At 43.0% G+C, this 497615-nt stretch overlaps 78 protein-coding genes and 2 long non-coding RNA genes across 122 annotated transcripts; 46 read left to right on the forward strand and 34 right to left on the reverse strand.

The window, feature by feature from the left end:
- The first annotated feature begins 1797 nt into the window (after positions 1 to 1797).
- LOC138912428 (luciferin sulfotransferase-like) lies at positions 1798 to 3025 on the forward strand. Its single transcript, XM_070213247.1, has 4 exons — positions 1798 to 2174; positions 2240 to 2697; positions 2746 to 2809; positions 2863 to 3025. Exons 1-4 carry the CDS (start codon positions 1852 to 1854, stop codon positions 2996 to 2998), a joined length of 981 nt encoding a protein of 326 aa, XP_070069348.1. The 5' UTR covers positions 1798 to 1851; the 3' UTR covers positions 2999 to 3025.
- Positions 3026 to 5498: 2473 nt separating this feature from the next.
- On the forward strand, positions 5499 to 7314 carry LOC123002680 (luciferin sulfotransferase-like). 2 transcript variants are annotated; one of them, XM_044393025.2, is made up of 4 exons: positions 5499 to 5877; positions 5943 to 6400; positions 6949 to 7012; positions 7066 to 7314. In XM_044393025.2, exons 1-4 carry the CDS (start codon positions 5555 to 5557, stop codon positions 7199 to 7201), a joined length of 981 nt encoding a protein of 326 aa, XP_044248960.1. In that variant the 5' UTR covers positions 5499 to 5554; the 3' UTR covers positions 7202 to 7314. The 2 variants fall into 2 exon arrangements, with proteins under 2 accessions (XP_044248960.1, XP_070069384.1); XM_070213283.1 differs by having other exon boundaries at positions 6949 to 7016; positions 7066 to 7206.
- Positions 7315 to 10754: 3440 nt separating this feature from the next.
- LOC108069347 (protein qui-1) lies at positions 10755 to 49930 on the reverse strand. 8 transcript variants are annotated; one of them, XM_070211918.1, is made up of 19 exons: positions 49687 to 49924; positions 48318 to 48445; positions 34003 to 34524; positions 33237 to 33544; positions 32622 to 32797; positions 32411 to 32555; positions 31747 to 31912; positions 25111 to 26023; positions 24253 to 24719; positions 22251 to 22698; positions 22036 to 22165; positions 21437 to 21551; positions 18970 to 19152; positions 16780 to 16875; positions 15637 to 16720; positions 15088 to 15330; positions 14712 to 15028; positions 14342 to 14420; positions 10755 to 11259 (listed from the first exon to the last, which is right to left on the reverse strand). In XM_070211918.1, exons 3-19 carry the CDS (start codon positions 34195 to 34197, stop codon positions 11219 to 11221), a joined length of 5106 nt encoding a protein of 1701 aa, XP_070068019.1. In that variant the 5' UTR covers positions 34198 to 34524; positions 48318 to 48445; positions 49687 to 49924; the 3' UTR covers positions 10755 to 11218. The 8 variants fall into 8 exon arrangements, with proteins under 8 accessions (XP_070068019.1, XP_070068020.1, XP_070068013.1 ...); XM_070211919.1 differs by lacking the exon at positions 14342 to 14420; XM_070211912.1 differs by lacking the exon at positions 10755 to 11259 and having other exon boundaries at positions 12571 to 14420; positions 49771 to 49930.
- An 8901-nt stretch (positions 49931 to 58831) lies between these two features.
- Positions 58832 to 60959, forward strand: GstE11 (Glutathione S transferase E11). Its single transcript, XM_017159270.3, has 3 exons — positions 58832 to 58884; positions 58965 to 59073; positions 60281 to 60959. The coding sequence occupies exons 2-3, from the start codon at positions 58976 to 58978 to the stop codon at positions 60858 to 60860; spliced, it is 678 nt and encodes a 225-aa protein (XP_017014759.2). The 5' UTR covers positions 58832 to 58884; positions 58965 to 58975; the 3' UTR covers positions 60861 to 60959.
- A 73-nt stretch (positions 60960 to 61032) lies between these two features.
- Positions 61033 to 63285, reverse strand: LOC108069421 (probable cytochrome P450 28a5). The gene is made up of 6 exons (XM_017159505.3): positions 63007 to 63285; positions 62432 to 62678; positions 62263 to 62367; positions 61652 to 62198; positions 61329 to 61595; positions 61033 to 61262 (listed from the first exon to the last, which is right to left on the reverse strand). The coding sequence occupies exons 1-6, from the start codon at positions 63192 to 63194 to the stop codon at positions 61099 to 61101; spliced, it is 1518 nt and encodes a 505-aa protein (XP_017014994.2). The 5' UTR covers positions 63195 to 63285; the 3' UTR covers positions 61033 to 61098.
- Positions 63286 to 64194: 909 nt separating this feature from the next.
- LOC123002681 (glutathione S-transferase 1-like) lies at positions 64195 to 65862 on the forward strand. The gene is made up of 2 exons (XM_044393030.2): positions 64195 to 64239; positions 65326 to 65862. The coding sequence occupies exons 1-2, from the start codon at positions 64195 to 64197 to the stop codon at positions 65845 to 65847; spliced, it is 567 nt and encodes a 188-aa protein (XP_044248965.1). The 3' UTR covers positions 65848 to 65862.
- A 202-nt stretch (positions 65863 to 66064) lies between these two features.
- LOC123002676 (probable cytochrome P450 28a5) lies at positions 66065 to 68250 on the reverse strand. Its single transcript, XM_044392998.2, has 6 exons — positions 67977 to 68250; positions 67423 to 67669; positions 67254 to 67358; positions 66640 to 67186; positions 66308 to 66574; positions 66065 to 66254 (listed from the first exon to the last, which is right to left on the reverse strand). Exons 1-6 carry the CDS (start codon positions 68162 to 68164, stop codon positions 66091 to 66093), a joined length of 1518 nt encoding a protein of 505 aa, XP_044248933.1. The 5' UTR covers positions 68165 to 68250; the 3' UTR covers positions 66065 to 66090.
- A 2777-nt stretch (positions 68251 to 71027) lies between these two features.
- On the reverse strand, positions 71028 to 71697 carry LOC138912700 (uncharacterized). The gene is made up of 3 exons (XR_011418256.1): positions 71384 to 71697; positions 71243 to 71318; positions 71028 to 71183 (listed from the first exon to the last, which is right to left on the reverse strand). It is a non-coding gene; the product is annotated as an uncharacterized lncRNA (long non-coding RNA).
- An 8123-nt stretch (positions 71698 to 79820) lies between these two features.
- Positions 79821 to 94492, forward strand: LOC108069375 (sodium-dependent neutral amino acid transporter B(0)AT3). 3 transcript variants are annotated; one of them, XR_011417993.1, is made up of 11 exons: positions 79821 to 80022; positions 85009 to 85320; positions 88408 to 88640; positions 88703 to 89277; positions 89621 to 89756; positions 89820 to 90181; positions 90237 to 90399; positions 90697 to 90900; positions 91165 to 91233; positions 91390 to 91926; positions 92335 to 92424. XR_011417993.1 is itself a non-coding variant. In XM_070213291.1 (10 exons), exons 2-9 carry the CDS (start codon positions 85050 to 85052, stop codon positions 92545 to 92547), a joined length of 2157 nt encoding a protein of 718 aa, XP_070069392.1. In that variant the 5' UTR covers positions 79821 to 80022; positions 85009 to 85049; the 3' UTR covers positions 92548 to 92565; positions 92620 to 94492. The 3 variants fall into 3 exon arrangements, 2 of the variants coding, with proteins under 2 accessions (XP_070069392.1, XP_017014925.2); XM_070213291.1 differs by lacking the exons at positions 91165 to 91233; positions 91390 to 91926 and adding an exon at positions 92620 to 94492 and having other exon boundaries at positions 92335 to 92565; XM_017159436.3 differs by lacking the exons at positions 91165 to 91233; positions 91390 to 91926 and having other exon boundaries at positions 92335 to 94492.
- A 963-nt stretch (positions 94493 to 95455) lies between these two features.
- Positions 95456 to 104127, forward strand: Pepck2 (Phosphoenolpyruvate carboxykinase 2). The gene is made up of 2 exons (XM_044393377.2): positions 95456 to 95923; positions 102147 to 104127. Exons 1-2 carry the CDS (start codon positions 95889 to 95891, stop codon positions 104029 to 104031), a joined length of 1920 nt encoding a protein of 639 aa, XP_044249312.2. The 5' UTR covers positions 95456 to 95888; the 3' UTR covers positions 104032 to 104127.
- Positions 104128 to 106402: 2275 nt separating this feature from the next.
- Pepck1 (Phosphoenolpyruvate carboxykinase 1) lies at positions 106403 to 108994 on the forward strand. The gene is made up of 2 exons (XM_017159428.3): positions 106403 to 106699; positions 106812 to 108994. Exons 1-2 carry the CDS (start codon positions 106668 to 106670, stop codon positions 108721 to 108723), a joined length of 1944 nt encoding a protein of 647 aa, XP_017014917.2. The 5' UTR covers positions 106403 to 106667; the 3' UTR covers positions 108724 to 108994.
- Positions 108995 to 112631: 3637 nt separating this feature from the next.
- On the forward strand, positions 112632 to 121068 carry Rgk2 (Rad, Gem/Kir family member 2). The gene is made up of 7 exons (XM_017159495.3): positions 112632 to 112811; positions 116823 to 116975; positions 117040 to 118181; positions 119426 to 119830; positions 119983 to 120267; positions 120347 to 120447; positions 120784 to 121068. Exons 2-7 carry the CDS (start codon positions 116830 to 116832, stop codon positions 120940 to 120942), a joined length of 2238 nt encoding a protein of 745 aa, XP_017014984.2. The 5' UTR covers positions 112632 to 112811; positions 116823 to 116829; the 3' UTR covers positions 120943 to 121068.
- Positions 121069 to 130248: 9180 nt separating this feature from the next.
- GEFmeso (Guanine nucleotide exchange factor in mesoderm) lies at positions 130249 to 177466 on the reverse strand. 2 transcript variants are annotated; one of them, XR_001770477.3, is made up of 9 exons: positions 177295 to 177466; positions 136359 to 138012; positions 136107 to 136301; positions 134976 to 135141; positions 134757 to 134910; positions 134555 to 134700; positions 134279 to 134492; positions 132904 to 133194; positions 132452 to 132591 (listed from the first exon to the last, which is right to left on the reverse strand). XR_001770477.3 is itself a non-coding variant. In XM_017159359.3 (8 exons), exons 1-8 carry the CDS (start codon positions 177344 to 177346, stop codon positions 130493 to 130495), a joined length of 4680 nt encoding a protein of 1559 aa, XP_017014848.3. In that variant the 5' UTR covers positions 177347 to 177466; the 3' UTR covers positions 130249 to 130492. The 2 variants fall into 2 exon arrangements, 1 of the variants encoding a protein (XP_017014848.3); XM_017159359.3 differs by lacking the exon at positions 132904 to 133194 and having other exon boundaries at positions 130249 to 132591.
- An 810-nt stretch (positions 177467 to 178276) lies between these two features.
- LOC108069330 (uncharacterized) lies at positions 178277 to 179579 on the reverse strand. Of its 2 annotated transcripts, XM_017159367.3 has the most exons (3): positions 179263 to 179566; positions 179069 to 179204; positions 178277 to 178675 (listed from the first exon to the last, which is right to left on the reverse strand). In XM_017159367.3, exons 1-3 carry the CDS (start codon positions 179473 to 179475, stop codon positions 178605 to 178607), a joined length of 420 nt encoding a protein of 139 aa, XP_017014856.1. In that variant the 5' UTR covers positions 179476 to 179566; the 3' UTR covers positions 178277 to 178604. The 2 variants fall into 2 exon arrangements, with proteins under 2 accessions (XP_017014856.1, XP_070068305.1); XM_070212204.1 differs by lacking the exon at positions 178277 to 178675 and having other exon boundaries at positions 179267 to 179579.
- A 526-nt stretch (positions 179580 to 180105) lies between these two features.
- Positions 180106 to 181299, forward strand: LOC108069324 (probable inactive tRNA-specific adenosine deaminase-like protein 3). The gene has a single exon (XM_017159360.3). It carries the CDS (start codon positions 180168 to 180170, stop codon positions 181257 to 181259), a length of 1092 nt encoding a protein of 363 aa, XP_017014849.3. The 5' UTR covers positions 180106 to 180167; the 3' UTR covers positions 181260 to 181299.
- On the reverse strand, positions 181257 to 182065 carry mRpS28 (mitochondrial ribosomal protein S28). Its single transcript, XM_017159364.3, has 3 exons — positions 181714 to 182065; positions 181532 to 181653; positions 181257 to 181475 (listed from the first exon to the last, which is right to left on the reverse strand). Exons 1-3 carry the CDS (start codon positions 181984 to 181986, stop codon positions 181292 to 181294), a joined length of 579 nt encoding a protein of 192 aa, XP_017014853.2. The 5' UTR covers positions 181987 to 182065; the 3' UTR covers positions 181257 to 181291.
- A 42-nt stretch (positions 182066 to 182107) lies between these two features.
- On the forward strand, positions 182108 to 183437 carry LOC108069329 (protein FAM136A). Its single transcript, XM_017159366.3, has 3 exons — positions 182108 to 182292; positions 182353 to 182517; positions 183008 to 183437. Exons 1-3 carry the CDS (start codon positions 182206 to 182208, stop codon positions 183194 to 183196), a joined length of 441 nt encoding a protein of 146 aa, XP_017014855.1. The 5' UTR covers positions 182108 to 182205; the 3' UTR covers positions 183197 to 183437.
- Positions 183438 to 183444: 7 nt separating this feature from the next.
- Positions 183445 to 185115, forward strand: LOC108069327 (protein FAM136A). Its single transcript, XM_017159365.3, has 3 exons — positions 183445 to 183580; positions 183639 to 183803; positions 184717 to 185115. The coding sequence occupies exons 1-3, from the start codon at positions 183494 to 183496 to the stop codon at positions 184912 to 184914; spliced, it is 450 nt and encodes a 149-aa protein (XP_017014854.1). The 5' UTR covers positions 183445 to 183493; the 3' UTR covers positions 184915 to 185115.
- LOC108069325 (cysteine dioxygenase type 1) lies at positions 184940 to 187688 on the reverse strand. 3 transcript variants are annotated; one of them, XM_017159361.3, is made up of 3 exons: positions 187510 to 187688; positions 185441 to 185999; positions 184940 to 185366 (listed from the first exon to the last, which is right to left on the reverse strand). In XM_017159361.3, the coding sequence occupies exons 1-3, from the start codon at positions 187510 to 187512 to the stop codon at positions 185188 to 185190; spliced, it is 741 nt and encodes a 246-aa protein (XP_017014850.1). In that variant the 5' UTR covers positions 187513 to 187688; the 3' UTR covers positions 184940 to 185187. The 3 variants fall into 3 exon arrangements, with proteins under 3 accessions (XP_017014850.1, XP_070069000.1, XP_017014851.1); XM_070212899.1 differs by lacking the exon at positions 187510 to 187688 and adding an exon at positions 186065 to 186237; XM_017159362.3 differs by lacking the exon at positions 187510 to 187688 and adding an exon at positions 186112 to 186234.
- Positions 187689 to 189698: 2010 nt separating this feature from the next.
- Positions 189699 to 194454, reverse strand: Atg7 (Autophagy-related 7). Its single transcript, XM_017159467.3, has 9 exons — positions 194180 to 194454; positions 193600 to 194121; positions 193328 to 193540; positions 193045 to 193189; positions 192642 to 192989; positions 192420 to 192584; positions 190345 to 190638; positions 190092 to 190208; positions 189699 to 190027 (listed from the first exon to the last, which is right to left on the reverse strand). The coding sequence occupies exons 1-9, from the start codon at positions 194374 to 194376 to the stop codon at positions 189974 to 189976; spliced, it is 2055 nt and encodes a 684-aa protein (XP_017014956.3). The 5' UTR covers positions 194377 to 194454; the 3' UTR covers positions 189699 to 189973.
- LOC108069392 (32 kDa beta-galactoside-binding lectin) lies at positions 190916 to 192402 on the forward strand. Its single transcript, XM_017159468.3, has 4 exons — positions 190916 to 191131; positions 191193 to 191293; positions 191426 to 192013; positions 192066 to 192402. The coding sequence occupies exons 2-4, from the start codon at positions 191202 to 191204 to the stop codon at positions 192349 to 192351; spliced, it is 966 nt and encodes a 321-aa protein (XP_017014957.3). The 5' UTR covers positions 190916 to 191131; positions 191193 to 191201; the 3' UTR covers positions 192352 to 192402.
- A 338-nt stretch (positions 194455 to 194792) lies between the features above and the next one.
- On the forward strand, positions 194793 to 197284 carry Sec6 (Exocyst complex component Sec6). The gene is made up of 2 exons (XM_017159477.3): positions 194793 to 195853; positions 195915 to 197284. The coding sequence occupies exons 1-2, from the start codon at positions 194882 to 194884 to the stop codon at positions 197157 to 197159; spliced, it is 2217 nt and encodes a 738-aa protein (XP_017014966.1). The 5' UTR covers positions 194793 to 194881; the 3' UTR covers positions 197160 to 197284.
- Positions 197285 to 197932: 648 nt separating this feature from the next.
- Positions 197933 to 199281, forward strand: Cth (Cystathionine gamma-lyase). The gene has a single exon (XM_017159506.3). The coding sequence runs from the start codon at positions 198037 to 198039 to the stop codon at positions 199216 to 199218; it is 1182 nt and encodes a 393-aa protein (XP_017014995.2). The 5' UTR covers positions 197933 to 198036; the 3' UTR covers positions 199219 to 199281.
- Positions 199282 to 199977: 696 nt separating this feature from the next.
- zda (peptidyl-prolyl cis-trans isomerase zonda) lies at positions 199978 to 201983 on the reverse strand. Its single transcript, XM_017159502.3, has 6 exons — positions 201831 to 201983; positions 201207 to 201701; positions 201066 to 201148; positions 200699 to 201008; positions 200409 to 200639; positions 199978 to 200350 (listed from the first exon to the last, which is right to left on the reverse strand). Exons 2-6 carry the CDS (start codon positions 201693 to 201695, stop codon positions 200273 to 200275), a joined length of 1191 nt encoding a protein of 396 aa, XP_017014991.2. The 5' UTR covers positions 201696 to 201701; positions 201831 to 201983; the 3' UTR covers positions 199978 to 200272.
- A 365-nt stretch (positions 201984 to 202348) lies between these two features.
- On the forward strand, positions 202349 to 203339 carry U2A (small nuclear ribonucleoprotein polypeptide A'-like U2A). Its single transcript, XM_017159503.3, has one exon. It carries the CDS (start codon positions 202470 to 202472, stop codon positions 203268 to 203270), a length of 801 nt encoding a protein of 266 aa, XP_017014992.2. The 5' UTR covers positions 202349 to 202469; the 3' UTR covers positions 203271 to 203339.
- Positions 203336 to 204247, reverse strand: LOC108069420 (GEL complex subunit OPTI). Its single transcript, XM_017159504.3, has 3 exons — positions 204034 to 204247; positions 203864 to 203967; positions 203336 to 203793 (listed from the first exon to the last, which is right to left on the reverse strand). Exons 1-3 carry the CDS (start codon positions 204139 to 204141, stop codon positions 203598 to 203600), a joined length of 408 nt encoding a protein of 135 aa, XP_017014993.1. The 5' UTR covers positions 204142 to 204247; the 3' UTR covers positions 203336 to 203597.
- Positions 204248 to 204294: 47 nt separating this feature from the next.
- On the forward strand, positions 204295 to 204994 carry mRpL52 (mitochondrial ribosomal protein L52). The gene is made up of 3 exons (XM_017159287.3): positions 204295 to 204441; positions 204502 to 204650; positions 204705 to 204994. The coding sequence occupies exons 1-3, from the start codon at positions 204393 to 204395 to the stop codon at positions 204891 to 204893; spliced, it is 387 nt and encodes a 128-aa protein (XP_017014776.2). The 5' UTR covers positions 204295 to 204392; the 3' UTR covers positions 204894 to 204994.
- A 2463-nt stretch (positions 204995 to 207457) lies between these two features.
- On the forward strand, positions 207458 to 208143 carry LOC108069285 (uncharacterized). The gene is made up of 2 exons (XM_017159290.3): positions 207458 to 207604; positions 207670 to 208143. The coding sequence occupies exons 1-2, from the start codon at positions 207593 to 207595 to the stop codon at positions 208048 to 208050; spliced, it is 393 nt and encodes a 130-aa protein (XP_017014779.1). The 5' UTR covers positions 207458 to 207592; the 3' UTR covers positions 208051 to 208143.
- A 971-nt stretch (positions 208144 to 209114) lies between these two features.
- On the forward strand, positions 209115 to 210990 carry DCTN4-p62 (dynactin subunit 4). Its single transcript, XM_017159441.3, has 2 exons — positions 209115 to 209377; positions 209478 to 210990. The coding sequence occupies exons 1-2, from the start codon at positions 209201 to 209203 to the stop codon at positions 210840 to 210842; spliced, it is 1542 nt and encodes a 513-aa protein (XP_017014930.3). The 5' UTR covers positions 209115 to 209200; the 3' UTR covers positions 210843 to 210990.
- On the reverse strand, positions 210894 to 212344 carry LOC123002703 (retinol dehydrogenase 13-like). The gene is made up of 5 exons (XM_070213135.1): positions 212189 to 212344; positions 211805 to 212068; positions 211592 to 211748; positions 211275 to 211534; positions 210894 to 211220 (listed from the first exon to the last, which is right to left on the reverse strand). Exons 1-5 carry the CDS (start codon positions 212266 to 212268, stop codon positions 210998 to 211000), a joined length of 984 nt encoding a protein of 327 aa, XP_070069236.1. The 5' UTR covers positions 212269 to 212344; the 3' UTR covers positions 210894 to 210997.
- A 1686-nt stretch (positions 212345 to 214030) lies between these two features.
- On the reverse strand, positions 214031 to 215764 carry LOC108069254 (retinol dehydrogenase 13-like). Its single transcript, XM_017159257.3, has 6 exons — positions 215619 to 215764; positions 215283 to 215456; positions 214851 to 215114; positions 214632 to 214788; positions 214328 to 214575; positions 214031 to 214274 (listed from the first exon to the last, which is right to left on the reverse strand). Exons 2-6 carry the CDS (start codon positions 215360 to 215362, stop codon positions 214052 to 214054), a joined length of 972 nt encoding a protein of 323 aa, XP_017014746.2. The 5' UTR covers positions 215363 to 215456; positions 215619 to 215764; the 3' UTR covers positions 214031 to 214051.
- A 1286-nt stretch (positions 215765 to 217050) lies between these two features.
- LOC108069271 (retinol dehydrogenase 13-like) lies at positions 217051 to 218570 on the reverse strand. The gene is made up of 5 exons (XM_017159275.3): positions 218453 to 218570; positions 218004 to 218267; positions 217785 to 217941; positions 217459 to 217718; positions 217051 to 217405 (listed from the first exon to the last, which is right to left on the reverse strand). The coding sequence occupies exons 1-5, from the start codon at positions 218530 to 218532 to the stop codon at positions 217177 to 217179; spliced, it is 990 nt and encodes a 329-aa protein (XP_017014764.2). The 5' UTR covers positions 218533 to 218570; the 3' UTR covers positions 217051 to 217176.
- Positions 218571 to 219110: 540 nt separating this feature from the next.
- Positions 219111 to 220336, reverse strand: LOC108069269 (retinol dehydrogenase 13-like). Its single transcript, XM_017159273.3, has 5 exons — positions 220257 to 220336; positions 219932 to 220195; positions 219713 to 219869; positions 219395 to 219654; positions 219111 to 219339 (listed from the first exon to the last, which is right to left on the reverse strand). Exons 1-5 carry the CDS (start codon positions 220334 to 220336, stop codon positions 219111 to 219113), a joined length of 990 nt encoding a protein of 329 aa, XP_017014762.3.
- Positions 220337 to 221368: 1032 nt separating this feature from the next.
- Positions 221369 to 222742, reverse strand: LOC108069270 (retinol dehydrogenase 13). The gene is made up of 5 exons (XM_044393031.2): positions 222655 to 222742; positions 222225 to 222488; positions 222004 to 222160; positions 221678 to 221937; positions 221369 to 221617 (listed from the first exon to the last, which is right to left on the reverse strand). The coding sequence occupies exons 1-5, from the start codon at positions 222732 to 222734 to the stop codon at positions 221398 to 221400; spliced, it is 981 nt and encodes a 326-aa protein (XP_044248966.2). The 5' UTR covers positions 222735 to 222742; the 3' UTR covers positions 221369 to 221397.
- A 1296-nt stretch (positions 222743 to 224038) lies between these two features.
- On the reverse strand, positions 224039 to 225414 carry LOC108069274 (retinol dehydrogenase 13). Its single transcript, XM_017159278.3, has 4 exons — positions 225167 to 225414; positions 224854 to 225117; positions 224384 to 224800; positions 224039 to 224326 (listed from the first exon to the last, which is right to left on the reverse strand). Exons 1-4 carry the CDS (start codon positions 225244 to 225246, stop codon positions 224110 to 224112), a joined length of 978 nt encoding a protein of 325 aa, XP_017014767.2. The 5' UTR covers positions 225247 to 225414; the 3' UTR covers positions 224039 to 224109.
- A 348-nt stretch (positions 225415 to 225762) lies between these two features.
- Positions 225763 to 227100, forward strand: Grl43a (Gustatory receptor-like 43a). The gene is made up of 2 exons (XM_017159350.3): positions 225763 to 226842; positions 226896 to 227100. Exons 1-2 carry the CDS (start codon positions 225763 to 225765, stop codon positions 227076 to 227078), a joined length of 1263 nt encoding a protein of 420 aa, XP_017014839.2. The 3' UTR covers positions 227079 to 227100.
- A 162-nt stretch (positions 227101 to 227262) lies between these two features.
- LOC108069319 (retinol dehydrogenase 11) lies at positions 227263 to 228827 on the reverse strand. 2 transcript variants are annotated; one of them, XM_017159354.3, is made up of 4 exons: positions 228409 to 228827; positions 228030 to 228293; positions 227541 to 227969; positions 227263 to 227479 (listed from the first exon to the last, which is right to left on the reverse strand). In XM_017159354.3, the coding sequence occupies exons 1-4, from the start codon at positions 228492 to 228494 to the stop codon at positions 227263 to 227265; spliced, it is 996 nt and encodes a 331-aa protein (XP_017014843.2). In that variant the 5' UTR covers positions 228495 to 228827. The 2 variants fall into 2 exon arrangements, with proteins under 2 accessions (XP_017014843.2, XP_017014844.2); XM_017159355.3 differs by having other exon boundaries at positions 227553 to 227969; positions 228409 to 228826.
- A 117-nt stretch (positions 228828 to 228944) lies between these two features.
- Positions 228945 to 230355, reverse strand: LOC108069318 (retinol dehydrogenase 13). Its single transcript, XM_017159352.3, has 6 exons — positions 230205 to 230355; positions 229980 to 230145; positions 229825 to 229922; positions 229609 to 229765; positions 229303 to 229562; positions 228945 to 229241 (listed from the first exon to the last, which is right to left on the reverse strand). Exons 1-6 carry the CDS (start codon positions 230288 to 230290, stop codon positions 229013 to 229015), a joined length of 996 nt encoding a protein of 331 aa, XP_017014841.2. The 5' UTR covers positions 230291 to 230355; the 3' UTR covers positions 228945 to 229012.
- Positions 230356 to 230469: 114 nt separating this feature from the next.
- On the forward strand, positions 230470 to 234375 carry LOC108069321 (lysM and putative peptidoglycan-binding domain-containing protein 4). Its single transcript, XM_017159356.3, has 3 exons — positions 230470 to 230610; positions 230682 to 231241; positions 233589 to 234375. Exons 1-3 carry the CDS (start codon positions 230597 to 230599, stop codon positions 233831 to 233833), a joined length of 819 nt encoding a protein of 272 aa, XP_017014845.2. The 5' UTR covers positions 230470 to 230596; the 3' UTR covers positions 233834 to 234375.
- Positions 231582 to 233113, forward strand: Rpt1 (26S proteasome regulatory subunit Rpt1). The gene has a single exon (XM_017159349.3). It carries the CDS (start codon positions 231702 to 231704, stop codon positions 233001 to 233003), a length of 1302 nt encoding a protein of 433 aa, XP_017014838.1. The 5' UTR covers positions 231582 to 231701; the 3' UTR covers positions 233004 to 233113.
- Positions 234143 to 266960, reverse strand: M7BP (Myosin-7a binding protein). Of its 9 annotated transcripts, XM_070213198.1 has the most exons (17): positions 266853 to 266960; positions 263117 to 263744; positions 255828 to 255923; positions 255002 to 255243; positions 254802 to 254948; positions 254210 to 254299; positions 248639 to 248955; positions 247700 to 247867; positions 247525 to 247645; positions 246965 to 247468; positions 239049 to 239414; positions 238314 to 238527; positions 237451 to 237565; positions 235353 to 235823; positions 235159 to 235299; positions 234721 to 234866; positions 234143 to 234665 (listed from the first exon to the last, which is right to left on the reverse strand). In XM_070213198.1, the coding sequence occupies exons 2-17, from the start codon at positions 263368 to 263370 to the stop codon at positions 234545 to 234547; spliced, it is 3513 nt and encodes a 1170-aa protein (XP_070069299.1). In that variant the 5' UTR covers positions 263371 to 263744; positions 266853 to 266960; the 3' UTR covers positions 234143 to 234544. The 9 variants fall into 9 exon arrangements, with proteins under 9 accessions (XP_070069299.1, XP_070069300.1, XP_070069301.1 ...); XM_070213199.1 differs by lacking the exons at positions 254210 to 254299; positions 266853 to 266960 and having other exon boundaries at positions 263117 to 263733; XM_070213200.1 differs by lacking the exons at positions 239049 to 239414; positions 266853 to 266960 and having other exon boundaries at positions 263117 to 263732.
- LOC108069322 (uncharacterized) lies at positions 256264 to 257243 on the reverse strand. The gene has a single exon (XM_017159358.3). The coding sequence runs from the start codon at positions 256995 to 256997 to the stop codon at positions 256707 to 256709; it is 291 nt and encodes a 96-aa protein (XP_017014847.1). The 5' UTR covers positions 256998 to 257243; the 3' UTR covers positions 256264 to 256706.
- Positions 266961 to 269978: 3018 nt separating the features above from the next.
- On the forward strand, positions 269979 to 291322 carry HisT (Histamine transporter). Of its 4 annotated transcripts, none has more exons than XM_017159402.3 (10): positions 269979 to 270078; positions 279209 to 279530; positions 282296 to 282407; positions 282641 to 282743; positions 283275 to 283499; positions 287992 to 288133; positions 288470 to 288666; positions 288736 to 288860; positions 289065 to 289175; positions 290870 to 291322. In XM_017159402.3, the coding sequence occupies exons 2-10, from the start codon at positions 279386 to 279388 to the stop codon at positions 291153 to 291155; spliced, it is 1446 nt and encodes a 481-aa protein (XP_017014891.2). In that variant the 5' UTR covers positions 269979 to 270078; positions 279209 to 279385; the 3' UTR covers positions 291156 to 291322. The 4 variants fall into 4 exon arrangements, with proteins under 4 accessions (XP_017014891.2, XP_017014894.2, XP_017014895.2 ...); XM_017159405.3 differs by lacking the exon at positions 269979 to 270078 and adding an exon at positions 276300 to 276499; XM_017159406.3 differs by lacking the exon at positions 269979 to 270078 and adding an exon at positions 276620 to 277025.
- Positions 288470 to 289177, reverse strand: LOC138912063 (uncharacterized). Its single transcript, XR_011417709.1, has 2 exons — positions 289036 to 289177; positions 288470 to 288980 (listed from the first exon to the last, which is right to left on the reverse strand). It is a non-coding gene; the product is annotated as an uncharacterized lncRNA (long non-coding RNA).
- A 997-nt stretch (positions 291323 to 292319) lies between the features above and the next one.
- scra (anillin, actin binding protein) lies at positions 292320 to 297357 on the reverse strand. 2 transcript variants are annotated; one of them, XM_017159401.3, is made up of 12 exons: positions 297065 to 297357; positions 296658 to 296948; positions 296150 to 296599; positions 295720 to 296068; positions 295301 to 295654; positions 295068 to 295239; positions 294767 to 294902; positions 294522 to 294698; positions 294243 to 294461; positions 293816 to 294182; positions 293392 to 293690; positions 292320 to 293329 (listed from the first exon to the last, which is right to left on the reverse strand). In XM_017159401.3, exons 1-12 carry the CDS (start codon positions 297080 to 297082, stop codon positions 292610 to 292612), a joined length of 3552 nt encoding a protein of 1183 aa, XP_017014890.2. In that variant the 5' UTR covers positions 297083 to 297357; the 3' UTR covers positions 292320 to 292609. The 2 variants fall into 2 exon arrangements, with proteins under 2 accessions (XP_017014890.2, XP_017014889.2); XM_017159400.3 differs by having other exon boundaries at positions 295720 to 296599.
- A 101-nt stretch (positions 297358 to 297458) lies between these two features.
- LOC108069273 (histone H1-gamma, late) lies at positions 297459 to 299857 on the forward strand. Its single transcript, XM_017159277.3, has 4 exons — positions 297459 to 297600; positions 297898 to 297994; positions 298059 to 298326; positions 298755 to 299857. The coding sequence occupies exons 2-4, from the start codon at positions 297900 to 297902 to the stop codon at positions 299238 to 299240; spliced, it is 849 nt and encodes a 282-aa protein (XP_017014766.3). The 5' UTR covers positions 297459 to 297600; positions 297898 to 297899; the 3' UTR covers positions 299241 to 299857.
- Positions 299858 to 307099: 7242 nt separating this feature from the next.
- On the forward strand, positions 307100 to 307797 carry boca (LDLR chaperone boca). Its single transcript, XM_017159333.3, has 2 exons — positions 307100 to 307249; positions 307306 to 307797. The coding sequence occupies exons 1-2, from the start codon at positions 307100 to 307102 to the stop codon at positions 307696 to 307698; spliced, it is 543 nt and encodes a 180-aa protein (XP_017014822.1). The 3' UTR covers positions 307699 to 307797.
- A 158-nt stretch (positions 307798 to 307955) lies between these two features.
- On the forward strand, positions 307956 to 309572 carry Rpe (ribulose-phosphate 3-epimerase). The gene is made up of 3 exons (XM_017159332.3): positions 307956 to 308314; positions 308375 to 308557; positions 309082 to 309572. Exons 1-3 carry the CDS (start codon positions 308129 to 308131, stop codon positions 309376 to 309378), a joined length of 666 nt encoding a protein of 221 aa, XP_017014821.1. The 5' UTR covers positions 307956 to 308128; the 3' UTR covers positions 309379 to 309572.
- Positions 309573 to 329757, reverse strand: Corin (corin serine peptidase). Its single transcript, XM_017159318.3, has 14 exons — positions 328736 to 329757; positions 319362 to 319487; positions 319060 to 319297; positions 315844 to 317437; positions 315615 to 315784; positions 315229 to 315558; positions 315076 to 315173; positions 314477 to 314877; positions 314095 to 314418; positions 313634 to 313817; positions 313412 to 313571; positions 313224 to 313350; positions 313016 to 313161; positions 309573 to 312955 (listed from the first exon to the last, which is right to left on the reverse strand). Exons 2-14 carry the CDS (start codon positions 319454 to 319456, stop codon positions 312644 to 312646), a joined length of 4179 nt encoding a protein of 1392 aa, XP_017014807.3. The 5' UTR covers positions 319457 to 319487; positions 328736 to 329757; the 3' UTR covers positions 309573 to 312643.
- A 5827-nt stretch (positions 329758 to 335584) lies between these two features.
- On the forward strand, positions 335585 to 338417 carry LOC108069374 (ATPase ASNA1 homolog). Its single transcript, XM_044393135.2, has 4 exons — positions 335585 to 335797; positions 335876 to 335993; positions 337475 to 337915; positions 337977 to 338417. Exons 1-4 carry the CDS (start codon positions 335685 to 335687, stop codon positions 338313 to 338315), a joined length of 1011 nt encoding a protein of 336 aa, XP_044249070.1. The 5' UTR covers positions 335585 to 335684; the 3' UTR covers positions 338316 to 338417.
- Gpo2 (Glycerophosphate oxidase 2) lies at positions 338371 to 340588 on the reverse strand. The gene has a single exon (XM_017159432.3). It carries the CDS (start codon positions 340586 to 340588, stop codon positions 338453 to 338455), a length of 2136 nt encoding a protein of 711 aa, XP_017014921.3. The 3' UTR covers positions 338371 to 338452.
- An 82-nt stretch (positions 340589 to 340670) lies between these two features.
- Cyt-b5 (Cytochrome b5) lies at positions 340671 to 343223 on the reverse strand. The gene is made up of 2 exons (XM_017159433.3): positions 343039 to 343223; positions 340671 to 341298 (listed from the first exon to the last, which is right to left on the reverse strand). The coding sequence occupies exons 1-2, from the start codon at positions 343156 to 343158 to the stop codon at positions 341014 to 341016; spliced, it is 405 nt and encodes a 134-aa protein (XP_017014922.1). The 5' UTR covers positions 343159 to 343223; the 3' UTR covers positions 340671 to 341013.
- A 779-nt stretch (positions 343224 to 344002) lies between these two features.
- Positions 344003 to 352210, forward strand: Drat (Death resistor Adh domain containing target). 2 transcript variants are annotated; one of them, XM_070213353.1, is made up of 3 exons: positions 344003 to 344237; positions 349659 to 350477; positions 351203 to 352210. In XM_070213353.1, exons 2-3 carry the CDS (start codon positions 349750 to 349752, stop codon positions 351618 to 351620), a joined length of 1146 nt encoding a protein of 381 aa, XP_070069454.1. In that variant the 5' UTR covers positions 344003 to 344237; positions 349659 to 349749; the 3' UTR covers positions 351621 to 352210. The 2 variants fall into 2 exon arrangements, with proteins under 2 accessions (XP_070069454.1, XP_017014933.3); XM_017159444.3 differs by lacking the exon at positions 344003 to 344237 and adding an exon at positions 347945 to 348184.
- Positions 352211 to 352557: 347 nt separating this feature from the next.
- Orc1 (origin recognition complex subunit 1) lies at positions 352558 to 356233 on the forward strand. Its single transcript, XM_017159421.3, has 3 exons — positions 352558 to 354015; positions 354078 to 354950; positions 355427 to 356233. Exons 1-3 carry the CDS (start codon positions 352692 to 352694, stop codon positions 356017 to 356019), a joined length of 2790 nt encoding a protein of 929 aa, XP_017014910.3. The 5' UTR covers positions 352558 to 352691; the 3' UTR covers positions 356020 to 356233.
- Positions 356132 to 359389, reverse strand: PIG-G (phosphatidylinositol glycan anchor biosynthesis class G). The gene is made up of 7 exons (XM_017159422.3): positions 359143 to 359389; positions 358515 to 359076; positions 358328 to 358458; positions 358049 to 358263; positions 357776 to 357990; positions 356986 to 357716; positions 356132 to 356926 (listed from the first exon to the last, which is right to left on the reverse strand). Exons 1-7 carry the CDS (start codon positions 359304 to 359306, stop codon positions 356158 to 356160), a joined length of 2787 nt encoding a protein of 928 aa, XP_017014911.3. The 5' UTR covers positions 359307 to 359389; the 3' UTR covers positions 356132 to 356157.
- Positions 359390 to 359583: 194 nt separating this feature from the next.
- LOC108069424 (uncharacterized) lies at positions 359584 to 361572 on the forward strand. Its single transcript, XM_017159507.3, has 3 exons — positions 359584 to 360096; positions 360153 to 360509; positions 360567 to 361572. The coding sequence occupies exons 1-3, from the start codon at positions 359671 to 359673 to the stop codon at positions 361518 to 361520; spliced, it is 1737 nt and encodes a 578-aa protein (XP_017014996.3). The 5' UTR covers positions 359584 to 359670; the 3' UTR covers positions 361521 to 361572.
- A 383-nt stretch (positions 361573 to 361955) lies between these two features.
- LOC108069415 (uncharacterized) lies at positions 361956 to 364143 on the forward strand. The gene is made up of 4 exons (XM_017159498.3): positions 361956 to 362383; positions 362451 to 362705; positions 362769 to 363134; positions 363192 to 364143. Exons 1-4 carry the CDS (start codon positions 362084 to 362086, stop codon positions 364032 to 364034), a joined length of 1764 nt encoding a protein of 587 aa, XP_017014987.3. The 5' UTR covers positions 361956 to 362083; the 3' UTR covers positions 364035 to 364143.
- Positions 364144 to 364252: 109 nt separating this feature from the next.
- Positions 364253 to 366556, forward strand: az2. The gene is made up of 3 exons (XM_017159496.3): positions 364253 to 364795; positions 364867 to 365229; positions 365287 to 366556. Exons 1-3 carry the CDS (start codon positions 364253 to 364255, stop codon positions 366307 to 366309), a joined length of 1929 nt encoding a protein of 642 aa, XP_017014985.3. The 3' UTR covers positions 366310 to 366556.
- Positions 366557 to 376608: 10052 nt separating this feature from the next.
- LOC108060525 (papilin-like) lies at positions 376609 to 379652 on the reverse strand. Its single transcript, XM_070212109.1, has 7 exons — positions 379576 to 379652; positions 379297 to 379501; positions 377568 to 379235; positions 377326 to 377509; positions 377100 to 377258; positions 376878 to 376994; positions 376609 to 376819 (listed from the first exon to the last, which is right to left on the reverse strand). Exons 1-7 carry the CDS (start codon positions 379596 to 379598, stop codon positions 376650 to 376652), a joined length of 2526 nt encoding a protein of 841 aa, XP_070068210.1. The 5' UTR covers positions 379599 to 379652; the 3' UTR covers positions 376609 to 376649.
- A 1032-nt stretch (positions 379653 to 380684) lies between these two features.
- mEFTu2 (mitochondrial translation elongation factor Tu 2) lies at positions 380685 to 382479 on the forward strand. Of its 2 annotated transcripts, XR_011418002.1 has the most exons (4): positions 380685 to 381302; positions 381363 to 381688; positions 381757 to 382128; positions 382189 to 382327. XR_011418002.1 is itself a non-coding variant. In XM_017146349.3 (3 exons), exons 1-3 carry the CDS (start codon positions 380898 to 380900, stop codon positions 382386 to 382388), a joined length of 1371 nt encoding a protein of 456 aa, XP_017001838.2. In that variant the 5' UTR covers positions 380690 to 380897; the 3' UTR covers positions 382389 to 382479. The 2 variants fall into 2 exon arrangements, 1 of the variants encoding a protein (XP_017001838.2); XM_017146349.3 differs by having other exon boundaries at positions 380690 to 381302; positions 381363 to 382128; positions 382189 to 382479.
- A 513-nt stretch (positions 382480 to 382992) lies between these two features.
- Positions 382993 to 390639, reverse strand: didum (dilute class unconventional myosin). Of its 4 annotated transcripts, XM_017146295.3 has the most exons (18): positions 390262 to 390638; positions 389069 to 389882; positions 388763 to 389001; positions 388221 to 388709; positions 388072 to 388165; positions 387786 to 388012; positions 387611 to 387634; positions 387271 to 387384; positions 386320 to 387206; positions 385735 to 386261; positions 385541 to 385673; positions 385289 to 385386; positions 385014 to 385194; positions 384440 to 384952; positions 384242 to 384373; positions 383654 to 384182; positions 383369 to 383593; positions 382993 to 383309 (listed from the first exon to the last, which is right to left on the reverse strand). In XM_017146295.3, exons 1-18 carry the CDS (start codon positions 390289 to 390291, stop codon positions 383166 to 383168), a joined length of 5400 nt encoding a protein of 1799 aa, XP_017001784.2. In that variant the 5' UTR covers positions 390292 to 390638; the 3' UTR covers positions 382993 to 383165. The 4 variants fall into 4 exon arrangements, with proteins under 4 accessions (XP_017001784.2, XP_070069455.1, XP_070069457.1 ...); XM_070213354.1 differs by lacking the exon at positions 387611 to 387634; XM_070213356.1 differs by lacking the exons at positions 382993 to 383309; positions 383369 to 383593; positions 383654 to 384182; ... (1 more) ...; positions 384440 to 384952; positions 385289 to 385386 and having other exon boundaries at positions 385138 to 385194; positions 390262 to 390639.
- Positions 390640 to 390787: 148 nt separating this feature from the next.
- dpa (disc proliferation abnormal) lies at positions 390788 to 394048 on the forward strand. Its single transcript, XM_017146338.3, has 7 exons — positions 390788 to 391068; positions 391128 to 391441; positions 391502 to 392430; positions 392483 to 392854; positions 392921 to 393287; positions 393344 to 393796; positions 393856 to 394048. Exons 1-7 carry the CDS (start codon positions 390996 to 390998, stop codon positions 393949 to 393951), a joined length of 2604 nt encoding a protein of 867 aa, XP_017001827.1. The 5' UTR covers positions 390788 to 390995; the 3' UTR covers positions 393952 to 394048.
- Positions 394049 to 395554: 1506 nt separating this feature from the next.
- LOC108060546 (luciferin 4-monooxygenase-like) lies at positions 395555 to 397443 on the forward strand. The gene is made up of 3 exons (XM_017146267.3): positions 395555 to 395698; positions 395759 to 396270; positions 396343 to 397443. The coding sequence occupies exons 1-3, from the start codon at positions 395555 to 395557 to the stop codon at positions 397304 to 397306; spliced, it is 1620 nt and encodes a 539-aa protein (XP_017001756.3). The 3' UTR covers positions 397307 to 397443.
- A 1018-nt stretch (positions 397444 to 398461) lies between these two features.
- LOC108060955 (mesoderm induction early response protein 1) lies at positions 398462 to 400753 on the forward strand. Its single transcript, XM_044393146.2, has 3 exons — positions 398462 to 399258; positions 399323 to 399888; positions 399967 to 400753. The coding sequence occupies exons 1-3, from the start codon at positions 398517 to 398519 to the stop codon at positions 400399 to 400401; spliced, it is 1743 nt and encodes a 580-aa protein (XP_044249081.2). The 5' UTR covers positions 398462 to 398516; the 3' UTR covers positions 400402 to 400753.
- Positions 400754 to 402048: 1295 nt separating this feature from the next.
- On the forward strand, positions 402049 to 403887 carry Coop (Corepressor of Pangolin). The gene is made up of 2 exons (XM_017146920.3): positions 402049 to 402741; positions 402805 to 403887. Exons 1-2 carry the CDS (start codon positions 402516 to 402518, stop codon positions 403632 to 403634), a joined length of 1056 nt encoding a protein of 351 aa, XP_017002409.2. The 5' UTR covers positions 402049 to 402515; the 3' UTR covers positions 403635 to 403887.
- Positions 403888 to 404961: 1074 nt separating this feature from the next.
- wech (tripartite motif containing 71 protein wech) lies at positions 404962 to 415529 on the forward strand. 3 transcript variants are annotated; one of them, XM_017146433.3, is made up of 6 exons: positions 404962 to 405197; positions 405260 to 405498; positions 408652 to 408934; positions 409003 to 410956; positions 411022 to 411174; positions 411244 to 415529. In XM_017146433.3, the coding sequence occupies exons 3-6, from the start codon at positions 408714 to 408716 to the stop codon at positions 411412 to 411414; spliced, it is 2499 nt and encodes an 832-aa protein (XP_017001922.3). In that variant the 5' UTR covers positions 404962 to 405197; positions 405260 to 405498; positions 408652 to 408713; the 3' UTR covers positions 411415 to 415529. The 3 variants fall into 3 exon arrangements, with proteins under 3 accessions (XP_017001922.3, XP_070070246.1, XP_017001930.3); XM_070214145.1 differs by having other exon boundaries at positions 405263 to 405498; XM_017146441.3 differs by lacking the exons at positions 404962 to 405197; positions 405260 to 405498 and adding an exon at positions 405968 to 406366.
- Positions 415530 to 421148: 5619 nt separating this feature from the next.
- Positions 421149 to 430067, forward strand: Aldh-III (Aldehyde dehydrogenase type III). Of its 7 annotated transcripts, none has more exons than XM_017146643.3 (13): positions 421149 to 421298; positions 421358 to 421396; positions 422655 to 422764; positions 423061 to 423119; positions 425663 to 425843; positions 425898 to 426119; positions 426849 to 427012; positions 427082 to 427312; positions 427376 to 427573; positions 427713 to 427828; positions 429085 to 429220; positions 429285 to 429444; positions 429606 to 429720. In XM_017146643.3, the coding sequence occupies exons 1-13, from the start codon at positions 421244 to 421246 to the stop codon at positions 429624 to 429626; spliced, it is 1692 nt and encodes a 563-aa protein (XP_017002132.3). In that variant the 5' UTR covers positions 421149 to 421243; the 3' UTR covers positions 429627 to 429720. The 7 variants fall into 7 exon arrangements, with proteins under 7 accessions (XP_017002132.3, XP_070069012.1, XP_070069013.1 ...); XM_070212911.1 differs by having other exon boundaries at positions 421150 to 421298; positions 429285 to 429435; XM_070212912.1 differs by lacking the exon at positions 429606 to 429720 and adding an exon at positions 429888 to 430067 and having other exon boundaries at positions 421151 to 421298; positions 429285 to 429435.
- A 124-nt stretch (positions 430068 to 430191) lies between these two features.
- p47 (NSFL1 cofactor p47) lies at positions 430192 to 432134 on the forward strand. The gene is made up of 5 exons (XM_017146886.3): positions 430192 to 430381; positions 430473 to 430702; positions 430756 to 431184; positions 431458 to 431802; positions 431868 to 432134. The coding sequence occupies exons 1-5, from the start codon at positions 430280 to 430282 to the stop codon at positions 431998 to 432000; spliced, it is 1239 nt and encodes a 412-aa protein (XP_017002375.3). The 5' UTR covers positions 430192 to 430279; the 3' UTR covers positions 432001 to 432134.
- LOC108060924 (uncharacterized) lies at positions 432092 to 433601 on the reverse strand. The gene has a single exon (XM_017146874.3). It carries the CDS (start codon positions 433521 to 433523, stop codon positions 432228 to 432230), a length of 1296 nt encoding a protein of 431 aa, XP_017002363.3. The 5' UTR covers positions 433524 to 433601; the 3' UTR covers positions 432092 to 432227.
- Positions 433602 to 434759: 1158 nt separating this feature from the next.
- Positions 434760 to 437512, forward strand: LOC108060507 (transient receptor potential cation channel protein painless-like). The gene is made up of 3 exons (XM_044393034.2): positions 434760 to 434981; positions 435042 to 436940; positions 436997 to 437512. Exons 1-3 carry the CDS (start codon positions 434760 to 434762, stop codon positions 437510 to 437512), a joined length of 2637 nt encoding a protein of 878 aa, XP_044248969.2.
- A 1172-nt stretch (positions 437513 to 438684) lies between these two features.
- On the forward strand, positions 438685 to 441494 carry LOC108060900 (WD repeat-containing protein CG11141). The gene is made up of 4 exons (XM_017146837.3): positions 438685 to 439024; positions 439116 to 439400; positions 439463 to 440526; positions 440579 to 441494. The coding sequence occupies exons 1-4, from the start codon at positions 438806 to 438808 to the stop codon at positions 441090 to 441092; spliced, it is 2082 nt and encodes a 693-aa protein (XP_017002326.3). The 5' UTR covers positions 438685 to 438805; the 3' UTR covers positions 441093 to 441494.
- Positions 441495 to 442861: 1367 nt separating this feature from the next.
- Positions 442862 to 448030, forward strand: Inos (Inositol-3-phosphate synthase). Its single transcript, XM_017146897.3, has 5 exons — positions 442862 to 443114; positions 445377 to 446075; positions 446872 to 447114; positions 447178 to 447645; positions 447707 to 448030. The coding sequence occupies exons 1-5, from the start codon at positions 442986 to 442988 to the stop codon at positions 447863 to 447865; spliced, it is 1698 nt and encodes a 565-aa protein (XP_017002386.3). The 5' UTR covers positions 442862 to 442985; the 3' UTR covers positions 447866 to 448030.
- A 2603-nt stretch (positions 448031 to 450633) lies between these two features.
- Fa2h (Fatty acid 2-hydroxylase) lies at positions 450634 to 461999 on the forward strand. The gene is made up of 4 exons (XM_017146862.3): positions 450634 to 450768; positions 452760 to 453121; positions 461038 to 461265; positions 461329 to 461999. The coding sequence occupies exons 2-4, from the start codon at positions 452783 to 452785 to the stop codon at positions 461815 to 461817; spliced, it is 1056 nt and encodes a 351-aa protein (XP_017002351.3). The 5' UTR covers positions 450634 to 450768; positions 452760 to 452782; the 3' UTR covers positions 461818 to 461999.
- On the reverse strand, positions 453123 to 455341 carry LOC108060908 (uncharacterized). Its single transcript, XM_017146849.3, has 5 exons — positions 455161 to 455341; positions 454617 to 455085; positions 454252 to 454559; positions 453575 to 453733; positions 453123 to 453516 (listed from the first exon to the last, which is right to left on the reverse strand). Exons 1-5 carry the CDS (start codon positions 455216 to 455218, stop codon positions 453344 to 453346), a joined length of 1167 nt encoding a protein of 388 aa, XP_017002338.3. The 5' UTR covers positions 455219 to 455341; the 3' UTR covers positions 453123 to 453343.
- An 833-nt stretch (positions 462000 to 462832) lies between the features above and the next one.
- Positions 462833 to 463922, forward strand: kappaB-Ras (NFKB inhibitor interacting Ras like 1). Its single transcript, XM_017146597.3, has 2 exons — positions 462833 to 463016; positions 463085 to 463922. The coding sequence occupies exons 1-2, from the start codon at positions 462903 to 462905 to the stop codon at positions 463574 to 463576; spliced, it is 606 nt and encodes a 201-aa protein (XP_017002086.3). The 5' UTR covers positions 462833 to 462902; the 3' UTR covers positions 463577 to 463922.
- Positions 463923 to 463951: 29 nt separating this feature from the next.
- Positions 463952 to 464605, forward strand: LOC108060768 (phospholipase A2 large subunit). The gene is made up of 2 exons (XM_017146625.3): positions 463952 to 464202; positions 464258 to 464605. The coding sequence occupies exons 1-2, from the start codon at positions 463955 to 463957 to the stop codon at positions 464523 to 464525; spliced, it is 516 nt and encodes a 171-aa protein (XP_017002114.2). The 5' UTR covers positions 463952 to 463954; the 3' UTR covers positions 464526 to 464605.
- Positions 464606 to 465043: 438 nt separating this feature from the next.
- Positions 465044 to 465859, reverse strand: sPLA2 (secretory Phospholipase A2). The gene is made up of 2 exons (XM_017146609.3): positions 465529 to 465859; positions 465044 to 465459 (listed from the first exon to the last, which is right to left on the reverse strand). Exons 1-2 carry the CDS (start codon positions 465828 to 465830, stop codon positions 465201 to 465203), a joined length of 561 nt encoding a protein of 186 aa, XP_017002098.2. The 5' UTR covers positions 465831 to 465859; the 3' UTR covers positions 465044 to 465200.
- A 106-nt stretch (positions 465860 to 465965) lies between these two features.
- Positions 465966 to 468130, reverse strand: LOC108060747 (nucleolar protein 9). The gene is made up of 2 exons (XM_017146585.3): positions 467853 to 468130; positions 465966 to 467793 (listed from the first exon to the last, which is right to left on the reverse strand). The coding sequence occupies exons 1-2, from the start codon at positions 468040 to 468042 to the stop codon at positions 466025 to 466027; spliced, it is 1959 nt and encodes a 652-aa protein (XP_017002074.2). The 5' UTR covers positions 468043 to 468130; the 3' UTR covers positions 465966 to 466024.
- Positions 468131 to 469870: 1740 nt separating this feature from the next.
- On the reverse strand, positions 469871 to 487555 carry so (sine oculis). 2 transcript variants are annotated; one of them, XM_044393107.2, is made up of 7 exons: positions 486988 to 487555; positions 482364 to 482807; positions 481597 to 481807; positions 481358 to 481485; positions 480160 to 480264; positions 479905 to 479960; positions 469871 to 471012 (listed from the first exon to the last, which is right to left on the reverse strand). In XM_044393107.2, the coding sequence occupies exons 2-7, from the start codon at positions 482691 to 482693 to the stop codon at positions 470595 to 470597; spliced, it is 1248 nt and encodes a 415-aa protein (XP_044249042.2). In that variant the 5' UTR covers positions 482694 to 482807; positions 486988 to 487555; the 3' UTR covers positions 469871 to 470594. The 2 variants fall into 2 exon arrangements, with proteins under 2 accessions (XP_044249042.2, XP_070069806.1); XM_070213705.1 differs by lacking the exon at positions 486988 to 487555 and adding an exon at positions 484899 to 484919.
- LOC108060887 (uncharacterized) lies at positions 477379 to 478166 on the forward strand. Of its 2 annotated transcripts, XM_017146824.3 has the most exons (3): positions 477379 to 477537; positions 477605 to 477909; positions 477969 to 478166. In XM_017146824.3, the coding sequence occupies exons 1-3, from the start codon at positions 477496 to 477498 to the stop codon at positions 478066 to 478068; spliced, it is 447 nt and encodes a 148-aa protein (XP_017002313.2). In that variant the 5' UTR covers positions 477379 to 477495; the 3' UTR covers positions 478069 to 478166. The 2 variants fall into 2 exon arrangements, with proteins under 2 accessions (XP_017002313.2, XP_017002304.2); XM_017146815.3 differs by having other exon boundaries at positions 477605 to 478166.
- Positions 487556 to 497615: the final 10060 nt, after the last annotated feature.

The following is a 497615-nucleotide window of genomic DNA, read 5'->3' on the forward strand; positions in this document are numbered from 1 at the left end:
TCGAGCCCGCCAAACCATTTGTTTGGACACTATCTATAACAAGAAAGAAAGATAGCTTCGGCAAGCCGAAACTTATATACCCTTGCAGATCATTCCTAATAATTTCTTTTAATTTTATTATTTCTCATTAATTTTCCGATCGTTCCTATGGCAGCTATATGTTAGAGTAGTTCAATTTTGATCAAATTAAAACCGAAATTCGGAAATATTTAAAAAGAGTCATATCCCAGAGTAGAAGAGAATACAAAAAAAAACAAATGAAGCAATAATTTTTTTCCCATTAATTTGCATTTAATTTTCCGACCTTTCCTATTAAAAACTTAGTTTGCGTAGAAACGGACGGACAGACGGAAAGACGGACGGACAGACGGACAGACGGACGGACAGACGGACATGGCTATATCGACTCGTCTAGTGATACTGATCAAGAATATATATACTTTATGGGATCGGAAACATCTCCTTCACTACGTAGCAAACTTCTGACTGAAATCATAATATCCTCTAAAAAAAAATAAAATTTCTGAAATTCTAAAACTTATCTAAAATTAAGAAAAAATTTGATTTGATTGGGTTTTTTTAAAATTTGGGAAAAACAATTTTTTGAGTGTATGCTTATAGTCGGAAGGGTGTGTTTAGTCTCACGTCGAGGTGGAAATTCTTTGAGTCTTTTTTCTTTAAGCTAACTTATATTTATATTTTGATAAAAATGATGATTTACTTTATCTAGTGATAGATAAAAGGGGTCATAAGCCATATGCATCAAGCCGACGAACGTTTCTTCACACCGTTTATTAGATCTGGTAAATGTAATTGCTTATTTAGACTATTTTCCTGTAAACTGATAAAAAACACTGTTACCTATTTTTATGTACACTAGACCTAAGTAAATATTCTTGAATCCCCAAATCATGCATATAAACCCAGAGCCATGCTCAATAAAATTAGTACCAAAAATAGTCTTGACGTATTCATAACTAAATCTGGATACGCAGTGCACTTGTGCAACGTATATATAAAAAAATATTATTAAAAGATATTGCAAAAACTAAAAGGTTTTATAGTTTTAAAAACATTTATAAGCGTATTATTTTTAATAATGAAGATTCTTATCGATTACACAGGCCGACAAAATGTGACTTGGGTCGGTGTCCAGGCCTGCCACCATTTTATTTCGATAAATGAGGCTTTTCTAAGCATAAGTTACCACTACGCCTATAGTCCATCAGCTCTGGTATTTGCGGTATTTTTAATTTAAGAAAATCACAAATTTTCTTCATCTTTTGGAATATTTCTTCAAGAGTGGTCAACCAATTTTGGTAATCTTTTCGGAATTAAATAGTTACATGTCTCTTTTATACGGTCGTTTTGGAAAATTCAATCTATCTCAACCACACGAGGAGGTAAGCGCATTCAAAATTTTAAAGTCACAGCAAAGTTTAAAAATCTTCATTTGTGAACAGCGTTTAAAAATTAAATAAAAATATTTTCTTCTACAATGCATTTTTGATCCAAAGACACCTCATGTCAGTAATTTTTAGGACACTCATCAGATTTTTTTGAATTGTTTTTGAATTTTTAAAATAGTTTTTCTTACTTTCTTCACAGTGACGATTCACAAACAGTGCCCAAACCTGTCACTTAAATTAAAGATACCGCAAATACCAGAGCTGATGGACTATAGGCGTAGTGGTAACTTATGCTTAGAAAAGCCTCATTTTTCGAAATAAAATGGTGGCAGGCCTGGACACCGACCCATGTCACATTTTGTCGGCCTGTGTTATTAATATGAAGGCTTCTGGCTTATAATCACAGTTGCGGCATTTCTCTGAAAGTGATCCAAAAGTCGTCATGTACGCCACTAGACCGATTGATTCATCGGCAAATATGCCAACTATTCAGGTGCAATGGAAAGGACCCAATGGATCTGGTCCCGAGTGGGTGCCCTTGAAACAGGATTGGAGCGAACGCTGGTGTACACTACCCGATCGATTTACAAATGAATTCGCACTCCGAATCCGTGACTTCGAAACGCGAAGTAGTGACGTTTTCTTGGTGACTTTCATGAAATCCGGCACTACGTGGATGCAGGAACTGGCCTGGCTTTTGCTAAATCAGTTGGATTACGAAGCAGCTCAGAGCAGTTATGCAATGGTTAGGAGCCCATACTTGGAGTAAATAAAGCTATTTACAAATTAGGAGCTAAATTAAATGAACGTCTGCATTCTTATCTCTATAGAAGATCTATTCTGTATCCTGACGCTCCGGATTCTATCGCACGTTGTGATAAAATGAAGGATAATCCTCGACTGATTAAATCTCATTTGCCTGCTCAACTGCTACCCGAACAATTATGGAAGCAGGGCCGCAAAATTATATACGTGGCCCGAAATCCTAAGGATGTTGTGGTTTCATCATATCACTATGCCACTGGGCTTAATTATTGGCATGGCAGTTTTGATAAATATGTGGACGAATTTGTTTCTGATAAGATTCCTTATAACCCCTACTGGGCGCATGTTATCGACTTTTATAGAATGCGCGATGAAGAGAATGTTTTCTTTGTTACCTACGAGGAAATGAGCCGAAATCTTCAGGATGTTATCAGGAGACTATCACGGTTCCTAGGCTGCAAGGAATTAACCGAAAGTGAAATGGATAAGCTCTTAAATCACTTGAGCTTTAAGAATATGAAAGGTGTGTATACTTCAAAACAATTTCTTAAATAAAATATTATACTTTCAGAAAGTAAATATGGTGATCAGACCGGCTTGTTGAAAGCTCTTCATAAAAGTGACGATGATTTCCAGTAAGTTATATGTGTTATTTGCAATTGAAAAGTAATCCATATTTAATGTTTAGATTTATGCGTCGTGGTATTGTCGGCTCCCACAAGGATGAGTTAGGTGCTGAAAACAAGGATAAAATTGATAAACTAACTTGCACCTTTCTGAAAAAGTATGGACTCTCTGAAGCCGACATTTTTGGTGTAATTTAAAAATATTGTCCTGTAATTTCAATAATTTGGACTGCCGTTAACATTGGTATATTATTATTTTTGAATAAATAGAATATTCCCAAAACCCAGACCCAGTGGCGTAGTAAGGCATTGCTTATATACTTTTTAAATGTCACATTTCATTGTACTTTTTACCCGCGCAAGATCAAAGAACCTCGTTCATTTAATACAAATGTTTCGCTAATTTTTCGTATCTTTTATTTTATTGTGGTGAATATATGTTATGTACGATCACAAAAAAAGCAGAACGAAATCGCCATTACATTAAGAAATTCGCCATGTATTTGAGTCGATGGCGATTGACCATACTGTTGAGAAAGAAATTTTTTTAAATATAGAAAAAACTTTCTGAAAGGAAGAAATATTTTTCTAAAATATAGAAAGTATTTTTCATAAACTTAGGAATTGTTTTCTTCAATCGATAAAGAACTTTTTTATTTTTAGAAAATTGTCTTTATTTAAATAAAACTCGTATATATTTATTTTTTTAACTCCACGGCGGACAGATCGGACGTCGAGCGCTTTAATTTGAAAGCATTGTACGTATAAACAGGGTTTAAAATGTTTTTATGTCATTAAATGTAATAATTGTCAATATATGTAGCCCCTGAAGACGATCTCCGGAGGAGATCGGAATATATTTGGGAAAAGAAAGCAAACAATAAAGCACCCAGACCTCGAGCCCGCCAAACCATTTGTTTGGACACTATCTATAACAAGAAAGAAAGATAGCTTCGGCAAGCCGAAACTTATATACCCTTGCAGATCATTCCTAATAATTTCTTTTAATTTTATTATTTCTCATTAATTTTCCGATCGTTCCTATGGCAGCTATATGTTAGAGTAGTTCAATTTTGATCAAATTAAAACCGAAATTCGGAAATATTTAAAAAGAGTCATATCCCAGAGTAGAAGAGAATACAAAAAAAAACAAATGAAGCAATAATTTTTTTCCCATTAATTTGCATTTAATTTTCCGACCTTTCCTATTAAAAACTTAGTTTGCGTAGAAACGGACGGACAGACGGAAAGACGGACGGACAGACGGGCAGACGGACAGACGGACGGACAGACGGACATGGCTATATCGACTCGTCTAGTGATACTGATCAAGAATATATATACTTTATGGGATCGGAAACATCTCCTTCACTACGTAGCAAACTTCTGACTGAAATCATAATACCCTCTAAAAAAAATAAAATTTCTGAAATTCTAAAATTTATCTAAAATTAAGAAAAAATTTGATTTGATTGGGTTTTTTTTAAATTTGGGAAAAACAATTTTTTGAGTGTATGCTTATAGTCGGAAGGGTGTGTTTAGTCTCACGTCGAGGTGGAAATTCTTTGAGTCTTTTTTCTTTAAGCTAACTTATATTTATATTTTGATAAAAATGATGATTTACTTTATCTAGTGATAGATAAAAGGGGTCATAAGCCATATGCATCAAGCCGACGAACGTTTCTTCACACCGTTTATTAGATCTGGTAAATGTAATTGCTTATTTAGACTATTTTCCTGTAAACTGATAAAAAACACTGTTACCTATTTTTATGTACACTAGACCTAAGTAAATATTCTTGAATCCCCAAATCATGCATATAAACCCAGAGCCATGTTCAATAAAATTAGTACCAAAAATAGTCTTGACGTATTCATAACTAAATCTGGATACGCAGTGCACTTGTGCAACGTATATATAAAAAAATATTATTAAAAGATATTGCAAAAACTAAAAGGTTTTATAGTTTTAAAAACATTTATAAGCGTATTATTTTTAATAATGAAGATTCTTATCGATTACACAGGCCGACAAAATGTGACTTGGGTCGGTGTCCAGGCCTGCCACCATTTTATTTCGATAAATGAGGCTTTTCTAAGCATAAGTTACCACTACGCCTATAGTCCATCAGCTCTGGTATTTGCGGTATTTTTAATTTAAGAAAATCACAAATTTTCTTCATCTTTTGGAATATTTCTTCAAGAGTGGTCAACCAATTTTGGTAATCTTTTCGGAATTAAATAGTTACATGTCTCTTTTATACGGTCGTTTTGGAAAATTCAATCTATCTCAACCACACGAGGAGGTAAGCGCATTCAAAATTTTAAAGTCACAGCAAAGTTTAAAAATCTTCATTTGTGAACAGCGTTTAAAAATTAAATAAAAATATTTTCTTCTACAATGCATTTTTGATCCAAAGACACCTCATGTCAGTAATTTTTAGGACACTCATCAGATTTTTTTGAATTGTTTTTGAATTTTTAAAATAGTTTTTCTTACTTTCTTCACAGTGACGATTCACAAACAGTGCCCAAACCTGTCACTTAAATTAAAGATACCGCAAATACCAGAGCTGATGGACTATAGGCGTAGTGGTAACTTATGCTTAGAAAAGCCTCATTTTTCGAAATAAAATGGTGGCAGGCCTGGACACCGACCCATGTCACATTTTGTCGGCCTGTGTTATTAATATGAAGGCTTCTGGCTTATAATCACAGTTGCGGCATTTCTCTGAAAGTGATCCAAAAGTCGTCATGTACGCCACTAGACCGATTGATTCATCGGCAAATATGCCAACTATTCAGGTGCAATGGAAAGGACCCAATGGATCTGGTCCCGAGTGGGTGCCCTTGAAACAGGATTGGAGCGAACGCTGGTGTACACTACCCGATCGATTTACAAATGAATTCGCACTCCGAATCCGTGACTTCGAAACGCGAAGTAGTGACGTTTTCTTGGTGACTTTCATGAAATCCGGCACTACGTGGATGCAGGAACTGGCCTGGCTTTTGCTAAATCAGTTGGATTACGAAGCAGCTCAGAGCAGTTATGCAATGGTTAGGAGCCCATACTTGGAGTAAATAAAGCTATTTACAAATTAGGAGCTAAATTAAATGAACGTCTGCATTCTTATCTCTATAGAAGATCTATTCTGTATCCTGACGCTCCGGATTCTATCGCACGTTGTGATAAAATGAAGGATAATCCTCGACTGATTAAATCTCATTTGCCTGCTCAACTGCTACCCGAACAATTATGGAAGCAGGGCCGCAAAATTATATACGTGGCCCGAAATCCTAAGGATGTTGTGGTTTCATCATATCACTATGCCACTGGGCTTAATTATTGGCATGGCAGTTTTGATAAATATGTGGACGAATTTGTTTCTGATAAGATTCCATATACCTCCCACTGGGCGCATGTTATCGACTTCTATAGAATGCGCGATGAGGAGAATGTTTTCTTTGTTACCTACGAGGAAATGAGCCGAAATCTTCAGGATGTTATTAAGAGACTTTCACTGTTCCTAGGCTGCAAGGAATTAACCGAAAGTGAAATGGATAAGCTCTTAAATCACTTGAGCTTTAAGAATATGAAAGGTGTGTATTAGGGTGGGTCGATTTGGGACCCCAAAAATCGTATAGGGGGAACGTAATCATTAAAGAATTCTAATCCATATTGGCGAACATACTTATGGTCTAAAATGTTGTTTGACCCCCCCCAAACGCGAATGAAAAATTCTGTTTTTTTGAGAAAAATATCATAGTAGTCAGCACAGATATATTACCGAATATAAACATTGTTACATTCGTTTAGCTTATTTTTCGTAGATCATGCCGTTGCTTTAAAGTGCTTCGTTCATTTAATAAAAATTTTCCTTTTCTTTCAAATTTTTATTTCAAATTTATTAATACATCTGAGCTGACTACACTGATATTTTCCTCAAAAAATCTGTATTTTTCATTCGCGTTTGGGGGGCGTCAAACGTCATTTTAGACCATAAGAATGTTCGCCAATATGGCTTAGAATCCTTTAAAGATTACTTTCCTCCTATACGGTTCATCACTTTTTTCAGCTCCATACAAATCGACCCGCCCTAGTGTGTATACTTCAAAACAATTTCTTAAATAAAATGTTGTACTTTCAGGAAGTAAATATGGTGATCACATCGGCTTGTTGAAAGGTCTTCATAAAATTGGCGATGATTTCCAGTAAGTTTGATTTCTTCTTTAGAATTAAAAAGTAATCCATATTTTATGTTTAGATTTATGCGTCGTGGTATTGTCGGCTCCCACAAGGATGAGTTAGGTGCTGAAAACAAGGATAAAGTTGATAAACTAACTTGCACCTTTCTGAAAAAGTATGGACTCTCTGAAGCCGACATTTTTGGTGAAGTTTAAAAATACACTTTAAAAACACTACCTGTGCGATTCGTCACTACCTGGTCTGCCGTTCACAGTGGAATGTTATTATGTTTGAATAAATAGAATATTCCAAAATTCAATTTTTATTTTAAGTTAAACATTGTTACATTCGTTTAGCTTATTTTTCGTAGATCATGCCGTTGCTTTAAAGTGCTTCGTTCATTTAATAAAAATTTTCCTTCTCTTTAAATTTATTGGTGGACAATTGGATTTAAAGCCCGCAGCAAGTGGCTCACTTGATCCCGATACTTTGTCTCTGCTTTGCTAGTTTTTTATTCCTCCTCATTTCTGGTTTTCGTGTCTTCATTTCTTCTTGGTAACTTTCACTTGCGATGTCAGAAAGTTCTTAATACATGGGTAAGTCTTTGCCATAAAGTTTCCCGCCTGCTTAGAATGCCTTTCAAATGCTTCTCTGCTCCTCTCGTTTACGCTGCGTATGCGTGATTTGACGATGATAGGAGCCAAAGACAAGCTCTATGTGATAGCTCTAAATAGTACACCGAAGAAAAAATAACAATGTATTGCATTTAAAACTTACAATATATTTTTTGTGGAAAATTTGAGATTGTGTTCTTCTAATGAATTTAAATTTAAATGAAAATTAATTTAAAACGAATCTTTCCTAATACATAAAAATTAGTATTTCCTTTTACAAATTTTGAAAAAATAATATGGTTTTTTTAAATGGTTCGAAATTCTAAGCGCATTTTTTTACATAACACTTAAATACTTCAAATATTTTTTTTTTTGAGTGCAGGGGAAGGCAAATGCACATTAGATGCATTTTGTGCTTTGTGTTCAGCTGCAATTATGCTTTCCACGAGCTGGAAAAATCCAAAAGATGAACGAGTATGATGCGGAGTCATTTTTCCGAGCCTTTGGCAGCGTTGGCATTTTTAAGATTTTTGTTTTTGGCAGAAATTGTGCCGCAATTCCCCGAAAAACTCAGACTGAGTACTCGGATTCCCTTTTGAGGTCTGAGTAGAGCATCCACTCGATTTGTCTGCGGTTCAGTGGGTTTAATTCATCAGAGCTCTGTTCTTTCCAGCTTTTACTGCCTTCCCGATGGCCTTTCGTCCTTGCCGAATAACAAAAGTAATTAGAGACCAAAGCAGAAAAGGGTTGACCAAGGCGAAGTAGTAGAATTTTTCCCCATTTCCTGGTAGCTCATTAAACGAGTGGTTGGCAATCGATCAGGGAACCCATGTATGGGTTTTCCTTTATTGTGGAACTGTGTAGGTGTCTGTGGACCTGACCCACATACGAACAGACATGCATACATATAGAGACTCTTATCAGGAGCATTCATTGTCAATGCTTTCCGCAAACTTTTCTCATTAGACAGTGCAAACAAAATGGCTGCGTCTGCGGTTTTATCCGCCCAACGACCCACCACCCAACACCCATCCACAATGCGGATGATGTGCCTGCTGATGTGGACGCTTTTGGCTCTTGTTTGACATTGGCTTGGCAAATGGTGTCATAATGGCCGGAGAACTGCCAACAAACAATAGCTGCCGACAGCGGGACAGATGGGCCGAATAATGAAGAGTGGTAGCTGTGAGCTGTGCATAATGAAACAGGCGAAAACTGAATTAATTGTTGCCAGCTCGATGCACGTGTCTCTGGTTGAACTTAGGAAAATAACTAAGAAAAATCGTTGAAAACTATTGTCTATTCTTGATGTACAACAGAACATTCAATTGGGTATTAAAATTTATGAAAAAGGTTAAGTAATCTGCACTAAAACTAGTTACACAGGTTTCTCAAAAAAAAAATGTGTTAAAGTGATATTTTTTAAGTCTTAATAAATGTAGAAGTCGCCATCGCGCACTTTCTGGGTGCGCAATGTCACTGGGGTCTCCCCATATATTACGTAATAACTTTATCTGCGATTTTTGGTTGATTTTTGTAATGGTAACGGTGATTACCTAAAATATTTGAGTACAATCTTGCTGCTTTTTATTCATAATTAGCACATTCCTCGAAATTGCTTATCTTCAGAACACGATTGTTTCGTTGGTATTTCCTCTAGCTTTGATTAACATTTTTGTTTCTTTTATATCAAATTTATATGGGTTTTCCTACAGGGTAATTTTATTTCTGTAAGAATATGCGTTTAAGTAACTGTATTATTTAGAACGGATCTTATTTATATTTGTCACTAAAAAAAAAATAAAATTAATGTAAGTACTTCATGTTTTTGGTGCTATCAACATCCTTTCAAACATCATTTAAATAAAAAGTCAATGACTGAAAAATAAACCAGTCTACTTAATAGGTATTTTAAAGTCGGCACTTGATTTAATCAATTTTCTGAGGTTGGGTATAAAAAGAACGAAAACTCGGAGTACAAGTTAGTCGCAAATGCAAATTAACATAATACATCTGGTAAGTAAGCTAATCGGTGAAATATACAAAGTAAAGCTTGCTTTTCCCCTTAGATTTTTCTGTTTGCCTGGAAAGTCGCTGCTTTGGCCAGCCCTCTACCCGGTGGTGGCAAGCATTGCTGCTGTACTTGTGGTGGTGGTCCTTTCGGCTAAAATAAAATGCAGATGTATGAAAATGATGAAACAGTTCATTTTTGACGGTGCGCAATCTCAAATGGTTTACCAAATGATATCTTCATATCATCCTCCAAAAACCAGACATTAATGACGAAACGGCAAACTATAAAAATAAACTATCTTACAATAATATAAATATTGATGTTTAATTTCAATTATAAATGTTTAGTTTTCTAGAGGGTATCAACATACATACGTGAGGGTAACTTTTGAAACTAAGGGAAATTCTTAATGAGTAAGAAAACAGAATTCTTTCAGCGGTGTCTTACGCTCTATCTTAATTTCTTTGGGATTTTACCAAGTTTGTATGGGAACTTACTTCAAATTTAACATGCGCAAGAGAGAACGGCCCAAAAAGATGCTTATCACTTGGATTATTTTTACTCGCTCCCATGAGGTCAAAAACTGAGAAAAGTCGCAGCTCTTTTATTGATATTTAAAACAAAACGAAATCCAGACCTGCCCTAATATTTCAGGTAATTAAAAATTCGCCACTTGTTTTGCTCTTCTCCAGTAAAGTTGAGTTTAATTTCGATTTAATAGACATAGACAGGGTGTACATTTATCAGTGTTTATTAGGTATCGCTATCCGATTCGGTTGCCGTGTCCGCTTCCGTTTCCGTTTCCAGATGCACAGTTCCTCGGGAGATGCTCGTGGCTCAGCTACAGAGTGGTGGACACTACACTACGCTACATAGACATTAATTGCTTAGTTTAACAAAGTTTCACTTGTGGCATGCATAGAAATATCCAGTGTAGAAATATCCAATTGTCGTTCTCAGTTTAGAGTTGCTCTTTGTGGTTGCTTGTTATAGTATTTGGTTTTTCGTTCCAGGCAAGAACCTCTGATTGTCAGAAAGTTATTGAAGTCATATCCGAGGGAAGTGCAAGCCCGTGACCCGAAAGGAGTGCGATTCAAACTGAGACCGAGGTAATACTAATTCTACAGCGAACATGGGAGCTTAATATATACATTTGCTTATTCTCATAATTTTCCATCAATGTTTGCGGTGTGTCCTTGTGCTTGTGTCAGTGTGGTGGTTAGTTTCTTATTTGTTTGTTTCACTTGTGTTTTTAAGCATAGTCACGCTTTTTACCCCTTAAGAGAGTTTGTAATTGCATTTCTCATTTGAACAGATTCTAAGTTATTGCGTTATTGCATTGTTACAATCAACATTTAGCTCGGGTTTTATTTAGTAGGTACATAAAACACTCTACAACGATAAAATGTCTAAATTGGCTCACTTAATGCTATAATTCCTACAGAGTCTGAGACGGTGGTTTATCAGATTTAACTATGTTATTTTCTTTTACATCTACATCTACGTAAATAGAGAAATGGGAGATGGGTTACTTGTTACGCTTGTCTGCCCACTTATTGCTTGCCGTTTTGGATAAGTACGCCATTTAATTGCCGCCTCAGGACTTATCCCTTGTGGTATCCTCCTCCTCCTGAAGCGAAATGATCTGCATAAATCGACAACAAATTCGGAATGTTCTTTAGAATGTCTTGGATTACGATGGCGTTTTTTTTTTGTTTTGTCTAGAGTGACATGCCCAACACCGAATTACTTGCTGGCGTTTCTACGTTTCTTGCCAAATAAACGTTACTTGCACGAGACATCAAAGCAAAAGGCTTCCGCTGCGGCCAAATTGGCCAAAATAAGATGGTTAAGCTCTATATAGCTGATGACTCTAGTGGTTCGGCTAAGGGATATGTGTTTTTCTATTTTGGTACCTATTTTGGTAGCATACTTACTTGATTTCATCCAGCTGGCCGTGAAGTGGTTGCTTTCTCGGTTTTCTGTTATTCTGTTTTTTCTGATTTTCTGTTTTTCGGTTATAAATATTTCTAATACGACGAGTACTCTATAAACTGTGTAGAACTCTCAAAAGTATTTGTTTTTCAGCATTTGCATTTGAGGTATGCCCGTATTATTCGAAAGGTAAGTGTGTGTCGCCTAGTCCCTAGTAATAACACTGTGATATCTTAGCCTAACCTCCTAGCCCCACTGAAAGAAATCGTCGAAGTCATCTAAAAAACACAAAATTTAACCGAAATTAGCCAGATTGGGTTAGTCAATTTTGGAGTGCCGTTCTGTGGTGGATTCTTGCAAAGTGCTTCGATTTAGATTTTGATTTAGATTTGGAAACACTGGAGATAACATGCCAATCGAGTGGGGAAACTTAGCTAAATGGTTGTACTTCTATTTTTCTTGCGTTTTTTCGGTTTGGTTATTTTATTTGTTTAGTTTTTAGTTTTTACGCTGCTATTCACGTGGCTACTGTTCCGGTTGCAGTTGTTTATGGGAGCAGTGAGCTGCGGGAACTGGTTTTCGAACTGTGGGCGGTGGCTGTTGGTTGTGGTGGTTGTGGTAGTGGTGGTTCATTCGGAGTTGTGGTTCGGATAGTTGGAATGGAAAATGGGAACTTCATTTTCATTTTTGATTTAGAGCAGCAGAATGGTGGCCAAACTGGACAACAACTTTAAAACGGAACGAGTACTTAAATATGCAGGAAGATATATATTCACATCGAGAGAGCGTAAAACGATATATATATAAAATCGAGAGGAGTCGAAAGTTGAAACGTATAAATATACTTAGAGAACGAAAGCGGTTAACACTCTTATGGTACACCTATATGTATATGGTACACTGGCCCAAGTTCCGTCTTGGCTTCCGGATCCTCCATATCTTTTGTTTTCTTGAGTGATAGCAAAACATGCCGAAAGGGATGGATGAACTTAACGTAGAGCTTGGAGAACGAGCTGCTTACCTCGGTGGGGGAAAAAAGAGGGGGACTCAACCCACCAGACCCTGACCCCCTTCGATTCGATTGGGTTCGATTCGTTTCGATTCCGCTCGACTGAAATTGATTGCTTTTAATTCGCTCAATTCATTACCCCAGTCCAGCGGCCAGCGATGCACTGGTCTCTTGTTTGCTTATCGAGTTAATCGCGTTGCGAATTTATTGATTGCAATTTCATGCATTGGCCAGTGCGAAATGAGCACGACCAGCGGTCGGTTGGGCACTTAATATTCATGATGCAGCCATTTACTCGAAAGCCATTACAGTCGAAAACACGCGGAGTTCGCCTGTCATTACCTGGGGTAAAACTAATTATAATTAACAATGGAAAATGGCATCCACACTCGCATTACAGCGCTTTCACGTTTTATCCCAATCGCCATTTAAACTTTGAATCTACGGTTTCGGTAGGGTGTTCAGAAATTAAATATAATGGTGGGACAGTTAAAAAAAAGTTTATAAAATCGTATTTATGCTCCTTCTATTATTGAAATTATTGGTTTAAAGCTAATCATCTGAGATACGTTTTGAAGTTTTTTGACGGCAAATATATTTGTAATATTTTTAATGAGCTACGATTAATATTGATTTTAAAGAATTTAATGAAAAAACCTCAAATTTATCAAAATACCATGAAAAAGTGTAGCGAATAATTCATTGCAAATTTAAATAAATCTATTCAATATAACCCTAATTGATTTTATGAATTTTCAAACCACTTTTTTCAGTCTTTAGTCTATGTTTTTTTTGGGCTGTACTCACCTGGACACGGTTTTCGGTTAATTTGACCATAGATAATTGGGTATAATTGAGCGAGCAATCAAAATAAAACGAAATAAACCTTGTGGAAATTTATTAAATAAAGTACGTTAAAAGTTGACTAATGGCGAACAACTACAACGCATGGCCAAAAACTACGTAAAAAGAGTGGCTAAAAGGGTGCTGGAGAACGGAAGTTGTGCAGATTGGTGGTGGTGTGGCGGTTCGATTTGGTCGGTGGTTGGGTGGCTCACTGCCTGTCATTGGGCCACACAGTCATTGCAGTTGGCCGTGCGATCGGCGTTGCTGTTATTCGAATGGGAATTGCCGGAATCCCGAAGTGGATGACTAGATTCTGATCGGTTGGCCTTGTGGCGCAGAAGTTGCCAGCGGCGCTGCCAGTAGTTGGACTTTTTGGCCAGAAGCTGCTCGCTGCCGGCCACCTCGATGTGGCCCACAGAGGCCCGACTGGTCTGCGGATGGAGAATCAAATCCGTGCGCAGTTGCTGCACTCGCCGGACATCGTAGTTTTCCACCACAATGATGGGCGTGGGTCGGAGGATGCGCTCGGGCGGATTCAACCGGATATTCGGCTGCAGGGAATGGCAGTTCCGCTGTCTTCGCCAGATTCGAGACTTAAGGCTGGGCCAGTGGAGCAACTGCTTTAGGGAGATCCTCTGAGGTGACTCTGCGGCGGCAGCAGGGATTGGACTTGCAAGGAGATCCCTGACCAGGTCAGGAGCCACCACCATTCGGCCACCATAACTACTACAATGTCCGGGTGATTGCTGCAGGTCGTGGCTGCTGCTGTCCTGCGAGTTCTGTGGTGGGGGTGTGCTCACATAGAACTTGGTGCGGGCGGAACGGGATCGAGGTGACCGCACCCGCAGACTGTTGGTCTTCCATGCATCGTGCAGGGATCGCAGGCCGGGCAAACGTGCAAGGAGGTGGATGTTATCGTAGGAGGCGGACAACATACCTGCGCGCTCGTCCTGGTACTCGTCATCATCCGACGATTCGAGCCGGTCCTCCACCAGCGAGGTTTGCCTCGAGAGACCCTGATTTGAAAAGGGTTCACATTGCAGGTGTGGCACATTGCACATTGCACATTGCAGATTGCAGATTGCAGATTGCAGATTGGTGTTTAAGCAAACAGAGACGAAGCGAAATGAAACGAAAGGAAAGAAGACGAAACGAAAACCGAAAATTGTGAGCGCATCTACTACGAGTACGGAAAGGATTACACACACTAAAGCCAACTGCAGCTAAGGTCCTTCCATGTCCTTCGTGACCTCCTCCAAAAGAAGGAGAGATAGCTGGTGAGGCCTTCATGGAGACCCTTGACTTACCGCATTGTGACGCCTTCTCGGCGGCGATCGCTTGTTCCACAGCGCCTCCAGTTGATCGAAGTGCTGCGATTGGGCCAGAGCCGCCTGCTCGGGGCCCAGATTGGCCTGCGAGGCCCCCGTCTTGGTCTCGGCGATCTTCGAGATCTCCTCCATGCTGGCCGAAACGCTGAAGCGCCGCTTCAGGCGCTCATCCACCTGGGCCATCATCACCGAGGAGGTCAGGTGGCCGTACTTCTTCTGCCAGGTGTACGTGTCCAGCGAGACCTCCTTCTTCAGCAGCCGCTTCATCTGTCGCTTGGGACCCTGGGGTCGAAGATCTGGAAGGATATGTGGGTTATGTAACGATTATGGTTTCTATTTATAGTAAGAGTTATACCCTCTACATCCTTGCTGGGACCCGAATACGTGGGCAGCTTGACATACTGCGCCGGGGTGTTGTGCAGACAGATCACCGGGAGATTGTAGCTATCCACCAGTTGAACTAGGACTCTTGAGACCTCCAGACTGATGTCGAAGTGGGTGAAGGGCACGTGCATTTGGAGCGAGGTCAGGGCTAAGCCGCGCTTGGTCTCCCAAACGATCAGGGTCTTGTCATCGCTTCCAGAAACTGCAGTGGATCCTATTACGAAATAAGACAAAAACTTTAGTGTAAGGAACTGATAATGAAAAAAAAAGTCTAAACAAACATCTGCATATTACATATAAAATTTGAATAATTCAAAACATTTTAAATGGCATGTTTTAGTTTGAGAATATTTTTAACAATTTTAGAATTTTATGTAAAAGAATCCCCTATTACATCTTTAAAATTAATTAAATACGCAATAAAAATCTAAAAGTTCATTACAAATTTATTAGATTTACTACGGTTGTTTTTCTGTGTATAAATCCCTATTGAAAGATCCATATAGAATCAAAAACTCACCATCTGCCGAGACCTTAACGCCAATCACTGCACCCAGATGCCCGGCCAGCGTGTGAACCTCCTCGCCGGTGAGCAGGTCCCAGAGGATGAGATTCATGTCCTTGGAGCCGGACAGGACCTGCGTTTTGTTGGTCACCGAAACGGCCACGCAGGTGACCGCATCGCTGTGCCCCACCAGCACCTGGCTGAGCTTGCCGCCCGTCGCCTGCCACACCTTGAGGGACATGTCCCGCGATCCGCTGATGATGTGGGCACTATCCGCACTGATCTCGAAGCAGGTGATCTCGTCCGAGTGCGAAACGGAGTACTTCTCGTCTTCCTGCGTAAGGGACCAGATCTTCAGGGTATTATCCCCGTTGGTGGAGGCGGCGAAGCGCATGTTGTTGGTCACGGCCAGATATTTGTAGGGACCCTGGATGGTCTGCAGCAGATTGCCCGAGTGGGCCATCCAAACGAGGAGCAGTGAGTCGCGATCCGTCGAGATAACCCGGAGCGAATCCATCAGGACCACCACCTTGACCACCGGTGCTGTGTGGCCCTTGAAGGAGTGCCTAATCTCGCCCAGCGCCAGGTTCCAGATGAGCACCAGACGATCCTCGGAGCCGGTGGCCAGGAACTCACCATTCGGGGCAAACTTCAGGCAAGAGACCCCAGCCGAATGGCCCTCCAAGGTGCACTGGAACTCGGGTGTATTGATCCGCATCAGGTGGACATTCCGGCCGGAGGCGATGGCCATTTGCTGGGAGTCGCGGGACAAATCGAAGCAGGTGATCGGCGGCAAGGTGGTCGACGGCGATCGCTGCGCCTGCGCATGACGCTTCAGGCTGCGCTTGCGACGCGGATGTCGCGAGTAGGGATTCACGTAGAGCTCCTCGTTGCGGAACGAGTAGAAGGTGATCTTGTTGCCGCCCACGGTGACCAGGAAGTCATCGTTATCCATGGCGTGCACGGCGGTCACGGGCCCAGGATTCGGAGGCAGGGATCTCACCAGCTTCCCGGCATGCATGTCGTAGATCAGAGCCCGCGTATCATCGCAACCAACCACACAACGCTGGCTGTCCTTGCCAATGGAGATGGTGCGGATCTGGGGGTTACAATATAGGGATTAGTAACTAGGAAGGGAACTTACCTAGGTAAACTCACCTTTGACTTGTGTCCCTTCAGACTGTGCAGCTCCTTGCCCGTGGCCAAAGTGCGAACGTAAAGCGCATTATCCTCACACAAAGCCAACAGAAAGACCTGGAAGCGGACAAATAAAATGTAATAAATGTAATAATTAAATCCGCAGCTTTGTGAAATGTTGGAGTTCCCCAGAATTTAATTTACAGCCATTTGTTTTATGTTAAAAATGGAGATAATCTCAACAAATTTATTATGTTGAATTAAAGCCCAAATTAGTTAGTTAATTTAAAACCAAAATTTATGAATATTGCTTTTATCATTGAAAAATACCTGATGGCAAAGAAATGATGATTAATATACATTTTTCCGCCATTCAGAATGATTAATTATTAATTTTCGCCATAATTGTGGATCGAATTCTGGGACATCGAGGGCCGTTGGCGAGGTAATCGAAAATTAATAAATTGCATTTCACCACCACGGAGACCGAAGGCAGGCTGAAACATTTCAATTTAAGGGCAGCTCACAGGAAGCTTTCTCCCCGCCCCCAGGAGGGGGCGTGGCTGGGTCACTGGCGTGCCACGAAGCCATCAGGATGCAGGCCAAAGAGCAAGAAAGTTGATTTCCTTTGCCATTTTCCTTGGCTAAGAATCCTGCCCAAGGGGCTCCTTCCCACAAACTGAAGTGTTCGCCTGCACACATATATATATGTTTTCGTATGTATAGTAGCTACAGAATATTCGTGGCTCTGTGAAATTACATTCCAATTTTGGGCGAGAGGAAAGAGTCCCGCCCAACCGGATATGTCCTTGTTATCGCGAAACAATTTTTCCGCCTGCTTATAGGCAATTTTCCCTCAATTTTCGCCAGCACTTTTGTTTAATGTGTGAAATTGTATTTTCGGTGGCGGCAAAGGACATCACGAGTTTGCGATCTCAAGGAGCCCACCAAAGTCCAATGGTAATTGAATCGCTCTCCTGTTCTTGTTTTTCTACTTTGTCTCTTGCTTTTCAGTTTTTGTTCTCGAGGCACTCGGAAAAATGTTTTTTTTTGGAATTTAAAAACTGAGATTTAAAAGAAATAATAATTTTCAAAATTATGTGCAGCATTATTCGGAATTTATTTAAAGAAAAAGAGATTCCGGCAATAAATTAAATGAAATAGAAAAATCCAAATAGATGAAATAATAAAAAAAACTCCTCCTTTGTATTTCTTTTAGTGGACAAACTGCTGACTGGTATGTGTTATCCGAGGAGCTTTGCTTGAGCCAAGAGCTGCAGGCCCGGCGCACCTTGAATTACAGTGGCTTTTTCCTGTTGTCTGTCTATTGTGGATTTGCTGGAGCGCACCAGATGGATGTGGGGGCGTTCAAGGAGCGAGAAGCAAGTGGTAGCACGCATCAATTGCCAGTCGTTGGGATGAGGATGGGAATGGGGATGAGGATGTAGACAAGATGAAATGGGGACCCCAATCCCCGGGCACAGTTGCCAATGACAAAGGACGTCAATGTCGGGGAGTCGGAGTCCCCGCCGGTATCTTGATATTATTTTGCGTGCCAAATTGCTGCTAAGTATGCAATACTTATTGATAGAGGCAGGCACGAACCAACACTAACAGACACACACAAACATCTGGGTTTTTTGTCAAGCTGATTGACAACAAAGGATTTGGCGCGTATTACGTCCCCAAGCCGGAATCACTTATTAGAATTTCACTAGAAAAACCCCCTGAAGTTGCCAAGTCACCCTGCTTTATCTGTCATATCTCAGCGAATCTATTCGCTCGTCCGTCCATTGTGTTTCGCTTTAAACTTGCAGGATTTCATTTTTTTCCCATGTCATCTCTGGCGTTTATGTGTCCTTAAATTGCGCTTTTCGTTATTGGGTTACTTGGGACGCTTCACTCAAGTGGAATATGGCTTAAAGCTTGGCATTCTACTTCTTTTTTGGATTTTTCCTTTTCGCTTTTTATTATGTTTTTCTGTCTCGAACACAGGAATTTCTTTTAAAGCTTTTCAGCTGAGCATGATGAGCGGGGAATCCCCTTAAGGACTCAACTTTTGTCTTTGCCAGAAGTTTGTTTCGTTAAATTTGAAAAGCCACATAAAGTGAGCGGTCGGGAGTGCGTGGAGAATTCGCTGAGGATGCACTTGCCGAACTTAGTGTTAAAGGAATTCCTCCGTAGTATTTAATTCTTTGTCTTCAAACTCACCGAATTCCAGGAAATATCGATGCGAAGCACGGGACTAGTCATCTGCATGGTGTTCAGCAGGCCGAAGTTCTCCAGGTTCCACACGCAAATGGTCCTGTCGAGACTGCCCGAGATCAGGACATCGCAGGCTCCGGCCACCAGGATCCCACTGACCGGCCCGCGGTGATGGGTGATACGATGTCTCTGGAAGGGAAAAATAACAATTACGTTTGAGGAGCAGTCATTTTATGAATTGTTATGAAATCTTTTGCAAATACTAAATAAATTATAAGCCCATAGCTTTAAAGATTTTAAAGATTTTTTGTGTTTATTAACACCTATTAAAATGTCAGAAATTTTTGTAATTGGACCATTTGTTGAAAAGCTATGAGCATACATATCTCACTTTCTTTAGCTGAGTTTCTCTTGTTCTTTTTTTTTTAACTCTATTTACAAACATGGAAATGAAATAAAATGGTTTCTAATCCCCAGAGACTTTAGAGGGACTGTGGTGTTAGTTCTACATCACATTATTTAATTCAGAAAGGGACAGTTGCTTTATCATCTATGCTCATCGAACGCCATTTGTTCCTTATGCCAACTAAACGAAGAGATTTTAAATATTTATCACTGGCAGCAAAGCAGGAGCTCTGTTACCAAGCCAGTTCGACTTGGCTTGCGTGTCCCATGTGCTACCCTCAATTTTGCCGCAACTTCCGCTCCCCTTTGTTTGTCACATTTCGTATGCATTAAGTTAATTACCACCTAGCATGCGAGCTTCCCTTCCCAGGAAGCGACGGTGGGAAATGCCAAAAGTTTGATAAATTACCCGGACTTAAAAAAGAAATAGAATGAAACCAAAAAGCGGTGGCGACATGAATGGAAGTGCCGGCATGACACGGCGTATACGTAATATTGTAATTAATTCAATAAGTGCGCGTAATTGCAGGTGTGTGTGAGTATGTGTGGCACTTCCGGTCGTCAAGGGAGGAGATTGCACTTTTGCCGTGGATCCCCGCGCTAAAAATCCTTAAGGGCTTGCAGCAGCCGAGTCAGCGAAATTGACTTTAAAATATGCCCGGGGCCAACCGAGTGGCAATAAATCTAATTTCTATATGTGTGTCAACAGGACGACGGCAAGGACGAGAACAAGGACACGGTGTTTTCCCCACACTCACACACACACACTCGCCTGATATGCAAACATGGCGCATTGTGGGTAATCACAGTTTAATGTGTGCGTCTCTGAAATATCAACTTAGCATGACTTACGGCGGGGCGGAAAATGGGAAATGGAAAATGGGAAAGTGGAAAAGGGACAGGACACCACTGCCACGGTTCATTTGCCAGGCCGCGGAATATGTAAACCCATGTTCAACGAGCAGCACACACATGTCAGCCAGATGGCAACAATCCTTCCCCACATGAGAGCCAAACAACCCCGCCCCCTGGCCATATTCCATCCCCTCCCACAATGACCTTGCCTTCTGTTTGACGAAAGGGGCCGTGGCTACTGTAGTTAGGTGGAATTTATTTGGGCCATTGAAATTATGCAAATGCATTCGGTCTGTTTGATCTGGTTTGCGGCAAGGCTTTGCAATTAGCTTCGGCAAATGCATTTTTCATTGCACCCAAAATGGAAAGCATTCGATGCCTTTCGAATGGGAATTCAAAAATAATTTATTAAACCAAACAGAGTGTTGTTTGATTTTAATTTACATGAGACCAACTAATCGATTCCAATTATCAGAAATGGAAATAAATGTGTGAAATTGAAAGACGTTAATTAAAGTTTTAAACCCACTTTTGTTAGTAAACTGCAGTTTATGGTGTGTGCTAAAGTTATCAAACAAATTGCTCAAATTGTCTCGGATAAACAACAGGACCCAGAACAATTGGGTTGTCTTTTTGATTGCCTAAATTCTGATATTTAATACAATTTGTTTGAACAGAAAAAGTGTTGTCTTTTTGCATCGTTGATTTTTGACAAGAAATTTAAGGGCCGTTTTCTCGTCTGCCTGTTAAATTTAAAGTAGTCGCCACACGATTTCTAGGATTTAACCCTACTTTAAATTTAACAAACGGACGAGAAAACGGCCCTAGGTCTGTCATTTACGTTTTAACTGGTAAGGTTCTGTCAAGGAATCACACTTTAACATTTTAGAAAAAGACAAACATTATTACAAATAGGAAAATTTTAGATTTAAATAAATTGACATGTTATTACCAACTCTGTAATAATTCTAGTTACTTAAGTCCCTGCTTTTGGTTAACCAACTTTGTTTTCCAGACTCTAAAAATATCATTTTGGCCAGCGCATAAATCGCTTTTAAATTAGCCAGTTCCCATGCATGAAAATCCCTGGAAAAGTTATATAGTCTCCATTGTCCCGCTTTTAATTCGCTGAAAATGACCATTACAGCAGCCATTAAGTCCCAAATGAATACCCTTATGTGACTGTGCCATTGTGTTTGTGTGTTTTACTCACCAGTTTGCCGCTGGCCAGGTCCGTGATGGCGATGGTTGCATCCTCGCTGCTGCTTATGATGAGCGTGTTATTGACGCCAGCTGCCACGCCCGTAATGGGAGCCGTGTGGGCGTTGCTAGGATAAACGGAGAAGCGGAGGATGTTTAGATAAATTGCGCCTGCAGAGATTTACAAATTACGCTCAACGCGGCGAATGGGAAAATGTTGGCGATAAAGAGACGGAGGAGTCTCCTACACAGAGATTTATAAAGACCATATATTTAAGGGATTACTGTGAAAATTGTAAGCGAAACGCTTCTAAAGGAAATACAAAAGCTTTCATCATCTATCTTAAGAAGTAATCATTTTCAAGAATTAGGAATGTTTAATCATTTAAAATGTTTCCAGCAAAAATGTACAAGAAATGTTAAAATGTTTTGAATAATATTTTAAATTCTATGCAAAATATAATTTAAAAGATAATATTATTATTTATTTCTGAGCTAAACAAAATAGTTTAAAAATAAAAAGTTACTTCTTAAGGAGGGAAATATTCCGAAAAATACTTTTTAAGCTAAAATTATTCAATAAAGCCCCCTTTTCTCGCCCAGTGTACTCACTTAATGTGCGCCCGTCGCTCGCGGAGCGCTACGTGCCACACGAGAACACTGGCATCCTCGGAGCCGGTCAGCAGTAGCTCCGATTCCGACTGGGGAGCCACCACGAGGCACGTGACTGCCGCAGTGTGACCTGCGGAGTGAGAAGAGGTGGCAGGACAGGATTAGCTCGCCTAATGGCGGGACCTTCCATCGCTATTACGCCCCAACCCACTCACCCTTAAAGATGTGCTCCAGCGAGTTGCTCATGATGTGCCACTGCTGCACGTCGCCGGAGCTGGTGGCCAGAATGAGATGCTGCTTAGAAGGAGCCAGCCAAACGGCACGGATGCAGCCCGTCCCGGACACCGTCATCGTTCGAATCTGCGAGGGCAGCGGGGCGGGCAGCCAGCCGGTGAGGGGGACGAGAAGCGGTACGGCATAGCCGTCGCACCAGGCGGTCGCCGAGCGGACCGTCATGCTCAGCAGCGAGTTGTCGTCGTCGTCGTGCTCGCTGATCGGACGCAGCCAGGATATCAGCTGGGATCCCAGCTGCATTGGATCGCGAGTGAGGACGTCGCTCGATTTCCGGATCGTGTAGTAGATCAGCTCGATGTCCCGGTCCAGGATGTAGCAGCGCACGTGCTCGATCAGGCAGCGCAGGTAGCTGATGGACACGGTTTGCACCTGGAATTTAAATGAATATTTAATAGTTTTAAGAAGGTATTACAGAAGGTGTATTACAGAAATCTCTTTTAACGTAGCTTAAAATCTTAAATAAATTAAGGTTTAATAAAAAATCAATTTTATGGCCCCAACAAAAAAAGTGGAGTTTTCATAGTTAATTTAACCCGAATTAAAGATTTAACAATTTTACGAATTTATTTTGTAGTAATCGATTTTAGCATTTAACAAATAACTCAACCCTTGCTATCATCTAAGTCACACCATACCAGGACTTACAATTTAAGTGATAACAAAGCACAGTTAATTAAATAAAACGTGTAACTGATTAATTAAGACATTTGCTTATTCACTAAATTGGAAACATTTCTTACACTCTACTAGAAATACTCCTCGTGAAATCAATAAAATTTAGTTTTAAATCGTTTTGAATTTTATTGGACTCGGCGTTAATGAAATGCAAAATATTTATATTTTTTTATATTTTATATTCGTTTTCTCTATGCACTGTTTCCATGTTCGCCGTCGGGAATGCAAATATTGGCAGTTAAACATTTATCAGGAATTTCGGTTCGCAAAAGGATAATGAAATAACAAACAAAATCGTTAATTTGATTGGCTCACATCCACCCGCACACGCTCATAGAGAAAAAGAGAGTCACAAAAGTTTAATTGCATACTTTTCAGAGCCAAATACTGAGTTTTCCCGACTGAATGAAACGGAATGGAAAGAAATTAAATGAGCCGGATGGCCCGGGGGTAGGGAATCGGGGATCAGGGAATAATAGCAAATGGCCAACTGCAGCGAAACAATTAGGCAAGCGAATTAAAAGAGCCAAAAGCTTCACGAGCTTTGCTTGAATTTTGCATTTTCGGAACAGAGCAGCCATGGACGTCCACCGAATATCCGGTCTAATTTCATTATAATATTGGACTTCTGTAAGCCTTTTATTGAGCTCGACTTCAGCTGTCTATCTGCCTGTCTTTCTCAATTAAAATTATCCAATATTTTGGCAGCTTTGGGGATTTGATTCAAGTTGTGCTATATTCAGCACAGAATAAAACAATTAGGAGGCCACAAAGTCCTAATTTCATTTCTTTAAAGAAGTTTAGTTCTTAAAAAATATATAATAATAGTTTTCTTATCACAGATGAGTTTATGACATAAATATTCGTTCTATTTGTAAGAATTTAAATACCATTTATTTTAACCTATTAAATGATACAGAAGTCCATTTAAACTACGGGTTTTCCACTGTCTCTAACTGCATTTTCCAATCAACGTTTTCTTTTATCGGGCGACTGAGAGCACAATCAATAATAAATAAACCATTTTTCCCCATAATTTAGTTTTACTTCAAGCTTTCACTTCGACAGCTGTCCCTTTGAATGCACAAATTAACTTTGTGCCCATTTGCTGGTGCTAAATTTTGACATGTAAGCGAAAGACTGTCAGTTTGATTGCCAAATTAGCCAGGCAATTAAGAGGAACTCTGATTGCGGTTCCAGATGGGGAAACTAACAAGGACGAAACGAAACTAATTGGGGATGACTTACCGCCGCCAGCAGGAAGTCGAAATTGCAGACAGCGATCTGTTTGAAGCGGGTGGTGTCATCGGATCGCATCAGGTGGTGCCAGCTCTCCTCCACGTGCCGCATGCTGTAGCTCACATCCGCGGCGATGGGATTGTAGAAGGTGGATGTGTCGTCGTTGTGATGGGTGGACGATGACTTCCGGCCTGCGGAAACGGCTGATACCGCAGACACCGCCGACAATGAGTCTTTCTCGCGGTCCCTCTCCTTCATGCTGATCACCGACTTGGTATCGCTGCGATTCGACTCGTTCTCCAGCGTGCTCTCGTCCTCGTCCTGCGGAAAGAACAAGTTGGCCAGCTCGCAGTGCAGGCTGCGCGTCCTTTGGACGTCCAAATAGCGCCGCTTGGCCACCGCGGAGCAGTAGTTGTGACGCCACTGGATCAGCACTTTGCCGGACATAATCTTGTCGTGGAGGAGCAGTAATATATCTGCAAGATATTGGAATGATTTAAAACAAGAGGTTTTCGGGGAGGCAGTGGTATTTATATTCAATGTATTAAAAAATTGAGTGGATATTAGTGAGGGTTTTTTGTAAATTTGACCCCCCAAATGACTAACAAGCTGCCTTTTAATTGCTCTTTAAACTTTAACCTAAGAAATATTTTTATTGAGAATTTTTAAAAAGTTTTTTTTCTATTTTTTAAGATTTGGTCTTATATAAGCACTTTCTATTACCAAATAAATATTTTCAGAAGGCAAAGACCTCTTATAATTTTATAATCTTTCTTTTAGAAAGCCTATTGATAGATATACTTTTAAATTCTTATCCATTGATCATATTCTGTCATCCAAAGTTATAGATCATCGTTATTTACTCACCCATCTCGCGGTGGATCTTCTTGAAGGTGGCAAAGCTGAAGTGACCGCTCCTGGTCTCGATGAGCGACTCGGGATCGTCGGTGGGCATGAGCAGCTCCAGCAGCTCCGTCTCACTCAGTCCGTACTCGGAGCAGGTGATGTAGGAGGCCAGATCGCCCACCGCCTGCCGTCCGTAGTGCCGTTCCAGCTGGTCGAACTGCTGCTCCACATACAAAGCGAAGCTCACATCGCCCGGAATGCATTGCGGCGGAATCTTGAGTCGGGTGGCGTAGTCACCCAGATTCAGATCGAACTGATATTCGGTGGACTTGAAGCGATCCCGCTGCATGGGGGTGAACTTGAGCTGCTCCACCGGCGTGGTGGAGCTGCAGATGATCTGCACGTTCCAGGGCAACGAGGTGGGCAGCCACGAGAGCGCCGTCACAATATCGCAATCCAGCGGATTCAGCAGATGCAGATCGTCGATGAACAGGAACAGCACATCGTTGCCCATATCCTCGATCCTGCGCAGCAGGTTCTGGAACCACGTGTTGATGTACAGCGGATCGAAGGAGGCGTCCTTGGGCAGATAGCCCTCCGGGATGTTGAATATGATGGAGATCTGCTGGCAGATCACTCGCAGCAGCTCCAGATTGTAGGCGGAGCGGGGCGTGGCCTTGGCAAAGCGGATCACCCGGTGAACGCGGGTGGAGCCAAACCAAGTGCCCACCTGGCCGTACAGGTGGCTCAGGATGGCGCTCTTGCCGCTGCCATCCGCACCGCAAAGAAAGTACGGCGCATGCCGACTGCCGTTCCGGAAGTTGGCCATCAAATTCTGGCGGAGCTGCTGGGGCACCCGCGATTCCACCAGGGCAGCGCTGTCCGTGTGCTCCCGCAGGATTCGCAGGTGAGTCGCGTGCTCGTGAAAGATTTCCTGGAATTACAGGGATAAGATTAATATAAATGCTACATGTCTTTCGGAGAAAGTTGATACAGGGATTTAATTTATACAAATTCTAAATGTTTTTTGGAGAAAAATTTTCTTAAATTTCAGGGATTTATTTGATACAAATGCAATATGCTTTTCGTAGAAAGATTTCCTGAAATTACAGGGATTCTATATGCTTTCGAAGAACTGTATTCTAGATATTTTTAGAAATGTATTCCTAAAAAATATTTAGAGAGTTATTTGCTGCTATATCTAAATTTTATATTCACCTTATAAATATCACTATGGACGGCAGTCCATGTAGTGACGAAGCGCACCAGGAGGGTGTGCGAAGGCGACTACTATATATACACGAAGAAATGAAAATCTACTGTGATGGTCCGATCATAATGAATGATACACCTATCGAAAGGTATTGTGAAAACTAACAGGATTGCATACCAAGACTCTAAGAAAATCAATTGGCTTGGGAGAGAGAGCGGTGAAAGTGAAAAAGTGAAAATTTCGAAATTTGGAGCTGTTGGGGCCGGTGGGGATAATTGCCCCCTCGCAATATTCTACTTGTATTCATTTTGAAAATACCCGTCGAATGAGGGGTCGTTTGTCAAAATCCGACGCTCCGTTCAAAAGTTATAACCAAAATAAGATTTTCTTCGTCTTCCCAAAATGAAAATTTAATTCTGTTTGTCAGTTTGTCAGTTTGTCTGTTTGTCCAAAACATGTTTTTTAAGTTTTGAAAATTTTATATGACGTTCATCACATCGATATGAAAAACTTTTGTTCTACCACTTTTGGAAAAACTCGCTAGTTTAGCGGGAAAACAGCTAAAAATAGCTAAAATTCGGAAATCCGTAACTTATATACTACTAAAGCTACAGACTTGTGCTGCATCTCGTTTGAAAGGTATTTTTTAATGCTATAAACGCCTTCTATATGCAATTTGTGTAAATGTAATAATTAAAAAAATATGAACAAAAGCCAATTTTTTAAAACTTTTTTTTTAGTTTTTTTTTATTTTTCTCAAAAACGGCTGTAACGATTTTCTTTAAAACCTTAAACTGTATAGCCCCTGAGATTCCTTGAATTTTGGTATATAACACATTACTGTAAAAAGTCACGTTTAAAAGTTATTTTTATACGAAAATAGCCACTTTTGCCAGCTCGAACAATTAACGCTCCCTGAGTATTGAATTTTGTGGGAGGGTATCCGAACTGTATTTTAGGGTCATGGAATCAGTAAATTTGCACTTAAGAGTTCCATATAGGAATCTTTTGTTCTACGACTTTTGGAAAAAGCCGCTACTTTAGCGGGAAAAAGCTAAAAATAGCTAAATTTCGTTAGTTTGTAAGTTCTACACTACTAAAGGTACCGACATGTGCTATACCTCGTTTAAAAGGTATTTTGAAATACTTATACGCCTTTTTAACTTAATTTGTTTAAATACAATGGCTTACAAATTATGATTGACCAATTTAAATTTAAATGTATATTTTAGTTCCTATGAGAGCAAATGTAAACAAACAAAAACTTCTGATATCAAATAAAAACACCTCTTAACGAGGTAAAAAACTAGTGATGATCGCACCTTCAACATACAAAAGTTCTGATATCAACATTTGTGACGAAAAATGATTACACTCGTCATTAAATAGACTTTCTAATATTTTCTCATTCGGCACGCTGCAATAGAAAATGCCTGTGAAGGGAAAAAGGCTGGAATAGTTTGCTAGGGCGGGCCGAATGAGAAAATATTAGAAAGTCTATTTAATGACGAGTGTAATCATTTTTCGTCACAAATGTTGATATCAGAACTTTTGTATGTTGAAGGTGCGATCGTCACTAGTTTTTTACCTCGTTAAGAGGTGTTTTTATTTGATTATTATAAAGGTTAAGATTAAGGTTACTTAAACTTAAGGAGCTACATTTAAATACGATTAATTTCATTTAGATTATTTGACATTATTCCTTAATTGAGTGTGAGCAACGAAAATTTAATTCCAAGTTTAATTGCCGTGTGATGCCATCTGCACTTATCAATTATAACTTCAGGTGCGACAGGTTTCAAATTAAATCAGCTTAATTGGCAGTCCATTTTTTTCACTCATTCATACATAGATACATACATACATATCAACTAATGAGTGGATTTCAGAAGTTAAATCGCCATGTACATAAATAATTATTAAACGCGTTAAATATGTTTTGAATTATCATTCGAGTGTTGCGACCAGTTGTTAAACAAGGTCAGCATGTTATTTTTTCTCGGAAAATGCAATTATTTTTGATTGCGGGCATATATGAGAATCATTTGCATAGAAATGTGTACATTTTTGAATGATTTTGAGCCGGTAGCTGGTAGTGGGTTTGATTCAGTAATTGGATTTGCCACCGACAGCCACATCCCAGGACCGGTGTCATTTCCATCCACCTCCTTCAGCCATTCATCTTGGACCAGCTTCCGTTTGTGATGTGACCTCTAAGAGGTCCTTCTCCACTCACACCTCCTCGGAGATGTTAGTAAATAAAATAAAGTCGCACATGCATGGCCAAGTGTCGTAGCCGACTTCCGTTGGCAGTTGCCGAGAAGAGACCACGTCATCAGCATCAGTATCCCCATCAGCCTGAATGCCAGTGAGTGGCATTCACCGTGTTTGCCACGTAACTTTGTTTACCTTTGCCTTCGCCTTTGCCATTGCCCCCACCTTCGCCCTCCTGCTGGGCAGGTGTTTGAGTGGGTTGTACTTGGAAAAACAAACTCACTAAATGGTAAAAATATCAAGATATTCTATATAATATAACTCAGTTCCCTCTCCGAGTGCCAACAATAAAAAGGGGTCAAAATTAAAAATAAAGTGAACTTTGAAATTCTGGGTATTTATAGATGTGCTTTACCGACGTATTTTGATAGAAAAATATTCTAGAAATAAAGTGAATAGTTTTTAACATAGGTTTTTCAGGGGAAAATATATGTTCAATTGCAAAAACTTTTAGGAAAGAAAAATAATAATAAACCGAATATGTGCCCTCTTATAAGGAAAAGGATTGAAAAGTTCAGAAAATTGATTAAAAATTTTAAAATCTGTTATCATTTTCATTGATATTATTTTTGTAGATTTTAATCTAAATAGTGTAGGACAGCACTTTGTTTTTCGACTATAAACTTATGATTTCGGATATTAAACTTCATTTTTGGCGAGTGTCAGTCACTTTGCCTGGCAGTGGCATGTTTGCCACTAACAAGTTGTCGCCCTGTCCTCGCCAGGATCTCATGCTCAGACCGATTCTGAGTCTGAGTCTGTGGCGGAGTCTCTTATGCCATTTTTTTGCCAGTAAGCGGCTTTTGCTTTGCAAATCTCATTTGACAGCATCTGCGTAATGCACTTCTCGGCGAGACGACTACCGAATCAATACGACCAGGAGCTGTGTGTCCCTTGCCGCTCTCCTCTTAAAGCCACCTCAGATGTCGCTTAATTAGTTGGCATTTGAGTTGCTTTAATTTCATTTCAGGCGAGTGCCAGAGCTGCTTCACACACATTCAAGGGTTGCTCATACGACGTGTTGCATGTGTTGCAGGTGAGGATTATGGATGTAGTGGGGGCCGCACACTTTGCATATTTCTTGGTTGCGGCAACGAATGCCACAACATTTTGTCAAAGAGCGTGGAGGAGGTGGAGCAGGTGGAGCAGCTGGGTTTCGCCTTTGCAACACTTTTATCCGCATCGGTGGGGAAAAAGGAATGTGAATGGTATGGGATGTTGACCGGGCCTGAATGCAGTTTACGTTGCTGCATCGTTAAGTGCAAACAAGGGACGACCTGGCTGGGCGTGGCTACATTGTGCCCAAGTGTAAGTGTGTTAATATGTCAGAGGCGGTGATGAAGGGGGCGGGGGATTGCAGCCGAAGGGGAGCTCAGCCGTGAAAGGAAAATGACGAAGGCGAGGCTGCTGCTTTGAGCAGTGTGTTGGCAACTGGTAACTTGGAATCGGGTCTGGTACACTATAAGCATTTTGAAACCATTTAATTAAAAATAATTGGCTTAAAAATCATTTAGGAGCAATAACAAAAAATCATCAACGAAGGTAAAAATATATTGGTATTTATAAAAACTATAATTAGTAAAATTATAGGAAATAATAATTTATTATTTGATGAGTTGAAATTATAAAAAATTTAAAGAAACATTTTTTATTTTTCAAAAAAAATTTTAAAATAGTTTTTTGTTTAGTTTTTAATGCCACTTGTAGGCTACGGAAATTTGTCGAGTGCAGCACTCGTATTCGCCCGCTAATGGCAGCGACCAGTTCGCATTACGCCTCGTCCTTCGGCTGCGACCGAGCTGAAATGTTAAATGCTTTCAACAAAAGCCAACAAGAGGTGGTGGCGTGTGGGAGTGGGGAAAGCGTGGAAAAGGGGGCGAAAGGAAAGTGGCGGCGAGTGAACTTATGCAATGCAGGGCCATGCAGAAAACCGCAACTGGAACGGAAGGCGATCCAAGTGGATGAGCTGCGGAGCGGAGAGAAGCGGCAGCCTTGATCTAAACGATTTCCTCAGACATTTGCCGTTTTTGGGCCAACTCGATTTCAATTGGTTTTTATTGCAGGAAATCTCTTTCAAACTCAATTTCGACAACTGTCATATGCAAAGCATACTTTTTCGGGCATCCAATTGCACTCACAGACATACACGCATACAGCCGTGTGCAAAATAATAGCAGTAATCTATTAATATAAAAAATATTAATAAATGTTTGAGCTCAATGGAATAAAAGAGAAATTGGGTAAAGCTACAATTAATTAATGAACAGATTATCGTTATTTTGGAAGAAAGTGAGGGAAAACCATTTTTTAGTATACTGATAAAGGTAGAAATTCAATATCACTGTTTTCAATAAAAATGTAGAATATGTTTTGTAATTGTCTTAAGTTTAATAATCGAAAATGCTATTATTTTGACGACAGCTGTGTATATAAAAAGGACATGCACACGAGCAATGTTAGTTGGATTTTCCTGGAAATTGCAAATGCCAAACAAAAATCTGAACATATTTCAGGTGGAAAGCTGATATAAAGAGAATCTTTAACTAGTTGTTATTTGAACATTTTCCTTTGGCATTTCTTAAAAGTGACTTGTGCTTTATTAATTTTTCCATTTTGGTTTATTCTGCATATGACAACTTTATGGTTGGGCAAATCTTTCAAACTAATATTGAAAAGAGCCATTTTTTATAACTTAAAATTTCAATGGCTAGACTTTATACTTTCATTGTTTGAACAAGTTTTCCCATGCCAACCTATCTCCTTTGAACCTTAATTCACCTGCCACATGCCGAACATTTAATTAACACACCGCCATTAGCCAGGAACACGAGACTTTGCGGCGTGGCCAATATGCGGAACACCATAAACAATGGAGAAGCCCAAGAAAAGCTCAACAAAACGGCATAAAAAACAAGGTAACGCAAAATCATAAAGGCCTGTTACTCGACCTTTGTCTGGGGGCAATTCTTGGAATTAATTTATGATTCTTCGTTTCAGCCGCCGGCCAAGCAACAAATAACAATCAGAATTGCTGTTGATTAAATAAGCGGTCAGCGGTTTGCAGAAGTGGGGAAAGTGCTGCGAGGAAACACATTTAATTTAATTCGCGGCCCCCAGCGTTTTGTTACCTGTCTGCCGTATTAATGACCTCAGCTGGCTGGCCAACTCACCTGCACAGTCTTTTTCCTCCCCTTGATTACGTCGGGATCATTGGTTATGTGCGCCTCGATTAGCAGGCGCAGCTTGTCGGTGACTTTGTTCTTGAACTTGCTCAAGTAGGACTCGTGGTCCTCGTTGTCCGGGTCGATGGCCTCGCTGGCAGCACTGCCAGGTACTCTGTAAATTGGTAATAGCCTTAATTAGCCAGCAATCATAATCACAGATCTGTGGAGGCCATTAATTACATTGGTGTTGGCCAAAATAGTCAGTTGTTCTGAATAGTGATTAGAAAATAGGTGTTGATTTATATGTATTTAAAAATGTGGAATTAAAAATAACACATTTCCAATATTTATTTATTTATGTTTTTATTACTTTAATAAACTCTTTTTTAATCTCACATTTCTTTTTATTAAAAAAAATGTGGCTTGGCAAAAAAGAGTTTAAAGTTTTAATTGGCATACATTTTGCATAATGCGTTTTTCTCCCTTGTTGTAGTTGGTTAAAAGTTATCAAATTGAAACTTTTTCAGAATATGGATTGTTATTAATTTAAATTCTTTTAGTTATAAAAGCAATATACGATATAACAAGTGTGCCGTTTGCACACTGAAATAATTAACAACTTACTATGCTGGACTTTCGTTTAAACTAGGTTTTTTTCTGGAAGACTTACACCAGAGTCGTGTGATTATCCGTGGAGAGGTTCATGGTGAGTTCGTCCTTGATTTTCCGCAGCCGCTCCCCGGCCTCCACATCCCGCTTGCTGCTCTGGGCGGCTCGTTCTCGGAAAACTGCCAGGATTTTCTCGCTAGTAAGAGCTAATCAAAAAAATGTATGAATAAGACAAAATTATAAATTCGTTTGATGGTAAAAATACGACTTACCCATGGCCTGCGAAACCTCCCTTTCGATCTGCGTGCGTCGAAGTTGCTGAACCCGCTCTACAAAATCCGCGGATCGTCCTGCGGCACTGGCTCCCTGGACCAGAGATTGCAGGACTCCTTCCAGGAATCTCTGCATTGGCTGTGACTCAGCCAGCCAGGCATCCACGGCCATCAGCCTGGAATGCGAAAAAAAGCGAAGCTAATCAATAACTGGTGGACAGATACCAGCTGCCGATGTCGAATCAAGTGTTGGCATTTCCATATTTGCTCTGCCACAGCCATCCCGTTGCCGCCCCATCCAAATATTTGCCAAAGTTCAGCTCCAATTGAGTTGCCAAACAAAGCGAAAGTGGCACATGGATAATTTCAGTCAAACATGGGACAATGGAACGGAAACGGAACTTTGACAAATATTGGCAAACTTTGTCCATAACTATTTCGCTTGCAGTTTGCATTTCGGATTACAGCTTACGAACAAAAAAAAAACCTCCAAAGCCAAATTGGCGTAACTTATTTTAGGGGACATGTGGAACTATGTTTTCATATATTTCTTTTCACTATTAGAACAATTTGAATAAAATTTATGATGGTTAAAAATCAGTATTTTCAACTCACCGATAATCCTGCTTGAGCTGTCGCTTCGCCTGAGATTCATCTTTTTCGTACCACTTAACCAATGATGCCTCATGGTCTGCTGTGGTCTGATGATCGGCCAGAATGGCGGAGAAGATGTCCTCGTCCATTTTCGTGGGCAGAAGCTGACGACCGATGCCATCGCCCACGAGCACCATAAAGAAGACACTCTTCGTGTGGGCGTGGCAGGTGTCGATCTCGTGCAGATAGTCATCGATCATATAGGGATCCCGCTCCAACTGGTTGATCTCCAGGTCGCCGGTGCCAAAGTGCATGTCCACGAATTCGAGCTGCAGAAAAGGCAAGATATTATAAGATATATATAATAACAGTTTAAAAGTTATAAATATACATTATATGTAACGTATTCCTAAAATTCGATTCCTAGTGGTCTTTGATTAAAGATAAATTGTTCTCAAAAATTTCAAATTAGATTAAATTTGTTTTTTTTTTAATAATTATTATATTTTAACTAATTTCTCTTGAATTTTAATGTTAAGAAAACTGTGTTAAATATAATGCGATATCTCGTTAGAAAGCTTCTTAAAATATTAAAAGATAATAATAGGAATATTGACATTGTCACTTAAGAAAATCTTTTATTTCACATTAAAAGGATCATCTAATCAAGAATCTCATTGTACAATTTTAAATGTGAAACATGGACCAAATTATGATAATTTCGCTCCTTAAAAACACTTTTTCTCTTTATTATTTCGAATTATTCTCAAGCAGATTTTCCACCCACCTCGATTTGTCGGTCGTCGTAGAGGGACTGCAGCTCGGGACCCACCAGCTCGAGGAGCATGCGGCGCTCCTGGTTGAACTCCTGCTTCAGGCTGGCCACGTAGATCTTGATGAGCAGCGGCTTGGGGAGGCGGGTGTGGGCGGAGGTCACGCCCCTCAGTGCATTCAGCACGCTCTCGTCGATGGGCGCGGCCATTTTGGGACAGGCGAGGAGCTGGTTTTTGCCTAGTTTATTTGTTTGTTTTTCTGCGGCTGTGTCTGTGATTGAGTGGGTGGTCTGCTTTCGCTTCGCCTCGCCTGTTTATTTAAGTTGGCCAAAATCAAGCAGCATCGTCGCCCTCGTCGCGGTTTTACCAGAGTCAGCTCCGAGCAGCCCGCAGCTTTGGCACATGTTCAACGCGAGCGCCCAATAAATTTGTATCCGTATCTGAATCTGTTTCTGAATCTATATCTACAGCCGCGCTCCTCGCAACCGCACGATTCCTGGGCATAGCGGGCCAAAAGTTTATCCTCCTCGATTCAGCTGCGAATAAAAATTGAAAAGAGCAAAAATTGTATTTATGGCAAACTTTTTGCATAGCCCCAAACGAAATAAAAAACGAAGCCACGCGAGACAGCAAAAGTTTCCTTCCATGATCAAGCAAGGGATAAGTCCATATATATACCATATACACTCATTGTGGAAAAAAGGGGGAAGCGCACAAGTTGGACAAGTCAGCAAGTGTTAACATTTGACTGAGCTGCTGATTGAAACATTTGGGCAAAATATTGTTGGCGATTCCAAGAAGGGACGGAAGTTTGGCCCTAAATTATAAGTTAAAGTGGGAAGGAAGCTCTTAAAGAGTGTTAAAGTTAAGTTTTAGTTACTTAATTTTATTTTAATGAATACATTTTTAAAATCAAATAATTTTAGGGAACAGGAAATAGCCTGTTTAAAATACTATAAAATGAAAATATTTAATAAATATAGTCTTGGTTACTAGCTTTTTAAGACAGGCACCCGCAAAATGGTGTAACTATTCCTTAAACGATTAAAAATAATTAAGAATGCGGGCGAATGCTGGCTTTAAGACAAACACGGACTTGAAAGGGGCCAGTGGGGCATGTCCTGTCGGAATCCTGCTGCCATTCCGCCACTAATGAAGACCCTTCCTCCTCGCCTCGTACGGTTCTGTCTGCCGACCGCCAAACAAAATCGATTGCCATTAATTCCGCTTCAATGAGTTGGCTAAATTGCTCGTTAGGACAGCGGCGGAGGACAGGACATGGCGTGGTCCTGCGTTTCCTCCGCCTCGTCCTGCCATTTTATATTCCTCCGTCCCGAGGTGCAAGTGGCCTGGGTGTCGGTTTCAATCAGCCTTCGCAGCACACACTCACACGTGTTGCCTGTCTCAATCTGGGTTATCTCTTAAATATTTGATTCCCGACGAATTAAGCTTAATGAGCGACTCAGCCACCCACCCCCCGACAGGCCAGTCAAAGCGTTCTCAACGATGTGAAAATTATACGACCTGGACAAGTGCAAGACCCATTTTAGCTGACCGCCGACAAAAAGACGTTAAACCAGGGCAACGACAATCAGATATCCGCTTAGAGTATTGGTTCAATACGTTTACTTCCGTTTAGATATTCACTGCGATGACAACTAATAATATTTATGAATAATAAAGTCTTTAATATGCTCAAAGTGAGGTGAAAACCCATTAAAAACAGTAAGCTTGACAACATTAATTAATGATGTCTCAGTTTTGCTGGATAACAACAGAACATAAAGCTTTGCCACATTTTTACGACTCATAATTATAATTGGAAATCTGATAGGTCTAGACTAACCAAAAACTCGTTGGCATTTCAGTGAAAGTAATGGAAGAATAAAGCCATATTTGGCTTAATAATTACGTCTTTAATGTGCAAATTGGGAATTATGGTAAAAAATTATTAATATCAAATATGCTAAAAGTTCTACCCATGGTTTGCGCTCGCTTTTGTGAAATTTCATGCAACAAATAGTTGGAAAAATTATTATGGCGTTAATGCGCTTAAAACAATAGGAAAAACATTATTATCAATATGCTTGTGACATATATTATTCGGGCGATTATGTCTTAATTAAGTTGTTTAAAAATTAATATTATTTATTTGGTATTATTCACAATATGATATATAATAATATGGAAAATTATTTATATTAATATCATTTATTATAAAAATTATGTAAAAAAATACACCCAAATTATTTAGCTAAATGCTTAATATTAAAAAAATGAAACTGATATGATTAAAATTATTTTCCCCTTTTTTAAAATCGTTACGTTTTAGTTTACTTTTAATTGATATTGACTTTATTATACCCTTGTAGAGGGTATTATAATTTCAGTCAGATGTTTGCAACGCAGTGAAGGAGACGTTTCCGACCACATAAAGTATATATATTCTTGATCAGCACCAATAGCCGAGTCTATCTAGCCATGTCCGTCTGTCCGTCTGTCCGTCTGTCCGTCTGTCCGTTTCTATGCGAACTAGTCTCTCAGTTTTAAAGCTATCGCGATGAAACTTTCCCGAAGGTCTTCTTTCTATTGCAGGTAGTACATATGTCGGAGCCAGCCGGATCGGACCACTATATCTTAAGGCTCCCAATCAAATATAAGAAAATTCATTGTAACTTTGTAGGAAGTAGGCGTTTTGATTCTTGACTACTTAAAAACAAAATTGAAATAAATCGAAACGCTGAATCTGGAATCCCTGGAACTGCACCGAGTGAGTATTCTTTTATCTACAAGGGTATATAAGCTTCGGCTGGCCGAAGGTAGCTTCCTTTCTTGTTTTTTATGTATATTAAATACCGACATGCTTGCACTTTGAAGTTACTTTTTTTTATGTCCTATATCTACCCTTTGGCTATACAAATACTGTGTAAATAAGAGTAATAACACACTTCAACACATGTGTACTCGTAATAGCTAGTTCCTTGCATTCATGCTTAACAGACAATTTACCGTGCCTCGGAATGATCGTTATTGGCGATTAACCCCATTATTAGTCAATTTCCGACGTTTTAGGCCAGCGTTTCGTCAAAACTGTCAAATAACAAAATGTCCTTGGGGCTGTGGAGCAGTGGAGTTCGGCGTTTATCGGTGTGTTGGGTGGGGGATATTAATGGCTATAGGCAAACACAATTTCTCCTTGCGTTGGCGGTGCTATTACTCTTCTATTGGGCCGTTGTGTCATGGATAACGTGGCTACTGTGGGTGTCAAATGGCCACCATTAGTGGAGGGGCCAACTCTATTGCATTGAACAAGGAATGCCCAGAGCGAGCTGTCGATGCCATCGATATCTTGTTAAATATTAAGCAGCATAGAGCAACCTTTCAGCGCCTGCTGTCCTCCGGCGTTTGAAATGAAGCAGGTTTTGTATTGCTGGAAAACATGCAATATGCATTCTTCTTGCATTTTCCAGGTAATCGATACATTGTACATAAACAGTTACTGAATTCTTAATAAAGTATGTGAGGTGACGCATTTCTATTAAATTCCAAATTCCTCTTAGGGGGGAATACTACATAAGTTTAATATGTTTGCGAATCTTTGTCACTAAGGGCACGTTTTCTCTAATTTAAAGCGATTTAATAACTAAAGTTTGGTTTTTAATGGAACTGAGTTTTAGTTTTGCACTTGACATTTGCATACAAAAAGTTAAAATGAAATTAAAAAGTGTAAGTGGTGGCATAATAGCTGCACAAAGAAAAGGTCAAGTATTTCGTGGAATAATTATCCTGATATTTAACTGAGAATAATTTATTACAGTAAAAGAGAAGGCTATAAAAAGTATACTGACTCTCTTAGTTTTATAGATACCTATGCATATTCAAAAGCTATTAAGTACCAATTTATACAAATGTTATTTAGTTGCTTAGAGGCTTTGAATAGCATTTGAATAGCACTTTAAGTAAATTCAAGATTACCATCCCCAATAGCACTTTATTGAATTCACATTTATTTAAATACATTTATTACTTGTCTCAAGCAAATATTTACGGAAAACATTTAAGTGCCAATCACAACAGTGCTGACTACATATGCCATTCGTAATTCAATAAAGGCGTTATCGAGCCAATCTGGACTGGATATGAGCATATTTTCTTGCCAACTTTATTAATGGATCCAAGCTCGGCGACCAAATGGCCTAAACCTCTGGCCCTTGGTGATTTGCACAATCGAATGAGTGGTCGGCCCAGCATCCGCAAACTAAAATGAAAATAAAATATTGGCACTGACGCGCTGGACATAAATAAATAAATAAATGGATAATAAGCTAAAGGCCGCAACAGGCAGGAGCAAAACCGAGCCGGGAAAAGCGACGGCAGGGGAAAAACGCCCAGAAAAGGCCTTGGGCGAAGAGTCGGGCAAAGTCAGCAAATTCAGAAGAAACAAAACACGGAACGGGCTGTCCCGAAACGTATGGGAGGCATTAATAATAAATCCGCTGCACTGTATGTGTGTGTTGGCCCGCTTAGCTGCTCATTTTTTGTATAAATATTTAAGAGAAAGCAAAATAACAACAGGTAGCCCAAAATTAGAACAGTCGCCTCCTTTCATTTGCAAATGCCAGCGAGCAGAAGGTTTTCCCAGCCGTTATTACCTGCATTTGTATGCCAAGGAGAGGCTCTGCCTATGTCGAAAAGTATGCCACAAAACTTGCTCCTCCTTTTCGCCTTTCTCCTGCCTCCTGTCTCCTGTCTCGTGCAGCGGAAATAGCGAGAAAGCGAGAGAAAGTAAGCAAATATGCGTGTGTGTATGGGTATTGAGTCGGTTTTTTTCAGCACAGCTGAGACTGGGGAACTGTACAGTGGGTGATGTAAGCTGATTCTGGCTTACATTTCCAGTAGAGCTTTAATATACCATTTTTCTACAGTACGTATGAGTAATTTGGTATTAAATATTTTGAACCCACTTTAAATAATTATATTATATATATTTATAGAGTCATTATAGTTTTATTTTCTCTTAGGAAATGTAAGTTTTGAATTTTTCATAAACTTTCTCCTGAGTTTTTCGCATTTCTAAATACAACTTAATCATAAAAGTCGCAGGTAAGATCATTTGGATTTTTATTTCACGCTACATTTTTAAGATAAACTCAAATTTAACAGTTATACTGGATTATATTGGATTTTTCCCATAATAAGTTTAGGTTGACGGCTAGAACTCCACCATTTCGACCAGAGTACAGCGGAATTTCTCATGGCTCTCATTGAAATAAAAGTTTATGCCGCCATCAGGCCAGACGTGGCTCCTGCCTCCCCATCGGTCCCTTTGATAAATACAAAATGAGCTGCCATTTGCCGAACGCTTCCCCTTCCCAGTCTCGTCGCGGGACAATTGATTCGGCTCGCTTCTGTTCTCCTTACTTTCTGTTATTGGTCCAGCGTGAAAATTGAGCAATTTCGGGTCTTAACCGTTGCCCCGGCTCCCAATTGCCATCGTTCGATTCTGGCCTGCTTCCTGTAATCAGCTACGTGCTCGCACGCATTAGGCAGTGAGCAAGCAATTTGCATTGAATCGTTCTTTGATTTATGAAGGGAACACGATTGCACATCCTGAATTTGGATGGTCAGGACTCTTTTCTGCACGCGATGAAGTCAATTCTGCGGGGCTTCGATGGCCCTTGACTCGAAAACCCTTTTCAATCCCACAACTTGACGAGGCAGAACCAATTGTGCTCCGTTCGCCTGGGGCTTTTAATTTTCAGGCCTGTTCTTTGACAATTTTGTGCTCAGCCTACCTTACCTGAAGGTCATCGCCACATTGCCCACTTTCAAATTTTCAAAAGCAGCTGCTGCCGGGCCCGCATTTTATTTATGCCGAGCAGGTAGCAAAGAGCCTGCCAAAGGAGAGCGGGAAAAAGAAATGCAAAAACAATTCCAAGTGTGTCTTTCATTCGGAGCCCACTTGTCGTCTCTTCTGGGTCTTTGTCTTTGGCCCCACCGCCCACAGCCCTTTTAACTTTTGGGGGGTGGCAACAGGGCTGGCAACTAAAGATCGAAAAATAGCAACTGTAGCTTAAAGGGGGGCATATATTATGAAAGAAGTTTAGCGAAAAGTTCAGAAATTTTCTTTGTAAAAGAAACAATTTACTTGAGAAAGTATAAAGTAACATTTGGTTTTTCATTTTATACTTTTAGGTATTATACACCCTCTTGTTTGTTAAATATTGTTTTAATGCCATTTGTTATTTTTAAGATTTTGAATGCATTTTCTAAACTTACTGATTCAACTTAAAGAAACGAAAGCACAACAGAACGCTTCAGTTTTAGATTTTGTCTGTAGAGAAATATTAGTCATAATTTCTCAAACTTACAGCACAAAATAAATTTGCCGATAAATTGGTTGATTGCTAATCCAATAAACTCCATACACTAAAACCAGAGGGTATTTAAGATATAGAATTTTGTGACCATGTTTAAGAAAAGTAATATTAAAGCTATGTCTCATAAAAAATGCAACAGCTTCCGTCTTGGGCCGTTTAAAAATAGCCAGATTTGGCCAATAAATGCCGCAGTCTGCAGCGCTGACTGGCAAAAGTAAATAAGCCTGCACAGGCAGCTCACGCAATTCATGGCTGAATACATTGAGCGGGCGCAGGCAAATCAAGGGTAGCGAGTCGGCCTAAAACATGGAAAACTTATGGAAAGTGCGGCATAAATCAGAAGACATGTCGACAGCAGTGGCAGGCTGGCCCCGCCCCCTGGCCCGCCCCCCTTTGTCTGTCTGCGGGACTCACGCTTAAACACACTCACATACACAGATACACACGGCTGTGCGCATTTCCGGTCGCTTGGCAAATTCGATTTCATGGCATTGTCACGTAAAATGCTCCCCGAATTTCATGTCAATGAATTTCCTTTTTTATGTCTGTCTTTCTGTTCGCTGGCTGTATTGCCTGTGCGTGTGTGTGCGTTAACTTATTGTAGTCTTAACATTTTGCACAAATGGCTCTCTTTTTCCCCCTTTCAATTTCGGCAAACTTAGCCCGGCCAGAGTCAACAATTTTGATTCTATTTACACATTATTATGGCAAGAATTTCGCCTCTGATAAGTTGAGAAAGGGGTGAAAATCCTTGCCCGCCATTTCGTATTTAATTATTTAAGGATTTACTTTGGCGCTGTGCAAGACGTTGTGTAAGGCCCTGGGAATTCTCAATGCGACTGATGGGAAAGTCGAAAAGAGTGGCAGGTGTCAGGTGTCCCAAGTACTTTGAAGAGGGCCCTAGAATACTTATACTATTTGATGTTATTTCTTAAGTGAATGGTTAAACAAACTGATTTACCCAAGCTAAATATTATTTTGGATGAAGTTAAAGAAGATTTTTGGGTCAACAAAACAAAGAAAACTAATAAGTAGTACAACTTTATGGAATTCAAGGATAAACCGATCCTAAAAGCTAGGGAGTTTCATAAAGGACTACAGGAATGCAAAACCTAATAAAAAGATGCCAATAAGAAAAATGTTATTCAATACATTTCAAAAACCCTTTAAAGTCTTTAATATAATATTTTTACTGCTAGGTTATGGGGTAAAATTCTTTAAACCACCCATTAAAAAAATGTGGGTGTCTACTCATGGGCAATGAAAAAGTTTCACAGATTCTGACGAGTTTTATTTAAAGCTATTCGAATGCAAACCGTTAGTGGGAAATCAGTATTTTTAAGTGCTTCCAAGGAAATTCAGTAAACAAAATCTTGTGAAAATACAAGCTTTAAAGATTTCAGGAACTTTTTAAAGTGGTTTCAGAAAAAAGAATATTAAATAACTAATGCGGTTAGGAGCAACCTAGAGCTCATCTTTTGAGTGGAACCACAATGTCTACCATTTGAAATGGGAAATTCCGGGCGCGATTGTGGGTGCTTTTATTTTCTGGGGACTTTGGTGGAGGGAGGCTGCTGCCATTGGAATACCACGCGTAATTGTACAATGAGCAAATATGATAAGCAGCTTTCAAGTTAATGATGCGTGCTACGTGTATGCCGTGATGTCTGCAATCCCCGCAATTCCCAACCCCTCTTCATTCAATTCCCCAGCGAGCACTCACCCACTTATCGGCAGAAATCACAAATCACAAATCATTTTCATGGAAATGTGTATGTGCTCCAATTAGGCCACCAGCAGACAGAACCGGAAAAGCGGGCCGGCCCGAATGGATAATTCAAAATTATTGATTTGCCACGTTGCTGGTCTGAAATCCTGGAACAGACAGATATGAACACGAAAAATCGTGAGTTGTAGGTTCATCAATTGTGGCATTTTAAGCTAAGAAACTTTATCCGCCACTCAATTACCCACTTTTCCACTTGTGCGGCACAGTGAACATTGCGCTATTGAGACAACATTTTGCGCTTTTCATTAGCTAAATTAAGCTGACGAAACTTTCTTGGCGCCCAGGAAAATTTAATTTCCATTTCCATTTAAACTCTTTGTTTATTCTGTTTGCGGAAGAGGGTTAACTTAAAGGGGGAAGACCACTCGTCGCAGTGCTTGTCTTATTGCCCATAAAATGTAAAAAAAAGTTTATGCCAAGGAAAAGTCAATTCTCGTGCCCTCATCACTACACTTGAAGAAAGAGAAGGTTAAGACATTTTTGTCAAACGTATTATTTGGTTGGTAGGATGTTTAAGAAGATCTGTTTTTAGTGATTTATAGAATTAAATTAAACATTTTTTTATGCAGATTTTAAAATTTCCTTTAAAAATGATACGTTTAATTTCGAGTGTGATTGCGATGTTTTGTTGCTGACTGGATACGGGCGCTGCAAACAGATTTGCATGCATAGTGCAGAAGTTGACCTAAAAGCCGGGCAACAACACGCCTCTCCTGCGGTCTACGGCCTTCAGCAGCAAATTGGTTTTACCGGAGGGTTTTTCCCAAGGCTTTCCCGGCTCGTTTGGCTTCGTTGCGTTTCATTTCGTTGCCCGGTCTCTTTCGGCGGCATTGTTGTAGCCGTATTCGTGGCCGTGGATGCAGTTTTCAGCCAGTTGCTAGGGATGTGGCTGGTGCACGCCAAGTGCCAACATTCATTAAACGCCAATAAACAAGTGGTGCAGATTGGGTTGAGAGCAGCAACCAGCAACCAGCTACCATCAACCAGTAACCAGAAGGCGACAGCGCGGCCCGCAAATGGATTCCACGTCGAAAACGCATGCAACAGCTCTTATTTATAAGCTGCTTTTCCGTTTTCACACTCCACGCAGTCGGTCACGAAAAGTGCTCAGAAATCGCGGAAAAGTCATTTATTTAGCACAAGCTATTACGATTTTTGACCAAGAAAAATTAGTTCACGGAGCTTTTATTTCTGGAATTTTGCACAACTTTGATACATTACAAATTCTCTCTTCTTATTTTTAAATGATCATTAAAAAAATATAATTTTATTGTTAAGAAGAGAACTTTGAATGCATTTATAAATATTTACAGACAAATTTAAAATAGCAATTCAATATTTTTCTAAGTGTCTGTACAAAGTAATTGCAAACAGAGACCGTACAAATGTTTGATGGACTTTATGTATTTCAGTTTGTTTCCCCTTAAGTTTCCCTCAAAGCGGATTCCCTCGAACAACTTATACAAACTTATATAAAAGCTCATTGACAATTGCTCTCTGCCCGATCGACAATGTGAGCAAGCCAGAAAATTGTTACAGAGAGCGTGACTAAGTCTGATTGGGATCTGCCATACCATTCAAACAAGCTATTCGAACCCTGTTTTCCTTCGAATGGAATCAATGGGGTATGCGCGCCAACTGTGGCAGTGACTAATGCCCCGATGACAAGTTCTCATGCTTCTACCTTTGCCGGCTTCCACTTTTCACTTCGTTCTAAGTTGACGGATGCAGCGGAAATTGGGGCAAAGGAAACAAGACGGAAACGGAAGTAAAATACCAACGGGCGTGACACTTTTAAGCCTTTTAACTGAATCATTTAATTGAAAAGTATCTGTATGGGATGGGTGAATGGGTGGGTCCCAGAAACTTACTTAAAAATTCCTTGAATAACGAGAAAGGGGTAAAAATACGAGTGAAATTAATAATTTAAATGGTTCGGCTTCAGATATTGCTTAAAGCTAAAGAAGTTTAACTAGAATTTAATCCATGTATTATGTCAAGCGTATTTACATTTTATTATCGTTTGGTGAGCTTTTAATAGTGATTTTCTGCATAAAACAAATATGTAATACAAACAATGCTATTATTATACCCATGAGTGTGTGATTATTATTACCTATCAAAAAATAAAAGAAATTTTTCTGATAGTCGTTCTCTATCGTTTTTATAATTATCTTGGCTTGTATGTTATTTTGTTATATTTTCTTTTTCAATTTTATTCATTGCATTTAGGCTTAAAATTAGAATAAATTAATTATACATTTGGTATAATTTTGTAGAGCACTCGCAATTCTTCGTAAAATGTTAGCTAGATTGTTTGTTTGATTTTTGTGTATCCATTTCCAGCTGTGCCCAGCGGAGACCGGCGAAGGCAAGCGCATTTCATATTTAATTAAAATCGAGGCACCCACAGACACCCGCAAAAGCAAACAGACACACATGCAAACACACAGGCATGCATAATACAACGACCATTTAAATAAGGGGTATGGGGTATGAAAGAGGGGGCATGGCTGGGGGCGGGGGGCACAGCGGCGACGTCGTGTGGAAAATGGTAATAACAAAATGCTGGGCAAATATTTAAAATCTTCCGAATGCCGCATTAATGAGCTTTTATTTTGACGGCGATAAGCGTAGCACACAGAATAAGTTGGGAACAAATTATGGCTAATTCGCGATTGCTTTATGCTAAACAGATGCGGTCGCAAAAAAAAAGAGGAATATATTTTGCTAGCGGAAAATCAAAACAGTGAAGGGGCGGCCCGGCCACGCCCCCGCATTCCGCCCACATCTGCTGGCCAGACAGGCGTGGCAATTAAAGCGCGTGACGAAAACATTCCGTTGCCACGCCCATGAATATTTCAACAGCCAACTAAGGATCCTCCATCATATGCAGAGAGAAAAACAATCAAAAAATTAATATCACTTGTATTTTGAAATATAAACAAATATTTTCAAAATCGGTTTTTTTTATATATTATCACAATAATTTATTATTTTAAGTCCTGCCCCCTCAAATCTCTTGGTTTATATTCAACTAAAGTAATTCTGTATTTGAACTAAAAATATTATAAATAGTCTTAGCATTGTTGACCAAAAATTTTAACTTTTTAGTTTATTTTTCAAATTAATTACTTTTTATATTTATTTAAAATGTGAGTTTTCTTTTTAAACATCTTTGCAGTCCCTTCAATTGAAATTAAATTTAAAATGCAGAATGCAAAATTCATGAATTATTTTCTTTTACATTGCTAGCTGTTCGAATTGGTTAATAATTCTATTTCTATACACTTCTCCGTTCACTTTTCCTGTTTCCAGCTGCTCTTCGCTGCTCTCCGCATATTTCTTATTGTTTTCGTTGCCATAATTCATTTCACGCTTTTCTCGAGGCGGTGAAAAACGCGGGGAAGCCCTAGAAAAATGCGAGGAATGCGAAAAAAACATTGTGTAAAAGCCAGGATCGAGTGTGTGCATTTTCCGGGCAGAGGTGAGTGTTTCGGGTAGCGTTGGTCGGTCTTATTAAGTGGTTCGAGTGTTGATTTATAGCACTTCACCCGCCCGTCACGACGGTTATCCTGACAGTTTCCACTGAAGGACAGGACAGGACTCGCACTCTGTCCTTCGTCCTTGGCGGCCGGCGCACCCAGCACATTCGGTTAAAGTTTTAAGCGCTCACTTTGCATCTAAAGTGTGTTTGGCAGATAAATGCTTTGCACGCGCATTACTCATACGCCAGGTTGGCGCAGAACCTTTTCCACGGCCAACAAAAACACACCGCACTTTACCTAATTGAACCAGGCACAAAAGGTAACGGGGTTGCTGATTAATTTAGCTGGGAATAACGTTTAATGTTTCAAATTTACGATAAAGTTACGCATTTTGGGCATAATTTACCCATTCCTGTTCAGCTTTAAGGGTTTCATTAAATTTCTGCTAAGACTGAAACCATAAATAATTCCTCTCACTACACATATGTAGTGGGGAAAAGTAAATATATTTCCCCGCTGAAATAGTCTGGCATAAGCTGTACTATATATTGTTTTTAAATTATTGCCCGTAATTCTCACGATTCAGTTTATAACTCTTTGTCTTTCTGTCTAAATCGTTTTCTTTTTTGGCAAGTAGCAAAATTGACTTGAACTACATTTTCTCAATTCGGATTTTCCCCCAAATGTTTACACTAGCACTCAGAATATCTTTCGCGGCCCATTCGCAGAACAAAGAACGAAACGGATGCAATAAAAAGGTGCCAAGTCTGGAGCAAAATTAATATATATTTTCACGGACCCATGGATTGGCTGTAAAATTGACTTACACAAGTCTGGCGATCGCTATCCGGTTTGGTTTGACCCAAATAAGATTATCCCTACCGTGGAAATGGCATGGGTGAAGTGCAACAGCTATAAACTTTTTATAGTTTCAATAAATATAAAATTTGAGAGCCATTAAAATCGGGCGTTCTGCATTTGTTTGTTGCCGTTCTTTTGCAATTCATTGTTTTTGTTCGCTCTCAGGTTTTATGTCTTTCGAATAATGTGAGCGTGCAGGATTTGGGATGTGTGTACATACGATTTGCTGCAGCAAATATAAACAAGTTTTTATGTTTATATAGAGCTCAGAGACAGCATCAGCGAAACAAAATTACGCATACGCCATGAATAAAATGAAACATTTTGGAGATGCTGCTAATTCACTTTCTTGAGCTTGGATAATTTCAAAGCAAAATAGTTTTTCACTTATCTAACTGTTTGCTAAGCTCCTTACTAAATCGATTATGAAACTAAGAAGAAAATCTGTTTTGCCCAACAAGAATTTGTCTCACTTTTGCTGATTACATGACCTGCACATTCGACTGCCCTTTTTGACTTGGCTATTATTTGCTTGTATTGATTGCCTTACTGGCGCAAAAGTAAACAAAATTGAAATGAAATTGATTTCTGGGTGCTTTACTTTATTGATGCCGAAAGGCAAAGTACTTTTATGCTTTAAAAAAAGTATATTTCGATCAATAAGATTTTTTTCCCATCGTGTGAGCAAGTTTTTTATTAGTCTAAATAACGATTTTATTACTCAAATCAATCTATTTTTTTAAGGTATCAATGCAGTTGAATTAGGGCTTTCTCTTTGTTAGAAATAATCTTTAATCTTTATTCAAAACATTTTGCTTTTATCTTTTGTTTAGATTTGTTTTTCATTTTAGCTTGATTACTTCACGTTAACTCTTTTCTGATTGACAGTAGTTTCTGATAGATACCATTTAATTATTCGAAGTGGTTATCTTTAATTAAAAGTCATGTATTTATTTGTACAACTATCTATATTTATTTTTAAAATTAGTTGACCCTAAACTTTTTTGTACATTTGCTTTGTAGTCTGGGTAGCTTGTCTGATTTTGGTCCTAAATGAACAGGCGATTAATTACTTGCCAATTTACCCTCATCAACTTCTTGCGCACTCCTCTAATTAGAAGGGAGCGAACGCTCAGCATGACGCCAACAGCCCACTCCTATAGGACACACATATCATTTAATAGGGCACACATGGTGCCGGGGAAACTCACGACGTTTTTGGGGCATTATCAGACGTTAAACTCTTTATGAAAATGTTAAATAATGAACTTGGCGAATCGTAAAGAATTCTACATGCCCATACAAATAAATGCTTATGTTCGCCTCAGTTTGGGTAATTTTTTAATAAGTATTCAACGCTTCTTCGGGCACATTTTCCAAGAATTTACCTGAGTGTGTGCGTGCGTCGTAAACATTTTTATTGGCCATTTTCGACATACCGAGCAGTGAAAGGATATGCCGGGCGAGGTCTGAAAATGCTTTATGATGGCAGAAAGACAGAGGGCAAAAAAACGAAAAGAAAATAAAACATTTTCATTTCCATTTTCGTTCTTGCTTTCGTTTTTGTTGTTTGTCATGGCCCATTCAATTATCTTAATATTACGCATACGCCGCATGGGCTGCCAAGATGTTTCGATGGGGGAGAAGCAAAGTGGATTGCGGATGGTGGTGAACCATTGCCCAAAAGGGGAGAAACTAATTACCGTCGGCCAAATAAATAATGCTCTCGAGTATTTCGGCCTGAATGCGTTTATTGATCGCGAATTGCGGCCTAAATGAGCCTGGGATTGCGGTTGGTTCGTGGCTCTTACCTCCTCTCGAATTTCCTGCGTGGACCAGATATCCTTCATTCCATCGTTGTTTATCTCAATTGATTGATTCACAATTTATTTTCACTTTTTCATTTGGTTTTTTCACTTTGGTTTGCGCTTGGCCTGCTCTAAATTCAATAAACAAAATCGTCGTGGGTCTAGAAAGGACACTCGGTGTTTGTGCTTGGCTTTGACTTTAGTTGGGCATCTCTCATTTACATTTTATGCATATTTTAATTGCTCCCAGAAACAGAAAGACGTGGAAACGTTGAAACGCCCCCGGAATCCGCACAGGCGGAAGCCAACAATGAACAATGAACAGGTCCTGGGGCTCTGGATCCAGCTGTGGTCATTGCACTTGGCACAATTTCTTCCTTTTTCTCCCGTTTACTCTTCTTTTAATTGAAAATTAGAACGAAGTTTTTGCTGTCCCAGACAGGATTTGCATTGGACCATTTTACCCCCAGCCGCTTTGTTTATTAAACTTCAATTAGGCAAGTTTTTTCCAATTAAAATTTACCCGCTGCAATTTTAAGGGTTCTTCGCTGGCCGGGCCAACTTTTCGAGTGGTTGGTTTAATTGGTTTTTTTAGCCCCTTTCATAGGGTTGCATTGTGCCCATATCAATCTCAGTCAACTGAGGGGAGCCGAGCGGAGACATTGATAAATGCAAAGGGGATGCGTACCGAGAAACCCGTCGGAAGTCGCATTGCCATTTAGAAATAAATGTAATTGAAGGAATAGCATACCTTCCATTAGATAATGGGGGTTAATCTTCTGTGCACAAAGTGATGTTAGTTTATCAGAATTTATTTATGAAAATATTTTGGGATCACTTTAAAATTTCTTAACAATTATTCCACAGTTTTTCCTTTTTATAAATATTATTGTAATCACTTTTCTATATTTTTAATTTACTGAAAAAGTTTTTCCCTGTGATCTGTTGCGTGTTTTTGCTTTTGATTTTTAACTACTAAATTAGCTGGAAAATATCAATTATTTTTTAAGAGAACTGCATAACTAGTTTATTTTAAACTGCTGTCTTTTATAATTTTTGATTTGTATTTCTGTTAAATTAAAAATTCTAGGAGAAGCTAGACCAATCCACAGACATTTCCGGATCATCAAATACTAAATATCATGAATTCTTTCCGTTTATAAAGATTTGTCTTTTCATCATAACCGAAAAATAATGAAAAGAATATCCTTGAAGAGTCGTCCTAAAAACTAAATGTTTATGCAGGTCGGGAAGTGCAGTGCCGTTTAGATAAACCCCCTAATCACAGGAATGTCGCACCTGCTCCGCGAGGGTGGGAAGGGGTAAGGGGTAACTGGAATCGGGGGATATAAATATAAATATAAACAACTACCCCGTGCCGCTCTAATACCAAGGCCCGAACTCCGCCGCCTGTGTGCGTGTGTATCTGTGTGTGCGGGGTATTTCACTTATTTACACTTCACTTCGGCTGCTGATTCTGATTCTGCTGCCGCTGCTCACTTGTTCGCGCGCCCGTTTTCAAAGTTTTTCCCCAGCTTTTCCTTGTTTATTATTTTTTTTGTTCTGTTTTGTTATTTTTTTTCGGGTGCCAGGTGCGTTTTTCCGCTGCGAGCACCAAACGCTTTCAACTACGACGAGGAACTGAACTGAGCGGCGGAGCAGCTCGGAAAAGCCGAAAGCTTTCGGCCCAGAAACATTGTGGAAATGGCACACGGAAGGAGAGAGAGCGAGAGAGCAAGTGAGGAAAGGAGCACAAGCTCACGGCGCTGTTGCTGCTTTGTTTTCCTCGATTAAACGCGGCCAAAAACGGGGGGTGGGCCGAAACACTTGTGGCTCAAAGTTTAGCAACATGCCAGAATGTTGCGCTGGCTATTAATCGTGCGAAAGATGAGTGCACTTTCCCATTCCCACAAACCAAATACCGGCACTTTTCGGCCAATTAATATCGACCGAGCCGAGTGTAAACACTTTTTGGCCTTTGGCCATCTGCTTCTGGCCAAAACTGGCGGCCGATAAGATAAACAACACCCACGTGGAGGCGAGTTGCTACCCCATGTTGCCATTGCCGTTGCCACAAAGCCGAATGGGGTTTGTTCACTCCGAATCGGAGTCCGATTCCTATTCCATTTCAGTTTCGCATTGAGATTCGGTTGCTCGCTTTTTCGGATTCTCGGTTCCCAGGCAGAATCCGGAGGAGCCGTCGAATGCGGTGAGCTTTTGGAGCCTGCGGCCCTAGTTCCACTTCCACTTCGTTTCTCGAAGGGGCCAAAATCCCCCACTTCACCCCGCCTCCCCTGACATTATTTCGAGCCTCTTTGGCGCCCGACGAGGTGACAATTCCATTTAAGAATTGCGGGCATAGCTTTGTTATTGCTCATGACCATTCTAGCCAACCATTCCGGCCAGCAATGGAAATAGTTATTGCTTCTTTACTGCCTCAGACTATTTAGTGTTGTGCGATTAGTTTCTACTTATTTGATAGTTGATTCTTCTCCAAATGTAATATATTTTAATTTAAGTAATATAAGCATTTAAGATGAGAATAGTTGGAATCCCCAGAATATTATGTTTTAACGGAAGCTAAATATTTGGAAGCCTATTGAAAAGAAATCATAAAAAAATCATTGTCTCTCATTATGACCAAAAAATGTAATATATTTAAGAGTTATAAATTTATTGAGCTTCCCATAAAATTAACCGTGTTTTCCTAGCCTTGATTAGAGCACTTACCAAACTTGCCCATCCCCAACTTAGGCCCCTTGGATTTATGAGCCCTCAACGGATACACTCCATTAAATGATACCCACGACGAACTTCAACTGTAATTAAATAGTTAAAGTAATGAATGGCCGTTTTCGAGAGTTTACATAGCCATTTACATAAAGGTCTTTATTATCGAGGCTGCTAGGCAGAAGCTGCGCCGTCGGAGGGCAACAAACTTTTGTTTTTGGCAGGACTCTAAGGAATGAAGTTCGTTTGGTGTTTCAGGTGTCGGGTGTCTGTCCGTCTGCAGCGAATTAAGTGCGATTAGTTAGCCAACGGGTTGTCAGGGCCCCAGGGAATTAGCATAGGCGGGGTGGTCCGCCCCTGGGGTCCGTTGAAAAGGCTGCTCTCTTCTCTCCCTGGGCCAAATCAATTTCTATAGTTAATAAGCCGACCCCCTGCCGTGGATCAAGCTGCGTGCTCTTTTCCCATTTTCCAGCAGCACTACCATCCATTGTTTGTAATTAAACGGATGTGTCCTGGAGGTCCTGCGGCGCATTGTCTCGCCTCCTGCGACTCACTACCCCCTCCTCCCCTTGGGCTAATGCACTGGCTGCCCGCTGATGTTGCATAAATTAATTGATTTGTCAAGTGCACGCCGGGCACGCCTTAATTAGCATTTTCTGCTTCTGGTGGCCCACGTTGCGTATACGCAATTAATACATATTTGCCACGTTAATTAGTGGACATGTAGGCATTAGATAATGGGCCACACGTGGCCCGGTTCCTTTTTGAGGATTTATGGCAAAAGGGTCCGAGGCAGCTGGCGAGGCGAAGGCAACTTCACCTGGTTAACGACCCATAAATCTAAACACTCTCGCCACGGCACATAAATTGCCCCAATTCGGCGCAATAAAATGAAATGTCCAGATAATGCATCCGCAAAAAGGGAAAAATCAATTTTTGGCCATGTTCTAAAATTATATTTCATCCTTCGGTTGTGCAAACCTGAAACCTGTGCCCCCGCATTGTGGAGGTTGGCAAACATTTATTTTAGTTCAGCCGCAGCACATTTTGGCCCAAAGTGCAAACTGGTTAACTGACTGCCAGCAGCTGCTGTCAAACTTCCAACGAAATTCTAATTCTGCGGTTGCCAATTGAAATGCTTTTCGCATTGAATTGTTTGGAAAGTGCTAATGGGATTAAGCAGATCCTAAATGGAAGAGCGGATGATGATGATGTGCTCTTTTGTTGGATATCAGTTGAAGCGGTAGAGATATTGTGATTAAATGAAAATAACTCTATAATATTAAAGCTTATTTAGTGGCATTAAAAGGGGGAAAATAATGCTTTTTTTTTCAGCGGTAGGTTGGAATATGAAATTTCCAGTTAAGCTACTTATAAGTTGTATTTCGCTTTCGTTACATTTCAAATAGAGCTTCCCTGGCATCCCAGCAATGCAAATTTAATAGCTTTACATTTTATTTTCATTTATTTTTGCTATTATGACGTGATGCCAGAGAAATTGCTCTGAAATTTCATCGTTGAAAAATTCCTAATTTATTGAATGAACAATAATTATTTTTACAAAATAAATAAATGAATTGCTGATTAATGCCCTTATTTATTTGTAACTTAAAATACAAATTCAACTTTCCGCTGAAAGTACAAAAATGCGCAGTAAGGGAAGGTAGGAAAAAATACAAATTTCGACCGCAACTGTTGATATAATTTTTTTGTGGTATGCCCATCTGTCTGTACGGCCATAAAACAGTGATACAGCATCTCCGCCTGTCACTTTCATGATGCATTGAATGGCCAAAAGGCTTAGGAAATACGATGGGGAGAGGGCTCTGAAACATGGATTGCGGCCGCCTACCACCTGTTTGGCTTAAAGCGCTAATCCATCAATGGCAACAAGGCAGAAAGTGCCAACAGCAGCTTCGAGCTTCGAGTGCTTCAGCCCAAAGCAAACACGCAGCGCAAAAAATAAACCCAATAAAATTCCCAATGCTCTTGTTTAGAACAACAACAAAGAGCGACCGGCTCCATTAAAATACATATTCGAAAAGCCCTAAAAATCCATTCATTCAGGTGGGTCGTAAAAGCGCGAATGGCCGGAATATCCCACCCACTCACCCACCGACCTGCTACCCACCCACCCACACGACCAAGGGAAATGGCCCTCCATCATTCATCCATTGGGGATGTAGATTTTGCCGCACTCTGTAATATCCTGCAATCGAAGTTGCTTTTTCTTTTGCTCCACCACCACACCATTCTGCTCCCCTATGTGTTCCGTTTTATTTATGCTCGTGTTTTTACAGTTCAATAAAGTTCAATAAATTCAGCGACTTGCTAGTGGATTTCCCTGATAAACGCAGACGGATCAAACAAATTAAAGTCCTAAGCCCGCCAGGCATCTCGTCGCATCCGAGAGAGATGCAAAAGCAGATGCTATCAACTAGCTTAGCAGTTCTGAGTCCTGAATCCTGGAGCCGTCGGTGTCAGCGGGCAGAAGGTCAAAAGACCGTGTCGACTGGCATTGATGGACGAGGGGATCGGGACTGGAAACATACTGTATGCCAAGGTCATCGAAGCCGACATGTAATCGCTTTCCTGTCGCTTGATAATGCTGAACGACGGCTCGCCGAACTCAAACCTCGTTTAAAGACCGTAAAACGGGACTAGTAAATAAGTAGTAAACTAGTAAGTAAGTAAATCCTTTGTGATTTGGCGCACTTTAATTAAAAGAAACTATACAATTTTGCGGTAATTTACAGTTTCACAAATATTTTTTCTTAATTTTATTTAAAGGTAAATTTTAATAAAATAAACTATTAATTATTAATTGGAGTTAATTGTTCGGTTTTAAGACTTGGTATTTCTTAAGAGACTTGTAGAAATTTCTTCGTAACGACTTGGTTTGACTTATTAGTTAATGAGTTCTCATCCAACTTATCGATTGTCAGCTGTCAACTTACGAGTTTCACACTGCGCTAAGCGAATTTCTTAGTTGGTTCAGGTTTAACTCATGGCTCATTCAGTTTATTCGTTTCTCTGCATTAAAGTAGTAATGCAATATGGAGAATCCATCTACACTTACAGTAATATCATTATTATTTATTATTATTTTAAGTAGAGGTACGTTTGTGAACCCGCAATTGGGATTCCTTAACAAACTTCTAGAAAAAATAAGTCAAGAGGATGAAGTTGTGACGATTTTTCTGCTGAACCATCATGAGTCCAGAGGCTGTGCTCTTCATAGCTGGCATCATAGGGAGATTCCCACTTTGCGATTCAATGAACTGGCCATAGCAAGTGTAAGAAATCACTTCAATCATCATTCGTTAAGTGTAGTCTGCATATGTAAGGATTCCGACACTTTTCTTCTCGATACTCTGGCCAAAGATATTGATAGAATGCGACAAGAACGAATTATTTTGTGGATACAAACGAAAGTCACCAAGGAACTTCTTCATATAGTTTCCAACCAATGCGAGGAGCACAGATTTCTGCGACTCCTCATCGTGGAGGCGATAGAAAAACTGGAGCGAGAAGTAATTGCATTCCGGCTACATTTTTATCCAAGCCCACACTTTCAACGAATTGCAAACATATGTGATTTAGAAGGTCCTATTTTTCCGTCTCAAAGGAACAACTTCAAGGGAAGAACGGCCACTCTAGAGCCTGCTTGGAGTAGAGGCATAAAAACCTACAAAAGGTTGTCCCCCAAGGCTAGAATCTCAATAGACCGAGCCCAAGACAATATAGTCCTGGATTTCGCCAATACGTATAACTTGAGTCTCAAAGTGATAGAGCCTCCGAATAGGGCAAACCTGAGTTCTTCAAGGATGGCCGACTTTCAATTCAACTCGCTGTTCATGGGAAATGTATACATAAAGCATATTAATCCCTACGATATATCAACCATAGCAGTTGTCGTTCCCTGTGGAAGAGAGATGCGAATAGAAGAAGTGTTTAAGCATCTGGATATGAAGTCTTGGCTTCTTCACATTCTTCTAGTCTACGGAATCTTTGTGCTGGCGGAAACCTTTATACTCTACTCGTGATTACCCATAAGATATCAGGCGAAGCCTACAGATTAACCAGTCTAAGTCCTGTGCTGAACCTCCGTGCATTCCGAGCACTTCTAGGCATGTCCTTTCCGTAGACCTCAAGAAAATAAGATGTGTGCAGAGTTTGTTCGTCGTCTTGCGCGATGGGTCTGTGGTGCAGCGGTAGGACGTTAGACTCTAAACCGAGATGTCGTGGGTTCGATTCTCGCCATGGCCAAAAAAAGTAAATTGTTTTTTCTCCTCATATTTATTTCCCTAATTCATTTACAAACATGATTTTTCAGTTCTAACGGCTGTGCTGTATAGATCGGGCCCCCCTCTTAACCCGGCTCCCATATAAACTACACACCAATACAATAATATGAAACGGTGTCCTCCGCCGGTGTTGTTTAATTAAAGCAGTCCCAGTTCCCAGAATATAGACGATTAAAAAAAAACATGCTTCCCAAATTCAGTTAAGCATGCTCAAACACGATTTGTTTTAATTTGTCTAATTTTTTAGGGCATTTGCCTATAAAAACAGAAAATTCGCCCTTAATTTTAGAAAAATACACCTTAAAATTAGGGCAAATCACCCTAAAAACAGGAAACATGAGCCGCAGATCAAGCCTTTCGCTGCGACAGCTTTTCCTGGTCATAACTGTGTTCGGGTTTGTTTTTAGCAATTTCTTCAGCTGCAAGCTGAGTGCCCTGCTCACGAAACCTTCCCGGCATTCCCAGATCAGAAACTTCGAGGAGTTACAGTCAAGTGAATTGACCGTCCTAGTCGACTTGCACATGCGGATCCTCCTAGAAAGTAGACTTGAAGCTGATTTTTTAACGCGTAACATAACAAGGGTTAAATTTGTGACACAGCTAGAAAACAATAAACTTCAGCTCTCCCTGGACAGCACTTACGCACACGTCTTGCCATCGGAAAAGTGGCACACATTAAGGAACTATCAAAAATTTTATGACAAAAAGGTTTTTTGTTCCTCGAAGGACCTGACCATCATCCAAAGTATTCCCAGGTCATACACCCAGCAAAACAACTCCATATTTTACTGGCCATTTTTCTTGTTTTCCCTAAGAATGGAAGAGGCGGGCATCGTTGGGCATTGGACTCAACGAGCTCCCTTCGAATTAAGATCTCTGCTAAATGTAACCATTGTGGATAATTTCGAGCAAAGGATAAAACCCTTATCCGTCGATCACTTGAAGTGGCTGTGGACTATCTTGGGATGTGGGCATGCTATCGCCATTTTCGTCTTTATCATCGAATTGTTTATGGGAGGCCATCTTCGTTGGATATGGAATCTGCGACTCAGAAACCGTATTACTGTGGTCTAAAAATTTCACTTATACCTATAGTCAATGTTCAATTTACTATTTTACCAATTTGTAATAACCTTATACATGAACAAAATATTTGTCAAGCTTAAAAGTTCGTAAATTAATCATTATCAAATGCAGCATACTTTAAAAGCTCACATTAAATCTCTGTATCGAAATAGTTTATCTAAAAGATAATTTATTAATAAAATCATTATAGCTAAATACTGTAAAAGGAATCTACAGAGAGTTCATTATTTATTTATACACTATTCACCATTCACAAATCAATAATTGTTGCGTGAGATGTTGATGTGCCAAATACCGTTTAAGGCAGGAACATAATTTAGATCCCGAGTGTTTGGATGGCTGAACTCAACCAAAGCGGCACTTGATTTGCAGGGACAGCTCAAGGACCTCTCATTCCACCAACTTCTTTGGGCTGCATGGTAACCATTGTCACTGACAGTCATCGATTTAGATTTTCTTTTTTTTGCCAGGGGGCTGCCCTTCATTTGACACTGCCTTTCTCGCTTCATATCTATATCTGAATAATAGGATGTCACTTTTAATTTGGGCGTCGATTTATATGCCTAGTCCCTGGACTAACCTCAGTCCCAGAGAAAAATCTGCTGTTCGAAGTTCCAATAAAAACAGAATGACAAAGCGAAAGAGGAGAGGGACAAAGGCCGCAGGATCCCAGGCATTTGGACATCTTCATTGTGCTTATCAGATTCGGAGAAGTACATACACACACACTTGGCTCCTTAGCTTTTCAGTAAGGATACTATAGAGATACTCCCACTCGTTCATTGTTTGTTTTAGAGGGACAATTAGCCGCGTAGTCCCCACAATTTAATTGTTATAAATGCCAAGGCTGAATGCGAATTAAGTAATATTTATGGAAGGCAGTGAAAGGATATCAGGATAGCAGGAAACTCTTCCCACGCGTCGAGGGATCATTAATAACAGTGGATTTTGCACTCGAACAGCTGACTCAGTGGCACCGCGTGGGTGTTAGACTCACTAGTCTTTGGTCTCCCCATGCGAGTCCCCCAGCTATCCTATTACCATTAATCTCATGCACAGAGCAGCATCTGCCAGATAGTCCTGGTTGTGATTTCAATTAAGCACCCAGAACGGGGCGCAAAAACCAAGTTATGAAGATAAATGTCACTCGTCAAGTGGCAATCAATTAGTTAATGCTTTCAGGGCCCACGGGACATAGTTTCTCGCCAAGTCCCCCGGTTTCCGAGTCTCCGAGTCACCCCGAAAAACTTCTGAGGCTCTGTGTGCCTGAGTTCGTGTTTGTCGCAGAAATTATTCAATTACCAAATTAAATTTAATGCCTTGTACTCGATGGCGGGCGAAGGACGCCAGCCAGCTTGCTTTTGATCCCACTAAAAGCTTTAATAACTGTAAATTGCTTTCACAAATTTGTCTTCGAACGGGAAAAACCAGAAAAGCTGGAAAAAGGGGGTGGCGGGTGGAAAACGAGGCTAGGACCAGCCCGCATACCTGGGCAAACATTTTTCTCATTTCGGTGTGTCGCTTCCCTCGCCCGTGACCAAATATTTAAAGGCATTCGACGTGAGCCGCACTCTGAGTTCAGGGTTCGAGTTCGATGGCAGAGGCCAAAGCGAACCATTATCGACGTTTCTGTCCCCCTGCATTCCCTACACATTAATGTCTCTATCTACCCTGCGCCGAGCATCAGAAATCCAATTATATTCAGTTTACGTACAAAAAGCTTCTGCAGCCGGGAAAAGTGAATCCCTGAATGGGGAACCCTCTGGCCTGAACCTGAACCATTAACTAATTCCGAAATCCTCTTAAAAATTTAATTTTGTTCACCTTGTAAAAGGGCTGCCGGAGGGAACGCTGAATCCGCTTATTTAGTCACCAGTTCGGTGCGTGTTGGCCTAAAAAAGTGTTTTCTATTGAGATGTTAATTCGGGCGGAGCTTTAAAGGCAATATTTTTGAATTTATCTTTAATACTCAGATATTTTTGCCGGCTTAAATAATAAGGTATTATCGACACTGACTACTAGGATTTAATTGATAGTTCCGTTAAAAATACTATAAAGTTTTTTTGGACACAATGTTGGATACGTTAATAGATGATGATAGTTAATAGATTTGAAATATTTGCTGGTCAGTAATCCGTTGTTGTTGAGTTAAAAAACGATCGAAATCGTAATTTTATAGGTTTCCGAGGAGTTTTTTCAATATAAATTTTATTTTATGTTATTTTTACATTAAATTTAATAAGTGATCGTCTGAGAGCTTTTCAAAACTTTTTAAAAAGCATACGATCCGATTTTATTGCTCTTTTTTGATAATTAAACAACTCTAAGAGCTTTGTGAAAGCTCCGATAACGTCAACAATCAACATGCTTCCATTTATTTCTCTTAAACTATATAGTTGCTTTTTTACCTTCAGCTGAGCAGGTTGCGTTTTAGTTTAGAGAGAAAAGTACGCAAAGAATACTAATATTTGTGTTTATTTTTCGGTTCGTTTGTCACACAAATTAGTGATTAACCAATCTATTCTAGTTGCTTGGATAATGTCGGCCAAACCCATTCTGTACTACGCCCCCCGCAGCCCCCCATGTCGTGCTGTTCTGTTGACGGCCGCTGCTTTGGGTCTGGAGTTGGATTTACGGTAAGTTGACCACTCCACTGGATTCCCAGGTTAACCGATCAATATTATACAATTTATTTAGGGGAGGTTTTGAAATTAGGTTTTATTAAAAAGTGTGTGTTATGGTTAGGAAAATTAGGTATCTCAGATTGGACTATCGGTGAGCTTTCTCGTTTTGCCGGTTTCTCTGGTAAACCGGTCTCTCCCGCGACAGCACTCTTCTTTAACCCTCCGTTTGACCTGTGGGTCTAGATAGCCCCGAACAAACAAATGTAATTGTTATAAGATTGTACATGATTAGATAATATTATTATTTAGGGTGTTCAATTGCGTTGCAAACTTTGTGAAGTGTAAAAGTGTAAATCAATTCCAACAACAATTTCTATACACTTTACACTTTACAACGTTTGCAACGCAATTGAACACCCTACCCAGCGGCGAACAAGTGAATGGGGTCTGGAGAAAAAATGCATTACAAGTGTAGACATTGTAATCGATTACGATCGCTGTTTTTCGACAGTGAAGTTGTAATCAGAGCTCCTATGACTTCGTATTTTTGTTCGTTAACGATTTCCTTTTATCAAAAATTACAAACACACCTAAAAATTATTGCCTATGTGTTCGTTTTTCGTTTCCCCTCCGTCACGTTTGAGCTTCGGAACTTTAATAAGAACAGCATGCATTCTAAGTATACTTTAACTAACTAATAAAAGCACAGACTATGGCCGAGCGGTTAGCCTTTCCATCCATTATACAATAATACCCGTGTTCGATTCCCACATGAGGAAAGAATATTTTTTGTTTTCATAAATGAACAGCATTACAACTCAGCATACGTTTTTTCAAAATGTATGTTGAATTTTCTCTAGTCTGTCTACACTTTGCATTACAATTTTGGGAAAGTATAGTGAATTCGTAATGAAGACCCGAAGGTGACTCGGCCCTAGCATACTTTTCCCATTACTCGTAATACAAATAATACAAGGCGGCCATGCCTATGGCAAAGTAATCCATGTTGTAATACATTGTTTCCCTATTACTGGAGGAGAAGTAATGCATTCGTAATCCATTTTGTAATGGCAATTTTCGCCGCTGGGTAATTGATTTTGCTCTAGTGGGAATAAATATTATGAGACTAGAGATAACCTAAAACTAAGGGTTAATCCACTCTTTTGACTCGGTTCTCTTTTCTCGTTCTTTAACAATCTCTCTCACTTTCTCTTTCCAGTACTGTCAACGTAAAAGCCGGAGAGCACAAGTCCGCCGAGTTTCTCAAGCTGAATGCGCAGCATACGATCCCCGTGCTCGATGATAATGGCACTATCGTGAGCGATTCGCACATTATCTGCAGCTATTTGGCGGATAAGTATGCCCCGGAGGGCAATGACTCCCTGTATCCACGGGATCCGGAGAAGAGGCGGCTGGTGGATGCCCGTTTGTACTACGATTGCGGTCATCTGTTCCCGCGCATCCGATTCATCGTGGAGCCAGTGATTTACTTCGGAGTCGGTGAGGTGCCCGCCGACCGAGTGGCGTATCTTCAGAAGGCCTACGATGGCTTGGAGCACTGCCTGGCTGGAGGAGATTACCTAACGGGAGACAAACTGACCATCGCGGATCTTAGCTGCATCGCCTCGGTTTCCACGGCGGAGGCCTTTGCGCCCATTGAGGCGGACCAGTTCCCCCGTCTGGTGGAGTGGGTCAAGCGTCTGCAGGCCCTCCCCTACTACAAGCAGAACAACCAAGAGGGTCTGGACATGTTGGTGGGCCTGGTTAAGGGACTGGTGACTGAGCGCCAGCAGAAGTAATTTCAGCCAGCTAAAGAATTTGTGTGTGAAATTTTTTTTATAATGCATTTTGTGAACTAAAATAATGCTCTTTTTAATAAAACTTGATTTGGAAATAAACCTCAATTGGAGTTATTTGCTATCGGCACTAGTTTTTTTACTAAGCAGTAGAAAACAATTAAAACACATGACCTATTGTTAAGCAAAGCATTTATTTCGCCTCTCATAGGGCAATAAAGTATACGGGTACATTGGTTCTCTAAAGTTTTTCCAGGTCTAACCAAATGCCGTCTCGCAAAGTAATAAAGAATTGAACAGGGTCGAACTGATTGTCCTGGCGGGTTTTGGAATTAATCTTGACTTTGAATTTTGAGATCAGTTCCACAATAGCTGCCTTTATCTGCGTTGTTGCAAATCGCATTCCTAAAAAAAGAAAAAACATTAATATCACTATTTAGTAATTATTTTAGTACCAAAGTATGTACTTACCAATGCAAACGCGCGGACCATCTCCGAATCCCATGTAGACACCCCGTTCCCTGAATGTTTTGGCCGCATCGGGCTCCATGAAACGTTCGGGCTGGAAGGACTGAGGATCGGGAAAGAAGTCTTCATCCACCATAAAGGAATAGTGAGGTATCACAACAGTGGTGCCCTTCTCCACCACGAAATTGGGGCCATCCTTGTTGGGAATCTCGATGGATTCGGTGCAGATTTTATTGGACGTGAATCCGGGAGGGAAGAGGCGGATGGTTTCTGCGAATCACAAAGTTAGCAACCTAAAATTCAGCCAAAAATGTACTTTAGCTTACCCTGCAGACAAGCATCCAAATAGGGCAAGTCGTTAAGTTTGTCAAAGTTTATGAGGCCATTCTCGAGATGGGCGTTGATCTCCTGACGCAGAAGCTCCTGTGCCCGACCATTACGTCCCAGGTTGAGGAGCATATGAGCCAAAACCGTGGACGTCGTTTCGAATCCGTCCAGCAGGAAGGTCATGGAGTAGGCGAGTAAGTGGCGATTGTCCAGCTTGCGCTTCTCGCCGAGCTGCAGGATGTAGTCCAGGAAGTCGGACCGCTCGAACTGTTTTTCACCCGTCAGCTGGGCGCGACGAGCCGCCAATGCACTGCCCATCAGGTCGACGAAGAAGCGTTCCACTTTGCGCGGTATGAAACGCATCTTAATCAAATGGCTCAGCGATGGAAAGATAGTAGACAGCAAGAAGAAAAGGACGAAGGTCCACGGCTGGTTGAACAGGTCCTTGATATGCGACACAATGGGAGTGGGCTTGTCCGAAAAGCTTTCGGCGCTCAGGCCCAAAACGCAATCGGTGACCACTTCGGTTGTAAAGCAGAGACTCATCTGTTAATGGCGAGATAAAGCAAAATGTAATTAATTTTATTTTTATGGAAACTTCTAATCTTACATGCTTGGCATTGATACCATCAGGAGAACCTAGACGTATTTGCTTTTCCGTCCACTCGCTCAGCTTCTGGCACACCTTGTGCGTCACCGGATAGACTGTCTTGATCTATAAATGCAATTCATACATCGATATATTTACCATATGCATGCCTATGGATGCACTGCCTCACCCGTCCCATTGTTAAGCCAGGGGTCACGTCCGATCTCCTGCTCTTCCACTTTTCGCCGGTTGAGGTGAACGGATTGTTGGCAAAAATAAAATCGCTTTTTTCATCAACGCTTTTGGAAATCTCATTGTCGTGGAAGTTTCTGAAGTTGGACACCAATACTCGACGTGCCAACTGGGGATTTACAACCAACAGCTGCGGAGTGCGGGAGCCAAAAATGCCCACAGCATCGTACTTGTCCTTATACTGCCTAAAAATAAGCAATCGGTTCACAGTCAGCCAAATTAGAAAAAAACTTGTAATATAAGCGATAAGAAACAAATCTATCTACCAATCATATGGAGTATAATAAATAATAAATAGAATTACGATCCGAATTAGTTTATCACATTATTACAAAATTACAAAAAGAAGATAACCTATTTTCTTATCGACATTTCCATGGGATGATCCTATCCATTTTGTGGATTGTTGAATTTGCTGTTGTGTGTAGTTAAATAATGGGGTACAGAAAAAGTAAGTTATGTTTTGGGGCACTTTGTAAACCGGACTTTTGTATTTTTAGCTGGGAAACTCACCTATAGATGTCGTTCAGATCGTAGATGGCATGACGCTTCAGATTGAACATGTGAGGATAGTTGCCGCACAAAAGCTTCGGCTTGGGTCCCGGCACCCCGCGTTTTCTCCAGTAATCGTAGTTCCATATGAAGACGGCATACAGCAGCCCTGCAGCCAACGACACTAGGGTAAAGGTAACTAGAAGCATTTTTTGATGCCTTTAAATGTGCCTCCACACGCGAAGAACTCAGTTTAACGTCTGTGGCGGAACCAGAAATTTGGCTTTATTTGTACCCGCTCATTGGATTCGATTATCAGACCTCTGATAGTATACCTGAGCAGGCTAATCACACAGCTAAAAAGTAAGCTGGTGAAATTCACCAAAAAAAAGCTTTTATACACTTTGACAAATTTTTAAAATCTTAACTGGTCAAACCGCCAATAATTCTATAATTTCCACATATTGGAAACACCTAGATAAAGAGTTAAAAAAATGAAATTTTACAATTCTTACTCAGTTCCTTTAAACATAAATTAAAAAAACTTTGTTTTATTGAAAGCGTCATAGAGATAGAAAAGCTCCATTTCACAAGCTTATTGTGCTGAATTTCTGATGAATTTCACAAGTTTACTGATTTGTTCAATGTCACACCTCGACGTCTTTGGGTGTGTCTGGGTAGTTTGATAATATTTTAAGACTTACTTCGACCCCATTGACCATTAATTTTTTGTGCCTAACCTAATATAAAACGAAAATTATTTAATTTAAAATGAACCCTTTTTTATATCTTTACAGAGGTTATTATAATTTCAGGCGAAAGCTTTAAACGGAGAAAATTAATTCCAGCAATTGGAAATGTCTATGAAGCCAAGAAGCATCTTATTTTGCTGAAGCGGGCCGAATGAGAAAATTTTAGAAAGTGTATAATCATTTTTGGTCACAAAATTAGAATTCAAAACTTGAATTTCAAAGGTACGATCGTCGCATATTACCTCGCTAAAAGTTGTTTTGTGCTGCTGGTTTTTGATCCAACAAATAAAATTAGGGTGTTTTTTAATAGGTTTTTCTTTTTTGAGAGTTTCAGTACTGTAATTAAATCCTAGTCCCGAATCAAGAAAAATTTTTTCGCCACTAAATCCGTTTCAAACAATCAATCAATACGGGATGTAATAAAAACATGAGTTTCATTAGACAGCAGCCGAGAACAATGAATCAAGGCCGAACAGCAAACAATAATAGAAGATGCGATACTGTGGGTGGTGTTTTGGGTGTTGGGTCCTGCAGCAAGAGGAAACGGGAATAGAAATAGAATCTGAATCGGAGACAGGGACTGCGAAAGCGACAGCGACAACGACAGTTATGTGCAGCTGGTCAAAAAGTAATGGCAAAACTTTTTTATGGGGAAAAGCCGGCAGCAAAGGCAGCGACCAGTAACCTGAACTTGCTCATGGACTGTGTGTGAAATTGAAGCCACAAAGTTTTTCCTTGGATTGTCCGCCTCCTGGCCATTGTTGTTGTTTGTTTGACTTGTTGGTGTTTGGCTGTTCCCGTTATTGATTACAAGCTGTAAGTGATCGCATTTATAGTTGTTAAAGCTTCTTTGGCTCCGGCTTGTGGTCGCAAACTCTTGACGTTGGCTCGGCTTTGGCCACTTAAACGGAAATAACTCAAGAGACCGCACCGGTAAAGTGCGACACGGGTTTTCTTTCCAGCAAACTTTATATCAACTTGGTTAAGTTCTTTGAAGGGGAAGTAATTTAAACTGTGTATCCGTGAAATTACATAAACTATCCCAATTTTCTGTGTCTAGTTTAAAAGCTATCGACTTAATCAGAAATGTGGTATTCAAGGAGTAAGAAAATATTTCTTTACTAACCTTAACGTTTCCTTATTTTCTCAGGTGAAAACTCATACGGGGCCCAGAAAGAGGGTCCTAATGACTTTGTGCTGTCACCCACCACCTGAGTGAAAATTGATTTGCGGTGAATCTTTGAAAACTCTATTTCGAAACTCCTTCATTCTTGAGCTCCGGCTGGGTTGTGTAAAATCAAATCCTTAGACAATAGTCGACGATATCAGTACCTGGTATAAGGTACTCTGACCAGTCGACTTGTTAAAGGGGAGTAACAGGAAGACAATAATTATATAATAGTTAATTTTATGAAAAGCATCTGGTTTGCCTACCAAAAATTGTAACAAAAGAGTATTGCGTGAAACATTCAATCCTTTTAAGGTGATTTCGTTAAAATAATATACTCATGTGAGGAAATATTAATTGTTCAATTTGAATACGAGAAATGTGAGCAGCAAAATATTAGGAAAAACAATAAAAATGTAGCAGCATACGATCCCCGTGCTCGATGATAATGGCACTATCGTGAGCGATTCGCACATTATCTGCAGCTATTTGGCGGATAAGTATGCCCCGGAGGGCAATGACTCCCTGTATCCACGGGATCCGGAGAAGAGGCGGCTGGTGGATGCCCGTTTGTACTACGACTGCGGTCATCTGTTCCCGCGCATCCGATTCATCGTGGAGCCAGTGATTTACTTCGGAGTCGGTGAGGTGCCCGCCGACCGAGTGGCGTATCTTCAGAAGGCCTACGATGGCTTGGAGCACTGCCTGGCTGGAGGAGATTACCTAACGGGCGACAAACTGACCATCGCGGATCTTAGCTGCATCGCCTCGGTTTCCACGGCTGAGGCCTTTGCGCCCATTGAGGCGGACCAGTTCCCCCGTCTGGTGGGGTGGGTCAAGCGTCTGCAGGCCCTCCCCTACTACAAGGAGAACAACCAAGAGGGTCTGGACATGTTGGTGGGCCTGGTAAAGGGACTGGTGACCGAGCGCCAGCAGAAGTAATTTCAGCCAGCTAAAGAATTTTGTGTTATCTTTTTCATTATTAAAATGCATTTTGTAAACTAAAATAATACTTTTCTCAATAAAACTTGATTTGGATATAAAGCTTCGACGGGATCTCAATTTGAAGTATTTGCAATCGTCACTAGTTATTTTACTCAGCTGTAGTAAATAACATAAACACATGAGCTATTTTTAAGCAAATTATTTATTTCGCCTCCCTTGGGCAATGAAGTATAAAGTTCTTTAAATTTTTTCCAGGTCTAACCAAATGCCGCCTCGCAAAGTAATAAAGAATTGAACAGGGTCGAACTGATTGTCCTGGCGGGTTTTGGAATTGATCTTGACTTTGAACTTTGAGATCAGTTCCACAATAGCTGCCTTTATTTGCGTTGTTGCAAATCGCATTCCTAATAAAGTAAGAAAATTAATATCAAAATTTAGTAATTATTTTAGTACATACCAATGCAAACGCGCGGACCATCTCCGAATCCCATGTAGACACCCCGTTCCCTAAACGTTTTGGCTGCATCGGGTTCCATGAAACGTTCGGGCTGGAAGGACTGAGGATCGGGAAAGAAGTCTTCATCCACCATAAAGGAATAGTGAGGTATCACAACAGTGGTGCCCTTCTCCACCACGAAATTGGGACCATCCTTGTTGGGAATATCGATGGATTCGGTGCAGAGTTTATTGGACGTGAATCCGGGAGGGAAGAGGCGGATGGTTTCTGCGAATCAGGAGGTAGACAAATTTAGAATCTTAAAATGTAGGCCATCATTTTCTTCAGCTTACCCTGCAGACAAGCATCCAAATAGGGCAAGTCGTTAAGCTTCTCAAAGTTTATGAGGCCATTCTCGAGATGGGCATTGATCTCCTGACGCAGAAGCTCCTGTGCCCGACCATTTCGTCCCAGGTTGAGGAGCATATGAGCCAAAACCGTGGACGTCGTTTCGAATCCGTCTAGCAGGAAGGTCATGGAGTAGGCAAGTAATTGGCGATTGTCTAGCTTGCGCTTCTCGCCGAGCTGCAAGACGTAGTCCAGAAAGTCCGACCGCTCGAACTGTTTTTCACCCGTAAGCTGGGCGCGACGGGCCGCCACTGCACTGCCCATCAGGTCGATCAAAAAGCGTTCAACCTTCAGCGGTATGAAGCGAATCTTAATCAAATGGCTCAGCGATGGAAATGTACTGGTCAGGACAAAGAAAAGGACGAAAGTCCACGGCTGGTTAAACAGTTCCTTGATATTCGACACAATGGGAGTGGGTTTGTCGGAAAAGCTCTCGGCGCTCAGGCCCAAAACGCAATCGGTGACCACTTCTGTGGTAAAGCAGAGACTCATCTGTTGATGGCGAGATAAATCAAAATGTCTTTCATTTCATACATTTTATGGAAACTTTTAATCTTACATGCTTGGCATTGATACCATCGGGAGAACCGAGACGTATTTGCTTTTCCGCCCACTCGCTCAGCTTCTGGCACACCTTGTGCGTCACCGGATACACTGTCTTGATCTAGAAATGCAATTGATACGTCGATATAATTACGATACGCATGCCTATGGATGCACTGCCTCACCCTTCCCATTGTTAAGCCAGGGGTCACGTCCGACCGCCTGTTTTTCCACTTTTCGCCAGTTAGGGTGAACGGATTGTTGGCAAAAATGAAGTCGCTTTTTTCATCAACGCCTTTGGACACCTCATTGTCGTGAAAGTTTCTGAAGTTGGACACCAATACTCGACGTGCCAACTCGGGATTGACAACCAACAGCTGCGGAGTGCGGGAGCAAAAAATGCCCACAGCATCGTACTTGTCCTTATTTTGCCTACAAATAATTAGTATAATAAATCAATCAGTTAACAGTCATTTTAAACGATAAAAATTATTCCTATCTTATTAATCATACAGACTGTAACTAATACCATTACAAATTAAAATGGGTTTATCAGAAAATTACCAAAAAAAGAGGTAACCTATTTTCTTATCGACATTTCCATGGGATGATCCTATCGATTTTGTGGAATATTGAATTTGGTGTTGTGTGTAGTTGAATAATGGGGTACAGAAACAGTTAGTTATGTTATAGGGCTCTTTGTAAACCAGACTTTTGTATTTTTAGCTGGGATACTCACCTATAGATGTCATTCAGATCGTAGATGGCATGACGCTTCAGATTGAACATGTGAGGATAGTTGCCGCACAAAAGCTTCGGCTTGGGTCCCGGCACCCCGCGTTTTCTCCAGTAATCGTAGTTCCATATAAAGACGGCATACAGCAGCCCTGCAGCCAACGACACTAGGGTAAAGGTAACTAGAAGCATTTTTGATGCCTTTAAATGTGCCTCCACACGCGAAGAACTCCGTTCGGCGTCTGCTGAAGAACCAGAAATTTGGCTTTATTTGTAGCCGCTCATTGGATTCGATTATCAGACCCCTGATAGTTTACCTGAGCGGGCTAATCACTCTTGCAGCTAAAAAAGTCAGCTGGTGAAATTCACCAAAAAAAAGCTTTTATACACTTTAAAAAATTTAAAAAAAGGTCGTCTGCTCAGATTCCCAAAAATTTGTAGTTTACACATATTTCAAAAACCTAGATAAAGAGTTGTAAAATAAAAATTTTTCAATTGTTTATTACCTCTATTAAACTTAAATTTAAATAACTTGATTTGATTTAAAGCGCCATACAGAAATAATTACAAAGATAGGAAAGTTGAATCTGAAAAGCTTATTGTGCTAAAAATCTGCTGAATTTCACAAGCTTACTGATTTGTTCAATGTCACACCTCAACGTCTTTGGGTGTGTCTGGGTAGTTTGATAATATTTTTCACTTCCACTACAACTTCAAGAGTAAATTGGTGTTAGACGAAGATGAGGTAATTAATTTTTTGTGCATTTCCTGGTATAAAAAGAAAAATATTCAATTTAAAATTATCCCTTTTTATACCATTGCAGAGTTTATTATACATAAATTCAGACGAAAGCTTTAAACGAAAATTTCTGTGTAGGTAAGAAGCAGACCATATTTTGCTGAAGCAGGCCGAATGAGAAAATTTTAGAAAGTGTATTTCATCATTTTTTTCACATAATTTAAAATCGGAACTCTTGAATTTTAAAGGTACGATCGTAGCATATAACCTCGCTAAGAGTTGTTATATGCAGCTGGTTTTTGATTCAACAAATTTTGAGACTTTCAATACTGTAATCAAATCCTAGTCCCGAATCAAGAACAATTTTTTCCCTAGTAAATCCGTTTCGAACAATCAATCAATACGGGATGTAATAAAAACATGAGTTTCATTAGACAGCAGCCGAGAACAATGAATCAAGGCCGAACAGCAAACAATAATAGGAGATGCGATACTGTGGGTGGTGTTTTGGGTGTTGGGTCCTGCAGCAAGAGGAAACGGGAATAGAAATAGAATCTGAATCGGAGACAGGGACTGCGAAAGCGACAGCGACAACGACAGTTATGTGCAGCTGGTCAAAAAGTAATGGCAAAACTTTTTTATGGGGAAAAGCCGGCAGCAAAGGCAGCGACCAGTAACCTGAACTTGCTCATGGACTGTGTGTGAAATTCAAGCCACAAAGTTTTCCCTTGGATTGGCCGCCTCCTGGCCATTGTTGTTGTTTGTTTGACTTGTTGGTGTTTGGCTGTTCCCGTTATTGATTACAAGCTGTAAGTGATCGCATTTATAGTTGTTAAAGCTTCTTTGGCTCCGGCTTGTGGTCGCAAACTCTTGACGTTGGCTTGGCTTTGGCCACTTAAAGGGAAATAACTCAAGAGACCACACCGGTAAAGTGCGACACGGGTTTTCTTTCCGGCAAACTTTATATCAACTTGGTTAAGTTCTTTGAAGGGGAAGTAACTTAAACTGTGTCCCCGTGAAATTACAAAAACTATACCAATTTTCTGCGTCTAGTTTAAAAGCTATCGACCTAATCAGAAATGTGGTATTCAAGGAGTAAGGAAATATTTCCTTACTAACCTTAGCGTTTCCACATTTTCTCAGGTGAAAACACATACGGGGCTCAGAATGTTATCAAATGATTTAATCGAAGGAGGATCCAAATGGCTTTGTGCTGTTACCCACCACCTGAGTGAAAATTGAAAACTCTATTTCGAAACTACTGCATTCTTGAGCTCCGGCTGCGTATTTAAGATCAAATCCTTAGACAATAGTCTACGATATCAGGTACGATGCAGGCTGCATATTGGAATTGATACCTGGTATTAGGTACTCTGCAGACCAGTCGACTGGTTAAAGGGGAGTAACAGGAAGACAATAAGCCATAATAGATAATTTAATGAAAAGCATCTGGTTTGCCTACCAAAAATTGTAAGAAGAGAGTATTGCGTGAAACATTGAATCCCTTTAAGGTGAACAAAAAAGCAAAATGGAACCTACAGAGTGCACTGCAAAGTGTAGGTGCCTTTTTTGCCCATTTTCACTCGATGCACTCGGATATGGCTGACGACTTTTTGCAAACGTGATGTGACACTCCACTTTGCACTTATGGCCGCCAGTCATTGTCGATCAGAAGTGGTGACATGAGGCGAGCCAGGCGTATCCAGTAACCAGTATTCAGTAACCATCAACCGGCAGCCACAGGGAGCCACTCGGATCCGATTAAAGTGCAACACTGCGGCACAAAAGTTTCGCCGCCAAGGAGCAGCGGTCCGTGGAACTGGATTTCGGGCACATTTTCATCATGTTTTTTTCACAAAACTGTGCGGCGTGGTTACTTTTTTTTTCCTTTTCCGGGGTGTGTGTTTTTGGGATTAAAATTTAATGCCGCAAAAGGAAAAAGGCAACCTAAGCGCGTGCCAGCAGCGTTAAGTAAACCGGGGCTGTGGCAAACTGTAGCTACCCATGATTAATGATGCCTTTTTCGGTGGCTCGCCGCCAGGACCTTCGCCCATTTCAACCATTTCGCCCATTTCCGGTTCGTTTAAAGTTGAAACGTCTTTGGCCATCTGTTTGCTGTTTTCAGCCGGGGTCGCTCCATTGTTTGCTCTGCGGTTGCGGTTTGTTTAACAATGAAATTAACTTCTCACTAAGCCAAGGTCCAAGTCCAACAATGGCCAACAAAATTCAATATTTCCCAGGCATTTGGCATTTTGCCATGAACCAGGATAATTAAACTAATTGGAATACGCATTTATTGTGTGCAAATCACAATCTGTAACGCTCCCTCCGGACTGTCAATGTACCAAACAAAGCTAATCAACGTCAACGATTTGGAAGTTTCACATATAATTATGACATTTGGGCATTGGTTTCCAATCATTGCAATCTGCCCACGTAGTTAGTGATGGTAAATGTTCTCTGTCCTTGTACCTTAAAAAGGGGGTCTACAAAAGCGATATAGTTTATTGAAATATATTTTTTTAACTTACATTTCAGAATTTGTATCCTTTTTTTATACTTTACAAGGTCAGAAGTATTAAATGTAATTTTATCTACCTATATTATCTGTTATTATTAAATATTCATGATTTTAATTTAAATATTCTCCTTTTTCATGATGTAAACCGTACTAAAACCTATCGGTACTTCCATCACTGCTTCGAGTGGAGTGCCAGTGGGAGTGGGCCACTTGCCATCGACATGATTCTGCTCTTCAGATGGACAAAGGGACGGGCTGGAGCTCGGGGCCGGGCTCTCATGGAGAATTCATGTCTCCACTCGATGGCCGGACAAGAAGCGTTGATGGCCGTGCTCCGTGTCCGTGCTCGATATCCGGGCTTTCAATTCCAATTCGATGTGTAGTCCGACACTTAACACTTGACAATCGACAAGGACATGCAGACCGAAAGCCCATAATACATAATGCTGGAGATGCCCACTTAAAGGCTGGGGTTGTGGTTGTGGTTCCAACTAATCACCGGGCAATGAGACTAAATCTGTTTTCAAAAACTATCCAACTAACCCAACTAACCCGTAACGAGCGAGTGCATCTGTGAGTGTGCCAGGACAATGAAAGGCGATTATGCCTTTCAACTGTCTGTCCGGCCGAGAGTCCTTCGGACAGGAAAGCCAGCTGCCTGCTGCCTGGCTGGCTCCTGATAAACGGATGAACGGCTGAAAACTTGTGGGCCTTTGTGCCGAGGCCTGCCATTCAAATGAGGTCAGGTCGATGAGAGCTGAGAGAGCATCCTGCGAGCGCCAGGACAACGGACTCCGGACTCGGTCCTTGATTCGATGCATGTTGATTAAGTGCTCGCAATTCGAATGCCGCCTGCTGACAGCAGCAACATTTGCATTTGCATAATTGGATATGCATGTAGGAACGGAGCAAAGTTGATCTGTAAATGCAGAGTCCGAATGCACGGCAAACTTTCTCATTGCCGTTGACATGTCACTGCGCTTTCATTTAATCAATATCGGATGGAGCCAAGGGTTGGGGAATGCATAAATAAAAGGATGTTAAAGGTGCGTGCCGAAATGTAAAAAGCTGAAATGATTGCGAAAAAATATTATAGTTCCTAATTGCTTTAGGGCGAGTTCATAAAATGGAGTCGACTTTTCAAATGTAAGAAAATGTAATAAATAAAAACTTTATTCCTAGTAGTTAGGGGTTCGGGAAATTAATAAATAATAATAGTACCTAATTATTGGGCTTTTGTTTCTTTTTGTTATATGTACCTAATGAAGACCCTTGTCTTGAAAAGATTAAAACAGCGAATTGTTATAAAGTAGCTACAAAACCATAAAAATTAATTTACTTGTTTTAGCTAAATTTAACTGACCTTCATCATTTTCATGAATATTTTTCTTGAACTCTCTTATTTTTATTTCCTATACCTTACTTTTTTGTCAAGCACTGTATCCATGGTCGTCTCTCTTTTAATGTTGACTAATTAATTTGGTAAATGTGTTAAAAGAGTACTTTTTCTGGACAGGCTGCTGCAAGTGTAATTAGGTTTAAATAATGGATTCGGGGCAGCTGAGGATGTGTCGGATTTGGATTCAGGGCTTTCGTGCCTCATTCATTACCCATTTCCCTGGCTGGCAGCAATGTTTGAACTTCGCTTGCGACTTAAATACCCGAAAAAAGGAAAAAAGAATGAATTCTCGCATAGCAGCAATTATAGACAATAAATTTGTTGACACTAAGTGCTCGACAAACTTTTCCAATTAGGGGCAACAACAAGCGAATTATTGCCTTGGGGCGGAGGTGGGGTTGGGAACTCTAGGCTGACTTGCAAATGAATTCGTTCAGCCATATGACTCGAGCCAAGTCCAGGCCTGATTACAGGCCCCCGGCAGCCTAAGCTCCTTGCTTTCACGCCGTTTTCACGCATCCGCCTCATTGCGCTCCGCCTGGCACTTTGGTTGCCTATTGCTGTTGCCCCTGCCACTGCGTCTGCCACTTGGCCACCTCGCAGCCTCGTCGCCTCCGTGGGCAATCTCCTTAAACCAATTAACTTTCATTTGCCGCCACAACACAACCACACAATTTTGCCTGCCAGCTTCATTTTCGGTTTGATTCATTGGTTTATCTTTGGGTAAGGCAGTGTCACCTGATTCAGCGGCTAGAAATTGGAAAAAGCCAGGCCAAAAATGGAATTGCATCCGGATTTGGGTTGGCAATGCGGGCTGCTTCCACACAGCAATTAAATATTACGCCCCAGTTTTAAAGATTTTAAAATAATATTGTGGTAGAAAGTTGTGATAAAAGTTCACAAATCCTATTGATTTTAAAGTGCAACTTAAAAATTAAACCAAACAAAATTAAATATAAGTTTATGTAATTTTAAAACCATAACAACAAGTAAGCGGATTTTTGCTTTGTAAATTCTTGAAAAACATGTGCATCGGATTAGCTTTTACCAGCTTATTTTGATTATTTTAAGGGATTTCATACAGTTATGTTATCAGCTCTGATATGCTTATAAATTCTATAATCAGTTTGGAATTAATTTGCATGATTTTCTCCCAGTGATCCAGCGATGACTTGGTGTTATCGTTTGTACAACACCAGGAGCCAGCTGCCATCTGCCATCTGCCAGATGCATCCTGCTTGCATCCGAAATTTTTCCACCCCTTCTTCTTCTTCTTCCCACACGGCCAGGCACACAAAAGCTTTTGTAATTGCCTGACTCATGGCCCACATGACGTATACGTGTTTTGCATACGTGATTCGACCCCTCGGTTGCCATTTGCCATCCACAACTCCCCATAGCTCTCTGTCTCTTTTTGCGATTTTTGGGGCAGCTCTGGTAATTGGTTTTGAGTCTCCCGCACACGGATTAAACCTGTGTGCCAGGGGCGCAGGTGAAGCGGGTGGAAGGGGGCCAACCTGCTTTAATTATGAGCATTATGCCCATTGAAAAGAGCTCTGCGTGGAAGCCATCCCGAGCAACAACTATGCTCAAGTTTTGGGACCCAGAGCTGACGAAGCTTCTTAATAACTTGGCAACAAAGCATTTTGACGCCCCAAAGAACGGGGATAAAACGGGAATTAATTATCTTTTGACTTTCGCTTTATTTAAAAAAGTTTTTTACACGAATTTCGAGGGAAGTGTAGGAATTGCAGATCCAGTAAATTCTCACGTCGCTTTATACAGTGACGTTTGTCTATTTGAATTTCGAAATGTAAATTAACTAGCTCTGTAAACTGGGGAGTTTATTTAGAATTAAATACACTTTAAAAGGAAATTATTTTAATCATTGTTTACATGAGTAACTATTAAAGATATATTGTTGCAAACCAGGAATTAGTTAAGGTTTTGTTTCAGGCTTAGGAGGGATTTATATTTGTAATCCGGATATTAAACTGAGTTGTTGGATTTTGACATAGAAACGGCCATAGAAATTCAAAATTATTTGAATGATAGAAAAAGTTATCTTTCTGTGTAGGGAACTTTAAATGCGCCCGGATTTCGTGCTGCCCAACTGAGGAAGCTCGGCAACGAATTCGCATTTAACTTTGTCTAATCCTCGTTAGCATTTATTTGGCCAGTCCAGGTGTGCTGAAGGTAGTCGGGGGATTTAATTTTCGGCCATGTTGGTATTTAAGGCATGTGCCCAGGACCCAGAAGCACGCACACACTCCCATTCGTGAATATTCATTCAGTTCGCATTACTAAGGACCATTGTTATACGCACTCGTTGTTATTGTTGTCCTCGGCAGGTGGCTGCGTGTGTGTGTCTGCGTGCGTGAGTGTGTAAAGTTATTAAAACCATTCAAAACGTTTGCTTTGGATCCGGATCCTTCTCTGTAAGACCCCCCCTTCCCAATCCCATTCCCCTGCCCATACCCATTGATATCGCACGTGCAGTCATGTGTGTGTGGGCGTGTAATTTGCATAACTACATGCCAGACCAATCCGGATCCGGGATATGAATAGGTTTACCACCCACCCACCCCTCTAACACTCTCAAATCCTATCGATGGACCCCAATAAGGGGACCAAATACCTATGTCCCATACAAAATGCCCCACAAAATTACATAACCGTTGCAAATTAGCACACAATGGCAGGTGTAAAGAGACAGGAGTCAATTCAATGTGACGAGGTATACAAATAGCTTTCAGGTCCTGTTGCTCATTGGATAATAGCCGGCATGACTGCTACATTTGGGTCGTTATTTAAGCGTTTACCTATTCAAAGTGTTGCTTACAAATTACTGGATTAGTTACTATTGCTCGTATGGGAATATTTACGAAAATGTAAGTGTATGCAGTCGAAGCACTTACAATATCGAATCGGTGACAATAAATATACCTAGCATTTTTCAAAAAATAAAAATTAATGCCAAAATTATATTTTTAAATATATTAAGTATTTTGTTGTATAAAACAGTGGGTGGTTCGACAGTTTACAAATGGGAAATCTTTAAAAAATCAATGAGAGCATGAAATTGTAGGTTCCATCATAAAATACAAAGACGTACAGTGTAGTTAGCAGTAAGAGACCTATTTAATGATGTAACTTGGCAAGGGAAAGTCAGCGGGACTTCAATAAAAATACATGTTTACGGCAGGCGGATATAAGTTTTCCCTAGCCATTAAAACGATGGGTTTACCCCACATGGAGGAGGCCATTTGCCATTTGCCAGGCCAAAGACAATGTCGCTGGAAATGTGTCAGGGGCAATAGCCAGTTGCCCAGTTGGCCAGTCAACCAGAGTCCGGCCACTGGCCAACCTCACCTGCAACCTGTTGCCAAGGTGCACCTGTCACAGAAAGGCACTCGGCGGGAGGCTCAGAGGGGGAGGGGATCAGAGGGAGGTTCACTGGGAGGTGGAGCGGAATGAATGCTGTTTCGCCTGCTGCGGGATATGAGGAATTGGGTTTGCGGTCTTCCAGTCAAATGCACCTCGAAATGGTTTTTATTCGATTTGAACCGAATGTTGTTTGGCTGCCCAAAAGGTAGCATGGAAATTCATTAATACACTTCGCTGGGCTAAAAAAACTAATTTCGCTTTGGCTTCGAATGGAAATGCCTTTCGTGTGGCTTTTGCGGTCTCTTTCTCTGTGGGCTTTTCAACACAGAAGGAGTATGTATTTAAGATTTTTGGTTTACAGGGGAGTTAAAGAGAGTGTTCTGTTATCTGGAAGCTACCTAATTTTTAAAGATTTATTTGTAACCTTTAACCTTACAATATTGATTGCTTTGAGTAAGAGATTCGTGTGAATTTAAATCTACTTTTGTTTCTGTGTAAATGAGGTCTCCAAAGGCAAACCCAAATTCGGAGCCACCAATCCTCCTCCGCAAATGTCTTGTTTTCACTGCATAAAAAGCACATTTGTAATTTGTTAGCCCGAATTTGGGGTCTGCTCTTGGTCCTGTGGTCGCTCCGCAGATTCGGTCGCCTGCATGTTACACTCTCGGGTAAAATGTACTTGCATAATTTATGCGGAATCAGCGACGTGGCTGAAAAAACAACCCGCACCAGCTGGGTGAGAGGAGCACTTTATTTGGCAGCCGGTGGCACGTAAAATGCTTTATCCCCGATTCATTGTCACCGAAAAGATGCTTTATCGCTGCCAGACTACAAATTCCAGCGCAGCTAAAAATATTAACGCTTGAATCTCGTCCTAGACAGGCAGGTAGGTATGATATCAGGCAGGTGAAAAGAGTGGGTGGTGCGTAATGGAGAGGGAGGGGGTATGTCCTCATTCTGGGGGAGGACTTGGCGTGGCATGGCTGCGGGGCAAAAAGGAGCAGGAGCAGGAGCTGGAGCAGTGCCCGCATTTATCTTCTGGGCGAGGGAAAACTTTGTCTTTAGTCATTCAATCCTGCCCGCCACACGGACGCTTTTTTTCGGGGGATTATGGATAATCACCTTGCCGAGGAGAGGAAAAAGAAGATGCCCGAGAAGAAGACGCATTTGTTTTTATCGCACTTTTTACTTTGGGGGCGCACTGAGAGAAAAGGAGATCGTTGTAAATTTAAATTCATGAAATCAGGGTGAGTAATTAAGCAATACTTATACAGAAATAAACTTTAAAATCCCAATAAAATAAAAATATTATTTTTGAGATGATAAAAATGTATAACTTTATTATATCCAAGAAATCACATTTAAAGTTTGATCAATTTAGTTGACTTTTTTCCTGCGTGTGCGTGCTTTTCATTCACTTTTTTTCAGCCCTGTTTATTTTTGCATAATTTTCTAAGCGCCGTGCCTCAGTTTTAGTACATTTTCATTTACCTTCTGCCTTGGCCGTGCAAATTTGTTTACCTTCGTGCGTGCGCAAGTTTTTCCAGATTATGCGAAAGTTGAATTTTTCATTGCATACGCTCAAGCGTATTATTCGCGCTGCGTGTCAATGCGAAATGACAACATTCTTCGTTAAATTCAATGAGAGGACGAGCAGCAACAACCACGGTGTTTATATTAAATTGTATTATTTTCTTTGGGCGGCGGCCTCATTTTCGAGCTGCCCACAGGCCGTCGAAGATGTTTACTTTACTGTATTTTCTGTAAACTTGCCGCCGGTTGTTTTGGGGCCGTTCTTGTCAGCGTGCCAGGCAAATGAGTTTACGAGCAGGACAACAACGGAAAAAAGGAAAAGCGAACAAGGAAAGGAAAACTAACTTTGTGCACATCTTACTTAGTTACAGGCTTCCCTTGTTTTCTGTTTCGCCCCTTGTTCGACCCTCTTCGGCTGCGTTTAGCTGTTTCCCTCTTTTAGGGCTCTTGAAAAGGATACTCTACACGGGGTCACAGGTCTAAAACTCCCGCATAGAGGATATTTTCACTATACTCGAATACTGTCTTAAAATAACTCACACTACTTAATCTATATATTAAATGGAAAAATAAGTCACATATTTTGTGTAAAAATATCTAAATAAATAAAAAAGCTCCTGTAAAATATATTACTAAATAGTATAATAATATAAAGAATAATTAATTTTTAATTTCCTAACCTTCCCATAAAGAGTGTTGCATGTTTCGGTGCACATAACTTCTACAGACTCTTTTGTTCACATTCTATCTTTAATGTCCTCGTGTTCGCTGGCTGGGCCTGGGAAAGCAAATTTCAAACATAATGAGGGTCAAACAATATTTGTGATTTGGTTTTTCTGAGCAAACAAGAAGGGCTTGTTGTTCGCGAGGCTGCCATTGTTTTTCTTTTTTTTCTGGCCACGAAACAACATTACGAGTTTGTGTACAAGGGGAACATATTTAACCTTTTCTGAGTCAGGGCCACGTCTTTAACATTTTTGTCAGGTTCACTCAGAATTCTGCCGCCTTTTCATTTTTATTTTGACATTTATTTGACTTCAGACATATATTTAATTTTAAAGAACTTCGAAACTTAATACACTCTTGATTTTTACAAATTTAATTAAACTCTTATGAAAGCTATTTTATGTTTCGTGCCCAGTTTAATATGAACCAAGAAGAAAATGTCACAGACCTATGTTGGTTCTTGTTAAATAAAAATATAATTTATAATGTCCTTATATAATATATACTTGTGAAGGTAACTTAAAATATAATTTCTGATTGCTGACAAAACTATAATAAAAATCTTTAATGTAATATATTTCATTTTGGTGTGTATATTGTGGTAAGCATTAGAAGCTTATATTTTAAATGCCTCACGTGAACGTATGACTAAAATTATGCATTTAAAAAAAAATTTTAAAAACTGCGCGCTATTGCGCATGTCTATCGATGCATCGAGTTTCTATATATCGATAACCTTGTGGTCACACGCATAGCAAGCGCCATCTATCGGGCGGTAGCACTTAGAGACCCTAAAAGGCTGCAATGTAATTGGTTCTACCAGACCGGAAAAATTATGAAAGAAATCATGGAAGGGGAAGTACTTATAAATGGCGCCTTTATTCAAAAATCCAAACAAAAACGTTAGATGTGCGAACTCTAGAAAAACTAGAAACAGATAACCATGTTTTTCAGCTTCTTAAGTTTTAAGCTAAATCGACTCGTCCACTGATGCTGATCCAAAATATATATCGCACTGTGCAATACCCGTAGTAACGAATCGCACCGGGAAATTTCGTAAAGAGACTTAAATATTAAACAAGTTTTATTTTGTGTTGATTAAAAATGCCTAATTTAATGTCATCGATACAACTCTATTAACATTTAATATGTATTTAGTCTTAAATATTTTGTCAATTATGAAGTCCTGCTCTCTTTGATGCTCTGTTGCTCTCTCTATCCCTCCCTCCGTTAAACCACCACCAACAGGCGATAGCGGCGGCATTTGAACTTTCAACCCCCGAAAAGCCACGTGCTCCTGCAGCTTTTGGCCTCCTTTCCGCGTACGGCAATCAATGAAAGTGAAGCTTTGCCCAATTTAAACCCGCTGCCAGCCCAAAAATTTCCATGCAGAGTCCTGCGTCAGGACCTGTGTGTGTGAGTGTGTGTGTGAGGGAGCCAGCGCTGGTGGTGGTAAATTCACCAGCGATTCGAAACCCACCACGCCAATTCGCGAGCTTCGCGCGGCGCCAAGCGTTTTGGATTCAGTTTACAACGGAAAGCACAAATCAACGGTCGTGAAAATCGAGCAAAGCTCCGTGAGAAAAACGCAGAAATTCGTCGAACGAAATTGATATCGAGCGTTTAGCTGGATTAAAGCGGAAATCAGTGAAAATCTGTGATTTTCCAAAGCGCGCGAGTGTGTGTGTGAAAAGTCCGCTTAAGAGCAGCCAGGAATTCCAGATCCCCAGCCGAGACAAACTTTGGTACGGAGCAAAAAAAGCAAGACGAAACTTTCTGCCTGACGTGTCCTGCCCACTAACACACACACACACAACTGTATATCCAAAGGACTTCCTCCCTGTCCTTCCCAATCTCGCTCTCTCTCTCTCTCTCGGTCTCTCTGGCCCTTTCTATCTATCTCTATCTCTGGAGCTCTGTTATAAAAACTCGAGGTTGGAGATGCACGTGGATTTCCGTGAAAACAGTGAACTTAGCTTTATGTTAATTTCATTTGTTTCGTGCCCTTAGCGCCAATGGAAATCTGCATTTTTGTGCATTGCCAGCGAATTGGCATTCCAAAAACCAACAAAATGCTAGAATTCGCAATACATTCAACTTTGCACGTTGACATAAATTACTATATATAGTGCATTGCAAGAACATGGGAAAACAGAATCAGATTTTGGCAGGGGAACACATTCACTGATTAATCACTTGACTGAACTGCGAGCGTAAACAAAAATATTTAATTGGCTTCCTTAAGCGATTTCATTTAAGTTTATTTAGGATTCTTTTAAAAGTTATTTTTAATTTTTTTTATTTTTATTATTAATAATAATGTATTTTTGAATAGGTTATTCTTAAAACTCATGCTTTAAAGGAAGAAAATATTTTAGCTTTTCTCTTAACTTTGAGATTTTGATAAAATGCATTGGGGATGGCAATGGCATTGGCCGAGGGGATGTTTTGGGCCACAAAAGCTCCATCCTCCCCATCGACCTCAACAGGCCAACAGTTGATGCTGTGCCAAAAAATGGAAAGAATCGCTTAAGAATTATTATGGCTTTCCATAAAAAAATGTAAAAAAAAATTAAAATTTATTTTTCTTAAAAATAAATCAACATTTTTTTTTAGTTTTTATTTTTTTCAGTGTTCTTCACCAGCTATAGAGTTTAAAACCATTTGAAAATGAAGTTTGATTCATTACGAAAAAGATCCAAAAAAAAAAAAAGAGTGGCCCGGACAAAGGTTTTTCGCAATATCGATTTGAAGAAGGGCGCACAGCGGTTTTCCATACAATAACGGCTTGCTCATGAAAATTGGCTGGTCAACACATGCCGTTGCGCGCGTAGCGTCAGCCGACTGCAGCTGTCAATGAGGCACTTCTTGTCGTTTTGTATGGAAAACCGCTGTGCGCCCTTCTTCAAATCGATATTGCGAAAAACCTTTGTCCGGGCCACTCTTTTTTTTTTTTGGATCTTTTTCGTAATGAATCAAACTTCATTTTCAAATGGTTTTAAACTCTATAGCTGGTGAAGAACACAAGCAATTGAACTTTGTGCCTGTCTGATTGCATTTTGTTTTCTTCCTTCCCTCCCCCTCTTTTCCCACTCCATTGTCATCTCTCTCTAGGGTGAGAGCGAAAGTTGGATACAATGTAGAATGGGTTTATACATGGTCTATATAAGGTACAATGGTATTTTGGCAATCTTTTCGGCCAGACAAGTGCACGAGTCCGCTTGAATCTGACCAAACGAACTTTGTTTGATGAAAAATTAATGTTGTGTTTGGGTTGGGACTGAAACACTTGCCACTTATCGATTGCTTACTTGGGGCAAAAGGTTAGGTCGCACAAAGGAATATTAAATAGAGGAAAGGGTTGGCTTTGTTCCTTGCAGAAGGGCTCACCACGCCCTTAAAAACCTCATTATTTATTTGATTATTTAAATAAAAAGGTAATATTATGATATTGACAAAACAATAGTTTGGAAATTAAAATGTTTTTAAGTTCCAAATTGGGAAAATTAATGACCAACAAAACAAAAATGTATTTCAACTCAAAAAGCAGACATTTTTCCTGTGTAGTTTCTATCGTCGGAAGTTTATTTGTTTACCTTTTGTAAATATATGACAAATTCTATGAATTGTATATAATATTTTTATTAACAAGAAATGTACGTCATTAAGGGTGAGACAGAATAAATAAAAAAATTTTAATCTAAACATGCTAGTGATGTGAAATGAAAGGAACAATTAAATTTCATTCAATATTCCCATGAAACTCAGTACCCTTTTTAGATGAGACTTAAGACGGGGTTTCAAGTGCTATAATAATCCATGAAAACTTTCCATAGTTCCTCAGCCAGACCATCAGCCGTGTTTATTTACATAATGATTTTGCAAAACAAACCTTCCTTCCTTCGAGCAGCAGCTGACCAAGGTTAAGCATGCGTAAACAATTCGTATCGGGGGTTTGGGGAATGTAACCCAACACCGATGAAGAGGGAACCCCATTGTCAATTTAAAGTGCCTCAAAATGCTTCCCATTCCGAACAGACTGACGCCGATTTCCAGGAAATTCACCGTGGCGACTACCGCCAAACTCGAATGCATCGAAGGCTGGGTTTCAAGGTCAGTAGGAAGCGGAAGTGGGGGTGGTTTTTGGGTAGTTTTTGGCTGCCGAGTGTCCTCGCTGATTTTCGGCGCAATTCTCGACTTGGCGCCAAACGATGGCCAAATAAATTAGCAAGAGCAAAGGGCAAGAAATGCATATTGGCAGCCAGCGAACCACTTGCGCAATACCTCTCTGTTTATATTTCGAGTGGTTCCAAAAATAGCCACAAATATGGTATGATTAGTTGGCATTTTAAATTCAAGAGTAAAATTCACGAGGAAATATTTTTGAACGATTCGCAGTGAATTTATTATGCCCGCCGCCGTGTAAACAAAAGGCCAATAAAATGTGCAAAATCGATTGCGTAAACAGAATGCATTTCATTGGCAATCAAACTGCATGATTTATGCAGAAGTAGGAAAGACAGCTGGCTTTTCCCTTTGATTTCCACCTTACCCGCAAAGCCGTTCTTATCGATTTAGCCTGCAACACGCCATGTCATCAAATTCGCCTACTTGTTTTATTTCCCCGGTCTCTGCCACCCATTTTTCGATCTATTTCGAGGGCACTTTAACTGGGAATAAGCTTTAAACTCGGATCTCCTAGCCCGCGAGTTGAAAGGGGATGAACTTGCTGTTTTTTCACAAATGTGAGTAGCATTTTTGCCACGACGCAATTGAGTTTGTCCGTTTTTCTAAGCTTTTCTACCTGTGTTCGAGTTTGGGGGTAGCAGCTTTGTTTGGTAAATTTCCATTCATTTAAATTCCAAACAGATGGTATTTCCGTTCTGAATCCCCCGAGTTATATAAGCCAAAGGACCCATTCTTCAATCAGGTCCTGTCACATCCAATCAGCCGCAATCTTGACCCCTCATTGAGTAATTTCCTACGGCAATGATTTAAGCACCCCCATTTTTGTGTGGGGGCCAAGTGTTTTAGCCCATTCCAATGACAGGGCCACGGCCACATCCTGGCCAGAGCTTTATTTAGAAACGCCGGTGATTGAAGGCTAAAAAAAACAAGAAAAACCACCCATCCACCCAGTTAACTGCGTCGTAGAAAGCAACAGCACGACAACAATCGCAGGACTTTAATATTTTCACACTCTGGTTTACGTAACAGCAATCGGATTGTGTAATCAGAGGACGAGAGTTTTCCCGTGACAGCTCAGCGGGGGGAAATGTGTGGAAATGCGGACAAGTGCATATTGCCGTCCTTTGATTATTGCCCGTTTCCATGCAATTTAATCAGAGTCACTGCAGCTGGGGGTATACTTTTTGGTTTCTGCGGGTACAACAAATCTCAATGGGATACACTTTGTGGGCGTAACTGGATAAATATTTACACGAATGGGCGGTTGGGCGTAGCGATTGGGGAAGCGCAATTGGGAAAACGAGGCAGCCATCAAAAGACGTCATAGCGCATTACGTATACGCAAGAAATATAGAAGAATAGACCGAGAATATATAGCGTGGAGGTGTGTGCTCGGTGCCCCTCGAGAAACCTTCCCCCCGAAAGGCCATCAATGAAGCGGCAGGACGCCAAAAGCTCGGAAGAGCTTTCCTGTCTCTCTCTTCCTCTCTCTCAGTGGTGAATTGCTGCTTCTTGCCACACAGCTGCTGCCCCAAACAACACACCCATTGCTCTCCCGCTCTCTCAGCTGCCTGCTCTCTGGCCCTAATTTACTACGTCAGCAACAGAGGACGAGCCTCCAAGTAAATGGCCACCGCACACCACATAGCACCCATGGGCCATCTAACCCCCCTTTAATTCCACCACCCAGGTTGCTCTTTTTTGCTTGCTCTTTCAATTTACAACGACCTTCTGCGGTGTTGTCGAAAATTTTTGGCTCTTCCCTACACCGAGCAACAAGGTTCAGGAAGTCACGTTCTTAGTGGGTGGTTTGGGTGGGTCTAGTGGCTTGTAAACAGTCCTTGGAGCTTCTTCCATGTTTACTGCTGAAACTAAGGATCTAATTAACCTCTGACCCCCCACATGCGTGCTTGGTACACAGACAGAATTAATCTTGGATAGTAATTTCCAAAGAATAAGAGTACATTTTGGGTAATAATATTTGTTTTGATATTAAATTATTATTTTCCAGGTATATATTTTTGGAATACCTCGTAATTCTTTTTCTCTTGATTTTAGTTTTTATTTTTGTTTTTATTTTCATTGCTTTTCTTTAATATGTTTTTTTAATTTTAAAGAAAATATAACACAAAAAACATTTCTAGGTGTATTGTTCTTAGCAAACTAATATAATAGTCTGAATAAATGCCGCAGAAAACTAATGAACATACATTGTTTATGAATTCTCATGGCACTGTATCCAATTTGCATAGTAATAAAATTGCGAAAGTTGATAGGGGAAAAGGAAAGAAAGAAAGCAAGCGTGGGTGGACCGGCGAAAAGTTTCCATTAACCAGCGGAGAACCCGCCTAATGGCAAACAATTAGGACACAAATTGAGTTAGCAGCCACTAGAAGCCGCTAGTCTCAAGGACGAGCCGCCACACAAATGGGCAAACAAGCCCACACACCCAGATACTCGACGAGTATCGATCAAACAGTGGGTCCTGGGGTCCTGGGGAGAGGTCCTGCCACTTGCTAACCGGTTGCTCCACTTTTCCGCAGAAGGTAACCACGGATACTACGCGAGGGCAATCCGCACGTTGATGGCTGCCACCAAAATCATCGATGCGCCGCGCAACGGCCACGAGATGGCTCCACTGAACACACGGGCGAGGGGCGACGGAACCCACGGGGTGACCATCGTCCTCACCGCCCCCCAGCGCAACTCGGTGCAGTCGGTGGACATTCCGGGCAATGAGCCGGAACGCGCCGCCTGGAGCGGCAAGATGCAGTTCTTCCTCAGCATCATCGGCTATTCGGTGGGCCTCGGCAACATCTGGCGCTTTCCCTACCTCTGCCAACAGAACGGAGGCGGTGAGTACGAATATCTTAATAAAATTGGGCTTAGAGTTTAGTGAAAGTATTTTAATATAATGGGAAAAATATTTTGGACCAACAAGTTTGCGTTTTAAATTGGAATAAGATACTAGTTAAGCTGTTAAATAATATTTTTAAGAGTAAGAACCTTTTAGATACTACTAAGAATAAATTGTATATTGTATAAATAAAGTTCGAGAACACATGAGGTGTTAATGGAAATTCTTTGAGATATCAGAATATTATAACTATTTTGTGGGGTAAATTAATGTTAAATCCATCCATGTACCTATATTGTAATCTATTTACGACTCTTAATTACTAAGTATTTGTTCATCAAACTGCATTAATAATAAATTTTTAATCTTCTTTGTTTGCTAAAAGGGCATAGCAGACTTACCTAGGGAAAACGGCCCCCAGCGATTTTTAAAAATTTTGAATCAGCGATGGTAGATAATTAGAAGGAGAATATGGAAACCAATTTTCAAAGCTATTGGACATTTGGCTGAGGAGTAATCGTCTGCAATCCAAAAATGTATTTAAGCTTATATCTGACCAACGGAAACGCTTAACTGAAAATTAGTGATGAGAAATCAAAGGGATAAGAAATAGGTCCTCGCTAAAAAAGCTTGGAATTTTTAAGACTTTTTAAAAGTGCAGAAAACTGCGATTAAAATTTTCAAAAAAATTTTTGACCACTTTCAAGTTTTGGCAACACCACCAATTTTTTACAGCTCCTGTGTCTTTTAACCATTGAATTTATAAAAAAAAATCATAATTTTATAGGTGGTGCAACAGTGTCAAAGAAAGGAAAAACTAGATTTCAAGTAGTTTTGTGGGACTTTTTCTACAACCCGGCCACCCCAGTTTTTTTTTTTAAGTTTTTGAAGTGCACAGTACCAACTTGATTGCAAAGCCCATTGCTTCCAATATTTATTCTCACACCTATTTTGGCACTATCATCACTCTTTTGCCGTATTTTGGCGTTAGAAAGAAAACACGAAATCAATTTTATCTTTCGAGCAGAAAGCACGATTTGCATAATTCAAAAGCAGAAATATCTGTCTTTTCATGGCCGATAACGATATAAAAAAATAATGCTTTCAGACCATTGATGACCCAGCGATACCATTTTTTAAGTCCAAAAGTAGGCTTTTAATATGTAATACACAAAATTGTATATGCTTTGGAAAAAAGTAATAGGTCAATGAATTCATAGCGAATTCCTCAACGGAGATCCCACATTAAATCCAGTGAATTGGGATAGAATGGTATTTTTTAAACTTACCTATTGGCCGAAATCCTACTTTTGGACTTAAAAAATTGTATGAACATCTATGGACATCTATGGTCTGAAAGCATTATTTTTTTATCTCGTATTCGGCCATGAAAAGACAGATATTTCTGCTTTTGAATTATACAAATCGTGCTTTCTGCTCGAAAGATAAAATTGATTTCGCTTTTCTTTCTAACGCCAAAATACGGCAAAAGAGTGATGATAGTGCCAAAATAGGTGTGAGAATAAATATTGGAAGCAATGGGCTTTGCAATCAAGTTGGTACTGTGCACTTCAAAAACTTAAAAAAAAAAACTGGGGTGGCCGGGTTGTAGAAAAAGTCCCACAAAACTACTTGAAATCTAGTTTTTCCTTTCTTTGACACTGTTGCACCACCTATAAAATTATGATTTTTTTTTATTAATTCAATGGTTAAAAGACACAGGAGCTGTAAAAAATTGGTGGTGTTGCCAAAACTTGAAAGTGGTCACAAATTTTTTTGAAAATTTTAATCGCGGTTTTCTGCACTTTTAAAAAGTCTTAAAAATTCCAAGCTTTTTTAGCGAGGACCTATTTCTTATCCCTTTGATTTCTCATCACTAATTTTCAGTTAAGCGTTTCCGTTGGTCAGATATAAGCTTAAATACATTTTTGGATTGCAGACGATTACTCCTCAGCCAAATGTCCAATAGCTTTGAAAATTGGTTTCCATATTCTCCTTCTAATTATCTACCATCGCTGATTCAAAATTTTTAAAAATCGCTGGGGGCCGTTTTCCCTAGGTAAGTCTGCTATGCCCTTTGTATAGTATTTTACAAACCATTTTCTAAGAAGCCTTGGATATTATAATTATTAGATAGATGTTACTACATAAGTACCTATGCATTATATTAAGCCAATGCTCCTATGCGAGCCACTTGGGCACGTAACAATACCAAGTCGATTAGGAATTTGCATGGAATTTTACGATAAGCCTCGGATTACCGGGCAGCGGTGCGAAAAGCGCAAACTGGAGCAGTATTTTTCAATCAATGTCTGTTTGACTGCACGGGTCACCTGAGCGATAACGTTAAATTGGGTAGACCCCCGCCACGCCCCCTCCGTCCTCCGCCCGTCGACATGTGTCATATCCAATATCAGTTGGCCAACGAACTGCAGCTAATCAGGTGCACAGCTTTGACAATAACATTATGGGATTTAATGTGCACTAATTGCCTGGCTTTCGACGGCGGAAGGGCCCAATTGATGGCCTTGGGTGGCTCGTGTGGGTGGATTGTGGGTGGTGCAGGCGGGGCGGGTGGCAAGAGCACGCACATTTCTAATGGCGATTTAACCCCACCCTGGTTCTAATTCAATTACAATTGACAGCATGACCAGGCATCGAAGTTCGAATACTCTCTTGTTGGCCAACCAGATATTTCCCGACCCGGCCAGAAATGCAAATTTCCGGCTTGCTTTGGATTGATTTTGTGTCACGTCACCTGTCAATTAAAGTTGCACAGGGAGAAAAAAAAACATTATGTATAGAACAATTTTTGTATTATTTTGTTTTCTTAGTAAATTAGTTTTATTCACTAACTACGATTCTAATCAATTAAAATATGATTATATATTATATTATATATAAGCTTAACTATATATTTGATCCACATCTTTGTCTTAAAAAAATATGAGGGTTAAACTTTACTTAATAATATTTTAGAATATTATTAACAGCTTAATTAATTTTGTGGTGTTATTTTTATTAAATTCATCTATTACCTAATTTTTTCTCTGTGAAACTGAACCCTCTTCTCTCCCCGTTGCAGGTGCCTTTCTGATACCTTTCATGATTATGCTGATACTGGAGGGCATACCGCTGTTCCTCATCGAGCTGGGAATCGGCCAGAGGATGAGACTGGGTGCCCTGGGCGTGTGGAATACCATCCATCCCTGGCTGGGTGGCATCGGTATCTCGTCGTGCATAGTGACGCTCTTTGTGGCTCTGTACTACAACGTGATAATCACGTGGGTTTTCTTCTACCTCTTCAACAGTTTTCGGGTGAGTGGTTAATACCCTACATCCAATACCCTATAATTTAATACCTCAAATCTTCTTAACAGTACCCGCTGCCCTGGTCCACCTGTCCATTGAACGGCACCGTTGAGCTGGAGGAGTGCGCCAAATCCTCGGAGACGACGTACTTCTGGTACCGCACCACCTTGGATGCAGCCCCCTCGATGGACGAGCCCGGCGGCCTCAAGTGGTGGATCGTGCTCTGCCTGATGCTGTCCTGGACCATTGTCTTCTTCATCGTGATGAAGGGCATCCAGAGCTCCGGCAAGGTGGTCTACTTCACCTCGCTGTTCCCCTACATTGTGCTGACCATCTTCTTCATCCGAGGGATTACGCTGAGAGGAGCCGGTGCCGGATTGATGCACATGTATACGCCGAAGGTGGAAAAGCTACTGGAACCAACGGTTTGGCTGGATGCAGCCACGCAGGTCTTCTACTCCTTTGGCCTGGCCTTTGGCTCCCTCATCGCCTTCGGGAGCTACAACACGCCGAAGAACAACTGCGTGAGGGATGTGCTCCTGGTGTCCGTGTGCAATGCAGTCACGGCCATCTACGCGAGTGTGGTCATCTTCGCCATTCTGGGCTTCAAGGCCACCGTCAATGTGGACCGCTGTATAGCCAGGTGAGTCAATGGGAGTGGGTCACACGCACCAATGGGTTCACTGGGTGGGTCATCAATATGCCCATCAGGCTGACCAGTTGTAACCGGCATGGGGCCACTGTCTTTGTATCTATTTGCGTATCAATGAGTCGCCGGCTCGGTGGGTGTATCTGCGCCCCCCCTCCATTGATATTCGAATCGATATATAGATGGAATCGCGGTCGTGTCTGTCAATTTGCATCAATTAACGGACCCACGTCGAGTTATGCACAATTGCTCTTGAACTGAATGACCATCGGGTTCTAACCGATTCGAACTGGACTTTATTGATTGCTTACCCTGGCTCCTTTTTCCCCTCCCCCAGTAACACGGACATCCTGGTTAATAACAAGCTGCTCAACGATACCCAGAATTATGAACAGACCATGAGTCTGCTGAATGCCACCGAAATAACCAGGCTTAAGTTGGCCGAGTGCAGTTTGGCCCACGAACTGGACAATGTGAGTACTGTTTATCATCTGGAGGATGAAGTTCCTAATTAACTCCTTCATTTCCTCATCCAGGCGGCCGAGGGCACTGGCCTGGCCTTCATCGTGTTCACCCAGGCCATCGTGGAGCTGCCCGGCGCTCCCTTCTGGGCGGTGCTCTTCTTCACCATGCTGCTCTCGCTGGGACTGGGCTCGCAGATCGGCATCCTGGAGGGCATGCTGTGCACCCTCTTCGACATTGACATTATCAAGCGGGTTAAGAAACAGCATGTCACTGGCGTGGTGTGTCTCTTCTGCTTCATTGTCGGTTTCATCTTCTGCACAGGTGCCGGCGAGTACTGGCTCAAGATGTTCGACTCCTTTGCCGGCACCATTGGCCTCGTGGTGGTGGCTCTGATGGAGATGATAGCCGTGATCTTTATCTACGGACACGAGCGGTGAGTCTAGTGCCTCTTCGTTTTGGGTAGTATATACTAAAGATTCCTTTCACAGCTTCACTGAGGACATCTACCAGATGACCGGCTATCGACCTGGTCGCTACTGGCAGTGGACTTGGCGGTACATTGGCCCGGCGATCATGGTCTGCATCCTGGTCTCTTCGGTGGTCTTTATGGTCATCAGGAATCCCACTTACGGTGCTTGGAATGCCGATTTGGTGAGTAGAGTGGCATTCTATTGAAAAACTTAAAAAGAAACATTGAGCATATCACATATTTATGACTAAAGTTAGCTGAAAAGTTAAAATATCCATTTTTTTAATCTAGATAAAAATAAAAGAGGAATACCTTGTTTAAAAAAGCTTACGATGAAACTCTCTTTTGATCTTAAAACCATTTTGGTATTGATTAGTTAACTTTAGTTTTATAGTATTAAACATACAACAAATGGATATGAAAGATAAAAAATAGATATTAAAGAACACGTTTTAACTTAATTTTTTCTCATTTCCCAGGGTATGATCGAGCAGAAGAGCTACCCCAACTGGGTGATGGCCATCGCCCTGTCCATGATCCTGGCCGGCGTCCTGCCCATGCCCATCGTGTTCCTCATGCGTAGCTTCCAGTGCCTCAAGGTGGACCTGGACATCCACCAGGGATCGATCCGCCGCAACGAGACAACCGCCTCCACCAAGGAGATGATTGACAATGACGACGATGTAAGTGCAGATCCAAGATCTCCAAGTCGGTTTATTACTCTTTCGATCCAATCTCGATTTGAGCTTTCTTTGTACCATTTGTTGTGTTGTTAGGCTAAGATTAAGCCCATCTCTCTCTCTCTATTTTGGTCTATACGTGTGACTAATTGTGTCTTTCTCTCACCTAACGATACATTCCTCACTCTTGCGCTTGTTTTTCCTATCTGACAATGCTTACATCCAAATACCGAATACATATCCAAACTCACGCCCATTGTCGTTCAGAATTTGAGTCCGGATATGCCACCGCAAGATTCACTAGCGGCGACACGCTTCACAATTGGAGACTTTGAAGTAAGTTGTGCCTCGTCCCGGGTAGAAAAGCTATACCCCCTCCCGGAAACCCCGATCCTGTCACCTGCACATCTCTTGAACACTAAAGCTAATCACACGATTCTCTGCTCTTCTTTCCCTCTGCTCCCGTGTCCATTTTCATTGGTCAATGTTTAGAATTAGAACGAACCGTAACCGAAATCGAAAACGAAAACGAAGCCATGGATACGATACGAACTAAAGTGCAGCGCCACGTTTTAGGGAACCCCAGAGACATCAGAAATCAGAACTCAGCAACCAGATGAAACTAGGATAGCTCTAAAAGTAGTTCACCAAAGCCCTTTGCATGGCCCAGAAACATAGAACACCGAACACCGAACACTGAACACCCAGAGAAACCGAATAAACCAAGGACATGCCTCTCGACTCAAGTAGAAACCAACTGCTCATCCTCGGTTAGCAAGCAATTACCTGTACTCAATACCACTAATCAATAGGAACTAATCAACGCACAGCAATTAATCGTAGCTAGCAAACAATCGCAAAATGCTCTTTTAAACCGAAAACAAACTGATAAGGCCAGAACAATTATTTACAAAACTTAAGTTTAGGGAAAAGACTAGCAAAATCGCTTGAGGGCTCAGCAGAAAGTAGGACAAAGAGTGTATATAGATATAGAAACCCAATTGGCGGCTGATCGTGGCTTACTTGCAGGTAAAGTAACAGTGCGATAACCAAGATTTAACCATTTCCATTTTGTTTGTTGGTTTGTTGGTTCGTTTGTTTGTTTGTTCATTGTTTCAATGTTTTCTGTATGATGATTCAAATCCTTTACTTGCAACCAGTGCCCGATGTACATCTACTTTACATCGACACTAGGGTTGTCGCTGGACTTTAAGTGGTTATAATTTGAAATTCTGCTTTCGTGTAGAGAGCTTTCGCTTGAGCTTGTGTAGAATATCAAGTATACGCAGCGTGGTGTCAGCTCATTTGATTTATGTACTATAATTTCGTAAGAAGTTCTTGATTTCCTAGAGGACTCTGTCCGTCTATCATTTGTTTGCCTGACATGCTGAAGCCACCCTTTATCCGTTTCTCTGCTCTTTCCAATTTGCAATCTAGGACGATGAGGACGACGAAAACGACTTCAGCGGTCCTGCGCTGGGTGGTCATGTGAAGACACAGAGCGATTTCTCTGACGACGAGGAGGAGGACAAGCCCATGACCATGCGGATGATGATGATGCGACCGACGACGACAACCAAGACATCGAACGCGCTTAATGTGCCAACAAGCAGAAAGAACAACTACAAGAAGGATGCGTACGATGTCTAAGACAGCCATAAACCCCAGGTGCAGATATAGATCCAGATACAGATACAGATAAAGATACAGATAAAGATACAGATACAGGTAGAGGTCCAGGTGCAAGTCCAGATACAACAGGTCCAGGTCCAGGTGTGAACCGAAACGAAATGGCAAGTGTAACACTAGTTTAGCTGAGACGAGCATTGATTAATGAGAGTGCGTGCCGAGCTGAGCGCAAAACATTTATAAATATTTACTATAAGTATTTTAACATAATTTAAATCTAAACTAAGCGTAATTACCAGAATAAACGGCCGAAGAGTGCGTAACTAAAATTGTTAAATAGTACTTTAACACAAAACTGAACTAAACCCAAAAAAAAAACTAAACTAAATTTAACAAAACTATGTACGAGTACAATGTGCCGCAGGATGTTAGGTATTATCTGAAACGGGTTGCTAAAGGTTTAAATTCGATTATGTAGCATTTAGTTGGAATGCTTAAAGCTTTACCATTAGACACTCGAGCACACAAACTGAAAGTATTGCCGCACTCCTCTTTCCCAATCTCCAATCCCGCTAATCCCCCAGAACTCCCGCCACTCCCCGGAGATAACTCTTCAACGGCAATCGCTTTATAGACGACTTAGCCAGCGCATTTCCAAAGAGTTAAACTCAACATTTAGTTTTAGTAGAGATCTGCAGTTTTTAATTTTACCTCAGTAGAACTCACCCGACCTACAACTAATATATGTAATCTAACGAGAGTTACACACTTTAATATTACTTCAAACAGGTTAAGAGCGTTGAGACACAATATTAACACTTCGAGTTCTAGTTGAGTTATACAAATACCTATACTAACTATATTGATTAGAGAAAGATACATGGAATGTGTGATATTCTAAATAATATCCTCAATGTTTAGGTGTTAAGACTCTTCATCCCCCAAAGTCACCCTACCATCTATTTTCCCCGTTCAAACCACTCCAGAGTATTTCCCACACTGACAGAGCTACACAAGGAAAAACAAAAGATGAAAATAAACTGCTGTGAATAGTTTTAGTGGTTGTAAAGTTCTATCGAAGAAGGGAAACCATAAAGCGTCTAATATTTAACTAGTTATTAAGCGGCACCCCATTGTTCACCTGAGTTCAGTCCGAAGGATACCTATAAAGAAAGTCCCTGCCATATTTCCAATTCGGTTTCCGCAAAATGGTTCTCATACAATCCTCCCCCCAACTTTCTCCTATTTCGGTAAGGCGAAGGCAACGGCAAAAGCACCACTGATATCTGAAAACTGACAACTGAATCAAAACACATGGAATTTCGAAGTACTCAAAGTCAATGCAAAGGACGGACGGCAGAACGTTGAAGACAATAAGACAAATATAGAGATATACTTATGATATGGCCCGTCGAGTTTAGAGAGATTTGTAGTCACCGACGCGGTAGATTTCCCCATAGCAGTGCAGGAATTTTTCCACTTTACCTTATTTTTGGGAGACTTGTATCCATTTTGTACACCGCCAATCAAAAGCAGTTCCAATCAAGGATCCGGTCAGTCAGCAGATTTATACGAACGTAAAGTAAGAGGCCCCGAAACAATTAGTTGCCCCTCCCCCACCTTATCCATTGAAGTCGAATCCTCGCAATGCAAACGCAACCGAAACCAAATACATAGTACCAAGCCTAATTGTATAGTTTACTTGTTTACGCCACTATATATACGAGCATTAAATCTATATATACAGTACATATTAATCTATATACCTAGCTCTACTATAAATATTGTATATCAATTATTGTCGTAGTGCTAAAGCCCCGGACTTGTGTAAATTTGAATGTATTAAAACAGAACACTGCAAGGAGAAGAACACTTATATGAAACATTATTGTACCGTACGCAAGAAATTATTATTAATAAAGATATTTCATGATTAGTGCGTTAAGTTGAAGAAGAGCAAAACGAACATCGATTGTTTTTATTTCTGGTTTCTGGGAGTTCCACTGTACCACAGCTGGCACGTTTGATTCCCGGCAGACGAATCTGCAGGTTTTTATGGGTCTCTGATAGACGGCAATGCCTTGTATTTGGTTTGCTGCCCCCTGGTCAAAGCACCTTGGACCGGGAGCAAAAAATCCCCGATTAGGCTTATCTCCTAGGGGAAAGTTTCGATTTGTTTTGTTTTGGTCACAAATGATTAGACAAGTCAGGCCCTCCAGGCAGGAGTTAAACTAATCCAGGTGCCCGAAGAAGGAGTGGCTAAGTTCGACCTTCAATATTGGCTATTTCGGTTAACAGTTTTATTGGAAACCAGCATCGTAAATGACATTGGTCTATAAATACGCTAGCACTGGTAAAACGATAATTTCCGACTGGAAGCCACGATCGATATGGGTAAAGTGATAAGTAGAATGCAAGGGGGAGAAGTCAATTTATGAAGAGACTACACTGAAAGAAATTGTTTGTTATATATTTTGAAAATAGTAACATTTACATTTTTTTTTTATTTATTATTTTTGTTGACAAAAAGTTTAATAACTTTTTAATTAATTTTCCCTTCATATTTCTTTCAAAAGTTTTTCTTTATTTACGAATCTCTTCCTTTTAATTTTCTGATGTGTAGAGGCTGATCAGCGATGGCGTAACGCCAGACAGTGTGATAACAGCGCAGACATTGCAAAAGAGCTCCGCAGACCCGCCAGACCGGTGTGCTTCGATAAGGGGGCGTGGTCCTCGATTTTTCCTGGCCCCTCTGGAGCTTTCCCAGCCCGCCCGCTGAATATGCAGTGGGCGGCACGTAGCACGAGCGGCAAATGCAACGGCAACAATGCCAGCTCTTATCTTATCAGAGCGAAAGGAAAACATATGTATATGTAGACCATATATGCTTTAGCGGCAAGAATCGAATCGAATTGAATGGGATCGAATCGGATGGGATCGTATGAGAGCGACGCGACGGAGCAAAGACCCAAGTGGAGCCGAAAAAGCAAAATGCTCGGCTGTCTGCGCACACATGTTACTTGAGCGCAGCGAGTGCCGCATGAAGTCAGTTTGGCTCGTTGTGCCAGAGCAGCAACAAGTGCCCCGCTATATCTGGATCTGAATCTGAATCCGAGTCCGAGTCCGAAACATAAGCCGTAGCTGAAGCTGAAGCGCAACAAGTGCTCCAGAAACATCCAGAGACAAGTGCATCGGAGGCTGTGCGATAAATTCGAATTAGGTCGGCAATTTTATCAAATTAACAGAGGGTCCAACGAAACGGAGCGCAATAAATTAATTAAGGCGGAAATAAAATAGGAATTGCATCGGCTGCCAAGAGTATTAGCGGGCAAAAGTGAAAGCGACCACGAACAGGTGACAGAATGCTGCTCAAAGGCGCTCAGCTGCTGCGATGCGGGTGAGTCTAATGGGAATCCGACGGATTGGCGGTATTCCAGGGTGGCGAAACCCCCAAGCGGTACATTGACATTGAGAGGTGGCAATTTAGTAGTAACAGCATTAGCATAAGTTCGAGTGCTGAATATCCTGTAACTGAAAGGGAACCCAACAAAACTGATAGAAAATTGTTGTTCGGAAGAACTTTTAGTTAGGAGTTTAAGGTAAACTAAAACTGCTAACTGCTAATCAACATTAAACAAAATTTAGTTTTTAGCAGTAATTAATCTAATCACTTTAAAGGGTACTCTTTTTATAAACACAATGCTGTTCTTATCAAATGATAATGCCGAATAATATATAAATAATTTGTTTTTAGTCGATTATCTCAATTTGCTTGTTATTTAATTCGAACTACGGCAACATCTGCAATAAATGGGCATTAAATATTAAGTGACAGAAACTCATATTAATGACGCACTTTAAGGCTGATAATTTCAATTTAATTTTCTACTTGAAAATATAGTACTTTTAATTGTATACATTTTGTTGATAAGACTAAGAATTCTTTCATTAACTCAATGCCAAAATAAAAACGAATAACAGTAATTGTAATTTTATAAGTTGTAATGCCAAAGAATAATATATTTTATTTTATTCATACCTCAATAAACCTCTATTAATGCTTAAGAGTGTTCAAGAACACATTTTGTAACATTGTGTGGTCTACTTGGCTTACAAGCCCTAAGGCTAACTTAGTATTTGCCATTCATTTTAGTTGCTGTAGTAACTAACCTACCTCAACTAAGATTCGTTACTAATAGTTATGATTCACTCTTATCGCATGGCGGGAAAATTCCACGCTCTCCAAGTCGCGAAGCGTCCGTTACACTTTCATTCACGTAAACAAGTGGCATAATCATCCCGAACAACACCGCCTCAATGTTAATGTCATCTATAAAGCTCCCAAGATCATTGCACTCGCCGCTGTATATTCTTAATCTCTTGGTGGCTGAGCTACTTGCTTATTTCTTCCTCTCTCTACCTCTCTTGAAAAATGCTAGAGTTTGTTATAAGAGCACTTTAATGCTTACACTTTGAAAGTGTAACGAACTCTTCAGGAGATATACAATAAATTATTATCGTGAGAGTTTAATAAATTGTTCTTTCCTTCTTAACAACAACATATTTAAATAAACTTTAAATTATATTTTTTTATCACACAAATATTTTAAATATATTGAAACTACTTAATATAAATTTTTTAGAGTGTAAAGACCTTTATGTTCCTACAAATACTTTTCACTGCCTACTTTCAGGCAAAGCCTTAGAAGTTCAGTTTTCTTGCTGTGTTTATGCAACACTTTTTTCAGATCTTTTGTTCAATGAAAAGCTTTTCGATTCCCGCCTTTTCCTTTGTTTCGGTTTTTATCAGCGTTTCCGTTCCCCTCCACTTCCTCCCTTACCACCACGATTTTTATTATTTTTGTAGTTTTGTTTTGACTCGTTTTCTCAGTGTGCGGGTGTGTGTGCGATCGCTGGCAAGTTGTTCGACTGGCTCTCGCAAGTGTGCGTGTGTGTGACGCCATTAGGCGGGCAAAATAAAAACAAAGCACTGCATGTATGGGTGTTTTGAGGCCGCCTAGCAACAACGTCTCGAAATCTTTGTCCGCCTGTCGAGTGTTTTTACTTTTGGCTTCTGTTTTGATGGGGTGGCGTGTTTTGAAGTCTTTTTCTGGCGTTTTTTGGCAATAAACCCACCCACCCACTCAACAACCCAGTAACTGCAGCAGTTAACACACAGGTTTTTTTGTAGCTGGAGGAGGTATCCAACAGATACTTTCCAGTTTCATGGATCGGCCATTGATGATAACCTTTAGACACAGCGACGTCGGCGAAGTGACAACAAAAATAATAATATTATTGTTGACGACCCGCCTCTCTGAATCTATTTTTCAGGCCGAGCCCCCGTTTGCAAATTCGCCTTGCCATAGCAAATATGTGTGGTTTTATTTATGCAGGCCTGGAATCAAAACAATTTCTTAAATATAATAGGCAAATGGTAATTCCGCTTATCGGTGGCGAGGGACACGCGCCTTTATTGGAAGGCCCCATCGATCAGCTTTGCTGAACATGGAAAACAGAGCTCATAGTCTGCTAATGATGTCTTATCAGCTAATGGTTTGTTTACCACATATTCCCAGAATTCCCAGAAACTTCTAGATAAGATTCCTCGAAATAATGACGCTTTGTTTGCAAGGTCTTCGAAAAGTGAATCACTTCATTCATTGAATAGGCTGCATTAAAACGCAAGCAATTCCAATTATCCGCACACTTTTTCCAAGTACAATTTACTCCATGTAATTCACGGAACCAACCCGTCCAGACATCCATCGACCATTACCTTATACACATTATACCACTCACGGAACACTTTAATCTACAAATATGTACATTTCTATATGGAAGCGTGGGCCAGACTCGCTTATCAGTCGGTAAACAAAATACGAAATTAGTCGCTTCCACTCTGTGGACTTTGATATGCGGTAATGAGCATTCTACTACAGCATTCTATGAGTACTTATAAACCATCCTCGAGACTGGGTGCAATAAAATCCAGTTCACACTGGGTTCCTTTAGTTTATTGGGAGAAGGAATTTATGGGAACAATGGTCTGTATGAATTGTGAAGAACAAGGAGATCGGAAAATTGGATTACTCATTTAGAAATAGGTTCTTTGTTATTTTTAAACTGTTTCAATAATAAATATAGTCTGAAAAGTTTCTTTATTCAAGATGACGCAGACTATAATCTTCCTAGCGGAAAACTTTGCATCTCAGGAACTGATAGGGTGTTTTCCTCTGAGCAAAACTCGCGCAATAACAATTGTTAATAGCTTGAACGTAAGTGATAATATACTGCATTTATAGTAATTTTGCTCATAATTTCTTTGGCTGGATGAAACATTTAGCAGCTCTAGTTGAAGTACCCATAAAAGTCTGGTCGATAAGCCGCAGATTGTGGCTGCCCTTCGCCTTCATTTGATACTGTGATACTGGGTTCTTTCATTGAATCTAAGGCGAAGGGCCAAGGCTAATGAACCCTCTGATGGAACCAGTTTCGTTTATTTCGTCAGACTGCAAGTACAGTTTTTTGGCTGTGGAAAATCTGTTGAATCAGCTGACACCCCCATGACTGTTCTGTTGCCAAGTGTTTTCGGGGGGACATTTCGTATCCTACTATTATTAGACTGATACACCCAGAAAACAAAATGGACTAAAAAGGGGCCTAATTACCTAAAATTTTAGGAAACATGGCCAGAAAAACGCGCCAAGGCCATGCATTACCTAAAATGTTGTCCATGTGGACTATATTTTTTACGCAGTCTTGAATTTATTTCTGGTAATCGTTACCTAAAAAAATGGCTAGTGGACTAGATTTTTAGGTCAAAATTACGTAAATATTAGCTATTTTCAAAAAAGTTAACATTTTTACTATTGATAGTAACATATTTGTTTATTTTAATTGCTTATATTGTTTTATTCGGAAAAGTAAATATTTTATCTTTCTGAAAAAACAATCATTTTATTTTGTCCTCGGTGGGAATCGATCCCCGGTCTTCTGCGCGAGCGTCCAATAGGCTAGCCTCTGGTCTACGGAACTACTTAAAGGCCCTGTGGCAAAACCGAAGCCTGCTTCTAGGTGCACAGGCGAATTCTATTTTTAGAATAGGGCACTATTACCTTAAAAGTAGGAAAATAGTCCACGTTGGTATTGATTTTATATATTGAAACTTTTCCATCACTAGCTTTAAGAGAAGTCTAATAAAATTTGTTAATAATAAACTTAAAAAACCGAATAATTTGTTTATTAATATTAAGGGCCAATATTTGTATTAAATTGTGAGTAATAATCGACTTCAAATTATTCCTAAATTTTAGGTCTTATGGACCAATTTTATGGTTACGATGGCCTATAAAAATCTCTTTGGCTTTACCTAAAAAGTAGGAACATAGTCCACATGCTAATATTTTTAGGTAACCCATTACCTAAATCTGAAATTTTAGTCTATTTAAATTTTTTAGGTCATACGTTACCTAAAAAATAGTCTCACATTTCTCTGGGTGTATGTTCTTTTTCCATAAAAAACAACACACACACATCAGAGGAACACGCGCTGGCTGAAAATTCACCAAATGTATTTAATGCGTATTTTTCGCAATAAAAAACACAAATAAATACGTAAACAGAAAGAGGAAGTCAACGAAGTGGGAAATACACTTGAAGCGCTTACTCATGGAATTTCTTTAATGGCCGGCAAACTAGCAGTTCAGTTTCGAGAGCCCTTTGGTTAGGGTATACATGTGGTATGTCCAACACAGGGTGGTCAACATTCGTGGCGTCATTAGAGAGGAGGGGGTTTTCCTTTTTAGTTGCCATTTCGAAAGGCCAGGGGAAATTCTCGGGCCCATTCCGCGACAGAGAAGTACTCTCGGTTATCTCCCAAAATAGAACCCAATACGCAGCGGATTTTCAGCTTCCAATTGGGGCGCGTGTCCCTAATCAAATCCGCGTCGACAACTCGAGTGCTGCTCAAATAATTAGCTGCCGGTGTCAACAGCGATACTAGAGCGGTGCAATTTGGACTAAAGCGGTTCGCCGAAAATGCTCTCTTATCAATATCAGTGCCATCGTAAATATTGTTGGACTATTTGACTAGCGTTTCACGACCAACGAACCTGGCAAACAAAGTTCTCACACGCAAAAGCCACGATAAATGCCAGACGTGGGCCACGAAAAACCCCAACCGAAAGCCAGTTAATATGATTGAATTAAATGTTAATTTTCATTCAATTTGGCGGCTTAACTGGCCATCTTCTGTGCTATTCAGTGCCCAGAATTGGCAAAGCCGAGACATTGAGAGACATCGCTGGTCTTTGTCATTCACCTCACATGCCCCGACCATGCAGACAACTTATGCTAATATAAACCAGGCCAGTTTGGTATACCCATCTATTATATAGGTAGGCGCCTTTGTGCATATGTAGAGCGTGTGGCGGAGAAAACTACGCAGTTCGGAAATTATAAAACATACATACATTTCGGCGGATCGGATCTATACGGTTCATCAGACATTCAGACATCCGCCTGACGTCACAAGTGGGGCAACCCTGAGCGCGTGTAAACGATAATTCCGCCGTTGATTTGGAGGCGGGGAATCACTGGACTTTGGACCCCCTGTAAACGATCGCTGCCTGTCTGGCATATGAGATTGGCTCTGACCCACAGACATGTGTGTAAATGTATCTCAGCGATAGCTGCCGGAAGGAAGGAGGTACTACGAGTAGTAGATACCACCAGGCTACCTGCTCTTCGCTTATCTGCCAAATACCAAAACAAAGGCAAAAAGATGATGCAAGATTGCATCATGCTGTCTGGGGAGCTCCGGCTGGACCCGCTTCTAATGAAAGTGACGTGGACTGAAGGTTGGATCGATTGGCTGGAAACCCCATTACCCTCCATCTCCATCATCCCCCCACCAGATCTCCAGTTCGCAGAGCTCTGTGCGAATTGTGCGGCCGCCAGCGAGTTTCTCGAGTTTGGAGTGGAGCTCTCCAAAACCTGAACGACCAGACGAACAGCTGATCAGCCTGTTTGACTGTATCTTTTCTGTTTGTGTTTCGATTTTATTTGTAGTCGTTTCTTTCGCGGCACTGCCTCTTTTTCAACGGCGGTGCGTTACCGCTTAGAATTTGAAATTCACGTTACGAGGTCCGCCAAGGGGGTACAGTTGTGCTCGCGGCGGCTAGTCAGCTTTACGACTGGTGCTGGCTGTAGGTAGAGTATCTGAAAAGGTCGTTATCATTGGTTATAGAGTAAGGCACCCTTTTACCTAATGGTGCTAGAACCTTAAACCGAAATGGACCGTATTTACTTTCTATCTATCCTTTTATATTTATTCATATTAATTGCACAAGACTTTTTTTTGTCTGAGGATAAATGAAATACTATTTTTGTTATCGATTACTTTTATTTCTTTAATCCCTATCTCATTTTCTTTTGCTTAGTCGAAGTTAGTTTCAAGTGGAAATTCGTTTCCCTTTAAAGAAATAAAAGTAGTGACTGAAGACAGATTTTTAAATGCATACCTATCACTTTTATTGATTTAACTTTCTTAAATAAAGTTACGATAAGATTAAACCATTTTATTCCGTTTATATACAATCCCAATCTCCCTCTTTCAGCCTGGTCTCCTCACACCGGAACTACAACTTCCGGTTGACCTGTCGCTACCTCTCCGTCCAGTACGGCGATGCCAAGGTCCTCACCCCCGCAGTCAAGCAGTATGTGGAGAAGTGCGTGGATCTCTGCCAGCCGGAACGGGTGCACATCTGCGATGGAACCGCGGGCGAGAGCCAGTTGCTCCAGGGACTGATGCTCAAGCAGGGAACCATCGTTCCGCTGCCCAAGTACGAGAACTGCTGGCTGGCACGCACCAATCCGGCGGATGTGGCTCGAGTGGAGGGCAAGACCTTCATCTCGACGGACAGCAAGGAGCAGACAGTTCCGGTGACGGAGAAGGCGACTCCGGGAATGCTGGGCAATTGGATGGCGGAGGGGGATCTGCAGGCGGCCATCAAGGAGCGATTCCCGGGCTGCATGAAGGGACGCACCATGTACGTAATTCCCTTCAGCATGGGTCCCGTGGGCTCACCGCTCTCCAAGATCGGCATCGAGATCACCGATTCACCTTATGTGGTGGAATCCATGAAGATCATGACCAGGGCGGGCAATCCAGTGCTGGAGCATCTGCAGAGCGGCGATGGTCAGTTCGTAAAGTGTCTGCATTCGGTGGGCACTCCGAAGAGTGGTGTCCAGGCCATGCCATCCTGGCCCTGCGATCCCGAGCGCACCATTGTCCTGCACAAGCCGGCGGAGAATGAGATCGTGTCCTATGGCTCTGGGTATGGAGGCAACTCGCTGCTGGGCAAGAAGTGCTTGGCCCTGAGGATTGGCAGCACCATTGCCAAGCGAGAGGGCTGGCTGGCCGAGCACATGCTCATCCTGGGAATCACCAATCCGCAGGGCAAGAAGATCTACATAGCTGCCGCCTTTCCCTCGGCCTGTGGAAAGACCAATCTGGCCATGATGACGCCCACATTGCCGGGCTACAAGGTGGAGTGCGTGGGCGATGACATCGCCTGGATGAAGTTCGACAAGAAGGGAGTTCTGCGAGCCATCAACCCAGAGAATGGATTCTTTGGCGTGGCTCCCGGAACCTCGAGGTCCACAAATCCCATTGCCATGGACACGATATTCCGCAACTCGGTCTTCACAAATGTGGCTTCCACTTCGGATGGAGGGGTTTACTGGGAGGGAATGGAAAGGGATCAGCTAAAGGGTGTGACGGTCACCGACTGGCTGGGCAAACTGTGGTCCCAGGAATCCGGCAAACCGGCTGCGCATCCCAACTCCCGCTTCTGCACCCCGGCTGCCCAGTGCCCCATCATAGATCCCGCCTGGGAGGACAGTGAGGGAGTGCCCATCTCGGCCATCCTCTTCGGCGGACGTCGTCCCACTGGCGTTCCCTTGGTCTACGAGGCCAGGGATTGGAAGCATGGAGTCTTTGTTGGCGCCACCATGCGGAGTGAGGCCACCGCAGCGGCTGAGTTCAAGGGCAAGGTGATCATGCACGATCCCTTCGCGATGCGACCCTTCTTTGGCTACAACTTTGGTGGCTACCTGGGTCACTGGTTGAGCATGGAGCAGCGGGGAACGGTGCCCAAGATCTTCCATGTCAACTGGTTCCGCAAGAGTAGCGAGGGCAAGTTTCTGTGGCCCGGATTCGGTGACAACTCCAGGGTCCTCGACTGGATCTTCCGGCGGGTGGAGGGCGAGAAATGCTTCGTAGACTCTCCCATCGGCCGTCTGCCCTCTAAGGATTCTCTGAATTTAGAGAGCCTGAAGGAAAACATTGATCTCGAGCAGCTATTCGATCTGCCAAAGGACTTTTGGGAGCAGGAGGTAGCCTCCATTGAGAAGTACTTCGAGGAGCAGGTGGGCCACCATCTGCCGGCTGCAGTGGCCGAGCAGCTGAGGGAACTGAAGGCGCGTGTGGCGGCCATGTGATGTGCCTGTTCCATAGGTTACTCCCTAATCTAAGACTAAGACCCCTTATTGCCTAAAATAAAACCAAACGAAACGAACGAGATTTTTATAGCGAAATTCGACTTGCTATTGTTTTGGGGGTATTTGGGAATGGAAGTGCGAATGCGAATGGGATTGGAATTGGAATTGGGGCGTGGCCTGGAGGCCTCTTATCAGTGGTCGCCGGAGGCGGAGGCCCGTCCGCAATTGGCGTAAACAAGCGTATAAATCCATAATGCCGTTTAACCTAACTTATCAACAGATCGAAACGATGAAAAACAAGCAAATAAAATAATGCCAGTAGAAGCCAAAAAACTTTATGGAGCTGGCTTTCGGGTTGCCAAGGACTGATTGCCAAAATTGGGAACGTGTGGTGTGATGTACCCTCTGGGGTGCAAAGTGATAAGAAGTTAAACAGCTAAGAAACCAAGAGGCCCAAAATCAGAAGCCCCTAAAAATAGTTCTCAAGTAAAGATCCATTTTCACTCCCGCTAGTAACGATTTCCCCGTTGGAAAATTTTCCTGGCGGTCCCAACAGATCCGGGTGTGATCTATTTTTAGAAGAGCTCAGAGGCTCGTCCACTGATAACCCAAGCACCAGTCCCCCTTCGATCTAACATCCCCGAACAGATCGCATATTGATTATGCATATACATTAGCGGATCGATCGTCTATTGACGTAAATTCCGAATAAGCCCGAATCATCGAAATGCGCCAACCCAGTTAGGGAGAGGTGAGAACAGGAGCGAAGCAGTTAGCGGCCGAGTCCGAGTCCGAGTCCAAGTCTGGGTCCAGCAATTAGCGATGCCGATGATGAAGATTATCAGGCCCAACTAGAAAAACAAGTCCATAGTTTATAAATAAACCGAAACCAACCGAAAAACGAGGCAACGCGTGTAGACGAATTCGATTAAAATCGAAACTGGACTGTTAGTAAGGGAAACCAAAAAAGGGGCAGGGGAATAAGAGGAGGGGGAGGGATGAGGGAGTAGCCAAGGACCAAGGACTACAGGCTGACCAGGTTTCCTCAAGGCCATTGGGCGCCAATCCCTTCTGGGTCTAGGCTAAGTGAGCGGTAAACGGAACCTGATTGTAAAGGTAGCCTAAAGTGGAAATTAATTTGTAAGGGAATTTAATGTTGGTTCTTTACTTTATCAGCACTTATTTTTAAGCTTTGGAGGTTTATATTTATGAATCTATATCATTAATGGAATTTACAATATTTTTTCATCTTTATAAAAATTGTTCGCAAGTTTTTTAGTAAACAAAATAGATAAATATAATAAAAAACACATGGGTACAATTTATTTATTTTGCACAACATATTTAGCAAACTTTAACTATTTATAATTTTAGCACAAGGTATAGTTATAAATAAATATTTAAAAATAGCAGCTATTTAGTTTACTTTATCCTTTTTGGTGAACTTTTTCTCTGGATGCCCAGAGGATTCTGGGTCCATTTGTTAACTGGATTGGGGGGCAAAGTCACACCACTGGGAGCACCTTCATTTCTCCTTCCCCAGAGACAAAAACAAGAGTGGCCACATGACAACCATTCGGGCAGTGCTATTCTGGTGCGCCGCCAGAGTCACATGAATTCCTCTGGCCTCCAAGGCGGCCATGGCCAATTCAGGAGGCCGGGACTCAACTCGATGGCCAGAGGGGCGCGGATTGGCATACGAATTTTCCGTCACCGATTCCGCAAATAAGCGAAAGTTTTTTCGATTTGGCAGAGGGCCAAAAAAATATACATACATTTGGTCAAAAGGCAGTCGTAGGAGGGCGCGTGTTTGAGGCAGAAATAGAGGCCTACTCCAACCGAGGTTGCATCTACGAAAATGCAGCTATAGACACATCCAGAATTTACCCAGCTGCAGGGAAAGACAACTGCTGTTGCCTCAGCTGTCCATGAACTGGTTTCTATTTTCGCTCCGCTCGCATATGTATGGTACGCTTACGTATCGCATAAAATCATAAACAAAATAATTAAATTAACAACGCGAAAGTGGCAAATATCAGGGTGTCAAAATATAAAAACAAACGCTTATCAATGCAAACGCACTAGTACCGAACAGAAAACAGAAAACAACACTCTGCTCTGTTGCCAAGTGGGGACATACCCCATACCCACACCCCTGAATTCATGGGCCCCCGACTCATCGAGAGACCGAGTGAAAAACCAAAACAATCGCCGAGCCTCCGCCGGCAGCCAATCAGCTCGTCCGGAGTTTGACCCTCTCGCTCGGCGAGGCGAGGCGATCGTAAACCCGATTCCCGAGGCGATCGGCCGACTTGTTCTAGTCGCCTCGACGGCGACGAGGGGTATAAAAGGCCCCGGATCGCGGCAGTTGGCATCAGTTACTCGTGGCCAGAGTAAATGGAAAGATCAAGTGAAAAGCCTACTTTCAGTGGTCTGAAAACCGAGTTGATGTTTGACAAAAAACTGTGGAAGAACATATGAACATATCGAGTCTTTAGCAGTCGAACAATAATTGTGATAATTACCCAATTGTGATAAGCGAATTAAGCAAAGTGCCAAAAAAGAACAACAAAATCTAACAAACTAATTCCAAAGTATTTTGTTGAGAGAAATACATAAAATACAAAGCAAGCAATATGCCTGAGCTCATTGAACAAAGCAAAATTATGTAAGTATGCAGAAAGGGGTCACTTGAAATGCATTTTAATATTTAATGCAGGGCATCATTTGGGTTAGCCATAATTAAAATATTTATTAATATTTTCCCTCCCCTCTTTTAGTTCCGGCAATGTGTGCGGCCTGCCCCAGTTGCACAAGCTGCGCCAGGACAACTGCGGTCTGTACAGCCACATCCGCGGCATCCCCATCTCCTATGGAAATGTGGACTCGCTGACCGCCGGAGTGCGCAGCTTCGTGGAGGAGGGCATCGCCCTGTGCCAACCCGACCAGGTGCACATCTGCGATGGCAGCGAGCAGGAGAACAAGATGCTCATCAAGAGCCTTCTGGAGGCGGGCACCATTGTGCCGCTGCCCAAGTACGAGAACTGCTGGCTGGCCCGCACCAATCCGGCGGATGTGGCCCGCGTGGAGTCGCGCACCTTCATCTGCACGGACCGTAAAGAGGAGACCATTCCCACGCCCCTGGAGGGCGTCAAGGGCGCCCTGGGCAACTGGATCTCGCCCAGCGACATGGAAGCCGCCGTCCAGCAGCGCTTCCCCGGCTGCATGAAGGGCCGCACCATGTACGTGGTGCCCTTCAGCATGGGACCCGTGGGCTCGCCGCTCTCCAAGATCGGCATCGAGCTGACCGACTCCGCCTACGTGGTGGCCTCCATGCGGATCATGACCCGCATGGGAGCCGCTGTCCTGCGCCAGCTGGCCAAGAAGGAGGAGTTCGTCCGCGCCCTGCACTCCGTGGGCGCCCCGGCCAACGGGCAGGTGGAGCAGCCATCCTGGCCCTGCGATCCCGAGCGCACCATCATCCTGCACAAGCCCGCCGAGAATTTGATCGTGTCCTATGGCTCTGGCTACGGTGGCAACTCGCTGCTGGGCAAGAAGTGCTTCGCCCTGAGGATTGGCAGCACCATTGCCAAGCGCGAGGGCTGGCTGGCCGAGCACATGCTGATCCTGGGAATCACCGATCCCAAGGGCGAGAAGAAGTACATCACCGCCGCCTTCCCGTCGGCCTGTGGCAAGACCAACCTGGCCATGCTCAACCCCTCGCTGGCCAACTACAAGGTGGAGTGCGTGGGCGATGACATCGCCTGGATGAAGTTCGACTCCCAGGGAGTGCTGCGTGCCATCAACCCGGAGAATGGGTTCTTTGGCGTGGCTCCTGGCACCTCGATGGAGACCAACCCGATTGCCATGAACACGGTGTTCAAGAACACCATCTTCACGAACGTGGCTTCCACCTCGGATGGCGGAGTCTTCTGGGAGGGCATGGAGAGCAGTCTGGCGGAGAATGTCCAGATCACCGACTGGCTGGGCAAGCCCTGGACCAAGGAGTCCGGCAAGCCGGCCGCTCATCCCAACTCCCGCTTCTGCACCCCGGCCGCCCAGTGCCCCATCATCGATGGCGAGTGGGAGGATCCGGCGGGAGTGCCCATCTCCGCCATGCTCTTCGGGGGACGTCGTCCGGCTGGAGTGCCCCTGATCTACGAGGCCAGGGACTGGACCCATGGAGTCTTCATTGGCGCCGCCATGAGGAGCGAGGCCACCGCCGCCGCCGAGCACGTGGGCAAGGTGATCATGCACGATCCCTTCGCCATGCGGCCCTTCTTCGGCTACAACTTTGGCGACTACGTGGCCCACTGGCTGAGCATGGAGAAGCGCGGCAAGGTGCCCAAGATCTTCCACGTCAATTGGTTCCGCAAGAGCGCCAAGGGCAAGTTCATGTGGCCCGGATACGGCGAGAACTCCCGGGTGCTCGAGTGGATCCTGCGCCGCGTGAACGGAGAGTCCTGCTTCGTGGACTCGGCCATCGGTCGCATTCCCGCCGAGGGAGCCCTCAACCTGGAAGGCATGAAGGATCAGGTGGATGTGGACGAGATCTTCTCGCTGCCCAAGGAGTTCTGGACGCAGGAGGTCAAGGAGATCCGCACCTACTTCGAGTCGCAGGTGGGCGCCGATCTGCCAGAAAGCATTTACCAGCAGCTGGACGAGCTGTCGGCCCGCGTTGCCAGCCTTTAAGAAGGATTTATGAGGAGAAACCATCCATCCATACGGAAACATCTTTACCCGCCCCACACACCTGCTCACCATCCGTACTATCCCTCATACTCACCCCCTATATGATATGCTATCCTGTCCTATCCTGTACCCCAATACCTTATGTAGTCGTTTCTCTAGTTTTTAAGCCGAAGACTTCCAAACTATTTATTATGTAAGCAGCCTAAGTTTAGTCAGTAAGCAAACAAACAGAAAACCTGAAAAAAATAAAACAAGACGATTTTATAACCTATATTTATTCGAGTATTTATTTTTCACTTGGAACTTACGTATCTGGACATTTTGGTGTTATCTATCTAAAATATATGGAATATGGATTCATGTTCTTTTTTTAGTAATCAAAAAAGAAGCACGATTCTGTTTTTTATTAGCGTTAAATAAAATAATAACGAAAACAAAATCTAAACCTGGTTTATTAAATTAGGAAGTTTTTTACAATCACGAGCTATTAATCAACATCGCGTCTTTATTTTGACTTGGTTTTTTTGAGGTAGCCTAACATTTCTTAACCTAATCACGTCTTTCGACCTTTGTTGCTTTATTGTTAATTGTATGAAATTACAATTAAGAGAGAACGGGGGGATTTAAACTTTGGTATTCAAAAAGTAAGCAACAAAGTTTTTGATTTAATCATCACATCTAGTTCACACTTTTTATACCCTTGCAGAGGGTATTATGATTTTAGTCAGAAGTTTGCAACGCAGTGAAGGAGACGTTTCCGACCCCATAAAGTATATATATTCTTGATCAGCATCATTAAACGAGTCGATCTAGCCATGTCCGTCTGTCCGTCTGTCCGTCTGTCCGTCTGACCGTCTGTCCGTCTGTCCGTCTGTCTGTTTCTACGCAAACTAGTCTCTCAGTTTTTAAACTATCGGGATGAAACTTTCCCAAAAGTCTTCTTTCTATTGCAGGTAGTATATATGTCGGAACCGACCGGATCGGACAACTATATCTTATAGATCCCATAGGAAGGATCGGAAAAGAAAACGTTAAAAAAATTCTAGCTTCGGTGTTTTTTGAAATATTACCTTCTACTTTTGGGGATGTTATTTTTTAAATATTTCTGAATTTCGAATTAATTATTTAAAAAATCGGACAACTATATCATATAGCTGCCATAGGAACGATCGGAAAATTAATGGAAAAGTAATAGGAAATAAATTCTAGCTTCCTTGGTTTTTATTGTATTATCTTCTACTCTAGGATATGACTCTTTTTAAATATTTCCGAATTTCAATTTTAGTTTGATCAAAATCGGACGACTATATCATATAGCTGCCATAGGAACGATCGGAAAATTAATGAGATTAATGAAATTAATTAACCATTTTTGCGATTTGTAATTAATAGGAATGTTCTGCGAGGGTATTTAAGCTTCGGCTGGCCGAAGCTAGCTTCCTTTCTTGTTTACTTTGCTCTTAACTTTACAAATGTAAATAACCGTCAGAATAAACATGATCACATTGAAAATGGTTAGAGTCAGCACTGGTCCTTTCAAGTAAATCCAAAAATTGTGACCCCAAGCTGTCGAGGAAGGGAAATTTATGTAAAAACTTAGATAAATGTTTAGATAGTTCAGACCGTTCTTCCTGCAGTTAGAAAAGCCAATTAAGGGCAACCAGATCCATCCTCGGAGGTCTATTTCCCAAGCTTGGTTGATTACATAAATGGCTCCAGTTGGAATAGCAGACAAGCCCCACACAATAGCACTGAAGGTTTTAAACGAAGAAGGTTTATTTCTATTCGTAAGCAGATCCCACATATGAAAGCTGATGGCAGAGAACCAGAACACGATGCCTGTCCTAAAGAAGTAAATGCTGTAACCTGAAAAGAAGTCCCGAATATTAAGATCCGATCCGAAAGAAATATTGACAACTTACCTGCTAATAGGCAAATGTGGTTTAATAAATTGAATCTGTACAGTAAGTAGATAAGATCCACCATGAGCATGCAGAATATGGTACAAATAAGACACTTGCCGAGGAAATTCCGAAGCTTCTTAGCGTAAAAATACACTGACAATGTGAGGATGTTGAATATTACGGATATTGCCGCTACTGAAAATATAGAGACATGAAGGTAACAGCGGAAGTCATTGATTAATACATATCATTACTTCCTATGGTCGCTGGCAGCAGATATTCTTTGCAAATTTGTTTAACAACCCAAATGGACTTAGGAGGGTCCGATTTAAACTGGGGATAGAGGCAGTATTTTTCTTTAATCCAGATTTCATTAGAAATGAATAAATATAGGGTTCCGTCCTAAAGAGTTCGTATTAGAAACGTAGATACAGGACTTAGATCGCATACCAAACCTTTAGAATCCGGTACTCATCTTCCCTCAGGCTGACCACCTCGTCGCACATTCGGAACTGATCTCTTAGCACGAGCAAGTCGGTGAAGTTTGACTGCGGCACCATTCTTACATCCTCATAAGTAAGATACACCTCGAATGCTTCATTTGAGGGTACATTCTCCTCATTAAAGGCATCGTCACATTTTCCATTTGCTAACCTATTTTTTCGGGGGCAGCAAATCTGGACACAGGGCATCAGTTCACAGATACAGGTTCTTAAATGGTTTTTCACAGGCTTTGTGGATTCGGTTAGTAACTTCCTGTGATTATAATCCCCCGTTTGATTAGCACCATATCTTAGGCCATCGTTGACCCTTTTCACATCCGAAATATCATCGAAATAGTCACAATTGGGAATATAAGCTCTTGAATTCTTCACAATAGTTATTATTAAAATTAAACGAAAAAAATAAAAAGACAGATACATGTCTGCAAGGAGAGGAAAATTCGACTAACTCCCAAAAAACTTATTTGGCTGCTTTTAAAGCCTAGCCCCAAAAACTATTTACTTTTTTGGCATTCGTTTGGGAATAAAAATAATAAATACATTTTGGATTTGTATAATAAACAAATGTTTTTTGGAGCCTAATTGCAACATGCTTGCATTCCGAACACGCCACAAATATAGCCGAAATCCCTGTGCACCCATTTACCACTCTCCATAATGGGCAATTTGTTAGAGCTATTCTTTATCTTTTTCACATTCAGCGACATGGGGTTTAGATAATGTTAAGTGAGTTTTTAAAGATTTTAATTTATGCCCAACAAATTGATTGTTGTACTAATTCAGCACATGTGGACTAAACAAGAATATATGTATTTAATAAACACTATTTATATATCAAGGAAGTAAACTTTTCGCGTTTCCCAGACTGGTAATAGATCACACTTCATCTTTTATATCAACAGTATAGAGGCTTAGTCAGAAATTTAGATGCTTTCGCACGACAAAGTTTAAAAAGTTAAAAAAATTGTAAAGTCGCAGGCATAGATTCCGAAGCAGCTTTGTATCAATTTTATTTCCGTTCATTTTTAAAAACCTATTCAAACTAAATTCAAGAAATTGGCAGACTCATTTAGATATATTAATGGGATTTGAAGCTATTTCAAAGTCCAATCCGTAACAATTAATGTAATCCCCAGTAGTCCTTTCATTAAATATTAATTGGTCCTTGATTAGATTACATAAAACCGTTAGATGATTTTCCAATCACATCCTGCAGCGTCAGTCCTAACCATTGCATTCGCTAGCTTTCACCGGCTCCGTTTTCCAGCCGAATGGAAGGCCATGAAAAGCTTAGCGAGCGGAGCTTTTCCAGCACTTCGGGTACGCTGGGATACTTCGGATAGCACGGGAATCGGGAGCCAGGCAAAAGGCAGCCAAGAATCGAGGGAATCCACAGTTCAGCTCGAGCAGCCGCCGCCGCAGCTTCGTTCGGGCGGAAGTTTGTGAGAGCGGCAGTCGCCAGCGGAAACGGAAGTGCAGAAAGCCCCGAGCGGCTGGCCGTGCAAACTGTTGCTCGTCGGTGTGTCGGTGTATCGGTGTGTTGGTGTATTGGTGCTCGTGTTGGTGTTTGTGTCTTTGTTGGTGTTGGACAATTAGCAAAGTTGCTATAACGGACCGAATTATCCGACAAATTTGATGAAAATGGTAAACATTAAACTATAATGCGGCACGCGGAGTAAAAGTGAGTTAGAGTCTGTCTTAGTGTGCGTGAGCTGCGTGTCAGTGTGTGTGCGTGGGTGGGTGGGGGGTTTGGCACTTTGTAAGCTGCGATTTGACATGTTGATTTATGCGCTGCTCTCACTTTGCCCCCAAACGGCAATTGCCACCCCCCTTTTCACAACTGGGATTACTCGTGTCCTGTGTCTTTTTCAACACCACTTCGTCCTTCGACCGTCGTCCCCCGCATATACCCATCTCTTTCTGCGGCACTTGTTGCGCTCACAGGACATTCGCTTAATTGCTAATCCTCGCGCCCAGACGCGTCTAATTACACGTAAGTTTGCGCCATTTCTGTCTATCCAACGACATCACTTTGCCCACCCGCCGGCCGTTTAAAGTGCAAATTGGCATCCGCTTGGGGGCACTGAATGTGTGTGTGTTTGGTTGTGAGTGGAAGTGGATGGGGGGGGGTTTTGAAAAGCCACCCGGAGGTCACTTAATATGCCATCAACATGAGATTTGCACAAATGGCCCCGGCCTCAAGAATTATGTGTTGCAATAAAATCGATGCGAAGGCGGAGCTTCGGGACTCAAGTGGCGGCTAATGACCAACTTGCGACGTGACTTTGGCCAGGATTTGTAATTTGCGAACTCACTGGGCTAGTGACCAGTCTCCCAGTCTAGCCCCTCCCCCTCCTCACATATTCCTCGATCTTAAGTGTTTTATGGACTTTCCTTGTTTGTGTTGTACACACACTCAGTTTATTTTTACAGCAGAGACAAGGGGTGAAAGTGCCCCGTTCGCCTGGGTGCCTGGTAGGAAGGTTTGTAGATAGGGACAGTAGGAATCTGGAAAGTGGGGGGTGGTGTTAAGTATGCGTTTAACGGGTGCGGGCTTAATTACAAGCAAAGTTTACCAAAGGGTTGTCCGGCGAACTTCTTTATGACGCGGTGAAGGCCTGCAACTTAATGACGGTCCGTGCGGGAAGAGTAATGACTCTGGCCACCTCGAGAGTGGAATGATGAGGGCCAAAAGTAAGGGCCGGAAAAAGGAAAGCAAAATGCGGAAAAGGTGAAGCCATAAACCTGATTGAAGCCCGGCCCACGCACTGCCATTTGTATATGCAAATGCAGCTTAACCCCAGCCAAATTATCCACACATCGTTCCATGCCATGCATAACATATGCCCAGGTGGGTAGGTCTCGCTTTAAAGTCAATCGAATCCATCAATAATTCCATCCGCACCAGGGGTTCACAATATTCTTTTATAATTCTGAAATCTGTAGCAATTATTATCTTACACAAGCTTACCTTTTCTCCGGAATCCCAGTGTCCCCGGGGCCCCCACGTAATACAATAAGCTGGACGAAATCTCCCTAGGCCCCCGACTCGTTGGCCTTTATGCATACACAATTCCGTATGGAAAAAAGTTGAGGACCGTTGCGGACCGAACTACCGAGGATTTGAATGCGTCCAAAAGAGAAACGACAGATATTCCTATTGATTTGTTGTCTGCAGATTTTCACAGAGCCGAAAGCTGTTGGCCAGGGCGAGAGCGAGACGGAGTGAGCCAGGTGAGCCCTGGACTCCGGGCCACTTTTCCATCAACATTTTGTTATCATCCTCGAACCATATCCCCCGATCCGTCCCCATTGGTCGGTTCGGTTCGATTCGTTGCGGTGGCAACACGCCATTATATTACGTGAAATGCAGAATACAAAAAATGGGAAAATACGAAAAATACAAAAGGTAGCGGAGGTAGAGAAACAACAAGTTGCCGAACACTTGAATCAATCACTCGAATAATTGATGCCTTGTAAGTGGTATTTACGAAAAGATTGTCTCAAAGATTCGAGGTCTTAAATGGAAACTTTTAAACGCACAACTTTTAGGTTCATGAATATGCAATGAAAGTTTTTCAACTCAGTCTGCTTCAAGTTGATTAACTTTCACTTACAAAATGTAATTCACAAATATTTTTTTGCATATCAAACAAAATTAAGTTGGCCGGACTTTGTCGTAAATATTTTGTTTATTAAAATGTAAGCATAATAACAGAAATTCCACAGAATTTGGAACGCCTACGCCTTGATAAGTAAATACCTGGGTTATTTATGCAGATTCCTTGCCACAAGATATTTGGGTTCAATCAGTTGAGCGTTGATTTAAAGCTTAGATTGATTATCGATTGTAATCCTTTTTGTTTGTTTTAGGATAAGAGAGTCTAGTCGTTTAAAATAAATTCTTAGCTTGCAAAACTCTTGCAAAATTCTCCTGAAATTCAAGTGAATAAAGTTCCCCTTCCGTGTGTAGCCAAACCACAAAGGGCCCGGGAAAACAGACCAGCAGACCAACAGGTAAACTGTGAAACTACCAGGTATGCTGCCACCGTTATTCCGCACTATTTGCTTGGCCGTATGGGCACGTACTCACGCAGTACGGATGTGTGTGGGCGCCACGGCTATTTGTACACACGATAGATAATAATGGCCCGCAGGTCGGAGAGTCGGACGTGAGCCAGTAGTAGGAGGTGGAAATTCGAACGAGCCACGTGTTTTCCAGGGGGAAAAGCAGCAGCAATTGAAAGGCCAGCAGAAAGTGCAACATATTCAACAGAAATGAGGCACAGGAGTTGCTTATGTAAGTGCAGCAATCGTCATTGGGGAGTGCAGCATCGTTTAACTAGAGTGCTGGGCAAGTTAAGAGGAAGAACTCAATTGGAGCTGGAGCTACAGAAATGGCCAACACTTGCTGTCTGCTGCCCCCCAATGTAGGCAACAGTTTGCGGCAGAAACTTTAATAGCTGCAAGTCAAACTCAAAGCTGGCAAATCCCATTAGGGAACTTTCTTGCCGCGCCAAAAACACCAACATGAACTTCCCCGCAAGCCGATTGTTTGCAACTTTTGCATAAGTTAGCAGCCTGTGTGTGAATGTGCTGACAGCTTGTGGGTTTCTTGGTTGGGTGGATCTAGTAGTAGATATGGATGTGGAGCGATAATAGGGGCAGCCACTTAGGCCACCATCTCCATCTCAAACGAGGGAGAAGAGAACGCACATTTAACAATAATTGCCAGGCCAAATAGAGCACTTCCCCTGGACTTCCTACGTTCTCGCTCTCGGAAAAGTCGGAAAATGACTTGCGGCTCTAACATTAACCGCCCCGTTTTGCGGTCTTTGCTCTGTGGACTTGTGGGCGGTTGGGCGTGAAGGGGTCGTTATATGATGACCGGCTCCTATTGCCCGCTTTTCATTATTTTGATTAAATACAGATAAAGCCATAAATTATGTTTACTTTGTGCCCATTCGGGCCAGGGCGCACTTTTGTGTGTGTGTGCGGGATGAGTAATGGCCCATGATATTTACACATGAGTTGGCCATCAGCGAGTCGTTCCCATCTCCATCTCATCTACTTATCGCATCGGTGTGCCAGATGCACAGGAAGAAATTGATATATAATGCCGTTCGTATTTAACTGGGAAAGGGGAAGGGCAAGAAGGGAAAAAACTATCTTACATGCACTGATAAAAAAATGGAATATTAAATATCCGCTTATTGAATCCAAAATTAAGGCTTAGTACTCAACCCAACCAAAAGTCGTCCAAAACAAAAAACTTCATATGAAAAACAACGTCAAAAAATTTTGTTTCATATGAAGTTTTTGTTTTGGACGACTTTTTGTTGGGTTGAGTACTAGCCCTAAATACGAAACATATTAAAATGCTTAGTTTAATATTAAAATATTTAAATCCAAGAAGGGCATATTAAATTTAAAATTGGGTATATTTATTTTAAAAGTATTATAAAATTTTAAGAATTAAAAAAACTAATAATGTTTATATGTTTAGATTGCAAACTTGAGCAATTTTTGCGAAATACAAACTCTTTTAATTTGAATACAAAAACTTTTAAGCAATGATTACTTGTAAATACTTGTAACTAAGGCTTGATAGAGATTTTATAAGAAATAAGGAACTGAATTAGGTGGTTTTTTTCATAGTGTACTGATTAATAAATCTTCTTTCCCCAAGAAGTCCTAAAATGGCACAGCAACAGCGCAGCTGGGACGAGGGAGCTGTCGGAGGAGGAGGTTCCTATGGCCATCCCCACTCCTCGCACCACAAAGTACCTGCACGAGCGTCCAGCAACCCGTTGCCCTGCAAGGGAGCCACTCCCAAGCTGCCTAGGTGAGCTCGAGTAACTTCCAGTATTTCCCAAGCCAAAACCATATCGAATTGACATGACCACCAGGCCATACCACAATGCTCCGGCGCCCGGCTATGGATACGGGGGATACGATTCCCCCAGGAGTCCTCAGATCACCACAACCTTTGCCCAAGACAGTTGCGATGAGGCGAGTAGCTCCACGCCGAGCTCATATTATCAAACGCCTCCGTCGGGATCGATCGATGACTCCGCCTCGCTGCTCAGTGGACGCACCACTGCCCGCAGTCCCAAATCCCCTTGCCAGTTCGTCTTCGATGCAGTGAGTCCCAGTCACGGGCGTAAGTTTGAGTACTACGAACCCATCTCCCCAGACGATGGAGCCCTCTACTACGATCCTCCCAGTTCGCCAAGGAGACAGGGTTCCAAGAAGTTGATGCGGACAAAGACGCCACTGGATCCTGTTCCTCAGTTAACCACAACAGGGGTGGATGAGAGCATGGCGGTGGCCATGGCCATGGGCAGCGGAGGAGGTTACGTGAACAAGCGACAGCGGGATGAATGGGAGCTACCGGTGATCAGCAAGATTGAGGCCAGAAATCTTAACGCAGCCGCTTCCGCCGCAGGAGGAGGAGGATCGACTGGAGGCAACTATTACGGCCTGAAGCGCGACTCCTGCGTCACCGATTGCACCCAGCTGTCCATGGAATCCGGAGAGACGGGCACCCAGCACACGAACAGCACCAGGGTGACCCATACCACCACCAGTTTCAGCTTTACGGAACCGGAAATGGAGCCAGAGCCAGGACAACCTGGACTGCCTGGACAATCGCAGCGCCAACGCCGCCATGCCATCAACATCACCTCAAATCCCGGCTACCAGGTGCTCCACAGCTCCCATTCCACGCTGGATCGCACCTGTTCGGATAGCGTGGTCTCGCTGCGCTATCGCAAATCCACCAGTGACCTGACCCAAGATGCCGACCACGAACTCAGTGGCTGCAAGCCCAACAGCAAGCCGAAGGCCCACGTGGAGCACAAGCCGCGACGCAGGGGCAGCTCCAAGGGGGGATTGGCCTACCTGGCCAGTCGCCGCAGTTCGCGGGAATCCATGAAGAGCGCCTGCTCCAATGCCTCGATCGTTTCCAATGACGATGTTGGCCCTCTGGCCTTCCAGAGCTCCAATCGCGGTCGCCAGCGCAGGACATCCAACTTCCTCGAGTTGCCAGGTGAGAAACGTCTACAATTTTTCATGGTCTTTAGGTAATGACTTATTACTAAAAAGATATCCTTTATACCCATAACATAACTAGTTGAATAAAGAGAGAGTTTAATGAAAAGTTAAAGCCAGTATTAATAGACTGTGGTGTAAAACCTAGTAAAATATCGGGGTAAAATAATATAATAATCGGGCGGATAAAAGGCTCTTGAAAAAAGTAGATCTATGTAATATTCTTGTTACAACTTTAATTCATTATGAATTCCCAAGTTAAATTTCATTTTCCAAAAAGTTCCCCGACGCATTCAAAGTTCCGAAAAATGCTGAAATTGGCGAATGGTTTGTTTTGAACTATTTTAAAAGTGACACTCTTTATCCTTCGATCCCCATACTCGAAATAATTTTAGGTTTTTTTTAAGAGAGAACATACAGCTGCAGTCGAAATAGTAGTAGTGTTACCGCTGAAAGATTTGTTGTTGTTCTTCTCTTGGTAATATTTATTGATTATAATTATACCCGTTACTCGTAGAGTAAAAGGGTATACTAGATTCGTGCAAAAGTATGTAACAGCTAGAAGGAAGCGTTTCCGACCCCATAAAGTATATATATTCTTGATCAGGGTCACTAGCCGAGTCGATCTAGCCATGTCCGTCTGTCCGTCTGTCCGTCTGTCTGTCTGTCCGTCTGTATGAACGCTGAGATCTCAGAAACTACAAAAGCTAGAAGGTTGAGATTTCCCACACATATTCTTTGGCTTCCTACGCAGCGCAAGTTTATAGCCGAGCGCCACGCCCCCTCTAACGCCCACAATCGCCCACTAACGATTTTAAAATGGGTCCTGCGCCCACATCTTTAAAGATTTCCGACAAGTATAAATGCAATTTTGTTGTGTATATTTATACCTATCGAAATGTAGAAGACATTTTTCAAATCGGACCATTCATTAAAAAGTTATACGCAATCAAAAATTATATATCTATCTCCCTCGCACTCCCTTTAGCTGAGTTACGATTATTAGTCGGGACACCAACCCGCGTTCGCACTTCTTTTAGCTGAGTGACGGGTATTAGATAGTCGGGACAACAACCGACTATAGCGTTCTCTCTTGTTTTACTATTGTACTAATTGAAAAAAAAAATTACCTTGCATTACGTTCTTATTGAGAAAATGATGTTCTACTTCAAACTATAGTCTTGTTAGATTTCGCAATTGTAGTTTAATTTAATGTTTTTTTTCTATCTCACCCCCTTTAAGTTCCCGACCACGTTCGTCCGCGCGTCTGCTCGCTCCCAGAGCGACCGTACAATCCCCGGGCCAGCGACGACCTGTACCGCCTGCGGCACTTCTCCATCAGCAAGGGCAACGTGGTCAACTGCGGCGACTCGATAATCTCGCGGAGATCGCGGAGTAACACCAGCGTCAACTCGACGAACAGCCGGGCCAGCGAGCGCTCGCCCTTCGAGGGCAGCTGTTGCGGAGCCGGCTACGCCAATGTGGACTCCCTGCCGGCGACACCGGACGACTCCGAGAACCTGGATGAACCGCCGCCACCGGCTCGCTATCGAGTCGTCATGCTGGGCGATGCCGGAGTGGGCAAGACGGCGCTGGTCAACCAGTTCATGACCTCCGAGTACATGCACACCTACGACGCCAGCCTGGGTAAGTTGAATGTCGAGTGGGCAGAGCGAGCGAGAGAATCATCCGCAGTGAGTAGCCGCGTGACCCCTAGCTGGAACCTATGTGTGTGCTTGACCCCTAGCTTCCCGGCTGCCACTGTCGTCTTTAGAGTTTAATTCTGATCTGAGTTTTAGACGACGAGTTCGGCGAGAAGACGGTCAGCGTTCTGCTGGACGACGAGGAGTCGGACATGGTCTTTATCGACCATCCCAGCGTCGAGATGAGCGTGGAGAACTCGCTGTCCACCTACGAGCCGCATGGCTGTGTCGTCGTCTTCTCGGTGGTCGATCGCAGCTCCTTCCGCGTGGCCGAGGAAATCATCAATTACCTGTGGCAGGAGAACTACACCAAGGACAAGGCCGTCATCCTGGTGGGCAACAAGGCGGATCTGGCCCGTGCTCGGCTTATCACCTCACAGGGTAAGTTTTCTATAGGGGGGTCTTAATTATGATGGCTTGATTTCATTTCCCCTTCTCAATTCACTTTTGCTCCCCAAAGAGGGCAAAGCCCTGGCCGCCTCACGCGATGCCAAATTTATTGAGACGTCCAGCGGCATACAGCACAACGTCGATGAGCTGCTCGTCGGCATATTGAAGCAGGTGAGTTGGTCGAAAGGGTGGAAAACTGGGGTTGCAGTTATTGGGGCCAGGTGCGAACCACACGCAACCCACCGATGCATGGCGAAATTGTGCAGGAAACGGAGTTAAATGGATTTGCCATGGGCGATGGGTTGGGTTGGTCTCCCTGTTTTCGGGTTGGGTTTCGGTTTCGGGCCTCACTAATTAATGAAAATGGTGCGTTGTGGTCAGCTAACGAGATTAGGCGGGGGTTATTCAGCCGGGATAGAGATATTTCCGATTCTATTGGATTAGTCCATACAATTACTAAACCCTTTGTTTAAACCCCCTTTGATATATTCAATCCCTCTCAAATAGATGCGTCTGAAGGAGAAGCGCGAGAAGAAGGCCACCGCTTCGAAGATGAAGACCTCCCGCACCCACATATCCCTGCACTTGGCCAAGGAACTCCTCCAGAAGATCTGCCTCAGCGACATCTCCAAGTCGAAGAGCTGCGAGAATCTGCATGTGCTATAAACACGATGTCCCCCAACTGAGCCAACCTCGATGTCTTCTTCACCCGGCTAAAATCCCTGGGCGAAATTATGCCACAAAAACCAACACAAAACTGTATACAAAAGAGAATTTTATCAAAAGCGGCTGCCTGGCTGCCTGGCAAAATATTCCGAATGCCATTCAGATTGGACCGCAAAAAACGGGCGGGGTTGTGGATGTGTTCATCGCCTTTGTTGTGCTCCGTTTATTGAAAGTTTAATGCCGGGTCTCGCTTTTCGGCAAGTCATTGGCTGTGGTCAGGCCTCCAGATTCGGCGATAGTCGGCTGGCTTGTTTATGGCGGATGTTTTGGATCGGCTTATCGGGCCCAGACGCTCCTCCAAATGGGTGGCGAAGGCCGGATCGATAAGGAACCCCCGATCCAATGATCCGACGACCCAGCAATACAGCAATCCAGCGATCCAGCGAAGCGTGTGCAGCCTCCAACCCAAAATAGCTGAAGGGGGCGTGGCCCGTAATACTACGATTTATAGATGTACATTTAAAATGCGTACTTGCGTATACATACTTATATGTGTTCCAATCGCGAATATTACTTCAATTCCAATAATGTGCTGTCAATTGAACGCTACGAAACGCTTAAGGAGCAGCCCCCTCGGGAGACGAGGGAAACTTTATAGATGTTGATTTATGTATACACATAGAGGCCATAAGCAGCATACATGCATATATACACGTGACCTATATCGGATAAGTTTATTGTCTAGGCTAGGGTTACTTAACACTCCACCTGCTTCGCAAAGAAAAATTCTTCCAATTGACGAAAATCTCATATCGGAATGACTGTTGAATGTTGACTGTTGTTAGTCTAAGCCAAGAACAAATACCATTTAATCAAAGTACTTCACTCAGATATATAGATGTATCTTTACGTGTGTACACTGTGTACCTATATATTATATACCTATATATATATTTAAAGATACAAAGATACATATACATATATTTACGACCATACTTCTAACACTTCTGAACTCATACGCTTATATATTTGAAAAATACCTTTTACAAAATGCGAAAGGCAAGCAAAAACAAACGTAACTCTAACTATTTTCATACGCAAACTTACACATTAGAGGGGCGGGGGAATGAGTCCGAGGATTCCGAGTGGGATTGAAGGCCTGGCCAACGGGCTCGTCCAAAAAGTCAAGCACTCGACAGCTGTGCACTCATGTTTGCTCTACTCTACCTTCCACCTCCTGCTACCCCTTACAAACCCCTTCCTTCCGCTTCACATCCTTTCATCCTGCTTTCTGTCGAGTGCACTTTATCATTTTTAACATTTAGCAAACAAAACAGAAACTTGCTCCGGCGAAAGTTTTAATTTGCAAAATGCAAACGCTGGCTGGCGAATTCGAGTAGATATTTCCCATCCGCACCGTGGCAATCTGCATCGCGCATACGCCGCGTGCGCCAGGGTCAGAGGCTTTAATTCGATTCGCTAATCAAATCGCTGACTCGAATCCAAGCCCAAATCGAATCAGGGCCAGCTATAAACTCCCACCGAATTTATTGTGTAAAGCCATTAAATAACAATGTATTCTAAATGAGATTTTACAGCCACCACCTAAACATAACAATTGGCTTAAAGCGTAGCTATAGAGATATCCAACCAAAACCATATAAATACTAAATATATATTTGTGTAAAGATCGATGTGTATATTTATATTTTTCAAAAGCCAAGCTGAGACACAGAAAATCAGCGACTATACAACTGAATAGAGAACCCTCGGCAAAGAATCAATTTTGTGTTGCCTAGTATAATCCGCAATTGTACGCTTTCGCCTGTCAGCGAGATGAGGCTGCAGAAAAAGCAAATTAATTAGAGTACACGGAGATAAAATCCGATTTCTTGTTTGGTGTGTATAACTTTGCTCCATTTCCCCCTCTGCCCATCCATCCTCCTTCCAGACTCGATCTCATCATACGATAAATAAAGGACAAGGCCGCTCTGTAACTAACTTGTGTTTCCTTCGCAGGGGTCAGGGGTCAGGGGTCACAGGGCGCAACCGCAAATTCAATGCCAACTCATGCGGCTGGTAGTGAAGTACTGAAATCCTGGCCTGGCCTCCTCAGATCTCAGCTGTTGCGCACTTGTGGTTGTGGGCGGAAATGTGTTAAGTGCCTGTTGTCAATCGCACCCGAAACTTGGACGGATTTCACGCTCCTGCGGCACAAAACACTCCGACACAATATTGGCTTTTCGGAGAATCAATCGCCAGTTGGTCGGGAGGCCGTAATTAACTTACGAGGAAGTTGGGCTGCCGAAGAATGCTGCTGAAAAGTTGACAATCCGGCTCTGATTGATGGGAGAAATCAGAGGAATTGGAGGCATGGCAACCCAAAGCAACCCCCCTCTAAGATATATCTGCGAAACTTTGATGGCTCCGCCTGCCGACCCCGCCACCTGCTGGGTCTCATAATTTTAATGAGCTTATTTTATTATATTTAACGCACCAAGGAGCTGCCGGCCGGGATTATCCTGCAAATGTTTCCCTTTTGAGCCGAGATTGTTTCGCTTTACCTTCAGCGTCGTCCTTCGTCCTTGGTCCTCCGTCGTTCGTCCTTCGTTCTCAGTGGTCCTTTGGCGCGGTGGCCAAATCAAACTAATTCCAAGTTCAATAAACAAGCCTAAATGAATATACCCGCCCGGGAGCTGCCATTCCTTAATCAGCGCCAGCCTCCCGGGCAGTGTAAATTCTTATGAAAATAAGCAACGTTGGCATTGGGGCGCGGAAGTCATTGAGGGATTCAAGGATAGCCCGTGAACTCCCCACCCACCTCGTGGCATTTCGCAATCGGAGTCGCAATCATAATAATCGAGTTGCCCGAGAGTCGACAAAAATCGATTAAAAGCTTAAGCATTATCCCGCTTAAGCTGGGATATTCCGAGGAGCTTAATGGCAGACACACAATTTAATTGGGGGGTGGATATTAAGTTAATTATACGTGGAATATCTGGAATATCATAAACCTGTATTAAATGCCAATTGGCCAAGGACTCATCTCCGATTTAGTCTTGAATTTCACATCGATTCGATGGCATATGGCACTCTGCATTTTCCATTTACCTTTCGCAAACGGATTACCTTATGCTCCGGAATGGGCAGGCAATACCTTAAGAGCTAGCCGGAAAAAGGGATCATAAAGGATGCCAAAGTACACACCATTTTTTTTAAGGGCCAAAAGCTGTTGGCCATCTGCACACAGATCTGTGTGTGTGTGTGTGTCTAGTACCAAGCATCTAAAAAAAAATAACCATGCCACTCAGACGCACGAAAAAGCAAACAAACACTCAGGTATTCTCGCATGGCAGATGAAGAAATATTCGCGCCGGCAGCCGTCACTCTCGGGGGATTCATAACCAAATAAGCCGAATTTTTAAAGCATACTTTCCACCTACCGCTCCATCAGTATTTTTCACAGCATCCTGAGCTGCGATTCCCGCAGCGGCGACCAAGCTGAAATTTACGAAATGAAACTTTAAGCAGTGTGGAAAATGAAATTTAAATAACGATTTATTGCCTTTGAAGTATGATTATTTGCACGGCGGGACGAGGAGCTAGGTAAACAACAGAGGGATGGCCCACGTAGACAGCGACTTTTGGCATACCCTTATTTGTTGCCAAGGAGCTGAATCTGGGGACTCTTTTCAGGTGTAAAATAGATTTTTATTATAAACTCATTTCAAATTAGGAAAATTGGTCGCTTTGTTTTGGGCAAAATACAGTTTATTTTTTAAGCCAATAAGGATTAGGGGTATATCAAAAAACAGGAATTTTTATGTGTTTTTTGGTGGTAGTTCTATGGAAATAAAAGAAGCTTAAATGTAGTAAAATCTATAATCATTTTTCATTACTAAATATGATATCAGAACTTCTGTAAATTAAAGGTTCGATCGTCACTAGTTATTATCCTCGTCAAAAGGTGTTTTTGATTGATTAGATTTATTGAGATTTCAGAACTGGCATATATCGAAGCATATAATCAGCAAACTCCCAGGATTTGTAAGAATACGTTGAAAATACGAAAAGGGTATGTCGTTTGCTAAAATAGTAAAGAAACGAATTTCCTGCTAGTGGAATTCTAGGAAGTGAGTGCCCGTGTCCGTCCGTCGAGTGTCCTGCCCCATAACCGTAATGAAGCGTCGGGCATCTGGAATAGAATGGATTGAACGGATAGAGGTCGTCAGCAGGCTCCTTGGCATTCCTCTTCCCCGACCACCTGTTCCACCCGTATACACCACCCCATATAGTTCACCTGTCCGCCCGTGTGTGCCTGGGTTATCAGGATCAAGCGCCGCCGGCATCAGACAAGGGCGGTCCTTTCGCTTCGCTCCTGCTCTCTGCTGCTGCTGCTGTTGCTGCTGCTCCTGCTGTCGCTGTCAATTCATCGCATTGGCATGAAATTGCTTTTTGCGATAGCTGAGAGGCAACAGCAACAAGTTGCGCCTATACTACAGTATGCCCGACTATATATAGGATGGCTACACTGGGGGCTTACAAAGGAAATGAGAAAAGGTTGGCTGGTTGGTTGGGTTGTTTGCCCGCCTGTTGATGTTTGTGGGTCTGCCGTTCGCTGCCTGGGTATACTTGCAAATTTGCGCGGCTCAGGAAACAGGAAGTTGTTGGTGGGGCTTGGGCATTGTATTGTTTATTCTTCGGCAGCAGAAACAGACGGGAGGACGCAAAAAGTCACCGGGAAACCGGAATGGGTACGGAAAACCCTAACGATACGAAAATGCGTAAGGACAAGGGGGCGGTGGAAAGGGGAGTGGGCGAGTGGGTGTGCCACTCGCGGCATGCAAATTACAAGCGGAATTTCGATTGTAGCCCACGACCTTCGGTCGGTGAAAAGGGGAGTGGTTGGCGGGGCAGGGAGGCGAACGGAATTAAATGCGAAAAGCGAAAGGACCACGACAAAATAATCTCTCAAATGTAAGAAAATTGGCGGCGGGGGGCCGTTTTCTCCTGCTGCAGCTAAATGCCAAAATGGCAATTTGCTAAAGTTTTCCCCAGAAACGGAAGAAGACGAAGACGAAGGCGGTGGCCAGAGACCTCAGATGGGTTCCCAGCACAGCGGGGTCAAGGGGAAGTGGGAGCGAGGTTTTCAGGGGGGGCCATAAAAGTCAAAGCTTGTCTGTTACACTTCGTATCTTCTGGTACACTTGGAAAATAAAGCTTTTGTTTCTAACTCCAGGATAGTTGATTACTTCTTCTAATCAATCTTAATTCTAACTTATTTCAAGCTACTTCTTGGTCGCAAAAACACATAAATCATTCACGATGCCACATAATATTTCTGTCTCAAAATAACTAATAACAATTTCCTTTTCCAAAAACTTTTTTTTGGAATCGTAACAAAAACGTGAAAAACCTCATTACATTTATATACCTTATTAACTTAATTCAGAAGCTGAACTAAGAAAGAAATTCGATGTTAAAGACAGTCTTTTAATTACAAAAAAAATATTTCAGGAAATAGATTATTACGGAGCTTAAAAAATTAAAAGTAAATTGAATTAACTTTAGGTTGGACAAAAATAAAAAGCAACAATTTTCTTTTTACAATTTAAAATTTATAATTTAAAAGTTGAATGATATTTCTTTCGAGTGCATCTAGTCCATGTCAGTTCGTTGTAGATACTCGGGCTCAACTGCTCAGCATCCTGGCACTTGTTGAGCGTTTTGCAAACGAACAGCAACAAGAACGTGTCAAAGAAATTGAAATTCTGTGTGAGAGTTTGTGTGTTTTTCCTGTTTTCTTGTTTTAGCAGGAGACGAGCAGAGCAGGTGAGCTTTTTGCCAGCGATGCCAGTGGCAGGGAGAAAAAAGTGAAAGCGACCTTTACTCCAATGGGGTTATAGCATAATGCAGTCAGCTCACGATTGGCAAAATGCTCTGGGCGCAAAAGGGGGAACCCTAGCTGCTCCCTTGGCCCTGGAAAAACGAAATCAACGGGGAAACGATTCTATCTCGCCTTTTTTTCCTATTCCGTTTTCTGCTAAATGGAGTTGGTCTCTGGCCTAGACTTTCGACCCTGCCCCTGTGAAGTGAGCTGTGAACCTGGCATGGCCTTGCGGCTCCAGCAGCATCCTGTGCATCCTGTCCTGTGCCATCAAATGCACGGCCACTGCCAAGGACATTCAGCCAGGTCCTTCCGGCAATTGGCCAGCATGGGTCCCTTGAATTACTGTCAACTCCGGACCTCGCAAAACCGTATCCGTTGATAAGTTAAAACTGCGAGGAAGGAGTAATTGTCAGCCGGTCATTTGAGCCATGAATTATGCAAAAGCGAATGGGATTTTTTTCGCCGTAATGTAGGCGGACACACTGTGTCGACAACGGCGACATGTGTGTTTTCCTGGCCGCGGACACACGCTTTTGCATTTAATTTTCCACCAGATTACGCTGACGGTCGACGATGGCCGACGGCCTGATTTTCATCATTGTTCAATGGCAGGACCTCCAGAGAATTGGTCAGCTTTTGCATAATCAGTGAAAAGCTGCTGCTGCACGGCTGGCTATTTTCGGCGAAATTATTCCAAACTGTATAAGTAGATTATGTCACGGATCTTTTTCGCTCCGGTCCTGGCATTCAAATTATAATTTGTGTTTTATCATAATTATCAGACGAGTGATTGTCAATCAGGCCATTAAACAGGTAAACGGATTACCATTCAAATGAGTTTAAATTATAATAATTTGCTGATGTCATTCGCTTTGCAGGAGGAAAAAAGGGGAGGCTTTAAAGCTCTAACGCAGAGAATATTTGGGAATTTGTACGAATAAAAAAATATCTTACCTATTACAAAGTTTGAACAAAAACCACTAGACAGCATGGGAAAATAGCAAGATACTTTGAATCAGGGAACGAAAATAACTGTTATTGTAAATTTTTCATACAAAACAAGAAAGGAAGCTAGCTTCGGCAAGCCGAAGCTTATATACCCTTGCAGATCATTCTATTAATTTACAAATCGCAAAAATGTTAAATTTCTTATTATTTCACATTAATTTTTCGATCGTTTCTATCACAGCTATATGATATAGTAGTTCGATCTTTTAAAAATTAAAATCGAAATTCGGAAATATTTCAAAATAGTCATATCCCAGAGTAGAAGGAAATGTAATAAAAACCAACAAAGATATAATTTTTATACCCTTGCAGAGGGTATTATGATTTCAGTCAGAAGTTTGCAACGCAGTGAAGGAGACGTTTCCGACCCCATAAAGTATATATATTCTTGATCAGCATCACAAGACGAGTCGATCTAGCCATGTCCGTCTGTCCGTCTGTCCGTCTGACCGTCTGTCCGTCTGTCCGTCTGTCCGTCTGTCTGTTTCTACGCAAACTAGTCTCTCAGTTTTTGAGCTATCGGGACGAAACTTTCGCAAAAGTCTTCTTTCTATTGCAGGTAGTATATATGTCGGAGCCGACCGGATCGGACAACTATATCTTATAGCTCCCATAGGAAGGATCGGAAGAAAAAAACTTTAAAAAATTCTAGCTTCGGTGTTTTTTGAAATATTACCTTCTACTTTTGGGGATGTTATTTTTTAAATATTTCTGAATTTCGAATTTATTATTTAAAAAATCGGACTACTATATCATATAGCTGCCATAGGAACGATCGGAAAATTAATGGAAAAGTAATAGGAAATAAATTCTAGCTTCTTTGGTTTTTATTTTATTATCTTCTACTCTAGGATATAACTCTTTTTAAATATTTCCGAATTTCAATTTTAATTTGATCAAAATCGGACGACTATATCATATAGCTGCCATAGGAACGATCGGAAAATTAATGAGAAATATTAGAAAATTGAACATTTTTGCGATTTGTTAATTAATAGGAATGATCTGCAAGGGTATATAAGCTTCGGCTGGCCGAAGCTAGCTTCCTTTCTTGTTTTCCCATTAATTTCCATTTAATTTTTCGACCGTTCCTATGACAGCTATATGATATAGTGATCCGATTTAAAAAACAAAAAAACCGAAATTCAGAAATATATAAAAAAAAATATTCCCAAGAGTAGAAGGTAAAATTTCAAAAAACACCGAAGCTAGAATTTTTTTACGTTTTTTTTTTTTGATCCTTCCTATGGGAGCTATAAGATATAGTTGTCCGATCCGGTTGGTTCCGACATATATACTACCTGCAATAGAAATACGACTTTTACGAAAGTTTCATCCCGATAGCTTTAAAACTGAGAGACTAGTTTGCGTAGAAACGGACGGACAGACGGACAGACGGACGGACAGACGGACAGACGGACATGGCTAGATCGACTCGTCTAGTGATACTGATCAAGAATATATATACTTTATGGGGTCGGAAACGTCTCCTTCACTGCGTTGCAAACTTCTGACTGAAATCATAATACCCTCTGCAAGGGTATAAAAATCACGCACTTAGAAGGGTCCTAAAAATTTTTTAAATACACCACAATTTTTATTAGCCATTGTAGTTTACAAATCCGTAATGATTTTTATTTTTTGATTTTTATAATAAAACTAAAAAAATAACTGTTATTTTTTTATTTTTATGAATAACAGTTATTCCCTTGACATTTTTGAAAAAATGAAATAATTAAAAAAAACATAATACCCGTGCTTTTTATAACTTACTAAAAATTTGTTAAAAAAGGCAACCGCGCATATTTTATACCTATATTTTTTTAAAATTTTGTTTACCCACAAAATCGCCATAAATCAAGTTTGAGTTTTATTTTGATCACGACGAATAACTGTTAAGAAGAAATGTCAAACGTCTGGATCTCCGGCTACCAGAGCTTGAAGAGGCATCGGGAAACGACATTATACAAGAAGCCGCTCCAAGACCAGGGGAGGATTTGGGGTGCATCATATGCAAGCACTCCTACTAAGTATCCTGCAATTATCTGGACAGTATTAAGGCGGTCAGCAAGCCCAACACCCTACTAGCCGCCATGGACAATGTCCTGCCAAAAAGTCAGAACTGGAAAAGAATTAAGCTTATTGTCCGACTGGATTTAAATAAATCGCGGTGTTTATCGGTTTCTAGATTTAGGGGCCAGCGAAATAGGGGAAAAACACAGAGATCGCAGGATGATTCGGTTAAGTGTAGCGTGTACTCGAACCAACCGTGACTACAACCTTATTACATGCTCTACATTTTAACCAACGCTTACATTTTTTCTACATTCTTTACATTCTACATTCTACATTCCTCTTACATTCCGCCGCCAAGAAAAAATCCACCACGATTTTGATTTAAAGACCTCTTTTAATTGTCAAAGTGATTACGAACTTTATTAAATGACTCTGCGGTTATGCAACTAAGCTCTAAATATAAAACAGTCGACTAAAGGTATCTAAGATTAGCATTGCATACAGAGTGTGTATTAAACACTCGTAACTATGTACATGTAGAAATTACAAAGGAATTGTGTTTATGGCAATGGGTTTGCAACGTTTACAACGGTATCTCTCGTCTCTGTATCATAGGGACCCTTCTCCTGGACCCTTCTACTTGTTGAAGTTCTCGATCTGCTGAAGGACCCAGCTGCGGGAGGCCGACTGGCAGACGATGACGCCCGACCTCTGCTGTATGAGCTGATCCCTGGAGGGCTTTGGGGCAATCTGAGGGGGCTGATGATGATGATGGGGACGTGGTCCCAAGGGCGGTGGCGGCGGAGGAGGGCTGCTGGGCCGCCGCAAATGGACATCGTAGTCCCCCGAGCGCTTCTCATTGTCATCGCTGTAGATGGCCGAATCCCGGAAGTCGTTCTCCAGACTATCCTCCACCTGCTGCTCATACTCGAAGCTGGCCGATGGCGGATCCACTCCCGATCTCTTGCGCTGCTGCTCGCACATGCTGTCGCTGGATGAGGAGGTCAGCGAGAAGACCGAATCCCGCTCAGAGTTGTTCAATCCGAACAGAGTCTTGGGATCGGCATAGTCCACGTGGGCCATCCGCTCGCCCACCGCCTCGCTGCCCTGGCGGTGCAGAACGCTCTGGCGGCACATCTCACTCACATCGGAGACCCTGCGCTCCGGCGGTCGATTGGAGCGACCGAAGGCCATGTCCAGGGACTTCAGGGCCCGCGGCAGCAGCGAGCTCTCCGATCCCGAGACCGAGTTCTTGGGCAGCGGACGGGAGCCGTGCTCCTGGATGGCCTCCATCGACAGATTGATCACCGTGCTCTGGCTGTCCCGCTTCAGCGTGGATCCCGATCCATTCGACGAGGTCGAGGTGGAGGAGGAGGAGCTGCAGCTGTCCCGGTGCACCGCCTCCTCGCCCACGCGTTGCAGCACTCCCTCGGGCGAGTAAACGAGGGTTACATAGTCCGATTCCGGTCGTGGGGCAGCTGGAGCCGCCTTGGATCGCTTCTTCAGCATCTGCGAGGACTTGGCGCGTCCCAGGACAGGTGAGAATTTGTAAGGCACATGGACGTTGCGCAGCAGGGTCTCGTAAATGGGTTCCTCACGGGTTCCGCTTGAATCCACCACCTCCTCCACTCGCTTTTTCTGATCCACCTCCAGTTCCAGGGGCGGCGGAGAGCGCGATGGTGGGCGTGGTGGCGGCAGGATGGACCCACGACTCACATCGGGACTGACGGGACTCACAGGACTCTCACGCCTCTTCTGCTGCTTGTTGTAGATCCTCTCGAACTCCTTGTTGTTCTTGAGCAAATCCAACACGATCTGGGCATCCCGCTTGGACTTTTCCGCCGGCGAAAGGGGATCCACTGGCTCCTGGTCCGGGCTGTAATACTGTGGATCCGTCGGGGATCCTTCATCCAGCGTGGCCGCCTCTTGGGCCAGTTCGATCTCCCCATCCGGACGCAGTTCCTCCGTGGATTCCGTGATCTTCAGCACAGTGGCACTGCTGCTATCGAATTCGCTGAGATCCATGTAGAATCTGGAGCAGCTCTTGGTGTTGCTACCGCGCTGCTTCTTCAGGGTGGCTATCTTCTTGGGCATCGTCTTGTGGTTGTACTGCTTGACCTCGAAGAAGCCCTTGCCCTTGGTCTTGCGCTCGCTGAGATCGGGCTTACTTCCTCTCAGGGAGGCGGCGCTGTCCTCGTCCTGTTCCCGCTCCCTCTCGGCCTCCTCGTCCAGGCTGAAGCCTCCGATCCGCGGCACCGATTTGCTGCGCTCCTTAAGCGCCTTGTAACTGAAGACGGGCGAATGGGACTTGGCACTGCGACTACGCTGATCCCGCAGAATGCAGCTGCATGCCTCCTGCTGATCCTCCTGCTTGGCATCCTGGCCGCACTTACAGGACTCCTTCACTGGGGTCTTGACCTCCTCCTTGCCCCCCGCATCTCGCTTGCGATATCTCATGGCAGCCGCCAGTTTCTGTAGAGCAGTGTCGTCTAGGCTGTTATTCCTGGCCAGAGGCTTCGAGGGCTTCACCTGACCAACCGGCTCCTCCTCCTGCTCCAGCGACTCGTTGAAGCTGTCGAAGGAACTCGAGTTGGCCACCGTCTTCCGCTTGAACTTGGAGTTTCGCTGGCGAATCTCACTGCGCCGACAGGCATTCCTGCGCTCCAGATAAGTGGGCGTGGAGTTGCTTCCCGAGTGCAGGCTCCACTTCCAGGTGCTGCGATCCGGCGTGCGATCTGCATTTTGGGGTTAAAGACATTAGTCAAGATCTAAATCGGTGCTCTAGCTAATGATAGTGATAAGCGGTGGATGGGTGAGTGGTTTTGGGGGGTTGTGAGCGAAAAACAAACACCAGTGAGTATGCATTCTAAGTTCATTCAGTCGGCATGCAAGAAGTCCTTTAGATTAATATTGATTAGTTAGTGGGTTGCGTTCTCTGTACGATTATGGGTTTGGGGTTAGGATGCATGCAAAACACAGACCCCGATCGAGTTAGAAGGCCAATTAAAGCTAGCAATCCAAATACGGTTCAAGTACGCAATACTTACTAGGCTCTTCGGACACCGGAGTTACTTTTAGCGAACACTACGATTACGATTGATTAGCATGTTTAACAATTAGATGTAGGTACTGGGGTTTAGCCCTTCTAGCCCTTACTTTTTGTCTGATCGGATTGGATTTATTTCGTTTTTTGTTTTTGTTGTTCTTTTTGGTAATTAGATCGGTTTCAGTCTCTGGGTGTTGGGGGGATTTAGCCTTAGAACGCCTTAAACACTAGTCAAAGTAGTTTCGTTTCTTTGTTTTGGGGTGTTTAGTTTTAGAATGCATCACTGGTAGTACTACAACGGTAAACATATAGCATTTCGTAGAGTAGAGTTAGATCAAGTTGAATTAGTACTAGAGTAGGACACCAACTAAGCACGGTAGAGGCAGTAGAGTGGCCCAAAACCCCTAACGATCCAGGAAAGTGGCTGTGGTCCGCAATTAAAATGCGCCTACATCGGGCCCAAGTAATAAATCAGCCAGCCGCCGAGGCGTCGACAGATTTGGCACGATTTTGGCGAAAGGCTAGCGACTCGCTTGCCACTCGGTTATGTCACTCGGTCGCAGCTGAGCGTGCGAATCATAAGTGCACCGTCGAGTCAAGTCCTCCATGTGGCCGGGATTAAGGAGAGCCACCAATAGTGCAGAGAGAAAAATAGTAACTAACTTTTTAGAGAAAGCCTTACAAATGGTAAATTTACCAACCAATAATGCTACATTTTAGGTAGAGATAAACTACTATAATAGTTAAACATCAGATTATATGCAAAACAGCATTCTTCAAATTAGAAGCCAAGCTAACTTTAATACGATACCATATTTAAAAACCAAAACCATTTAACAAACTTCAATCTAATTTTAAATTTAAAAGAAAAATATATTATAATAATTATACGTTAATTAATAAAATATTAAGAAATGCTTAAAGTATTAGTTATTTTGTATCAAAGCAAGGAAGAAACGTAAAGCTTTAAAAATAGCTAACCCATCGTAGTATTAAGTTTAATTTTAAAATATAAAATTTAAATCTAAACTAATTATGTAAGGATTAGGTATAGCAAAATATATTTGAAAGTAAAAATAATGTTAGTTAGAAAACTCCGCACTTTTCTCTCCGTGACTCTCCTTTTCCCAGGCCGACAGGCATTACCCAACTATAACAAGTACCCGCATGTGCATAACCGTTGGCACTTCATCATCTCGTGCAGTCCCCAATCCAAATCGTTAAGTGTTTTGGCCACATGACAAAAATAAAACACAACAAAAACAACGGGGGTAAAACGAAAAGTAAGACAAGAAACGTAAAACAAAAAGGCAGCAAGAGCCCTAGAGCCAAGCCGCGGCTAAGCCAAGTTAACCGAGTTAACCAAGAGCACTCACCTTCCTCGTTGCCCAGCTGATAGACCAGCTCCTTGGCGCGCATCGGAATGTCCAGCTTCTCCAGCATGACACCTTTGATGTGCTGCGTCCAGATGCGCTTCTGGTCACGATTCCTGGCCGTCAGCTTGATTTGGTGGCGCGGCTCGTCGAAGGGGATGACATAGAAGCTGGTCGGCTCCCCGGGCAAGTGTTCGCTGAGCATCAGATTGTTTTGCTGCGAGATTGAGGGATTGTTAGAACGCATAACTCATTGGATCGCACACACACACAACTCACCGAAATGTAGGTCTTGAACTGCAGGCGACCGTCCTCCTTTTGCTTGGTGATGATCAGCATGGTGGCGAATAGGAGAACCAGGCGCTGTTTGTTGTGCTGCTCCATCAGCAGACCCTCTTGACGCAGCTCACCCAGGACAGTGAGCTCTATAAGTGGGAAGAAAAGGGTTAGTCCAAGGACTAGAAAGCTTAATATTACTCACCTGGTCCCAGCCAGCCGTCCAGAATGCCGGACAGCTCTTTGACGCGACTCTGCTGCTCCTGCTTGCGCTTCACCTGGTCAATGTTGTACGCCACCTGGCGCATGATCACATAGGCCTCGGCCACCTCCTTCACATCACAGTGCTTGCGCAGACTCTGTTTGGGTGGAAAGTAAAGAAAATCAGTGAAAGGGTCACACCCCGCATTTACCAACTACTCACGTCCAGAAGCAGATGGTACTTGAGGATGCGCTGCACCGGCTTCAGCAGGTAGGATCCCAGGGGCAGGCGGTGCTGGAGGAGCTTCTGCGTGGAGGCCAGCAAGGAGTAGGTGTGCGTGGCCTGCAGCAACTTGGTCAGCAGCGAGATGGCTTCCGGGTAGCTTGTGCTGCGGGGGATCGAAGGAGAGAGGAGGGGGATTTATGACATGTGCTTTAGGTCTTCATCATCGGTCGGCATTAAATCTGAATTTCAAATCAGTCGCTGGGAGCTGGGAGTTTTTTAGGCTGTAAGAGGCAGTGGGAGGCACGACGGTTGATGATGTATGCGGCGTGTCATTGGGGGCGACAAATCAAACCGCTGCCATCGGATCCCGCTCTCCAAATTGGCATCGCCAACCAGGTAAACGTCAGCGTTTAAATGGAACATGGCGTGCCTGGATTGCCAAGAGACGCCATCGCTTCGTTTCTTTTCGTGTCATGCTGCTAGCCAACTGCCTATCGAGATCGTTTGGGCCGTCGTTACCGTTCTTGGCCAAAAGCTAATGCCGCAGAAAACAGTATCGAAGATGGAGCGAACACGCCTGGCCAGTGTGGATGTTTGCCCAGAATCCCCCAACCAGGTCAGCAGTAAGCCCACCACATCAGTGGAATTATTAATTTTAATACATTGTGTTGATGAAGTGCTGGGAATAATCATTTTTTCCCTGATACCCTAATCTCAAACTAATGCTATGAAAACTATTGTGATTATACTTCTCTTGTGCAACTATGTTTTACAATGATTTTTATGATATAAATTCTTTTCCACGACTAATTTTTAGAATAATGTACTAAAAAAGTGCCTCCCATATAAAAATAGTGGAAAAGTTGAAAGTCCATTTGGTCTGCTACTTATATAGACTCGAACTTTTTCTACTGATAGGATTTGTCATTAGAACTTTCGTGGGTTGTGATAAGAATGTTTAAACAACCAGACCTTTGTTAAATTGACACATTAAATGATTATCTTGATGTGTAAAAAACTGATAAGAATAAAGTGATTCAGCGGTTAGAAAAAAAAGGGAATTCCCAAAATATTCAGCACTATAAGAAGTAACACTGGTATACGGAGTATACTCTACCATCCACTCACCAGTAGGTTGTGTACACATCAAAGCCTTCGCGCAGGTCGATGAAGCACCTGGCGATCCTACCGGGATCCCTTCCCGTGTTGATGAGCCGCTGCAGGAGCATCGAGTTGAATTCGTAAATCTCTTCAATGTTGGCGAAGAGTATTTGCAATTCGTCCACGCGCAGACAGGCGCGCTCCTTCCAGTCGAGCAGGTACCTACAGAATGCCAGAGAGTTAGATCCTCAAGTAAGTGATATCCCCAGGAATACTCACCCCTTGATCACCTGTCCCAGATCCTCGACGAAGCTTCGCTCCGAGTCCACGATCTCCAGGCAGGTCTTCTCCAGCACACTCATCGCCGGCGGATGATGCGGATCGCCCAGCTCGTTCTCACTCTCCGCCAGACTCTCCACGCTGGCCAAGTAGGAGGTGGCCGTCAGCTTGCCATTGAGCAGCTGATCCGATCCGGAACTCGAGCTGGAGGAGGTGGAGCAAATGGAGGAGGAGGACAGCGGTCGGTTGTTCAGCCGGGCCAGCTCACTCAGCCGGGCGGCAAACTTGGGCTTGATGTCCGTCAGCCGGTCCAGACTCTCCGCCGACAGCTTGTTGGCCTCCTCCAGCTCCGCCAGCTGCTCGGCAGTGGGCAACTTGAGGGGCACCCCGCCGCCCAGGGTGCTGGCCTTGGCGCCCAGACTCTTGGTGCGGGCATAGGTCAGCAGGGGCGAGCTGCAGATGGTGGAGGCGCAGGCGGCGGAGGAGCTTCTGACCAGCGGCTTGCTGACCAGCGTCTTGTTCACCGCCTCTATGATCTCCGCCCGGGGATCCAGTCCTCCTCCTCCCGGATCCGCCAACGTGAGTCGCTCGATGTGCTGCGTGACCAGGTCAAAATTAATGGTGTCCACAATGTCCACCGGACTCAGTGGCTCACTGCACACAAATTCCTTTGGTTTGGGAATCGTTGGAGTATTAGGAGTGGGCGTGGCCGGAGTTCCGGGAGTGGCGGGCTGGGCATGCTGCAGTTGCGCACTGGTGGCCGCCAGCTGCTCCATTTCGATCAGCTTGATGCTCTGCTGCGAATCGTAGCGGGGCAGGGTTAGTTTTCGCTTCTGGAAGGGATTCCCCTCGAAGTGGAAGGGCATGCCTGGGTGGTTCGTCGGCGTGCGATCCTCGTCCATGGCCTTGGAGCTCGTTTTCTCGAAGGCGGCAAAGGCCACCGAGTGCAGATACTCGTTGCTGGAATCGAAGGTGGAGACCAGTTCGCTGCCCGACTGGGTGGACAACTTGCCAGTGATCTTGGAGAGCGGTATGTGCGATAGTTTGTGCTTGGGCGTGGAACCACCACCGGCAGGTGAGCCGGCCCCACTATTTCCTGTCTTTATGTACCTTCCCTGGGTGGGACTCCTTTGGGATTGCTGATGCTGCTTCAGTGCCTCCGCGGACACCGCCTCCACGGGCTGGATGTCCGAGTGCGTGATGATCCTGTGGACATTGGGCGAGAGGATGCGGATGTTGCTGCCGCGTCGACTGCTGCTGCCGCCGCTGGAGGCGAGGCTGCTGCTGCTGCCGTGGATCTGCGACTCCTGCTGGCTCCTCCGCTGCACCACCAAGCGGCTCAGCTGAGCGCCATCCGGTTCGTCCCGCAGGCCCGCAACCACCAATGGAGCGGCTGGGTGCTCCTGGTGGCCACCCAACTGGGAACTCGACTTGGCTAGCGTGTAGCTGGCGGACTGGTCATCGCTGGTGGGGACACTCGAGCAGCTGCCGGTCGACGAGGAAGTGCTGCTGCTGCTGCTGCAGTTGCTGTTGCTCCGCTTGGGCGTCGAGTCGCCGCTGCTGGAGGCCTTCGATTCGTGAGATGTCGCAGTGGGAGCCGCTGCCAATGTGTCGTAGATGCCCAGCAGCGAGGGTGCCAACTCTGTGGTGCTGCCTGTAATTCGAAAGGAAGGTAATGATGTAGTAGGCAGAAAAAAGCCAGGCAATTTTAAAAGTTAAAATAAAATCCATATAAATTCACCCTGCTCAAATTACTTTCTATCATGTGATTTAAAATGATAATGAAATTATTATATAGGAAAGCCTTCAAATATTTAAATAATATTTTAGAACAGACGTGTTTTTTTTTAAACTCACATTTAAATAACATTTAAATAACGTGACATTAGTTTGTTCCCACTAAATCGATCGATCTATAAAAAACAGAGCAGTGCTGCCATTTTGTCCTCTTTCCGGACAGATCTGTCCTTTTTTTAACGGCTTTATCCGGAAAAAATTTCAAACATCCCCTATCCGGAAATCTATCCTTTTTTCAAAAAAAAGGTTTTGAGTGTTATTTTTGCTAGTCGAAAGTGTATAAACCTGTTTTTATTTGCTAAAATGCCTTTTTAACCATCATTCTTACGGTTCGGCACTTAAAAAATAATTCTTTTTACAAATTATCAAAGAGACGTAAAGCAGTCGATGGATTTTCTTTATAGTACGATTTTTTCTGTAGCAAAAAAAAGAGGAAAGCACTTTTAAAATTTCTTAATTTTTACTCTATGCTTTTTTGTCAGAAAAAAAATTCAGATTTGAACGACTCTTTTTCGGGTTTGACGCAGATATTTAATTTTTTTGTATTACGAATATAGTTACTTGAAATGCATTAATTATTATAATAATTTTAGATTATTACGTATACGCACAAAAATTTACCATGGTAAAATTATCAAACAAAGAAGGTTGTGAGTCGGGCGCAGTAGATCATTACATAATTAAATTTTATTTAAAATCCATTTATATAAAGTAAATATATAACCCATTGGTAAAAACAGAAAAATGTAGGCACATTTACTTTTGTCCTTTTTTTTGTCCTTTTCTTAAATTTTTTTTTGTGGCTTATCTGTCCTGTTTTTCAAGCTGAGTGATGGCAGCACTGAAACAGAGCCCAAAACCAAAAGTATTCAGGAGCCAATTTTGAGATCTAAAATATATATCCTTGCTATTGGTGAAGTTGGGGATGGTAAATACGTTTCCAGTTGTGTAAGCTTTTGATAATATTCCCAGAATATTTACAATTCTTTTTTAAAACAGTCGATCTTCCAGGACTCCAACCTTCTTCAGTTATGTAAAAAATTAGTGATAATTCGAGTTACATGTTTTTATTGGCTTAAAAATCGTTTGGTATATAATTGAAACAAAGTATAACATTCTTCCAGTTTCTATATAGAGCGAAGTAACAAAGTGATGACTAATTTGGGCGATAAGTCTCCAACGAGTTCTTAACCTCGTAAAGCGCGTGGCTAGTGGGCGGTGTCTAAGGCCCCCACCCCCGTTTGCGAGACCCAGCCCAACCCAATCGATCCCAGGCGATCGAGGTGCTGCAATGTTGATGGGCCTGCACGGCACACATGCTCGTAATCCCGCGATATTTGCCATAATTTTGTTGCATAAAATGATTTATGCCGGGGCGAACGGCGGAGGGGGATGCAGATGGCTGATGTATTGAGTTGTTTAGCCGCAGGATGCATGGCCAACGAGCCAGCGAGTCAGAACGTGGCCATCAGTCAGAGTGTGTGCATTCTGGCCGGGGATCGCAGTTGCAGCAGAATGTGAGCCTTGAGCTGGAGTTACTCGGCCTGGCCTGCTGCATAAATAAGTAGGTTGCTGCTGTTCGCCTGCCTGGCGGCCTGACATGTGAATTGATATGCCAACGCAACATGGCTAAAACCGCAACGGGCAACAGGCAACTAGCAACCAGCAACCAACAACTGGCAACATGAGGCAACAACATGGCAGAACATCGACCCGAGTCAACGGCATTTGGCATGAACATTCCGTGGCTCGCTCATCATTTCTCACAAACGGTTCAATTAATCAAAAGCGCTCACAACTGCGGATTTAATAACATTATCGACAGGGGGACTTGATCTATAAATTACGGATCGCGTCAGTCAACAGTCAATGGTGCATGCAGGCACTTTTAATGATGGCCTGCAAATTGCAGTTCAAGCCGGGAATTGTATACTGTATATATGGGTTCTATAAATAAAAGGAAATACCAGGCAAGACATCTTTGCATCTGCAACTCTCTACGTCTTGGCCAACTTCATTAAGGCCACTGTTTATGTGATTATCTCTTAGCACATTTGGCTAACAACCCAACGGCCTAACATCCCAACAGCCCATACATCTCACTTCCCGCCGAAGAAGAGAGGCTGAGCAAATCAGGCAATTAACTTTTTAAGACAAAACTGCGGCCCACGTTGCAGCTACCGGTTTTCAGCTATTTAGATTTTTTTCCAGGCATTAGCATCATCCTCAAGCACTTCCACATCCACATACCCACATCCCCAATCCCCAGTAGCCGACGGGGCACTTTTCTCCTAATTGCGAATGGTGTCAATGTGGCCCGAGTTCGCTTGGCTTTTTTGTTGCATTTGTCTCTTCGCCTGGTTGGGCAACATTTTGCCAAGCCACGAACAACAATTAGTTGGCATGAGTAGTGCCACGCCCACTGCCAGACCGCCGCTGTGCCGCTGTGCCGCCTGTCTTTTCGGGCAGACTGACGACAAGTCGTAAACATGATTTGTACATTTAATTTTCCATCATTCTGTTTGATTATTTTGCGTGGGCCGCGAGCGCAGACATGCCAGATATTCGCCCATCCAGCGGCCAATAGATAGTTGCTGCAGATACTTTGCCATCATCCTGCAGGCTGACCCAGTTAGCAGACGGGACGGAGCGTTTTGCTTAATTGCCTAAACGTGGGCTGCGACGACAGGTTCTCTCTCAATGGCTTTACACACACGGGAAAAAAATACAAAAAAAATTCCTAAGCTTAAAAAAAATTTAAATAATATTTAGAGATTCTTAATTTATATTCACAATATTCTATGGTCCTCTGAGTTTTTATGGCAAGATTATATTCCTATATTATTATCTTTGCAAACTAACTTGTTTAAATATTTCTTATATAAATAGGTACATAATTTAGATATAGATATTATAGAAACCTTGCTCGAATAATGATATAAATATATCTTTTTTATCTTTGTTAATCTAACCTTACCTTGTCTGAAACTTTAAAGATCATTTTCTTCAAACAAAAAATTTGTAAATATTTTTCCCTGTGCAACAAGTAGAGTCTAATCATCGCCACTTGCCGGCGAGCATTTAATTAAAAGCCAACAGCTGTGGCCGTTCCAAACTATTTATGGCATAATTCCGCCGAGATCTGGGTAAAATGTTGGCCAGGCCAGTCCGGGCTAATCTGAAATCTGGAATCTGGTCGGCGATCTCCGCAACCGGAGTGGCCAACAAATTCAGCCTGTCAACCCGGCGAAACAATGCAAAGTTAGCTCTCTGTCATTTTGCAATTTGCAATTGGAGTAGCCCCCTCACGGCCCCAAGCAGAAAAAAAACAGAAAAAGGGTGTCAGGGCCAGAGGTGTAGAAGGAGGTCCCCAGTCTGGTTTCATTTTCCAAATCCAAATCCCTTTAATGCCCCGGCGACAAAGTGTCTTGTGTCCACAGACGTAGCCGTAATTTTCTGCAGCGGCTTCAGGTGTCCGCTTCGCACCTGGACAAGCTCCCAAAGCCGGCAATTTATGGCTGGCCTGACACAATTTCATAAGGCCCCAAAGGCTCCAGCTCGCCTCAGTCGAAGTGGAAGCCGAAGTATGGGCTAAAGATTACGCGATTGTGGCTAAAAATAGCAGACACTAAAGGTCAACCGGCCCGAAGATGCAGCTGCGTGCTGACTGATTTACAAGCCAAGTGCAACTCGCTCATAAGTCGGCGACTCTCGACTGGCGACATTGAATTATGCGATGCCAGGGAAAGTGCTGTCGTCGGAATCTCAATCTGAATCCGAATCCGAGTCCGAAACCAAATCGAATTTGAAATCGACAGCGTTCAAATGTTGCACCTTCGGATGGAATCGAACGGATCCGAATGGAGTAATATGGAATGGATTGGTATGCGATGACATTTTATTTATGCACGGCGTGGCCAGCTGTTGAGAGCATTAAATTAATGCGCTTAGTCGCCATCATCGATGGCCCAGGTCCGCGTCTGGCAATTGATATTTTAATCGCCATTTCATTTTGTCTGTCGCGTCTTGACTTGGCGCCATGGTTAGTCCGGTGTTTAGGGAGCTGCTACACAGGGAGAAAACGGAGTGTTTTCATGATGCAATGGGAAATATTTGAATATATTAGGTTTCAAGCTTAACCCAAATCATTCTATTAAAATATATATTACAAAAAGCGCATAATATTGCAGATTTTCTGATAAACAAACCGATAGTTGCCATAACAGCTATATGATCTCTGTGTTTATATTTTAATCAATTAAAAATGATTTTTAAATTAGTAAAAAAAAATAATATTTTGAGTTATTTCCATATTTGTGAAAATATCGATATTTTGTACGTTTTTCAATTATTTTCCCATTTTTATAAAACTAAATTTGTAATTGTTTATTAAATAATAAAGAATATAATTCCGCACCAAATATTTATTCCTTGACAACTTTTTTTTCTGTGTAGCTTATCAGCTGGCATTATTAACTTGGACACTATAATACGTGTCCCCTGGTAGCTTGGCTAATGGGCACGCATTTTGCAACTTCCAATTAAAATGTTATTCAATGCGTCGCTGAACGCGACTTATAAACACATTTCCCCCGATAAGACGACGACCTGAAAACCGCAACTTAATGGCTCTTAACTGAAACGATATTGCCGTAAACAGAAGCAAAACAGAAACTGAAACAGAAACTGAAACTGGAAAACGGAAGTGGAATCCGCCTGTCCAAATGGTCACAAAAGTTGGCAAATATTCCGAGCACATGTGTTGGGAAAAACTGCAGGGAAATTGTTTAGGAAACGGCACATGTGCAATAAAACACAAGCTGTACAACTTTGTTTTGACAATAGTGGGGAAAATCCGATCGATAGAGAAACATTTTCTTGGCTGAGAAATTCGAATGTTTGTGCCTTCAGCCAATATGTTTAAATTAAATAGGTCTTTAAAAGTTAAGGAAAAATGTTTGCAACATTATACATTTTTGGAAACCTAATTTAAGTCTTTGAGATTTTTTTAGATAAATCATACAACTTTTATGATTTTGTTAGGAATTAAATTAAACTTTTGTTGAAGAATATATTTTAAAGCTATTGATAAATGTTAGGATAGCATTTGAAAATACCAACTAACCTTCCACCTCATAAAAAATGTATAATAGCATAAGTCATAAGCCCACAGAATTATAGATATTTCCATATGATTGCGTTCACGATCTGGCCAAAATGGCTTTGCCTGGCCATAAAAATTAAGCCCCATCCTTCAGCGCAGCCAATTGCATCTAATGTTCGTTAAGAGCCATTGATAATTTCCCGAGGATTAACGATCGTTTCCGCTTTCCTCCAGCAATCCCAAAGAGCCTCCGCAAATAGGCTGGAAATTCTTTTGAAATTGAGCGAATCTCGCAGACGCATAAGCATAAAAATTCCACGAGATGGGCTTCTTCTCCCTCACGGAGGGCAATGGATTTGGATGTTATTTTTAGCCCGTGCTGGATATCCATGGATCCAATGGAGGCACTTAAACGACGACGCCTGTGCGCTGCTCATCCAGGCCAACGCAATGGCAAACAGCACGGCAACTTTTGCTTTTAGCACAGAAACATCAGCCCCCCTTCCTCCTTTAAACCCACCCCCTCCTGGCGTTTCCCGCTAAAAGTGAAATCCTTTTAAAGCGGCAGCAAACAAAAATCTAGGAAAATGTCGCCGCCAAAAAGTTATAAATCTTGTTCATATTTGCACGTGAAGCCAAAGCCAGACTTTCAGGCCAGGTTGGATGGTTCGCTCGACGGTTGGTTGGGAAGCCATAAATGTCACAAGGCCCGGCGAAGAGCGGCTGGCTGGCATATTAGTTTTCCTCGGAGCGAGTGGCAAAACGTGCTAAATTCCATGGGGCAGACATCCATTAAACAGCCGCGGCCTGGCCCGAAACATGCCGCGGCTGAAAAGTGCTAAAATCTCATAAAACATTGCCTGACTGCTGATTCTAAATTAACTTTGGCTTCCCCCAGGCACAGTGGTTGAAAAGTGAGGAAATATCCCAATCACAAATAGAACAAGGTTCTTATACTAAAACTAAAAATATTGTATTAAAAATCTAAAACTTTTCTGCATTTCCAAATTCCCAAATGTATTTTGGTATTTTAATAGCATTGCCTGAATATCCAAAGAAGAAACGCAATCAACAAGTTTGATACAAACTTTTATAGGCCATTATTTATTTGTAAGGAAAATCCCTTTTGGCATTTTAATGGTTTGAGTATTTATGAATTACCCAATTCTTGGATTTAGAATTCCAGGCTAGTAAATCATTTTTCCCCATTGGAACCACTGTGCCTCTCTCTTTTTTCGTTCATCCTGGCAGGCGACACTTCAGCCGAGGAGTGGAGTAGAATGGAGTGGAGCAGCCCAAGCTGTTGCACTTTGCACTTCAGCCCAAGGAGGCGGGTTCTGAGGGTCCGAGGTGAAGAGCAACGTGATTTTGAAGAACTTCCCTTCGGCGGAAGGCATCTCGTGCATTTTCAATGGCCTTCCTTGACTTTGACATGACGAACTGCGTGACTGTGGCGTTTTGAGGATCTCCTGGCCGTAAAACACTGTCTGTGATGAATGGCAGCTGCGCGAAAAATGCATAAAAGTGTGAACAAATTTTGCCCACTAAATATAAATATAGCCGCTTCGCTTCGGCGGCAAAACTAATCTTGCGAAAAGTCGAGGCCAATGGCCTTATGTTTTTTTGTGCCGCCGGCGGTGCCAAATAAGGAGGTCTTTTGGAAGTGCAAACATGGTCATGACCAGTTCAAGGGCTGCGGAGAAATTTCCCTGCCAATAGAGATATCACCTGGGTGCAAGGCAAAGAAAACTGAGAGAAAAAAGGGAGTGGGAACGGCGCCATTATATAAGGCCGTCGCATTTAATTAGCCACTGGAGCTGCAATATGGAAAGTGGTTTTTAGCCAGGGCCAAGAAACGCTAATCTGTGCGGACGGGCAACATTTTCGTGCGGTTTCAGCCGCACAGTCGCGGTTTTCGCTTTCGAAATCAATTTTCAATTTTCCCATGTCGCACACGCATCAGAAAGACGAAAGCTGAAAAAGCTGAAAAAGCGGCCAGGAAATGTCAGTCAGGGCTTAGGCTCTTTGCCGCTGCTGATTGATTAATGTGGAGCACGATTGCATAAGGGATTGCAGTCGCAGTCGCCGAAAATCTCGCATCTACGTGGGCGACACACTGGTAACCCAGTCAAGCCATCAGTCAGTCAATCACTCACTCATTCACTCAATCAGTTGGAGGTGGAGGAGTGGGAGTTGTCGCGCAGATAGAGACCCCGTCTGTCTGGTTTGAAGGCCAAGATACCTTACAGATATAGTTGAGTGCGGACCCACTTGAGGGTAGTGTTGACTCAAGATAGGAGCTGGACAGCGGGACAGATCGCATTGGCTTCTCGGTAATGGTAATGGCTTACCGCTAATGAGCTCCATAAACAAGCTGCGCTGCGTATCGCTTGGATAAATTTGCATTCGGTCTCTGGCCAAGATATCTCTGTTAGCATGGTTAACAAGTTCTGCTGGCCTGCTCCTTATGACAAGTCAATCTCGATCGGCTTAAGTCTGGGGTCATCGAAGGTTGCTCTTAAGTTCCAAGTACTAGTGAAACACTCCACCTCTATTAATATGTAAACAACCCATTAACACTTGATTAAAAAATCTTTCTAAATAAAACTATTTAAATGAAGATATTAACAGACTTCCAGCAAATTCCTTCTTCAATGCTCTGTTAAAATAAACTAGACTTCCTTTTGGCTACTTATTTCCCAGTAATAGAAGCCACTTACTTTAGATCACCGACTGATAAAGAGAAAATAGCGATCTTCGTCGTCCCCAAGGATGGCCAATAGATGCCCCTATTTAGCAAGGCCGCATCCGCGGAATGCGGTGCCTTCCCCCATTCGGAGCTGCTGCTGCTCCACTCCACTCCACCCAAGGCAGTGGACCACATTGCGCAGCTAGATCCAATGTCAATGCTTTTGAAAGGCATCAATTAATGGTCAATGGTCTCTGCCAAGATTTTCCAGCGAAAATCTGCGCTCGGGGCAGAAAGCAGCGAAGAGCGCGGAGAACGACGAGTTTGAGGCCATCGACTGTCATCGTCATCCAGTTCAGGCCAAGATTGGCACAACGACCACCGGCGTGGCAGCTGTTTTGTGTGGCAGCCATAATTGGCAAGTGGAAAACTCGCGGCGTGGCCATAAAAAGCAGGTCAGGCCACTGCTAAGACAATCAAATTATGGCCACTTCTTTAATTGATGAGCAGAGTCTCGGTTTGGTGGCATCATAAAATTTCACTGCCATTCTGCTAGCCATGTCCCGATTCCAGATCCCAGATCCCAATACCCGAACCCATACCGATCTCCAAGCAACATATGTTAATGAACCTGGCCCAGACGACACGATGGCGTGATGGAAGACAGGAAAAGGCGAGCAACAATTTAGCGCTTTAATTTGATGGCCATGAGGAGCAAGGAGCTGTGACTAGTTGTGGTACTGGTCCTGTTGCTGGTGCAAATTCTATCAACAGCTACGTTAGATGGCCAACACTAGATGGCGAGGTGGCCGAGACTGCGCTGGGCAGGCAATTTATTTTAATTACTGCCTGGCCAAGCAGAATGGCTAAATGGCTGGATGGCTATCCGAAAAAGCGCTAAAACCCTAACAAGAGAAATCAATTTTCGCGGGCCCTGTTGCCGCATTTTGTAGCAGAGGTTGCAGGAGCAGCTGAAGCAGTTGCAGTTGCAGTTCCTCGAAGTCTTGGGGGACGAGATCGTTGAACCTTGGGACGGGCCTTCGGGGGTCTTAATTTGAATTGACTTCCGTCAACAAAGAGCTGCCTCGGCCTCAGCCCGACTCGAGATTCTAATTGCAACATGCTGCAAAGTAAGTGCGGACACTTGCAATTAATAAGAACTGCTGCCGCTGCACAAGGAACCCATAAAAGTGCCTGCTCTTGGCCTTCGTCTTTGTCCGCTTCGGTTACTGGGATATAAACTTTACACCGAGAAATATTTGATACATTTTGGGGGTTAGTTAAAGCCGGCTTTAAAATATAATAACATATTACTTTCATATTAGTTGTAGGTTGTGTTTGCTTTACTTTGTAATCCTGTTTACTTTTCCCGATCTGAATAAATGCAATAATATATTTTTTATTGACTTTCGGAATAGATGATTAAAAAAGTTGTACAAAAATTGATCTATATAAAATCACGTCCACAACTACATTTTTAAATCACTTATAAACTAGGTTGAAAGAAAAATAAATATAATTTTTTTGATGTCTCAGTTTTTTTAAGCGTTCCGAGACAATAAAAAAAATCTTTTTTAAGCTAATTTAAAAACGATTCATCAAAATTGCATTAAGATTTCAATAGACTTCTTAAAGATTTCTCTTGAATTGGCTTTCATTATAAAATAAATATAAATTGTCATACTAATACTCATCCCATGAATATCAATAAATTCTTTAAAGATATCAAATCACTCTTCATGATAGTCTAACAAAATTAATGATCAAATATGTATCTATAAAATACCCTAAGACTAGCAATGTTTTTCCCGGTGCACCTGGCTCTGCAGTCGAAGCCGTGGATCTTCCTTCTTGGGTCTTGGGTCCGCTTTTATAGCCGAAGGGCTCGACTCTGTTCAAGGAATGCGGCGTAACGCCAGCAACATTTCACGCTTAATTATAGACGCCAAGCGCTAGGAATTTTTCATAAGACAGAGGACGATGAGGGAAAAGGACGGAGGAGGCGGGGGCAGGCATTTCCTATTGCCATCATCTAATGCCCGGCCAGGGAAGAGCTTGCCACGTTTATTTATGTGTGGGCCGTTGTTTTGTAATTTAATAAGCAATGCAAAAAGGGGCGCGACAAGAAAGTGCAGCCCGATCCCACCGATTCAGTGATACTCTATGGGTTCTTTCAGGCCAGGACTGTCATATTCTGTTGGGGAATTTACAAGGCAGATTGCCTGCTGGGTGAGTGCAGACTCGTATCGCCTGCCAGGCTGGCTAATAGTCAACCCACCCACACATTCTGGCCAAGAAAAGGAAAGAAAGAGACGGGCACACGCCGTTGACGCCTCTGACGACGATCGGCGCCATGGAGCAAACCGCTGACTCAGATGACTCCTCCATATCCATTGCCCCGACTCCAGCTCCATTGCTCCAGCCGGAGGAATGCTGCAATGTTGCATATGCAATTAATAATTGGTTGCACATGCGCAGCAGTGTGCAACATTCTGCTGCCCGCAGCATGATGCGGCAACACGATGGCTAAAAATATCTCGCGGACCTTTGACACTGGCCATGTCGCTGGAAATTGTGACTAATTAGTGGCTCCAGCTCCACGGAGTGTCCACCTCCGCAAAACGGGGCCGGTCTCTCAATGATCCGCGCCGAGACTGCGACTGTGGCATTGCCACACATTTGAGCGCATTAAAACACGCAACACATTCATCAAGATCAATTGAAAATGGCACTCAGAAAAAAACATTCCCATTTCAAGGAAAATAAACTGATGTAACTTGGAAAATTTTAATTTTTCTTGCTGCTTTAGAATTTTTTTAAAAATATCACCTAGTTTTCAAAAACATCTAATAAATATAAGTATGTATTTCCAATAATATACATAATATATATGATAATAAACTAAATTTAAGAAATAAATTTGTCAACAATTAAGTAAATTTTTTACTGTGTAGAAGAGATTTATAACTCTTTAAATTGTCATATGTAGTTTTGCCAGAATGAAGTTCTCTAGTCTTAATTGATTTATAAAAAAATAGACAACTCTATTGTGTTTTGTGGGTCAAGTTTAGTGTCAGAGCCTTGGCCGCAGTTCCCCCCATTTTCTTTTTTGGCATTCCCTTTCTTTTATCCCCTGTCTGGCTCTCTAATTAAATGCCCGGTCATAATATTAATTTATGGTAATTTAATACTTTATCGGCAGAGGCGCAGCAGTTCCAATAGAAGATTTATGCTGCCTGCTGCTGCAGAGTCCCGAAGAAGACGAAACAAATTGCTGGCAATTTCAAAGGCTTCGAGGGGCCACAATCTGAAGAAGATCTTTTCAATAATTTGCGCCAATTAGAAGCATATTCAGAGTGCCATTCAAGTGAGTTTGGAGCGCTCTATTCCATTATTATGATGAGGTTGCTTGCCTGGCCCCTGTCTGCGGGGCTTGTGCAATGCCAGAGATCCAGAATCAACTTCAGAAACATTTGGCCCAATGGACTGGCGATCGACTGCAGCTATAAATAGTTCTCCCACTTTTTTCGTTTTCTTTAGTTGCCCTCGGTTGGGGCAACATGATGTTGAAATTTTGATTGCGACATTCCTGCGCTCATTCCTCGAACAAATTGTGCCAGGGAAAAGAGGAGAAGGGGTCCGAGATTTGGTCTAGGGATCTCTGGATCTTCAGAACTTGGTGCATTTGATTTACGGCAAATGCCCGTGTTGACATGCCGCAAGGCTTTTCCTCCCACTTTCCCACCCCATGTGGCGTGTGGCAAGCTGATGACCTGGAAAAGCCATGGAAAACCAAACAGAACAGAACCGAACGCAGTCCCCTAATTAAATTCTTTTCGTGTGTCGCAGACACGCCATCTTTATCGCCGATTCGGAGTTTTTTTGACTCCGCTCTAACCCCGTTTGGGTTATGCTAATTCAGTCGTGCTGGGATGTTACCTCTTTTTACTAGTTTTTTGGCCCACTCTAATGGCAATGCCAAACATGTGGCACCTGCAGCAGGCGGATCGTGATCGGCGGTGGGCGTGGCTAATGGCCGCGCAATAACAACAACTAATGACTAAATTTCACATAGCCATGGCGGCAGCAACCTTTTAGGAAGCAAATGTTAATTAAATTTAATCACGTTTCGCCGCGACAACATGGCCAGTTCAAAGGTTAAGTGAGTGCGCCAAAAGTGGCCGCATTCGGCTGCAGGCGACACACCCCGAAAGCCGAAACCCAAAGCCAGTAAATCGAGGAAAACCGAAAAACAAAAAGCGGCGAAAAATCCAGGCGTATCAACAACGCATCAGCAACATTAGTTGCAGGTTGCATTTCGTCGCTTGTGGCATAAACGCCAATTATGTGCAACATATGCATGTCTGTGGAGAGCAAAGCGTGGCATGTTTGCCAATTTTTCATTTCCTGCAATGGCCAAAACAAAACTTAAGCCCAAACCTGCTGCTGCTGTCCGTGCTCCCCCAAAATCGCTGTTGGTGCTGCTGCTGCAAGTTGCAAGTTGCTAGTTGCCGGTGTGTGTTGCTGGCAGATGCGAGTGCGGCGATAAGGCGCCAAATGTGCAACAGCCATGAACCAGGTAGCTAGGCGGATAAAAAATACAATTCAGCCTTGGCAACGGGCGCAGCCTTAGAATGACGGCAGCAACATGGCAACATCGCAGCGGCAACAGCAGCAACAACAGCAACATTGCAATTGTCATTTTTCACGAACGAACGCGGCATGCAAATTGCCGTAAATTGAATTTGTCTGATTACGTTTGCGCCGCGGTCCGGTAATGGTAATCGATTGTCTCGGGACTTGGAGGACTTGCAACTGGCAACTTGGAGCCAGCGACTCCTCCCAGCATCAATATTTGTATTTACTCTTTCGCAGGACTCGATAGCCGGCGAGAATGAAAAATGAAAAATTGTGCCAGCGAGGCGGCAGATAAATGATTGCACTCGAATTGCATTTCGATGATTGCGAAATTGCCGAGTTGCAGATGCAACGCACCAGAAATTATGTGCTGCATGTGGCAAGCGGAGATGCAAGGGCCTAATGGAGATTATAGAGTGCGAGATGAGATGCCAAAGGAGAAGGTGAAATACACAGAAAATATTTACATTTTATTTAAATTTTTGTTAAATATGCTTTCATTCTTCATTCACAAGAAAGTCTTGGTGAAATTTAAGTGGACATCAAAATTAAACAATTTAATAATTTAATTTAATAATAATGTAAATCCATAAAAAAAATCGATTGCGTATTTACCGTTCCTTTAAATGAACTAACATTTATAAGGAATTTTTCTTTTTATAAAAAATAATAAATATTTGTAAGTGTAAATATTTTCAACTCAGAAACTAAGAAAAAATTTACAAAAATATTAGGTAAAAAATTGACTAAGTGTTGAATATCTTTCATCTTTCTTCAACTTTTCCTTTGATCTCTGCACACGAAAAGAAAGCGGCGCAAATAAAATTCCTCGCCTGGAATCGCAGCGATCCATGCCAGAATCAGAATCAGGTTGCCAAAATCTAATCCGGCGGATGTTTATCGTTCCACTGTCACAACAAACAGCATATCGATTACCCCCAGGCAGTCTGGCCCCCGTTCACACGGTGCTGGAGAAGTCTGGGTACTGGTTACTGAAGACTGGAGAGTGATGCACGTTTGCCGGGGTGAGTCATCCCCATGCAGGCCGTAAATTCCTTCGCTTTCATGACGCGGGAGGAGGGGGCCTTTTGTAGTAGGAAGCTGTCAAAATGCGACTGGAGCCCGGTTCAGCGATCGGCGAGGCAAACAAAGAGCAGCTGCGACTGCTGTTCTGATTCTCAGAGGCGAAGTCAGCAATCAGAAATGCGGCAAACAGGAAACATGTGCCAGTGCCACGCCCTCAGCCCCGCGAAAACCTTTTTTTCACATTTTTTTCCTGCCTGGGCACCCCACACCCAGAAAAAAAAATTACCTTGATTTAAGTCCACGTTCCTTAAATTAAGGAACGATGGACTAAAAATGGCTAAATAAGGCTATTCATGGACTTAAAAGTTTTCATCCCATATACATTTTAAGTCTACATGGACTAATTTTGGACTTAAGGCCATATGGACTGTTACATGGACTTAGGTCCATTTTTAGTCCATGTAGACTTAAAATGTATATGGGATAAAAATTTTTAAGTCCATGTATAGCCTTATTTAGCCATTTTAAAGCCATTATTCCTTAAATCAAGGTCAATGGACTTAAATTAAGGAAATTTTTTTTTCTGAGTGCATCGATCGAGCTTTTCCTTTCACGAAATGCGTTCGCCGAGCCGCAACCATTAACATAAAAATAAATTTCGCTTTTGCCGGCCATATCGCGGCTACCAAATCGCCAAGGCGAAATGAAGTTGTAAGCATGGATCCGCGACTTTTTCGCTTTTTGGCGTTACGTGAATGCAGAAGAAAAACGATCGAAACGCAATAAATTTCACAAACGCGCGCAACAATTAGAAACCAAGCAGAAATCGCAACAGCAATAGCAACAGTAACAGCAACAGCGACAACGGCAACTGCAACAAGCATTGCAACTGCAACGGCAACATGGACGCAGACTGCGCATGCGCGTCGATAATTTCTTGCTATCGACGCGCCATGATCACGTAAATTATGTCCAAAACTGAAAATAAAATCAGGCAACAGCCAAAAAGAAAAAAAAAAGGCCATGCGACGGTAAATTTTGTATTGGAATCCAAGCGATATGCATTTTGGGCATTCAAGCGCTGCCTATAAAATTGTTTTTTTTTCCGACCATTGTATATTTTGTTGCTGCCTTTACCGCTTGATTAATTTTGGTGCGTTTGGCAACAGCGAAAAACTTTTAAAGCGTCATTTTCTCGATGTCGCGGTGTGTGTGTGCGGCTTGATTAAGTAAAATCAATTTTCGTCGCTCAGCGATTTCTAATTAATTGCCATTGGCCTATGGGGAATTGGTTTCTCTGGCTTAAGGATGCATACAAAAAATATAGATTTTTCAATTTTAATTTTGGATAAGATTAAAAAGACTAGAAACGAAAAATAATTAATTATTTTCCTGAACAATTTCCCTCATTATTGAATGGTATCTTAAAATATCTGTAAAAATATTTAATTTCATTTAGAGATATCATACTTTTAGCCATATTTCTGGATCTTAAAATTCCGCAGCTGAAATCCAGTTATGCAAACTCATATTCGCTTAATATATCCAGGTTTTCTAGCCGTTTACCCACGATTGCAGCTGCTATTTTTAGGCTTTCGAGCCTTGTCACTCCGTTCGCCAGTGATTCATGCCTTTTTACTTGGCCAACGCCCGCCTAATTAAGATAAATACACAGATGCGATCTGGGGGCCTCACTACCATAGAGATGCTGCTTGTGTTGCTGCTGGTGTTGCTGATGTTGCTGCTGTCATGTCATTGTCGCTGCTGCCGGGGAACGTGTGGAAATGCAGCCGCCGCTTTTCAGTTAACACGGTTCTTCGGCGGGCCCAAACCCAAACCGTAGCAACGGTTGTTAACATCGCAGCTCCTTTCTAGCCGCAGGTTGCAGGTACTCGTACAACTGCAATGCCAACAGCAACAGCAACAAATTGCAGACGACACGAGGTAAGAAGGCAGCAGCAGCAGCAGGAGAATGGAGCCAACGCCTCCTCCTCTACATAAACAACACTAGCGCCACCTACGTGCTCCGTTCCCCACGAGTCCCCACAAAGGAGCATGGGTGTCCATGGTCCACAGATGGTATCGCCCTTGCCCCTGGCCCATTCCTGCCTCCACTTCTTGGCCGACTCCTGCCTACGGGGCTTAAGTCGCAAGTTGCTGTTGCGACAGCACTGGTGTTGCAGTTGCTGCTGCTGCTGCTTCTGTCGCTGCAACGGAAGTCAGTAAACTTCCAGGGTTATTATTATGCCAGGCTTGTGGGCCTCAAAACCGGCGGCCCCACTTCAGCTGTCACTGCCGATCGTCCCAGGTAGGGAATTTCAATTGCCAAAATAAAGCTGTTCTGCTGGATCCACAGTTGTTTACAGCTAATTCTACAAAGGCAAACAGAGAAACCCACTCCCATATTCCCAACTGGTATTCACAAACATTTAGCTTGAATAGCAATGGCATGCGAAGCAAAAATTGCTGATATCAGAAAAATTATTACAAAACCTTATAAAGATGGGTAGATGATCCCGAGAATTAACAGTTCTCTTCTAGAAAAATTCTTTAAAGATTTTTTAAATTCTTAATTTTTATATCTGTTTGTAAAGACCCAACTTTCTTACAATTCTTTTTGTTCAATATTCAACAGTTTATATTTAGGTAACTTTTTGTGATCTAAATTTTTTTCTGAGCAACAACAGCCGCGACCAACGCTCTTTTCCGGTATTCCCCCCAAAACTCCATTTGCATGGGCTTTTCCTGCACAAAAAAGGGTCGGGCGGGAAAATTGGTCACGCTGTGGCCCAGATTGCAGGTACTAACAGAGTGCGAGAAACTCTTATCGGGTCCCGCGAATCAACACAAGCGAGGCTTCACTGTAATTTAACTGTTCGTGCGAGCGTTTAACTTCTTTTGTTCGTCACTTCGAACTGACCATTATCTTTCGTCGCTTTTGCGTCTCTTAATCCGACCACTTTGGGGCTTCTTGGCGATAAGCGAATTGTGCATAGTTCACACCCCGCACGACCGATAGATACGAGTGACCCCAAATCGCGGGCCGATTAATTAACTGCCATGGATATGGCAAATCAATGACTATAACGGCATCTGCGGGCTTATGGCTCAATCTGCGCCGATCTAGTTAGGAAATTGTACACCCATTATGCGGTCTTCGCCCGCCATTATCGTCTGAGCCCCGTACTTGGGCCCAATATCACATTACTATACGATCTCTCCCCTCTAGAGAGGGAACAACAGTCATTGACTTTTGTTTATTAATTTAAAGTGTTGTTGTCGCTTTGTGCTATGTTAATCCGTTTTATCTGCCGCCTCCGCTTGTTCGCTGGCTCTGTGATTTTCGATTTCAATAGAATAGATTTATATCTGTGTCTTTGTTCGGGGGGGTCTTAAATTTCTTGGGCACAGATAAAATACTCAAGTCAAGTATTAGGTACAATAAATAAAGAAAATCAATATTATAAGTGTAACTTGAAATAGATTGTAGATTATGATTTAAATGAATGTTTTAATGTTTAATTTCGTACATAAAGTAAATATATCAAATCCATATGAATAAATTGACTTCTTAACTATGCATCCACTAGTAATACTTCTTTCATAACTAACCTACTTTCTCTGTGTAATTTTTCTATCTTTGGGATGCGGGTGAAAATTAATTTTTGGGGGTGGACAGTGACACAGTTTTCCGTAGAGAGCATTGCACTCACTGGAATCCGAATCCCCGGGTCAACATATCGATGCGGCAACATTGTTGCTGTCCACTCACCTGGCTGTCGCCGATTGTTTGTTTGCTTTATCCGGTTCGTACTGTACCCTCCTAACCCGCTTCCATCCACTGGTAATCCAATAAAGACCAATAAAGACGGGATATAGTTCAAGTGGAAGTCCGATTACGAGCCACAGCAGCCGCGCTGATAACAAGTTGCTGCTGGGTTTTTATGGCATGCAATTATTGCCCGAGACACAGATACAGATACACAATGCAACCGAATGCACATTTAAGTTTGTTCACTCGAGCGGAAAATTCTTCATTTTTTACTTATGACTTAAAGTAAATGCAGTGCACTTAACTTTGAACTTAACATTCCGTTTCTCGTTTTTCGAGCACTCGCCTCACTTTTCGTTATCGGCAATTGGAAATGCATTGACCTCGTTTCGGGGCAACAAAGTTGCCAAACACTGTAAACATTTTCCGTTTTTTCCACTTTTTATTTTGTTATTTTTTTGTTTGCTGTGTCAGCGGGGGAGGGCGTGTCGCAGGGGGCGGGGTTCGGTGTTCGGTAACAATTGGTGCGCAACGGAAGCAAAATATATATAGTATATTATGCATATATTCCGGGTGCTGGCTGCTCAAAAACAATTCAAATGCATCGCTGCACACACACGAGGCATTTTCACTGCTCTTTTTTTATGTTTAAACAAAAAGCGGTCAGCTGCATGGAGTTTCCGACTTTTCGGGGGTTTTTACTACCGATATTTAGGTATATTTTCCTGGACGATGCTCACCGGTCAACGTGAGACTGAAAACTAAAAACTGAAAACTGAACGACAAAACAAACCCAACCGACCAACCGAACCGAAACCCAAATCAAAATGTAACAGTCGCCCAAAGAGAGAGAGAGAGAGTGGGCAAACAGGGAGAAATAGAGAATGAGTGTTGAGTGCTCATGCGCGTGGGCGATGCGGTGGTTCCTCTTAGGGGGTGACTACTGTCGCTGCACTTGTGCGTGTATCTCGCAGATGCGCCTTTCGCATCGCCTCGTATCGTTTCGTATCTGCCGGATGCACTCTGTGGGCCCGGGCCCCTTGTGCAGCCGTATCTCAAGGGTTGGACCCCGAACTGGGGTAATAGTCGCATTCACTGCGAGTCGCAGATGAAGATGGAGTCGAGTCTTTTGATTTACGACGAGCATTGACTGCAGTGGAAGCTTAAGTCGCGCTCTTCGGTAAGCGGTGAAAGTGCTCGGCCCCTCCCCCTTCCAAACTCCCTCACATATGTAATCATGAACAATTCGGAGCAGAAACAGATTTCGTCACACAGCGGAAAACAACAAAAGCAAATCAGCTGCTCATTGTCATCCAGAGATTGTTTTATAACACTTGTGTTGTCGAACATACATATCTGACTCTTATTAATTATCATAAAGCTCATATCACTTAATATAACCTTACCAATGGAAATCTTACTTAACTTAAATCTTATATCATGTTTTATGATAAAAGTAATTATTTCTTATAAAATATATTATTTTAAACTTCCTTTTCGATAACCTTTCCCTTTAAAATAGCTTTTATATTCTTCTAAAAATTTGTTAATATGTCTAAATATGGTTTTTAAATAGAGACAAAAGGCTACATTTTCAGATCGAAATTATTTTGTATCCCAATACCAATATTAGATATTTATTTTGCTCTCTGTGCAAGTGCCGATGCCGATGGGTTTATTCAACTCTTGAGGAAAACTCAGGGGGTGGGATTTTCCATTCATTTGGGGGGATGCTGCGACCGGCGAAAACTGTTGCGTGCTTTCGGGAGTTGCCGGGAAATTGGCGCACTCGTGCACTGGGACAACAAATATTGGAGGGCTGACTGGTGAGTTGGCGTTCCAGATCCAAGGGGTTGCTCGGCCCTTTAAGGGCACTCCTTAAAACGCATTTACAATGCACCACATATCGCCATATGAACAGGGTGACTTTCGCATACACAGGCCATTGTAATGGAAATCCAAGTTTGACACGCGATTGCTTTTTCTGAGGGGTGGACGCTGACATTGCAATCTGTTTAATTGAGGTGTTTAGCACGGTGAATAATTAAAACAACAAAAAAAAAAACCCTTATCGGGAAAGCAGACAAAGGTCAAAATAATAAATTAGACACGCGTCTGAGTGGAGTTGAAATGGAGAGTGTTTAGGGATGGGAGATTCTTCTAGATAGACCAACAATAGGATAAAACTCCTTGGGAGATTGCCTTTGCTTTTCTGAATACATTTTTCCTTGAAAATTCTGCCTTTTTCCTATAAGACTTCTCCAATTTCCCTCTACATGCTCGAATTACACGCTGTCATCGCTAGCTGCGTGGAGTTCTATTACCATTTGGGCGCAACAAATGTGTCTGGAGCTCATTTCGTGACCAGGCACATGTCATTAGCCAAACCAGCCCAAACAAATGATGACTGCACCACGCATTTACAGAACCCCTTGCTTTGGAAACTGTGCCACCGTAGAAAACAAAGTACTAAAGCCAAAGTAATAAAGCGTTATTATGCCGGCCAAGCATGCTCGTGTGGCACTAAAAACGGAGGAAAAATTGTCACCTGCACAGTAAAAAAATTGTATTTCAATAGAATGTTAGTTCGTTAAAAGAATATTACAGATTTTTTGTAATATTGTTTTGTTTTAATGAATACATTTTATTAACTTAATTTCCCAACACATTTGAAATTCTTTTTATTTCCTTTGAATGTGTGTTTAGCGAAACATTTAAATGCAGATCGAAAGATCAATGTATCATGTGTACGAAAAATAATACCATGCGTCCTTGATCCTCTTTTTAAGGATTTACCGCTTATTTTTCGAAATATAGTCTAACCTGTTAAGAAGAATGCTTGGTATATTTTGAAGACTTTTCTCACTCTATAGACTGACTACTGTATCTGGATCCCGCAGATCGCCAGGCAGTTGCTTGCGTAAGAGGGAACAGTGGGCTCGCAAAGTAATGCGACAGGCGTTAAATGCGCCGGCAATCGATTTGATTTGCCGTCCCGATGCGAATTTAATTGAAATGAAAAATAGTCGCCCATTCGCACGGTGGGCAGTTGGCGGTGGACAGTGGGCGTGGCAGTCGCTGGACGACTGCGGAGGCCGAGGACCAACTAGAGAGACCAAGAAAGCCAGCTGTAAGGAAGTCAGTCGGTCGGCTGGCAAATGCAAATGCAAATGCGAATGCGAAACCGAATGTAAATGCAAATGCAAATGCCAGGCGGCCCACGCGAAATTATGAAAAATTATGAACACTGACCAAGTTGGAGCTGAGAAAGCCATAGTTGCGGCCAAAAACCAAAAGGAGCTGGTCAAAAGTGCATTTCACGCTGGCTAATGAAACAAATTATAAGTGGCCACTGTCGTCGGACTTTTGCGGAAAGCCATGTGAGTTTCGTCTGCTTATTGTACGTACGGTTGTATGGGCCGATGATGTTGTATAATGTGTAACCCAAGTCCAGGGGCAGTGTTTTCGGTCTGGAAATGGGATACTTTCTTCACAGAGCGGCTGTTTTGAATTTCTGCTTATTACCGAATATTTTTAGTCGTAAAACAAAAGTTTGTTCGCAGGTTGGTAATTTAACTCTCTCTGTCCCTCTGTTCCCAATGGCATTTATGAAGTCCCCTGCTGATTACGAAGACGATCGTCATAATGATGATGATGAATGTCTGGCGCGTGACGCATGCGCAGGAAACAAAGAACGCGGTATATCATGAGAAGAGCTTCAGTTCTTAGGCACCACCATGGATTTAAACTGTACCAAGTGATTCAGTCTATGGGGTTGAGTCAATGCGCCGAAGAATTCCCCATTTCCCGATAAGCAATAAATAACTTTGGAAATTTTATGTTGATAAGGAGAATATGTGCAGTAACTTGAGGCCCCTAATTTGGGTGGGTATTACGAGTCCCAAGACGGAAGCTTCCCGCACCATATATCTTAAGTTTCGTATCTCCTAAGTGGATTATCTCCAACACTGTCACTGTCTCACGGCTTTTACTTTTGACTCACTTTAATGGGCCCCAAGCTTACCTTCATCTTGGGCTGCTTCCTCAGCTTCTTTGTGTTGTGGTAACCCTTTTAACATTCCATTTCGTTTCACCGCCTTTGTGGACCTAAGCTACTTTCGTTGTGCCGTTCTCGAGATCTCAAGACGTGTTGTGAGGGACTTATTTTCGCTTTTAATAAGCCACCCAAGTGAATGGGGCACCACTTGACCGTGATTTGTTCTTTGGCTCTTAATGTGTCATTAAGTGATCGTTGGGTCACAGGGAAAAGAAAGATTTGAAGTGTGGAAGTTATCTTACAGTTGTCTTTTATGTGTTTTGAATAATATCTTTTAATCAGGGATACAAATTATCAATAATTAATGAAATAAAATAATGATTATTTCTGAATAATACATAATAAACTTAAAACTGTATAATAATTGTAATATATAATATATTATTTAATATATATTATTTTATTTTACATTTTTCATTTAAGATCGGAGCTTTTTTTTAGAAAAAAGATCATCTCATTGTGTTGCTTAAATACTTCTATATTGAACATCATTTACTGACCAAGCCCAATTTAACATTTTCCTCTGTGCGGGTAGTTTCTGTTGTTCCTGCCGCAGACATTAATCACTGTCGGCGGCGGTGTGGCCACCTCATCGTCCTCCTCTGCAGGCCGGGTTCCTGGTTTCCCCCCGGTTCCTGCCCCTCGCCGCCACTTTGGCCGACTCGTCTGCATGTGATTTCATTAATTTCGCATTCCAATGCACAACGGCGAAAAGCAGAATTCCATGCCCATGCCCACTCCACTCCACGAGGAAGTGCAAAGTGTTGAACATGTGCGGCGCATAGCTGGCACTTGCATTTATTCATTTTATTCATTTCTCATTTTATTTATTGCTCTGTGCGCTTTGATCAATCAATTCAGCTCGGGGCCTCGCTCTGTGCCATGAAATATTTTAATTGAATGATCAGAATCGGGCTCCTTGGGGCCTCTGGGGGCTTGTTGAGATCGAATTAGCCGCGCTTGGACATGAGGCTGCAGTGCAGCTATACTTTTGTACTGGCAAGCGGGTTTAATTGCACGGAACCCATATGAAAATCAGTCGATGCCAGCGAGGCGCCAGTCTCAATTTCGATTCCCTCGATCGACCGCCTGACCCACTAAAGCCGACGATCTCGTCTCGTCGCCAAAGCCAAAGCTAAAGCCAAATTGGGCATCAAGAGCGACATACAGATCCACGGACACAAAGACTCTGGGTCTTTCATGCCCGCAAAGGCAAATATAAAATATTTGCTTATTATTTATATTTGAGATTTATTCGCCGAGAGGCAGACACACACGCATCTGCCAGGCGATCCAACTTCGATTCCGATTCCGAACCGACTCCAAAAAACACAGCTGCGACTTTGAGTGCTGCTAGCGATGGAAATATTCGAGGGATCGTGTTGGCGATATTTCACACAATGCGGAGGCAGTTCAGAGCTTTCGTTAAAAAACCAAAAACCGGGAAGATATTAATCTGAACAATTATTTTGTTTATATTTTGTTAGCAATGTTTTAAAGTTATTTCCCAATCCTTTCAGTATGTTTAACATTTTTCAACTTTAATATTTAGTTTATGTTTTCATCCCAACTTAGGAACCATTAAGCTCGACTTTATTCCAATTCCAATCACGCTGCCATCCTCAGCCGACGAGCATGTCACCATCACCTTGTCGCCTCTGCCTGGCTAAGTCGGTCGCACATGTCTCTGTTGCCATTTTAGGATTTGTGGCCAAGAAGCGCAGGAGAAAAAAAAAGACGTGGAAACAAAAATAATACAAATGTGTATGGAGAGTATATGCAACATGGCTGCTTATTTTTGGACAGTCGGTAGAAAGTGCCGCCGGCGGCACCGTTAAAATAATGAGCTGCAACAGCGGCACTGTGATTTGTTGTTGCCGCCGTTGTGTACCGCTTTCGGTTTTCAGTTTTTCAGCATTTGGGCTCTTAAGTTTTCCTTTTGCATATCACCTTTAGCGCTGACAAGGCAGAACCACAAAAGAAGTCGCCGGTTGAAAGTGAGCGCCAGCTGTCGCCAATTTCCGCATTCAGATTCAGAGTCGACTTCCCCTGGCATTTCCCCATCCCTTTCCCTTTTATTTTCTCTGTTTTTGTTTGACCCCTGTTCAGGGGTCTGTTCTGTGATCCCCAGCCCCTCACCCCCATCCGCCTTCATTCAGCAACTGCAGCTACGTGCAACATGTTGCGAAAGTGAGTCGGACAAAAGGCATTTTGCATTTTGCCGGCGCTTTTAATTGACAAACAAATTACAGGCTGCCTGCTCGCTGCCTTGTCGTTCGTTGTGTGCTGTTTGTCTCCGGCAATGGCCATAGCTCTTTGGCTTTGGCCAAACCCCTGCGACGGATGACATGTAAGACCAGTGCCGAATGACTAATTGGTCGCCGTAATGGTCAAGCCCGGTCGGGCCAGGTTGGGGCCATTAAAGCAAAGCTCTGCACGGTGATTAGACACTCAATGTTGCAAGTTATTGGGCACACTAAGGGAAAAACTTCGTAAAACCATACATTTTGCTTAGTAAAATGCAGGAAAAATTTTCAAAATGTTTGTTCCACATAACCTACATTTAATAGTGCATTGGCAGCATTGCCATGGTTGCCTTTGAAGAAGCAGAAACAGAATTGGCATCACTGTCTTAATCCTAAGCTTGAATCGAAATCCGTTTTATAACTAATTAATAATGAATTAAAATAATAAAATTATCCAATTCATAAAATATTGTGTGAGACTTTTGACTATTTCTCTATTTAAATTTAACAATATGAGTTAAGTATGAATTTCGCTGATTTATCCCACTGTATCGCTGCAGTTCGTCAAGCCATTCACACACGATTTAGCGTAGTCGCCCCGGGGCTTAGGAGTCCGGTGACGAGGGACGTGGCTTGGGTTGGGGGCGGGGTCGGGATCTTGGGGGACACTCATGTGATGAATTTGCCGCCAAGGCGCCGCCGCCACTGACGCTTGGGTGGTCAAATGGGGCTGGGCACAACTCCTGCGGCTTAAATGTTTCCCCCAAACAGTTCGTTTCCATTCGATTCCACGGCCGCGACTGGCGAACGACTAAATTATTCATTGCAGGATTTATGCAGCCGGCGGCCGAAATCACTTTCGCTCATGCTCAAGCTCAAGATTCAAGACTCAAGACTCAAGACTGAAGACTGAAGCCCGCCCCGAAATCATGAGCTGCTAGCCAACTGCCCTGCCCTCCAGTTGTTTGTTTTGGGTTCAGAGCTCGGGCAAACATTTGCCACAATTAATACACATGACGCCGCTTAAACTTTGACTTGACAAATGGAGTTAACTCCCCTCCAGGAATTTTTTTGGTCCACTCTAAAAGCAGGGGTACTCAGACATGCACTCGTAAAAATAAATGCTGAGGGCTATTTATTGGAAAGTATTTCAATTTATGTAAAAATTGTATTTATTTTGTATTTTGTGAGCTACAGTTTTTAAGAATTAGTAACTTGATACACAGTCTTTAAATTTAAAAAGAGAAGGTGAGGAAAAATGTGTCCTAGAAAACTTTTGTGGCTTAAAAATTGTACAATAAGACCACATAATTTGTAGAATTTGCATTTAAATTGTGTTGAGTGTGGGTAACTCATTACGCGGATCCTGGGACCTGCCATCATCAACCAGCCCGGACGCATTTGTTAGCCGGCGTAGTCTGGTAGATGACGCCTCTGTTGCCATTGTTGTCTGGTGATGAGGACCAGAGAGGGGAAAAAAGGAAGGGAAGGGGACCTGGAGCAGGCCAGGATGAGGGGCAACGCCCACCTGGGCTGCCGTTTAATGGCCCAGGCAAATGGGGGCTAGGCTCGGCTTGGCTCGGAGCTGTCATCGTCTGGCATCTGCATCTGCATCTCCCCGTGGAAGTGGCTGGCTGTTTTCTGGGCTTTTTATCTGGGCCCGGCCAGAAGCACGCGCCAGGCTGCATTGTCTGACTGACAAGGTGATTTAGAGAGTGGGGAGCGGGGATCTCCTTTATTGTTATTGAAAAGCTGGCAGCAACCACTTCAGCCACTTGGCCGATCGCGGAAAGGTCGAGGACGTGCAGCTGCCAAGTCCAAGTCTCGTTTTTTTAGTCCAGATCCAACTTTAAGTTACTTTCGCCATTTTATAGGCCTTGTAAAAAATGTAGTTTTTAAAATTACTACAACTACAAAATATTGTAAATAATGTCTAGGAGGTAGTAAAAAATCTGATATTTATGTGTATTTTCCTAGTACACATTTCAAAATGTTTGAAAATAAAAAAAATTATTTTTAACATCGCATTCAACATTTCTAAAAAAAAATTACATTGCAAAAAAAAATCTGCATGAGTATTTTTAAAAAGTTTTGCACAAATTTCTATGTTTTTTAATTTATTATGACTTCAATAAAATTAAATTTTTGCAATTAAATTTACGACAATTGTTAAAAAAATGTTATTGAATATTTGCACAAAACCCTTATTTTTCAATTTAAAAATAAATGACTGCCCTTTTCATGCAATTCTATTTTGTCAGTCCTATTAACCAGGCAAACGTTATGGCCCAATAATATTTAAAATTATGACTTTAGTCGGTTATTTTGGCCTGCCACACATTTGGGCTATCGCAGCGGGGCAATCGCCTTGCAGCTCCAAGGAAAGAAAGAAAAAACCACAGCAAATCGCGACGAAACCTTACCCCGCCATAATCATAATCAGACGCTGGCCATTTGCCACAGTCACCCACAAAAGACAACTTCCTCATTGCCGCCAAACGCAGCGGCGGCAGCAGCAGCAGATGCAGAAATCAAAGGATCGGGTGTTGCATAAGAGGGCTCCGGGGTGGTGGTGCAACTTAAACAGAGTTTAGCATTAATTTGTAGGCACCCACTGCATTTCCCGATCCCGATCCAAATTCAGCCCAACGCGAAGTTATGAATGAAAACGAGGCGAAACAGAAATAGAAATTGCATTGCATTTTGCTTGGCAAATGAAAGAGCGGCGTCTTTGAGGGCATAAAAAAGCAGGAGGGGATTTGGATCGGGGAATCGGGATTGTATATTGTGGGTGATCGCCGATCCAGGGGAGGCATGGCAATTGTCTGCGGCTAAAATGAAAGGCATGAGTGCCTGGCAAATGATAGACAGCCGGCTGACTAACTGACTGCCTGACTGACTCCGACTCCATCTGGAATATGCAACTGCAACTGCAACAGCAATATGCAACTAGCAACCAGCAACCAGCAACATGCAACGGAAGCGCAAAAATAGCAACAAATGCCGGCGTTTACTGGAAACCTTTGGCTCGCCATAATTTGTTGAACTTTCGGCGGCGGCGTTTGACTTATTGCCTACTGATTCGCAGGCAAATGGCCAGTGTGTGGGTGCTGGGCGCATAAACAAATTGCAATTTAGTGCGGCACAGGATGCAGCTCACCTCCCAGTAGTAACCACCGAGCAGCAAACACCAAGCCACCCATTGCCAGGCGCCAGCTGCGCCGAAGAGAAAGTGAATGTTTGCTGACGTTTGACAGGTTCATTTGACACAGCCGACCCATGTGAAGGTTCCCAGATGGCCTCACAAAGTGTTTTCTAAACGGATTAAAGATCTCTCTAAAGCTGTCTTAAAAAAGATCTGAATTTCTATTTTTAATATCCCTGTAAGACTAAATTATATTTGGAAATCTAATTGAAAAGAAATAGAAAACCTCAACTAACTGTAGGATATTTCAGAAGGGAGCTGTCAAAATATCTATAAATATATTCAGAAATAGATATCTATCTACCTATGTTTTGGTAGTTTTGAAGGTGCAATATAACCATTTTAAAAATGTATGTTATTTGTACTTTTGTATAACCATTCTATTTTTTACGATATCTTTTTTTAAAATCGAAAATCAGGCCAGTCGGCAGGCGCACAAATAAATCATGCCACTCGCCATTTGCAACATCAATTGCTAAATGGCCAACGCCCGTTGTACCGGCTGATTTCCGCCTTGGGCCAGGCCAACTACATTTTAACCCAATTAGAGAACAGGTTGGCACCTCCGCACATGCCAAAATATGGAGCAGTCAATGGATTGGCGATCTCAAGATCTTATCAGTGCGGATACCAGCATCATCTTGTCAACCAGGCGAGGGCGAATGATCGGGAAAGTTGGGCTGTCAGCAGATAGGGAAAAGCGCATTTAATTAACGCGATCTCTCTGGGGGACAGAAGACCATAACTCAAGATATGGGGACTCGGGGGACTCGATAATGGTGACACATGACAATAAAGATATCCCACATGCAGATTGGATCGGATTGGATTAGGTATAATAGCGCCCTGCGGGAATGGAAACCTCTTCGCGATCCCCTGGTGGCGCCACTTGTCGCCGAGCAAGTGGGTCAGTGGTGCTCTCTAGTGATTTGTGGGCTGCTTACCTGCAAAGAAAAGAAAATGGTGAAACGAGTGAGAAAAGCAATTAGGCGGCAGCAGCCATAAAAGAAGCTTACAGATACTTGGCTCCACTCAACTGGAGATGGATTTGCCAAAACCGAATATGACACGAACATAGACGAGAATGCACACAGAAAAATTAGATCACTATTAAAACGTAGGCTATATTTCTCAAAAATCTAGAATTTTTCTTAAATTATTATATATTATTAAGGTCTGTCAATATTTTTTACATTTATGTCGGAAACAAACTTAAAATAATCTGTCTACATATTTTTGTTTAAAATAAAATCTTCTTCATCAACAACGGAAAAAAAACGAACCAAAAAAGCCAAAGTAATGGAAAAAAGTCCCACATTGGACACAGATAATGCTGGCTTAGCCGTAATAAATCGCCCAGAACGAAATGAAAGCCAATTCAATCGTCCATAACATCTACAGAACCAGCATGCTGCCTTGATATTTATCCCAAGCTTATATCACCGAAATGCCAAGTAATTAAAATTCAAAACTTAAACGTTTTACGGCCGATTAAAGTTACACAAAATTAAAATTTTATGCTTCGTGCACAGAAATTAACATAATATCCCAAACGCTAAATTCCTCTGAGACACACAGAAAAAATATAATTTTATGAGTCTGCATCTGTTGAATTTAATTGCTTCATTTGCGCCTGGGGTTTTCGTGTGAGCTGAAAACATTTCTTTATGTCTTTTGCCACACTTTGAGATTTGGCTGTACAGTAATTGCCTGTCTTCTGCACTCATAAATTATGCATTTCAATGCAAATGCCAAGGCGACTAATTGGTTTATATAAGACGAGGATTAAGGTAAGTGAAAGGGAGAGGGGAGTGTACACAAAAGAGGTAACAATAACAATAATGCCGTAATGACAACTGCACGACATTGACAAATAAAAGGAAAGCATGCAGTCGGAATAACCAAAAAATGCCTCAAAAAAGTAAATAAAGAAGCGCATTACGCATACGCCACCGAAAGCAGCGATTGCGCAAGCGAGAAAAGGTTAAATAAAGATTTTACTCCACTGTTTACTCTGCTGCACCTCTCAGTCCGCAATTAGAGGTGCTAATTAGGAGGAGGCGGGCCCACAGGTCACTCACCCACTCGAAACACGTCCAAAATCTCTGATAAGCCTCCCCGGCCATTTATGTTTTTTATGCTCGCCGTGTGCTTCGCCTGCTAATGCCCATCGATTTGGCTTAATTTGATTTGTTTCGTGTTTAGCCTGCTGGCTGGTTTCGATTTGATTTGTGTCAAACATGATCGGCCAAAAGGTGCCGACAGATATTTACGTATGTCTTTTCTCTCGACTTAATTTGTGCCACTTTTGGCTTCGCGTTTCTTTCCCATGTTCGGCAAATGCAAATGAATTTATGAGCATTACGTGCGCGTTTCGCCAAGCGTTTTACGATCGCTCATTATGGCGCTCGACTTGATTTCTGCAATTGGCAGCACTTTTTTACACTTAATTGCAAGCCGGGAATTTCAACCATTTCATTTTCATACCATTTCGATGGGAACTTCACGGGGGTAGATTGGAATTTCAGGTTTCTTTGTTGCTCATCTCAATAATTAATTCAAATGGATCGTGTAAATCAAATTTCCATCGCTTCGAAAGTGTGATTCTGTAGATAAGACCCTACGAAACCCAGTTGTGTGATGGGGGTCAGATTTATATGCTGGCCATAAAAATGAGTAGAAAAATGTGTACAAGATGCTTTGGCCATTAAGTCGAAATCCGATGTCCGAAATCCGAGATCCGAGCTTTTGTTGCGGCACCTGACTTGAAAGGCGTAACCGTAGTCTTTTTGTTCGTTTTTTTCGGTTTTCTGCCTTTCTGGGGAGGTCATAAAACTTGGCAGTGCCACCAAATGAGACTGTGCAGCCAGCCGCGAAGAGATAAACCTCCGTCGGCCATATCGAGTGGGTGTTGCTCGGCTTCAAGCTCCACAGACGTGCCACAGATGAGGAAAACAGACGAAAATATAAGAAACTAAACAGAAAACTAAAAACTAAAGCTGATCTTGCATTCGGAGGGGGCGTGGCACTCGCATGCGCGCCTCGTTTGTGGCCTACGTGTTATCACGACCAAGTCTCTGAGGCTCTTTCACTTTTTCCCCATCGCATTGCTCGCATGTCCGAACAATTTGTTGCCCATGGGATATTATTGGCCCGGCAAGTAATCGTTCAATAATCGCAGTCCTCGAATCGCAGTAGGAAATCCATCCGCCATCCGCCAGCGAACTTGAGCCGCAGTTCGGGTTACAGCGATCAGCGGTGTAACCTTAGACTTGACTGGGGATCATTAAAATCATACGCCACGTTGGCCATTGGCATTCGACCGGCCGAAATAATGTTGTTAAAAAAGCAAATTCATTTAAATTACAAAGCCTCAGCGACATACAAATGAGTTTTGGGCCCCGGATTGAAGGTGAAGGTAAAGGCTGTGCACAGCAAAATAAAATTAAATAAAAGGGAAAACATCAAATAATAAAAAGGCTTACAACAAAATTAGTTTAAAAAACACAAAAAGGTCACAGAGTTTAAAAACCCTACTTAAAAGACAATTTCAATGTTTAAGTGTTTTTTTTTTTGTTTTGTAAAAATTCATAGATCTACAAAGATATTACCTTTTAGTGGTTCTTTGCCATCTTAATTAGTAAGTATCAAATTACTAATTATACAATTATTTCTTTCAGTGCCATTGCGAGCTAAAGCTGGCCAAAACAAAGAACCAATGGTCACGCTGATTGCCATTTTTTAATGAGCCCAAAAGGCGGGGCGTTAATTTCCCGGGCAAATACGCGCATTGGGAAACTGGTGCACAGGTCAGGGGCCCCGAAGCCAATCCGATGATGTGCGTTCGAATTAATTAGAGCGGCGGTACCTAAAGCAAACTCATAAATTCTCAACCATTCTCTGTATGTTTGACCCAGCCCCCTGAACAAGCGACTCTTTGTAATTTTTGACATGATATGCCGCACAGATTGTGTAGGAAATTAATAAGAGGAGAGAACGAGCCGCGATCATCGTGATGATCATTGTTAAGTCGATGATCTCGGAAACGCTGGAGAACAAGTTGCTGGACTGGAGACTGAAGACTGGATACTACAGACTGGCGACGGCAGACTACAGATTCCAGACGACAACGAGTTTTTCCGATTTTCATGCAGCAGGCGCAATCAGTGCTCATGATCTGTACATTAGCGTCGTGTGTTGATCACGCAGATTGCTCAAACACCAGACACACACATCAACAAACCGTTGAGTGATATGCCCATGGCTGGCGAGTTATAGCCAGTTTCCACTGGCCATATCGCTTTTTGGGCTCAAAACCCGGCAGACGCCGCTATGCAAATTCGGCACATTTTCTGCACTTTTCAGCAGCGGATCGGTTATAAAGTCATCGTCGTTCGGAATTCCATTATGCAAACACAATTTTCTGTTATTTTTAATTTGGAAATTATGCAAATTCACCCATACTGGCATTTAGCAGGTGGGCGTGAGTGAGAGGGGCGTGGCCAGAGTGAAGAAATGCCCGACAAACTGGAAACTCGGGAAGAAAAAAGCATAAAGATAAATGCCGGTGATCAGTGTCTTCTGCAGGTGATCATAAATAAGTGATCGATAAGTGATCACACTTTAGAAATTCGATTGGGTAATTTAATTGACAAGGGGAAGTGTAATAATGTAATTTTAAAATTTTATAAAAGTCAAATATGATTTTTCAATAAAATTCGGTAAAAATTCAAAATTCAGTTTATAAGAATTTTTTGGTGGTGATTTTTAACCTCTTAAAAAGCTAAAAATTCGAAATGAATAGTCAACACTTCTCTAATGAAATTATGATGGTTTTAATTCAGAATTTCATTAGCCATAAGTTATTTAGTGCATTTATACGGGTCATTATTGCCCACGGGCTATAAAGTTGAAAACTTGTCGGAATAAATGATTACACTGTGCAGCATTTTTAGTGCTTTTTAAATTTACCTCGATGGATGCTATATTTTTGGATTCGTTACGAATTCCCAAGTTAAACTGCGTTTTCCAAAAAGTTCCCCGACGCAAGGATTCTTAGCAAAAGGACCTCAAAGTTCGAAAAATGCTAAAATTGGCCAACTTTGCGGAGCTCTTAGAGGCAAATGGATGTATGGTTTGATTCGATGTTAAAGTTTTTTAAAAGATACACCCTTTTTCTTTTAAGCCCCATACTTTAAAAATTTTTAAGATTTTTTTTAAGGCAGAAACAAATTCTAGAAAACTTAGTCAAAAAACATAAAAGTATACAGCTGCGGTCAAAATGGTAGTAGTGTTGCCGCCCTGTGTATTTAAAAGTTTGTTGTTGTAATTGATCTTTTCCTGGTAATATTGTATTGATTATAATTTTACTATTAGACTAATTGGATACAAAAAATTACAACATCAAACTTTTAAAAACACAGGGCGGCAACACTGCTACTATTTTGACCGCAGCTGTATGTATTTCAGTTGTTTTTTGGAATTTATTTCTGCCTTAAAAAAAATCCTAAAATTATTTTATGTATGGGGTTTGAAAGAAAAAGAGTGTATCTTTTAAAAAAATTTAACTTCGAACAAAGCCATGCATCCATTTGCCTCTGAGAGCTCCGCAAAGTTGGCTAATTTCAGCATTTTTCGAACTTTGAGGTCCTTTTGCTAAGAATTCTTGCGTCGGGGAACTCTTTGGAAAGCGCAGTTTAACTTGGGAATTCGTAACGAATCCAAAAATTTAGCATTCATCGAGGGTAATTTATGATGCTGCATAGTGTTATTAATTTGAATTTTTATAGGAAAATCTTTACCTTTTGTGTGTTCTGTGCATGTCATAATGACCTGCCTAAATTTTTGTTACACAATTGCCTTACTAACCTTACCAATAAACGTAATAAAATGCCATAATTGCTGGTCAGGAATTTTCCACTGCCTAAGGATCGGTTACCAAACCAACTTTGTTCTTTTTCTGTTTTTCGGTTATTAAACACCGCTTAAAGTTCTTATGTAAGCAACTTTTGTATTTGGCTTGAGCAAAGTTCAGATTCTCGCTTCTCATTGTTTGCTTTTCTCGGCTGCTCACGTTTTCCTCTCGCTCTCTTTCAATTTTTTGTTGAACTTTTGTGCTAAACACAGAAAAGGCAGAAAAAAATAAAAATAACAAACCTGTTCGGCAGCATATTTTCATTGCTTTTTTCGGTTCAGAGAATTTTGCATGAGTTCAGCTCGAAAGAGTTAGGTAAACACAATTCTAACGCAATTTGTTTTGTATTTGGCTCTGGCTTTTTGTGGCCAAACAGCTGTGTTTGCCCATGTTTGGCCAAAGGTAAACAATACTTGTGGGCACATGAATATTTAAACAATGTCCAGACGATGTCGTTGTTTGATTGGCAAACGAAGATCGAGAAATCTGAGACAAAGTGACTAACATTTGCCCAGAAATACTGCATTTTTCGAGTGGAATTTCCAGCCACTCCACTTTAGATGTGTGAATTTTTTTATTATTATTGTTTTACACATGTGTGCATTTTACAACTTTAACCCCAAGCAGAGTCTCAATGTAAAACAGTCGCTGACATCCGAAGGTTGGCCGTTCAAAAACTTCGTTACACCCAACTGCTTGGTATCTACATATATGTGTGAATGCAGTGCGTTTCAGAACTGTAAGACAGTTGGAAGTTTCAATGCCACAGATCAATGTCATCTTTGAGTCGACTAAAGTGGTTACAGAAAATATTTCAATTATAATAATGGGGCGAGTTGTTTTACTGCGATACACCTTTGAAACACTTAGATGGAAAGCGACTCGTTAATAAAAATTCCATCGCTGCCATTGTATGGAAATTATATAAACTTCCACTTATTATAGTTTCAAAACAAAAGCAGAGCGTAAGGCAATGCGGAAACCTTTTTATTCGCATTAATACTGATCGATTTGCTACAGAACGAATCATCTTAATTCTTGAATCCATCGATAGCTATCCAATTATTTACTTAGCTATTTATACCCGTTACTCGTAGAGTAAAAGGGTATATTGTATTCGTGCAAAAGTATGTAACAGGTAGAAGGAAGCGTTTCCGACCCCATAAAGTATATATATTCTTGATCAGGATCACTAGCCGAGTCGATCTAGCCATGTCCGTCTGTCCGTCTGTCCGTCTGTCTGTCTGTCCGTCTGTCCGTATGAACGCTCAGATCTCGGAAACTATAGAAGCTAGAAGATTGGCATTTTGCATGCAGATTCTAGGAATTCCTACGCAGCGCAAGTTTGTTTCAAAATGGTGCCACGCCCCCTCTAACGCCCACCATCGCTTATATACGATTTTAAAAATTTTAATATTTTGGAAAAGTAAAAATGCAGTTTTATTGTGTTTATCAATACCTATCGAAATGTAGAAGAAATTTTTCAAATCGGACCATTCGTTAAAAAGTTATGCGTGATCAACGTTTTCTATCTCTATCTCCATCTCCCTCGCACTCCCTTTACCTGAGTAACGGGTATCTGATAGTCGGGGCATCCGACTATAACGTTCCCTCTTGTTTTGGTCTTTATTTCGTTAGGAACATGAGCCAATCGAATTTTTTAAGTGCTTGAAGTGAGCCATTATGGATAGAACAAAAATATACTGGGGCTTTTTTGAGGCGCATTTAATGACTCGAACAATAAAAGCAATTGTATGAATCACCGAGGGGCAAAATACAAGTAAAAGTCGGAGAGCTCTTCAGTTTCTCTGTGTCGAAAGTGTTCGCTAATGATAGTTATAACCTTGACTTCAGTTATAGGCCCACCCCCTGCTGTTAAATGCCGAAATGCGGCCAAGAAAGTTAGTGATACCCCGAGGCACTTGACTCCCGCTGATTTTGAATTGCCATTTGCAATGACCCAATTCCGTTGGCCGAATCCGCGGTATGGGGGATAATTAATCAAGAAATAGAGCTTCAGTTTCACTCGCCAAATGGGAAAAGACGACCCAAATGCATAACGATCAAATAAACGAACAACTGACGTCCATTGTTCTCGTACACAGAAACAAAATTAAATCTAATATCAAGTGAAAATTAAATTGATTAGAAATCGTATCAAATCGTATGTGAAATGAGTGTTTAATCTGAGAGTTTTCTAAACAAAGTTATTCAAACTACTAAAGACCAAACAAGTTTTTAAAATATGGCCAAAAATTATCTCGGTTTACATGATTGTTAGGCAGCACGATCTATTGTATTAATAGAACCCTAGATCAAACGTTCTTTATTTTAAGTTAAATAACTTCGTATATCTTCCCTATATCGAAGCCATTTAAACTCTATCCATTTAGAGAAGTCACCCATAGTTTTCTTTCTCTGTACCTTCCGAATAATAATCGTTTAGCATTAATGCAAATCGTGGACATTATGTCAGCGATCGGTGATTGCAGTCGACGAAAGCGAAAGTGTGTCAGCGGGATGGGTTTATAGGTGGCCATTAAGAGCAAGTGAGATGGCTGGAGACATCAGCGGAGCGTGAAAGATTCTCTGCAGGTCGCTGCACATGGGAGGGAGGTGGAGGGGGACTTAAAAGCTCAGAGCATGCGTGCCTGCTCAGTGAAATGGAATGGAAAAGTGGGAGGGAGAAAGGTGGGGTCTCTTATGAGAGAGCACGATCGACTGCAGTGACGACTTTCACTAGAAACGAAGCACAATAAAAGCTTGATAACATAACTTTTCACAGCTCTCCCGATCAACGATCGTCACTCTCTTTTTCCATCCAACATGACTCACGATCTCTCGTTTCGTGCAATTCCTATCGATATATGTGTATAAATATATATAAAGTAAAGTACCCACATATGTACGACTATATAAGTTCTAAGCGGCTTAAGTGCATATCATAGGTATATGCCATATCCCACCCCCTCATCCGGCAGAGGTGGGCGTAAATTGCCAAAGCAAATGGCATTTCTGCAAGGAAGTTGTAAATCTGCTGCCAAATAGAATTGTGAGCGGCCCGAGTGCAAAAGCGTTCATTAAATCCCAAGTCCCACTGAAGCATAAAAAGAGCGAAAAATGTGCTAGGCTTTTGACAGGTAGTCAGAACTAAATACCCTTTCGGAAAATATGATTTTTGGAAATATTAACTTGTTGTTTATTCTACACTAAATTCACTATTAAATAAAATTAGAAACAAATTTAAAAAAATTACTCTCATAGTCGCACTTTCTTCAATGTCTCATTTAATTTTCCATCTAACTAGTCGAAATTTCCGATAAATACAGGTTTGATTTTATGAGCCATGTCATTAGAGTAATTAAACGCATTACATGTGCACTTTCATTTAAAGAAGAAATGTTTATGGTCGTTTGAATATTATTTTATGTGCTGTTTATTCCTAACGATATCGTTATATATTTTATTACAAACATTAATTGATGAATTTATACATGGTGAAGTATTCGAGTTCCCAACTCCCATTTTGGTTAGGGTATACGACCAGACAGACTCTCCAACATTCATTGAGAAAAACCTTTCGGGACGTGCGTGCACAATACTCGGGTTTTACGACCTTCTGCGACGCCCACAACGAGGCCCGCTGCACTGAGAGAAATGCAATTAGAGAACCGTCGAGGACTTGGTGCTGAGAGGGCTTCCACAATCGTCGACAGACGTCAGACAAACGCCGACTGCCGGCCCACACACAGATCACTTCAGGTCTGGTCTGGTCTGGTTCTGGGATATGCCTTCAACTTCAACTCAAACTTTAAGATCCCAGAGTCTGGGTGCAGGCAATTAGAGGGGAAAGACTTATGGCCCGGGTTCAGAGGTGCCAACTTGGCTATGTGCTTCTTACCAACAGTGCTAGAAAGTCAAAAGTCTTTATGTATCATTGCATAAATTTTTAAAAGGTCTCTTCAAGAAGAATAAATAAAAATAAATAAAAAATAATAAAAAAAAATAAAAAATAATAATAACAAAAAAAATAAAATTTTATATATATTTAGGAAATTGTTTAATTACCTTAAAATATTGCCCACAAATTTAACCCCCTCTTGACTTGCCTTTTTCCTGTGATCAACAGTTGACAGCACTGACTGGGTGAGGTAATGGCATTAACATCCAATTGGCCAATGAACCCGAACCCGTCGATTATGAAACCGAACTCTTCTGGGCGGCGGTTAATTAGGCGAACTTCGTCAATTGCCTTAATTAAGACCTTCTGCCCTGCGGCAGCGGAAGTGGAGCAGTGCAAAACTGACCTCTTAACATTCGGGAATTTCAATTGGTAGCCGCACACCCATACCATACACTCGTGGGTTAGTTGTTTAGTATGTGCCACATGCTAACAGGTCTGCTGGCCTTGTCGGCTTTATCAAAAAGTCAATAAATACCTGCCGCGGAATCTTATCAACTCCTTGGCCGCACCATCGATATCTATTAGTATTTATTGAATAAACAAAATATGAAAGCCAGCCCAGAGCCAAATAAATGTCACAAGAGAATCGATGAATCGATGGCAAACCGCAGAGCCCAAAAAGGTTTCCTCAGATCACAATCTTTAACAATATCGAATGAACAGACGACTCCCGTGGTGTTTGGTGTTTGTGGTTGCGCGAGGTAATTCAAAGACTTGACCTGGACCCCGCCCCCTTGGCCATACACTTGTGTCCACAGATGAAAATTTCTTATTCTCCGTTTTGTTTGTTTGTCTTCGAGTTGAAGAGCCAAACAAATATGAAGACGGAAAGGGCAAAAAGAAGACGGGCTGGTGACATTTGATAGTGCATGCGGTCAACGGCTGGCGATATCTTTCGGCGGGTTGGGTTCTATTTATAGGTCGATGCAATCGGTAATGCCCTGGACATGCGGCCCGCAGATGGAGTCACGTTCGGTGGCCCAACTAAATGTCAGACACTTGCACAATTGGTTATCTTTCGGCTTGGCAGCGGATTTTTAAGCTGGCGGGATTAGCGTAACAAGCCCATAAAGGCCTGCGAAACACCCGACCACCCAACGTGATTCATTCGCCCTACTCATGAGAACGTAATTGATACAACAAAGGCCATTTTCCGGATCCCAGTGTTCCTTATCAATCATTTGACTCACAATCTTAACCCTTAGGTAATTGGTATTCGGTCGGCTATTGAAGGTTGTCTAGAATTAGTGGGTTCTTTTGTAACTATTCAAATTTTTCCTTTTTAACAAGTTTTATGCCTGAAAATTAGAAACTTCAATTTTAATGAACTCCTAATAATAAACTTCGAATACATCTCCTGCTTAACCAAGAGTTAACTAACAGAGATTGTCTAGAACTAGAGGGATTTTTTGTAACTATTTAAAATACATTTCAAAAAGTGTTATGCCTAAAAAAAGTATTTTGTTAAACTTCAATTTTAATGAACTCCTAATAATAATTTTCGAATACATCTCCCGGTTAACCAGGGGTTAACTAACAGAGCTGTTAAGTTCACAGCAGTTTGCCTTTGTGCTAAGGGCAGCGTTATCTAACATCCGCTGTTGGCGGGCGTGCAATAATAATAAAGAAAGTCAACAAAAGAAACTCAATGCTTATGACTAACTCACTAATTGAATAAAAGCTCTCTCGTCGAGAAGGAAAACAAATGCAGCGTGTGCCCCGCCGAAAGCAAATCGGCGTTACGATTTAAGTGGGTCAGCAAACCGCACGGAGCCACCCAAAACATAAATTGCAAATCTCAAGACAGACCTTTTCTTGGCCACACTTGTATGGTAATGTGGGTCAAAAGCCCAAAATTATGTATTATCATTAAATTTCATTACAACCGACTTTTCGAGCGCTTAAATAATGTCGAAAAAATTCGGACTGCTCAAAAGCGGAATGCAAAAACAAAGCGAACCCGTTACACCGCAATTCACGCAATGCCACCACTCAGTGGGTTGTTATTTTATTTTTCCCCCACTTTTTTATACAGTTATAAGAACGGAACGAAACGGAGTCGTCGAGCCACCAAATGCAATGGCCCCGGCCCCATCCCAATCCCAATCCCATCGAGCCAAAGAAAGCCAACTTGATGGTCTCTTCTTGTACGCATGTCCATATTCGGAGTTCGGAGTTCTTGGAGAATGCGTAGAATCTCCACACGGAAAGAAAATATATGATTGGACTTATATTATGCAGAACTGATCCTGAAAGTTTTGGGTTCAACGTCTGCTATACAGCAAATAAATATAAGTGGATAGTACTTATGGTAGAAAGTGCGGTAAAATGGATTTTTCTAACAAATTCTAACTTGTCTGTTAGTTCGAAAATTATTAAAAATATATGTTTGCTACGATAATATTAATATTTAAATCTCTAAATATTTTGACAGTATATATCTTATTTTTCTCTGTGCACCTCTCCACCCCGTTGACTCATGTCATTTCTGCACGCAGGAGTTCAGTGATCCCGCCCCGCTTACCAAAAAAGTCCTCCCATCTCTCCGAGGTGTCCGAATCGGATTCTATGTCCATCTTGGTCTCCTCCGGCTGCTTGATTTACGAGTGCGTCTTGTTTGGCTTTGGCCAGGTCCCGTCCTCTCCTGGCTTGTCTCTAAATTTAGACAACGGTGGCAGAGCAACTGGCACTGAAGGAGGTCGTTATTATCGCGACTGTTTCTTCGGCTGCTGCATTAGATATGGCCGGAGATACAGTATCTGAAGCGGGCGAATTGTGGCCAAATGACTTCACCCGGCGCAGAGCGGAAAGGCAAAGCTCAATCAATGGCCAGCCGATAAGATAAGCGCCCGATTTAACTTTAAACACTGGCACCGAACTGTGCGATTTTCTTTTCCGTTTATTTGTTGTATGTGTGTATTTCTTTTTTTTTTGCAGGTACGACTACGAGTATCTGGCTTTATTCACCACTAGTCGCCGATGTCGATATCTTATCGCGGCCTACGAAGCTCTGGGGCAGAGCAAATATAAATATCCAGCAGGTAGGGAGGCATTGTGGCCAACAGCTGGTGGCCAGCGATTCGGAATGAGAATACGCGAATGTATCTCAAAGTTGCGCTCAGTTCTCGGAACTTTCGGATGACTAAACCGGCTCGCGAACTTTTGTCTCAGAGGTTTTTTATTGGGTTTATTAATTTTATTTGGGCTAGAACCAATTGCGGGGATCCTCCCTCACTGATCGCCGATCGCTGATTGAATTAAAGTAATGGGCTGACGCTCTACACTTGTTGTTTTGCGAAACGAAAACAAAACGAAAATTCACAAATTGCAGATACAAGTATCTCGCGCTTCGCTGATTTTCCAGTTTCTCCCGTGCAAATCACCTTCGCACCGTTACTTCTAATTGCGGCAAATAGAAAACACTCTCGTCTCACAGATACGGCTGCACATGCAGATACACTTGTGTATTTTCAGATATAATTTTCGATTTTCCTTTTTTTTATTTATTATTTTTTTTGACGGGTAGGGGGCGGTACACAGGCACACACACGCTCACTCGCTGGAACAGCTCGATAGCTCCAGGAACGACATTTCCAGCGCGCGTCTCAGATCGAACTGACTTTACGAAAGGCCCCCAAAGTCGGAAGACCCGAACCAGCTCTCTTAGGCGAGTCAGTTCTTCTCTTAGCTATGCTATTACTGATCGGGGAGAGCCGTCGGAAGTCCCAAGACGTTCGGTCCCAACATTGTATCTTTGTATCTTCGGAGTGCGCAACATGTTCGAGTTGCGATACAAGATACCAGATACAGGTAACCAGCAGCAACAGGTAACTCCTAGCAGTCGTTTGTGCATGATCGGCAGCACCACCAAGTGGATATGATAATCCATTCGTAGTACAGCTCGACTGATTAGGAAAGAAAAAATAGATTTATTAAATTGTTTTAGTTTCAACAACTATTTTTAAAGTTTTTTAATATTATGGTTTTTGTTTTTTTAGAGACATTAAAAGAAAATTTTAAATTATTTAAAAGTGTTTATAACAAAAGAAGTAGTCGAGACCTTATTAGAAAGAGCCAATTGTTTTTGGCGGATCAAGAAGGAAAATTTAAAGGAAAATGATATGCTTTAAAATGGCTTTAGTTTTCATATTATATTATTATATTTATTATTTTTAAATAAAATATACTTTTTTGAAAAATTATAAAATTAAAATAGCAAAAGATAAAAGAAAACCTTACCTAAATGAAATATTCTTGGAAATATTATTGTAGCTAACCAAAGTCCCCAAACGACTTACTTATGCACAAGATAACGCCTAGCAGGAGGTGCAGAGGAGCCGGTAAATGGAAGTAAAAGAACACAACCAATGCAACAAGTAATGCCACGCCCACCAGACCGATGATGAATGACAAGAGAATGGCCCAGCACATGTCCTGCCGAATTGAGTGGGGATAGGGTTAGAAAATCGAAGATTTAAGAGTCAGAACTCACCCACATGGTGCCAAAGAGCAGAAATACTTTGGCCAGGGCATAGATGAGGGCGAAGACCATTGCTAGGGTCATGAGCAGGATATTGGAGTTGCCCGTGATTAACTCGAACAGACCCACAGAAAATATAATTACGGCCAGGATCATCCCCGTGAAGCCGATGAAGATGCAGCCGATGTAGAGCGACACATAGCCGCAGAACACGCGCAGACACATTTCGATTTCCCCTGTCTTTTGACTAGAAATTACAAGCACATACTTTACTAGAATTTTGAACTAAATTTTGGATTTCAAAAGATTACATGTTGACATCAAAAACAAGCTAAATATTAGAGTTACTTTACTACAACATTAAATTAATCTGTTCAGATGCTGATATTAAAAAACAAGAATAGCGAACTAGCCGAGTTTATGTACCATCATTCCTATTAAATTGCGTATTTGTTGCAACCGAAAAAATTATAGCTGCTGTAATTTCTATAGCATATATGTATGATTTATAAATGATATAGTCATCTGAATTTCTTAAAAATGTAAGTCTATGACTTCTATGGGAACTACGTAAATCATTAGACAGGAAGTGACTCCTATGGGTATCAAAATTGCAAACATCCGACTAATAATTATTAATATAATATAAATATATTAAAATGTAGTGTTAAAATAGACCAAATCTTAATTTATTTTTAATTTACAAGCACATCGATTTACTTATTTTTAATGTATATTTTTTGACTTCAACATTTTTGTTGTAGTACTCATTTCAAAATTGGCGCTCAAACCCAACCAGCTGTTGCAGTGATGGAACTTGGCTGCTATCGATAGTCAATCTAAAATTGTCCTATAACCTCGCCAAACTATCGTTTCCAATTAGCATCCATCCAACTAACTAAAGAATCAAGTAAATAATGGATATAGCCGGTGCGCCGCCGAATAAGCGAGCACGGAAATCGCCCAGCCTGGAGGAGGACATCACTGGGATCCGGGCCATCCTGTCCGATGAGTTTGACGAGGAGATACCACTGATCCAGGCGCACAGTTGCCAGTTGGAGACGAAACAGCAGCTGCAGGCGGTCATCCAGGAGCTCTCCCAGAAGCTGCCCCACTTCCAGCACCTGAAGCGCGTCCAGGATCGCAGCGTGCTCATCTGCCCCAGCTCGGAGATCGGGGTAGCCACGACCCTGGAGCAGCACCTTGAACAGTTCGCCTTCTCGGAGCACGTGCTGCGTGCCCTGTGCCAGGGAGTCCGGGTGGTGGAGGTGCCGCAACGGATGCCCCGGCTGCGGGCGCAGTACGAGAAGAGCCTGAAGCACTGGCCCTGCAAGTTCCACCCCAATCACTACTCCGAATCCCTGCGGAATGGCAGCAACTTCAGCTCCGCACAGCGCATCTTCCACAAGAGGATGGCCCAATTGCTGGTGAGGCTCTCCCGGGATGTGAATGCCAACCGACCAGTCGGCATCTGCGTGGATCCACGACAACTGAACATTGTATCCATCGCTGGAGCCGCTGAATCCTCAAGTCCACACGAGCATTGCTGCATGCTGCTGGTGGATTTTGTGGCCCGAAGTCAAGAGGGAGGAGCCACAAAGGCGGAGCTCCCATTCACAGAGGATTCTACGGAATCCTTGGACACCACTCTGCGGGGGATACCCAAGGCCTACTACGATTACCTGATCAAAGATGAAGAGTACAAAGACCTAACCTTCGGAGCGGAGAAGTCGAGGGATAGTAAGGGAGTAGATCCCATTCAAGGATCCGATAATCTGGCCAAATTCGGACCCTATCTGTGCACCGGCTACGATGTCTATCTGCTGCAGGAACCCTGCCTCATGTGCTCCATGGCGCTGGTTCACAGCCGGGCGAAAAGGGTGTTCTTCCTGCGCAGCTCGGAGAACGGAGCTCTGGCCACGCGATTCCAGCTGCACTCGGTGCGGGAACTCAACCATCACTACGAAGTGTTCCAGTTCACCACCCAGGAGGACCAAGACTTGACGTAACGTTTAACAGACCTTGTTTTAATAAAGAAGTTTTATAGAATATCTTCGATTTTGGGCGTCGTTCTGGCCGTCGACTGGCGGGTGGGCGAGGACAGGAGGCCCAGCAGCTGGCAATCGGCCTCCAGGATGGTGATGTCCTTGGTCGAGCCCAGGAATTTGGTGGACAGCTCCAGGTCCTTGACGCGCAGACGAACGCGGGCTCCTCGCACATAGTCACTAGGATTAGAGGTGGTTTAAGTGCATGTAGATACAAAGGATTCCCTTAAGCTCACCTGGCATTCCGAGAGGGGCGACTGCAGACGCAGTGGAACTTCCAGCCAAAGTCTATGTACAGATCATCGCCCACCACATGGAAGATCTTGCCGCTGACCACTTTGCCCTCTGCGTTGCCCAGCTGCTCCAGAAATCCAAGAGGTTATTACATAAACAAGGGGATTACTTGGACAGAACTCACATCTATTAGCTTGGAGTTGCGGAGCAGGGAGGCGAAGGTCTGGTTGTCCTCCGGCAGCTGAGCGGGAGTGGCAGGAGCCGTGTACTTGTCGAAGGCACGGGCAAATCCTCCCTTGCTGCTACCAATCTCCGCCAGATTCTCCACGGGAGCAGCTCCCTCAGCCGGTTTTTCCGTTTCGCCGCTGATTAATCTAACGGCCACTGGCATCCGATGGCGGCAGGTTAAAGAACCCAACTGGAAACCGGATCTACCTAGTTTTTGCAGCAGCGACATGGTTTTAATTTAATATTTTAAAATAAATAACCACAAGAAGATCCAGGCCAATTGGAAAAACAAAGAGGAAGAACGGTATCGATAGACCGCAAATCGATTGGCAAAGCAGCTGGCCCAGCACATCACTAATCCATATTACAAAAAACACGCTGCCGGCATTTATTTTGATATTACGAAATCGGTTGTTAGGGTGAAGATAATTGACTATTAACCAGCAAAATGATCCAGCAACAGCGCCAAAGAATCGAGGCTGCGGTGACGGAGATGATCGACGACATGGACAAGACGCACCTGCGCAAAATGCAGGTAAGTGGATTGTTCTTGGGAGAGATTTCCGAAATTGACTTACTTTTCATCTAATCCCAGAACGAGATGCATTTGTGTGCGGCCAAGTGCTGCCAGGACGGAACCTCCAGCGTGGACAGCGTCCAGAGATGTGTGGACCGGTGCTCCACGCCCATGACGAGGGCCCAGAACTACGTCCAGCACGAACTGGGGGAGTTCCAGGGCAGACTCCAGCGTTGCGTCATGGTCAGTACCCATTGCATCAACTTGTTGCTCTAGGGATCCTGTAGGAAGTGCATCATAATATTTCCAACATAACATTTTCCATAAAATCTTCTATCTTCCATAAAAATATAAAGACTAGACTCAGAATATTTAATTTCTTAAGAACAATATATATCAAAAGTTTCATTAGACTATAGTCCGTAAACTATATTTTTTATATAATATAATTTATAATTTCCTGAAGCCGAAATTAGCAGGCTTCAGTAAATTATATTTATAAATTATAATCTTAAGTAGATTACTAATAATGTTGTTTTTGGATTTTTAAATTCATGTTAGTTTTTATTTTCACTGGAATGCTAAAATTGTCTTTGAAATGATTTTATAACTTAATTTTAAGAAGTTAATTTTTTTTGAATGAAAGCTTCAAAGATATTCCTTTCCTCCCCATATGTACAATTAAAAAAATACTTGCAAACATAAAATAACTAAACAAATTACCCTTCCATAGCAATGCAACGACGATGTGAAGGTAAAAATGCCGCCCAATCCCAACGAGGATCAGATAGCCAAGTACACCGACCAGTTCGAGCGCTGTGCCATCCAGTGCGTGGATAAGCACGTGGGCCTCATTCCCGGCATGATGAAGACCATGAAGGCTGTGCTCTCCAAGGGACCCGAGAGCATTCCTCAAGTCTAAATCAACCTGCATTTACTACCTAATTAGTTGTTGAACTCGATTACTTTTAAACCGTGCAATGTTGACCATCCCTGGAGTCATTTTACATTTTGCTTACACTTTTAAGAATTTAAAACACAATTTACCCTATTAGTTGTTGAAAGTCTTAGGTACCGATCAAATGTAGTGCTAACAATCTCTGGAATCATGTCAAATTTTGCCATCATCTAAAAAAAAATACAAATACTTTGTACACCGAAAACTGTCATCGACACATTTAGTTTTGTTATTTCAAAATTGTTCAAATTTCGAATAGTAATGGTGGAGCAACAGAAAAAGCGTTTGGAGAACGCCATTAGCGACATGATCGAGGACATGTACCGCACCCACTTGCGCAGAATGCAGGTAAGTGTGGTCTTCAGTTGGCTAAGACGAACTCCTGGAAAATAATGATGTTCCCAAGTCCACGATGCACCGCTGTGCCGCCGGTTGCTGCGATGATGAACGAGGGACGCTGGAGAGCGTACAAAACTGCATCGAGAAGTGCGCCGGACCTCTGATGGATGCTCAGGACTATCTGCAGCACGAGCTGGGCCAATTTCAGAACCGCCTCCAGAATTGCGTCAGGGTAGGATTAGAGTGCTTATAATTGGGGTTCTAAACCTTTTTTCTTAATCCTTTAACGGTACTGTGGTTTTAACCGGAATCCATTGATCGTATTGTATTCAAGTCCCTAAAAAGATTTAACATATGTGGTCATCGGGTGGTGGACTTTCTTTATAAATTGATCTAAGCATTTATGTTACTGTTTCAAATCATTTGCATAAATCATATTTTTAGGTCCTTTCATATTTATTTTTTATTTATTAATACAGTTTTATTTAATTGTTATATTAATGTTATAATATTTTCCTGAAAGTGTTGTTTGTCCTTTTAAAAGCCAACAAAATATCTTCATTATTTTCGGAGCTTATTTAAGACGGTTTCGTATCTTCTGCCGTGATCGTTTCTTTTTCGTTAGGTTCTTGAATATATAGTCATGGAGGAAATAGTATAAACGATCTGGTCTCGTTTGTTTGACTCAAATATTTCTTAATAAAATAAACAAATTTGATTTATTTTATGAATTTTAAGAGATTTTATGTTTAAGTACAAGTTTGGTTTATTTACTAAGAAATATTTTAAAAGAACGATAGCAAATCAAATAGTTTATATTACCTTTTTCTTTCCTGATCTTGTCGTGACTTTTTTGCGATTATTATTCCAAAAGTGTTAAGAAGAGAACAGATAGTTTTGAATAGGCATTAAATAGCTTTAAAATAACATACAAATTTTTAAAGATTTTAATAAGCTAAGATCTGAATTATTATATTGGCAGTTAATACATCCTTAGAAAAAATCTCTATTAAAATGTAACAGTTTAGGGAATTGCATGCTAAATATTACAACTTTATTAAACTTTAGACCAACAATAGTATTTTAAGCTTCGGTACCGGAAATAAGCCATCATTTCTCTTTTTAATTCGTTTGAATATCCGCAGGATTGCAACAGCGATGCCCGTTCCCGTCTGCCCAGCAACCCGAGTGACCGGGACATGTCCCGATCCCAGCACATGTTCGAGAGCTGCACGAGCGGCTGTGTGGACAAGCATATAAATCTCCTTCCTGGGCTGCTCAAATCGATCAAGCAGACACTGGACAGAGGTCCTCCCAAGAGATCCCGCAACATGGACGCCTAACCCATTAAATACGCCCGTCGAAAAGTCAATGATACACTTATTTATTGAATATTTTTGGTACAGCTAACACTAAAGATACACTAAACGAAACTGCGATCCGGGGAGGGCTTATCGTGGGAAGGCTTATCAGCGCCCACGTGGCCCTCGCTCAGCCTGTTTGAACTCCAAGCTCCCGGATCTTCTTGGGCCCTAGCTCATTAAATATCTAGTAATAAAGATTCTTAGTAATATGCAACAATACGAGCAACTATATTTGGGGATCTGGCTCAGAGTCTACTGCTCGTTCTGCTTCGTCCTCACGCCGTACTTGCTCCAGAACGTGACCTTTGCGGTGGTCTTCTTCAGGTTGTCCTGGAACACGGAGCACGTGTCGAAGGGCGGACAGTAGAGGTGCAGGGAGACGGAGGTGTCCGAGTGGCTGGGATTCTCCACGCGATGCAGGCCCAGATTGTCTATTAAAAAATATTTTAAAAAAATCCAGTAAATATACGAATATCTCTATTTTTGCCAGTTCCAATTTCCTTACCATTTATGTAGGCCACATCGTTGACTGCAATGGGTGTCTCACCGATCTCCACCAGCTCTCGGCTATCGATCTCGCCATCGGGATGATGAGATCGCCCGGTGTCCCTGGCTGATCTATTGGGGTACTCGTAGCGCTTCTCGCGCAGATCCCCCTTCAGCATCTTCATGAAGCAGTGAGAATCGGCATGGTCGTGCACGGAGGAGCCATGTCCTTCGCCCCAGCACAGGATCAGCAGATTGAACTTTCCATTGCCAGCATCCACCAGATTCCGGGTGTACGTATAACGATCGAACTTGGCGTACTTGCGCCACTCCCGCGGATTCGACTTGTAGGTGAGCATCAGGTGATTCACCATCTCGATGTTGACGTAGTTGGACTCGAACTCCCGGTGGAGGGCAGACACCAAGTCGCTTAGGGAATCCACCGCTGGTCCGTACTTCAGGGGCTTCTCCAGAGCCTGGTAGTAGCTGGTGGCCTGGCGCAGGTACTTCTCCTGGTCAACCTGCTCGATCTCCGAGTCGATCTTGGACAGCGACATTTTGGACTTGCTCTGATTGACCTACAATTCGAAGGGATCAATTCGTGCATCAGTTAAGTTGGAAAGTGAAGGGCGTGGAAAACTACCTATTCTGTCTATAGAGTTCAATTCGCAATTGATTTAGATGAATTACGTTGTAAAGTCGATGATCGCTGCTGATAGCTAAAGGCTGTCTATATTGGGTATATATTCCGATGCTGCTGGAAAATATTGAATTGTTTCGGGTAATCGCACACGCTCCTCCTCGGATCGCAAAATTCGAACTGAACTGAGACACCCCGATTTCCGAAGATTTCGCTCTCCTGCCCGGGCTATAGATTATATAGTCAGATCGGACGTAAGTCGTAAGTCGGAGGCGCAAGTCCGAAGCAATAACAAAAAACAAGAAGTAGCCGGCGGTAATCGCCCAGCCCCTTATCAATAGGAGATTCTGCCAATACCCTGGGCTATATATACTATATGCCTATATAGATGGATCGAATGTTGCCAGGAGGGGCTCAACAGATGCGCCTGAAATTCTGACAAGAGGTTAACGGCGTTCTAATGGCATCGTTTGGCGAATAAAAAACAAATTTATTCTATATACTCGTGCCCAAAAAATATTAAGCGATAGGGACTACTGATAGCTAGTTTAATCTGGTTGCTGACGCATTTTTTGAAGATCTACGGGTAGGCCAAATCTTATTTGCGACATTTATTTATCAGCCTGGACGTTCAGGGATTTTCCCTGAAGCGCAAAGCTATTATGCTTCAATCTGCCACGAAAAAATAAAACTTTCTCTTAAAGTGTGGCAATTTTTATCTACAAAAGATTCAGATATTTTTAGTTCTAATAAAATATTAAAATTTATTGCCTACTTTTAGGTTTGTTCCAGATTTCTTTAATTGCCTTTCCTGATTTAAACGATTTATTTGAGGAATGCGACGATGCATTTGAGTTCTCTTTGTGATTCAGGAAGTTCATTAGTGACTAACACACTGACCTTACTTTCTCCATCAAAAACAACTGATTAAACAAAAGGGTTCTTTTATTGTTCTCATCTGGAAGTTGGGAGTCATAATAACCCCCAAATATATGTATTATATAACTTTGGGTTACAAGAAAGATGAAGAAAACACTTTCCATCTTGGCTACAATGAACTTGCATTATAAGTAATAATTTTTTTACGATCCCCAAGCTTCAAGCCCCGTTATTAAATATTTTCCCCCTAGTGCCACATCAAGGTATTTCGGTTTGGTATTTGAAAAATGTTTTGCAATGGCCAAAAAGCATAAAACTGCCAGCTTGGCAGCCAACTTTCGCAACAGGTTAAGGCCAATAGCAAAGTCAAAGCAAAAACTAAAAGCTGCGAACTGCCATTTGTGTAAATATTAAACGAGGCGGACAAAAAGTTTGGAAAATTGGTGGAAAGCCTGAGTCGATTTTCAAAGCAGTTCAATAAACCAAGAGTGCAGTGGAATTTTCTAATCTTACAACTGTTTTGGCAATAAAAGTGGTTTTGAGGGACTTGATAAGGATAAAGGACTTACCATTTTGTCTTTGTAGTTTCACTTTTTTATTAGCTATATGAACTTGATAAGTTTGTCTGATCTTTGAAATTCACTTTTTAAAAAACACTTTTGAATCAGGACTTGGACTTGCACTTTTTTTTGAATTTTCACTGGGTAGTTGCCACTTGGATGCGCGCCGCCGTGTTTGTGTGCCTGTTTTGGGTATCTTTCACCAATTTATGGAGATCTTGGCCAGCAAAGCCCCCATTTCCACTCAAAACGCAATTCGAGCCACAAAAACGACGCCGGCAGAGGCATCGCAGCTCGAATGGCATTTTGAGTGCTTTTTGAAGTCGCGAGTCAAAACTCAAAACTCAAAGCGGTTTCACTCGCTCCATCTTGGCTTGTTGTTGTTTGCTCAGTTGGCCAGGCCCGAAATTTATGCTACCACCACTGCCATGTCGATCCGAGGTTGAGCGGCCAGATATTTCAATACATTTCTCCCCCTATTAATTATTGAGTCGTGCCGTTTTTATACCCTTGCAGAGGGTATTATGATTTCAGTCAGAAGTTTGCAACGCAGTGAAGGAGACGTCTCCGACCCCATAAAGTATATATATTCTTGATCAGCATCACAAGACGAGTCGATCTAGCCATGTCCGTCTGTCCGTCTGTCCGTCCGTCTGTCCGTCTGTCCGTCTGTCTGTCTGTCCGTCTGTCCGTCTGTCCGTCTGTCCGTCTGTCTGTTTCTACGCAAACTAGTCTCTCAGTTTTTGAGCTATCGGGACGAAACTTTCGCAAAAGTCTTCTTTCTATTGCAGGTAGTATATATGTCGGAGCCGACCGGATCGGACAACTATATCTTATAGCTCCCATAGGAAGGATCGGAAGAAAAAAGCTTTAAAAAATTCTAGCTTCGGTGTTTTTTGAAATATTACCTTCTACTTTTGGGGATGTTATTTTTTAAATATTTCTGAATTTCGAATTAATTATTTAAAAAATCGGACTACTATATCATATAGCTGCCATAGGAACGATCGGAAAATTAATGGAAAAGTAATAGGAAACAAATTCTAGCTTCTTTGGTTTTTATTGTATTATCTTCTACTCTAGGATATAACTCTTTTTAAATATTTCCGAATTTCAATTTTAATTTGATCAAAATCGGACGACTATATCATATAGCTGCCATAGGAACGATCGGAAAATTAATGAGAAATATTAGAAAATTGAACATTTTTGCGATTTGTTAATTAATAGGAATGATCTGCAAGGGTATATAAGCTTCGGCTGGCCGAAGCTAGCTTCCTTTCTTGTTTATTGTTGATCTTGGCTGGTCTTCTTTCGTATTTGCGTTTTTGGCCGAGAGAAATGGCCGCGAGCCTTTTGTCATAGCCCCTCGACGGAATTCTCTAGCCAAAGTTTGGCCTGGGGTCAAAATGATGAAAGGTTTATCAAATTGTTTTGAAAACCCACATGAATTGTGTGTCAAGTACTGATTGCCAATATTTATTTAGCTCGAAACACTTGGAATGACACTATTTCTATCATTTTGAGTGGAAATACATTCGCAGTTTTGGTCCCAAAAGCATAATATCTATATCTATATTAATATCTTAAAAAATGTTTTAGTTCATATTTCTAAATTAAACAATTAATGTATTATTTTATTCTTGTTGCATTTTTCGAATGTATTTTTAAAGCAATATAATTTAAGAGTATCTCAAAGGTGTCAGATATTTCTATCGCCATACTACCGCCCGATTAACATATCCAATCAGTTCGCGGCTTTCTAACCGGGTTTATTCAACTTTGAACTATTCTTTCGCATGCCTGGCCCTCTATGTAAATCATTTGCATATTCCCAAAACAATTTAGTACGAACATTCATCTTTGTTTTTTCGTATTTTCGCCTTGAATAATGCAGCTAATAACAATATCACTGACCGACCGGGAATCAAAAACAATCTATTTGTCAACCATAAAAGTGGGAATTCTCTACCTAGAATAATATTTACTGGTTTGAAAGAAAACAATATATTTGTTGGAATTCTCAACCTGAAAAAATATGTACGCGTTTGAATGAATGTTTCTTATCAGGGGAAGAACGTTTTATACGAACAAACAGAGGCCAAAGGCTCCAGCTTGTAAATTAACGGAAATACATATGCTCCAATGCTCAAGTATTCGTCTGATCATTTGAATTACTGATTATTTTTTAGGTTTTATGTAAATCTTCAGGGTAAGTTACAGTTTTACATTTTCTTAAATTTATTTTCCCATTAATTTCATTTGATTGATTCACAATTTCACTTATGACTAGATAAAATACATGCAAATATACATACATCAGTTTTTGGTTTATAAATTGGACTCTAAATGCTTTACAAGCTAAATTAATAAATTCTGCAGAAAATGCAAGGTTAAAACTTGAGGCCTCGATAAGCTAGATTTCATTTAATTTTTAATGCAGAGTTGGAGGAATTTTAGCGAATGCAGCAGGCTAATCTTCATCCTCCTCGGACATATCAAATTCGTCATCATCAAAATCGATTATCTAAAAAAATAAATAATTCGAATTATAAATAGTTTTATTTTTATGCCATAGAGGTGCTACTTACCTCGCTGTTTAGTCGCTTGAACTCTGAGATCCCAGTCAAATCCTCTAAGTACTTGGCTGTTTCGAATGTTCTAAAGAGGAATGCATTTCCCTCTTTCTTATATGCATTTAAAACGGGCTGTAGGAAATAGATAGGTATACAAATTATTTTTAATTTTTAAAGCAGTAATAAGGTAAAAGTTTTAAAAGTTAAGCTAAACTACTTAGGAGGTTTCTATTTAATTAAATATTTTTATAAGATTGACAATTCTTACCGCTGAGCACGCGATGCACTGAGCAAACTTTTGGGTAGCGGGTAAAATATTTTCGTAGTTGCAAAGCATTCCCCGGATGGAATGAGGCAGAATGCCCAGTAGACCTTCTGGCACCTTGCCGGCTGCCTCCTCCGATTTACCACGCCCACTCTGGGCATAGTAGGCGGGTGCCAGTTCCTTTCTCGGATGCTGGAGCAAAGCAACCAGCAGCTCCACCGCATAACTAGCTGCAATGTTGGAAACGCCGGGTCGCGTTACAGTGCATTGCTGGTCCAGAGTGCGGTCTTTTAGGGACTGGAAAAAATATAGTGCAAGTTATTATCAATATAAACATTTTATAACAAATATAAGTATAACTAGAGAATAATGTTGGAAGGATATTTAAGATATGTTCTCATACATTTAAATATTTATTTAGCGCTTTAGTATGAACTAGATCAACTTGTTCAGTGTTAATACAGTGTTAAAGTCGCATCGATCTTAGGATATATGTATATATTTCCTCAGTGTGATCTCTTAAAGCTTCGGTGCGCCGGTGCAGTAGTAAGATCGCAAGCTTTCGAAAGCTTCTCAGTGTCAACAAACACATGCTCCGAGCAAACAGAGATGACGCCTCCGGGCGAGAACAAAACAAATAGTAGGTCTTCTAAACCATACCCAAGGTATAGAAACTTTAACGGTTCCATCGGTTACTTGAGTAACCCGCCGCTCCGCCCATCGCTGATTAGATAAGGTTCCGGCAAGCGGGAGAGCCGGAGAACTCCGGACTCTCCCACACCCCTATAAAGTAGGTTCATTCTGCGTTCGCTCAGTGGGAGGGCGATAGTTAGTTCTATTGGTAATTTCAGGAAGGAATCATGTTAACCGAGTTCGCTGGCAATCTTTCGCATCCGCTGGAGTTTGGCCATGTTCTGGAGGTGGTGGCCAAGACCATCGATGGAGCAGCCAGGTGGGTGGTGTTCCAGCCTCGGATTATTAAACCTTCACGAATCCGTTTCGTGACTAATTCGCTTGTCAAACTGGGCTTCTTATCAGTTCGTGACTAATGTATCGATTATGATCACTTGTCGTTGTTCGCCAGGTTCCACATCAACCTCTGCACGGCCAAGAGCACGGTGGATCCCAACGCGGATATTGGGCTACGCTTCTCGTGCTACTTTCGTAATGATGTGATCGTACGGAATGCCCGTGTAAGCGGCTCCTGGGGCGAGGAGGAAACCCATGTCCTGGATCCCAACACGCTGCCCAATCCCATCGTCAGCGGCGAGTTCTTCCTGGTCTACATCCTGTGCTGCGAGGACAGCTTTGCCATCTCGATAAACAGCCGGGAATACTGCAGGTTCCGGTACCGCATGCCGTTGTCAGCCATCCGTTCACTGGAGATCCGTGATCAGATCCAGGTGATCAAGCAAGTGGATCACCGCACTGTATTCCCCAATCCCTGGCCCGCCATCCATGCCTCGGACTACTTCAAGGCGTTCAGCAACGACCAGCCTATATTGTTCAGTTCTGGCCATGTGATCGTCCTAACAGCTCGCTGCTTTGAGAACAAAAAGGGTCAGTTTATCATCAAGTTCATGGATTCGGACACTAAGCGCGAGGAGCTGCACTTCAGCGTGCGTTTTGATGAGAAGGCGGTGGTGCGCAACTCCATGAACAAGTCCTTTGAGTAAGCCAGCTTTGCAATGAGGTAATCCAAGGCTAATTGAATTTTCTTACAGTTTTGGCAACGAGGAGCGCCATGGCGGCTTTCCCTTCGTATTTAACCAGCAGTTCAAACTGGCGCTTGCCTTTACGGAACGCGAAATTCTGACCGCCGTCGATGGTTACAACTTCTTCAGTTACGCTTGGCGCACACCAAATGCCATGGCGAATCTAGTGGGCTTCAAGGTGACCAGCATAAACGGCCTGGTGGTTCAGATAACTGGTGTGGATCATTTGCAGACGGGAGATCCTACCTGTGCCGGCTTTGAAAAGTATTCGCGCCATGATTACGAGTGCGTTTAGTAACTATTTAACCAAACTAAGTCTGAAAATACAAGTGCTATCTTAATTATTACAAAAATTTTACTCACATTTCCTGGGGCCGTGACATCGTTGCAGAAGTAGCAACCTAGTTGATCGCCATTAATGCACTTAAGTCCCTCGATCTCTTGGCCATTATCACCTGCCTCCTCGCGTGTGGTGCCATGTCGCATTACCAGGTAGCTATCAAAACCCAGTGCAGCATTGATTACAATCTGAAAAAAGCAAATATTAGTTGCATCTCGTGTGGAAGGCACATATTTACCTCCCACCTTTTGGTTAGCCGCTCCCAGCAGCGTGGGAAGCCAGCGGCTTTCACGCGAGTCTGTGAGCAAAAAGATGACATCATGATCCCGCACCTGCTGCTGTATCACCTGCAAATGCTCCTCCGTCTGGGCCACCAGGGATTCTCCGATGGTGTGTCCCGGCATGGGAATCTCCAGCACATAACCCGCCGTTTCGGCACTCGGATTTATCTCCCGCAATCTTTGGGCAGCTGTGGTGGCCTTCATTCGATTGCCCGCCACGGCATCTGCATGGGTGTAGAGATTCTGCCGCACTGGATTCGAGAATCCCACTTTGCCGTTGTCTAGGAGAGTAATGTGCTTGAAGCCCCAGGACTAAAAAAAAGAACCACTATTAAAGTCATCTCTGAATCAAAGTAAATAAACCCACCAGTAGGTTTCTGGCCACAGCGCAGCCTAAAGTTCCAGCTCCAAAAAGCAGACATTTGGTTTGGGAAATGATTTCCAGATTGAGATCGGGCACCAGGCGCCATTTCATTAGTTTAAGGTTGAGGTTTACAGAGTTTTCAGCGAGTCTGAAAGGAAAACATCATATATATTAATCTGTAATGGACAAGATATCTTAGTTTTAATTGGCAAATGTCATGATAATGGTATCTACAACCAAGGACACGCCCTATACCACTAACATTTCTTATCAGCTATTATCTTACTTGGCTGGATCCATGCTGTCCCTCATGCAGACCATTCTCGGGCCCATTTTGCCATTCTTATTTAGCTCCCATCCCACAAATTTCACCTCCCCGGCTGTGCTTAGATCGCAAGCTTCTGTTTGGATGACCTGCCAAATGCGGCTGTCTTCCATCTGCATTTGTTGATTGTATCGCAAGCCCAGAAACTTGAGTGATTTCCCAACAAGAGAGGGACTGTAAGGGAAGTAGGAAAATGAATGACCAAGCAGTAATTGCTGAAAGTTACTACCCACCATTGCTGTAGCAGGAAGGCAACATAGTTCCGCATCAGCCAGGCGGGATGCTCGTACTCGCTGGGATCGGCAAAGCCAAAATAATAGTGCTCCACATCCTTTTCGTCCAGGCAGCTTAAAGTGCGGGCTTCGAAAACCTTTTGCTCCTCATTGGCATACAAAATGAAGAAGTTCTGTGACTCAGCCGGAAGGGATTTAAACGCCTCCATGTAGGTAAGACTATGTGGTAAATCCCGCAGCTTTTGGACATCACCCTGCAGCTTTAAGGTGGGCGTCAGGGGGCAGGGAAAGGCGAACCAATAGTAGTAGCTGTGGCACTTCAAGTCGGCGAAGGAGAGGACAAAGAACCGGGTCAACAGACTGGGATCCCTCAAGACCGCTCCACTGCACATATCAGCCAGCAGTTCCTTGCCCTCATCGGCCAGCAGTTGTAATTTGTCCAGGGCCTTGAACTCTTCGATTGTGTTTTTATTATAGATGTTGCCAATGGCGGAGTGGCTGAATTTCGGTGGCTGTGCCGTCCTGAAATGCGGGTTTGTGAGTTTTAAAGGTCTTATCAATTCCAGCTTTCCAAACTCACCTGTTGTACGCCGTGTAGTCCACTTCCAGGAGACATCCACTTGCGTTTCTGTTTGTGTAGTGTCCAGCAATGGAACGCTTGGAGTCGGACAGGCGATCGTGGTCCAGCTTGAGCTCCGCCAGTTTGTGCCAAAAGGTGGGCGACACGAAGGATTCCCACGGCGCAAATTGCAAAATCATCTCGTTCTCCGCACTCATTTTTTTTCTTCTGCTGGGGGCGTTGTTTACGTTCAAACTTTGGGCTGAAAATAATAAACAAAGCTCTCGATGGCGATAGACCGAACAACAAGACCACTTATCGATAACTACAGTGGAGATTCAAGAAGTTGGAATACGAATTATTTAACAGTTTAATTAAAAAAATACATAAAAATATTTAAATGTAAATTTTTAATATCAGAATTTTTTAACTTTAAATAAAAAAAAACTTTAAATTTTATTTTACTTCGGACATTTATAATTTTTTTTTCTAAATTAATTTCTTGTTATCATTTTTTTGTTTTGAAGTTTAAATTTAAATCTTTGCTCTCATTTTTTCATTTTTTTTTTAATAATGCTAGATGTTGTTGCTGCATTGGAGGTTCCACTGTAGTCATTTTGATTACGAGGATGTTCGCCTCTCCAGCGAACGGTCATACTAGCCCACTCCCGCTGACGAAGATTGGCTAATCCAAACCAAAACAGCAAATCGAAGCTAGGCAACATGGATCTGCAGCAGTTGGAGGAGCAGGCGCGCCAGGCGGCGCTCAAGGACATACAGAACATGCTGCAGCGGCCGGGACAGCTGGAGAAGGTGGAGCAGTATCGCCACCGCATCGCCCGCAAGAAGGCCTCTGTGGAGGCGCTCCTCAAGACCGGGATGCAGGGCCAACTGGACGGGGTGAGGGTGGGCCTCAAGCAGCTGGAAACCTGCATGCAGGACGTCCGCGAGGTGAGGCGCCGGATGAACGAGGTGGAGCGCCTGCTGAGGGGCGTTCCCGAGGTCTATGACGCACTGGAGGTCGTGCGGGAGGAGAACACCAAGCACTCGCAGTATGCCACCGCCATGGAGAACCTGAAGCACATCTTCAACGTGGACGCCAGCGTCCAGAAGACAATGGCTCTGATCGAGGACGACAAGCTGCTCAATGCCCACCAGTGTCTGGCGGATCTGGAGAACTCGCGGGATGATCTGCTCTACGAGCTGCACAAACAGCCCAAGCAGCACGCCTCCGACAAGATCACACTGAAGCGGCACTTCGAGAAGGTAGACACCGTGTCCCAGGAGCTGGAGAAGAAGCTGCGTCTGATCCTCAGCCGCACGCTCAACACGCTGCGCAAGAAGCCCACTATTATAGTCACTGCCCTGCGCATCATTGAGCGGGAGGAGAAGAACGACCAGTTCGCAGTGCAACAGCAGAAGGTCACCGGCTTCCTGCCGCCCGGCAGACCGAAGGCTTGGCGACGCATGATCATGGACGTGCTGCAGCAGTCGGTCGTGACGCGCATAGAGGGCTCCAAGCTGGAGGAGCGGGCGGATAACAAGATGTGGCTGGTGCGCGACCTGGAGATCCTGCGCCAAATCATCCTGGAGGATCTGCGCGTGGTTAAATCCCTATGTGTGCCCTGCTTCCCGCCGCACTACGATATATTCGGGGAGTACGTCAAGTTCTATCACGAGGGACTATCCAGCTATGTAAGTAAGCACAAGAAACCTACAAAAATATATCTTAAATGGAAGTTTTTATTATTTTCAGCTAAATAACATTGTAAGCTCTGGTCTGGAGGGCAATGAGTATGTATCAATGATGGCCTGGGTCACGCACACGTATCCAGGCGTGGAGCTGATGTCTCATCCCGATCTCAATGTGGATGTTCATCGACTGATTGGAACTCTGCTGCGGCCGGAACATCTCAAGGCGCTGGAGGATGAGTACCTGCAGAATATGCAGCGCAATTTCCAGGAATGGATGACCAAGGCAGCCGAGACGGAGAAGCAGGAGTGGTTCACCGAGACGGTGCCCGATCAGGATGACGAGTACTACCACACGTCGGCGCCGGTCATCATTTTCCAGATGATCGACCAGCATCTGCAGGTGACCAACACGATTCACCAGGAGCTGACGTTCAAGGCGCTGGTGATGAGCATCCAGCAGGTTGAGATCTTTGGCCAGACCTACCTGAAGAACGTGATCGAGCTGAAGGAGCACCATTTCCGAAATCGCGACCAGATCAAGTACTTTACCCACTACATAATCACCATTGTGAACAACAGTCAGCAGATGGTGGAGCTGGCGCAGCAGATGAAGCAGCTCTACTGGCCCAAGTCGCGCACCGAGCACTACGAGGATTTCGAGCGCCTGCTGGGCACTTTCCAGCGGATTCGGGCCCACGCCGCTAGCTACCTGCTGGAGGAGGCCTTCCTGGACATGGAGTGCCACTTTAACGACCTCTTCACCGCCAAATGGCTGGCCAGCAACATCGCTGTGGACACCATCTGCGTGACGCTGGACGATTACTTCCAGGACTACAACCACTTGCGACCCAATAACTTCGAGATGGTCATCAACGAGGCCCAGAAGCTGCTGGCCAAGCGCTACATTCGGGCTCTTCTCTCCAAGCGGCTGTCGAAGCCAAAGGTCGAGTGCGATGCCATCACGCGGAAAATCAAAACGGAAGCCAAGCGGTTTAAGCTCTTCTTCGAGAAGATCGCCCCAAAGATTTCCCTGAGCGACTCTCCACTGGATCTTATATCCACGCTATCGGCGCTACTCAGTTCGGATATTGAGCTCCTTGTTCTGGATCTGCACACTTTGCTGGGCAGCTATCCCTCGCTGAATGAAGACCACCTGGTGCGACTCTTCTACATCCGCAACGATGTTAAGGCGGCGGAGGTGCGCGAAAAGGTGCAGGACGCGATGAAGTCGAAGAAGGCAATGGTCAGCATCGCCAAGCAGGACTGCATCTTCAAGGAGATCGTATTCAGCGACAAACTGTGGTAGACTTAGTAGAACATTTTCTTACCCATTCCGCATGACCCTATATGTTCAGTATCGTATTTACTCTTAAGCTGAGATTGTAATATTCAAATTGTGCTTTATCAACGAATAAATTATTGTATAAATAACTAGAGATTTTGATTTGTACTGACGAATAGACTCAATCATTTACAACAAAAGTAAAAACTCTGTATTAAAAGTAAATGGTTCTTGAAAGGATATTATCTATCGTTTCAGGATAATTTTAAGTAAACTATTTCAAGTCAATACAAACTTTATATTATTCGAAAAAGAGACCTGCATGAATGGATTCGATGAATTATTTTGAATTTTTTGTTTTATATGAATGAATTTTGAGTTTAATAGAATTGAATAATTTTGAATTTTGAGTTTCACAAATTCCGAAATAATTTAAACGACAATTTCTTTAGAAAAAGAAAGGGCCATAATTTTGGTTTTAAATCTGCCTAAATTTTATTTACTATGCAGTTACCATTGATTTGTTAAAAATGTATCACTTTTTTTTCTCAAAAGAAGACACAAAAACAATCTGGCAAATTCAAAAAATTCATAAAAATGATTCGTTCATTCATTTCACATAGAATTAAATTAAACAAATCCAAAATTTCATGGCATACTATGATAAAACAAAAATTGAATGATTCACGCAGGGCTCTAATTCGAAAGTGATGTTTTTGAAATTTATCCGTTAAATAGCTAGAGCGCCAGCACTTCCGGTGAAAGAGGCCAGTGTTGTAACGTTCTGGATCACGGTTTTCAAGCACTGGCCGGGCTGGCGATAACATATGGCAGGAGTATATATATTCGCGACGGACCCTCTCCACGTGTCAGTTGCCCACGATCCGCGTTCCCAGACAAGATGAGCTACCGAGTCCAGCCGAGCGGCTTCGCCACCAAGTCCATCCACTCGGGCCAGAGTCCCGAGCAGTGGAAGAGTGCCTCGGTGATTCCGCAGATATCGCTGAGCACCACCTTCAAGCAGGATGCTCCGGGCGAGCACAGGGGCTACGAGTACTCGCGCAGCGGAAATCCCACCAGGAACGTGCTGGAGACCTGCTTCGCTGCCCTGGACAATGCCAAGTACGGCCTGACCTTCTCGTCGGGACTGGGAGCCACCACCGCTGTGCTCACCATGCTGAGCAGCGGCGATCACATCATCATGGGCGATGATGTCTATGGGGGAACCAACCGCCTGATCCGTCAGGTGGCCACCCGCCTGGGAATCACCGCCACCTTTGTGGATCCCACGAATTTGGAGCTCATCAAGGCTTCCATCAAGCCGGAGACCAAGCTGGTGTGGATCGAGTCGCCCACGAATCCTTTGATCAAGGTGGCCGACATCGAGGCCATTGCCCAGCTCGTCCACGGAGTCCGCGCGGATCTGATCCTGGCCGTGGACAACACCTTCCTGACCTCCTACTTCCAGCGACCCCTGGAACTGGGCGCCGATCTGGTCTGTTACTCATTGACAAAATATATGAATGGCCACACTGATGTAGTTATGGGCGGCGTTACCATGAACTCCGAGAAGCTCTACAACAGCTTGAAGTTCCTACAGAACGCGGTGGGCATTGTTCCCTCGCCCTTCGATTGCTACCAGGTGAACAGGAGTCTGAAGACCCTGTCGCTGCGCATGGAGCAGCACCAGAAGAACTCGCTGAAGATCGCCAAGTACCTGGAGGGCCACCAGTTCGTGGAGAAGGTCCTGCATCCCTCGCTGCCCTCGCATCCGCAGCACCAGATCGCTCTGAAGCAGACCTACGGCTACAGCGGCGTCTTCTCCTTCTACATCAAGGGTGAGCTGAAGCACTCGTCCGCCTTCCTGAAGGCCCTCAAGCTCTTCACTTTGGCCGAGAGTCTGGGTGGCTACGAGAGTCTGGCGGAGCTGCCATCCGTGATGACCCATGCCTCGGTTCCGGCGGAGGACAGGAAGACTCTGGGCATCACCGACGGCCTTGTCCGCCTGTCTGTTGGTCTGGAGGATGCCGAGGATCTGATCAAGGATCTGGAGCAGGCCCTCGAGGTCGCCTCAAAGGCCTAATGTATTTTCTCAGGATCATGGAATTTGTATATTAACCCGCCCAATAAAAGTGTATTGTCTCAATTTATGTGATTTCTAATCGGGTTTTTACGGGGGTTTGGAAAAGTACATGTCCATAAGTTCTAGACATACTAAAAATAAATCTTATAAACATTTTACAACAGTAATTCTTGGTAACTGATATACTTTCTGTTTTACTACTGATATCTTGGTAAACAATTGTTTTTATAACTTTTCTGAAACAGCTGCAAATTGAAATTCTTTTAATAGATAGATTAATAGATTTTAAATGCTTCCTGACCCCCCATAGCTACAGCCTTGAATAAACCGAAAAGATCCATTGTCATGTCGATTACTATACACAAACAATGAATCAGCAGATTTAAATTCGCCTGATCATTCCAAGTCGTGATAGAAGAAAATCATATCTCGCGAACGGATGTTCCGATTTTTCTGAACAACAAAGTTCGATCACCTGTAAGATTACAAATATTTTTAGTAAAAAATATTTAAATATTATAGAGGAAAAGCCAGGAATATAGGAATAGAAACATTTTATTAAACCTTTTTTCTCAAAATGAGGGGTTCTTATCAGCGTTGCTTATCAGAAACATTGCTTCCAAATGGTCTTTTAGCTTGGTGACTTTTTGGCAAGTTCATAAATATGGTGCGATTTCACAAATAATATTAGCATCATACTTTTGACCAATGTTATACTCTTTAAAGTGCATAAATCAAGTGAAAATAAGCCTGAACAAATGATGAGAAAATTGTGTTTATTTTAACAATTCCCGGTACATGTCTGATAGAATGTAGGTGATTAAAAGTAAGCTTTAACATTATATGTACGATGTCCAAAACCATACCATTTGAAAGATACATACTACTGTGAAGTGTGCATAGTATTAAATGTACAACAAGAGCCAGAATCGTTATAATAAGCAACTGTGGCTTTCCAACATTCATAATTTTGCCATCTATATATATGTATATCCTTAAAAAATGCGTTTCAATTGCTTAAAGTAACCAGTAGTTCAATGTGCAATGCTTGTCCTTAGTACTTGTAACGATAAATAGCGACGCCAGCCACGCCAATCAGTATGGAACCCATCAGATAGCCCAGCAGCTTAAGCTGAAAACAAAAAGATGAAGGTTAATCAGCAGTTGGATTATCTCTGCAGCCAACTCACCTTGGAGTTATCTACAAGGGGCTGCTTTTGCCTGGTGGCAGTCTTCTGTTCCATTTTCTTGGCCTGGCCCAGCATCTTCTGGTACATCTCCTTTTCGTTGTGCTCCTCGCGGCGAGCCTTGATGAAGAGTCTGGCCAAGTCGGACTGAACGGCACGATTGTCTGGCTCGAGAGTGGCCACCTTTTGCAGCAGCTTGATGGCGCCCTGGGTGTCGGCCTTGCCCTCTAGTATCTGCAATGGAATTTAGAGAGTTAATAATCTGATATAGAGGGTTTTTTCCACCAACTTACCCTGCCTTTGCGGTACAAGGCCTTGGAGTTATTTGGCTGGCACCGCAGAACGTGCTCCACGGACTGCAGGGCTGCGTCAAAGGCGGCTATTTTGATTTGAGTCATGGCCAAGTTGTTATAGACTATCAATCGATCCTCTAGCAGGGCCTGCGTGTCGCTGTTGGACAGCTCCAGATCCTCCTTGTCGAACTCGGATTCCGGATCCCCGTCCCGGTTGTCCAGAAAGTCAAGAGCGCGTCTGTACAGGTGAATGGCGGTGGTGAACTCCGAGCGCTTGTAGAAGAAGTTGGCACGTTCTTTCTTGCGGGTACTGAAAATATGTACGAAGATCTTATAAAGTGGTTCTTAGGAGAACTAATTTACATACCCGTATTTGCGCAGTGTTTCAAAGCTCTTGAGGTCCGCAAAGTCTTCGTATTTGATATCCAAAAGCTCTATTTCGTAGGTGAGCTGCGGGAAATGAAGTATTTGAGAAACTGATCTTAGGGATCCTGAATCCCTAACTTACATGCGAATCGGGCGGAACGAGGTAATCGGATTCGCCATCCTTTTTAAGTCCCAGGGATCCATAGCCAAAGCGAGGATCCACGCTGACCTGGGCCACCTCGCCGACCTGCAGCATGGGCACCACCATGTCCAAGCCCTGGACGACCTCGAAGTCGCCCACGTGGCACTGGAAGTTCTTCTCCTCCTCCACCACCTGGCCGTTGTCCAGTTTGCCGGTCAGGTTGAGGGTGACCAGTTCCCCGCGCAGGGGTCGCCTGCCTCCGTCCTCCGGCGCCTTCTTGATTGTGCGCTTTATCAGCTGCTTGTTGCCCAGTATATCACATTCGTCCTCGGGATCCTCCTCCGCCGCCGCCTTCTTCTCCTCGCCAGGAGCCGCAGCTCCATCTCCGGCGGCGGCGGCCTCCTCCGCGGCCACCTTGCGTATGTCCTTGGTGTCCTCGGCGTTGGTCAGGTCCTCGAAGGAGCTGCTGCTAGACTTCTCCGTATCCATAATTACCTAAGGTCGGGCGAGACGAAACGAAAGTGTGTAAATCATTGGAATCCGGAACAAAGGGCAAAGGCAAACGCCAAGTCAACTGAAGGGAGAACTCTGTGGGGCACCCGTAAGCCCAACGCACGGCCGTACCTGACTGGGCGCTCGTATTTAAGTAACAAAAAAGGTGCGATTTGATTTCGAAAGAAACATACGACGAGAAAGTTACTAGAAACGAAAAAAGAATTTACGGCCTTCTGCGGAGGTGGAGAAAGTATCGATGTTTTTAAAATGTTGAGCAACATCGATGTTTCAAGGCGACTATCGATGATTCGGTTACATCACTAATGTAAGAGGAATTCTGCGGGGGATTACCAAAAATGCATTTAAAATTGACTGTAATAGCATATTTAAAGCAATTCTATAGATTAAGAAGCTACGGAAAGGATCGTCTGCCTAAAGGCGCCAACGATTTGGTCTAAATATTGATTGGGAATTAGAGGGCAAAATCCTGAAATAAATAAAACAATCTGATTGAACGCAGTTGAATGCATTGAGCAGTGGAAACCTAAGGTATTTGCAATCTTTTTTAAAAATACCAAATATTAAAAATACTGCCCCACCCACCACTAGGACCTATCGATGCCGGCAGTGTTTGCTATCGGCAAAGTGCTCATCTCCAACTCGCGTCGGCTGCGAATTGTTTTTTCTGCATTTTAGGAAAATAAAAGCAATAAAATATAAAGAAAAAGCCCGATCCAAAGAGCGAATAAAGCCACAACCACTGCCAGGATGGTGAAACTAACGCCAGAGCTGATAAACCAGTCGATGCAATACATAAACCCGTGCCGGGAGCGCGAGCTGGATTTGCGCGGCTACAAGATTCCACAGATCGAGAACCTGGGCGCCACCTTGGATCAGTTCGACACCATTGATCTGTCGGACAACGACCTGCGAAAGCTGGACAACATGCCGCACCTGCCGCGCCTCAAGTGCCTGCTGCTGAACAACAACCGCATTCTGCGCATCAGCGAGGGCCTGGAGGAGGCGGTGCCCAATCTGGGCTCCATCATCCTCACCGGCAACAACCTGCAGGAGCTGAGCGACCTCGAGCCGCTGGCCGGGTTCACCAAGCTGGACACGATCTGCCTGCTGATCAACCCGGTGTCCACGAAGCCCAACTACCGCGAGTACATGGCCTACAAGTTCCCGCAGCTGCGGCTGCTCGACTTCCGGAAGATCAAGCAGAAGGACCGCCTGGCGGCGCAGGAGTTCTTCCGCACCAAGCAGGGCAAGGACATGCTCAAGGAGGTCAGCCGGAAGTCCAAGATGAGCGCCGCCGCCGCCTTGGCCGCCGAGGCGGGGAATGGCAAGGGCCGGGGATCGGAGGGCGGAGGACGACTGGCCAATCCGGAGGATATGCAGCGCATACGGGAGGCAATCAAGCGGGCCAGCTCGCTGGCGGAGGTGGAGCGGCTGTCGCAGATCCTGCAGAGCGGCCAGCTGCCGGATAAGTTTCAGCACGAGCAGGAGGCGGCCCAGCAGAACGGGGCGGGGCAGAACGGCTCCGGGGCCGTGGCCATGGATTACTAGGATCCGTCGTCAGCTACCTTATAACCGTAGACCAATATTTTGTAATAATAAAACGCCGCCACAAGTTGATTCATCGCATTCTGCATTTTGGACATTCACAAATATATATATATCTTCTCAACTACGGCCGCCGGCCGGAGGATCTTTCACGGAAAGATCGGGGGTCAGCTGGCCACCGTGGAAATGCATTTACATGAACATAATTGGCTAAAAGTTTAACAATCTACGAGTGAGTTACGAAGGGGATAAAAAAATCGGAGGAGCAGCTGGCTGGGTGATTGGAATCGGGAACTGGTGCTCCTGGTCTGATATGGCTGGTGGTGGCTATTAGGAGACCTTTGCCGCCATTATGGTGTCGTAGTGCAGACCGGTGTAGAAGATGATCCACGTGACCAGGAATCCGGCGAACGAGGTCATGAATCCCTCCTTTATCAGCTCCCAAACGCCGCCGTAGGCATCCTCGTCCACGTTCTGGAAGTTGATGGCGTACAGGTAGACGATCCCGCAGCTGATGCCGGCGAATCTGGCGGGGATCACACAAAAGATTAATGAAATGGAGATCTGCGGGCTATTTATAGGTTATAGCTACTCACAGTACGAGGCCAAGGAAGCCTTTCAGGGGGACTATGCCCCAGATGACGCCCAGGAAGATGCCGAACACCTGGCGCGACCAGTAGATCACATCGAGGAACTCCTCCTGCGGGGAAATTAAGGATTTAAGGGATTAGCATGAGGGACTTTTGCCACCGGGAACTTTGCTCACCTTGTCCTCCCACTCGGATTTTGTGATGGCGCGCGCGCAAATTTCCCGCAGCGTTGAGGATTTGGCCGCATGGCCGTTGCGCTCAATTGTGCTTGTTTTCGTGGCCATTATTTGTTTCAGCTTTCGACCCAATTTAACACTTTAATTTATTTTGTTAATTAATTTTTCACTATCAAATGACTAACGCGTTTATCGAGCTGAAAATCCCTAGTGCCTTTGATGACGATAAGAAAATACCACCAATGTAACAGGGAAATACCAAAAATAATAAGAGTTGGTAGGGCGACAACCCTGCCATCAGCTGTTTTGGTTATGTGAATTACTATTTCCCTTTGCCAATAGATAATTTTTGATAAATAATGCTACAAATAACAAAGATCTGCTTGGCCACCTCCGCCGCAGTTACAGGTGAGTGCCTTGCCTTATTCCAAACCCCTTACAATTCATCAAATGTCTGTATTAATGCAGCTCAGCGGGGAATTGCCCTAACAGCCAGCCGCTCCATCGATCAAAAGTGGCGTGCAGGCAGGGGATTGCCGGAAAACCCGAATGCCTTCGGACCACTCACCAATTTGCCTGACTTTACGTACCTAGATGGCAGACCCACGCCCCTGGGAGTAAGTATAGTAAATAAACCTTTTAATATCCCCCTAATAATCCCCGTTTTGCAGGCCAACCAGAAGAGGAGACTGCTGAAGCAGCAGGAGATCGCCTCGAGGATCGTGGAGCTCAGTGGCGAGCTGGAGTTCGCGAAGCAGCGACATGAGCGCCTCAAGGAGGCCGCCGAGTCCGAGAAGCAGCGCCTCATCCAAAACAAACTGAAGCCCAAGGGCCACCTGCTGCTCAAGCAGAAGAAGTAGCCGCCTAATCTTAACCTTTATATTTGTTATCATAAGTCGCTTAGTGAATGGAGACGAAATTATACGATGGTCTTGTGATGTGGACACATGTTTGCCCAAAACACGTTTCAAAAACGTTCCCCAAACAGCAGCAAGCGTGGTTCATTAGACGTACCGCTAATGAGGAATTAATTGCAACTGGCCGATGGGCGACACACCTGCCGCATCTTAATTGAGTGTTAAAACGCCAGTGACGCACTTGCCGTAGTGGCGTGTCCTGGCATTTAGGCGAGATGAAAGCATTGCCCGCTTTTCCGAGGAGCTTCTCAGGCGGGAGTGGGCTCCCATTCACACATTACCTGCTAATAGGAGGCTTACGCTCGCGCATTCGAGTGTCTTCTCAAACTATTTCTGTAAACAAGGAAGTCGGCTGTCGGTTGTCCAAGGCCAGTTACACAGGCTCTCCTCTTCCGGCCTGCTCAACGTGGTCCAGATTCCGGAGCAGCAACCTGGAGAGATTAACAGATCGATCGTGCCAGCTGAGCCAACCGACCATGACAAATGTGATCCCTGCTGTTTGAATTTATCAGTCAATATGTACCCTCGTTTGCCAGCCAAATATTTGCACACCTTGCCAGCGGAGCTCCCTTGTTTTTCCGAGTGTTTGGTTTTTCGGTTAGGATATCAAGAATTTGGCACGCCCGGTCTTCGATTTGTTTAATCGTTTGCGTATAAACCAAACACTGGTATTATAAAACTCACCGAAACGTGCTCCATTTAGACCTGTTTTCGCAGAGCTCGTTCAACCGATTTATTGGTTTTAATTTGGCCATTAGCCCTGCTAGTTATAGCTCCCAAAACCTATATTAGGGATGAAAAACATCCGACTGGGCCGAGCTTCACACTTCCCGACAGAAAACATCAACAAAACTGAAGATCCATTGATCCCCTAGGTGGCAGACATAAAAATTTCCATAACTCTTTGTCCAAAAATGGTAAAAGTGGCAATTAAATAAGCGGATAATGTGCCACTGTAAATATTCAAATATTGCAGGGTGCAAATTTAGCTATTTACATTCGCACATTCGGCTAACAAAGAAATCAAGTCTGAGGAAATTTTCTAAGCAGATGATAGTGACTTGGAAACACGGCTATTCAAGTGCAGAATGTTTGTCGCACTTCTTGCAGAGGCATAAATTAGCCAAGGGGTATGAAATTTGGCACCGTTTTTCAGTCGAGGGTGTGACAAAAAAGGAAAAACGTGCCTCCGCCGGAGCTCTCAATCAAAGTGAAGCCATCAGTCGCTGCGCTTGCTTTGAATGCAGCCAATCGTGCGTATACGTAATGCGATCTGATTCCAACTGGATTGTTTATGTTTCCTTTATCTCCGGCAAATCTCGCACCTTTCTGTTGTTGTTGACGACGATGCTTTGGGTTTTGGGTGTGCAAAAAAATATTTACCCCCATGAAAAAAGGTGGTGTTGTGGAAAACAACCCAGCCACCCGACTGGGATTTATATTTATATAATTGTATATAAATTCATATAATTAGCGGGTTTATATTTACGCCCGAAACTTTTCGAAACACTCGGCGATAATTAAGTGCGAATTGGTCTGGGTCCAAGCATATGTCTTTTCCTCAATTTCATCTGCTTAACGATGGTTTACAAAAGTCTAGCCGGAAATCTCTGATTCATCGCATCATCTTTGAGTGCAGTCATGCCCCTTTTTGGGGGCAGGCCGTGTCGAGTTTGTTTGTTAATTAAAATTATACTGCTCCCGAAAGCCGCTCATGTTTTTCTAGAAAATCGCGGTATTTAACACTTCCTGAGTCAGCCGGCCACATTTTCACGACAATTTGATTAGGCGTCGCATGAACCATTGCGGTTGGATATTTATAAAGTCTGAGCCGTATTTTTAGACGCCGTCCTATTTGCGTGTCTATGCTGATTTGTGATAAAAACGCCGAATTTCATTACAACGACATTCGAGGTCTGGATTTAGACTTAGCGTGTGACCACACGAAAATTACCAACCGGCGACCACAGCGCCTGGTACACATATTACTCATACGCCGTGTGCGCCGCAAACCTTTCGAACCGAAAGCAAAATACCCAAAAGTCCCTAATTACTTTCGTCCGTTCACTGGCCTACGTCAAAGTGCCGAAAATTAAAATTAATAATATTATAATTAATCTAAAATAAAAATCAAAACGAAATAGTCACCAGACAATTCTCTGGGGGAATTCTGGGGAACCGTATCTTTCCGCATTGTAAAAACTTTTCCGAACCAAACTGGTAGCTCCGCGCTAACCGAAAACACTGCACCCGGCAATTAGAGCCTTTTGTCTTTGTCCCATAAGATTCCATGGAGATGAGCCCATGTCTCCAAGTCACAGCATCCGCGCATGCGCAAAACAAAGCCCAGACGTCAACCGAAGAGAGTTTTTTGGCTACGTCGAAAATCAAAAAATGTCGCTGCGTTTCCTCCGGACTTGCGTCACACAACGGAGCAGCGGCTCGGGCCGAAAGCAAATTTTCACATTTGGGTGCGAATATGGCGAATATGATCGGTGCGTATATAAGGGAAGGGTTCTTCGCAGCAAAGCACACAGAACTCGCCAGACGTTCAGAGCAACCAGTCCAGAAATCAAAGGATAATAACTAACCAACCAGGATTTTACCCTTAATAACAACCAGTTAAAACCGAAAAACACACAATGGATCTTAAGGTAAGCATCGCTATAGAGAGATCTCCGGGAGAATTCAGCTCACCCAGCTTTTCTCCCCTCTCCAGCAATTGTACTCGTGGATCTGCCTGCTGATCAGCATCATCATCTGCAAGGTGTCCGAGGCCAAGCCCACCTACTATGACCTGGATAGCTACGAGGCCTACGACACCGATCGCTACGACACGGACAGTGGCTCCTCTTACGCCCTGACCTACGGGAAACCGCTGACGGATAACCGCCTCAAGAAGCTGAATCCGGGCTACTACTACGTGGACGATGGGTATATTGCCCCGGTGGCTGCCAGTTCTGGCTACACCCGCCGCCGCGAAGATGCCAACTCCGAGAGCGGCGCCCTGCCCCACAACGTCAGGTTCACACCCATTGTGCGCGTCCGGCAGACGAAGACCAAGCGCAAGAAGCTCTTCGTGCCCAACTTCTTCGGCTAGAGAGGAGCGGCTCCTTCCGGCTAAACTGCCGGGATTGAGAGTACAGACTGAGGATGATTAGAGTAGGCTTAGCTGTAGTGTTAGTCGCGTGGCTCCCACACCAAAAAGTACCTTATACCTATATACTGTTACCTATTTTATATACGCGGCCAAAGCGATGACCAAATTATATTTATATACCCAAACCTAAATAAATAAAAACATACCAATATTGATGAAAAAAAATTTAAAATGAATAATTACTTTTGCGGTTGACCACAAGCGATTGGGAATCGTGAAATTTAAATTAATATTTATTTTTAGAAAAAATGCCGAAAAGTCGGGATTGTAATTTACAGTTTAAAGTCAAAAATACATCTTCTGTTTTGAGCCGGATTTATTCGGTTACCAAAAGTTTTTAATTGTGTTCGAGCATCATAAAACCATTTAACAATTTAGACAAGTTTAACCAAATTAATCGCTCGGTTGTAAACGCTTTCGCTGATAACACCCACACTTTTAATGAAAAGTGCCGTACAGAATTTTATGAACCGTAAAGTGTCTATTTAATTTGGCGGTTCGGTGCTAATTGACCACTTAGGCGATTTAATGAAATCAGAATAGCATTTATTATTATTTATACTTGATACAGTAAACTTTTCTGGATGACGTGATCATTTAAAATAAATATTGTGTACAGCAAAAACATATTTGAGTGTCAGCGCCCTTGGGATTCCGCATGTGTTATTGTTTATTAAGAAATATATAAGTACAGCCCAATTTCATTACACAAAGAATTCGAGTAAACCTTTTTAACATTTGGCTTTCTCCGTGAACATTTAAAAACCAATTCAAGCTAAATATAAAATATTTGTTAATAAATACATAGAAATCTGTCAATTAAAGTAAAATGAAATTTGTTTTTGCTTTAATAAATTAATTAAGACCTATAATTTGTGTATAAAATTGAATGATTTTAAATTAATCTCTTTTATTCCCAAGTGACCGTTAAATATTTTGAAAACGATGATAACGGTCTAGCGATAACGTTCATCGATGACTGCATTCTCTGTCATCGACCTATCGATATAACAGCTGTCGTCATTTCTGAAAGAAGAGGAGAGATTCGCGAATTTACAAAGAAACCAGAAGAAAATCAGCGTCGCCCAAGATGAGCTTCATGCAACCGAGTCCCGTTAAGTACGCGTGCTCCTGCGGCATCCTGAATCCGATCAACAAGCTCTTCTTCTGCCGCCACTGCCCCAAGCTGCGCTGTGGTTTCTGTGTGACGCACGAGATAGAGTCCCATTTCTGCTCCAATTGTCTGGAGAACATCCCGTCCACGGAGGTATATGTCCTATAAAAAGGGTCTCTTTACTATCCTCTTACAAATTAAATACTCTTCCATGTTGCCTGTAAAACCATTTACTTATTTCCATTTATTTCAGGCTCGCCACAAGAAGAACTGCTGCGCAAACTGCTTCGACTGTCCCTGCTGTCAGCACACCCTCTCCGCCAGAGCCTCCACCGTTCCAGTGGTGCGCAAGTCGGAGGAGACGAAGGACCCAAAGGATGGCGATGCCAAGGGCGACGCCACGCCCCCTGTTCCGGCCGCAAGCAGCAAGCCCTCGGCGGTGCCCACCACCAAGAAGATGTACTATCTGTCGTGCCTGTCCTGCCGCTGGACAACGCGCGACGTGGGCATTCCCGACCAGGGCGTGGCCACGGGCACCTGGCCGGACAACGAGTGCCTGTACCAGGCGCGCTTCAACGCCCTGGTCGAGTACTTCCAGGCGGTGGTGCTGCAGGAGAAGCAGGAGAAACTGGAGTTCATGCGGCGCAAGGCGCCCAAGCAGCACAAGTTCCCCAGCCTGACGGATCGCACGGGTCTGACCGTATCACTGATTCGCCGCCAGATCGGCTGGAACGACAAGGTGCCGAAGGCCAAGGCCGTGATCACGCCGGCGGAAGCCACGGCCGAGGTGGAGGAACTGCCGGCGAGCATCTTCACGGAGCCGCTGAATCTGCGCAATGTGACGACCATCACCCAGCGACACAGCCAGCCAGCGGACCAGCCCACTGCTGTGGGCAGCCTGTATCCGCAGCGGCGGTCGCTGTGGATCAAGCGCTCGCTGCGCTGCCGCCAGTGCGAGCACAATCTGATTAAGCCGGAGTACCATCCCACGTCGATCAAGTACCGCATCCAGCTCTTCGCCAGCTACCATGTGCCCGAGGTTGTGATGGTGCGTTGCGAGCAGCCTCTGTTGCCCGGCCAGAGCAACGCCATCCTGCTGAAGCTCACCAATCCGACCATGTACGACATGACCATTCGACTGTTGACTGCTGCTCCGCCCGAGGATCCGCAACTGTCGACGGAGACCACTCGTGTGGCGAAGGAGGAACCGATTTCCTCGACGCCTCTTCTCAAGTCCGTTGGCATCACCTTGTCGCGTCAAAACTCAACCCGGGAGGTTAAACGCGACGTGTTGGATGTGTCTAATGCCGAGATAGTTCCGCTGGAGAGCGAGTTTGTGCTCAGCCAGCGCGATGATTCCAAGGAGTTCGATGAGTACGTGCAGCTGCCCACCGAGGAGCCCAAGTTCATTGTTTGGCGCAAGGGCAACAAGGTGCTCTTACGACTGCAGTTTACGCCTGCAGAGGAGCTGCCCGGGAGCACGGACGTAGTGCTGGGATTCTTTATGCAGTACACGTACGTCAATACTGTGACCAATGCGTCCGAGAAAAAGGAGCCCACCACCCATGCGCTCCACTCCAGGGTGTTCATCACCGCAGGCGCCATCGAGCAGAAGTGAATACTTAATTACCCAACTGGCATACTAATCGAACTTATACATAAAACACGCTTTATGAAAGCTAGGAAAATATATGTATTTATTTATTAATCCACTCGTGAAAAGCAGCTAGTATTAAAGATGAATAAACCGCTTGTTCTAACCCTAAGTAGTGCTTAGTTTTGGGTTACCAAACCGGTCCACTTCTCGCTCTCGGCCCACAGGAACTTTCCAACCTTGTCGTCCAAGGCGGCAGGAGCCACAGCCTTTGGTTTGCAGTCGCTGAAGTACAAGCCACTGACATCCTTCAGTTCCGGATCCAGAGCAGCATAAATAGAGGTCTGTGCTCCACTCTTTGGTGTCTTCATAAGGGGCCAAATCATTGGCTTCAAAAAGAACCTGAAGTTTGTAATATTACTAATAAAGTTCCTTCTCCATTTAGCTTCAACTTACTTCACGAAATTGGTCTGGAAAAAGGCCCAGTTCCTGGCCAGCTCAGTGTCCACAACGCCAGGATGTAGGGAGTTCACTGTAACGCCACTACCCTCCAGCCGCTTGGCCAATTCCCGGGTGAACAGGACGTTGGCTAATTTGCTCTGGCTGTAGGCTAGGCCCTCGTCATAGGACTTCTCGCTGTTCAGGTCAGCAACGTTAATAGCACCACGGGTATGGGCCAGACTGGAAACGACAACAATGCGACTGGGAGCCGATTTCTGAAAAATTTTCAAGACTGTTATCTCAAGTGCTCGACTGATATTTTTTACCCTCACCTTTAGCAGGTCGAGCAACAAGTTAGTCAGCAAAAAGTGACCGACGTGGTTGACACCCAACTGCAATTCGAAGCCATCCTTGGTTAAAGTCTTCGGGCAGCGCATCACTCCGGCATTGTTGATCAGGACATCGAGCTTATTCTGTTCCTTCTTGAAACTATTAAGGATATTGTACAAATTATAAAGGCTAAGAGGCTTCTCTGGCTAGCTTACCCAGCTACAAATTCACGGATAGAATCCAATGAACTCAGATCCAGCTCCCGAGAGAATATATTCTGATTGTTCGTCTCCTTTATGATGTCGTTGCGGGCCTTATTACATCGGTTCATATCCCTGCAGGCCATATAGACCGTTCCACCGCGTCTCGCGATCTCCAGAGCCGTCTCCTTGCCAATTCCCGTGTTGGCTCCCGTAACAATAAACACTTTTCCCGTCTCATCGGTATCCTTTGTGAATTTCCCTCCCTGCATGTATTCCCTGTAATTATCAAAAATGATTTATAGAAAAGTTATTATCTAAAAATCGGAAGTCATAATGGCAAGTCATGCATCGTCACTTTATATTTCATAATTTCCAGAACGTATGCAGGAAACTTACTTCAAGAGGTAAATGCCCACGCCGATAATAGCTGGCCACAGTATTATGGGGCTTAGTAAACAATCGATGAAAATGCACATTTTGAATATATTTTATTTTGTTTACTGTTTGGGGTGTTGTCAGTTCTGAGTTCTCTCGGAGAATGCGAGAGGTACGAAAAGCACAGCTATTTATATAGAACACCGGCTACTGCGACACATATTTATAATCGCTAATACATGGTGAAATCGGAAAAATGAAAAGGCAAAGAGAACAAAGCTCTCTTCACTTAAGAGAAAAGTTTGTTTTGGGGTAGGGTGGGAATTGGTCCGATCAATTTACTAAAGTATATTTCAGTCTGTTCAATAGATTGTATTTTGCATAAAAAACACATTTACCGAAAAAAAAATCGCGATCGCAAATGAGAAACTTTTCAGATCCTTCTAGACGATAAAAAGGCGATAATTCTATTGCCTCTCGTCCAGAAGTCAGGAAGTCAGGAAGGAAGATAGAAACACGACAGAACACATTTTACAAAAACCAAAAAGGGTCGCGATCGTGGGGAAGTAACTTCTAAGGGATTTCTAGGCGATAGATATACGATAGAACACATTTAACTCAAGAAAGGAGAAACTTCTGAGACACTTCTAGACGATAAAAAGGCAATAGAACAAATTTTACAAAAACAAATCCAAAAAAAACTGTCTTCCAATTCACTCCTGGAAGTTTACATGCCGCAATTATTAAATAATAAAATAAATAGAAATATATAATTCTCAAGGCTTATTTTTTAAGTTACCTAATCGGGAAAGGCTTTTTTAGGTATCTGCTATAAGCGTCTTCTGAGTAACTCCTGGAAATAAGACGCTTATAGCAGATACCTAAAAAAGCCTTTCCCGATTAGGTAACTTAAAATATAAGCCTTGAGAATTATATATTTTTATTTATTTAATTAGAAAAGCATTGCGGCATGTGAACACGGTCCATAAGCATGTAGATCTTCATTTTAACTTCCAGTAGTAAGAAGCGTTTGATCATGGATAGTTGAGAACTGGTCCTCGCTCAATAAATTCTGCAAATTTGGGATACATTTTTCGACATTTTTAATACGAAAATATACATTTAAACATTTTAATTGATTATTTTATTTTTTTTGCATGTAACTTTTTTTTTTAGTGTATTTGACATAATTAAAATTAAAAAAAATTGTTAATAATAGGCGCTGCAATGTACATATAAAAAAACACACATAATTTACAAATAATAATAATTTTAAAGTTTTGCACGAAATAAGCTGTGACATTAAAAAAGTCAATGATTTTAGTTTTTTTTTTAATTTTAAGTGTTATTCTATGGAATCTAAAAATAATAAAAATATCTTGCGATATGGTGGGAATTGGGCCGATCAATTTATTAAAGAATATTTCAGTCTGTTCAATAGATTGTATTTTGCATGGAGAAGGTCTTTAATCAAATACAGAATGGGTTTTCCATATCTCTGTATCTGCATAGCTCATCTTTCAGGTTGCAGTTGCTAAAGTACTGACCAGTAATGTCCTTCAGATCAGGGTCAAATGATTGAAATATAAAAAGAAACAATTTAAATCTGTTCAAGCTCTTTACAATGATTTTTCTGTAGACAGAACGATAGAGATTGTATTCCAGCGATAAAGAGGCGAAAGAGAAGCTAAATCCTAAATTTTTAAACCTTGAATAAAACATCGTTTGAGGTATGTCTACTACTTATCCTATTAATCTGACCAAAGGTTCTGATTCCTTTTTGTATTTAAATAAATCTCATTTTTAAAAATCGTAACAGTTTTTATTTTCATAAAAGTAAAGTAATAAATAACGAAATGGCGGTTAATGGAATATAGATTTTATCTAGTCCAATTTATTTACGCCTGTCCACTTCTCGCTCTCTGCCCACAGGAACTTTCCAGTCTTATCGTCCTTGGCAGCTGCTGACACATCCTTGGCCTTACAGTCGCTGAAGTACAGTCCGGACACCTCCTTCAGTTCAGGGTCCAAAGCGGCGTAGAGCGTCGTCTGAGCTCCATTCACAGGAGTCTTGAAGAGAATCAATTGCAGGGGCCTCACCAGGAACCTAGGATGCAGCAATTAATAGCTAATTCAAATAACATCTACCTTAAAACTTACGACACAATGCTGGGCCAGTTCCTCGACAGCTCCGTGTCCACAGCTCCGGGATGCAGGGAATTAGTTGTGACTCCAGTTCCCTCCAGACGCTTGGCCAATTCCCGGGTAAACAGAATGTTGGCCAGTTTACTCTGGCTGTAGGCACCTATCCTACTGTAGGATTTTTCACTGTTCAAGTCATCAACATTGATGGATCCTTGAGTGTGCGCCAGACTGGAAACGTTTACGATGCGACTGGGTGCAGTTTTCTACAAAGTGCATTGAGTTAATAAGGTGTTAGGAAAGTCATAGATGCCAAAAATACCTTCAGAACATCTAGCAGCAAGTGGGTGAGCAGGAAGTGTCCCATGTGGTTGACTCCCAGCTGCATTTCGAAGCCATCCTTGGTCAGGGTCCTGGGACAGTGCATAACTCCAGCGTTGTTGATCAGGACATGAAGCTTATCCTGCTCCTTTTTGAAACTGTTTTACAAGGAATCGAGTTATTTCTTTGCATTTTTATTGATCTGTCATGCTTTGCTTACCCAGCAGCGAATTTACGAATGGATTCCAGCGAACTCAAGTCCAATTCGCGGGCGAAAATGTTGTTGTTACCCGACTCCCTGATGATATCCTGGCGGGCCTTTTCGCATCGGTTCATATCCCTGCAGGCCATGTACACAGTTCCTCCGCGCTTGGCAATCTCCAGGACTGTCTCCTTGCCGATTCCCGTGTTGGAACCGGTGACAATAAACACCTTGCCGGTTTCATCGGTCTGCTTGGTAAACTGACCGCCCTGCATGTATTTCCTGAAATTCAAAATTGGGAAATTATGGTTAAATAAATTATTAATAAAGTAGTATTTAACTTGTAAAAATGTTTTGACCCTGTTTTTGCAACCGAAACGCAACAATATACAGAATAATTTTATCTAGGTATTACTCATAACGAATAGAACTATTTCATGCTGAAATTACCTCAGAAAGTAAGCAGCTCCGCCAATTAAAGCCGGCCAAAAAAGGAGGGGGCACAACAAACAGTCAGTCAAACAAGCCATTTTTGTTAGTCCGCAGTTACTTCCAGTTGTGGGATCTCTCAGCGAATGCGAACTAAGCCGGTTCCAGCTGTCTTTTAAATACCATGAGCGCTATCTGTGAGAAAGTATACGACAGCCATAAATTGCTTACTCACGATGAGTGTTTTTCGAACTTGCGAGAAGAGAACGCCACAGGTTGGCGTGGAAGAGCAAATCGATACGCAATGTTTGGAAAATATTACGTATACGTCTGTATGCCGGGCCCGAAAATACTTACATATGTCAATCAGAACGAACTTAGCCGAAGTCTTGTTATGGCAAACAGCTTGTTAAACAATTGGTTAAATCTATTTATAGCCCTAATCAGTTATCACTGAACTGCGAGAAAAACGATGAGCAACTGACATTAAATGCTTGGGCTTAAATTAAATGGTAATAAACCTATGAACATGAAATTTCAATGGAAAGAAATGAAATACATTGAGACTTTGAATATGGGTACAAAAATGTTGTTCTGTAGTTTATCATTAAATTAAAAATTCTTAAAATGAGTTGTATGACTAGCAATTGTAGCCCAACGTGGTAATGAATCCAATTTTGAACTCTCTATACCAGTAAATTTTTAGCTCTCAGCCTACAGCTATGGCATTCTTGACGGCAGCTGACGGATTCTTAACTTAACTTACCGTTTTACCATTTACATTATTCCAATCCCTGGCCAATTGTGTAAACGGAACCAGGATCAATAGCATTGACCGTGACTCCCTACTCTTTTTATATAAAGACTCTTTAATTGACTAATACTCTTCATGTTCAGCCAGAAGGCAAACTCAGACTGATTTAATTGTTAAAGTTGCAAGAGAACAACCTCTGACGACAAGAGACAGTATAAGAGAATTTTATTTCAAAGGGTTTTCAAGAGCGGGATCGATATTTCTCATAACGCAGATAAGAGCGTTGAAGCGAATATAAAGCTTTTTTAAATGTCCAGTCATCTAATAACTATATAAAGAATCAAAACATTGAAGCTATAAACAAATCAAACACCTCTTGAAGAGGTATAAAACTAGTGACGATCGCACATTCCACATACAAAAGTTCTTATATCAACTTCAGTGACGAAAAATGTTTAAACATTCGAATAAATTACTACATTTTCTAAAATTAACTCATTTATTTTACTTTTTTATCGTAGCTGATTTTCAATTCTACGACTATATATACATAAGTAGTAGTCTCCTCGCACACACTTCGGTGCGGTTCGTCACTAAGTGACTGCCGTCCAAAGTGATCAATTAAACTTCAGTCACTGGGTTTTACGGATCGTTTTTTGATTTAACAAACGAACTATCCTTACAGATTTCGAAAAGTAAAGAATGCCGTTTTGTTTTGTCTATTAATAATTTAGATTGGACCATCCATTAAAAAGTTATGAATAAAAAGATAATCTTTGGTTATGTCCAAATAATATAATGCAAACTGTACAAGCACTTGATTTACTACTAGCATAACTTAATCTCCCTCGCACTCCCTTTAGCTTATTAACGAGTATCTGATAGTCGAGTCCTTCTCTCTTGCTTGATTTTATTTCTGTTATAAACCCAAGGGTATTAATACTTCGCCTTGCTTTCTTATTTGTATTTTGGTTCTAGCCCTCCCCTTATCATCCAGAACTTTTTGTTTATATAAATTTTATTAACACCTAAATTAGCTTCGATTAATATTGTAACCGTAGGTAAATGGGATTTTTGTACATAAACAAATTTTAGAGTTCCTAGTTGTATTTGTTTAAATTAATAAATTAGTACATGGCGGTTGATAAATATTGAGCTTCTCTAATCCAATTTAGATGTATTCACTCCTGTCCATTTCTCGCTTTCTGCCCACAGGAACTTTCCAGCTTTATCGTCCTTGGCAGCTGCTGACACGTCCTTGGCCTTGCAGTCGCTGAAGTACAGTCCAGAGACATTCTTCAGCTCAGGATCCAAGGCAGCGTAGAGGGAGGTCTGAGCTCCACTCCTAGGAGTCTTGAAGAGAGTCCATTGCAAAGGCTTCACGAGGAACCTAAGGTACAGAAATTAATAGCTAATTCAAATAATGGCTAACTTATAACTTACGCAATCAAGCTGTTCTCCATGAACGACCAATACCTCATCAGCTCAGTGTCCACAGCTCCGGGATGCAGAGAATTAACCGTGACTCCAGTTCCCTCCAGACGCTTGGCCAATTCCCGGGTAAACAGAATGTTGGCCACTTTACTCTGGGTATAGGCAGCTATCTTACCGTATGATTTTTCACTGTTCAAGTCATCAACATTGATGGAACCGTGAGTGTGCGCACCACTCGAAACGACTACGATGCGACTGGGTGCAGTTTTCTACAATGTGCATTGAGTTATTAATGTCTTATGAATGGCATAGGAGTCCAGAAATATCAAAAATACCTTCAAAACATCCAGCAGCAGGTGGGTGAGCAGGAAGTGTCCCATGTGATTGACTCCCAGCTGCATTTCAAAGCCATCCTTGGTCAAGGTCCTAGGGCAGTGCATAACTCCAGCATTGTTGATCAGCACATGAAGCTTATCCTGTTCTTTCTTGAAGCTTTTTTACAAGGGAATTGGTTACTTAAACGTTTATTTATGACTCAGTCAATTTTTGCTTACCCAGCTGCGAATTTACGAATGGATTCCAGCGAACTCAGGTCCAATTCGCGGGCGAAAATGTTTTTGTTACCCGACTCCCTAATAATATCCTGGCGGGCCTTTTCGCATCGGTTCATATCCCTGCAGGCCATGTACACAGTTCCTCCGCGCTTGGCAATCTCCAGGACTGTCTCCTTGCCGATTCCCGTGTTTGAACCGGTGACAATAAACACCTTGCCGGTTTCATCGGTCTGCTTCGTAAACTGACCGCCCTGCATGTATTTCCTGAAATTACAGAATGGGAAATTATGTTTATGATGACAGAAACTTATTAGCGTACACAGAGAAAATAGCAACTTAGCTGCAAGTCTAATTTCACTTTTAAAATGTTTTGACCCTGTAATATTTTACGAAACAATTTTATCTGTGTATTACTCATACGAACCAGAACTATTGCGTGTCGAAATTACCTCAGAAAATACGCAGCTCCGCCAATTAAAGCCGGCCAAAAAAGGAGGGGGCACAAACAACAGTCAGTCAAACAACCCATTTTGTTTATTCCGAAGTTACTTCCAGTTGTGGGATCTCTCAGCGAATGTGAGCTACGACGACTCAGTTGTCGCTTAAATACCACGCGCGTTATCTGTAAGAAAATACACGAGAGTCAAAAAGTGCTTACTCACGGTGAGTATTTTTCGAATTTTGCGGGAAGAGAACGATATATTTAAGAGCGTGGACGAGCAAGTTGATACACAATGTTTTTTAAATATTACGTATACGTCTGTATTCCAGACCCGAATATATTTACATGTTTCGGCCAGAGCAAACTAAAACATTGGTTCAAACTCAAATCTATTTATAGCCCTAATCAGTTATCATCGACCTTCGGGGAATACGATGAGCAACTGGCATAAAATACTAGTAAATATATAATATGGTATTTAGCGTGTGAGCATGAAATTTTTTGTTCCTTATCATTAAATTTTAAGCTTGTTATCTAACAAAACCAAAAGTCAACTCAAAATAGTTTTTAAGATTATTATTTAATAGTACAAATAAAGTTTTGATTAAATATTATAATCTTGATATGAATCAAAGACTTATATCAATTGTAGCCCTACGTGGTATTTAATCCAGTTTGGAACTATCTAGACTAGTCCATTTTTCGCTTTCAACCCACAGTAACTGGGCAGTTTTGTCATTCTTGGCGGCAGATGCCGGTTCCTCTTCCTGGCAATTGTAGAAATACCTCCCGGTAACCCTTTCCAAATCGCGGTCCAAAGACAGAAATATTGAGGTCTGGGCTCCACTTTTGGGGGTCTTTAGAATGGGCCACATCAGAGGTTTTAAAACATATCTAAACGTGGTTTGATAATAAGTAAAACCATATATAAAAGTCCATGTTAACTCACCGTATAAAATAACCATTTAGAGTATTCCAATCCCTGGCCAGTTCAGTGTTAACCGATCCAGGATTAAGGGCATTGACCGTGACTCCTGTTCCTTCCAATCGTTTAGCCAGCTCCCTGGTGAACAGAACATTGGCCAATTTGCTCTGACTATAGGCATCAATTTCATTGTAGGACTTCTCACTATTTAAATCGTCAAAGTTGATGGTGCCCTTCGTATGGGCCACGCTAGAAAGGACCACAATTCGACTCGGAGCACTTTTCTAGGACATATTTCAGGATCAGTCATCTATCATATACAAATAATCGTATTTCCAGTACCTTTAAAACATCCAGCAGCAGGTTAGTTAGCAGAAAGTGACCCATGTGGTTAACGCCCAGTTGCGATTCAAAGCCGTCCTTGGTTAATCTTCGAGGACATCTCATAATGCCAGCATTATTGACTAGCACGTCCAACTTATTCTGCTCTCGTTTGAAGCTATTTTACAAAATATTCGTAAATAATATTGTTAAATTCAGATTAATTTCAATATTACACACCCAGCAACGAATTTGCGAACGGAATCCAGGGAGTTCAAATCCAACTCACGAGAGAAGACATTCTGATTGTTCGTATCTTTCACGATTTCTAGACGGGCCTCTTCACATCTGCCTAAATCTCTGCATGCCATATAGACCGTTCCACCCCGTTTCGCAAATTCCCGGACCGTTTCCTTCCCGATTCCGGAATTTGCACCGGTAACAATAAATACCTTACCCGTTTCATCGGTGTGCTTCTTGAACTGAATTCCTTGCTTGTGTTGCCTGAAATCAAAGAGCACATGACTCAATTAAAAAAATGTATCTCAATGGCTAAAAAACTTACCTTATGTACAAAACAATCGCTCCAAATAATATAGGAAATACTATAGCCGGGCTTAACAAACAAACGGTGATAAAACACATTTTTCAATTTTCAATATTCTGCTTATGGCAATTTTGTGTGTGTTGCCGGAGGCTCTTCTTTGTCATATGAAGTCACAACAGCTACTCTTTTTATATAAATACTCTTCGGTGGGTATATATTCTCTGTGTTTCGCCAAAAGGTAAACTCACGATGATTTAATTATTTAAGTTGCAAGAGAGCAACCACAGGGGGAATTGGCCAAAAAGAGCACGAGTCATGACGACAGGAGACATATGTATAATAGGAGATAATATTTTTTCATTTGTTGTTTAAGAGTGGGATCGATATTTCGTATAATGCAGATAAGAGCATTGACGTTGTAAAGCTTTTTTAATGTTAACTCTCTTTATTTTAATGTATTAAAATTTCGTACCTAATTAAAACTTGTACCTAGAAAGTTAGTACCATACGTAAATATATTTTATTTTATATACATTCCTAGCAGTCTTTATAAAAATCAAAATGAAAAAAGCTATGATCAATCTAAAACCAATCCAGAAATTAATCGCTTTGATAGGTTCAACCCATGCACGGATCCACGGGAGGTGATATGGGTGATATATCACCCCCCACTCGGGTGAAAAATTAAAGAAATTTTGGTATTCAAAAAGTATGCAAGAAAAAAATTGTTTTGATATCACCCCCCACAAAAAAATCCTGGATCCGCCACTGGTTCAACCATTTAGTAAACTTACTTTCCGAGCTTCGATCCCAAGAATGGTGTATTTCGAAAGAGTTCCGTGCTCAGTACGCCGGGATGTAGGGCCTTTATATGGTGGCTCCCCTGAGGTCTTTTATTGTTGTATCTCTGTTATTATTGCAAGGGTATTCATATGTCGCCTCGCTTTCTTTTATTTTTTTTTGTTCATTGTAGTCATTTTGTAGTCAGTGTCATTTATACCTAAATTTGCTTCGATTAGTATTATATCCGTGGATATTCTAATACCTAAAGTCTTGTCAAATAAAAGTAACAAATTTTATAACTTAGTAGGGTTTTATTTTCAATGTTAAAGTAATAAATAAATGGCGTTTGATGGAATATGGAGTTTCACTAATCCAATTAGGGAGTATTTACGCCTGTCCACTTCTCGCTTTCTTCCCAAAGGAAAATTCCGGTCTTTTCGTCCTTGGCAGCTGCTGACACATCCTTTGCCTTGCAGTCGCTGAAGTACAGTCCAGAGACCTCCTTCAGTTCAGGATCCAAGGCAGCGTAAAGGGAGGTCTGAGCTCCACTCTTAGGAGTCTTGAAGAGAGTCCATTGCAAGGGCTTCGCCAAGAACCTGAGATACAGAAATTAGCATCTAATTCGAATAATCGCTAACTTATAAATTATAACTTACGCCACAAACCAATTATCCAAGAACTTCCAAGTCCTCATCAGCTCCGTGTCTACCGCGCCGGGATGCAGAGCATTAACCGTGACTCCAGTTCCCTCCAGGCGCTTCGCCAATTCCCGGGTAAACAGAATGTTGGCCAGTTTACTCTGGGTATAGGCAGCGATCTTACCGTACGATTTTTCACTGTTCAAGTCATCAACATTGATAGAACCCAGGCTGTGCGCACTACTGGAAACGACTACGATGCGACTGGGTTCAGTTTTCTACAATGCGCATTGAGTTAATAATGTCTTATGAAAGTCATAGGAGTCTAGAAATATGAAAAACACCTTCAAAACATCCAGCAGCAAGTGGGTGAGCAGGAAGTGTCCCATGTGATTGACTCCCAGCTGCATTTCAAAGCCATCCTTGGTCAGAGTCTTGGGGCAGTGCATTACTCCAGCATTGTTTATCAGGACATGGAGCTTATCCTGCTCTTCAGTGAAGCTGTTCAACAAGAGAATGAGATATTAATACGCATATTTATTGATCAGTCATTGATATTGCTTACCCAACTGCAAAGTTACGGATGGATTCCAAGGAACTCAAGTCCAATTCGCGGGCGAAAATGTTGTTGTTACCCGACTCCCTGATGATATCCTGGCGGGCCTTTTCGCATCGGTGCATATCCCTGCAGGCCATGTACACAGTTCCTCCGCGCTTGGCAATCTCCAGGACTGTTTCCTTGCCGATTCCCGTGTTGGAACCGGTGACAATAAACACCTTGCCGGTTTCATCGGTCTTCTTGGTGAACTGACCTCCCTGCATGTATTTTCTGAAATTACAGAATGTTTAGTTTAAATGTCAGATATAAGTGCAGCTTATAAGCGGACACTGAGAAAATAATATTTGTTAAAATTATTTTTTTGGTGCCAAAATAGGATATTTAAAATATTTTGACTCTGTTTATTTTATTGCTCATACGAACAATAACTATTCACCTCAGCAAAAAAGCAGCTCCGATAATAAAAAGCGGCCAAAATATGAGGTTGAACAAGAGACAAGCAGTGGAATGATCCATTATGTTTATTCCGCAGGTACTTCCAGTTGTGGGATCTCTCAGCGAATGAGAGCTAGGCCGGACTCCAGCTGTCCTTTAAATACCACCAGTGCTATCAGATAGAAAATACACGACAGCCATAAAGTGCTTAGTCACGATGAGTATAATTCGGACTTCGGGGTGAAAACCATGTAGATGGAAAAGCAAGTCTGTATTCGTCTGTATTTCGACCCAAGCATAAGCCATTGGTTTAAACGGAAATATATTTATAGATCTAATCAGGTACCATCGACCCTCGCGGAAAACTATGAGCACCTGGCATACACAGTATACTCAGTTTGTAAATAAATAATACGGTAATAAAACGTTTCGGCATGAAACATATTTTAATGCTTCTTAATCGATAAAGACAATTTGAAGTAGTTTTCCAGATAATGGGCACCTTGAATATAGGTAGTACAATTTTGTTTTAATTTTTAATTAAAGGTTCAAATCTTGATATGAATCATGAGACTAATGACTAGCAATTGTAGCCCTTTGTGGTAATTAATCCACTTTAGAACTATCTAGACCAGTCCATTTTTCGCTCTCAGCCCACAGTAACTGGGCAGTTTTGTTATTCTAGGCGACAGATGCCAGTTCCTCCTCCTGGCAATTGTGGTAATACCTCCCGGTAACACTTTCCAAATCGCGATCCAAAGACAGACCGTAACTCCTCATATTCTCCCCGGTGAGCAGGACATTGGCCAACTTGCTCTTACTATAGGCATCAATTTCACACTTCACTTTTCAAATCGCCAAAGTTTATTTTGCCCCTCAAATGGACTACACTGGGGAGGACCACAATTCAATAAACCCGCGCTTAAAAAACGACCGGTGATAACACACATTTTTCAATTTTCAATATTCTGCCTATGGCAATTTTGTGTGTGTTGCCGGAGGCTCTTCTTTTTCATATGAAGCAACATCATCTACTCTTTTTATATAAATACTCTTCGATGGGTATATATTCTCTGGGTTTAGCCAGAAGGTAAACTCACGACGATTTAATTGTTAAAGAGAGTAACCACAGGGGGACTTTGGCCAAAGAGAACACGAGTCATGACGATAAGAAACTATATAATAGGAGAGAATAAATTTTCAATGGTTTTTCAAGAGCGGGATCAAAACTTTTCATAACGTAGATAAGAGCGTTGACTATTTAAAGGTTTTTTAGTGCTAACTCTCTTTATTTTAATGTATTAAAAATTCCGTATCTAATTAAAAATTGTTAATTGTTAGAAAACAAAACTAGGTTACTAAGACAATTAGGAAAGATTTCCGGTCAAATGTGGTGAAACGATTTGAGAACTTTAAACTCATGGGTCAGTTAGAGTTAAAAGCATCATAAAGTTGGTCAAATGCTAATACTCGTCCACTTCTCACTTTCTGCCCACAGAAACTCGGCATCATCATCATATTGGGCGGCAGACCCAACATGCTTTTGCTTGCAATCACTGAAATATTTTCCTGATACGTTTTTCAAACTAGGATCTAAAGCTGCATATAGAGACGTCTGGGCTCCATTCCTTGCAGTCTTTATAAAAATCCAAATGAAAGGAGCTATGATCAATCTGAAACCAAACCATAAATTAATCGCTTTGTAGGGTTCAACCATTTAGTAAACATACTTTCCGAGCTTCGATCCCAGAAATGGTGTATTTCTAAAGAGTTCCGTGTTCACTACACCAGGATGTAGGGCATTCACCGTGACTCCAGTTCCCCCCAGACGTTTTGACAACTCCCTCGTGAAAAGGATGTTGGCCAATTTGCTCTGACAATAGGCCATCTTTCGGTCGTATGACTTTTCGCTGTTCAGATCATCTCGCTTAATTCTTCCGAGCCGGTGAGCTATGCTGGATAAGACCACAATTCGACTGGGAGCGGAACTCTTAAGGACATCAAGGAGCAGCAGAGTAAGGAGGAAGTGGCCCATGTGATTAACTCCTATTTGCATCTCGAAACCATCCTTCGTTAGCATCTTGGGGCAGTCCATAATGCCGGCGTTGTTGATAAGAATGTGCAGTTTATTTTGCTCCCGTTTAAAGCTTTAGGTAATATGTAAAGATTTTGTTTTAAATCATAAAAGGGGAATACTTACCCCGCTGCAAAGTTCCTTATGGACTTCATGGAGCACAAATCCAGTTCCCGAGCGAAAACATTTTCATTGTTAGTCGCCTCGATGATCTCCTGACGTGCCTGCTCGCATTTTCTCATATCCCGACAGGCCATATAAACGGTGGCTCCCCTGCGAGCCAATTCCAGCACGGTCTCCTTACCAATTCCCTGATTGCAGCCGGTCACAATCACCACTCGGCCAGTCTCATCCGTTTTCTTGGTGAACTGACCGCCCTGCATATAATGCCTAAGGAAGAGCAAAGGTTATGGAAGCACTGAAACACTAATGAACCCACCTGAGAAGATATATTCCAATGGCTGAAAGTGCTGACCCATATACCAGGGGGCTAAACAGGTAATCGGTGGTTGCATCCATCTTTCCACTCCGAATGCTGCCAGCTTCAAGTGTCGACTGGCGAGATGAGACCCACTTGCACTTTTCTTTATACAAGTAATATCAAAAACTTGGAATGCCCATACTTTATACATTAACGATCTTGAACCGGTAAAATTATCATTGGTAGTTTAAGGTCGGTGGGTTAACGATTCGTAAGTCTCGCGGGGGAACTGACGCTTCCGTCTGGCCAAAGTTTGACATATAAAGTATTCAAAATTATTATATCCGTTGATCCCAAGTTGTTTTTGTTTAAATCGTTAGTTTAAATGAACAGTCAGCTAATAAAGAACCTGTAATATTTTTCTTTTTATTTTTTTTTATAACTGACAGGGTATTTATATTTCGCCTTGCTTTCGTTCATATATTTTTGGCTTGAGCTCTCTCCTTGCAATTCGGAACTTTTCGTTGATGTCAGTGTCATTAGCACCTGAATTCGCTTCGATTAATATTATGTCCGTGGGTAAATGGGCTCTTTGCTCACTTATACCCGGAACCATGTCGAATAAAGACGATTTTCTCCGACATCGTACAAAGCCTACCCAAATTTTACATCGATTGTTTTTTAAAGGGAGTGCATGGACCATTTACGCAATCGCCTGCGGATTCCACTTCTTTAAGCTGCACTACAATGAGCGAACCAATCAGGTGGAGGAGGCCCAATACCATCGGGTGTGGTCAAAGATCGTAGTTGGTATCAAGGTCTTGCTAGTGGCTAGCCAATATCTGCAGTACTTCGTACTCGGACTGGTCATCTATATCCACCTAAAACTGGTGCACACAAGCAGTGCCCAGAACTTCGTGATGAGTCTCCTCATGCTGGGAATAGTCCTTAGTGCTATGCGGCGTCTGGTGATCTTTCTGCACCTGAAGAGGGATCGTAGGTTTCTAGAGCATTCGGTGAATGAGATCCTGCAAATTACCAGCGTGATCGAGCGAAAGATCGGAATGGTATACAAATGCGATGGCGTATTGCTGTTGGTATATTTGCTTAAACTGTGGATACTCTACATCCTACTGGATTCCCTATGGAACAAGCCGTACTTCCTGGTAATTAACTTTCTGTACTGGTTGCTGTTGGAGTACTGCTTTGCTGGATATTTTATCTACCAGCTGATTCTGCTAAGCTGGTATCACACCATTAACCTGTTCCTGCGCCGCTTCACAGAGGACAACAAGATTCGGCAGGACATTGAGGTCTACTACCATCGGCGATTGTTCCTGCTCTTTGAGCTGCATCTCCGGATTAACAATCTGCACAAGTACGTCAAGGAGAATCTGTCCTGGCTGTCGACTTCTATTTACCTGATGATCTTCACCTGCATCTTTAACATGGAACTGCTCATCGAGTGCGCTCTGTTCGCCGAGGACGAGTTAGAGAACAAGATCTACATCATTGCTGATGGCTGTTTGGGACCTGTGTTCATTCCGATCCTATATGTTCTGATCCTGGGTATGTGTACCGACCGAATCCGCGATGCTGAGTTACAGCTTCAGCAGCTCATCGTAATTATTCAGGGATTGTATGTGAGGAAAGTAAGACCTCGCCTTCTAACCGTAATGGTTCTCGACAACGAGGTGAGATCTTTCCTGAAATTTCTTATTTCTCTACACAATGGGTTTTTTTCCAGCATACTTCTTTGATGCTTCACCAGAAATTGGAACCCCTCCAGAATATGATCATTTTGGATATCACCTGCGACCGGGAGTTCGCCATGGACTTTATTCTCACGGTGATCTTAACAGCATTGTCTTTAGTACAGTATACTATATCATGTGATAGAAATATTAGCGAGTGTTTGACTCATAAGTAGATTTCAAAGCAATAGATTCTATGATTTTAAAAAATTGATTTGCCTAGTTTCGATCCAGTGTCATAATTAAACTTAATTACTCTTTTTAACCGTATCTAAAATGTACCTGCATTAATTTTATTTATAAATAACAATGGCTTTTTAAATAGCGTCTAGCTACATAACAATACCCGAATGATCCCATTTATAGAGTAATTTCCGCCCATTTTTCGGACTGGGCCCACAGCCACTTGGCCATCTGATCGTCGAGGGCAGCGGGAGCTACAGATGCCAACTGGCAGTCGCTGAAGTATTGACCCGATACATTTTCGAGCTCGGGATCCAAGGCGGCATATAAGGTGGTCTGGGCCCCATTCCTCGGAGTTTTCATCACGGCCCAGAGGAGCGGCCTCAGGATTGTTCTAAAAGAAAGGGAAACAATTAGCTGGACTTATTTTAACAGGCGATTTGAAGAGGACACACTCTACCACATACTGAGCGAACTTTGTTTGGAAGAAGATCATGTTCCTGGCTATCTCCGTGTCTGCTATGCCGGGATTGAGGGCGTTCACCGTGACTCCCGTGCCCTCCAGCCGCTTTGCCAATTCGCGGGCAAAGAGTATGTTGGCCAGCTTGCTCTGGCAGTAGGCCACTCCCTCGTCGTAGAAGTCGGAGCTGTTGATGTCCTCCACTTGAATCTGACCCCGTTCGTGAGCCTTGCTGGCCACGACCACCACGCGGCTAGGAGCAGACCGTTCCAGCACATCGATCAACAGGTTGGTCAGCAGGAAGTGGCCAATGTGGTTCACTCCCAGGTGCATTTCGAATCCCTCTTTTGTGAGTCTGCGCGGTTCCCAAAAAACACCAGCATTGTTGATCAAAAAGTGCAGCTCCCGTTGTTCTTTCTTGAAGCTTTTGGTGAATAAATGAGTTAGTTTTTAAATAAGATATAGGGTTTACTGTATGACTCACTCTTCCACAAACTTCCGAATGGATTCCAGTGAGGACAGGTCGCACTCCTTGGAGAAAACGTTCGAATTGCCCGTCTCCTTGATGATCTGCCTTCGAGCAATTTCTCCCTTTTCCTTATTCCGGCAGGCCATGTAAACGGTGGCTCCCCTTCGGGCCAACTCCATCACCGTTTCCTTGCCCAGACCCGTATTTCCGCCAGTAACGATGGCCACTTTTCCCGTCTCATCGGTCTGCTTCCTGAACTTTCCCCCCTGCATATACAGCCTGAATCGGGGTAAAATTATGCCAGTTAATCGGTGATAACTACTTTGTCGTCACGGGCATACGTCGTTGATAAGGCTTCTCAGCGTTACATTTCAAATCGGCGCCACTCACTTACCTCACACAGAAGGCGATAATGCCGACAAGTCCGTGGGCCAGAAATACGGGGGCAATTTTGTGTAGAAAATTAATAATGATTTCCATAATAGCTAATCGGTCCGGCCGTGTCCGTGGTCTTCTGCAGAGTGCCAACGCGGGCGTAATTTTGCGAGTTTTTAAGTGATCGCCGCGGCGATTACTGGACGACAACTGATAAAACTGATAGTGCAGGGTGCTATGAGTAGCCCGTAATCAGGGAAACACTTTTAGCATAGATAATTGCGACAAGAAGCCGAAAATCGAGTCACTTTCACGACGGCGCGAATGCCTAATACTGGTGAAATGAACCTAAACTTTTGGACCGAAGGCTCAAGTTAGAAATGTAATGGATATACATATCTATTTTAAACAAATGATGTAGAAATTGACCCCTAACCGGTTTCGCAGTACAAACGTTCGTACACACTCAAATCTTGAGCTTTCAACTGTCTTTGGCCGTCAAACGTTCAATTAAGCCGGGCTAACATAACTAAAATAAGATAAATGGGCGATCGGTTGACTGTAAAAAACTGAAAATTTATGCGAAGGAACAGAGAAGTAACATTGGTTTTCTACAATACGAACTAGTGTATTTTGATCATCGTTGGCGTGGTCCACTTTTCACTGACTGCCCAGAGCCACTTTGCCGTCTGGGTGTCGGTGGCGGCCGGCGCCATTTCCTTGAGCTTGCAGTCGCTGAAGTACTGACCCGTCGTCTTTTCCAGTTCGGGATCCAGGGCCACATACAATGTGGTCTGAGCACCATTTCTGGGGGTCTTAACAAAGGGCCAAAACAAGGGCTTCACAAAAATTCTGGAGGGGAAATATCTTCGTTAATAAGTGGGTTTAGAATATATCGTTTTTAAGGACCAACCCAGCAAAGAAGTTATTGAAGAAGCCCATGTGCCTGATAATTTCCGTGTCCACCACACCTGGATGCAGGGCATTTGCCGTCACTTTTGTGCCCTCCAGTCTTTTGGCTAGCTCCGTTGTAAAGAGAACATTGGCCAGCTTGCTCTGGCTGTAGGCCTTGCCCTCATCATAGGATTTGTCGCTGTTCAGATCGCCTGTATTAATTTCTCCACGAGTGTGCGCCAAACTGGAGACATTCACAATCCGACTGGGTGCAGATTTCTAGGGATATAAATGATTAGAAGGGCCTAAACTTTGGGGTCTATACCTTTAGCATATCCAATAGCAAGTTGGTGAGGAGGAAGTGGCCCATGTGATTCACCCCCAGCTGCAGTTCGATGCCATCTGAGGTGAGCGATCTTGGACAGCGCATGACACCGGCGTTGTTGATGAGTACATGGAGGTGTTCCTGCTCCCTTTTGAAGCTGCAGATATGGATTGTAGGATATATAAGGGGTTCTAGAACTGATATCTCCTTACTTACGCAGCAACAAACTGGCGGATGGACTCCTGGGAAGCCAGGTCACATTGCCGGCAGTAAACATATTTGTTCTTGGTTTCCAGCACGATTTCCTCGCGGGCCTGTAAAATGATATTTATAGATAAGATTTTGAGGATTATTCTCTATAAAGTACCTACCTCCTCACATTTCTTGAGGTTCCTGCAAGCCATATAGACGGTGCCCCCTCGCCTTGCTATCTCCCTGACCGTTTCCTTGCCGATTCCCGTGTTGGCGCCCGTCACGATGACCACTTTGCCGGTTTCATCCGTTTCTTTGGTGAACTGACCGCCTTGCATAAGGTCCCTGTAACACGAATATCAGGTCAAAACTATGGATTCCTGTGTGGAAAGCGGAGCACCCACTTGGTGAAGAAGGCCAATCCCGTCGTGGTGCCCGTGAGGCTCAGCCAGAAGATGGTGCGGCTCTTTAAAAACGCAAACAGTGACATTATTTTACGAAAAAGAAATATACAAATTGGCCAGTAAACGAAAACAGCTGTGTTTACTCTGTTAACGGTTAACAGCGCTCGTTAACAGTGCGCTATCGATATCTCGGTCATCTGTGACGGAGCTTTTCGCCTTGTTGTTGTTTGTGGGCTGCTGCTGCTGCTGAGAACAAACTTTACACGTAAATAAATCTAATTTGCGTTAATTAATTGGCTCGAGCTAAACAAAGGGGTGCGATTTGATCGAAATCCGAGAAGATATCCGATATCCGGGCCAGGCATTCCCCTCAAGGCGACCAGGAGAACACAATGCGACGCAATGCGTAAGTCAGCGCCAACTCGACTGTTGCTTTTCCATTTACAAGTGTGATTTGATCCGAGCTCTCATCTCCAGGCGCCAGCAACAGCACAATCTGGAGGACGTGGACCCCGACGAGGTGGAGGACATCTTCGCGCGCCCCGCCTACGATGACGACGAGTTCGAGGACCTGCTGCCGCTGGCCAGGAGGCCCAATGGCCATGCCCGCCTCGGGCGCTACGAGAACACACTGGAGGTGAAGGTCCAGGAGGGCGACACCCTCCAGGCGCTGGCCCTTCGCTTCCACTCCTCCGTGGCGGACATCAAGCGGCTGAACAAGATCGATCGCGAGAACGAGATCCATGCGCATAGGGTCATTCGCATTCCGGTCACCGTCCACAACGTTCTGCTGGGCAACGGAGGCCTCGAGGCCCTGCCCGCCGTCCACCGGAGCGGAAACAACAGTCCCAGGCACAACCTGGAGCGGGAGCCAGCCCCCGAACGCAATCCCCTCGAGGATGCGCGCCAAATGCTGGACGAGCGACTCCTGGTGGCTGCCGTAAACGCTTCCGGCGCCGTGGATCCCGACCAGCCGTCGACCAGCAGAGCGGCTAGACAGTTCTACGAGGGAGCTCAGGGTGCGCCCAATGACGAGGGTGAGTTCAGAAGCTGGGCAAGATTAGCCTTGAAATTGTCGCGGCTTCTAATGGCACTTGAAATAACAGTAAAATTAGAGGTGGAAATGTTGCGAGTTTGTTTACATATGTTATGTAGTTAAAGCATATTTAAAAACATATTCGCGAATAGTAATAGATTAATTTATCAAAAAAAAACATATTTTTAAGAATATAAACAAAAATCAACCGCTTCCTTATAGATATAAGTTGCTATTTGAAAAATATTCCGTTTAAATTTTAACATTCCGAGTTAACAGTGCGCAAATATCGATAGTCCCAGTGTTGACAAGAAGCAAAGTATCGCCGAGTCGATAGTGCCAGCGTTGCTTCTCCCACCACTATCCCAAATTGTTCAGTCATTCTCGCCGTAAAACAAAAGGAAAACATAGTTAAAAATCACTTTTCGCCCCCTAAATCATACTAATTGCAATCGAACAAGATGCCGGACTACCTGGGGGACGACCAGCGCAAGGTGAAGCACGACGAGAAGGAGGACAAGGAGATCAAGTCGCTGGACGAGGGCGACATTGAGCTGCTGAAGACGTATGGCCAGAGCCAGTACCACAAGTCGATCAAGAGCATCGAGGAGGACATCCAGAAGGCGGTGAAGCAGGTGAACGAGCTGACCGGGATCAAGGAGAGCGACACGGGCCTGGCGCCGCCCGCCCTCTGGGACTTGGCCGCCGACAAGCAGATCCTGCAGAACGAGCAGCCCCTCCAGGTGGCCCGCTGCACGAAGATCATCAACGCGGACTCCGATGATCCCAAGTATATCATCAATGTGAAGCAGTTCGCCAAGTTCGTGGTCGATCTGGCCGACTCTGTGGCCCCCACCGACATCGAGGAGGGAATGCGGGTGGGAGTCGACCGCAACAAGTACCAGATCCACATTCCGCTGCCGCCCAAAATTGATCCCACGGTGACCATGATGCAGGTGGAGGACAAGCCGGATGTCACCTACAGCGATGTGGGCGGCTGCAAGGAGCAGATCGAGAAGCTGCGCGAGGTGGTGGAGACGCCGCTGCTGCATCCGGAAAAGTTCGTCAATCTGGGCATTGAGCCGCCCAAGGGAGTGCTGCTCTTCGGACCGCCCGGAACGGGCAAAACGCTGTGTGCCCGAGCCGTGGCCAACCGCACGGACGCCTGCTTCATCCGCGTCATCGGCTCCGAGCTGGTGCAGAAGTACGTGGGCGAGGGAGCGCGTATGGTGCGCGAGCTCTTCGAGATGGCCCGCTCCAAGAAGGCCTGCCTCATCTTCTTCGACGAAATCGACGCCATCGGAGGCGCCCGTTTCGATGATGGCGCCGGCGGCGACAACGAGGTGCAGCGCACCATGTTGGAGCTGATCAACCAGCTGGACGGCTTCGATCCTCGCGGCAACATCAAGGTGCTGATGGCCACCAACAGACCCGACACCCTGGATCCGGCGCTGATGCGTCCCGGACGTCTGGACCGTAAGGTGGAGTTCGGCCTGCCTGATCAGGATGGTCGCTCGCACATCTTCAAAATCCACGCCCGTTCCATGTCCGTGGAGCGTGACATTCGCTTCGATCTGCTGGCGCGCCTCTGTCCCAACTCTACGGGTGCTGAGATCCGATCCGTGTGCACGGAGGCGGGCATGTTCGCCATTCGGGCGCGTCGCAAGGTGGCCACCGAGAAGGATTTCCTCGAGGCTGTCAACAAGGTTATCAAGAGCTACGCCAAGTTCAGCGCCACTCCCCGCTATATGACCTACAATTAAGTTTATTTTTATTGGCCCCATTCTGTATCCTCTGCAGGGAAAACTGTAATACATCCTGCAGCTGGCAAATTCATGAAATAAAACGAAACCTATACCTCCATGAACTGAAAGCAATGAGGTTTATTTTTTATTGTACAAGCTCGACTTTATACAAAGTGGGGAGGCCGTGACGTCACATTAGGCATAGCCAAATTTGGAAATATCCGGGACTTGGTTAAGGATGCTGAATCTCCAAAAAATTTAAATGCAGTTTTTTTCGGGTATGCCATAAGATTATGGACATCTCATTTTAAACCATTTTAACAACATTTATAACAGAGAAATGGCAAAAGAAAGAATAAAAAAAAACAAATCGAATTTTGGGGCACTTTGGGGTCTTTTTTGTTCTAATTTGTAACTCACACGCGGCTCCTAATTATTTTAGTAATTAAAGTGATTTTTTTAGATTTTTAAGTCAATCCGTTCTGGGTGGAATTTGCTGCTGACCGTTTTTTAGAGGTCGAATTTTATATTATTTTAGATAAATACTTTTCAAAACTCTGTTTAATTACTTAACACTAAATCACTTCTGAACTTTTTCTGCAGCCAATATGGAGCAGCCCTTCGAGGAAAACGCTGCTCTGCTCAACCACATGATGGTGGACAGACATGCCCCACTGGTGCGCCCCATTCCTGGACCTTCCTTGAGTGCCATCGACTGGTCTGGATCGGATTGCGACTTGTCCTGGATCTGCCTGCTGATCTTCATACTCGCCCTGTGTGTCGTCATACCGCTGGTCTACGTCATCTATCTGGCGGAGCATCCGCATCACAATCACAGCGCCCAGTAGTTGTGCACCCGAAGTGATCATCATTCCAAATGTACCGGCACCTCCTCACCTGTAACCGTCTCACTCTCTTCAGATCAGCCTGGCGCATTCAAAATGCATCCACAGGCGAAGGAATTTATTTTTATACCTAAACGTATGACTCTATATTGACTCGTGTCAAATATACTAAGGTCTTTGTGTACTGTTCTTTTCTAAATAACTACGTTTTGGGTGCTTCCAAGATATGCTCCACATCACTCCCGGCAGCCAAAACTAATCTTACGATCCCAAGATCCGATTGTGTTGTGAATATTCGTAATCCCCCCGGCAAATGATGCTTCTCTGTATGTTTTATTGAGTACAATTATGTAACATTTAAACTAGTTCGGTTGAAGGTGTAACATTGTTCAGCTGAAATTGAAAATAGTTTCGCTTACGCCTAAAAAATACATAATACATATCTTAGAGCTAAATAAATAGTATCCATGGATATAAGAATTATGTAATAGTAAATACGAGCTACAATTAACAATGGCGCACATTGGAGTGCCAATTGAAGTTAAGTACGTTGTTGTGTGAATTTTCGGTCTGGGGAAATGGAGGCCATGGCACATGGTTTTTGGCGAAGATTTGGTTTGGATTATGGGCTGTGTGCCTCGTCATTATCGTGAATTTTCCCTCCCGGGAAGATCAACCAATGGCCGCACACTCAAGGAACTCCATCTCGAATATTCACTTGAACTTTAAATTCTCAAAGAAAGCAATATTGCTGCGGAGAAAGCCATGTCGCACGGGCACAGGACTAACCGGCGTGGCGATGGGTGGATTGCCCTCCGAGTGAATGGAAGGATCCCTGAAAAAATAAGTAATTTAGAATGGTTTTGAAAGAGTTTCATTATGAAACTAACGTTTCGAGGGATGATAAATCAGAGGCAATCGTCGACTCATCGGCTACTTCTGCCATGGAGACGGCATGCTCCAGTTTGTGACGCTTGGCAAGTGATGTGGATGTGTCTGGCTTATCCGGAGTCTCTGGCGGGGCTGCAATTCTTACCTTTAAGTGAAGATGAAAAATTAGTAGTATAAATAAGACACACAGAAAAAAAAATGGTAATGGTCAATTTGATATTTTTTAAAGATCAAGTTATTCATATCATTTTGATATGATTTTTATATTACTTGCTCAAAAAATACTAAATTTGGTATTTTTATGATATGATGAAATATCATGTTGATATGTTTGAATCTTAAATTTATATCGGCTTTTTATTGATATGAAATAAGGTAGAAATAACCCTATTTCATATCGGATTTTTTTCTGTGCAGATTAATTTTTAATTCCTCACCTTGGCCCGCCATCTCCGCTGTGGTTGTGTGTGCTTGCTGGTCAAAAGGAAGGCTTGGGCCAGAGCCTTAACCGATGGCATAGCATGGGCCACTTCATCCTCAATCACGGGCTTCTCCGCCGCCGGGGTAGTTGGCTCAGGCTAAAAAATGTATGTCATAACAATATATTAGATCATCTAATAGTTAGACTTACCACTTCATCTTCATCGACGGACAGCACCTGACTGGGATCAATGAGGCGACGCTTGGGCTGCAAGAATCTGAAAGCAGGAGGAGTGGATCCCCTCGTGGGTGTACTGACTGGGGAACCTATTGTGGGCGCCGAATCGCCTGGACCGAACTGAAGGACCACAGGTCGCTCCCGCTTCTTGGAGACCGATGAGTCAATGGAGGAGGCCGACGGTGGAGCACTCTGGGCGGACTCCATGGACGATGTGGTCGAGGAGCTGGGCTGCTGTTGCTCCGTTGGAGCAGCCTTGATAACCGTCGTTTCCTGCTTGTTAAAATCGTAGATGCGCACCGTATCGGATTCATCGCTGGTGGTGGTCGTGGTCTGCAGGGAGTACAGCGAGGGATTCGACTGGGAGTCCAGGGACTCGTCCAGGACCTGAACTGGCAGGGCTTTGTACACCAACTCCTGCGGCTGTTTGCCTTCTTTTTGAGCCTTTTGATAGAACATTGTCGGTTTTGGTTTTCGTTTTTGTTGGTTTTTGGTGGGTTTGTGTTGTTTTGTTGGTTAGTGTAGTTGGTTAGGGTTTCGATGGAAAGAAGAAGTGTAGGTGTTTTAGTATTTAATATTAGTGTAGGTGTGGATTATTTTGTTCTAGAGTTTAGCGAATGCGGTGGAATTTAGTGGGTGAAAGCGCTCAGGCAGCGTCATGCAGGCAAGATTAACTTAAGTACAGTCATTCCGGTAGTTACAATCGGTATGATTTCGAAACAAATGCTGTTAGTCAAATCCAAAAGCAACCCAAACATAAATCTAACTATTTCGTTCATTTCTCGGTTCTGTACTCACCAATTCGATGGGGGTTTTTTTTTAAGGATACGTTTACTAAAAACATTTGTTTCAGTGGTTCAGTGTTTGATTTCTTTGTTGGTTTTGTTTATTGTTTTGGCTTTATTTGGAATTAATGCATTTTATATGTAAGTATATCGCTAGGCAGGCATATGGTGTATATATGGTTGTTCGTAAGAAAAGAGCGTTAGCGTTGTGCATACAGATACAGTACAGGAGTTGTAATATTATTTCATAAAATTAACAGCAAGTATAATGATTAAAAACAAACGTTGCATACTCTAGGCATTAGCATTACGTAAGTGGTATTAACTAAAGGTACGATCAGAACACTAGCTCGACACTCTCATTCGTGGTTGTTTTGGCGGTGCTAGAGGTGGTGCAGTGGAAAGCTCATCGGATGGCCATCCAGTGCGGGGAGATTCTGTGCGTGCTTTCTACTCCAAGTTATATATTCTGTATTCTTCACTCCCATTTAATTTTCCGCCCATCTCGTTTCTATGTACAGGGAAATTGGCTTTGCTATACTGACTAGTGTTTGACTAAGCTATGCGTAATTTGGCAAATATCCCTAGGGGCTAAAGATACCCGATCCCGATCCCCAATGTCTTTTTCTGTCTTTCTAGAAAAGCAGACTGTTGTTGCTGTACTTGGCGTCCGCACCGCTGAAGCCGTTCAGGCAGCTGTCCACCCCCGAGTCGCCCTGGTCCTCCGTTTCCGGCCGCACAGCCAGTTTCCCGCCCAGCGGTTCGCTCTCGAACAGCGGATTCATCACGAAGTCCTTCGAGGTGGCGGACACCGCCCGGAAACTGTTTCGCTTGAGGTCCTTGTGCAGCAGCTGCTTCTCGAATTGGGTCAGGACGCCGGCAGAGGGGCCACCTCCTGCCGCCGAGCGTCTCTTGGAAACGGACGAACCAAAGGACATACCGCTACCATTGCTGTGCAGGCTCAAGGAGGACTGGGTGTGCCGCTTGGGCAGCGAACTGTAGCTGCTGCGCCAGGAGCGCTGCGATCTCAGGTCGAAGTCATCGTCGTCACCCAAACCCAACCCTGATTCGCGGTAATGGGAGGCCGAGGTCGAAGGTCGTTCGAGGGGCGGTGACCTTTCGTAGCCCTGCGAGCGGGCGGGGGAGGGGCGGCTGTTAATGAACTTGAGCGAACTGCTACGGCGCACTGGCGTGGATAGGGTCCAATGAGAGAGGTCGGCAGCGGTGCTCTGAGCGCTACTGGAAATGCGGCCATGCGGTGGATGTGGTTCTGGTTCTTGATTTACCTCGTTGATCACGATGTCCTCCACATCCTCGCCAGAAGGGGAGGCGGCAGCCCTTGCACTTCCCGTGCTGTCGGTGGGCGTGGGAGCATTGTTGATGTAGTAGTCGCGGCTATAGCTAAAGATTATGGAGATGAATTACAATAAATATACACCCAGAAAAATGATGGACAACATTTTAGGTCATGCATAGCCTAAAACATTTTAAATGGACTAAAAGTTCCTTTTTAGGTCATGTACTGCCTAAAAATTTAATTTTTTGGTATATTTGCCCTACTATTTAGGTCCCGTATAGCCTAATATTTTAGGTCATCGTGGGCCTTAAAATTAATGCATTTTACCTAAATAAATTTGCACGGAACTCTGATAACGCTCTAGCGACGCTATAATTCCCAACCAGTTATAGCGCGGCTTGCATGGTAACCCACTTCGATCGTTGAATAATACAGCGATTTCACTGCTGAACAGTGAAGCCTCTTCGCTCGTTTTTGTGTGTTGGAATAATGACGACTTCTTGAAGACTAAGCCGACATTGACCTCGAGTTAGCTATAAATTTCTCTGTATTTACTTTATAATATGAAACATTTTTCAGTACAAATTTTTAGGCCAAAGAAAGCCTAAAATTTTGGATAGGCGTTTTCTCATATTTTAAGGCAGCCAATTACCTAAAATCTAGGCCAAAAATTACCCCATTTTAGGCCATTAATGGCCTAACATTTTAGGTCATACAATCCTAAATTTTAGGCCATTCAAGGACTTAGCTCCAGTTTTAGGCCAATTTTACCTAAATTCTAGGCCATTTTTTGACATTTTAGGTCATTTTTTTTTCTGGGTGTAGTTAGTTAGAGTAGTATAGTTAACCTACCGCTTATAGTCCGTTTTCGGCGATGGCGGATCCGGATTTTCCGTCAGCGCCGAAGCCAAAGCCTTTTGCTCGGCACTCGGACTGATGTTCGGCACATCCATGTACCGCTCCTGGGTGCCGCTGATGCGCTGCTTCAGGGCCTCCGGGGCGTATGGATTATTTGGCATCTCAACGGCATTATACCACTTCTTCACCTCGCGTTCAGCAATGGAACCTAGAAATGGTTGTCGATTGGGTTCGTTAGTTACCGAGTGGGTCGATTTAGATCTAGGGAATCCCAAGCGAACGAAAAGTAAACTTCTGGCATTTCCATCTTGAAATCTCCCAATTAACAAAAGTACTTCTTGTTTGATTCCCATTAAAATTCAGTAACATCTTCTTTATTTCATAATTTCAAGTTACTAAATATCATATGTTATTAAACTCTATTATGTATACAAAGAAGTGTGAATTCTTGAAATCAAACAAAAACTGTGTAAATACAATTAATCGAATATTTCTAACACAGTGATCTTATTTTGATTTATCCAACTTGGAAATGCCATATTTACCTTAAGATTACTTTTCGTTCGTTAAGATTCATGGTTAGATAAACCGAACTATCCGAAAGTTAAGGATCGGTCACAATACACACAAAGACAGTAGAGCCAGGCTAACATAGACACACACATTAAAGCAGACGGGGAGGACAACAAACACCGAGTGACGACAGTTATGGCCACAACCGCGAGTTACCTGGCACAAAGCGCCGCAACAGAACAACATCGTCATCGGCAACATCGTCTTGTTGGGCAGCCAACGATCCACTGTTCGGCAATTCGGTGGTGTAGCTACCCGACCATCGAAGGGAACCATTTGTTAGTTTTCCGTTAGTGCGTCTACTACCCGAAGTCGGGTGGTTAGTTTGGGTTAGAGGTAGATGCAAGTGGGTGTGCAGATTGTTGTTAGAACTTGTGTTAGTATTCAGGGATCGCTGGTCGTCCAGTACTAAAACCCTCTGGCTAACAAACTCCTGTTCAGAGTCACCATCTCCATTGAAGGTCTCACAGGCTGTGGAGGGTTCACTCTCTTCGCTCTGAATTGACTCTGAACTCAATTGATCTGAGAAGAGAATTTCGTTGATAAAGTTATACGTGATTTCGCTCAAACTAAACGCAATGATGGATTCTGATTCTACATCTAGTTCCTCGGACATATCACAGGATGTTTGGCTGGCCATATCTAATCTTAGGATTATATTGTCTCCTACTGTGACGACTTCTTCTAAATGACTTAAATGATCTTCGTGCTTATCTTCTGAGGCGTAAGAACATTCTGATGGGTCTATCTCTAAACAAGCGTCACTCGTTATATCGGTTTCACTTTCAAAATCAAGAGATTCACGGTTGTTTTGTGTACTTACAAAACAATGCGATATATCTGTATCTAAACTGGTTTTACTACCTGACTCAATTTCTGATTCTGAATCTACTATATTTTTCGTACTTAGTAAACCTTGGTATCTATCTGTTTCCATGCTAAGTTCATCTACCATATCAGTTTCAGTCTTATCTGTATCAAATGCAAAACAATCATCTACAAAGCGAATGGGGTCAATTTCAGAAGTGGGGGTTTCTGCTCTGCCTGTTGGGGGTTGCAAGGACGCTGAGCTATCTTCATTCAGTTCCTCAAAGAGATTGGAATGTTGGGACTCGTAGGGAACTTCTTCTATGCTATCATCCATCGAATCAAAGGAACTGAGGTACTTGTGCATGATCAAAGAGCGGCGGCGTCTGCGTTCGATTGTGGCCAGCAGTCGTTTGTCTTTTATGTAAAACTTGCAAATGGTCCCCAAGAGGTTAACGGGCTCGGATCCTTTCGGTGACTCTCCATCGCTCGGTGTTGTGTCATGAATATTTGGCTGTCTTCGCAGATACTTGTGGCTCGCTTTACCTAGAGCAGAACAATCGCTCATGGTGGAGTCTATTGATGCATTTCTTTGAATACCTTCTGGGACGTTGTCCATACTAGCTGATTTAAAATCGCTTGTTGCAATCGATTCGGGTTTTTCAGACATCAAGGTTTCTGTGCAGTCCACTTCCAGAGTTTGAGGATCGGGGATTAAAGCGTTAGAAAATTCTTCTTCAGCAGATACTTTTTGAGCGTCAGTCCCCGATTCTTCTATCTCAACTGGTGGTAATACTGAGACAGATTTTATATCTGAAAGGACTTCAACTGAAACGGTTGATTCCATGGGAGTATCCATTTCCACAGGAACTATGGTCTCCTTTGTACCGGTTTCTATTTCAGGAACCATTTCTACTGCAGGTTTAGACTCTGGGAGTTTTAATTCAGCAGTTTGTAGTTCTTTGACAATATCGTTGACTGGTTGTAAAACGTTTGTTGGAATCGACTTGGGTTCTTCAGACGTTAAGGCTTCTGTGCAATCCACTTCCAGAGTTTGAGGTTCTGGGATTAGAGCGTTCGAAGGTTCTTCAGCAGATACTTTTTGAGCGTCAGTCCCCGATTCTTCCATCTCAACTGGTGGTAATACTGGGACAGATTTTATATCTGAAAGGACTTCAACAGTTTGCGGTTCCGTTGGAATATCCATTTCAACAGGAACTACGCTCTCCTTTGGATTAGTTTGTATTTCAGGAACAATTTCTTCTGCTGTCGGTGGTGTCGCCGATTTAGACTCTGGGAGCTCTAATTCTGCAGCTTGTAGTTCTGGGACCATTTCGTTGTCTGGTTGTAAAACGTTTTTTTGAATAGATTTAGATTCATCAGACGGTAAAGTTTTTGCCTCCGTAATGCAATCCAAATCCAGCGATTGAGGTTGATTTGAAATAACTTCCGTAGGTTGTGGTACTTCTTGAGCTTCAGTTTGCGGTTCTGGTGGTAAAACTGGGACAGACTTTGTATACAGGTGAGTTTCCATTTCCCCAGGAACTATGGTCTCCTTTGTACCAGATTGTATTTGAGGAACAATTTCCACTGCCGTCGGTGGTGCCGCAGACCCAGACTCTAGAGGCTCTGATTCTGCAGGCTGTAGTTCTAAGACAATTTCTTCTTTCACATCCACTGTATCTGATTGCGGAACTCCTTCTGTATATGGTGGATCATCTGATAAAACTATAGTTTCTGAAATAATTTCCAGTGGTATTTTAGAATCTACGTGAACTAATTCTGAAGCCACTTCTGCGGGCGCTGGGATTAAGGATTCCGGATTAAGTTGTTGTGGTTCTTGTGCAGTTTCTGGAGGACCCACGGTGGCTGAGTCTGTTTCTGGAATAAGTTTCTCAAAAGCTTCAGTGCTTGTAGGTTCTGATGACGATATAGGAAGAGAGTCTTTTTGAGAAGCAACGCTAACAGATTGTGGGGAATCCACAACGATAGATTCCATCTGTGAAATAGGTTCTTCAGACACTATGGGTTCCGAAGAAACCGATTCTACTTGGGAAACAGCTTCAACAGCAGCCGAAGCTTCCTCCGTGGTAGCCTTCATCTCCGGTACTACATCCACAGGAACTAATGACTCCCCTTGGAGATCAATATTTTGAGGCGCTGGATTTTCCATATCATCCACTTCAGCAGTTGCACATGGATTTATTGCGACTGGTTTGATTTCTGTCAAAACTTCTGATACAATGGGTTCTACTTCTGGAACGTTTTCTGCGGGATCTGTGTGTTCCGGAGCAATGGTTTCAGCAACAACCGCGTCTATAATAATATTTTGAGGTGGGGGCAAATCCTCTAGGACAGATTGCGTTTCTGGACAGATTACAGTTTCAGATTCTGGAACAAGTTTTTCAGACTCAGGCAAATCATTTACGGCGGGTATAGAGGGTTCTGTGTCTGGAGCACTCTCTGCAGCCGATGGGTGTTCCAAATCAGTATCAACCTTTACCGAATATGGAGTATCGGAAACAGATTCAACTTCAGGAAGAATTTTGCCAGACTCTGACGGTTCCCCATTGACAGATTCAGCTTGTGCCATTTCATCTATAGTACCTGGCGGATCCATTGGGGACGCTACGGCTTGAGAATCGATTTTCACGGGAACTATTGGTTCCACTGGGGCAGCTTCAATTGACTGATCTTCCTTAATAGATTCTACCGAAGGCGTTTCCTCTGCAGTTTCTTGTAAATCCCCTGCGATAACTTCGCTTTGGGAAACGAGTTCATCAGGAGCAATTGGCTCCACGGCGACTGATTCAGTCTCTGAAACAACTTTATCAGATTTCAAGTCGACAGACTCACTCTCTAAAACAACTTTCAGAGATTCCAATGATTCAGGGGCAACGGTAACTTCTGAAGGAATCTCTGCAACGGGTTCCACGTTAGATATAACTGCGGCGACTTGTCCTTCTGGTAAGACTTCCACAGGAGTTTGTAGTTCCACAGGGAAAGCTTCCTGTTCAGCTTCCAATTCCAAAGTCGGTTCCTCTGCGACCGATTCAGTCGCTGGAGCAACTTGATTAAGTTCACTCTCTAAAACATCTTTCAGTGATTCCGAGATTTCAGGTGCTTTAGGTTGCACGTCGGTAACTTCTGCAGCTGCTAATAGATCCACTACAACGGGTTGAACTTCTGCTACCTCCAGTTCGGCAGCTATAATTTCCCCAGCTGGGGTATGTTCTGCAGATATTGGTTCCACAACGAGAGCTTCCTTTTTAGCATCCACTTCCAAAGTAGCTTCCAGTGCAGCCGATTCAGCATTCACTTCTAGCGAATCCACTGCAACCGATTCTGCATCTAAAATAATTTCAGCAGAACTTGGGGATTCTTCTGCAATAGCTTGGCTTACTATTTCCTCACGCGGTGGTGGAGGTTCCACATTAATAGATTCTGCCAATGGTACTGGTGGATCTTCAATTGAAACCTTATTATCCGACACCAGAGGTACTTTTTCGACAATCTCTGGTAGTTCTACGGCGACGTCTGCAGGTTGAAGAATAATTTCCTCGGGCTCTCTAGAACCCACTGCATCGCCCTTTGTTTCTGAAGAGTTTTCCTCTACTATTGAAAGCTCTACACTAGCAGATTTAACCTGTTCAACTTCTCCTGGGAAATCTGCGATAGATTGATTTTCTGGAAGAGCTGAAATACTTTCCAAATTTCCTGTGGAGACTATATTGTCAGATGCTATCTGTGATACAACTTCTGGTGTCTCTCTGGTATCTACAGGAACTACTTGATCTTCTGAAACAACTTCTACGGATTGAGATTCAGGCCCCGGAAGATCTTCTGGAACGGAATTTGATGTATTAAGGGGGACAATGCTCTCATCTTTTTGTATGCTTTCAGAGGCAGACGGTGATGGAGTTTCAGACACAAATTGTTTTTCTAAAACACCTTCCACGGGTTGCACAACTACCGATTCTGCTTGGGATAGAACCTCTGTTGTGGATGGATCACTTTGCACAAGCAAAGAAACAACTCCGTCAGCCTTTGGCGGTTCCTCTGGGTTGGCTTGTGTATCTGGAATAATCGCCACATCTTTTTCACCAACACATGGTAGAGAAACGGTAACGGGTTCTGCCTGAGCCACCATCTCTACAGGCTCCACAGGCACGTCGACTATATGGGACTGTAGAGCAACTTCTAGTGGTAATACTGAATCAACAGTAAGGGGTTCTTTTTCTGGTATAGCTTCCACAGGAACTTGTGTTTCCAAAGCAAGAGATTCAGTCTCAGGAGGATTTTCTTCAGGCTTAGGCGATTCCTCTTTTACGCTTTCGGCTAAGGGAGCAACTTCGGCAGTCTGTTTAATATCGACAGCTTCTATAGGTGCAGGTGCATCCAATGCAATGGGAGGAATTTCCGGAACAATTTCCGCTTCTATTGCGACAGATTTCGTTTGCACTATTGGTTCTAAAAGATTTTCTTCATGCACTTGGAATTCTTCAACAACGTCCACAGGAGTAGGTTCATCTATTGCGATTGTTTTTGTTTCTGGGACAATTTCGACAAGAGACGTTTCTTTTTCGACGGATTCTGGAACCATTTCTGTATTCAGTATGGTGTCTACTTTTGCGGGTAGATTTTCTGGAACTATTTCCAAAGGCGTTGGTAAACTTACGGAGGCAGAGTCTGCTTGGGACGATAGGGGATCCACAATAGATTCAGACTCTGGAATACATTGAGGTGGTGCGCTAGATTCATCTTGGTCCACGATTTCAATTGGCGTTGAGGGGTCATTTTCTGCGAGTTGGGTTTCTAAAACGATTTCCATAGGTTCCGGCATATTGACGATCTCCGCTTGAGGAACAGCTTCTTCGATAGGTGATGGATCAACTGCAGTTGGTATTATCTCTTTGGGTTCATCCACAGGTAAAATTTTTGCAGAAACTAACTCATCTTCTGTCACCGCTTGCATTTCTGGATTTATTTCTTCAGGTTTTGGAGCATTCACTGTGAGTGATTCTACTACTACTTGTGGTTCTGAAACTATTTCCTCAGAACCTACAGCTTCGATAGGCGATGTCTGCTCCACAGCAGATTCTTGTTCATTTATACCAACACCTTTGGTTTCCTGCACTTCAGGTGACACTTGTAAATATGGTTCCTCGATAAGAGTTTGTATTTCGGAAAGTAATTCCACAAGCAGTGATGGGTCTATTGGTCGATCCACTGCGACCAATGGAGTGTCTGATACTACTTCCTCAGTTTTTTCGAGCTCTACAACTTCTAATGGAGCTGGAACCACTTCAGGATTAATTTGCAACGTTGCTGATATTTCCACACCGACGGATTTTACATTTGAAACAACTTCTTCAATTACTGGTGGATCCACTGTAAGCGAGTCCGTTTCAAGAATCATTTCCTCAGTTGTTTCCAGCTGTACAACTTCTATTGGAGCTGAAATAACTTCTATAGGGATATCCAAAGGTGTAGAAGGTTCCACATCGACGGATACTGGAATATAATCAACTCCTATAGGCTCTGTAACCGTTTCCACAGGAACTGGAGCTGTTTGTTCCAATGTGCCAGTTCCTAACGGCGTTGGTATATCCACTAAAAATGGCTGTGTTTCTGGAAGTATTTCCACGGGCGCTGGCGTATCAACTGAAACCATTTCTAGAGGATCCGCTGCTACGGGCGTTGAATCTGTTTCTACAGCGACAGGTTCTACCTGCAAAACATTTTCTGTTACATTTGCCGCTGGATCCTGTCCGACAAATTGTGTTTCGGAAGTGGGTTCCTCGCCTACGATATTTTGAGATTCTAAAGCCATCGCCATTGCAATAACTTGCGCCTCTGTAATGCTTTCCAAGTGCTCCACAGGCGCTTGGAGTTCCACTACTACAGGATCTGAAATGATTTCCACAGGGACAGATGCTGGTTGTGCATCGTTTTCTATCGTCTGTGAAACACCCATTTCTTGATCAGATTCTAACGGCGCTGGTACATCCACTAAACAGGTCTGTGTTTCTACAACACTTTTCGCAGGTGCTAATCCAACATTAACAGGTTCTGCGGGTTCCGTTGTTACAACGACTGATTTCACCTGGTGATCATTTTCTGCTACATTTTCCGGAGAATTCTCTGTTACAAGTTGGGTTTCTGGTTCGGGTTCCTCCACGACGGGTTCAGGCTGGGTAAAAAACTCTACAGGAGCTGGAAGATTCATAGTGTTGGTTAGATGCTCACTTTCAGGTTCTGCTGGTGCTATTTCTTCAATGATTTCCAACGGAGCTGGAATTTCTAACTCTGAAGATTGTGTTTCTAGAACAGTGTCAAGGGTTTCCACATCTGCTGATTTTATTTCTAAAATAACTTCTAAAGATTCCAAGTCGGATTGGGGCGCTGGTATTTCCACTGCAATAAGTTGAGTTTCTATATCCACCGGCGCTGGAGGATTTACGGCCAAGGAGTTCCCTGGTGATTCAGCAGATTCCGTCTCTGAAACAACTCCGGTAGACGTGGTCTCTTCTACTACGGAGATTGTCTCCGCAGGATTCGGAAGTTCTACAGTTTCTGGAACGACTTCCATTGATGGTGGAGGTGGTGGAGGTTCACACTCAGCAACGTGCTCTAAAGGTGGAGGTGGTAGCACCATATCATCTTGTATAACACTCCCCTGCTCTTGTGCAGACGTAATTTCTGCCAGCGGTGGAGGTTCTAAAATATCAAAGTTTCCCTTTGAGACAATCTCTGATGGCTCGGTGTTCTCCTCTTCAATTATGTCCAGAGAATGCATATGCACCAGTTCCACGGTGCGAGCGTTAATCTCGGCGAGGGCCAAGTCACTCAGCTCCTTGAGGGTGTGCATCTCACTGGGTGTCATGGCTCCAGGCTGTTCGGAGGCCGGAACCGCTAGCATGGGTCCCAAAGCCATGGCTGCCAGGATCTCGATCACCGATGGCACGGTCTCGTGCATTTGCTCCTCGTCGATGTACTCGACTGTTCCGAAGCCAGTGCAGCCTTCGAGGCTGGCCAGCTCCTCAGATTCGCCTTGGGCTGTAACACAAACGACTGCTAAGTGCCGATGCTTTAAGATCACGCACAAGTGGGCTGAGCTTCTAAAGGGGAGGGTCTACAGCAAAGATGATATCAACGATCTAAGTCGGATAATGATCTAGGTCTAGGGGTTAGTACAAGTCTTAGCAGTAAGAATGAGATACATCAATTGGAGGTATACAGGAAAAATATTATAAGGAAATTACCTGCAATGGGAGTGTGTTCTGGCTCCTCATTCAACAAATCATCCTGGAATATCATCGGTGGCGGTGGTGGTGGATTCGGTGAAGGAGCCCTAATATCAGAGGGCACTGCCATGGGAGACACCACAAACTCATTGGTGGTCTCCGTAAATGCGGGCTCGTGCTCCTCCAGCAGAGTGTGGGACGTAAGACTCGTGCGATCCACGAGCTCATCCAGTACTAGCTTAGTGTTCTGGCCACCAATCAGGTGTTTGCTCAGCAGCCGATCGTTCAGATCGTTGCATCGCAGTAGATCCAGAGAGCTCTCCTCTAAATCCGAACCAATCTCCGACAGATCGCTGACCTCGTCGGTGGTCTTGTCGCCAATCTGGGCCCGGACATTCTCCCGGGGTGCGGGCACTAGCATGCCAACGCTGCTCGGAGTGGCCGAGCTGCGCTTCTTCTTGAACAGCCAGTTGTCCTCCCAGTTCCCATCACCGATCATGCCCGAGGAGATGGATCCAATATCTAATAGGGAGGTGGGGATAACTCTTTGGAACCATGGATGTATAAGGTTTACTTACCATCCTCGGATTCGGTAACGGAGGCCGAAAAGTCCGGCAGTGGCACCATATGTGCGGCTATATAATCACTGAGGACCGATTCCCTTTCCAATTCCGTTTGCAGGGATTGGGACTTGCCATTCTGTAAGAAATTTTGATTATCATATTATAACTATTTAATAGTTTCAAGTCTTACATCCAGTCCGATTTCATGATCCGTGAGGCTGCAGTCACTGCGTGGTTCTATTGAGCTCCCGGACGTGGTGCTCAGCGCTTCGGCATTGAAATTCTCGTCAATGTGGCGACCACTCAAGTCCGGCGTACTCTCAGCCAGTAGCCTTGTATTCCCTTCCTTATCCGCAATCTGGCAGGGTAAAAAGAAAAGAGCAACATTTTAGCCCATCGACCTTGGCATTGTGCAATAAAAGTGTTGTTGAACCCCAGAGTTCCCGATTTGTTGTGGGTCAACTTTTGCTTGTGCGACGAAAAAAAGCCCTTAAGCTGATTATGGCCGGCAATAATTTTAACCAGCCACTCGACGACACTTGACGACCGCTCGTTTAGTTTCGTCATCGATTACCAGCCACTATTGATCGAGTGCCGTGACGAAGTCATTCACTGACCACGTTGCAGAAGGCGATTTGATAAGGAAATTGGGCAGTTCAATGCTGACTGGATCGATGACGCTGTGATAGGATCGTTGATAGAGTAGATAGAGTATTTCACCAGTCACTCTCGAACATTACTCTTCCTACTATAATAACTTCTTTGGGAGTTGATTACTTGATCTCCTGGCTCTGCCATGATCCTGCTTAAGCTGATAAAACTCTCTTGGACTTTCCAACACAATTGATTTATCCAATTAGCGCTGGGTTTGATTTCGGTTTTCCTCCGCTGTTGCTGTTTGGTTAGTTGGCTAAAACGTCTGCACGGGCAAGACAATGGACTGCAACTAATTAGCCTGGTCTGTTTCGGCGATGTGGCAACTGGAAAATCGAAGCCGCCCAAGTGCAGGTCGAATGAAAGGGAAAACTTAACGGGGAGGCCCCCTCCCTCGCCCAGTTAAAATGGCGGAAATGGAAATGACTTACAAAGTGGCCTACGTAGGGGCAGGGGGCTGAGTGATACGACCTACCTTATTCAGCACCGCTGTGGCCAACAGATCCTGGTAGATCTTGGGCTCGAAGTAGTGCTCGGTGCGATGGCGTCTCTTTAGGCCATTTCCATTGGCCAACAACTCGGAGGCGTGGGATCTGGTGTCCAGGCTGATCTCCGAGACGGCTCCGCTGGCACTCAGGGAGGTGCTTCGCAGGGTCTCCGCTATGATCGTCTCGATGAGACTGCGTAGTCGGGTCTGCGACAAGTCGGCCAGCTCGGAGTCGGCATTGTTGTTGTTAACATTGTTATTATTATTGTGGCCATGGTTGTGCCCATTTACGATGGCCGGCAGATCTGAAAGCAAGCATTGCGGAGCGGTGTGAGCAAAATTTACAAGACCCAGAATGCTGGTCAATATACCATGCACTACGAAATGCTTGGTTAGCAGAGATCGATACAATTAAAAGTGAAAACTCGGTTACTTCTAGGCGAATGTGTGAGTGTGTGAGTTTGTGAGCGTGTGTGAAAGGTAAAGAAAGTAAGTGTGAGTATTTTAGCCATACCTAATTTCACCTCAATGACGTAAACCACGTAAAAGACAATTACGGCCACAACGGCATACATGCCAGTGACTAGGCCCAAAGTAAAGTCCATGCTGCATGCATACATATGTTTAGATATGTGAATATATTCGCAAGTATCGTTTGATACCGCTGAATCGTTGATATCTCGCCCGTTTGTTTATTTACGTTGGCCGTTGTATTTGTATTTGGGTTTTGTTTAGAGCTTTCATTGATATAACGGTCGGCTGGCTGAGCTGTTAATTATATTGAGCAAATATTTGAGTTTTGTCGTTTCATTTTTTTGTTCCCCTAATTGAGCTCCTAACATAAATTTGTCACCGCCTCCCCATAAACGCTTCAGCGAGCGGGGCTCTCCAAACTTTGAATAACTCCACTCAGGCTGAAAATCGCGACTACGGTTCGCATATTTATCATTTTCTTTTGACATGCTAAGTCTATTAACGTATTGCGGTAAATACCCCATCGCATAATGAATAACCCCGAGTTATCTATTTTGCGTTACAATGCCGCCCATATTTCTTTATCTGCTGGATGTCTAGTCCCCCGTTAGTCATTCAGGTGTGCAAAAAATGTCACAGACACAAACTTTTGTATCCAGAACACAGGCATTCATCTACGCGCGAGTCATCAATGGAAATAGCCCCAGAAACTGGCTCCTAGGACAGAACCAACCGGATCACTTCGCATTGTCTGAGATGGGAGATTAAATTGCGCGACTCCAAAGTTCAGGGTTCAAACGAAATCACTCGGGCAATTATCACTCGCTATTCTAGAGTTTTTATGAATTTAATTCTCTCGCCCTGCCAGTGGGTTCAAGTGGCCCCCTGATTAGGCCCCTTCAGACGGCTTCGACTTCGATCGGTTAACTGGGCCCGCGATAAGTCAGGTGCACAAGTTTTTATTTAGTTAAGGTCAAAGATAAACTACAGCCAGTGATTTTGGTTACGGAAACGTGTTGAAAGTCCACGTTCATCATTTTCACGATCATAATTCGTTGTTAATCTCGGGATTACACATTCAGAGCTCTAAGCGGGGATATCGGGGATCATTAATATTTATTAGCGTTGATTAAGGTCTCTTCCTCATCTCTAGCGTTTGTTTTTACCTCACGATTATTGATTTCTATTTTTGCTCATTTTTTACTTTTCGCCAACTTGGTGTCGGGTCAAGGTTGCTGATAACTCATCACTTAATGCGGTCGGTCTCTTGGCGTATTTGATTTAGGGTCTTATCTCGGCAGCTGGAAAAGTTCCTACAATCTGCTGGCCGGAATTCTTGTTCTATGCACGAAAATAGTATGTTGTTCTATATTCCATGTTATCACACGCGTTTCGGCCGGACTCTTTTGGCCCGTAGCTAAATTGGCGTTACGATCACGGCGCGCCGCTTCTGGCAACTGAAGCGGTGCCGTGCGATTGCCGAGCGGTGAGCGGCGAGCGTCTAAACGCTCACTCACACACTTTAGTTCATATTTCGTATACGTATGGGGGACCCTACAGTGGGGCAGATTGGTAGATTTGGCTGAAAGGTGAAGTTATTAACCACTTTGCCGCCCAAATTGGCGAAATAACCTATGAGCGTGACCAAATCAATCGGTTGTAAAGACAGAACCCCTTAAGTAATCTTGTAAGTAAGACATTTACGTAAATTTTCGCTGATCTGAGCACGAAACCTGTTGGTGAGCAATGCGCCAACGGTGCGTATGATTAATGTCTATCGCTGCCTGTCATCTGAGCTAAGGCTGGGATTTTGTGCGGCGTAGCACTTGAAAAAGTACCTGCGAATCGTTGTATCATAATGTTCTCGCTGTCATCGGCACTTCAATAGCTAAAAAGCCTTATCAAAGCTTTGGGGTCTTATCAACCAGCATTGACCGCGATTTTAGTGGGTTGGAAAGAGAGACCAAGATTGCAAGTGGAGAGAGTTGATTTTGCCGTTTTAATTGGCCGCTCTGATTATTGTATAGTGATAAGAACTAGCTACAATCATTGATTCATAGTTTGCTTTAGGGCCTACGGAACGATTCCTGAACATATTGTGCCAAGGTTATAAAATGCAGACGCACGGTTATGACGGTTTTTTATTAATTGTGATTTATTATATTATTTGGTTCTTGGTAGTTCTGCTTTGGTTCTTGGTAGTTCTGCTTCCGTAATGGAGCTGTTAATTATATTACGAATGTTTATCTTTATATTTTAAAATAAAAAGGGAAATGGCAAAAATGGAAGGTAACTTTATATAAGCTACTACACTCATAAAAATAATTTTCTACATTTTAGAAAATCGCCCTAAAAAAATTTTTGCCCTTGAACTGAGAAAAATTTTCTATTTTCACGACAAATTTGCCATAAATTCAAGGCAGGTAACCATAAAAAAATATTTTTAGGGTTAATTTTTCTATTTTTCTAATATTTAGGGCGATTTTTTTCGATTTGCTTCGTATTGAGCTTTTCTAAATCCAACGGCGAATTGCCCTAATTTTATTTCTAAAATTTTTCTAAATACAAGGGCGATTCGCCTTAAAAATCACTCCAAAAGTGTGAAATTCGGTAGCCCAGCGGTCTAATCACTTGCGCTTTCAACTTTGCTATATGAGGACTAAGGTCTTGGGGTTGTGGGTTCGAACCCTGTGTGATTCAACTTGATTTTTATGTTTTTTTTTTTTTAACATTTTAATACTAAGGACATTTTTTCGTCCGAATTTTAAATTAAAGTAGTCTTAAAACCTTTAAAACGTATGGGAGTTCTGAGTTAAAAGCATACTTCGTGTTTGCGGGCAAGAAAACGGTCCTAATTGTCACAGTCGTCAGGAAAAAATATAAGGTTTAATTGCCTTTAGTCAAATTATAACGTAGACCTCAAGAAAATAATATGTGTGTAGAGTTTGTACGTCGCCTTGCGCGATGGGTCTGTGGTGCAGCGGTAGGACGTTATACTCTAAACCGAGAGGTCGTGGGTTCGATTCTCGCAATGACCAAAAAAAGTAAGTTGTTTTTTCTCCTCATATTTATTTCCCTAATTCATTTACAAACATGATTTTTCAGTTCTAACGGCTGTGCTGTATAGATCGGGCCCCCCTCTTAACGCGACTCCCATACACTCATAAAAATAATTTTCTACATTTTAGAAAATCGCCCTAAAAAAATTTTTGCCCTTGAACTGAGAAAAATTTTCTATTTTCACGACAAATTTGCCATAAATTCAAGGCAGGTAACCATAAAAAAATATTTTTAGGGTTAATTTTTCTATTTTTCTAATATTTAGGGCGATTTTTTTCGATTTGCTTCGTATTGAGCTTTTCTAAATCCAACGGCGAATTGCCCTAATTTTATTTCTAAAATTTTTCTAAATACAAGGGCGATTCGCCTTAAAAATCACTCCAAAAGTGTGAAATTCGGTAGCCCAGCGGTCTAATCACTTGCGCTTTCAACTTTGCTATATGAGGACTAAGGTCTTGGGGTTGTGGGTTCGAACCCTGTGTGATTCAACTTGATTTTTATGTTTTTTTTTTTTAACATTTTAATACTAAGGACATTTTTTCGTCCGAATTTTAAATTAAAGTAGTCTTAAAACCTTTAAAACGTATGGGAGTTCTGAGTTAAAAGCATACTTCGTGTTTGCGGGCAAGAAAACGGTCCTAATTGTCACAGTCGTCAGGAAAAAATATAAGGTTTAATTGCCTTTAGTCAAATTATAACGTAGACCTCAAGAAAATAATATGTGTGTAGAGTTTGTACGTCGCCTTGCGCGATGGGTCTGTGGTGCAGCGGTAGGACGTTATACTCTAAACCGAGAGGTCGTGGGTTCGATTCTCGCAATGACCAAAAAAAGTAAGTTGTTTTTTCTCCTCATATTTATTTCCCTAATTCATTTACAAACATGATTTTTCAGTTCTAACGGCTGTGCTGTATAGATCGGGCCCCCCTCTTAACGCGACTCCCATATAAGCTACACACCAATACATCAATATGAAACGGTGTCCTCCGCCGGTGTTGTGTAATTAAAGCAGTCCCAGTTCCCAGAATATACACGATTAAAATACATGCTTCCCAAATTCAGTTAAGCATGCTCAAACACGATTTTTTTTAATTTGTCTATTTTTTTAGGGCATTTGCCTTTAAAAACAGAAAATTCGCCCTTCGTTTTAGAAAAATACACCTTAAAATTAGGGCAAATCACCCTAAAAACAGGAAAATATTTCTTAATTCGAGAAAAATCACCCTAAATTAAACAAAATTTCCATCGGGATTTTTTAGAAAATTTTTCTAAATACACGGGCGAATCGCCAGCGGATACGATTTATGGGCGATTTTCTAAATCCACGGGCGAAAAGTCAGTTTTTTAGGGCGATTTAGGGTAAAAATTTCTATGAGTGTATAAGCTACACACCAATACATCAATATGAAACGGTGTCCTCCGCCGGTGTTGTGTAATTAAAGCAGTCCCAGTTCCCAGAATATACACGATTAAAAAAATACATGCTTCCCAAATTCAGTTAAGCATGCTCAAACACGATTTTTTTTAATTTGTCTAATTTTTTAGGGCATTTGCCTTTAAAAACAGAAAATTCGCCCTTAATTTTAGAAAAATACACCTTAAAATTAGGGCAAATCACCCTAAAAACAGGAAAATATTTCTTAATTCGAGAAAAATCACCCTAAATTAAACAAAATTTCCATCGGGATTTTTTAGAAAATTTTTCTAAATACACGGGCGAATCGCCAGCGGATACGATTTATGGGCGATTTTCTAAATCCACGGGCGAAAAGTCAGTTTTTTAGGGCGATTTAGGGTAAAAATTTCTATGAGTGTAATGATATTCAATAGATAAAGAGCCGTAAGGAAATTATACAATTTCTGAATGAGGATATCACAACTTGATAAGATACAGCGCCTGAACAAATAGAAAGATACTGCCTAATGAAACTATAAATCGAGAGGTCAAGTCAAGGGTTAGCGTACAAAACAGACGATTACAGCGTGCAACTCGATCGATTAGTGACTTTCGATTACCAATTACTTACCTCCCTTAAGCGCACGCGCGCACAAACTGTTTTCCACATTGATAAGCAGGTTACTCAGCTTCGCATGGAATTTATCAAAGAGTTGCAAGTCTGATTTGCATGTGTGTGATGTTTGGTGTGTGTTGTGTGTATGTAAGTGTCATGTGTGGTGTGGGTGTGCAAATATTGGTTAATGAGCGAACAAAACAAAAAAGACAGATAGATATTCCAGCAAGCTGGAACTTAAGTTTAAATTTTAGAGTAACTTAACTTAATTTAATTAAATTAATTAATTTAATAATGTATTATACATTAATTAATTAATTAAAAAATAATTTATTTTTTTGACAAATGCCCAAAGTTATGCAATACTTTAGTGGCAAACAATTCTCCAAAACTCGAAAATGAAACACAAAAAATGTTGCGCGCAACATGACTATGAAAAAATGTTGAAGCAACAATGCTGCGTGCAACATTTGTGGTATTTTTTTAAAACTGTTGGATTTTGTCTTAAAAATTTCTTGTGTTTTAGTTTTAAAGTAAATAAAATGTATCTTCTTTTATCAAAAATAATTACCAGGTCAATTGATTTTCAGGCAATCTTTGTACTTACAGTTCTCGCTTTTGGACAGCTGCCCCACTTTAATGTGGTCCAAATTGCCGCCCAGCATTTCGGCCACGATCTCCTCGACGTACTCGCGGATCTTGGCCCGCTCGTCCATGCTGGCAGTCTGGCCAATCTGGCTAACACTCTCGAATTCTGCAAACCCACATTATATAGTAAATTATTTATTGCTTTTGGATTGCACTTACGCATGCTACTGTCGTTGCCATCGCCCACAATCGGTATGTAGACCTCACTCCTGGCCCTCATCGGATAGACGAACTTGTGCTGGTTGAAGGACATCTGCTCGGCCACCCACGAGGAGGTGTGGGCTAAGGACTCCTTGGAGCTCTGGCACAGCTGGCACTCCCACTTGGCGTCCTTGGGCCGCCAGTCGGCGCACTTTGGCCCGCGGCAAACGGATTTCCCGCAGGTGCAACATGTCACGTAGCTGGGGAGGGAAAAACGGTACTCAAATTGGTAATACATTCGTTACTTTTTCAGGTCATTTGTCTGAAATGTCTAGAATAATGTGAGAAAGCTTTTGAATAGGTATTCATATTTTCCTTTCTGCTCTTTTCTTTATGTCTAACTCAAAATTCATAAATGTAATAAATTTTAAATAATTGCAAAATATTTTAAATATTTTCAACAAGATTATTGTCTAAAAATTCATGTTTCTTTAAAGAACCATTTTTAAAAAGATTTCACTCAAGTCGATATTTAGCTATTTATCATTTGATCCTTTCCTGGAGTACAACTAATTAATTTACTATACTTTGTTCCGTTCCTTTCTCGTCCTAATGCTTTGCCCATATTAAAATTCAACCTGAGTAACTGAGTAAGAGAAAGTAACATACTTTCCCTATTAATATTCCATTTTTGTATTCTGGTATAATGAACCTAACCAGCTAGAACGTCAGACCTTTTAACAGCAAACAAATATATTTAAAAATGCTGATAAATATCAACAATATCAAACAGGTATTTTGGCGTATTCAACCGATTAGTTGTTCAGACTCAACTCTTACTCACTTTTTGGCACTGCTCAGATCCAGGTCCGCACAGCAGACGTTGCAGTTGTGATCCTCGCTGGTCTCCTCCTTCTTCCACTTCTTATTGGCTAGTTTGCTGCAAGAGAAAAGGCGGAAGGAGTCGCAGATGTTAGTTCGAGAACGAGAACGTTCGGATAATCTAGAGCCCAAACCAGACGATTAGTCAGGTCAGTTCTAATGAACAGCTGGGGTTATTCAACGTCGAGAAGGTCGTTGGCTAAAAATCAACCAATTAGTCGCTGGCTATCGATCGTGTTGCCTAACTTTTGAACCCAGCAAACACTTCCCCCTAACGAAATTCAAATAGTACGGGCTCCACCCAACTGCAATTGACTTTCTCCCTGGCTGTTATCCCAGCCAAATTGCATAACAACAGCGAAAACCCGTTGGACCAGGCAAACAAAAACTCAATGGGGTTCGCTTTTTTATAGCCAAGTTTAATCAACCTACTAAAGCAGTAACAAGTAAGGCTTAAAATACATGTAGCTCTATCACACATCTTACAATTACAATCTAGAGAGACGCACTGTCTCGATATGCATTCGGATTATGTCAGTCACTTACAGTTCTTACACAATAGCGAGAAGAAGGGAATTCCTGGGTGTCTTGTACGTGCTCGAACTGAGCAATCGCCAATCGGTTTGCCGCCGCTGCTTAACTTATTCAAATGGCAAAATTCGCAATTTTGCTTACAAACAAACAAATATAATTTAAGGAAAATTTTCAACCATAAACAGCTAGCGAAAACATTACACTGGCGAAACAATTGAATACAAAAGGGTGTAGAGGCCGTAGAAAGCTCAGTCAGTATACCCGCTTAAAACCGAACTAATTAAATATACTCTTAAAATTTGTAAACTTAGGTTTCCCTAAGACGTTGCTGCTGTCGCTGGTGGAACCTCATCCTCCGGCGGGCCCAGTGCTCGTAGTTGTTCTCCAGATTCTCGTAGTAGATCTGCTCCTCCCCGTCGGGTCCACCGTTCTCCTCCCAGTCCTCGACGGGAGGTCCCAGGGCCGGGTCACTGGTGGTCAGCTTGAGCAGCACCACCTCCATGCTGCAGACCATGAAGAGGAATCCCAGCACCGCAAAGCTGATGGGCAGGCACATCAGCCGCTCCACCTGGCACAGCACCACCGCGGAGAACAGCATTCTCCCTGTGGGTTATTCTGGTTACTGCCCGGGTTCCAAATGATGATCGCGATGATCGGGTTTTCAGGTATTCGATTTGTTTGTCGACTGATTAGCGCCGCTGGGCTCACTGGGATCTTTTGGCATGGCACTCGCGTTGAACCGATTTCGCCAATGGAGAAGCACTTAATGCCAATTCGCTATCAAATCGCGATCCGCGTCCCACGACACTGACAACTTTCTCGCACAAGGTTCGCCTTTGTTGTGCGCAGTTGGCTTTGAGAGTCGGCGGTCAACAGCTGAGATCGGATCGGGTCTCTAGTGATAGTCTCTCCGTAGCTTCCAAAGCCGTGCCATATCCATATCCCATGCCGGTTTGAGTCGGGCCGCGAGAGCGGTAGCCTCTCTCTATCGCTAAACAAACTCGTTAGTGACGTAAGTGAGTCCCCCCTGCACACGATCCCCGCGAACAGGTCTATATAGCGGAATGACTGCGCATATTTCCATGCAGATTTATCGCCTTTCTTCCCCGATCTCTTGGAAATCTGAATCTGGTCAAGCAGGAACCGTTTCGGTTCGCAGGGGGAAGATACACGTACGTGGTCCAACATCATCGCCTGTCTGCTGCATTCATTTGTCTACAAATTTATTTTTGGCAATATTTTTCCCGCTTGCCATCTTGGCCTGAACTTCATTAATTTCCAAATGCTAATGGTGAGAAACATTCCGCAAACGAGTTAGCTTAATTCTTGTCTGGCAAAAAATAATGTATGCATGCTGCCAGGGGTTTATTAACTAATCAATCGAATGGCTGGTCGACTGGATTCGAGTTTATTTTAATTAATATTTTGGCAACGATTGGCGCCACGAATCGGAATCGGCAACACTTTCATCGGCCTGAAACGTGGGTCGGCGGGGAATATTTTTCAAAAAGACCATATCTCATTTCTCAAGATTCCCTAGAAATCTGTGCTGAGAATCTGGGTTAATATATGTAAGTCTCATGTATCCCATTAGCATATTTCCGCACGAGAAAGCGTCAAGCCCTCAGGTTCCGTCTTTATTAATATCCCAACCAAGTCCAAAGCTTTCACAAACGCTTCATTGATAACAAAATCTTAGGAATTTCCCAGAACCTGAAGATGGAGATTAATAAATTCTTGGTACCAACATATTTGCACTGAGAACTCGTAAGTGCCATCATAAATTGCTTTATTGTCAGAGAAGTAATAACGCTTTTATTGTCTAGAAGTTTATCATCTTATTCTTGTGAGATCATCACTGACCGTATATATATGGTTTGTTTTAAATAGCATAAATCCCAGGCCAAACATTTCAATTTATTAAAAAAAAAAAATAAAAAAAAATATTTCAACTTGAGCCCAAAAGCATGCACTGAAATATAAAAACATATGCACACATATTTTCAGCACCTTTAACCACAAACCAGCTAGAAAATAATACTGCCAAAATCCTATATAAATGTAATCGGGTCTGCTGCTATTGCTCTCACTCTCTCATGCGGTTTTAGATCCCACTTTCGACCGCTGAAAATGCTTCGGATATAACTTTTTGTGGCTTTTCACTTGCCACAAGGCTAACATAACTCGTTTGTTCTCACTTTAATAGCGAATAAAAACTCAGAATATCTGTGCATATCTGTGCTGTGCCATCGGGCAGCTTTAATTGCATTTGACTGACTTTCCACAGTTCCACAACTTGTTTGGCTTATGGCGAATGCTTCTTTTGAGAGACATTTATAACATTAAGACGTCTTTAAAGCTCCGGCAATTGCTAAGTGAAATAAAAGTACACTGAAAATATGTTATGTATTTATATTTTTGACACATATTTCAGAAGGGTTACTAATTTTCTGTTTAATTTTAAATAATTTTCATTATATTGAAATGATTGGTATTACGTATACGTAATGTACCCTTTAGGGAACACATATTATTCGTTAAATTATTTGTATTTCATATTTTTAATCAAATATGTTGTTTATTTTTTCAAAAACCCTGTTGATTTGTAACTCATAGTAATACTACGCTAACACACTCAAAGATGATGTGTTACTCCCGCAACAGTAATAACACAAATAAAATTGTCAACAAAGCGGCTAATTAAGCTGCCATTGAATGGTGACGAAAGCCAAACAATCGAGGCGCGTTGTTAGCCATGGCTAATTGTTATTGGCAATTCGTGACGCTTTTTAAGGAAAAAGCGAAGAGAGGGGGAGGGGGAAAGTAGTGCCCTTTGTTGGCCAACGACATCCGTTGGCTCATGATTCTATGGTTCTTATGGCCAAATTGGCGGAAAGTCAATGACAGTTTGTCTGCGGCTGGGAATGTTATGAAACGTCGCGTCTAACGGACCGTCGGACCATCGATAAAGCATAACAGGTGCAGCATAAATTCGAAACAGGTGGCTGGGATTGCGCAATCCTTAATTAAGGCGAAGCTGCGTACTCGATGCCCAAAGTGAGCAACTGCAGCCGCGCCAAGTGGCAAGTAGCAAGTGGCAAATGGCAAATGGCGGCTGGAGAAATGGCAACAATTATGTCAAATCTCTTTCATTTGGCCATTTCCCACACGCAAACGCAATCAAGTCATGCGAAACGATGGACACGTAACCGGGCTGAAGCTGCAGTCAAGAAAGTTTAGTTTCAGTTTCTATTTTGGATTTATCTTGCGCTGCATTTTGTATCTGCGAGTGCACATAAGTACGTACTGCATCTGCACGTGCGCCCACCGAGTTTAGCTCACGTATCCGAACTTGCATCCATCGCTTTCAATATTTTGATTTATCTCCATTTGATTAACTCACCCCAAGAGCTGCTGGGCGCCGCACTGCAGCAGGTAGGCGCCTCCGATGAGACCCACCACGGAGGTGAGTCCCAGCAGCAGATTTCCACTTCCAGGTCGACTGATTGGTAGCTCCATGAGGCAGATGTAGGGGCGCATCCAGCGCTTCAAGCACTGCGGAGTTCGCATTGAATTCAATTACGATATCGATTTACATTAGAACCCATCACATACACACAAACGGAAGCCACTCCAATTTAATTCTACCTCTAATGAAACGACTAACTCGACTAAATCAAAGAAATCGCGGGTGGAATACTCCATAAAACTATTTCTTCGGACTTATCGGAACCAAAATTCTACCACCATATCATTTTCTATATGCGGCTATCATCTCTTTGTGAGCATTTTACGTGTTTTTCGGCCAATTCATACTTTGGCCTTAGCCTTATCAAAAAGTTTTTGTTTGTTCGGTTTAAATTACCAAGATTTCGTCATGAAGTTGTATGGGTAAATACCCTTTACAGGGCATTTAAGTTTCGAGAATCTTGAGTTTCGGTTTTGGTATTTTAAATGGCAACACCTGTAATACAATTAGTTACCGGTGAAAACATCACGTAGTAAATATTTTTAGGTATAGCTCATTATTGTGTTGAACCATTGCAATTGGTCACATTCTATTTCGTGACTATTAAAAATAGCAGATTTCAACATAATGGAATAAAGGAATAACTTTTAATCTACACATGGAAGTGATTTAAGACTCTGCTAAAAACACTATCATAAATCACTTAAGAAAACATTATTCACTTAAGTATGCAAATCTTATCGATTGCAGTCAGTCACTTTTAGGAGTTAAAATAACTTTTCTGCAATCGTTTGAATCACGTACGGACCATTACTTAGTCGTATATTTATTTGCTTGAGCGTTTTCCTTTGTTTTTATTTTTGCACACCGCGATTAGCACTAATTAAAGTTGATAAATGTACGTATGTGCTTTTTGCTAAATTCTTATCGACAGTATTGCTGTTTTCTGGCGAGATCTTTGAGGGGAGATCGGAGTGGTTACATAACTTCCTTTTACTTTGCATAAATAATTTACCAAAATTATAGCTTCGGGGCTTTTAAGTGTGTGTGTGTTTGGTTCTAAGAAAAATGTGTTTAATTATCGTGTTATTCACTTCAGTTGGCATTAAAGTTGTGGGTTTTATTTTGGATTTTTATTTTTATTAGTTGTGGAATCTTCCAAGTGAACCGAAGTGAACTTCACCGAGGGAATATCTGAATAAATAATTACCACAAATTTTGATTTTTTCGTTTGACTTGTTGTTTCTGTTTGCAGTTATGTACGACGATTATCAATCACTTTCGGGGAATCGGGGAATATCTTTCGGAGGTCTTTGCCACACGAACTCGGCCCGCTAATTCCCATTGCCCCCGCCCCACCGATCACCACCTCACTCCATCTTCAAAAAACCCGAAAATAAACCCGAATGCATGACGCAAAAATTGAAACAAATACTCGTAACAAGACTGATTAAGATCACGCGGCTAAGGGCCTCCGGTTAACGACGATCTTCAGTTAACTCAACGATTGGAGCAGCTGACTCCGACTGCGACTGAAGCGGCGACAGGTTTGTTTTAGCCAAGTTATATTTGGTTTTGTTTACTTTTTTGCACAATATATATAGGCACTGGGGTATACAACTGGGGTATATGGGCATTATATTGGATTTTGTTTGCCCACTTCGTTATTGCGGATCGCGTACATAAGCCGACCGTTGATTTGATAAGAGTTCCGCTCGCGTCCAGTGATAAATATATAGGTATGCGACGAAAAGTTCGCAGATAAGTGTCAAGACTTTTTCGGAGGTTAACTCACATACAGGAATTCAAATACTCTTTCCAATTCGATTCAATCTACGGCCTAATATTGTTTCTAATAATTGTGTTTGTTTTTTATTTTAATTTTTCTATTTCTTTTTTTTTAGGGTTTTATGTGCGTTGCTGGCGAGTAACCAAAATGGAACTGGCCATTGGTGGCGCAGTGGGTCAGAGCTTTGTTGTCCACGCAACCGGAGGGTGGAAAGCAAATCCCCATTGAGCCCTCTAAAATATAGACAGTTATGACCCCCATACCCCATCCCCCATCCAGTATTTGTTGGCATTTCGCATTGTCCAACCCAACGGACCTTATGCAAATGCAAATGCCACTTGGCAGCTGCCAGTCACATGTCCGCCGCTTAACTGGTGGCAAGAGTTGGTGGCCAAGAGAAAAATATGGGAACCTCTGAAATCGATTGGCCCTGCCATTGGCCATGCAAAGCTTACGGCAATTAATTGGCATTAATCAACTTAATTATGAAATATTCGATAAGATTGCGACTCCACTCCTCGGGCGGCGATACTCGTGTGGAAAAGCGAAATTATCATGGAGTGGTTAAGGGGTTTCAGGCCTTAAAGCCAGTCGATTCTAGGATGCTCTATTTGTCTATAGATACTATAAAAAAATAACTCAAAATAATATTTTCATTATTTCCTTTAGTTATTAAAAGTGTTATTAATCAGTTGGAGCTATAAACTACAATTATCCCCCCTATAAAGTGTACAATTTATTTCAAGACAGACAGACAAGACAATTCAAAGAGGTTCCTTCAATTATGATTGCCAAACTGGGTTGGTCGCCCATTATCATTCTAATGGAACTTCCCCGCCACTTCGTCGTACTGTATTTTCCCAAACAAATTGCAAACTCATTTGAAAGCTCCGTGGCCAGAAGCACTGGGTTTCTCTTTGACAATTGTCGAAACAGATTCCCAGAAGAGCCCAACTGCTCACGGAATGACTTCTGGCTGTACGAATGTATGAATGACATGGCTGACTGACTGACTGCGCCCGAGATTTTGTCATTTCCATTTTGAGGTCGGCAAATTTGCGTAAATTGATATCCGCCCGCAGTCAGTAGGATGGATATGGAGATGGAGATGCATGCAACCAATGCAACATAAGACTGTGGGCTCCATGCGCACCCAATAAGCCAATCCCAGCTGCCAGTCGTTTCCGTTTTGGTCATAAGAAATAGAAAATAGAACCCGAAATTTAAATAGCTTTTTAATTAATTTTCTTATTAATCTTAATATTATTGCCCAAAAACCTAAGGAATAATCCTTGTTTATTTCATATTCAATGGAACTCTTGGAGAGTGCAAGCTGTAACCGGCTTGATTAGAGTTAATTTGAATCAACTTCGTATGTGTACGACTTTTATGGGAGCAATAAAAGGTAGATGTGAAGTGGAGATAGTACTGTGGAATTTATATCCCGTTTTCTACTCACCTTAATCTATCTCTCAGCTGCTGGTGGGTGAGGTGGTCCCGCTGCAGCACTTGGAGGATGCGCTGGCACTGGTGCAATCGCTGGCGCCTCCTCAGGGTAGGGGTCTCCGCCTCCAGCACCGCAATGCCACTGTCCACACTGGAGTTCAACTGCTGCTGGACGGGATCGGGACTGCTCTCCTTGGTGTTGCTGCTGCTGCTGCTTATGATGTTGCTGCCCGCTGGCGATGTTGCTGCTGGCGCTTCACCTGCCATGTTGCTGCTGTCGTGTGTTTGTAGTTTGTTTGTGAATTTAGAGCGGCCCTAGGCCATTTCCGCACTCAGTTTCCCAGTAGCTCAGTGGGTACACATGCAGGCGGCACTTTTTCAACCTCTCACGCACATGAAACACTTTTGGCAAACAAATTCGCTTCGCGGCTCGTTTTTGTGTTGTGTGTTAATTACGCGCCAGTTACGACCATTGTTTTGCCACTGAAAGCGGGCCCGCACTGCCTTCGACTTGGGCCTCCAAAAAAAAAGCGAAAAAGTCGCTTACGGAGCAGCTTATCAGCCGGCGCGATACACAAACTCAAATTCAAGACTTCCCGGGTGGTGCTGTGTGTTTATGCCTGGGAGCGTTCGCTTTCGTACTGCAATCAAAGGAATTTTTGGTTTATTTTTACGGCCGGGACCCATAAACAAATGCGGCAGCAGATAACGAAAGCCCCTCTCCTCTATCCCAACTCTCAGATAACCAGAATCTTGCCTTGATGCCTCATCGCTCCCCCATCTCAGCAAAAAGCGCCCCTGACGTCTTTGCGTTGGTCTGTCACCTTCGACTCTATATATTCATGAGATACATCTGGATATACATATATCTGGGTGTTGCTGCACCCAAAGTGAAATATGCACTTACAGCTGCGCTTCGCACGCCCAAATATGTAAATCTCTGGCACGTAATTACGCAGAGTGCTTCGATTTGGGGCCGGTTAACCCATTTGCTTGGCTGGCAATGGGTTAAGTGGCTCAGCAGAAGAGCCTTAGGCCCCAGGCTCCGAAAATATTTGGCGAAGCGAGAAAGGCCAAAACAGCAAATTGAAAAAGAGAAATTCTTTTCTGCTTTTGGCCAGCAAAATGGTTGACTTGAAGCGCTGACAGTGTGTCTGCCAAAGTATCTATGGATAGATGGATGGATGGATAGTTGCTAGCCGAAGCAAACAAGATGATTACGATTTTGTGTTTGACGCACTTGTTGTTCGGTTTCCAGAGTTCACTGTTGTTCACTGTTCACCGATTGCTGATGCTTTTGGACAAGAGAAACAATCAACAAAAAAAAAAAGCTGGCCTGCGGGCCTCTAAAGAAATTTCTTTTGGGTGAAAACCGGCCGGGAAAAATATGTGGATATGTGGAAATTCTCCGAATGGGATTTGCTGCGGATTTGAAAGATAATTTAGGCTGTGCAACAGCATGATATGCAGTTCCCCAAACAATGCGGCAATTAAAAATGCATTTGCCATGCATACAAAACTAAAATCCGGCGTTTTGCATATCATTTCTGTTGAGGTTGGTCAACAGAAATTGATTTCCATCCCAAGTGCATTACCCAATATGCATCAGTTTAGCCCGTACATATACCTATGCCTTTTTGTATAAATTTCTGTGCCGGGCTTGGATTTGTGCAATTTTCACACAATTGTTTGCGGCATTCGCATGGCATGTCGAATTAAGTTGTTACAGTAACTAATCTGATGATTAATTAGACAACAATTTCAGATGCAATTGGGTCGCCGTCAAATGGGTCAACTCCATCCGGAGAACTGGCTAAAAAGCTGTGCTTAAGCTTGAGCTGCCGGATGGCTCAATTAATTATGACAGCGTATTCGTACACAGGGAAAAATAAAGGCATTAATTTTAAACGAAATTTTGTAATGTTCGTTAAAGCTCTACAAAATGTGTGAGTTTTAAAGTAATAATATTACGAGTATAATACAATATTATTGGATCTTAAAGGTCGCTATCAGATTAAAGTATTTCTACTCTTTTAAACCGTCAATTGATTTCTGTGATATGGCACAAAATTAAGCTGTGTTCACTGGATGTAGTACCAAAAGTAGGCCAAGTTCGGGTTTATTTTTCCTCTGTGCATATTTGCAAATATTTGAAGGGAAACTATTTATCAAGCGGCGGGTGAGGAGCGGGTGAGCCGCTATCATTGAAGCTCTTACTAACGGTTTCGCACTCTCTTCCCGGCCAACTTTAATGGCCGTACCACACACATGGACCCGCATATATAGATATATACAGACGTATATCCAAATAGTGGAGCCGCAGGGCGCAGCCGCAACTGCCGATTCATTGGGAAATTAGTCAAAGCAATTCCACGCCAATGATGCGTTGCTCGGAGTTTCTTTTTGTGGTGAACTGAGCTCTGGGCCCCCTTTGCCCCTTTTAGCCCCCTTCGACGGCAACAACAATCTGCTTAAATGAACGGAAGTCGGCAATGTAGACGCCAGTCGCTGGTTAATACTGTTAACCGATGCTGTCCGATTGGTTTTGGTTATCTCAGTTTTCTCATTTTTCTCGCTGTTACTTGCTTACTTTTGTTCGTTTTCAATTTACGGGTGAAATGGCTTTTATTTCTGGATTATTTTTTTTTTTCGTTTGTAAAAGTTGTTTTCACAGCCATGGCTAACAAGAAAATAATGAACAAAAAAATTAAAGCACACACGCAGAAAATCAATGGATATCAGCGGAAGTGCAACCTGTAGCAATTTCTCACAATTGGGGGTTGTTCCAGGGTTCGATTCAAAGTGCATGCCAACTACAGTAGTCAATCGAATGAGCGAACCAATGATATAGCAAGGAAAGCAGAGCTAGCTATGTTTTGAGATGTTTTATAATGTGTGTCATTTTTAGTATAATTGTTTACTCATAAGGCCTTTGTTTACTATTCAGAAACTTCTGCGAAATTCTAGACTGATTGTAATTAACCTTGTTGTGATTATTCAAATTCTTAAAATAGTTAAATAATTTGTTTTTCCATCTTTTGAGTCACATCAACTGCTATGATTTACTTTGTTTACTATTCTTTATCTTAAAATGTCACTTTATAATGCTGTATAATTACAACTCTTTTATTTTTTTTTATATTTTTTCTTTGTATTGAAATAAATTTAAATCTTTGGTATAACTTTGAATGAACCTATTACAGTCTTGGGTGTGTTAATTAATCTAAAAACTGTTTAATAACTTTTTTCTTAATCGGTTCACTTTTTCGATCTTGTACTGTGTCAGCAATGTTTTTGTTTTGGGCTGACATTGACACCTGTTCACCTGTCCGCCCGGTCACCTGGTCACCCTTTGGGCCCCTCCACTGTCATTTATTCTTTCCGTTTTTCGTTTGTCGCTTTTGGCTTTTTGTTTATTTGTCATTTGCTTTGCGCATGAGTCGCATGTTTAGCTGCTGTTGTTGTTGCTGTCACTTTGGGCATATCGCACGCTCCAGTGACCCATTATATATACACAGATATAGTGCCTATTTGGTGGCAGGAGTGCAGGGCTCTCACAAACACAGTCGCACTTAAATGTTTCGGTTTTGGGACAAGGCTCAGAGGTCTGCCCTTCGAGGTCCCGCTTCAACGGTTCGAGGTTTGAGGTTCGTGATTCGGAGTTGGGGGTTCGAGGCTCGAGGTTCGAGGGGTTCACCTATCGCCGAGAGGTTCGTAAAGATCGTACACTATATAGCCAGTACACGTACTCTCCGATCTCGAGCGCCACTCCGTTTGTGCAGAAGGTTGAAACGCGAATGAGCGGAGAGCCGCAAACTTTTGAGCTGCGAGTCTGGCTTACAACAACTTCGGTTGCCTTAGCTTTACCGTTTGTTGTCGGTTCTCTCTGGGCATTCGAATGCTCTCCGATGAATGCTATATCGCTTGGCTCGCTCTCTTTATTGTTGCTGCTCAACAGCTGTCACAGAAATTTAGCGGCAAACTTTTGTTCTGCACTCTTCTTCCACATATTTTGCATCAGCTTTTGGGGGTAGAACTTGTTTTTCGGGAGGGGGTTGACAAACGGGTTCCGATTTCAAGTTCGACTAGGGTTTAGTCTAGGGCATAGAAAGTGCGATTCTGCGGAGGGAGTGCACATTTAACCCTTCAAGTTTCTATACAATTCAAATAATTTGTTAAAGAATAAAAGTAACCAACTTTTACTTTAATGTTTCAATTAAAACTAAATAACTTGTTAATTTTTATATTTAATATTTAATATTTATAGAAAATATAATTTGCTTATAAAAGTAACATATTTTAATACTCTGTTTTTCAGATCTTCTGAAGTTGTTACAGACTTAGTGGGTTAAGCATTTCCATGGCGTCCAATTGTTGTCCCAAGTGCTTAACTTTTTCTTGGCTGCTTTCTTCCCGTCTGTTTTTTCTTCTGCTCTGCTCTCTCTCCCTCTCTTCGGCATTCTTTCTTCCTGTCAGCCTTTTTGCACGGTACAACTTTTCCACTTAGCGCGACGTGTGCTAAAACGTTAATTTGTATGCATAGGGAAGCAATTGAAGATGGGAGATTGCAAGACAGAGGGGGAGTGACAGCCGATGAAAGAGGCTGAAGAAAGGGGCGGGGGTCTGGGATGGAGATTGTGACTGAAACTGACCACTGGAGATTCGGTTACACAAGTTCAGTTAGTCAGTTAGAAGGAAGTCTCGCGAAAGTAGAGACAGACGGCTATAAATAGTTTATGGGCCGGCCAGCCGATTTGGGTAGTACCCTATCTCGGGGCCTCTGGAGTGCGAGAGAGACGGAGGGGCGGAGTGGGCCTGGTTTATGTTTATTGCCCCGCTTTGACCCACCTCGGTACTTGGTACTTGGAACGCTGCGTGGAGTAGGAAGCGTTTAACTACCTTTGAAAGACATTTGATACATGGGCCAGTCGGGTTTTGCAGAGTTTATTTTTGTCTGCGTTTTCTTTTCGTTTTATGTGTTTTTCGCCGACACTCCTGCTACGCCATCCAAGGCAGCGCATTGCACCTGACACACTCACCTGAGATGGAGGAACAACAAGCGACACACTGAGGAAAAAGTTCAGCAAGATTCCTAAAAATATAATAAATATCAATCCTAAAACTATATAAAATTAAGAATTCTTTTGTAAAATTTTCAGATTTGTGTTCTCTTTTATTTATAGAACCAATTTAAAATTATTTGTAAAAATTTCATTTCTGTAAAACTACTTAAGACTGAAATAAAAGAAATATTTGTAATGGTCTTTAGGCACCTTTATTTTGCAGTGCACTCCATAACAATATAAAGCCAGCATACCGAAACTTTTATCTTTGGAATTTTGCTCAACACCTTTATTTTGATCAATTTTTCGCACTCTTTTAGCTGCTATTGATACGCAAGCCAGAACAGGAAGGAGAAAAAAATGTGCGGTGCATTAAGAGATGACTTTCCGTTCTGCTCAACATTCACATCAAAATACCTCGCCATCATGCCGAGAGATAAAAGGCGCAGAACCTCTGGAAACCGTTAAGATAATCATCAATGAATGCGCGAATGGGTGAATGAGTGAGTGAGTGAGTGAGGAAGAGGTGTGTTAGCCACCCTGCAAGCCATTGTTTATATCCCATGGTTTCGGTTGTTTATGGTCGAAACGTGGGACCGATCTTCCATATCAAAGAAGTTTATTCAGTGGCCAATTAAATTCGCTGGCGCTTCGATCGGTGAAAGCATTTCATCAACCGCCAGCAACCACTTTCGATGTCCAGGGCCATGTGGAGTAATTCGTTTGCATCAATCAAATGGCGTCGGATAATTTTATGGTTTTATGCAAATTTCCATACTTTCGAGTCTTGTGAAGTAGGTCCAAAGAATTAATTTTAATTGTATTTTGATACCCAATTAAAAATATAGGCTAATAGATTTGTTAGATTTAAAGGTTAGGTTGATTTAAAAAAATAATAATATGTAGCTTGGATTGTTAAAATAGTTCTAAGAGGCATTATATTTATTTGTGACCCCTATCAATTTTTAAAAATTATATTATTTTTTCCACTAAATAAACCATTTTGAAACAATTTTGTTTTTTTCTCATAAACTTCTTAATAAAAACATGACAAAAGTTTGCATGTGTTCATATTAAGTATACGTATTCATAAGCTATGATTGGTTGCAATTACTTGTCAAAAGCTTCGTAAACTTATGGAAACCCCTGTCATCCAACTTCAGAAAAGCCTGATAGCAACAAGTGGCTGATTTATCTTCCCGCCACTGAAAGCGAGTCACCCTAATTCCGCGCCAACATATGACGTTACACTTAGCAGACTTTCAGGCATCTGCACATTAAATCGCTGATTAAATGAGTGCTTATTATTGCGAATTTAATTTCATTATTTCCGTTGAAATAACCACTAAATATTAATTATGTTTTCGGTTAGCTCGCTGCAGCCGCTTTTTGTTTGTACCTGCGCAGTGGGAAGTCCGGAGAGCAGCCAGGATCCACATCCTCCACAGCATCCTAGCCAGCTGATTGCTGCGAGTGGATCGCAAGCGCCCGACATATAAAAGGGACCGAGGCAATAGGATTCCAGTAGTCCTGTTCAGCGATTCCTCCCCAAAGTGTTGAAAGCCCAAGGCAACAGCAGCAGCAGTATCCGCAGAAAAAGGAGGGAACTTTTTGCAGTGCAGAGCCAATATTTAAAGTGCCCAAGTACGTGTGGGTTTTGGGTCGTAGTTGACGAAGTTTGCAGTGCCGTGAATTGAAGCAGTTTTCTTAGACCTTCTAATAAATTAATTCCATTTCGCCCCCTTTTGTTCCTTCCCCCCACGAAATGCACACAAACGCATCTGCAGGTCGTCAGTCGCCACTGTAAAGCTACGGTAACTCATTTTAGCGCGCCAACCGAAGATTTCCGGCTATATCCTGCATCCTGCGAGGGAAGTGAGTGAAGAGTGAAGAGTAAAGGACGCGGCAAAGGGTAAGTAATGCGTGTGCAGCAAGCGTTTTCGTCTCATTTGATTGCAATTAAAAGAAATTGCTTTAATTGCGAGTGGTGGAGTGTGCGCTGCCGAGTGCAGTGGCGCCCGAGCAGGGACCTTCCATTACCAAAGGCACTCCTTTTGCTTGTGGCATCAACAAGCTGCCAGACGCACTGAAAAGGGGCTCAAGAGGCGCGAACGTGTCGCATGGAGGAGATGAGGCCAGCGAAAATAAAAACAAACGTGAACGAAACTAAAATCCATAAATTGATTTTTCCGCCAGCAAAAACAGATCCAGGTGTCTTCACATTTTTATATTTTCTGTGTTGCCCCAGACCAAAAACCCAGAGACCATAACCCAGAGTCAACCCCCGAGAAGCAAAGCTAGACAATTGCAAAGCACAGACACACTGAAAGGCATCACCTTAACCCCCGTTTCCCGATTCCCCCGTTTGCCGCTCTTAACCCACACAGCTGCCCCTGTCCAAAGCTCAGCCAGGCCAAAGATTTGCGAGAGCAGCAGCCATGCCACATGCCACATGCCACGAATGTTGCCTGCTGTGTGTTGGTATTGGTGTCTGGCCCGCAGCACTTTTCAATGTGTGCGCCACAGCCTCTGCCTCCCCGTCTGTGTGGACTCGAGCTTGTGACGTAATGTTTGGAGGTTTTTGAACTGAAGCACTCTCGCACAAACACCATTACAACACAGCAGACCGAAGCCCCAGAATACAGAACCAAAGCATTGAATGCTTAAGCTCATTACGGCTTTAGCTTTAATAGGCACTTGGCCCAGGGCCATCTATTCTCATTCTCATTCTCACCTTTAATCGGGCAGGATATCAAGTAAACTGGTTGGCATTCAGAACCAAATTAAAGCATTCTCTAAACACTTGCTGCAAAACTAATTGACATCTTAAGTCGAAATAAAAAAAAGGGTCCTTGATAAGAGTGGTTATTCACAGCATTCTTTTATTTCGTGCTTTCCTAACAAACTTTAACGTGAAGTTTGTTGAAGATTGTTCGTAAATTACTTTTTATTCCCCAAAGAATTACCTACATTATTTAAATAGTTTTAAGTTCCTCTTGGTATACGCCTTATAAGTAGCACGCTTAAGTCAAGTGTAAAGTATAAATTAAATAATTAAGAAATAATAATGATATGAAAAATAATATATGCATATATACATATGTGATATGTTATTTTATTTTATTTTTTTAAACAATATTCTTATAATATACAATATTCAGTACTGACCATTTACTTTTTGCGTATACTTAATATTGCATTCATTTTTGTATGCCCTTTTCAATATATTATTTCACCATTTACAAACAACAGTTCATTTTAATTGAAATGTTAATTTTTCCTACCCCCAAAATAAGTTAACAAAAAGTTATGAATCGAAACTGAGAGGTTTTCCCAGTTATTCGGGGGCAACAAGTTCAAGCTGTCAACTTGCCATTTCTAGAATACAATAGAACTTGACGCTTGGTTTCCAAACATAATAAATTGCATTCAACACCATCCTCAGCCAGCCGCAAACTATTTATCGTTTAGGTCAATTGCCACCTTTCAAGGATGTGCCCAAAATAGCTGCAAGCTGAGGTGAACCGACGGGGAGGCGAACGCCTTCGACAAGTAAATTGAGTGCTCGAGAGCTGCGCCACAGCCCAAGACTTGCAACTTTAATGGGCCATAGAGGGCCCAGGAAAATTATTGATTTGGGTCGAGCGGAAAGTAGGCCACTTCCTGGCGGGCAGCACAAATGAATGCTAAACTTGCCACTTGGCCGCAGAATGCACTTTCTGTGCACTCTAGTTGGCTTAATTATGACAAACTGGAGACAATTAGACCCCTTTGTTGCCGGCCATTTGTCAGAGGGCTGGGGTTAGCCACCCACCCTTGGCTGGGGAAAACCAAATCCGACCTTGTCCACCTCCTCGGGGCAGCCGATAAATAAGAGTCCGCCGAAAACTAACGAGCGATACATAAATAACCCAGAAAAAAAACCGAGAAAGCAGTTGGGGAACTGAGGGACAAGAGTCAACTGCATTAAATGCCAACTGCACGGTGAGAAATGAGCCAAAGTGGAAAGAGGACAGGGCAAAAATGTAAAAAAGTAATAGTAAAAGCCAGTGACTGCCAGTGAAGTTAATTACAAATGTCCAATTAGGAAACTGACAAGGCCGGGGCGTCCAGGAACGGACAGGAAGTACGTCTTTGATGCAATTAAAAACGCATCTGCCGCAGAAGCCGAACAAAACTGCACACTAATCGCAGATACCAGGCGAAAATTGCATAATTGCGGCCGAGGCGGCCACCTCCCTACTAAAACCCTAGTCCAACCCTATTCCAACCCTATTTCACCCCCTTTTCAAATGGACCGCAGCATGCGGCCGAGGCATAAAAAAGGGTACAAGAACGCTCCAGCTGCTGCGGCCAAAACTTTTCGCCTGATAATAGGAAATTCACAATGCGCTCGAAGTATGCTACACATTTTCGGTATTTTGCGGCCCACTGCAAAAGCTCCTCGTCGCCTATTCTCTTTGTGATTTACATAGAACTTGGGCAATAAAATACAATTTATGGTAATTTATCTAGCTTAGTCGTAAGCCCCCTCGTCAATGGCACAAATTTTTTAATTAATAAATAAATGTTGCGGAAATTATTTCGCAGTTAGGCGGCCGCACGTCGAGGGGGTGCATGGGTATTGTGTGATATTCTGTACGTATATAATTACGCGATTTGCCAGGGATTAAGAGGGGCCTGACAAATGCTGGGCCTGCTTTAGCAAGGACGCATTAATGAGACGCCCGACGGTGAGGCACTGAGGCGAGGCATCCACATAAAGAGCCAGGATACCACTTATCCCTCAAAGCACAAACACACATTTAGAAATACAGTCGGGCTTCCCAAGTCATTAATATCCCGTAACTTGGGAAAAAAATTAAATGGCTATGGCATTAAACGAATAAAAAGTTCTGAAATTGTATTTAACAGTAACCTAATGCTGAGGGGTAATTTATGTAAATTAATTAAATGGTTAAAATATTAAAAAATATTAAATATATTATTAAAATATAATATTAATATTATATTATTATATAATATTAAAATATTAAAATAATATTGCATGGGTTTAATATTTTATTAGGGCAAATTATATATTGTAATAAAAGCTTTTAAAGATTTTTCAATAGGGATAATGTTTAAATATTCCAGAAAATAACTTTAAATAACCACAATGTACAAAAAAGTCCAAGGTCTCAGAAAATAGAGTTATATTTAGATTTTAAAATCCAGGGTTTAGTTCAGCCTTTAGAGACTTTACTGTGTACGCCTAATATTGGGCCAATGATTCTTCCTGTCACTTACGCTTCAACGAAGCGTGAAAACGGATTCCTCTCGGGGATAGATTGCCCCTAATCCCCCTCCCCTTCCCCTGTTGATTATGATTGTGATTTGGAGCCTGGCATTAAACGAGCTCGGCCACAAATGGCCAGAAGGTGTGGGACGCGCTCACGTTCAAATTGGGTGCATAAATATTTCCCTTTCCCCGGGTCCTTTGCCTAATTGGCGCGAGGATTGCGTTGGCATTCGCGATTCATTGTGTCCGCCGGCTACTTGTCAGCTACAAATTGCATTTCGAATTCAGCTGCCCGGCTTAAGTGAAATCAAGACAAAAGCTGGCGGAACTCGAATGCAATTGTTTCCAGAGTGGCTCATGAGAAATGTTGCAATCGGCCCTCGGGCGCTGCTTTGCACACTTCTCAAGTGGACAAGGTGGGTGTGGATAGGGATGTGGGCGTGGGTCTGGTTGGGATTGGGTTAGCTTAGGAATGGGGTGGGATCTAAAAGGATTACGGGCGGGTGGCGCAGCGAGAATCCATTAGTAGCGTATACGTTTGTTGATTCCGCCAAAGACCGTGGCTTGCGTTCGCGCCTTTTACCGACAACGAGGTGCAACTGGGTGAACTCTAACCCGGTGGGTGGGTTAGTGGGCGGTCGGACTCCCAGTTGGCCGTATCATTCGGTCTGTTGGTACTTTGCCAGCAGAATAATAGATTGACTTAAGCTTTGTGTGGAATTCAAATAGTTTGTTAGTCCGTTTGCAGCTACGTTTTCCCTTTTTATCCTTCGAGTAATTACAGGATAACGCCATGTCCGCTGTCTCTGTATCTTTTGAATATTTTTGCTTGGGTGTCAGGTGGTATCAGTCGTATTTCAAGGTTGAAATTGAACTTTAAATCTTCGATTTATTACAAGTACATAACTCCATAAAGTACACTCAGAAAATGAATCGCCCTGAATTTTAGAAAATCGCCTATGGATTTGCTTCACTGGCGATTTTTTTCTTTAAAATAAAAAAATTTTCTACTGGTAAAGAAAATTTTCTTCCAATTAATCAAAATTCATTAAATTCAAGAAATATTCCAGAAATATAGAAAAAAATCGCCAGTAAAGCAAATCCATAGGCGATTTTCTAAAATTTTTTTTTGAGTGTAGCTCAATAAATCACAGCTTTAAAGCCTGCTTTATATTCCTCGATTAAAGGCTTTCAGTTAAACACATTAATAGTCTGCTTAATTACGTTGTCTAAGGGAAACTTTAGATTGTTTACCATACTCGTAAAAGCCTGACGCGCTGAATCGTGACCACTCCACATGACGGGAAAATCAGGGGAAATCATCCGATCAACGGGATTTATGGAGCCGCAACACGAGTTGCTATAGGTTAATAATAGTAATTCTCCCCTAATACACTAATCGGCCTAATGTCATGTTAAATTCTTATCAGCACTTGAATTACGAGGTCATTATCGGCGAATGAGTTGTAGGAACAGATGAGAGTTCCGCGAAATATTCGCATAGCCCAGTGACAAAGTACAATACTGCGATAAGTCTGGAATCCAAGCATTTCTGCACTGACAAAACAATTAACTTTAAAACTATTTAAAATTTAACCATTTCTGAAAGAAGTTTTTTTGGAGACAAAATTTTAATGAAAAGAAAAATAGTACCAAAATATGAAGGACCTTTTCAGTTTTGTTTAATTCTTTTACATTATATGTTATCGTTAAAACTAAAGAAATACTTGTATCAATATCTTTAATCGCTTTCACGAATTTTTGGAAATGATTTCATAATAAGGCTTTGGAACGAAAATTTCCCTTTAAAAATGAAATGAATTAATCTTTTCCTTATGAATCTAAAACATGACAGGGTTAATTCTATAAAAGTAAAATATTTATAAAATTTATAAAAATAAATTAAAGTAGTAGGGATTTTTCCGCCAGTGCATGGCCCACTTGAAACAAACGAAGCACTTTCCCCCCAACCCTCGCGGAGAATCTCGGACCACCGTCTGGCCGTGTCTGTGCTGATATTTGTATTATAAATAATAAAACATAATAATTTGCCTTAATCGAATAATGACCCCCGGCCACTGCGATGGCGTCGCCACCACGCTGCGGGCACCGTCGGATCCGCCAAATCCGTCGTCGTCTGGAATACGAAACCAGACCGGAGAGCCCGACCAGAGCCCCACCAGGGAAGTGGAAGTTCCCGCAGGCAAATTATTCAATAAAAGCCACAAAAACAGCGAAATGAAAAATATGAACAGACCTGTCGGGCAAAAAGAGTGGGGGGAATAGAGGAGGGAAGCCAGAAATACACGTGCTACGGTCGGTAAAAAATAAAAGGGGAGCACAACGGAGGAGCGGGATGGGCTAAACAAATAACAGAAAATTTAAAACGGATTGCAAATGCAATTGTGTCCCAAGTACAGGGGGACAGTGGTAAGGTGAACTAAATAATCGCTTCATTTAGAATGCGCGAATAACTAATTAGGCACAGTTAAGTTTCCGTAAAACGACGCTTTACTACATTTGTACGCCCTAATATACCTTAGTATTTTATATGGATAACAATGAATTCTTTTTTAAATTCTTTAGTTAAAAAAAGGGACATTCGGTAACATAAAGTATCAAAATAATTTTAGAATAACGTTTGAATAATTTACAAAAAAAACTTTTCTTTTGAATTTACCTTTTTTGAAAATTCAGATTTGAATTTCAGAAAATCAAATGAATATTTCTGTCTTTTTTGACATAATAATTTTGAGTTCAAGTAAGATCGAGTTTTAAAGCCTGGTTCAATCCAGCAGGTGATTCCTGTACGCTGATTCACGACAGCTGGATTTGGTTTTGGAAGCGATACCAGAAATGAGTGTCCGTGCGCTTGGCACAGACGTACGTGAATCCCCACAGTGCCTGCCAAAAGTCGGTCGACCGCTCGACCTAAAATTTATAACTCGAGACCTGGCAAACGTGTTTAAATATTTGTCACTCGATTCGGCGATAATGTGAAAGGAAAACAATAATAAACGCTGACTGCCAAATGCCCTAAAATCGAGGCGAGGTACTTGTAAATTAGTCAAACACCTGTCAGAGGCTCTCAAAATAGTTCGTAATCATTTATCACAGATGTCTTTAATCGTAGGGCACTCGAAGTGAGGGTATTTGGTTTACTTTGTTGTCATCGCCACAACGAAAAATCAGCTGTTTGCCGCAATAACAAGTGAACGAGCCGAAAGCGTTTTGCAAATCAACATTGCTGTTTATGACGGAGAGTTGAGTTGAGCGCTTTTCGAAATCAGTTTCAGTACCACTTTGTCCGTTCGCGATTGCGTGCTCCGTAGGTCGTCTTCTCTCCGGTGGCTCAGCAGCACCACGGTACCTCAGCACCACATAAGAACCACCTTAATCAGCTGTTCGGAGCCCACTAACTACTTACTCCGTGCTCGGTGGTTGCCGACGAAGAACGTGCCAAGACAGAGTGCCAAAGTGGGTGAAGAGCGACAGTGGCGGGTTCAAAAAAGCGAGGTCCGACCCACCGTAAACCGAAAACTGCGAGTATTGGCCCCGTGTAAATCGCCATCAAAAATGTACGTGCGTGTTATTGGCGCAGGTGGGCGGTTGAAAGTCAATTTCCGATGTCAGCCAGTTCGGGAAGTTATTTACGTTGGTTCGGAACCCCTGCATATGTAACTGCACTGGGGAAAACAAACAAAGAAAACCAAAGTTTTGAATTCACAAACGAAGTGTTTTAAAAATACACGGAAGATCTGAAAATAAGACCTCCATCAAGTGGCTATTTTTGAAATGTGTCGAAATCTTCTTTAAGAACTGACAAGATCAGTGTGAACTCAACAGCTAGTGATATTATAAAAAATTGAAGAGAGGACAAAAATGTATTACTAAATTAAAAATGGTTCGAAAAACAAATTCTTCTTCTAAAAATGTGGATAAAGAAATAATCATACTGAGCCTAATAAACTACTTACTGGACTTAATTTTGCCTGACAAAACTTTTAAATGATCATCCTCTTTTGAATGCATTGTTTCATATCAAAAGTTTAATTACTTAAAATTCAGTTTAAATTAAATTGCTGTGATCAAATCAAACACCGCAAGCTCTCATATTATTTAAAGTTTTGCATCTCTACGGTTTCTTTTTGTTTTTAACAATAGATTTCCCTTCGTGTAGCCGGTGTCTAGAACCCGTCTTATCGCAATGGCACGCTCATCGACCACAGGCAATATAGCTGTTCACTCCATTTACGAGTATTTATCTTGACGAAGACCAACCTCCCGCCGATTGTGTTGGGCAAGCAGCAACTATGACGCTAATCTTGAGTGTTCGAAAGAAATACAAACAATACGAATTCTTGCGATTCATGGCGATCCGAAATGCTTGGGAAGAATCCACTCTATCGCGAGGGTCTTTGAAAGTCGGCAATTATCTCTGCTCGACAGGCGGCCTCCGATTGTGCGAAACTGAATCTCAATTGGGGAATCTCCCTGGGCTTGAAAACCTAATGCGGCAAATTGATTTAAATGCGGTGATTAACCATTTGAAATTCAATTGGTTGGCATTTGTTATCAGCACTGAATGAGCGATCTAATTAGCCGATATGGAAATGAGGAAAAACTGTGTGCACACGACATGTCTGTCTCTTTGCGAAAGCAAAAAACATTTTCATCTCGTTGCAACTAATGACATTAAGCCAATTGCGAAAATGCACGTGCCAAATGAGGCGACGAAAACTATCAGCGAAAATAAAACACCGAAATAGTGACCCAAATGCAAATCGGAATCCGAACCGGAATCCGGCATTCCAATTTCCAATCCCAATCCACTCAATTTATTTGGCGGTGCATTCAGTCAAAGTCAGTCAACTGTCGCTGATTGCATTTCGGCAAAGCCCCAAGCCAAAGCTAAAGCCAAAGCTGAGTGCTGAAGCTACAGAAATCTAAAAATCCGGATTCCAAAATCCAGAGGCAGAGCAACAAGTGGCCGTGAGGGTGAATTCCGTGCTTAAATTTGATTCAATGGCTTTATTAAAGCAAATTGCAATGTCACAACAGCAGCAGATGGGAAATTCGCGTGTAATCACCCCAGTCAACAAGCTAATTAAGGCGTATTAATATCGGGTTTACGTTTGTTTGGTTTACCCAAAACCACAGCATTTCGGTGAAGCTGAAATCAGATCAGGCACAAAAAGCTAATGGAAAGGGGGTCAGTGATTATTGAGGTATATTCTATAATTTATAGCTCTTTTTGCCTATTTGATCTATTAACAGCTGGTTAACAGCAACAATAACCTATTAAATTCAGATTAGGCACAAAAACTTTATGATAGTGGAAAAATTGTGGGTGATTTATGGCTGTAGATACAACATATATTAATATTTGTCAATTTGTTCATAAGGAAAAACATATATTTAAATAAATAATTCCATCAAGTGCTTTTAGAGTGCCACAGTTATTTAACCAGCTGTTCCAGATCAAACCAATCTCACCTTGTAACCCATATCTCTGTCTTTTGTGAGGTTGAAACTAGAATTTCCAAGTTCAGGGTCAGCACACAACAACCTCATTAGCATAACTAATTCCCGCTAATCCATAAACGACGGCGGATAGTAAGCCACAATATTATGTTACTTTTTATGACCACAAAATACATGCATAGATGTATGCAAATTCGTAGGGGGCTGGTTCCATTTTAAATTTAAATGCCGCAGCAATTTAATTCAATTTATTGCCTGCTTTTGCACTTGCTTGCAGAATCTATTTCGAAAATCAGCTTTAAGCAACCACGACTGCCCCGAGTGATTCCGATTGTCACCGAGAAGAACAGAGAGCCGGCCACCACAGCAATTTAACGACACCACCGATCACAGAATTTACACCTGTCCCAGCCGCAAGTAGCGCCGCCTGCAACCACCCACCACCACCCACTGGATGGATCTGAAGCACAGCGCCAGTGGAGCTGCCGAAAACAGCGAGACCTTCGTAGCCACCAGCAAGTCCACAGACATGATCACGCCCAAGGACAAGGAGGGCAAGGCGGCCAAGGCAGCCGGCGGACAAAATGCCCCAGCCGAAGGTAAGTCAGTCAAAAAACCATTTTTACTATAATATTTACATTTTCCTAAAATATCCAAATAATCGAAATACTAACCTTACTTGGGCGTAAATAACTTATAATAATATTGTGAGTTCACATGAATAGTTTTGAAATTATACACCCATCGAGCACGTTTCCGAACCCTGCTCATTAGGGCGGTCCACATTTGTATGGACATTTTTAAGGTCCTACTCTCACCCGCTTATACGGTGCGCATTTTTGAAAAAATCGTGTTTTATTCTGAGAATTGGCTTCAAAGTTTATCACCCATACGCACTGTTGCCTTCGATCAAAAAGTTTTTCTAATCAAGGTGGCATAGATTTCAATTATCAATTATTCCAACAAAATTCATAATTTGACAAGACAAGAAATGGGAGAACGATTTTTTTAGATCAAATTCGAACTGTTATACGTGTCGTATGAGTAATTTTTAAGCCAACTTTGAGGACGTTTCGCAAGGTCTAAATCACGAAAAAATATTTGTTTTGTTTTCACATACATTTTTTGCTTACTTTAATATACCATGTTCATAGTTCAACAAAAATTTCATATAGAAGAAATTCGAAAAGTATTTGAACGAGAAGTTCTTCAAATTATCAAAACTATTTTCCTTAATATATCGCCATAACTGACCATAACAACACAAAGTAACATGGTCACCATTATTATGATAGAGAAATAGTAAAGAAAAATATAGAGATAATCAAGGTAGCAACATTGAAAAGGAATCATTTTTGAGGTGAAAGAATTGATGTATAGGCTTTAAACTTTAAAGTTTAAAGTAATTCGAGATCAATAACTCGGATAGTGTTTTAATCAAAATAGTTCAATCTGTAGAGTTTGACAAGGCACTTGAAAATGTCAAAAAGAATCATTTTATTAATGTGGGGTGACTACAATTTTTGATTTTAATCAATTTGATACGACCTAAATTAAGATAGTAAAGAAATGAAGTGAAATAATTGAGTTGGCGGCATGTAACAGATATTAAAGTGGCACAAAAGCCTACTTTATAACCTAATTAAAAAAGCATTAAAAACAATATTACACTTTTATTTTTTTTATTCCATATGATAGCTGTATAAAGTCGAATTCCGCAATTCACTCATCTGAAACAATGCCGTAGCAATGTTATATTACTTAAACACATGCATCGTTTGCATTTCATGCCACGGGTAGTTACCTTACAAATATATGTATCTTTGTGCACCTGCACTTTGCATGTCAGACATGAACGACCATTTTGGCTTAACTGCACCTCAAGGTAGGCAATACTATCGCCGTGTTTGTGACTGTGGTGTGGGTGGGTGTCTGTGGAAGTGGGTGGTTGTATTAAAGGGTGTGCACAGCGGCAGGCATTTGTATGCAGTGCAATCCAAGCACCACACAACCACACACAAATGCACTTGGCAAAAGCCTGCCAAAGCCACAGCCGCACATTCACTTAAAAGCAGTCCCAGCAGCACTGAAAAAAATTATTCATTTGGCAAAAATACATCTTAATTTGAGGTTTTTTTAAGCAAAAAATATAAATAATTTTGGAAATTGTAAAATTTGAAATGTAAACTTTTGGAAAAGGTTTTAAAACTATCAATATTTTGTAGAAATATCTTTATTTTGTCTTTAATAATTTTAAATTTTTTAATAAAATTTAAATACAGTTTTAAAAGGATAATTCTGGGCTTATCCAATATTTAATTAATTTCTTATTATTTTATTTACAATTTTTCCTGTGCATTGTAAACATATGCCCGGCCATTGTACCTGTATGTGTTTGTGCATACACGTGCCTTAACTGAAAAATACAAATAAAGAACGGCATCAAAGGTTTTGTACTTTCAATGCCATGCAAGCCAAAAAGTTAGTGACGTCGCTTCTGAATTGTCACAAATTGGAACAAAAAAAAAGGATGGATATAAATAGAACCAAAGACCATATAGTATATACAATCCAATGCATGCAATATAGTCGAATGCGCTTAAACAAGCCATTTAATTCGCAACGCAAATAACGCATCGTTTACCTTTGTATGTAATGCCATGCTTTTATTTGTAATCAAACATTTTAATCATAAATATTTGCTTGTGTTTCATGGCGCACAAATGGCTCCCGTGGGAAAACTAAAAGTGCGCACAAATGAGCGAAATGAAAGCGAATGTCACGAGTGCCCTTATTTGCCTTTAAAACTAAAGTTTTCCACTTCATTTGAATGTAACTCTGTGTTTTTCTGTAAGTTCCATTTGGGTCAAAGGAAGGTAGTTAGTTTAAATTCTAGAACTAATGAAAATCATTAATTAATTATAAAATACTTATAATATGGGGTAACAGTAGCCAAATAAATGTGTAATAATAACTGAAATAGAGCACAGTGCTCTGTAGTACCGCCTTTGCAATCTTTAGCTGTATAAAGTACCTACTAACTTTTGACGTCGAAAGCCTTTAAGTTCGACCTTGAGAGAAGTACCAAAAATCCCCTTAAGGCCATGCAATAACTAAGAAAACAGAAAGGGCGGATCAACTTATTATGATAATGGGGCGAGGGTGGGCGCCTCCATTTGCATGGATATTGGCTTCGGAAGAGGCCTTAGGCCCGAGTAAGTAGTAAGTGAGTAGTGTAATCCTGCCCCCTAATCCAGTTAATCCGGTGCAGCTACATGGGGCTCTTCTCTTAAGTCAGGATGGGAAGCCCTGTTACATTCTGAAGTGACTTTCACCTGGCCCGCATTCTATTCCTATTTTCCAGGCTACAAAGTTTACGCCCGCCGCTGGGCGGTGCTCGCTCTCTTTGTGTTGTATTCATCCTCGAATGCCATGCAGTGGATACAATACACCATCATCAACAACATAATAACACGGTGAGTGAACGGGTTGAACGAGGGGCGGTTGTGCGATTCCGATTCCGGCAAATCGTGCATCATATTTCGTTAAAAGTTTTCACAAAGCTCATTAAACAACTTGACTGTGGGCGTGGGGCCAAATGAATGGCGGTGAATAAATTAACTTCCCGTTCGCCGACAACTGCACTCCCGCCAAGGGACTTCCCCTCGTTTACCCCTTCTAATCACGACTACGTTCTGTCCTCCTGCAGCTACTATGGCATCAGCGATAAATGGGTGGACTGGACGTCCATGATTTATATGATCCTCTACATACCGCTCATATTCCCCGGCAGTTGGTTTTTGGATAAAGTGGTAAGTAAGTGCACTGGCACAAATGGAAATAAATTAAAAATTTTAGTAGGGATTAAAGTAGAAATAAAACTTTGATAACGTATAAGAATTCAAAGCTTAAAACCTACTTTAAATCTAACAAGCGGACGAAAAAGCGGTCCTAAAGTAGTTAAAATTGTCGAAAAAAAGTAAATTTGTTATGTAGCTAAATACCATAAATACTAAGAATAATTTAAAATAATTTAGTTGCTTACAAAAATGTAGTTTTAATAAAATCTAAAAAGGAAAAAGAATTTTTTAAAAAGAAACTTCAAAGAAACAGCAATTATTTGATTAGGTTTTTAGATGTCAAGAAATAATTTACTGTTTTTATAATTTTAATAATATTTAGTTTGGTTACCATTAAATATGTTATTCTTATCATAAATTAAAGATTTTGAAGGATTTAGATTTAAGTTTTTCTCAGTTGAAAGGGGGGACCCTTTGTTTCCCAGCACTTGCGTTGCTCATTATTTATGGCCCTCCATTGTTTTATTTGCGTGTCATCAACAGGGTCTCCGCATAACCGCCCTGGTGGGGATTGTGGGCACTTGTGTGGGCGCCTGGATCAAGGTCTTCTCGGTGGATCCGTCGCTCTTCTATGTGAGCTTCATCGGCCAGTCGATCGTGGCTCTGGCCCAGGTGTGCATCCTGTCGCTGCCCGCCCGTTTGGCTGCCGTGTGGTTCGGTCCCGACCAGGTGTCCTCGGCCACCAGCGTGGGAGTCTTTGGCAACCAGGTGAGTTGGTCCCAGGAGCAGTCGCTTTCGATGGCCATGATGCTGCCATGTAAGCCGCTGCAACATTGTCTTGTGAGTTAGTGAGCCGTTGAATTTGCATTAACACGGAAAAGGCAGTGGAATGCCGGCACGCCCCCTTTTTGCCAGATTGATGCAGTAAGTCGGGCAAGGCCGACTGGGAACGTGGGCCAGGACCCACTTCCGGTGGGGCGGAAGTGGCTTGCTCTGACATTTTTGCAGCTATGGCTGTCCTGTGAATCCTGGCCAGGCCAGGCAATCATGAAATTGCCCAAAAGAGTTGCCGCACAAGTTAAACAAAACTGACAACGGCAGGGTCGACCCGTGCCACGCCCCCTTTCCGCCTCAACGGCTCCCAATGGTAATGCATGCGGAAGGCTCTTTGAGTGGATTCAATTTGGCGCACTGCATCCGCATCTCTGGCCAGCGGCAAAGAGGTTCAATTTATTCAGCAGCGACAAACAGACGAAATGACCTTTCCGAAATTCGCCGGAGCTTAAGTGATTGCCTGGCTACCTTGTGGTCGTCCAATGGGGCTGGACAATTGAAATGTCAGTGGATGGGTTGGCCGGAGATGAGAAAAGGTGGCCTGGGATAAGATGAGATGGGTTGAGGTAAGGTGACATGCATTATGCGGTTACAAGTGCAAAACTCGAGATTGCGGCCGACCGACCAGTTGATTACTTGACTTTTTAACCGAATGGGAATGTAAAACTGCAATAAGTAAGCCAATGAAGAAGACATTTTCATTAACCAAAATCAAATTTGGAATGCGACACGGGAAAATGGATTATTCAGTTGCTTCATGGAGTTAAGGCCAATTTCCAATTAAGCCATATGATGTACAAATCTTGTTTTACCTTGAAAACGTGTGAAGATTGTGAAGGTACAATAATGCAGGGATGTTTGCAGGGCACAGTGCCATTTAAATTTAAAAGTTTCTCCAAAAGAATTAAAATTAAATATATTTTTTAAAGTGACAATACCATAGATTGGTCTAAAAATTATTCATTTTTATGTGTTTAGTTAAGTTAAATTTTTTCAAAAAAAAACTTAAATAAATTAAATAAAACAACACTTAAAATATAAAATTAAATGTAAAATTTAATTTGCTCTAAACATATAAAAACCCTAGAATCAATGTTTAAATGTTTTCTTTGGAAAAAGGAATAATTTATAAAGGAATGAATAAATAAGAACTATTAGACTAAAACTAGAAAATACGTTTCTATCGAGTGATTTAATAGTTGAAAGATAAAAATGTATTTATTTAATTACTGTTTTATTGTAATACGTTTGAATACAAAATACAGTAAATTTATCTAGCATCTGACACGTCCTTTACAAATAATTAAATATAATATTTTACCGAAAGATTTACCATTTCAAAAACCAAGGATTAGCAAATTAAAATACTTTCATTTAAGAGTGTATTTTTAATGACAACTAACATTGTGCAACCAATGGCAAATGTCACAGCCTTGCAAGTGAGTGCAGTTTTTGTTTTCGACAGGTTATGGGCTTAAACACCGCAAAACAATTAGGCCGCTTGCTTAGCCATTAGCCAACAGTGTCAGGTGCGGCTGTGATGAATGACAATGGCACTGGGAAATGGAGAGTGGAAAATGGAAAACGGGGAAATGGAGGGCGAAAGGCGGCGGAGGTGGCCAGGGGATGTGGAACAGTTTGCTCTTTATGTTGATTTACGAGCACATCGGGCGGCAGGACTGCAAGTGCAAATATGGGGCTCAAATATCCACAGCCGCCTCTCACCTCCCCATCCACATCTACATCCACTGACATCCCAGCAAGACACATTGCATCCTAAACGCACCTGCGTGTCATATTTGCCTTTCACTCGAGTGCAGATGAAAAGGCTTATAATTTCCGCTTGTCCCAGGTAGGAAGTCACAATGGGATGTGACAATGTGGGGCTACGTGATGATGACGAGGACGAGACGATGATGTGGATCAGGATGGGTGTTGGAAGGATGGCGAAGGGCTTTAAAGCCAGCCCGGGTAATCTCTTGTCGAAATGCCAAGCCGAACTTGTGCCCGAAAAAAAAGAGCCTTCATAAAAAACGCAGCGTGGGGCCACGTAGATGGCCCACATACCGAGTGACATTGAAAGCGGAAGCGGGGAGACCCCCCCAATCGCCTTGGCAGCCTTATCTGGCAAGGACGACGCACCACACGCTCTTGGATCAGAGCACTCCCAACCACCCACCGCCCACCGCCCCCAAATCTCGCCTTTCTGACTGGCTGAGCCGAGCTGAAGCGGATTTGGCGGAGGAGCATTGTTGCCAGAGTGCTGAGCAAACACAGTTTCTTTTCCCCCCTTTTCCATTTTTTTAGCACGTTGCTTTTTTTTTGCCGGATGGTCATGTAAACACGGCCGGAACGAGTTGTGCCGCCAAGTCGAAAATAACATTCTCCAGGGCCGACTGCGAACATTCCGGCGAATGAATGTAATGGCAGTCCCTCCTCCAAACGAGGCTCAGACGCTCGCTTCTCCGAGCCAAATATTTATTCTCGATACCATGGAGAGGCTCAGACTGCAGCCGAAAGTCCCACTCGAATGTCCTTTTGGGCTCCCTCGTAAAAGCCCAAATAGCCGGAACAAAGGAAGCCTGTCGGCGCAAAAAAAAATAGGGGGAGATGAGCTCCTGGCAGCTGCCTGCTTTATGGCCCATCTCTCGGAATATATTTATTCAAATGGTTGCAATTCTATGAATTTACTCAGGCTCATATTGCCCGAGTATTTGAAAATCACATTTCTGTTTTTACTCGATTATACCAATCCCCTTGGCTTTATTGCGGAATCGAAAGGAATTATTTACATTTATTGGTGCCTGTAAAATGAATCCTTGATATTTATTTTATGAAATATGGCAGGAATATCCTTGAATTTGGATTTGCATTTCATTGCCGAATTGTAGGTATTAAATATATAGTATTTAAAGGTTTTGAGTTTTTCTGAACGGAAGCTTTTTTAATCCTGAAAGGTTTTCCTTCAATCAAATATTTAAATTATTCCGATTTCTTTTGGGAAATTTAAGTGTTAAAACATTGTATTTCTTTGTATGTTTTTCTACCTGATAAAATGTATCCGCATTTTCCACAGATTTTTGGTGTCAAGGAAGATTACCCAAGTAATCTGCGGGATAAGGTTTACCCAGATTAATAGAAAAATTCCGTTTATTCGGGATAGTCCTGATCCTTCGATAGTTGAGCTGCCATAAAATCAAACTACCAGCCCGAAATACAATTTTCTTGAGTAAAGATGACGAGAGGGAAAACCCCATTCTGTTTGCGTGCTCCACAAAGTGGGTGGCCCAATCTGGAACACGGACCACCTGCAGCTTCACCATCGGTATCTGGTGTGTTCGGTCACAATACTGCCAAAGGTTTTCATTTAACGTCAGCGGGAATTGAGTTTTCCCCTTTCCAGCATTTCAGTCCTTTGTTTGTCCAAACCAAAAGTTATTGCCAATGCGAAAGCTTCGCTTGGTTTACTGTGTGTGAAGCTGAACTGTTCAACCGGGCTGACATTTCTTTTGTTCGCTTAAATAAAAACAATTGGGACTCGGCTGATTATTTGCACACACAAAAGGTTGGTGTTTCAATTCAATTAAAACGGGAACATTCCCGTGAGCCTTTAATTAATTGAACCACACCTGATAAACGGTTGCCTGAAATTCTTATATTGCTTTAACTTCTGTTTTAAGGTAACCAATATACCAATTTTTGGTTCAATTTTTTCGCTAATAAAATTGCTTTCATGGTGCAATTTATTTTCCTGACTGTCAAATGTCACATGGCCCTAAATACCGCTAGTGCCACTAAAACCGATTTATAGCATTTTTTAAAAGAGGGTAAATAAAATACAGAACAAATTCTATACTCAACTAAAATATACCCTATAATATCTTTTCGGAATTTACATTTTAAAAATACTTTAAGGTTTCATGCCCCAATCAGCCGAATTATTTATTTTAAGCTGATTGAGGTATTACTGTGAAGAAAATATTTGTTTCCCATCCGTTGCTTAATCCACACGATACCCTATCAGTCTTCCGTACAAAAAATCAAGGAAAATAACTAAAAATTGCATGGCTCAACTTTTGTGCATTGGCGTGTGCGGAAAAAAGCGAAGCTGTCACAGCCGCGCCCGGGGTGTACATCTATTATTTTTTTCCCGTAAAGCAGCGCCACAAACTTTGACGAAAACAAAAACACAACGGCAATAGAGAATCAGGGGGAGGATCCGGAAAAGGAGCAGGCTCACTATAAATCAATTTCACAGTTGCAGCGTGAATAACACCAGCGAAAGGGTCGGGGGGCAGAGAGTGAAAGTCCGGAAGAGGAGCAAAAATAGCAGCGGATTCAGAGGCAGCAGCGGAACCGGAAACAGATTCCGCTTTGAGCAACTTGTGTACAATCGAGAAATCCGCCCCCTTTTCCTTTCTTTCAGCTGGGCGTGGCCGTTGGCTTTGTGCTGCCACCCATGCTGGTGCCAAATTCCCCGGATCTGGAGACGGTGGGCAGTGATCTGCAGATGATGTTCTACTTGGTGGCCGGTCTCACCAGCATCCTGCTAGTCCTGATGGTCTTTTGTAAGTAAAAGTCTTTAATACGGTTCAGTTCCACACTTAACACTCCGATAAAGTTTACGTAAACACTCAATAAACTCTGAGAGTCTTTTATGTGTTTTTAACCACCACCACATTTTATATCCTCAATTAAATTTAAATACAAGAAAATATTAAAGAAGTATCTGCATCAAAAAAGAAAGTATATAACATATAACTACTAAAATGTCTAGAGATTTCTGTAAATTAAGAGCATTGTCAACTTTTCGTAGCTGTAATAACAATCCCTAAAGCCTTATAAATGAAAACAGCTATAATTATAAATATAATAATTGTTATGAAAACGTTCCATTTTATCAGTTTTCCAGGACAAACCGCCCACTCCGCCCTCCGCCGCCCAGGAGGCGGCCCAACTTTTGGAGAGTTCCGGCGAGGAGCAAGTCAGCTTCATGCAGTCGCTGAAGAACTTGATGACCAACCGAAACTTCATCTTCCTACTGCTGTCCTACGGCATAAACGTGGGCGTCTTTTACGCCATTTCCACGCTCCTGAATCCGGTAAGAGCCGAACTCCTCACTCGATTAATGAGCGGTTAATGGGGGCTAATTGCTGGGATTTGTTTACAGGTGGTGCTGAAGTATTATCCCGGCCACGAGGTGGACGCCGGACGAATTGGCCTCAGCATCGTGCTGGCCGGCATGCTGGGTTCCGTGGTATCGGGCATTGTGCTGGATAAGACGCACAAGTTCAAGTAAGTACAACAATAAACAGGGCTGAAGGGCTTTTTGCGAGCATGTTCGAAACTCATTACGCATACGCCGTGTGGCCCCGCTGCGAGTGGGGGCTGCTTGAGAAAGTTTTAGCTCGGCAGCTGCAGAAGTTGTTATTAATTGAATGAGGCTCACTCGATGTTTAATGAGCGGTACTTAATGTGGTTAAACCATCAAAAATCCAGGGAAACAACGCTGGCCGTCTACGCGCTGTCCATGGTGGGCATGTGGATCTTCACCTTCACCCTGGACACGGGTCACATCGCGGTGGTCTATCTGACGGCATCGCTGCTGGGGTAAGTTGATCTTAAAGAATTTACCTACAAACAATTTTCTTTTCTTTTTTTTGACAGAACGAACTCATACCATTTATCAAAAATAGATGTTGTGGTCATAGAACGTAGTAGAGCTGCAAAACTATCGATAGTGTAGTCAGTCGATTGTTTGACAGCATTTCAGTCGACTGTTTCGATATTATCGACTAGTCGTTATTTGACATTAGAAGAAAAGTTTATATCAATTCTATTCCAAGTAAATAATAAATAAAGCCTTAAATAGTGTTGTGTTTTTTTTTTAATCAGTCTGTATGTACATTTAAATATACATAAAAGTCAAATTTTTAATTACTAGACACCCATTCGTTCTTGTTTAAAACAAGTAACATGTTCATAATTCTCTTCCAAACATCGGAAGCTTTCGGTTTCCCTTTTTCTTGAGAGTCTACTCGTAACCAAACTAATAGATTATGCTGATTAAATTATTTAGTTGTACTTACCATTTTCTTTGGAAACAGCTAAAACTTCTCCATTTTAAATGAAAATAATTTAAAAGATTCTTTGGATTTTATAAAGAAATATTAGAGTTAAACTATAGAAATAAGCTACAAACGTTACTTGATTTAAAAAAAAGTCGATAGTAGTCGACTGAAAATCGACTGAACAATCGCAAAGCATACTATCGACTTGTAGTCGACTTCAGTCGATCTTTTGTCAGCTCTAGAACGTAGCTTTATGTCTATGAATATGCCTTCTTTAAGTTATAACTCAGTTAAAAACAAGAGAGAACGCTATAGTCGGGTTGTTGTCCCGACTATCTAATACCCGTCACTCAGCTAAAGGGAGTGCGAACGCTGTGTCGGGTTGGTGTCCCGACTAATAATCGTAACTCAGCTAAAGGGAGTGCGAGGGAGATAGATATATAATTTTTGATTGCGTATAACTTTTTAATGAATGGTCCGATTTGAAAAATGTCTTCTACATTTCGATAGGTATAAATATACACAACAAAATTGCATTTATACTTCTCGGAAATCTTTAAAGATGTGGGCGCAGGACCCATTTTAAAATCGTTAGTGGGCGATTGTGGGCGTTAGAGGGGGCGTGGCGCTCGGCTAAAATAAACTTGCGCTGCGTAGGAAGCCAAAGAATATGTGCGGAAAATCTCAACCTTCTAGCTTTTGTAGTTTCTGAGATCTCAGCGTTCATACAGACGGACAGACGGACAGACAGACAGACGGACAGACGGACATGGCTATATCGACTCGGCTAGTGACCCTGATCAAGAATATATATACTTTATGGGGTCGGAAACGCTTTCTTCTAGCTGTTACATACTTTTGCACGAATCTAGTATACCCTTTTACTCTACGAGTAACGGGTATAAATATCCTAAATTTGTTTAAAGTTTGGGGTTCAAAATTTAGAGAGTTACGCTTGTCAAATAATTTAATTATCTAACGATATAAGAATCTGGTCGCCAGTAATTTGGAAAAAAAGGCATTTTTAGACTTCGAGGTTCCTAAGATTACAAGTGTAGGGTCATTTTTTAAAGCGAATAAAATCAGTATGATTTGATCAAGGTAATAAATAGAGGCTTATTTTTGAAACACGCGGTAATTTATCTTGATATTTTTTTTTAATTTAGAAAGAATTTTATATTCCTGATAGATAGGTTTACTAAAATTAATTCCCCATCACCAACTCCTTTGCAGCTTTTTCATGACTGGCTACCTGCCGGTGGGCTTTGAGTTCGGAGCCGAGCTCACGTTCCCGGAGCCCGAGGGCACCTCCTCCGGCCTGCTAAACGCCTCCGCCCAGACCTTCGGCATCTGCTTCACGCTCTTCTACTCGGAGCTGTTCACCACATTCGGAGACATTGCCGCCAACATAACCATGGCCGTGATGCTGATTGTGGGCACCATCATTACGGCCACCACCCAGTCGGATCTGCGGCGGCAGAACGCCCAGGTGCCCGCCAGCGGGGCCATCAATCCGTAAGGAACTCACGCCGGACCGGTGACTGTCTTTTATGTATAGTATTCTACGCATATCGTTTTACCGTTTAATTTATTTAATTGTTTACTGTACATTCCGTTGTAGCCTTAAGTGTTGAATTTTAAAATGTTCATTAAAGGTGCATAGCAACATACACGCCAACGCAAAAACACGAACAAGAAAACACACACACACGAATACGAGTAAGCTTAGGCAATTATTTTTTAAATTTTATATTGGCCACCGACTAGGGTTTAGTGCATAGGTTAGATGAATCGAAATTCAGCTTTATCTTTGCGTTGCAACTGCACCACAAGAGTACATGCCACAGCCACACGAGTACATACTATACAGACAAGTGTTATATGGAAGTATCCTTCAGTATTATACCCCTAATAATCTAGCGAACGTTGACAATTTGATTGCTAAACGGAGGAGTAGTATCCAAAGCAGTTTGAGGCAGTGTATCCGAAATCCAGCGAATGCATTACCGAACAGTAGCCGCTCTCGTCTTCAATTGTTCCCTCCTTCCGCCACTGAACGTGTATATAATATATATAATTGTATTCCGGACCCGATCCAGCGAGAGAGCGCTACTGTTGTACAAAGCACAAGTCTATCCTGCATATCTGGCAAACTGTAATAATTTTGGAGGATTTACAACTAACAGCAGATTCAAGTCAAAATATATACCTATACGAAATATATATACATAAATATATATCTATACATTTGATAGTGTTGTGAACTAGAGGAAACCCACACTGAACACTCCGCCGAGGGCAATGCGTAATCCACTTTTTGTAGATAGCCTTTAGGCCGACATACGTAAGGAAGTTATCTCCAGCCTACAGTCAATTGAGATGGCCAAAGAAGCAGACACACTGAACTACCTGACATGAACCACCTACACAGTACAGAAATCCACGCGAGCGGATGCGGAGCAACCTGGTGCCGGAGCGGAGTTTGGCACTAGAACAGCCGGCGTCGTGATAACACGCAGCTTTAACTCTCACTCGTTGTTAGATCCCGAATGGTCAGAGATACAAAGATAGTTAACACGCGGAAACCACGTAGCCACTTCTTCATAGCCACGAGTTCTTGCAAAACGATATATGTGAATGTAAATGTGTACGTGTATAAAAGTATTCAATAAAATATAAACTATTCAGTGTATAACTGGCGTTAGCCTTTTACTGGGATTTACACATATCATATATATTTAGCGAGACATCCTAAATGCAATGTACAGTTTGTAGAAAGGTATTCAATACAACATTTTGTCGATATAATGCGAACACGAACGTGTCCAACTCGAATACGGAATACGAATAATTTGAATGGGAAACATAAAACAAAAAGGAGATAGTAAATGGAGTAACTTAAAAAGAGAAAACTTTAAACAACCCGCCCGTTTGGTGTCAGTGCCGCTGACAGGATTGCAGTGGGTCAGCGGGTCAGTGGGTGGTTCCCCAGGCGCGCAGCAGTGTCAGCGCCTTGTTGAGGTACGCGCACCACTCCTCGCGCTCCTCCTTCGTGTCGGCGGAGAGCAGATGCCGCACTATGGTGGTCTGTCCGTTGGGCACGATTATCAGCGACTCTTGGTCCGTCTCCAGCGCCGGCCGTTCGCACTCCAGCAGCATGGTGTTGAGGCGTGCGCAAATGTCGCGCGGTGCAATGGACACCTTCTGGGAACTGCACGAATTCAGATCGATGCTGCCCATGGGCGTCTTGCGCTTCTCATCGTCCGGATACTTCCAGAAGTTGATCACGGAGCCGTTCAGATAGCACCAGCGACGATGCCATGCCCCGAAGCCGGAGATGTCCTCGAACATGGTGAGGAATCCCTTGTACTCCACGCTCACTGATAGTTCACAGTTGACCTTCATGTGAACCACGCCATCCAGTGGGCTGACGCCCAGCACCTGGGTCAGCGTCCAGGTGGTGCGTTGAATTTCACGCAACGAAAAGATGGCAAAGCCGTATTGCACCAGCTGCGGTGTCCTTACCACATGCGGTCCCGCCGGACTCTGTACCGGCGGCATCACCAGACGATTCTCGCCACCCTTCTTCTTTGGGGTCTTAACGCCGCCCTTCTTGTTCAAGTTGATGTGGTACTTTAGCTCATGGGGCAGCTGATCGCGCTGAGCCAGCATGCCATAGATTTCCAGAGTGATCTGTAGGTGAATTTTACTTAGTTAGAAGGAGTTTACATTTAAAAAAGTTATTTAAAACTTACCCGAAAATCGGCATACACATTGTTCAGTTGCAGGACATCGGGAAACTTGACAGACAACAGGCCAGGCATCGTGGGCACCGTCTTGGTGGCCAGCACGTGCTCATTGTACTTCAGTAAGCACACCAGATGATGGCCATTGATATGGTTGGAGGCCATTTTACGCACGTACTCCTGTCGCAGGGGAATGGTTATGTCCTTGACCGTCAGCAGGCCCTTTTCTTTTGGTGCACCCACGGGACGGATGCTGTTCTCGACTCTCAAACGCTGGACCTCATCCAAACAGGCCTGGCGACGATGGGCTGCAAGGATTTGATAAGTTGAATACAATTGATTTATAAACTTTAATGGATACAGCAATCTAAATTTGATTCCGAATTGCCAATTTATTTTGGAATGAAAGTCAAGATAAACTTGGGCTACTCACTTGCCAGTAGGAGATATCTCTCCCCCTCCACGGACTCTGTGGAGCCGGAAAACTCGACAGTGGCCGCACACAGATTCAAGGCCTGACTGGCTTGTCCAATCACCTGCTGCTGCTTGCACACCTCGCTCAACAGCTTCTTGATTTTGTCCTGTGCCTGCGAGGCCTCGTTTAATTCCCGCGCATTCTCCAATTCCTCATCGTCCTCGTCGGTCTGATCATCTAGGACAACAGAAGATGGTCTTGCGCTCTCACCCTGCTGCGGAGAATCGTACTCCAGTCTGTGCTTAGCATGGCAATCGCCTGCAAGGGCTGATCGCATCACCTGCTGCTCGCGGCATATCTTGCGCACCGGTGTGGAATTGGAGCTCTAAAGGGAAAACATATTAAGTTGCAGGTTTGTTATAATCATAAGCTTTTAATTACTCACATTGGTGCTCTGTTGGCGGCGGTAGAAGCTGACCGTGTGGACAAGCGTGACTAGGTTGTCCTTGTCCTGATTCACGCTCAATTCAGACTTTACCGGCTGAGAACCACTAAGCATGGGCGTCTGCATATCCACCAGCTCATTATGTTCATCGATGGGCGTGCAAGTGGTAGCCGGATTCTTACGGAAGGAAAAGCTATTCGAGGCCGTGGTTCCTTTGCTCTAAAAATTCCAGTTATTTAGAAATGTACATAGTAAGAACCTATTTTTAAGAGCACTTACGCCCAAGGACAGCCGACTGGCATTGTGCTCGTCCCCGCTGTCACTCTGATCGTCCTGAGTGCTGCCGTAATCGTCGGCCAGCGCCTCATCTAGGTAGTCATCCATCCCGGCAGAGACCTGCGACGAGTTCAAGGAGCTGTCGTCGTAGTACATGTCCTGATCGGCATAGCGCACAGTCTGAAAAGGTGTAAAATGGTGTTAATAAAGACCGCCCGCTGGGTTGTCAGATTTCTACCTGTACTCACCTTTTTGCCCGGCTGCTGCTGCATCTCCGCCTCGTTGCGCTGCACTGCGCTCATTATCTCACGGCCCAGGCTGCCATTGCACATGCCGGCGCTGCTGTCCTCAGTCTGCGACTGGTCCTCCGACTCATCCATGCAACTGCACGAATCAAAGATAAGCGGTTAGTTAAGAAAGCGATTTTATTGTAGGTCTTGTCTAGGGGATGTGGGGTTTAAAGCTATGCGTCTTAGGCCTATCAGTCTTGGGGATTGCTACTCGATGCATAGCAGGAATAGCAAGCAGGAGTAGCATTTGTCAGCGCACCTTTCGGTCTCCTCGTCGTCCAGTTGATGGCTGTCGTCCGTGGCGGAGGCCGTTTCGGTGGCGCAGCAGTTGTCGCCGCTGGAATCGAGGTCGGACAGAGCGGGATAAAGGCGATCGGAATGCGATTTGCGGGCCCGCTTCGAGTCCTCGTCAGTGATGGGCGCATCACCAGCTGAAATTGCGGAAATATCAGCTGCAAGTCCCTGCAATGCTGTGCTTTAGTTAGTTCTTACGTGATCGCCTCTTGCTGCTGGCCGCTGCGGGTGAGAGACCAGCGATGGGCGGCGGTGGAGGCGGCGGCATGGGCCGCACTACTTTGCTGGGAGCTGGCGCGGGAGCTCGAGCTGCAGCTGGAGCTGGTTGACTGTCAAAGAGCTCCTTTTGTTTGTTAAAGCGATTCGATATAATCTGCATGTCCTCCTGCCGCTGACGGTCAATGTCCTTGATGCGGGTCTCAGCACTGGATTGAGCATTTGCCACCAAGGCGGCCACCTTGTCGCGCAGCTTGCTTTCCGGCTTTGCCTTGGTCGCAGCAACCACAGTGGTAGCAGCTGCAGCTGTCACCGGATGCACTGCCGCCAAATGCTCTGTTAATTCAAGGAAAACGGAATTTAAGGTTGGAGAGATATAAATAAAAGTCTGCCAAACTCACGTTTCACCTCCTCCGCCCGGATTTGGCTAATACTGGGAGCAGATCCTATCGGTGCCATGGGCAGCATGGCCTTGTTGTTGCCCGACTCGAACAGTTTCATGCGCTCCTTCAGCGACAGCTCACAGGGATCCTTCTGGTTGCGCAGATTGCCTTGAGTCTGCCCGCCTTTGTTCTCAAAGATGGCCGCACGTCCGGAAACCAAGCCGGACTTTACACCAACTGCTGGCGGTGGTGGAGCTGATGGCTTGGGCGCCGGAGCAGAAGCAGAAGAGGCAAAGTTCTTGGCCACCTGGCTGACCGTCGTCGATTTCTCCGGCACTGGCGGCTTGGCAACTGGCGCCGCCTCCTCCTGTTTGGCATAATCATAGGTGTGTTTAATGGTCGACGATTCGCGGCGCTGAAAACCTTGGGCCTCCAGAGAGCTCAGTACCTTGGGATCCCATTTCAGCTGCTTGGTCCTGGCGGCCTCGTCGACCTCGTCCTTCTTGGGCGGCTGCGGGGCGGGGCGCCGACTGGACAAATGCGGTTTCGGTGGCGGAGCCTCCAGCGGTCTGTGCACTTCGTGGTGCGCCGTGTCATCCTCCCACTGATTGATGGTGTCCGCCAAGGCGGCAAGTTTGCCCAGCCGCTGCTTGGGCTGCCTGCTGCGATTGTCCGCCTCCTCTTCCTCGCCCGTTGTCACATGGAACTGCCCTTCGGTGCGGTGGATGGGCGAGGAGAGGTCATCGGTGTTGGAGTACAGGGCTCCCATGCGCTGCAGCCTGCTGCGGGAGGTGTCCCTTAGCCTGGCCAGCGGCTGATTCACTGACGCCGCCTCCAGCAGGGGATTCTCCTCCGCCTCGCTGTCAGTCACCTCCTGCTCCTGGATCTCAACTTGCACCTGGAGGAGATGCACAATTGAGCAAGGGAAACAGAACTGGGAAATAGCGGAAACTTACCCCAATTGGCTTGTCCGTGGTGATGTTTATCTCGATGCCCATGTCCAGGTTCTCCTTGTTGACCGCCGTGTAGTGACGCAGCGGCTTGGCCGGCGACGCCTCCAGCGTGGCCTTGCCCAGCAGCACGACCTTGCCGCCTCCCGGCGAGTGGCTCCTTGGGGCCAGGACTCCTGCCCCCGCATCCCCGCCAGCGGACGAGGAGGCGGAGGAACTGCACTCGGCGAGGGGAAATTTGCTGGCGTTGCTGATGCCGAGGGCGCGACTGCGCTGTTCCGCCTTCTCGAGCATGTGCTGCATGGGAGGGAAAAGCGGAAAATCGCAATGAAAAGTTGTAGATGCATTTACCTATACCATTAAACGGCGCCCAGAACAAAGGGCTTCGTTGTGTGTGCGAAATTCCCTCGTACCTGAGTGAACGGGTCCATTGTTGTTGTTGTTGTTGCTGCTGCAGCTGCTGCAAATGCAAATGCAAATGCGAGTTGTAATTGCGCGCACTAGAATATGAAATTTACTGTACTGCTCTCGCCGCACTCCGCGTTGCCGATTTGCGACCGATGTCTGTTATTTACTACTTGCGGGCTGCGCGTCCGTTTGCATTCGAAATTACTAGCGTCGCTTTTCGGCGGTTGGTTTTCCAGATGTGTTGAATAATTTCAAAACGACGCGCAAATGCCGTAGGACCCTCAACTGACCACGGAGAAATACCTAAAGAGGTGAGAATTGCGTGTGGTGAGTTGCGATAAGGTTGCCAGACTGTGGAAATTACTTGCCTGCTATTTTATCGGTTGGACAATCGGACAACTTAACCGGTTTATCGCTGCGAGTGGCAGCAGCTGATTTTTCTCTTTTGCGTGCAAAACAATAAGGTTTTACCTGTGTTTTACATTAAGATTTAAACCTTTTACGCAAATTACCATTCCTTAAGGTTACTAAGAATCTGTTGGTGAGTTGGGGATGGATGTTCCGTGCTTAAGAATTCCTTAGTTGTCTACTGTTGAGCCTCGCACGTTGCGCCATCAGTGTTGTCTGTTTTGGCTTGAAATTTAGCTGAAAAGACTGTTATATTTAAATTCAAATTTATTTTTAATTAATTTATTTGTTTCCATTATTTAAAAAAATGTTATTTTAAAATGTTAAACAAATTCTTTTATCAAAGCTATAATTATATTTTTCAATCTACATTTTCAGACACATTTGCTAATCTTTGAGGTTTTCTTATTGTTATGATTTTGTTTTTTAGCCATGGGCGATCAAAAGACGGTGGATTTGCTGTGGAACTGTGCCTCCAAACTTACCGACCAAACCCACACAGAACGACTTCTCAAGTCGTATTACATGTAAGTTCCACTGTTAATTCCTGAAACACCCACAACTATATTATTTATCCCGCAACATATGCAGAACCACCTGCCGAAAGCTGGCCCGGCACAATGTCCAGTTGCCCGAGGACAGCTTCGGATCCGCACGCATGTGCTCCCGCTGCGGCAACCAGTGGACCGATGGTCGCTACCAACTCCACTTGCAGCCACAAAGGCTGAGGCAAAGTGCCAAGAGCCGGAGACTCATCGCCCAGCTGGAAACCGTAAGGGCCAAACAGACAAAGGGCGAGATGAGCAGTGGAGCCAGGAAACGGGCCAAGTGGCTTAAGAAGCGCATGGCCAGTCAAATGGTAGGTGCCAGAAGCTAGGGAAGCATCTAGGAGATGTATCTGGTTTAGCTGGGTAAAATTAGTTTTACATTCATAAGTAATTACATCCAAATTATATACCTATTTAAATTACTTTATTTAAAGACGTAAGATTTCTTATTAGAAAGAATATTATTATTTATACTTTTATTAAGAAGAATATTATTAGAATATAAGATTAATTTTGATGATGATGGTTAATATCTAAATCTAAAGCATATCCATAATTTAAGAAGTCTTTCTATGAATGTTACCAATATCATTCATACATTTATCTAAAAATCATGTTCTTACTCTGGATACTTAGCTCTCAATTTTAATATCAATAATATTTAACGTACTTAAGCTTTTTAAACAAAAAACTCCCTTATTCCTGTAAATCATACTAAAACAAAATCCTTTTTTCTCAGGCCGTGGACTGCGAAGTTTGCCGGCACAAGACAATGCTGCCGTTGGAGAAGGGCAGAAAGCGCGCCAAAGCCAAAGCCGCGGAGGAGACAATGGCAGCCACACAACCGGCGGCAGCGGGCCCAAACAAAAAGAAGGCTAAAAAGAAGAAGTCCCAAGCGCCGAATAAAGATATCAATGCAGGTCTGAAAATTCCACAGCAGCAAAAAACGCCGCAGCAGCAACAGCAGCAGCCTGCCAAATCGCCAGCGCCAGCGTCGTCCAAAAAAGCTTGCCAACCAGTTGGAAAGGCTTCCCAAAACCCAAGTCAGACGTCGAAGAAGAAAAAGAAGAAGCCCGCTCAGCCGGCGCCCGTCGTCGCTGCCAAAACGCAGTCGAAGACCCAGAAGCAAAACGCACTGCTGCAACTGGCCGCCCAGCTGAAATCGAACGCGTTTAAAGACGCCAGCAAATCGCAGCAGAACCGCCTGCAAGCGTTCCTCAAGTAGCGATGAAAATCGCTCCGCTCCGACAATGCATTAAAGTACCAAGATTGCAGCTCGGCTGAATGGAAATACTTGTTGTGGCACATAATTAAGCGTTAGCACAATACTAGAATCAGGCTCTTTGTGCCGGTTGATAAAGCCAGCCCAGGTGGGAACCTGTTATCCAGCCGCCCGGTCTTCTGGGTCGAGTCACGCAACGGCTATGCACTTATCACTGCTGCCCGAGACGCGACCCAAGGTTGTCCAGATATTGCGCAGTCAACATGGCCAGCATGCTTAATTTATTTCTCGGAGCGCAACGTTTAATTAAAATTGAGTTGTTTGCCACGGCGTCCCATGAACGCGTCCTTCAAGGCAGCTCCCAAAAAGGGCAACGGATCGAACGACTCGCTTTATCTGCCGCCCATTGCACAAAGAGCACACGCACAGGAGAAGGCCTCGGTCCCATATTGGCTTCGACTTCGGCTTTCCTCATTCTGCGAAGAAGGCTCTCGGATTTCTCGGCAGCTGCGGCAACAACATCTGCCTGCCACATTAGAAGATTTCTGGTTTTTACAGGCCAGCCTCAATAGCTCGAACCACTTAAGCCGTGTTCAAAGCGTAAGTCAAAGTACCAGAAATCGCACTGTTTACTTGAATTTGAATTAGTTTTAGGTATATAGTTAACAAAATGTTATTAAACTCAGAAGTATAGCACAAATAGCATTAAACTTATTAAATGTATTTAACTTCTTTTAAAACTAAAAATAGTAAAATAATCGGTGTAAACCCGATAATTTGAATTGAATTTGTAATTTATTAATTAATTATAAGATTTTACTAAGTTCTTTTAAAACTAAAAATAGTAAAAAAAATAGGTATAAACCCGATAATTTGAATTGAATTTGTAATTTATTAATTAATTATACGATTTTACTAAGTTTTCGTTAGGGAAGGTGAACCGTAGTTGGTCAGCCTGTTTTGCGATTGCCAAAATGGGCATGATGTTCTCTAAAATATGATATCAGCGGCGGGATCGGCTCTCTATATGTGGAAAGAACGATAGAATTTTTGGGCTGCCTACTCGAGGATGGGATCTGCGAATTTAAGATGCGCATTGGGCGTGGGTCTCTAACTTCAGAAAGCCGGCCGGCTCTGTTGATATCGCCCAAAAAGCAATGCAAAATCAAGAAAATTCGCACTCCAGCTCTTCTTGTTTTACACTTAAAAAAAAATGGGATATCAATATGTTAAATATGACAATTGATATTAAAACTTCAAAGTTCCTTTTAAACAAAGTTCTGCTATACAAAAGAAGTAAAATATAATATTAATTTTTGCGATTTTATCTCCAAGTTTAATACCAAAGTTTTCCGCTGTGCAGAGCCAGAGCCGAGGGCACTTCGTCTGCGTTCGGGCGACCATCCAGAGCTGCGGCCGAGGCCCCCAGTCCCCAGTTCCCCAGTCAGTCAGTTAAGCTCGAGTGATTCATGGTGGCGCACCAGCCGGAAAGTCGGAAAGTCGCGCTCGCTTCTTGGCTTCGGCGATGAAAAGTTCGCCCGCGAGCGAAAAGGTGTCAACGTTGTCAGAACGCAGTGGAAAACCGGATGCAAAATCAAACTCAGTGCGTGGATGCATTTCGTAATTCTTTAATTGGCAGGAAGCCGGGCCGTCGAAAATGACCGGAAGTGCGGAAGGAGCGCGCAGCGGGGGAAAGTAGTGGGGTGTCAGACACGCCTGCGCACAGGTTTTCGCTTCCACCAAGTTTCGTGGCCGGAAAAGTCTCGCGCCGCGAAGCCAGCTGGCAAGCAGTTTGTTTGGCTTTTCCGCGAAACAAAACTGGCCGTCGAGAAGGGAATTCGTCGTACGTTTATCAATCGCAAACAAAGGTGTCGCTGGTGTCGAGTTGCCAATGTTCTGAATCAATAAATACATATTTTTAACGGCCGGCACAAAGGGAGCTAATAGTCCGGACCGTCCAGTGCAAATTAAATTACATTTCTGTTTTATGGGCATGATAGAAAATAAAGAAGCGAAAAGTAAAAGCAGACTCTGGACACGTACATATAGCAGGTGTATATTGAGGGGCTCAGAGAAATGGTCAGCAGTTTGGTTATACAGTAGAACTTACCAGATATATTTAAAATAGAATTTATAGATTTGAGAAAATTAAAAGAGATTGTTTTATTGAATTTTAATTTATTTTTTAAATAATCATGACTTGAAATTTTATAGATAGACATAGACATAGACATAGTTTTTGCAATATAAATTTTTATACCATCAAGTAATTTTCAATATTGATCATTTTTGAAAAAGTTTTCTTTTTCTGTGTAGCATTTGCATTTTTGGGCAACAGAAGTTCGATAGTTAGTGCAATTCTCTGGACAGACTGTCGCTTCTTTGTGGCGACACGCGTCGCCTTTCAGATGAGTCACAATTAAAAGGCTTGGCCCCAAACAAGGGTCCCGGGTTCGGGTTCGGGCTCGAGTTTGGGTCCGGGCTCCTCTGCGTGTGGGCACCCCGTATTTGTATTCAATTCTTGGCCGCAAAACAGTGGAAACCGCAAATGACAGACACGACGGAAAAGTGAAAAACAAAATTTAAACAAAAACGGAGACACCCAGACAAGTGCAGAGGGGCGTTGGGCGGCCCAAAGAGGGATTTCGTAATGGCATTTAATGGCTGGCACACACACACACTCAGCAGGCAACAGTTTCCCCACCAACGAATCTAGATACTTTAGCCAGATACTCAGATACCCAGATACAGTACATAACGTCATCAGTTGATTTTCCATGAGGCGCCAAACGAAGCGTGCAACCGAAAAAAGCGAAAATAGTAGGCACAATAGTAAAAATAAAACGAATAGAGCGCATAAACAACTGCAGGCGCAATAGAGATTGTATTGTATTTCGACGCGTACGGATATCTGGATGGGATGGTATAGGATGGGGTAGCTGCATCGGTGATCCGTCTATTAATAGGACAGCTCCACAGCAGGTTCGCAGCGGGGGAGGTGTTTGCCTTGCGACAACGACCAGCCGATAAACCAGGAACACCTTCAGTAGCACTCCGGTCGCACTCCGCGCTCGACTCCCCAATCCAATCGAAGATTTTGCATCCCATCGGTATCTGGTATCTGTTTTGTGCATGTGATCTAATAAAAAATGTGTTATCCCCTTTTGACAGCAGGCTGTTAATTTCTAAGGCAAAACATTGTGTGTGCAGTTGGTGGATATGCCAGGTACAGATGACTATTCAAATCCAGATCGGAGAGAAGCCACAATAAAGCCCGGGCGAGAAATCAAACGATCGGCAGCACAACAAGCACTCAACGCACATTAACGCAAAACGCTTCGAATTAACACTGAGCGCTAAATTAAAAAATACAAAACATCAAGAATAAAACAAATTTAAGACATGGATACAAAGGCAACAACTAAGCGGGCCGAGATTGAGCAGTTTTTGTTGGGTAAGTTTCGACTTTTTCGTATAGTTACACACAAAGAAACGATCTTGGGTGATAATTATTTAAATAGCCATTACGAGTTATCATCCAATAAAAATGTTTTAGCAGGCAAAAATGCATGGTAATGATATTTTTAGACAGAGTTTCCTATTAAAATATTATTTTGATAATGTAATCTTTATCAAAATGGTAGTATATCGAACGAAAGGTGACCCCAAATAAATTATAAAATGAAAAAAGTTTATGTGTTGATATTTTTAGACAGAGTTTCCTATTACAATATTATTTTAAACATTTATGATAATGTAATCTTTGTCAAAATGGTAGTTTTAAATTGGTCTATGATAGTATCGAACGAAAGGTGACCCCAAATAAATTATAAAACCTTTTCTTTTCTTAAATTCTATATTATATTTTATTCTTTGCGTGTAGCTGAAAAAGGAAAAGCAAAATTGAAGCCAGTTAGTGTGAGATAGATCAACAGAAACTTTGTTAATTTTGCCAGGCAAACAGCGCCATCGAAAAATTACAAACCGACTCGAAATGGAGGAGGAGGGGCAAACTCCGACACATAAGCATTAACAATAACAATATCCCAGTGCCGGAGTATTATTGACTCATTCCGCAGGCGTCCAAGCTTAATACTCTTTTGTTCTGGTTCTGGCTTATGGCCATCAGACTCAGAGTCTTCTGGTTATTTTGGTGCCCTCCTCTGCTCTGCGTATATTTCGTACATTTTATCGAGACCGATTTGGGCTCCTCGTTGGAACTCTGTGTCTGTTACCCCGAACCGTTTATATATCGTTATACATGTGTATATGCACAAGGTAGACAATAAACAGAGGATTGGACATGCCGCAAAACTAAGCCCAAAGCGCTTGTTTTAGCCTCTTTTGCCTCCCCTTCCCTTGTCTTCTTAGTCAGTTTAATTTTCTCAGGTTTCGGTTCACTGGCTCTGGGCATGATGAAGGGCATAGGAAGCATACTTATCAAACCCTCCTCCGATGACTGTTGCCTTAATTTATCTTTGTTTGTGTAAAGCTGAAGGGGGTCTCTTGCTGTTGATCTTTAAATATCGAACAAATAAGTCGTTGGGGGGTTTCCATCGATCCCGGTTAAACCACTGCTTATCAGTGGCTTTCTTATAAATAACAAAACACTTAATATTTGTTCACTTCTACAAGTATCTTGATAAGTATCAAGAAAAGCATATATAAATCCATAAACAGATCTTTTAATTACAACCAAAACCATTTTGTTTGTAGGTTTGTTGCAGCTTCCTATACAACTTCCCCTGAATGTAGACCTTAAATCCAAAAAATCGTATCGCTGATTTTGCATAAAAAACAAACAAATTAGTTTTTAATACCCTTTTCTCTTACTCGTCTTCTCTGTAAAAGATTATGCATACTCAAAAACCTCAATTATTCACTTTATGGAAGATAAATTATTTTCTATCTGTCGTAGTATTTTAACTTACTTTAAAACGGAAGAACAGCGTTTTTCTGAATAAGCGTGTTTCATATCCGCACCGGAAATAAAATTTAAATGGATAAAATTTGTATCTAAAAAATGTACGTCAGAAAAAAAAGCCGTGAGATAACATTTTTAAAAATTGGGGAATATATATAAAACAAGAGAGAACGCTATAGTCGGGTTGGTGTCCCGACTATCTAATACCCGTCACTCAGCTAAAGGGGAGTGCGAACGCTGTGTCGGGTTGGTGTCCCGACTAATAATCGTAACTCAGCTAAAGGGAGTGCGAGGGAGATAGATATATGTTGACAATTTATAACGCGTATAACTTTTTAATGAATGGTCCGATTTGAAAAATGTCTTCTACATTTCGATAGGTATAAATATACACAACAAAATTGCATTTATACTTCTCGGAAATCTTTAAAGATGTGGGCGCAGGACCCATTTTAAAATCGTTAGTGGGCGATTGTGGGCGTTAGAGGGGCGTGGCGCTCGGCTAAAATAAACTTGCGCTGCGTAGGAAGCCAAAGAATATGTGTGGGAAATCTCAACCTTCTAGCTTTTGTAGTTTCTGAGATCTCAGCGTTCATACAGACGGACAGACGGACAGACAGACAGACAGACAGACAGACAGACGGACAGACAGACAGACAGACGGACAGACGGACATGGCTAGATCGACTCGGCTAGTGACCCTGATCAAGAATATATATACTTTATGGGGTCGGAAACGCTTCCTTCTAGCTGTTACATACTTTTGCACGAATCTAGTATACCCTTTTACTCTACGAGTAACGGGTATAAAAATCATGTGTTTATTATTTTTAAGCTACTGTGATATTTTGTTTTAAAACGTCAAAAATAACGTTCTTTTACTCTTGTCCACAAAGTATATGCATTTCAACAAATCTGGAAAGCAAATGAACTGTTATTTGTTCATGTCTATAAAGTGCATAAAAACCAGTTAAATTGTTGATTAAAACTTGTAAAAACCTCAGTAGGCCTTTTAAAATAAAAATCTCAAATAATGATTATTTACGGTCCCTGATGAAAACAAATATGAGTCATTAATCAGGCAGACTATTAGTAAAGAACATATATTTGTACATATATTCTCATTGACTTATTGAGGTTAATGTTGATTAGATCAGCTAATTCGGTTTATAAATAAATTGTACAATTTTTAAGGCATGTTTTATGAAATGGAAAAATTTAATTTATTATTTATTTACTTAAAAATATAGGTTTGTAATTTTTTCATATCTCAATGGAAATAGCCATTATTGTAATGCAAAAATAAGAAATATGAATCATATATAATAAATAAAAAATAGGTATTTCACAATTAGCTGATTGTGTACATTGACTTAATGTGTCAAAGTGATTGGATCACATTATAGTAATAAAATTAAGAAAGGGAAGAAAGAAAATGATTTATATTCAGTAAATATTTAGTCGAAGCTTAACTATGTGCCATGAGCTCTAGACTTCAACAATGGACTTCATTCTACTGCAATTGTCATATTTCTTACTCAATAAATCAAGTAAACGTTATCGGAAGGGGCTTTTAGATTCCTAAAATAAAATGCTAATTAAAGCCTAAATTTAAAAGCCCCCGAGGCCAGCATTAAGTCACCAAGTTCAAGCTCAGCCGAAATATAACAGGCTTGTCACCGAAAGTCACTCCCGACCTGTGTCACATATCTTCAATCAAACCAGTTTGTTTGGCTCGTCGTATAATATTAGACTCGTAAACTTGATACTCTTGTGGTGATCTTGGGCCTCGGGGGTTCACAGCTTATTTATAAAGAGTTACAGACATATATGGTCTGAAATGAGGAATGCGAATGGATGGACAGGCCGATAGATAAAAGACTACAAAATTGTTTACGTTTTCACACAGACACTCGATATAAGTATATTTGTATATAAAAGATAAATAAGCAGAGAGGAAATGAGCTCATGAGGAACAGAGAGAAACCGCAAGAGATGCAACAGTTGTCACACCCATCCAATATTCCTGCCATTTCAGTTCTCTCCCAAGAACTCGAGAGATCTTGCAAATTGTGTTCTCATGAACTTGCGAATACGGCTCATTTACAATCGTGAATGTTTGCCGTGACAGAATTAGGTCACTAATCGTAAGGTCACCGCTGTTTGCGTGCAGATAGAGCAATAAACAATGGGAACTACATTAAAATGATGGATGTGCGTGAGGAAACAGCATAATTGGGTCGTACTTCCCGGGGGATCTGGAACTCACCTCCCCAAATGCCTATTTTCAGCTGGTTGCGGTCCAAGTTCTCGATGTAGTCGCCGAGGACCTTGTTCAGGACATCCGTCACCACCGCCTCGAAGACCATCGTGTCGTCCTAGCAGATGCTCCTATTGATTTTTCTCCTGTTTTATGGTATTCCAATTGATTGAAGCCTTCTTTCAATCACTCTTTCGTTCGTTGTGTGGTCCAAAGTTTTTCTAAAATATACATAAACACCGAAACCAAACAGATGGAACGGTGAAGCGGATTAAAAACACAATGTCGATGATGTCATCGTAGAACGCATTTCTAATGTTTTGGCACAATCCACTAGGCCCATTGTTTCAAGTAACACGAATAAAATGGCGAAACAGGGTGGAGTTTGATAGGTATTTATCAGCTTGTTTCACAACTCCACATGCACGTGTGTCTTATCTCTATTTGCTGCGCCCATTTACCAGCGGCATTTCCATGCAATAACAAAAATAAATCTCCGTGCGACGTGCGACGCGCCGTCGTTGAATGTTCGCCCGAGAATAACAGCTGTTGCGGCATTCGCCACCTGGCGACGGCGGGCAGCATCCATCAGCTGTTCGACCGCGCTTCCCTGCGAATGGCAAGCTGATAGGTGACGTGTTTGGCCCGTGTAAACTGAGGGAAATTTAAGAAAACACCATGCAAACTCGGCTTATTTTGCTGCTTCTCGCCCTGGCGCCGCTCGTCCTGGCCAAGAAGTTCAAGGAGGAGGAGAAACCGGCGTGGGCCAAGAAGGACATTCGGGACTACAGCGAAGCGGACCTGGAGCGTCTGCTGGATCAGTGGGATGTGGGTGATACCGGTTTACGCTTTGAACCCCCATAAATGTAAACCTTTTTTCATAGGAGGATGAAGAGCCGCTGGAGGAGGATGAACTGCCCGAACACCTGCGCCCGCAGCCCAAGCTGGATCTGTCCAATCTGGACAGCAAGAACCCCGAGGAGCTGCTCAAGATATCCAAGAAGGGACGCACGCTGATGACCTTCGTCTCGGTGACCGGCAAACCGACGCGGGAGGAGGGCGATGCCATCACCAAGCTGTGGCAGACCAGTCTCTGGAACAATCACATCCAGGCGGAGCGCTACATGGTCGACGACGACCGCGCCATTTTCCTCTTCAAGGACGGCACACAGGCCTGGGAGGCCAAGGACTTCCTCATCGAGCAGGAGCGCTGCAAGGGCGTTTCCATCGAGAACAAGGAGTACCCGGGCGTCCATGCCCAAAAGGACGAACTGTAGGCTAGTCCTGCGATTTCCATCAAAACATTCTCATACACTCAAGTATTTTTAAGCTCAAAGTTGAACAAATTTAAATAAAGTGAATTTATTGAAAGAGTACCCCTTTTGTTTGGCCATTCGCAGGGCAACGTTGCAGGCGATTATAAACTAGAGATGGTTGTATAAAATTGCTATAACGTATTTTTTAATTATTAAATGATTTAAATTTTAATTTGCACTGAAATACATGTCAAACAAATTTAACAAAATTTATAAATTTAAATAAATTCCCTTTAGAAGCCCCACAACTCACGCTCCCACCTCTAGAGTTATCGTATCGCTTTTCAAATGTTCCGAGCTCCAGCTCCCCTCTGCGTGACCTCCAGTCAACAAGACGGCGTCCACAAAACGCCATTGGCTCCGCCTGCTCACTAGCTGTTCCACCACAAAGATGCCCGTTAAAGCCAAGATCGGTCCCAGCATTCTCAATGCGGACTTGTCAAACCTGGCGCAGGAGTCCCAGAAGCTGCTGGACAATGGAGCTGACTACCTGCACCTGGACGTGATGGACGGCACTTTTGTGCCCAATCTCACCTTCGGTCATCCCATGGTCAAGAGCTTGCGCAACAAGATCAAGGTGAGTTCGCGGTCTCCAGTGTCGGATATCCACTTACTTACTCTTTTCCATTCCCCCTAGACGGCCTTCTTCGAGACGCACATGATGGTCCAGAATCCGGAGCAGTGGATAGAGCCCATGGCCGATGCGGGTGTCAATCTCTACACGTTCCACATCGAGCCGGTGGAGGATGTGGCCAAGGTCAGCCGCCTGGTGCAGGAATCCGGCATGAAGGTGGGCCTTGCCATTAAGCCGGGAACCGAGGTGAGTTGAGGTTATGTTTTGATACACCCTAATTAGATTGATCTAGTAACTAGAGTTTCTAGAGTAAGAAATGTCCCCAAATAACTTAAAAGGATTACACCCCGAGGTTTCCCAAGTATAATACATCATAAAAATAATTTATTAAGTAAACCGTTACCAGTTTTACATATGCAGGGACCGAAAATAACTGTTATTGTAAATTTTTCTTACCAACAAAAAATCATGCACTTAGAAGAGTCCTAAATTTTTTTTAAATACACCATTATTTTTGTTAGTCATTCTAGTTTACAAATCCACAATGATTTTTATTTATTTAATTTTTATATTAAAACTCAAAAAATAACTATTATTTGTTGATTTTTATGTATAACAGTTATTCCCTTGACATTTAGAAAAAATTAAATAATTAAAAAAACATGCTAACCGTGTTTTATATAACTTACTAAAAATTGAAAAAAAAAGCCAACCGTGCATATTGTATAACTTTTATATTTATTATTATATTTATTACTTGCACTTAATAGGTAAAAGAACTGGAGAAGTACATGAGCATTGCCGACATTGTGCTAGTGATGACCGTGGAGCCTGGTTTCGGTGGTCAATCCTTCATGGCTGACATGATGCCGAAGGTGGAGTGGCTGCGCGAGAACTACCCTACTCTGGACATCGAAGTGGACGGAGGAGTGGGACCCAAGACCATCGAGTGCTGCGCCAAGGCGGGAGCCAACATGATCGTCTCCGGAACAGCGGTGGTGGGAGCCTCCGATCAGAGGCAGGTCATCAAGGACATGCGAGAGGTGGTGCAGAGCTACCTCAAGTAAAGATGCTTTTACAAACTGTTTTGGAGCCATAGCATTAAGGAGAATTTATTAGTTAGGCGCAAAGTGTTGACCAAATTGCAAGACCAACGGGGGTAACACAGAAATCTCTTCCAGCCAAAGAGTTTTTTAAGTCACCCCCGGAAGTGATTGAAGTTCCTTGGAAAAACAACCATTAAAAGACATTTACAATCCGATATGGTTTTATACATTTATTTTCCAACATTTATATAATATATGTGTGTAAGTATATATCATGTATTGTATGACATGTTGCTTTTAGCATTTAGTTGGTTATACGTGTTTGCGTGTAGTTTATGTAGTTACATTTAGGATACTGCACTTTCCCAGTTATTGTAGGACATTGCCTTATTGTCATGGTTATTCTCTCTTTGTTTTCCAAAATAAATGTTCAACAATATTCTCTGATTCGCGTCAAAACTTCAAAATCTGAATGTAAAACTTTTCATAAATTCTCAATGCTTCCGATGCGCTTGTCCAGCTCACAGGAAAAAATTCAGTTTGTCTTTTATTGTCAAAGTTTGTTCTTGTAAATTCTTCACAAAGTTCCGTCTGTGCATAAATAACAAGTGCTTCTCATCAAATGATCATCATTAAACATTTACATATAATATTCTGATACGTGAGTACATATACTATGCTTCATTATTTTTGTCGCGACACATGTAAATTCAACTAGTTTGTTTAATCAGCTTCTGGTTTTTGGATTTTGCTACATTTTACACATAACTTTTCGCTACAATTTCTTGGTTTCTTTGGTTTTTAGGGCTTGAGTGTATGTAGTGTCCTCCCAAGCACATGGAGCATGCGGAACTGAATCGAATCCTTTGGGGGCAAGCCCCATTAAGCGCAGAAATTCAACTAGGATATGGGACTTGTGCGATTCTGAGTTTGCGTGTTGATTGTATGCGTATTGTACTTAGTAATTATCTATTCTGCTATTCATGCCACGTGTAAATTATTTCACTCACTCCACTCGCCAATGCTAAGCATTTTTACATCTACAATATGTATAATATATATGGGTTGTGTTCGATTTAGACTAAATGTACATAAAGCTAAGCGTTTTGATAGTAGCCTGGAGCATGGGGTGTATATAAAAATAGCTCGCCATGATCCGTGTGATCGTAAATGCACAGGGGGAGTGAACCCCGGAAAACTGAAAGGGTGAAAAAGTGGCTTACTGTCCAAGGCAACAGCTAAGGAGTCTTCGCCTGAGTTCAAACACAAACTGTATCGAACGGAGGTGTTTCTGAAATCCCCAAGCGGTTTATCACCACCACTTCGGATGCTATGAATTACTCTATTTCCTGACTTGAGACACCTATTGTTATAAAACCTCTGGGGATTTCGGAAACACTCCCATATGTGTATGTTCATGCAGTGCACAATATCGAAGTAAGCATAGTTTCTATGATATGGGTATATCTTTATAAGTATGTATTGTCCTGGATCTGTCCGCTGTACTCCCTTCATTATAGTTAGTAGCTCGATGTAGAACAGCCCACCGATTTGTCTCGAGTATATTCTAAGCTTTCCACTTTCCGCTCTTCGCTTGGTAATATGCATGTATAAATTTAGACACCATCACATCTGCTTAATAGCTACCACTACAATATATATATAGAATATATGTATCCGTTATATGTATATTTCTTGTATATATTTCAGTTACATATTGGTTTGTGTCATGTTCCGCTCAAAGCATCGTGTGCCTTGTGTAATATGCGCTTCATTTAACCCCCCGTTAAGACTAGTAATACTTTTCCACTTGTAAACTGATTGTACAAAACATGCATATATATATATTTAGGCATAATATGTCCAACTAGATCTAGTAGTTATCGGTTATACATTTGCAATCTCTTGTCTAAAGCATTTCAACAGGTTTTAGCTAGAAACGATAGGTTAAAAACATCGAGCCCTTCGAAAACCGTCCAACTTTGGGATCCGGTTCCGACTCGAAAACAATATCAAAGCTGTACACGTCGCGAAGCTCAAGTGTATTTTTGTGTGTACTTTGTGTGTGTGTTGAAACAACCAATTTTGAGTCTTTAGTTACGCGTATTTTACATATATTTTCCTGCGATTCCTCTGCAAAATATTAGTGCTGTTGCACATTAGCATTTTTATCTTTGTATCTAGGGTTACGGATGAGTGGGCATCGCATTACCTTGAGCTTCGACTAAAGCGGCCAGTCTAAGTGGGGCGTGACAAACGAGTTGCGTTGGCGTGTAAATAGTTCTAAATATTAAATTACATTGACATATCCACTATCGAAGCGTGTATACCTTCTGTAGTTCACCGCATAAGTAGCACGATATTTTCGTATGCTATGTGTATAAGTATACTCCTTCGAATCCCTTCTGACTTCCGCCATTTGATATTATACCATTCTTTTTGTGTTCTTTAAAGCTGAAACCCACGCATTGTAGTTACATATTATTTTCATGACTTACAGCTAGATGCAATTATTTGCTTATTGTGCATTTCTCATTATTGTCAACTGCACTTTCTTATTGTTCGATAGTTTCATGGTTGTAAGACAGCATATTGGGAGAGAAGCTTACGGCTACGTCCATCAAATGCCAAAGATCAGCAAATTTTCCTTGATTTTCTGTGGCTTAGATATACATAGTTACACATTTCCTAAAATTGATTTGCTTATTTCCTGTTTTATTTTGTCAACACTCAATAGTTGTGGTTCTACTATTTATACTTCATAATATTTATCTGAATTCCTTCTTCGTTAATCGTAATTTAGTTTCTTGTGAAGTAATACCTATGATAATACAAGTTTCATTTTGACCGGAATTTTTCAACACAAAACTTCAGCTACAAAATCGAATTATTGTCCGGGTTTCGGGGTATTTAGACACAATTATCAATTGGTTAGATATTCGGGTACATGACGGTTATCTTCGTTTTACTTGTAAATATATAAATCGCATATACATTGACAAAGAGTTGCACCCATTTTGGGTTAATTTTTTTCCGCTTGTCTGGGTTATTTACTTCCTTGGATTTTAGGTTCATAAAAATCTCTTTGTAAAAAAATTGACAAATAAATTCGGCAAATTGACACATGATTATGTTGCCCAAATCGGTGTTAGCCGGATGGCCAAAACCCTAAGTTCAGTAGCAAAATATATGTATGCATCCCGCAGGATTCATCGGTTCTGTGTTAGTTTCTGTTCTATTTTAGTACTTTGTGCAATCGTTTCATGGATATGCTCCGGTTTCAGTATTAGTTTTTGGACGCTGTCCTGGCATGGGTAAAGTGGTGGGCCTTGCCCTCGTGCATCGGATCAGTGGCTATTTTGGACAGGATGTCGGGACCACCGGGATGCAGGTCGTACTTGTTCACCCGATCCTCGTTGATGGGCCGCGCATGCTTGGCGATCTGCTCCTGAATCCAGGGCACATACTGCACCACATTAGCATAGACACCGGGCAAACGGGGATGGGCGCACATGATGCCCCAGGAAACGATGCCGCCCACAAACCAGCGATCCTTCTCACCCGGATACGGACACAGCAGCGGACCACCCGAGTCGCCCTGGCATTTGGATTGGGTTTACAAATCTGGTGAGGAAGGGCTACAGTTGGTAGTACTCACCTGGCAGGCATCCTTGCCGCCGTCATCGAATCCGGCACACACCATTCCCTCGGACACGGTCAAGTTGTCCAGCCACTCGTCGCACTGATTTCGCGTAATGATCGGTACTTGCACCTCGTTCACTATGAACTCGTATGTAGACTTGGCTGCGGGTTAAAGTGGTCATTAGGATGATACTTAATCCGGAAACCATGGTAGGTTAACTTACGATCCTTGTCCTCCCGCTTGCCCCAACCGATGACGGTGCACAGGGTGCCAGGATGCAGATTCCTCACGCTCGGCGGCGGCAAACAAACGGGTAAAAGATGCTCATGGAAGGCAACGCGAGTCGAGAGCTGCATTATTAATTAAAATATTAAGAAACCAATTTTAACCTTCGGTTAAAGTCAAACTCACCTGAAAGAGGGCTATGTCATTGTCATGGGCAATGGCCATGTTGTACTGCGGATGGGGAATGACAGCCTTGACCTTGACCTTCTGACCCGAGTAGGTGAAGGAGTTGCGACGCGTTACGCCCAGCTGAATGGTCCAGTCCTCCAAGTCGATCACGCTGTAGCTGCTCAAGCAAACGGGAGTATTAGTGACTAAAGTTGTATCGCTTTCCAAGGCACAACTCACTTTCCCACGCAGTGCGAGGCTGTAAGCACCCATTGATCCGATATCAGGACGCCGGCGCAGTAGAAGATCTTCTCGGGACCACCCAAAATGGCGGCCAAGAAGGGCCAATTTCCGGGACTAGCTTGGGTTCCTCCTATGATGCGTCTCGATGGCTTGTGCCTGCCCCGCTTTACTCGGCCGCACTCTGAAATAAATGTTGGTAGTGAGTAGACATCAGAAAACCTTCTCTCGATCTCCCTCGTAGGCCAAGTTCAAATTCTTTAAATTGAAATAAAGTGTTCTCGGTTACCGAGACTTCTTTCATATCGGAAAACCAAATCAAGGTAACTTTTATCTCTATTTCAAGGTCGCCGTAGAAAAATCAAGAGTTCTTTCGCCTTGATTTGTAGAACTTTTCTTCTCCGTTATAAATAAGAATATTTGCTTTCTTTCCATTCTTAATTTTTCTTGGATCTACTCACCATAATTAGAGCACGTGAGCTCGGCTATCGGATAATCCTCCGTCTTCTTGCAGTTGGCGAACTCTTGCATCAAGGTGGACTTCCTTTTGGCGTACATCTTCCAAATGTCGGTGGACACATTTACCGAAGCGAGAAGCGGACGTTGAGTACGTAGGGTCAGGACACTGGTGGCATTCACGGCCGAATAGCCCAAAATGGAGCAGACGGCGCTGGGCGAGACTGCTCGATCCCAGTTCTTCACACAAGCGGGCATCCACTGATGACCGATGCGATAGACCTCCAGAACACCGGTGCCCACATCGCCGTTTCGCTCACTTAATCTTACTGTTAATGTTTGGAAAAATAGTTAGCTTCGAACAAGATTGAAGCGATCCCAACTCACAGCAATTGCGCTCATCCTGGCCGTAGGGGCAGTCGATTATCCCATCGCATATGTGCTTGGTGCCGATGCACTGGCTGTCACCGCAGTAGATCTCTTCCGGACCGCACCGTTCGCACCTGGCCTCGTCCGCCTGGTCCATGCAGTCCAGGTGGCCATCGCACACGTACTCCTGCGGCAGGCAGCGGTTCTGGTCGCACTGAAAGCCATCGCACTTGGGATGCGTGGCTGCTTTCATCACCTCGCGCACCTCATCCACGCCCACGCAATCCTCGGGACTGGGAAAGTCCTTGAAGAGCTTGCAGTTCAGGTACTCGGGTAGACTCAGACCAAAAACGTCAAAAAAGAACCCGCAGCGACGCATCGTCTCCGTGCAGAGGGTCTTACAAGGTGGCACAGTGGCGCTGGAAGAGATCATAAATATCATCATGAAAAATGTTTTTGATATTTGGAATGGTAAGATCATAATTACTTAAAAGGAACTTTAATATTCGGAAAGGTTACCCAAAATATATTTAAAATTTATGATTTTATGGTTATTCAAACTGTGGGTAAAAATGAAAGGAAATGTGGTATTCAAAATGTTATGCAACATTACTCACCCGCTTTGTCCGCACTTGGGCACAAAAAGCGTGCAGAGAAACAGGGACACCAGCTCGTAACATCTCACATCGACCAGCGCCTCATAGGAATCCAAATCCTTTAAGGAATTTGAGTTAATACAAAATCTAATAAGTATATTCCCCCCTAATTACCGTTTGCGTCTCCAGCTGCCCAAAGTGACCGATATAATTGGGAAACACGGTGTAGTTGTAGGGGATCTGGGGACCCTGGCAGAACCGCACAATGATGGGCAGGCAAGTGCCCGGGGCTGGATTCTTGCCGAAACTCGTGGTGTCCTCCACATGGATCGTATTGATGATGGTCTTGTTCACAAACTTAATGGTCGGATAGGCATTGAAATAGGCAGCCAGTCCGCCGGCGATAGCCAGCAGGGCGAAGGCGTTGATCAGGATCTGGAACAGGCGGAACTTCAAGCGGCCGTTGGTGATGTACGGATTGGAGCTCTTCCGTCGGTTGATGATCTGCAGAGAAGGGAGAGATTAAATACGATCTCAGAGTGGCTGCTCCTTCAATTTACCTGATGCTGCAAGGACATGGTGTGCGGTGCTCCATTCTGGAAGCGCACGATGGTCTGCAGACTGCTGGGCTGGCCAGCCGTCTTGTGGAGCGGCGAGATCGTCTGCGGCGGCTCCAGCTCCTCAATGGGCTCGTGCTGCACTCCCTGGCGGCACACAATTGGAGCTGGGGCTAAAAAAGGGGGGAACAACTGTAGGATTCATAAAGATTTGATAGAATTAACCATTTACCACTGCACAATCGCTTGGCGGACAACGAGGGCAGCAGCGGTGCCTCCATGAGCTTGGGATTGTAGCCCGGACTCGAGGTCTGGCTGAAGCTGTCGCTCGAGATGGTCGAGTCCTGCCTGAAGTTGATCTTGCCCCTTGGCGGCGGCACTGCTGGCGCCTGCTTGCCACTTCCACTACCTCCGCTTAAAAATCGCGTTGGTGCCAAATCCATGAGGGGCGTCTGTCGCTGTGCCGAGCCAGGGGTATTGGACTTGCGTCCCGAGCCCAGCAGTGGCGCCTCCATGAGCTTGGAATTGTAGCCCGGACTGGAGCTGATCGAGTAGCTGTCGCTGGACAGCGTGGAGTCCTGGCGCTGCTGCATCCTTGGATAGGTGATGGGCGGCGGCTTGTTGTTGCGACCCAGTTTATTCCTTACGGTCAGCGGAGGCGGCGGATGACACCCCTGCTCAAAGACATTGGCCTGACGCAACGGTGGCTCCGGAGGCCCTGGACGTTTGGTATTCGACTCGTTGGGTGGGCATGGCCCGGACAGGGAGGACATGGTGCCACTGGAAATCGTGCTGGATCCTGCCGAGGCGGCGGACGAAGTGGAGGCCGAAGCCGAGACGCTGCTGGGTTCCTTGGAGCTCTGAGAGCTCTGGCCATCGCCCATCGAGTTGTTGCTGTTGCCGCTGCTTTTCAACGGAGGCGGTTGCTTGCGGGCAGGAACCGCTGGCAACTTGGAGCCATCGGATAATCCTCCGTTGTTATTATTACTGGCCGGATAGAGGGCCAATCCCAGGCTGGTATTGTTGTTGTTCAGCTTGTGCATGGCATCGTTGAGAACGGTTGTTCGCTCCCTGTACGCATCCCTGGTATCTCTGGCCAAAGGTGAGTCAATCGAGCTGGACAGGTTCTTCTCGTCCAGCGAGGACTGCGTGTCCACCGAGGAGAAGCGACTGCGAAAGTCCACGCTGGTCGAGCTGCTGGCGAAGCGCTCGCTGTGCCCGCCCAGCGATGAGCCGTAGGCCGAGTCCACGGTGCTGCTGGAGGAGCGCTGCGCCCGCTTGGCCATGTGGCCCATGCCCGAGTAGCGACCGGCCAGATAGCCGGCGACCTTGACGGGCGTGGAGGTTAGCGACTCGTCGAACACCGAGTTCTCCAGACTCATGCGGTCGTCGTCGGAAATCCCATCGGCATCCGCATATCCGCATCCGGTCGCAGGACGTGTGGCTATGTCAACAAGCAGCGCTGATTGCAGCCCGGCCACTCCTCCTCCTCCTGCGTCGCCTGATCCCCGAGCCACTGCCTCTGCGGTCACGTTTGTTGGCTGCGGATAGACAAACACCGTGCCCGTGCCGTGGGCGCCTTCCTGTCCGCCAGCCGAAAGGGGCAGGGGCAGTGGATTAGGAAGTGGGTGGGGCGTTGACGCCTGCCAGGCGGACTTGCCGCGCAGCAGACGACGCGGAATGGGCGGCGGAGGCGTCACTGGGGTGTCCACCCGCACCAAGTGCTGCTGCTGCTGCTGGTGGAACTGCCTGCCTCCTCCTCCTCCTCCGATGGCCATGGCCCCCTGGTGCGCTGACTGGCCATATTTCTGCTCCGTCATGTTTACCTGCCGGCGGGAAAATGAGAAAATTGGAGGGAAAAAGAACTGAGAGATATGACTGGGCGAATACAGTAGAAAGTCGGACGGGGGAATTGCATAAGAGCAAACATGAACAATTATTAATTTTCCCAGAAATTGTGCATTTTTTTTGTCAATGAAAACTGCGCAAATTTCATATTGAGGATATTTATTAATAAAAATCCGCTTTTCATTAACTTTGTGATTGCCTTCATGCGCTTATGCAAATAACTGCAAAAATGGATTTTAGAGATGGATATTAACCTTTTTATGATTTTATATTTGCTTTAAACACTTTTTCAGATATTGCAAATGTGATTAAAAAAAAAAGAAATATTTATCAAAAACGAATCATTTCCTCCAGAAAATGTGCACTTTTTTGTCAATGAAAACTGCGCAAATTTCATATTGAAGATATTTTTTAATGAACATCCATTTTTTAATACTTTGTGACTGGCCCTATGCGCTTATGCAAATATCTGCAAAAATGCATTTTACAGATGGATATTAAAATTTTGATGAATTTATTTTTGCTTTAAACTTGTTTTAGATGTTGCAAATGTGAATAGGAAAAAAAAATATTTATCAAAATTGCTTGAAATCTGTTTGTTAAACAACTTTTTAAGTAACAATGAAAAGGCTTAAGACAGTTTTTACAATTATTAAAACACTTCAGTCGTAATTATACATTTAACATTGTTCGCCAATTAAAAAAAACAGTCTAAATAAGTGGTTTAATTCCCTATTTTAGAGTAGGGAATTTTGGTTCTCTGTTTACTCCTTCGATTTTCCACTGTGGCAATATTATCCTGCGGCAATATTCTGCAATTTAAGCCACTGCCAGGTGCAGAGGGGTTTGGTGGGGAGTGGCAGAGACTAAGCCCTCGCTAAGCCGAGTGCAGAAATGTCGACGCGGCCCCGAAAGCAAATATAACTTGGTGGGGATTTGAGGGCCAGGCCCTGCTTCAAAATGAATCCGGAACATCGAAATGGTTTTCGCTGCCGTCATCATCGATCTTTTGAGTCATGCTAAAGCCAGAGAAACTTTACGGAAATCTCCATGATATTAAACTTTACAGGAAACTCTGCTCTCTTCAATGTCACGGTAGCTCTGCATAATATTTTTGGCATTAAATCGTTAGTGGATACTAAATTTATTAAACGTTGTTTGTTTACGCGTGCGAAATGCAGCAAAAACGGTAGAGTGAAATCCCCGCTAAATGCCATAATAAAATTGCATTGGGGGAAAATAAAATATTTTCCAGAAAATCCTTTCGGGTTTTGCCTTTTGACTGCTGCTATTTGCATACCGCATTTTAATGAACTGCATTTTGCGCGAACTTTTAAAAGTAAATCCCATAACTGGTTTAAAGTAGGTAATTACAATTTTCCCACAAAATACATTTAACTTTTCTTTTTTTCATGAACTACAATTTCGTTGTAATGCAATTAGAGTAAGCTTTTAAGGGAGCTTAACCCTCAACGAAACCATGGAGCAGTGTTTAAAGTAATTTTAATTAACTTTCGTAAAGGGGGATTGATCGTTTTTCTTTTAGATCCTGTAGGTAGTTCGAGGGATGTCCCATCTAATTATTTACCTATCTACTTACAAGCATTTCGGTGGCTGCCTGGGGCAGCTGCGACGGCTTCTGCTTGTCCTCGAGCATGGGATAGTAGTGGGAGGAGTGTCGCCGCACGATGTTGCTGTTGCTGCTGTTGCAGATGTTGTCGATGTTGCTGTTGCTGGGCAATGGCAGCAGGGTGACCGACTTGCACTGCTCCTGTTGCTTGTCGTAGAAGTCCAGCAGGGAGTTGAGGGGCAGGGCCAGGCTCGAGGCACGCTCCGATCTGGAATGATAACTCATTACACATTACCATCTGGTAGTTAAGAGGGGAATATCAATGGTCTCACCTTGAGCGACTCCGCTGGTCTGCCACCGAGGTCGTCTGATGCTGATGGTCCTGCGAGACGCTCAGAAATTGTTTATTCATATCGAGTGCGTTCATGACTTAATCGAAGCGATTTGGCGGAAAGAATCTGCAAGTTCAGGCGGGAAATCGGATTGGATTAATCGGGCTGTGATCCGCATGCGAATAGTGCCGGGCCCTTTTTGTTTTACGCCGGCGTTGTACATGCCGTGCATACTAAAAGAGAACTGCTCTTTATGGGAATACTGAATACGGAATATGGAATACCCATGCAAATAGCTGCGGGGCCCTTTGGTCACAGGAATCGAAATCAATTACACAATGGCAACGCACACTCGCACACTTTCAAGCGCACACGTGACAATAGATCGCACAAAAAGTCCTAGTAAATGCAGCCTGTGAGCTGGGTTTTATGTGTATTATTTGAATATGCCATATACGTATATCGATGCCATCGGAGTAGGGCCAAGCAATTTGGTCTTTTGTGTCTAATGGATGCCATTAGTCGGCTTGCAGAACAAAGGACTCTGTAACCCGAAACCCCCCGGATCCCCTTACCAAATCCTGATGTTCATATTGTGTGGCCAAAAGCGTATTTAGTAACTCTGCAGCGAAGATGACAATGGAAGTTAGTTGGTTTCAGAGCCCATCGGGAACGGGTTAATAAAGTTAGTTAATTAAGATGCAGCATCAGAGAGGAAAAAATGTGTGTGACTGCGTTTGGATTTTATTTAATTTATATGTATTCTTATTATTATCAACGAATACCATATAAAGATAGTAACAATCCGAGTTTTAGGGACGTGTAAGGTATTTATTCTAATTTAATATGGAAATCAAAATGGGGATTTAAAAAAAGGTTTACATAATGCGATGGCACAGATGAAAATAAATAGCGCCTAAAATCGCCTGCTATAAATAAATTTGGAAGATAAATTGAAAAAAAGTTGTGTCATACCAAAACTATTAGGTAAATTTCTAACAGTTCCTTAGGTAAGTCAGTCCCAGGTAATAATATAAGCAAAATGCAAAAATGTACGCCAAATAATTCCACAAAATGCTTTACATTTTACATGATATAAACAAAATCGTGCCGTAGCTCAATTAAACCTCAAACACTGGACACATTAGTATGCTTTTAAAATATTTCTGCACTACGTTTTTGAAAGCGATGTGCTCTCCACGAGTTCCAAACGACTAGTGCCTCTAAAAATAGGCTAGGAGCTACAGGTAAGTGCCTTTCGAACATATGGGGCCCAATTGGACAATGTGCAACTATGACCTACATAAATCGGCTACAAGGAGCGAGCGAGCATCAGGTTTCGGGAGAGCAAGGCGCTAGTCAACAGGTGAATTAATGCAGCGTAGAATCGCTGAGCAAAAACCAAACACACACACACCGACCATCAAACATGCCACGCCCACTGACCAGGAGGGCAGAGTTCAGGCATCAGAGGTAGCAATGTGTCAAGGACGAATAATGACACCGCTCGGCATGCAATCAACCCGGATAGGTGAGTTTTGTAGGCGTAAGTGCAGGTGTGCTTGTGTGCCAGCGAAGGGGGAGTTCCAATTATGAACCCAATTACGTTCAATCACGGAAGTTTGCAGTGCACCAAAATAGCTTCCTGTCAGGTTGGCCAGAGCCTGAGTGCCTCTTAGCAACTGCAAACTTTTATAATAGCTTCTAAATATGCATTGTTCATGCTCGAAGTGAAGTCTTAAAATAATTCCCCTTAACTTTCTTTTTCCAAAGTAAAATAAATTGTATTTACTATTTTGAAGCCATTAGGACCATTAAAATTTAAATATAATCACTGGTTACGTTAGGCACCAACAAACTTTCATAATGGAATAATATGAGTTTTTAAACTAAAATAATTTCAAGCACTTTCAATCAGTTATGAAAGTAATAAATGGTTATCAGTTGTTAATGTTTATATTTGCGTGTTTTGAACAATTAACCCTTAATCCTCTTAAAAATGTCAATGTACGGAGGGTATTTAATTAATTTAATTTAATTATTATAAGCCTTCAAATTACTCTTTTATGATTTTTATGTTCGAAAATACGTGTTGAAAATATTAATTTAATATCTTTCTGCTTGTTGACTAACAAAAATAAAGTTCGGAAGCTAATAAACGATAGCCGCAACTTGTTTTCGGACTATTGCGGAGTTAATAATCGTTTATGGCAATTATACTTATGCGGCGGCCTTGCTGGCAATCAAATATTTGACCTTCTTCCACCACTTTAGCCGATTTCACCGAGCAAATATCCAGCCGCACATGGATATGCATAGAGCGTTCCTATTAGGGGCCACAACTTTTTGTGGGAGTGGCAAGGACTGGATAAACACACAAATTCTATTTGCTCGGCATTTGTATGCTGAACACCAATTCCAAACTCATATGAACCATAAATTGTTTGCTTTTGTGTCGTCCCGATTTCCCATCGTCGCTCTTTGCCAACAAAATTCGCAACGCAAAAGCAGAACCACTCGGAATTTGGGAATGGAGAGTGGGGAAATCGAAGGCGGGTCTACGGGGCTTTTAAATTGTATTAAGTTGAAGGCCAGCGACGAGAAGGCCCGGGTAACAGCATTTGAATTTAAGGTTATTACCCAAATTGTTGGCGCATTTGCCAAGTGTCAGCCGCTCAAATTCCAATCACAAATCAGAAATCTTGGCCCTGTCAGAGAAGAGGAAAAAAAAGGTTGAAATTCCAATCCCGTCCAGGCCGAGTACTTTGTTCGCCGTGTGCGAATCCTGATTGCTTCGGTAAACATTATTAAGTATACGCCGGGTGGTCCCTCGCAAAATATTTGCTCAAAGTTGACGCACAAAATTACATTTTGCGTATGGAAATGGCAATGGCAATGGCATTCGGAGTTAATCAGGAGACAGTTAAATTCGGGCCCGCAAGTCTTGAGAAATTTCTCGGTCTTCCTCAGAAGTTTTCCCAGAAGATTACCAGAGTCAATTTGAGCGCGGGGCAGTCAATGAAACGCCGGCAGATTTCTGGACTTGTGGCTGGCATTCCCCTGAAGCGAATTTCTCTTGAATTTCTCACATTGCGCAATGAATCCAGTTAGGCAAGAATTTTGGCCCCCCCCTCTTTAATGTTCACAACTAGAGGGTTAGAAATAATTAATCTTTTATAACACTCCTCAAAGGAAATCATTAAAATGACGACACATGAGTCCCCAGTTCTTATATAACTTGAGCCAATTACTAGATGTCTGGCGGACATCTCTCACTCATTCCAGCCAGCCAATCAGCCACATGATCTGGGTACGACAGATTAGGTTTACATATGGTGCAAATTCAAATTCCGAGACGAAGTTCCGAGAATTTCATTACAAGGCCATCCTGGTCAGGATAAAAAGGAAGCTATTCGTTGAATTTTTCGTAGGCAACAATTTTTGCACGCACTCGGCCTTACTTGTTACGTACTCACTTTTTGCCGAGCATAATTTAAATTTATGGCCCCTCACTGGTTGTCCCATTTGTCGGGGGCGCACATAAATTACGGCTGAGCATTTAATTAGTTTTGTGCAGCAGCCTAGCTGGCAGGTGTAGTAGCTTTTGTATAGAGACATTTCCCGCACATCGCATTTCCGCTTAAATTAGATCAATTTTCAACTTGTATAGCATACTTTTATGCGTCTCCCCCAGTCAGAAATATTAAGTATACGCACGAGCTTCTTACTTGACATCAAAGGATTTTCAGGGGGTGAAGTGACGGCAAGGGCACACCCTTTAAAAAAATGGAATTTATTTCTACTAATAGATGCAAATAAATATCTAAAATTCGAAGAAAACCCGGTATAAAGCCAATTATATTATGAGTATTAATTTTACTAAATAGATGCAAATAAATCTAGTATAATATTCGAAAAAAACTTAGTATAAAGCCAATTATATTACGTATACTAATTCAAGTATTAACATTCGGAAAAAAAACCCGGTAGAAAGCCAATTATATTACGTATCCGCCCGGTTAGCACCTGTTCAACGGAACTGCAACGTATTGCTTATTTGAGATTATAAGGAATAATCTTGACATCCCTGCATATACACTTGACTTTCTTGGAATTTTCCCCCGAGCTTGCGTAACTGGCACCCAACATACCTACAATACATTTATGGGAGTTGGGTGCAGAATTGTTGCTCCTTAGACAGGAACAAAAAAGAGGCTGGGCGGTGGGCGTGGCGCAAGGCACGCCCATACAATTAACAAACAAAATATTATAGGGACCTACACACACGCACACACACAGGCGCTGAACAAGAGTGCCATTGTTGGTAATTGTGCAATCAGCAATGCAATGGTGTGCGGCATAATGCGATTGTGCGCCGTGAGTGCGTGAGTGTGTGTTAGCCAGCGCGTGCTGCGAATGGCTTTAAAGGAAAAGGAATGAAATGACGGAGCTGGAGAAGCCCCAAGGCATACTCAAAGTTTTAACTGGAAGGACGGGACGGTGAGGTGAGGTGGGTGCGGTGCTTCAATGTTGCCAACTTCCGCTTGACGCCCGATTCGATTTCCATTTCCCTCGCACATTCAAAGGGCGTTCCGTTGACTGACAGTCATCGTCGTCGCCGATGGGTGTCTGCTTACCATATCACCGCCTTATCGGCAGTGCCAGTTCCAGCAGGGAAGTACAGTCCAATCCCTTGGCATCCATTTCATTGCGTCTCATTTCCGCCGCCAGTCGATCGGTCACATGAGATGCATTCAACCAGTGGCGTAGCCAGGATTTAAGAAGGGGCTTTCAGTACAAAATGTTGTTTAGTACACTTTCAAAAACCGAAAACCAAAACACCCCCTGCCTACGCCTCTACACTTAAGACAGTAAACATATGATATACTTGTTATGCATAGTATATCAAAAAAAAAGAAAATAATAATAAAATATATGCTTTTAGCTAAAAGAGAGTTAGGAAAAACCCGACTGGCCAAAACAGGGGCCAATAGAGTGTCCAAGTTTTTCCCTGTGCAGATCCAACTGGTGTGGTCCATGGTTTGATGCCAGTCACTCTTCTGTTTGGATAGTGCTTTTCAGCTTTAGCCTCACTTTCTAAACTCTCCCAGCTCAATTGATTCAAGTGACAGGTATTTGCATACACAAGAGAGTTCCAAGAATGATACAAACGGTCAGCCTTGAGAAAACAATTCAGATATATAATGAAAATTGACGCTAAGGAATTTGACCCTTGTTTTTAAAGTTTGTAATAGACAAATATTTTTGATTTTAGGAGAGTCCAAATTATCTATCCCTTATCCCTGTCAAGAACTCACCTAAGCTTGTAATGAATAGTTGTCAAAAATAATGAAAAGTTTAGAATTTCATTTATAGAAATGTTTGACTGCCATCCGAATGAAACTTTTGTGTAATGATTACTTTGTGTTCTACAAAGTCCCTAGAATGTTAATATGTTGTTGGATTTAACTAGAAACTCTCCTATCTGTAATGTCAGACAAATAATGCAAACAATGTTTAACATGGAATATTTAAGCCATTAAACAGTTAGTGGTTTCCATATATGCTTAACTTTTAAAAAGTATTTTTTTACTATTTCACTGTGCGAATATCTGGTTTTACCTTCATTACATTTTACAACGGTATGCATTAGAACTTTTATGAAAGGCATTTCTCTCACACTGCAATAGGTGAAAGTTTATAATCCGCAAATTCAAACGAAATGCTGTAACTGGGAGCATAACTGGCGTTGGTTGCAAGTAATCCGTTTTTCTGGGAATCCTATTACCTGTTGCCCTATGCTATTGGCTGCCTCAATTATTCATCCTAAAATTTACACAAAATGTTAGCTATAATTGGAAAAGTTGTTATTGCTTTATTTGTACATTTTCTAACTAATTTTCATTAACTGCAATTCGAAATAAGATGACCGCAATTGATCTGGAATAAACCTTTGCAAATGCAGCTACTCTTTAACCCGTTTATATACAGACATACAGATGTAGATTGTACAAACAAGGATATCAAGTTTTAATGTCAAATTAGCTGTTGTTTGATTTTCACATAGTAACCGCTTTTGTTGTACAGTGTGCACTTTAGTTACATACCCACATATTCTGTCAGTTAGTGTGTCACTCAGTTAGTCAGTCAATCAGGATTGCAACTGCCACAAGCGACCCACAGGCGATAACAATGGCGAGCATTGAGCAATTTACTGGATGCGTTCGCACAATTCACTGTGCGAGTATTTGTGTACGGATACATTGTAAGAACAGGATTTGCTGTCATCGTCAACGCCATTGTGCTCTTTGTCAATTTACGTTCCGATCAGGGCATACGGAATACGGAATAGGGGGTCCCTTCGGCCTGTTTCTGTTTGCCAACGTCTGGGTTGGAGCTGGGTCGCCAGCCCCACTTTCATTAGTCAATACGGCAGTGTTGGCGCTTTGTTTCTGACATCCCAATGGGCGCACGTGGCGCTGGTCGCAATGTCCTTAGTGGGTGGTGGGTGGTGGGTTGTGGGAGCTGGGCGCTAGCTGATGTGGCGCCATGCGATGTGGTGCGGCTTATGATGCCTGGCCGAGCACTGATGGCTGCCTGTCTGTCAGCCAGTGGCTCTGGCAATGTGTGTGCAAATAGATGGAACCACGCAAGCGGAAGTCAAATGGAGGCTTGGGTTGCCCCCAGACATTCAGAAAAATTCATAGATATTTACTACATAGGTAGATTACTTAATAGAAAATTAGGTCATATTTTTAAACACAATAGTTTAAATGTTATGGCAGATTTTACTGACAACTGCAATTTTATCTTGAGGTTTTTTTCCGGTTCGATAAGATTTAATTTTGTATCACTATTATATGTATTTAAAACCGTTCCCTAAATGTTAAAAAAAGATTCTCAAAGTCTAAAAAAAATGTATCTTCTAAGTTTTATCCGGAGTATTTAATTTTTTAATTTTTGTTCAGTGTATGTTTTATATCGTGTGCATCGAACCATTAACGGCAGACAGCTGAGCAGTGGAGCAATCGTACAGTGAAGCAATCGTACAGTGGAGCAGCCACACATCTGCGGTCATATGGAGCCCATTTATCTATGGAAAGGACGAGGAACCGAGTAAAACAGAGAAAAACAATTCTCCTGTTCCATTCGATTCCAGCTAACCGGGTTGTTGTTGCTCGAAACTGTCTGAATTGTCTACGGTTTCAGCGGAAATTGATTTTCGTACTTCGACGCTTCTGCCGCCCGCTTGTGGTTGGTAATTTATGAGCGTTTCTTTGGCAGACAACCTCCACATAAAGTTCTAGGAACCAACTTGCAACGCTTTTGTCAATTAAAGCTTTGCAATTGCAATTGCAATAGCAATCAGTTGACATTCTAGTGAAACCTTAAAACGGTAGGTGGCTGGGTGGCGACTGGGTTGCGATTGGGTTCACTTTTCAAGGACATACACGAGCCACGGTACCAGAGAGCTGCAGCTGATATAAGGAGATGTCGGTTGTCTGGAGCCCGATGCGCAGTTCACAGGCATTTCATTTTAACCACCCACCGCCCATTTGAGATTTAATTTGCCCAGACTGTTGCCTCGGATTCCGATTCATTAAAATCATATCAAAGCAGTCGAAGCCAGCAATTTATCTATTCCATTAGATCGAAGCGCTCTTTCGGTCCGCTCCTGTTGTCCGAGGCATCTCGGCTGCCAGGATAATGTCTTTGTTTGTGAATTCCTTGGTAATTTACCTTTCGCAAAGGTCGAAGACTAAATATTTGCATACTGATTGGGGTCTAAGCTGGTTCAAAAGATTCATAAGACATTTAGGGAGAGCATTAATTGAACAATTTAATTTAATTAGGAGTTGAACCTATATAGGGAATTCAAGTGCTGTATGAAGTTAGTTCAAGGTTAGTTTAAAGGTGGTATATTTTAAGTTCATTGTAAATGAATATTTGAAGTTAAAAATTAAATCATTTTCAACACCATTTTTAGTTATAAAAAAAATCGTTCAGCTCATTTAAATGCACTTTGTAGCGTTGCCCGAACCCCAAAGTTTAATGTCTGGGCTTATTTCGTTTTTTGTTTTGGGGTCCAGACGATGCTAATTGATTTCTCATTAGTGCAAAGCGGACTTTATGGGAAAATTGTTGATTCGAGTTTTGGCCCAGAGAGCGTTGCCTAGTTTTCGTGGCCCACAATCGGGTGAACCTATACCAAAATTTAGATTTTATGGCAAATAAAAGAAAACCTGATGAGTTAAGGCCGGCCAAGGACCAAATAGGAAATTTGTTGTATTTGCTTTTGGCCAGGCTTTCGCCATTCTTTTTCGTCTCATCGATTTTTGGCCTGTGTGCGCGCCAGTGTGTTGGTATTTGGTCCTTCCAAATTGAGTTCGAATGCTGCGCGAATGGCCGAGGTTCTTGGGACAGCACAAGTTGATACAACTTGGGTAGCGAACAACGGTGGCATTTAAGTGTGATTCCTTGTAGGCTGTGTGTGTGTGTGTGCGTCTTCGACATACAGACATACAAAGGTATGCTCGAGTGCCAGTGTGTGTGTGTATCTGCCTTGTTGCCCTGTTTGTCTTCCACTTCAACTCAACTCTGCCTGGGCCTAAGGCCTAAGGTTCAACAAATTCATTCTCTCATCTCACTCTTCGTCCTGTTTTCTCTTTGTCTTCCGCTGTCCTGTCTCTTGCTCTCCTCTCCGTTTCTCCGTCTCTCCCTCTCTCTCTGGGGAGCTTAGCATTTTCCGTGCCTAAGTCAAATAATGCGCTAACACATCATTTCACACTAAAATGCTGTAAAAATATGCATAAAGCTTTTGCCCCAAACTCGATTCTCAGTGAGTGTACAGGAGAACGTCTATAAATTGAACTCTACAAGTGAGTTTATTTGTCCCCAACTTCTTTTTACGTACTCTAGAATATTCTAGAATTCTAGATAGAAAGCTGAATACAAACTAATTGAGAAACCCAAAAAGTTTTTGGTTAAAAGTAAAAAAATTAAATGTTCTTCTACCTAAAATACATTTAAAAATATGCATTATTTTTAATGTGTGGCCACTATTTAGCTTTTGAATATGCATGGCCGAACGGTTTAAGGATTAATGTTTTGGAGCCATAAATTTAAAAGCGAAGTTTATAAACACAATACCATTACACAAAGTCTAACCTGCTTGTCAATCAATATCCAACTTAAGAATAACAACTTTAATTTTCAAACTCAATATATTATTAACGATTAGAAGAGATGTTTAAGTTGACAATATGCAATTACTCAAACTTTTTTTTCCCAATTTTAAATAATTAAATCTTGATCGCCATTATAAGGGAGCTCGACTGTCTCTATATGGACGTGTGTCTGTATGCGTTACTTACATATCTCAATTGCTATCGCTTGTCTGCTCACATTTGGCGGTTGTCACTGTTGTTGTTGCTTGTCGTTTTTCCTGGCCTTATTATTGTTATTGCAGTTGTTGTTGTTCTTGTTGTTGTCGTTAATGTGGTTGTTGCTGTTCGTCGGCAGCCAGCATCAATCTCTGTCCAGCATTTTGGCATCTTTCTGTTTCAGTTTCTGTTTCGGCTTTCCTTTTCTTTTTTCGGCTCTGTTTGTTTGCCTTGCCTTTGGGCCATACACCTCACCGTTGTTGGGTTTATTTTATATTTATTTCGTGCGGTGGTTTTTTTTTTGGCCAAAAATATGAACCTCCGTCGGGGTAAGTATGTATGTGTGTGTGCGTGTGCCTGTATTTGCCTTGATATTTTAAGTATCCTGTTTGCGCTGCTTGCTGCGGCTGCTGCTTCTAATTCTTGTGTTGCCTACTTATCCGCCTGCTCTTCCTCTTCTTTCTATTTGCCCTCTTGTTGAGTATTTTGCGTAAATAGAATTTGCGTTTACTTTTTCGTGTGTTGGTAAATTAACTTTGATTACTCGCTTGGTTGTTATTTATTGTTATAGCAAAAAAATATATGTATTTATATAAACCACTTTCGATTCAGGTGCAAATAACAAGGTGCAGATTACAGCTAATTTATTGTCGCATTTCCACACTCACTCACTCTCCCTCTCTCGCTCTTTCTTCCTTACACTCTTTCACACACACTAAAACCGTTAGCCTGCATTGATGTATTGTCTTCTTCATCCGCTTAAATTTCACTCAAGTTAGATTCTTTCCTCTGCTCTCCTTCCCCCCCTCCTCCTCCTTCTCCTCCTTGCCTAGCCCAAAGCCTTTGTTGTTGTGATAGTAAAGCTGTGTGTGTTGTATGTGTTGTTTTTGCAATGGCTGCTCTCCGCTTGACGTGGTTGTTGTTGTTGCTGATTTTGTTGTTGGCCACCACAGCTGCTGTTTTTTATATATTGGTTTTTTGCTTGCACGCGCCGCCTCGGTTAGCACGTGCTGCTGGCCACGACGTCAGTGAACGACAACCGCCTACGCACTGCAGGCGCCGAATCGGCGACGCTGGAATTTCAATTACAATTTTCACAGAATCAGGCTCAGTCGGTCCACTCTCTTTGGCTAAATCTCTCTTGCGAGCGGTGTGGTGAGTTCGCTGGCGGAAAGAGAGCGCTTCAAGCTGAGTCCTTAGCTTAATTTCCAAGGCAACCGAAGTTTACAACAGTTAAGTGGCTTATATGAAAGCTTGCGGCTTTTAATTACAGGTGACAGTTAAAGCTTTATCTTCTGGTTAAATCTTGGAAGCTAAAATAGCTGCCGGACTAGAGGTTAAGTACCATCAAGAGGTTATTATATGTTCAAGAAAATTATGAATGCATTTATTCATAAATAGTTATCCTTTATTTATCAATTTAAATAAAGGATATATACAGTTTTTTAAAATTATTTTTTTTTATATTTACTACTTCGGTTGAATGGGCGGGCCATATAAATAACGTATACGACTCGTTGTACATCATATTCATCATAAATAACGTATACGACTCGTTGTACATCATATTCTTTTCTTAAAAGGTTTATTTTAAGTCTACTAAAATAAAATCTTTTGCAACGCTGCGTATGAGCAATAAACAAATGTTCGCTCTTTATAGCAAGATCACAGAAATATTTATTGAAAAGTTATTTAAGTAGACCTTTATAAAAGATATTCTATACTCTCTTAGACAAAAGAGAGTGCAAGGCAAAGAGAAAGCGTGCGAACTTTCTGGCAAAGAACCCACCACACCTCCGATTGCTGTGGAAGGAAAGTGAAAGCCGTTTGCCGGCTGACAGCTGGCTCCTCCCCCTCCCCTCAGAACCTGTCCCCCACCAGCCCCCCGTCAAGGTGAGTGAGCCGGGCGGAGGTTAGGGGGTGAGGGGTTACCCTAGCTCGTTTGCTTGCATAATGCGCTTTGTGTGCGAATTAATATTCCTTGTCGTTCTTGTTGCCTGACATTACTCTGTGGTGTATTTGTGTTTGCATTTGAATGTGTGAGCTGTTGATTTTATTTAAGGGGACTTCTTCCCCTCCCCCCTTTCTCTTTCCGGGCCTTTTATCGCAAAAACAGAAGCCAAAGGATAACGCAGCAACAACAAGTGGGGAAGTCATAAATTTAGAAAACGGTTAACAGGTGCAATTGAAATGTACGCCCTTAAAAGGAGATAAATGCATGGAATAGTGTGTGTGCAAGTCCTTGTTGTGCGATAAGGTTTATTAGCCACTCAGTATTTACCAGTTCAATCACAATGCACATTTCATAACTACCTTTAATTTATAATCGAAAATGTATTTAATTACAATTAAAATTTTTTCTTCCGGTTGCATTGATATTTACTATTTACGTTACTAGTGTTATTTTTAAATTATTAAATTATTTTTTAAATCTTTGTTTGCCATAAATAGTTTGAATAACGCTTTAAAAAATGCTAACTAAATTATTTCCAAGTGCTAAGAAAAATGTTACTAAATTAAATTTTCAAAACTGCAACTTTTTTAAGTCCACTTGTGCTAGATAACGGTCTAATGCACTAATTATCGCCACCAGGAGATCAATCATCATCAGTGTAGCGAAAGCCTTTTCCCCAGAACTTTTTCCCCCACTTGACAGGCGCTCAATTTATCAAACTGCAGGCCCAGACTCACCTCGTAATCCTCGTCAATCTGCTGCAACTGGAGCGGCGAGGTCCTCGAAGTGCACTGCTCAACGGTTAAGGCCCAATTCAAAGTCACGGCCAAAAGCGACGGCCCCGGGCAGCAGCTAATCGAAATTCCACAATGTAGTGTCGCTTTCGCTGGAAATTTATGCAGAAATGCGAGCTGTGAGTCAGCGGGATTTCTGCGAGAAAAAACTGACTGACGCGCTGACAGCGAAGCTCGGAAAACTCCGTTGCCTGTTGCATGCCACCAAACACCCATCGGCTGAGTGGCAGCTCGCCGTGGCGTTAATAAGAACCTTTTCCATGGAAAACCCGACCTCAATTGCCACTTGAACTGGGAGTGCGCACAATGCTGTTGTTTAATGAAAGCTTTCATCACCGGTTGTCCATTAAGTTTGAGTCTAAACAAACACCTGGACCCCCTAGGAAAATCCCTGATTGTTAATCACACTAGAGTCCTGCCTGGGGAAACAAAGGATAGAGTCCTAAATCAACGTGTACGACACGCAGATATTAGGGAACTAAATACATTAATCCTATAAATAGAGGACTACACTCGGTGTATTTTTAGTAGCAGAAATTAATGTTGCATATCTATTATTTTATTTAACCAAAATTTAAACCGTTTAAAAATTAAGTATATGATATAAAACCAACAAAATAGTGGCCTTAAACAAATGAAACCCCAAATTTACTAAACGTCAGAGTATTTTCAAAATAAAATTAAATTTTAGCATAAATATTTGATACGGGTGGTTTGAAGTATTGATATTGATTGATCTCACATCGGCTAAGAGTTTCACTAGTCGAAAAATATTATTTTTTATCCACAGATTAGTTTTTGTATTGTAACATGAAATCAAAGTTTCTCATACTTTAAAGAAAATGGTAGAGATTTAAAAAATAAAAGTTAAGCATTTGGGTAATGAAATTAACTGATGGTCAAAAAAGAATCTTGGTCGGAGCAACTGTTCATAATTTTAAAATCAAAAAGTTAATTTAAAACTAAGTCCCCAAAGAATGGGGAGTTCTAAATATTCACTTCATTAATGATTTGACCTTTTCCGAACCTAATTTCAGGTCAAAAAAGCCATTTCGAAATTACAATAACTTTAAGTGTTAAGCACATATAAGGTGATTTATTCCTCTTCGTAAGTGTTGTTTTTGGAGCTGTTTGGGGCTACTGGGGGAAAGTCTTAATTTGTAGTAAGGCCCCCAACGCCTAACTATCGCTCTTTCAAAATATAAATCTTTGAGGATAATGCTTCCATTGTAGACAAAATCAAGGTTTACTCCTTTCCGAGTAAAAGCATGGTTCGGTTTAACTGCAAAATTAAAGCTATTCTTATACCATTATTAATTAAAATGATGGTTTTATAATGCTTCTGTTGTCGAGTTCTGCAGACAATATCAAGGTTTTAGTTGGCCCTGGCCCCGCCCATTCTGGAGCCGTGGGATAATGGGAGTGCAGCAAGTTGCCGACGGCAGCGAGAATTGCCATAAGGACTCTAAAACTTTCCACTTGCCACGCCGCACTAATCGGATTTAATTTAATTAGTTGCTCAAAGGCAGCGAGCTGCAGAAAGTGGAAAATGCCGGCGGCAACAACAGCTTCAAGGAGTGCAGGAGACAAAGCACTTTTTCATTATAATTTGCCAGACAGAGAGGGCTGATGCAGATGGCCGCATGTCGCGCGGCAAATTGTCAGGTGCTAAGCTTTGATAAAGTGCGCACTCAAAGGACTCGAAGGACGACGAATAAAAAAAAGCCCAGCTCGGCCAGGTGAAAACTTTGCGAATTGCCCCCAAACAAAACGCAGACAGAAACATTTATTAAACGCGGGAGCGAGTGGTGCCCATTTGTTTGTATGTTTGTTTTTATCCGCAGCCAAAAAACGCACATGGATCGTTTATGCGAAGCTGATTTGGCTAATATAACTGCAAAGTTCTTTAAGTTGTTTAAGTTCTTTCATGTCCATGATCGACAAAGCTCATAAAATGAAAGTAATAAAATAATTCGAAAAAGGATAAATCAACTTTTCTTATTTTAATTTGTGTTTTTCAGTTTGATAATAAGGGAATTATTTTAAAGTGATCTAATTCCTGATCTTCTGCGCCTGAATCAGAATAATTTATTTTCTATACGTAATTTTCTAAAAATATTTAACTAAGACAAGAAGTTGATTAAATATTTTCAACAAATATTAAATGAAGTTTTCAGAATAACGACTTCAGGATTTCCAATGCATAAACCCAAACGGACTATTCTTCTTCTCGCTCTCTCCCACCCCAGGTCAAAGTTTCTCGTTGAAAGTTTCATATGGGAAATAACGGGAAAAGCCTTCGGGTGGGGGGGGGGGGGGGGGGGTGGCGGTGCTCAGGTAACGGTAACAGAAACGTTGCCATCGCTGATTTCAAGCAAATTGGCTGCTCACTCGTATGTGTAGCTTGAATGTGTCTGTGTGAGTTGGGTTTTTTGTTTATGGAAAGTGTTATTGTTTGACTTTGAACTTTCCGCTTGTTTGCTGTCCTTACGCTTTCCTGTGTGCGAGTGTGAGTGTGTGCCTGTGCTTTGGACCAAAGCCGAGAATGGCCCAAACAATATAATAAAATTTAATGCGCTCATATTTCATGGGCCAACAAACGCACGCAAGCACACAGACTTGCGAAAAGCGGATTTCGAAAACCCAGGGCTGGGCAAATACATAAATCATCCAGCCAACTTTATCACTTTATTTTTAAACGCTCTGCCAGAATGATTGAAACGTTTCAGCCGAATAAAATGGATTTACATACACAAGTACATATGTGGCCGAAAAACGTTTGTTTTTTACCCAAGCGATTTACTTTACTTCATTTCAATTCCACTTTTTACTGCCATGAATGGGTTTTCAATAAACCCTTCTGTGATAACAAAAATCAGGTATTTTTGGTTGATATATTTATTTTCAGCTTGGCGATAAGGCAAGTCAATATCTACAAATTGGACTGTCAAGTGTTTATCATTTTACCATTAATTAATGTGATATTAATTTGGCAGCTTTCACAGGTGAAAGAAATACTTTCAATTGCGACCTTTGATAAAATACTTCGCATTCAAAATCGATTAAGATAAACTTTTCAAGGTACACTGTAAGTTATTTAATTTTCTAATCGAGTGAAATTTATTTGCCATTCCAAACTCGTTTTAAGATAAGAGATCTTTTCTAAAACGTATAATAGTATAAGTAATAAAATAATAGTAATTATTATCAAAATAAATCGTGCTATTTTTGCGATATTATAAATTAATAAAATTATAATTATTATTTGGGTAATTTGTAATAAATAACTTGTAAAAATCAAGGCATTAAATTTTAAAAACGTTAGTTAATAACATTGTAATGCCAAAATTAGAGAGTTTAAAAATTTACTCTTACTTACATTAATATTATTCATATTTGCAATTCCGTCTAGCTTTCCGGATAAGTTTTACTTTACAGAACGCACAGTGTGTCACAGCTTCCGTATTTCGCGATAAGGAAAAATCTTTATTTTATTTAAATCGAGCTCAGTGGGCGAGAAAGCTTGGTAATGGACGGAAATCGGTGGGGTTTGGGGTGTAACAGGGAATAGCGCGATAATACTGGAAATCGAAATAATAAACGCACTGCTTTTAACGCGTAGACACTAAATGGGAGGTGTTTTCGCAACTATTTTTAGTAGTCCACAGCTATACGAGTTTGTTCTTTTGTTGTTCGCATTTTCTCGCCGACGCTAGGGTTTTGATAAGCTCGCGATTTGCACAATTAACAGTAGTGGGCTGCGATGGCGCGGGAAACGCGGTGGCGGGACAAGCATCCGCGGCACTTATTGTGATTTTCTTGCGCTGCGAGCGCGCTTTGTGCATTTAATAAAAGAGGCAGAGCTTGAGAAATTTACGCAGCAAAGCATTCGTAATGCTGAGAGTTTCATTTAGTTTTGATCTTCACTTTATAGCGCTACCGATTAAGTCTCACATTTGAAATGATATTGTTAATTTTTATTCGTTAGGCCCATTTGAAATTTCCGTTTGGCGCCCAAAAGTAAATAGGCAACCCTGCTCGTGAGCAGCTGTTTCCCTTGCCTATCGATTGCCATTTCGATAACCGCTTTGCCGCTATTCCAGCATACCAGCAGCGAACGGTCATACTGCTCGCCAGAAAAATTGCAATTAATTTCACTTAATTTCCTACGTGTCTCGCTTTAGTTGGCATTATGGTCGACAATTTGGAGCCGCTGGAGCCCAGCCTGCAGAACCTCGTCGAGCAGGACTCGCTGAAGTGGATCTTTGTGGGCGGAAAGGGTGGCGTGGGCAAGACGACGTGCAGGTAAAACAACAACAAGCCAGCTTTCTTGGCCAAAAACCAATTTGTAGCACAAAATAAAATATGTGGTTTATTTTGTAGTTCCAGCCTGGCCGTTCAGCTGTCGAAAGTGCGGGAATCGGTGCTGATTATATCCACAGATCCGGCGCACAACATATCGGATGCCTTCGATCAGAAGTTTGCCAAGGTGCCCACAAAGGTATGTGGGTGGGAAGCTCCAGGAAGTCGGAGAACTGATGTCACTCCTTAGGTGTTAAGTGGGATCCATGAAATCCATGACTGTTTCTGTACTGCTCCCATTCAAAACATTAGGAAAAACCATGTTATAATGATAAAATACCTTAATTTCTTGCGAAAACCACTAAGAAACTTCAGGAACTCGGAATCCTGAGGTCATTACTTGAATTAAATCTTGATTTCTATTAGATAGTGGTATAAAAGAATCGAATCCATCTCTGTTCCTATACTGAACCCATAAAAAACTATAGAAAAACAATGTAAGAGGCATAGAACAATCTATAGACAAAAGGCAAAGTCAAGAAATTCGTAAAATTATGATAACAACCTTTAAATTCATTAATATTTAGTGTATTACATTTTTTATCATCAAGAACTCCACAAATTTAAAAACAATGCAAGTTTACTTTAGATAGTGGGATAAATTAATCTAATCCATCTTTTTTCCTGTACTGAACCCATGAAAAACTCTAGAAAAACAATGAAAGAGGCATAATCATAATCTGTATATGGGAATCATATGGGCACTTCCAAAAAAAAGTCCACCAAGCCAAAAACCTTGAAACTTGAATAAAACATATTTCTACATGATTTTGCCCCGATATTAGTTTCCAATTAGTTGGATACTGAGCTTAACTACAAATTTGGAGTATAGTTTGATTAGTTTTATGACAAACCCCACCAATATACGCAAAAATCAGTTTTTGGCTATTTTTTGTTATTTTTTGGACCTGTCTTCTGTTGTAAATTTATCCTATAGGAATGCTAATATGTGACATTTTTCTGTACTGAATGCGTCATTCACATGCTAAACTATTAAGTTAAAAGCAAAACATCCAGCAATTGAGAGATAGAGGTAAAGAAATCCGCTTTACAAAACAGTCGGAAAAAATGTCCCGAGCGACATGTCCCGAGCGAATGTGGTTGAAACTGCATAAAAAAAAAACGGCAAAGAATTTTTGAGTGAAACCAAAAGCATTTCACAGCGACATGTTTGAACAACATTCTAAAAAAAATCGCATTCAAATATTCCATCAGAATTCGCTAATTTCTGGTGTTGTATGAACTTCCCTGAAATCCACTTCTATTTTTGTCCCGAGCGAATACGGCAGTTTTTTACCGATATCTTAAAAACTAAAAGTGGTACAAAATCAAGATTTTTACCAAAAATTGAGCTTGGGAAGAGTGAAAAGAAAAGCCCATAATTAAAATCCATTGTTTTACAATTTTTTTTTCAACTTTAAAGGTGTGCAAATGTCCCGAGCGACATTTTGGAAGTGCCCATATCATATCATATGGGGTAACATTTAAATTCCTTTAATATTTAGTGTATTAAATTGTTTATAATCAAAAGCTCCACAAATTTAAAGCCAACTGCAAGTCATTTAAATATGATTACCATTAAATTGATTTAATTAAACCCCATTCCTATTCTGCCCCCAGGTCAATGGCTTCGACAACCTGTTCGCCATGGAAATCGACCCAAATGCCGGACTCAACGAGCTGCCCGAGGAATATTTCGAGGGCGACAACGAGGCGCTGCGCGTGAGCAAGGGCGTCATGCAGGAGATGATCAATGCGCTGCCGGGCATCGATGAGGCGATGAGCTACGCGGAGGTGATGAAGCTGGTCAAGGGCATGAACTTCTCGGTGGTGGTATTCGATACGGCGCCCACGGGGCACACGCTGCGCCTGATCGCCTTCCCCCAGGTGGTGGAGAAGGGTCTGGGCAAGCTGCTGCGGCTCAAGATGAAGGTGGCGCCGCTTCTAACACAGTTCGTCTCCATGCTGGGCATGGCGGATGTGAATGCGGACACGCTCTCCCAGAAGCTGGACGACATGCTGCGCGTGATCACCCAGGTCAACGAGCAGTTCAAGAATCCAGTAAGTAAAATGTAGGTTTATAATCCCCACAACTTCTAATCACCAATTTCTACTCCAACAGGATCAAACCACCTTCGTCTGCGTCTGCATAGCCGAGTTCTTTTCGCTCTACGAGACGGAGCGGCTGGTCCAGGAGCTGACCAAGTGCGGCATCGACGTGCACAACATCATTGTGAATCAGCTGCTGTTCCTGCAGAACTCGCACGACTCGTGCAGCATGTGCGCCTCCCGCTTCAAGATCCAGGAGAAGTACCTAGACCAGATTGCCGACCTCTACGAGGACTTCCATGTCACCAAGTTGCCGCTGCTCGAGAAGGAGGTGCGCGGTCCGGAGAGCATCCGCTCCTTCTCCGAGAACCTGATGAAGCCCTACGAGCCGAAGGAGAAGCCCAAGGAGTAGCCCTACCCTACCCGTCCGTTTGTAAGTTTCCTTTCCCCCCAGTTTGTGCGTGAAATAAATTTGAGTTGAGGCAGCGATTCCTGCCTCTACGTGTAATGTCGAGACGCTCAATGGATTCTGATTTCGAAAGATACACTTTAAAGACCGCCACCGGCCCGCTCCATTTGCACCACGAAGGGAATGTTGCTGTTGGCCTGCATCTGTTTTTTGTGATCCAAGTAGAGGCGGGCGTAGCGCAGATACTCGGTGTCGCCCTGCACAATGGCCGACATGAGCAGCAGGAACTCGTACAGGTTCACCTTGCCCTGGGCATGCACATCGATGTCCCGCAGGACGTTGTGCATCAGGTCGACGGGCACCTCCTTCACGCCCATGGTTTTCATGGCCTTGCAGCAGTTTGCAATCGACACGTAACCCGTTTTCTTCTCATCCAGCTGCCTGAATTGCCCGGCAAACCGGCGCACCTGTCGCACAGACATCTTGATGGGTATGTTCATCTGTGAGGCAGTCTCGTTGGTCAACTGGCCCATCTGGGTGTGCAGAAAAGCGCGCGTTTCGCGGATCTGCCTCTTTGTTTGCTCCCGCGACCATCGCAGCTCCTTGGCCATAATGCTGGCCACCTGCGGTAGAATCTCCTCGGCCACCTGGACATTTAGGAAGGCTACTCTCAGCCGACGGGCCACCATGTCCTCCAGGGTGCAGGCAAAGTCCCGCACGCCCTGCTTCACCTCCGCTTCGATGTACGGGAACTCCGAGTGCAGCCGCTTGCCGAGAATGGGCCAGTTCTTCCCACTGCTGTCCGCATTCACGGCCACCTTAAAAGCATTCGATCCGTACGTTCTAGACAGGTGTTCGGCCACATCGCGCTCCATGCCAAAGTCCTGCACCAGCCGTATGAACATCTTGGGGCTCCAGCCACTCGCTCCGTCCAATTTACACGACTCTGCGGTTACTGAATTCCTTCGCAGCGGCGAGAGATCTCCATAGCGGATGGCCGCATTCACGGTTTTCTCGGACAGCGCTCGAAAGGAAGACCAAGTGCCGCCCACAATGGAGATCATGTTCCTCGGTCCTAGTTGGATTACATGGTTCTTGAGCAGCGTGTGATGCAGGGAGTCGGTTTGCACGGGAAGTGGCTTGTAGCCACCCCAAACGGCCAGCACATCGCACCGACGCACATCGAAATTGGGCGACACAAAGTGTTTGATGCCGTCTAGCAGACTCTGGACATCCGTCTCCGTGGGATGCGATTCCTGGCCGGGATCGGACATGCTAGGCTCATCGCTGGAACCGACTAGAGTGTGATTTTGCCAGGGGAGGAAGAATATAGACCTCCCATTCGGCGTGTGCGGATCAAAGACGCCCACATCCTCGGGACAGTAGAAGCGCGGCAGAACGATGATCGAGGACCAGCTGCGCGTGCACAGAGGCTTGGCCTCCGTATCTTCCATCCGCCGGAGGCTGTCGCTCATGTGGCCCGTGGCATTGACCACCACCTTTGCCCGAATGCTGTACTTTTTCCCCGTCAACTGATCCACCGCCTCTGCGCCCGCCACGTTGCCCTCCTTGTTCTTAATCAGCCGCAGGACCTTCATGTGATTACAGATATCTGCTCCATAACGAGCAGCTGTCAAAGCCACCGAGAGGCACATCCTGGCATCATCGTGCTGTCCTTCGTAAAAGACGAAGGCGCCGAAGAGCTCCCGCTGCCGCAGCATGGGAAAAACCTCCAAGGCCTCGTCGACACTCAAATACTGGAAGCTCTTGGTGCCCTTGGGAGCCATCAAATGGTAGATCTTCAACTTCAGGTAGTAGAGCGGCGCCTCCCACCAGTGGTGAACGGGCAGGAGGATGGGCACCGACTGGCTGAGATGCGGCGCCAGGTTGCCAATGAGACTGCGCTCCTGCAGGGAGCAGCGAACCCTTCGAAATGCGGCCACATCGAGCCTTGAGATGGCCTGCTCCAGATCCCTGAGACCGCCGTGCAGCAGCTTGCTTGACTTGGAAGAGGTGCCGCTGCCAAAGTCGTTGGCCTCCACGAGAGCCGTCTTCAAGCCCCTCGTGGCGGCATCCAAGGCACAGCCAGAGCCCACGGCACCGCCGCCAATGATGAGAATGTCGTACTGGGTGCGCTTGAAGGCCTCCAGGCACATCTTCCGCGTGGGCAGCTCCCGCTTCATTTGCGGCACCGGCGACGAATCATCGAAGCCGAAGGCGCCGTGGCCCAGCTTGGAGCTGCCCAGCATCAGCGCCATCTGAAGGATCTTGGCCATGGTGCGACACTCAATTTTGACTTTATCTCTATGGGGAGACAATATTTTAATGATCTACAAAAAACTGACAATTTCGACGGGCTTCTTTTCTTTTGGAAATATGTTTAATGTACATACATGTGAATTAAAACGTTCCGTTGTCGCGTTTTGTGCCTCAAATGTTGGAATATCAATGGGAAACATAACTTTAAAGTCTAGACCCGCCGTCTGAAGGAATTACATGTGTAGAGGGGTGTACAAAAATGCCAAATGCCAAAATTAACATTAAAACTTAGCACAAAATTTACTATAAAAATCGTTCCCGCTCCGCTGGCCCACTGCACCTCCTCCTGCTCCTAATCCTTGACTTTTGAGCTTACATAGATTAACTTAGTGACTCCGGAGCGGGTGGGAAAGTCTCTGCTGGGCACTGGGGGACAGGACTACTACTGCTTGGCACCGCCAAAGAAGAACTTGTAGAAGAGCGTGGCCACCAGGCAGAGCACCAGGGGCACCAGCCACTGCTTCACCGAGCTCTCCTCGCCCTGCTGCTCCGTGCTCCAGGTGGGCTCCGACTTCTGGGCCACGCTGGTCCTTTCGCTCTCGACCAGCTCGCCGATTTTGTACTTCTTCATCATGTCGCGGGCATCGTTGCTGTGGCCAACGTCCTCGAAGTTCTCCGTGGCATCCTTGCCGGCCTGCTCGATGAGCACCTCCTCGCCACCGGGATGCTGGGGAGGAACGAAAGCAAATTCAAGATAAATATTCGCATAAATAAGTGGTGGATGGTTTTTGAGAAAATGGTAATGGGCGTCTGACCCTGAATATAATGGATCGACAGGCGGTGGGGATCGTTTCCAGGTGCGAAGTCTGGAATACTCTTTCGTAACATCCGTTTACCATAGTTTACATGTTCGTCACGTTTGTTAAAAGTAGGAATAATAAAGGGGCAAGCATTCTGTGCTAAAATAAAATATATTTACTGGATAAAAATACTGTAAATAAAATAAACTAATTCCAACTATCGAGAACTTAGTGATATAAGTAATAAAATCCAAAAAAAACTAACCGAAATGGTAAGTTACAGGGGTTGAGTCATAAAATTTCGGCTGTTTATATGTTTGTGATAATAACTTTGTATAATACATTTTAATGGAACTTTGTACTATATCTTAAAGTCATATTTAACTGCGGTGAGTCAAGTATGATGTAATTATTGTTATTAATTGTTGTCAGAGGCAAGCAAGTTGTTACACCTTAAATAGAGCTCTTATTTTAATTACGGCTAAATGATAAGCCAAGTCACTTTTTATCTTAATTTAAAAGCATACAATGTTTATCTTGAAAAATATTTAAATTATGACTCGTTACAAACGTTAAATTTATGATATGCCGCTAACATATTCTAAACGATTAACAATTTCTATTAAGGTTTGTATTATCAGAGCTGATAAGTCGCAGCAAGAATTTTCACCATATTTTGAAGGATTGCCTTTTCATATTAGTTCGCTACTAACATTTATTTTAAAGAACGATAAAGCTGCTGTTTTGATAACGATCCTATGACGGGCAAAAATAGTAATTTTCACCATTACCTAGTTATATTGAGTTACCCTTTAAGAACTCCAGACAAAGACCTTTGAATCTGAAAGTCTAATTTGCTATTTGTCTGGAGATGCTGTACGTAGATGTGCGGATATAGGCACTCCAAAATAAAGGCAGAGTGCAAAGCAGATCAGATTAGGTACATACATGTTTAAAACATGGACTGGAAACTTTGGAATGGAATTATTAATGGTTGGTCACCCTCACTATTGTTATTTTGAGGTACACAAAGTGCAACGTCATCGTTAGAACGTCGTTTTCGCGGAGCTTATCTTATAAGAGTAGTCGGATCCTACAGATAGCATGCACATGGGTAGTGCTGCGTCAGGGTGAACCATCTTTCGGAACCGGCAGTCGGTTCGGTGCACTTGCATAAGAATATAAATCCAAATTCAAATGCGAACCCATAAATCAAATGAGATGCAAATGCGGATTTCGCCTAACACTTGACCCCCGTCGCACTCACACACACATATGCAGATGGGTATGCAAATGGATAGTTTCGCCATGTGGAGCGTGGAGCTCTTTCAAAACTCGGGGAGTTTCGTCAGGCGAAAGTTTCGACGTCGCTGGCGAATCTACGAAATCCGGACGCAGGTCAACCGCTGCCCGGGGTCAAAGTACAGGTCTAATTACCCAGCTGGATTTCTCACACGCACACAAAGTCGGTACACTGGAATTCCGGGCACACATGTGTCTACGTGGGCTTAGGGGTTCGGCCCTATCGACGCCATTAGCTCATCGGAATGAAAGCGTAGTGGAACCCAGATAACGCCTAATAACACCCCGATGACCCCCATTCGGCAGGTGCATGGGCGGCGGCGGCGGGGGGCCCTCAACTACGACGCGTTCCACGCGATTCTCACCTCGTTCAGGAAGGCGGTGACGTCGTAGATGCTGTTGTGGATGAGCAGCCAGGTGTCCTTGTTCGTGTTGTGCTTGGCGACCTCGGCCCGCGTGAAAGTCTTGGTTCCCTCGCTCGACATGGTGATCACTTGTTGATTTCTGCTGCGCTTTTGATTTGTGTCACGGAAACAATCGGTTGTCCAGCCTCGCCAGGGTTGTCAGATGACAATGTTTTCCACACCTATTGGCTGGGATGCGGTCATACTGGCGGGGCATGGTCACCCTACAAGGCGTTTCCACTGCGTTTAACACTTTTAACACTTTAAACTTTTAATTTTAAAGGTAGTTAATATTAACTTCTTTTGGCAAAATTTATGAAAATATAAGACAATTAGTGATATAAACAGAATTTGTATGATTTTTCTACCTTTTCGGTATAGCTTAGAAGAGGTGCAAATGCTTTTATAAATGGCTTAAAAATATTGCTTGTAAACTACTTTTGTCGCTCCATTTAACTTTCTAATTCTAGTTTAATAAAATAATGTTAATTTATGGATGTGGGGAACTAAAAATTAAGCAACATCAATCATAGCTTAAAAGTTTGGCTAATCAATTTAGTTAACTAGCTAGTTCGATAGACAGAAATAAGGCAAAACGCCAAATCAAGTGGAGAACCACTATTTTCCTATCGATACGGAAAAAGTATTATATACTTTTGGGATGCACAAAGACCAGTGTTAGAAAATGCATTATTTATTAGGGCGCCCATTTGAAAATGCAGAAATACAGTTTAATAAACAACATAAATAAATCAAAATGTAAGAACAAAATCCATAGGAAAAAGTAGTTTCATCAAAATAAATTATCTCTTAAGTATGCTGCTGAAACGAACTGGTTCTTTTAGAACAAAGAAACACCTTTCTTCCCATCAACAAAGACTGCGCAGACTCAGGTCTTGTATTTACACTTAAACCCTGCCTTTATTTCGCACTCGGCAAAGGAGACTTCAAAGTCAAACGTATCCTGCTGTACGCCGTGCGGCTGCGGTGCTCCTCAAATAAAAACAGTCGACAGGCAGTGTAAAGAGTTTTACAAAAGTTACAGCGCTGTCCAGGCGTTTTGAACAAGCACTATTAAAGTTAACAATTATTTAAACATAGATTGATAAGTGACGGCGAGAGTGTTTTTGATACACTAAGCTTTTAACTTTTTTACCAGGGTAAGTCGCGAACAAATCCATATTACGCAATTGGCATCCTGGAGTGGTGTACGTGCAGGTTGCCATTTTCTTCGAAACAACTTCCTTTCTGGGGTAGACATCCTTTTCTTTCCGGTATTCCACATTTCTAGAGCGTAGTTTCATAGCTCGGATTTAAATGGGACATACACACGAAAATATGTTTTGAAAAAGGTTTTTCCATTTTCAATGCCCTTGGATCTCAATCCATGCGTGCCGTAGAGTCCCGAGGGTAAACAACTCTTATAGGGGCCAATCCAAAACTCAGTTAAGTGCCCCGTAAATCATTGAGTTTGTTTGTGTCTTCACAAGTATCAGAATATAGGCTCCCGTATCGTGGAACACTGACTTATCAGCACCTGGAGATTTGACTTGGCAATAAACACTTGCGAATAGCGTCATAACACTAATGTGGACTTCATCTTAATCCAATAACATAATTTTTGTGTATCCCTTGTACATACCATTTTAATGGATTAAACTTCCAAATTGTTCTCACAAGTTTGATTGATGACTTGACATAATCGAGTTTAGACTAAAAGGAAATCTGGGTGTGGCGTGTATAAATTTATAGTTATATTTACTCCAACATGCTTCAAATATTATTTAGCCCATTAAGACACAATCAGGCGCTGTAAATTAGTACCAAGCGTGTGGAGCTGAAAACAAGGAAAAAATAAGAAAAACAAAGTCGGAAACTCAAATCTCGGTTGCGATCGAGGGAATTAACTGTTAATCGTATTCACACAAAGGTTCTAAAAATAGCCCCATTTGCCCTGCTCCTGCATTCAATTTTTCACACAGAGTTCACTCCGGTTGGCCGACAGCGATTGCAATATAATTTAATGTCTCATTGCTGCATAATTGCTTACATTTTCCAATCCGGGATAGGAAAACAACAGTGGTCCACATTTTTTGGCGCGACAGCCCCACAAAATTTGCATTTCCAATCCATCATTAGACTTGATTGATTCCGTCATTAAATACAATTGACTGGAATTGACCAACAAATGTTTTTAATTCAAGCGCAGCGCCACGGCAATAACAAATAAATAAATAAATAATTCAGTAAATATTTTGCTCGTGTGCTGATCTTTTGATCGCGATGAGGAGATCGGGGGATATGTCTTTGGGGACAGATTTTAATTGGGCAAGAGTCGAGGTCCGAGTCCCAGCTTTTAATTGAAGACATATTGTTTTTAATTATTGCTTATGCGAATTTCGCTTATCGAATTTTTATGGCACTTTCGCTTTTGCCTTCGACCAGATGTTTCAATAACTTTCATACATATGTATAAATGTATGTATTTACATTAAATAATTATTTATTTTAGTTATCGAGAGACTTTCATTTATCTTTTGAAAATAAAGTTCCATTTTATAATTACATTTTTTTCGCACTGATTTCAGTTAAACCGAAATGGTTCATGCTTGGAGATATCAAGTATCTAAAGGTGAAACATTTTAAGTCCATTTTGAAAACTTTCAAAGTTTTTCCAAAATAATTTGGTTTTCAAGTGCAATATTGCAAGATTTCAATCTATGTATTTTTTAAAATACTCTCGTATGTGTACAATTGTAGAAAAAGATACACTTTGATAGTAATGAATCCAATTTAAATATGGTAATTCCTTTCGACAATGTTAAAGGAAGAAGAACTGATTCGTAAGACAACAATTTGTTTCAGTGCAATTTGGAGGCTGTTGATTGAACCCGAAAAAAGCAGAGATACATTTTTGGTGTCAGGATGCGAATGTGTAAAATGTAACTGCGTAAATGTAAGGCGTATTTATAGCGCTTTATTTACGCATTGTTGTTGTGTGGAATAAAGAAAGAACAACAACAAAGGCCCACGCACCAAACAAAGAATCTCTATCTCAGAGATTCAGATATTCTATCTCTGCATTTGTTAGTCCGTTGGAAGGAGAGAGTGAGAGTGTCAGAAAGAGAGAGCGAGATAATAAAACAAAAACAAAGCTGCGTCAGCTGGCTCTCTCTGGAGAGAGAGAGAGAGCAATGCCACTCGGCCAGTGCGTGATTATCATGCACCGAGCACGTGTACATGACTTTGGTTTTGTTTGAGTTTTCTACCTCCCCCTCCTCCTCACCCTCCTCCCCCTTCTCTCAACGTTTCATTACCATACAAACATCCACCGTTCCTCGGTCCACAAACACAAACAACAAGCAATCGCAAACAGATAGAGATACATAGATACAGCACGCTCTCAGTTTGATGCACTGCTGGAATACAGTGGTACTTTCATAGTTACAACCAACAATTTGTAGAATATTTTTAATGTTTTCGTTATAGTAAAAATTGTTAAGTATAAACTGAAGTTGTTTCAGTAAAATGCTTACATTCCCTATCTTATAGAACGTTCGTTCTATAAAAGATTCACCGTCTATGGTATCTAAATACATATGTATGTATGGGGAGCGCCATAAGTTGTTTGTTTATATTGCTTTCAAATCGAGGACACACGACACATTTTAATTGTAAATAATTCTACATTCTATATTCTCAATTATCAATTCGAAACTATCAGTTTGATTGTTATGATCTGTTGCCACCCGCCGAGAATCCGAATCTCCGACGTGACTAATGGGGCATCCTCCTCCTGAAATCACCCACAGCATCGTTAGAAAAACATTTTGTCATCGAAAGTTCTATAAACAATTTTGACGGCCGCCTGGCAACGAAATCTAGGTTGTTTCCGTTCTTCGAGAGGGTTTTCGACCAGCTCCTGAACTTTGTTTTGGCCATAAATCTGTCGCACGCGTTGGCCAAATGCATTTGTTGTTCTTTATTAAATTGTTATGATTGCCCCTGCTTTTGGTGTGTTTGTTTTTCTCTCGACTACTGCGTCCTCGGTGTTAATTCAAATGTGTAAACAAAAGATAAACAACAATCTCGTTCTCATACACTGGTAGAAAACTGGGGCTTTTTAATGACAAATATGTGAGGATATGTATAAATTCCTAAATGGTATCTTTTAAACATATTGCAATGGGAAGATAAAAACAAAGTTTGTTGACATTCAAATTATAAATTAGGATCTTTATCTCTCTTTTTTGTATTTTCCAGTAGTGCAAGCCAAATGGCTAGCTAAAAATAAATATGAAATGTTCTCAATTCACAAAATATTGAAATGCATTTCTATAGATGCGAAAACGGCCATGCAATCCGCACGAATGAATAAACTCATTTCAAATGTTTCACGCATTCCCTGCGTGCTGTGTATGTGCTCAGTCAGTGGTGTGTTATTTATTTCATTTTAAATTTTAAGGGGTTTTAAAGTTTTCAAAAATATACAGAATCCGAATCAGTAAAGTATTCAAAACTCCCAGACCTTTTTAATACCAAGATAAATTTATTATTTAAAGGAATTTTGATGTGCCCCCTTAAAAAGTATCCAAGTCTATTATATTCTTAGAGATCGAAAGGATAATAATAAATTTAAAATAAATTTTAAAGGTATTGTTTAAAAACGTTATTTCAATGCATAATTTCGGTATTAAGAACATTATTGTTTAAAATGTTGTCATTGCTTTGGTAGATTTTTAAATAGTAGTCCACCCCCTTTAGCACGCCCATGTGCGTGCTGTGTGCGTGCGCCTGTGTGAGAGTTCCACTCGTTCCATTTCGTCACCGGCTTTTTTGCTTTTTAGCTGGCGCATCGACTGAAAACGTTTCAGATGTTCTTTGGAAGTGCGCTGGTCAAGACGTGAGAAAATTAGCCGAAGCGAGTGCAGCGAAAGGAAAAATCTAGCCAATTCACCAGTAAAAGTGTTAACCAGTTTACCCCCAGTGCAATAAAAAACAGTAAAAGATAATAAAAGGAAAAGAAAATTGAGAGAAGAGTAACCAAAGACAGCAAAATGCCGGTCGATATATGCAGTCAACAACACAATTTGCTCAGTTCAAGGAGGTAAACTATTAAACTGTGATTGAATTTTTCCATTCCTGTAATTGCATTTTTCAATTACATTAAACTTTATAGGGAGAAACATTTTTTTTACAATTTTTTTTACCTTGAGTTAATGTTAAATGCAGTTAAATGCATTCTTTTTTCAATTAAAAGTTGTTAACGTTAGATGTAAGAAATATTTTAAGCAAACGATTCAGGGTTCGCTCGAAAGATTACGAATTTCATTAAGAAAACTTCCATAAGATTCAATTAGTAGAATAAACAAATTATTCATCATACCTTGGCTAAAATTATAATAAAATATTTTATTGTAATTTTGTTTAAGTAATTGTTTTTAAAAGTGGTACATTTTTTTATTGTTGCAAGTGAAGTGAACTTTGGTAGACTGTCCAACTGACTTCGTCAACAATCCTTATCGGTCTGCAATATGCACTAATTGAAAAGCCAGACACCAGACCAGACTAATATAGATATTGGCGCACGCATTTTATCTACCAAAATGTATGACCCATAAATTGCCAGCTTTCCTCGTATATTAACCAAATCTAATGTCCGATTTTAGCGATAATAGTTATCTGTTAATTAAGGCTTTTGTCACCTCATTGAAGTGAAGGATCCGTATCAGATGGTGATTGGTGATTGCTGTGTCGAATTGTCAATAAATCCGGCATATTTCTGTATTTACCAAAATCTAGCCACTTGACCTTTGAGATATGTGTACTTACACTGTATATATTGTAATTACACCACACAAAAAAGTGGCTAGAACAACAATATTTACATGAAAAAATTCTGAATTGCTGTTGGCATTGAAAATCAAGATTATCATTAGAAGTGGTTGTATATAGGAAAAGCGACCGTAGAATACGAAATAGAACTCGCATATCAAGTTGTGGCATTGAAGTGATTGAGAAGTGCCGAAAACGACCTCGGATATGTATTACATACGGACGTAATCAAACAATCAATGGAGATGGCCAAGAAATAGAATTACATTTTGAAAAAAACTTAAACTTTTCAGGTGAACTTTGTATTTTTTATAGTCTTGGATAAAGCGTAGGAAAATCAGAGTTTATTGACCACATCATATTTAATACAAACAAAATAGCCAAGAAATAGAATAACATTTTGAAAAAACTTAAACTTTTTTTAAAAGATCTTCGGGTGAACTTTGTATTTGTATAACTTATATATTCTTGGGTATCGAAGGAAAATCAGAGTTTATTGACCACATCATATTTAATACATACAAAATCGACAAGAAATAGAATTACATTTTGAAAAAACTTAAAACTTTTTTAAAAGATCTTTAGGAAAACTTAATATTTTTATAGTCCACTTATATATTCTTGGATAAAGCGAAGAAAAATCAGAGTTTATTGACCACATAATATTTAATACATACATAATTATTTTTAGTCCGCTAAATAGAACACCTCTAATGTATATTATCCATTCCTTTGTGCGCTTGCAGTGGAACAACAGATACCTCGTTGTCGTTGAACTCGCTGTCCCTGACTTCCGCTCTGCCGCCAACGGATCCCGATCATCACAACACACACAACATGAACAAGCTGTGCCGCCAAGTGTCAATTGAGTCGCCCGGCCCGGGGGCCAAGAACTGCGTCTTCAACTTCTTCGTGCCCATCGAGGACACGCCGGCGCTGGGCGCCCGCATCCGGATCGTGTGCGCCGGAGCCTGCTACCGTCGACGCGATCGCTCGAACTCCATAACCAGCATGTCGTCGGTGTCCTCGGAGCTGAGCGACTACTGTCCGTCGGTCAACTCGATGTCCTCGCCCGCCCACCAGGGCATCCGGGAGGGCTCCTTCTTCCCCGGCTTCGAGGTGGCCGGCGTGATCGAGTCCCTGGGCTCGGAGATCACCGAGGCGAACAATCGTGGCCTGCGCATCGGCCAGCGGGTCATCGTCTATCCGTTCGACGAGACCCCGGCCGGTTATGCCGAGCTGCTGGTGGTGCCGGATCTGAAGTACGTGGTCCCGATCCCCGACAGCCTGCCCATGGAGGTGGCCGCCATGCTGCCCACAGGCGCCCTGCTCGCCTGGAACGCCGTCTTCAAGGCCCAGGCGGTGGTCACACAGATCCTCAGCCAGCGGGCCGCCACGGAGCCGAAGCGAAAGCCCAAGATCCTGATCGTGGGCACCGGAGGACTGGCGCTCTGGGCCGTGCGCATTGCCTCCTATCACTTTGCCACAACCGGAGCCGACAACGTGGACATCACAGTGGCCAGTCTCAGGGACGAGGGCTTCCGCCTGGCCACGGAGATCAAAAAGTAAGTAAAATGGTCAGGGAAATTATAAACATTTTTAAAAATAACCAATCATAAATCTATTGTTAATCTATTAATTTAATATTATTTTGGGTGACTTAAATTTGTATCGCTTAAATCTAAATCGCTTTAAAATCTAAATTTAGAAAAGCAGTACCCAATAGCGTTGACCAATTTAATCATTATTCATTTAATCTGTTTAAAATCAGGCATTAAAATAGCTTAAACTTGATTAGTTGGCAGTTTAGCAAGTACATTTTAGTACCGTAATAAATATAAATTACTTTTTATAATCAATCATTGACCAATTTAAATTTAAACGCAATACCTATTGATAAACAATCTTAAATGTACAAATGTAAAATATCTCTAAAGGATTTAGCTACATTTTAGATTATAAATCTATAATTTGTAATTAGGATCTATATATTTGTAATTTATTATATAGGTACACAAAAAGAATTTTCCGTAAAATCGATATGGCCATGAAAATTACAGGTCATGCTAAACCCAAATCGTTTTTACATGAAATACTCAAATTTACTTGGCCACATATCTAATTAAAATTGATCTTAAGTAATGTTAAATCGATCTACGTTTCATATCGATTTTTTTCTTAACGTTTCTCACTTAAAATTTGATTGATGATTATTATTATTTTTTTTCCCCTTTGGTTTGGTGCCAATCTTTTACCTCAGAGTACTTATTGTTTGTTTTCCTCCTTTCAGCGTCAGCGTGGTGCAGTGGAACGAATGCCTCTACGAGCCGCAGCTCATCGAGCGCACCAAGGACGTGTGCGGCGGAGCCGTGGACGTGGTGATTGACTTCGGCACAACCTCGAGGAGCCTGCACCGCTCGATGCACTGCCTGTCCAAGGGCGGCGTGGTCCTGATCAGCGACGAGGTGGCCGAGAAGCTGCTGCCCAAGTTCTCGCGGCTGTCGGAGCAGTACCAGCAGGAGATCATCGCCATCTCGAACGGCACCGCCGAGCAGCTGGCGGAGGTGGTGGAGCTGGTGGCCAACAAGAAGATCGAGCCGCCGCCGCACTCCGTGTTCCCCTGCGAACAGGCGGCCGAGGTCATCACAAAGCTGTGCAACTCCGAGATACCCGGACGAGCCATCCTCCGCTTCCACGACATAGAGTAGGCTATTTACCAGGGGGGAGAAGAAAGGAAGGAAGGGAGCCAAGAGATGGCTGCCCATCAAGGCATTAACTCATTCAATATGGATATCTTTTAGCTGTATTCAGAAAGAAACACCCGACAAAACACTGCAACCTGCAACACTCTCGAAGCGGATTCTAAAATGTGCTTATTTTGTAGCCGGCCATTGTTTTGTAACCTTAATTTTTTGGACTGCAGACGGAGAACTCCTCGTTTCATTGATTTAGCGTTTTAAGCAATTTTAGTATTATGTACATATAGATTGTGATTTATTTTATTTGTAAGCAAAAACCCCAAACAAACCCATGATTATACTTTTGCAAAGTCACCCGCAATTACATCACATCACATTATAAGCCGGAATCGAGATTCGGACATGCTTCTTTAATGATTTTCGATTACGTACAAGAACCCAAGCAGAAGCGGATTACAAAATAAATGTTATACATACTATATACAAAATTGTTATGCATGCGATGCAAAATGTTTGATTCAATTGCTTGATGTTTGTACTCATTACGTACCCAACATTATACTCTACTCTTATTCACAAATAAAAACCATGAACTATCATTGCATGGGGGCTGATCGAGGTCTGGATTTTGGTTTAGGATAAGGCTTATCTAAATAGAAATGAGCCTAAAAAAGATCGAATAATGAAATTTAGACACCCTGTTTAGGTCTTCTGGGATGTTTTAAAACCATTTTGATTCGCTGAAGCCAAGAAGTCCCGAGAAGAAACATTAGTCATAGGGAAATCCTACTGTATTAATAAATAAACCTTTTTTTCAATTTAACGGTTTCTTTCAAATTCAAACTGATCAAATTTACACCATGTGGCAACCTTCTTGGCGCGCAAAAATGAGTTGGCAGCCCTCTCGCTGTTATTTCCGGTGTTGTAAAACGCCGTTGGTGGAATTGCGCCAAAAACGGTAAACAGCGCGGCAAGCTGATCGAAAAAAAGGGAGGAGCGAGTCGCAGTGCCACAAAAACCCAATTAAATTACTGCTGACGTCGGCGAATTGTCAAATAACTGATAGCGAATCGCAGTGCGATGGCTAACAAAGAGAACTCCCGCATTGTGGGACAGCAGGTGAAGTGGATCGGAGCGCACGAAGCCCAGCAGCAGCCAGCAGTGAAGAGTCTGGAGCACAAGAACGTCTACTTCTACCAGAAGTGCATCTACGGACCGCTGACCCTGACCGTCGGCGACTTCATACTGGTGTCCAATGCGGACGCACCGGAGCCGGACACAGTGAGCGGATGCGACGTCGCCCGGATCCTGCACATGTACGAGCTGCGCGAGGTGACCGATCGCGAAACGTGCCGCGCCATCGTCCAGTGGTACTCCTGGCCCAGGGCCATTCCCCACCAGAAATTCGACGACGACGACGTGGCCATCGACTTTAGCCTGGAGGTGATCGAGGAGCATCGCCCCTACGACAACGACGTGGCCCTCGGCGCCATCTACCGCAAGTGCATCGTCCTGGAGGGCAGCACTCAGTCCTCCGCCCAGGAGATCCTCAGCCGCCACTCCAACTCCAGCCACAAGCTGAAGTCCACCGCCTGCCCGATGTTCGTCAGCCGCTACAGGTTCGTCAAGGTGAAGCGGAGCTACCGCTTGATTCCACTGGAAATCCACCTGGAGCAGCCGGAGGAGAAGCCACGTGCATCGCGGAAGTCACTAACTGCCCACAAGGAATCCAAGCGATCGGCCTCCGCCCGCAAGAATGAAGCAGTTGCAGGCGAAGAAGGAGCCGGCACTGTGGAGAAGCGACGACGTGCCTCCATGGCGGCCGCCAGTTCCGTGGAGTTCGTCGATGTCAGCTACTTCAATTGCGAGAACAAGGTGTCGCCCATCAAGATCGTGGGCGGACGCAGCGTGGTGCGGCTGTCGGAGAAGAAGAAGACGGCCGCTCCCGAAATCAATGCCAACTATCTGCCGGCTTCGCCGCTAACCGAGAAGAACGCCAAGGTGGAGACACCCAAATCCCGGGCTTCGGCCGCTCGCCGCAACCTTAATCTCAGCCTGGATCGCGGAGCGGATAGCACAGCCGACTCGGACTGCCTGAACTACTCGATTGTCCAGCAGACGCCCGATCCCAAGACGCCGTCCAATGACATGAAGATCAAGCTGCGCCTGTCGGAGAGAAGGCGTTCGGTGCGCCTTGCCTCCTTGGATGCAGATCCTCTGTCGCTCGAGGAGCCCGCGGAGGCACCCAGCACCCAGGGACGCAAGCGACTGGGCGTGACCAATGGCGATATCTACCAAACGCCCACCAAGAAATCCAAGGAGCCACTGGAACAAGCTGCAGGCAACGAAAAGACGCCCTCGACAAGGCGTAAAAGTATCCTTAAATCAGCCACCAGTCGATTGGGTGAGTTAAAGATCATACGCTAATCGAGTATATTTATCTAAGAATATTATTTCCTCATTTAGCTGAAGGCACGCCCAGACGCAGTATTCATCTGTCCAACATTGTGGAGCAGCGTGTGTTCAAGGACGATGAGATTATATCCACTCCGAAGAGAGGACGGGCCAAGAAGACCGTTCAGGACGAGGACGAGGACTACTCGCCGAAAAAGTCCGTTCAGAAGACGCCCACGCGATCGCGTCGTTCGAGCACCACAACCAAAGTAGCAACGACTCCCAGCAAGGCGACTCCCAAAGCAACCCCAATGACGCCCTCGCAGAAGATGAAGAAGATCCGGGCCGGCGAAATAAGTCCCAGCATGCAGCAGCGCACCGATCGACCGGCAAAGGACTCCAGCAAATCGGAACTGCAGCTGGCTCGCGAGCAGCTTCACGTGTCTGTGGTGCCGAAGAGTCTGCCCTGCCGCGAACGGGAGTTCGAGAACATTTACGCCTTCCTGGAGGGCAAGATCCAGGACCAGTGCGGCGGCTGCATGTACGTGTCCGGAGTTCCGGGCACTGGCAAAACGGCCACTGTGACCGGAGTCATTCGCACCCTGCAGCGGCTGGCCAATCAGAACGAGCTGCCCGCCTTTGAGTTCCTCGAGATCAACGGGATGCGGCTGACGGAGCCGCGACAGGCCTACGTGCAGATCTACAAACAGCTCACGGGCAAGACTGTCTCCTGGGAGCAGGCACACTCCTTGCTGGAGAAACGATTCACGACTCCGGCACCGCGTAGAGTTACCACGGTGCTGCTGGTCGATGAGCTGGACATCTTGTGCAACCGGCGGCAGGATGTCGTCTATAACCTGCTCGACTGGCCCACCAAGTCGGCGGCCAAACTGGTGGTGGTCACCATTGCCAACACCATGGATTTGCCCGAGCGCCTGCTAATGGGTGAGTGTTACTAATAGAGCCCTGCATGAATGAATTCAATGAATTATTTTGAATTTTTGTTTGTTTTATATGAATGAATTAATTAGAATTTTGAGTTTAATAGAATTGAATTAATTAGAATTTTGAGTTTAATAGAATTGAATGAATGAATGTCATGAATTCCGAAGTAATTTAAACGACAATTTCTTTTGAAGAAGAAAGGGCCATAATTTTGTGGTTAAATCTTCCTGAATTTTATCTACTATGCAGTTAACATTGATTTGTTAAAAATTCTCCACTTTTTGTTCTCAAAGGAAAGCACAAAAAAAAATGTCAAATTAAAAAAATTCATAAAAATTATTCAATCAATTCGCAATGAATTAGAATAACATTCAATTTATTTCACATAGAATTAAATTAAACAGGGCTCTAGTTACTGTACAAACTGGAATAGAATTTATAAGAATCAATCCTCTAACTCCATAATATCTTTTCAGGCAAAGTCACCTCTCGTCTTGGACTCACCCGACTCACGTTTCAACCGTATAGCCACAAGCAGCTGCAGGAGATCGTCACAGCCCGTCTGGGAGGTTCGGAGGCTTTTAAGGGCGAGGCCGTGCAGCTTGTGGCTCGCAAAGTGGCCGCCGTATCCGGTGATGCTCGACGAGCTCTGGACATTTGTAGGCGGGCCACAGAAGTCGCCGATACGGCTCAGGTGAAGTGCGTGACCATGCTGCACGTCCAGCAGGCATTGGCCGAGATGATAGCCAGTGCCAAGGTGCAGGCCATCAAGAACTGTTCGCGGCTGGAGCAGATCTTTCTGCAGGCGGTGGCTTCGGAAGTTACGCGCACGGGAGTCGAGGAAACGACCTTCATGGGCGTCTATCTGCAGGTGGAGACAATCGCCGCCTTCATGGGTGTCACCTTACCGCCACCCGGTCGTTGCCTTCGCCTATGCGCCAAGCTGGGCGCCGAGCGACTCATCATAAGCGAGCATTCCCGTAATGATCTCTTTCAGAAAATTCTGCTCAACGTCAGTGCTGATGATATTCACTATGCACTTCGAGTTGGAGAGGTGGCGGCTAACTAAAAGAGAATTTTTAGGCAAATTTTCCAAAATCAAGATCAAATTTTTATGTTTGCCCCTCCCTACTTTTTAAATTAATCACTTATTAGTTAATTAACCACAACATTGTGATAGCTTAAGCGTTTTTAAATTATTTCTTATTTAAGCGTCATGTTTAAACAATTTAAAGTACAAACTCGTTACTAAAAATACCAAATAGAACACCAGCACAGTGTAACAGTCGTAGAGTACTTTGGGTGAAAAGACGGAATAGATGAAGAGGTGGTAGCGGAAGCCGAGCATCAGGAGGAGGTAGAACGCCGCCGGCAGCATGATGAGTGCGGCATATAGCGGAGCTATCAGCGAATCTGCGGCTATGGAGTAAGGCGGCTGCAGCTGCATGATGCCCACACTGCGCAGATCCGAGCGCAACGTGTGCACAATTAGATAGAGGAATGCATGAATCTCAGCACTGTAAGTGTTGAGGGTAACGAAGAGGGCCACAATCGAGGGATTGTAGCTCGTTTGCCCAATGTAACCGGGCGTCAGGTCAATCGTGGACAAGCTGTTTGAGTTGCCCTGGTAGAAAAAGAACATCCTGGCCAGGAATATGGTCATGATGATCTTGTACACATGCACCACGCGCACGGAGAACTTTCGGGCACTGGTGCCGAAAACATCGCACAGCTTGTAGGTTTGCTGCAGGGCCACGAGGAGTACGGGCAACAGGAGAATATTCTGCACCTTCTGCAGCAGAGCAGCCAGCAGCAGGGAGCTGCTGAGGTTCGTCTGGAGCAGCTGCAACAACACACTTGTGGGCGGCACCTCGCCGAAGCTTTGCGTTTGCGGCAGTGCCGCCCGATAGCCCAGCACTAGAACCAAGGCCAGGCAGCACCAGAAGATCACCAGCGTGGGCACCATTAGCTTTGAACTGGAAATTGGGAGAGTTATTAGTTAAGGTCCGGGAAATATATGCAGATTTAAACCTACGCGATATGCGGCGGCACCTCGAAGAAATGCACCTGGCCGTTGAGCCCGCGAAAGCAGTAAACCATAAACAAAGCTGCTCCGCTGGCCACCGACTGCGGCAATTGGTTGTGACGATGCAGGCGCGCCCAAAGCAACAGCAGTGAGAATATCACGATGGTGCTCCGAATTGCCTGTAGCCTGTGGTTGTAGCGCATCAATGTGAGCAGCATAAGCATGACAAACACCTTGCGCATTTGCCACAGGCACGTAGAAGCAATGGTGTACAGATGGCGGCCATCCAGTTCCACATTGGTTTTGGTGATGCGCCGTCGCAGAGTTCGGAATGCTGTCAGCAGGATGAGGGTATTGCCCAGGTAATACCAGGTCTTGTATTCGTACTCAATGAACGAAGAGGAACCAAGGGTCAAGGTGCGAATAGCAAAACAAGCTAGCAGAGGTAGTGGCAGCGGAATGGAGATCCTTAGGCGACGCGTGTATATCGGAGGCAATGCAATCTTCAGCAGCGCCTGCGCCACATCGATTGTAAGATAAACAGCAATGGATATGGGTACCATTAGCAGAATACTATCGAGAGTAGAACTAGTTAGGATGATATCCAAGGCATGACTAGTCACATTTAAGAGGACAGCCGCAATAACAGAAACCAACAGTTGCCCTGGCTTAAGTCTGTCCAGCTGAAGCTGTTCGGTGAGATCCAAGAACAAGACGCTGAGCAAAATATGTAGGGATGTCTGAAAGATAAAGGCCACTTTAATATTACACAGCTTTTTAAGGTAAACGAATAACTTACCGCCGTGGTCAAAGCTAATCCTAGGGCTATAAATCCGTAGTCAAACTTCACCAGGGATTCGGAGAGCAGGCCGGAAATCTCCCGAGCAACCCGCATATAATTGAGCTTGGCATTCTGGTAGTAAACCTGACTAGCTCCACCTCCATCACCTTCTCTTAAAGGATGCAGCAGCTTCTTGTGCAACAAGGTGGCATTCTGATACCAGGTGTAGTAATCTGGAGGATCAATAACCAAAGATTTATAGAAATCAACGCAGGAGGACCTTCGTCTCACCGCTCCGATGGACTCTGTCGTGGCCAAACTTAACGCGCGCCTTGTTGAGCAAATGGTGGGCATTGTAGAAGTAGGCGTACATCTGGTGTTCCAGTGACAGCGATTGCAGCATCTCTGGTATCAGGCAGCCAATGGATTGAGTTGGTATCTCGACAGACAGAAGCACTGAAAGAGTGGGCGCCATGTCGATTTGGTTGTATCGTTTAGGGCTCGATCTATAAACCATAAATTAAATTCTGATAAGGCTATATGTTTTCTATATTGCTTTTAAGGGCTTACGTGGCCTTGCTGCAATTGTTGGAATACAGATATAGGGGCACCATGGTTTCAGCCGGAGTATTTCCGCCATGTCCTCCGCCATCGGCCATGCCATGATCCCCAGTTAGCATGAGCAAATAGTTGGGTAAGCTCTGTAGAAAAAAGGATTGCTTAGTTTTCCCCAATCTTAAGATATTTACTAACTCACCTTGGGATGATCCAAGATCTTCTGCACCACCTCATCCATTTCCTTCAGCTTGAGGGGCACCCTCGGACTCTCACTGCCCTCGACATGACCAATGTGATCCAGTCCCAAGTAGTGTAGGATCAGCAGAGACCAGTCGCTCAGCAGCAACTCCGTCTCCAGTGTCTTGGTCACATTGCGATCGCCCTCGTAGAAGTCGTTTACATAGAAGGAATCATGGTTCTCGGCATGCCGCGTGAACTCGCTGGGGAAGAGCCGCACCCAGGTGTGGTCACCGGCAAAGGAGACGATCTTATTCCTGTTTTTCAGGCGGTGCAGCAAGGAGTCCTGCAGCTGCTCCGTGTGGCCAATATTCAGGGCAATGTCGATGAAGTTCGACAGGGTGCCGGTGGTGATGCTCTTCAGGCGTGGCATTGTCACCGTCGGTATGTCCACATGGAGGGTGAGCCTCTCGCAGGCCCTGGAATGAGCCACCGGCATAGACGTGGCACTGGGGAAATCATCGCGCAGCGCATCGACCAGGAACAGTATGAAGAAGTCGTAGGCCGGTGGCGGTGGCGTCAGTCTGAAAAATGGGTTAACGAGCGTTATCGCAGGCTTATCTCACGGTACAATCTACTCCGGAACTCACTCAACGCCGTGCAATGTGGTGGGCCGGTCTTCTGGGACGCTGCTCTGGTCCTCCGCCACCGAATAGGAGGCCGGAAAGAAGCCGATCAGAAAGAGCACCGCGCCGCAGAGGAACAGCGTGAGCATGCCGATGGTGTAAACCAGCCGACTTTTGTGCTGCTCCATCTTCTTGTTTTCATCGAAAGTGCTGCGCCGCTCCAAAAACCACAACACGGAAAATTTGCCGCCTGTCAGCTGGGGGAGCAAAATGTAAACACTGGCCAATCGATAGGTGCAGAGCTATCGATAGGCGATAAGACAGTGCTTCAGGGGCGTAGGCGTTACCCTTTTACTCAATATTTTAATATTATTACTTAATAATATAAAATTAATTAATAATTATTTCATATAAAATTAAGTAATCCATAAAAATGTGGAAAAAATAGGAAGGACATTCACGACCCCCCTTAAACCATTTCTGACTACGCCCATAGCCCTACAATTAATCGGGATATAAACAAACGCCTTTGGTTCTTGCTCTTAACGTAAAATGGAAACTTGCGGCATTATTTGTGTGAGCGGGGACTACGAAAAGTTCCGGATGCGCTGCTCCCACTGCCCCACGGATGTGGAGGTGGCCCAGTGGCAGGAGTTCGTTTTGCACATCCGGAACATGCATAGCAAAGTGAAGATCACCAAAGACGAGGACGAAATGGTTAAGGACATTGTGGAGCCTGAGAAGGTGCAGCCCGCAAAGGAACCACAAACTGAAGACCTTAAAACCGAGGAAACTGATGTGAAATCGGAGGAGGAGTTCAATATGGAGGTGGAAACAGTTGATTCATCGATTTACGCGACCGAGGAGTCCGAGTCTGGTTCCTCAGAGGCTTCGGATCACGAGGATTCCGACCAGGAGGGTAAACCTAGAGAGGAAACCATAGAAGAAGTGGATTCAAAATCTGCGCCCACATACAAGGTATACTTATATATTACACACAAATGAGCTAAACTAATATCCGTATTGATCATCAGTTCAATCCATCCTTCTATCGACGGGATCCTCGCTCGAGGAGGTTGATAGAGATCTACAAAACACACCCATGCCTCTGGAATCCCTCTGACGGCAACTACAAGGAGCCCAGCAAATGCAAGGAGGCCCTGAAGGAGATGCTGGCTGATTTGGAGGCAACGGTGGGCTTGTTCTTGAACGAGATCAGCCTGAAGCTGGCCATCAAGAAGCTTCACATGCAGTTCAACATCGTCCACAAGCGAGTGCTCGCCGGAAAACTAAAACCCAAGTCCTTCGTCTTCAGTATTTATACTTTATGCAGCTTCCTGAAGGCCAACATGGAGGAAGGGGAGGAGAGTTACAGCACTGAAAAGATCAAGGCAAGTACTAAAGATTGTTAATATTATTCCCGATTAAGAGCTTTACTTTGTTTCCAGCTGGATTTCTCCAAGAAAAACAAGCTGACCACCGGCCTGATAGAGATGTATGCCAACTTTCCCCAGCTGTACGACCCTGCGCACAAGGAGTTCTCGAACATTAACTCCCGCAAACAGGCCTACGAGAGCCTGGCAGCGGATATATCGGTGCCCAATCAGGACATCAACAGCGATGACATTTACCTCGCCATCCAGAATCTGCGCCAGTGGTACTACAAGAACACCAAGCACAACATAAGTGCTGAAAGCGGGTCCGAGAAGTTTTACCTGGAGGTGTGCCGCTTTCTGCCACCGAAGCTGTTCAGGCAGCGGCTGGTCTGCGAGATCTGCGAACAGGTCACCTTCTCGGATCCCGTCCTGCAGTCGCACATCTTCAAGGCGCACAACATCGGTGAGCTGCCCTTTAAGTGCTCGCAGTGCGACCGGAGCTTTGAGACACGTGGCGAATTGGTGATTCACACCAAGCGCACCCACATCGGCAAGACGCAGAAGTGCACCCACTGCGAGATGACATTTTCCGTGTCCTCGGACCTGGAGCTGCACATCCGCACGCATACGGGTCACAAGCCCTTCATCTGCGAGCACTGCGGCAAGGCCTTTCGGCTCAGATCGCAAATGACGGTCCATGTCAATGCCATTCACGCCCAAATAAGGCCCTACAAGTGCGATATGTGTCCCAAGGACTTCAAGAGAAAGGTCCACCTCACGGACCATGTCAAGGCGCATCTCAACATTCGCGATAAAATCTGCAACGTGTGCGGCAAGGGTTTCTCTAGCTGCCATTCGCTGATTCGCCATCGGCAGATTCATTCCGAGGTCAAGAAGTTCGTGTGCAAGCTCTGCGACGCCAGGTTCTCCCAGTTTGTGGGTCTCAATAGCCACATGAAACGCACTCACAACATCGTTCGCAACAATGCGCAAGCTGCAAATGAGGCAGGCGAATCCGACCACTGAATTTAAATAACTTCATTTAAAAAATAGAGTTTAAAATAAAATCGTATTCTTAAAAACAGTAGGAAAGCCAAATTTTATAGACTTTCTTTATGTAGTGACTTAAGAAAAGTTTAAATGGTAAACTGAAGTTGAAATTAATTTTTTCTGAAATTATTGTTCGTATTTTTCTACAACGTTAAAAGTTTGAACTTCAAACATATTTTTAAATACTAATTTTTCAAACATTTTTAACGTTTTTTTCATTTGTGTAATGCAAGTTCTGAAGACAAGCTAGCCCTGTGCTAAAATATGTATTTAAACAATTATTTCGAAATTGTATTCATCCAATACAACAGCTATAAAAAAAACCCACAAAATTGTATTTTTAAACCTTAATTTGAATAAATTATTTCGATAGTCGTTGTTACTTTTTGCGATAGTCCGTTCGATAGACAATACAGATGATAGCATTTTTTCGCTGTCCAACACCAAACGCTAAACATTTTTACCGTCGTAAATAAACGAGAATTTCGTCAAAAAAAAGGAATTTTCCAATCTGCGGTGGATTCAGAGGCAACAACACCATGATGGAGGTGTGTGGCAGTGTGCTTACCAACTCCAGGTACGAGTTGTTCCGGTTGAAGTGCATCTACTGCACAATAGAGAGCGAGCTAAAGGACTGGGAGCTGTTCATTGTCCATGTGAAGACGGCCCACTATTGCGAGGAGGAGGACACTAAGATCAGCGAAACCAAGCAGGAGTCGCAAGAGATGTTCGTTGCCGTCGATGCCTCCGATCCCGCCATAGCCTATGGTCCGGATGAGTTATTTGAGGTGATCGAAGACAACAATGCGGAGGAAAAATGGGTGCTAGCTGATGCCAATGTAAGGCCCGGAAATTGCTAGAAAAATGGTAACCAATAAATATAAGATTCTTTAATGTCTTCCATAGGATTTTCAGTACGTGGAAGAAGCCACCGCTTGGTCGGACCCCAATGCCGATTACCAACCATATGGGTCTCAGGAAACAACCCCAAAGGAAACCATGAAAATGGAAGAGTCATCTCAAAACCACATCCCCTTAAGCAATGATCAAGATGACGGCGAGTGTAGTGATTTTTACGTGTCTGAGGATGACGTAGCACCGCCAAAGAAACGTCCGGTGGGACGTCCGCCCAGGCGAACGAGACCTGGACAGGTTTTCAAGGTAAGTACCAACACCCATTTATCTGGAAATCATCAAATTAATCCAAATACTTGACTCTTTCAGTTCAAAGTGTCGTTTATTCGAAGCAATCCCCGTGTGCTGCACCTCATTCATGCCTACAAGGAGCATCCCTGCCTATGGAATCCCTCGCATGAGAACTACCAGGATGAGGAGGCGCACAACATGGCCTATGAGGCAATCATGGAACGCATGGACCGCCGGGCCAATGTTCTCTTCACCGTGGAGGAGCTGAAGAAAACCATCGAGCAGCTGCACATCCAGTACACGTTGGCCCTGGAGACCAAACAAAAGGGCAAGCTGGTTGGCCTGGCGGAGCGTTACTTTGCCAAGTGCGAATACCTCAGTGTGGCGCCCAGCATAACTCCCAAAGAGAACGAGGAGGAGGACGACGACTTGATTGTTATTAAGGTATAAACAACCCTTATTGCATTTAATTGATTTCTAACCGAACCCCTAAAACTACAGCTAAACTTTAAGGAGGAAAACCTGGTCACCACCTCTTTCATAGAGACCTATGCCAACTATCCGGGGCTCTACAACCCCGACCTGGCCGAGTTCACTTCGGTGGAGGCGCGCGCCAATGCGTACCGACGTTTGGCCAAGGAATTTCAGCCAGTGGTGAAGGCCAACGAGACGGACGTTTATATTGCGGTCAACAAGCTCCGCCGTTGGCTGTACGATGCCATGCGCCGCCTCAGATCGAAGGAGTTGATCCAGAAGTGCTGCCAGCAGGAGGTGCAGTATCTGCGCATGTGCAGCTTCCTGCCCGCCAAGGGTTCCGAGAGCTCGGTGCTGTACTGCGACTACTGCGAGAAGCGCTTCCACGGCGACTACAACCTGCGGGTGCACATCTTCAAGGCGCACCAGGTGGGCGACCTGCCCTACCTCTGCTCCCTCTGTCCGAGGCGCTTCGACCGGCAGGTGGACATGGACCGCCACAAGCTGCGCACGCACTTCGAGCGAAAGCTGAGGTGCCAGTACTGCAACAAAAGCTTCGCCGTGGACAACGACCTTAAGGTGCACGTGCTCATCCATACGGGCGAGAGGCCTCACGTGTGCGACATCTGCGGCAAGACGTTCCGGCTCAAGCTGCTCCTAGACCACCACGTCAACGGGGTCCACCTGAACATTCGCCCCTACAGCTGCGACCTGTGCAGCAAGACCTTCCGCAAGAAGTTCGAGCTGGCCAACCACATTAAGGGCCACTTGAATATCCGTGATAAGAAGTGCGAGTACTGCGAGGCCACATTCTACGATCATTCATCGCTCTCCCGACATCGTCGTAGTCACAAGATGGGAATGAGTTAAACATCATCATTAATTTCAAAGCATTCAGAAGTTGTGCCGTTTTTTTAATTACTAGTAAAATCTCTTCATTTGTCTTAAAACCTGAAATAAACATTACGTATTTATCAAGCGTTTTTTATTTTTCTTACAAATTTTTGTAAATCATACATGCACTTTAGTAATAATTATTTAGAATATAAAAATACCCCAAAAAATCATTTTTTCCAAAATATGTTTATATGTTATCGATTTCTTATCAATGGAATTTCCCCGAGTGGTTTTCCAATACTGCAGCAGCAGGTGTTATCGATACATGGCGTTGTTGGCATTGGAATCTTTTTGTTTGTAAGCAAACCATGGTGATTTGCGGGAATATTCTGGCCAGGGACAACTACGAGCACTTTGTATTGACGTGTGCGCACCAAAATGATTGCCTCGTGGAGATGGAATTCGAGCGGTGGGCGGAGTTCATCCTGCACATCAAGCAGCACCTGGGGACGCATCCCAAAACGGAGGAGGACCTGTCTGCCTGCGAATTCCTTTCGGAAAGCGCCGAAAGCGAGTGCGGTGTTTCGCCGGCCAAGATCTTCATAATGGAGGAGCCACCGGAAGATTGCCTGGCCGAGGAAATGTTCGTTGACCTGCCCGCTTCCGCTTCATCTTCCTCCGAGGACGAGAGCGCCAGCGAAGAGGAGGAGGATGACGAGGTGGACTGCCCCTCAATGGCAGTCGACTGCCAACTGGGCACCAGCAATTCCACAACCTTCGCTCCCCTTTCCAAAGTAAGCAACTGTTGTTACCTGTAACCCAAATCAGCCACTCAATCAGACACTTTGCATCCCAATCCCGGCAGTTCAATCCCACGTTTTACCGACGCAGTCCACGGATCACCCAGTTCATCGAGCTGTACAAGCGGCACACCTGTCTCTGGGATCCGTCTGATGAGTCGTACAAGAACAGGCAGGTGCGCACAGCTGCCTACGAGGATTTGCTGGAGCAACTAAAGGCCACCGTTAACCTTAACCTGACGCCCTACAAGCTGAAGAAGTGCATTACCAGTCTGCACGCCCAGTATGCGGCGATTACGCGGCAGATGAAAACCCAGAAACTGACCAAGGTTCCACTGTATTACCATGGAAAATACGGCTTTCTGGCAGAGCGCGCCAGTCTGGAGGATGCAGACAGCGATGAGGACGAAGGCGATGGCAAAATAAAGGTGGGTTTGACTGGAGCATACTCTTCTTGTCACCTCTAACGTTTACCCCCTCGACAGCTAGTGTTCACGGAGGAGAATCGACTGACCACTCTGTTCATTGACCTGTACTCCAAGTTTCCCCATCTTTACGATCCGGCGCACAAGTACTTCTCCAATCTGAGTGAACGCAAGTCGTCGCTCATAGAGATCACAGACCTGCTGACTGCGGAGATGTCGCTGGGTCTGATCACGCACTACGATGTGTACGACAGTATTCAGAGCATGCGGCAGTGGTATTCGCGACGGATTAAAACCCTCACCGACGTGCAATCGGTGGGTCTATCCCTGGCCGAGAAGCGCTACATAGAGCGCTGCAAGAGCTTCATGCCCACCAAATCATTCCGCCAAAAGCTCAAATGTGCTGTTTGCGAGAACGCCTATAGCACAGATCACGCCCTGCAGGCCCATCAGTTCCGGGATCACAAAATGGGCGAGGGTGGCTGGTTTCGGTGCACGTTGTGCGAGCTTAATTTCGACCGAAGGTGCCACCTGCAGCAGCACATTCAGCGGGTGCACATGAGCAAGGCGTTTGCCTGCGACATCTGCGCCCGGAGCTTCGCATTCGGCAACCAGCTAGCCGTCCACAAACGCACCCACGACGAGAAGCACGTGGCCAAGCCGTTCGTCTGCGAGTTCTGTGGCAAGTCCTTCAAACAGAAGATCCAAATGACAACCCACGTGACGGCGGTGCACACCAAGATCCGGGCCTTCAAGTGTGACATGTGCCCTAAGGACTTTCTGACCAAGCGCGACCTCAAGGACCACGTGAAGGCGCACCTGAACATCCGCGACAAGGTGTGCGAGGTCTGCCAAAAGACCTTTACCAATGCCAACGCCCTGGTCAAGCACCGGCACATTCACAAGGAGAAGACCCTGCAGTGCGCCCTGTGCACGACGCGTTTTTCGGAGCGGGTTAGTCTGGGCGTCCACATGCGACGCACCCACAAGATCATTAAGAGCTCTTCCAAGGTGGCGGAAACGGCAGGCGATGCCATTTTTGCGCAAACATTCCCCAAGCCCCAAGACATTTCCAACAAATAAAAGATATTTACAAATAGGTATTATACGTATTATTATACCTCTTGACGGCACGCTGCACGCTGGTTGTGTAGATTAAAATCTTAAATAATAAATAAATCTTTCGGCATACTTAAGTCACAGACTTCTTTCTTCCAGCGAGCCGAATAAGACAATTTTATTAAGTCTATTTATGTTGTCGAATGTATAAACTATTTACAAATATTACAATTTGGGCCCAAAGCAGACATTACAATTTTGCATTTTACAATTGGAGCATTTTGTAATTGGAGCATTTTTTAATTGGAGTATTTTGTAATTGGAGCATATTGTAATATGGTCTAAGGCCCCTTTGACCATATTGTAATATTGGAGCATTTTGCGACTGGAGCATTTTAAGACTGGAGCATTTTGCGACTGGAGCATTTTGCCAATGGAGTATTTCGCGACTGGAGCATTTTGCCAATGGAGCATTTTGAGACTGGAGCATTTTGAGACTGGAGCATTTTGCGACTGGAGCATTTTGAGACTGGAGCATTTTGAGACTGGAGCATTTTGCGACTGGAGCATTTTGAGACTGGAGCATTTTGAGACTGGAGCATTTTGAGACTGGAGCATTTTGCGATTGGAGCATTTTGCGACTGGAGCATTTTGAGACTGGAGCATTTTGAGACTGGAGCATTTTGCGACTGGAGCATTTTGCGACTGGAGCATTTTGAGACTGAAGCATTTTGCGACTGGAGCATTTTGAGACTGGAGCATTTTGAGACTGGAGCATTTTGAGCCTGGAGCATTTTGTGACTGGAGCATTTTGAGACTAGAGCATTTTGTCAATGGAGCATTTTGCCAATGGAGCATTTTGCCAATGGAGCATTTTGCCAATGGAGCATTTTGAGACTGGAGCATTCTGAGACTGGAGCATTTTGAGACTGGAGCATTTTGCGACTGGAGCATTTTGAGACTGGAGCATTTTGCGACTGGAGCATTTTGCGACTGGAGCATTTTGAGACTGGAGCATTTTGCGACTGGAGCATTTTGCCAATGGAGCATTCTGAGACTGGAGCATTTTGAGACTGGAGCATTTTGCGACTGGAGCATTTTGCGACTGGAGCATTTTGAGACTGGAGCATTTTGCGACTGGAGCATTTTGCGACTGGAGCATTTTGAGACTGGAGCATTTTGCGACTGGAGCATTTTGCCAATGGAGCATTTTGAGACTGGAGCATTTTGCGACTGGAGCATTTTGAGACTGGAGCATTTTGCGATTGGAGCATTTTGCGACTGGAGCATTTTGCGAATGGAGCATTTTGCCAATGGAGCATTTTGAGACTGGAGCATTTTGAGACTGGAGCATTTTGAGACTGGAGCATTTTGCGACTGGAGCATTTTGCCAATGGAGCATTTTGCGACTGGAGCATTTTGAGACTGGAGCATTTTGTGACTGGAGCATTTTGCGACTGGAGCATTTTGCGACTGGAGCATTTTGAGACTGGAGCATTTTGAGACTGGAGCATTTTGAGACTGGAACATTTTGAGACTGGAGCATTTTGCGATTGGAACATTTTGCGACTGGAGCATTTTGAGACTGGAGCATTTTGTGACTGGAGCATTTTGCGACTGGAGCATTTTGCGACTGGAGCATTTTGCGACTGGAGCATTTTGAGACTGGAGCATTTTGAGACTGGAGCATTTTGAGACTGGAACATTTTGAGACTGGAGCATTTTGCGATTGGAACATTTTGCGACTGGAGCATTTTGAGACTGGAGCATTTTGCCAATGGAGCATTTTGCGACTGGAGCATTTTGCGACTGGAGCATTTTGCGATTGGAGCATTTTGCGACTGGAGCATTTTGAGACTGGAGCATTTTGCGACTGGAGCATTTTGAGACTGGAGCATTTTGAGACTGGAGCATTTTGAGACTGGAGCATTTTGCGACTGGAGCATTTTGAGACTGGAGCATTTTGAGACTGGAGCATTTTGAGACTGGAGCATTTTGAGACTGGAGCATTTTGCGACTGGAGCATTTTGAGACTGGAGCATTTTGAGACTGGAGCATTTTGAGACTGGAGCATTTTGAGACTGGAGCATTTTGCGACTGGAGCATTTTGCCAATGGAGCATTTTGCGACTGGAGCATTTTGAGACTGGAGCATTTTGTGACTGGAGCATTTTGCGACTGGAGCATTTTGCGACTGGAGCATTTTGAGACTGGAGCATTTTGAGACTGGAGCATTTTGAGACTGGAGCATTTTGAGACTGGAGCATTTTGAGACTGGAGCATTTTGAGACTGGAACATTTTGAGACTGGAGCATTTTGCGATTGGAACATTTTGCGACTGGAGCATTTTGAGACTGGAGCATTTTGTGACTGGAGCATTTTGCGACTGGAGCATTTTGCGACTGGAACATTTTGAGACTGGAGCATTTTGCGATTGGAACATTTTGCGACTGGAGCATTTTAAGACTGGAGCATTTTGTGACTGGAGCATTTTGCGACTGGAGCATTTTGAGACTGGAGCATTTTGCGACTGGAGCATTTTGAGACTGGAGCATTTTGAGACTGGAGCATTTTGCGACTGGAGCATTTTGAGACTGGAGCATTTTGAGACTGGAGCATTTTGAGACTGGAGCATTTTGCGATTGGAGCATTTTGCGACTGGAGCATTTTGAGACTGGAGCATTTTGAGACTGGAGCATTTTGCGACTGGAGCATTTTGCGACTGGAGCATTTTGAGACTGAAGCATTTTGCGACTGGAGCATTTTGAGACTGGAGCATTTTGAGACTGGAGCATTTTGAGCCTGGAGCATTTTGTGACTGGAGCATTTTGAGACTAGAGCATTTTGTCAATGGAGCATTTTGCCAATGGAGCATTTTGCCAATGGAGCATTTTGCCAATGGAGCATTTTGAGACTGGAGCATTCTGAGACTGGAGCATTTTGAGACTGGAGCATTTTGCGACTGGAGCATTTTGAGACTGGAGCATTTTGCGACTGGAGCATTTTGCGACTGGAGCATTTTGAGACTGGAGCATTTTGCGACTGGAGCATTTTGCCAATGGAGCATTCTGAGACTGGAGCATTTTGAGACTGGAGCATTTTGCGACTGGAGCATTTTGCGACTGGAGCATTTTGAGACTGGAGCATTTTGCGACTGGAGCATTTTGCGACTGGAGCATTTTGAGACTGGAGCATTTTGCGACTGGAGCATTTTGCCAATGGAGCATTTTGAGACTGGAGCATTTTGCGACTGGAGCATTTTGAGACTGGAGCATTTTGCGATTGGAGCATTTTGCGACTGGAGCATTTTGCTAATGGAGCATTTTGCCAATGGAGCATTTTGAGACTGGAGCATTTTGAGACTGGAGCATTTTGAGACTGGAGCATTTTGCGACTGGAGCATTTTGCCAATGGAGCATTTTGCGACTGGAGCATTTTGAGACTGGAGCATTTTGTGACTGGAGCATTTTGCGACTGGAGCATTTTGCGACTGGAGCATTTTGAGACTGGAGCATTTTGAGACTGGAGCATTTTGAGACTGGAACATTTTGAGACTGGAGCATTTTGCGATTGGAACATTTTGCGACTGGAGCATTTTGAGACTGGAGCATTTTGTGACTGGAGCATTTTGCGACTGGAGCATTTTGCGACTGGAGCATTTTGAGACTGGAGCATTTTGAGACTGGAGCATTTTGAGACTGGAACATTTTGAGACTGGAGCATTTTGCGATTGGAACATTTTGCGACTGGAGCATTTTGAGACTGGAGCATTTTGCCAATGGAGCATTTTGCGACTGGAGCATTTTGCGACTGGAGCATTTTGCGATTGGAGCATTTTGCGACTGGAGCATTTTGAGACTGGAGCATTTTGCGACTGGAGCATTTTGAGACTGGAGCATTTTGAGACTGGAGCATTTTGAGACTGGAGCATTTTGCGACTGGAGCATTTTGAGACTGGAGCATTTTGAGACTGGAGCATTTTGAGACTGGAGCATTTTGAGACTGGAGCATTTTGCGACTGGAGCATTTTGAGACTGGAGCATTTTGAGACTGGAGCATTTTGAGACTGGAGCATTTTGAGACTGGAGCATTTTGCGACTGGAGCATTTTGCCAATGGAGCATTTTGCGACTGGAGCATTTTGAGACTGGAGCATTTTGTGACTGGAGCATTTTGCGACTGGAGCATTTTGCGACTGGAGCATTTTGAGACTGGAGCATTTTGAGACTGGAGCATTTTGAGACTGGAACATTTTGAGACTGGAGCATTTTGCGATTGGAACATTTTGCGACTGGAGCATTTTGAGACTGGAGCATTTTGTGACTGGAGCATTTTGCGACTGGAGCATTTTGCGACTGGAGCATTTTGCGACTGGAGCATTTTGAGACTGGAGCATTTTGAGACTGGAGCATTTTGAGACTGGAACATTTTGAGACTGGAGCATTTTGCGATTGGAACATTTTGCGACTGGAGCATTTTGAGACTGGAGCATTTTGCCAATGGAGCATTTTGCGACTGGAGCATTTTGCGACTGGAGCATTTTGCGATTGGAGCATTTTGCGACTGGAGCATTTTGAGACTGGAGCATTTTGCGACTGGAGCATTTTGAGACTGGAGCATTTTGAGACTGGAGCATTTTGAGACTGGAGCATTTTGCGACTGGAGCATTTTGAGACTGGAGCATTTTGAGACTGGAGCATTTTGAGACTGGAACATTTTGAGACTGGAGCATTTTGCGATTGGAACATTTTGCGACTGGAGCATTTTGAGACTGGAGCATTTTGTGACTGGAGCATTTTGCGACTGGAGCATTTTGCGACTGGAGCATTTTGCGACTGGAGCATTTTGAGACTGGAGCATTTTGAGACTGGAGCATTTTGAGACTGGAACATTTTGAGACTGGAGCATTTTGCGATTGGAACATTTTGCGACTGGAGCATTTTGAGACTGGAGCATTTTGCGACTGGAGCATTTTGAGACTGGAGCATTTTGAGACTGGAGCATTTTGCGACTGGAGCATTTTGCCAATGGAGCATTCTGAGACTGGAGCATTTTGCGACTGGAGCATTTTGCGACTGGAGCATTTTGAGACTGGAGCATTCTGAGACTGGAGCATTTTGAGACTGGAGCATTTTGTCAATGGAGCATTTTGCCAATGAGCATTTTGAGACTGGAGCATTCTGAGACTGGAGCATTTTGAGACTGGAGCATTCTGAGACTGGAGCATTTTGAGACTGGAGCATTTTGTCAATGGAGCATTTTGCCAATGGAGCATTTTGAGACTGGAGCATTCTGAGACTGGAGCATTCTGAGACTGGAGCATTTTGAGACTGGAGCATTTTGCGACTGGAGCATTTTGTTAATGGAGCATTTTGAGACTGGAGCATTCTGAGACTGGAGCATTTTGAGACTGGAGCATTTTGAGACTGGAGCATTTTGCGACTGGAGCATTTTGCCAATGGAGCATTTTGCGACTGGAGCAGTTTGAGACTGGAGCATTTTGCGACTGCAGCATTCTGATACTGGAGCATTCTGAGACTGGAGCATTTTGAGACTGGAGCATTTTGCGACTGGAGCATTTTGCCAATGGAGCATTTTGCGACTGGAGCATTTTGCGACTGGAGCATTTTGCGACTGGAGCATTTTGCGACTGGAGCATTTTGAGACTGGAGCATTCTGAGACTGGAGCATTTTGAGACTGGAGCATTTTGTCAATGGAGCATTTTGCCAATGGAGCATTTTGAGACTGGAGCATTCTGAGACTGGAGCATTTTGCGACTGGAGCATTTTGCGACTGGAGCATTTTGAGACTGGAGCATTCTGAGACTGGAGCATTTTGAGACTGGAGCATTTTGTCAATGGAGCATTTTGCCAATGGAGCATTTTGAGACTGGAGCATTCTGAGACTGGAGCATTCTGAGACTGGAGCATTTTGAGACTGGAGCATTTTGCGACTGGAGCATTTTGTTAATGGAGCATTTTGAGACTGGAGCATTCTGAGACTGGAGCATTTTGAGACTGGAGCATTTTGAGACTGGAGCATTTTGAGACTGGAGCATTTTGAGACTGGAGCATTTTGCGACTGGAGCATTTTGAGACTGGAGCATTCTGAGACTGGAGCATTTTGAGACTGGAGCATTCTGAGACTGGAGCATTCTGAGACTGGAGCATTCTGAGACTGGAGCATTCTGAGACTGGAGCATTTTGAGACTGGAGCATTTTGCGACTGGAGCATTTTGCCAATGGAGCATTTTGAGACTGGAGCATTCTGAGACTGGAGCATTTTGAGACTGGAGCATTTTGAGACTGGAGCATTTTGCGACTGGAGCATTTTGAGACTGGAGCATTTGAGACTGGAGCATTTTGAGACTGGAGCATTTTGAGACTGGAGCATTTTGCGACTGGAGCATTTTGAGACTGGAGCATTTTGAGACTGGAGCATTTTGAGACTGGAGCATTTTGCCAATGGAGCATTTTGAGACTGGAGCATTCTGAGACTGGAGCATTTTGCGACTGGAGCATTTTGAGACTGGAGCATTTTGGGACTGGAGCATTTTGTCAATGGAGCATTTTGCCAATGGAGCATTTTGAGACTGGAGCATTCTGAGACTGGAGCATTTTGCGACTGGAGCATTTTGAGACTGGAGCAGTTTGAGACTGGAGCATTTTGCGACTGGAGCATTTTGAGACTGGAGCATTCTGAGACTGGAGCATTCTGAGACTGGAGCATTCTGAGACTGGAGCATTCTGAGACTGGAGCATTTTGAGACTGGAGCATTTTGCGACTGGAGCATTTTGCCAATGGAGCATTTTGAGACTGGAGCATTCTGAGACTGGAGCATTTTGAGACTGGAGCATTTTGAGACTGGAGCATTTTGCGACTGGAGCATTTTGAGACTGGAGCATTTTGAGACTGGAGCATTTTGAGACTGGAGCATTTTGAGACTGGAGCATTTTGCGACTGGAGCATTTTGAGACTGGAGCATTTTGAGACTGGAGCATTTTGAGACTGGAGCATTTTGCCAATGGAGCATTTTGAGACTGGAGCATTCTGAGACTGGAGCATTTTGCGACTGGAGCATTTTGAGACTGGAGCATTTTGAGACTGGAGCATTTTGTCAATGGAGCATTTTGCCAATGGAGCATTTTGAGACTGGAGCATTCTGAGACTGGAGCATTTTGCGACTGGAGCATTTTGAGACTGGAGCATTTTGAGACTGGAGCATTTTGTCAATGGAGCATTTTGCCAATGGAGCATTTTGAGACTGGAGCATTCTGAGACTGGAGCATTTTGCGACTGGAGCATTTTGAGACTGGAGCATTTTGAGACTGGAGCATTTTGTCAATGGAGCATTTTGCCAATGGAGCATTTTGAGACTGGAGCATTCTGAGACTGGAGCATTCTGAGACTGGAGCATTTTGAGACTGGAGCATTTTGCGACTGGAGCATTCTGAGACTGGAGCATTTTGAGACTGGAGCATTTTGAGACTGGAGCATTTTGTCAATGGAGCATTTTGCCAATGGAGCATTTTGAGACTGGAGCATTCTGAGACTGGAGCATTCTGAGACTGGAGCATTTTGAGACTGGAGCATTTTGCGACTGGAGCATTCTGAGACTGGAGCATTTTGAGACTGGAGCATTTTGCGACTGGAGCAGTTTGAGACTGGAGCATTTTGCGACTGGAGCATTTTGAGACTGGAGCATTTTGCGACTGGAGCATTTTGAGACTGGAGCATTTTGTCAATGGAGCATTTTGCCAATGGAGCATTTTGAGACTGGAGCATTCTGAGACTGGAGCATTCTGAGACTGGAGCATTCTGAGACTGGAGCATTTTGAGACTGGAGCATTTTGCGACTGGAGCCTTTTGCCAATGGAGCATTTTGCGACTGGAGCAGTTTGAGACTGGAGCATTTTGCGACTGGAGCATTTTGAGACTGGAGCATTTTGAGACTGGAGCATTTTGCGACTGGAGCATTTTGAGACTGGAGCATTTTGAGACTGGAGCATTTTGAGACTGGAGCATTTTGCGACTGGAGCATTTTGCGACTGGAGCATTTTGAGACTGGAGCATTCTGAGACTGGAGCATTTTGAGACTGGAGCATTTTGTCAATGGAGCATTTTGCCAATGGAGCATTTTGAGACTGGAGCATTCTGAGACTGGAGCATTCTAAGACTGGAGCATTTTGAGACTGGAGCATTTTGCGACTGGAGCATTTTGTTAATGGAGCATTTTGAGACTGGAGCATTCTGAGACTGGAGCATTTTGAGACTGGAGCATTTTGAGACTGGAGCATTTTGAGACTGGAGCATTTTGAGACTGGAGCATTTTGCGACTGGAGCATTTTGAGACTGGAGCATTCTGAGACTGGAGCATTTTGAGACTGGAGCATTCTGAGACTGGAGCATTCTGAGACTGGAGCATTTTGCGACTGGAGCATTTTGAGACTGGAGCATTTTGGGACTGGAGCATTTTGTCAATGGAGCATTTTGCCAATGGAGCATTTTGAGACTGGAGCATTCTGAGACTGGAGCATTTTGCGACTGGAGCATTTTGAGACTGGAGCATTTTGAGACTGGAGCATTTTGCGACTGGAGCATTTTGATACTGGAGCATTTTGAGACTGGAGCATTCTGAGACTGGAGCATTTTGAGACTGGAGCATTTTGAGACTGGAGCATTTTGAGACTGGAGCATTTTGCGACTGGAGCATTTTGCCAATGGAGCATTTTGAGACTGGAGCATTTTGCGACTGGAGCATTTTGAGACTGGAGCATTCTGCGTCTGGAGCATTTTGCGACTGGAGCATTTTGAGACTGGAGCATTTTGCGACTGGAGCATTTTGAGACTGGAGCATTTTGAGACTGGAGCATTTTGCGACTGGAGCATTTTGAGACTGGAGCATTTTGAGACTGGAGCATTTTGAGACTGGAGCATTTTGCCAATGGAGCATTTTGCGACTGGAGCATTTTGAGACTGGAGCATTTTGCGACTGGAGCATTTTGAGACTGGAGCATTTTGCGACTGGAGCATTTTGCGACTGGAGCATTTTGAGACTGGAGCATTTTGCGACTGGAGCATTTTGCGACTGGAGCATTTTGCAGACTGGAGCATTTTGTGACTGGAGCCTTTTGTGAGTTGAGCATTTTGCGACTGGAGCATTTTGCGACTGGAGCATTTTGAGACTGGAGCATTTTGAGACTGGAGCATTTTGCGACTGGAGCATTTTGCGACTGGAGCATTTTGCGACTGGAGCATTTTGAGACTGGAGCATTTTGCCAACTGGAGCATTTTGAGACTGGAGCATTTTGCGACTGGAGCATTTTGAGACTGGAGCATTTTGAGACTGGAGCATTTTGCGACTGGAGCATTTTGCGACTGGAGCATTTTGAGACTGGAGCATTTTGAGACTGGAGCATTTTGTCAATGGAGCATTTTGCCAATGGAGCATTTTGAGACTGGAGCATTCTGAGACTGGAGCATTTTGAGACTGGAGCATTTTGCGACTGGAGCATTTTGCCAATGGAGCATTTTGCGACTGGAGCATTTTGAGACTGGAGCATTTTGCGACTGGAGCATTTTGAGACTGGAGCATTTTGAGACTGGAGCATTTTGCGACTGGAGCATTTTGAGACTGGAGGATTTTGCGATTGGAGCATTATGCGACTGGAGCATTTTGAGACTGGAGCATTTTGCGACTGGAGCATTTTGAGACTGGAGCATTTTGAGACTGGAGCATTTTGCGACTGGAGCATTTTGAGACTGGAGCATTTTGTGACTGGAGCATTTTGCGACTGGAGCATTTTGCCAATGGAGCATTTTGCCAATGGAGCATTTTGAGACTGGAGCATTTTGAGACTGGAGCATTTTGAGACTGGAGCATTTTGCCAATGGAGCATTTTGCCAATGGAGCATTTTGCGACTGGAGCATTTTGAGACTGGAGCATTTTGAGACTGGAGCATTTTGAGACTGGAGCATTTTGCGACTGGAGCATTTTGCCAATGGAGCATTTTGCCAATGGAGCATTTTGCCAATGGAGCATTTTGAGACTGGAGCATTTTGCGACTGGAGCATTTTGCGACTGGAGTATTCTGCGACTGGGGCAATTTGCGACTGGAGCATTACAAATCTGCACATTACAATTGACATTTAAAGGACGTCCATCGAAAAGAATTTGTTCGCGTTTCTTGAGTAACAGGTGTATACATTCATTTTTAACATTATCCCAACCTACTTTAATTTCTATAAAGACCCTTGTTTTGGATTTAGAAAAACTTTGGTTATGTATTTCCCGTTTTTTTAATTTAATAGGGTAATGATTTATTGAAAAGAGGTAGGAGTAGGTACATTAAGAAAGATTCGTTTTAGATTGAATTTTCATCAACTGAGTGGCCGTTAATTTGGCCCGCCAACGTACAAGATCGGCAGCAGGAATTTTTGAAGTATTCGTTGTTGCAGTTGAAGTACTGAACGACCAGATGGCAGTTGGAGAAATATGGAATATCGGTGCACTCAGGAGACACCAGAACAGAAGCTGAAAAAATTAAATTAATTAAATAATCTTAAAAATAACTACCTTAGTTATTACTTACAGGGAATGTACACATTGGCTTCGGCGCTAGCCTGGTAGATTCCATTATTGGCTGAGCAGGTATAGTTTCCAGAATCATCGGGGGTCACATCTCTCAGTAGCAGACTGTGGGGTTGGGCTATTAAAGAGATAGGAAGATCTTAAGTTATTGCACCATTACAATGAAGAACTAAATGGGTAGTAGAAATTTCACATTCGATGTACTCATTACGCCACCACTCACATGTAATTTGAATCCGCCCAGTGGAGTAGAGAGGCACTTCGTCCTTGGCCCAGGTAACATCGGGCTCTGGATACCCTTGAACGGAGCAGACCATGGAAATGGTAGAACCGGCTGTGTAGCTATTCTTCCAATCCAAATGCAAAGCGGCATGGACATCAACTGTGCACCAGATCAATGATATGTTATTTCCTCAATCCCAAAATGTATGCTCCAAATGCTGACTTACCCAATCGTGAATCCGCCTTGCACTGCCTCTCGCACTGGTCCCGCGTCTCGAAACGGTTTCCGTTTCCGCCGCATCCGCTGTAGGTGAAAATCGTGCAGACCTTGTAAGATTTGTCGTAGAACCAGGCCGAAATGCGGCTGTCGCAGTCTCCAAACACCGGTGGCGCGTCGCATCTGGAGTAGAGCTGCAGTAAAAATAAATTTTTTTTTTTTGGTTTTATTTAAATATAATAATATAATTACCTGTGCTGGAGGTTGTGGCTCAGCGGGTTCTTCTGACTCTTGACTGCGGCAGAAGCTCAGGCACTCCGCTTCGGACTCGAAATTGTTGCGATTACCGCGACATCCGGTGAACTCGAACTCGTGGCATCCTCCGCTGCGCTCATCGAAGAACCAGCGTTGGTAGCTCTCACTGCATCGCCCCTGGACAGGTGGCAATGCACAGGTGTTCTGGACGTCATGGCATTCCCTCTGGCACTCCTCCTCGCTGGCGTAGTTGTTGGCATTGCCGCCACATCCTGTGTAGGGGAACTCGTCGCAGAGTCCCAGTTGACTGTTGTAGTACCAGCGGACCTCGTGTTCGGTGCAGTTGCCCGAATTGGATGCCAGGAAGCACTTGGAGGTGCTGGGTTCTGGCTTAGGTTGCTCCGGTTCAGGTTCGTCTGAGCAACGAGCAGAGCAATCCTCCTCAGATTCAAAGCGATTATCATTGCCGCCGCAGCCGCCATAGTAGAACTGCTTGCATCGACCCTCTGTCTGGTTGTAGTTCCACTTTAGGACCCATTCTCCGCAATTACCTTCATCGGCAGGCTGATGACACAGTTCAGGTTCGGTTTCCTGTTTGGTATTGGATTCAGGTTCCGGTTCCGGTTTAGGTTCGGGTTCAGGATCAGGTTCGGATGAGCAACGAGCAGAGCAATCCTCCTCAGATTCAAAGCGATTATCATTTCCGCCGCAGCCTCCATAGTAGAACTGTTTGCACCGGCCCTCCGTCTCATTGTAGTTCCACTTTAAGACCCAATCACCGCATTCTCCTGCATCGATCGGCTGGTGACACAGTTCAGGTTCGGGTTCCTGCTTGGGTTTGGGTTCAGGTTCAGGTTCCGGTTCCGATTGAGGTTCACGATCAGGTTCGGATGAACAGCGAACTAAGCATTCTTCCTCAGATTCAAAGCGATTATCATTGCCGCCGCAGCCTCCATAGTAGAATTGCTGGCATCGTCCCTCCGTCTCATTGTAGTTCCACTTTAACACCCAATCACCGCAATCACCTGCATCGGCAGGCTGATAACACAGTTCTTGTTCAGGTTTGGTTTCGGTATCGGTTCCAAGTTCGGGCTTACGTTCCGGTTCGCGTTCTGGTTCGGGCTTAGGTTCGGATGAGCAGCGAGCAGAGCATTCCTCCTCAGATTCAAATCGATTATCATTTCCGCCGCAGCCGCCGTAGTAGAACTGCTGGCATCCTCCCTCCGTCTCATTGTAGTTCCACTTTAAGACCCATTCTTCGCATTCTCCTGCGTCGGCAGGCTGATTACACTGGTGCGACGGAGTTGTAGTAGGGTACGATAGATTGGGACTAGAACCTTCGGTGGCGGAGCATTCATCGTCGGAGGAGCATTCCTGCTCGGAGTCGGGTTTCGATGCCTGGTCGCACATGTATTCGCTTTGAGGAGTCACCGTCTCGCCATTGAGCTCCTCGCAGATGACGAGGCGGGACTGGATCCCCTTTCCACAGGTAGCGGAGCAACTGCTCCACTGCGAGGAGAACCACTTGGTCTGACCCTTTACCGAGTTGCAAGGTCGGGAGAGTTCTGGAATTGCCACCTCACAGAGCTCCGGCGGAAACGCTTTCCCGTTCTTATCAGCGCAAATAGCTGTCCGGGTCTCTGATTTCTGATCGCATGCTTCGCACTGCAAGATAATAGACAAAATTTGAAATATATATTTAGGTTTTGGAGAGGTAAAGACCTACCCCGCTCCACTCAGAGAGAAGCCATTCAAGGTCCTGTGGTCCGTCCGTTTGGAAATTCTGCTGCCAACCCGTGTTTGTAAAATTTCTTACACTCAGCAGAGGACCAAACCGACAATTTGGTACAGCCAGTTCTTCGTAGTATCTAGCATTGGAGTCACGGATGCCGATGGCTGCCACCACAATGAGTACCGCTAAGGCAGTGGAGCTGCAAGTAGAAAGATAACAAGAACAATTAGGGTAACGGAACCCTTAAATTTGAAAGGTTAATTAAAGGCTTACCAAAAGCGCCTTAATAAATCCATGAAGAGGCTTTTACTTTCTCAAGTTTTGTAATTCTTTCCCAATCCAAAAAACCACCAGAAGGTTTCAAGCATTCGCGAACAACTGATCTTGGCAATGCCAAAATCCCAAAATTTATGTAGATGGATTTCCGACCAAAAATGCGATAGAATGGGATCTCTCAATGGAATCTCAGTCTTAATCATAAATCAGTACTTGTGCTATTTGTTTAAATTTGAATTCGGGAGAGATTAAACGTTCTTAAAGTCTGTCCATACATATATCACTTATTAAGTAATCTTTACTTAAGCATATGTATATTTTAAATATAAATGTATTATATTTGTCTGTGATCTCAAACCGTAAGAGTTGGTGCAAATTTGTACACGGCACAAAATACTTTTTTTTTTTTTTTTTAACAATGCTTTAACTTTAAAACTCTTTAATAAACTTTTATGATCCCTAAACAACGCTGTAAGTGTTAACAAATTCATTCAAATTCATTCATTATCTTAGTTTGTAAGATAAATATTAAAATATTTTTAATGCTTAAAATTGTTTCCCTAAATTAAAGTGTTTTAACGCTATAATGCTATGCTCATAGATTTGTTTACTTTTTGGGACTATGCAAGTGGGTTATCACAACGGGTCATGAATATGACTCCTCAACACTATAGGTGCCCATTCCTTGGTAACAATAGATGGATTCGCTCTTATCAACTCTACTGAATAGATCTTGAAGAGGCAGTGAATAAATTTAAAGTCAGTCAAGAGTTTTATATTCCTTCGTTCTCCTAAGCCACCTAGATTAAAATTCTATCCTAATCATAGGCAACAGTACGTATGAGTAATAAACTTGGAAGACCACTTTAAAAAAATGCTTATTTGGTATGCCCTAAATGTCTTATACTGTACCGCAACGTATTATGTACTAAATTACTATGGAGACCAAATCACTGGAATCGTACTAGGTTAGAAGTATCGAATTATACTATGAAAACAAATTAAATTTATGCAGGTCTTTAAAAATGATTTGTATTCTACGGAAAATTTGAGGCGATTTGTTATTAGGCCCTTTAAAATGTAAATATATTGAACATATATATTTGTTAACCGTAGCTTGCCCAAGTTCTTGCTAAATTTGCTTTTTTAAAAGTCAAATAAAATTCAAATTTTCCCGGCTGATCTAAATTTTAGAACTTACCACTCCACCGATCTTTGCGCTTTGCAACACTGGCGGAACAGCTGCTCTTGTTTTGGTTTTTCGCGCCGTGTGCTGTGTTACGTACTCTCCACCCGGATTGGCGATCTTCTCGGGAGCGATGAGTGGACTGCTTCCAAAGTTGTGGCGTCAATGCGACGCAGTGTTCCTGCACCGGATCAACCAGGCACTGGTCAGCGCCGGCTGCAGGCAAAGCCTCTGGAAGGGGGCGCGTCTGTTGGCCACCAGTGCGGATAAAAATCCGGCCACCGGTTTGCGCGAGTTGCCGCACTGCAATGTGGGCACCATTGGGCACGTGGACCATGGCAAAACCACCCTGACCGCCGCCATCACCAGGATCCAGTCGCAGAAGGGCCTGGCGGAGTATCTTTCCTACGACCAGATCGATCGGGCGCCCGAGGAAAAGGCGCGCGGCATAACCATAAATGCCTGCCACATTGGCTATGCCACCACGGAGCGCACCTACGCCCACACGGACTGCCCGGGTCATGCGGACTACATAAAGGTTCTAAGCTTATATATTTCTAATTATTCTATCTAACAACACTTCTCTTGTGCACCGCAGAACATGATCTCGGGTGCCTCCCAAATGGATGGCGCCATCCTGGTGGTGGCCGCCACCGATGGCCAGATGCCGCAGACGCGCGAGCACCTGCTGCTGGCCAAACAGGTGGGCATCCAGCGCATTATAGTCTTCATAAACAAGGCCGATTTGGTGGACCAAGAGGTGCTGGAACTGGTTGAAATCGAGATGCGAGAGATGTTGAGCGACTTCGGTTTCGATGGAGTCAATAGCCCCGTCATTTGTGGATCTGCCCTGCTGGCTCTGCGTGAGGACAAGTCAGAGTTCGGTGTTCCGTCCATTGAGAAGCTATTGGAGCACTGCGATTCGTATATACCAACGCCACAGCGCGATGTCGCAGCCCCGTTTATCCTGCCCATTGACAATGCCTTTACAGTGCCCGGCAGAGGAACTGTGGTCGTGGGCACCATCAAAAGAGGTACCATTCCCCGGAACGCCGATGCCGATCTGCTGGGCTTCAATCAGAACCTAAAGACGAGCGTCAGCGACATTCAGATCTTCCGGAAGAGCGTGCCGCAGGCGCAGGCAGGCGAGAATGTGGGCGCCCTGCTGCGAGGCATCAAGATATCCGCCGTGGAGCGGGGAATGCTGCTGTGTGCGACGGGATCCGAGGATATTTCCAATCACTTTGAGGGCTCCATGTACCTGCTATCGCGTGCCGAAGGCGGTCGCGTCAAGCCCATGCTCTCCAAGTATATTCAGCAGCTCTTCAGCCAGACGTGGAATGTTCCGGCACGTATTGACATAGGTAAGTTGGTATAGGCTTTGAATAACTAAAATATATGATATTCCCTTAATTCCATTTCAGTTCCCAGTGAGGCCATGCTGATGCCGGGAGAGCATGGCCAGGTGCGCGTCACTCTGTTGCGAAAAATGGTCATGACGCCGGGCCAAGCCTTCACGATTCGCGAGAACGGAGCCACGGTGGCCACCGGAATGGTCACCCAGCGCCTGCCCTCCCTCGACCTGCCGAAGAACAAGTTATCAAAAGTGCTGGTGGATTGTTAACGACTCGCAATTATATTTGTAAAAATTCATAATGCTGATCATTAGACGCGCGTACTTGATTTGTTAATATATATTTATGTGTTTAGGTAAATTGCTTAGAACGTTTCAAACAAATGCCAACGTATTTTGGGTTTTGCTAATCTTTCGTTTATAGTCTTTCAACATGGCTGAGAAACACAAATAACAAGTTACAAGCTACACAGAAAATGAGAGTACATAAATAGATGGAATTCAACAGCAATGCTTCAGTGTTCTCTATGAGTCTTAGTCTATCATCTGTAGTTTCGGTGTTACAAGCTTTTCTTTAAGGCAACAAATCGGCCTCGTTAAGTACATTCATTGTATATATTTATATATATATATATATATTTATGTTCTAAGGTACAAGGTTCAGGCAAGGAATGCTTCTATGTTCGGAGTCAAACTCTTATTGCGTTTCACATTTAAAGGTTGGTTCTTAACCTTCCATTGCTTTTGCTACAAATAGTTCGTACAACAAAAAACAAAACTTGGCAACTTTGGACGGGTGCCGTTGGATACTCGAAATGGATACAAATGGAATGCAAATGGAAGGGTAATTTAAACTAAACAGGAACTACATGGATTTCGGCAAAACTGCTCTAAGCATCGTTTCATTACCTAATAGATTTTCTAAATATAAGAACAATATTAATTTCTACAATAGTTATACTCGTATAATACACAAAAAGAAAGCGGTGTGTCATGTCATCCTAAATGGCAACGTTCTCGACCAACAAAAGGCCATCCCCGCAACGCTCAGATCTTTGTGAGAAACTCATCCAGGTTAAGATGTGACGGCAGATCAATATCCTCCAGCTTGATGTCGCTATACCTGAAGACCACCTTGAAGGGCTGAATGAACTTCTGGTCGATGGTGAATTCGTCGCTGTTGCTCTTTTGCTGCAAGATAAAGTCGGAATATTAGGGGAATGTATTCTTGAAATGTATATGAAGCATACCATTTGTCGGGCATTGAGTTCCTTGGTTAGTTTGTCCAAAAAGACGTTCGTTATCTCACTCTCGTAGTCATCCAGCTTGTAGGACTTCATAACCTTGAGGACCTGTGCCGTGCTCAGCGAAGTACACAGATCGACGATGGTCTGAACATCCTGCTCGCTCTTCCGGGACTGCAGCAGTTGGGAAACCTGATTCAGAGGCGCCAACGGAGCCAGCACATCGTTCGACTAAGATACCAAAAAACAAGTTAAGTCTATAAATTTCGCATTGAATTAATCGAGACCTACCATCTTCTTACTCCGCACCCAATCCTCAATGCAGCCGATATTATAGCGGATTATCATGCCCGTCTCCCACATGCAAATATCGCCCCTCAGCATCAGACAATTAAGCGCCACGGCGCAAATAAAATAGAGTAGTTGATGGAATATCTGCTCTGCATAGCAGTTGTCCAAGCCAAAGTGCTGGAACTGTTTGTAGAAATGCTCCAGCTGGCCGATCAGTTGCTTCCAGGCAGGACCTCCTCCGTGCTCCGGCGACGAGGATGATCCAATCGACGGGGCCCGACTACGCATTCCGTGCGCCTGCCGTCCGCGCTGAATCTCATCGTTGTTCAGAATCGCTGGCACTATTTTTGGGTCCAACAGACCCTGAATCTGCATGATCAGCGCCTGGTACAGATTCACTATCAGATCAAGGATTACGCGACGGTACTCAAACAGATTGAAGTTCTTCAGCTGCTGCTGATTCTGCTTCTCAGTGTTGAACTTCACGTACTCCTCCACATCGCCGTATTGCTTCAGAAGATTCAGCAGTCTGAAGGGTAGAACAATTGTAAAATCCTTGATGTTTTTGTAAGGATTTCTAAGACTTACGTAATGGAGTTGACCAGCCAAATCACACGGTTCTCAATCGGATGAGGCGTTCGATGCATTTTCTTTATCTGGATCACGAACTTGCTCAGCAACTCGCGCACATCATCGTCGGCATTGGTCAGATCGGTATAACTTTTAAAGGAAATTAATAATCATTAATGAGATAGAGTATATTCCAGTGCCACCTCAACAACTCACCGAATACACATAAAGATGAGATAGGCTGGGAAACCAGGCAAAAGGCCAACCACTGTGCGTGGAGTCAAGGCGCTCAGCAGCCGCTGCAGGATCTTATCCAGATCGCTGCTGTGGAACTTCATGAGACCCTGCGGATTTTGCGACTTTTGCTTGGTCACATTGGCGCCCACGTCGCTGGACGTGCCGTTGGCCTTGTTGCGGCTCATCTCCTCCTCCAGCTTGTGCTCCAACTGGCCGCCGTCCTGACGATAGGCCTTCAGCTTGGCATGCGCCAGCTTCAGTTCCTCCTGCACGAGCAGGAACTCGGCCACAGCCTTCTGCAGTTCACGGCGCAGATAGCGATCGTTCTGTTTCAGTGTGTCCACATTGGCGTCCTCGAACTCGTCGATGCTCTCGAAGATTGCCTTCTGCAGTTCATCCTTTTCAATGCTCAGCCTTTCGATCTCCCCTGTCATCTCCACCAGCTTGCTGTTGTGCTCCTCGGTGATGGCCTTGAGCTCGGACTCCAGTTGACTGAGAAAAAAGGAAAGATAAAGCTTTAGTTTAGCATAGACTCCTTGGCCGGTTCACCCACCGATTGATGAGCTTCTGGGAATGGAAGGCCTCCATCAGCTCGTTGACGTCGTTGCCCCGCAACTGTAGACTCTCCGGCTCGAGGGACCGCATGGACTGGCTCTGCTGCAGCAGGACCGCCTTCAACTGGATGCACTCCTCGCGACGCCTACGTACCTCTTCCTGCAGCGCGGCATGCTGGGCTGCAATGGAAAAAGAGTGGAAGGGAGGGAGGGAGAAAGGGACGTGGGTCAGTAGGACAACTCCGAGGGTCGCACGGCGTGCGCGGGCGGTTACCATTGAGCTCGTTGATCTCAACACCGTGTTTAATGCTCGTTCGCAGCTGATCGTATTCGCTGCGCAGCTTCTCGTTCTCTACCTCAAGCTCGGAGACGCTATGTGAGTGGTGGGCAGTGTGCGGCAATAATACAATAGACAAATGGAGTTTTGTTCAAGTTTTAGTTGGTCTAGTTGGGAGTGGAGGCAACACTGATCTCGTGTCCACGTAGTAGGGTCGGTATATTGGTAAAGATGCCCCTAAATACTTACCGGAACGAATCCTCGGTGGGCTTGTGGCGGCTGGCCAACTTGATGTACTGCTCCTGCAGGCTCTTGTGCTTCTGCTTCTCCTCCTCGAGAATGGCGCGTAACTTCACCACCATGCTTGTGGTGTCGTACGAATCTTAAACGAAGAAAATAAAATATTATTCCCTGCACACATAGTTTTGTTAACTTTGTCTTACAATTCTTGCTTAGCAGATCAGGCGGCCGATTGATATCCAGAGTGTTCTTGGCCGAGGCGTAGCCCACATCGTCCTCGTTTTGGCTGGAAGCGTTGCTAGCCTTGCGCCCGTGCAAACTAAAGTTGCCAGCAGTCAAGCGACTAAGCTCCTCCTTCAGCGCGTAGTTCTCGGTCTCGATTACCTCCTTGTCCTTGATCGCCCGCTGGTAGGCCTCGTTCAGCTCCCTGTTGTCAATCTCGGCCAGCATCCTGTCCTCCTGGTTGCGTTGGCTGACCTCTGCGTTCTTGGCCATCTCGATTATCTCGTCAATCTGGCGGCGCAGCTCCTCGTTTTCCAGGCGCCACGTCTGCTTCTGGCTGATCCACTCCTCCTGCGCATGGCCGTTCTCCTCGAGCAGCTGCATCTTCTCATCCCGCTCAGCCTCCAGCTGCTTGTTGAGTGCTTCGATCAGCCTGTCCTTGTCCTGGCAGGCGGCCTTCACATTCTTGAATTCTACCTCAAGGGTTTTCTTCAGTTCAAGCTTCATTCTGCAAGGAAGAAAAGGGGATTACATCATAGGAACTTATACAAGCTTCAAATACTCACTTCAATACGCTGATCTCGCTAGTCTTGTGCTTCAAGTTACTGTTGTCGCGGTTCAGCTCATCGATGCGCTGCTGCATGGATATAATCTTGTTCTCCAGCCCCATGTACTTGTTTTCTATGTGCGAGATGGTCCTGGCCTCGGCCTTCATGCGTTTGAACTTGCGGCGGGCCAGGAACCTGCGAATCGCCGCCTGGCAAATGATAATGTTGCGTCGCCGCTTTTGGTAAGCTCGCCGCGCCAGGGCTCCGCGGACGAAACGCTGGATCTGAACCGCCCGGTAGTGATCCCGCATCGCATGGAACTTGCTACGGGCCATCATGCCGCGCGCATAGGTCTGTATGCCGGAAATTGAGTGGCGCAGGCGCAAATAACGACGACGGCACAACCAACCTCGAGCGTATTTCGACAGGATCAAGCCCGCCCGAGCCTCGCGCATCTTCCAGACACGCTGGCGGGCGAGGAAGCCGCGTGCATGCCGCTGGATGCCACTGATCACCATTTGGAGACGCAGGAACCGGCGGCGGTAGATGAAACGCCGCACCACCGACTGCACAATGGTGATGTACTTCTTGCGCAGATTGGCCCGCACCTGTTCAAGGAAGGCCACTTGGCCGGCACGGAAGAAGATCTGCGTGTTGCCGAAGCGGTACTTGTCCTCGTCCTGGATCCACTTCATCACAATGTTGCGGCACGACTGCTTCATGTCGTTCTTGTCGAGCTTGGACCGGTAGACCAGCAGCTGGTAGCGCATATAGAAGTCTGGGTAGAGCCATCTCGAGGGGAATCCCGCTGCAGAGATGCGCACCGTTTCCAGCACACCGCAGGCTCTCAGCTGCTGGATGATCTTGGCCGTTTCCCATTTAAAGGCAATCTTGTCATCGTTGGGCTGCGCAAGAAAATCATATTTTAAGGGCTATGTTTTAAGGGTATTTCTTTATCTTAAGCCTTACCTTGATGCAGCGCACATAGTGCGGAGTTGTAGCGTGTAACGTGGATATCAGCGAGGCTAGACTCTCCTGGAACTGCGAACCCACAGTTTTTCTATGCTGCTTGGATGGTACCACCTTTATAATGGAATAAAGTCTGAATTAGTAGGGCAATATGGAAAAATTAAGAAACACACAGTAAATATTGGATTTAAAACTAATTGAATTATCATATTAAAACTTATACTCAAGTGTTAAATTATGAAAACGTTGTTAAAAAGAAGGCCTATTAAAACTAAACATATATGTTTTCTTTTTTTTGGGTTAGTCATTTGCTGTAAATTCAAATAAGTTGGTAACTAACTCTTCGTCGGGTGTCATTTCCCTGCTGTTGGGCATTCCCAGGGATTCGGCGGTGAGCGAACGACAAGCGTATGGAAAATACAAATAGCAATAAGACAAAGATTACAGATGGACAAAGTGTACAAAGCAGTTCGATTCATGAGCTCCATTTTGCCGCATTTTGGGTAATCACAAACCTGTTTGCGACCAGCACTGATCACGACACGACCGCCCAGAGTGGACGATTTGGCGGAATCCACGCTCAAAGTGTCGATTTCCTCGAGGGTCATCACCTGCTTGACCAGGGACATGTTGGACTCGCCCAGCACTTGGGTCAGCTCCTTGGAGACAGTGTCACGATTCTTTTCCAAGAATCCGTTCACGTCATATTCGACCGTGTCCGAGAAATGTTTGATGAAGAAGCCTGCAAATTAAATAAAGCTTTAGTTGTATGCCTAATAAAATGTAGGATATTTCAATTACTTGTGGTGCCAAAGCGTGGCTTCTCGAAGTGCGGAAATTTACTGCATTTGCCGATGAGCTTGCCAGCCCAGCTTTCGTCCGAACCCTTGGGCATCTTAAAATACACACAATTAAGAAAATATATTGCAACTAAGTCCACCGAATCTTACTCTACATTCCTCATCGAGGAGGTCCAGCACTCCCAGTCGAGATTCAATTAGATCAATGCACGGCTGATTGTCGTAGAAGTCAATCATCGTCCAGGTGATGCCCTCCTTGAGATACTCCTCCTGCTCCAGCTTGAAGACATGCTGGTTGAACTGCTGCTGCAGCTTCTCATTCGCATAGTTTATGCAAAACTGTTCGAACGAGTTCACCTCGAACGTTTCGAAGCCGTAGATATCGAGGACGCCAATGAAGCTGCACTGTTTGCTACCGTTGTTGAGGCTCTTGTTCAGCACACCGACGATGTACTGGAAGAGTTTCGCATAGATGTGCTTGGCCAAAGCGTCTCGCGCCGCCTGCGCCGCCTCAATGCTATTCGGTATCAGCACATATTCATTGACCGACTCTATCTTACGCATCAAAAGCCACCGTCGCAGATCCTCGGCGCTCACCCGCAGCAGATCGCCGGTGATCTGCAGGTGGATGTCGTTGTGCTAGAAAGATTTTCATTAGTATGTCATTTAAAAGGAATGACTGAATAGCCTACGAATATATCGCAGGAATCGGTGTCTTCCTCCTCGCTGCCCTCGTTAAACTTCTTGGACACTTGGATGTTGCCCAGGTGGAGTATGCCTGCCAGGATCTTCACGATGTCCGCTATCTGCTGGATGGAGAAGCCCAAAACGGTCATGGCCTGCACGGTTTCGTTGAACTGGTCTGCATCCGAGACGCGTTCTATTTCCGGAGCTCCGCCCATGTTGAGGAACTGGAACTTGTCCTGGTGATCTGTTAGAAAAGAAACAAGAATATTAAAAATACTGATGCTGAATCTAGAGAAGATTTTCAAGATTACCCAGCACCAATTCCGGATACTTGGACCTTGCCGCGCACAGCTGGTAGAATATGTGGTAGTTGCGCTCCCCCTGCGCCTGGTACACCACCCGGGACTTCTCCAGCAGGTAGGTGTGCATGGTGGCCCCCTGCAGATACATCACGCCCATCTGGTTGCGGAACAGCAGCTTGGTGAACTTGCCGAAGCGGGAGCTGTTGTCATTTCGTGTGGTCTTGGCGTTGCCAAAGGCCTCCATGATCGGCGAAGATGCCAGCACCTTGCGCTCGACCTGAGTCTCCGACTCGGAACCTCCGACGGCGGCGAAGTACCGCATGGCGTATTTGGCGGACACCGTCTTGCCCGCTCCGGACTCCCCGCTGACGATGATGCTAAGGTTGCAGTTCTCGCGCTCCAACTTCGTGTACGCCTCCTCGGCCAAAGCAAAGATGTGCGGCTCCAGGTCGCCCATAGCATGACCCCGGTAGGCACGGATGATGCTCGGCCCGTAGAGCGGCATCTCGGCGTACGGATTGATGGCCACCAGGATGATGCCGCAGTAGGTGTAGATAATCTGGCGCTCGCAGAAGCGAACGCGCAGATTGTGCAACACCCCCGGCTCATGCAGGTAGGACAGAGTGGTGAGGTCGTTCTGTCCCACCAGGATGGCCGGATTGCGCAGGGGCGGCAGGTCGCTGCCGTCGGCCTTTAGCTTGACCTCCTTGAGGCTACCGGACTCGGTGCAGATCTTCAGGAAGCCGGCGCCCTTGCGGTAGCTCTCCTCCAAGGTGGCGCTCTCCCACACCTGCTCCGCATGGGGCACCCAGATCTTGGCGCCCTGCGAGGGAAATGAAATCGATTAGTGGGAGTCATGACCTGTAGTTAACCCGAAGCCCAATCCCAGCCAGAAACGTCACGGAGTGGGGTGTCTTATCAGCGAAGCTTATCGCACAACCTATTCCCGTGTCGATAAGACAGCTCTGTGATTCATAGCCAAACATTTTCGGGGGCTGCGATGCAGTCATCAATGGCTAATCACCTGCCATGGGAACAAATCAGGGCCAAGACCTGGAGAATGGCCCACACAGACACACGCACACACTCGGAAAATCACGTTATGGGTGCAATTTTATATTGGCACCATTTGCAGACGACACCGACACCGCCGCAATCTGCCACGATGCACTTGTGGGGCATCAATATATACTGTGTAATACCTGCGCATATAGCATCTCCTCGCTCGACATGGTTCCACTTGCTCCTCCTCCTCCTCCTGCTCCACTCGTTCTCCCCTCTCCTCTCCTCTCCGTCCTCGTCTCTCCTGCTCTTCCTACTCCGCGCGAGTGTGAGTTGGGCTCATAAATCCCGTTAGCTTTATTCCCTTTTCTGTTCTAGTCGCTCTTTTTTTCCAGCCCCTGGCAGCCGACTTTAAAAGACCATTTTCGTTGGTTTACTTAAAATTTGCAATCCAAATGTGCTTATAAAATTAGTTAGGGAATTTTACGAAAACATTGATAATTTCAGGATCGGATCACAAATCAAAAATGTGAGAAAAACAAACAAACTTCCGTCTCTGTCACCGACCGACTGACTGATGTTTTGTTGTTGCCAAAAAGGGCAGGGTTGCCGAAGGGCCCGCAGTTTGGGCCAGGTTAAAAGCGTTAATTAATTTATGGATTCGGGGATTGAAGAACGTTAATTGCCTGGCTAAAATGCTTATTTAACGCTTGACAAACTCTATTTTCGTATGTAAAACCCCCGAGAAACCCCTATACATTTGGCGCGCAATGCCCTGCAGCGAGTTTTACAACACTGCCGCTTTCCAACACTGCAATATTTTCCCGCCAATTTCTACTTGGGCTGCTGCGACACCGCATCGTCTGAATTTTGGTCACAACAGCTCGAGTTTTCGTCCAGGACAGATTGAATAAATATATACAGCTCAAAGGAAATGTCAAGTCCCGCTCGTTCGCCCAGTGTGGGAGCTGCCACGCCCAAGCAGGGAGCTCGCACGCCCACCCGAGGTGAGTATTGTGTTGGCGTGCCCAAAAAAAAGTGTGTTCTAGCGTCTCTTTGCCCACAGGCATTGCTACGCAGGATGTGGAGACGCCGATGCGCATGGGTCCCGGCCGCGCCGGTGTCCGACCCTCGGACAACATCAGTCTGCCGCCCACGTCGCCGGGGAACATCAGCTTGCCGGCCACCAGTCCGGCCAGAGGATTGGGGGCCAACATGAGCGAGATCGATCTCAGCTCGCCGCTCAACTACGGCACGCCCAGTTCGATGGGCTCCATTCGCACGCCGCGCTCCGGAATTAGGGGTACTCCATTGCGGGCACGTCCTGACATCCGGACGGACAAGCGCATTCGCCAGGTGGCCATTGGCGGCGGCTCGGGGGTAAGTTCAATGCTGCAGGCTCATTATTGCAATATAAACTAACTGATGCTCCTTTTGCAGCTGGAACCCATTCCCGAGAAGGGCTCCGAGACCACCGATCCCGTGTCCGAATCCTCACAGGCACCCCAGCTGGTCGTCTGGGGAACCAATGTGGTCGTCAGCCAGTGCAAGTCCAAGTTCAAGTCCTTTATCATGCGGTTCATTGATCCAGGCGCCGAGCAGGACGAGATCTCCGAGAATATCGATGTTAACCAGCCGCTGTATCTGCAGAAGCTGGAGGAGATTCACACACTGGAGGAGCCCTACCTGAATCTCAACTGTGCCCATTTAAAGACATTCGATGGCGACTTGTACCGCCAGTTGATCTGCTATCCGCAGGAGGTGATTCCCGGTTTCGATATGGCCATCAACGAGATGTTCTTCGAGCGCTATCCGGCCGCTCTGCTGGAGCATCAGATTCAGGTGCGCCCCTTCAACGCGGACAAGACGCGCAACATGCGCTCCCTGAACCCGGAGGACATGGACCAGCTGATCAGCATCAGCGGCATGGTCATCCGCTCGTCGAACGTCATTCCCGAGATGCGCGAGGCCTTCTTTAGCTGCAACATCTGCTCCTTCAGCACCACCGTCGAGGTGGATCGCGGTCGCATCAACCAGCCGACGCTGTGCACCAACTGCAACACGAACCACTGCTTCCGTTTGATCCACAACCGATCGGAGTTCACGGACAAGCAGTTGGTCAAGCTGCAGGAGTCACCGGATGACATGGCAGCCGGCCAGACGCCGCACAATGTGCTGCTGTATGCCCACAACGATCTGGTGGACAAAGTTCAGCCTGGTGACCGGGTGACGGTCACTGGCATCTACCGGGCGACGCCTCTGAAGACCGGTGGCATCAGTTCTTCGGTAAAGAGCGTGTACAAGACCCACGTGGATGTGGTTCACTTCCGCAAGGTGGACAACAAGCGACTCTACGAAGAGGAGGAAGGGTAAGCATTAGCTCCATCATAAGAATTTTATCTCATTTTGAATACCTCTTAGCAAGGATCACATCTTCCCGCCGGAGCGCGTTGAACTGCTGCAGTTGCTGGCCAAGAAGCCGGACATTTACGACCGCCTGGCCAGGGCCATTGCGCCATCCATTTACGAGAACGACGACATCAAGAAGGGCATCTTGCTGCAGCTCTTCGGCGGCACCAAGAAGAAGCACGCCACTCTCGGTCGTCAGAACTTCAGATCGGAAATTCACCTCTTGTTGTGCGGTGATCCGGGCACATCCAAGTCCCAGATGCTGCAGTACGTCTACAATCTGGTGCCCAGGTCGCAGTACACCTCCGGTCGCGGTTCTTCGGCCGTGGGTCTGACTGCCTATGTGACCAAGGATCCGGAGACACGCCAGCTGGTCCTGCAAACGTATGTTCATACGTGTGATTTTAAATTGGAAATTTAATTTTAACCCCATGGTTTCTCCTATTTTAGGGGTGCCCTGGTTTTGGCCGACAATGGTGTCTGCTGCATCGACGAGTTCGACAAGATGAACGACTCCACACGCAGCGTTCTCCACGAGGTGATGGAGCAGCAGACGCTGAGCATTGCCAAGGCTGGAATCATCTGTCAGCTAAACGCAAGGACCTCCATCCTGGCAGCCGCCAATCCAGCTGAATCGCAGTGGAACAAGCGCAAGAACATCATTGATAATGTTCAGCTGCCGCACACATTGCTCTCCCGCTTCGATTTGATCTTCCTCGTCCTGGATCCCCAGGATGAGGTCTTCGACAAGCGCCTGGCCAGCCATTTGGTGTCGCTGTACTATGTGACCCGCCACGAGGAGGAGGATACGATGTTTGTAAGTAGCAGGGAGATTTTTTCTTTCTTCTATTAACCTTTTTGATATTTCTTCAGGACATGAGCGTGCTGCGTGACTACATCGCCTATGCCCGCGAGCATCTGTCGCCAACTCTGTCGGATGAGGCGCAGCAGCGACTGATTCAGGCCTATGTCGACATGCGGAAGGTTGGCGCCGGTCGTGGCCAAATCTCTGCCTACCCACGCCAGCTGGAGAGTCTCATCCGGCTGTCGGAGGCACACGCCAAGGTGCGGCTCAGCAACGAGGTGGAATTGCTGGACGTGGAGGAGGCTTGGCGACTCCATCGCGAGGCTCTCAAGCAGTCGGCCACCGATCCGCTGTCCGGCAAGATCGATGTGGGCATCCTTACCACCGGCTTATCCACTGCTGCTCGCAAAAAGCGCGCCGACCTGGTGGCGGCCATTAAGGAGAACCTCAAGAAGAAGGGCAAGGTTCTCACAGTTCCATATCAGAAACTGTTTAACGATATCAAGGAGGGTTCCCAAATTGTTAGTATCTATACATATTTCTATTTATCAATTATAATTTAAATTATTATTCACTTTAGATGATCACACGTGAGCAATTCGAGGATGCTCTGAAGGAGGTTCAAGATGAAGGCGCCATTGTTGTCATGGGAAAAAACACCATTCGTATTTGTTAATTTTAAAATATTTATCTCATCCGGAAACATTAACTCATTCATTCCTATTTTTAAGCGCATCTACAAAAATGTTTTTCAATAAAAAAAAGTCCAGTTATGTTGTCTTGTGTTTTATATTATTTTTAAATAACATTTAAACATTTCTAATGATTACTTTATAATACTAAGCGTAAACATAAAAGATATTCACTTAGGGGGTAGCTAAATCAATCGGGCCTTCTTAAAAGCTTTAGGAATTAAATTTAAATTTCTACATAATTTTATTTGTTTTATAATTTTTTGAATCGCCACAAATAATTTTCCTTTTTATGAGCATACAAATTTGGATAGCTTTTAAAGGGTCTTCCCACAGAGCTCCATCCACCAACTACCATCCGTTAAACGGATGGTCCGTAAGGTTTTGCCGTTCCGAAAATTTCCCGGTTAGTCTTCCATCCAATTTTGACGGACTTTGACGGGCTCTTTCATGCGATAGTTAGGCGATGTTTTCTCGGTGCAACTCTGAATTCTTCCTCTGGACTGTAAAAATTGGAACGATGATTGCGCGAACAAATCAAATCGATAGCGGGAAAAAATTAAATAATGCTTCAGCCCATTGTTTCTTGGGTTTGAATTATTTGTAGTTTGTTATGAGCGGAAAAGCGTTCGCAAGCATGTTGCTATGAGTGGGCCAAAATGTAACTATATTAATAGTTACGTATCAATCTTTGTTGGTCAATTTTACCAAGCAAATTTGTTTGTGTATAAACGTTCAGATATGGTTTTAAACTATTTTCTTAATCTATTTATTGTATTATTCTACAATAAAATTAGGAGAACGCAATTTTACGACAGTTTTCCCGAGTTGAAATCCCCCTTCGTTAATGTTGAGCTGAGCAACTGCTCTTCAGTCAGCTGTTGTTGGATGGTAGATGGTGGATGGAGTTACACATTCTTCAAAAATTCCAACCGTTTCAAACGGAGGCTATTATATATTTTAAAAAGTATCAATTCCCTCAGATATTTTAAAAAGCTTAACTTGAAAATGGTATTTAGCTGTGGAATATTTATTGAAAATGTTAAATGATCAATTAAATACTCTAACTGCCGCCCGCAGTTAATTAAAGCCATGATTCAGCATATACATTTTTAGCTTTAATATGAGTTGTTTTAGATAAAAAGAGCCTTGCTATCTCTGAGCTATATAATTAATATAGCTAATTACGTTTTACTTCTTAACTCATTTGTTGGGCCAAGTGAATTTTATGTCCGTAAGCGATAAACTGATAGTCCCGACAATACTTTTTAAAGTCAACCAAACGCAAACAAAACTTAAAAGTACTGCTGACTTTTCCAAACTGAGTATTTTTATTATTTTTATGAATTGTAGTTAAAGTAAGAAATGTAATAGGGAGTAAGCGCAGAGGCTCTGCTAGACTGACCCAACATAAAAGCTTAAAATGACCCATGAATACAAAATGTAGCATAATTAATTATAATAATAATTACCTTATCAAAGATAGATTAGATTGTTTCACGATTAACGTTATCAGCTGGTACAAGACTATATAAAAGAGAAGTAGTATGTTAAGGTCTTAGAATTATTAGCAAGTCGGTGGCAGACATGACATATCAACCAAATACGATCTACAATGCCGCGGACAAGATTTGGAGTAGTGAAAAGGAGAAATCCCAATTCGGAGAGGATTTATCCATAGGAGAACTTATTTTTCAGGAAATGGTCCGCCATCCCAAGAGCATAGCCCAGGTTTGTATGTTAAACATATCGCATAGGAGATTGCCTGACATTTTTGAGAATCTTTTGCAGATTTCAGACTCGGAGAAAACGATACTTCTGCGGGAGGATCTATTAAGTAATGCTATCCGCATTGCAACATTCATGCGAAACTTGGAACTAACTCAGAAGGATATCGTGGGCGTTATAGCTAGGAACACCACCCACATAGCAGCCGTCGCCTACGCCTGTTTCTTCAACGGAATCGCGATGCATTCTCTTAATTGCACTTATTTACCGGAAATAATTGAGAATCTATTCCACAAAACAAAACCACGCATAATTTTCTGCGACGGTGATGAGTTCGAAAAAGTGCGCTTCGTTACCGCCAAGTTGGATGTACTGATAGTGACCATGCGCAACCATCCTGCCGGTGGCTTAAGTATCCAGGAAGTGCTGAAGACGCCAGCAGAAGAGGGATTCAAGCCAACTCCCTTAAAAGAAGGTTCCACCCAAGCGTTGGCTATACTCAGCAGTTCTGGCACCACAGGCACTCCAAAGGCCGTTATTGTGTCCAATTGCCAAACCATTCTAAGCGGCTTTACGTAAGTTCACCGTAAACTAAAGGTTTGGCAATTATTGACAATATAATTGAACCTATTAAATTTTATAAACAGAAAATTGACCACCTCAGATGTTGTGTACATATCCAGCAGCTTGGACTGGATTTCGTGTCTGTGGACAGTAATCTCCTCGGGAGTCTTCAGCACAAACCGCATAGTGTCCGATAAACCTTTCGATCCGTCGGAAAGTCTCCGCATAGTTGAAGAATACCAGGTAACATGCCTTCTACAGTCTCCGGCGCAAGTGGCAGCCACTGTAAGCTGTCAAGACTTTGAAAAAGCCAACTTGCAGAGCCTGCGTTATTATAAATATGGAGGTGGTCGATGCGGCTCGGAGGTGCAAAAAAAGCTTCGAGAGAAATTGGGAAATGACTTTCTATATTTTAGCTATGGATCTTCAGAATTGGGATCCCTTTTTTGCTACAACTGGCACTATGATGCAAAGCCCAATTCGGTGGGTCGACCGAGTCCTGGCTACAAGCTGAAGATACTGAACGACCAAGGTGAGAAACTGGGTCCCAATGAGGAAGGCGAGTTGTGCATTAACAATGGAAGCGTTTGGCCCGGATATTACGGAAATCCAGAAGCAACGGAAGAAGTTTACAAGGACAACTGGTACCATAGTGGCGACCTTGGTTACGTAGACGACGATGGCTTTGTGTACATCGTGGATCGAAAAAAAGACATGCTTTGGTACCATAGCGACAATTACTATCCTCATGAGCTGGAGGAACTGATCTCCCGAATGCCCGGAGTTGTTGAAGTTTGTGTGTTTGGTATTTGGAGTGTGGAAAATTGTGACGAGGCAGCGGCTCTTGTCACCAAGAAACCAGATGTTCTGTTCAGCGAACAGGACGTAATAGATTTTGTAGAGAAGCATGCTAGCACCGAGTTCCTGAGATTACATGCTGGCTGTTTAATTGTTGATGATCTAAAGCACAATCCCAATGGAAAAATAAATCGTGCTGCCAACAAGGAATACTATATTCGGAAGAAGGGTATTCAAATAGTGACATAGAATGGAATAAAATAGTCGTCCGTGTATTTGTTTTTGCTTTGCGTTACGTAACTTCTTTAGTATAAAAGTATGCAACAGTAATTTTACAAATCTTCTGCGATGCCTTATTTATAATTCCCAACTAGGTCTAGCCCTTTATGAACCAAGGCCAAGTCAGATTCTGTGTATGCTGTTTTTGGTATATTATAGCAACAGTACACTTTTAATTAATATTAGTTAGTATTTACGAATTGCAGAACATATTTTGACACTTTTCTGCAAACATTGATGTTTTGGTACGCAGAACAGCTTACATTTTGGCAACCTGCTCGCGAACGCTTTTCCGCTCATAAAAAACTACAAATAATTAAAAAAAAAACCAAAAAACCATGAGCTGAAGCATTATTTAATTTTTTCCCGCCATCGATTTGATTTATTCTCGCAGTCATCGTTCCAATTTTTAGTCAATAGAACGAATTCACCTTACGAACCATTCGTTTAACGTATGGTAGATGGTGGATGGAGCTCTGTGGGAAGACCCTATTAAACTATTCAAAGTCTTCTGAATCTTTCCTTAATAGCGAAAATATTAATACTCTTTGATTTAAAACAATATAGTACGTAGTAGTAGTAAATTGTGTGCATTTAATTCATCCTGGACGTAAGTTTTTTTTTGTTATTAGGAGGTCAAACAGATAAGGGGGATTCCCTAAACTGTTGAATTGCTGAATTGTTGAATTTTGGTCAGCTGTTAATCAGCTGTTCCATACAAAGTCAACTTTCAGAAATTTCAGCAATTCAACAGCCTCGAGGCTGCTGAAAATTTTGTTGAATTGCTGAAAAGCTAGAGTTGTCACCTTTTTTTAAAAGTCGTGGCAACTCTGTAACATTTTAGTATCATTAGTACGCATTATTTATTTTAAAATCAACTTAGAAAGCATATTTGTAACTAGCAATAATAAATCAAATTTTACATGCTTTAAGTTCCTTAAAACTTTTCAACAAATAACAGCTGTTTGAAAATTCAACAAGAACCTTAGTTGCTGAAATTTTTTGTTGAATTTTCAACAATTCAGCAATTCAACAGTTTAGGGAATTCCCCTATAACCAGGGAATACCCTTACCGCGGGGAATACCCCAGATGTGCCATTTTTTAGTGCATTTTCGCCAGCGACTTGCGGATATTTTGGCGCTCTGGCCGCTGCCACATTGTGTGTGTACGGAAAGGAAAATGATGGAGTTCGGGAAATCGTCGGATCACTCCCAGCACAGCGCCTCCGAGGCGTCGGCGGACTCCGGCAGCCTGAGCCTGGCAAACAGCGACCTGGCCGTGACGCCCACCAAAAGGGAGCGCCGCAAGTCGCCGGCCACCAGTTCGGACAATACCAGCACCAGCGTCCAGCCGCCCATGTCGCCGAGTTCCTCGGTGGCCGACACCACCTTTGAGCCCACCATCGACATGATGGTCAACGACTTTGACGACGAGGCCACGCTGAACGAAGAGGAGGCGCTGGCGGATATGGAGGCGCACAGCGCCGAGGACGAGATAGCCACGCTGCGGGAGGAGAGCGAGATGCCCATCGAGGAGCTGCTGGCCAAATATGGCGGCTCGGCTGCTTCGCCGGCGGTCAGCAGCTCCAATCGCTCCGGCAGCAGTTCCCGGCGGGCGCGTCGGGCCACCAAGCGCCAGTACCAGGAACTGGACACGGAGATGGCCCACACATCCACCTCCACCTCGAGCAGCGCCTCGCAACTAGAGAAACACGACAGCTTGGAGCAGGAGCAGGAACAGAAGGAATTTCCGGACAAGCTGACATCTCCGCTAGAAACAGGAGAAGCTTCATCCATGGACACAGAGGAAGCACCACCGTCTGAGGGCTCCAAGAAGCAGCATCGCTCCCACTTGCTGGACCTGTACCCCGATGAATCCTTCGCCGATTTGGCGCCCACCGGCGTCGAGGAAACCGAAAGATGTACGTTTTAAGCCAATCGGCGGGAGAAACCAATTAACACTTATATTATGTAACCCCTTTATAGTCACTCCACTGCAAACGCTGTTCGATGAAGTGGAGGCCGAGGAGGAGGAGGAAAGCGAATCCGAGATGGACGATGCCCGCAAGATCATCATGGTGGGCCACGACTATCAGGCGGAGATTCCCGAGGGACTCTCGCAATATGGCGACATATTGCCCTACGAGAACGAGGATCAGTTGATCTGGGAGCCCAGCCAAGTCAGCGAACGCGAGGTGGAGGAATATCTGGCCAAGATCCAGGAGACGCGGTCAATAGTTCCGCCAGAAGGTGGTGCAGAAGCGGCGGTCGGTGAAGAAGCTGCTCCTGAAGCACCTGCTCCTGCTCCCACTCCGGCCACGCCGCCAAAGGCCCCGTCAGGCGATCAGGATCTAGTAGTGAAGGACAACGAACAGGCGCTCCATCTGCTCGTCCAGTGCGGCTACGATTTCAAGGAGGCTTTGCGCCGCAAGCGCATGAACGTCCTGCCCCTCAGCGACACCATGAGCAGCTGGTCCGAGGACGAGTGCCTCAAGTTCGAGGAGGGCATCCAGCGATTCGGCAAGGACTTCTATCAGATACGCCAGAACCAGGTAAAGGACCGTCTCTCGCCAGCCGATCGCCCCTAGCGTGTAATCTGTGGGCTCCTTGGGCTCGTTGGGCTCTTTCAGGTGCGCACCCGAACCATGCGCGAGCTGGTCCAGTTCTACTACCTGTGGAAGAAGAGCGAGCGCAGGGATCAGAGCTTTGCCTTGAATGACACCATCGATCACATGGACGTCTTCATCAACGAGGCGGGCGCTGGCAATGGGAGTGGTAATGGGAATGGAAATGGAGCTGCGACTGGCACCGGAACGGCCAACAGCAATGGTAGCTGCTCCCCGCACAGCAGCAATGGTCACGGCAACGGTGACATGTCCGCCCTGGAGAAAGATTGCGTCGCCAGTCCGCGAAAGTCCGGTTCGAAGAGCTATTCCATTATGACTGGCAGTCAGGCGGCAGGAAGTGCGCCCGGGGGAAGTCGCAAGCGGGGCACATCCGCCTCGGTGCCCCTGGAAGAGGAGGATAGCAACGTCGAGGAGGAACCCAATCTGGCCACCGGGTAAACGACGACACATCATCAATTTCATCACCGAGCGCAGGCGCTTTCTATTCGGTCCGGCCAGGCGAAGTATTAGCAGGGCGCTTCATTACCATTACCACTCACTATAAATATGCATACTGTACGTGTAGTATATACCATATGTCTAAACATATATATTCCAGATTCTTAAATCGACATCTCTCATACCCCGTAAAGAATTTCTCTATTGTTAAGTGTAAGATTCGTCTATTTGTTACATGTGCGTGTGGATTCCGGAGCCAAGTACTTATCGCTTATATATACAATATATTTTCGCTCAATCCTTGAGTTTCGTTGAATTTCAATAAATGTAATATGTATATCTGTGAAGTGAACTTTCGATCGTGCTTTTTTAAACCTCGAACGGTTTTATTCAGTCGAAGATAAAGATTCCCGGATATGATATAGATAAATTTAAGGAATTTGGTTAGAAACATATAATTAATGGATTTGTTATCACAGGCAAAAGTTAACAAAAGGACTTCCTTTTACTGAAAATTCTACTATTTCAACCTCTTTTTCAATTCGAAAATAAATATTTATTTTTCTAAAAGATTTAACATTTTTAAAAACCTAACAAATCAGTTATCATTAAAAGTATAGATCGTTTATTTACGATACGATAAATTCTTAATTTTAAACTACTTATTAATACTACTTATAAGACTCAAGGATTCCACTATACATATTCTTTACCAAAGATAATTTCGATGTACAACGCCCGTATTCCTTATAAGTTAACCGGATCGAAGACAAAGAACCGGTCCCCGTACGTTAGTTTGTATCTATGTATGTATGTGCGCATGTCTGTATCTTTTTCCCTAGTTTTCTTCGCAAGACGTTCTTGAAAATGGCCAATTACGGTGTTGGATTCCCACTTATTGGCCGGCTGTCCGTCCCACGTGTGTGTGTGTCTATGTATCCACGTATCTGTGTGTGTAAGAATGCGAATACGAATTGCGGCGAGGATCAAATGTCAAGCTGAAACCCAACCGCAAAGCTACAGATCCGATAAATAACCCCGGTCGCCAATTGTCGTGTCTGCTTCACTTGCATTTTCTCAGTCTCGAGAAGAGGAGACTTAACCCGAAACGTGCAAAGTATATACATATGTATGTATGTTCAGATACATATAGACAACGGATACAGTCTTCGGTTCCAGGCTCACGATCGTTCCAGCTGGAGCTTTTGTTCCCACACACCCTCATATATACGTATGTGTGCGAGTCGTGGCTCCACTGGCGTGGCGTGAATTTTGTACGTTCACTCCAGCTCCATTTCCATTCCCAAGCAGCCCAGCCAGCCGACCGTAGTAAAATCCAGTTTTGATAAAAATAAACAAAGTACGCTACACCGCGCTCTATACGCTACCCTATGAATTTCCAGCCTTAGCGGCAGGGTCAGCTGGAAAAAGGATCCCCTTCTTATGGGAAGCCAGTTTATAAGGATCTCTGTAATGTTTTTTTTTCCCATGACTCACAGACATGTCCGCTCAAGTCGCTGGATCTTGGATATGCCATTGCCATAACCTCTCTTTCTGGTGCAGATGCAGAGCATATTGGATTCGTTACGGCGGGCCCACAACGACGGCGAAGTTAACAACCGTAAAAAGCGCAAATACGACACACAGCGAGTTGCGGCCAGCGGAAGCTTAACATCCGGATAATATTGCCAGGCAGTTTCAGTTGTTGTTCTGCTGCCTCGCCTGCTTCTGCCGCTGCTTCTTCTTCTTCTTCTCCTGCTGCTGCCTGCTGCTTCTTCTTCATCGTCTTCGGTTCGGTGGCAAAGCCTGTTGCTCAAGCCAGGCCTCTCTCCTTCCACCTCATCCCGTCTCCTCTGCCACCGCCTCCGCCTCTGCCATTCGCCTCCGTCCGCTCTTTCCACGATTCTCCTCTCTCGGCACCGCCAAAAGGCACGTAAACTGGTTGTTGCTGTGCTGTGCTGGTTGGGCCGTACACTTCGTGGTGCCCGTATTTCGTACTTTTCGTATTTTCAGTGCTGCCTGAGCGCTTGAGCTGCGCGAGTCGCTTGCCGGGAAAAATCGGAATCGGAATTGGAATTCAGCTATCGGAAATTGGCCACTCGGATCTGGACGACATGGAGCTGGCCTACAATGCGTCATCGTCGGCGGCCTCCGCTGCCTCTGCCTCCGCCTCCTTCGCGTTCACCAACACCGCCAAGCTGCCCATCGAGACGGTGAAGCGCCTCATTGCCGCCGTCTCACGACGTCCAATGTTGTGGCTGCGCAACAATGCCAATGGCCAGAAGCGCAGCGACATCACGCCCGTCTGGTTCGAGGTGGGTCAGGATGTCAATCTGCCAGGTAACTATCCATCTATCCACCTTTCTAGGCGCTCCCATTTTAAGACTATACCCCTCTCGACAGCCGACATCTGCCGCATCAAGTGGGGCCACCTGAGGGACAACTTTCGCAAGGTGTACATCCGCAATAACCTGTCCAATGAGACGCCCTCGTCGTGGCGCTTCTACAACGACATGCGGTTCATGGAGCCGGCCGTCCATGAGAATATCATGCGGCAGACGCGGAGCAGCAGCAAGAAGCATCCACCGGGACACTGGTCGGAGAATAACAATGTGCTGGGGCCGGACAAGTATGACTCAATGCCCATTGTGGCCACGGAGCCCATTTGCGAGCTTAGCCACAGCTACGACTCGGAGCTGCATCAGCCCAGTTTCTCGGACATCAGCTCGTTCTTCGAGGATCGCGACTGCCAGCCGCCGGAGAGCAAGAGGTTCAAGCTGGAGCCGGATCAGCGGGATGACGGGGAGGAGGAGGATGACGACGACTTCGACGAGGATGCTGCCTCGGAGAACCTGGAGGAGGAACGTGGCAGTCGGGCGGAGGCTGGCAGCTCCGGGGTATTCACCATAGAGGTGCTGGACGACGACGAGGAACTGGAGCAGGCGGTGACCAAGGCCAAGGCCAACAATAGCCACAGTTCCAGCTTGAAGAGCGAGCCGGAGGCCAAGGTTTTCGCCCACTCGCAGTCCCCCTCCTCCGATCTGCCCTTTAAGTATATCAGCACGGATGCGGCCACCAATACGGATCCCACGGGTGGAGATCTGCAGGACGAGGCGGATCGCATGTTCCTGCTTAGCCTGATGCCCTTCCTGCAGAGATTGGACAACCGGCGGCGGCTGCGCGTGCGCCAGAAGCTGCAGAACGTGCTCATCGAGGAGCTGGAGTTCGGCTGACCATGCGGATCTCCGTTTCCTTTTCCGGCGGCGGAATGTGGGGAGATGTACTTTATAAGCCTAGCTTACAGTATTATAAGAACGCGACTGACTAACTCTGTGGATCTGCCTACATACGTAGCATGTAATCAGTATTCCGGCCTGCCTTCCTTCATGCGAACACACTTCCATACATACCATATTACATTACCATTACACTTACACTTACAATACACTTGTACGTTTTAAATAGACGATCACGCCAGCATGATTACTTGTTTCTTCCTCAGGATAACCACTTAGTTTTACCTGTATCTGCGTTCCGGCGCACCTGCGCCTTTTACCTGCGCAGTGAGCGCCCCCGCCCGCAGTTTCGAGTTCCCAATTATGCACGGCCACGGCTGTTGCAATCGCATTTTCCAAGCCACGGGCGGCTTGTAATTTCTGTCAGTGCAAAACAAGTTCCTTAAGGGTGGTGTATGCGGCAACAACAACAACAACAACAGCCGCATCAAGCCAGTCCCCATTACAAAAACAACAACAAAGCGATTCCATCCGCATTTTCGCGCCACATGCGCCGTTAATATAACGCACTCTCACTCTCTCTCTTCCGCTCACGGTTCTCCCGGCCGCTCCGGATGGACGGAGCTTGGCCGGCTTAGGCGACTTTGGAATACCCTTGTGGGAAATGAATCTTCATTTATTAGGTTTTGTTTTAAATTCATTGTAAGGGATTTCTTTTATTCGTAGTTGCATTTCCAATACAAAAGAACTAAATTTGTGAAGGGTACCACACTAAACTTTGACTAAAAAGTTTACAGGTTTCTTAGAATTATCTTATAGCTGTCTTCTATTTTCAGAAACTCGATTCTTTCAAGAACTTTGTTTTTGAGGAACCAAATATATATTTAGTAAATCGCCAGTAAGAACGTTCGTTGAGTGGCATGCTACACTTTAATACGAAAGTGATCCAGATAAATATAGGTTTGTTTTATCCATTCCATACAATTCCAAGTAGGACAACACTCAAAACTCGATTATTTCCTCAGGCACGTTTTCTATTTAATGAGACGTATCAAAATAAGTCCAATTGTGATTAGCAAGCAATTCCCAATTAGTCATACTTTCCTGTTGAGTCACGTCACGAACAGCAACGTTTTTTGAACACAGTTTTTTTTTAATTTCAATTAAGATAATCATAATTAAGAATTAACGAGAAAAGTGCAACTCAAGTGTTGAAAGTAACGGTCATAACAAATAAGTGTGGCCAGAGTTGAAACCCTTGAAAAAAGCAGCCTCCCAGTCGGCTATGCCCGATACCCTCCGCAAGCAGGGGCGCAAACAACAAAAACAACGACGCGTGAGCAGAAGGGCAGCGTCGGAAAAGAGAAGCGGCAGCGACTGAGGCGACTGGCGAGCGCATGAACGTGAGTTTTGCAGTTCTTTGAGTGCGTGCCTGAAGGTTGGAGTGAAGATTTCGAGTCCTAGTCCCGCCGCAGTAAGTGGGTCAGAATTGGAGCTGTTCGATTAGGCCAAACAGAAAACAGGCGCAACCGAGGAGTGCAGCTGGAACACGCCGCCAATGTAATTCGAAGAAGAAGCAAACGCACAATAAGAGCAATTGTTCATGGCATTTTTCATTGCAGCAGGAAAAGTGCACGAGGGTGGTACCGAGAGTAAAAGAGCTTCGCCCGAAAACGCCTGGAAAATGTAAACAATTTGTAAACACAACGACGACAAGCGATTTCCAAAGATTTTGCTTAGCTTTTTATATCGACCAAACACTCACATGATAAACGAATAAGAACGGGCGACTAAATCAAACTGAAGCGGTGTGACGACTATGGGATACCCTAGGACCGCGTAGAGTGCCTGAAATTGACAAGTGAGTGTGAAACCAGCTGCTAAACTAGATAAACTTGACGTAAGCAGGGCTATAATTGGGTAATTCAATAAGCTAGAGGGCCAAAAGGCAGTAGGTTTTCCCCGTAATTTGGTTGCTTTTCGGAGAACCCATACTCCCCTGCTACCCTGCGCCGAAACGGACGCCATTATCCTATTAGCCGTTATGCCCGATCAGACGATTCGATTGTTTGAGGTTAGTAACAGTACATTTAACCAAACTTCTGCGACGACCCTCTGCATTAAATGCAGTTCTTTGCGGCATAAGTGAAAATAAATAGAAGATAAAAATGTGCATGTGAGCCTCCCGTGCACGAGTGTGTGTGTGTGCCCCTGCGAAGGAGAGATAGAGAGCGAAAGCAATGAGAGAGAGCAAACTTTTTTGGAGCGCTCCATGCGCGCGCGCACATCAAAATCAAAAAACTAACTGTGAGATACATTTGGGTTTATTTTTTTTATATTTTGTTTAGGCTACATATATGTGGATGTTCGTTTGATGATGATGATGAGCGGCGCGGCAAAAGCAACAGAGAGAGACGGAGAGAGCGAGCGAGCGATTTCGATTTGAGTGTTATGTTGTGTTTTCAGTTTCGGTTTCGGATGTATCTTCTTCAGTCGGAATAAGGAATACACGAATGTCGGAGCGAACGGATTACGCATTAGAACTCTCTGGAAAAAGAATCTCGCCTCGCGAAAATCCGCTGAAAAGGCACAGCCAAGCCAAATCAAAATCAAAGCCAAAACCGAATCCGAATCAAATCAAAAAACGAATCAATTAGCTCAAAAACGGTACAAATCGGGCCCGAAAACAACAACAAAGCGAGGCGGCTTGCATGCGGCTGCTAAAAAAGGTGTGTACGCGAAGGAGACGCGAATAGGGAGCGAAAGAGAGGGGAGGCAGTGCAACTATCAACACAAAATGATAAATAGACTTTAATTGACAATTGCAGCCCAATGCAAATATTGATTTTCTCGACTCCCCGGACCCAAGATTCCCCAAAGATTCCTCTCGACGATTTTTCCTTCATTTTTGGAAAATATACATACACAAATATATGGACGATTTGCGGCGCAGAAACCACCTACATACGAACATGTAGAGAAACTTGTGTAAATACAACCCTCGTCCTCATCCCCCGACGTTTTTGCGTCGTATCCTTGCTGCACGTACACAAATGTACCGACGCGTGTATGTGTGAGTGTGCCTGTGTGTTTGTTAAAGGACTTTAACTTCTTGGTCGTGTTTTTTTCCACGTCCTGCGACTCGGAGACACAGACCCGTTTCAATGGAAAACGTTCAAGGGTGACAAGGGTAGTTTCGCCGCTGCCTCCTCCCCTTTCTCCACCTCCTCCTGTTCGTCCTTTTCCTGCTCTTGTTCTTCTTATCCTTGTTTTTGTTGCCGCTGTCTACACGGCTCGAAAATATCCTAGAATTGCATTCCTTTCCTAGGGCGTTGCATTGTTTAGCTGGAAAAGGGGATCAAAGCAGAGTTGTGTATTGATTTCGTCAGGATTCTTTCGATGAAAACTTCAGCAACCCAACCCCGTGACAACCCCTTTGGTTACGGATTCTTAACCCCCATTCATATTTTGCTCTCCTTTTGGGGTTGTCGATAGGAATCAAACTCTTGTTTATATGAAATAGGGATCAAGTTTTGATTTTTCCTTTTCTAACCCTTATAAATAGGATTTTTCTTTCCGTTATGCTAATCATTTATTATTTACATTTTACAATTTTCATTATCATACAAATTTTTCTTTTACTGGAATCTATTTAGACAATATTTTTCAGAATTGCAACCCTATCCGAAGAATTTCTTCACAATTTTACATTAACATACATAAACATTAAGATGGAAGGTTTATGACAGCCATGGTTAGAAAAATAAGTATGGGGTCGAAGTCCTCTTTAACTGTCTTATCATAATTCCACCAAGAGAATTTTAAGAAGTTATTTTAAGTAAGGTTGTGGTATATTATTACGATCTATACGATCCGTACCTCAATTTCGCAAGGAAACAGATCACCTCAATACCTTAAATGCCTCAAACACCAAAAATTTCACCAGAGATGGAAACCCAAGTAGCGTTAATAGATTGACTTTATCCTTTTACCTCAGTCAAAAACAACAGGAGTCCAACCCCCAACCCCACCCAAAAGAACAAACCCTTTTCCACCTTAAACTGGCTTTGCTTGGGCCCACCCTTGAAGATATGCTATAAATTAACTCGAATCATCCGAAATTAGAATGAAGGAAAACACGTTCTCGTCGTCAAGTTTTCCTCGGAGTGTAGAAGAAGCCGCTCCGAAATCCTGATTTAACGAGAGGGGATGAAAGTCGGTCGTTTGATTGGGCGTACGTTGCTCGTCTTGAAGATGGCAACCAGTTCCGTCTGTTGTTTCATGACGTTTTTGCTTTGGGTTTTCCACCGCCCCCCACCACCACCTCCTGCTCCCCGCCGGAAAAGTCGCTTGCGCAGTGCAGGCGAAGCGAAGCGAGGTGGTGGGTGGAAAAACAGGAAAATGTTCTAACTACGCGATAAGACAGAGTGCAGAGGTGGGGCTCTGCGAGGGTGGGTTCTAATCCCTGTCCGGTTTGTTTTTCCCCGCTTTTCGGGGGGTAATTTCCCGAATCTAGTATCTGGGTTACCGAAAGTACAGCCAGTTCGCCGAATTGCGCGCGAAAAACTCGCCATTTTGGCTCATAAATTGGTAAATGCGTGGCTAATGTTGAAATTCCGGGATTCCAAATAACTTGACAATGTATCTTGCAGATACAAAGAAACACGCACAAATCTGACCTGCCGCTGCTCGCGCTGCACAGCTGCCTTTCTCGGGTTGCATTGCGTTTTTCTCGGATTCGGGACGGGCCTGCTTAAAGGATCTCAGGGGTCGGGGATCCTAAGAAGGCAGACAGGCGGCCGGGGGATTTTCCCGCTACCTAAGATGCCTAGATGCAGCTGCCTGCCTAGGACTACTTAATGAAGCACCTTTTCCCTGGCCAATTTAGTTAGCTGCTACCCTTCGGCAACTGACGACGTCCCGCGCGCGTTCCAAACGCAAGTTCCAAATAAAAAAAAACTCTTCTTCGCGTCTTACAAGTTTCTTAAATTCGTTTTCGCTATTGTTTTTGTAGCGGAAAAGCGCCACTCCATCGACTGCCGCCTAGTGCTATAGAAACGTGATCTCACCACTCTTATGATGGAACTCTTGTCAAACAATTCGGTTCCGCAACAAATGGCCAGCAGCAATGCGCCGAGCGCCAACGGCGTGGCCAACTCCTCGACGGCCAACGGAAGTGGCGGCGGCAGTGTGAGCAGCAATGCCAGCAACTCCTCCGAGCGGCTGCTCGCGGGCATCCTGGAGAGCTTTCCCGCCTGGGACCTCAACGTGGGACTGCTGCCCAATGTGGGTCAGAGGTGAGTTGGATAAAAATGGGATTAAACCCCTTTTTCGCTAGACTAAAACCCCTTGTTGTTTTCCCCAGCTCACCACCACGCACGGACTTCTTCATCAACAACTTCTTGGGCGGCCTGGATTCGCATGTGGACTTTAGCATCGGACCCATTGGCACCGGTGCACGCAGCAATCCCAAGATGTCGCCAGAGTCCTCGAACAATTCGAGCATCAGCTGCGGCTGGTGCGAGGTGAGCGCCTCCATACGCTGCCTGGAGTGCAACGAGTTCATGTGCAACGACTGCCTGAGGGAGCACCGCAACAGTCCGCTGTCCTCGAACCATTCGATCGTCTCCCTGCCCACGCCCATTGGAGCCTCGCCCACCGGTGGCAGCTCCGTGAATGCACACACTCCGCCCAGCGGCAACTTCATCTGCGACATACACAACGAGATGCTGCGCTATGTGTGCGATTACTGCCGCAAACTGGTGTGCCAGTGCTGCACGCTGCACGAGCACAAGGAGCACAGCTACGCCTCTATCCAGAGCTTCATGGTGGGCTCGAAGGAGAAGCTGGAGGGCGCCATCGAGAGCAGCCAGGTGGGCACGCGCTGCATTAAGAGCAGCATTGACAAGGCGCTGGCCTTCATCCGGCTGATCGAGCGCAACTGCAGCGAGCTGAGCGATAATATACGCAAGGCGTTCCGTCAGTTTATCATTGCCATTGAGGACCGCGAGCGTTTCCTCCTGGACTTTGTGGAAAAGCTACGCCAGCGTCGTCTGGCCATTCTGCACGATCAGATGGCCGGCTTGAAGTCTGCCCTCGCCGGTCTCTCCGAGACCTCCGATATGCTGAGCAAGGTGGCGGACAATGCCTGCACCATGGACCAGATCGAAATTGCCATGAAGTTGACCAATGGACAGCGCCAGATGGAGCAGTTTGCGGGCATCTACAAGGACCTGCAGCCCAAACAGGAGGTCTTTGCCTTCGCCCCACCGGACTACAGCCTGCTACAGGATATCCGCAACCAGGGTGGCGTTATCCTGGTGGACGACAAGAACATGCCCATCGTCTCGAGCAGCAACGGCATTGTGCCGAGTGTCTCCAGTGTGAGCGCCGTGGCCGCCGCCTCCGTGGGCGTTGGTGTGGGAGGCGTTGGCGGTGGAGTTGGAGTCGGAGTGTCCAACGGCATGGACATGGCCTTTGGCATGAACATGGCCAGCAATCCGCTGAGTGTGGCCTCCTCGAGTGTTCGTCGTCCGCTGCTGCGCGACAATAGTTTCCGCATCCCATCGCCCATCATGCAGCCGCGCGGAGGAAGTGCCTGCGGAATGTCGAGTGGCATGTCCAGCGCAGCACTGGATTGGGAACTCAACGGACTGCGCAGCTCGCCGGGACTGCACTTCAGTGCTCCACGAACCACACAGGCAATTCCAGGTTGCATGGATCTGGTTAAGGTGCGGAACTCCAACTCACTCTCGCTGTCCTTCGCCACCGAGGGACATGAAGACGGACAGGTGAGCCGGCCGTGGGGCCTGTGCGTGGATAAAATGGGCCATGTGCTCGTGTCGGATCGCCGCAACAATCGCGTTCAGGTCTTCAATCCCGACGGCTCGCTGAAGTTCAAGTTTGGCCGCAAGGGCGTGGGCAACGGAGAGTTCGACCTGCCCGCTGGCATTTGTGTGGACGTGGATAATCGCATTATTGTCGTGGACAAGGACAACCATCGTGTGCAGATTTTCACCGCCAGCGGCGTCTTTCTGCTCAAGTTCGGCAGCTACGGCAAGGAGTACGGCCAGTTCCAGTATCCCTGGGATGTGGCCGTCAACTCGCGCCGCCAAATTGTGGTCACCGACTCGCGCAATCATCGCATCCAACAGTTCGACTCCGAGGGTCGCTTCATCCGCCAGATAGTGTTCGACAACCATGGCCAAACCAAAGGCATCGCCTCGCCACGAGGCGTTTGCTACACGCCCACGGGCAACATCATAGTGTCTGACTTTGACAACCACTGCCTCTACCTGATTGATCCAGACATCAACGATGTACGTATGATTGTGTTTATAATGGATCATGAAGATACTAATCAGTTTTTGTATTTTTTTTGCAGATTCTCTCCGTGAAGGGACACGAGGGCTCGGGCTTCCATGAGTTCAATCGGCCCTCGGGCCTGTGCTGTGACGACGAGGGCCGCATTATAGTGGCCGATTCTAAGAATCAACGCATCCTGGTCTTCAACCAAAACCTGGACTTTATGTGGGATGTAAGTACTAGATGGAAGCTAAAGAGTTCTTGAATTTTAATAACAAAATTTGTAAATTCCCCTTCACAGATTGAGGTGCGACCCTCTATCAATCCTTTGATGCCGCCCACGCTGGACGAGAAGGATCGCACCTGCGATGTGGCTATAATGCCAGACGGTCGCATTGTTTTCCTCATCGAACTGTCGCCAGACTCCAAGGAAGGGTCTAACCCTTACAAGCGGTTTGTGCACGTATTCTAAATCAGGCTACGAGTGCCGATCTTTTTTAGACCATTTACAAGAGCTAAACGTTAGCGTAGGGAAGAGATCCAAATAACAGAACGATAGAGAGAAACGGGTGCCGAAATAAGGGAAAATCAGAATTGAGTGCATGGAAATTAGCGAAAATTTTTAGCTTAAGTGCTACAACGATTACCTCGATAATGCTTAAGAGTTATGGTTACGATTTGGTAATTTACAATACAATACGAATTACACATATGTATCTATGGATATCTATATCTATACGCATATGCATATATCTAGCGAATATACAAGCCCAACCAACCAACTAGAACTAAAACTAAAACGGAAACTAAGGCGGAAGACAGTTGAGTAGGATTTAGAAGATATATATATAGACGTAGGGTCCGAGAGCATTCAGTAGAGTTACCGAACCTAGTAAAAGATAAAGCAAAGAGGGCAACTCAACCATTTACTAGATGAAAATATTATTACCTGTTAGTTAGACTGAAAGGCAGTTTGCTAGCTGATAGAACGAGGTGTAAGAAAGGTAAAAAGGTGGGGATTGCGTTTTTTATGGGGTTGCTTAGCGGAATGAGGAAACTACTTTCGACAAGAGTTACTAAACATGATTTGCAGAGACACTGTGGAATGGTATTAATGTTTGTATTATATTCTTAATTTGTTTGTTTAGTTCCGTATTACGTTTATTTTAAAATTAATTTTTTTGGGACATATTTTTAATGATTTTCTTATAATTGAGACTGAGTATGTGAGAACACGAACTTTGTAAAAGGAAGCAAAGCAAAACAAAGAAACAAACAAAAAACAAGAAAATATTGAAGAAACCCGCTGACTTTTGGTTGAACTTTTAACAAAGACTGATTAACTAAACCGCAATTTCGGAGCCAACTAAAGAACCATATATGGTGAGGCCAAAAAAAGTGAAAAAACCAACACACTCAAATTGCAATGACATTGATACCGTAAAGTAACTTAACATAGCTTAACACACATACTTTCATACATATAGCGATACAGATATCATATATAGATCCAATCATCCGAATCATCATGGGCATAGCTTAAACCGAGTTTAACTGACATTCACCGACATCCACACCCATTCATTCGTTCGTTCATACCGATCATGCATCACAGGACTTTGGTTTGTGTCGCTACTTTGTAATTAATTGTGAAAAGGATTTACCCACAGGATACACAGCAGGTTGAAAGGAGGGGTTAGCTAAAAATGAGGGTAGGAGAGTTGGGGGGAGTTAAACGAACAAACCTAAAAACAAAATAACGAAAAAATTATCATAATTTTTGACTCAATGTGTTCATTAGCATTTAGTAGATTTAGCGGGCGTGGCATAGTGAAAACGTATGGAAAATCCAGAGCAATATATGGGCGTATTGAATACACATTTAGGTGACATGTTCCTCGCAAAAGAAACAAATAAAAGAAAAGAAACTTAATGAAATCATGGGCAACGCATGAATTAGCTGAATTATCTGTCTAGAGTTTGAACGATTTTTAATAGCAAATGTATACACACACATATATAGAGCCAACTAGGACCGATTCTAGGCTAAAGACCAGGCGTAAATTGTAAAATGTATTAGCAAACTTAGTTACTTAGTTTACATTCTGTTCTTACTGTTTTGAGACGTTCTATTCTTTGTACTTGTGTTCAAACCCGACTTCAACGGATCGACAGCGAGATGGTACATAGCTAACACTCCTTCCACGAATAAAGCAACATTGCATAAAATGCGCAAACAAACAAATACCATAAAATCTAAAATCACTAAAACTAACCTTAATGAAAAGATGCAAAAATGCCGACGGCTCTCCGAGAGCGGTGGCAACAAAAAACATATACAATATTTATATACACGTAATATACACCAGAAGGCAGAGGGCAAACCACCCACTAGAGCTATATAGAGTAGATATCGTAATTATTTTACACCTTAGTTTAGCCAACCCCCGAAATCTCGGGGACCCACACGATCGCCATAACATACTCGTAACCTCATTTTATCCAATCGTAACACCTTGAAGCGCCGTTCATTTCTTGTGATCCAGATCGAATCATTCAAAACACTCGCACACAAAGCGCACGCAGAGCATCCCCCACAAATATCGTATGTATATATCATATATATCGCATCGTATCGGGCCTAGCGACATCTGAGAGAATGCCATATTTTATATTTGTGTGAGATTTACTAAACCAATACTAAAGAACTAATACTTATATCATTACAAATGAGCGCCGTTTTCTAAAAGCCACAGTTTAGAAATTGTGTAAAAAAATAAGAAAAAAAAAATAAAAAATATTAAGAAACCCATTAACTACAAGCAAACACAAATAGGGAGGACAATTATTGAGATTTAAGCGAATACCGAATGCCATAATTTAAAATAAAAAGCATTTAAACTTATATATCTATAGAATAAAAGTATGTTAAACACAACAAATTACTACAAGTCATGAGGATACTGAACAATTTGCCAAAGGCTTAAGAATCAAAATGAAAAAGCGAAACCAATAACTTACATACTACACACTACACTCAAAACACACATTCAAACAGATAGTTAATTAAACTTTTTACAAAATACATACCAAAAATACTTAATTAAATGCAAGCAGGTATTTTTTCAAATAAACCGAATATTCCAAAAACACGTTGCCCAAAATACACCTACAATTAATTCTAAAGCAAACAAATGCTCATATACAAGTAGCTACTAAAATAAAGAAAAAACACTAAACGAATCCAAAACTTAAATCAGGTATTCAAATTTTTTTCGTATTACGTACTTAGCGGTTAAGTGAGAAAAATGCATAACGGCAAACTTAATGACTAAAAATCATCCTGTGAATGATTTTCAAAGATAAAATAAAAAACGAACATTGCAAAACCCACATACATATTTACTAAGCAACATTTTATAACAAATCGATTGACGATGCTAAAACAAAACGGAATATGAACTCTTATATCAAAATACAATTTTGAGTAAAACTTTTAATGACAAATGCAAAAGCAATTCTCGGCAAGCACAGAGAAATGATTTCATTACCTATAAAGGATCTTTAAAATTCTACACTATGCATACATACAGTATATATTTTGTCGCGATCATTTAGCCATTAAGTTTCTTACAAAACCCCCAAGATTGTAACTAAATTTGAAAATATTTCTCATTTGGAAATTATAAACATAAACATACGCATACATACATACACGTACTACATATGTAATAATTATGGAGCAATTGAGTACAAAACGAGTACAAATTTAAATTATAAGCCAGATCAGACGACACAGACACACACAGCTTAAGTTACAACATACATACATGGAGATCGATCAGAGGAGCGCAGCATATGAAATATTGATAGGCCAGCTACTGGTTTCGCATAGCAAATACTGCATATATTCATAGACGATCGGAATCGGGATCAGGATGAGGATCGAGTGGAGGATTCATCGAAATAGCCAGCATACTAACCACACTTATAAGCATAGTCGCATACATAAATACATAGTTACTTAAACATAGACTAACCCCCATATACTATATATCTAGGGCAAACAAACGATTACCAAAATTACCAAAAATCCCTCCTTTCCCCTCTTAATCTTCAAATATGATTTGCTTTGCGATAAATAAGGGGAGATCACGTTTGGCATATGCAAAATTTTCTCATACATTCTCACCCACTCAGCATACAGCGTACATACATATGTAGAGGCGCGGGTACTAGGTACACCCACCATTAAGCAGCTAATTAAGTCATATGGCGATAAATCTAAAGAAAATCTACCAAAATCAAGCGACAAATTCAATAACGAGTTGCAGTTAAAAATTGTAATTGTCTAATAGTGAAAAGCGAGAAAATGCGGAAACAAGCGCAAGCCACGGTACTACAGTGCGTATGCGTGGTTTGTCATTTTTCTATATACATGCATACACATACATATTTATATACCCAAATATATATATATACATACATAGATGTGGGACTTGACGAGACAAGAGTAAGAGTATATTTTATACGATAAACAAATTTTATAACATATTTAATAATAAATTATACACTAATAATTGTGGACACTGTTGCCTTTTGTATTTTTGAATGGGTTGCACACTGTTTGATTTATCATCAAACTTATAGATATAGCTTAAATGTAGGCTCTTTCGGTTAGAGCTTGTTAAAAAGTCTGAAAGATCGATGGCTAATAATAACGATCATTTATGAAGCTAATGTTTTAATGGAAACTTGTTCAGTGTCTTACGACTTTGATCTATAATTACATTTAAATTATACTTTAAGTAAAAGTAACATTGTAAGACTGGATATTCTGGCCTGGGCTTAGTGCATTTTTCAAGGTCTTAATTTTAAGACTTAAAAAAAATCTTAAATAATATGGCTTAAAAATCAATTAAATTAACTTGGTCTATGGAATGAGTAAATTGGTGTGACCACAATTCAAAATTCCCGCCACGATTTGAAGTTGCCGCCAGGAATTAAAATGGCAGAGGAAAATTCAAATAATTTCCGTCCTTACAACACTGAAAAAACGCGCTCGATAGACATTCCTAAATAACTCTGGTCCCACAGTTTTCCGATAAACAAGCCTTGTTGACTGGCGCATCTCTTTCCGCTTTGGACCTTGGCTGAAGATCGTTCTCCCTTAACATATTTTCTTTTTCAACCAAACCCAAATCGTAAAAAATCTCAGACATCCCCAGCCTTTATAAGGTTTTCTTTTACCAGTAGGTTCCTGTTAATTTTTTAAGCATTTCGGTTATACGGATCGTTCTGTTCTGGAAATTTTTTCTTCAGTGGCTTAATTGCCTTAATTGCTTTCTTTATCTTTAAAAACAAATTCTAGTGTCTCTTCTTGCTTTTTACATTTTTAGCTATCTTCTAAAGAGACTACATCTCAACTTCTTCTACTTCCTCAACATCCTCATTTTCATTCTGTCCCTCTGCCAGTGGCCCCTTAGCCGCCTGTGGAACTGGTCAGGGATATATGGGATGCCCATGTCCCCCAAGCATCTGTGGCCATCGAATCCCTTTTCGTCAACAAAACGGCATGTTGGTCACGGGTACGATCAATATTGCGGAATACAGTTGTGCAGTTGTGGTCCGCGGCCCATGCACTGCTCTGCAAACCTCGCCACCGCAATCGCCAGTGCACTGATTTGATCCTGGGCACGACGCGTTCTTCCCAGACTTTTAAGGAGGCTTATTTGGGAGCCGTGGAGCGCCTGTGTGAACACCGTGCGATATGCCTTCCCAACCGCAAAGTCCACCGTTCCGTAATACCTGGCATGACAGTGTCGGAAGTACACCATGCACCACAGGTGTGGGACAGGACACCCAACCGGCAAGGTATTTTGGTTCATAGGACAGGCATTACTGATGAAGTCCAGCATGTATGGCATGAGGCCGTGTTGCTCAAAATGGTGCAGGATACCTGCTAGCGATTGCCGAACTCGCGCAGTGGTCATCTCTGTACCCACATCCAAGTGAAATACTTGAAAGAAGGTACCACGACAGGTGTATACAGGATACAGTAAGCAAGTTGTCTTAACCTTGCCAATGGAAATATCTTGTTTAAAATATAAATAATAATAAATTGCATACTCCTGCCATGTGCAGCTCATCTATGTGAAGATAGACCGGCCGCTTGCCCTCCAGGGTTTCTGGGAAGGACAAGTGGTGCAGGGTACTGGCGACCCTGGCCAGACTTCTCCCAGCCAACTCCACATTGTTCCCAATCGTCTGGATGCACGTCAATTGGTCCAACGTGACGGTCATCTCCCGCGGATCCTCAGGCCCTTCGTCTGGCACCTTCCAGATCGGAATGCCGGCATTTGGGATTTGTACCCCAGTTGCCGCTCAGTTGAGCCCTCAGTAGATCTGACCTCGTAGCCTAGTCGATGAAACACTTGCACTTGCACATGCATCAGCACGCTTTGTGTCTCTTCTTCTTTCCTTTTGAATTAACCAAGGATGCCAGATCTCACAATTGTCTTCTTCCTCATTTTAAAACTTAAATTTGCATTTTCGAATGACCAGAATTATTTAAGCTTATTGATAGCATTGCACGAATAGCACGTTTTGAGTTCCAATGCAATTTAATAAAAAGTTTAAATCTAGGAAAATGTCCAAAGATTACAAGTTTCAGATAAGAGAGCTGGTTAAATAAAACTTTTAAGGTTACTTGGTATACAGCCTTCCTGATCGACCTATTAATCTGTAATTTATTATAATTTCATAAACTAAACATCAATAAATAAGATTACATTACATCACTTACAAATATTTGGTTGTCGACTGGAACCGGTTCGTCCGCCTCCACAACGCCTCCTCTACCTAAAAAATAAAAAAAATAATTTTTTTCTACTTGCACAGCACACCACTGAGTCCTTGCTTTTCTTGGCGCTGGGCAGATCTAAGTCGGACTGTGCGGGTACTGGCGACCCTAGCCAGACTCCTCCAGCCAACTCCACATTGCTCCCAATCCTCTGGATGCACGTCAATTGGTCCAACGTGATGGATGGGAGACGGTCATCTCCCGCAGATCCTCAGGTTCCCTCGTCTCGACTTCTCCTCCTGAAGTAGCAATTGTGTTCTTCCTCATTTTCAAACATAAATTTGCATTTTAGAGTGACCAGACTTGCGCGAAATCAGCCTAAAAGTATATTTTTAAATAAATTAAATTTAAAGCTCTTGTGTCTATCGTTTAAAAAGTTTGAAAGCTCGATGTTTGGTTAAAGATGGCTAATAATAACGATAATTTAACAAGCTAATAATTTTATGGAAACTTGTTTAATGTCTTACGATTTTGATCTATAATTACATTCAAATTATAGTTTACTAGCAACAGTAACATAGTAATACTGGATATACTGGCTTGGGTTTAATGCATTTTTATAGGGTCTGCATTTTAAGACTTTTAAAAAGATCTTATAATAAGGATATAAATTCAATCATATAAACTTTGTTTCTGGAATAAGTAAATTTTAATAACAATTTTTCAGGGCTTTTTAAAAAAATAGCACTTATTGGTTTTGAATTTCTAAATGTTAGGTTCGAGTTTGATAGTTTATTTCTACAAATCGAGCATCTTTTATTGTCTCGTTTAATGGGATGCCTTCACGTACACCCGGAACCTGGGTCAAGGCTACATATTTATCTTCATAGAGCCACATACGACGCAAATGAGTTTCGGGTATTGTCAAAAATGTACCGAGAGACCATTAGAATAACAAAAGGAATCGCTAAGTACTCTGGACATAATGAGGCTTTTATGAAGCCACAGCCAAAGCGAGCTCGAAAAAGGTGGGATATCATTTTAAATCGTATCTATTGCGTGACTCTAAAAGTTGCGGTAGCTTTGTGTGCAAATACCACCATTCGAAATCACTTTTACAATTGTTGTGCTAGTCGTAAAGTTGAGTAAAACCTAGTCAAAGTCCAGATCCATTACCCGCTAATTTCAGTGGTGAGAACGGGTAATTAAGGCAATAGAATCCAGATTGATGGAGCGCCCAATTATACCTATTTGCGGGTTTACTGGAGTAAGCGTAGCCCCCACGCGAACCGTTTAGTTAGTTTTAATTCGATCACCAGCATACGTCGTCTCACACTGAGGGTTTGTCTGGCTTTCATGGTCAGGGTTCCGTGCGATGCGATTGTGATGTGATGCTAAATAAGCCTTAAATAAAAATAAATATACTTTTCAATAACCGGTTATTTATTTGCCTACAATTCACTGGTTGGCTTCTCCCCCAAACAGCTGTTTCCCCGGGCATAATAACAAATACGACAAAAGCAAACAGTTTATTATTTAGGGGACGATCTTTAGCCTGGCTCGAACTATTCCTATTTGGGTAGGGCATCGCAAAAGGTATATACAGAAGGAATTCTGTAAATTGAACGAGAGTCTAAAATACAAGAATGTAATAATAATTATTGATAATAAAATACAAATAAATTAATTTTGATTTGATCTTTGATTTTTATCAGAAGTCATTTCGAAAGTTGTAAGTGAAAATATTTACCAATTTAAGAACTTAAGATTTCTTAAAAACTGTTATTATCTAAACCAGTTGACAAGACCAATTAATTGCTTCAAGCAACTATCAAAAATGTGGGCTTAATTTGTGAACAAATAAATATTCCTAAGTCCAGTTTCTTAATTGGCAGTTGGTAGTTCCAGTTTGTAAATTGAGCCACTCTTTTGCAATGTGACAAGTAGTTTTGAATGCAGGTTTAGCCTACAGAAGCTGGACTGTATTTTCCACGCATTTTCATCAAGCCCAGAGGCTTCCCCCCCATCAATCACAATTATCTGGTGACTTTGGGTCAAGAATGCTTGTGCATCTGCGACCCGAGATTATTAAAAAAAAATTCAAATCAAAATATGAAGTTCGAAAAAACAGTGTGTGCTAACGAGACCGAAAAGAAAACTGAAACTGGAAAAGCCGAAGCAGAAAGGTGGGTACAGGCCAGCTCTGAGCTATGAGCCAGGTTCAGACGTGTTTCGATCGCGGCGGCGTCAGGTGAATCCGAGAGTCCATTCGAATCGAATCCGAGTGTCCAGTGCGTGTTCAATACGCCTTTTGAATCGTATTTCTTTAGCTTTGTTTTTCGAGTTGCGGGCGACGCATACAAATTAGACCAGCGAAGAGTGGAGTGTAATTAAAGCGGCCCGATTCGATGTAAGCCGCCCCAGCCGAACGCTGGTCGAGTGCATCGGTCCGGGTTTCTGCTACCTGATACCTATACCTCCTGAGGTGGTCAACAGGCAATTGGCCACCATTTCGCTGTGCTCGGCCGCTCAAATCAGTTGGCTTTCGGCCGCTATCGCGCGCAGATTTGGTTAGATTCAAACCATTCAAAGCCCAAACTCAAGTACCGGACAGCGGTTATTTAATCTGTGCGATTAGCCAACCCGCGTTGACAATTAGTCGGCCCAGATGCTGCAATGAAATGAGTGAAACTGGGGCCAAAACTAAAAAGCAAACAAAAAAGCCAAGCCAGTTGGCCAGTTACATGATAAATGCTGAATATGTTGTCATACAGAAACGTGATCGCCGAGCCGCCAAAAGAAACTCACTGTTTTTTCATTGTGCTAATCAATTCATATTAAATCGTCGACTATTGGGCAACAACCATATTTGCATGACGCGGAGTGTGCGGCGGTGGTTGAACTTGAAACTGATTATGGAGTGCTAGTGCATTTGGATGCCAACTGGACTTTTGATCGCTTAATGCTAACTATTAGTTAGCCAAAACAATTAAATATTAGTTTGTTTTTCAATTAATTCAAAAATATTAGGTGTATTTAGTTTGTTAGAGATTTTATCTAATCGAAAATTATTCTATGATGTCTTTATTTTTTAAGTTCTATAAAACTCGACAGAAATAATTAGTCAAAGAGCATTTCTATAATAATTGAATTTAATTAGTTATTTTTCACGTTTCTTTTTATAGTTTTTACCTTAAAAGACCATTCTAAAGCACAAAAAAAAGAGATACTAAAACCTAGTTTTGTAGGAAACTTAAACTTGATTTATCAGCACCACCTGGTTATTTAATTGATTTTCTCACGAGGACACGTTGACATTGCCGTTTTGGTTTGCCTATTTAAGTTTGCATAGCTAATCACCTAGTTCGACAATTTGCCACTTTTACAGTTGACATTTACAGCCCTTGTTTCATGGGAATTACCCCAGATTTTTGCCTATAAAAGTGTCCTTCAACAAATATTTAAATATCAAGAAACAAACTTAGTTTAACGCTCTATAATGTTTGACAATGCTATTAAACCACATCCGGAGACCAACGGAGTTCAACCTAATGGTAAGCTATTATACGTTTTTTATTTGGCAATGACCGATTTTATTGATTTTCCATTAAAGCTGCAGGAGATCGAGCGTTGACTACTGTTATTAATATAGGTAAGTCAAAGTATTAGTATATAATAAGTATAGAAAACAGATATTAAAGATGTAGTTATAAATTAAATATTTTTTTTATCGAATTAGCTTTATATATCCTAAAAATAAGTTTAAGGACTAAATGTTACAAATGTCAAATCATGGTGACTTTTAATAACTTTTATATTGTTTAATCGGAATCATCGTGAGAAGCCAATTGATTAATCGAAATCATCGTTACTAAGCACAATTATCGGAAAATACAAAAATGCACCTAACGAATGCTCCGATTAAAGTCGGCTTTCCAAATTTGTTCTTATAAATAAGGGGATATACTATGTCCACTATCAATACCGCCACAGATTAGCTCTAAACGAGTATTAACCGAGTCCAAAACACACTGATTCGTTATCGGGCCGACACGCTTGACTTTCCCCCAGCCGAAATCCAGCGTCCATATCAGTTTGTATATAGCGTATGTACGTTCTGAATAAAATACACATGCATTTCGGGCTGATAATGACAGCCAGCGCCCCTAGTCGAGTATATTTTCGGCTTGTGAAGCAATAATCCATTCAGTGTCAGCCGGCATATTCGTTGAAAAAGGTGTGTTTTGCGTTCTCGGAGAGATTAAATTAAAATATAAAACAAGTGTTCTTTAAGCGAACCAGCTAATTTCTAACAAAGAACTGGATATGCTAATTTCTAGTGCAATTAAATTGCGCAATTAAATCTGCAACCAGTTAATTTCGTCAAAAGACATTTCAGTGAAGAACAGTTGTTAGCTTTCGTTTTTAACCGTTGAATAAATCATTATAAAGAAAAAGGTTTATTATTTGTATAGTTCAAATTTTAACGTTACCGCAATTGCAATTTTTACTGACAAAAAACATTATTCAACACTGACTTTTTAGCCGTGACACAAACCACAGAAAACTAGTGTAGGTTTTTCAGTATTAAACACGAACTCTGGCACGGTCCTCTAGAAGTAATTTGCCATACGAAACCGATCCAAAATCTTGAATATACAAGTTTTTGATGTCGCGGTGATCGGTTGGCGAATCGCGTGAACTCAGCGCGCCTTACCTCTACCTGTTGACAGTACAAAAAGTACATATAATTTTAACAACAAACAGAAGACGGACGAAACAAGAAAAAAACGTTTGTTGTGTTGTTGTGGTGTTTTCAGTGTTGTTTACTTTTATCAGTGCCTCCCGCTTACGCCCCCGCCCCCTATCCTCAATAAAATATCTCACTCCCGGTTTCTCCTGAATCGCAGAACCAGAAACCGAAAGTTCAACTGGGATCTCCACATCACAGCCGGAGAAGCAACAACAACAACCAGAGCAGCCACAATCCGAATCCGACAGAATGGCCAATTTCGACGATGTGAGTGTCCAATTAGGCAATTTATTGCAAGCGAGAGAAAAAGATGTGTAACGATTATTAACACACATACATACGCTCGCACACGTAACGAACATTAAGCGCCTTATTTTAGTTTGATTTGATTTTTATTTGAATTTTTTGTTTTCGCCGTTTCGTCGTTATCCTCCCGTATGTATGCGTGTTGCATGTTGTTATTGCGTATGTGAAAAACCAACTGCCTCCTACGAACAACAATAACAACAACAACGATGGCTGCACTGGAAAAAACCAAAACCAACAACAACAACCACGACCAGACGTTGCAACGCGCCCGCCTCGCCTTTTCCAGTGGAAAGACCAGGAACGTCAGTTTTCGGTGAGTTTACTTTTATTTCGGTAGTTTTTCGGTTTTTGTTAGTTTATTTTTTGCACGGGCTCCTCAGTTTTAGGCATTAGTTTTGGGTTGAAGCTGCCGCTTGAGTGAAGATTGTGTCATGTATTTGGCTAGTTACAGTAGCTATTCCTTAAGAGGATCTGGAAAGGGGAACTACGAATGTAGGTTAATCTTCCTGGAAGCCCTGGAATTTTGTTTATATTTATACTTTTTTTAGTTGTCTCTTAAATTATTTGAATTTTTAATGTATTAATTTATTTTATTGGGAAGTTTAGTATTTCTTAGTTTGTTAGGATTTTTCAAAGAATACAAAATTTGGAATAGAGTCAGTTCTATAAATACTTGAAGATTCCCTTTAAATCGGTTTAATAATCATTAGTATTAATATTTGTTCTGATTCAACTTGAAATTTTTAGGTTTTTAGGAAAACAACAAATATTTTGTGATAACGATTTTTATGAACATTTTAATTATTATGGTTTTTTTAACTTAATTAATTTTTTTGACATTTTTATTTAAACAAGATCACCAAACTGAAAAGTTTTTACCTTTTGTTTTTTTTTTTATGGTTGAATATTAAATATTTCTGTAATAAGTATACTTATATTTAATTACAGTAATCTTCTTTAAACCGCTAACCACTGTACTGCTTACTTTTATTACAAGTGGTTATTACAAAGCCATTGCGGCAGGGCAGTCACCGAAATACAACCTCAGCTCGGGGGCATAATAACTTTTCATGGTGGTTTTTTCCCTTTGGGTTAACGAAATCCAGAGATCTCAATTCCACACCGACTTTCACACGCAGTGGAAAGCTTTGACCTTTGGGCTGGCGATGATAAGAATTGGAGATAGTGGAGCACTCTGGAGTGGGGGTAGATGCTAAAGTCTACATAGTTATATGGACTGAGGCTATACCGTTCGATATGCATTAATGAGCTCGCAGCGGGAACTTTGACTTGGCCAAGTGGTTGTACTTTGAATGCAATTAGACAACGGCGAACTGAATTCGTAACATGTAACCGGAATAATTGCCATTTCCACGTCCCAGCGGAATAGCAGTCATCAGACAATGGACACGAACTCAAACATGCACACTCATACTCGTTTATGGATATGTTAATAAACAAAAAGATAGAGATAAATAGAAATAGAGACAGAAATAGACAAAAATGAAAAACAGGCGATATATACCCATACCCGCCGATAGTTTTGAGTGCGAAGTGTGAAACGGAAGTGCGGAAGAATCTCAGCCCAAGGCTGCTGGCCGTTTAATTCCATGATCTTTCAAATAGATCCGGACAAATGAACACGTTCTATGACTGTTTTTCGCCTCTAGCAACTTCTACTCCAATGCGCACGGCTCTTTGATTATATTTAAATACATTTCGGCTGGATACAGTTGAACTTCCATAGTTCAAACCACCGAAAACTAAAAGACTTGGCTAAGAGAGGGGTTTTGTTGTGTTTAACGCAAGATGTTAATGTAATAGATTTGGAGTTTTTTATTGATTAGTTTAATTTGAAAGGCATTTGTTTTGAAATTTTTTTAATGTGTCTTTAAAGACTGCATTATACATTAAAACTAATTGAATTGTATTGTAATAATCGGATAATCTTAAAATTCAATAAAAAGAGTATGATGCCCGTAAGACAAATGGGCTTTCTCAATTAAAATAAACAATTCAGGCACTGTAATCTTAAACACAGTAATTACTTAACAACAGGAATATTATTACATATTTACTTAAGACCTGTGACTTTTCTCAATTTACAAAAAATCATAAACACAGAATATTAGTACCTAAATATTTACAAATTGTAAGATTGATTTTTTCAGTTAATAAAAAAATATAATTTTAACTACCTACTAAAAAAACAATAAAGTGTGCAAGTTGAATTATGGAATGTCTAATAAATCTATTGCCTTTCAGTTTTTATGAGCTTAGGCCATAGGCAAGTTCTCCCGTAGTAATAGTTCCTATACGAGACACTATATTGGACACCGAGCGGCTAATTGCTTTATTTATATTCACAGCGATCGGCGATCGGCTGTCCGCTTATGGATTTTATGTTTGTCATGAGCAAATAAAATAATTCAATTGAATTGCAAGTGCACCTCCACGAGGGGCTGTTAACCCGCTGCTGCGGATCACCTTGACTGGCTTCCACCTCCCGGGGGGCACTAATAGTTTGTAATTATCTCCGGCCGTGTGCCAGGTCAATGTAGAGCACCGCATCGTTGTCAGGTTGTCAAGCCAGTTTCCACGGTGCTAATCTTAATCTCCCCCCGGAGTTTGGATGAGTTGAGTCACCAGAATCTAGTAGAATCGTAGAATATCTCATAACCGGCCGTATAGCTAGCATTGACCTTCCCCAAGCGCCTCTCGTGCATTGTGATTAGTATTGATTTTGTTTTGGTCTTTGTTTCGCGCTCCTACCGCGGAACTTGTCCCATCATCATCATCATTTGTCCATTAATTATTTTTCGGTCTCTCGGATTCCGCTTTCGCTCGATCTTTCAGTCGCAAGCAGCTGGAGAATCTGCTGCGTTGCTATGAGGAGCACGAGAACGAGATCATCAGCGCCTTGGAGGCGGATCTGCGGCGTCCCAAGCAGGAGAGTCTCATCGTGGAGACCGAGTTCATGAAGAACGACATCAAGCACATTCTGTTCCACCTCGACGAGTGGGTGCAGTCGGAAAAGGTGTGTAATATATATTGCTAGAAATTCTTTTCTAATTTTCTTTCCATTTTGTAGCCCCCCAAGTCGTTTGTCAACCTGATGGACGATGTCCAGATCTACAACGATCCCTTTGGCGTGGTCCTGGTGATCGGCGCCTGGAACTATCCACTGCAGCTGCTCCTCGTGCCCGTGGCTTCCGCCATCGCCGCCGGAAACTGTGTGGTGATCAAGCCCAGCGAGATTGCCGCCAACTGCGCCAAGTTCATTGCCGATGTCATTCCAAAATATTTGGATAATGTGAGTCTGGCTGCTGAATCATCTGATGAAATAAGCTTAGCTTTAAGCACCGAAACATTTCGACATAAATTTGGGTTTCGCGTTAACCTGTTTGTTCAGAACAGTAAAAATGAGTTTTTAGTTTGTGAGTTAAAAAACAAGAAAGGAAGCTATCTTCGGCCAGCCGAAGCTTATATACCCTTGTAGATAAAAGAATACTCACTCGGTGCAGTTCCAGGGATTCCAGATTCAGCGTTTCGATTTATTTCAATTTTGTTTTTAAGTAGTCAAGAATCAAAACGCCTACTTCCTACAAAGTTACAATGAATTTTCTTATATTTGTTTGGGAGCCTTAAGATATAGTGGTCCGATCCGGCTGGCTCCGACATATGTACTACCTGCAATAGAAAGAAGACCTTCGGGAAAGTTTCATCGCGATAGCTTTAAAACTGAGAGACTAGTTCGCATAGAAACGGACAGACGGACAGACGGACATGGCTAGATAGACTCGGCTATTGGTGCTGATCAAGAATATATATACTTTATGTGGTCGGAAACGTCTCCTTCACTGCGTTGCAAACATCTGACTGAAATTATAATACCCTCTACAAGGGTATAATAATATTTCCCAACTGTGACCAAATTAAAATATATTTAAAATTGAAAAAGCAAGTCTAAGAAAATTCTTCAGACATTTACCCATAATTAAGAAGTAAATTCACGAATACTAATTGATTTTTCTTTCTCCAGGATTGTTATCCAGTTGTCTGCGGCGGACCCAGTGAAACCGCTGAGCTGCTCAACCAGCGCTTCGACTACATCTTCTACACGGGCTCCACACGTGTGGGCAAGATCATTCACGCTGCGGCCAACAAGCACTTGACCCCCACCACCTTGGAGCTGGGTGGCAAAAGGTGAGCTCTGTTTAAGCACCATTTATAAATTATGAAAGCCATTTAACTGGGTATTGTTGCTACTTTCAGTCCCTGCTACATTGACAAATCGGTGGAACTACGCACGGCGGTCAAGCGCATCCTGTGGGGCAAGCTGATCAACTGCGGACAAACCTGCATCGCTCCCGACTACATTCTCTGCTCCAAGGAGGTGCAGGAGAAGTTCATCGTGGAGGCCAAGGATGTGCTGAAGGAGTGGTACGGCGAGAATATCCAGAGCAGTCCGGATCTGAGCCGCGTGATCAATGCCAACAACTTCCAGTGGGTTTTTATAGTTAACTAATTAAAGGATGTCAAATAATGCTAACCATATCTTTTTTTCAGACGCCTTCTTGGTCTGATGAAGTCGGGTCGTGTGGCCGTCGGCGGCAACTACGATGCCAGCGAGCGTTACATTGAGCCCACCATCCTGGTGGACGTGAAGACAACCGATCCCATCATGGAGGAGGAGATCTTCGGCCCCATCTTGCCCATCTTCAATGTGGAGAGTGCCTACGATGCCATCAAGTTCATCAACGAGAGGTATGTCGGTCCGTGGGACAATCAAGGCTCCAGCTGTCCATTGTCGTTGCCCGTTTACCATTTAATCACTTTAATCACCTCACGCAAAAACCAACTACAAACGAAAACCAATGTCCGATTCGCAATGTTTTTCTCTTAGAGAGAGTCCACTTGTCCTGTATATTTTCACATCGGAAACAGACGTTCAGAATCTGTTCATAAACGGCACCCAGTCGGGCGGACTGTGCGTGAATGACACGATAATGCACTATGCCGGTAAGAGAGTCACCCAGTCAACCCCTAAATCAATCCAATCGAGATGCTAATGGATGTGGATAGTGGATAATAATAATGAATGCGGAATCGCTTCTCCTCTACGGTTTTGGTTTCCCCTGATCTTCGGATCTTTTCCAATCTCCCCAACTGAACCAGTTTTTGATAGCTTGCTAAGTGCTCTGCGTATCTGTAATTTATATAGCCTTGTTTTGGTGACGGTGATTCTAATTATTCCTGTACAGCTACCTTTTAGTAGATGATATTGGATCTACAGATCAGAATTATCCCCAGATTGAGTAGATACACCTCCTACCTATTCCATTCCATACATTTGTATATATTTCATTGATATTTGCAGATCTGTATATTTATTGGTTAAAGCTTTGGTAGTCGAAAGTTAAAAATTCCCCTACACAGATCTGCAAATGCTCGTTTGTTTGTCTTTTATGTGTAACTCTTGTTCTTTGCAAGCCCCTAACGATGCTCGAGGAACTGCAACTGTATCTCGTACTTAATCTGTTTATCTACCCCGTTCTCCCCACTCCCTGTAATTAGAGAAAAACCACTTGTTATTTACGTGTTCTCCAACTCGAACAAGCTAGTCAAAGAGTTCAGGAGCAACACCACTAGCGGCGGATTCTGCAGCAACGAAACCATAATGCACTGTGGAGGTATTTCGCTATGATAATGTATATAGTTAAGAGATCTCTGTAGTTTTAGTCACAGACACCTGTATGATTTTTGTGTAATGCACCGAAACCCTATTTACACGAATTTCTTAAGTAGCCGGTTTACTGCACTCCAGCAATCCAAATTTGAAATGCAAATTCTGGGGAATTCTAGACATTTGACCACATCGAGTATACGGATAAAGACAGCACAAAACGTAAAACAAAAACTCTCAATTATTCAAATAGTATGCACATTGTTTTGAATATTAATTAAACCTGTGTGTTTTTTTGGTTTCGGACGGTGAAATTGATTTGTATTAAATATTTATTTTTGGCTTGGCAGAAATGTTGATTAACACCTAAACGCTTGGTTAAGAATTGCAAAAAGTAAATTAATATTAAGAGTGCTAAATTCTAGTTGGTGATAGCTTAAGAAAATAAAACAAGGGTGTGGTTTATTTAGATTTAAATGTTGCTAATATACTTTGTTATTTGCCAAATTGGTAGAAATTGTTGTGCTATTTTCGAATAACTAAAAAATATATATAGGTGTTGGCAAGATACTAATATCTCCTCTTTTCACAGTTGATGTGCTGCCTTTTGGAGGCGTTGGCATGAGTGGAATGGGATGCTATCATGGAAAGTATGGCTTTGAAACCTTCACACACAAAAAGTCTTGCCTGGGCAAGGATCTGTCGGCCGTTGGCGAGAAGTTGGCATCGTAAGTGGTTGGATATTTAATTTGTTGGAATATTTGATGCATGTTTGATTGGATCTTCCCGCAGGGCACGTTATCCTCCCTACTCGGATCGCAAGGGATCGCTGCTGTCCTTCCTGCTGCGCAAGCGCCGTCCGCTGCCCAACCTGCACCTGAGCCACGTGGTGGCCATCGGCCTAGGCGTCGGATTGACGTTCCTGGCCAACTACTACCTACAGGTAAGGAAGGTATAGCAAGCCCCAAGCTGTAGTTGCTCAACTGTGCCCATTAAAATGTTCGATTATCTTCCATGCATACCTACACACGTCACTGGGACACAACACTATCACTCTCCACCACGCCTCCTTACTCCTAATACATATTCCCCGCCGTTTGTCCACAATTTCAGGGCAAACTGCTGTCGAAATAGGTACACTGATGGGAACCCGGAGTTTCGTGCAGCCTGCGCCAGTGGATTTATACCATTTACTTTTGGAATTGTTTGCAATAAATGTATAAGCTTAGCAGAACTCTGTTTATTGGGCATGCACTTTACTAACTTCATTACATATTCAAACAGTCACAAAACTAATAAACATGGAAAACATTCACAAAATTTATAAATTAAATACATTTTGGGAAAATCTAAAAACTAACTACAAGTTAAAAAACGTTATATTTATATTTTCAGAAAAGCTCAACTGATTAAAAACCCAAATACTTTTTTACTTTTTATACGCATATCGGTGGGTGATGTAAAGCTTTGGATACTTCGTTATACATATAGTTATTGTTATTTAGTTGCTATTTAATAAAAATGTGAATGCTGTAATGTAATGTACGACCAATAAAAAATATAAAACTACTGTGAGTTTTTCTGATTTTTTTTTTAAATTTGAATTTGGAATAGTGTGACCAGCGCTAATCAAAAACGGTCACTTACCAACACTAAACATAAAAGTATCGGTTTACTGTTCTATCGATTTATTGAGGCTACAATTTAGCACAGTTGGCAGCTCTCACACTGGTCTACGATTTTTTGTCAATTTTGCTGCGGAAAATATATTGAAAAACTCAGATAAAATGGCCTCTCACGGCGATTTGATTGCACAATTCATAGAAATCACCGGAACGGACGAGAATGTGGCCCGGTTCTACCTGTCCAGCTGCGACTGGGACATAGAGGTGAGCTTCCGCCAAGCCGGCGACAACAATGATGCAGCAAATGCAGAAAGTGCTAATGCAAAAAACTCAAATATGGAATGCCTGATTTCAGCACGCGCTGGGCAACTACTGGAGCACCCAGGCGGATTTGCCGGTGCCGCCGCAGTCGGTGGGCCATGCGGACAATCCCAAGCCCAAACCAAAGCCGACTTCGAGTAGTGGAGCGGGAGCAGGAGCAACTGCAGCAGCAGCGGGAGCCACCAAAAGTCCAGACGCTGCGGGCTCATCTTCATCGGCCGCTTCGGTGGACATTGCCCCGGCTGCGTCCAAGGCCAAGCCAAAGTAAGGCAAATCCCCTTGGCAACACCGACAATAACTTTAATAATCCCCCCCAGATTCGCCACCCTTAGCGACATGTCCAAGGAGCCGTCCAGCGACGACGACCAGCAGGCCTTCTATGCCGGCGGCTCAGATCGCTCCGGTCAACAGGTCCTGGGCCCGCCGAAGCGCAAGAATTTCCGCGAACAGCTCACCGACATGATGCGTTCTGCGCAGGAGCAAAACATCGCAGAGGTGGGCCCTTCCACCAGCAGTGGCGGCGGCGGCGGAGGACCCAGTGGTGCCGTCTGGGGCCAGGGCATGCGGCTGGGCATGACCGACAATGATCACACGGCCGTGGGCACCAATAAGCCGGCACAGAGCAGCGAAAACAAACCGGTGGTGGTGCTGAAGCTCTGGAGCCAGGGCTTCTCCATCGACGGCGGCGAGCTGCGTCACTATGACGATCCGCAGAACAAGGAGTTCCTAGAGACTGTCATGCGCGGGTAAGTGCAGCGTTCATCCCCGCGTGCAGCTATTGTTGCTATGTATATATAAAGCGGGTGCATGTGCATCCCCTAAAGCGATGCTGGGTGTTAAATTACCTGACAATGCTCTCAAAAACCCTTTCCAACGGATTGAAGTTGGATTGCAGGACTGATAGACCATCAGCAACAAAAAAAATCAATATGTTCCCCAAACCTTTCTATTTAAGCATTTCTGAATGAATTTTGTATGTAATATATATAATTTATTATATTAAAAACAAACATTTACAGAGAAATTCCTCAAGAGCTGCTGGAAATGGGCCGCATGGTCAATGTGGACGTAGAGGATCACCGGCACGAGGACTTCAAACGCCAGGCAGCCCCGCAGACATTCAAGGGATCCGGCCAGAAGCTGGGCAGTCCCGTGGCCAATGTGGACACCGAGGCGCCAGCAGTTCCAGTGGCACTGTCGCCCGCTGAGTCAGCAAACCAGGAGGCCAGTGCCCGCGATGCCATCAACTTGAATGCCGAAGCACCGTCCACAACGCTGCAGATTCGTCTGGCGGATGGCTCGCGTCTAGCTGCGCAGTTTAATCTGACGCACACAGTTTCGGACATTCGTCGATTCATTCAAACGTAAGTCACTGGGAGATCTGGTAGATCTTGCGAGCTGATTAACTCGAATGCAACTCAATTTACAGGGCACGGCCACAGTACTCAGCCAGTAACTTTATCCTGGTGTCCTCGTTCCCCACGCGCGAATTGAGCGACGACAATTCCACCATCGAGAAGGCTGGCCTCAAGAATGCGGCTCTCATGCAGCGCCTCAAGTAACTTTAAGTTAAATACACGCCTAAACTACCTATGAAATAAAACTGGATTTGGTGAAGTCGGGGAAAACCTATGCGGCCGAGTCCGATGTCTATAATTGTCTATGATATATACAATATACCAAAATTTTGTGCTAACTTGTGTTCACTTTATGGCAGTCGCGTAATCTCTCAAAAAGCTACATGTAAATCTCAAACTAAAGGCTAGAAAACTATAGAAAACTTATGTTCTCAGATGAGTAGGTCCACCTCGTTACGCAGCACGTTGATGTGCTCCATGAAATCCTCGCGCACTGCGTTGCGCCAGTCGTGCAGGCCATCGCTGCCCACGTGGTCGCAGTCCACGTAGCGATGCACGAATCCCGATGACAACGAGAGCTCCACCTCGGCCGTGCTGGCCAAGAGTTGGGCGGGTGGAAGCTCCAAGCGATTGAGCAGCGATTTGTACGCCGCTCTTCGCTCCGGATCGTACTGAACGTTGTCGGGCAGCAGTTTCTTTCGTTCGTCGTAGCACACGGACATGGTGGCCAGTTCAAAGCGAGTGGTTTCCGAGGAGAAGTGTCGCAGCTGCTGCTGCAGTGAACCCTTCGCCTGGTCCGCAGAGAATCGCGAGTTGGGGAAGAACAGCTCGTTGGGACGGAGTAGCAGGGTGAAGCTGGCGTGGTTCACATTGCGCAGCATGCAGTCCGTCAGTAATAATTGATGGATTCTCGCAATCGTGCCGTTGCCTTGCCGAAATGGAAAGTTGAATGGCAGACCGTAGAGTTTAAGGTTGGTCCGGTCCAGCAGGTGGATCACCTCCTCGGGCAGCTCGTCGTAGTTGTAGACCAGGAAATGCTCGATACCAATGGACTGGTGGAACAGGAAGAACTGCAGCAGGGCGTTCTCGTTGCGAGCGAACTTGGAGGTCGCATTAAAGCCCACCAGATCCACGCAGATGGTGGCTGGCAGGCGAGAGGAAACCTTCTTGCCGACTGGCTTCAAGTTCCGCAGGCGCAGCCTCACCGGACTCTTGGTGGTTGTGATGTCCGTGAAGGAGACGCTGACGGGCTGACCGAAATCCCGGCTCACCTGGCAGAAGAAGTGATAGCTGGTGAAGTTGGAGGACTTGTCGTCCACCAAACTCTCGATGGAGTCCCGCTGGAAGCGAAACTTTCCCTGCACACTGCGTCCGCCCAAGAGGTCCAGGGTGCAGCGGAAATCCACCACAGCTCCCTTCTTGCCGACGACCAGGACGTGGGCCTCGCCGCCGGCCACCAGTTCGTTGCGCATCCAGTAGGCGGAGTAGGCGTGGAAGGAGTCGCCGATCATCTGCCAAACGGGAAGCGGGCGCCACAGGACCGCCTCGGGTCCATCCTCCTTGGTTCCGTTCTCCAGGCGCCGGAGAACTGCGGCATCGTTGCGCCCGAAGAAGTTCACGTACTTGAGAACGGACTTGAGGCGGCTGTTCTCGGTCCTGTACATCAGGAGAATGCCCACGCTGAGGCAGGAGATGACGAGCAGCACCAGCTGCTGGTATTTCCGCATCTTGGTTTGTTTAAATTCCGTTGAAGGCCAATACGAATCGAAAATACACTTCCCAATTGGAAGCCGCCCGCAACAGCTGACGACCAGGGCTGCCAAGTTGGTTGGTGCTACCAGATCAAAGAAATATAGGAGGGATTAGAGCTGCCAGACCAAAGGAACAAAACGGAAGAATGGATGGCGCTTTAATTCAAACATATTTTGTAGCTTATTGTCAGCAGAGCGCCACGCCCATTCCAACGCCTACATTCGCCATGAAGGAATTAAAAAAAACACATGCCGCTTACAGCTTTATCAAAATCTATAAGAAATTTAAAATTGAAAAATCCATTACAAAGTTAAGAGCAAAATTAAAACTGCCGCTAGAAGACGCTTGGATGAGCTTTGATGATTGCATATCTCCATCTCCCTCGCACTTCCTTAAGTTAAGTAACGGCTATCTTTAGTCGAAGTACTAGGCTATAGCTTTTGTTAAGTTTTCGAACCTTAATGAAAACCTTAAAAGAGCTATACATTGTCTGAATTTCAAATCTTGACTTTGTAATTCCATGTGTGCATTCGATATGTGCATGTCGTTTTTACATGAAGTACTCATTTCAACCATATCAAATTTACCTGGCCCCATATAAAGCTAAAATTGATATTACACAATGTAAAATCGATCTACTTTTCATATCGATTGTTTTTTGCTTAGCTGTTAACATTCTTACATGTTAAAATTTTGGAGAAATGCTCTCCACTTTGACGATACGGATTAGTCGTTGTATAGCTTTTCCTCTTGTTACCTGAAAAACGCTATACATTGTCTGAATTTCAAATCCTGAAATTCTGGTTATGCAAAACCCATATTGTTATTACATGAAATACTCATGACAACCATATCAAATTTACCTGGCCCCATATAAAGCTAAAATTGATATTACACAATGTAAAATCGATCTACTTTTCATATCGATTGTTTTGGGTTTAGCTGTTAACATTATTACATGTTAAAATTTTGGAGAAATGCTCTCCACTTTGACGATACGGATTAGTCGTTGTCTGGTAATGCACAAACAAACTTGGTATAGTTCAAAAGTGTCTAATTTTAAAACAGATTATTGGAAAGTCCAAAAAAAATTTTAGATATAGATTAATCATCTTGTTCGTTATGCTAATCAGTGGAATGAAGATGATGAATCGCGTTGTCATTAAAACTTATCCTTAGTTACGGATTAATTTTCCTTGTAGACCACACATATGGATCCTTACAATGCTGCCTTCGTCGAAGGGCAGGATCAGCTGGCTACAGCTTTGGCCAAGCAGGATATCCGGGCGTTCGTGGCCGCCTTGGACGGCGGTGCCCAAGCCGATCTGCGGGATGAGAGGAGCTACATGAGCATCTATGAGCAAGCTCTCTCCACACCAGGCTGCAGTGCCTTCATAGAGGCCTGCATCGACCACGGAAGCCCTGTAAACCACGTGAGTAGGAGGCTTAAGAGTAGAGATCAATCTGCAGCTAGGAATCTTCCTTCCCCTCAGATCGATCGCAATTACCTAATGAAGGCTCCCCTTCACTATGCGGCTGATTCAAAGGATCCTGGAAATATTGCCGCGCTCCTGAAAAGCCGTCCTGGTAAAGATAAGGTCTGGATGAACAGAATTTACATACAGCTCACGGCATTGAATTCGCTGGCCAAGAATCTCACGGAGGAGAATGCCCCAGAGGTGCTATCATGTATGAGACTACTCCTGGAATATGGAGCCTCGCCAAACATGACCGACCATGGCGGGATTACGCCCCTGCATCATGTGCTGATGAGCAAGGTAGAGGATCAGAAGCCGTTTGTCCAGCTCTTTTTGGCCAATCCCAAACTGAACATCGATTGCTATCGCTACGGGGAGGTTCGGCGACTACTGCAGCTGAAGTTTCCGGAGCTACCGCTGCCGGTGGAGCGCCAGGGGAAGATCGATCGAAATAGACTCGAAAAGACTCTAATGGACGGAGACGAGGATTTGTTCGAGAAACAGTTTGCCAAGTTTCTGCACAGCCAGAAGGGCGGGGCTGTCCAGGAGGACTTCTTTGGTCTGCTCAGCCAGAGCATCAGAAGCGGCAGGCAGAGAGCCTTCGAAATTATCCTGGACAGTAATGTCGTTATCAACTTCTGCCATGGCGGTAGCACTGTCTTCAATCTCCTCGAGCTGGCCATTTTATTGGGCAACTGGCAGGCCCTGGAGCGACTGCTGAAGGAGCCCAATCTGCGACTGACCCCCCTATCCAGGCTTGTGAACATGGCGATCTTTCACCTGGAGAACTCGACCTTGGATGCCGACAAGCACCAGCGCTGCTTTGAGGTGCTCCTGGACTGCGATCGGGTGGACATCAACGAGGCTGATCCAGGTCACTGGCTTCCGCTTTCGTATGCCGCGAAATTGGGTTCCACGCTGGCGATGCGGAAGCTCCTGGAGCGAGGCGCCTACATCGGCTCCAAGTGCGATTCGAAGGCCCTGCCCATCAAGTACATTCCGCACAAGGTGCTCAAGGAGCACTTTGACTCCTGCATCACCGCGAGCCGAGATGATCCCGGTGCCCAAGGCTATGCGATTACCTTCGACTACAGAAACCTGATTGATTTCGCGGAGATCAGCAAGCACGACGAGATGAGGCCCATCGCCTTCATGGCCAGGTCAAAGGAAATGCGCTACTTTCTGCAGCATCCCCTAATCTCGAGCCTTCTGCTCCTCAAGTGGAACAGACTTTCGATAATATTCTACCTGAACTTGCTGCTCTATTCCTTCTTTGCCGTCTCCCTCATCACCCACACGATCCTTAAAGTCCACGACGCCGAACCGAGTATTTTCATACTGTTTTCCTGGATGGGAATCGGCTATCTCATCCTTCGGGAGGCAATCCAATGCATGATCGATCCAATTAAGTATCTAAGGTCCATGACAAACAACATGGTATGGGCTCTTATAATACTATCGATCTTTAGTTGCCTTGAATCCGCCGAAAAGGAGACTGAGCGCGTCCTGGCCGCCTTTACCATCCTGCTGGCCTCTGTGGAGTTCTGCCGCCTGGTGGGATCTGTCCCAGTGCTTTCAATTTCGACGCACATGCTCATGTTGCGAGAAGTCTCGACTAGTTTTGTCAAGAGCTTTTCCCTGTACTCTATCTTTGTGCTCACCTTTAGTCTGTGCTTCTACATCCTTTTCGGTCAGCCGGCTTCGGATTCTGCGAAAGAAGAGTATCCGAATTTCGACTTCACCACCCCTTTTGTAGCCCTGGCTAAAACCATTGTGATGATGACGGGCGAGCTTAATTCCGGGGAACTCAAGTTCACTACGGTCTACACCTATTTGATCTTCGTGCTCTTCGTGTTGTTCATGACAATTGTGCTGATCAATCTACTAAATGGATTGGCCCTAAGCGATACCCAGGTAAGTAAGCGGTATTTTAACCTTTCACGGCTTATAGTCTTTTCCATGTCCATTAGGAAATCAAAAAACAGGCCGAACTCAATGGCGACATCTGCAGGACCAACCTGCTGTGTCGATATGAACGGGTTCTGACTGGTCGCCGGCAGGCTGGTCTTTTCAAGAACAATCGTTTATTGTCGCATATTTACCATCGGTTTCTGCACATCAACCCCAACTTTCTGAGCCAGCGAAAGATTTCTATTCTGCCAAACGATGGAAACAAGGTGCTCATGACCGTGTGCCATCCCTGCGAGATGAGGAACTTCGGCTTCCAAAAGTGGTTTAACTCACCGCAGAAGATTGCGTACCGCTGCTGCTCCAAGGTCTTCGGAAGGCGCATCCAGATGGACGACCGCACGGTCATGATGGCTCTAGAGGTGCTTGACCAAAATAACAGTGCAAAGAAAATGCACAAGCTGGAGGAGATCAAGGAGGAGCAACAGCGCGAGAAGGAGGAGGTCAATGACAGTCGGCTTAGGGTCATTGAGAACAGACTGGAGGAGGTGATAATGTTGCTCAAGGACCGGAATTGATGGAAGCACGGAGATCATCTTACGCCATGCTAATTATAATGAAATAATTACTTCATTGTACTTAAGAACCGCCCCATCTATATACTGTTAGCATTCAAATTCGTAAGCTAACATTTTCTACTTATTAAACACATTTTTGGAAATAACTTTTACGAAGCGGATTAGTTGTTTGCTGGATATTCACAAACAAGGAAATGAATAAAGTTTATGACTCGAAATTACATTGATATGATTTGTTAAATGCTGAGATTAAAATATGTGAAATTTGGTGGAAAATAAAAATTATATTTGATCAGATCAGACATATGGATCCTACGAACGCACAATAGTTATAACACTGTGTTACAAAATTAATATTTTTTAAATTGCTATCCTCGATGAATGCTATTGCTTTAAGCTGCGTTTTCCAAAAAGTTCCACGAAGCAAGGATTTTTAGCACAAGGACCTCAAAGTTCGAAAAATGCTGAAATTGCTGAAACTTTCCGGGGGTATCAGAGGCAAGCGAATCATTGTTTGTTTTGCTGTTAAAGTTTTTTAAAAGAGACACACTTTATCTTTCGAACATCACTCAAAATAATATTACGATTTTTTTAAAGGGAGAAATAATTTAATTGCGACATAGGCATAAGCAAAGGAAAATGACTCCAATTTGTACAAAAGTATGCTCTATGAAATAGAAAAAATACGTGTTCTAGAAACAGCGCTGTTTATTTGTCATACATTTTCATCGCCCAACATGAGCGAACTTCTCGGGTTTAAGCCATTGTACTACGTTCTGATAAGCAAAGTAGAGAACAAGAAGGAGTTTGTCCAGCTCTTTCTGTCTCATCCAGACCTAAACATCAATTGCCACAGAAACGGGAAGGTACGCCGGTTACTGCAGGTGAAATTTCCGGAGTTGCCCCTGCCGGAAGTGCGCCATAGGATTTGTATACAGAGCGCAGTGCAAAGAAACTGAAGATCAAGGAGGATGGTAGTGGTACTGGCACAGATGCAAAAACCTATTTGTGTTTAATATTTTTATTTTCCTCATTTAGTTCCTTGTATTCTGAGTCTAAATAGTGGCCAATTTTAAAAGTAATGCAATTAAATTAGGCACGCTCAAATATTCAAAAAGACCCGCCCAACAGGGCTGTCCACTTTCATTTAATCGAGCGGGCGTTGCCAGATGTCAGCAGTTTGGGGTTTGTTGATTTGTTGTGCTGAGCCGGAGAAGAAAAAAGCGAGAGAGAGAATTGTAGAATCCCGAAATCCCCGTCCTGACCTGAGGCGCAATTTCCCGCAGCAAGGACATGGCCAGCAGCAAGGAGTTGTGCTCCATCCGGGAGTGGGCGCCGCTGACGGAGGTGATCGAGCAAATTCCCGCTCGACTGCAGCGCGGTTTCTTTCCGGCGAATCTCAACCTGACCTGTGTGGACGCCACCGAGGAGTTCCTGGCCATGGGCAGCGATGCAGGGATTGTGTTTTGGTACAACCGCCATACAGGCGAAATGCAGAAGCTGAAGGCGGAGGTATGTTGTCTATACCCGATGACTCATTCCCATTCCCTGGGACATGCGTGTGGTTCCCCCATTAAGTCAATTTTGCCCTTTCCCCTTCCAGATAGCCACTCGCATTACTTGCGTGCGGATTGTCAACTCCGTGGAGTACATGGTGGCGGCTGGGTGCGCCAATGGGCAGGTGAGCATCTTCCAGATACAAAAGGAGCTGCCGCGAGACCTGGACCTGGTGGCTCCCTGCACCCGCAACCGGCCCATCGAGCGCTACACCATCAGGGATCTGCACAAGTGCGTCGTTAGCTGCTGCGAGTGGTCCAAGAACGGGATGAAGCTCTACTCCGGCGATCGCCAGGGCGTGGTGGTGCTCACGGAGTTTGATTACCAAGCGGTGAGCCTTTAGCATACCCATTTAACCGTAGAATTTGCTAATTGTAACCCCTGAATCCATAGCACCTCAGCAAATCCGTGGAGATCCTGAGCGAGGCCTACGAGATAGTGCAGCTTAGCGTGCAGCAGAGCCATCTACTGGTGGCCACCCTCTACCGCTGCATCGTTTGCCAGCTGGACGCCGTCACATCACAGTGGATCATCACCCAGGTGGGCAAGAAGGATCGCAAGCAGCTCATCGATTGCGGCGCAGTCTTCCTCAAGAAGCAGGCCGCAAATCAGGCACAACTCATCTGCGGTCGACCTGGTCTGCGCTTCTGGGTGGCCGATGCCGCGGGCAATGTGTCCAAGACCGTGCTCTTCCGAGACGCTGTGCTGCGCAGCCCCACCTGGGAGATACCCATTCTGAATCCCAAACAGCGCAGTGAGCCATCTGCAGCTTCTACTTCAACCAAGCTATTTGGCAATGAGGATGCGGGCTACGTAGCTAGTAGCAACTTTCGACAGCTTTACCTGTACGATGGCCACGATTCACTGGTGGTAACCCACGACGATGCCACCCTGTACATTCTCAACTTGGAAAGACTCAAAGTCGAAGCCGTTGCTCGAGGATTCCGCAAGATCCTGGATTTCTGTGTTTGTGGCAAAGAGATCTTTGTGCTGGAGGGCGATCGTACTTTGCTGCGACTGGCTCCTCTGCCCGAGCCACCCAATAAGACGGTCAAGGTCATCTTTAATCCCCTGATGCCGCCTCCAGTTCCGGTCTTGGGATCATCCTACTCCCAGCTGGAGTCACCGGTGGAGCTTCAGGCGGAACCCGTACTGCAGTGCGCAGAGGAATGTTTCGAGCTGTCGCCGACGGAGCAAGTCGATCTAAATGTTCCCATCGAAATGGCGGTGGAGTCGCCTCTGGTTCAGCAGAGCCGCCGCCTTGAAATCTTTCGTCGCATCGGCCAAATGGACTTTGAGCAGTCCATCGTTCACACCTGCCGAAAGACATCGGTGGGAAAATCGCCGGAAGACAATGGTTCGGGTATTGTAGAGATCGGCCATGAGACCCATGAACTTAGGCTACCGCTTACCAATGCCGCCACTCTAATGGAGGCCAGCTACTGTCAGATGGAAAAGTAAGCAGGTTTAGAACTTAATTAAATAATATTAATGATTTTTCTCTTGTAGCAATGGCCTTGCTTCCCCGTTGGACATGAAGGCTGCCTTCCTGGCGCACCTGCCCGATGCCCTTAGTCCCACCACCTTGCAGAAGACCGTGGCGGAAAAAGCCAAAACCCTGGCTGCCGAGTTGGATCTGCCCGAGGTGCATCTGGCCCCGTTGTCCCAGGAGGAGCTTCAAGCTGCCCAGGTGCAGGCTGCACAACTAAGCGAATCGCTGATCAAGAGCTATCCCACGCACCTGGAAGAGGCCAAAAATCCACTCAACACATCAAATGAATATCATGCAGGTCAACCAGTGGATGGAATCAGGGCCTTGGCTCCCTCAAAACCCAAAATGGCTCCGCTTAAGTTCGTCATGAGCCAGCCGAAGCCAAAACTGTCGCTCGAAAGGGAGCGCGATGAGGAGGAGTACACCAGCTTCCTTCCCGACTTTCGGCGAGCTGGCGATCCACTGCGCAAGGAAACGCCGCCCACCAGTGACTCAACCACGTCCAGCGAGTGGGAGTTCTTGGACAACTAGTTCAGTATTAGAATAAGTGCATACTCATTTGCTTCCCTTTTGGTTTCGTGCACTTTTTTTTTGGTTGTCTTTCTTCTGTTTTAAAAGGTGTTGTGCTTATCAGATTGTGATCACCGTGATTTATTTACTACTTTTAGTGAAATTTACATAATTGTACATAATGTTAGACGTATGCGAAACGGAATTCCTGACCCAAAAAGAATCTGAATTCAAAGTTCAAAAGCACCCCAAACATTCCTTAACAAATCCAAAAATTTAAGCGTAGATAGCACCCTCATACCATTTATTAAATATCCAATGTACTCTAAGTTGTTTAAGATATGCAAATGCTTAAAGTATTTTCTACTTAAGTTCAAGGTCGCTTTACATACACAAAATACATTTATTTTATACAAGTGCAAACATTTCGTTCAAAGGGTTGTCCCCCTCAGCAGGAAGTGGATATTGAATATGAACTGATACCGAGTATTCGGTCGTTGTTTGCTCTGGAACTACGTGTCAGACTTGAGCTGGTGATAATGTTGCATGTGAGGGAAACGAGACGCCCACTGCAGCATGTGCCGGATCGGCTGATTGCTGTGGCTGCCGCAAGGCTCCAACGGAAAACTTTGGGTGTAGAAAGTTCTTGATCTCCAGCAATTATGCAACCCTGTTCAGCTCGACGTGCAAACCGACCGGCCCGCTGCATTGATTGATCAACAAATAGTAATTCGAGCTCACTTCCAACCAATTGACTATAACAATGGAAAGTTCTAAGAAGTTTCGTATGCATCTGGCTTCCAGAAGATTCGAGGAAGCCAATTTGCCTGTCCTCCAAAGCAAACCAAGTTGGAAACACTGTAGATGAATCTCTGAGAGTGCAGAAAGAGACTGCTGGAGAATGCCGAAGAATGGACAAATATGCTACTATATTTCAATCAGATACAAATTATACCCGTTACACGTATAGTAAAAGCTAGATGGAAGCATTTCCGACCATATAAAGTATATATATTCTTGATCATGGTCACTTGCCGAGTCGATCTATTCATGTCCGTCTGTCCGTCCGTATAAACGCTGAGATCTCGGAAACTAAAAAAGCAAGAAAGTTAGGATTACCCACATATATTCTTGGGCTTCCTACGCAGCGTAAGTTTGTTTCAGCCGAGAGCCGCGCCCCCTCTAACGCCCACAATTACTAAAAATTTTGAAAATGTACATATTTTTGTGTTTTACTAATATGGGTATAATTCTTTACAAGACAAAGTCGTTATAATCATATCGAGATCACAAAACAAGCTTATGTAATTGGTAAAATTAAAAGGGATAGAGCTTTCGGTCCTGAGTGTTTGAATCTTATCAGCCCTAATAAAAATTATAGGATTCACCTATTTAGATTCCGGAAAAATGAAAGAAAATGTTTTAAGCCAGGATTAATTTAAAATTTAATGGTAAATTGCAAAGGCCATGTTCATAATAAAATTAGTTTTTAGCAAATTAAGAGCAGGCGGAAATTTTCCGTGACTTAACCATTCCCTTGAATTTAAACTCAATTGGGAACTCAACAAATTATGGAAATAGGTGAACTACGATCTACGACGAGCAAGAGAGATGGACAGAAGGACTCAGCGGAGCTGATTGAAAAATCCCACGCATGCCGGAAAATTTCCGATATCGTCTGGTTCCCTTAAGTGCGCCGCAGAGCGTTAGGGAGAGTGTATTGTATGAGTCGAAAGAAGAGAGTGTGTTTTCGCCAGCCGGGAGGCTATAAAAGCGGCCCACTTTCCACTCAACCGAGTCATTCGCCGCGAACTTTTGCCTCGACCACAACGCAGTCTCCAGAATCAAGTTCCCCAGCGAAATACATTAAAACGCGCTAATTGACAAAAAGAGAGTGTTAGCAAAAAACCGAGAATGAAGCCCACCAACAACTCAACGCTGGAAGTCATCTCCCCGAAAGTGCAGTTGGATGATGAATTTATCACAACCGACTACGATTACCAGACGTCGCATGTGAAGCGTTCCGCCGATGGACAGCTCCAGGTGAGTCTCGTTACCAAGTGGTTACTCCAGCAGTTGTTAGAGATCATCAACCAATTCGGTTAAAATATATCTAGAACTGGGTGCGAAAAGCCCATTTTCCGGCTGCCGCGCTGACCTTCACATTGAACTTTTCCAACAGGCGGGATTTGCTCTCCCGCGCAAATGCGCACTTGCCAGCACTCAGAGAACATTATGCCTGACCTGGGGTGCTAAAATTAATTAATAATGGCCAAATTAATTAATTAATTAATTTATAATGTATAATGTAATTAATAATGTATCCAAATTTTCTTGCTTAAATATTTTAATTATTAGAGTCTGAAAATTTTAAACACTTATACGTCTTCCCTAACAAAGTAAAATGCCAAAATTAAAATTTTTAAGTGTTATTTAATTTTTTCTCGTTCTTAACAAATAGATTTATGAGATTTCTGATTTTGTAATATCTTCTTTGTTAAATTTTTTTTACATTTCTTTAATTTGTTCGATTAATAATGGGATTATACTTCTCACCAAGGGCAAATAATCTTCAAACCGTTTGATCTTAATTAAAAACATTTAAAAATCTATTTCGTTAATAGTAATAATACGGACGGATGAAGAACGCTTGTTATCAATTAATTATTTTACCTCTGGAATAATATCAGTGTATAGTTTACTCTAAAAACAAGTTAAGTGCGACTTATGTATTTTGGTCCAACTTGTTATTATACTTAGTAATATTTATGCCAAACAACGATATTTAAGACAAACAAAGTTCAATAAATCACTTTTCTGGGTGTAGGGACAGCGGAATTTTCCATTACCTAGCCAAGGACCGAACAGTGCGGAATTCCCGAACTCCCAAGGGACCACTCCCCGATTCGCAGCAGATAAAAATAGCGATAAGCGGGGGCGGCGCCTTACTCACTTACACGAAGCGTTACAGTTACAGCTTATTGATTATTCGGGAAAACAGCTGTCGATAAATGCGGCTGATATCTCGTCATCATTTCCATATTTCGGACAGCGGGTGGCGTGATTCTGTGCGCAGGCGCCTTTGCCGTCCATCGAATGGCACCTAAACAAATAGGGATGGCAAGTAGACCCAAATCGAAACACGATAGCCCATTTCCAAGTGATTGTGGTTGCGGTACGTGCTCTGTTTACATCCCTCCCTACTACCACCCACACCCCACCCACGCACAGACACTTGCTGCGCCTCAAGGTCACTGTCAGACGATGTCCACAAAGAGAGAGAGAGGGCCGCCCAAAGAGAAGTCCGCTCTCTTAGCCGGCTAAAGAGCGAGCCTCCTGTCCTTTCCTTCCCTCTTCTGCCAGTGATAATTTCGCCGGCCGGCTTTTGGACAACTTATTCGCGGACTTTGGACCAACACGTTCCCAAATTATTAATGCAATCATCATCATCATTATCATTACTTATTCATCAGCTTTTATTTGTGGTTCAAATCAAAGAGCACGTTGACTCGGCAGAAATCGAGCAAGAACTGCTAAAATAAACAAGAGCCAAAAAACGTGTTATGCCTTATAAGACCTAATGATACCTATTACAATACCTGTTAATTTTAATAACTAATTTTTATAATCTACATTTTATTCGCATTCATTGTGAAAATCAATTTAATTCGAAATAGGCATAGTGAATGTCTGTTTCCCTTTTACTAGCTTCTTTTCTACGATATAATTTCTGTTTTACACATACACACAAAAAAAACTTGGTAAAATCAACTGTAATAATTGTCAAACAGGCCCCAACAAGCAAAATTGTCAATTCTACTAAGTAAATACTATTTACTAAATAGTTATTCCACAACAACAAAATACACACAATTACCAAAGACACACACCCAAAGCAAAAACAAAATACACGTAACTATTTTAATAGTTACGTAACTATCTTTGTTGGTCAATTTTACCAAGAACATTTTTTTGTGTGTAGATTTTACTATTTTTTATTAAAGACTTGGGAATTACAATTAAAACTAATTAATGATTATTATTGATTTATAATCTATCTGATCGTAGCCACCTGTTGCCAAGAGCTCCTAATCACAGATATTCCCCCTCCAATAGAGAGGTATTGATATCAGGTTCGCTTCGCAGAAATCACGCGATCATAATTTATGCGGCTACTTGGCTACCTGACTGGGGTGGCACGATATGGTATGGCGATAAGGTGGCCGGACCTATAATAAGACCAAACGGGTTGTGGTTGTGCCAGGCTAATCGAGTCCCTAATCTCCGATCGATCGATCTTTGCAGGTGCACCCCCAGACGACGGCGCTGAAGATACGGACAGGTCGCCAGGTGCCCAAGCTGGGCGTGATGCTGGTGGGATGGGGCGGCAACAACGGCTCCACCCTGACCGCCGCCCTGGAGGCCAATCGCCGCCAGCTGAAGTGGCGCAAGCGGACGGGCATCCAGGAGGCCAACTGGTTCGGCTCCATCACCCAGGCCTCCACCGTCTTCATCGGATCCGATGAGGCTGGCGGCGACGTCTATGTGCCCATGAAGGACCTGCTGCCCATGGTGGAGCCCGACAACATTGTCGTCGATGGCTGGGACATCAGTGGGCTCCATTTGGGCGATGCTATGCGCAGGGCCGAGGTCCTGGACGTTGCTCTGCAGGATCAGATCTACGATAAGCTCGCCCAGATACAGCCTCGTCCGTCCATCTACGATCCGGACTTCATTGCGGCCAACCAGTCGGATCGGGCCGACAACGTAATCCGTGGAACTCGACTGGAGCAGTACGAGCAGATCCGCCAGGACATTCGTGACTTCCGCCAGAGCAGTGGCGTCGATTCGGTCATCGTCCTGTGGACCGCCAACACTGAGCGGTTCTCCGATGTCCAGGCGGGACTGAACACCACCAGCCAGGAGCTCCTGGCGTCTCTGAAGGCCAACAACTCGGAGGTGTCGCCCTCCACGATCTTCGCCATGGCCAGCATTGCCGAGGGGGTGAGTTTAATTATAACAAGAGAGAACGCTATAGTCGGGTTGGTGTCCCGACTATCTAATACCCGTCACTCAGCTAAAGATGGATATATAAAAAAACTTTGATTGCGCATAACTTTTTAATGAATGGTCCGATTTGAAAAATGTCTTCTACATTTCGATAGGTATTTATAAACACTATAAATTTGCATTTATACATTTTTAAAATCTTTTAATCGGCTTAAACAAACTTGCGCTGCGTAGGAAGCCAAAGAATCTGTGTGGGAAATCTCAACCTTCTAGCTTATGTATTTTCCGAGATCTTAGCATTCACAAAGATGGACAGACAGACAGACGGACAAACGGACATGGCTATATCGAATCGGATAGTGACCCTGATCAAGAATACATATGCCTTATGGGGTCGGAAACGCTTCCCTTCAGTTCTGGCGTCCCATATCGGGGACAATTCCTTAGGCCAAACGCTCGGCCGCTGTCGACGTCAGCAGAGCAGTCGGTATTTATATATTGCGCTCTCTTTCCTTGTCTTATAATTTGTTGTTGTACTAGAGGAAAAAGCGGAACTCCCATACAATTTTCTCTATGTGGCGTCCTCGGTGCGTCCTCGAGTACAGATGACCTGTCCTCGGGTTTTCCTTTGGTGATTACTGAGGGAAAAGTGACATCTGGTACTGAAGGGTTCTTTCTAGCTGTTAGATACTTTTGCACGAATACAATATCCCCTTTTACTCTACGAGTAACGGTTGAATTATAAGTTCAAAGAGTTTAATCCCTATATTATTCCCATTCCATTCCGCAGTGCACCTACATCAATGGCTCTCCGCAGAACACCTTTGTGCCCGGACTCATCCAGTTGGCCGAGGAGAAGCAGGTCTTCATTGCCGGCGATGACTTCAAGTCGGGACAGACGAAGATCAAGAGCGTGCTGGTGGACTTCCTGGTGGGAGCTGGTATTAAACCAGTTTCGATTGCCAGCTACAATCATCTGGGCAACAACGATGGAAAGAACTTGTCCGCTCCCCAGCAGTTCCGCTCCAAGGAGGTAAGTGTCCATTAAATTCCTTTGACTACCGTCAAATCATTAAATTCCCCTTTCCGCCGAAAGATCTCCAAGAGCAACGTGGTCGACGACATGGTGGCCTCCAACAAGCTGCTGTACAAACCCGATGAGCACCCCGACCATGTGGTGGTGATCAAGTACGTGCCCTATGTGGGCGATAGCAAGCGGGCCATGGACGAGTATACATCGGAGATCATGATGGGCGGCCACAATACCCTGGTGATCCACAACACCTGCGAGGACTCACTGCTTGCCACTCCCCTGATCCTGGACCTGGTGATCCTGGGCGAGCTGAGCACTCGCATCCAGCTGCGCAGTGGTGAGAACGAATCCGCACCGTGGGTGCCCTTCAAGCCAGTCCTCTCACTGCTAAGCTACCTGTGCAAGGCGCCTCTAGTGCCGCAGGGCTCCCAGGTGGTCAACTCGCTCTTCCGCCAGCGCGCCGCCATCGAGAACATCCTGCGCGGCTGCATCGGACTGCCGCCCATCTCCCACATGACCCTGGAGCAGCGGGTAAGTCGAAAATGTCCAAATACCAGTCATTAGAGATCCTTAAACCCCTCTACATCCACAGTTCGACTTCGCCACCATCACGAATGAGCCGCCTGTAAAGCGGGTGAAGACCGTGGGCCAACCTTGTGCCGTGGAATCAGCCACCAATGGCAAGAAGCTCCATGCCAATGGACACACCAACGGATCCGCCAAGCTGGCCACCAATGGCAATGGCCACTGAATCGTGATCCTGGCAATGGATTTCCCATCGGAATTATATAATTTGAATATATATGGTTTTAATTGGATATAAATTACAAACTAGAGTTAAGCTATTATTACTAATTCAAACGTTAAAATACAAAAAGGCCTAACGGACTGTTGTCTGTGTCTCACAAACAAAGTATTTATTTCTTATTGTTTCTTAGCTTTGGCGCAGGATCGACAATAATTTTAACGGAGCTACTTTAAAACAAATTAAAATGGGGGTTCTTTTGTTTCGGAGACTTGTAGTTCTACTTACTTATTTTTATATCAAGAATTAGTAAACCACTTGAAAAAGAAGATCCCAGAACGGTCCCATATCCCAGTATATTACAATATATTACTTTCCAAAAAAGTGATTAGAAGTGCCTAGAGTACAGAGTTTATTATACATTTTTTCAGAATTAATTAGATCAGTTCGATTTTATATTGGCATAACTTTCTAAAGAGTTATTACAAGAAAAGAAAGCCATCTAAATCATGCACTGATTTATTACTACACTGTTTTTTACTGTTTAAAACAGTCAATAAGTTAACTGGTTTCAAGGTATTAGTTAACAAATTTAACAAACGGACGAGAAAACGGCTCTTACTTCTATAAGTTATCAGAACAGTTTGAGAAGCACTGCAGAAACTAAAAGCAGCCATACAGTATGCTACAAAAGTTTGTTCTTTGTGATGACGACAGTGGGAAACTTTGTCACGAGCACATCACCATATATAGTCCATATAAATATGATAACCACTTTGAGAATATGAAATGGGGTCTCAATAAACTTTTTATTCGTCCATCTGCTGCGATATCGAAATTTATTGGATCCCTATCGTAGATATATAATCTGTGTCGTATCTTAGATTGTTACAATATCACCACAATAGCCCCACGAAATATACAACTTTTACATAATTGCAATAAATTTTTCAGTGAAGGAAATGCCTTTAAAAAAATGTTTACAAATTGATTAGTTTTTGTTGGAAACCTTACATAGAAACTGATCTTTCTTACTCAATTGAAAATGCAATAGACTAGACTGTCCGATTTGCTTAAGTTACTTTTCGATTTGGGAAGGAATCAACTATATATACCTCTTTATATCCTTAACCTGCTTTTACCCTTCGAAGATACATCGTATCACCTCCGAGTATGTTCTGATAATATAAATTTATGTTTCACTGAACCCAAACAAATCATCCTTCAAAACTGGGTTGGGTGGTTTATCCTCTATTGCTTAATTGGACTTACCAGTATTGTATGTTGCCCCACATGATTGATATTGATATCTTTGGCACATTGGAGAGTAATTAGTTCCTGCTCAACGCGTTTGAGCCTTTTCGTAGCGACCTAGCGCAGTCAACTCAATCAATTCGATTCCCCTTCGATTAAGCCGATATTGATGCACATATAATTAAGTTTATTCTCCGTTAGAGTCCCTTGCGATAGGTAATGATTGGTTGCCGCAGGGCTTGGCTTGGCCCCTTAACGCCAAGTTGTTGGCACAGACTGACATTTCTGACTTTTCCCACTCAAAGGCGGGACTGTGCAACAGAAATTTTCTCTAGGCTAAACACTTTCTAAGAACTTGTGTGGCGTGAATACGATTATTATATACTCAAGTATTGATGTATACTTCAATTTTATCTTAGTGCATCTAGCCGGTAGATAAGTAGATAAATACAATAACTGGGTTGCTACGCGGTTTTCCAACCCAAAGAGATGCCCTACAAATTCCCCTTTGGAGCTCAAAGAAACATATGACGGTCTTGCGGCTTACCAAACTCCTACTGTTAACCACTAATCGACTTCTTTAAATGTGAGATTGAGACCTTCCAAACAAGGGGAAACTGTTTACATAAAGCCATATGATACTTGCTAAAATGTCGATCAACTAAGTGGGAGCTATAAGATACATTTTTAGATGGTACAATTTGCAAATGTTGTGTTAAACTGTTTTAACTGATTATTGATTAATATAGCAGATATTACAATTCCGGAAAGAAGTCACTTTGAGGAGCTCACGTTTTAATTTTTATAAGAAATATAATGAATAGGTAATAAAAAAAAAGTTTTTCCGTTTTAGTAAATGACTAATGATTTTGTGAAATATAAGTCATATTGTGGTGTCTAAAAATCTATTATTGGTCACTTGATTCCTTTTAGGTTATTCTTTGCACAAAGTACACCTTAACCTGAACCTCAAAAAGAACTTCAATCCAATGATAAGTAACTTATCACTTAATCTTCCTAACGATCAGAGGAGGGTTTTCGTAGGTGAGTCATTTCGAATTTCCAAAATCACAGCTCTAACCCGTGGTGACTCATTTACTTGTGTGGCTATTAGAATCCTGATAATGACTACCCAAATAGTTATCCGCCCGCTCGATTATCGTTATCGAGATCTACGTCAGGATTGTTTAGCAAAATTAGAACACGCCGCGATAGCGAGCTATATTGTCTAGCATATCGGTAGATAAGAGTTCGGTACATTTCGGCCGCAGAAAGCCGGTAAGCATGAACCGGCAGTCTCTCTCTCCGGAGAGAGCTCTTCCATGGAACTAGAACTGTTACAGCCTAGGCTTCTTGGTTTAGCTTATCGTCTGCGGACTGCGTGGTCGGCTTATTTTGTGGCAGTGTCAGGAGCGCCAACGGCTAGTGGTTAGAGGCTAGGAGGTAGAGCTAGGTAGACTAGCGGCTAGAGGCCAGAAGATAGCACTGAGCTGCGCAGTCGGCGTCGGCGCTACGGCTCTACGGATGTGTGTTGGGTGGGTGGGCCATAGTTCAGTCGTTAGTTGCGTTGCATTGCGTGCGGTCCGAGGCTCCGCTGCCAATTTGGAATCCGGTCTAGAAGCTAGTACTTTATTCTGAGCAGCAGTGCGTCTTCGGTAAATAAATAATCCCGTGCTAAGAGACTCTAAAATTATGCAAATTGCCAGGGTAGCTTATATGTACGTACTAGATGGCCCCGAAAAAGTGCAAAATGTTACCGAACTTAAGTTAAGATAGTAAACTATTATTATGCAGGCATTCTTCAATATTTTGTCATCGCCAGTGATAAGATACCACCCTCGACCCACCCTGACCGCTGGGTACCGACAGGTTTCCAGGGCACAGCTAACCCGGATAGATAATGCCGGATGGTTCCCATTATCACTCCACGAACCAAAACCCATTAACCGCGTGTAAACACGAGTGGAAGGCTTCGTTTGATCTATCCGTCAATGGTTTGTCCATGGGTGTTAGAATATCTGCGAGCAGACAAGAGGACGGGCAGATAATATATGAATATGCCCGGCCTATCCCTATCCGCATAGGTGTCAGATAGACAGCACTATTAATCAATGTGACGCAGCCCCCAAAACCCGGGGTTGAGTCACAGCACCTGCCGCTCCACCCAGTATCGGTGCACCCCGATTTGGGACTTACCACTTGCGACTTTGACAAACGACCCGTCTACTCCCACTCGTCCATACCAAATCCCCGCGCTTACAGGCTCTCCTATCAGCAACGATAAGTAGAAACTATATTACTATATAGACGGAGCAACATCGTCGCTGGAATGGCGACGCTCAACTTGGCGCGTAGACAGAAGGCAAAGTCCCTGGCCCGCAAAGAATGGAAATGTTTGTGCGGATCCCATATTGGCATCCATCTGCGGAAAATAACATCTGGTGCACTCGGGGAATGCCAAGTTCACTTGAAATATATGGGTGAAATGCAATTTCTACATTGCACTGCAGGTTGCAGTTCCGACATGCAATTGGTTTGACCTAATCCCTGTAATTACATCGATTACCGAACAATTAAACAAATGTGCTGCAAGCATGGCAGTGATAAAGCCTTTCCCAGACCAATCTAGAAATTTAAAAATTACAATTTTTTTAATAAAGTTCAATAAAAATTTCTTTAATTTTTATTTTCTGAACTAAGTTTAAAAAAGGTTTGGACTAAAGTGAATTTTAAGTATGTCGCATAGGTGTAAATTTTTTTAACGCAAAGTGATTTCGATGTCGATAGATTACGTTATTATAGATTCAGCAATTGATATTTTTTATGACATTTTTTTTTAGACATTTTATGATCATCATAATGTTAAACTATTTCGTTAATATGACGAAAAAAAAATCATCCAGAAGAAATTGAAATATTTATGACTACAAGACTGTTTGCTATAAGACATCAAGGAAATAAGGCGACAAAAGGGAAAGGAAATTAGGTCCCAAGGGGCTGCTATTTCAAATTGAAAACGCTTGATTTACTTTATTATTTCTTCCTATTAATTCAGTCGAATTTAAAGCCAACAAACTTTGTAGATCTGTTATCAGAACAGTTCGGTCAAATATTCCCGATTTTTCATTAACTTATAAGTGCTCCTGGTTTCAGATCTCTATTTCTTTATTTTTATATTTTACAATATTTTGATTATTAAATTGCAATCCGATAACGTCATCACATTCGGATAAGTAATGGGTTTTTAATCAGTTCCACAATGTTTTAAGAGAAAGGCTTATCTGGAACATTATAATGGTCCTTGACGTCTAGCGACCTTATTTCAGATTCAGTTCAGAAAAAACTTTCATACTTAAAGGTTGTTCTGGGCGTGATTCATTCTGCAGAGAATTTTTATTTGCCCTAAGTTACAAATTATCCACTACCCCCAGAAGAGACCTTCTGAACTTTGAGTGCATTGATAAAAATAATCCATGTGCATTGTCTATTTAATTGACCGTGTCTGATACAGACAATAGGACGTTAACCAATATAAAATCGTGTTGCCGCTAGACACGCAAAGTAATTAATTTAGAAGATAATCTGTTACTATAATATGCTCGCAAAGGAACAACGAAGTCTTATCCGATTGATTATTGCATTGCAGTTGCCAAATCGAAGCCCATCGAGATGGATACCCACAAGGAAGCGGAGGCGAACGAGAAGTTCATAGTGAAGTATCGCCAGCATTATTACGATCTGTCCAGGTTTATGCACAAGCATCCGGGCGGCATAAACACTTTGAAGGGTCTCAATAGCGGGGACATGACTGCTCGCTTCCTGAAGGCTCCGCCACATTCGGATGCAGCCATGTACCTGATGAGGGAGTACAAGATCGAACCGGAGGACTCTCGAAAAACCAAGACAAGCCACAAAGAAGCTGAGCTTCAGAACGGAGATGCAGACCTACGACAGCGGACGAGGGAAACCGAGGACAAGAACAACAACCAGGTGGACGAGAGCATGGAGGTAAGTTATATGAGCGGCTTTTAATCTGTAACTCTAGTTGCTGGCTGATAGGATCGCTCATTGAGCTGGGCAGCCCTTTTTTGGGGCCTTTTTGCGATCTACAGCTCAGCTAGAAAATATATAATTAACATAAGGCATGCTTTGGAAAGGAACACTTGTGTTTTGAAAATCCTAGTTCCTTGTCAGTCAGTCGGTTGATGGAATGCTTCAAGAATTGGGGAGCTACAATTGGCGCGACTTGTTGGCCGGCACAAAGACCTTTGCCTTGGAATAAATGCGAATGTCCTCCTCAACGATGGTCAACTCCTTGTCGATCTCCGCCTTGCGGTTTTGCACCCGCAAAGTCTGCGCGGTCATGGGCATGTGATTTAGCTCATTGACAAGCTGATCGAAGCCTGTAAAAAATGAATGGTTTTAACAAGTTTCTTAATTGTAATAATTACTTTAACTCACGTTTCTTGGCATTGGTCAAATGAGTCAATCGATCCTGATCGCTTAGCAACACATGTCCACGTGGGCAGTCGGGATCCTGCGAATCAGCCAGTTGCTTGGCCACGGCCTTTTCGCGCTTCTGTTTCTCCAAGTAACGCGGCAGGCGAACCTCATCCCGAGCTGTCGATATATTTTATTATTATTATTATTATTATTATTATTATCTAATGCTAACTTATAGTTAAAAACTATAAACTAACAGTGGTTTTATTTTGGAGCTATAGCAGCAAAAGGCCTTAAGCTCGCTTATTGTTTAGTTTAGTGAGATATCTTTTAATTACATGGAAATAGTTGGTATTCCTATTTTTATATGTATGATTTTATATAATGGAACTAAACTTTAAAGTTACATTTTTATTAGCAAATCAGGTAGATCTTTTAATTTTTATAATGTGTTTAAAACAGAACATTTTTTTTTTGAAATTTTTGAGTTTTTGTAAATGATTTGAAAGAATATTTAAAACAAAAATGTTTTGTGGTTTTAATAGGATGGTAGTGTTTAAATAGGATGGTAGTCTATAGTGATTATTGCGATAGGAGAAAAACTTCGTAGGTTTGATCAAAAAACTCTTTTTAAAAATCGAGTTGGTTCATAACTTTTTAAGTATGACTTCTTTAGGATCAGGAAATACACTTACATCCCAGTTTGTGCTCACGACGCTTTGACTTTGAAGTGATGGTGGTGACATTGGAGGCCGTTGTGAAGCGACTGCGAGCACTGAGTGGCGCCTCATCGTCGGATCCTCCGTAGTTTATTGGCTCAGTCTCGGCCATGGGCATTGCCTCCATTTCGGACATGTGGAAGCGGCTTTGTTTCGAGCCGTTCGAGCGCGCTGAAAGCGGCAACTGTTCCAAATCCTTCTCGTCTTCATAGCGCATTGGGTTATAGTTATCTTCGTACTTTGTGCGTGTATCCTCCATTATAGAACGACTATCGAAGTTGCATCTGAGGAATAGACAAGCTCTTTAGATACCTCTTATAGTGTTGTCACAGGAATCCCACCTTTTTAGTGCATTTGTGAGATACAGTTCGTCAGTTATGTCCTCGGTCTGAATGCCGATGCTGGTGGAGCTGCGATTGGTGCCGCAGGATTGGCAGCGATCCGAAGACGGGTCGGATGAGGGCTCCAAGAAGTTGTCTGGCTCAAATTCCTCTGAGGGGTCATATAGAAGGGGATCCCGCTCCTCCAGGCCATCGAAGCGTTCTCCATCCGCGGGAATGGCCACCGCCAATTGATGCTGGGAACGCGAGTTGCTGCGCGTGTTCTGCAGCGAGTTCTGTGGTCCAGGCTTTCCCTTGGCCTGTGGTTTCTCCGCCTTCGACTCCCTCACTTCGGAGGCAGTGCGTCGCAACGGAGGCATCCATTTCGGACGCACCGGCTCCTTGGCGGCCAACTTCTGGCTGGTGGTCTTCTCCAGCGAGCGCAGGCTCACCTTGTTTTCCTTGAGAAAGTTACGGGACTGCGTGACGCCTGTGGGAACGGAGGCCAAAACAAATTAGCCACTGGTTGCCATGGCCGGTTGGCTGTTAGGAAAAGATATCTTACGCGGCACCGAAAAGATGCCCTTCAGAGTGGGAATCGGGCGAACTGAGGTATTCGACATGGTCCACCAGCTCCGGACTAACAGCTAGGCGTCTGGAATTCTACAAATCTGCTCTCGACTACGGGGCGAGTGGAAACTGCGTTGTTGTGTGTGAAGTACAGGACAGGTTTGAATGACAATTTTGAACCAGCTGCTTGTGATTGTACCTGCTTATCGATACCCGATCACAGCGAATGGGTATCGTTATTGGGGTTGGCAGTTGCAACTGGTCACACCTAAAAGTATTAACGGTATTTGATGTACGTCAAAATAGCGTCGACCAGTTAGCAACGAAAGTGGAACGGTGGAATGTGGAACACTGGGGCCATTTTTAATTTTTAATTTTCTCGCTATTTGGGGGCTGAATTGAAAAATGTTTGATGCAAAATTGTTTAGAATTAAAATATCTATCGATCTATATAGGTTGGGGCCAAATCCGAGGTCTGCAAGTGTTTCAAAAATGCATTTAAAAAATTGGGTATCCACCATTTGGTTAACTGCTCCCCTCACAGAGGTTGTGCCAATATGCACGCTAAACCAGGTTATTAGGCGTTAATTCAAGCTTCTTGTCTGAAAGTTTCATCAAAATCAAACCCACAGATTTTGAGTAAAACGCCTAACAGTGAACCAACCTCGGATTTTTCCCATACAAAAAAGGGGGCCAAAAATTAATTTGTCTGGGGCTCCACTCATAGAGGTTGTGCCAACATGCACGGTAAATGGGCAGATTGGGGATCCTCCTAAGAACGTTTTGTGAAAATTTCATGAAAATTAAACCCACAGTTTTCGAGAAAATTGATTTACAGTGTGCGGGTTAAATGGTCAAATTTTGAAATTGGCCGCTTCCCGCTGACTGCGCCAGCGAGACCACCTTACAGCCATGACATCAACCATGTTAATATCCATACATTTTCTATGCAAACTTTAAGTAATTAATACAGCTCTCACAGAGGTTGTGCCAACTTGCACGGTATATCAGTAGAAGGGGCATAATTATAAGTAATTTCTTTCTTAATTTCAGCGAAATCAAACCCACAGATTTCGAGAAATTCAAGTCATTTCAATTATGGTTTTTTTCCACGCGGTCACACTGAGACAGCGTGCGGAGCCATGACATAAACCATCAATCTATGCAAACTTTAAATAATTAATACAGCTCTCACAGAGGTTGTGCCAACTTGCACGGTATATCAGTAGAAGGGGCATCATTATAAGTAATTTCTTTCTTAATTTCAGCGAAATCAAACCCACAGATTTCGAGAAATTCAAGTCATTTCAATTATGGTTGTTTTCCACGCGGTCACACTGAGACAGCGTGCGGAGCCATGACATAAACCATCAATCTATGCAAACTTTAAATAATTAATACAGCTCTCACAGAGGTTGTGCCAACTTGCGCGGTATATCAGTAGAAGGGGCATCATTATAAGTAATTTCTTTCTTAATTTCAGCGAAATCAAACCCACAGATTTCGAGAAATTCAAGTCATTTCAATTATGGTTTTTTTCCACGCGGTCACACTGAGACAGCGTGCGGAGCCATGACATAAACCATCAATCTATGCAAACTTTAAATAATTAATACAGCTCTCACAGAGGTTGTGCCAACTTGCACGGTATATCAGTAGAAGGGGCATCATTATAAGTAATTTCTTTCTTAATTTCAGCGAAATCAAACCCACAGATTTCGAGAAATTCAAGTCATTTCAATTATGGTTTTTTTTCCACGCGGTCACACTGAGACAGCGTGCGGAGCCATGACATAAACCATCAATCTATGCAAACTTTAAATAATTAATACAGCTCTCACAGAGGTTGTGCCAACTTGCACGGTATATCAGTAGAAGGGGCATCATTATAAGTTCTTTCTTTTTTAATTTCAGCGAAATCAAACCCACAGATTTCGAGAAATTCAAGTCATTTCAATTATGGTTTTTTTCCACGCGGTCACACTGAGAAAGCGTGCGGAGCCATGACATAAACCATCAATCTATGCAAACTTTAAATAATTAATACAGCTCTCACAGAGGTTGTGCCAACTTGCACGGTATATCAGTAGAAGGGGCATTATTAAAAGTAATTTCTTTCTTAATTTCAGCGAAATCAAACCCACAGATACATAATTCATCCAAATCGATCTAGTGGCTTGGTAGAAATTAACAGTTTACTGATTTTGGAAAAATATAATAATTTCATAATAATAACAAATCGCAAAAAGTTTCAATACTGCAGAAAACATTCCCTGTTACTTTGAAAGTAAAGCCCGCAATCGCAACAAAGAAATTATTATATTTTTCCAAAATCAGTAAACTGTTAATTTCTACCAAGCCACTAGATCGATTTGGATGAATTATGTATCAAAATAATCAGGAGGGCAAGTCCAATTATGTGGTTCATACATATGAATTGAAAATTCGCTATAAAAATATATTTATTTTCGATATTGGGCGCCAAACAGTTGCCAATTGGCTCAATTGCCGATATATCGTATAAATACCTAGATTTTGGTTTATGTCATGGCTTCGCACTCTGTCTCGCTGGCTGGATAGTGTGAAAACACTAGTTTGAATTACTTGAATTTCTCGAAATCTGTGGGTTTGATTTCGCTGAAATTAAGAAAGAAATTACTTATAATGATGCCCCTTCTACTGATATACCGTGCAAGTTGGCACAACCTCTGTGAGAGCTGTATTAATTATTTAAAGTTTGCATAGATTGATGGTTTATGTCATGGCACCGCACGCTGTCTCAGTGTGACCGCGTGGAAAAAAACCATAATTGAAATGACTTGAATTTCTCGAAATCTGTGGGTTTGATTTCGCTGAAATTAAGAAAGAAATTACTTATAATGATGCCCCTTCTACTGATATACCGTGCAAGTTGGCACAACCTCTGTGAGAGCTGTATTAATTATTTAAAGTTTGCATAGATTGATGGTTTATGTCATGGCTCCGCACGCTGTCTCAGTGTGACCGCGTGGAAAAAAACCATAATTGAAATGACTTGAATTTCTCGAAATCTGTGGGTTTGATTTCGCTGAAATTAAGAAAGAAATTACTTATAATAATGCCCCTTCTACTGATATACCGTGCAAGTTGGCACAACCTCTGTGAGAGCTGTATTAATTATTTAAAGTTTGCATAGATTGATGGTTTATGTCATGGCTCCGCACGCTTTCTCTGTGTGACCGCGTGGAAAAAAACCATAATTGAAATGACTTGAATTTCTCGAAATCTGTGGGTTTGATTTCGCTGAAATTAAAAAAGAAAGAACTTATAATGATGCCCCTTCTACTGATATACCGTGCAAGTTGGCACAACCTCTGTGAGAGCTGTATTAATTATTTAAAGTTTGCATAGATTGATGGTTTATGTCATGGCTTCGCACGCTGTCTCAGTGTGACCGCGTGGAAAAAAACCATAATTGAAATGACTTGAATTTCTCGAAATCTGTGGGTTTGATTTCGCTGAAATTAAGAAAGAAATTACTTATAATGATGCCCCTTCTACTGATATACCGTGCAAGTTGGCACAACCTCTGTGAGAGCTGTATTAATTATTTAAAGTTTGCATAGATTGATGGTTTATGTCATGGCTCCGCACGCTGTCTCAGTGTGACCGCGTGGAAAAAAACCATAATTGAAATGACTTGAATTTCTCGAAATCTGTGGGTTTGATTTCGCTGAAATTAAGAAAGAAATTACTTATAATGATGCCCCTTCTACTGATATACCGCGCAAGTTGGCACAACCTCTGTGAGAGCTGTATTAATTATTTAAAGTTTGCATAGATTGATGGTTTATGTCATGGCTCCGCACGCTGTCTCAGTGTGACCGCGTGGAAAAAAACCATAATTGAAATGACTTGAATTTCTCGAAATCTGTGGGTTTGATTTCGCTGAAATTAAGAAAGAAATTACTTATAATGATGCCCCTTCTACTGATATACCGTGCAAGTTGGCACAACCTCTGTGAGAGCTGTATTAATTATTTAAAGTTTGCATAGATTGATGGTTTATGTCATGGCTCCGCACGCTGTCTCAGTGTGACCGCGTGGAAAAAAACCATAATTGAAATGACTTGAATTTCTCGAAATCTGTGGGTTTGATTTCGCTGAAATTAAGAAAGAAAGAACTTATAATGATGCCCCTTCTACTGATATACCGCGCAAGTTGGCACAACCTCTGTGAGAGCTGTATTAATTATTTAAAGTTTGCATAGATTGATGGTTTATGTCATGGCTCCGCACGCTGTCTCAGTGTGACCGCGTGGAAAAAAACCATAATTGAAATGACTTGAATTTCTCGAAATCTGTGGGTTTGATTTCGCTGAAATTAAGAAAGAAATTACTTATAATGATGCCCCTTCTACTGATATACCGTGCAAGTTGGCACAACCTCTGTGAGAGCTGTATTAATTATTTAAAGTTTGCATAGATTGATGGTTTATGTCATGGCTCCGCACGCTGTCTCAGTGTGACCGCGTGGAAAAAAACCATAATTGAAATGACTTGAATTTCTCGAAATCTGTGGGTTTGATTTCGCTGAAATTAAGAAAGAAAGAACTTATAATGATGCCCCTTCTACTGATATACCGCGCAAGTTGGCACAACCTCTGTGAGAGCTGTATTAATTATTTAAAGTTTGCATAGATTGATGGTTTATGTCATGGCTCCGCACGCTGTCTCAGTGTGACCGCGTGGAAAAAAACCATAATTGAAATGACTTGAATTTCTCGAAATCTGTGGGTTTGATTTCGCTGAAATTAAGAAAGAAATTACTTATAATGATGCCCCTTCTACTGATATACCGTGCAAGTTGGCACAACCTCTGTGAGAGCTGTATTAATTATTTAAAGTTTGCATAGATTGATGGTTTATGTCATGGCTCCGCACGCTGTCTCAGTGTGACCGCGTGGAAAAAAACCATAATTGAAATGACTTAAATTTCTCAAAATCTGTGGGTTTGATTTCGCTGAAATTAAGAAAGAAATTACTTATAATTATGCCCCTTCTACTGATATACCGTGCAAGTTGGCACAACCTCTGTGAGAGCTGTATTAATTACTTAAAGTTTGCATAGAAAATGTATGGATATTAACATGGTTGATGTCATGGCTGTAAGGTGGTCTCGCTGGCGCAGTCAGCGGGAAGCGGCCAATTTCAAAATTTGACCATTTAACCCGCACACTGTAAATCAATTTTCTCGAAAACTGTGGGTTTAATTTTCATGAAATTTTCACAAAACGTTCTTAGGAGGATCCCCAATCTGCCCATTTACCGTGCATGTTGGCACAACCTCTATGAGTAGAGCCCCAGACAAATTAATTTTTGGCCACCTTTTTTGTATGGGAAAAATCCGAGGTTGGTTCACTGTTAGGCGTTTTACTCAAAATCTGTGGGTTTGATTTTGATGAAACTTTCAGACAAGAAGCTTGAATTAACGCCTAATAACCTGGTTTAGCGTGCATATTGGCACAACCTCTGTGAGGGGAGCAGTTAACCAAATGGTGGATACCCAATTTTTTAAATGCATTTTTGAAAAACTTGCAGACCTCGGATTTGGCCCCAACCTATATAGATCGATAGATATTTTAATTCTAAACAATTTTGCATCAAACATTTTTCAATTCAGCCCCCAAATAGCGAGAAAATTAAAAATTAAAAATGGCCCCAGTGTTCCACATTCCACCGTTCCACTTTCGTTGCTAACTGGTCGATGCTATTTTGACGTACATCGGTATTTGGGAGTACTTTTTAAAATCTATTAGAAAAAGTGTTTTTTTAAATGTATATTCCAGTTTCTATAAATTACCATTTTTTAAACTCTTAAATTAAATTCCAGCACTTGGTGGACTGGTCCAAGGCAATGCTTCCTCAGATCGCCAACATGACGGATTGCTACGATGAGTGGGTGCACAAGCCGGTGGACAGGCCACTGCGACTCTTTGGTCCTTGGTACTTGGAGATGTGCACGAAGACGCCGTGGTGGTTGGTGCCCCTGTTCTGGATTCCAGTCATCATCCGGTGTGCGTGGGAAGAGCTCGCCAGCAGCTGGCAGGATAAGAATCAGGTGAGCAGCTACTTGAATCTTTAATCTTTTATAAGCTCTTCTAAGTAAACCATTATCTTCCAGCTCACGTCGTTCGTCGGCTACTTTTTGTTTGGAGTGCTCCTGTGGACCTTCCTGGAGTACACACTCCACCGCTGGGTGTTCCACGTCAAACTGAGCAGCAATAGCGGAAGATGGATTTGCACCTTTCATTTCATGATCCATGGACTTCACCACAAGGTGCCCTTCGATCCGATGCGCTTGGTGTTTCCGCCTCTTCCGGGAGCACTGCTCGCCACGATTATATACATGCCGCTCAGCTTCATCCTCTTGAATCCGCGAGTGGTCCTTTCCGGAGCTTTGACCGGTTATCTGTGCTACGACATGATCCACTACTATCTACACTACGGAAATCCAACCACGCGTGCCTTTGTGCACATGAAGCGATATCACCAGCACCATCATTTCTCGCACCAAACCCTCGGCTATGGGATCAGCAGTCCCTTGTGGGATGTTGTCTTCAAGACGAGGATACACCTTCGCAAACTGAGATACCAATTGCGCTGGTCCTAACCGCAATCTATTGCCATCACACAGTGCTAATATAGAACAAATTACACTCAGTTAAAAGTGCAACAGAGTTGCAGCCGGAACAAAATTTGAATTTTGAGAATTCGGTGTAGGCTAAATACTGAGAATTAGGATTAAGAATAAGTTGTAAGATTTCTATTTAACAGGAATAAATGTCCAATGATACCAAAGAACAAAATGACTATCCTTAAAATTAGACTTCTTCTTATTGTTGTGGTGGGATCCTAACGATCCAGAACTATTTATGGTAGATAGTAGTACTAAAACCGTATAAAGAATTCGTTTTTTTTGTCGGCTTCTAAAATATATCCAATAACAATGTACATAAAACTCATTGTATTATAATTAGCAAGATTATATTGGTTGTCTTATATAGAGTGATACTCTTAAATAAATATTCAAGATTCAGGACTATTTTCAGTTATTCAAAAGAGGATGAAATATAAGGGGGATTCCCTATACTGTTGAATTGCTGAATTGTTGAATTTTGGTCAGCTGTTAATCAGCTGTTCCATACAAAGTCAACTTTCAAAAATTTCAGCAATTCATCAGCCTCGGGGCTGTTGAAAATTGTGTTGAATTGCTGAAAAGCCAGAGTTGTCACCTTTTGTTAAAAGTCGTGGCCACTCTGTAACATTTTAGTATCACCAGTACGCATTATTTATTTTAAAATCAACTTAGGAAGCATGTTTGTGGTTATTTTTAACCTGGTAACAATTTTAGGCAGAAATTAGCAATAATACATCAAATCTGACATGTTTTAAGTTCCGTGAAACTTTTCAACAAATAACAGCTGTTTGAAAATTCAACAGGAACCATTTTGGGTCGTTCCCTTAATCGCTGAAATTTTTTGTTGAATTTTCAACAATTCAGCAATTCAACAGTTTAGGGAATCCCCCTATAATTTGAAATTTTCTGAACAAATTCAAATTAAGCGCGATTTTATTTCAATCGATAAGCCGTACGCAGCATTCATATTTCGTTGGTGGCACTTGGTCACACTAACGAACAGCCAAAAAGAAAGTTTTGTTTATTTTTTGTGGCCCCCCATTTCTCCTGCAGGAACAATGCTTAATGCCAAGATCGGCAAGGTCGGCAAAGTGCTGGTGTGCGGCATGAAGGGCGTGGGCAAGACGGCGCTGATTGAGCAGCTGGTCTACGGCCACGTCAATCCGGAAACGGTGAGTGGGCGGCTCCAGCAAAAAATGGTTGCTCATCATCATCATCACTATCCAAATTTGTATTGCAGGAACTCCATCCCACCATCGAGGACATCTACGTGGCCAGTGTGGACACGGGCAGGGGAGGAGCCCGCGAGACCCTGCGCATCTACGACACCGCCGGTCTGCAGGGCGAGCAGCAGCAGCTGCCGCGCCACTACCTCCAGTTTCCGGACGCCTTTGTCCTGGTCTACGATCCCATGGATCCGCGCAGCCTGGACATGCTGGCCGACATCAAGACGGACATCGAGAAGCACAAGGAGAAGAAGGAGATCCCTGTCATCGTGCTGGCCAATGTGCGTGCCAGGGCAGCTCCCAATCCCGTGGAGAAGGTGATGGACCGGGCCAACATCTGGTGCCAGCGGGAGCGCATCAAGCACTACACGGTGAACGCCATGGAGCGGCCCTCCCTCTACGAGCCCTTCACCTCGCTGTGCGCCCGCCTGCATCCGGCGCAGACGAAGAGCACGTTCCCCCAGCTGCGGCAGGTCATGCAGAACCGGCAGAAGAGCGAGGCATAGATGATCAGGGAGGGGTTTCTATATCATTTAAGTTTTATTTAATTGTGGGTGTTCTTGAGAAATGTTTAGAGGTTCCTCGGACACCCAATCGTACTCGTATTTAGTGTCTACTTGCCTTGTATTAACCGCTGAGCTTTAACTAGGGCCACAGCCCGAGCCACTTGTACTTATCTGTCTATCTGTTTGTAAGTGTCCAATTGTATCTAGTATTTATTACACCTAAATGTCTAATCTCATTGCGAGAGCATTAAGCGTAATCAGTATTCAATGTTCAATCGCAGCTCAAACGACGGCGTAGTGATTAAATAACCATACCGAATTTCTTCTCTGCGGAAATCCCCTTGAATCAGTCGTCTGTCAGCCTTTTTCTCGTGAGCAATGACTTCCTATACCGCCTTTCTTTCGGCTCTTCTGGCGCTGATCTGTGTCAGCCATGTGGCCGTGGGATTGAGCATAACCGTGCCGGGAACCAAGTGGTGTGGGCCCGGAAACATAGCCACCAGCTATGACGACCTCGGCACCGAGCGGGAGGTGGACATGTGCTGTCGGGCGCACGACAACTGCGAGGAGAAGATTCCGGCGCAAGAGGAAGCCTTTGGCCTGAAGAACGAGGGCATTTTTCCCATGTAAGAGTGAATCACTTAGCCGAAGCTTTGGCTTAATAAATGTGGGATTCCGCAGATTCTCCTGCACCTGCGAGGCCGCCTTCCGAAGCTGCCTCACCGCCCTGCGCAACGGTCACTCCCTGGCGCTCGGCAGGATCTACTTCAGCACCAAGGACGTGTGCTTTGGCTACGGACACCCCATCGTTTCCTGCCGGGAGAAGCAGACCGACTTCTTCGAGACCCGCTGTCTCAGCTACCGAGTGGACGAAGGTCAGTCGCAGCGCTGGCAGTTCTACGATTTGGCACTCTACACACATGTCAGCGGCAGTGAGGAGGACTCCTGAGATTGAACTCCGACCTCGGGCGATAAGGCTATGATTGTTTACAAACAGAAGCGACTGAAATTGAAACTGAACAAGATTAGGTTTATGAAGGTGCGAGTTTTGTGTAATCAATTTGTAAAATAAACCTAAACTTAGTAAAATTAAAAATATTTTTATGAATCTATTTTTGAAAAGTTTGGAAAACTTTTTTTTAAAACGATTCCAACTTTAAATTAGTTGATTTATAAATTAGGGCTTAACGGTCGGGTTTTTATTTTAAGTTCTTAAATTTTTTTTTGTTTACAAACAGAATTGACTGAAATTGAAACTGAACAGGATTAGATTTATGAAGGTGAGAGTTTTGTGTAATCAATTTGTAAAATAAAGAAGTTTGCCCAATTAAAATTATAAAGATTTTTATGAATATATTTTTGAAAAGTTTAGAAAACGTTTTAAAACGGTTCCAACTAGTTAGCTTAAGAAAATTCTATACTTTTGTCTGTAATAATTAAATTATATTATAGTAAAAATTAATTGACATAAATTAACGATTAATGGTCGGTCTTTATTTAAAATCCTTACAAATTTACCTAATATTTGTCTTGATAATCAGGTAGTAATTAATTTTAAATGACATGTAAAATATTGATAGTATGATATTGATAACAGTATCGTCTACAAATCTTCGTTGTGGGGTCAGCCCGTCTTCGCTGGGAGCGTGAAGAAGGGCATGTCGTAGAACTGCCAGACCTTGGCCTTGCTCTTGTCCACCTGATAGCGGATGCAGCGCTTGCGGAAGGTTCCCTCCTGGTACTGCTTGCATCCGGTGGTGGGATATCCGTTGGCGAAGCACCTGCTCCTGCTGCCATAGTAAATTCGTCCCAGTGTGTTGGAGGTGAGGCTATTCACGGCTTGCAGGCAATTGATAAACTGCTGCTCGCAGGTGCACTTCAGACTAAATCGGATGATGAAGGTCAAAAAGTGTACAAAATCGATAAGGGATTTCGAAGGAGCCTCCACTTACATGGGAAACCAGTCTGTGTTGACCGGCAGTCCGTGGAGTGCAGCATGCGACTCGATAATATCGTCGCAATGGTCGTGATCCCGACAGCACTTGTCCGTCTCACGCTCTCTTCCAAGATCTTCGTGGTTTGCTGCCGTGTTGCCCGGTCCGCACCACTTGGTTCCGGGCACCGTGATGCCCGTGTGGGGAACTGGTGGCAGCGCCTGGTTATAGATGTCCTCGTCCTCGAAAATTGCCTCATCTCCAAAGGCCGAGGCCATGGCCAGAAGTCCACAGACAAACGCTCCGCGCAGCAGCCACATGTCTAAGCTCAGGCAGTCGCAATACAACTGAGTTTGAGTCCGCTTTAGCCTCTTATACTTAAGCTGATAAGGGTGTGATAGCATTAATTGACTTGCTGGAAAATTACACAACTTAATTACGGAATCAGAATGATCTAATATATATCGATCAAATTCAGATTTAACAATATTTATTAGTATACACAGTCTAGATACTAGCTAAGTATATCCTTGAAAGCTTCGGCGGCTGTCTTGGCCGTTTTCCGCTTCGCCTCCTTTGGCTGCTCTGCGTCCAGGTGCTTGGACAAGCTCTCCTGCCACTGGCTGGGCGAAAGCTTATATGTATCCAGGCGGTATTTTGTGTAGATTATCCTTCCATGCGGCGATCCCTTCAGCATGTTTGCCTTGGCGAAAAGCTCCTTGGCCATGCGCAGCTTCTGCGCCTCCTGGGAGGCATTGAAGCATTGTTCGAAGACGCGGGAGCCATGTCGAGTGATGGCCAAGTCCACGTAGAAGCCATCCAGCTGGCGGATCAGACGCTCCCTGGATTTCTCCCCTATGAACTTGCTCTGCATGAAGGCGTCCACGATGTGCGAGCCATTGGGCGTGTTGAAGACCTGAGCCAGCTGGGTGGCGGGCAGATCGAGGATGCAGTTGACCAGGAAGATGGGCTTGTTGAACTGCAGCACGTGTTGGGCGATGAGCGACCCGTGGAGATGAACGAATCCCGACTCATCGCTGCCAAGCACTTCAAAAGGCTTCAGTTTCACCAGGCAGTTGAAGAAGAGCTTGGATTTTTCCTTGTCGCCGCTGACATGCAGAGCACTCTGCAGGGCGGCTATCATCTGAGCTTGCTTGGTGCCCAGTCGCAGACAGGCTGCACTCAGTCCGGACACCACGCCGGTGTAACCCATCTTGAGCAGCTCCTCCACGTGCGGCTGGAGTTCGGTGAAGACGGCCTCGAAGTCCGAGACCTCCTTGATGTGCTGCAGGAGACGCTGGACAGAAAAGTTCGTTCCCTGCTGCCGAGCTAAATAGCCGATGCGGTTGCAGAAGAGCATGGCATACAGCTGGGTCAGCAGTTTGGCTCCCGCCACACTCAAAATAGTTTCTAACAGAATAACAGAGGTCTGATGATGGAAGACCTTCGGTAAGTTGGGATCTGTTGGCTTCTTCTCAGCGTTCTCCTCATCCTCTTCGTCCTTGATCTCTATCTTGACGTCCAAGTCCTTTTTCTCCTCGTCACCTTCATTTGGCTTCAACAGCCCGACTGTTAAGATTTTCTTGGCAAAATGCTTGAGCAGACTTTTGTCCGCCACACTCAAAGCCAAACAGATGATGCCCAGCAGGCTGGAAGAGTGCTCTTGGTAGGGAAAGTCCGTGAACTGGGGCCACATCTCCAATCGCTGGGGGAACTCCTTCATCACCTCCTGCCACTCATCCGGCACCGAGTACAACTTCCTGTGCTTGGCGATCTCAGTGCCGCCCTTCTCGAAGGCGATCTTGGGCACATGCATGCCCACCAGGCACAGAATGGCCGTGCGCATGATGTGGCTGGCGCAGGTGTCCCACACAAAGTCCTCCAGGTTGTTCAGCATGAACTTGGAGATGCGCAGCACGAACTGCCGGCACTTCTCGCGGTGATCTTCGCTGAATTCCGCCTCCAGGTTGTACTCCTCCTCCACCTGGGCGGCATCCGGCTTGGCCCGCTTGTTGGCACTAGCTGCATCGCTGGTTTCCTGGACAGCTGACTTGCCCACTCCCCGCAGGAAGGCAATCTCCAGCATTTTCTGCAGGACGTGCGAGGCGAAACGATCGGAACAAAGGGGGCGTAAGCTTTCGCCAAACTTGCTGAAGAATCGCTCCAACTGGACGTCGTCTACGAAACCCACCAGCGATTCCAGAGCCTTGGAAACGATCTGATTGGAGGCCAGGTGGATCTCCTGGTCGTGGGTCTGCTCGAACACATTGTTGGCCATGTTGACTGCGGGAGAGGATAGTTGATGAAGGTACTGGTCAGGAGAGGCCATCACCACCACTCACCTCGCTCCTCCACGTCCTCGAATCCCACCTTCATGGCGTCCAGAATGTTAATGAAGTAGCTGAACTGCTCATCGTCGATGTGTGTGCCCCGGCCGAATATCCCCTGCTTGGCGAATCCCTTGGCGTTCCGCATGAAGCGATTGCCCTTCTTTTTGGGTCGCTTGCGTTTCGCATTGCCATCTGACTCCATTCTGTTTATATTTTAAATTGAAATTAGAATTTACTTCCAACGTGCGCCAGAACACGCTGTAAAAAATATACCAGCTGGCCATGCGAAATACACTGTCCTTGCTATAAGCGGTCACACTGTACCCAAGCTTATCGATTTATTTTGGCGATGAATCGATAGTTGACACGATTGGCGGTCCAATTTGAATTTATTGATCGAGCTGGACGTCGTATGACACTCCATTTACGCACAATTTATGCATTTTTTGCACACCATTTGTGTGTAGAGACAAAGAATCAAACATTTCGTAGGCCACGCATTAAGAAATAAGACAGAAATTATTTGTTACTACTAACAATATTAAACAAAATTATTACAATTTTGATTCATTCACAATTATAAGTTCATTAAAAGAAAACACAATACGTATGCTCCTGAACAGTAAGGTTTACCAATCTGTCATTGGTGTAAAAACTGTCAAAAGGGCATTGACAGCACAAGGATTAAGAAATAATAATGGGAGAACAAAAAACGCACAATTGCTGTTGGCCATGTGTTCCTTTAATCCTTTGTAGGGCGTTTCGCAGATTTCCTTTAAGCAAAAGGACATTAGAATTGTATTTGAAAATCATTTAAGATGAATCCCTTTATGAATTTCCTTTTTCTTAGAATAAATAACACACTTTGTTCCCACACGTTCATGAAAGGTGGAAATGGCAATCCCCTCATTAAATTCAGTTGGTATACGTATACAAAGAGCAACACTTTACAGTCGTTGATTTAATTATCGGCAAAAAGCCGCCGGCGGATAAAAGAAGTCAAAATATTTTGTAACCAGAGATGTGCCATCAATCTCACCCAGACACGTGTGCGATGCCCTTCTGCTCCTCCGCCTGGCAACGGCGGAATCACCAACATAATGGGGGTGGTAACGTCTGCAGGGTGTAAATACAGTATCAATAAACAAATCAAGGAGCAGCCGCCCTCGGCGAGTCAGCCAGCCAGTCAGACAGCATCCACCCCCGGTATTCTCCCGGTTTGGGGTTGCCAAGCACCGCCCCGTTGCCAAGTGCTGCTCGAACCTGGCCACCGAAGCACTCATTACACGGGAGGCGACACGTTGCGAGTCCTGAATTCACATTCCCGAATCCTGAATCCTGAGAGGGAAAAGGACGCGTGTTTCATCCAAACGGAACGCACGCGCCGACGCCGTCCATTAGACATGGCCATTAGCATTGGCGGGCTTACCTGTCGCCGCGGATTAGTATTGTATCTGCCGACCCACTTGCATTGTTGTGGTCAGCCCATGCTAATGGGTCAGGCAGGCGCTATCCCTTTTGGAAGTATTACAGGTAAGTACATCCCCCGAATAGGGCGTGGGAAAATTGAAACGCAAGAGTGTATTGACATTGTTTTATCAGCTCTTCAGTATAATCTTATTTTGGTTAGATATGGATTAATAATCTAAAAAATCAAAGTCATTTTCACACTTTTAAATGTCAGTTTACCATAAAGACACAAAATTGGGTTTCCATTGAAGTTGCTTAAAATTTTTTACATATTTATGCTGAGTTTGATCAATCTGTCATTTATTTTATTCGTCTGTTCATTTACCTTAATGCATTTTATGAATTTCGGACTATAATGTCGCTTTAACTTACTGAACTTTTGGTTATTGAATTAAGAAATAGGACACATATCAACTATTTACATATATTATGGTTAAAAGTCGAAATAAATAATGGATTCCCAGTAGTTTTCTCCATTGATTTTCAATAATAAAACCCAATCCGAATAATTACTTACCGAAATTCTGCAGTATCTAAATAAATATGCTACAGAAGCCAAATGCATTTGAAAATAATTTAATAGAATTTATTTTTAACAAAAATAGAATTACTAGAGGCTACAATTAAAAGTGTATAATTTATGCATGTACGTATGTTTAGATATATATAATTTTTGCACGTTTCGATTTGATTTGCATTTCGGTTGGCCGCCCAACCGCTTCTAAAACTAAAGCCTAGCTATTTACACAGATCGATGCAGTAATCATAGTTTTAAGTGTTTTCTTCTGGAGTCTAACCAAAAGCTGTCTCTCCATTTCTATTTCTCTCTATCTCTCGTTGCGGAAAATGCCAAGAGGGTGTGATAGTTTATGATTGCATATCGGGAATTTGCTAAAGTGCTGTCATATCTGAAACTGAAACTATGATTTTCCATTTCTCTAAGCCATGTTAAAAATGAACTTTCTCTACAAAATTTTTAAAATGCAATCCTAACTTGGTAAAGCAAACATTAACATTTTTAAGGCTTCTCTTGGTAAAGTTTCAGTCATGACAGCCCTTTAGTAATTGAGCGATATGTAAAATTTGTGTGTTGCTATGCTGATGGATTCCGGCGATATTGCTAAGTTACTATCCTCATCCTCAAAAGTAGAAGCTCTCAGACTGCTGATGTTGCTGTTGGCGCTGTCGCTGCTGCCAGGCGATGTTGCTGCTGCTGCTGTGGCCGGCGCCCATGTTGCTGACCCCGCCACTGCCCCCGGCGGCAGCGGCCGCCTCCAACTAGAATCATAAGTGCTGGTACTCGCCCATGTCGTACATGGCGGTCATGGGCATGGCCCCCATCACGCTGTGCAGGTGCGAATAGGCCACGGCGGCGGTGAGGGGGGGCATTTGCATTTGTGCACCGCTTGCTGCACTCACCCCTCCTCCTCCTCCACCTCCACTGCTGCTTTTGCTGGCGACACTGCTGATGTTGCTGGCGGGATGTTGCTGGTGTGGGTGGTGTTGCAGGCTCTGATCGGCGGCAACATGCTGCAGTTGCTGCTGGTGCAGCCCGTTGTTGTTGTTGTTGTTGCCGCTGCTGTTGCCGGGCGAGTGCTGCTGTTGTTGTTGCTGCTGCTGCTGTGCACTTTGACTGGGCAACATGCTGCCCTCCATCTCCGAATCGCTGGAGGAGTCCAGGTGCTGCTTGTCCGTGGAGCCGCTGCAATTCAAATTAAGAAATTAGGTCGTTAGAGAGGGTTGGGTATTTTAGGGGAAATTTACTAGAGAAAATTGTAAGCCCTAATACTAATTTTCAGACTTTGAATGAAACCTTATCCTCTGAAATGTGTATAAATATGATCGATACATAATTGCCGTAACCTAAAATAATTAGCAACCTTTTTAAAATACCCAAAGCAATGTAATAACTGAAGCTACAATTTTGTGGACACATTCAAATTATTTTAATTGATGTTAAAATGTCCAACAAAATAAAAACTGCAAGCAAACAAGATCAGTTTTACAGGAGAATATCATTTCGTTTACCAATAAGTTAATTTAGCAAAATTATCGAAATATGTAATGTCATACCCCGTTGAGTTCGCAATTAAATTTACAACCCATTGACATTTGAACCTATTATTTTAATTGGTAAAAAATAGGGTTTTAAATCTACCACAAAGAGATGGTAATCGTTACCGTTGCAGTAAAGCAGAAATGGCTAAAAATATAAATAAAGACCCATTTTAACCCTGTGCCTTCGCTTGTTAGAACTGTGACCCCAAGCATATGCTTTTCGATGTCAGCATCGCTTACGTTAAAATGTGTCAATTGCAGCCTCTAATTTACAGCTGTCAACACACCCACACACTCGTGCACAGAGCGCATAATTTATTTATAAACAAATGACAAATTACAAATGACAGGGGGCACAGCAATTGCAATTGAAATGAATTCCGGAAGGAAATCGTCTGCCTCTCGCGTTTCTATAAATGGTATCGTGTTCGCTTTTGAGGTGTTGGTCGCAGTCGCCCCATAGACTCTTTTTGAAGGCAGGGGGACTCCCCAGAGCATTCGGATATGAAGCATCTGATTTCACTTCACTTTCCAAGGGTTCAAGTGGGTGCGAGTAGTGTTTCGGGGGTGCTGCCCATACCCAATCCCCTTTCCATTCCCATTGACATCTTAAGTAGCTTGACTTTTATTATTTGCGGCTGATTCCGCAAATTGCATTAGAATGCCACTTTGGGGTAAGTGTAAGACGGGCCCCTGGGGGATGGAATCACCCGTTAATGGCTAATTGGCTAATACCACACCATAACCATAGCCTGAAACTCGAGCAATCATCGGCAAAGTGTTAATCTTGTCGCCAATTGCATGGCCGAGCACAATCAGTAATTGGTTATCAGCAGCCGCATCGCAGAACCAGTTTGCAAAAAAAATTGATGACAGCAACGAGCAACATCAACAAACAACATGGGGCACCAGCAGGAATCTTTTGCTCAAAGTCTGAATACCCTCTTGAAGAATTGGAAATCTTCGAAAAAAAGTTTTTATATTTAATCCTCTTGTCAGAAATAAGTTTTTTTATAAAGATACATTATTCTGCGTTTTATCTTTAAAGCTTTATATCTTTAATTGATATTGGTATACAGATTACAAGATCACGAAGAAGTACTCCCATTTTAAATGAACACTAAAAAATATCTATGGTTTTATACTCATCCAATGCTGGAACTAAAACTCCTAATTTAAAATAAAAAAAAATATATAAGAAAAGCTTCCCTATGTATTTAAACATACTTCCTTAGCGACTTAAAGCCTAACAAATATATTTAAGCAGCAAACATGACTTTAAGTGCTACATGTGTTGAATTAAAAGGATTAAGTCGAAGCCAACAGATTCATTTAGTCAGCGAAGGAAACCGGATAACCGAGGGTATGAGTATCGAAGCCGGCAATGCCAATGCAAAACATTTAAGCGCACACTCGACAAATTTGCGATCGGGCGCAATGGGACAGAGACAGAGGACAGGACAGAGTCCCAAGTCCCGAGATCCCGATTTCGATTCCCATCTTTTGCAGAAGATACACCTCCCAGTTATTTGCTGACTCCACGGCCCCAGCTGCCGCGGATTCTGGAACTCTGGGGTTCTGGGGGCCCACATATGGCGCAGCTGTACGATATCGGCAATCATGTAATTGTAGATCGTATCCCGCGAGTGGCAGCCACCAACGGCGATGTCATGCCATTATTTCTTGCAGCGTTTGCATGAACTTGAACTTGGACCACTGATCGAATGGAAATTGCGGGGTGGGCGTAGGACCATGTGACATTTGATGGACACGATGGACACTACTCCCCCCAATTTTCACCATTTCAAACATTAAAGTAACGCTCGCCGTGGGCAAAAATCGATGGCCTAAGCACACCAAACATGAGAAAAGGCCCATCCCATCGCAGAGCGAAAAGTGGGGAGCAAACAAAAGGCAGCAGCAGCAGAAGCATATAAACAATGATATCGAATTACCAGAGTTTCGTAGTTTCCCTTCTCTCTGCTCTGCAACACTTATTAACACATACAGACAGACAGCGCCCACTTTTGTGGGCATGTCCCCCCCATACACACATACACATTATATTGCATTATAAACACAAATGCCTCAGTTCTCAGTTCGGTTTTCCAATGGTCGAGAGGGCTCACATCATCGAACGGGAGCAGAGAGTCTCAAGGACAATTCCCTGGGCCAGAAGTGAATGTCACATAAAGTTTATAACAAAATTGAACAAGAACCGCAGGGAAGAAGAAGAAGCAGGTTTTGGGTCTCCAGCTCTGTGTGTGGTCCCCCTGAATAAAGGTTCTTCGGGCTTTTCTTTCCAGTTCTTTTTTTATTTTTGGGGTCTGTACCCAGTGAGGGGGAATTAATTTTTTACTTGTTTGCTCAATTGATTTTTTGTTGCCAGAGACAGAGTCTGTCTTAAGCAGATTCATTAGCTTGGTAATAATGCATGATCGGATTATGTTTAACTGGAAACGGTGAGGGGTAAGTCGAAGAAAGGGGGGCTTTTGGGCCAGAAACAAGTTTGCCACGTGAGTGAGTTGTTTGGAAAAGTTGGAGCTTGAAAGGTTCAAAATTTTGTCAAGATATTAGAGCTTAAGTTTGGAAACATCTTCCAAATTAAACTTGAAATTAATAAACCAACTGATAGTGTCAATATTTCCCATGACATAACTCCACGATTTTCACACGAAAGAGAGGAGAGGCTCTACTGGGCCTGGGTCTTCCAAGGAATTCCATTGCTAATAAAAATTATAAGCCAATAAATCCTAAAAAAACAAACAAAACGGGAAGGTCCAGGCCCGGGCCCTAAAAAACGTGGCTCGGGGATGGGATCACAAAGATCGGGAGATCGGGAGATCCAGAGATCGGGAAGATCGGGGCGATCGGCCGAGAGAGCCAACGAACAGGTTGAGTTATCGCATTGCGCGATCGGTACACAAATCTCGGGACGTGTGCTCAGCAGGACACCCAACTAAACGGGCAACGGCGATCCATAAGTGGAATCTGAAAAGGTGTTGATCATAAATTATCATTTAATTTACGCATGTGTGTGGCTGTTGTTAATGTTCGTGGCGACCCTCTGACACTCAAAAACGCTGGGCCAAATGGGGGGACTGAGCTGGGGAAGACCAAGAGCCTGGGGCTTGGGGTTTTCGTTTTCATTTTCATTTTCGTCTAGCCATCGTCTGAACGGGCATTGTGCCATTGTCTACAACTATGTAAGATCCCAAAGATTAACCCAAAGTCCAAGCTCAGCGCTGTCATCGTTATAAGATATTTTATTATCAGTCCCAAAGTCGAAGGTGGATGGTACATGTGTGGCGTGTGGAGCATTTTATGCTGGCCTGGCCGGGGATTGTTTTGACAGTTTTTTATAATTTTGTGGCCTTTTAATTGCCCTGCCCGAGGCGAATCAGATGGTAACTGAGGAGAAAAATCAAGTCTCTAGCCCCCCGCTGACTAACCAAAGTTTTATGTAATCCCCAAGTCTTTTCAGCACTTTAAGGCTTGGAGTGTTTGGTGGGAGTGCCTAGAGGAGGCCATAGAAAACCCTTGCTGAGGTCAAGTTGGCGGAGTAGCTGAACCGCAGAATGAGAACATTTCTAATTTACATTTTCATCAGCAGTAATTAAAGCAAAGAAATGTTTACTTTAATGTGTAAAATACATTTTAAAAATTTATCACTTTTAAAACACTTTTGAAGGTAAGAAAAGTTCAAGGACCCATTTCTTTTATAATTAATAGAAAGGAGATTTTTATACCCGTTACTCGTAGAGTAAAAGGGTATATTGTATTCGTGCAAAAGTATGTAACAGGTAGAAGGAAGCGTTTCCGACCCCATAAAGTATATATATTCTTGATCAGGATCACTAGCCGAGTCGATCTAGCCATGTCCGTCTGTCCGTCTGTCCGTCTGTCTGTCTGTCCGTCTGTCCGTATGAACGCTGAGATCTCGGAAACTATAGAAGCTAGAAGATTGGCATTTTGCATGCAGATTCTAGGAATTCCTACGCAGCGCAAGTTTGTTTCAAAATGGTGCCACGCCCCCTCTAACGCCCACCATCGCTTATATACGATTTTAAAAATTTTAATATTTTGGAAAAGTAAAAATGCAGTTTTATTGTGTTTATCAATACCTATCGAAATGTAGAAGAAATTTTTCAAATCGGACCATTCGTTAAAAAGTTATGCGTGATCAACGTTTTCTATCTCTATCTCCATCTCCCTCGCACTCCCTTTACCTGAGTAACGGGTATCTGATAGTCGGGGCATCCGACTATAACGTTCCCTCTTGTTTTAAATAACTTTAATGTAATGATAGTTAAATTAAACATGATTAAAAAATACGATTATTCCATAGCTATAATGGAAATATTATTAGAAAGAGAACTTTATTTCAATGTCTAAAATACATTTTAAAAATTGATCACTTTTAAAAGACTTTTGAAGGTAAGAAAAGTTCAAGGACCCATATCTTTTATAATCAATAGAAAGGAGATTTTATAAAAAAATAACTTTTATGTTAGGATAGTTAAATTAAACATGATTAAAAAATACGAATATTCCATAGCTATAATGGAAATATTATTAGAAAGAGAACTTTATTTCAATGTCTAAAATACATTTTAAAAATTGATCACTTTTAAAAGACTTTTGAAGGTAAGAAAAGTTCAGGGACCCATATCTTTTATAATCAATAGAAAGGAGATTTTTTTTTTTAAATAACTTTAATGTAATGATAGTTAAATTAAACATGATTAAAAAATACGATTATTCCATTACTGTAATGGAAATATTATTACTTCTTTTCAAGTTCCTCATTTTTGTGAGCTTTCCACACTTGATGTCTGCCCCCAGATGAGATCTAATTATTGTCAAGAGAGCGTACACTTGACACCCACTCCCCGGAAAAGTGAGATGCGGAGATGGAGCTAGGAGATGGGCTGCCGCGGATGTCAATATGCTGATGGTAAGCGCCTCCGAGCGATTCCGTACCACCAACCGGTCCATCATCACCAACAACATCATTATCAACGCCATCGGATCGGGAAAGGGAGCCAGAACAGAACAGAACTGAAGGGAACGGGAACGGGAACTAAAAAAACAAACACAAAGGCTGCAGAGAGGAGAAACGAGGCGACGAGGCCCTCAGTCTCCGTCGCAGACGGGCAAAAGCGCAAAATACATAATAATAAAAACAGAATGTACAATAAAACGAATAAAAATGAATAACGTGCTGGCGGGGTCTGGGGCGAGGGGCTGTCAGGGCGAACGAATAAAGAACACACGCACATTTTGTGGTAACCCGATACCCTGGCCAGCTACCCTCCAGCCAACCGTGGCATTCGACGAACGCAAAATGATGACGATGTCTGGAGGGAGATGCGGATTCGGTGGGCTGGTGTGTCGCTGGGTTCGGGGATGGCCAAGGGGAAGGGGGAACGGGGAGTGGGATGGTCTTGGGACTGGAACTGGAACTGAAACTGGAAGTGGAACTCGGACTGGGTCGCCTCGGTAGTACGAGTGTATAGAGTATATAGAGAGAGGGAGGGGCGGGAATACTCCAGTCTGCAAATGGGACTGTGTGAGTGAGTACAAAATTCATCGAAATTACCGTAGATAGGGCTCATAATGCCAGGCAGATCAATCAAATCCTTTTGAAATGGGCCCTGAATTCCTAAAAAGAAGGTTTCTTCAAATCAACGAAAAATCTCGCGTTAGATTTTAATATAATTTTTAAGTAACTTTTAAGACTTCAGAAATTTTACATTAGTACCCAAATATTTTAATAAGTATAAGACACTTTCGTAAGCAAGAAGTCGCTTTATGCTCATATCTTTATCGAATGTTTTAAATAAAACAGTATTGAATTCAAGTTACAGCTGATCTAAGCGGAAACAAGTGTAATTGGAAATCCCATAATGTCATTGTACAAGCTTTTTTAAAAGAAAATATCGAATTACGGTTAGATTGTTTGGGTAAGTTATTTTAAACTTTTCACCCAACTTTCCAACAAACAATGCAATGGAAACCCGATATTGTTATAGGGCGAAGAGTTAATCAACTATATCTCAGTAGGCAGAGTCTTTAAAATCAATTCCAAATTTATTCAAACTAAAAAATTCCAAAACGAGGAAATATGCACAAGACATGGAATAAACCGTTCCACAAGCGCAAAATGGTGAGTTCAGTGCTTAGAACCGAATAATAGCAAGGAGTTAAGATTGGTATATCCCCATTTTATCCAGTGGAAGACCGTTTCGAAGCCTGGAAAACTCGTGTACTATATGCAGCCACTAGTGGAGCACTTCTTCGATATCTGGATGCAACCACTGCCCTTTCCGACAATTTTGAAATTCATCTACAGCTGCGCTGTGATCTTCTTCATAATGCTGCCCATCCTGTACCCACTGCTCGTCCTGCTGATCTACTACGGTATCTTCCAGTACGCCGGTGAGCAGCACTTCGGACTGGTACCGCCAGATAACTGGAACCTTCTGGGGGCCGCCAATCACCTCTGGCACTTCGAGGTGACCAACAAGAAGTATCTGCTGTTCGTGACCATGTACATCGATAGATACCGCGTCATTATAACCGCCATATCTTCGACAGTCGACTATATGCGCATGGCTCTGTGCTTCGTCTTCAGCTAAGTCAAAATTGCGGAGTAACCGATCCTTATTTGCCCATCCCAGTCGACGGGGAGTTTTAATTAGGACTGGTAATTGGAAAGTAATATTTTCTTTAATGGTTCTTTGGTATAACTTTCCTGGCAATAAACTTTCAGTGTGTTTCATTACAAATCGGAAATTTAAGTGTTTTCATGTTAATTTATATTGACAAGTTTTAATAATTAATGACAAAATAAAAAGGTACTTTAAAAAGAACAAAATGTTAAATTTAGTTAGACAGTTTTAAGCAATTTTTATGACAAACCTACAAAACAGAAAATTTTTAAAAAATATCAATCAATTGACAAGACCTAAACTTAATCTCCACCAAATTGCCCATAACCCTTTTCATCCTCCAAATTGATTCGATTAAGGCATATGTCTATATCCTAGATCACCCAGGCGTAGCTCATTCCATTCCAACTACCTAGATATTCCGAATCTGATCGCCGCTCTCTTGTGGCCCTTACAAAGGTAGTGCCTATTCAAACAATAACCACTTTGGCAGTTGTTGGGCTGTTCAAAGTGCCGCTTTAGATTCAGATTTGGCGCCGTTGTGGTTTGCTGGCTGCCACAAAGCTGCATGGAACATAGATACACACCCTCATGCAAAATAAAGAAAAAAATGGAAAATAAAGAGAGGAGCAAAAAACAATATGAAAAAGTTAAAGTAGCAGCACACTGAGTTGCTCATCGAGGCAACAGCCATAAACATATATCAAGTTACCGGCCAGGAGGAGAAGAAGAAGAAGAAGAGAGGGGAGGGGGGGGGGGCTACGCAGTGTATGGTGTATAGTAAAGTAAACTATCGCCCCGAGAACGAACGAACGAACGTGTATCTGTGAGATACTTTTGTATGAGTGCGCCTTGCGGTTGCCACGGCATCCAATTTATAATATTTTTTGCATTATTTCTGTTTTTACCACTTTTATTACGACAATTTCTCGCTTTTTTCGCCTGCCGTTCGTGAGCGCGAAGCCGTAAGTGATATACCATTTAGCATAATGGAACTATGTATCCTGGCGAAAGTTTTTGGGCCTTTTGGCAATTTACCAGCTAATGATAGTTGGCCGAATGGTTAGCAAAGGAAATGCCGGCACTTCAGAAAACCCATTTTTGACTGTTTGCACTTCACATGACTTCCAGCGGCTGCAGAAGGACCCAAGCCGTTGGGAAAGGACAAACAAAAGGATGCCAGTCGGCCAAAGGATGTTTAATATTTGAGAAGAAATATCTCCTATCAGCGGCCAAAGATCTTCCGAAACATCCGAAAGGAGTGCCACAACTGCCTGAAACTATTTGCTTAAGCGGAAATGCAGATGTTCAGGGGAAATCGGAAGGGGGAAGGGAAAGGACTGGGGATTTTAATTAGTGACGAGGCCTGCGAGACATATGCCGGAGATATGCATATATGTACGTACCGAAAAGCAAACATCAACAAATCAAATAAAAATAAAATAAATATGTAGGATCATTTTGGAATTTGGAACAACATGTTAATGACTTTGTCAGCGACTCTTTCTTTTCTCTCACTCAAAAACCCCCCAACCTCCTCCCATTTACCACAGCGTGTGCCAGTTGCATGTTGTCCTTGGCACTAATTAGCCAGCCACCTCATCACCCCCCACCGCCCACTCGACGACCTTGAAAGTAAATGCCGTCAGCTTTTGTAATTGAAAATTTAAATGCAAATTAATATATTATTTTTTGCGGTGCCTTGCACGCGTTGACACTTGTCAGATAAATATATAGACCTATTTATATGTACGCCACTAATATAACCCATCCAGATATAGATTGAATTTGAAAAATGAAATATACCCCGAATGAATCACGACAGAAATCAGTACTAAGTATCTAAGTTAATCAAAACTCACTCTTTATGTTCGGCAGCTCGATCTCTTTGCCGTCGATTCTTGAACCAATTGGAAACCTGTAAAAGCATAAAAATAGCTTAGACACATTTGTAAACATTCGCAGCTCAGTCCCCATGATTAATGAGATGCAATTAACATGTGGAAGATGGCATCTGTGAGGAATTTCAATTGAAATTTGTCAAAAGATGCGTCTGACATTTGTGTTTCATTTCGGCCGTTTGAGTTGCTATTTTCTGGCATCGCCAATCGACTCACCTGCGTGGTGGTCAGTCCTGTGGCCTCGGCCAGATCGCGTTTCTCCCGGGGCGACGGATATGGATTGTGCGAGTACCAGTCTCTCAATACCGAGCGGGATTTCTCCTGCGAAAAGAACAGATAAAGTCAATTAGGGTTGTTAAAAAAATGGATAGTATCGAATCGATGGTTTTAATATTTAGGCAACATCGATGGTTTGAACCCACAATCGATACTATCGCTCCAAAAAAATAATTGAATTTTACATGAAACTTTTGGTATATTTTAAGGAAAAAAAAGGGTTTTAAAGTATATACTAAGAACACGACGGTATTTTAATTGTTAAGGCTCAACATCGAATTTTGTTTCACTTTAATCGCTGTAAAAGTTAGACCGTTTCCTTCCCCCTAATTTTAATGAGTCGACCACACATTTTCAATAATTTGTTTTTCATAATTTTCCTTTATTTTAAGAATTTGTTTTTATTTTCTTTACTATCGATAGTATCGATAGTGACCACCATCGATAGCCAAAAACATCGATGGTGTCCAACCCTAAAGTCAATTAAATCGAGCACTTTGGAAGATCAAAATTCCCTGACAGGTAACGAATTTAAAAAATTTAAAGTGCGAAAAAAAATCCCTCATGAAAAATATTTCTAAATTATCCAAAATATTCAAATTATATAAATATTCTACATTTACAGAATAAAAAGATATCTTGTTTTGGTGTAAACCAATTCATGATCAGTGATAGTAATATTTGATTTACAATATCTAGCCCATTAACTTGGTTGATACTAATTCAACAAAAATCCTGAAACTGTGCAAAACTGATGGTAGAAAAGGGTAAAAGTTTTTATTTTATTTGGTTGTTTTTGATTTGACGGAAGAGTAAGATGAGATAAAGTTTTCTCAACAAAACTTTCTATCTTGTTTAATATTTAAAAAATAAATATAAACTTTAAGAGGACTTGAGGAGTTCCTAGAACTGAGCTGACCCATCTATAATCTACTTGAATCCACCGAAAGCCTGCCGGAGAGCAAACAAAACGTTTCCTGTCCAGGATATGCCTACGATAAGCCCGAAAGACGTTACCCCAGCGAAATCAGGCAGTGGCAGCCCATGGAATCAGACAGGCGAGCGGGCATTTGTACGATTTCCCCGCTTGCCACAATTAAAATGAAAAGCGGCCCAGGACGACTGGCCGAGTACTCACCTTAAAACAGTAGCTCGTCTCCTCGCCATCCCAGATGGTGCGGGGCAATGGAAATTTACGGCGAACACGATATTTGCCAACAGCACCCAAGGGTCTTCCGCGCAGTTTTTCGGCTTCCACATAATGCGCTACATGGGCCCAGTGAGAGAGAGAAAGAATTCGTTTTTGTTTCTACCTTCCAAACATTTTTTGGGGTTAAGCAAGGAGTTCGCTCCTTGGAGTACCAGTTCGAGTCTCACCTTTCAACCACAGGGCCTGGAGCTTGGCGTGATTTTGGGCCGAGAAGTGGTGATGCTCGAGCAGGCGGTACAGCTCCTTGTACTGGCCGCGATGGAATGCAACGACCGCCTTGGCCTTCAGCACGGACTCGTTCAGCTGCAGCTTATCACATTGTGGCAGCGACCAGAGGAAGCGGCCCAGTCTTTCGATATTCCCCGCCTGCTGCAGAACCTGTGCGAGAGATTTGGTCGGGATTGATTGGAAATAGATCGAAAAATGGAATATTAATGTGAAGATTGCCGGTTTTTCACTTTAATACATCATTTTAAAAATATCTGAATATTTTGTCTTATAAGGGTGCGAAATATCGGTTACATATATAATGATTAGACCTCCGATCAATCAGCTAATAACATTTTTACCATAAAATAATAGTCAATCCTAATGATTTAAGAAACCAAACATTTGAATTAATGTTCAGACGACGATTTTTTGGTTAAATCGACTTTTATGAATGACAAATACTTTATCCTATTTAAAAACCCGTCGTTATCTTTAAATCTAATCTTTAAATCTATAACACAGCTTGTATTATATGAACAATTAAGAAATGTGAATTTTTCAAAACACTGGAAAGGAATGTTTTAGATGATTTGTAAAATGAATTCTGTTTTAAAGTTTATTTAAATTGTTGATTGATAAAAAGAATTGTATAAGTTAATAGGCACCAAATAAATATCCTTGGCTATTCGGGGATTTCAGATAATATGGTATTTGATATAATTACCTCGCAGACGCAGGCCACCTGCTCCTGGGTGAATCCGAAGCTGGGCAGATTCTCCCTGCCGCCGGAGCCTCCTCCTCCACCCACCACCCCGCCGCTTCCGTTGCTGCCGCTGTTCAGGTGGAGGCCACCTCCTGCTCCACCGTTGTGCGTCATGATGTCCAGGGTGCTGCTGTTGTTGTTATTGCTGGTGGCGCTGTTGTTGTTGTTGTGCAGGGCCACCGATCCCGTGAGACCCGTGGGACTGTAAGGAGGCGTGTGGCGGGCGGTGAGAACGGCAGCCGCATTGGCCGCCGCCAAATCGTAGAAATCTGTGGCGGGATGCTGTAACATTTTCTGCGGGAATCGGAGATTTGGATGGGTGGCGGGATCAATTTCAAGGACTCCGCTCTAAGTAAATTGAGTAACCTAATCTAAAATCTGCTTAATTCTTTGGTTTTTTGAGCGCTGCAATGAAAAAATAAATAAAACGGAATAAGTTGATTGTGGAGAGTAAATATATATTTTTAAAGGTAGATACATTTTTGTAAAATACGTTTTAAGAAAATTTTATTAAGAACTTATGAATAAATCGTTTTGATATTAATCAGAATAATTTTCAAAATAATTTTTTATGAATCTCCTTATCTGCTATCTATAAGATTGATGTTTTCTCACCCCGCAAAATCTTCGATTGCTTCACCCAATTTTTAAGCCAATTTACGCAATACTTATCGATCCCATTAACCCACCGAGTTTTCATCTTTTTATTGCCCGTTTCGATTAATATTGAAACAACACTAATTGAGACACATAAAACTGTGGAAATTACCATTGAATGGCAAGTGATTTTCGCCCCCCACACTTGCACAAATGTTAAACAAAACAAGCGTGTCTGCTTTGATTTCCCATATTCATAAGTAGTTTGGAAATCAGAAATCAGAAATGGAAATCAAAACAAAACCTCGGAGTCGACCCCATGTTGTCAAACATGATTAACTAAGCCCCGGCGCAATTAATAATTGTTAATGCGAGATGTTCGATTATCGGAAATATGGTTTGGCCGTAGCAGAGCTCTCTAACCTGTCCGCACCCGAGATCCCCAAAGAGATCTCTTACAAAAATAAACTCTTTACACAATATACGTGTATATGGGGCGCATGGTGTTTCGGTATTCCTCTGATTTCAGATTTCTGTATTCGGTTCTAAGAATATTTCTAAAATTACCAAACGACGGCGACGACATGACGTTGTTGTTGTTGCCATCGTGAGGGAGTGAGCGAGAGGTCCCCCGAATGTATCCCCCAGATAGAATATCCCGGGTGCATTTTATGGATGTTTTGATATTTTTGCAATCGATCTCTGCTCTTGGCCAGACTGTCCAGATAAACTGATATAGATATAGATATAGATATAGATATAGAAGTACACAGCCCCCTGGGCGATTCGATTGGGGCGAAACTCACACAGACTCTCGTATATCGTCGAGTCGAGATATTCTTGGATCTGTTTTCAGTTTCAGTTCCCAGTTCTCAGTTCTCAATTCTCGTGTGTGCCGTGCCGGGCAGATTATATATACAAAACAAGAAAATAGAGATTTCGTTTTGGCTGCTGCTGTAACGAAAATACCAACGCCAAGTTGGCTGCTCTTGAGTCATCGGCCTAGGATCGCTCTATAGATCCCCCGCAGCCGCCTCTTCGCATACGAAGATTTCGTTGGTTTCGTTGATTTCTTTCCATTTCTTCATTTCGCTGGGTATTCTTTTTTCTTTGTTGCTTGTATTTTTGTTGGCCTGTTTCATGTTTGACGCAAGTAAACAAGCAAAATGCGAACGTGAAACGAAATACGCGATAAATTTTCAATCTGTTTTGCCCAAAGCAGCGCGCACAAGTGGATAGTGTTCGTATTCTATAGATATGGATACAATGCAGTGGGGAATAATATTAAGCCCAAGATGTATTACGTCGAATTCGAATCTTTTTAGTCCATAATAAACCTGCTAAAAGCCCTGAATAGTAGCTAAAAGATGGCATACCAATGTTTATGGCCTTGTACCGTTGCACTAAACGAACGAAAAACGAAGAACACCGGCAGCCAAGAAAGATATTCTATCTGATATCGGGCTGCATCTTTTGGCTGCCTCTCAATTTCACCTTGCTTCTCAAAGATTTCTTATCGCCGCCTGCTGCCTGACGACTTTTCTGGCATTCGAATAAAATTAATTTAATTTATTTTACAAATTTTGTAATTTATTTCCAGTGACGCGTTATCTATCTGTTTCTGTTTCGTGTTTGCCCTCCATTCCCATGCCCTTTCCAATTTTCCCCACCCCCGTTGTTTGTTCTTTGACTTTTATAAGATTTTAATTTGAGTGTTATTGTCTGCGCGCGGGGGAATCTCGAGAAATCTGAAAGCGGACACCTAAGCTTCCATCGCAGTATCTATGAGATGTGCAGCCAACTCGGAGATTCTATTGGGTTGTTAATCAAAGTGAATTGTTTAAGCTGTCGTGGCTGAAAGCGTTTTTCCTAATTAGTTTGTAATCAAAGTCAACTTACAATAAAACTCTAAATTCGATGTATCTTGTCACTTTTACGAACTGGATTCCAAGAGCTATGCCAGTGAAATGCCCCCCGGTTTTCCACGAAAGCCCAGCTCAAATTTGGAGCCATTGGCCATCGAAATCTGTTTTCCGCTTCTAACATCGAAATCATCTGCGCCGGCGTCTGTGTTTATACAATGTAATCGAATGGCAATGGGAATGGGGAGCCTTGTGCCAAGCAACCTGTTGTGGGCCAACCCCCGTTCCGGGTAATTCGAACAGCGGGCTGGCCGCTTGGCGGGATTAGTAAGCAGTCCCCCCGAAGACAATCGCTATCTGCCAGATACAGATGCAGATGCAGATACACTCGGCACTGGCCAGAAGAGTGTATTTTTAACATTTTCCGTTTAATTGCCGCGTGAAGGGAGCAACGCACAAAGAAATCGAATAGAACGCGGCGTAATGAATGAAATTTGTCAATTTAATGGGTTGCACACATGTATCTCGGCTGCCTCTTCTGCTCGCTGCGCTACATTTGGCCAAAGTTTGAATGAAACCGAAGGGAATTCGTTGAAAGTTTTGACGATAGGGACGGTAGGCCCCCAAATTACGGCGAATTCTGCACGCCGGTGCGTAAAATGATCAAAGTGGCGGTGGCCAAGCTTGCGTATCTGCATCTGTTTGCCCTGTTGGCCCGACTCTAGGCGAATGGAATGCGTAAATTTGTCAATTTGGCCACTTCCGAGTGGGAATCTAGCCGGCCGATCAAGATATTCCGAAATAGTTGCACAAAATCGTACGCAACATCTGCTCTCATCTCCGCACTCAATTAATCACTAGACTTCTGACGACAAACACGCGCTGGCCAGAGTCATTTAAACGTTTCCAGTCCCCGAAACGAATCTCATATTTAACCGGACCAAATGTCGGTCCACGCCCACTCATCTCAGGACAGTTCTCAGCCATAACTTAATAATTTTTTGGTAATTTCTAGCAAAAAATCGAAATGATAAAGCCAAATGGTCTTATAAATAAACACCGCATCCGATGGTTTCGAGTACCAAACTCGAGATGCGGGCATGAAACATCTTGGTGATGAATGAATGACAACTGGAAACGGATTTTCTTTCGATTCGGCCATCTCATACTTTGCCTCTAATTAATAAAAATATCTGGTGTGGGTGGGCGTAAGAATATCCAATTTGGCGGAAGGGCAACTGCCTGGCAATCGGGAGGTGAATAAAAGAAAAGAATTTTGCATTTGCTGTGTAAACAAGCATTCCTCTCCAAATATATGTAAACATGCAATTCTCGTGCTTTTCCAACGATTCGTTCTCCCCAAATTAATTCTCAAGTGCCTCGAGTTGCTTTTCCAATGGCTGATGGCTATTTGGAATGTGCCAATGCCACAATCGCCAAAAAGCGAATTGCACTTTGGCTTTCTCCTTCCCCTATTGAGATTGCCAAAAAGTTGTGAATCTATTGGCTTCTATGAAAGATTAATCCATTAGAAAGCGAAAAAAGATACGACCTGACATTTATGGAGGGTCTTAATGGTTTTGTTAAGCACATTCAAAAAGCTCTTAAAAACACTTAAGAGATGTTTTAATTCAGAACTGCTTCGTTATTTTACGGGTACATAAAAAATATGTAAAATTAAAAAGAAGAAAAAAATGTAATTAAACATTTTACATTTTATTAGCAATTAGAACGATACTGGAAGGAGAAATCTTGTCTTATAATGCGAAACATTGCACATTGCGCATTTTTATTGCCCAAAGAGGCAATTTCTGAATATTGCTTCCCCACAGAATTTTAAAATTAATATTAAACATTAACTTCTTTATTTTGAGCCCCTTGGATTTGTAATTGCATTGTAATATACTTTAATTGTATATTAAAAGCACAATTTCAATTTTCTGATGGTCTAAGTATTTGACGGTGTTCAATCATACATTGTTGCTATCCAAATTTTTAAGAGACTTAATACTTAATTTATTTAAATTCTAGTTTTTGTATAACACGGGCATATCTTTCATAATAAAGAGTAAACTTTTTGCCGTCGGCAAGCTGGAAGCCCGTCGAAACTTAATCCCGTTGCTCACCTGTATTTTGATTATTTATTGTTGATACGTATCCGTGTTTGTTTTTAGTTTATGTTTGTTTTTTTTTTGTTTGGGTTTGTGCTTTTGTTGCTAAGATTTTCTTCTGGTGATTGCGCGATATCCACAAATGTTAGAAGTGGCAAAATAAACGATGATTTTTGCCGTGCGGCTTTTCCTCAATTTGCATTTTTGCCAAACTTTTCAAATCGAAGCCATGTGCCGCTCACTCACGCACACACACTCGGAAACACAGGCACTGGCACATGCAAATACATATATTTATCATACGCACTGTGGTCAACACGTGTTGCAAATTATTTTTTTCGAGAACACTTTTTCGCTGTTCTGCCGTGACTCGAACAAATTGCACTTACAAATTGGGAGGGGGAAAACCTGCGACGACAACTATGAAATAGTGCTAACAAAAAAATGGCCGCCAGTGGATTTATTAGCTTAATTATCCTTGCGTTTTTCTCGCTTTGTGTGCGTTGGTTTCATGGTTCATTCATCGGGAATCGGAAATTAAATATAACTTTGTGCGCGGAACGTCGAAAGGCCGCCGGATCCGGCCTGGATTATTATTGAGCGAGCGACGTGGGGAGATCGGGCAGCGAACCGCACGCGACGGAATCTCGAAAACAACTGAGAACTCTCCGGTTCTCAAACCGCCTCGAACCAAAAACAAAGCACCCGAGACGGAAGGCAGAAAATGGTTGGTGCTGCCGTCGGTGTGAGTGCGCCAGAGCGAGATGGCCGACGCCCGGGGTGAGTGTGTGAGTGAGTGAGCACCAGGGGGGTGAACTGCGGCCCATTGCACCGTGGGGTATATCACCATTTTTTGTGCAACTTATTAATAGCTTGACGACAAAAGACCAAAAGCCTGGACAAGCTGAAGGTTTCGAAATTTCCCGGTCAAATCAGCACACCTAAAATAACTTATTGATAAAGAAGCCTGATTTAAGAATTACATAAACATTTGGAATGATGACCTAAAAGATGAGCTTACCCATTTATATATTTTATGAAACAATTGCCTAAGACTTAGTTAAGGTTATTATTACCTTGACTTCTGTGGATGACATTTAAAATAGGCTCCTCTTTTAGATCTCAGTTCCTTTAATTTAATGACAGCTTATTGAAAAAGATTTAATAAACTAAAAATTGTATTTTTTTTAAAGAATCTTTACTATTCATTTAATATCTCTAAGCTAGTTAAAGTGTAAAGGATTCCGAAAAAAAAACGTTGTTGGTAGAGGTCATTACGTTGCTGAGAGATGTTTTATGAGTTACTTCCAGATTTTCATCAAAGGCTAACATTGCGAATAATAAAATCGTTTTAAATGGAAACATTACTATGTTTAAGCCACCTTCCAGATTTCTTATTATCGTACACTTGACTAGCAAAAGGGGTGGTATATCCCATAGTGCGCTAGCAGGACAGTTTGGCAGCCACTGGGAAATGGGCAGCGTGTGAAAGAGCGAGAGAGCGGCCAAACAGGTTGGAAAGAAAGGCCGCCCCCTCCGGTTTACCTGTTCCCACACACGGACGCGAACTCACACACCGAAGCACTTGCTCACTCACACTGCGGCAGTGGAGCAACAACAACTTGCTGATTGGTCAGTGGAAATCGCCTGTTAACGAACCGCATGCGCAGTGGACGCCATATTGAAAGGCGGAAATTGGACATCGGAGGTAATCGGAACTTTTTCCTGGGAAAAAAAGGATGCTTAGTGTGGTGCCTGTGAGCCCTGCAATCTCATTAAAATTATCCGCCGCATTTCTGTGCATATCCTGTTGGATTGCAATTACTGACCTTTCGTTTTTACCTTCGAAAATTATGCAGGAATTGCATTACTAATTCATAATTCTGTTTCACTTCAGCTAATTGGTCTTTCCGATTCTAATATGATTCACATTTGGCTTTTAATTTTTTTATGATTCGAAGCCAGATAAAACATTGTCTGGTTGCAAACAATTTAAGCTCGTTTTCTTGTATGTTTAACAATGTAATATGTTTTTAACTATTTTTTTTTTTACCCTAATTCGATAAAACTGTCCTATTCCGTTTATGATCCAGTGAGCAATCTTCTTGCAATATTTGCCCGACTCCTTTTTATAGTCTACATAACTAAGTTTCGCCATTTCCCAAGTCGCATTTAAGCCAGCACTTTTGTCAATGAAAAATAGTCCCATCTATCGGTAGCTCGATCTCAGCGTGTGCCATTGATATCGCATCGAGGACCACCCAAAATGCAAATTTGGAAATGTAGCTGGGAAATATGATCGAAAACCCTCTAAAGTTGATGGACTGATGGGGCGCCAGGCTGATCCAGCTAATCAAGATCGGCCGCTGCCCACACAGGTCCTAACTGAAGATCTCCCCCGCTGGCGATTTCGGTATCGCTTACAGCGTCAGTTAGATTTTTGGCGCCAGCCCGCGACAGTCAACCGAATAACCAAAATAAGTGTTAAAAAATTAGGAAATCGTAAAATTTACATAATAACAGATCATATTTCAATCGAATTAGAAAGACAGACGGCAACGACAACAGTTGGGAATGTCAGAAGAACCAGAAAACACATAAAGATGAACATAAAACAAAGTTGGATGGAGGCAGCCAACGGCGAACACCGATACTCGTATCCCACAAAATGTTAATGAAAAAGTGCGATAAAAATCTTGTCCAACATGAATGAGAAAAACGAGGCAACAGACCCAACAATGCAGCGATCAACACCAAATTCTGTGGTCCACGATGACCCCTACTCCTCCTCAAAAACAAAAACAAGCAGAGGGGGGAGAAAGTGCCATCATCGTCATCTGTTTGATGGGGGGCCCCGGATAACCCGAATAGCCATTGGTGTTAAGAATGAAGACAATAACGAGGCTGGCACACGCGCCCCTAAACTCTCCGCCGGACACCTGCTGTGAGTGACCCACGAGGGGGTCCTCCATAAGGGGCAAACAATGAGCTCCTCCGACCCTTTCCAATGGACCCCAGCCCGAACCCGGGACTCCAGGCGCCCGAGGAGTTGCTTATTAGAAATGGTAAACAAACAGCCAAATCGTGTTGAATTTTATGGTCCTCCATTCCGAATCGTGCGCACATTGTTAATCATCTGGTACTGGCCATAAAGCCGGCTTCATTGGCCATTATTAATTCGGTTGAAATTATTATTAATTTTGCGCCATAAATCTCGGCACCGCTGGAAACAAACCCCTTTTTGTGGTACGTGTGGGTAATTAGCTTTGAGTTCCACGGGATTAGTTGTTCATTTGCTGGGTTAATCATAAATTAGTGGCGACCATGATGTTCTATCAATATGGTGGGACTGATTACATTAACCATGAAGAGGTTTAGTTTGAAGTAAACACACATTTCTTACAGTTTACTTGTTTTTTGGTTAATACAAAATCGAAATCACTATGGACGGCAGTCCATGTAGTGACGAAGCGCACCAGGAGAGTGTGCGAAGGCGATCACTATGGACGGCAGTCCATGTAGTGACGAAGCGCACCAGGAGAGTGTGCGAAGGCGACTACTATATATACACGAAGAAATGAAAATCTACTGTGATGGTCCGATCATAATGAATAATACACCTATCGAAAGGTATTGCGAAAACTAACAGGATTGCATACCAAGACTTTAAGAAAATCAATTGGCTTGGGAGAGAGAGCGGTGAAAGTGAAAAAGTGAAAATTTCGAAATTTGGAGCTGTTGGGGCCGGTGGGGATAAATGCCCCTCGCAATGTTTTAGTTGTATTCCTTTTGAAAATACCCGTCGAATGAGGGGTCATTTGTCAAAATCCGACTCTCCGTTCAAAAGTTATAGCCAAAATAAGATTTTCTTCTTCTTCCCAAAATGAAAATTTAATTCTGTTTGTCCACTTGTCCACTTGTCCAAAATATGTTTTTTAAGTTCTGAAAATTTGATATGACGTTCATCACATCGATATAAAAAACTTTTGTTCTACCACTTTTGGAAAAACCCGCTAGTTTAGCGGGAAAACAGCTATAAGTAGCTAAAATTCGGAAAGCCGTAACTTCTATACTACTAAAGCTACAGGCTTGTGCTGCATCTCGTTTGAAAGGTATTTTTAAATGCTATAAACGCCTTCTATATGCAATTTGTGTAAATGTAATACTTAAAAAAATATGAACAAAAGACAATTTTTTAAAACTTTTTTTTTAGCTTTTTTTTATTTTTTTCAAAAACGGCTCTAACGATTTTCTTTAAAACCTTAAACTGTATAGCCCTTGAGATTCCTTAAATTTTGGTATATAACACATTACTGTAAAAAGTCACGTTTAAAAGTTATTTTTATTCGAAAATAGCCACTTTTGCCAGCTCGAACAATTAACGCTCCCTGAGTATTGAATTTTGTGGGAGGGTATCCGAACTGTACTTTAGGGTCATGGAATCAGTAAATTTGCACTTAAGAGTTCCATATAGGAATCTTTTGTTCTACGACTTTTGGAAAAAAGCCGCTACTTTAGCGGGAAAAAGCTAAAAATAGCTAAATTTCGTTAGTTTGTAAGTTCTACACTACTAAAGGTACAGACATGTACTATACCTCGTTTAAAAGGTATTTTGAAATACTTCAACGCCTTTTTAACTTAATTTGTTAAAATACAATAGTTTAAAAATTATGATTGACCAATTTAAATTTAAATGTATATATTAGCTCCTATGAGAGCAAATGTAAACAAACAAAAACTTCTGATATCAAATAAAAACACCTCTTAACGAGGTAAAAAACTAGTGACGACCGCACCTTCAACATACAAAAGTTCTAATATCAACATTTGTGACGAAAAATTATTACACTCGTCATTAAATAGACTTTCTAATCTTTTCTCATTCGTCACGCTGCAATAGAAAATGCCTGTAAGGGGAAAAAGGCTGGAATAGTTTGCTAGGGCGGGCCGAATGAGAAAATATTAGAAAGTCTATTTAATGACGAGTGTAATAATTTTTCGTCACAAATGTTGATATCAGAACTTTTGTATGTTGAAGGTGCGGTCGTCACTAGTTTTTTACCTCGTTAAGAGGTGTTTTTATTTGATATGTTTTACCTGTTGTCAAGAAATACCGATAACATTAGTTTTTTATTTATCTCACTTTAAAAATGGTCTTAAATCGATAAAGATTAAAAAAAAGGGAGTTATCACTATGGACGGCAGTCCATGTAGTGACGAAGCGCACCAGGAGAGTGTGCGAAGGCGACTACTATATATACACGAAGAAATGAAAATCTACTGTGATGGTCCGATCATAATGAATAATACACCTATCGAAAGGTATTGCGAAAACTAACAGGATTGCATACCAAGACTTTAAGAAAATCAATTGGCTTGGGAGAGAGAGCGGTGAAAGTGAAAAAGTGAAAATTTCGAAATTTGGAGCTGTTGGGGCCGGTGGGGATAAATGCCCCCTCGCAATGTTTTAGTTGTATTCCTTTTGAAAATACCCGTCGAATGAGGGGTCATTTGTCAAAATCCGACTCTCCGTTCAAAAGTTATAGCCAAAATAAGATTTTCTTCTTCTTCCCAAAATGAAAATTTAATTCTGTTTGTCCACTTGTCCACTTGTCCAAAATATGTTTTTTAAGTTCTGAAAATTTGATATGACGTTCATCACATCGATATAAAAAACTTTTGTTCTACCACTTTTGGAAAAACCCGCTAGTTTAGCGGGAAAACAGCTATAAGTAGCTAAAATTCGGAAAGCCGTAACTTCTATACTACTAAAGCTACAGGCTTGTGCTGCATCTCGTTTGAAAGGTATTTTTAAATGCTATAAACGCCTTCTATATGCAATTTGTGTAAATGTAATACTTAAAAAAATATGAACAAAAGACAATTTTTTAAATCTTTTTTTTTAGCTTTTTTTTATTTTTTTCAAAAACGGCTCTAACGATTTTCTTTAAAACCTTAAACTGTATAGCCCTTGAGATTCCTTAAATTTTGGTATATAACACATTACTGTAAAAAGTCACGTTTAAAAGTTATTTTTATTCGAAAATAGCCACTTTTGCCAGCTCGAACAATTAACGCTCCCTGAGTATTGAATTTTGTGGGAGGGTATCCGAACTGTACTTTAGGGTCATGGAATCAGTAAATTTGCACTTAAGAGTTCCATATAGGAATCTTTTGTTCTACGACTTTTGGAAAAAGCCGCTACTTTAGCGGGAAAAAGCTAAAAATAGCTAAATTTCGTTAGTTTGTAAGTTCTACACTACTAAAGGTACAGACATGTACTATACCTCGTTTAAAAGGTATTTTGAAATACTTCAACGCCTTTTTAACTTAATTTGTTAAAATACAATAGTTTAAAAATTATGATTGACCAATTTAAATTTAAATGTATATATTAGCTCCTATGAGAGCAAATGTAAACAAACAAAAACTTCTGATATCAAATAAAAACACCTCTTAACGAGGTAAAAAACTAGTGACGACCGCACCTTCAACATACAAAAGTTCTAATATCAACATTTGTGACGAAAAATTATTACACTCGTCATTAAATAGACTTTCTAATCTTTTCTCATTCGTCACGCTGCAATAGAAAATGCCTGTAAGGGGAAAAAGGCTGGAATAGTTTGCTAGGGCGGGCCGAATGAGAAAATATTAGAAAGTCTATTTAATGACGAGTGTAATAATTTTTCGTCACAAATGTTGATATCAGAACTTTTGTATGTTGAAGGTGCGGTCGTCACTAGTTTTTTACCTCGTTAAGAGGTGTTTTTATTTGATAAAGTATACGCAAATATTTTATGATCAGATTCTTTTAGTTCAGAACATTATTTCTGAAAATAAAGTGTTTTAAATTTTATCAAAACCAGTAACATCCTCAATATAGTGAAGAAATAAATTAACAACGTAGCCCGGTACTCAAAAACTATCATGAATTTCTGCCCTCGAACCCAAACCTTTTGCATCCAAAGTGTTTTCCTGGACACGAACTAATGGATTCCTCGCCGACACTTACACACCAGCATAGCCCACCGGAAATTTAAAAGTTCTCTCACGCGTCCCATGCAAAAGCCCTGTACAATCTCCTTCCGATAATTGGCCGCCAATTCAATTACGGACTTACATTCACTCGCTGTCGCCTTCGATACAGCCAGGGGTTGGGGTGGGCCATATGCAATTGCCTTGTAATTTGCCACAATTATTCATATTAAAAATGAGTTAAGCGCTGCCTTGGGTGGAAAGGCCGACAAGTAAGTAATTTTCACGCGTAGGTAACATTAAACGATCTTGGGGCCGGGACCAACGGACCCAAGGTGTGGATAAAAAAGGGGCTACGGACCGGGGGATAATAATCGCTGCCACATAAATATTACAAGCATCTGACAACTGAAAATTATCTCCTTCACTCACGAGCCATTTAAATCAATTTTACACTTCGGATTTCACAGGCGGTCCAAGTGGACGAAGGATACGATACGATACGATACGGGTTACCTCTGCCCCTCTTTACTTTCCTTCTTCTTCTTCTGGAGCCCGGGGTCTCGAAGCCTGGAAATTGAAATTTATTGAAAAAATGATGACAAACGAACGAAAATAAGCGAATGCAGCAGCTGCAAGGTGGTCCCGGGGGTGTGACGTGAGAAGCCGACGCCAAAGCTGAAATTTAAGGCCAGCACTTTGAATATATATGTTTATGGCCAAGATAGGCGCTGATTAGGGTTGCCAGGTGCTGTTGAAATCGGTGGGGGAGCCATTAAAGTCCTTTGAATGATTAAAATCAATAGATGTTGGCCATTCCGAGCTAAATAATGGGAACTTTTTTAAAAAGTCAAATTAAATATGTGTATTTTCGAAACCTAAGCACAATTTCTTTGATTCATAGATAATACTGATTCCATTTTATATTTCAAATTGTAGTATTTTCGGAAATCACCTAGCAAAAATTAAATTCTAAATATTTTTTTCCATCACGATGGGAGCATCTAAAACCATAAGTAATCTGCTAATTGGAATTTCCAACATTACCCAAATCTAATAAAAGATTTTGCTAAGCACTTTGAAGCGAATGGTGGTCTGTTCTTTTTGGTTATAATGGGCATGTGGCTACCGAGTCCACACAAGTGGTTATTGAAAAACCTATTGTACACTGACCATAACACACAATTTATGACACTCTGTAGTGTTTATAAAGATTGCTGTTACTGTTTCTTCCTCCATAAATACTAAGAACAAACTATATGGTCACAGACCATAGTGGTTTTTCAAAATTAACTCAATGGAAATAAATAACATTTTGAAAAATATTATACAAAAATAGCAACACTCTTCCCTAAGTTTCAGTTTGTAAATTAGCTTAGCTCGACAACTCTGGGCATGCTTCACATTTCACTGGGGTGTCATAATGTCTGCCTCCTCGCCCCTATCCCCTCACCTTCCCCCAACGGGGCACTGTGCAAAAACGTTTAAACCAACAATTACGCGAGCATAAATCAAACAGTCGAGTAGAGTGTCGAGGAGCAAGACGGGCGGTCCGAGTTCTCGGTCCTCGCTCCCTGCTCCTCCACAAGGGGATTCCCCTTACCCTCGCCGAAGACCGCGAGTCGCGTGCAGAAGGTGCCTTCCCGAACGGGAAGAAGGTGCCAGTGCCAGTGCCTGGAATGCCGACACCATCTGCTGTCACAGTCAGCGACGCCTTGGCCTGGCCAACCATCCTGGCCACTTGAGGGACTCCGCCCCCTTCCTCCTCCTCTCCTCCTGCTCCTCTTGGAATGAAGAGGCTCATCTTCCCGGTCGGTTTCGAGTGTCAATAAATAATAGCGGCCAGCCCCCCAAAGTTTACCTACGGTGCGGAATTCACTGATCTCGTTCTGATCGCTATGCCGAGATTAGATTGTGATTTTCCCCACTCCTTTCTGCGTCTGGTCAGGGTCGGGGATTTCTGTGGCCGGGGATTTAAATAATTTTTCTATTAATTAAACAGTTTAAAAACAATTTTCACCCGGCCAGGGGCGTGCCAAATGCTCTTGGGGCACGCAACGCGGCGGGGGGCTGTCCAATTTGCAGATATGATCGTGGGGTTGCCTCATTTAGCGTCCACCTCGTGGGTGGTCAGTTGGACTTGCGACTCTCTCGGGCATCGCGTGAGTTGTCGCGATCTGAAAAGATTTAAATCATGCATTCGATTCGAATCTGTGACATGGATCTTATGAAGTTTATCTTATCTAGTTCGTTTGGGATTGTTGAATTTCTTCAAGCGATTTGAAATTTAAAATTCTTGTATGTACAAAATTCAAAAATTTTCTCATACAATTACAATTATATTTGAGAACTCCTAAACTGACAGGTCACTGTATCGCTAAGAATATGAAAATGCTAAATATAAATACCTTAATATCAAAATAATCTAGTTTCCATTTATTTAATATCATTATCGTTACCTTGTAACCCTAATCACTATCTTTTGTAATGATTAAAGGAACGACATAAAAAAGATTAAATAGATTATGATAATTTTAAAAACCTATTAAGGGGCTGTCCATATATTACGTAATCACGTTTTTGGTGATTTTTGAACCCCACCCCCCCCCTGGTGATCAAACGTAATCATTCAATAAACAACCCCCCCCCCCCAATGATTACGTAATCCCCAGAATAACATTTTTTTTGTTTTAATCTGTGGATTCAAACGGAGATGCAACCCAATCTTTAATATTGTTTATAAATGAAGTTTGGTATGACACATTCGGTTCGTCTACGCTGATATTATCCCCAACATACTCTTCGTCAAGCCATTCCAGGTCTTCGCGTCCTTCGTGTGATTGAACCACTAAACATTCTTTTTTTCGCCGCCCAGCCACTACAAAAATTTTTTCTCTGCTTTCCTATTTAAGTTTGTAGCAGGGACCGTAACTGTTATAAGTTTTATTTTAAAAATCACACTTTAACAGTTATTTTCTGATTTGTAAAGTAAAACTCAAGGAATAACTGTTATTTTTTGAGTTTTATAATAAAAGTTGGCAAATAACAGTTATTCGTCGTGATCAAAAATAAAACTCAAACTTGATTTATGGCGATTTTGTGGGTAAAATAAATTTAAAAAAAATATAGGTATAAAATATGCACGGTTGCCTTTTTTAACAAATTTTTAGTAAGTTATATAAAACACGGGAATCATGTTTTTTTTAATTATTTCATTTTTTCAAAAATGTCAAGGGAATAACTGTTATTCATAAAAATCAAAAAATAACAGTTATTTTTTGAGTTTTATTATAAAAATCAAAAAATAACAGTTATTTTTGAGTTTTATTATAAAAATCAAAAAATAAAAATCATTACGTATTTGTAAACTACAATGCGTGATTTTTTTGTATGAAAAATTTACAATAACACTTATTTTTGGTCCCTGGTTTGTAGATAAATTTAAAGGAAAAAAGTTTTTAAATAAATTCTTTAAATAAAAAAATTAATATAAAATGATTACGTAATCATTGTACAAGACCCCCCCCCTCCCCATGTAATCAAACATAATCATTTCAATGACCCCCTCCCCCCCCCTAGGTGATTACGTAATATATGGACAGCCCCTAAGAGTAAATGATTCTACAAGTTATGACCGTAAGATTATAGTTATAGTTACCAATAAG

The sequence above is a fragment of the Drosophila takahashii genome, chromosome 2R (assembly GCF_030179915.1).
Source record: "Drosophila takahashii strain IR98-3 E-12201 chromosome 2R, DtakHiC1v2, whole genome shotgun sequence".
In the NCBI taxonomy this organism is placed as follows: Eukaryota; Metazoa; Arthropoda; class Insecta; order Diptera; family Drosophilidae; genus Drosophila; species Drosophila takahashii.

Coding starts and splice junctions, on each gene's coding strand:
- Grl43a (XM_017159350.3), top strand. CDS start 225,763: ATGTCGAATAAAGACGATTTTCTCCGACATCGTACAAAGCCTACCCAA. Junction 226,843..226,895: donor TAATGGTTCTCGACAACGAG/GTGAGATCTTTC, acceptor GTTTTTTTCCAG/CATACTTCTTTGATGCTTCA.
- LOC108060747 (XM_017146585.3), bottom strand. CDS start 468,042: ATGGAGTCAGATGGCAATGCGAAACGCAAGCGACCCAAAAAGAAGGGC. Junction 467,794..467,852: donor CGAGGACGTGGAGGAGCGAG/GTGAGTGGTGGT, acceptor CCTCTCCCGCAG/TCAACATGGCCAACAATGTG.
- LOC108069327 (XM_017159365.3), top strand. CDS start 183,494: ATGGTGGAGCAACAGAAAAAGCGTTTGGAGAACGCCATTAGCGACATG. Junction 183,581..183,638: donor CCCACTTGCGCAGAATGCAG/GTAAGTGTGGTC, acceptor GATGTTCCCAAG/TCCACGATGCACCGCTGTGC. Junction 183,804..184,716: donor GCCTCCAGAATTGCGTCAGG/GTAGGATTAGAG, acceptor GAATATCCGCAG/GATTGCAACAGCGATGCCCG.
- LOC108069324 (XM_017159360.3), top strand. CDS start 180,168: ATGGATATAGCCGGTGCGCCGCCGAATAAGCGAGCACGGAAATCGCCC.
- LOC108069274 (XM_017159278.3), bottom strand. CDS start 225,246: ATGGATGCAACCACCGATTACCTGTTTAGCCCCCTGGTATATGGGTCA. Junction 225,118..225,166: donor ATTGGAATATATCTTCTCAG/GTGGGTTCATTA, acceptor GCTCTTCCTTAG/GCATTATATGCAGGGCGGTC. Junction 224,327..224,383: donor CTGGGATCGAAGCTCGGAAA/GTATGTTTACTA, acceptor GTTTGGTTTCAG/ATTGATCATAGCTCCTTTCA.
- U2A (XM_017159503.3), top strand. CDS start 202,470: ATGGTGAAACTAACGCCAGAGCTGATAAACCAGTCGATGCAATACATA.
- LOC108069329 (XM_017159366.3), top strand. CDS start 182,206: ATGATCCAGCAACAGCGCCAAAGAATCGAGGCTGCGGTGACGGAGATG. Junction 182,293..182,352: donor CGCACCTGCGCAAAATGCAG/GTAAGTGGATTG, acceptor ATCTAATCCCAG/AACGAGATGCATTTGTGTGC. Junction 182,518..183,007: donor GACTCCAGCGTTGCGTCATG/GTCAGTACCCAT, acceptor ACCCTTCCATAG/CAATGCAACGACGATGTGAA.
- Orc1 (XM_017159421.3), top strand. CDS start 352,692: ATGGCTAACAAAGAGAACTCCCGCATTGTGGGACAGCAGGTGAAGTGG. Junction 354,016..354,077: donor ATCAGCCACCAGTCGATTGG/GTGAGTTAAAGA, acceptor TTCCTCATTTAG/CTGAAGGCACGCCCAGACGC. Junction 354,951..355,426: donor GCCCGAGCGCCTGCTAATGG/GTGAGTGTTACT, acceptor ATATCTTTTCAG/GCAAAGTCACCTCTCGTCTT.
- LOC108069421 (XM_017159505.3), bottom strand. CDS start 63,194: ATGCTTCTAGTTACCTTTACCCTAGTGTCGTTGGCTGCAGGGCTGCTG. Junction 62,679..63,006: donor GATCTGAACGACATCTATAG/GTGAGTTTCCCA, acceptor GCTTATTTTTAG/GCAGTATAAGGACAAGTACG. Junction 62,199..62,262: donor ATGGTATCAATGCCAAGCAT/GTAAGATTAGAA, acceptor CGCCATTAACAG/ATGAGTCTCTGCTTTACAAC.
- LOC108060768 (XM_017146625.3), top strand. CDS start 463,955: ATGACTTCCTATACCGCCTTTCTTTCGGCTCTTCTGGCGCTGATCTGT. Junction 464,203..464,257: donor AACGAGGGCATTTTTCCCAT/GTAAGAGTGAAT, acceptor GGGATTCCGCAG/ATTCTCCTGCACCTGCGAGG.
- LOC108069269 (XM_017159273.3), bottom strand. CDS start 220,336: ATGTGTTTTATCACCGTTTGTTTGTTAAGCCCGGCTATAGTATTTCCT. Junction 219,870..219,931: donor GTTCGCAAATTCGTTGCTGG/GTGTGTAATATT, acceptor TTTGTAAAATAG/CTTCAAACGAGAGCAGAATA. Junction 219,340..219,394: donor CTAAATGGTTATTTTATACG/GTGAGTTAACAT, acceptor AACCACGTTTAG/ATATGTTTTAAAACCTCTGA.
- LOC108069321 (XM_017159356.3), top strand. Junction 231,242..233,588: donor GGGTGCGCCCAATGACGAGG/GTGAGTTCAGAA, acceptor CTTTTTCTGCAG/CCAATATGGAGCAGCCCTTC.
- Rpe (XM_017159332.3), top strand. CDS start 308,129: ATGCCCGTTAAAGCCAAGATCGGTCCCAGCATTCTCAATGCGGACTTG. Junction 308,315..308,374: donor GCTTGCGCAACAAGATCAAG/GTGAGTTCGCGG, acceptor CATTCCCCCTAG/ACGGCCTTCTTCGAGACGCA. Junction 308,558..309,081: donor CCATTAAGCCGGGAACCGAG/GTGAGTTGAGGT, acceptor TGCACTTAATAG/GTAAAAGAACTGGAGAAGTA.
- sPLA2 (XM_017146609.3), bottom strand. CDS start 465,830: ATGTGGCTGCTGCGCGGAGCGTTTGTCTGTGGACTTCTGGCCATGGCC. Junction 465,460..465,528: donor AACACAGACTGGTTTCCCAT/GTAAGTGGAGGC, acceptor CATCCGATTTAG/TCTGAAGTGCACCTGCGAGC.
- LOC108069375 (XM_017159436.3), top strand. CDS start 85,050: ATGGCTGCCACCAAAATCATCGATGCGCCGCGCAACGGCCACGAGATG. Junction 90,182..90,236: donor TTTATCTACGGACACGAGCG/GTGAGTCTAGTG, acceptor TTCCTTTCACAG/CTTCACTGAGGACATCTACC. Junction 90,901..92,334: donor TGATTGACAATGACGACGAT/GTAAGTGCAGAT, acceptor TTTGCAATCTAG/GACGATGAGGACGACGAAAA.
- LOC108069318 (XM_017159352.3), bottom strand. CDS start 230,290: ATGTCACTGTTTGCGTTTTTAAAGAGCCGCACCATCTTCTGGCTGAGC. Junction 230,146..230,204: donor GGATTGGCCTTCTTCACCAA/GTGGGTGCTCCG, acceptor TTCGTGTTACAG/GGACCTTATGCAAGGCGGTC. Junction 229,923..229,979: donor ACCTCAAGAAATGTGAGGAG/GTAGGTACTTTA, acceptor ATCATTTTACAG/GCCCGCGAGGAAATCGTGCT.
- LOC108060924 (XM_017146874.3), bottom strand. CDS start 433,523: ATGCGGAAATACCAGCAGCTGGTGCTGCTCGTCATCTCCTGCCTCAGC.
- LOC108060908 (XM_017146849.3), bottom strand. CDS start 455,218: ATGTCGAATACCTCAGTTCGCCCGATTCCCACTCTGAAGGGCATCTTT. Junction 454,560..454,616: donor CTCACAAATGCACTAAAAAG/GTGGGATTCCTG, acceptor TCTATTCCTCAG/ATGCAACTTCGATAGTCGTT. Junction 453,734..454,251: donor TCGTGAGCACAAACTGGGAT/GTAAGTGTATTT, acceptor ATATATCGACAG/CTCGGGATGAGGTTCGCCTG.
- Fa2h (XM_017146862.3), top strand. CDS start 452,783: ATGGATACCCACAAGGAAGCGGAGGCGAACGAGAAGTTCATAGTGAAG. Junction 453,122..461,037: donor AGGTGGACGAGAGCATGGAG/GTAAGTTATATG, acceptor ATTAAATTCCAG/CACTTGGTGGACTGGTCCAA. Junction 461,266..461,328: donor GCTGGCAGGATAAGAATCAG/GTGAGCAGCTAC, acceptor ATTATCTTCCAG/CTCACGTCGTTCGTCGGCTA.
- LOC108069254 (XM_017159257.3), bottom strand. CDS start 215,362: ATGGCTTGTTTGACTGACTGTTTGTTGTGCCCCCTCCTTTTTTGGCCG. Junction 215,115..215,282: donor GGAGCTGCTTACTTTCTGAG/GTAATTTCAGCA, acceptor TTTGAATTTCAG/GAAATACATGCAGGGCGGTC. Junction 214,789..214,850: donor ATTCGTAAATTCGCTGCTGG/GTAAGCAAAGCA, acceptor CTTGTAAAACAG/TTTCAAAAAGGAGCAGGATA.
- LOC108069347 (XM_070211912.1), bottom strand. CDS start 34,197: ATGGCCGCGCCCATCGACGAGAGCGTGCTGAATGCACTGAGGGGCGTG. Junction 24,720..25,110: donor GAAGATCCACCGCGAGATGG/GTGAGTAAATAA, acceptor AATATCTTGCAG/ATATATTACTGCTCCTCCAC. Junction 22,699..24,252: donor TCGACTTCCTGCTGGCGGCG/GTAAGTCATCCC, acceptor TTTAAATTCCAG/GTGCAAACCGTGTCCATCAG.
- LOC108069273 (XM_017159277.3), top strand. CDS start 297,900: ATGGGCGATCAAAAGACGGTGGATTTGCTGTGGAACTGTGCCTCCAAA. Junction 297,995..298,058: donor CTTCTCAAGTCGTATTACAT/GTAAGTTCCACT, acceptor CAACATATGCAG/AACCACCTGCCGAAAGCTGG. Junction 298,327..298,754: donor AGCGCATGGCCAGTCAAATG/GTAGGTGCCAGA, acceptor CTTTTTTCTCAG/GCCGTGGACTGCGAAGTTTG.
- Cyt-b5 (XM_017159433.3), bottom strand. CDS start 343,158: ATGTCGAGCGAGGGAACCAAGACTTTCACGCGGGCCGAGGTCGCCAAG. Junction 341,299..343,038: donor TCACCGCCTTCCTGAACGAG/GTGAGAATCGCG, acceptor GTTCCTCCCCAG/CATCCCGGTGGCGAGGAGGT.
- LOC138912428 (XM_070213247.1), top strand. CDS start 1,852: ATGTACGCCACTAGACCGATTGATTCATCGGCAAATATGCCAACTATT. Junction 2,175..2,239: donor GTTAGGAGCCCATACTTGGA/GTAAATAAAGCT, acceptor TTATCTCTATAG/AAGATCTATTCTGTATCCTG. Junction 2,698..2,745: donor GAGCTTTAAGAATATGAAAG/GTGTGTATACTT, acceptor TTATACTTTCAG/AAAGTAAATATGGTGATCAG.
- Drat (XM_017159444.3), top strand. CDS start 348,135: ATGCCGGTCGATATATGCAGTCAACAACACAATTTGCTCAGTTCAAGG. Junction 348,185..349,658: donor AATTTGCTCAGTTCAAGGAG/GTAAACTATTAA, acceptor GTGCGCTTGCAG/TGGAACAACAGATACCTCGT. Junction 350,478..351,202: donor CTGGCCACGGAGATCAAAAA/GTAAGTAAAATG, acceptor TCCTCCTTTCAG/CGTCAGCGTGGTGCAGTGGA.
- kappaB-Ras (XM_017146597.3), top strand. CDS start 462,903: ATGCTTAATGCCAAGATCGGCAAGGTCGGCAAAGTGCTGGTGTGCGGC. Junction 463,017..463,084: donor GCCACGTCAATCCGGAAACG/GTGAGTGGGCGG, acceptor TTTGTATTGCAG/GAACTCCATCCCACCATCGA.
- DCTN4-p62 (XM_017159441.3), top strand. CDS start 209,201: ATGAGCTTCATGCAACCGAGTCCCGTTAAGTACGCGTGCTCCTGCGGC. Junction 209,378..209,477: donor AGAACATCCCGTCCACGGAG/GTATATGTCCTA, acceptor CATTTATTTCAG/GCTCGCCACAAGAAGAACTG.
- LOC108060525 (XM_070212109.1), bottom strand. CDS start 379,598: ATGGATTTATTAAGGCGCTTTTG. Junction 377,510..377,567: donor AGCCACAACCTCCAGCACAG/GTAATTATATTA, acceptor TTTTTACTGCAG/CTCTACTCCAGATGCGACGC. Junction 377,259..377,325: donor CAAGGCGGATTCACGATTGG/GTAAGTCAGCAT, acceptor TCTGGTGCACAG/TTGATGTCCATGCCGCTTTG.
- mEFTu2 (XM_017146349.3), top strand. CDS start 380,898: ATGAGTGGACTGCTTCCAAAGTTGTGGCGTCAATGCGACGCAGTGTTC. Junction 381,303..381,362: donor GTCATGCGGACTACATAAAG/GTTCTAAGCTTA, acceptor TGTGCACCGCAG/AACATGATCTCGGGTGCCTC. Junction 382,129..382,188: donor TCCGGCACGTATTGACATAG/GTAAGTTGGTAT, acceptor ATTCCATTTCAG/TTCCCAGTGAGGCCATGCTG.
- LOC123002703 (XM_070213135.1), bottom strand. CDS start 212,268: ATGTGCATTTTCATCGATTGTTTACTAAGCCCCATAATACTGTGGCCA. Junction 212,069..212,188: donor GTGGGCATTTACCTCTTGAA/GTAAGTTTCCTG, acceptor TGATAATTACAG/GGAATACATGCAGGGAGGGA. Junction 211,535..211,591: donor TGTTGCTCGACCTGCTAAAG/GTGAGGGTAAAA, acceptor AAAATTTTTCAG/AAATCGGCTCCCAGTCGCAT.
- GEFmeso (XM_017159359.3), bottom strand. CDS start 177,346: ATGGACATAGAATCCGATTCGGACACCTCGGAGAGATGGGAGGACTTT. Junction 138,013..177,294: donor GAGATGGGAGGACTTTTTTG/GTAAGCGGGGCG, acceptor TTCGAATTACAG/GCAGCACCACAGAGTTGGCA. Junction 136,302..136,358: donor CTGGGACAGGTGATCAAGGG/GTGAGTATTCCT, acceptor GGCATTCTGTAG/GTACCTGCTCGACTGGAAGG.
- LOC108069270 (XM_044393031.2), bottom strand. CDS start 222,734: ATGGATCATTCCACTGCTTGTCTCTTGTTCAACCTCATATTTTGGCCG. Junction 222,489..222,654: donor GGAGCTGCTTTTTTGCTGAG/GTGAATAGTTAT, acceptor CTGTAATTTCAG/AAAATACATGCAGGGAGGTC. Junction 221,618..221,677: donor TTGGATAATTGGTTTGTGGC/GTAAGTTATAAT, acceptor TCTGTATCTCAG/GTTCTTGGCGAAGCCCTTGC.
- LOC108069325 (XM_017159361.3), bottom strand. Junction 185,367..185,440: donor CGATGTGGCCTACATAAATG/GTAAGGAAATTG, acceptor ATTTTTTAATAG/ACAATCTGGGCCTGCATCGC.
- p47 (XM_017146886.3), top strand. CDS start 430,280: ATGGCCTCTCACGGCGATTTGATTGCACAATTCATAGAAATCACCGGA. Junction 431,185..431,457: donor CTAGAGACTGTCATGCGCGG/GTAAGTGCAGCG, acceptor AAACATTTACAG/AGAAATTCCTCAAGAGCTGC. Junction 431,803..431,867: donor ATTCGTCGATTCATTCAAAC/GTAAGTCACTGG, acceptor CTCAATTTACAG/GGCACGGCCACAGTACTCAG.
- Aldh-III (XM_017146643.3), top strand. CDS start 421,244: ATGTTTGACAATGCTATTAAACCACATCCGGAGACCAACGGAGTTCAA. Junction 427,013..427,081: donor TTGGAGCTGGGTGGCAAAAG/GTGAGCTCTGTT, acceptor TGCTACTTTCAG/TCCCTGCTACATTGACAAAT. Junction 429,221..429,284: donor GTTGGCGAGAAGTTGGCATC/GTAAGTGGTTGG, acceptor ATCTTCCCGCAG/GGCACGTTATCCTCCCTACT.
- Corin (XM_017159318.3), bottom strand. CDS start 319,456: ATGAACGCACTCGATATGAATAAACAATTTCTGAGCGTCTCGCAGGAC. Junction 319,298..319,361: donor GACCAGCGGAGTCGCTCAAG/GTGAGACCATTG, acceptor TTATCATTCCAG/ATCGGAGCGTGCCTCGAGCC. Junction 315,785..315,843: donor CGCCAAGCGATTGTGCAGTG/GTAAATGGTTAA, acceptor CCCCTTTTTTAG/CCCCAGCTCCAATTGTGTGC.
- dpa (XM_017146338.3), top strand. CDS start 390,996: ATGTCAAGTCCCGCTCGTTCGCCCAGTGTGGGAGCTGCCACGCCCAAG. Junction 393,288..393,343: donor AGGAGGAGGATACGATGTTT/GTAAGTAGCAGG, acceptor ATATTTCTTCAG/GACATGAGCGTGCTGCGTGA. Junction 393,797..393,855: donor TCAAGGAGGGTTCCCAAATT/GTTAGTATCTAT, acceptor TATTCACTTTAG/ATGATCACACGTGAGCAATT.
- LOC108069424 (XM_017159507.3), top strand. CDS start 359,671: ATGGAAACTTGCGGCATTATTTGTGTGAGCGGGGACTACGAAAAGTTC. Junction 360,097..360,152: donor AATCTGCGCCCACATACAAG/GTATACTTATAT, acceptor ATTGATCATCAG/TTCAATCCATCCTTCTATCG. Junction 360,510..360,566: donor ACAGCACTGAAAAGATCAAG/GCAAGTACTAAA, acceptor CTTTGTTTCCAG/CTGGATTTCTCCAAGAAAAA.
- Cth (XM_017159506.3), top strand. CDS start 198,037: ATGAGCTACCGAGTCCAGCCGAGCGGCTTCGCCACCAAGTCCATCCAC.
- LOC108060507 (XM_044393034.2), top strand. CDS start 434,760: ATGGATCCTTACAATGCTGCCTTCGTCGAAGGGCAGGATCAGCTGGCT. Junction 434,982..435,041: donor ACGGAAGCCCTGTAAACCAC/GTGAGTAGGAGG, acceptor CCTTCCCCTCAG/ATCGATCGCAATTACCTAAT. Junction 436,941..436,996: donor TGGCCCTAAGCGATACCCAG/GTAAGTAAGCGG, acceptor CATGTCCATTAG/GAAATCAAAAAACAGGCCGA.
- LOC108069374 (XM_044393135.2), top strand. CDS start 335,685: ATGGTCGACAATTTGGAGCCGCTGGAGCCCAGCCTGCAGAACCTCGTC. Junction 335,798..335,875: donor GTGGGCAAGACGACGTGCAG/GTAAAACAACAA, acceptor TTTATTTTGTAG/TTCCAGCCTGGCCGTTCAGC. Junction 335,994..337,474: donor TTGCCAAGGTGCCCACAAAG/GTATGTGGGTGG, acceptor TTCTGCCCCCAG/GTCAATGGCTTCGACAACCT.
- didum (XM_017146295.3), bottom strand. CDS start 390,291: ATGTCGAGCGAGGAGATGCTATATGCGCAG. Junction 387,207..387,270: donor ACTATGTGCGCTGCATCAAG/GTAAGGCTTAAG, acceptor TTTCTTGCGCAG/CCCAACGATGACAAGATTGC. Junction 385,195..385,288: donor TGAGATCAACGAGCTCAATG/GTAACCGCCCGC, acceptor TTTCCATTGCAG/CCCAGCATGCCGCGCTGCAG.
- Gpo2 (XM_017159432.3), bottom strand. CDS start 340,588: ATGGCCAAGATCCTTCAGATGGCGCTGATGCTGGGCAGCTCCAAGCTG.
- Atg7 (XM_017159467.3), bottom strand. CDS start 194,376: ATGAGTGCGGAGAACGAGATGATTTTGCAATTTGCGCCGTGGGAATCC. Junction 193,190..193,327: donor GACAGCATGGATCCAGCCAA/GTAAGATAATAG, acceptor TTTTCCTTTCAG/ACTCGCTGAAAACTCTGTAA. Junction 190,209..190,344: donor AGTGCATCGCGTGCTCAGCG/GTAAGAATTGTC, acceptor TATTTCCTACAG/CCCGTTTTAAATGCATATAA.
- scra (XM_017159400.3), bottom strand. Junction 293,691..293,815: donor GAGATATCTCCTACTGGCAA/GTGAGTAGCCCA, acceptor AAATCCTTGCAG/CCCATCGTCGCCAGGCCTGT. Junction 293,330..293,391: donor ATGTGTATGCCGATTTTCGG/GTAAGTTTTAAA, acceptor ATTCACCTACAG/ATCACTCTGGAAATCTATGG.
- LOC123002680 (XM_044393025.2), top strand. CDS start 5,555: ATGTACGCCACTAGACCGATTGATTCATCGGCAAATATGCCAACTATT. Junction 5,878..5,942: donor GTTAGGAGCCCATACTTGGA/GTAAATAAAGCT, acceptor TTATCTCTATAG/AAGATCTATTCTGTATCCTG. Junction 7,013..7,065: donor AAAATTGGCGATGATTTCCA/GTAAGTTTGATT, acceptor TTTTATGTTTAG/ATTTATGCGTCGTGGTATTG.
- LOC123002676 (XM_044392998.2), bottom strand. CDS start 68,164: ATGCTTCTAGTTACCTTTACCCTAGTGTCGTTGGCTGCAGGGCTGCTG. Junction 67,359..67,422: donor CTGGCTTAACAATGGGAAGG/GTGAGGCAGTGC, acceptor TTGCATTTCTAG/ATCAAGACAGTGTATCCGGT. Junction 66,255..66,307: donor TGGTCCGCGCGTTTGCATTG/GTATGTACTAAA, acceptor TTACTTTATTAG/GAATGCGATTTGCAACAACG.
- mRpS28 (XM_017159364.3), bottom strand. CDS start 181,986: ATGTCGCTGCTGCAAAAACTAGGTAGATCCGGTTTCCAGTTGGGTTCT. Junction 181,654..181,713: donor GCAACTCCAAGCTAATAGAT/GTGAGTTCTGTC, acceptor TTTCTGGAGCAG/CTGGGCAACGCAGAGGGCAA. Junction 181,476..181,531: donor CGCCCCTCTCGGAATGCCAG/GTGAGCTTAAGG, acceptor CTCTAATCCTAG/TGACTATGTGCGAGGAGCCC.
- Inos (XM_017146897.3), top strand. CDS start 442,986: ATGAAGCCCACCAACAACTCAACGCTGGAAGTCATCTCCCCGAAAGTG. Junction 443,115..445,376: donor CCGCCGATGGACAGCTCCAG/GTGAGTCTCGTT, acceptor CGATCTTTGCAG/GTGCACCCCCAGACGACGGC. Junction 446,076..446,871: donor TGGCCAGCATTGCCGAGGGG/GTGAGTTTAATT, acceptor TCCATTCCGCAG/TGCACCTACATCAATGGCTC.
- LOC108069271 (XM_017159275.3), bottom strand. CDS start 218,532: ATGGGTTGTTTGACTGACTGTTGTTTGTGCCCCCTCCTTTTTTGGCCG. Junction 217,942..218,003: donor ATTCGTAAATTCGCAGCTGG/GTAAGCAAAAAT, acceptor CTTGTAAAAAAG/CTTCAAGAAAGAACAGGATA. Junction 217,719..217,784: donor TGCTGCTGGATGTTTTGAAG/GTATTTTTGATA, acceptor TGCACATTGTAG/AAAACTGCACCCAGTCGCAT.
- LOC108060955 (XM_044393146.2), top strand. CDS start 398,517: ATGATGGAGTTCGGGAAATCGTCGGATCACTCCCAGCACAGCGCCTCC. Junction 399,259..399,322: donor CGTCGAGGAAACCGAAAGAT/GTACGTTTTAAG, acceptor ACCCCTTTATAG/TCACTCCACTGCAAACGCTG. Junction 399,889..399,966: donor ATCAGATACGCCAGAACCAG/GTAAAGGACCGT, acceptor GGGCTCTTTCAG/GTGCGCACCCGAACCATGCG.
- wech (XM_017146433.3), top strand. CDS start 408,714: ATGATGGAACTCTTGTCAAACAATTCGGTTCCGCAACAAATGGCCAGC. Junction 408,935..409,002: donor CTGCCCAATGTGGGTCAGAG/GTGAGTTGGATA, acceptor TGTTTTCCCCAG/CTCACCACCACGCACGGACT. Junction 410,957..411,021: donor TTGATCCAGACATCAACGAT/GTACGTATGATT, acceptor TTTTTTTTGCAG/ATTCTCTCCGTGAAGGGACA.
- LOC123002681 (XM_044393030.2), top strand. CDS start 64,195: ATGAATCAAGGCCGAACAGCAAACAATAATAGAAGATGCGATACT. Junction 64,240..65,325: donor ATAATAGAAGATGCGATACT/GTGGGTGGTGTT, acceptor ATAAAAATGTAG/CAGCATACGATCCCCGTGCT.
- LOC108060887 (XM_017146815.3), top strand. CDS start 477,496: ATGCACAAGACATGGAATAAACCGTTCCACAAGCGCAAAATG. Junction 477,538..477,604: donor CGTTCCACAAGCGCAAAATG/GTGAGTTCAGTG, acceptor CATTTTATCCAG/TGGAAGACCGTTTCGAAGCC.
- Coop (XM_017146920.3), top strand. CDS start 402,516: ATGGAGCTGGCCTACAATGCGTCATCGTCGGCGGCCTCCGCTGCCTCT. Junction 402,742..402,804: donor TCAGGATGTCAATCTGCCAG/GTAACTATCCAT, acceptor CCCTCTCGACAG/CCGACATCTGCCGCATCAAG.
- boca (XM_017159333.3), top strand. CDS start 307,100: ATGCAAACTCGGCTTATTTTGCTGCTTCTCGCCCTGGCGCCGCTCGTC. Junction 307,250..307,305: donor GTCTGCTGGATCAGTGGGAT/GTGGGTGATACC, acceptor CTTTTTTCATAG/GAGGATGAAGAGCCGCTGGA.
- LOC108069322 (XM_017159358.3), bottom strand. CDS start 256,997: ATGCTGTTCTCCGCGGTGGTGCTGTGCCAGGTGGAGCGGCTGATGTGC.
- Pepck2 (XM_044393377.2), top strand. CDS start 95,889: ATGCTGCTCAAAGGCGCTCAGCTGCTGCGATGCGG. Junction 95,924..102,146: donor GCTCAGCTGCTGCGATGCGG/GTGAGTCTAATG, acceptor TCCCTCTTTCAG/CCTGGTCTCCTCACACCGGA.
- PIG-G (XM_017159422.3), bottom strand. CDS start 359,306: ATGGAGCAGCACAAAAGTCGGCTGGTTTACACCATCGGCATGCTCACG. Junction 358,264..358,327: donor AACAATTGCAGCAAGGCCAC/GTAAGCCCTTAA, acceptor TATGGTTTATAG/ATCGAGCCCTAAACGATACA. Junction 356,927..356,985: donor GAGGTGCCGCCGCATATCGC/GTAGGTTTAAAT, acceptor CCCAATTTCCAG/TTCAAAGCTAATGGTGCCCA.
- LOC108060900 (XM_017146837.3), top strand. CDS start 438,806: ATGGCCAGCAGCAAGGAGTTGTGCTCCATCCGGGAGTGGGCGCCGCTG. Junction 439,025..439,115: donor TGCAGAAGCTGAAGGCGGAG/GTATGTTGTCTA, acceptor TTCCCCTTCCAG/ATAGCCACTCGCATTACTTG. Junction 439,401..439,462: donor CGGAGTTTGATTACCAAGCG/GTGAGCCTTTAG, acceptor CTGAATCCATAG/CACCTCAGCAAATCCGTGGA.
- HisT (XM_017159402.3), top strand. CDS start 279,386: ATGGATCTGAAGCACAGCGCCAGTGGAGCTGCCGAAAACAGCGAGACC. Junction 283,500..287,991: donor TGGGAGTCTTTGGCAACCAG/GTGAGTTGGTCC, acceptor CCTTTCTTTCAG/CTGGGCGTGGCCGTTGGCTT. Junction 289,176..290,869: donor CTGACGGCATCGCTGCTGGG/GTAAGTTGATCT, acceptor ACTCCTTTGCAG/CTTTTTCATGACTGGCTACC.
- LOC108060546 (XM_017146267.3), top strand. CDS start 395,555: ATGACATATCAACCAAATACGATCTACAATGCCGCGGACAAGATTTGG. Junction 395,699..395,758: donor ATCCCAAGAGCATAGCCCAG/GTTTGTATGTTA, acceptor AATCTTTTGCAG/ATTTCAGACTCGGAGAAAAC. Junction 396,271..396,342: donor ACCATTCTAAGCGGCTTTAC/GTAAGTTCACCG, acceptor TTTTATAAACAG/AAAATTGACCACCTCAGATG.
- Rgk2 (XM_017159495.3), top strand. CDS start 116,830: ATGGCACAGCAACAGCGCAGCTGGGACGAGGGAGCTGTCGGAGGAGGA. Junction 116,976..117,039: donor GCCACTCCCAAGCTGCCTAG/GTGAGCTCGAGT, acceptor CATGACCACCAG/GCCATACCACAATGCTCCGG. Junction 119,831..119,982: donor CACCTACGACGCCAGCCTGG/GTAAGTTGAATG, acceptor TCTGAGTTTTAG/ACGACGAGTTCGGCGAGAAG.
- LOC108069420 (XM_017159504.3), bottom strand. CDS start 204,141: ATGGCCACGAAAACAAGCACAATTGAGCGCAACGGCCATGCGGCCAAA. Junction 203,968..204,033: donor AATCCGAGTGGGAGGACAAG/GTGAGCAAAGTT, acceptor ATTTCCCCGCAG/GAGGAGTTCCTCGATGTGAT. Junction 203,794..203,863: donor GGCTTCCTTGGCCTCGTACT/GTGAGTAGCTAT, acceptor GATCCCCGCCAG/ATTCGCCGGCATCAGCTGCG.
- so (XM_044393107.2), bottom strand. CDS start 482,693: ATGTTACAGCATCCCGCCACAGATTTCTACGATTTGGCGGCGGCCAAT. Junction 481,808..482,363: donor AGGTGGCCTGCGTCTGCGAG/GTAATTATATCA, acceptor TCTCTCGCACAG/GTTCTGCAGCAGGCGGGGAA. Junction 471,013..479,904: donor CGAGCTGCCGAACATAAAGA/GTGAGTTTTGAT, acceptor TTTGAATTGCAG/CGGCTCCACGGACAAGCAGC.
- Pepck1 (XM_017159428.3), top strand. CDS start 106,668: ATGCCTGAGCTCATTGAACAAAGCAAAATTAT. Junction 106,700..106,811: donor ATTGAACAAAGCAAAATTAT/GTAAGTATGCAG, acceptor CCCCTCTTTTAG/TTCCGGCAATGTGTGCGGCC.
- LOC108069319 (XM_017159354.3), bottom strand. CDS start 228,494: ATGGAAATCATTATTAATTTTCTACACAAAATTGCCCCCGTATTTCTG. Junction 228,294..228,408: donor ATTATCGCCTTCTGTGTGAG/GTAAGTGAGTGG, acceptor ACCCCGATTCAG/GCTGTATATGCAGGGGGGAA. Junction 227,480..227,540: donor TTCGCTCAGTATGTGGTAGA/GTGTGTCCTCTT, acceptor CCTTTCTTTTAG/AACAATCCTGAGGCCGCTCC.
- LOC108069330 (XM_017159367.3), bottom strand. CDS start 179,475: ATGTGTCTGCGCGTGTTCTGCGGCTATGTGTCGCTCTACATCGGCTGC. Junction 179,205..179,262: donor TGCTCTTTGGCACCATGTGG/GTGAGTTCTGAC, acceptor TCAATTCGGCAG/GACATGTGCTGGGCCATTCT. Junction 178,676..179,068: donor AGGCGTTATCTTGTGCATAA/GTAAGTCGTTTG, acceptor TTTCCTAATCAG/TCGAGCTGTACTACGAATGG.
- Sec6 (XM_017159477.3), top strand. CDS start 194,882: ATGGATCTGCAGCAGTTGGAGGAGCAGGCGCGCCAGGCGGCGCTCAAG. Junction 195,854..195,914: donor ACGAGGGACTATCCAGCTAT/GTAAGTAAGCAC, acceptor TATTATTTTCAG/CTAAATAACATTGTAAGCTC.
- M7BP (XM_070213198.1), bottom strand. CDS start 263,370: ATGGCAGGTGAAGCGCCAGCAGCAACATCGCCAGCGGGCAGCAACATC. Junction 255,244..255,827: donor GATCTGAGCAGTGCCAAAAA/GTGAGTAAGAGT, acceptor TTCCCTCCCCAG/CTACGTGACATGTTGCACCT. Junction 247,868..248,638: donor CCACAGCGGTGCTGAATAAG/GTAGGTCGTATC, acceptor TTACCCTGCCAG/ATTGCGGATAAGGAAGGGAA.
- zda (XM_017159502.3), bottom strand. CDS start 201,695: ATGGATACGGAGAAGTCTAGCAGCAGCTCCTTCGAGGACCTGACCAAC. Junction 200,640..200,698: donor CCTTGTACCGCAAAGGCAGG/GTAAGTTGGTGG, acceptor ATTCCATTGCAG/ATACTAGAGGGCAAGGCCGA. Junction 200,351..200,408: donor CCCTTGTAGATAACTCCAAG/GTGAGTTGGCTG, acceptor TTTTGTTTTCAG/CTTAAGCTGCTGGGCTATCT.
- GstE11 (XM_017159270.3), top strand. CDS start 58,976: ATGTCGGCCAAACCCATTCTGTACTACGCCCCCCGCAGCCCCCCATGT. Junction 59,074..60,280: donor GGTCTGGAGTTGGATTTACG/GTAAGTTGACCA, acceptor TTCTCTTTCCAG/TACTGTCAACGTAAAAGCCG.
- Rpt1 (XM_017159349.3), top strand. CDS start 231,702: ATGCCGGACTACCTGGGGGACGACCAGCGCAAGGTGAAGCACGACGAG.
- mRpL52 (XM_017159287.3), top strand. CDS start 204,393: ATGCTACAAATAACAAAGATCTGCTTGGCCACCTCCGCCGCAGTTACA. Junction 204,442..204,501: donor CACCTCCGCCGCAGTTACAG/GTGAGTGCCTTG, acceptor GTATTAATGCAG/CTCAGCGGGGAATTGCCCTA. Junction 204,651..204,704: donor GCAGACCCACGCCCCTGGGA/GTAAGTATAGTA, acceptor CCCGTTTTGCAG/GCCAACCAGAAGAGGAGACT.
- az2 (XM_017159496.3), top strand. CDS start 364,253: ATGTTATCGATTTCTTATCAATGGAATTTCCCCGAGTGGTTTTCCAAT. Junction 364,796..364,866: donor CCTTCGCTCCCCTTTCCAAA/GTAAGCAACTGT, acceptor CAATCCCGGCAG/TTCAATCCCACGTTTTACCG. Junction 365,230..365,286: donor AAGGCGATGGCAAAATAAAG/GTGGGTTTGACT, acceptor CCCCCTCGACAG/CTAGTGTTCACGGAGGAGAA.
- LOC108069415 (XM_017159498.3), top strand. CDS start 362,084: ATGATGGAGGTGTGTGGCAGTGTGCTTACCAACTCCAGGTACGAGTTG. Junction 362,706..362,768: donor GACCTGGACAGGTTTTCAAG/GTAAGTACCAAC, acceptor TGACTCTTTCAG/TTCAAAGTGTCGTTTATTCG. Junction 363,135..363,191: donor ACGACTTGATTGTTATTAAG/GTATAAACAACC, acceptor CTAAAACTACAG/CTAAACTTTAAGGAGGAAAA.
- LOC108069392 (XM_017159468.3), top strand. CDS start 191,202: ATGTTAACCGAGTTCGCTGGCAATCTTTCGCATCCGCTGGAGTTTGGC. Junction 191,294..191,425: donor ACCATCGATGGAGCAGCCAG/GTGGGTGGTGTT, acceptor GTTGTTCGCCAG/GTTCCACATCAACCTCTGCA. Junction 192,014..192,065: donor TCCATGAACAAGTCCTTTGA/GTAAGCCAGCTT, acceptor ATTTTCTTACAG/TTTTGGCAACGAGGAGCGCC.